Genomic DNA, 576,716 nt, shown 5'->3' on the forward strand with positions numbered 1-576,716 from the left:
AAAAAAAAAAAGACGTGCAAAGAAAGTGAGACCTCAGGATCCCAAAGCAAGAAAATGCAGAAGTGAGGACTCAGGAGTAGGGACATCTGTAGGCAGAAAGAAGAGCCACTGCGTTGAGGACAGAAAATGAGAGAGTGCTTCCCCAACTCTGTCACAAAATGAACAGTTTCCTTTTGAAGTTACTTCAGAAAAAAGATGAGGCAATTTTGTCAGTGGATCAATTCCAAGAAAAAAATCATAGGGCATCAAGAAAGTCCTCAGCAGGGCGCCTGGGTGGCTCAGTGGGTTGGGGACTCTGCCTTTGGCTCAGGTCACGATCCCAGGGTCCTGGGATCAGGTCCCGCATTGGGCTCTCTGCTCAGCAGGGAGCCTGCTTCCTCCTCTCTCTCTCTGCCTGCCTCTCTGCCTACTTGTGATTTCTGTCTGTCAAATGAATAAAATCTTAAAAAAAAAAAAAAAGAAAGTCCCTAGCAAAAAGCCAAGTTCATGTCCACCTTAGCACAGCACCAAGACCCAGTTGAAAATGTGGCTACTTTTGGGAGTGATCAGCTTCCTGAAGCTCACAAGCTCACTTGGGAAGGTCCTAGAAGAGAAGCTGGCACATATGTATGGATGTGAGGCCTCAGAGTTAAGCCAGCAGCAGGAGGATGTACAGGCCCAAATAAGGCCTGACAAGTTACATCCCTCCACTTATCAGACTCTCTCTGACCCACAGCAAGAGAAACAGGCAAGTATCAAGTCCTTCAGCCAAGAAGCTCTCTGTGCTGACCAGAACCATCTTACAAGTGTCAGACAGAACAGAGACAAGGTCAGACATCCCCAGAAAGCTGAGGCCTTCAAAGATCAGCTGTTATGCCAGAGTCAACCCCCTTCTTCTCTGGCCTCTGGGGAGTCTGTGCCTCATCCAAGCCCCACCTGTGTGCATCAAGTATGCCAGGTCCTTTGGGCCACCAGGGGTGACCCTAACAAAAGTACTGTGTTTAGCAATTTCACTCTTCTACTCAAGCAGAAAATGCTTCTCCAGCACTTCCAGGGAGAAAAATTTCCCTAAAGAAATAATTCAGTCCTTGTTGAGAAAGCCTCACAGTTTTCATGACAATATATCCTCTGATGAGAACAACCTTCAGTACAAGCAAGAATATTAATCCTCCTCAATAAACGTTTCTTCTAATAGAGAGTGGTGTTCTCTGTGTGTTGCACAGAGACTGGGGCTGGGGCTTGCACTCAGGGAAAGGAAGCAGTGCATTCAACTCCTAATGATTAACTCTTTTGGCTTCTACAAGTGCACCAGTCCCTTGTAAGAAGCCAGACAGTAGCCTTCTCAGTTTCATCCTGGGGTTATTTGATCCTGCTCTGATGTCCTATATTTAAAACATTTACTTTTTTAAAAAATTTGTTTGCTTTGTTTTGTTTTGTTTTGTTTTTTCATAAAAAGTACAAAGAGCTTACTCTGAAAACCTTCAGGCCTTTACAAATAGTGAGAAAAACCTTTACAGTGTAGAACGTGACTCAAACTCTTTTCATCAGCTCCCAAATTACCTGTCGAGTGGGATGAGTTACTGTCATCTAGGCCTCACCTCCTGGAGGATACTCAGGCTTATTACAGCCCAATGATACCATTTCAACATATGAGCATATGGTATAGTCTTTGAGCATGAAGAGAGTACGTACAGGGATGTTGCCAGGGACACTGTCATCCTGTATGGTGCCTGCCTTCCCAGACATGCAACATTTTATACCAAGGTTACAGTATTTGAGGGGTGCATTAATTATCTATAGCTGTGTAATGGATATTCCAAAATTTAGTGGTAAAAAATACATACTTATTATGTCATGGCTTTTGTGGGTCTGAAATTCAGGCAAGGCCTACCTGGATTCTCTGTTTCAAGGCTGCAATTAAGATGTCAGCTACATTCTCATCTGGAGGCTTGACTGGGGAAGGACCAACTCCTGTACTCATTCACACAGTTGCTGGAAGGATGCAGTTCCTCAAAGTCTGCTGGAATGTGATCATCAGTACCTTGCTGGCTCTTGGCTGGAGCTCGATGGTTCCTTGTCATGTGGGCTTCTCCAGCATGGCAGTTTACTTCATCAAAGCAAGGAGAGAGTCTGCAAACAAGACAGAAGTTATGATCTTTTGTAAACTAATGGAAATGACATCCCATTACCTTTCCTTTTTTCTATTAGTCAGAGGCAAATCACTAAGTCCAGCTTATGCTCAAGGGGAGGGGTAATTACATAAGAGTGTGAACATCAGGAAGTGGGGATGATTGGAATCTTCTTAGAAGTCTTCCTAATGCAAGGGTTTCTTCTTGGGCACCCTATTCAGTTTGCTGAAGCAAAAGTGGCCAAAGGTGCCATGTGGATTTTTGTCCTCATTCATATCCAAGTCATCAAGGTCAAATCTGTTTCATGGCTAAATGGAGTGGCAGCTGGCAAGTAAACAACAAAGTGACTGGAGCATCCAAAGAAGGAAGAAAAGGTGGTACAGAGAGGTAAAGTTAGTATGGGTTCATCCTGAATGGTAAAATAAAATAAGCCCTCAGAACCATCTGACTTACCAGTATTCAGACTTAGAGGGGAGGAAAAACTAGGTGTAATATGGTTCATCCTGGCTCTATCACAGTCTCTTCACTTTGCCCTAGGTCCCAGACCATAAGTCTACATAAGTAACCTTCAGCTTCTGTAGACCTGGCCACACTTATAGAGGAAGGAAACCCTACAGTTTGCAAGGTTTAAGTTCTGTTCTTATTAATATATTTAATACAGTACATCCATCATTTCAAATTAAATTCTTATAGCTTGAACATCAGAGAGAATGGGTCACCCAATTGATGGAAAAGCGAGTACTAGGGATCTCAGAGTATGTAACTCCGGTTTTGAGATATTTTCCTTGTTTTTATGGCTTGAAGACTTCTAACCAAGGGAGATGTGAAGGCTCAAATGGGCTGAGTTAATGGCCTTGGGTCACATAACAAGTCATATCTAATGTCTATTGTTTCCATTCAGAGAAACACTGGATGATGTAATGAGACAGACTTTGCACACTCAGAACATATAGGAAGTCATCTGTACAAATTACATGATGATACCATCCACGAGTGATCTCATACATTTGTTCTGCTTCTAGGATTGTTTTCCTTTCTTCCAGATTCCTGCTCCAATGGGAAAGCATCATGATCAAAAAAGTAAGAATTATATTAGCTGAAAAATGATTGGAGAGATGAGGATTAATTTCTCTAGAAAAAGATGTGCTTTGTGCCCACACTCAGGATCACAGTGTTATGAAATTTCAGGAGAGTGTCATTTACACATTAGTGATATAGTCTGGTGCCCAAAGAATTGTCCCTGACATATAATGCAATGGGAATGGGTTACCCGAATTTTTCAACCTCAAGCTTAAACTCTAAACCGAATGTCAGGGTGGACAAAAATGCATGGATTGGTACCTTGATGTTGACTGGGCATGGGGACCCCAGATCCCAGCTTCAAGCATTGTGAATTTCTCTGGTGCCAGGTGGTGTCTAAGGCAATCAGGTTCCTTGAGGCAGCCATCAGAAGGATTAACACAGATTTGTGCCCCAATTGGCAGTTGCAGTGAAGGAGCCCAGGCTATCTGAAGGGGCGCTTCTCTTGAGGCTTTTCGCCTAGAGCTTCCACTGGCCCTGGATCAGAGCCTAAACTAGGCTATTTTACTGGGGTCACAAGGCCACATTTGTTTTTTTATTAGGAAGGCCAAGTGGCAGGTTCAGAGACTTGTAGAGGCTGCCTCCTTATTTCTTCCAGGAGACTCAAGGTCTGTTCTTTCCTTCATTGGTGGGGGAGGGGAAGCAGGGAAATAACTGATTCTTTTTTTTTTTTTTTTAAGATTTATTTGACATAGAGAGATAGAGAAAGCACACACAAGCAGGGAAGCAGCAGAGGGAGGAGGACAAGCAGACCCTCTGAGCAGGGAGCCCAACGCGGGGTTCAATCCAGGACCTTGGGATCATGACCTGAGCTCAAGGCAGATGCCTAACCGACTGAGCTACCCAGGCACCCCAGAACTGATTCTTATATAAGTGTAGGAGTGCTTCCTTGTGGAGAGGAGGTTGGGCAGGCAATGATAAGAGTGGGTAATTTTCCTCTGTAGGGATTCTTTCCCACCTTTAAGCAGCCTTCATTTGAGGTAGGATAATTTACTAAGCTATTGATAGCTGCTTCTATTCCCTGCCAGAGGGGACTCCAGAAGGAATAAAAGTTAACTTTCCCTTTTGTCTTAGAGGAAGTTCGGAGCTTCTGGTCTTATGGGTTATTAATGGTTTTCATATTTCCTGACCCCAAAGACAAGTTGTGAGACTCCTGTTGTATAGTCCTGTCCAGACTCTTACATGAGAGGAAAATTTTTACCAGGTGTTCCCAGGAGAGAGGAGACAGGGGTTGACATAGGTACTGGGTTGAAAGGAGAGTTACCTAAAGGTACCAGGGGCTCTAGTGACTTGATACTAATGGTGTAAAGATGAGTTCCTAAGTGTGTTCTGTGTGGAAGTCTCTAGGAGATAGCACAATTTTTCTTTTCTCTTTCTTTCTTTTTTCTGTGTGTGAGTTTTTTCTAAATTTTTATTGTGTTATGTTCGTGACTATACATCATTAGTTTTTGATGTTGTGTTCCAAGATTCATTGTTTACATATAACACTCCTGTTATATGTAACATTGTTGCTCTGCTGCTCCATGCAATGCATGCCCTCCTTAATACCCACCATGAAGCTCACCCATTCCTCCACCTCCCTCCCCACTAAAAACCTCAGTTTGTTTCTCAGAGTCCCTAGTCTCTCATGGTTCGCCTTCCCCTCCAATCCCCCCCTTCACTTTTCCTTTCCTTCTCCTAATGTCCTCCATGTTATTCCTTATGTTCCAAAAGTAAGTGAAACCATACGATAACTGACTTTCTCTGTTTGACTTATTTCACTCAGCATAATCTTCTCCAGTCCCATCCATGTTGATGCAAAAGTTGGGTATTCATCTTTTCTGATGGCTGAGTGATATTCCATTGTATATATGGACCACATCTTCTTTATCCATTTGTCTGTTGAAGGGCATCTCGGCTCTTTCCACAGTTTGGCTCTTGTGGACATTGCTGCTATGAACATTGGGGTGCATATGGCCCTTCTTTTCACTACATCTATATCTTTAGGGTAAATACTCAGTAATAGCACAATTTTTCTAAGGGATGAAATGATGTTTGCTGAGATGAATGATCATCATGCTGCATTACCTTGGGAGCTGCAGCAAAATATTGCATTGCCCACAGTTGGCATAGAGGTTATACAACCACTGGCCTTTCAATGGGCCAAAGGAGCTTGCACAATCAAAATCCCAGTGGCAACCACAACGGACTCAAGGGCAGAGTCTCTTTCTTACATATTTGCCTGATTGTGAATATTTGCCTGATAGCAAAAGCCTCTCCCCCATCCCCATTGCCAGTAATGACTAATATTGTATACCTTCCTTTAACATGGGGTCTGTGAGCCAGATTTATTTTAATTTAGAAAAATTAGGTACTGATTGCTGTACTTCAATTTTGCAAGACATGCTTTTATGTATATAATCCTATTTAATATTTACAATCCTTCAAAGTAGATTACTTTTCAATTTTTTTTTACTTAAATTCAAATAATTAACATATAATGTATTATTGGTTTCAGATGTAGAGTTCGGTGATTCATCAGTCTTATGTAATACCCAGTGCTCATTACATCCACGCCCTCCTTAATGTCCCTCATGTAGTTACCCCATCCTCTCACCTCCCTCTCCCCTCCAGCCACTGTCAGTTTGTTTCCTGTGATTAAGAGTCTCTTATGGTTTGTCTACCTCTCAGATTTCATTGTTTTATTTTTTCCTCTCTTCCCCTATGATCTTCTGTTTTGATTTTTAAATTCCATATATGAGTGATATCATATGATAATTGTCTTTATATGATTGACTTATTTCACTTAGCGTAATACCCTCTCGTTCCATCCATGTCATTACAAATTGCAAGATTTAATTTTTTTGATGGCTGAGTAGTATTCCTGTGTGTGTGTGTGTGTGTGTGTGCGCATGCACGCATGGGCGCACGTGTGTGTGTCTGTACCACATCTTCTTTATACATTCACCTGTCAATGGACATCTGGGCTCCTTACATAGTTTGGCTATTGGGGACACTGCTGCTATAAACACTGGGATGCAGGTGTCCCTTCGGATCACTACATTCACATGTTTGGGGTAAATACCCAGTATTTGTTAAGTCAAAGGGCCTATTTTTAAATTTTTGAGGAAGCTCCATATTGTTTTCCAGAGTGGCTGCACCAGCTTGAATTCCCACCTACAGTGTATGAGATTCCCCTTTTCCTGCATCCTCACCAACATCTGTCACTTCCTGATTTGTTAATTTTAGCCATTCTGACTGGTGTGCGATGGTACTTCATTGAGGTTTTGATTTGTATTTCCCTGATGACAAGTGATATGGAGCATTTTTTTCATGTGTCTTTTGGCCATTTGTATGTCTTCTTTGGAGAAATGTCTGTTCATGTCTTCTGCCTTTCTTGATTGGATTATTTGTTTTTTGGGTGATGAGTTTGATAACTTCTTTATAGATTTTAGATACTAGTCCTTTATCTGATATGTCATTTGCAAATATCTTTTCCCAATCTATCAGTTGTCTTTTGGTTTTGTTAACTGTTTCCTTTGCTTTGCAAAAGCTTTTTATCTTGAGGCAGTCCAAACAGTTCATTTTTGCCTTTGGAGATGTGTCTAGCCACGTCGAATTGTGTCAAGAAGTTGCTGTGGCTGAGGTCCCCAGAGGTTGCTGCCTGGTTCTCCTGTAGATTTTGATGGATCCCTCTCACATTTAGGTCTTTTATCCACTTTGAGTCTATCTTGTGTGTGATGTAAGGAAATGGCCCAGTTTCATTCTTCTGCATGTGGCTGTCCAATTTTCCCAACACCATTTGTTGAAGAGACTGTCTTTTTTCTCTTGGATAGTCTTTCCTGCTTCATCAAAGATTAGTTGACCTTAGAGTTGAAGGTCTATTTCTGGGTTCTCTATTCTGTTCCACTGATCTATGTGTCTGTTTTTGTGCCAGTACCATACTTTCCTGATGATGACAGCTTTGTAATAGAGCTTGAAGTCCAGAATTGTGATGTCACAAGTTTTGGTTTTCTTTTTCAACATTCTGTTGGCTATTCAGGGTCTTTTTTGGTTCCATACAAACTTTAGGATTATTTGCTCCTCCTCTGTGAAAAAAAAATTGATGGTGTTTTGATAGGGATTGCATTGAATGTATAGATTGCTCTAAGTAGCAAGGACATTTTAACAGTAATTGTTCTTCCAAACCATGAGCATGTTTTTTTTTTTTTCCATTTCCTTGTGTCTTCCTCAATTTTTTTCATGAGTGTTCTATAGTTTTCAGAGTAGAGATCCTTTGTCTCTTTGGCTAGGTTTATTCCTAGGTATCTTATGGTTTTTGGTGCAATTATAAATGGGATCAACTCCTTAAATTCTTTTTCTTCTGTCTTATTGGTAGTGTATAGAAATGCAACTGATTTCTGGGCAATGATTTTCTATCCTGCCACTTTGCTGAATTCATGTACAAGGCCTAGCAATTCTGGGATGGAGTCTTTTGGGTTTTCCATGTAGAATATCATGTAATCTGCAAAGAGTGGGTGCTTGCCTTCTTTGCAGAATCAGATGTCTTTTATATCTTTTTGTTGTCTGATTGCTGAGGCTAGGACTTCTAGCACTATGTTGAACAGCAGTGTGATAGTGGCCATCCCTGCTGTGTTCCTGATCTTAGGGGCAAAGCTCTCAATTTTTCCCCATTGAGAATTATATTCACTATGGGCTTTTTGTATATGGCTTTTATGATATCGAGGTATGTTCCCTCTATCCCTATAATGTGAAGACTTCTAATCAAGAAAGGATGCTGTACTTTTGTCAAATGCTTTTTCTGCATCTATTGAGAGGATTATATGGTTCTCATCTTTTCTTTTATTTATGTAGGCATCAAATTGATTGATTTGTGGATATTGAACCAACCTTACAGCCCAGGAATAAATCCAGCTTGGTCATGGTGAATAACCCTTTTAATGTACTGTTGGATCCTGTTGGCTAGTATTTTGATGAGAATTTTGGCGTACGTGTTCTGGTCCATAATTCTCCTTTTTGGTGGGGTTTTGTCTGGTTTGGGTATCAAAGTAATTCTGGCCTCATAGATACAGTTTGGAAGTTTTCCTTCTTTTTCTATTTTTTAAAACAGCTTCCAAAGAATAGGTATTAATTCTTTTTTAAATGTCTGGTAGAATTTCCCTGAGAAGCCATCCAGCCTGAGTTCTTGTTTTTTGGGAAATTTCTGATTATTGCTTCAGTTTCCTTGCTGGTCATGGGTCTGTTCCGGTTTTCTAGTTCTTCCTGTTTCAGTTTGGTAGTTTATATGTCTCTAGGAATGCATCCATTTCTTCCAGATTCCCTAATTTTTTGGCATATATTTGCTCATAATATGTTCTTAAAATTGCTTGCATTTCTTTGGTTGTGATCTCTCCTCTTCCATTCATGATTTTATTTATTTGGGTCCTTTCTCTTTCCTTTTTGGTAAGTCTGGCCAGGAGTTTATCAATCTTATTAATTCTCTCAAAGAACCAGCTCCTAGTTTTGCTGATCTGTTCTACTGTTCTTTTGGTTTCTATTTCATTGATTTCTGTTGGGTTAAGCACCCAACTCTTAGTTTCAGGTCAGGTCATGTTCTCAGAGGCTGTGGGATGGAACCCTGCATTGGGCTCCACCCTCAAGTGGGGAGTCTGATTGAAGATTCTCTTCCTCTGTCCCCCTCAACTCATGCACATGTGTGCTATCTCTCAAATAAATATTTTTAAGGGATGCCTGGGTGGCTCAGTCAGTTAGGCCACTGCCTTCAGCTCAGGTCATGATCCCAGGGTTCTGGGATTAAGACCCAAATCAGGCTCCTTGGTTGGCAGGGAGCCTGCTTCTGTCTCTGCCTCTGCCTGCCACTCTGCCTGCTTGTGCACTCTCTCTCTCTGACAAATAAATAAATAAAATCTTTAAAATAAATAAATAAATAAATATTTAAAAAAAACAAATAAAATATGAAGTTATAGTTCAATGATATCTTATAAATTTAAGAGATAAATTTATATTTATCCTACACCATATATACATACTCTGGTTTTAAGAATATTGAATGTCTGATTTTTTGGTGCATTTCCTATAGAGTAGAGATGAAAGTATCAATGAATATGCATACTGCATATGCATATGTATAAATATGTACACAGTATACATAATTCAGTTAAAATAAATTCACATGGCTACTTAGACACTGTGAGATCTTATTACCCTCCCCTTGAATTTGGGCTAGGCTGTGACTATTAACTGATAAAGAACATATAGTAACCCTATGCCAATTTTGGCTTCTGTCTTACTCTTTGAGATTCCTGAGCTGCAATGTGAAAGGACACTGTAGACCAGACCAGCTGCCTGCTGAATATTTCCTAGAGAACCAATCAATGCCACCAGGAGCAGAAGAATTGCCTGGCTGGGCCCTGCTCAAATTCTTAATTCACAAAATCATAAGATCCAGTAAAAGTATTATTTGTTTTAAGCCACTACATTTTGGGGTAATTTGAGTAGTATAATCAGAACAGAATAATATATGCACATTTATACACACACAGGCACACACATAGATAGCTAAATACATGAATGTACCCAAACACACACAGTCATATATGCCCAGGATTTTTTCCTAAAAAGATTAATAAGGAACTATTAATAGTGACTTCTTGGGTGCCTGAGTGGCTCAGCAACTGCCTTTGGCTCAGGTCATGATCCTGGGATCAAGTCCCGCATTGGGCTCCTGGCTCCACGGGGAGTCTGTTTCTCCCTCTGACCTGCTCTCTCATGCTCTCTCTCACTGTCTCTCTCTCAAATAAATAAAAAAAAAATCTTTAAAATAAATAGTGGATTCTTTAAGGGACAGAAACTTAAAAGAAAGGAAAGCTTTTCCTTTTCACAATATGGCTATCTTTACTCTTCAAATATTTTTGAACTTTACTTTTTGTAATTGCACTTTTATATATTTTTCTTTTTTCTTTTTCTTTTCTTGCTGGAAGGTCTATCTGTGTGGTGAAATGAAAAGCTGTCTCTTCCTTACATGTTTTCTGTGTTTAAAAAACTAACACATTTTAGGGGCTCCTGGGTGGCTCAGTGGGTTAAAGCCTCTGCCTTCGGCTTGGGTCATGGTCTCAGGGTCCTGGGATCAAGGACCCTGATCAAGGATCAAGGATCAAGCCCCAAGTTGGGAATCTCTGCTCAGCGGGGAGCCTGCTTCCCCTCCTCTCTCTCTGCCTGCCTCTCTGCCTACTTGTGATCTCTGTCAAACAAATAAATCTTTAAAAAAAAATAACACATTTTATGAAAACTAAAATTAATCTGTGCGACTGAAAGAAAAAAAAGAGAATACACACTTTCTAACCAAACTTTCTTACAACAATCTTTTTCCTTATTTTGTACAATGAGTTCTTTCTCTTCTGTCCCATTTACCTGATTTTAGCACATTTTACAGCACTGGCGATGATCTAGCCTGGTTCTAATTCAACTGTTTTCCTATGCTTCATTTCCTCTACTATATTTTGAAATCATCACCCTTCGCTGTTCAGTTCTTAGTCACAATACCATATTCTTAAAGTTAAATCCAACACACAGCAAACAAAACATCGAATCTACCAACAGAGACACCTTTCTCTCTTCTCAAAAGGAAGAACTGAATGCTGACATGCTTACTTTGTATGGGCATTGTTATTGGTGATATCAAGTTGATATATTCAAGCATTGCAGCACAGAGTAGAAAAGCTTTTTTTTTTTATTCCTATTGAAGTCATCCAAGGAAAGAGCCCCCAAATGCCCTACCTAAATCGGAAAATATCTGCCATTTTTCAAACACATTGCACTGTATTAGAAGTCTGAAGGAGTTACTTTTGAAAGAGACTCTAACTTTGTAATAGACAGTTTGTTTCCCTTGAATGGAACATGAAAAGAAAATAACTCTGGAAACACATCTGTCACAGGTTAGGTCCTCTGGAAACAGAGAATGAAATGGAAAATGGTATATTGATTAGGTATGATTAGGGATCCATACCACGGAAGGAAGGAGAAGGGAGGAGAACTGATCAAAGTGGGAGGTCAAACTATGTTGTAGGCCCACAAACCCTTGTTCAATCCCATGGGAGTGTACATTCATGAAAAGTATCCTGCAGTGGGCTACATGGGCTTTATATCTCTGATGTGGTCAGTCATTGCATTTGGACTGCTCCAGAAAGGTCCTTCTCTTGGGTGATGCAGCTTTCTGCAGCTGAGGCAATTGTGAACAGGATGAGAGCTGGAGGTTGACTGTCTACAGCATTCCCAGGAGCTGGGCAACAAATCGTTCTTTAAATGGGAATCTGGAGAAGGGAGTTGAGGGAAATTGGAAGGGGAGGTGAACCATGAGAGACTATGGACTCTGAAAAACAACCTGAGGGTTTTGAAGGGGCGGGGTGGGAGGGTGGGGGAACCAGGTGGTGGGTATTAGGGAGGGCACAGATTGCATGGAGCACTGGGTGTGGTGAAAAAACAATGAATACTGTTACGCTGAAAATAAATAAAAAATTAAAAAAAAAAAACTAAAAAAAAAAAATAAATGGGAATCTGGGCCATGATTCTCCACGTCTGTCACACATCCTATACAAAACCCTTCAAGTCTTCATGCACCAGATTTACAAGGGTTTACTGATGTATGAAGTCAGCCCAGATTTTGAGACAGAGATTTTCAGTTTTCATTTTTCTCTAATCCTTTAGTGGCCCACAGAGGCAAAATTGTCATGTGTGTGCTTGAGATAAACAGGCAAATTATAATGACAGGCATTTGTATAACACATTACTATTTATAAAATGTTATTCACATATATCAGCCCTTTGATTCTAACGACAAACTTAACTTCTTTTTATAATCCATTGTTAGAAATGGTAAACTTAAGTTCGAAAGGACAAGTGATTTGCTGAGTGTTCATAGATAATTAGAGGCAGAGCTGTGATCTTCTGACTCCAAGCCCCACCATTACAAATGCAATCTATCATGGCAGAGATACCATGTGATTTGTGATTTGGACTCAGTCAACCCTGGTTATACCCCAGGATTTCCATTTATTAGCTGTATAAGCTTGGGCAACTTTGTCTAAACACTGTAAGGCTTAATTCTTCACACATAAAGTGTAACAACAACAACACACTTCTTACAGTCCTTATATGTGTTAATTTAAGTGAAGTGTGTAAAGAATCAAGTATAATGCATGACATACAATAGGCATTTAATCAATTGAAGTTCTTTTTTTATATTTGTCGAAGTCACATTTCATTTGTGTTTGTGAACTGACTGAACATTAATCACCAGCATCACCACCAGGAATGGTCTGCTCTCAAAGTTTTAAATTCAAGTCATCCACAGATGGGTGGTAAAAACATAAAATTGTTTTTGAATTTTTAAAAATTAGATTTTTAAAGTCATACAATCTTGAAGAAGTTAAATATTCTCTCTTGGTCTCAGTGTCCTTCCAAAAAATACATGTTTAGTAATGTGGGTTAAAATTTCTATGATTATATCCAGATCCAAAATTCTAAGTGGCTACAAATTCACTGAACAATGTGCTCACAGTGCTCTTAGATGAGTGGAGTGAGAAAGGAAATAATATGGGGTAACCACCGACTACTGAAACCCGGTAACACATGCGTTCTTCTGAAAAAACAAAAACAAAAACAACAACAAAAAAACCAACCCTGGTATAAAAGACTTCACTATTTGTGGTTATTTTGGCATGGTCACTAAATGATTGTGCCTGAAACCAACCTTGGATTGGCCCAAAAGTACTTCCCATCAAGCTCTGTCAACATCTGAATGAGTAAGAGTACTGAACCAGGAACACCTGTTCTGGAACAGATCAAGTTTCTAGACTAACTGGCAAGTTATGAGACAGACCAAGGAGAATAAATGACATCAGGGGATTCATTCAGTAAAACTCAGGTAATGAGAAACTGAAAAATTCTGTGCAAGAAAAGGAAGACAGAAAGAGGGAGATGAAAATATGAGGAAGGGGAGGCTTTAAGATAAAAAGTATTTAAGAGGCATAGTAGCCAATCATAATTGGAAAATTGTTTTAATCCTTATATGAGCCAGTAAACATAAAAAAATTGACATTTATGAGATAATCATGGAAACTAGGATAGTGACTGGATGTTTAATGACATTTAGAAAGTATTGATAATTTTTAAGTTGGTTTCTAAAAAGAATCCTTATCTTTAGAGATATATGCTGAAATATTTATGTATTAAATGATATGATATCAGAGATTTGCTCCAAATGGGGTGGTGAAGAATGGGATAAAAGTATACATGACACATAATTGGACATCAATGGATAATTACTCAAACTGAATGATATTATACTTTCTGCTTTTTAAAAAAAGATTTCATGTATTTATTTGAGAGAAAGATTGAGAGAGAGTGAGAGCACATGAGAGGGGAGGTCAGAGGGAGAGGCAGACTTCCCATGGAGCTGGGAGCCTGATGTGGGACTCGATTCCAGGACTCTGGGATCACGAGCTGAGCCGAAGGCAGGGGCTTAACCCACTGAGCCACCCAGGTGCCCCATACTTTCTGCTTTTATGTTTGCAACTTTCCATCATAAAAGTTAAAACATATATACACATATACACAAATACACTAAGATTCAGCTCAAGGAGAGAGCTGAGTCCTACTAATAATACAAGTGGAGCCTGCATCCAGAATGTTCTTCCTCGGAAATCTTTTGTTGACACTATGACTAAATATGGATAATACCCATTAACCACAAAGTTCCCATGAAATGGGACAGAGATGATTTCAGGACCTTTTATGGAAAACCCCTAGGGAGCGTTACTTGAAATCCATGGCATTAAAACAAAAGTTTGACTTCATTCCAGCAAGAGTTTCTGCAAAAATGTCTCTGCCTCATCAAATTTTGTTATGGAGAAATCTGTGTGAATTTTCCTTTTGGTGTGTTGGTCCTGGGTATTTGGATAGGGTAGGGAAATTCCAACCCCTCTGCAGCATTTGTATGTAGCAAGGGACATTTATATAGTTTAAAAGTTAGGGGGACGTAATTTTTAAAAATGCTTCTGTTCTGATGAAGAAGTCTATTTCACAGATGAAGCAAGTCACTGTCTCTGCAGAGATAGTAATTCCTGTAAAATAAGCAGGGGAAGGTAGAAATTATAGCCACAATGAAATTGTTTGTTTGTTTTTTAAATTCATGTCTACCTTTATACAAGGTCCTCAAATTGTCCCATCAATAGCAGTAATCAAAAATAGAGAATGATAATATGCCATTCTGACATACATGTGTACACACCACACATACACACATGCACACACACACGCACAACACAACAGTGATAGCTGATGGACTGTGATGGTTCTTTCCAGCCCCAATTATGATTGATAGCATTCCATTACCTTTATGCTTATTTTAAAATTCCCTTGACACAGATTGATTAAAGGCACGGACCTCTATGAACCTACGAAAAATTTATGGATTTTGAAAGAGCTTTAACATGTACCATTTGAGCACAAATCATTTCCTAGCTGTCACTGTTTTTCCCACAATCTCTCTTATGTTGGCAATATATGTTTAATAATCAAAAACTGATGCTAGGGATTAAAGCATCAAGATGTTACAGAATAAAGCAACAACAAAAAAAGAAATTAGATTTGTATGATTTTAACTATTCTTTAATCTGCTTCTGGGCAACAAAAGTGATTTGTGTCAGCCGTTATTGCATCAAACTTTAATTTTCTTCCACTGCTACAGGATTATATAAAGGAGTATTGGATTGCACTCAGCATGGATTAGCCGAGCACTGTCTCTGCTGCCAAGGAGCAAATGGATTTCCTTCTTTCTTTGATTTATATTTTTATTGCTGTTTCCCCCCTCCTTCTAATTCCCATTACCCTTCTGTTTGCCAGCACTGAGGTACCCTGTAGGAGCAGCAGAAAGGCAGGCAGAATTATTGGCTTATTGCATATATTTATGTTCCAAGGCTTCTCAGTCATCTATGTCAGAGGAATAAAGTAGACTCCAGCCATGGAGACTGCATGCCAGTTTTAAACTATTAAATTAAAACTTTTTTTAAGGTAAAAAGTCACCTCTTACCTGCTTAAAATTGGCAAAACTAGCTGGATTTTGCCTCTCTTCTGATATCTTGGGGGTATCTATAGTGGGTGGAGAAAACTGCTATTGAGACAGAAAAAGATAAAGATCTCAGGACTTCCTTTTGCATGCAGGTGGGTATATGCAGCAGAGCCACTGAGATTCAGAAGGCAGAAGAGGCTCTCTTTGGCCCTCACCTTAGGGTCTTTGAGATACAAATGTGTTTCTGGAAACAAGAATAAATGATCTCCCTCCCTTCAGAGGAATAGAGAGACAGCTGACTGCCTGCCCCCTGCATAGAACTTAGAGGGGCTGCTAGAAACAAGACTCTCTAAGATTATAGCAGAGAAAGCCAACCAAATCCGATTGTGTCAAGGAAAGAAGAAGCATGTATTAGATTTGGTCTGCAGAAATTTCTAGATTTCTAAAGAAGAAAATAAACCTGATTTCAATTTTGGTTTTGGTTCTCACAGACATCTTGAGAATAATGAATTTCTAGATCTCAGAAGAGTAGCTATTGGGTAGGATGTCCATAGCAGATGCCACTTAGCAGTACTTCTCAGGAAGGATCCAGGTGTCCAAATTGGGGCCTGACTCTTCTATGAATGAGTAGCCCCTGCATTGGGGACTGGAATTTATTCTCCAAAGGGGCCCAAAAGGGTTGACCCAAGGCAAAGACATTTATATGAGATTAAAAGAACCATTTCAAAGAGCAGAATAAAGACTAAGAAAACCACTGGCAGGCCATTAAAACAAAAGACTAAGACCTAATTAGTGGAGCAAAGAAGTTTCCACAGAATTTGAAGAATAAAAAAATTAGTCATGAATTCATCCTTAAGTATCTTTTGGATACACAATACACTCAAAATTTGAACTATGGAAGTATGGTTAGATGTGAATCATCTTCATTCAGACCTCTTAGTACATCTAACTCAGGTACTAAATAGATAGGATTTGTTTCCAAAACCAAGAGGCACTTGTTACTTGCCACTAATCTCTATATTTCAGTGTATTTTCATATCGGATACAATGTTATATCATAAAGAATAAATGAATTATTCAGAAACTTCATTCCAAAGACATATAATATCTGGCCCAGACAGTCAACAAATGTATGTTACATTCTTCTCCTTCAGCCCCATAATGCTATTAGGATGTATTATAATCATTTGGTAGAAAACACTTTTTTCAAAGGCCATTTTGGTTTTTATTAATTATAATGTGTCAAATAGAGTCCATGGACAACCAAATTTATAGCAAATTCCATTCTATATTGAACAAACTGTTATCTTGAAGTTCCTGGATAGACTAGATTTGACTCCATCATTCCTGTTTTTTACAATGGATTTCGGAAATTGTATGGAATTTTCAGTTTCTGCTGAGAATATTGACCTTAAAGGAGCTTCCTTTGTGTCGATAATCTAGAACCCCTTACCATAGAGATAAAAATGGTCATGCCACAGAAAAGTATACCTGAGATTGAATATTCATAGCCCAAAATCACTTGCACTTAGAATCTTCTCCAGGTAGGCCAGCCATCTACTATATCTTGTTTTAGACACTAGCAGTACCTATAAAAATGCCCCTAAGATTCAATGAAAACTTACAATATTTTAGGAAAAATGAGGAGGAAAATAATTTAAAAAACATAAAATGTAAAGAAAGCAAGAGGGATTCTCTACTAAACATAGCAGAGTTCCGTATAAAACACCCATTTAACAAACTTCTTCTGGTTTCATATCTAGTGCCCTCACGTCCCTTTGTTCTTGCTAAAAAACAAAAGCCTTTAAAAAGACTCTTGTAAGTTTACTCATTCTAAAACCTAAATAACAAAATACTTTTAACTATTATTTCATTATCCCTACACAACACTTACATCACTAAATCTTGGTTGTATTAATAAAATAAAACTTCAGAGCTCCTGAAATTTGGAGTCTTGTTTTGTTTTTTGGGTTTTTTGTGACTAAGCAGCCAGCTAACTTTACATAAATCTATGTTCATTGAGGTCACATTAAAAACACTGGAAATCTATGCCTAAATTTATGATCAGCTAGCCAAATGCTTTATTTCAATATGTAGCTTTTTTAAAAAATTCGGTATGGAAGATACTTTTATATTTGTTAGGTTTACGTTGCAGTAGTAACATGTAACAAACATTCCGAAAATTCAGTGTGTGTACTCTTTCTACTATCACCAACTACATGCTGTTTCTCCACATCAATTTCTAATACCAACTGGAGGTCTAGCAATTCAATTCACTTTAGACACTAACTTCTGGAGGTAGCACAGACTTCACAGGTCAAGGACTGCAAAACTGCCCTCACTTCAGCTGTCAGCCACAAGTGGGGTGCCCAAGCTACCCCAACTTTTGATCAGAAGACTACAAATTCAGTGGTTCTTACAACTCCCCTCCTTAGGTTTGGTAATTTGTTACAGTGGCTCACAGAAATTAGGAAAGTGCTTTATTCATGATTTCCAGTTTACTACAAAGGATATATAATTCAGGAAGAGCCAAGTGGAAGAAATGCACAGGGCAAGATATGGGGGAAGGGAGGGAGAAAATCTTCCATGCCCCTTTGGGTGTTCTGCCCGCCTGGCATACCAATGTGTTCACCAACCTGGAAACTCTCAAAATCTCATTGTTCAAGAGTTTCTAGAGAGGTTTCACCACGTAGGCATGATTTACTAAATCACTGGCCATTGGTGACTGAATTCAATTTCCAGCCTCTCTCCCCTCCCTGGAGGTTGATTTAATTTCAGGATTGTTTTTTCTGTTGATCAGTCCCCATTCTAAAGTTATCTAGCCCCTACCACCACGGATCATATTAACATGTAAAAGACAGCAAATTCCAACCTTTTTGAGAGCTCTGTGCCAGGAACTGGGAACAAAGATCAAATGTTTATTTTTATTATACCACATAGTAGTTTACAAAAACAAACATTGTCTCTCATGGAGATTTCTATAGGTAGGTTGGGTCTCTGCTAAGCTTACCTGGGATCATTTCAGCTTGGTCTAGGTTGTGGTTTGGTTTGAGATATACTCCATGTATTTTCTTATTTTGGGCCCAGCATTTACCCAGTGTATGTTTTGTCTTGGTGGATGGTCAAAACATAAGAGGTGTGAACAGAAATGGGCAATGTCTCTTAATACTTCATCCTAGAACTGGTACATGCCTTTGCCACCCCCTGCCCCCACCACCACATTTAGTTGACTAAAGCAAGATACATGGTCAAATCCAAAGTCAATGAGACAGGAAGTAAATCTGCTTATATGACATTAATTGCAGGGAAGGAGTAGTACAGGAGAAATTTTGACAAATAACACAATATACTAGGGATCTTCAAATGTTTTCTCAAAGGGGCCAATAATAAAAAGCATCACAAAATGCTTGCCTATGTTCTAGCTAGCATTTGCTGACTCCTGCAATAAAACACAGTCTTTCCTATTATCACAATTTTCCCTTCCAAATGCATATTATGAATACCCCAAGAGTCATATTCAATCAGAGTCAACACCCAGGATCTCAAGACAATATCTGTATCAGGCCAAAATGTGGCAACTCATGATCCAGAGACTTAAGAATTAAAATGTCAAACCATCCGCTCTCTCTCTATATATACACACACATACACAGTGATGAAAAGAGGCAGGATAACTACAGTTAACATCCCCATTTGGAAAAGAAAAGAATTGGAGGCACATAGGAGTAACCAAAATCCTACAGAAGGTGGTAAATATGTCATAATTAGGCCCCAGATGATTTTCCCAGTAACAACTCCTTAGTCCACTGTTCTCCATGGTTCTTGAATCTACCCACTGTGATATGTTTTCTTTTGTTAGCCTTGGCCACATTTGAAAAGACCATCAGATCGCTTCTCGGCCTTTTGGCTAAGATCAAGTATAAAAAGACTATCAGAGAACATTCCTTTCTTTCTTAGCTTGTTTCTTACCTGTTTAAAGTTGAAATCCCTGTGTTCTTCCATTGTTCATTTTTAAATTGAGGGTGATGTACTTTTGTCAATAACAGCTCTCTGAACCCCTTCTCCCTCCCCTCTTTTTTTAATCTCTCAATTTGATCAGTCCTCTATGCCAAAAGTCAGACCCATAGTTTTGGCGGGGGAAATGTCTCTTTCTCTTTCTTGACTTAATTTCATCTCCTTTGACCATATCTTCCTTCACTGAAATTATACTCTTAGTCTCCTTTATAGATGCCATCTTGCCCAACTGTAATGATCTACTGACCCCTTAACTTAAGTTGTGGAGAGTTCTTAACCAAAGGTTTTCATAGCCACATCCATATTTTGTCTTTGCTCTGAGGCTGTGTCTTTAAAACCAAAGTTCCGGTTGGGTTTTTCCCATGAGTCTGAGTCTTAGAAGGCCTTTTATTTTTTATTTTATTTTTTTAAAGATTTTATTCATTCATTTGAGAGAGAGAGAGAGCACATGCAGGAGGAGTGGCAGAGGGAGAGGGAAAAGCAGCCTCCCTACTGAGCAGGGAGCCCCAAACAGGGCTTAGAAGGCCTTTTAAACTCAAAATATTTTTTTAAAAGACTTTATTTATTATTTGACAGAGAGACACAGCGAGAGAGGAAACACAAGCAACTTATGGACGGGAGGCAGGCTTTCCGTCTAGTGGGGAGTCCGACATGGGGCTCGATCCCAGGACCCTGGGATCATGACCTGAGCCGAAGGCAGACGCTTAACAACTGAGCCACCCAGGCACCCTCAAAATATTTTTTAATCTTATCTTCAACTGGTGGAGACTTGAAAGAGTTTCATTTCTCAACCTGAAAAATTCTAGATTTTCTGAGCATTCTATATTCTTTTTCAATTGTTTTTTCCTGAGATCCTCTTTTTCTTTTGGCACCATATATCAAATAAAACTAGTAACAATCAACTCATCCTATCAACAACCTGCCTCAAAACTTCCATGCCTAATGTCTCAAGTTAATTCGAAGGAACATTTACTAAATGTTTTACCCCAAGTAACCTGGGTTGCCATTCCCAGGCCACTTTAAACAGTTCCCTCATTCCAAAGCCAGTGCTTCGTATTTTAGGTTGATGTCATGGCTGTATTTCATTCTTACTCCCAATTTTTGCATAATGTGTTTTGGTTGTTTTTTTTTTTAGTACAGTTGACATACAATATTACATTAGTTTCAGGTGTACAACTTAGTGATTTGACAAGTTCATACCTTATGCTATGTTCACCATAAGCGTAGATACCACCTGTCCTATTACATGACTGTATCCTTTATGCTGTGTCTTTTATTCCCCTGACTTATTCATTCCATAACTGGAAGCCTGTCACGTCCTGTCTCCTTCACCCATTTTTCCCAGACCCCTACCCATTGAGACCACTTTATTCATTTGTTGTTTTTATAGATTCCATCTATGATGAAATCATACAGTATTTGTCTTCTGTGTATGACTTATTTCACTTAGCATAATACGCTGTAGGACCATCCATGTTGTCTCAAATGGCACAATCTCACCCTAGTTTTACAGCTGTGTAGTATTCCCCATCGTGTGTGTGTGTGTGTGTGTGTGTGTGTACACACCACATCTTCCCTATCCATTCATCTATTGATGGACCCTTAGATTGCTTCCACCTCTTTAAAAATATTTCTGAAACTTAGTGCTTTGCAATAATAAACATTTGTTTCTTGCTGAATATATGAAACTAAGGGAGTTTGTTCCTAGCTACCTGTCCTACAAGAAATGCTAATGGGGGTCTTCAATTTGATATATAAGAATATTAAATAATAACTTGAAGCTATATGAAGAAATAAGGAGCTCTGGTAAAGGTAAGTTCATAGGTAAACATAAAAGCTAGTAATATTTTTGTTTTAGAATTCTTTTTGTTTCCTATACAATTTAAAAGACAAATGCATAAAACAGTAATTATAAGTCAATGTTAATGGGCACACAGGTACAAAGATGCAATCTGTGACAATAACAATACAAAGGGTGGGGAAATGGAGGTGCAAAGAAGCAGTTTTTATATGCTATTGAAGAAAAGTTGTTATCAATTCAAAACTAGATTATTTAAATTTAGGATATTAATTTAAATTCTCATAGTAACCACTTAAAAAATAACTAACAAATACACATAGAAGGAAATAAGAAGGGAATCAAAATGACAGACTAGAAAAAATTAACCAAACACAAAAAAAGATAGTATTGAAGGAAATGAAGAAAAAAAAAGATATCACATATAAAAACGAAGAGTAAGATGGTGAAAGAAAACCTTTTTTTTTTTTTTAAGATTTTTTATTTATTTTAGAGAGACAGAGAAAGAGAGAGCAAGCACAAGAGCGGGGTGAGGGGCAGAGGGAGAAGCCCTAATTCAGGGCTCAGTCCCTGGACTCCAGGATCATGACCTGAGCAGAAGGCAGATGCTTAATTGATTGAGTCACCCAGGTGCCCGAAAGAAAGACTTCTTAACAGTAATCTCCTTAAATGTAAATGCATTAAATTCACCAACTAAAAAATAGAGGCTGGTAGAATGGATACAAAAACATGATCCACCCACATACAGTCTATAAGAAACTCAATTTAGGCCCAAAACCAAAACATAGGTTGAATGTGAAAGAATGGAAAAGACATTCTATAGCAGTAACCAAAAGAAAGCTGGAGTGTCTACATTATTACCAGACAAAACCAACTTCAAGTCAAAATTGTTACAGGATATTCAGAAAGTCATATATTGATAAAAGGGTAAAACTATAAAGAAGATATAAAAATTATGATCATGTACACCAAACAATAGAAAATACATGAAGGAAATATTGAAAGAATGCAAATCAAAACCACAATGAGACACTACTTCACACCTACTAGAAAGGTAAAAATTAAAAAAAAAAGAAAGAAAACAACAATGCCAATAAGAATATGGAGAAATTGAAACCCTCTTACATTGTTTATGGGAACATAAAGTTGGAATATAAAGTACATAAAAATTTGGTGGTTCTTAAAAACGTTAAACAGAATTGCTGTATGACTTAGCATTTCTACGTTTAGGTATATAACCAAAGAAACTGAAGATAGGTACTCAAACAAATACTTGTGCATGAACATTAATACAGTAAAATTCACAGTATCCTCAAAGTGGAATTAACCCAAATGTCCATCAACAGATAAATGGATAAACATATAATGGAATATTATTCAACCATAGAAAGGAGTAAAAGACTGATACATCTGTAACAGAGATGATTCTCAAAATCATGTTGAGAAAAGCCAGACACAAAAGGTCATATATTTTAATGATTCCATTTATATGAAATAGCCAGATTAGGTTAAGTCCATAGAGATAGAAAGCAGGTAGGAGGCTGCTAGTGGTTGCTGAGTTCATGGGAAGTGACTCATGAATAATATGGAGTGATGAAAATATTTTGGAACTGGCTGGAGCTGGTGGTTGCATAGTATTGTAAATATACTAAATGCTTCTGACTCGCTTACTTGAAAATGGTTAATTTTGTGTTATGTGAATTTCACTTCATTTTTTTTCACATTCTCCTACAATTAAATTTTTTTATTTTTTCATTATTCTCATAACAATTTTATTATTTTTTAAAATTATTTTTATTAACATATAATGTATGATTTGCCCCAGGGGTACAGGTCTGTGAATCATCAGGCTTATGCATTTCACAGCACTCACCATAGCACATTTGAAAAATCCTTAAGATCAAAAAGAAAATTAATTCAACCCAGCAAGTCCACTCTTAACGTACTTACTCAAGGGAACTGGGGGAAAAAAGAAAAAACATGTTTCTCCATCTATCATCACAAATACTTGTACATGAATGTTCCTAGCAGCTTTATTCATTATAGATCCACACTGGACAAAACCCAAGTACCCATCAACTGCTGAATATATAAACAAGCCGCTGTATATCTATACAATGGAAAAGTACCCAGCAATAAAAGAAGACAAACAACAACATGGATGGATCTCAAAAACATTTTGTTTTGTGAAAGATGCCAGATTCAAAAGACTGCATATGGTATGGTATCTATTTACATAAAATTCTAGAAAAGACAAAACCATAATGACGGAAAACACTTCACAGGTTGACAGGGGCTAAAGTAACGAGAAGGAATTGGCTGGAAAGGGGAATAAGAGAATTTGGGATAATAGAACTATTTCATATTTTGATTTTAGTGGTGGTTATATGACTACTCACTTGTCAAAATTCATTGGAATTGAAATATCTAAAATTAGTGAATTTTATTATATGTAAAGTATAAATCAGTAAGTTGATTTTTAAAAGAAGGGAAAAAAGCCTTTATACTAGACTTTCTTTGTGGTTGGTTTTTTAAAATGCCCAACTCTAATCTATTTTTTGGATGTGAAATAGTAAAGTTCTTTCAATGATGACCATAGAAATTTCCTAGAATCGATGGAAATCTTTTACCTTCTTTACCCAGGTGCTAAAGGGGAATATTAAGATGGATATGCCTTCTGTGCCAATGGAAGACTGAACCAAACAATATATTCAACCATATGTTCTCATCTCAGCCTGACCATCTGCTGGCTGTGCACTTAAGTATATCATCTAGTTCACTGATTCCCATTTGAAGGAAAACTATGGGGTAAAAAAAAAAAACAAACGATATATCCAATAAAATAATTAGCTAATAGCTATGTTATAGAAACCTAAGCACACTGTTTTCTAAGAATAAACTGCTCTCTAGGGTAAATAAATTCATTCACAGTATCAAGGTAAGTAGTTTGGAGGGGGCAAAAATGCCTTAAATCTATAAAAAGAAATGGAACCAGAGCGGTGTCTCAAAGTGTTGACCTAAGACACAAGGTTGCAAATCTACTCATTTGCTATCTCTAGACTGCCCTTAAAAAGATATTAGATACAAATTAGAGTTATAGCTATCATTCCGTTGCAACTCTGATGTCTATATTTCTGTCCTGAAAATTTTTGTGGTTGAAGTAAGTAGTCTGTGTATATGTGTTTCTGACAACTGTGGAAAATTCCATTCCTACATTTTCTTGGTATGAGCTATGATATTCCCTGAGCATTTGGAGAAGAATCTTGATTCTTATCTTCTTATTTCTCCACAGACAGAATTCAATAGTTAACACACACACACACACACACACACACACACACACATCATGCGGTAAATAATTGCTTTTATTGTTTGTCAACCTACTAAAGGCATATTAGCTCCCATTGTTAAATCTCCTGTTTATATCCGTGAGAGTGTTAGTCTTTAACTAAACTACATCTACAAAGAGATGCATTATAATCAGTCTCTCCATTTATTCCAAAAACATTACCATCAAAGTAAAGGTTCTGACATTGGCAAAGTTAAATACAAGACTGCTTTTTGAGAGTTTTTTTTTCAAATTAACCTCTTGCATATTTCATCTCAGGAGCTCCCCGGACCCCTTTCTTTCCCCGCAATTGGCAATTGGTGCCCTTCAGCCGTTATCCTTTTCCCAATCCAGCACTTAGTACATTGCAGCCACTGTCAGAAAAGCAGCCTATCAAAGACTAAATGAGAAAGGATGGACCCTGCTGTTTCCTTCACATCAGAGAGAGAATCCCCTGGGGTGACTTTAAGACACAGTGTTCTCCTGTTATTTCTAGCTCTTCGGCAGAATCCACTTGGAGTGCTTTTCACATTGTCAGGTAGTCATATTTCTTTCCTTGTGTCTTTTATTTATGAAAAAAGAAACACCCCACAGAAGGCCAAACCAGGACTCTTTTTAAAAGAAAATTCAGTGAGGTACAGATAGTAAATGCATAATCTACTTGCCCTGTACTGCTTTCAAGCAGGCTTAAAACAAAGTATTTTATACTGGCCAAACTGGAATTGCTGTACAAGAGACTCAAAAACGCTCTTCAGGCTCAGTGGTCAAAGGGGCTGCGAGTTGAGCTAGCTTAAGGTACTTAAAATAAAAGGACTTTCCAGCGCCTCCTCCTTCCACATCCTCTGACTACCTATTAGGTTCTTGGGCTTATTATCATCCAGGGAATCTCAGATCTGAGACTGATTGCTAGAAACAAGGTTTGAGGAGTGTACATCTTAGCGTGAGAGGGAAGATTTAAATTATTTTCCAGAAGTGTACTCAAATCTGCCTACTGCAACTGAACATAATTCTTTAAGCTCATGATTGCCTAACCTGCTGAGTGCCCACTCTAGCCCTCAGAGTTCCTTCCAAATGAACTAAGTGCTTTCTGCATGCAAATTTCATACTTGGAGATGGGCATTTAATGGAACAATTCTGTAGTTCTATGGCACATAAAGACATTGGAGAAGAGGGGACTACCTTCTGATAATTGGGACTGTTGAAAGGTCCCCAACCTCTTTAGTAGGAAAAAGATTGATAGGGTGTATCTCCAAAATGCCAAGGGGGTCAGACCTACTAGTGGTCACCTAGTGGACCAAACACTCCCTTTCTGCTCCAAAGCTTCCCTGCCAGGCCAGGCCCTGCTAGAGGCTCAGAAGTTATTCATCTTATAAATGAAATTTAGCACTCTTTCACTTACATCTCCCTATTTCCCTGACCCCCAGCCCCCGGCAACCATCTTACTATTCTGTTTCTGTGAGTTTGCCTTTCTCTCTCTCTCTCTCTCTCTCTCTCTTTTTAAAGATTCCACATGTAAGTGATACTGTATAGTATTTGTCTCTCCTTCGATTTAGGGCTCCTAATTAGCCATACTGCTTTTTGGGGGCTCCCATTCCAACCACTCTGTATGCCACTGCAAGATAGAACTTTATAAACCACCACTTTTCATGATGTTCTCAAAACTTCATGCTTTCACGACGATGCTCTCATATCATATCTAGCCCTGCTTCTTTATTTTTCTTTCATTTATTCACTTAAGAAATATTTACTGAGTGCCTACAATGTGCTAGGCACTGCTGCCATAGAAGTTACATTTTAGGGAGAGAAGACAGACAATGAAAAGAAAAACTAGGGAAAAACATAAAACATGGCAAAAGAACAGGGTGATCAGCAGAAGCTATTTCAGATAGGGTGGTCAGAGAAGGACTCTCTAATAAGGGGTGCTTGAGCAATACTGAATGACATAAAGCTGTAAGCCATGCCAATAACAAAGAACAGCATTCTAGGCAAAGGGTTAAGAATTCCATTTTTTAAAAATTTTTAAAGATTTTATTTATTTATTTGAGAGAGAGAGAGAGAAAACGAGCAGGGGGGCGCAGAGGCAGAGGGAGAGGGAGAAGAAGACGCCCCACTAAGCAGGAAGTCCGATCACATTGGGACTCAATCTCAAGACCCTGAGATCATGACCTGACCCAAAGGCAGCTGTTTAACTGACTGAGAGACCCAGGAGCCCCAGAATTAAGAATTCTAAAAGTCCCAGGTAGGGAGGTTGCCTAGTGAGTTCTAGAGACATCTGGAAGGCGACTGTGTTGGGAATGGAGAGAGTACTATGTAGAATGGCAGGTAGTGACTTTAGAGAAGGAGGCTATATTGCTATCATATATTCATCCTTACAGTCAATATTATAGACCTTCTGTTTTATTCTGTCCAAATGAGAAATTATGGTAAGCTTTGAATTCATGAAGTTTAATCTCTAAATTTTTATCTCATTATAAGTCCTTTAGTTTTGACTTCCCATGCATCATTACTCAATCTTCTTTTCATCTAATCATAAAGTATATTGACTACCAACCTTATGCTGGGTACCAAGGCAGGTACTGGGCACACAAAGGTGAAGAACTTAAGACAACGAAGAGAATATGGTACGTAAATGTTATCATAGAAGCATTTACAGAAAGTTCTGGAAATCTCATCCAACTTCCCCAGGAATCTCATCCAACTTGGAAGCAAGGTACTTGGAATGGGAGGAGGTCAGAGAAGTCTTTGCAGGAGTTAGTGAGCAATACTATTCCTTTGGCAGGCATTTCTATGCTGTTTCTCACCTTGACAAGCTTTTTTATCTCCTACCTGCTTATTTGAATCCTGCCTATACATCAATACTCTACTTAGATGTCATGCGACTTCCCCTGAAGTATCCAATCTCACTGATTGTACTTTGACTTCTATTCCAGTGTCTGCCAGGGCCCTGTTTCTCAGTACTTTCGTTCAGATTTACTGAGGAGTAACTGACAAATAAAATTGGTATGTATATAAAGTGTACATTATGAAATGATGACCACATTCAAGTTAGTTCATATATCCTTCACACCTTACATAGTTATTTTTTCTCTCCTTTTTTGGTTGTGAGAACACTTAGGATCTACTCTCAGCAAATGTTTAGTTTTCCCAACACCACTTATTAAAGAGACTCTCCTCTCCCTATTCTATGGTCTTGACACTCTTGTCAATGATTAGTTGACCATGCGTGCACAGGTTTACATCTGGGCTCTCATTTTGGTTCCACTGATGTATGTGCCTGTTTTTATGCTACCACCATATACCGTTTTAATTGCTATAGCTTTGTAATATAGTTGAAATTGTGAGGTATGATGCCTCCGGCTTTGTTTTCATTGCTTCATCACGTAAGGTTTGCTTTTCTGACACATTTTAAATATCCTGAATGCTGACAAGGTCACAGTTTAGACTATTTCCTCAGACCCTTCAAATTATCCAGCACAATGTTTACATAAACGAAAAGAAATGATCATGGGATATATGAAGATTAAAGGCCTAAAAGAAACAGGAAGCCCCAGGATGAGGCCTTTTGTTTCAACCTTAGAGGCCAAAGGAGGTATCTGAATAGTAAAAGAAAAAGTGAATCACCTACTAAGAAACATTCATTCATTCACTCATTCACTAATGACCTAACAAGCATGTGTAACAGCCCAGAGTCTGTCAATACCACACACACACACACACACACACACACACACACACACACAAACTGATTTTATTCCCACAGCAGCAAAAATACAAGGCATGTGAAGGTATTCATAAGCCACTTTTCCTTTGCTCTATTTTATATGGATTCTCAGGAATAAAACTAGTGACTCCAGCAGAAATGCAGTACAAATGAGGCAGAAAGTTCTTTGCTCTAAGCAGTTGCTGTCAGAGGGAGTAAGCACCTTAGGAACTTTACCAATGGCACTGTGCAACATTGTCTAGAGGGTGATGCAGAAGCAGGTAAGGTGGTCAAACGCAGAGCCATGAAGAGCTGGGGTGTTTCAAGAGGTGGGTTCAGACCACGCTGGGATGGGCCCCAGGACCACACATTCTCTTATCACCCTGGCTTCATTAGTCTTCTCTGACTCCCTCACATGGGGGATGCATAATTAACATGAACCTCATTGCATGTAATTGGAATTGATGGCTAATATTTACATCTAAGTTTCCTGTTAGTAAAGGGTATGTAGGTCACTCATAAGGAGGGCTTAATTCTCCATGTGGCCTTTTGCTGCTCTCCTAAATTTCCAAATTTAAAAGATACATATCTCATTAAAATAGAACACCAGCCTTGTGTGGACACACCGGTATTTCAGTAACTGCTTTGATGCCCTGATTGCTACAAGGTATATAGGATTTAAAACATTAGAATGGAGATCTGTTTTGAGCTACTACATACTCACCCATTCTCAGACACTATGAATACTCAATACATCATTAGTTGATTAGAATATCAAGTCTGTCGCTTGATTGAATCAACAAGTTATTGAACTGAAATTTCAATTATGTACTCCAGGTAAACAGAGCTTCGGGTAGGATTCAGAAACTCCTACATTGGAGGAGGGAACAGCTTGAAGCTAACTTCCCAGCAAGCTTAATATTTTCTGCTATTTACCCTGGAGTCCAGTCAAACACATCCACTGTCCCTGTGCAGAAGGCATTGTGATCACCGATGTGATTAATACGCTGCTTTTGCTGTGGGAAAAGCTGCCTAAAGCCAGTTTTCAATGAGCTCTGTAAATGTCTTTTTTATGCGCTCCACTGAGCATATGCCTACGAAGTTTAGGTCAACAATGGGTATTTGAAGGTGCACATTGTATTGGCAAATACATTCCTCCCACTTCTGAACGAGTCTCCCTATGACAAGGCAAAATCGCAATCCTGCCTGACTGTTCACTGCCAGGCTCTTTGAGATCATGACTCCCTTACACAAGCAGTGACTAGGTAACACATTTACTTCACTTTAGCACTGAAACAATGACAGCAAACCAACCAGAGGAATTTTTGCTAGACACACACACACACAAACTCTTCCTTGCCATCAACTGTGAGACGAAAAGGCAGAGAATGCCTCAGAATTTGCCATCCATATGCACATGCAGGAGACACACACAATTTCTCAAAGCGGACAACAGTTTCTCAAAGTGGACAACCAGGGCCCCAGTTTATGGGTGGCTCTCCCTCTCCAAACTGGGCACGTGGGTGCAGGATATTATACATGGGCTCTCTTTTGGTTCACTCCTTCAAAGGAGAAAAAAGAAAAAAAGCTAACCTGTAGCAAATCGTCCTTGGAAATCAATGCTTGGACGAGCCCTTGGGAAGTGTGAAACAAGATAAGAAGCAAGATGAGCATTCAGTCTAGTCAACAACATTGCAGTCCACTCCACAGATTTTAAGATAAACTGCCAGAGTTTGTTGGGTTACAAAGCCATTTTACCAGAGTAACAAAGTCCAGGCACAACACACATGAAAAGCCAGTTATTGTTCTGACCTCTTGAATGCCCTCTGGGGACTCCAGCATAGACTCCTTTTCTATTTTGGAAGCTCACAGCCCTAGACCAGCTTCATGTGGGGTTTAAAAAAGGAAAGCCAGTCTCACTTGTAATGTTTTTTCTGCCCACTGATTTATTGCTTAAATTTAATTTTTTTCTTATAGAAATACTAAGGATGGCCTCATCTTATAGTAAAAGAAGCCATTTATTCACATCTTGTTCCTAGAGTCTCACACACACTGAGTATTTATGTGTGTCTGTATGTATATTCACACATGTGTATACTTATGTGTATATACATGCATGCAGGTTTACACAAACATTTCCAAATATAAATTCTTCACACAGAATGATTCACAGCTACTTAAAGCTAATTTCCTTATGACCTGGCTCTTTGTGAAAAATCACAAACCTGGCATATGACGATGTCTCATTTTCACTTGTGATGAGACTAATGTATTTATGCTATAATGTAGCCACTTTTATTTTTTAAAACCAAATAAACTAAAATGAGTGATCTTGTTCTCTGAACGAGAATATTGGCTGCATAAACCAAAAATAGAGAAAGATACAGATAAAAATACAGATGCAATATTCTCAAAATATAAAAAGTGACAAGTTACTTAAATAATTGTCTCATATATTCAAAGGGTATGGGAACTTTGTTCTGTTTACGGAATACTGAATCATATGCTTTTTCCATGTTAAAAAAAAAAATGGATTGATTCCTTGCCACCAAGTCCCTGATCCATTTTAGTAGATTCTCCTTCTGCAAAATGGCCCCTCAGTGACTCTGAGGATGAAAACTAATAGAGAGATGAGAGATTGAAAATTTACCATATGTTAGAACATGTGTACAGCGGAAGTTGCCTTGGATTGAATGCTGTCAACATGGGGACTCTTCAGCTTAACTGTGTCATTTCATCCACACCTAAAGCCCTCAGCAATGCTTTCTGTCCTTTGTTTTCTTTCTATGAGAGGAGCCCTTCAAATACAGATGTTTGCAAAAGCACAGTGCCTCATACCAAGATCCAAATAATTCACCACTATTCAGGTTTGGTGCATTTTCATGATTCTCTAAAGCCATTTGCCAGACTTCTAATTTAATTTGTATTTTTAGCAAAGTTGTATATGTGCATGATTTACATAAATAAGACTGCAAAACAGCGGTCACTATACCTACCCACCCTTGATTCTTGTTTTCTAGAAGCAACCACTTTCAGTATTTGCTCCTGAAATCTACCTGCATATTGCTACATAGTATCCTTACTGGGTTTTTGGTTTTTGTTTTTCTTTTGTTTATTTGTTTGTTTGTTTGTTTTTGCTGCTTTCGGTATTATTCAACCTCCTACTGTGGGACATAAGGACTTCAGTGTCTTCAGTGTCCTTACATATCCACCCCCAAGACACGTCTATACCTCTTTTACTACCTCACTACCGCCTCTTGATACCATCTTTTCATGACAAATATGCCACAATTTTCAATAACACCCAAAGCTAGTAACTTTCTTAACATTTTATTTTCTGGTGTTAATAATTGTCCTGGGTTTTGTTCGGTTTGGGTTTTGTTTTTTCAAATATCTAGCATTAGTACATCCCAAGAGTGTGAATCGTCTTTCAAAAATCTAATACAAGGCTGGAGAATATTTTTTTCTGTAAAAGGCCAGAGAGTAAACAGTTTTGACTTTGTGGACTATATGGTCCATATTGGAACTACTTGACTCTGACATTGCAGCAATATAAACGAGTGAGCTTGAGTATGGGAAAGGACCTTTATTTACAAAAACAAGCAGGGGGCAGGATTTAGCTCTAGCCATAGTTTGCTAACCTTGCTCTTACATCAGGTGATCTATGAGTTCCTTTCGTTTTCCCAAAGATATTCTTTCTAGATGTTTTGGCCGTCTTGCTTCAACCTGGACTCGATTCTTTCCACACCTATTGGAGAGCCATTGTCCTGACATTTCCCCATCCCTCTCTCTTAGGCTGAAGTCTTCCTTTCCTGAATCCTCTTTTCTTTCTTTATCATCCTTTCCATAGCTTGCCTAGAAAAAGGGCATGGCAGGTAAATTTTCCGATTGCACTGGTTCCTCAAATGGCTTTATTATACCCACACACATCTTTGCTATCTTTACTGGGTTTAGAATTCTATATTAGAAATAATTTTCCTCTCAGCACTTTTAACCCTATCGTTGTCTTGAAATTTCCAATTATCATTGAGAGATGCAACTTTATTTTGATTCCTGGTCTTATTGGTGTAACTTATTTCATTCTTGCTGGCAAACTTAGAATTTTTCTCTTTTTCTTCAATATTCAGAAATTACATGGTAAAACATTTTGTTGTTGTTGTTTTCATCAATTTATTAGAGACTCAATGGATCCTTTCAACATAGAAATGTGTATCATTTATGGGAATATATTTGGAATAATTTTAATTGTCCAAAATTATTCTCCTGTCCAAAATTCCTTCCAGTCAGGACCTCCATAATTCATTTTATCTTTTCTCTTCCTCTTTCCCAGCTGAGCATCTTGCTTCTATTTTTTTATTTCAATATTTATCTTTTATGAAACGAAGTTTTATAATAAAATTGATAGTAACAAAACAAATAAAACAAGCCCCAAACATTTTCAAGGGTGTCTCTCCAGAACAGAGATAGGGATTTTGCTTCTCCTTTTCCCTACCACCTGGCTCAATGCCTGGCACATAGTGAATGTTCAGCATATGCCTTGGTTCTATTTTTGAAGACAGTTTTAGGACTTTATCTTTCAACCAGCATGGAAGTTACAACAGGTGATGAAGTAATGGATGCAAATATACAAAGAAATACTCTTAGAGGATGTAAAGTTCTTTGATCTGGGAGCTTACGGAGCCGATTTGCACAAAGCAGGCAGTAACACTATATGGTTCTGAATGGAAGTATGCTTCCTGGATGCTTCCTAGGACCTCCCTAGAGGAGTGTAGCCTTGGATAACACCGATCGTACAAACAAGGATTCCAATGAAAAACACCCCTGATGTTTACAGATGACATATCATATTAGACATTTTTAATCAAAATTGTTTTTCTTTGCCTGTGTTTCTTCTTAGTTCCTTTGTTCTATTTATTTGTTTTGGTCTCTTTTGTTTCAGACAGTTTCCTTAAGTGTTTGATGCTCCTTAGTTGTTTATATTTATGAATGATATACTACAAAACTGATTAAAATGAGAGAGCCATTGGTTTGACATTTTTTAAAAAATACAATTCATTTACCAGCTATGAGAGCCTAGACAAAAATGTAAACTTCAGTGAGCTATACTTTTCTCATGTATAACTGGGGATATCGAGTCTCTTTCTTGTACGGCAGTTTTTAATACTTAATGCGGTCACATGTGCTAAATGCCTATCAAAAGCCAGACTCTTAAAATTTGTAATGGGCTTTTCAAATTAGCAGCCCCTTCTCTGCTAATTAGCATCTGAAAGGATGGTTATAGTATTAATTATCAGTACAATGTACCAGGCAGACATTAGGCCTAAGAATCAGATAAACCGGAAGATGTTTCCCAAGCAACTTTATTATTTCATTTATTTATAAATTAAAAAATATTTGTTGAACATCATCTCTGCCTTTTACTAGCTGAGTGATCTTAGGTAAATTACTAAATGTCCCTCATTATCTCTCAGTCTATTCACCTATAAAATCAAAATAAGAATATCTATATAGCAAGGTGGTTGAGAAATGGAAGGAAACACAAAACTTGTAGTAGATTGTCACTGAGAAATATATAATGTTAAATGATTAAAGAAATGAATTATTAAGTGGTCACATAGCATTTTCTTTTAACTTGGTTTTCTTGGAGTCTGAACTAGAATAATATTAACATATCTATAAATATATTTTCCTCTAAATGTACTTGTATGGAAGACAAAATATGGTAACTGTTCAATGTATTTGCTTAACATTATGCCGGCTCTGTGGGCCCTTCAAATTTACATCTTCTATGATTCTGGGAGATATAAATTTATCAATCCTTAGGTCATACCCACTGAAGTAAGAAGCTATAGGAAAGGTATTTATGAAAGCAGTATGTCAAGAAAGAGAAGTCTTTGAAGTACCTTGAATTTTGCTTATGAAAGCTGGCTTATTTAGCAAGAGTATTTCCCACTTGCAGCTTTTTCCTTGTGATGTGATTTATCATTGAAAAAAAAAAAATGACTCCTGAGGTCTCTGACCTATTTTAAGACTGTCTTATCTCAGGAGGCATTTCTTTAGTGACTCTCAGAATAAAGCTGAAAGATGGACATTGAAGGTATGCCATACAGTACAACATATGTACAGTTGATATACATGCCTTGAATGGGTAGCAACATAAAGACACTTTATATACTGTGTATCATCACACATAAACCTTTCAAAAGAAGTCCAGAATATGTGTGTGCATGCATATAATTATAGGAATACTTATGCATAAATGTACATATATATGCATATGTACACTCTCAGATATGTCAGTGTACAACAAAGAATTTTTTTCATGGGGTGTTTAAAATATTGGGACATGCCCGCCTTAACAATTTTACAAGCTTAATTTTAAACTGATTCATTTATTTGTTCAAAAATACTTATTGAAAATCCTATTATGTGCCAATATTGAACATACTATTGAATGGCATCATTGGCATTGCAAAGAAAATGATATTTTGTAACAAAGAGAATTTGTCACCTTCTGCAGAAGATTTTTAGGAAGAAATGGCTAGCTGAACATTTTCCACATTCTCAGTAAATCTTCCTTGGCAAGGTGTTAGTCCTATGGCTAAGGATTTTTAACCAGGGAAAAATGTATTTATTTTGTTTATGAATTTTTATGTAAATGTAAAAAGATGAAAAAACTCCTACTAATTCAGTTTTTACTTTGAGCCATAACTTTCCAACTACTTGCTAACACAAAGGTACCCAATTAAACTTTAAAAAATTAAACAATTACACACACACACACCCCACAATAACTAAGAGATGATAAAATTAAAGAGGGAACACTGCTCTTAGAAGAACTGAAAGGATCTGTGGAGTATCCTCAACACCTTCAGAACTCACCTGGTCCATTTTGGAGATAACAGGACTTACACCCAGGCACCTAGCTCGGTTTTCCCTCCTACTTATGTTTCCCTTTTCATCTACATAGCACTTCCTTCTCCCAACCCTTCCCCATTTCTTTTCTTCAGGTCTTTTCCTTGCTTGTTCACTCCTCTATTTTCTCTTACTAAATATCCATTTTCTGTGAAGTACCTAAAAAACTATCACTATAAAGGCAGTCTATAATACAACCAATAAATGCATGAAATCTTGGAGAATGGTGGCAGAAGGAAGACATCAATATGAAGGCAACAAACGCAGAGTTTGAAAAAGAGCCAGAGAATCCAAACATGTTTAGAAGTCCACATGTCACCCTAATCATTATATCTGTTGAAAATATTTCCACTACTCACAGGTCAATGTGATGGGGCACCTATAAAACTCTCAAGGGTGGGTCTAGTAGTTTCCTTTGGCAAGATGTACTCTTCCTCTTAAAGACATGAAAACATATGTATGTGTGATAGAATAACAAATGAGAAGATATTTTTCTCGAAAAATAAAAGTAGTCAACCAGAAAGACAAAAAAGCAGCATATATTACATATTCCAAATAACAAATAATTTTAATATAGCAATATATTTTAACACAGCAACATTTTTACACCGAAGAAAAACTTTGGAGTCCATTAGATTTTCAAAAAGTAAAGTCAAGTCCAATTACTTTTTAAGTAATTTTAAGTGCTGTCTTTGCCTCTCATTGACCATAACAAGATATGTATGATTAATTTTTTATTCCTTTGTATTCATCATGCAAATAATGCAGCCGGGTGCTTTGTTTCTCCCAATGTTTATATAGAGTAGGTACTCAACACATTCATTTGTCATGATGTCACCCATCATTAGGTCATGCGAACAGAGTCTCAAGTCTCTTCAACAACTCTGGTCTTCATTTCTTCAGTTAGAGTTGTCATTGCCAAGAGTTATACTTGCAGCCATAGACACAACACTAAAGATCACTTTCTTGTAGTTCCTCCAGTCTAAGAACAGGGTAGAACTTTCATGTAGCCCAAGTTATCTGCCAAAATGCTTCCCAAATCACTGAATCTGGGTGGCTTCCACTTTTGGGGACATTAATGTTGGTCAAATAACAACATCAGCAGTGGCAGAAAAAGAGCTACTTCTATATAGCAAAACTATGTACTTGGCAATGTTTTCTATAGACATGATCTGATTCTATTTTCATGGTGATCTGTGAGGGAAATGTATTATTATTATTTTACTAATGTGAAAATACCCCAGAGAACTAAGAAAACATGTGCAAAGCATACAAGTAAGTGGAAAAGTGAGGATTTAAACCCAGATTTTTATGATTCCAATTTTATGTTATAAAACAGAAGGATATATTGCTTTTTCCTGCCAGATAGTTCTTGCTGATTGCTTTACTTCTGTGAAGCTCCTAAACATGTTCCCCACCCCCCCCCAAAAAAAACAGTTTGAAGTTTTGAATTCTCTTTTTATTCTTTTCTTCTTCCTCACCAGAGGCAATTCATTGGCAATTTTTTCCTGATTCTACCTCTAAATATTTGGTTCAGCCTTCTCCCTTTTTCTATTTTTACTGCCACTAGCTTGTTGAGATCCTTCTTCCTCTCAGCTGGACCCTTTCAATAGTGCATTAACTCTTGTTTCCCCTTTAAGCCATCAACTTCCCTTTTATTCCATTTTACATTTCCTCAACCTCAGCACCACTGACATATGGGGACAGATAATTCTTTGTTGTAGGAGGCTTTTTTTGTTGTAGCAGCATCATGAATTCTATCCACTAGATTCTTCTCCCTTTTCTAATGTGGTTGTGACAACCAATAGTGTATCCAGATGTTGAGCAATGTCCCTGGGGGGCAAAATCACCTTCAGTTGAGAACCACCATACATCTTAATCACCAATAGTTAAGCTTCCATGTCTTGATAGTGTTACTCTCTGACTCAGTATGTTTCAAGACAAACGTTCCCAACGTATCCTTCTTACTCCATTTCTTCTCTTTGCATCCTCTGTTTCCAGCAAATTTATCCCAATTGTTGTAAACTAAATATATCCTGTCTTCATGCTCTTGCCTATCCTGGTGCCTACATGTTCCACCTGGATACACATTATTATCAGTTTTTCCTCCTGAAATTCCATCTATCCCCCAAGGTCTATCTCAAAATAGGTGTCCCCAAGAGCTTTCTGTGATACCCCAGCCAGAAGTCATGGCTCCCTTTTCTATGCTGTCTCCATTAAAGCTTTGTCTCTAACGGTTGACCTGATAGAAATCTTCTTTGAGTTATAACCACCTGTATCCATCTTCCCTAACATACTGTTGGCTCCTCAGGAATAGTTTATAATTATAACAGTGCTGGTACCTATCAAGAATACTATAAATGTTTTGTAATTGAGTGCTACTAAAAAACAAAACAACAACAACAACAAAACCCTCCCCAGGCCTACACAGAAAACATACATTTAATGTCAGGAAAATTCCTTAGTTCCACCCAAATAGCAGAGAGAAATGTAGTACTAACCTGTCAGTGTAGACAGTATCCAGTTACTGGAGTTCTTAGACTCCAAGTAAACGAGAACATGTGCCCCTAAATGTGTCCCTTATAAGCTGTGTAAGAAACAAGAACACTCAGCATGTCGGGGCTGAAGGTTAGATAGTGGCTGAGTTGTGCTGGTGGTGTTGGCAGGATGCATGGCAGAAAGCAAGTGGGAGTCGTGAGCAAGGGAGTTCCAGAGAGCTACCTATGATGTGAGGAGGTGAGGCATAGCCTTTGTTTGTGGAGGTTGGTTGTTGGCCAAAATATTCCTTCTGTACCGGCCCTGCTGTGTTTCACCAAGCCAAGGGGTGGGCTGATGAAAATTTCTCTGATATGACATGAATCTCAACTGCTAAAGTCTCATAAAAATCCACATCCCCAAAAGGATGGGACACATGAGTGGTCATTCCTTACATCTTCCAGGCCTATGGTGTAAATGCTGTGAATGGAGAGAGGGTAGGGAGAGGAGGGACTTTAAAAATGTCTTTAAGATCCTAAACACTTGGGCGGGTACCATTTTAAGGACTGTTATATATAGCCAGCACACAGGTATACGCTATGAATCAGATGGGCTTGCGCTGTAGAATAGAGTGAAAAATGACAACTGGTCAACATGCGAAACCAATGCCCTTTCAGAGTTTAAATAGAAAAGTGACATTTCACAATGTGCTGCACGAGTCCACCAGATTGGCTTTAAATCAACCCAAAACACATCCGCTACGTCCTCCCAGAAGGTCTTCATGAGTGGTAACACACATTTCCTATACTTCCCACCAAATGTCTACCCTGAATGTGATTGTTGGCACAACATGCGCTGTACCAGCCTGACAGGGAACTGCAAGGTTTCACGGTCTCCAGCCTCCTCTCAGGAGTGCGTATGGCAGCTGTCCTCATCACCTTTCACACTGCTTATAGGTTTTAGTTGATATAAGACTGAAATCTGCCTCATTGTTGGCAGGATAGAAGGAAGATCTAATTCAGGATTCTTGCATTTTAGATTATATTTTGGATGATGTAATACACACCAATAATTGCAGAATATTGTTTCCCTGAGCCAAGCCTGTAAGAGACTTACTTATCTTCATTCTTGTCATACATGTCTCCTCCCTTGGCCCCCCTTCTTTTCCACCCACCACATTCGCTTGTGACAGTTGCATTTCCTTTAAAGCACATTTTCTTATCCATATTGTATGTTACTTGAGCTCTTTTATTTGGGGCTTTTCACATACCCTTCACATCTTCTTTGCAGCTCCAGTCAATACGCACTAAGACCTAAATACGCCTTTGCATTTCATGGCTATGCCCTTTTATCACATGCATTTTCTGTTGCCTCAAGGAAGACCTGTACAATTTTTGTTATTGGAATCTGAATTTTTTCCCTCCCAAGCAGATGGAGGATGTGTAAATGTGTCTAAAGACTCAGAATAGGATTAAGTCTGGTTTTTTTCCCCCTTTCTACAAAGCCCTGGGAGGCAGAGGATTTCTCAGGCGCTCATTAAAAACAAGAGGGGAGAAAAAACGGCAACAATTCTACAACCCAGAGAAAATTGCAATAGCATGTTACCAAGCCTCCTCTACATATGGACTTTTTTTTTTTTTTTTTTTTTTTTGGACTGAGGAATCAATCTCCCCATCTTTGGCAAGACAGTATGATTCCCAAATCATCCATGGATAGATTACATTATTTCATCATATATTGGTTAAAAGATGTGGAATTTTTTTTTAAAGATTTTATTTATTTATTTGACAGACAGAGATTACAAGTAGGCAGAGGCAGGGAGAGAGGGAGGAAGGGAAGCAGGCTCCCTGCCGAGCAGAGAGCCCGATGCGGGCCTCGATCCCAGGACCCTGGGATCATGACCTGAGCCGAAGGCAGAGGCTTTAACCCACTGAGCCACCCAGGCGCCCAAGATGTGGAATTTTTACATTGTTATTTGTCAGGGCCCCTTGCCAGACAATGTATGGGAAATAATGCGGCACAGGGAACCTCAATTTACCCACCTGCTACACTGACAATCTCTTACATAGATTGACTCGGTGTATATTAAGATGCATTTCACAGCAAATAAATCATTTTGGTGGTTAGATTTCTGTGGCAGAACATGAAGGCTCAATTAACCCTTAATAATGATACTCCTCCACTTTTATTTTATACTCCTAATTCTCCGAGCCACTCTTTGTTCACCTGATATACCTGCACACATACAATTCAGACCCAACTCTTGTTATTTTATCCTTTGAAGGCTACAGTCATCCTATTCTCATTGAAGCAGACATCTTTCTTTTCCTTTGTGAAAGTAACTCTGAGACATTTGTGATTGAGCTTAGGCATCGTCTCTTAGAGAAAGCTTTCTCTGATTCCTTCCTAGCCTATCCACCACCCAGTAGAGTTACATGGCTTCTCTGGTTTCCCATCATAACCCAGGCAGATGCAGTGCCAGTGCCACACTACAGTGCTTACAACAGTAGATTAAGATGCTATTATTAGCCTTCTCTTTGATTTACTAGATTTAAATTCTTGGTTATCATTGTGCCCAAGAAGTGGTAGTTTCTTTATATATTTTTTTAAATGGCAACTCAATTGGCAGTCACACAAGTACGGCCTCCAGGAGTCCACCTCTAGCACACTCTCTGCCTCTCTTCCTGCCAAACACAGTGAGGCTCTCTGAGAGTCTCAAATTCACTTCTGGAAGAATCTGAGTCATTATCAGCAAAGAAATCCTTACACTGTCTAGGAGGCTTGGGGAAATCCAGTAACATGTGAGATGGGATGGAGAGGGGGTTATATGGGAAATCTAGAAGCAACAGAAGTACATGCTCTGCAGGAAGAGTGCTGATGTTAGATATCTTAAAGTGGACACAGAGGTCTCTGCAGAGATGACTCAGGGGACACCAGGTATCACATACATATAACCCCCATAGGTAAGTCAGGTTCTGTCTATATGGAATGGCAAAAATTCCACAGACTTTGCTTTAACATAGGATGATTTGTCAACACTTATTCACCAATTTAATGATTTTCTAATCTGACAGATGAAATAAAGATTTCATCTGTCTACTAGCTACTCTATGAAGCTTTCTTTCATCATAGCAATCTCTTCTTCTGCAGAAATCTCATAGTTCTCAGTGGTCCTCGTGCCAGTTTATAAATATCCCCTCCAGGTTTCCATGGCACTGTAGCTGCCACTCCCTGTAGCATTTAATTGCTACTGCCTTACAGCCCTCAAAGAGAGCACAGAACCTTGACATTGGACAGAATTTCTGAACACATCTAGTTTATCCTTCTCATTACACACCTAAGGAAACTGACATCCAAAAAGTAAGATGTCTTGCTCAAGTGTTCACAAATAATTAGAAGTGCAAGGGTGACAATCTATATAACCTAATTTCAAGTTTATTGTTCTTGCGGTTATATTAACAATCTCTACCTTGTCATACTTAACAAACTCTACCTTGTCATATTTATGTTGAAATATGGCTTATCTTTTCCTTGAAGGCCAGATATCTGGCTGATTTGCCTTTGTATGAGCTCAGGTCCAGAAAGGAAAGACAGAACATTAAAATTGGTCATTTATATTTAATTTAAGGGACTATTCACAAAGTTTTGGGCAGGGTTTATGTTCTCCTTAACAGAAGATAGTGTAGTACACTAGGACTGGAAACACCGGGGAGCCATTACTACCTTAAAGGGTCAGGGTATGGGCCATTTACTAGAACATAAAGAGGGTAGCTTCATGAGTAAAGCAGCCCAAGTAGGATGACCCAGCAAGAAGGGAGCCAGGAGAATACCTACTGCACCTTTTTTCTTTTCCCATCCTGATCTCATGCCAGTGTTGCCCATTGGCTCAATCTAACAGGAAGCCAGAAGGAAAGAAACTTGCATGGATATAATCTGTGTGCATCCAGAAGCAGCAGAGAAATATGGGAGGTAACAAAAAGAAATGCCTGCCTTGTACAGAGTAAAAGCTCAGGAAATATTTTTAAATTAATCAGTGTACTTAATCACAAAAATATTGATATCATTACTTTATATTTCAGGTGTGAGGTCTTCACTTTCTCACTTAATTATAAATCTATTGAGAGTTTCCTCACACTGCACAGAGAAACACTGTGCCCAGAGTCAGCATTAAATAAGTAGTGGGGAAAGAAAGATTAACTAGCCTAGATAAACAAAAAAGTTAAATCATTTTTTTTTTCTGGGCAGTAATGAGGCAGCCTCCTTAGAAACATGCCTGAAAGTCAGACCCAGTTGGTAGAAAAGATTTAACATTCCAGACACTATCAAAGATAAGACTCTCTTGTTACTTAACAGGCTTCATGGATTTTCCTGCAAGTCATTTCCCCCAACTGTGGTTTCTATGTTCTCTTCATTTACATTAGAAGTTTGAGGAACAGGAGAGACATAAAGCTACATGCTCTTTACAACATTTATTGCCTGTTTAGACTGAGACTCTTTTAAATCACAATACTGTTTACTTCTACAGCTAGATCCATTGTTCTTCAATTCCCCCAGGTTCTAAACTCAACTAAGGCATTTAAAATGGCTACCATATGTACACATACTGGAGTTATTTCTTGGGTATCAGATTCCTTAGAAACTCCATATCTATAGCTAACGACAACAATAATACTACTGAAAAGGCTATAAAACCTGATAAAAATTGAGGAACGGTTAGAGAAATGTTATTTTTCTCTGGAAGAGTAAATATTTAAAAAGACTAACTCTATACTTCAAAGGATTTTTAAATTTTTATAAAATATTGTCCACTTAATTCTACTCCTCCTCTCATTCAGTATACTGCCAAAAGTTGTCCAAATGAAAGATGACTCATGCAATTCACGGCCACAGAGTTTTCTAGTGGTTTGTGAAGGACAGAGGAGTCAAGGTCAAGGCTCAGCTGTGTGGCAGTGCACATGTGCACATGGAATGCAAAGACCTCTTTTTTGACATCATAGCATCTTTTCTTATTAGCCAACTACTAAAAAGGGAGGCGACTTTAGAAGGTGAAAGGTGAAAGAAGGTGTAGTCATCTCCTGAGTGACTATTAGAGGTAAAAGTGAGGGGCTTTGCAAGCCCGTCCCATTAGGAGACTTCCTGAAAGACCTCATATTGAGATATCAGGCTTCCTAAGACCTTCTATCCTGCTCCCTTGCCCTGTTCTGACTAAAATCAGTAGGGTTCATCCAAGCCCTCTGAGGATAGAATCCAACCTCTATGTTCTAAAAATGAGAAAAACTACACAGGACCAAATTTTATCTTTCTATTCTTAAGAGTATTTCCTCCCCACCAATCGTGCACCCATTTCCTTACCTTTTTCTCTCCTCCCTACGGATATTTGCTCTCAGGAAGGCTAAACTGAGCTGAGCCATTTTCGAATGAACAAGATTTATTATGTGTGACTACCTAGGGCAAGAAAATGACTGATATACATATAAGACAGGCAAAATGCTCTATTCAATATAAGGGAAGGGTTCTGAGAACAGAGCAGGTCGACAGGTTTGTATCTTTTGTTCCTTGCCTGGTGCTTGGCTATTTCTCTCAGAATTTTTCAGGAAAATAGAAAACACTGTAGGCATTCTGAGCAGCAATGAATTTAATACAGGGAATTAGAAGGTTGCCCAATGAGTAGGATGGCTGGTGTGTTAAGGTCAGAGAGATCTCTGCTGGCTTTGAGGAAGTCTAGAAGTACCAGAAATGCAGGTAAGCTGCCACCAAAGATCTCAGCTGCTTGTGACACAAAAATGGATGATCATCAGGAGAATGTTGGTGAAACCCAGAGTCCCTGTGCCATCTGCTAGAGCCTACTTTCCCAGTGCTACTGCCATAGTGATGCCTTCTCTTTCTCTCCTGCCTTCTAAATCTCACAGAAATGCTCTCGGTAGGAAAACTTAAACAGAATAAATCAGCTGGGTTTGTTACTCAGAGATAAGAGACAGTGTTTGTCATACAGGGAGAGTTAGAGGGACTGAAAACATATTTGATAAATTAATAAATGAATAATTGAAGAGAGGAATGGAGGGAGGGAGGAAGGGAGTGATGCAGGGATATTTTCTCACAGAATAGGCTGCTACTCTCCAGAGATTGATATAACAGAGCCCAATGTCAGGCAAAGACTGGAAAAGCCCTTTTGCACCCTCCGCTTTGTGGGTCTCAAGCTTGAATTGATTACACTTTACCAGGCCAGAGCTCTCTTTTCTTTAGTTCAGGGAATTGAATTTCTAATTTTAGGATATTAAACATTTTCTAACATGTGGTGAAAAGTTTGAGAAGGCAATATGGAGTCCTTCCAGAATCCCTAAACTTTCCATGAGGCCTATCACCTAATTCCACCTACTAATAAAGAATGCTCATGTAACAAAGCAGGGCACAAATCTGTGTGAGTACACACACACATACATACATACTCCTCTCCGTTTATACTGTGTTCAGAGATTAGTCCTAATTTAGAAAGCTTTACAAGAAATGGTCATCTCACATTAGACACAATTTTACCTTTGTTAGGCATAATTATCCACCATGGCTAATAAACATCTATGGATATGTAATAATGGGAAGAATAGGTCCTCAGGGCTAGATACACATTTTTCAAATACCAATTATTACAACGGTTTCGTGAGTGACAATATATGTCTTTCCACCTCTTAGACTCTCAGTTTCTTAATTTGAAAATTGAGGGGTTTGAAATGTATAATCTCTGAACGGCTTCAAGGTCTCAAGAGCTATGGTATTATAATTTGTCACCTGTATGAAAAACGTGACTTAGTCATTATTGACACTGCGACCTCACCTGAATGCTGTTTGCATGACCTCCTAATTCTTTCTTGACCATTCATTCTACCATGTTGGGATTTGTGATTGGATTATAACCCAAGGTTGCTAAAGCTGCTTCAGTTCCTAGACAATATTCGTGGCCTCTAAAGTGTCCTAGAAAGAAAAAAAAAATATATTGCTTTGTCACTAAAGAAACCTTATTGGAAGATCACAAATTTCTATCTTCACCCATCTTATCACTGGGCTTGAGGTGACATTAGCTAATACCAGAATGACCTTAATTTGATGTTTGGCCAGAGATCAACAGTATAAATATACTGCCTTGGCTCAGGGCTTTGTCCTGTCAACAAGTACCCTAAGGAAAATAGATATACAAAGAAAGCTAAAGCAAAGCAACAATTCATTATTTGGGGAATCTGACCCCAAACACCATTAAGTTGGACCATGTGGAAGCCTCCTTTTACTTAAGGCTTCTTTTAATTAAATAGGCCCAAGTACTCTTGAAACAAAGCACTCCTAGAGAACTGCTACATTATTTCACTTCTAAGGCATAAACCCTAGTCTCACATCATACCACTACACCAAAAGGCTGATCCAAAGTTCACCTGCCAGATCCTGAGAAACTAGAACTAGAGAGAGAAAAAAGAGGAAGAGAAAGTTTGCTCCCAAAGCCTTGAATCAAGTTGTCCCTAGGCTGTAACGGGGCAGTAGTTCTAAGGTTGGGAGCCACATGGGAGGGGGAAGAAGAGCAGAAAATGGCTAAGACTGTTTCCCCTGGGCCTCTGGGAAGGAAAGGAGAGACACCCTGCCCAAATGTGCTCAATTTCTAATCATTTTGAATTCCAGCCATAGAGAACTGTGGCTCAAGACTGGCTACATATTTTATACGGCCCCGTGCAAAAGGAAAATGGAGGGCCCCAGCCAGAGGTAGAAAAGTCAGTATCTACCTCCCACAGGCCCACTGCCCCAACCCATGGCAGATGGGCAACCCCCAAGGGCCTGCCATCTCCAAACAGGACAAGAGGAATACCTGACTCCCTAGGTGGAGAGCACTATGGAGAAGGGAGGCTGGGCAAGGCCTGGGCAGTCTGAGTGCAGGGAGCAGGCAGCAGACAACCCACTGTAGGGAGGCACGAGGAAGCTTGAGGAGACACTGGATTTTTGCCAAGGCTCCAAGCCCTGAGCACATGCTCCGCTGTCCCACTAGACTTCACTTACACCACACAAATTCAAAGATAAAATTGATGGCAGAGCATTAAACCCCAGGTGCAGGGCTCTTATGGGCAAGGGGCACTGTGTGGCTGCAATGATTGCCTATCCGTGAAGCTGACCTTGCTCCAGCCCATCAAACTTCCCTGGCTAGGTTAATGCTTCTTCTCTCCCAGGAGCTGTAATGTCTGGCAGGACAGGGAGGAATGGATGTTCGTGGAAAGTATAATGCTCTCTGTAGGCTATGAATAGGATAGGCTGCAGAGCTTGGAACAGGAAAATTCTACCAGCCAGCATTCTTACCTGTTCTCCCATTGTAAGGTTCTGAGCAACTAATGACTCCTGCAAAGCCCTGCCTTGATTCTGGTTGGCAAAACCCACCTATCCAGGGAGGTTCTGCAGTGCAAAAAAGAAGCATGGACTTTGGAGCCAGGGAGACCTGGATTCAAATTTGAATCTGGTTCACCTGGGCATAGACCATTTGACCTCTTGGAGACTTAGCTTCCTCAAATGTTAAATGCAGATGCTAATACCTCCCTTAGAGCTTATATAATAAAGTGCTTGGCACAGTGTCCTGCAGTGTGTTATCTGTTTTGGGTTGTAGCAACCTCTATCAGCAGGGATTTTGCATAAGCGCTTTCTGCATCATTTCCCACAGCTGATGCCTCCTGTCAAGAATCTAATCTCATCCCAAAATGGCTCTCTGGGGCTTTTAGCAGCTACATCATCAGCCAGACCCAGCCATACCCAGCACCCCTCTTGCCTGGGACTTCTGGAGTGCCCTGGTGCTTTCTGCTTTCCTGAAGAGCTCTAGACAGATGGAAAACTCAAGGTTTTGTTGTTGTTGTTGTTATTGTTGCTTATTTTGTTTTGTTTTGGTATCAGCCCTCTGGTTCTTGCTGAGCCCTGGAAGAACAGTGGATGTTGAGAAGGTCTCAGAGTGGCATTAAGAGAGAAGAAGTGTCTGTCTCATGATGATGCCACACATCTGTTTTTGTAGTCAGGGTTGGTCTTTTAAATCTCCTGACCCCTGAGTTTCATAGCTGAGATGAACTTCTGATCTCCATCTGGCTCTTCTCCTAGAGTATGGATGCCAATTGTGCCCTTCTGACAGTGTCTGAACTCTGTATTTTAAGAGATTGGGGATTGGCAAAAGTCCCAAATCTCTCTCTTTGCAGAAAGCTCTAAAGAACTCAGGAATGCCTATGCAAGTAGGACTTCCAGAACAATGTCTGTATTCTGTTCTTTCCCAAAATAGATTTGCAAACTCAGTTTTAATAATGCCCCTGGATTATATTCCTGTGTGCCTATATACATATTTTTTTTTCTCTGCCTAGCTCATCTTCACAGCCAGATTTCAAACCCCTAGAGGACTTTTTCGGATACTCAGCCTTCAATGGATGCCCTTGCCTTGATAGGAGCTCAGTGAGTCCTTGCTGATCCAGTTTACACCGGTCAAGGCTCTGAAGTGCTCCTAATCTAAGAGGCAGGTTGTCATCTTACAGTCACATTCTTTGTGTTTTAAACAGGACCTGCCATTATGGATTCACTATTGGGCATTTTGGACCTGGGCCTTTTATATCAGAGCATAACCACCGTTAAAGTGCATAGAAATCATCTGAGGATCCTATTAAAATGTAGATTCTGACCCAGTAATTCTAGGGTGGGGCCTGGGATTCTGCTTTTTTAATGGGCTTCCTGGGTGATACCCATACTGTTAGTCTGAGGACTACAAGAACTTTGACAATGCTCATTTTCCAGAAGGAAAAATAGAAGCACTAAGAAGTGCGGAACACTAGAGAGAGGCCTTACTTGGAATTCTTAGGCTCTCATTGTACTGGCTGAGCTGCAGGGTCCTTTAGATGAGGTTTCTGGCCACTTTCTCTCTTCACTTATTAACTCAGACTCTAACTGTTTTCTTTGGCTCTCCAGACCCTACTTGGAGATTCAAGGCCAAAAAAGTCTACATTTTCATGACAGTCCCACTGGAGCCCCACCAGAGTTCAGAGTGAGGTTAAATTTGCTCTGGCTGGGTTGCTGACAATCACTTTGGGTGCCCAAACTCCCAGACTTAAAGATGGAAATATAATATTTCCCCAAGGAAGCACTTTTATTGAGCCCATGAATAAGAGAGCATGCAGTTTGTTGCGTCTAATTTCAACTCTACTCTCTCCATGTGGCATGCCTGGAAGGCAGCGGTGCTCATGGCTGGGTGATATCAGAAACGTGGCAGGAGTTAGAAAAAAATTGGAACCTGTGTTAAAGCAGAGAGCTATTTATAGCAGCATAAATGGTAAATGGCTACACTGAACCTGTGCTTCTTTTGCTATTATCTAGGATTTTTAAATTATGAGGTGATTTGTTTAAGAAGGAAACATAGTCAAGAGTCTCTCTCTCTCTCAACTCCTTCAGCACCCCCACTAAAAAAAAAAAAAAAATACACTTATTTACAAAATGATAGTTGGCACAGGAAGATCAGGAAAGGACACATCTGCCTGGTTTTAAAGTTTCATTCTAATGTCCACTACAGAGAAACAATATAGATAGTAATAATGCAGGTGATGTTACCTAACAAGGCCACAGGATTGAAGATATTTCCCTAGGATTGTTTTAATAAAAGTATGGAACACTATTATTTTAGTTGCTGGAGGAAATTTTCTCCCCTATCAGGAGCAACAATTATTGGCCCAGTATGTTTAATAGAATCTGTAGAGATTTTACCTCCAGGGAGCCCCAGGGAAGAGCACCTTTAAAAAAAAGTGCGGCTGAAACAGTTTGCAAAGATGCAATGATGTAATACTAAGTTTAAAAAAGAGTTACTCTGAATATTATATGTATATAAACTCAGATATAAGAAATGCTAATGCTTAATTATTCTACCATTTAATTTATGGCTTTTAATCCCAATCCATAATATAGTCCAAATGGAATAAGGAGGATATAGCACAGGGATAGTGGGAAGTTGTATTTATTCACTAATATTTAAAAATGTATTTTCTTTTTCCTTACCCCACATAAAATGTAATGTCTGATACTTATATTCCCAAACAATCAAAATTATCAGGCTTCTCTCTCTTCTTAGTTCATCTGCCAGCTGCATTTTACCAATATAACCACAGGAAATAGGTTTCGTTTCTGCATGGAACAAATCTTTAAAAAAAATAAATAAAGGGAGGACATACATTTTCACAGCACCATAACAGGTGCTTGGGGGTTCATAAATCTTGCCTAATTCAGACCCTCTGTTTGAGTGGTGGTCTTTTTTCAACAATAATTTCTAATCAATGTATACTTTACTGGAACAGAAAAAAAAATTACATTGACTGGACAACCACAAAAAGAATTATATAGTGTTTTGCTACCTGTGAGTAAATAAGTATGTTTTGGCATTCCTGGATATCTGATCCATTAAGTGAACCAAAACAACCATTTGTCCTGCCTTTTTTATGGTTTAAATAAATTCTAGAAACCTATTACAGCACTCAAGGGCGAGTACTTCTGTGGTTTAAGCTGCAGGAAATATTATTGTGTAGCATAAAGTATGGCAAATGAGATGTCAGGAGATGGGAGTTCCTCCCCTGATCTACCACCTACAAGTGGTGTGACCCTAGGCAAGTCACTTTGCTTTTCTCAACTGCAGTTTTCTTATCAGCAAAGAAAGAAATTTCATTCACTTATTCAACAAATACATACAGTTAACCTTTGAACAACACTGGTTTGAACTGTGCAGGTCCACTTACACACAGATTTTTCATAGGAAAGTATTGTGAATGTATTTTCCTTATGATTTTCTTAATAAAATTTTCTCAAGCTCACTTTATTGTATGAATATATAATACACATAACATACAAAATATGTTAATCAACTATTTTTTATATTGGTAAGTCTTCCAGTCAACAGTAGGGTATCAGTAATCATGTTTTGGGGAGTCAAAAGTTATGTGTATGTTGGGGTCCCAACCCCCACAATGTTCAAGGATCAACTATATTGAGCTCCTCCTGCACCAAGTACATTCATGTTTTAGGAACACTTTAGTGAACAGAAAAAGCATGGACCCTGAACCATATTGGTCTAAATTTCAGACTCTAGAACATAGATAATCCATAATTTTTTCCCCAGAACTGAGACTTAGCACTTCATTTATTTCCAGAGCTGTTAGAAGGTGAGAACTTGAAGTGACAACAATTAAGGTAGGAGAGTTTGGGGATTTTTAGTTAATTTTACTTTTTTGTAGCTTTTCTCTTGCTTTTACAATCGACAGTATGGGACTGTCTGTACACAGGAAAACCAAAAAGCAGTGGAAGTTTTTTTCTTTTTTGTATCTCTGATGACTCATTTCTACCCAATTCTTTTCTACATCCTAAGCCTTCAATGCAGATCTCATGAGACCTTTGAGACATTGCTATTCTTAAGCCTCACCTCTTTGGAATAGGACAGCAAATAAGGATTGCTATTTTCCACTTGTAAATGAGGGGATAACTACTTCAAGGTGAGACAAAGGAGACTGAGGAAAAAGTTTCCAACATCACTAGAAGGCTTCTTTCATTAAGACTCCCTTATCTGTTCACTATACCACTCGGCATAAGAAAATAAACTTGGTTTTGTATTCTTAAAAAACTAAATAGTAAATGGAAATAATTCTGGTACCAACAAGCTCTGGGAAGTAAGAGATCCCATTTGGTTCAATCCAAATAGTTTTTCTTGCCATATTTATTTGTATGCCAGGCACTCTGCTCAGATGCAAAAAAGAAATTGACCAAAGTCCCTCCCCTGATAAATTTTCTGACTGGTGGTGGAAAGATGTGGAGGAAGGCAGAATATAATCTGACATTTGAAAGTGGGAAAATGTGAAGGGTGCCATGCTAAAGGGAAAGTCAAAGCAATTCGTCCTCAGAGAGTCAGGGAATGTTTGACAGTTAAATTTATTTTTGAACTGGGTGTCTGTGTCATGTTCCCAATGTCTAATGGGATAAGTTACACTTCATGGAACATCGGTCCAGGCCCTGGACTTGGCTGGTCACCCTGAGGCAAAATCCCAGTGAGAAGCAGAGATCAGCATGAGTCCAAAGGTTCTTTGCCCATTACCACCACCTCACAAAAAAAAAAAAACAAAACAAAAAAAAAACAAAAACAAAAAAAAAACCCTTTGAACTCTATACCCAGACACCATCTCAGGAGGTCCAGGAAGGGAAGCAGAAAACTGAAAAGGCCAAATTTACCCCAAAGAGACTGAGGTAAATAAAAGATACCATTAAAACCAGATGAGAGCTGAAAGATATTAATTGTCAAGTTAAAGTACTCCAGCACCTCTGCTACCAGGGGAGGGGAGTTTATGAGGAAGAAAGAAAGAATCAGTTATAGAAAATAAAGAAGCCAAATGTTCTCTATACATCTGAAGTGCATTTGTTACATTTTAAAACCTGTCATGTCTCCTGCTATATATTAAGAGCACCTAAAATTGCATAGGCCCAAAAGAGAAATCATGGCGATTTCTCATCCACAAACTACTATTATGTTATTTTCTATAGCAGGGGCATCCCCCCCATCCATTCAGATTTAAAATCCTAAAACCTATGACTCACTTTGCCTTTCATAGGAAACCCACCCCCTAATGACACTGAGTTTATTTACTAAATATATCCTGAATTTTTCCGTTTTATCTCTCTCTAGAATCACTATATCCTCTTTGGTATTTATTTCTCTCTCTTTTCCATATTCCAGCCAGAGATAACACTAAAAATGCAAATGCTACGATCACCAACCACCACCATGTATCCCCTTCCTATCTGTCTTAGAATAAAGATTAAATCCATAATGCCTCCCTTTCCACTGCTGCTTCCTACTAGCCCCCCCTGCTCTGTGCACTCACATTTCCCTGTCTGTCTTCTGGGGTCGGCATCCCTCACACTACATTGTGTGTCTCACACAACGTGTCACACAATGGAACCCCTTCCCACACTACACTATCCCTGGTCCCGCAGTTAATTGCTATCCTTCTCTGAGAGCCCAGCTCCCTCAGAGAAGCCTCTGGATCCGCAGCGGTGAGATCTTCTGCTATATGCACTCATACGAAGAGTACTGTGAACCCTCCTTTCACACATCTCTGGAATAGGTAAAGTGACATCTAACTTTGCCTCTCAGACCCAAGGCTGACATTCAAGAAATAGAGAATTAATGAATGAATCTATTCTCTTTTTAACGGATGGACTTTTCCTGAGGTTGTCTCTTTCACTTTTCTAGTATAAAACTGATTTTGGAAAATGTTAGCCAACTTCTTTTTTTTCCCCTCTCCAAACTACTGCTTAAGGTAAATAGGGACCACAGTAGGAAACAGGAAAAGAATAAATATAATATTGTCTATTTCCATAAATTCTAGAGGATGGCTTTTAAAAATGTGTTTTTCTGGGGTGCCTGGGTAACTCAGTGGGTTAAAGCCTCTGCCTTCAGCTCAGGTCATGGTCCCAGGGTCCTGGGATCAAGCCCCACATCAGCCTCTCTGCTCTGCAGGGAGCCTGCTACCTCCTCTCTCTCTCTGCCTGCCTGTCTGCCTACTTGTGATCTCTGTCTGTCAAATAAATAAATAAAATCTTTAAAAAAAATTTAAAAAGTGTGTTTTTCCCTCTATTAATAACTAGACAATAAAAGATACAAGTTTGAAAGGAATTTGTGTCTGTCTACAAAATTGTCAAGAAGGCTGACTGAGGCTGAAATGACAGCACAAGAATTTCAAATATAACTCCCTCTCACTAAGGGAACTTTCCCTCCTCCTTGCAACCCTATAAAATAGGGTTTCAGTAATTTTCTCTTGCATTATCTAGCTCTTGCACTAAATGCTGAAATGAGTACAATACTTACTCTAACCTTGGTAAGTAATATTCAGGCAATGGTTTCCAGTTCTAAATATTAAGTTTTAGTTTGGCACAGAACTGCATGGTTCGGCAATTCCAGTACTGCCAATAATGAGAGTTAGCTGGGAACTTACATTCATGTTTTGACCAGATCCTGATTTATATTTGTATAAGTGAGTTATACCAACAATTTTTTATTTTAAGTTGATATAGTCTTGCAGTCACTCTGAAGGCTTGAGTCCAGTCTCATCCACAAAGGACCTGATTTCAAGCGAAGACAAGCAATAACTGCATCATTCCGACCACACATACCTCATTTCTTGTATTTCTATATGAAAATGTGTTCTATGCTCTAGCAATGGATGGATACCAAGATGGGAGAGTCTGGTGTTTCTCATCGAGGTTAGCTGTTTTGGCCATAAGAGTGACAGGAGATAAGCAAGGAAACTATTCCTGGCTTTAGTCTTTGCAGCTACTTTAAATTTTTGCAACTCTCCACCTCCAATGAGCGGCTGTCACTATAGAGAACACTCTCTGAGTGCTCAGGGTTAAGACCATGTAGACAGAAGCAGAGGCAGAAGTCCCAGGACAAACTTGCCCCAAACTTGCTCCAAGGTTCCTGATTGAATGTTTACATGTAGGAATGTCTATGTCCTGAATTCAGAGACAGTCAAGCCCATGTACTAGCCACAGGTTTCTCTCAAAAGGGGGACTCCCTTAAAATTAATTCCATCACTCCCAGTGCCAAGCAATGTGGGATATTCAGAGAACACTAGTGGTAGCAGCTTGTAATGGCCGTTGACATTCATTCCCTCATAAATGAGCTCATCTTCCTTCAGTTGCTTCTGACAGTAAAGTAGAAATATCAAAGTTTCTTGCTATACCCACCAAAAGTTTTGTAATTATGATGAAGCTTAAGTCAGCTTGCTTTAACAAAGTCATGGCTGAAAGATGACATGCAAAGACTGAGAATCACTTACTTGGGCAGCTTCATAGAAGGAAGACTTCAAAGTTATGCTAATTAGAGGTATTATAACCTCAAGATAAAAGCCTTCTAATGAGCTAATTTTATAGACATAGAGCACTTCAATGTTGAATCAGTCCACACTCAGGCTGCATACTTGGGGCTGTGTGTATTTGTCTCTACATCACTACCTCTTTTACCCCTCTTTTATACTAAAGAATTTGTCCTGACTACCAATCAAGATACTTTACCAGGAAAAAGTACATAATGAAAAAAAAAAAAAAGCAAGAGAAAGGACTTATGAATCTTGACATGGTATTCCCTTTTAGGAAACAGGAAAAGTTAGAGGAAAATAGCCCAGAGAAAGAAACCCAAAATTGGTAAAAAGTCATTCACTCTTTCCCTCATTTAAGGATTTATTGATACACAATTATGTAAAAGTTATCATAGTTAGCTGTGTGAGCGCTTGCCCCCAAGAAGCATGAAAGATTCAACTTATCAAGGCGAAAGTTGATATAGTGACAGGACATACCGCAAAAGAACCTGTGGGAGGTAGGTGGTGGGAGCTGGAAGGGGTCAGGGCTGAGTAGGGAGATTGCTAAGGAGATGAAATCCACCTTCTCATCTAGCCCCACCTCAGGAACCTGAGGAAGAGCTCATCAAACAAAGGTGTGCAATGAAAAAAATGTCTCTGCAACCACAACCAAGAAATATTGGAAGACAGCTAGACGGGAAGCAAGGACTAGAGAAAAGTGGGGATAGACTGACACTGTTAAAGGAGACCTGTTTCCAGATGGTATCAAGAGAATTTTAAATAGCATAAGAAAAAAAAACAAAAAACCTGCTCTCCAATATGCATCTCAGACCACATGTTGAATAGGATGAAAATAGAAACTTATATCCTTTTGAACAGTGATTCTTTTAGGCTTGATCCAGGTCTATGGCACAGAATTAGGTGTGGGAGGATCCAGGGACCCTAGAGTAGAATTTGGACAAAAGGTAATTCCTCTGAAATGTAGTTTTAAGATCATTCTGGGTTTAATTTTCAACTCTTTAACTTGTTGAGGTATTCTGATACTATAAATTTCTAAGGATGAAAAAATAGCCCTGTTGAAAAGTAGCATATGGGGAAAGAATTTTGATTATGCTTTCTTCAAATATGAAAGTGGTTCTTCAGCTGCAACATTCTGGACTCTCGAAAATGTAGTTGATTCTTATAATGTCATGAAAAAGGAAACTGTAACAGATTGAAGCGAGACAAGTTTTAGCATTATTTGAGGACTTAACAGATCAAGTATTTTAAAAAGGAGTTTGGACCAGTGCCAAAAATTAAAGAGAAAGGGAAACAAGGAGAAAAATTATTTTAAAATGTATTTAGGATCCACATGTCTATAAGCATGCTCTCACCAGCATTTTTTGGTTGTTTAGGGAGTTTATGAAGTCTTAGCTGGTTCTAATTGTTGCTCTGAGGTTGTAAAATCACTTTCAATTGTCCTCACCCTGGTGAGGAGTTGGCACGAATAGGGAGGGATAGAGACTAGGAGCATAATCAAAAGTGTTGGTAACCTGCTTTGGGTTCAATCTATGTCTCAAGTTAATGCCCCCCTCAAAGAGAAAAGACTTAAAAAGACAAAAAACCTTTTGCTTAAGGAAAAGTGCACATGAGATTCATTTGTTACTTAAAATCTCCCACCCCTGAGTCCATAAATAGAGTAAAGCATTTTGTGAGTTGAATGCAATAATTTGTTCTCCCATATCATATCTGCTCTTAAGGAAGATTGAATTTTGGTATGCAGACAGCCAGGGAAGAGACAAATCCAATACAGGATGATGGATGATGATGATGATGATGATGGTGATGATGATGGTGGTGGTGATAAGGGTAGTGCTGTATACTAGGTACCTTGGAACATAGGACAGAAATCCTCTACATCACCTGGAAAAGGCAAGGAAACTGAATAAAGCAGGTATCATTTGAGATGCACTTAGAAAGAAGAGTAAGTATTTCTCAGTTGATCAAGATGAAGAGAGGGTCATTGCAGCCAGAAGGCACACTACAAGAACATATAGAGAAGCCTATGTAGTTTAGGGTATTCAGAGAATTAGAAATGGTGAGATAGAGGAGGTTGGGGAAAGGCGATGACAGGAGATGTAGGTTAACAGGTGGGATGGCTAGAGCTCAGATTATTAAAATGATGTTATGGAGTTTAGGTTTTACCCTATAGATGATATAAAGATACAGAAAGTTCTTAAGAGGAAAATGACACGCCCACATTTTCACCTTTGGAATACATTTTAGCAATGAGTCTGTCAGAGCCAGTAGTTCTCCCATCATATTGATTGATCAGGATAAGATTTCTCAGTAGCCTTTGAGCTTACCTTCAATATGTCAAATGTTCAGGCTTTCCTCAGAAGTTTCTGAATCAAACTATATGACTTGCCCCTAGAAAATTTCTAGCCTTGATCTCCTTAGGTAAGTAAATGTAAGTAGACACTGATCTCCAGAGGAACAAAAAATTAACTATTGGGAAAAACATATTTATTTTTATATTCTTACCTACTGGTAATTAGGGACCATTCATAGGATCATTCATTTTTTCTTCATTATTAGGAGTACTCTGGGTATCAAATCTAGGTCTAGTTTAATTTAACCAACTGCAATAATTATCAAGAACAACACATTTTTATAAAAATCATCTTATTTGCCAAGTCCTTAGAATTTATTGCTGCATCAGGCTGCCATAACTAAGCAAGAAGAAGGAGGTTAAATTAAGATTGTCAGCTCAGACTGTCAGGTTAATGACATCCCCAGACCCAAGGATAGTATTCATGAGACTACGGGAAGTACCATATCGCCGCCCGGGGTTCTCAACCTTAAGTTATGTCATGGGGCTATAACTGCCCTGCTCATGACTTCTAAGAGTGGGAAGCAAAGTGATTTGAGGATTACAAAAGAAAAGCCTCTCTACTCATGAGAGAAGGATATCAAGTGTGACAGTTAGATATAAGTATTCTTAGGAACAGGCTCACATGATTTGTGTAGAAGTTATGAAGAGCTGTTAGTAAAGTCTAGTGTTTTTCAATCTCTCTGGGTGAAGTGTAAAATCTTCCTTACCTCTAGGATGAGTGGAAGTCTTCCTACATATATCTGAGTTAATTTGGGAATTGTGTGTCTTCTTGCAGAGAGATACAAGATTGCCTTTCTCTTTACAGTTTCAATGGTTCTTGAGCTTTGGAGTTGGATCTGAAAGTGGAAAAGTGAAAAAATCATCAGTCTAGGGATCAGAAAGCCAATTTCCGTCCTGGTTATGCCATGTACAAGTGGTCTTGTGGGGCCATTGGATCTCAATTGGGGATTCTGATTTTTAAAACTGGGACATTACTCACCATTCCTGTTAGATTCCTTCTACTAGAGGATGCTATGTGGGTCTAGAGACAATGTACAAGCATCAACCTAATATTTTAATAGAGCTACATAAATATAAGCATCAGTATGAGTAATGGCTCATTACTCACAGCATCTGGCTGTGCTTCTCAACAGAGCATCAGCATATCTCTTGTCATCTGCAGTTTCACCAGAACAATATGATGTTATCATTAATACTTTGTGCATATTAATACTTCAGCACCATACTTTGTGCTAAATTTGCAATAAATGTATTTTCACTTTCAATGTCCAAAAACCCTTAAAATTGGGCATGACTATACTCATTTTACAGATGACAAAATAGAGGCTGAGAAGCAGTAATTAGCTTACAAAGGTCCAGGTCCTGGCAGGCCGATTGTGCACCACATTGTCCTGCTTCCACAGCATCCCCCAGCCCAGGAATCTTGCAGGCTTCATCTTGTACTTTCGCTATAAACCACTGTTGATAAGGAGAGGTTGCAGCCCATGGAAGCTAGTTTTAGAAGTATGCAAACAATATACTGACTGGGCTTGAAATGGTTACAACACTGAATCCCAAATGGGTACCTTGAATTGTTAGGATTCAAAAGCTAACAATACCTGTGCAGAGGGGGGCCTCCTAGCTGAACCTAAACAGGAAGTTCTATTCTTTCCAAGCGAATCCTGGGAGATTTTATAGCCCTCCTACCACCTTATGGTAAGAGAGTGAGAGAGCAAGGCCAGAGCAAGAGAAGGCAAAGAGATGTGGTGGGGCATGCATGTCAGGGTACCTAGGAACCATAACCTATTTTGCAGCCTTTCCATTAGAAAATGGCAAACCTCTACATTTCCAGCTTTGCCCAAAGCTGTGCAATAAGACAGAGGAACAAGGATAGCAAAATCTATAGATTCAAAAGTACTGATAGTATAGATTCAAAAGTATAGACGAAAAGTAATTAGAAACATACCAAAGTCTCAGCAGTATGGATTTACTATTTAAAACGGTTACATAGTCATACAAATCATAATGTAACCACCACCAGTAATATTATTAAGGGACAGTTTTGAAATGGGGAAATTCTAAGTAAAAGAAAGCAAGCTACAAAATGGTATGATTTCAACTTTTAATCCACACACACAAATACCTGCACATACACAGAATGTGTATGAAAGTATATACAGCAATGTGTTAAAAGAACTTTTCCCAGGGCAGGAAGATTATGGGTTTTTTGTTTGATCATCTGGCTCTTCTTTGTTTTCTAGTGTTTCAACTGAACATTTAATTTTTTTAAATTACTAAATAAAATACACACCTAAAGCATAGGTAGATTATAATAATCAGTGCTTTATATCTAAATTTTTATAATTATAAACAAATGCAGGATGTAGACCAATACAGGGCGCAAACCAAAAATAACAAATAATATTGGGAAAAGATAAAGAAAAAAAATCTAAACGGATCAAATAGAGGTATTTCTCTTAATGTAATCTAGTTTTTCCTGAAGAGTAGGTATTAATTAAATAATCAAGCTACTTTGGGGCGCCTAGGTGGCTCAGTGGGTTAAAGCCTCTGCCTTTGGCTCAGGTCATGATCTCAGGGTCCTGGGATCAAGCCCCACATCAGGCTCTCTGCTTAGCGGGGAGCCTGCTTCCCTTCCTCTCTCTCTGCCGCCTCTCTGCCTACTTGTGATCTCTGTCAAATAAATAAAATCTTAAAAAAAAATAATCAAGCCACTTTGTATATTATTTGTAGCTTCTTATGCAGTACATATTTGATAAAATCAAGTATTTCATAAACTATATATATAATTCACTCCTGTGTATGTTCACTCGTTCTCAACTGTGAGAATGACCATAATATCCCAAGTGAAAGAGCCCTTATGGTATTGTTAACTTGATCAGATGAAGCAAAGGGCAACTGTCATCAAGAGTCTAGCATTGCCAGTGGACACACCTGTTAAACAGGAACCCTCATAAAAGGATGGGGCCTGAGTAATACCTGCTTTTCTACAGTAAGTTAAACTGTACTACACAGTTATACCCAAACAGCTGAGACTTAAACAAACCACTGTTATTTATTTCTTAGCATGTGATGGGTACTGTGTTAGGCGCTAATGAGGGTACTGTAAGACTGCCTAAGGCTGTTACAAGGACTTTTTTGATATACATACAAGATACACCTTAAAATTGTGTGCGGTGGGGGGGGGCGGTGCTTGTAATGCATTAAATGATATGTCCACTTTGATCTCTGCTCTGGATTACTGCAACCTTGTAAGCATTTGTAATACTTAATTTCAACTCTTCAGTCTCTCCCTAGTTAGCAATAACAAAATGTCCAAGGTTGCAATAGCTCCAGTCCTTGCCAGCCTTCACCTGCTGCCTAAAGTTCAGTCAATAGCTGACTTCACCACTCCTCCCCACTTGGTGTCATTGGAGAAGTTGCCTCATGGACCCAGACTGAGTCACAAATAAATGGTCGGGGACCATTCTGAGCAGAAAACTTTATGTTCAGCAGATATTATAAAACTAAAACAAAAGTGGTGGGGTCACCTAGGTGAGGGACTATAAGACCTGCCGGTTCCCTCTCCAGGAGAGCGTCTAGGTCTGCTTTCCTTTTGTTGGCACCTGTCTTTATGCTATTGCTACGTTCCTTTCAAGTCTAGGAAGCAGCTTGTTTCTTTATGTTCTGTGTATCATTCTGTCTGAACAGTAGTATTAGGCCATCACGCTCCTTAACCTAGGTTATTATAATCTTTTAATGAATAGTGTTTAAGAATGACTATTCCTGCCCCCATTGAAAATCATCTGATTTTTTCACCAAAAACTGTGACGAAGAGGAGGAGGAGAATGTGTGCTGGGGGCAAAAGGGTTTAAGAGGGCTAAATACTCCCCTTCATAATAGAAACTCAATTTATACTTTCTAAAACTAAAGAACCAGGAACTAAAATTATAATTGTGTTACTTGGAAATATGGTGGCAATACCAAGAGAAATGTCTAAAAGAACGGAAAGTAGTTGCCCTTGGAAGCAGGACTTAAAGTGAAGAATAAGAGGTCAAGGCAAAGGTCTGTTATTTTTCATTATAAGTCTTACAAGATTATTAAGCTTCATAAACACACTAAATGCATGGCTTACTGTCATAAAAATTCATTTAAAAATTACTAGCTCATTTACCTATTCAAAGTCTAAATAGTCACAGTCACTTTCACCTTGACTAAAATACTTTTATTAAATAAAATCTTACTGGGGCGCCTGGGTGGCTCAGTGGGTTAAAGCCTCTGCCTTCGGCTCAGGTCATGATCCCAGGGTCCTGGGATCGACCCCCGCATCGGGCTCTCTGCTCAGCAGGGAGCCTGCTTCCTCCCCTCTCTCTCTCTGCCTGCCTCTCTGCCTACTTGTGATCTATGTCTGTCAAATAAAGAAATAAAATCTTTAAAATAAATAAATAAATAAATAAATAAATAAATAAATAAATAAAATCTTACTATAAATACAACTATCTGGTTTCATCTTGTGCTAAAACTAGTTCTGTCTCACAGTACGAAATCTTGAAACTGTCATGCATACTCTAATATTATCCTTGGTTAACCATGAATGTAATGCCAGTTGCACACCCAATCAAACATCTAAAGTTACCAACTGGCTCCAGAGTTGGTGCCCTGGTTACAAAACACTGTTCACCTGCAGGAAATATAGAGGGAAAAAAAAAGTTATGCTTTGGCTACTTAGTACAATCCATGCTCAGTGTTAACGATACTATGTCAGTCCATAAATTATAATGGCTAACACTAGAACATTAACACCACCCAAAAACACACTCGTAAGCAAGCCAGCATGGCAAAATGAGGTCATGGAGAAGCTTAAAGCTATTTTAGGATATATCTTGAACACCAGTATAGCTCCTTTGACACCACCTGCTCTCTTTTGGAGGACTGTATATTTAAGTCTCCCAACAGCAACTGGACTCAAACCCAGTGCTGACTCTACAGTCCAGTTCAGGATAAATGCTGTCCTGTTGTTAGGTGTTGACCTTTCGATGAGACATTTAAATCCCCCTGCCAACATTCCACACCTTCTGCTTAACTGGCACAGTATAAAAGATGTGGCTGGAAGAGCATTCAACAGTGGTCATAGTTGCCTGCATATTATCATAGTAATAGAAGCATGTGATTTATTCCTTTGAAAAAAAAAGAGTTGGATGATATAATCCAACATAATAAATCATTCTTGCTATGAGGATCATGATGGCATCAAGAAAGCGACTTGCACTCACATTAGGAATTTATTTTTTCTTTCCACAGAACTATTCTTGCCTCATAATGAAATAAAGAACACTTATCTTAGTGTCTGGGATGAATATCTGCCTTCATATATGACATTTGCCAGTGAACTCCAAAAAAGAGTAATTTATGTCCAAATTCTTTCAAAGCCACAATTCCCAAGTGTGTCAAGGTTGGTAAAACTTTGTTTTCAAAGTCATCAAAACAGACCTTAAAAATTGACTCAAAAGTCATTTTGAGTAATATGTAATCCAAAATATAAATTACTGATATTATCTTTTGGAGTAGAGAGGAATTGTTTCGCAAAAATCAGAAATTAAAGGCTTTTAACACAATGAGTTCAATCACTTCTTTTCTGCCGTATTTCTTGAACACTTCTGCACTCCAGAAAACAAATGTGTTGTTTTGTTGAGTTGTAGTTATAATGTGTTTATCATGTGCTCAAAACTAAACCACTGACTTCAAATCTATTTTATCCCAGCACCTAATACTTTTTCCTTCTCCCCTATAGTTCACAGTAAGCAATGACTACATGAAATTGTGTACACAGAGAATAAACATGTGAATATGAATCTATATTCCTCCTTACCACTGATGACACGGACAGTCTCTATGGTTATTGAGAAACAGTAGTTCTTTAAATTAAACCAATATTAATTATGTACTTTGATTTTTCCAGGCAATACTCTAAGGGACAGACGTAGATAGTAGGGCATAGAAGATGTGGTCCCTAACCCAAGGATTTTACTCTCTATCATCACAACTCTCTTTGTTTCTAAAACTATTATTTACAGCAATATAAGCTTAATAACATATTTAAATTGCAGTTCTACTTTTTGCAGCCTGAAACAGGTTGGCTGGTGATCAACGTATAACAAGCATGAAATTAATAGCTTAAAGGTTACAGCCAAATTTTTGTGAGGTTTGGGGACATTTAACTATGTTCTTTATTATTGACAACACAGGGCAAAAATGAAAAAAAAAATACACATCAAGACTTCCAAAATACGAGACAGTATCATTTACATACCAACTGAACATTAATTTTTTTAAGTTAGATATAATGTCTCCAAAAAAAGATACAATAGTTTCAGAAATTTATGTAACCATAGATATCATCCTCCCAAACACCTCTGAACTGAATCCCTTCTATATAACTAATAGTTCAGCTAGTGAATTCAAGTTTGAACATTGGTGGGGAGAAGAAATTGCCTTCATGCATGGTCTAGTCCTCTTACTGGTATCATTTAAAGACATATTTCTAAAGATAGCCCTCTCTACCATCCACCACTGCAATCAAAACAATCCCTAACTCCTTCACCATTCATCAATAGTATCAATTAATCATGAATCCACATCTATCTAGATATACCAGTTTACTACTCCTCGTCTTAAAAGATAGAACACAGAAATGGGCCCAAGACTCTAGGGGTACCTGTACAAAGAGTTTGACTAGGACGATCACCTCCCTTACTTGAGACATTATAATATTACAGATTCTCTATAGTTATACAATGGAATACCACATAGCAATGAAAATGAACTAGTGCCAATATCACCATCTCAATAGTGAGAATGGAATCTCACTATTCTGTCAACTTGCACAGCATTAGTTATGTGATTCCAAATCACAAATGCTATGGGATTGTTAGAAGAAAAGAACCATTGTAGAATATGTGTACTATGAAATACATGGAGGCTCAACAATATTAGTAATAATGTATTTCTTAGGCTGGGTGCTAAATATACCTGTGTAGGTTATTAATCTTTTTTGTATCATACTTTTTTTATGAAATACAAAGGATTTTAGTTAAATAATCTGTTGACTAATTGCTGAATTCAAAAATTAAGCTGAAATTTTTGTTAGGAATTTGACTAGTCTAGGGGACAGAGTGGCTCAGTTAGTTAAGCATCCTACTTTTGATTTCGGCTCAGGTTGTAATCTCAGGGTTGTGGGATGAAGCCCCACATTGGGCCCTGTACTCAGTGCAGAGTCGGTTTGAGATTCTCTCTCTCCCTCGGCCCCCACCCCCTCAAACTCTCTAAAAAAATAAATAAATAAAATCTTTTTAAAAATGTAGCTAGTCTAAAAAACTATAGATTTCCCTCGGTCATCTAATTAGAGCTACTGAATGATAACTTTGAAAGCCAGAGTAAAAGATCAATGATAAAGATGTGCGTTGTTCATCATCCCTATTATCAGTTTTCATCTCTCATAGTGACTGGTGGGGGAAGGAGGAATACTTTAAGAAACATATGCTAAGCTTATTTACTTGGGGATACTGGGGATGGGGGTGGCTGTTTGAAAGATCAAGAGGATGCTTGAAAGACGACACTGCTTAATCTGGATGTAAGTGTTTACATTACAAAGTTATTTATATTTCCTATAACTCATGAAAACAGAACTTGGGAATATTTCCTACCTCCAATAGTTCATTTCTCTTCTTCACCATTTTGTTTCCTCTTCACAACATGGAAGAATTTTCATTTAATGCTACTGGTCGCACATTTGTATCATGTTTGTAAGTACAGCTAAGTTATCAATGAAAACAACTAATAATCTTTGCTAAGGCTAGTCACCCACCTGAACAAATGAGTTACAGGATTATTCACATCTAAATAGAGATCAGCATAAAGGCAAATGTTTTCCTAACTCATTCAGTGAGTAAATGTCATTTACAGGTATTACTATGATCTAAGATATATATGGTAAAGTCACTTAAAAAAAAGGCAACTGACAATACCTAAAGTGTTTACTGATGATTTGATTTCTTTGTTGCTGTTGTTTCAATAATAACATAGGAGGAGGAAAAATTACCTGAAAACCTTTAAAGTTACCTTTAAAGTTACCTTTTTGGTAACTTAAAAAAAAAAAAAAGAACAAAATTACAACCAAAAAAACAATTACGTGAGTACCAGGAACACTGGTGAGTAAGATTTTAAATTTATCAAATATTTGCAATGGAAAATCACATTTCCCATTCCCCATCAATGCGTATTATATGTTTTAAATCTTTGCCAGTTTCACAGATGAAAAATGGAATCTCACTAGTCTTTTAACTTGCACTCAAAAGGTTTGAATGCCTTGTGTGTATTTATTAGCCATTTCAAATATCTCTTTTGTGAATTGTCTTCATGTCCTCTGCAGCCCAGAGTCAGGCAATATGGAATATGCCAAGCTTTATCAGCAGTCAAATCTAATCAGAATAGCTCTTTGGCCCAAGAGGTCAGGGAAGGCGGAACCTGACATTTGGCTGCCAAGCCTCCTAGAACTTGGTAATACAGAGCTACGCAGGCTTGGACAGCTACATTTTCCTCCAACTTTCCCACCAGCTACTTTATACCTGGCAAGAATTGGGAGTAGGGTAATGGGCACTGCTACCACCCACTCAACTTAGGGCTTCTACAGCAATGCAGCTGTAGAAAGGAGATCTGCTGAGGTCTACCAGCTGCCAAGTCCACTGGGAATAGTTCTCCCACTCAAGAAAGCTGGGAGAGCGAAGACCTGCCACTCCACCGCTGAGGCTGCTGGAACAGCTTTTCTGGAACACAAGGCTAGGAGGCAATAGGTGCAGTCCCTAGCACAAATGCCATGCCCTCATGCAAGATTCTATAGCCTCTGTTGAATAAATGTGCCTCAATGTGTCATAAGCCCTTTGACTCATCTCCAGGGATTTTACATAATTATCTTCGCTCATTTTGACCAGCTTAATATCTCTCAGGGGATGAGGTTTTCTTCAGCTCCTCTCTGAACACCCTGTTTATAGTAAGTTTTGACAAAGAAAACTTCAAAAACAGGTATAGAATCTAAACCACCAGTCTTTTTCTTTCATGGTTTTAAAAAGACTTGTTTTAAGTTTTGAAAAGATTTCCACATCCTTGATTCAGACAAATACTAATTTATAACCTAACTTGTACTTAAATATATAAACCATGTAAAATCTAATCTTATTTCATTTTATAAGGCATGATTTTTTCGTTTCCATTACTAATTAGCCAAAATTTCCAGCACCATTTTTCATGTAATCTCTTCTTACTATATTGTTCTTAACATACGCTTAAGTCTAATTTTGTTTTTATTTTGTTCCATAGATTAATTTTGACACATTGTAGCTTTATTGATCATTTTAATATTTAGTTGTACAAATATTAAGCAAATTATTCTTTCTAGATTAATGTTTCTTTCTTTGTTATAGCTGGTTGTATTCCATAATTTCAAAATCATTTCATCAGATACAGCCAAAAATGCACAGCACTATTTGTATTACATAATTTATGGTAAAGTTGGGTAACTCTGACATCTTTAAAATCTTGATTCTTCCTATGTGAGAATAAGATAGGTCTTTTCAAGTGTCTCAAGATAGGTCTTCTTAAGTGTCCCATTCAATGTTTTGTGAATTATTTTTTATCAAGACCTTCCAGATTTTGTTTTAAGCTAAAATTTATGTTGTTATTCTGAATGGCATTTTCCCCTTTATATTTTCTAAATGTTTTTTCTGATCTACAAGAACTATGTAGATTTATGTATATGCATTTAAAGAGAAGTCCCTTTATTGAACTCTGTTTCTATTACTAGTTCTCGGGGCTTTACAGTCAATTCTTTTAGATTTTTCTAGTTAACTAATCCTGCCATTTAAAAATAATTATTATTTCCATTACTTTTATAGTTCCTTTTCTTGTATTATTTCCCTGGATGGACATTACAAGACAAAATTAAATAGTAATAGTGAACATTCTTACTTGTATTATTAACAGGCACATAATATTTGTCACAAGGATGTCAACTCTCCATCATCCCAGCCCAAAATGCCCTCAGCTAGACTTGAAACTAAAAATCTTAGAATGGAAACTATATCTTGCTAGGTATCCGGAGATTCTCTTGGGGTTCATCAGTATCCCGGGATGTATCACAAAAACATATTCCCTAGAGAAGTGAATCAACTGGAGTATGATATCTTAAAGCATCAAAATAGCACAAAATTACCCAATCCATAACTGAATGACATTCAGGCTATATAGCTCAAGGTTCCAGATGAGGTCTCACGGCACATGCCAGGTATAATGGGGCCAGGTAAACCAGCGAGATTCAATTCCTTGGATTGTCTCCAAGTAACCTTCAGGATAATTTTTTCTTCTAGTATACTGGCAACAACTTTTCTAAGGCCACGGATTCACTATGAGGCCATTCAGTGGTGAGGTTTGGAAATGTGGATCTCTAGCTCCAAGGCCACTCCTTAGTAGCTTTGCTCTCAGAGCTATCATAATGAAAAATCTAGTATCATTCTCTTCCTTGGGCTGTTCTACTGTACTCCTTTCCTTGTAAGTTGCTTTAATCTTCTATATTTTCATCATTTAAAATGAAGCTACCCTTAATATTTTAATGATGAAGAGGAAACAGACACAAATTTAATTTCCATTAGGATACTCTAGGTAGTGTGTAAAGCTATTTACAAATATCATATGATATAATAATGATAGTAACCCCATAAATAAATTCCATTATTTATCTCCATTTTACAGATGTGGAATTTTTTTTTTTAGATTTTATTTATTTATTTGACAGACAGAGATCACAAGTAGGCAGAGAGGCAGGCAGAGAGAGAGGGAGAAGCAGGCTCCCTGCTGAGCAGAGAGCCCGATGTGGGGCTCGACCGAGGACCCTGGGATCATGACCTGAGCCAAAGGCAGAGGCTTTAACCCACTGAGCCACCCAGGTGCCCCACAGATGTGGAAATTTGCCGATGTAAAATGTGCTCTCAAATGTATACTATACTCCCCTTAATTTTTGACATTTAGTTCAAATATGTGCTTCAGGTTTAGAATAGTTTTTATCATGCTAAATATATATCCTTCTATTCCTACTCTGTAAAGGTGTTCTTGACATGTTGAAGTTGAATTTATCAAATGCCTTTTTAGCATCGTTTGAGGTGATCACATAATTTTTTCACTTTCTCTGATCTCTTGATATGATGAATTGTTTTAATAAATTTTCTGCTTTTAAAACTTCTTTGCATGTCTCTGATAAAGCCAACATATTCATAGTGTAGTAGTAGTTTAATAGAATGCAGTATTTGAGTTGCTATTATTTACTTAGAGTTTCTGAATCTTTATTCTTAAGTGAGTTGCCTATTTTTACAATTCATAAAATGAACTGGGGACCAATCCATCTTTTTCTAAACTTAATAAAATGTTCATAGCATATTATTATTTTAATACAGTCTATATTTGAGTTGCCATTAATTATTTAGAGGTTTTGAATCTTTATTCTTACATGAACTAGCTATATTTTGTAATTCGCAAAATGAACTGGGAATCAATTCATCTTTTTTGAAGTTCAATAACATTTTAATCATATAGAAATTATATTTTTATCTTGAAGGATTAGGGAAAAACACCCTCAAACTATTAGCCTGGTATCCTCTTCAGAGTTAGTTCTTTAACAATCTTCTCTATGTCATGAATATTCAGATTTTCTATTGCCTTTTGAATTACTTTCAGAAATTCATATTTTCTTTATCAATTGTCTTTTTTTTAAAGTTTGTCAAATTAACAAGAATAAAAATTGTTCATGACAGTCACTCCGTATCTGATCTTAGATCCATCTCTCCATCAATTGTCTCCTTGTCTGACACTGCTCAGAGCACTGGGTAATTACTGATGAACAAAACATATGTGGTTTCAGGCCCTGTAGGATCTCTTAGTCTAGTGGGGAAGAACAACAGTAAACATGTAAGCACTCAAGTAATCACAAATTGTTACAAGTTCTATGAAGGTAACAACATACATTTAAAGAAAATAATTGGGGTAGGATTACAGGGCTAAGAGAAGTTCGAAGTTAGACGGCAAAGTATGGGAAGACCTCTGTGGAGTGATATTTAAATCCAGTACTAGAAGATTAGGAAGAATCAGTTCTGTGAAGAAAGAAAGAAATTCCAAAAATATTCCAAGGCAGGACAGCCCCTCCTGTATTTGAAGTACTGAAAGAAGTACCAGGTGCCTAAAACACAGAGAGTGATGTGGAGAGGGCCCTGAGAGAATGCTGGAGAGCCAGGAAGGTTATGAAGCATTCAAGTCCTTTCAGTGGCTACTGGAGAATTCCTATAAGGGAGATTAGGTACTGGCAATCCATTCAAAAGGAAAAATTATAACTGATTGTGCACACATCTTTATGTAAAATGCAGAATAATTCAGCCATTCATACCTAGGGAAGATATTATTTATAATAAGTGTTTTGTAAATCACAGTAAAGAGTTTAGATAATTTTTTAATTGCTTAGACTTCGCATTTTAGCAGGTTTTGGTTGACACAAAGTTTGAATGGAAGATAACCTCTTTCCCTCCCATTCTCATTCATTCCCCCAATCCTCACACCATTCATTCCCCCAAACCTCACACCAGCCCCCACCTGGCTTTCCCTATTATAACATCTTTCATTAATGTGGTATATTTGTTGCAAATGATGAAAGTTTGAGCAATTATGAATAAATTATAATACATTGTTACTGATATCCACAATTTACATTAGGGTTCACTCTTGGTGGTGTACTTTCCATAGCTTTTGACAAATGTCTAATATCATGTATCCATCATTACAGCTTCATACAGGATAATTTCACCAACCCGAAAAATTGCATGTGCTCCGCCTAGTCATTCATCCTTTACTCCCTCCAAGCAAGCCCTTGGCAACCACTGATCTTTCTACTGTCTCCACAGCTTTGCCTTTTCCAGATGTCATATAGCTGGAATCATTCAATATGTAGCCTCTTCAGACTAGATACTTGGATTTAGCAATACGCATTTATGGTTTCCTCATGTATTTCTATGGTTTGATAGCCTATTTCTTTTTATCACTGAAGTAAATTCCATTGTCTGAAGGTATGAAGGTTTGTTTATCCATTCACCTCTTGAAGGACATCCTGGTTGCTTCTAAGTTTTGGCAATGATGAATAAAGCTGCTACAAATATTTTTCTGCAGATTTTTTAATGGATTAGTTATTATTTTACCAGCACCAGCAATCCATCAAAGAATTTTGAATATGTGTTTATTAAAAAGACAACTGTCACTGCTGTGCAGAGGGTAGTGTAGAGAAGGTTTGTGTGAACATGAATCTAGTAAGGGGACTGCTGTAATAATCCAGGCAAGAGGGGCTCACAGCTTAGACCAGGAAGGCGCTGAGGAGATGAGAGAAGAGAATGCATTGGGTTATGTAATATGGAAGGGGAAGCAATCAGACTTGCTTAAAAAAGGAACACACACAAAACAGACAATCATATTAAAAAATGGGCAGAAGATATGAAAAGACACTTCTCCAATGAAGACATACAAATGGCTACCAGACACATGAAAAAATGTTCATCATCACTAGCCATCAGGGAGATTCAAATCAAAACCACATTGAGATACCACCTTACACCAGTTAGAATGGCCAAAATTAGCAAGACAGGAAACAACGTGTGTTGGAGAGGATGTGGAGAAAGGGGAACCCTCTTACACTGTTGGTGGGAATGCAAACTGGTGCAGCCACTTTGGAGAACAGTGTGGAGATTCCTCAGGAAATTAAAAATAGAGCTTCCCTATGACCCTGCAATTGCACTACTGGGTATTTACCCCAAAGATACAGATGTAGTGAAAAGAAGGGCCATCTGTACCCCAATGTTTATAGCAGCAAGGGCCACGGTCGCCAAACTGTGGAAAGAACCAAGATGCCCTTCAACGGATGAATGGATAAGGAAGATGTGGTCCATATACACTATGGAGTATGATGCCTCCATCAGAAAGGACGAATACCCAACTTTTGTAGCAACATGGACGGGACTGGAAGAGATGATGCTGAGTGAAATAAGTCAAGCAGAGAGTCAAGTATCATATGGTTTCACTTATTTGTGGAGCATAACCAATAACATGGAGGACATGGGGAGATGGAGAGGAGAAGGGAGTTGAGGGAAATTGGAAGGGGAGGTGAACCATGAGAGACTACGGACTCTGAAAAACAACCTGAGGGTTTTGAAGGGGCGGGGGATGGGAGGTTGGGGGAACCAGGTGGTGGGTATTAGGGAGGGCACAGATTGCATGGAGCACTGGGTGTGGTGAAAAAACAATGAATACTGTTACACTGAAAATAAATAAAAAATTTAATTAAAAAATCAAAAAAATAAAAAAAGGAAAAGGTAAAACAATAGAGACTGAGATTTCTGACCTGTGAAACTAAGATATAGCCTTGTCATTTATTGAGATAGGGAAGAAGAATTGAGGAACATGCTTGAGGGAAAAGGAGCAACAAGAGTTCAATCTCACATATATTAAAGGTAGAATACCTGTTATACCTCCAAAAACAAACAAACAAACAAGCAAAGAGGTGGATATACAAACGTCAAGGGACAGACCTAGAGTTGGAATGGAAGGCTGGCAATCATAGGTGAGTGAGTGCTATTCACATCCAATGGAGAAGAGGGCAAAGGACCAGCAGTGAGGAGCTCCAATATTTGGAGGTCACAGAAGAAGAGCAGCTTTCAAAGGAAACAAGTCCAGGGAACTATAAGGAAACCCAGGGTAGTCGAGCATCATAAAAGCCAAACGAAGAATGTTGTGAAGGTGGAAAATGCAGTCATCAATTGCAAACTGTGCCTTTGGAGTGTTTTCCCTTCATTTATATTTTTCATGCTAGTTAGAAGTTATCAATATTTTTCCTTAAAGAATCAGTTCTTCGGCTCATTTTCACTGCTTTTTCATTTATAATCATTAATTCTTAAATGTATTCTGCAGTAATTCCATCTGCTACTGTTTTGTTTTATCTACTCCATGCATTGAATTTTTTAATTTATGGACTTAATTTGCTTAATAACGAAATGGTTTAAACAAATAATTCACTTTTAGATTATAATAGTATCATTTACCAGAAAACACTGTGTGAACTACACTGTGCGAACTGCACTATGTGAACTACGTTTACTATCATTACTTTCTAATTGGTGTGTAACTTCATGTTTTACTTCCTGACAATTACATATGAAGAGAGTGTCTTATCTAAATTTCCTTCTTTTTAGTTTATATTCTCTATTATTGATATTGCTAAGATTTTTATTGCAGTTTGGCCAGGTAGTATAATATTACAAGATTTATGATCTGGGGCATTATTGAGACCCTGTTGTATAACACACGATCAATTTTATAAAAAACATTTAGGCCAGTCCGAAAGAAAATATATTTTATTTATTTAAGTTGTTAAGTTAGATAGGTTTCTATTAAATAGATATTATTGCTCTATTATTCATCCTCTATTTTCATGGTTTATTTTTCCTATGTCCTTTTTCAAAAACTAAAAAAATTATGGTAACATACTGTCATCATATTATATCAATATTTCTGTATTTCTAATAGATTTTGCTTATATTTTAAGCTACATTTTTATTCACCAAGTAAAGTTTATGACATCCATACTTCATTGCAGATTATAACATTTTTCCAAAGTAAAGTAATAAGGCTTAATGGTTATTTGCCTTGCATTTATACTCATGTAATCAAATAATACCTTGAAATCTACACTAATACTAATTTATTAGCAATTATTTTATTCTTTTGCTTTTGTCTATTAACTTCACACTGCCATTACTCTTTAATTATTCTCTGTAATTTTATTTTAGGTAAAGTTTTTATACAAAGCATAGAGCCTTGGGGTGCCTGGGTGGCTCAGTTGGTTAAGCATCTGCTTTTGGCTCAGGTCATGATCCGAAGGTCCTGGGGTCTAGTCCTGCATCAGGCTCCTTGCTCAGTGGGGAGCCTGTTTCTCCCTCTCCCTCTGCCTGCTGTTCCCCCTGCTTACGTTCTTTCCCTCTTTCTCTGTCAAATAAATAAATAAAATCTTAAAAAAAAAAAAGCATAGAACCTTAAAAAAAAAAACCCAGTTATTTTTTGGTAGAAATACTTTATCTGATTTTATCTATTTCCTTAGATAAAATGATTTAATTATTTTACACTTTTGGTTCTTTGTATTTTTGACATTCAGATTTTGAGAAATCGGAAAACTTTTTTCTTAATAACTCAGGTTAACTATCTTTTTTCAAGTAAAAGATTTTTCTAAGCATGTTGAATACTCTCTAATTATCAATATCTGCTGACTCCCTTATGTGAAATAAGTAAATTAATCCTTTTTAACTTGTTTCCAACTATTTGGTTTTAATATATATAATTTACTCTCTAGACCAAATTTATTTTGCATATCTTACATCTTCTTTTCAATAATTATTTATGATATTCATATTCTCATTTACAATCTACAAATAATAATTTTATTTAGTGGTAAATTTACTTAGTTTTATTTTTATTTTTTTAAAGATTTTATTTATTTCTTGACAGAGAGAGACACAGCGAGAGAGTGACCACAAGCAGGGAGAGTGGGAAAGGGAGAAGCAGGCTTCCCGCTGAGCAGGGAGCCCGAAGAGGGGCCCAATCACAGGACCCTGGGATCATGGCCTGAGCGAAAGGCAGACACTTAATGACTAAACCACCCACCGCCCCCAATTTACCTAGTTTTAAATTTACTGCTGCTTTTCCTCAAAGCTGTTTATTTTCAATTCATCTTTCAGCTTTTGTTTCAGGAGGGGCTTCCACTGGTCAGAATCATTTTCATCTTTCCAGATATTATCTGTTACTCTGATCTCCCTATCTGTCATCTCTATAGATATTTTTGCTTTTTAAACCTGTCCTTCTGTATTCTAGTTGAGTTTACCAAGTTTGTTTTCCAAGCTGCTCATTTGATTTTCTGAAAACATTAATTCCAGTATGATACTTTATTTTCTCATCTTTCTAAAACTAATCTTACAAGCTCCTACTTAATTCTCCCTATCTCTTCTTCCCAATTCTTCATGCTAGTATGTCATCTCTCTTTTTAAACTTTATTGCAAGTGCAAAGCAAGTGCCCACAATTACATCTGCAGGCAATATTTTTAAGGTGTACTCTCTCCCTTTTCATTCAGGATGTCATGTTTTACTGCTCCTAAGCTGAAGAAAACTCTTTCCATAAACACTTATCCCTAGTTTCTAGGTGCATTTTATTTTTCTCTGGTCAATTTCATTTGGGAGTTTAGGTAAGAGAAAAAGATAGAAGAAATATCTTACTGAAAATTTTAAAACAAAAAAAAACAAAAATAATCACATCTATAAAAAGTATATAAATTCTATGCTAAATTAGGTTGTACTCTTATATTTTCACTGAGTGAACTGATACAGAACTGGTTTTCAATGAGAAGCTTAGAATATATTACATACAATCAGTAAAAATTTGTTAAATTTAATAGACTTTGCCTTTCTGAAATTTGGGGATACTGACATTGTCTTACATGTAAAACCAACATGTTAAGTTCACAACATCATTAGGACATGGAGGGATAGCTCCATTCAAACTACAGATGGATAAAGCGAGGCTCAACTGACCAGTTGCTCAAGACATCATAAGTCAATAGAAAAGCCGGGTTCAAAATCACAAAGTCTACCAATTCATGCAGGTAAAAAACAAAAGTCAATGAAGAAATTTAGTGATTTGAAAATTCGAACACCATGGTGCTATTTTTAAGAGCTGAAAGCAAAATATTGATTCAAGGATTTCCCTTTCTTTTGTACTCCTGTCCAACTGTTCCTTGTCCTAGTAACAACACATTCAGAAATGGAAAATGCTGAACTGCACCAGTCAAGAAAACCCAACTGAAAAGCACATGTTAATTTTGTGAATTTGTTCGAAATAATAATGATTTTGAGCATCACACATCATGTAAAATCAGACTTGTCTCTAAAGTCTGACATGTGCAAGAAGTCCCCTCAGAGTTCACTAATGAACAAAGCACCATGTAGTAACAGTAATTCTAGCGATAAATGGAGTAATTAGAATGTGCTTGGTAATAGCTGACACATAGTTATGGCAATCATATCAAAACTGAATGAAAATAAGGGGAAAGAGAGTAGAGGTCTGATCTTCACATTAAAAAGAAATAAAATAATAAGTTAAATCTCATGCAGGCAGAAACTCTCCTCGTTCCAAATGCATATAGGCAGGCAGCTCAGACCAGCCCACTCACAGCTGTTTGTGGCTGGTTAACCCCTTGACTGTCCTGGATAGAAAACCTTTTGCTTCCCAGCTCTGGGGAGATACAAGTCTTGGGGGACAAGGTTGGCTGTTTGGCTTCCTGCTTATTAACAGAATTTTCCTTCTCTGAGGCACATGGTCTGTCCAGGCTAATTTGGGATAAATTACTTCCACAGGTGATCAGCTGTTCTTCATCTCCTCTGAGACCAGAGAAAGAAAAAAGAGCTTAGCCATGAACATGTGGAATCTAAAGGGACTAAGAATCACTCTGCCAGGGAGCTGTCTGATCATTGGAATGGGTTGCTAAATTACATTGTGACACTAGAGAAATACTAAATGAACTGAACTGAACTTTATGAGGGTAGGTGTATATTCAGAAATTATCTTAATGTAAAACCGTTCACCTAAAGAAAGTGGTTTTAATAATATACTGCTTAAAGGAGGTAGATGTTCTATAGCTGGGCACTACATATAGAAGTAATGACACTGGGTGAGAGAAAAAAAAGACTCGGAGCTTTAAAATTTTCAATGGTGAGAATGATCCTTGTATTTTAACATCTTGCTACTCAGAGTAGCAAGGTCTCCAAACTGACAGGATCAGGGTTCACTGGGAATTTGTCAAAAATACAGCATCTCAGGCCCACCCACACTTGTTGAATCCAAATCTGCATTTTAACAAGATCCCCAAGAGATCTGACATTAAGGTTCGAGATGCATCGATTTAACAGATTCACAGGCCACCAGAGAGAAGAGATCTTGGAAAAGGTCTAATCTCATTTTTCAAATTCAAAAACTCACTGGAATTGCATGGCTAAGAGGCAATAAATGTCAGAGGACCAATTAATGTTAGAGATAAAATCCAGATCCTAGACCAGTGCTCTTTCCATGATCTACGCTATCAACCAAGAATTTCCCAATACCCAATGAAGTGAAAAAAAATAAAAGCCCTGTTCAATTACTGTTTCCTAATTCCTCCCTCATTGAGCTTTATATTAGTATTCGAGTACTGGACTTGATATTAAAACAAACAAACAACTTTTTCATAAATGAATGCCCTGCCAAAGAATAAACCCATTAACAGGACAGACTTACTGAACATCAAGGTTATGTATTTAAAAGATCTTCTCCCTTCCAGTCATTACTGACACAATCAAAGGTACTATGAGAGATTGCTGGAAATGATAAAATGTGTCTTATTTGAGATTGATAACTCTGGTCAAAAGGGGGAGGGGATACTGGAGAAGGATGAAGGCAGGGAAAGCAGGGAAGGTGGGAGGAGAAAGCAGGAGTCGAGTGGTGGCACTGCTGTGGCATGCCTATCTGCCATCACTGGCTTAACATTTGTATTTCAGTCCATCGCCTGACTAATAACACCATGTAGTGAAATAGAGCTCCCATTCTGGAGGTAATTGTTATGTGGTGGAGTATAAGCAAGCCCCATTCTGCAGTATATTTACCACAGTGCATATTTACGAGTTGGGTTTAATTAAAAGTCAGGAACACTAGAACTATTTTTTAACTAGATGCCTATTATCTAGTGTCAAATGCTTGGTTTTAATCATGCATTTTATATCATCATGACCTAGAGCACTGCCTGTGACATATGAGACAGTGTGTTGTCTTTCCTGAGATGATGTAGCAGGGCCTGATGGATGTTTTCTCATTCCTAATCTCATTACTACCAGCTTCCCATCCATCTAATAAAATGCTATGATAGAGAGTGGGAAGGTGCTATAAATCATAATATTCCAGCCGCTTCCAGCAGATTCATTAGAAATGCTGACTATATATCTCACAAACAGAAAGTCAACACACAAAGTAGGTTGCTGCTTCTCCCTAGGATCAAGACACCCTGTTCCTTGCCTCTCCCTCTCCCAGTGGAACAGAGGTTCCTTTTAAATGGGAAAAACTGCCATTTAGTGAAAGACTACATAGCCCTCTGTCCTAATGTGCTTTACCCAATACAGAGTTGATAGCCACAGTTTCAGTCTTGTTATACACAATCTGATCATTATCCACCTGACTGGAAGGGCTGTCGACTTTTAAGTGTCAAGTGGATGGATTCAGTTAAGAGATTAAGTCTTAGAGTTTCCATCCTTATTGTTTTTGTCCTGACAAAGACAAGGCCCCCTGTGTCCCCTTACAATCAAGGAGGAAGCTGTTGAGGAGGTAAGTGAAAGCTCTGACATCACCTTCATATAATCAAGCACGAAACCTTCGTGATATCCTTGGCCTTTCCCCCTTTTTCAATCACTCATTTTGTTCATTTATTCAGCAACCATGTCATGAGGACCTACTGTGGTAGGCACAATATCAGATGCTGGGTTTTATTCAGACATGGCCTTCCCTCAAGGATCTTACACATTAAACTCAAAAAACAGAATACAGTGAAAACATACAAAAGGAAGTCTGAATCCAACAGGCAGTCTGGTGGTGGTCAAGGAAGGCTTCCTGGAGAACATGAAACCTAAGCTCACCAGACAAGAAGGAAAGGAAACTGTTCTAGAGAGAACAGAGCATGTGCAAAGATTCAGAGCTATAAAGAAGCTATGATCCAAGTTTAGTATACCCGAGACCAAGAGGTGCAGGGAGCAGTGAGAGAGAAGGAGTTGAGAAGCAAAACAGGCCAGACTACGAAAGACCTTACATGCTTTATAAATAAATTTTAGCTATCTTGAGAGCAATAGCTAACCATTAAACACTTTCTAGCAGAACAATGACATGGGGAGTATTGCATTTGAGAAAAAAACACTCTCACAAGGTAGAGAATGGAGAACAGATGGATGGGTAGAAGATAAGGAGTAAGGCAGCAAAACTAGCAAGAAGGCCGTGGCAGTAACAACATGAGATGTGAGAATTGAGAAAGGTGGAAATAGTTGAGAACTATTTGTGAGGTAGAGACAATAGGCCTAGTGATTGATTGGATGGGTCTAACCTAGCTGGTCACCGAGTCTATTGGTTCTTCTTTCAAATTAAGCCTTATTCAGCTGTTCCCTTTTGTACAGCCACTACAGGCTCTTTCCAAGATGATAAGCCCTGTGCGATACCGTAACTGACATCCAAATCTAGGCTAATCCCTCTGGTCTCTAATTCATGTTCTACAACTTAATAAATCCTCATAGTCCTCTTCTCTGTTCTGAACTCTCTGGTGTCTGTCATGTACCTGATTCCCAGAGTCCACAGCAATAGTCTTCAGACTTCAGTTACTATCTGAATCACTAGGATTTTGGAGTGGGGGCTTCTGGGGGTGGGGGGGATGCTAAAGCCCAACTCCTATCAAGATAAAACTTTCTGATTTAGATAGGGCATGGTATCTAGAGATACGTCTTTTAAACATTTAAGATACTAAGATAGGAAATATACTTTGAGATCAGAGATATAGCCTGGAATTCATGGATTGCATAATTTCTGCACCCTACACTGTCTTGATGTCCACTGTAACTTACCTCTCTCTCCAAATCGTTTCCTATCGTCCTCTGGCTTGATTTCTTACTATGAAAATGACTATGCTATGATCATTCTCACATCTGTGCCTCCAATCATGTTGTTATGCTTCTACTCTCTGCTTGTCTGAATTCAGTCCATGTACGAGGGCTGTAAAGGGTGTGGGAGATTCTAAGTTACATCAGAACCTTACTATTCTATGACTCATTTGAAATCCCACCTCTTCATGAGCTCATCTCTGACCATTCCAGCCTTCATTGACTCCTCTTTCTGAACTTGATCAGGTCCTCTTCTTCTTTTTTTCACATTTTATTCTATGAACTATTTTATACCTTACTGAAAGCACTATAGAATTGAGACTAAGGTATGGAAACAAGTCAAATACACCTGGATATGGTCCTGACTTGAATATTCACTAGCCGTATGATATTGGGCAAGTTTCTAACCTTATCTTCCTTACCTATAAATTGGAAATAATAAAAGTTTCTGTCTGTAGAACTGTTGCAAAGATTAAAAGAGATAATCTACTAATAAGAATCAGTATAGTGCTTATAATTCATTAAGGTATTTTATAAAAGTTAATAAAAATGAGTATGATAGGGATGCCTGGGTGGCTCAGTGGGTTTAGTCTCTACCTTCGGCTAGGGTCATGATCTCAGGGTCCTGGGATCAAGCCCCACATCGGGCTCTCTGCTCAGTGGGGAGCCTGCTCCCCCTTATCTCTCTCTGCCTGATTCTCTGCCTACTTGTGATCTCTCTCTCTCTCTGTCAAATAAATAAATTTTAAAAAATGAGTATAATAGCTTTTGCCTCTGGCTACTTGAAAACAGAGCTGGAAACTTCTTTTACATCATTAACCACTTCCCCCACTCTAGAACCCCACACAGAATAGCATCACCGAGGGAATGTCTGTGGACTGATGCTCATGGTACACTAAAAGAAAAATAACTGAGCATAGCAGAAATGAATCTGAATATACAAATTATATATATTATATATATATTATATGCATATATAATATATAATTATATATAATATATATAATTTGTATATTCAGATTCATTTCTGCATTCATTTCTGCTATGCTCATTTTTCTTTTATATATATTATATATAATATATATAAATATATATGTTATATTATATTTCTCTTATAACATATATATGTTATATATAACATATATTACAACATATATTATATTATATTATATTACATATTATATCATATGTATATGATATATATCATATATATGATATATAATATATATCATATATTATAACATATATAATATGTTATATGTTATGTTATATGTTATATATTTTATAAATATATATATTTAAATATTATATATAATATATTATATATATAGTATATAAATATACAAAGTATTCCAGAATTATCGCATGCCCACACTTTCTTTAAATCATTTTAAATCTAACTTCAGCTCCATCCTACTATAGTGAAGGAAATTCAGTGCTAGTCATGATTATCTGACCTAGGATGGAATACCAGGGCCTTGCTTAGCATTAGAACATCAGGAAATTCTCACACTGTTCTACACATTGTTCTACACTGATCACTACTAAGATAGATGCCCAGTGATCCAGCCTGTATGGCTCCTGTAGGTCAAAGCAAGCTTAACTGCTTCCCTGGCTTGCATGGGATATAGGCAACTAGACTAGGTTTGGAGCTCATGAATTCAAGGCTCAGTTTCCAGTGCTTTACTTGGCCATGATTTCTGAGATTTTGTCATCTCCCTATGACTTTGCTTGGAGAAAGTATGAGCCCAGGAGGACTAAATCATTCTCTTTCCTCACCTTAGTGAAAGGAATAACCTCCCTGAGCACCCTGCCTTAGAAGCTATTTCCCTCTCTTACTCTCTAGGGGACTTACAAATGAGCTTAATGGAGTACCTACATAACAGCTTTAATATGTTAGGGCTCTGCTCTTAGTCCTACCAAAACAAAAATTATCTGAAGCAGGAAATTTTTAAGGGTCTGAATCCTGTGTGAAATAAAGAAAGAAAAATAAATGAAAGTATAGCAAGAACAAATTAATATTTTAATAAACAATCCTTCCAAACAAGAGGAATCGATTTGCCCAAACACGGAAGGATCAAAGTACAGAAGAAAGGGATGCTGGAATGTTGACAGCATATTACCTTCTTGAGTCAGACCAGACTTTTTCCCATGATTTTGGCACTGGGAAAAAGAATGGGCCCTTGGTCAAGGTTAGGATTCACTCTGTCTCATATCCAAATTTTAGGAAACTTCTGGATTGTTACAGCGAGAGTGCCATCTATGGAGGCAAAGTACATCTTGCCTCTTGAAAGAACAAAGGCACAGAGAAGCTGTAAAAATTGCTCATAAGTCTTCTTAGACATCAAAGGACTCTTAGCAACAACAAGCAGATGACTTAGTGAAAGTAAATCGGGAACATATGGATTAGGATTCTCTTAAAATATACATGGGTTTAGAAACAAGGTAAGGAGGGAACTGCTTAGGGCCAAATACATTTTGGATTTTCTAAACACATGTGTGTGGCTATCACCACCAACACCCTGCTTCCCCACCCACACATACACACATACAAACAGTCTTTCACTGAATGACCTAAAGACCTAGAGATGGTAAGTAAGAGTCCTAGAGACCACACACCATGGGAGAGTCAGAGCTATTTACCTAAGGTTAGATTAATTCAACAGATGATGTTTCTAATGTTTTCAGAGAAGGGGGGAAAAGGAAGGAAAAGTCAACTGATGATTCCAGATAAAACTAACAGACTTTTGATTTTGATTTCTGATTGTAAGAATAAACACATGTCTATTTTGTTGGCATCAGTTTTCTCTTCTATTAAATGTAGGAAATGGACTGACTGATCTCAGAAATGCTCAAAAATGGCTTTACCCTTGGACCAGTTTTTTTCATCTGCGACTCCCCCTTGTCCTTTCTTTTCTAATTTGGAAATATGCAAATTTTTCCAACAATAATAAAATAAGATCTAAAAGCTGAGCTTAATCCCGACCCAGGCCTGAGCCCAGGAAAAACTCAAAGCAAATGAAAATGAGTCTCAAGCATCCATCAATTCACTTTTTCTGCCCCTCTTCTCTCCCTGGAACACCACCACAAAGCACCTCTGTCCTGATCCTCATCCCAATAGCCTAAAGCAGCCCATCAGAGAACTCATACTCAGGGCTGACCTAAAGGATATGAGGAATTTTTTTTTGTAACTAGAAATTAGTCTGGGCCTTAAGAAAAAACTGATAAATGACAATCCGAAAGCTACAAGAGTTAAGTCTAAAATTATAAAACTAGAAATTGAAAGGAATGAGGTAAGACATTTTATTACAAATTTAAATCCTCATTAATAAAGTGAGAGAAATAGTTACTATCAGTATCATCAGCACTAGGCAGATTAAATGTCTACTAAAGACTTCTTTCTATATTAGTTTCCTCATTCATAATATTCCTGCTATCCTGAACTTAAAGCAACTCATTCTAGGAAAACCTATTTGTTTTCTGGTAGAAGAAGTGAAGATATTTATGCCCTAAAACTTTTATTCAGCAGCTCTCTATCTCTATGGTGACTGCTGTCGTATGGTCACAGTTAAGTTCATAATCACTCATTCCAAATTGTATGCAAAGTAGATAATGATTGATATTTGCATTTTTAAGAGAGGTCTTAAGTCCTCTCCCAAGAGCCACCAATATCATCAGTCCTTAAGGTAGAACTCGGTTTTGAGTTAATGACATAAGTGAACCCAGACACAGTACTGACATCAAAACCCTTGACTCTACCAAGATGCATAATTCTTTTCCTTACAGCCGAGAAAACCGTTTCCAACATGGATGAAATATCAGGATATAATTATTCTAATCTGCTTGAAATAATCTCCCCTGTCACCTTGACCAGCCAGACCATGTTAGTTTCTCCCATTATATGTTCCCATAGTACTTTATACTTCCTTATAATATATAGGATTGTGAGATTTGAGAGGGGAGGAATTGTGACTATCTTCTTGTCTTCAGAGCCTAAATAGTACATGGCATAAATAATAAGTATTTGCTGAATACACACATAAATAAATGAATTTTATTCCAAAGCTCTATTTACGTAAGTTGATACTGAGCAATTTTTTCTGATTCTCCAAACAATCTAGCCATCTCTGTCTTCCTAGATTAGAACATCAAAGTTGGTCTTTTTGAGTCTTCAAGAAACAATTTAAGGCATTTATGGGCTACTCTCCCTATCTGATTTGAGAACACGATTAATTCCATTTCATGGGTGACAAGGCTAAGGCAAAACCTTCTATATCTGGCCCTAAAAAATAAATGTAGTGCCTGATTAAGAGTGAAGGTGAACACTCAGAAAATCCTGATTTCAACTCCAGTTGTAATTCCTGAAAAGGAAGAGATCTTGAAATGTTCCTATAGAAATAAGGACTTTATAGGTGTGCTCTGTAGATGTGCTTTCATAGACACATGAGCAAAATTAAAATCTGACAATAAAAATGTACTTAAGGAATCATTCAAAGTAAGAAATCATGCTGCGCCTGAAGAAACTTATACTGAAGTGACCCAGGTGGAGTTTATTAAAGCCTGTTCTGTTGGCACTCCAATGCATGTTATGCTGAGGGCACAGAGCTGAATAATAAAATTAGCATCCTTATGTTAAAAATCCTATCCAGATAAAAATTCAAAATGTACATGAAGAATTAATTTGAAGTCCCCATTACTGTATCTGTTTACAAATCAATTGGCCAAGGACAGAGATATTGCAGAGCTCTTCTTGCTCATTTTTTAATAAGGTCAGAGAAGACAACATAGCAAAGATTTGTTATTTTGTAAAAATGCTGCACAAAAACACAATAGGAAAAGAATATTTTAAGCATTTAGACCCATTTTTGGCATAGCATGAATCTGAAAAATGATGTGACACCCGTACTGAGGGTGCAAAAGGAATGGCACGGACAAAACACACAGGAGCTCGGGCTCCTACTAAAAAGGTTGCTAACTTATGTTCAAAATATGTATTGGATCGATGAGCCCTGAGACTGAAACAATGCCCGGGCATTTCAAAACAAGAGTTGGACAAGCCACACAAACTTCAATGGCTATTCTGAACCAGAATAATATTAATTGTGTGAATTTTTTTTAAAGATTTTATTTATTTATTGGACAGAGAGAAAGAGATCACAAGCAAACAGAGAGGCAGGTAGAGAGAGAGGGGGAAGCAGGCTCCCTGCTGAGCAGAGAGCCCGATGCAGGCCTCGATCCCAGGACCCCGAGATCATGACCTGAGCTGAAGGTACAGGCTTATCCTACTGCGCCACCCAAGTGCCCCAGCTGTGTGAATATTTCCAATGAAAATGCATATGTCTGTTTGCTTGTTTGCTTGGTTTATATGATAAACATCATTAACTAAATATGTTTCAAAAATAGTGTGATTTTACTACCTGATAGCTTTAATAAGTGGAACAAGTTCAGTTTGGTATGCTAGGGTTCTAGTGTCAGTGCATTCACAGCTATAGATAGACTATCAGTAGGGAAACAAACTAAATCTTTAAATTTAATATGCTAAGCAGAATAAACTTACAAATTTCATTTGTTGAAAATTTATGAATTTCTGACAACGGCAGGCACCAAAGTATCTAAAAGGTATTAAATTAAAATTTAAACATCTTTTGATGCTATATAGAGTATTAGAAAATGAATATTTAGGAACATGAGTAAGAACTTCCTCCTTTTTTTTTTTGGTTTTCAATTTCATTTTATTTTTTCGGGGTTCCAAGATTCATTGTTTATGCACCACACCCAGTGCTCCATGCAACACATGTCCTCCTTAATACCCACCACCAGGCTCACCCATTCCCACTTCCTCTTACTCAAATGCTTACCCATGATGATACATGAGCAGTTTTTATACATTGTCATTGATTTAACTTTGGTGCTAAAAGTTTCTACCACAACTTCTTTCAAAGTTCTGGTTCAGTTCAAGTGAAAATATTGCTGAAATTGCAAATCAAACCATTTAAACACTGTTACTACTTTTAAGTATTTAATTGTATGACTCCATTGCTGTGGAACCAAACAAAATACAGAAATAAATTGGATGGATGATGAGGCTGATAAAAGACTCTGATTGCCATTCAAACCCTCAATTTTCAAATGTAGATGCTAGTCGAAATAACCAAGATGTTCTCACTGATTTCTTTTTAACAAATCAGTGTTATAAATTGTAAGCATAAGCTAATGTTATACATGTAAGAAAAGACTTTTAATATTTTTTGGTAATCTGCAATTCTATATAAGGATTCAGCCTTTAAAGAGTTTATACTGCTAACGATGATTGAAGACCAAGGACCTGATCCAAACTCCTCCCTTGACAAATGGCTTTAAGAAGGCTGGGAAGATTATGATGCTGACAAAGACTGGTCAGCCTTTCTGGGGTTCTCAGAGTCTTTAATATGCAAGAGTAATTGTGAGTTTCCACAAAGGAAGCTATTCTGTGGTCTTAGTTTGGGATTCCCCCAGAAGAGACCCCAGAAGAGGACTCGAATGCTAGTTGCATTTTGAGGAGGTGCAGAAAACATGGGTAGGGAATAAAAAAGTGAAAAAAGGAAGAAAAGTCAGCTAACCAAGACAGCTATACTGAAGGCAAAGGGAACATAATTCCACAGTAGAACCTATGCTGTAGAGGTTGTACCTTAGAGGAAGGAAAGCTGCTGTCAGTTACTGGAAGAGGTTTACTCCAGAAGGTGTGAATTCTGGCATTTCTAATGCAGGGAAGTCAGGCCCATCATAGAAGTGGAAAGGCCTGGGAATATGTGCAGAGCCCAAGTAGTTGCTATAAGTATATAGTGTTTACCAAACTAATTTGATCACAGAACTCCTTTTCTATGGAGCACTAAACAATCCCCATTAGAACTTCATTGTTTTGGAAACACTAAAATCATGAATACCATACGATAAACAATGCTTTTGCATACACTACCTAATTTGAGTCTCAAAACCCTTTTATTGTCATCTCCACTGTACCAGTGAGAAAAACTAAGATCTAGACAGGTTAATGGTTACTGGTAGACCCAGAAAGTAAATCAGGTTTCTGGTCCTAAGTACCTCAAAGTTCATATTCTTAAGTACCTCAAACTGCCTCTTTCAGAAAATGCATTTTCAACTAATACATAAAAGTTTAATATCAGAGTCATTTTTGCCTTTTTAATCCATGAAAACCCTTATAAAGACCTTTTATTCTATTAAAATGTCCCACCACATCACATATACAGTTCTAAAAACTAGTAGATTTGACATTTTTTAAGATAACTTTAAATTCCATGGTTACTATAGAGATAGTGAAACTTGCTGTCACTTTAAGGTACTGCTCTGTCTGTAGCATTACTGATAGGTACCTGAGATAGCCTTATAAATTTTAAGCTTTTATGTGCCTTCTTTATTTCACAGTATAGGATCACAATTTATAATGATATGATGTACTGTTATAGAAATTGTCAGCCAGCAAAGTCTAAATATATTTTAAAAGATTTGCAGTTACTAACTGTTTTGCAGGAAAAAACAAAAAGTCTTCAAAAGTATATATACCTATGATTTGGGTGTGTGGGTTTTTTTTTTTTTTGAGCTAATATTTATTGTTTATTTACTATGTGCCTAGCACTGTAATTTAGCAAAGTAATTTATAGATATTAATTCACAAGTCTTTGGAACAGCCCTCTGTGGTAAAGTAATCTTATTACCCACCTTATTCGGTAAATGAGGAAACTGAGGCACAAAGAAGTTATATAACTTGCCCAATTTATACAGCTTATAAATGGTAATGCCGAGATTTAAACCCATGAAATCTGGTTTCATAGGCTACACTCATAGACATTTTGCCACTCATAGACACTATGCCATACTAGACTTACCACAAAATGGCAAGTGCTATGTATTGGTCCGTTAGGAATTACTGAGGTTTGGGGACACCTGGATGGCTAAGCTGGTTGAGCATCTGACTTGATTTTGGCTCAGATCATGATCTCAGGGTCATGAAATAGAGCCCTGGATTGGGTTCCACACTGGGTGTGGAGCCTGCTTGAGATTCTCTCTCTCCCTCTTTCTCTGCCCTTCTCCCTGCCTCTGCTCACAGGCACACATGCACACTTTCTCTCTATTAAAAAAATTAAAAATAAAAAGGATTATTGAGGGTTTAATTCTTATTTAATCAGAGTAAAGAAAAGTACTTTCAAAACTTCTAAACAATAATTGTCAGATAAAAGATCATTTAAACTGTGCCTACATTTTGTATAGTTACTTCCAACAGACCTGGCCCAAACTATCTTAGGTAGAATTTAAATTCCTGAGTTGTCCCTGATATTTTGTCCTCAGGGCTTTTTAAAATTTTCATTTACTAAAATAAATAATACATAATTAGAGGTTGCAAATGGGGGAAATGAGGGAGACAAAGGGAAAGAGGATATAAATTCCTAGACTGAACCAGAAAACGTTAGTAAGTTAGAAAGTTACTTTCTTGCTATACTAAAGCAATGGATATTACTCTGAATAGAGGCATATCTTGATTTGTTAAACAGATGTTCTCCTGAAAGAGTCATATGTCCATTCAAAATATGTGAAACCACATATTAACTGACATCACTTTTATGTTGTTTGTTTTCCCATTGGCCCAATCTTCCAAGGTTCTTTACCTCCTTTCTGAGTGATTGTGCAAGTAGCCAATAAATCTTAAATCTGGAAGTGCAGTAGTAAACCTTCTTTGTAAACAAAGCATTCTTATAGAATAACGATAACATCTTTAGTAGCGCAAAGCAGGGGATAAGCAAAAAACTTTTTTTCTTGGTAAAAATCTACAACTTTATAATGCTGCATATGAGGGAAAAAAAGCAGCTAATAGAGATGTTTGGGGAAAATGAAGGCTTTTAAAAATATGGAAGGAAACACTGAATGAGAGACTCCAGATACCAGTGCATGAAAAGTCCATGACTCTAAAGCTTCTCCATTAAAATTACATTAATATCAAGGTAGAGCTGCACAACTGTAATAGAAAAGTCAATCTTAAGAGGATAAATGTTAATGCCAAGGTGGAGATATCAGCACCTATGCAGTGAAAGCATGCCAATAAGTAACTTCAAGATTAGAATAATGATCACAGTGGCATCCTACCTACCAGCTACATCCCATCATACAATAGCCCATAGACCCACCAGATTACTCACCACACTCATCAAAAGCCCGTGAGAGACAGCTTGGGATATTATCTACTTCTGACAAGCAGGGATGAAAGAAGTACTTCACTACTTACTTATTTGGTTGAAACTCACTCTGCATCTCTTTAATTAAAAAAAAACAAACAAACAAACACTCAAGTTATCAACAGTCATCTAAATACATAGATAATATAAATTGATTACAAATATGAACAAACAATTGTGTATATGTTTACGTGGCTTGATGTGAGATTTCAAGTTTATAAAGTACTCTGTATATGTGCATTTAAATACTTGTTGGTATTTTGTTTTTGTCTTCTCTTTCTGGAGGGCCAATGTAAAAATTTCTTTATTTTCTCTTATTCCTGAATGGTGCTTTTATCATATATATCCTAAACTATGGATATTTCTAGTTTCCAGCTTGGCATTTAAAAAGCTATAACTCGTCACTCCCATCTACATAACCAAAAACAAAGCTGAAATAAAGAAAACCAACAAGTCTTCCTAAACCGGTAAGATAACAAGGTCACAGGGGAAAACACTGCCCCCAAAATTTAAGAGACAAATATTTAAGTGCAGAGAATCACAACTTACCAGTCAGAAACCTCTGCAGGAACTAGTACCAGGATAGCAAAACCTAAACAGTAATTAATGAATTGCTGGAGGCTCCAGGTGGACAAATTTTAAGAGTTAAAAATTCAGGGAGGCCAGTCTTAGAGGGGGCCTCCACACTTCCATGAATTTATCTCCATATTCGGTACCAGGTTTCTCTCACAATGAAGAAAAATCCCATTGTATTTCCAGTAGGAGAAGAAAATCTCCAGGAGGAGAAAAATAGTCATTTTGAAATCTGCCCAGAGCATTCTTTTCTTCTTAGTAAAACCTGCCCTCAAGAGAAACTTTTTGACCAGAATCTAATCAAATGGGGTTTTGCCACAGACTAACCAACCTTGAGGGTTAGAAATCTCTAACTCCAACCCTTCAAACCTTCCTATCCCACCTACAGAGGGAAAAAAACAAAAACAAAACAAAAAAAGGCAAAAGCCAAAAAGCACTTGGGAAGGTCACAGCCCTGAAACAGATTCACTAACAGACTGAAATCAAATAGGACTATCGAATGCTTCCCTGTCCCCTATACCTTATTACCCTATCAGTAGGGTTCCTGTAATGATAACAAGAGAATACAAGTGAAAGAAGCATGCATTAAATCATCCCAGGCATTATTTAAGAAGAAGTCCCTAGGGAAATCCTAAGACAACAAGTGAGACAAAAATAAGGGCATCAGGAAATTTGAGCTTCTGACACCTGCAGCTGCAGTGAACATAGCCTAACCCCTAGCCACGTAAACATAAAACGTCCCAAAAGACCTAATTACCTCAATTGCTTTTACCCACTATGCATGCCCTGTTTACAACAAAAAAATTACAAGGCATATTAAAAGATAAAAACACAATTTGAAAAGACATCAGAACTTGGGACTCCTGGTTGGCTCAGATGGTAGAGCATGTGACTCTTGACCTCAGGGTCTTGAGTTCTAGTCCTATGTTGGGTGTAGAGATTACTTTAAAAAAAAAAATTAGACTCAGAGACTTTGGAATTATCAGACCAAGAATTTAAAACTACTCTAAAGTGCCATTTGAATACGTTATTTCTTCGTTTTTGTACTTCATTGTGGTGGTTGTATATCCTTTCATTCTAAATATTATTTCTTTTGTATGTAATCTGTTTTTCTCTATAGTAGCTATTAAAATTATTTCTTCAGTTTCGATGTGCTGCAGTTTTTCCACGATATTGCCAAGTATGGGTTTATTTACATTGCTAGAATTTATGTTTCTTGAAATGATGTTATCTTTCCTCGGTTCTGGGAAATCCTAACCCAATACTCTTTGAATATTAGAATCTCAGATTACAAAACTATTTACATGTTCTTATTCTATCCATAATTCTTGTAAATCTCTTTCATATTTTCCAACTTTCTCATCTGAAATGCAATTCATTTATTCTTCAAGTTGATCTTCCAGTCCATTTTCCCTTTAGTTATGACTAAACTTCTGTTTGATCTGTCCATTTAGTTTTAATTTCTTCTTTTTTTTTTTTTTTTTTCTTTTCAGTAAGCTCCACACCTAGCATGGAGCCCAAGACAGGGCTTGAACTCACAATCCCGAGATCAAGACCTGGGCTTAGATCAAAAGTCAGATGCTAAGTCAACTGGCCACTCAGGCACTGCTTAATTTATTTCAATTTCAATGATTATATTTCATATTCTTAAAAGTTATATTTTTGATCTTTTGCAAATATACTACTTTTATATAATATCTTATTGTTTTTTTTTAAAGATTTATTTATTTGACAGACAGAGATCACAAGCAGGCAGAGAGGCAGGCAGAGAAAGAGGAAGAGAAGCAGGCTCCCTGCTGAGCAGAGAGCCCGATGCGGGGCTCGATCTCAGGACCCTGGGATCATGACCTGAGCTGAAGGCAGAGGCTTTAACCCACTGAGCCACCCAGGCGCCCCTATAATATCTTATTGTTAATAATTCAAAGATCCTAGACAAAGGCAAGCTTCTTTATTGTTTCTCTGTGTTATTGAGTAGAATCTTAAAACTTCAGTAGTTAGCTATTACTAAGTACAATATATCTTTCTCTCTTCTTTCTCTAGGCCAAGACTGTGTGGCATTGCTTTATAGACTTACTACTTTTTTTCTGGCACCTGATTACTTTCCTTTCTTGCTTACTAGTTACACCATGAATTTTTAAATAAATTATTATATTTTTCTTATTGTTTATGGTAGCAGTGTTGTTATATTGGATTAGATCACATCTTTCCAAGACTGAAGTCCTTAAGTATTTTTTAATTCAAATCTCCAAACAGACTTTAATTTTCTACCATGTGCAAAGGAGAATAAACTTCAGAAAATATAGGGAAGATAGCTCTATGGCTATTTTTTCCATCTCTTCATATAATACAGATACAGAAACAGGAGGCATACATACTCCCCACCTCCTCTCCCTCATAGAATGTATCTGAATTGAGGGTGGCAGTGAGGGCAGAACAGGATTATTCAGAACTGTCAACTAAAAAGGGAAAATGTTTTATTCTATACTGACAATCCAAAGCCCAAAGATGGAGACCAAACCTATTTAGTCATTTATTCATTTATAAGCAGGTTGATAGATGGATCAAGGGGTCTGGCACTAGACAAACTGCCAAAACTGGGGATGGGTTCCCTGGGCTAGAGGCTTGCACAGAGGCAGGGGCTGGCATGGGTAGGCAGTTACTATAAAAGTACATTGTTACTGGTGGTGACAGGAGTAAACCAAATGAGAATCCATTAGAAACAAAGAAGTCCCAAATATCAGGATCCCAAATATTAATATATCTCCTAATCTCTAAAATGGAAATAATAGTCACACCTGCCTTCTTAAAGCTGTGGTCAGTGATGATATGAAAAATATTAGTAACCAGTAGAGCATAGCAAAGACAAAAAAATCAGTCCAGCCACACCACCACCTGCAGGTGACCATCCCGGTTGTAGTATGTATAAGCAAAGCATTGCACATTGTGCCAGATACAGATAGAGTACTCAAAAACTATAAATTGTTATGATTAGCCAATTTTGAAAACAGAGATTAAATTTGGAGTCACATCTTTATGTGCAGTTAGATGAGATCAAATAAAAGCAAACTAGAAATGGGGAAGAATGAGGTTCTACATGAGGTTTTTCACACACATGACTAATGTTCTCAGCTAACTTCTATTAACCGGTAGGTACAAGTAAGAAAGGGGTTATACTGGGCAAGAGAACTAAAATCAGGTCAACAATGCCCAGAAAATATACCTGACTTGCCCTATGTCACATAGTAATTCTGAGACACAGCCAGAAACATTTGGGTTTCCTAATTCTTGTTCTACCATGTCAGAACACCTCCAAAACATGATAATTTATATTTATATGGATTTTTATTTGAGAGTTTCCAAAACATTTTGACATGTATTATCTCATTTTCAGTGATAATCATTGAATAAACAAATAGATGCATTAGCCTTCAGTTAAAAAAAAAAAAAAAGAGAAATACAATTGGATTTCAAATCCACTTTAGGATAATCTAAATTTAAAGAATGTGTTGTTCTAATGCCAAAGTTCAAGAACTGGGCAAGTTCAATATATAACAATGCAAATATGTTAGATGCAGTGGAGATAGTTGCCATGGGAATCTCCATATGATGGATGGATGGATAGATTAAATTTTTGTTTTGAGCTTCTGAAACAAAAATACAACACAAAGCAAAAATTGCTTGAAATCATATCTCACTAAAAATCTTTCCCTAGTAATACCCAAGATACAACAAAAAGAAACTTATATAATTATGGATTTGTCCATTAAAACTCTAACTTTGCTTTCTCCTTCTAGGAAATGGAAAAATTAGAAAATATGGTAGTTAAAAGCCTAGACTCTGGAACCTAGAATCCTGGCTCTATCCCCTTCTAACTGTGAGTCGTCAAGAAAGTTGCTTGACCTCACTATGCATCTGTTCCATTTATAAAGTGGATATACAACAGAACCTATTTCATAAAGTTGTTGTGAAATTGAATGAGTTGTTACATGTAAGTTCCTACAAAGGTGCTTACCTCAGAGTATATTCTCAATAAGTGCTGGGTTTATTATTGTACTCCTCACTGTCACTTCTCTAAATGACTTTTTTTTAAAGATTTATTTATTTATTTTAGAGGTGGAGAGGGACAGAGGGAGAGTCCTCAAGGAGACTCCCCACTGAGCATGGAACCAGAGGCAGGGCTTGATCTCATGATCCATGAGATCATGACCAAAGCCAAAAGCAAGAGTCAGATGCTTAACTGACTGAGTCACCCAGGCACCCCTCCACATGACTTTTAAAAGGATTTTTAAAAGTTTTTGTTTTGTTTTAAATGTTGGGGCTGTAACAAGGGCTTTTTAGATTGGGTGCTATAGTTAAGGTATATACTCATCAGCAGGTAACAAAAGAAAACATGACCAGTGTTGACCTGAAAAAAAAAATAGAGGGTTCTTTTTATCAAATAAGAAGAAACACAAAGGTAGGTGACTGCTGGCACTGATTCATTGGTTCACTGACGTCAGGGTTTATATCTGTCCATGTCTTGATCTCTACGTGGAGCTACTTCAGCTCCAGACATTCAAGGTAGGGAGAAGGTAGAAAGTAGGAGAGTGACACCAGCGACATCTTCCCCCATTATTATGAAAACAGAAACATTCATAGAAGTGCCCAACAGTCCTCCTTTCATGTCTCATTGGCCAGAACTCTGCCACTTCCCCCATCCTGGCCAGACCCTCACCACCAGCCACCCCCTACCCCCACCGAGCTACAAGAAAGGCTAAAGAAGCTATTATTTAACCAGGCATTCTGCCATCCTATTCAAAATTGATAATCTGTTGGCAAGAAAGAGGAGGAATGGATAGTGTTTGCCACAGGTGCATGGGGGATCTTGTTGCATCTGATAAAAAGAATTCATTAGGTAATGCTCTCTGAACACTTTGGGAATAAAATGAACTGTGTAATATCTAGGTAGTTTTAGCTGCCAGTTATAGCACATATTTTGCCTTATTTTCCTTTCTGAATTTATTCACTCTGTTGGGACTCTCAGGAATTACTGTATGTGGGTTAATTTCCATTGCCATGGAAAGCAATCACCTCTAGGTTGTTGTGGTACCTCTGCAGGTGTATGTAAAGGTATCAGGAACAAAAATCTAAAATACTCACAGACTCCCATTGCTTTGCTCCAGAATCCACACCTACTCTGTCTCTGCAATGTACATCATCAAAAGAGTGCAGGTGCTCAGCCTGATTGAAATGAGCCCTCTTCCCTCCAGACTACCACAATTCTCATTCAGGGGAGTTATACAGCGGATGTGATGAAAGAGACCTCTCCCTAATTATGGAGATTTGTCGTTGGTATTGGAGGTTATTTTTTGTATTATTTACACTATTCTGTCTGGCGGTAATATTTCTGTCTGCCGGTGACAATTACATTGCTCCTGACTGGCGCAGATCAGCAGTTTGTGATAGCTCTGAAAGGCTAGCATACAGCACATGTCACTGGCAGACATATTAATGTTGGTGATGAAGAGTGCATGTGATGTAACACGATTAGATGGTGCTAAGATAAAGGACCATCCTGAAGTCCATGAATAACCAAGAAGCAGTGAGGTGACAACCATCAATTATTTATTGCCCTTGTCCAGTATATTATTAACAGCTCCAGGAAAGCACACAGTCTTCCTTTCCTGCTTTCTCCCTCATGTTAATGCTTGGCTCCTCAGCTTATGGGAAGTTACATCCTAAGGGAGACATTTTGCTCTCAGCTACCATTAGACAATCCAGAGGAAAAAAAGTGAAATTACCTCAAGGCATACTACATTCCACTTCTCTTGGTTACCAGAAAAGATGCATTGCTCTCCCTTCTCCACTAGTGATTCTTCTTATCACCTTCACATGCAGAGCCTCCTCTTTACTTTTCTTCCCTCAAGTCCAGGGGACTGCTGATTTCACAACAGTTCACACTTTGATGAGAGATAGTGATGTTCTATGATTAAATCTCATGCATATACCTGCAAGTTCAGCCCTTGTTTCCTAGGGATATGGTTATAGGCTTTTATACTCATTCACTGCTGAGTCAGGAAAAGACTATTTTATAGCTTAGTTTACATGAAGCATAGAAAAGTTATAAATAGGTACTCCTTAGGTTCCTTTCAGTTGTAAGTAAAAACCAATCTGTCTCAAAGTGATTTTAAACAGTAAGAAAATTATTCGGGTGCGCCTGGGTGGCTCAGTGGGTTAAGCCTCTGCCTTTGGCTCAGGTCATGATCCCAGGCTCCTGGGATCCAGCCTTGCATTGGGCTCTCTGCTCAGCAGGGAGTCTGCTTCCCTTCCTCTCTCTCTGCCTGCCTCTCTGCCTACCTGTGATTTCTGTCAAGTAAATAAATAAAATATTAAAAAAAGAAAGAAAATTATTTCGCCTATGCAGATACACGCTAATGTCAAACATACAGTCTTGTCACTTGCCTGTACCACTAGCTGTGGCATTGGATCCCCTGTCAGTTACATAGTGTTCCAAAATCAAACAAGGCTCTGTTCTTTCTCATTTCTATCCAGTAAGCAAGAAAGAGAGAACCTCTCCTCAACAAGCAGAAAAAGGACTTGCCTCCAGGCTGACTGAGGTCACTGGGGTCTTGTGCTCATCACAAATAGTCGCCAGGGAAATATCATAAACTAATGGGTTAAGCTTGGTTTCCAGGGCCAATCCATAGCAAAGAGTATAGGGAATATATTGACTGGTTTAAACTCATCTAGAGCTGGAGATGACATGAGTGACCCCTGAATGACAGGAGCTATTAGGGGGTGAACACTTTAACAAAATCTGAGTTATGTGAAAGAGGAAGGAACTAATCAACCAACAGCACACAGTAGGGGAGATAAATGTTTATGAAGCACTTCAGAGTTCTTCGCAATTGAGTGGACATATAAAAAGATAATTTTATTAACATAAAACATATTGCTAATTCTAAGAAGTTATTCATTGAAGAGTCTTTATTAAAGACAAAGTTACTATCTATAACCATATAATTATTGCATATACTTATTATTTGTCTTATGTTTAATGATAAAGCTGCTATTATACTGGTACTATGTGGATCTTTTATATAAAAACAGAGTTGTGAAAACCTTGTCAAAAGTCATTTGAATTCTGTCCTCAGGTAAAACGTCCTCTTCACTCTTCCTTGGGTATTTATTCATACATTTACTCATTGGCTCACTGACCAAATTTGTAAGATGACTAGAACATAGATAACACTGTACTAAGGTCCATTTTTTTAATAGAATTCAATTAAGAGCTATTTATTCTTTGTTAATCAGCACCGATTAAGTGCTAGCTACTAAGGACACCATTGTAGCCTTCCAGGAGCTTACAGTCCTGGGAAGAAGACCCACAAAAAAGAGAATGGAGCTCTAGAAAAACCAAAGATTTACACCAGTCCAGTGGCAGGAAAGATATGTTCAGAATCTTCCTGGGTGACATGATTCAACTGAGACTCAAAGAACTAACCAGGTATAAAAGCAGGAAGAATGGAGCATGGAAAGCAGAAATTACCAACACGTCATGTTATTAAAATGAGACAGAGAGGCAGAAATTGTATCCACACTGGAAGAGACGATCTGAAGCCTCTAATGGTGTGCTAAGGAGCTTTGACTCTCTCATCCAATGGCAGGAAGCCACTGAAGTATAGAGAAGCAGCCCAGCCTGTTGGCACTTCTGGTAGCCTACTCTGAAAGTTGTGTGGATGATGGAGTATAAGGGAGAATTGTGTGCAGAATTTTAAAGGATACTCACTGTGAGGAAAACAGAATGTAATATTCATTGAATAGCCACAAGACTTGAGATGCTATCCTACTCCCACATAATAATCTTTTAACCCTTCTAATAATTCTGAGATAGTTTTTAATAGGTTTCTAACAGAAGGAAACTGAGGTTTTTAAGGAGAAAACAGAAGAATGAGCACAGCTTTCTCAGGATTGCAGATCTGGTAAATGTGGTCACTAAATTGAGTATTCAGTGGCAGTTATGAAAGCTGGATCCAATTCAGAAGCACAAAAGTGAAATCAGGATTTGAAATATGGTGTCTGGGATTCTCAGTTCTTTTTTTTTTTTAATTTTTTATTTCTTTTCAGCGTAACAGTATTCATTGTTTTTTCACCACACCCAGTGCTCCATGCAATCCGTGCCCTCCCTAATACCCACCACCTGGTTCCCCCAACCTCCCACCCCTAGCCCCTTCAAAACCCTCAGGTTGTTTTTCAGAGTCCATAGTCTCTCATGGTTAACATTCTTCAATATAAAATGTACTTAAACATAATAATATTAATAATCATTATGACACATAGGGGTCACAAAGTATTTTCACATTTGCATCTTCATTATAACTAACTTAACTCATTAATACTCTAGCCTACTTTATTTATAGAAAGAATAATATAATAATAATAACAACAACAACAGCACATGCCATGATCCAGCATGTATGCTAAGATCCTTATATGCATTTATCTCCTGTTGATACCTACATCAACCATATCAGATAGATATTATTCGTATCCCTCTGTTTATAGATAGATATACTCAAGTGAGAGAGGTTCAGTAACTAGTTTGCCAAAGATCATTCCAGACATACACTGTTTAGGTGAAATAAAAACCTTATCAATATGACTTCAAAACTCAGACCCTTAACAATTTCACTTTGCAGCTTCCTGATTCCAGGCATTTTTTTTTTTTTTTTGAGAATCTACTGTGGTTCAACCCCCAGTTGCTTGTAGTTATAAAGGATGTATAATGTCTAACTGCTCTTGCCTGCAAGATATGAGTACCATGTGGAAATAATTTTTAAAATGGCACTAAACAGAGTATAATACAGTAAAGAACAATGTAGTGCAGATTACATAGCTTTAGGAGTTCAAAGATGAGATCAAAATGGTCTGAAGTAGTCAGGGCAAATTTTAGGGATGCAAGTCTTGAACTCACTCTTTGAAGAATGGTTAGGATTTCTTTAGATAAGTAAAGAAAAGGGTAGGGGGAAGCATTACATGATGAAAGGAAAGCATTAAGGGACACAAAGTTTTGTACTGTGAGGATAATTTCCCTAAAAAACTGGTAGAAAACTTTCATGAAAAAACACAGAAATAAATCTAGGAGATCAGTTTGGCAATGTCATTTCTGATACAACATCAAAATCATGCTCTTAAAAAAAAATCACAGTAAGTTGGGCTTCTAAAATTAAAAACTCTTGCTCTGTGAAAGAAACTGTTAACAGAGTGAAAGACAATCCACAGACTGGAAGAAAATATCTGCAAAACACATAATCTGATAAAGGACTTGTCCAAAATATACAAAGAACACTTAAAATTCAACAGTAGGAAAACAACAACACAATTAAAAAACCGGAAAAAGATCTGAACAGACACCTGACCAAGAAGATCTACAGATGGCAAACAAGCACATAGAAGGAAGCTCAACACCCTATTCATTTGTGAATTGCAAATTAAATCCATTAGAAAGGCTAAAATCCAAAACACTGACAACACCAAACACTGGTGAGGATATCAAACAACAGGGACTCTCATTCACTGAGTGAGAATGCGAAATAGTCTAGCTGCCTTAGAAGACAGTTTGGCAGTTTCCTACAAAGCTAAACACAGGCTTACCACAAGTTCCAGAAATCATACTGCTAGGTGTTTACCCACATGAATCGAAAACTTATTTCCACACAATAACCTGCACCTAATGTTTATAGCAGCTTCATTCGTAATTGCCAAATCTTTCAAACAACCAGATGTCCTTTAATAGGTGAAGAGATAAACAAACTATGGTATATCCATACAATGGAATAATATTCAGTGCTGAAATCAAATGAACTATCAAGCTATTGTGGCGAGGGGCTGGGGGGAGGAGGAAACTTAAATGCATATTACTAAGTAAAAGAAGCCAGTCTGAAAAGGCTATATATTGAATGATTTCAACTATATGACATTCCAGAAAAGACAAAACTATGGAGAGAGTAAAATGATCAGTACTTGCCAAGGGGTTCAGAGGGAAGGGGAGGAATGAATTAATGGAATACAGAGCATTTTTAGGACAGAGAAACTATTCAGTATAATACTGTAATGGTGGATATATGACATTATACATGTGCCAAAACCTTAAAACGTACAAAGCCAAGAGTGCACTCTAATGTAAATTAGAGGCTTCAGTTAATAATAATATATCAATATTGGTTGTTCAATTATAAATAAAGCATCACCCTAATGCAACATGTTAATAATAGTAGGAACTGTGGGGATGGGAAGAAGTAGGAAGGGGTATATGGCAACCCTCTATGAGCAATTTTTCTGTAAGCCTAAAACTGCTCCAAAAAATGAAATCTTCTTTAAACACAGATGGAAAAACTCTATGCTCAACTTTACCAAACTTGTTTTTAAGCCACCATGTCCATTCTCAGGGAGCACCCACAATATGGGATGAATTGGGAGATCTACATATATTCAACATTTACAACATTAGTTCTTGCATATGTTCCATCCTGCTTATACTTCCCCCAGATGCCAACCATACTGTTTCTCCCTTTTTTTACCTCATTTTGTCTTTTTTAACTTAACTTTTAGGCTTACTTCTCTTTTTTATAGTTCTATAGGGTTGGGTATGCCTTTTTTTTTTTTTTTTTTGAGACCAAAGGCAGAACCATTTTATTAAGTACATAATGTATTATGTAAAAACAATTTTATAGCAGGATATTCCAACTTTAAATGGAAAATAATCGATTTCCTTCTTTAAAAAAGTAAAAACAAACAAACAAACAAAAAAAAACCCATACGAGTATGGCTCCATAACCTTGTTCTAGAGAATCGCTCCCTGTTGTCATACTTGTCTTTTTATAGAGCTCCTCATGTTAGTTGTATTAATTGATTTTGTGTATCAATTTCCAAAATAAATCTGGTTTTATTTTTTCTAAATAAAAAACAATTTTTATAATTGTAAAATACATGTAGTTATGACAAGTTTTTGTATGGTTATTCTTTTATAAAAGAAAAATGTATACATAAGACAATACAATATATTAATTATTCTATTGCTCAATGATAAATATTGTTAACATTGTGTGTATGGATACATTTTGATATAATTCTTCCCTGTTCTCTCTCATCCTATGTGTGTCTTTACTCTATTTTGTGAACTACTTTCTGTTTTCCACTTAGTGCATCATGGTATCTTATCATATAAATGAATTAGAGCTACATCATCATTTTTAATGACTATATGATATTCCATTACCTGAACTCTAATATATTTAAGCAGCTTACTCTTGATGAATATTAATATACTCAAGTATTTTTGCTTTTACAAACCATGTTGTGATGCATGCCTCTCACATTATTAATGTAGTAGCCCTGTTCTGCCTTGGCATTTCTCTTGTTGATCCATTTACATTTCACTCTTGTTCTTCTAATTAATGGTATTCTGTGCTAACCCAGTTGTCAATAATAGTAATAGTAATAAGAAAAAGAATTTCACTATTGAGAATTTACTGTATGTCATTCACTATACTGTTTTTTTTTTTTTTACATTTTCTTTTTTTTTTTCTCCAATTTTTTATTTATTTTCAGCGTAACAGTATTCATTGTTTTTTCACCACACCCAGTGCTCCATGCAATCTGTGCCCTCCCTAATACCCACCACCTGGTTCCCCCACCCTCCCACCCCCGCCCCTTCAAAACCCTCAGGTTGTTTTTCAGAGTCCATAGTCTCTCATGGTTCACCTCCCCTTCCAATTTCCCTCAACTCCCTTCTCCTCTCCATCTACCCTTGTCCTCTATATTATTTGTTATGCTCCACCAATAAGTGAAACCATATGATACTTGACTTTCTCTGTTTGACTTATTTCACTCAGCATAATCTCTTCCAGTGCTGTCCATGTTGCTACAAAGTTGGGTATTCGTCCTTTCTGATGGAGGCATCATACTCCATAGTTTATATGGACCACATCTTCCTTATCCATTCATCCATTGAAGGGCATCTTGGTTCTTTCCACAGTTTGGCGACCGTGGCCATTGCTGCTATAAACATTGGGGTACAGATGGCCCTTCTTTTCACTACATCTGTATCTTTGGGGTAAATACCCAGCAGTGCAATTGCAGGGTCATAGGGAAGCTCTATTTTTAATTTCCTGAGGAATCTCCACACTGTTCTCCAAAGTGGCTGCACCAGTTTGCATTCCCACCAACAGTGTAAGAGGGTTCCCCTTTCTCCACATCCTCTGCAACACACGTTGTTTCCTGTCTTGCTAATTTTGGCCATTCTAACTGGTGTAAGGTGGTATCTCAATGTGGTTTTGATTTGAATCTCCCTGATGGCTAGTGATGATGAACATTTTTTCATGTGTCTGGTAGCCATTTGTATGTCTTCATTGGAGAAGTGTCTGTTCATATCTTTTGCCCATATCTGTTTTGTGTGTGTTGAGTTTGAGGAGTTCTTTATAGATCCTGGATATCAACCTTTTGTCTGTACTGTCATTTGCAAATATCTTCTCCCATTATTTAGTCAATTTTTAAGGTTCTTTTCCATCTATAAATCTATGAATCTGAAAGGATATCACAGGTATTCATCATAACCCTCTGGTTTATATAAATACATGTGAAAAATATAAACATACCCATTATTGTGATTCCAACATGTGTCAACTGCTCTTTAAGATTTTAGCAATTATTAATTGCACAGAAACTTGCAAGCCACTTTTGGGGTTGATGAGGTCCAGTGAACACATTCTCACAGAACTCATATGTATTTATTGAGTATTTTATAGGCCTTCTTCTCCCCAACCCCTCCCCACAGTTGCTCTGCCAGTTAATTAATTCACTATGGGAAAGGAAGATTAAATGTTATCAGTCTCTTGCCCATTTCAGCTGGGGGCAATTGAGCTGAGCACTTGCCCCAGGTTTCTGAAGGAGGTAATGTCAGAGCCAGGTTTAGCACACAGGGGTGCCCCTGTCCCCAAGCCTGTACTCACCCCACACCTCTCAGCCAAAGCCGGGATTGTTCCTGGTGCCAGATTATGCTCAGCAGTGCTTTCATTTTTTATTATTTAAAGATTACAGGGATGGGAGGAATGATTAAATATGAGTTCTAAGAGATATAAAAGGATATAGAAAAGACTCAGGGGACTTCAGCGAAAAATACATGCTGCCATTATTTAAGTTTCTATTCTTATCATAGAGAAACATGCATAGCTAAATTTAGGAGTGATAGTACTGCAGAACTGATGTACTACTATTAAATAACAAAAGAAGTATATCAACTGGGGACCATTGCTACAGGATGACATGTATTTCCCACTACTTGTGAATACACATGCCCTCATGATGGGACAATTCACTTACCAGTTATTGAGCCTAGGATTTAATGCTTATGGGCTTTCCTAATTGCTTCATGGATTTCAGATTGTGTAAAAATAACCAGTTAGCATCTGTTAGGTAGGGGATTGATTTGGGCCAATCTCACATCCATTTGTAGTCACATTTATAGACTAGAGACTTCCCCCAAGGTCTGTGCTCACACAGAAGAACAGAGAGCCTGAGGTACTGGAGATTCAGAAAATGTAAATCCTTCCCAGAAAGTCCTGTGGGTTTTTTGTTTTGTTTTGTTTTTTTTTCATCATTTTTTTTTCTTTTTACTTTGGTCTTTGGAAGTTACTCATTCTAGAAATGTTAGCCTACCTACTAAGTCTTGAAGGAATTGGTTTGATCCTGAAGTTTGTGAAAGTAAGACACTGTAGCCAAAGTCAGGTTTCAGATTTTCTGGAAAATTTTCTAAGCAATGGCAACTTGAGAAGTTAAACCAAATGCTTTAAGCTTTGCCATTCAAAGTGTGACCCAAGAACTGGTAGCATCAATATTAACTGGCATCTTTCAAAAAAATAGAAGTTTCATACCCCACCAAGAACATGCTGAATCAGCACCTACATTTGAACAAGAACCCTACGAATTTGTATGCTTGTTGAAGATTGAGAACTGCTGCCTTAAAGAATTTCTGGGTCAAGACTATGCTGTCTTTCGGAAGGATACATCTCAAACACATTTGGGTAGGGGAGAGAAGTAGGTATATGAGAGAATAACACATCACAGTCCTGGAAGGGAATAGATTTTGCTTTATTAAGAGCAATAATAACTCAACCATAAAATAAACTTAAGTTTTAGGATCCTGAGTCTCACATGCAGCATCCAAAGGGGCTTTTGGAAATAGCTATTGTTTTTCTCTTTCAAGTATTCCTTTCCCTTATAACCTTCTTTTGATAACAGCACTCCTCTTTCTTCTTTTCTTTCACTTATTTCATGTGGTATAAAAGGAAGTGCCCTCATCCCAAAATAAAGAGAGATCACAGTGACAACACTGTATCAGCTCCCAAATCCCAACATATCTGAAGACTGCTCTGTGTTTTATTTCTGGGTATGGCAAGAGAGTTCCCTTTTTTCTTAAGCTAGCTTAAATTGAGTTTCTGTAAATGACAAATGTCAATTTTGACAAATGAAAAAGTATAGTAGCCTGTCAGTTTTATTTTCTGATGCCTCTTATTCACTGATACCTATGAGTCACCCGGCAACTGAGAAAAAGCTCCAACACAAATGTAAGATTAAAAAAAGAAAGAAAAGAGAGAGAGAGAGAGAGACACTTCTAAAATTTTTCAAATATTCAAAGTAATAAATGGAAATGTTATGTCTATAAAACAATAACCACCACATGCTATGTAAAACAGAAAAGCAGAAACATTTAAAGAACAAGAAAGAATAAGTAAAATATGCTAAAAAAAAAGAAACAGGTTAACTTTATAAATGTTGGAAAAGAAAGTTGAGAAAAATCTCTCACTAAAATAAAATGATAAAACAATACATCAGAAAAAATTGAGAAAAATAACAGAAATTGGAGAATTAATTCAGGAGTTTTACCTTCTCATTGAGAAGAGTTCCAAGAAGAGAGAAAAAGCAAAAGAAAGGGCTGGTATCTATCAAATAATGTAAAAAAATTTCCAAGAACTGAAGGATATGCATTTCAAATCATACAGGTCCACTGAAAGCCAAGAACTATGAATGAAAAGTATCAGTACATCATCATGAAAGGATCTATTATAGAATATGGGAAGATTATCTACATGAAATCCAGGAAATAAGGATTCCAACACAGGAAGGGTTAAAAAAAAAAAAGTGCCATAATGACCTCTCTCCTTCTGACAGAAGGAGAAAGTGAAAGACTAGAGTAAATCAGAGACATGTCGAAGGAGGGTATTGTGGAGGAAGAGTTTACTCTACCTTTCATGGTCTTTCTAGCTGGGCTAAGAGTCAAATTGACAAGAGACAATTAACAGGAGAAAATCAAATTTAATAGCCTACTTATGGGGAATCCACACAGACATGGAAATTCCAAAGACAGTGAGGCAACATGAAACTTATATGATCTAAGGAGAAAGAAAGTGGTATGAGGATACAAGAGGAGAAAGACCATTAGTAGGAAGGTGAAAGGATGCTTGGAAAACAAAGTTTGCCTTTTTACTTAAGTAAGTTTCTTAGGTAAAGAGGAATCTCTATTAATAGGTCTTTTCCTGGTAGAATCAGGCATTTGGGAGGGGGGAAGATTTTTCTGAAACTGCAGGGTTTGGATTGCTTTTAACTCAAAATAATATTGATGCCAAAGTGGCCCATCTTGGGGCTGACTGCCTTTGGTCCCTACAAGGGTTACTGAGGAAAAAAAAATAAAACAATATATCAATTGGTGTTTTTGTATATAGAGATATTTTAATTGGATTATTTTGGGGGAAAAAAAAGCCATAGCTTCATAGAGAGCTAAACAAATATTAGAGGAAATGTTTAACTACAGAAAAAAATACCCCAAAATAAAAGAAGTCACAGTATGTTACTTGAGTCTGCAATGCACAATATTTTCAAGGTAATAATATCATAAACACTAACAGCTGATTTAACCAAAAATTGTGGTAGAAGACTATATAAGGATAATGAGGACAGAAATTAGAAGAATAATGAAAAGAAATAAATGTTATTATGTAAAAAAATTAACATGCAATACCCAATGTTCATAATTCAGGAAATAGCAGTATGTATCTATTATTTAGAAATATCAAAAAAGAAGAAACAGTTATTGAGGGGGTAGAAAGGGATGAAAGAAAGAACTGCTTGTTTCTCTTTATAAGTCTTTTAAAAATATTTGCTTTAAAAAGCTTGTGCTTATTACCCTGGTTAAAAAATAAATAAATAAATATATTTAAAAGCTAGGTAGCCTGGGTGGCTCAGTTGGTTAAACATCTGCCTTCGGCTCAGGTTATGATCCCAGAGTCCCAAGATGGAGTCCCATGTTGGGCTCCCTCCTCAGTGGGAAGTCTGCTTCTCCCCAACCACCAATGATCATGCTCTTTAGCTCTCACTCATTCTGTCTCAAATAAATAAATTAATTTAATTTAAAAAAAAATGCTAGGTAGCCTGGAAGGAGAAAAGAGAGAGACTCCTTCTTAAAGCAGCAAGGCAGGAGAAGTATTATCTGAGATGAGGAATGCAGAGTGACCTGTTTTAAGAATTGTGGCCTCTCCGGACAGGCCCACAGCAGAATCCTAAAAGGTGCATCCTTTCCACAAGGGAAGCCATCTACATGTTATACCAGGAATAGAAGCTAACCTGATGGTATGAAAGCAGAAAGTCACCAGATATTGAGGAAACTCAGAAGATGACCAATGAGGATTTCAGAAAGGATGAAAACAGAAAGCAGGAATGCAACCAAACTCAAACTCTGAGGCTGAGTTAGCTAAAATTCTGTACAGAAATTACGGAAGCCAGGGGCACCTGGGTGGCTCAGTGGTTTAAAGCCTCTGCCTTTAGCTCAGATCATGATCTCAGAGTCCTGGGATCCAGCCCCTCATCAGGCTCTCTGCTCAGCAGGGAGCCTGCTTCCTCCTCTCTCTCTGCCTACCTCTCTGCCTACTCTCTCTGTGTCAAATAAATAAAATATTAAAAAAAAAGAAATTATGGAAGCCAAACTGCCAGCGCAGAGTATAAGCAATAAAAGAAAGAATCTGTTTAATGAGAGAAACAGAAGCAATAAATAAAAAAAATGAACAAGCGTAAAAGTTGAGAGTTCAAAGAAATTGGAAAAGAAAGAAAGAGAAAAAATAACACAGGAACCAAAAGATAATATTGCTGCTTAAAAACTACAAAGATCTACACTACATGTAACATTTCAGATAAGTCAGTATCATGTCTGAAGAATTAAATCCCTAAGATAATATTTACTGTGTGGCCCTGAGCAACACAATTAACCATTTAGGTCTCAGTTTCTAATCTGTAAAATGAAAATGACATCTATTTCACAGTGTTGATGAGAACACAACATTGAGATGATTTTAATAGATAACAACACTGAGGAAATGGTAAATCTCTATGGCAGAAATTCCAGTGTGAAAGAAAAAGGCCCCCCCAAAAATACAAAAAAAGGAAGAAAGTTAGTGAGGTGAGAATGGAGGGATAAGAAATAAACTCCAGGTTTTGCTATCTGTCTTCTTGGGGAAGAATACGCCAAGGCTATCACTTGTTTGAACATCCCAAGTTTGATCCATTCTGATTTGATCCTGACATTTGTACTGGTAAGAACAATACCATTATCTAGAAGTTAAAGAAAATTTCTCCTCAAGATTAACAAATATTCAGGGCACTTGGGTGGCTCAGTCCATTAAGTGTCTGACTCTTAATTTTGGCTCAGGTCATGATCTCAGGGTCATGAGATCAAGTTCTGTGTTGGCTCTGCACTGGGCCTGGAGCCTGCTTAAGTCTTTCTTCCTCCCTGTCCCTCTGAGACCTTCCCTCCCTCTGCTCATGCTCTCTCTTAAAAAAAACAAAACAAAACAAAACAAATTAAATGTTTCCAATAGCACAGTAATTTAAGCAAAGGTGAGTATTTACATGATGGGAAAACCTAGAAACAAAATAACAGAAACAGAATTTCAGAGGGGAGGTGCAAGATGGTGGAGAAGTAGGAGACCCTGTTTCAACTGGTCCCCTGAATTGAGCTAAATATCTACCAGAACACTCTGAACACCCATGAAATCAGCCTGAGATGTAACATTATACACTTCTGGATCTCTACAGGGGCAGAAGATCATCAGTGGAGAGGGGCACCTTGATTGGATCGTAGTTGATATATATACATCCTCACAACCACCTCTCACCAAAATGACTAGGAGGATGAACACCCAACAGAGGAAAAATTCAGAGACTGCAACCTCTGCCACAGAACTATTTGATATGGATATAAACAATATGTTGGAAATGGAATTCAGGGTAAAAATTGTGCAGGCAATGGCTAGGTTGGAGAAGACCATTCGTGGCAATAAAGAATCTCTAAGGGTGGAAGGGAGAGCTGATCTGGAAGAAGTTAAAAATACTACCAAGGAGATCCAATCTAATCTAAATATTCTAACAGCTAGGGTAACTGAGGCAAAGGATCGAATTAGTGATCTAGAAGAAAAACTGATAGAAAAGCAGGATCAGGAGGAAGCCTGGAACAAACAACTTAGAAGCCATGAAAACAGAATTAGGGAAATAAATGATGCGATGAAATGTTCCAGTGTCAGAATTATTGGGATCCCTGAGAGGGTGGAGAAAGAGAGAAGACTAGAAGATACAATTGAATAAATACTGGGGGAAATTTCCCTCACCTGGGGAATGGAACAAGTGTTCGTGTCATAGAGGCAGAGATCAATAAGTCTAGAAAGACCCAAGATCAATGAGTCTAGAAAGACCTCCAGACACCTAATTGTGAGGTTTACGAATCAGAGATTCAGACAGAAGGTCTTAAGGGCAGCTGGGGGAAGAGATTTCTTATGTACAGAGGAAGGAAGATTAAAATAAAATTAGAACTGTCCACAGAAAACTGGCAGCCAGAAAAGGCTGGCAAGACATATTCAGGGCACTAAATGAGAAGAACATGCACCCAAGAATACTTTATCCAGCAAGGCTGACATTCAGAATGGATGGAGAGATAAAGAGCTTCCAAGACCCACAAGGTCTAAAAGATTATGTGACCATCAAGCCAGAACTACGAGAAATATTAAAGGGATTCTATAAAAGAAGAAAGAAGCCAAGAGTGACATAGAACAGAAAGTTACAGAGATAATGTATGGAAACAAGGACTTCACAGGCAACAGGTTGTCAATAAAAACTTACCTTTCAATAACCACTCTCAATGTGAATGGCTTAAATGCTCCCATAAAAAGGCACAAGGTTGCAGATGGGATAAAAAGACAGGACCTGCCCATGTCCTGTCTACAAAGAGACACGTTTTGAACCTAAAGATGCATCCAGATTCAAAGTGAAGGGATGGAGGGGCGCCTGTGTGGCTCAGTGGGTTAAGCCTCTGCCTTCGGCTCAGGTCATGATCTCAGCATCCTGAGATTGAGCCCCGCATAGGGCTCTCTGCTCAGCGGGGAACCTGCATCCCCCCTCTCTCTCTGCCTGCCTCTCTGCATACTTGTGATCTCTCTCTCTGTCAAATAAATAAATAAAATTTAAAAAAAAAGAAAAGAAAAGAGAGTGAAGGGATGGAGAACCATCTTTCATGCCAATGGGCCTCAAAAGAAAGCTGGGGTAGCGATTCTCATATCAGATAAATTAGATTTTAAGCTAAAGACTGTAGTCAGAGATACAGAAGGACACCATATCATTCTTAAGGGTCTCTCCACCAAGTCGATCTAACAATTATAAATATTTACGCCCCTAACACGGGAGCAGCCAACTACATAAGCCAACTGTTAAACAAAATTAAGAGTCATATTGATATGAATACATTAATTGTAGGGGATCTTTTTTTTTTTTAATTGTAGGGGATCTTAACACACCACTCTCACCAAGAGACAGATCATCTAAGCAAAAAATCAACAAAGAAACAAAACCTTTGAATGGCACATTGGACCAGAGGACCTCATAGATATATACAGAACATTCTACCCTAAAACAAGGGAATACTCATTCTTCTTGAGCACACGTGGAACTTTCTCCAGGATAGACTACATACTGGGTCACAAATCAGGGCTCAACCGATACCAAAAGATTGAGATAATTCCCTGCATTTTCTTAGATCACAATGTTTTGAAACTGGAACTCATCCACAAGAAAAAGTTTGGAAGGAATTCAAATACTTGGACTCTAAAGACCACTCTGCTCACGAACGTCTGGATCAACCAGGAAATCAAAGAAGAACTTAAACAACTCATGGAAACCAATGAGAACAAAGAAAGAAAGAGGTCCAAAACCTATGGGATATGGCAAAGGCAGTCCTAAGAGGGAAATACATAGCCATCCAAGCCTCATTAAAAAAAATGGAAAAATCTCGAACACACCAACTCTCTTTATACCTTAAAGAACTGGAAAATCAACAAATTAAGCCAATCCCATGCACAAGAAGGGAAATAATTAAGATTAGAGCATAGATCAATGAGTTAGAAACTAGAGAGACAGTAGAACACATCAACGAAACTAGAAGCTGTTCCTTTGAAAGAAATTAATAAGATCGATAAATCAATGGCCAAACTAATCCAAACAAAAAGAGAGAGGACCCAAATTAATAAAATTATGAATGAAAGGGGAGAAAACATGACTAACACCAAGGAAACAGAAACAATCATCAGAAATTACCAACATTTATATGCCAGTAAATTAAGCAACCTAGAAGAAATGGATTCAACCTAGAAACCTACAAACTTCCAAAACTGAAACAGGAATAAATTGACAACCTGAATAGACCAATATCTAGTAATGAGATTGAAGCAGTGATCAAAAACCTCTCAAAAAACAAGAGTCCTCAACCTGACAGATTCCCTGGGGAATTCTATCAAACATTCAAAGAAGAAATAATACCTATACTCCTGAAGCTGTTTAAAAAAAATAGAAACAGAGGGAAAACTTCCAGATTCTTTCTATGAAGCCAGCTTTACCTTGATCCCCAAACCAGGCAAAGACCCCATGAAAAAGGAGAATTTCAGACCGATATCCCTGATGAATATGGATGCCAAGATTCTCAACAAGATCCTAGCTAACAGGATCCAACAATACAATAAAAAGATTATCCACCATGGCCAGGTGGGATTTATCCCTGGGATGCAAAGGTCATTCAACATTTGCAAATCAATCAATGTCATAGAACAAATACAATAAGAGAAAAGAAAAGAACCACATGGTCCTCTCAATTGATGCAGAAAAAGCATTTGACAAAATACAGCATCCGTTCCTGATTAAAACTCTTCAAAGTACAGGGATAGAGGGAGCATTTCTCAACTTCATAAAATCTATCTATGAAAAACCCACAGTGAATATCATTCTCAATGGGGAAAAGCAGACAGCTTTTCCCCTGGAAAGGGAGAAAACTACAATGACCCCTGTGGTGTTAGATTATAACTAGAAGTATTGGCGTGAACTCACAACTTTCAATGCATTAGAGATGAGAAAAAAATTAATATTTAATGTGTGAATGTGTGTCTGCATACATATACATATTCCTTAACTCTATTTATTGAGACAGCCAACAAGCAGCAACATCCTAATAATAATGAACACATCTAGCAAACTGATGTTGGCTTCCAAATACTATTTTCCATTAAAGAAATCAAGAACTGAAGGATTATGCAGGGAAAAGTATACTATCAGCTTGAAACATCTTTTGTGTCAGAAAGTAAAAAAATGACTAAGATAAATCAAAAGAACACAGCAGTCAGACTGAGGTAACCAGCTAAAAATGACAATTTGGGCACCAAAATAAATAGACAGTAGCAGACTTAACTGAATCAACTAGGAAACCAAGAGTCTATATTGATATAAGTAGCAAAGAAATTAATTAATTGATTGATGTGGAATGAGACACTTTGTTTTGGAATGGGGTATTTAACTTTAATGAGAGTGTTTTAATTTTAACTCAGGAGAATGTGAACAAATATTACTAATATAATTAAAATTAATTACCAAAATGTAGCTCATGACTGAAGGATCTTATAATCTATTTGGGGAATGCACTACACTGTGAGAGTTCTAGGATTTCTCTGCACGGCATATTTTTCCAGCTTCTCCACGAAGTAGCTGCTAGCTACAATAAAGAGGGAAGAATGTAAAGTGGCTCTTGTGTTTCTTGCTTGGATTTTCAGGTGCTACTGAAACTGGGACTGTTTGGGGGAAGGGAAGGTTAGAGATAAAGGAAGACAACAGGTTCAGTCTGTAAGACCTTATATTGAGGATGTTTAGCAAGCATTTGGTTTCACTGGCTTGATACTCAGAGGACAGTCTACTGCTGAATCAGCTAACCACATGAGCACACAACTCATGTAAGGAATCAGGAGAAAGAAAAAAGCATTTGGCCTAGGGCAGAATCTGGGGTTAGTCAGACCTAGGAAAAGCTTGATGCTGTTTGGAACAGAAGGGTTTATAAATAAGTACAATTATGACCAAACATGGCAAGCAAAAACAGTAAAATTTCAAAAGTTAGAAACTAACCAAATGTCAACAAAAAGCAGTTGAATATTCCACCACTTAAAAGAATGTTATCGGGGCGCCTGGGTGGCTCAGTGGGTTAAGCCCCTGCCTTCTGCTCAGGTCATGATCCCAGAGTCTTGGGATCAGGCCCCGAATCTGGCTCTCTGCTCAGCAGGGAGCCTGCTTCCTCCACCCCCTTCTGCCTGCCTCTCTGCCTACTTGTGATTTCTGTCAAATAAATAAATAAAATCTTAAAAAAAAAAGAATGTTATCATAAAAACATTATGAAAGTTTATAATAACTTAAAAATGTTTATGATAGTGTTTTCAGTTAAAATATATATTATTTAAGCAGTATTAAAAGTAGACATAGTGGGGCACCCCGGTGGCTCAGTGGGTTAAAGCTTCTGCCTTTGGCTCAGGTCATGATCCCAGGGTCCTGGGATGGAGCCCCACATCCGGCTCTCTGCTTGACAGAGAGCCTGCTTCCCTTCCTCTCTCTCTGCCTGCTCTCTGCCTGCTTGTGATCTCTGTCAAATAAATTAATTAATTTTTTAAAAAAGTAGACATAGTAAAATCTCTAAGAAGAGGCACCAGAAAGTTAACAGTAATTGTTTTGAAGGTGGGAATCTACGAGGTTTATTTTAGCTTAACATATCTTTCAAATTCACATTTAATACTTTCTAATAGTGGAAACAGTCACAAATGGGATTCTCTTCCACCTCTTACTATGATAAACATGGTGACACTTCCTAACACAGAACCAGGACACACAGTAGGCATGAATCTATCAATGCCCGCAATTTAAGGCAATTACCTGAGTGTGTCTGCCTAATCAAAGACACGTAGTCCTGCCTGCTAGAGAAATGCGGGTCCTGCTATCCTGGTTCATGCAAGGGGTGACAAATGGCTCTGCCTCTAGCCTGTCCATAATGCCTTGATTGACCTATACCTGAGGCTCCCACGAACAATTCCTACTGAACTCACCGCTAGGTCCCAGCGGTTGAAGCTCTTGTTGGCTTGTTTGAAAACTGGCAAACTGTCACCATCCTTCCAGTTTCGGGTTCTGCAGTGAATCAGAAATGATGACTGTTAATTTAGTGTATGAATTCACATCTTGACGTCTCACTGTCCCGACCAGCGCAAGCACTTGCAAGGCACTAGGCTCTCTGGGGGCCGGAAGTCCCACGAGGTCACCACAGGCGCCCCAAACCCTTCAATAACATCAACCCTTAACACTACTCTAAATTTTTCACTTCATTCCAAGTCTCAGGGCCACCCCTGTCAGATATTATTATCTCTGCAAATAATAGATGAGATCTGAGACAGGCTGCTTGTACAAGGGCAGGCAGCTGGTACAACAAGGTGAAGTCTTAACAGTGGTCCATAGTGCCGCTATACTTATTACTAGGATCACCTCAGCAAGTTCCATCCAGTGACCTCCGCAAAGGGGGCTCCCGTGACCCAGGCGCGGCCCCACCCCCAAGCCTCAGCACGTTCTCTGAGGCCGTTAGGCGTTGAGAGGCCTCCAGAGCCAGCAGCCAGGATGGAAAAGGCCGACTGTGGGAAGGGTCCTTCTGGGCAGAAGGGAAGGTCGTTCCGATATCCGGAAGTTCTCCGTCAAAATCTGACTTTGAGGCAAATCAAAACTCGACTTTCAGAAGTGATGGACACAGGATCCAGAAGACTGAGGTGAAATGCTTAACAGTCAGACGGTACAGCACCGCCGCCATGAAGAAGCAAACACCACAGCCTCCTCAGCCCCGCACCTAGATCGGGCTCACTCTGGACGCGATCCGCCCCCGACTACGCGTTGTCCTGAACGTTGTCCCGCTCTTGACACGGTTTGCCCCGGACACAGTCTCCACCCCAGGTGTGGTTCGACCTCCACGTGGCCCCGTCCAGAGGGCGCCTACCTGGACCTGGCCCGCCCCTGAGTGTGGCACACCCTGGGGTAATACCGCCCCTGGGTGTGGCTTTCCCGAGTTGAAGCCCGCCCCTGGATGCAGTCCCCTCCTGGACGTGACCCTCCGCAGGGTGTGGCTTCCCCTGTACGTAGCCACACCCCCAGGTGCAACTTGCCCTGTGCGTGGCTCCGCCCCCAGAGCAGGCTGGTCGGAACCTCCCCTTTCGAAATCCCTTCCCATACTGGCTCTTCTGTCTAGAAGTTTTTGAAGTCTGCTGGCGTGCCGGACTGTATTGAGGTAAATATGTTCTCAGTTTTCGAGAAAAGTAGATGATTAAGCCAAATATTCAAACAGTGAAAAAAAGGGTTGTAAGTTGGGAAGCACGGACAGATCCCCGAGGAAAACCTTCCAGTATATTAGGAAGGAAAGAAAAAAGAAGAGATAGGTGTTCACGTGTTGATTTTGTTACTCTTTTGAAGTTTTTTAATGATGAAAAGTTCTGGTGACTTTTTATTCCCCTGCCGTGGTCCAGCACATACGCTCAACTAGTGAGGAGACTGGAGAAATTGTAGAAAAATGAAGTCGTTTTGAGCACTTACATAAGAGAATTGACTAAAGAACAATCCTATGAGGTCAGCCAAGACAGGGAGCTTTGTTTCCTTCACTGGTGTGTCCCTAATGCTTTGAAGAATGCCTAGTGCACACTAAACACTGAAGGAACTAATGCATTGTTTTCAGGGATTGTTGAAGCTGACTAATACTATAGAACATTCATGGTGGCATCGACATAATTACTTGTGTTGATTTTATCCTAGATGAATCACCCCTTTATTAGAATACAGGTCTATAAAAGACACAACTGCCTTTTGCCCGACATTACAGATGAAAGGCGAATGAAAAGCTGTCAAAAGTAGAGCTCTTAGATGGAGAGGAGCAGGGAGCTGGGGGAAATTGGAGGGGGAGACAAACCATGAGACACTGGACTCTGAGGAACTAACTGAGGGTTTTGGAGGGGAAGGAGGAGGGAGGTTGGGTGAGGCTGGTGGTGGGTATTGTGGAGGGCACGTATTGCAAGGAGCACTGGGTGTGGTGCATAAACACAGAATTTTGTAACACTGAAAAGAAATTGTAAAAATAAATAAAAATTAAACAAAAAAAAAAAGTTGAGCTCTTTAGGTTTGGAATTAAGTGATGAACCATGAAGTTTTCCTTGGAGAGGGAGGAAATGAGACAAACCATTCTTAGATGGACAGGGAGATGCATAAAGTGTCTTGTAGTTCCTGACTAAGTTGAAGAATTGGCATACTGAGGGCATAAGCTGAAAGGATGAACTCGGGTGGAATGTCAGACTGTCTGTTCAGATGGCAGAAGTGTTCCCGGTGATAAGTTCTAGGATATGGCCATAACTAAACTAGAATGGAAGTAAAGGGCTCACGGATGAGAAGGGGTGAACAGTGAGAGACCAGATTATTGGATGGTCTATCCACATGGATGCTGGGGACTCTTCTTATCCCTAAGTCTCCTCAGAATCAGTGTTTCCTGCAACCCCAAGCTTTAGTCATGGCATAACTCTGGACAAGAAAGCAGAAATGGGGCAGAGAGAAAGAGGTCTGGAGTAGACATCTGTTTTATTGTTGATACCTAGCATTCATTCACCTTCTGGAAACAGTCCCTTTATTGATCTCTAGGGAACTAACCTCGTTCTCAGTCTCAGTCTATGGGCAGGTGGAGTTGCCTTTCCCTAACAGTCCTATTTTAAGAATGCATCTATAACTCTGGCTTGGCCAAAAGATGATTTTATGCTTTTGACAACAGTGACTGGTCAGGGATGGGCAAAATGGAGCCAAAAGTGGAGCCAATAAGGCACAGCGGGATCTTCTGCAGGGACTACTGAGACTCAACCGTTTTTAGCTACACTTAAAACATGGAAGATACACTTAAAGCTACAAAATTGTCTGACAGAAAGTCCATCCAGAATGCCAAGAAATGATTAGAAAGTGAATCTTGAAGGCATCATTTGAGCTGCAGCATGAACGCTTTTACCTTAAGCCAGCCTTATTCCAAGACTTTTTCAGGTACCTAAGTCAACAGATTCTCCTTTTTAAGTCAGTGAAGTTGTATTTCCCATCTTTTATATCCAAATACTTCCTCACAGTATAAGGGGCCTCTCCATCCCTGGCTCCCTCTTTCATGCTAGCCCACTAAATATATATTACCTTCTCTGCCCTTCAGGTTGCCCATCTACGAGAGGGGATTAAGAAATCTGCATTGAGATTGCAGCCCAAGATGGCAGAGGAGTAAGAGACCTTACTTTTGTCTGGTTGCAGGAATTCAGTTAGATAGCTATCAAATCATTCTGAACACCTGCGAAATCAAGGGGAGATCGAAGAAAAGAATACCTGCAACTCTACAAACAGAAAAGTGACCATGTTCTGCCAGGGAGGAGGTGGAAAAGAGGGAATCTGAGGTGATATATGGGAAGATAATCCATGGGGCGTAAGGAGCCTCCGTCAGCTGGCAACAGGCAAGTGATAGAGTAGCAGAGCACAAAATCAGAACTTTCAGAAGTCAGCTCCAGTGAGGGACGGCCCTGCCTGAAAGACTCCTGGGCGCCTAAACAGGCAGAATCCTAAGAGGGGCAGTGTGGACTCAGGATTCCCGGGATCATGGAAAGAAGGGGGGTGCCTGAGTGTGACAGAGTTCCCAGGCATCAGAGCCTTCAAGACATAGGTACATGGAAAATATCCCAAAATGGGAGTATGTGCTCTGAGATCCCTAGTACTGCCTTTTCCAATAGTTGAGTGAATCATTCTCTCTGATGTTCAAGCTATGAGAATTAAATTTGAAATGATGGACGTGCTATATTAAATATATTAACAAGAACAGAAATTAAACTTTGCAACCTGTAGGGTTCCCTTCCTCTATAACGTTGGCTAGGTCTACAGAAGCTGAAGGTTACTTCTACACACCTATGGTCTGGGAGCTAAGGCAAAAGAGAGAGACTGTGGTAGAGCCGGATGAGCCATATTACACCAGCTTCCCTCCCTGCCCCCCAGTTTGAATACTGGTAAGTCAGGTGGTTCTCAGGGTGTATTTTACTTAACCATTCAGGATAAACCCAAACTACTTTACCTCCCTATATCACCTTTCCTTCCTTCTTTGGATGCTCCAGTCCCTTTGATGGTTACTTACCAGGTGCCACTTCATTTAGCCATTAAACAGTTTTGACCTTAATGACTTGGATATGAATGAGGACAAAAATCCACATGGCACCTTTGGCCGCTTTTGCTTCAGCAAACTGAATAGGGTGTCCAAGAAGAAACCCTTGCATTAGGAAGACTTCTGAGAAGATTGCAATCATCCCCACTTCTGGTGTTCACACTGTTGTATAATTACACCTCCCCTTAAGCAGAGGCTGGACTTAGTGATTTGCCTCTGAGTGATAGAATAAAGGAAAGGTTATAGGATGTCATTTCCACTACAAGTTTCCAAAATATTGTAACTTCTATCTTGTTTGCAAACCCTCTCCTTGCTTTGATGAAGTAAGCTGCCATGCTGGAGAAGCCCACTTGATAAGGAACCAGAAAGCTCCAGCCAAGAGCCAGAAATGTACTGAGGATCTCATTCTAACAGACTTTGAGGAACTGCATCCTGCCTGCAACTATGTGAATGAGTATGGGAGTTGGTCCTTCCCCAGTCAAGCCTACAGATGAGAATGTAGCCTCAGCTGACATCTTAAATGCAACCTTGAAGCAGAGAATCCAGGTAGGCCTCTCCCAAATTTCTGACCTACAAAAGCTATGAGATAATAAGTATATATTTTTTAACCCAGTAAATTTTGGAATATCCATTACACAGCAATAGATAATGCACCCCTCAATTACTATAACCTTGGGCTAAAATGTTGCATGTCTGGGAAAGCAGGCACCATATAGGAGGACAACGTCCCTGGCAACATCACTGGAGGTACTGTCTTCATGCTCAAAGACTATCCCGTATATTCACATGTTGAAAAGGTATCGTTGGGCCTGAGTAGCCTCCAGGAGGTGAGGCCTAGCTGACACAGTATCCTACCTGACAAATAGTTTGGGAGCAGATGAAACACAGTTTTAATCAAGTTCTAGACTTTAAGGGTTTTTCTCACTATTTGTATAGGCCTGGAGGTTTTCAGAGTAAGCACATTATACTTTTCATGAAAAAAGTGTAGATGTTTTAAATACAGGATATCGGAACAGGATCAAATAAAGGAGCCCAGGATAAAACTGAGAAGGCCACTGTCCGGCTTTGTACAAGGGACTGATGTACTTGTAGAAGCCAAAACCGTTAACTACTAAGAGTTAAACGCACTGCTTCCTTTCCCTAAGCACAAGCCCCAGCCCCAGTCCCAGTGCAGCACACAGAGAACACCACTCTCTATTAGAAGAAATGTTTATTGTGGAGGATTAATATTCTTGGTTGTGCTGAAGGTTGTTCTCATCAGAGGATATATTGTCATGAAAATTGTGAAGCTTTCTCAACAAGGACTGAATGATTTCTTTAGAGAAATTTTTCTCCCTGGAAGTGCTGGAGAAGCATTTTCTGCTTGAGTAGAAGAGTCAAATCGCTAAACACAGTACTTTCATCAGGGTCACCCCTGGTGGCCCAAAGGGCCTGGCATACTTGATGCACACAGGTGGGACTTGGATGAGCCACAGACTCCCCAGAGGCCAGAGAAGAAGGGGGTTGACTCTGGCATAACAGCTGATCCTTGAAGGCCTCCGCTTTCTGGGGATGTCTGACCTTGTCTCTGTTCTGTCTGACACTTATAGGACAGTTCTGGTCAGCACAGACAGCTTCTTGGCTGCAGGACTTGATACTTGCCCGTTTTTCTTGTTGTGGGTCAGAGAGAGCCCAATATTTGGAGGGAGGTCTCTTGTCAGGCCCTACATGGGCTTGTAGTTCCTCCTGCTGCTGGCTTAACTCTGAGGCCTCAGATCCATACATATATTCCAGCTTCTCTTCTAGGACCTTCCCAATGGTAGTGAGCTTGTGAGCTTCAGGAGGCTGATCACTCCCAAAAGTAGCCACACTTTCAACTGGGTCTTGGTGCTGCGCTACGGTGGACATGAACTTGGCTTTTTGCTGGGGACTTTCTTGATGCCCTGTGATTTTTTTATTGGAATTGATCCACTGAGAAAATTGCCTCATCTTTTTTCTAAAGTAACTTTCAAGAGGTAACAGTTCATTCTGTGACAGAATTGAGGAAGCACTCTCTAATTTTCTGTCCTCAGCACGGAGGCTCTCCTCTCTGCCTACAGATGTCCCTACTCCTGAGTCCTCACTTCTGCATTTTCTTGCTTTGGGATCCTGAGGTCTCACTTTCTTTGCACTTCTTCTTTGTGAGAAACTCATAGGCTGGCCCTTACAGAAGGCCAGTTTTGAGTCCCAGGATTCCTGGTGCTCCTCCGTGCTAATTCTGCTGTCCTTCAGTTGGACGTGCAGCACCTGGGATGCTTCCATGTCCCCGCTGCACACACTCTGGGACTGAGTCAGTGAAGCCTTGGAAGTCAAGCTATCTGAAGGAAGGGGAATGTCAGTGGGACATCCTTGAGACTGGTCATGCTCCTCACTCTCTAGTTTAAACTTTAACTCACTCAGGATCTGTCTTTTCAGGTCTGATAGTTTAGAATCTTGGGGAACCAGTATTTTTGGAGAGGGGTGTTCGGTGGTGAGGGCAGTTTCTACTTTACTCATGTTGACATTTATCATTTTGGAGCTTCCCAACTCACTGCTTGTCAAGGTGTCCCAAGATTGGGATTGAAGGGTACACAGCTCCTTGGTGTTGAATATATCCCTGGACAGGTTGGACATAGCAAAATGTTGTAAGTTCTTCTCCACCATCACTTTGCCCTGTTCCATTTCTACTCTGTTACTGGAACTCACATTCTCATGTGTTAGCTCATGCCCAGCCCCAGCTTGCCTTGTGGGCACCTCTGGGCCACATGTGTTGTCTTGTCCAGTCTCACTGGTTCTCACTTGAGCTCTGATGCTGTGTGTAAAGGGCTGAAAAGTCTGGCTTCCCCACTCAGCTATCTGGATACCCTCTGCAGTCTTATGGTCAGTGTCAGAGTGTGATGCCTTCAGGCCCCCATGTCCTTCACTGCCCACAGATGACATAGCAGGGAGAGGATGATCCACAGTGGGGACTGACTTTGTTGTTCTCACCCTGTTTCCCAAAAAAGGTTTAGAGCTTCCCTCAAGGGGTTTAAAAAACTCAGCTTTGGAATCCACCCCAGAAATAAGCATGGCTGAGGAGGGAAAGTCAAATGGGGGAAGAGGGCATGTTATGGCTTCTCTCAACATATAGAATTTTATGGATTCAAGAACCCTGAGGGGTAAACCCCACCTCTCACTCATGCGAAATCTAATAATATGGGCCTCTAGCACCTGTTGTATACTGGGATCAAGAAAAGAATGCTCTAGAGTGGTGCTCTGGCAGGAAACCCTACCCACCATTGTCTTTTTAGAATCTGTGTTTTCCGGAGTAGTCTGGGAACTCCCAGAGAAAGGCACTGTATTGTCATCAGTGAGCCATGAATAACATACACCTATAGGAATCCTACCCGCAGTGATCTGCCAAAACTTCTTGCTCATATGTAAACTAAGAATACTTTTCATTTGATTCTGGTCTGTGTCCTTCCTTGAGGCATTTAATAAATCATTCTCCGAGTCATTCCTTGAATGACACACACAGTTCCTTGTTGTCTCCAAGGCAGCCCTCAGACCCTTCACTAGGTGGCATTCTGAGATCCTCTGTGGGCTGTCTTCTGGACTCTTCTCTAGGATATACCCAAGATTCCTTCTCATATCTTTTCTTAGCTGGAACTTTGTTTGGACCCTCTCATGGAAACTTCCGGGGAGACTCAATTCAGTCTTTGCTAGATCCCTGTTACTATGGCCCTGGAACTCAGAGAATTGTAAGTGAACATGTCTGCCTTTTTGCTGAGAGAGTTCTGATAACATATGCTGAGGCTCCATCACTGCTAGGGAGTCTAGATTTCTACAGTCTTGGAGGCACCAGCATGGGATTACCTTCCTTGGGCTATGTAACTCCAGTGTCTCCTGGGGTTCACAGATGATATGAAAATGGCCAGGAAGGATGGAGACTGGTACATAGGCATGGGATGGCCAGCAAACCAATGGAAGGTTGGGAGCTTGAGGACAAATGGTTTCTTTAGGTTTCTGGAACACGGGGACTAAAGCCCACAAACGTTCCTGTTGCTTCTGCAACACGTGCCTTCCCAGGTGTTGATTTTCAGTCAAGATAGGAGAATCTGATTCATTCTTGGATCTACAGAAAGACACTCCACGGTCCCTAATCAGGGATGAAGAAGGTGGTATGATCGGGAGGCAGGATTGAAAACGGGCGTGGGTGTTCACCTTAGTGAAAGGTAGGGGCTGGGATGAGGACACGGTTTGAGGCAAGGATTGGGGGTGTACAATGGGGAGAGGAAATGGTTGGGAATGAGGAAGTGGTGGAGGTGCTTGCATTTTGGTGGCACAAGTATTATGAATTCCATTGAATAAGACAAAGTGAGACTCTAGTGGGGAAGTACTACTAGAAATCAGGAGAGCGGCTACTAAGGACTCACTGTGCAAAGAAGGAAGGCCCCAGAAGAGCTGGCTATATTTCTGATGCAAGTTTTCTGCCAAAGCCTTGACATAGAGGAGCTGTTGATAAATAGAGAGCTGCTCTGGTTTGCATTCAATATTCAAGCCAATTTTGGAGGCTGTGGTGACCTGTACATCAAGCAGATGCAACAAATTCCCTAAAGATGTCCATTGGTATTCTGACCACATTTGATTGGAAAATGGCCCCTCCTCTTTTATTTTCTTCTCTAAAATCTGGAAAGTCATTCTCTTCTCCATTTGTCTCTCCAAAGGGGCCTGGATGTTAAGGGCAGGGAAAGAAATTCCACTGGCCTCCTTGTGCTTAGTATCAGAGTCTCCCCAGAGACAGTTTTCTGGTTGATGGAGGTAGACTTGCTCTTGCTGAAAATCAGAGTGTGATAATGTGGGGAGGAACACGTTCTTGGCAAGGGCCTGCCAAGAGGAGAATTCTGAACTCGATGGGTTTGAACAGTCACTACCTCTGATTGTTGGGACATAAGTAGACAACCCACCAGGGCTATCTGGAGATGACTTCTCAGGAACAGGTTTCAATGTGATGGAAATTGATTTAGATTGAGTCACTGTTAAAGGGCAGTCTGGCAGTGGTGAAACAGACAGAGTTGGTGGTGCATGATGACAAGCAAAGGAATCAGTGGGATTCCTTGTCTGAGACAGATGTGGTAAGTGCTTGTTATCTTGTGAAATGGTGGGTTCAAGAACAGAGATGGTATTCAGAGGTAAAGTGGCCTCTGGTTGTCTGAGCATCATATGGTAGGAAAGGAGGAAAGGCACGGGGTAGAGGTATGGAATGGTTCTCTGGGAATTAAGAATCCCAGGTTTTTGGCTCTAGTGGTGAGGGTAAGGAAAAGTCAGCTAAAGGGGTCATTGGAATAGGTGAGAAGATGGAGGGGATTGGGGGGAAGGCTCAGGCAAAGAGCCTGGTATTAGGTCTCCTGGAGCAACTGCAGAGAAGTCAGGAGATGAATGATGAGTCAGTCACTGAAGCTGTAGAAACCAAAGGGATCACAGAGGCAGTAGCATCTTCCAGGGCCTCTGGAACAGCAGCCAATTCACCTCAGCAGTTGTGTTGTTACACACCCCACAGAAGGGGTCTGGACATAATAGTTGATGAAAGTGGATGATATCATGACACCGGCCTAGGGGGCTGTGGGAGACAGGAGGTACAAAGCTGCAGCCAGGACCAGAGGAAACATATGTGACCCTGGCAGGTCTGGTAAAGGTAGCCCCCACTCACCAATATCCCCAAGACTTTCAAATTCTAACTCTGAGAATTTTCCATCCCATGTCAATTCCAGGCTTCCCTGAGGCCCTAGACAAACATAGACTCTGCTTAAAAGAGGGGTACAGGAAAGAAGGTAATGTTTACTCACCTTTACACAAGAGAAAGCACCTTTCTTGCCTCCTCTACTTCTCCCTGGCAAGTTCTCCACCCTGGAAAACCAGGAGAATGATGAAGATAGAAGCGAGAGATCCTATAAGAGACTGAATAGAGTGTCCTTTAAAGAAATCCTTGGCAGATTGGACTTGGAGAACTCGAAGAATTAGGATACAAGGTCACATGATCAATGATAAAAATAAGGCTTGGATTATTTGATCATTCACAATGGGCTTTTGTATGTATTATCTATCCCATGTGTTACTGAAAAACACCCTATGTGAAACAGGTCAAGGGTTACCTCAAAGAGGATGTTGAGTATGCATGATGTCACAGGTCTTTCACAAAGTCTCAGAACTTCAGAAGTTCTGACTCTTAACTTCTCACATGGCCACATATTGGAGAGCACCCATTGCCCAGATCCATCACTGCTTCATGCTCAGTCATGGTCAGAGCAGGGAATCTGAGAAGGGTTTTGCCCTCTGACAGCATTTTCATGAGCCTCTCCTCTGAGGCCTCTGTTTTCTGAGAGGGAATGTGTCTAGCAGCTGGCATCCTCAGAGATCATGGACTGGGCCATCATGGAAAGGGCAGGAAGGGCCAGCCTTGGAGAGCTCAGGTGGAATAGGCAGAAACTTACCTTCCAGAGTCCCACCTTTCCTCCTCCTCTTGGCTCTGCCCTGACACTAGAACAAAAAGAAAAGAATGAGGGGTGGGGACTCATCTCTCACTCTTCTCTCAGAAATGGAGACATTCTTTATCCAAGAACATCAGGACTTTATTTTAATTTATAGAACTTTGTGTTACTTGCTTTTCTCAATTTTTAAGGTGATAAAATATTGTCCATATTTACTTTGAAAAACAAAGGAGGATTTTATTTGGGAGGTCCACACTTGATTTTCTCAGTCAGAATTTCTTTGTTCAATGTGGACATAGAAACTGAAGCCTGAGAGTCACATCTGTGCTCCCTTAGGTAGACCCTGTATCCTAGGATATAGCTGAGACCCCAGTCTCTTCTCAGAGGCTCAGCACTGTTCTCCTGATCAGCCCAATGTGAAGGCAAGCTTGATTGAGTGATGCTTGACATAGGAATGTGACTCATGATTAAGACCAAGGAAAATTTGTTTTCTTACTCAAACCTCATACTCTCCATATAACCCAATCTAGAACTGCAGAATCATTATGTTTGGGCTTTTACCCAAGACCCACCACCATACCCAAATAGACTATGAGTTTCAAGTAGAAACCTTAGTGCTTCCTTAATCCTTCGCCCTGTCAGATCTCTTTTCCTAGAAGAGTTAATGCCTATTCTTTCCTTAGACTTCCCATTTTAGGTGTTCTCCTGACCCTACCATACTCATTTAGAAATGTGGGAAGAGGGACAGGAAAATAGTCATTCTCTGAAGGGCAACTTCTGGATCCAGATCTAACATTAAAAAAGCCTGGGAGTCATCACTTCAGTCTGTGACAGAAGCAAAATGCTGAACAGACTAAAAATCAATGACATTTCTTGGAACCATAGTGGCAAACCACTACCTCAAATCTTCTGAGAGTGTCAGTGCAGAAAATCACACCTAAGATTCGCTTACCTGAAACAGAAGGCACTGGAGGCTCAACACTTCTCTCTTGGTAGAAACACTTAAACAGACACTTGGACAAATTGCTGGAGGATGCATATGGGCTAGTATGAGAGTGAGAAACTCCTGGGGTCACAATCTAATGGGGGGCCCCCATTTATTTATGGGTTATATTACTAGGAACCCAAACTAGTTCTCACAGTAGAGCTACAAAAAAAAATGCTCAAGTTTCTGGCAGGGGAATGTAGTGTTGGAGAGAAAAGAGAAAGGTAACCCATTTTGAAAACATTGTGAAATATTCCCAGTGTTTTCCATAACACAAACCTACTCAATGGGAAAAGCCTACCAGAGCGTTATGCCCCATGTGAGAAGGTAAATTACCCAACTACAGCAGCCCCCTTTAGCCTTCCTTTCTCATCGATAGAGTGGAACAAAACAAAACAAAAACCTTTAAACACTAGTGAACATCATAATCCAGGGACATAAGCCCATTAAAGGATGAATGATTAATCATATCCCCTCCCCTGACACCTTGCTACAGTATTGGTGGCTCTGGTGTAGGAACAGGATCATAGCTAAACAGGGCTGCAAGGTATAGTTTCTATTTAGGGAAATTTAGGGAAACTTAAAGTCACTAGGAGAGACACAAACAAGGACACTAAAGGAAACTGCAGCCTCCAATATGCATAGCTACCATAAATATTGAACACACCCCAACACCTGACCAGATTAACGTAAGATTTCACATTAAAGATCTGTTTATTTCAGTTCCAATTACCTAATACATCATGTTTGGCTTTCAAAGAAACCTTACAAGGCATGCTAAAGGCAAGAAAAAGCGAGCTGGTAAGACAAACCAAGCATCAGGTGCATATTTGAGATATGACAAATTTTGGAATTCTCATATGTGGAATCTAAAATAACCACAACTATTATGTTAAGGGCTCTAATGGAAAAGGTAGACAATATACAAAAACAGAAAAGGTAGACAACATACAAAAACAACCAAGAGAGTGAAATTCCCCGAAAGAATCAAAAGGAAACATTAGAAAACAAAAGCAGTATGACAAATGAACAATGCCTTTGATTGACTTATCTGTAGGTTCCATACAGTAAGGAAAGAATATATGAGTTTGCATATATGACAGTAGAAACTTTCCAAACTGAAATACAAAGAGAAAAAGAATTTTGTTAATGCTAATCTAGAATATCCAATCTCTATAAATCTAGAATATCCAAGAACTGTGTTTCAAACTGTATAATAGATATGTAATTGGAATACCAGAAGAAGACAGAACAGAAAAAATGTTTGAAGTAATAAATGGCCAAGGATTTCCCAAGATTAATAACAAGTTAGTGATGCATTGTGGAACTTCAGAATACACCAAGCAGAGAAATACTAAAAAAGTCTATACCTGGACAAATCATATTCAAACTGTAGGAAAACGAAAGATAAAATTTTGAAGGAATCCAGGGGGAAAGAAAAGCCCTACCTCTAGGGGAAAAAAACATACAAATTATGACATATTATCATAAACCATGAAACAAAGATTGGAGTGAAATGTTTAGTGTTGAAAAAAACAACCATCAATCCAAAATTTTATATTTAGTGATATTATCCTGCAAAAGTAAAAAAGAAATAAAAACGTAGACAAATAAGAATAGGGAATTCATCAGCAACAGACCTGCCCTGCATAATTTTTAAAAGAAGTTCTTTGAGGAGAAGGAAAATAACTCAGATCTACATAAAGTAACTGAAGAGAAGGAATAAATGATGATCAAATAAAACTTTCATTTATCTTATTCTCAATTGACCTAGTAATAATAATAATGTGTTGGGTGATTTTAGTATATGGATAAGTAAAATGAATGGCATCAATGCTACAAGGGACAGGAGGAATTGGACACTCCTGCACTATGAAGTGGTATAACATTATATGTAAGTGGACTTAGAGTAGATGTAAATATATATTACAAACACTAGGACAACCACTAAAAGATTTTTAAACAGAATAATTGAAAGACTAACAAAAGTGAGAAAATACACTTATATATAATACTTGTTTAAAACCAGAAAAAGCAGGAAAAGAGGGGGAAGGATAGGTATAATGAATAGCAAACAGTACAGACAAGATAGAGATATTAATCCTACTATACGTAAAAAACACTTGGGACACCTGGGTCGCTCAGTAGGTTAAGTGGCTGCTTTTGGCTCAGGTCATGATCCCAGGGTCCTAGGACTGAGCCCCGCATGGGACTCCCTGGTCAGCGGAGAGCTTGCTTTTCCCTCTCCATCTATCTGCAGCTCTGCCTACTTGTGCTCGCTCTTGCTCTCTCTCTCTCTCTCTCTCTCTGTCAAATAAATAAATAAAATCTTAAAAAAAAATCACTAAATGGAAGTGGTCTAAATTCACCAATTAAAAGAGGAGACTGTCAGAGCACATTAAAAAAAAGACCTAATTATATGTTGTCTATAAAATATTCACTTTAAATATAAAGATACAGATAGATTAAAAACAAAGAAACAGAAAAAAATGTACCATGCTAACACTAATGAGAAGAAAATAAGAATAACTCTATCATTTTGGACAAAGCAAACTTCACAACAGGAAAATTATCAGGGGTAAAGAAAAGCATTACATAACAACAAAGAGGTCAATTATCCAAGAAGACAGAACACCCTTAACAGGTACACATATAACAACATAGTGTCAAAATATGTGAGGCAAAAACTAGTATAATTGCAAGAAAAAATAGATGAATCCACTGTTATTGTTGGAGATCTCAGCAGCACTCTCTCAGAAATGGGCAGATAACCTGCAAAAATATAGTTGACCCAAACAACATCATCAATCAACTTGCTGTAATTGACGTTTATAGAATACCTCACCCCACCACAGAATACACACACTTCTCAAGCTCATATGGAACGTTCACTAAGATGGACCATATTTAGGACCACAAAACACACCTTAACAAATATAAAATAGAAATCACACACATGGCAATTCACAGACCTGTACCTCTGGAGCTAATAATACATTATAGGTTAATATAAAAATTTTTTTAAAAAATTTAAACACACACACACACACACACACACACACACACACACACAGTATGTTTTCAGACCATAGTAGACTTAAACTAGAAATCAACTACAGAAAGATAGCTGGAAATCCCAACATGTTTAGATTAGATTAAATGAGGGAACCTGGGTGGCTCAGTGGGTTAAAGCCTCTGCTTTCAGCTCAGGTCATGATCCCAGGGTTCTGGGATCGAGTCCTGCATCGGGCTCTCTGCTCAACAGGGAGCCTGCTTCCTCCTCTCTCTCTGCCTGCCTCTCTGCCTACTTGTGATCTCTGTCTGTCAAATAAATAAATAAAATCTTAAAAAAAAAAAGATTAGATTAAATGACACACTACTACAGGCCAAGAAAGGAGACTCAAAAGAAAAAAAAATATTTTAAACCAAATGAAAATTAAAATACAACTGAAGGGGCACTTAAGTGGCTCAATGGATTAAGCATCTGGCTCTTGGTCTCAGCTGAGGTCTTGATCTCAGGGTCATGAGTTCAAGCCCTGTCTTGGGCTCTACACTGAGCATAGAAACTCATAAAATAAAATAAAATAGAATAAAAAAATAAACTACATAAATTTGTAAGATTCAGCAAAAGCATCATTTGCAAGTTGTTTTGAATTCATCTATTTGAAAAGAAAGATTTAGTATCTCTGAGGGACTTTGCTTACTTGATTGACATCTCTGTTTCCAAAGAACTGGCAAACATGGTTTCCTCTTTTGGTAGGACAGCAGCAGAAGAAGGAGCAACCCCCCCGCCCCCGCCCCCGCCCCCACCCCAGGAAGGCAAGGATGGGAAGACTGAGCAAGTATAACTGGAGTTCAACCATGGTGCAGTAAGGCTTCTCAGACAAAGATGATTCACATCATTGCAAATGCACTGCTGCCTCAAGCAGCTGGGCATGGAGAATCCATGTGCTAGACTAGAGTTCCAGGCCCACATCACAGGGCTTTAGTACAGACACCAAAGTTTCCTCAGTGCTGGGGAGGGGACAGCACAGGATAGAGAAACTCAATGCAATCCTTGCCCCACTATCCAGCCCAGCAGATATGTCTATCCTTCCTGGCCTGTTAGATCCCTCCATCCTACCTTCCTGCTCCACCCAGTCACATATCATATATTTACCTTAGTGAAATGTTCTCAGTCCCGTTACCCTGATATTACCTGAGACCCTTCTCTCTACTTGGCGATCTCACTTTGGACCTCAATTCGTCTCTGAAGGTTTGCTGTACCCCGGGATTTACACCCTCAAGATGTACTCTGCCTTCAGCTGCAGCTCTCCCTCATGCATTTTTCCCTGTATGAAGCCAGAAATAGACTCAGCAGCAGCCCCACCCCCATAGCTCCTCAAAAGTATCCAAAACTACTGAATACCAAAAAGTATTCAAAAGTTCACTAAAAAGCATGAGAAAGCAGAATAGCCTGTACCAAGGAACAGAAAGCATAACAAAGAGGGAGAAAAGGGCACAACACACGCATGGAACTGAGGCAAACAACTTAAAAACTTTTAATAATTCTTTCATTTCCCCAAATCCCTCTTAGGCTATTCACGCCCTACAGGTTCTCTTCCACATGCATAGTGTTTCTCCCTGCTGCTCCTTCTTCCCTCTCTGTCAAGTCCCCCTTCTCCCCCCCAACATTTTTAAAGATTCCTTTATTTTACAGAGCAAGTGTGCTGCATCACAGCAGACCAAACTCTCTTGATTTAGGAAGTGGGCTCCTCTAGCATAATGTCTAATGAGCACAACTGGAACTATACCTAGCAATACCTTTTGGTTTTTTGAATGACACCTATGTTTATTTCTTCCATGAAAACTGTTTTTCCCACATAGCTTCTACCTTTTCACCAAAATACCTTATTGTCATCTCTACCAATGTTAAATAACAATGTCATTTTTGTTGATGGTTGTATGTATTTATTTCTTCTCCCCATGCTACCTAGTCATATAATAATTGGAACCCTTACGGCTTCATTATTTAGATTATAAACTGTTGAAATTAAGCCCTGTATCTTTTCCTTACTTGGCTTGCCTACATTCCCTTGCTGATTAATCAGTCTTGGCCCCAGACACCCAATCCTTTCCCTCCCATATGAGGAGGGTTTGCCAGTAATGACAGCCTTCTTTTCCTCTCTTAACCTGTGTCCACAGCTTCACCATTGTCTCTCCCAAAGGAAAGTACACTTCTAGCCCACCCCACTTCACATACCCTCCCTTGACTGCAGGACATATGTCCTTTAAGAAAAATCCCTCCACATATCTTTGAATTTCTGGAATTGTTTTTAAATAGAAAGTGTGGTCTTAAGTGTCCCTAAGGCCCCTAGGTCTCACAACTACAAAAACATACTTTAAAATCTGAGCAGGATAAGCTCCACCCAAAAAAATTTCCAGGTGAGAAGGGGTTATAAATATGGCACATCGAATTGATTTTTGAAACCTGGCCTTGTTCTAAAAGAGGCTGAGAAACTGATCCTGATTAAAGGAAACTAAAGATACACAGCAACTGGAAGTAGTATGTCATCCTAGACTAACTCCCGTAAGGAGGTTTACACACACACAGATACACACACGCACAGGACATTACTTGATAAGTTGATAAAAATGGAATTTGAGTGGGAGATTAGTTAAAAGTTTAAGATCAATGTGAAATTTACGGGAGGAGATAACTGTGCTGTCAGAGAATATTCTTTTTAATAAGAAATACACTAGGAAATATTCAGGGAGAAAGTATGTGATGCATGAAATGTATTCTAAAATATTCAAGAATGTATGTATAATTTTCATATGCATATATGTGTTTTCCTATATGTAGAGAAGGGGAAGGAGAAAAGGAGAGAGAGATTGTAAACAGGTCAAAATCTTAGTAGGTACATCTGGGTAAAGGGTATATGGCTTTACCATCTATGGCTTTACCATCTATGCAACTTGTCCACAGCTTTATTTTTAAATACATTTTAAAAATGAATTTAACCCAACCTTTGAGATTTCTGGTTTTGATTTCAGAAGCTACTGCCTCCAACATAGCCCAACCCCAGATGTGTGCAATGCTAACTTTAAAACAGTTGTCTCAGGTTCTGTCCAATGCAAGAAACCTGGGATCCTCTTTGCACATTTGAAACATGCTAACATTTCAACAGGGTTTTACAAAACTGGCAAAGACCACCCCACTCGGAAAAAAAAAAAAAAGATTTTAGAAGTTACACGCAATATAAAACAAACAACAAAGAACAATAGTTCAACATGGTTACTAACATGGAACCCCTAATTTCTTTTTTCTCTAGTGCCACCAGGTTGCTTCTCTCCTGGGGTTTGCAGTGTGAATTGATTTACCCGCACTTTGTTTGCTCTGCATCAGTTACCAGTCCTCCATTGGATTTCCATCTTCCAAAAATGTGTTGACAACCTTTGGCCTTTATGCTCCCCTTCTTGTCATCTTTAAGCATTTATTTTTAAATCCTTTGTTTTAACAGCTTTACTGAAATACAGCTCACATACCATAAAATTCACCCATTTAACATGTGTAATTCCTTGATTTTCAGCATATGCTTCACCACAGTCAATTTTAAAACGTTGTCATGACTTAAGGGAAACAAATCTGCAACCTTTTGCTATCATTCTCCTCTCTCTCCTCCCTTGAGCTCTAAGATGAGTCTATTTTCTGTTTTGAAGATTTCACTATTCTGGACACATGTGAATGGAGTCATATGTGACCATTAGTGACTGGCTTCTTTCATTTAACATGTTTTCAAGGTTCATCCCAGTTTTGACATGAATTGGTCTTTTTTATTCCAAAAAATATTATATCATAGGGATATGTTATATTTTATTTACCCATTTCTCAGTTGACAGATGTTTGAATTGTTTCCATCTTTTGACTTTTGACCTTTTAATAAGATAGCTGTGAACGTTTGTTTACAAGGTTTTGTGTAGGCCTATGTTTTCATTTCTGGGGAGTATATACCAAGAAGTGGAACTGCTGGGTCCTATCTTAACCCTATGTCTAACATTTTGAGCAACTGCCATACTGTTTTCCAATATAGCTGTACCACCTTTCATTCTCACCAACATTGTGTAGGGGTTCTAATTTCTCCACATTCCCACGAAAATTTGTATTCTTTTTGATTTTAGCCATCCTTGTGGGTGTGAAATTTTGGCAAATATTGATTTCGATTTGCATTTTTCTGATGGTTAATGATATTGAGCAGTTTTCATCTAATCTTTTACTTTTAAAGCCATTTTGGAAAGAGGGGAGTGCTTGATCTTCTCCATTATAGGTGAAATACAGTAGTTTATTTGAAAAGTAACAGGACAATTTTTTTCTTCTAAATATTTGAAAACACATAGTGTCAAGTCTTTAACAACATATACAGTGTTCTTCTATACTATTTGCATATTACAGTTACTCAGTGATTAAGGGACAGTGAAATTCTGCCCTGAATTTGCTCCGTAGGATTCCTACTTGTGAGGGGTTGAGGAATTCACTCAAATGGCTCCTCAGGGTTGACTATAAGGCAGAGCAGAACTGATTGGTAAAGCGTCTAAAGCCCACTGCCTTTTGTCACCAATGCTGTGTACACCTGTTGTGAATAAATGTGTTCCACAGTTGATAAACATCAAAGAAATGTGAAAGCTTTGACGTGGACACATGGCATATGTCTCAGGTGGATGGCAAGATGTTTAAATGGGCTTTTGCACTTTAATCACAGTGTATCACACCCGCCCAATGATAATAGTACAAGTTGAGTGGCAGATATGTGGAAAGTTATATTATTCTGTGTGCCCTTGGACAAGCTTAAACACTTCTGTAGTAAAAACCATTAAAAATAAGATTTTGGGTGCCTCATAAGGACAGGGAGGAGGGGTCAGAAGGAGACCTGGCAAGGGTAGATCAGTCCATCAAGACTAGAAGTTAGGTCTCTCTCAGTGAAGGCATTCAGAAAGTATATTTCCTTTGAGATTGGGAAAAAACCTCTTTCCATATAACAAGAAGGAAGAGGAAAATGAAGAATGTGGAGATTTCTTTGGAAGGGTTTTGTTTTGTTTTGTGAGAATCTCCATCACTGCTTTCTTGCTCCTCTGTGAGCTGTGGTCCAGCATATCTGCTGGGCAAGCGAAGATGGCCTAAGTTTGAGGAAAGTAAAGAAAATTTGAAAACGATCTGAGGGCCACCTGGGTGTCTCAGTTAAGAATCTGCCTTTGGTTCAGGTGATGAGGCTGGTGTCCTGGGATTGAGTCCTACTCCTTGCTTGGCAGAAAGCCTGCTTCTCCCTCTACCTCTGCCAGGCCTCCCTGATTGTGCTCCTGCTCCCTCTCAAATGAAATTAAAAATAAAATAAAATAAATTAGATTTGAGAACACTGAGGAGAGAATGTACTATGGAAATAGTGCTCTAACCCCATTTATTTTGTTCCACTTACTAAGTCTTAGTAAGTAAAGCATTCCATGGACTTCCATGGTAGACCCCCAAACATCTGTATGCCGGTACACAGTCTAGAACTCACCTCTGGTTCATAAGTTGCACGTCTTCTGGGGAAGAGCTACCTTGGTTCCACTAAGGCCATGAATACTGAAGGTGACATACCACCATCCGGGCCAAATTAAAGGCAGTATCTTATATATTGTTATCGAGTGTGGATGGAAGGCAGGCACCAAGATCAACTTCCCACAAAGGGGATGCCATGCCTGACAGCCTGCAGGTATTGCTTGCATACTCAAGGAACAGAACCATGCCTTTTTGGTATCATTCATTGGTAGGTTGTGCCAGGTTCCAGTCTGCCTCAAAGTGGTGGTGCCTGGATCAAAATGAGGAAGGAGGGGATAGGGATAGGGTCCTGAGAAGAGGATGATTAGACATAAACTTTTGTTCAACCAGCAAGGTCTCTCTTCTCCTTTTCATTTCTTCAAAGGTGTCTTATCCTGGAAGGTGGTATCTGCCTTGACAACATTCCTACCACTAACAGCTAAGTGATGCTTCTGTTCTGCAAAAAACATCCTGAGTCCAGCAGCCTAAAGAAACACCCAGGGAAGGGAAGCACTTCCAGTGGAAACCTCAGTGTCAACTTTAACGTGAATCACAGGACAGATTCTTCAGCATCATCTAGGGTATTCTTCGACGCTACCCCAACCAGCCCAAGGTCAACCCGAACAACACCACGCCCCCCGAAAACACTCCCATTCAGAGTTCATCCACCTGTGGGATCCATTGATCACTGACTTCTAAGTAATGATTAAGCTACTGTAACACAATAACAGTGAAGTAACAACAGTGGCTTAATCATTATTTTCTGAAAAATGTACCTGTCTTTGGTCGTCCTCAGATCTAGAAGCCTTGCTGTAAGCATGTAAATCTTGCAATGAGGGGAGAGTTGTGAGCTACTATACATCTTCAGTAAGGCTAAGCCATGGGAGAGGAGAGAGAGCCCATCTCCTAAAACTTCAACAGAGAGGGAATGGACTTTGGGGGCTTTTGTGGGCACATGATATATACTTCCCAAGAGGTCCAGGAGATTAGTCACATTTTAGAATTGACAGAAGCAACCAGTAACAACTGAAATGAGTACCCAAAATCCATGTCCAACACAGTACACAGAACAGACAACCCGTTATTAGAGAAATACTTATTCCTCATAAGGGAATTATTTTGGTGAAGGAAATGCCCCCCAAAACCTTCTCACTGGAATTTCAGGAGAAGTATTCTGTCTAAATAGTACGAAACACATTTCTGCACACTGTGCCTTCAGCAGTCGTGAGAGTGGCTGGAAGCCACTGGGCAACCTGATGCCCCCAGGTGGCATTTGGGTGGGACGCGGGCTCCCCGTGGGGCATGGAGAGGGGATGCTTCTGATGCGGTAGCTGGTCCTTAAGTGCCCCAACTTTCTGGGGCTGTCTGTCCTTGTTTCTGAGCTGTCTGTTACTTCCAGGAAGGCCTTGGCCGGCAAAGACAGCTTCTTGCTGGCAGGACCTGGTATTTGACTCCTTAAGGGAAGGAACCCTGTATTTGAAAGGATACCCCGGGACAGGCTGTGCCTGGGCCTGCACTTGTGCTTTCTGCTGAGTTTTCCCAAACTTGGTTGGGGAGGGAATGGGCTGCTGAGGGCAGGTGCTGGCTAATTGCACGCAGACTCCCCGTTCTCTCCTCTTGGAACTTCCCAACAGCTGTCGTTATTTTCTGAGCTTTGGGCATCCCAGTTAATGCAGCTCTACCTTTAAGCAGGCCTTTGCTTTCCACAGAGGATAGGGGACTGCGCTTCTCCTGGGAGTTTTCGTGCATTTTGCCTTTTATTGCAAGAGTAAGCAAGCCATTGCAAAACAAACAAACAAACAAACAAACCAAAGAAACCAAACCCTCTTTTTTTTTTTTTTTTTTTAGCTGAAAAGGCTTTCTTTCCGAAGGAGGCTGACCCTTCTTGAGAAAGGCTTTCAGGAGGCAGCTGACCCTTCCGTGACAGGGTCTGGGAAGGCTCTCTTCCCAGGTTTACCTTCAGTGCCGTGTCCTGGGTAGGGAACCTCTTCTTCACTGCCACATGTTCCGTAGGGAAACTGTCTGTTCTCGGGTGGGATGTTCCCAGTCCTGCATCCCCTCCACGATGCTCTTGTGCCTTGGAACCCGGAGGCCTCATGGTCTTTGCAGCCAGTGGGGGATTCTTATTCTGGCACTTCCTTAAGACATGCTTGGGGACCCAGGGCTCTGCTGTTGTTCCATAGTAATTCCTGTGTCCTCTGGATGGACACGTAGCACCTGGGAAGCTCTCGTGTCCCCACTGGAGACACCCTGGGCACGAGTCCGTGAGGCCTTATAAGTCTCCCATCCAAGTACTAACCAGGCCCGACCCTGCTTAGCTTCCGAGATCAGACGAGATCGGGCGCGTTCAGGGTGGTATGACCGTAGACGTGGCCTTATAAGTCAAACAATCTGTGGCAGGGGGCAGGCCAATGCATTGGGCTTGGGCCTGGCTACACTCCCTGTCCTGTCCCGTTAAAGCTTAAGCATGAACTCAAGAAAGAGTGGTTCTGTAAGATTCCATGTGTTAGGAACTTGCGGAATTGGTATGCTTGGTGGGATGGTGGTTTTGACTTGAAGCTTATTCCCCTTTATAATTTGGGAGCTAACTGGCTTGTGGGTTGTCAAGATGCTAGGTTGTGATTGATGTGTATGGAATTCCTTGGTCCTGAAGGTCTTGGTCCAGGATCCTTCATCTTTATGCGTGGTTGCCCTCCTCTTCTAGCTCCGGAATTTTCACTCTTACCCTTTGGCTCACGTCTGGACGAACCTCGCCTTGTAGGCTACCTTGGGAACCATCTGTTTCCTACCGTGTCATGACTGACAGCTGTCAGAGTACGGCTGCCTTCCTTAGTTTTCAGAACAACTGATGGTTGATATTAGAGGGTGATTGCCTCAGAATTCTCTGTTCTTCCTTGCCCAAAATTAAGGTGGCAGGGAGAGGACGAACGGGGTTGGGGGGTGAACTTGCTGTTCCTGCTTTGTCTCCAAGGAGAGATTTCAAGCTTGCCAGGTTTACCGTTTGAAGCCTCCAGGTTTCCAATTTGCCCCAGAACTCACGTTGGTTGAGGAGGAAAGGCTAGAATGGAATGTGGACTCTTCAATTAAAAGACCTCTATGATTTCATGGACCCTAGGGGGAAGGCCCCAAGTCCCCCTCCCCTCTTACGAAATCTTTAAACATGGTCTTCCAGCTTCTGTGCTGCACTAGGTTCAACAAAGGGAAGCTCCTGGAAGGTACTCAGGGAGTAGTCCTCAACCTCTGATGCTGGCCAACTTCTCTGGTTTATTTCAGTCTGGGGTTTCTCAGAAAGTAGTGATGTCTGCCTCATAGTGTACCACGAATTCTGCACAGTCCCAGGCAACTGACCCTCATTGATTTCCCCGGACTCTCTGCTTAAATGTATATTCAGGGCATTTTCAAGTTGTCTCTGACTGTAGTCTCCCCGGACACCATGGCGGTTCACACTGATGGGCTCCTATTTTTTTTTTTTTTTCTCAGACACATACCCCATTTCATTATCTGAAGAGTTAACTGGGTCACTCAACAGATAATCTTTTGGGCCATTCTCTGGAATATGTCCCTGATCCTTCTTCAGGTCCTCCTTTTCCTTCTCCAGATTTTCGTCCTTCTCCAAATCATTGTTATCCTTCTCCAGGTCATCTTTGTACTTTGCCAGGCCACTGCACTCTAGCTGAAGCATTTCTGGGTCCCCCACATAGCCACTTTTAGAGACACTCAATTTGACCTCCCTCTTTTTAGAGTTCCCTGAGCGTCCACGATAGCCCCGAGACTCAGGTAGCTGTGGGAGAGTCCCGGGACCGCTCATCATTGCGAGAGACTCCTAGGTCCTGGGGCCAGGCCCCACCGGTGTTGGATGATCCTCTTTCCAAGGGGACTCTCTAGTTTTTTTCCTGAATCTCCTCACTGAGAGGAAACTGTGCATGAGGGATAGAGATAGCAGCATGGGCCTGGGAGGGGCCGAGATGACAACTTGGGCCTTGGCGGCACAGGGTTTGGGAGAATGGTTAGGAGCTGAAGGACAATCATCCTAGTGGGATCTCAGGACTACAGTGGGCAAACCCCACACACGTTCCTGCACCTTGTGCAACAGGTCCCATTCCAGATGGTGCCTTTCAGTTGACGTGAGTCTCTGGGATTCATTCTGACGTCTGTGAAAACACACTCGACCGATCTTAATGTCGGGTAGAGGACCAGATGGCAGGATTGGGAGTGGGGATTGAAGGAGGGCCTGGGGCTGGACACATGGGTTGGGTTGGGGCTGGGTTTGAGGCAGGAGTTGAGGCGGGTTCTCAGACAAGGATGGAGGAAGTGGATGGGGAACTACTGGGGATTCCTGCTCTGGGAGGCATTCGAGATGTTATGTGAGGCATCGGCAGCAGGGAAGAAGGACTCACTAGGAGGAGTTTGGAGACCCCGGAAGAGCTGGATGGGGGTGTGCTGTCAATGGCCCTCCTCCAAGGTTGTAGGATATGGGCGCTGCTGATGCATAGGCAGCTCCTTTGACTGGTCTTTGCTGCTCCAGAAAGGAAGGGAGGATGCCCAATCACGCTTATCGGCAATTGTTTGCCTTGGAAAAGAACCCTTTGTTTCCTTCCACCTGAGGAAGCCACACCTCTTTTGGACTTGCTTCTCTAGAAGCGCCAGCGCATCAGGCCTGAGAAGTGAGAGGTTACCAGGCTCTACAAGGTTGGCTGCAGGGTCTCCCCTGGAAGATGCCTCTGAAGAATGCAGGGCTTGATGGGAATCACATGGAGCCAGGGTTGAAGGGAAGAAGTCTTTGGCATGAGTTTGCCACTGAGGGAGATCTAAAATTGACAAGCTGGAGGGGCCAATGCCTGTGATTGATGGGACATAAGTAGACAACCCACCAGGGCTCTCTGGGCGTGAGCTCTCTGGAACAGGCTTCCTGGAGATGGAAATCGGTTTAGATTGAGTCACAGACAAATTGCAGTCCGGTGGCGGTGAAGCTGAGCGGCTTGGTGGTGTGTGATGATGAGCAAAGGTCTCAGTGGGATGCACCGTCTGGGACGACTCCGTTAAGGGGCTGACCTCTTGGGAAAGGGTAGGGTCCAGAGAGACGATGGTATTTAGAGACACTCTCTGTCTGGACAGACAGCTGAACGGAGTTACCCCAAACCCATGCTCCCAAGACAGTACACAGAACAGACAACCCGTTATTAGAGAAATATTTATTCCTCACAAGGGGATTATTTCGGGGTAGGAAATGCCCCCCAAAACCCTCTCACGGGAATTTCCGGAGAAGTTTTCTGTCTAATTAGTACGAAACACATTTCTGCACACTGTGCCTTCAGCAGTCGTGAGAGTGGCTGGAAGCCACTGGGCAGCCTGATGCCCGCAGGTGGCCTTCGGGTGGGACGCGGGCTCCCCGTGGGGCATGGAGAGGGGATGCCTCTGATGCGGTAGCTGGTCCTTAAGTGCCCCAACTTTCTGGGGCTGTCTGTCCTTGTTTCTGAGCTGTCTGTTACTTCCAGGAAGGCCTTGGCCAGCAAAGACAGCTTCTTGCTGGCAGGACCTGGTATTTGACTCCTTGAGGGCGGGAACCCTGTAGTTGAAAGGATACCCCAGGACAGGCTGTGCCTGGGCCTGCACTTGTGCTTTCTGCTGAGTTTTCCCAAACTTGGTTGGGGAGGGAATGGGCTGCTGAGGGCAGGTGCTGCCTAATTGCACGCAGACTCCCCGTTCTCTCCTCCTGGAACTTCCCAACAGCTGTCGTTATTTTCTGAGCTTCGGGCACCCCAGTAAACGCAGCTCTACCTTTAAGCAGGCCCTTGCTTTCCACAGAGAATAGGGAACTGCGCTTCTCCTGGGAGTTTTCGTACATTTTGCCTTTTATTCCAAGAGTAAGCAAGCCATTGCAAAACAAACAAACAAACAAACAAACAAACAGACAAACAAAACCAAACCCTCTTTTTTTCTTTTTTTTTTCTTTTTTTTTTTTTTTTTAACTGAAAAGGCTTTCTTTCGAAGGAGGCTGACCCTTCTGAGAAAGGCTTTCAGGAGGCAGCTGACCCTTCCGTGATAGGGTCTGGGAAGGCTCTGTTCCCAGGTTTACCTTCAGTACTGCATCCTGGGTAGGGAACCTCTTCTTCAATGCCACATGTTCCGTAGGGAAGCTGTCTGTTCTCGGGTGGGATGTTCCTAGTCCTGCATCCCCTCCACGATGCTCTTGTGCCTTGGAACCCGGAGGCCTCATGGTCTTTGCAGCCGGTGGGGGATTCTTATTCTGGCACTTCCTTAAGACATGCTTAGGGACCCAGGGCTCTGCTGTTGTTCCATAGTAATTCCTGTGTCCTCTGGATGGACACGTAGCACCTGGGAAGCTCTCGTGTCCCCACTGGAGACACCCTGGGCACGAGTCCGTGAGGCCTTGTAAGTCAAACAATCTGTGGCAGGGGGCAGGCCAATGCATTGGGCTTGGGCCTGGCTACGCTCCCTGTCCTGTCCCGTTAAAGCTTAAGCAAGAACTCAAGCAAGAGTGGTTCTGTAAGATTCCATGTGTTAGGATCTTGCGGAATTGGTATGCTTGGTGGGATGGTGGTTTTGACTTGAAGCTTATTCCCCTTTATAATTGGGGAGCTAACTGGCTTGTGGGTTGTCAAGATGCTAGGTTGTGATTGATGTGTATGGATTTCCTTGGCCCTGAATGTCTTGGTCCAGGATTCTTCATCTTTATGCCTTGTTCTTTATGCCTTCTAGCTCCGGAATTTTCACTCTTACCCTTTGGCTCACGTCTGAATGCACCTCGACTTGTAGGCTTCCTTGGGGGCCGTCTGTTTCCTACCGTGTCATGTCTGACAGGTGTCAGAGTACGGCTGCCGTCCTTAGTTTTCGGAACATCCTCTGCCAACTGATGGTTGATATTAGAGGGTGATTGCCTCAGAATTCTCTGTTCTTCCTTGCCCAAAATTAAGGTGGCAGGGAGAGGACGAACGGGGTTGGGGGGTGAACTTGCTGTTCCTGCTTTGTCTCCAAGGAGAGATTTCAAGCTTGCCAGGTTTACCGTTTGAAGCCTCCAGGTTTCCAGGTTGCCCCAGAACTCACGCTGGTTGAGGCGGAAAGGCTAGAATGGAATGTGGACTCTTCAATTAAAAGACCTCTATGATTTCCTGGACCCTAGGGGGAAGGCCCCAAGTCCCCCTCTTACAAAATCTTTAAACATGGTCTTCCAGCTTCTGTGCTGCACTAGGTTCAACAAAGGGAAGCTCCTGCAAGGTACTCAGGGAGTAGTCCTCAACCTCTGATGCTGGCCAACTTCTCTGGTTTATTTCAGTCTGGGGTTTCTCAGAAAGTAGTGATGTCTGCCCCATAGTATCCCACGAATTCTGCACAGTCCCAGGCAACTGACCCTCATTGTTTTCCCCAGACTCTCTGCTTAAATGTATATTCAGGGCATTTTCAAGTTGTCTCTGACCGTAGTCTCCACAGCCACCATGGCGGTTTTCACTGATGGGCTCCTAAGTTCTTTCTCAGACACATACCCCATTTCATTATCTGAAGAGTTAACTGGGTCACTCAACAGATAATCTTTTGGGCCATTCTCTGGAATATGTCCCTGATCCTTCTTCAGGCCTTCCTTTTCCTTCTCTAGATTTTCGTCCTTCCCCAAATCATTGCTATCCTTCTCCAGGTCATCTTTGTACTTTGCCAGGCCACTGCACTCTAGCTGAAGCATTTCTGGGTCCCCCACATAGCCACTTTTAGAGACACTCAATTTGACCTCCCTCTTTTTAGAGTTCCCTGAGCGTCCACGATAGCCCCGAGACTCAGGTAGCTGTGGAAGAGTCCCGGGACCGCTCATCATTGCGAGAGACTCCTAGGTCCTGGGGGCCAGGCCCCACCGGTGTTGGATGATCCTCTTTCCAAGGGGACTCTCTAGTTTTTTTCCTGAATCTCCTCACTGAGAGGAAACTGTGCATGAGGGATAGAGATAGCAGCATGGGCCTGGGAGGGGCCGAGATGACAACTTGGGCCTTGGCGGCACAGGGTTTGGGAGAATGGTTAGGAGCTGAAGGACAATCATCCTAGTGGGATCTCTGGACTACAGTGGGCAAACCCCACACACGTTCCTGCACCTTGTGCAACAGGTCCCATTCCAGATGGTGCCTTTCAGTTGACGTGAGTCTCTGGGATTCATTCTGACGTCTGTGAAAACACACTCGACCGATCTTAATGTCGGGTAGAGGACCAGATGGCAGGATTGGGAGTGGGGATTGAAGGAGGGCCTGGGGCTGGACACATGGGTTGGGTTGGGGCTGGGTTTGAGGCAGGAGTTGAGGCGGGTTCTCAGACAAGGATGGAGGAAGTGGATGGGGAACTACTGGGGATTCCTGCTCTGGGAGGCATTCGAGATGTTATGTGAGGCATCGGCAGCAGGGAAGAAGGACTCACTAGGAGGAGTTTGGAGACCCCGGAAGAGCTGGATGGGGGTGTGCTGTCAATGGCCCTCCTCCAAGGTTGTAGGATATGGGCGCTGCTGATGCTTAGGCAGCTCCTTTGACTGGTCTTTGCTGCTCCAGAAAGGAAGGGAGGATGCCCAATCACGCTTATCGGCAATTGTTTGCCTTGGAAAAGAACCCTTTGTTTCCTTCCACCTGAGGAAGCCACACCTCTTTTGGACTTGCTTCTCTAGAAGCGCCAGCGCATCAGGCCTGAGAAGTGAGAGGTTACCAGGCTCTACAAGGTTGGCTGCAGGGTCTCCCCTGGAAGACGCCTCTGAAGAATGCAGGGCTTGATGGGAATCACATGGAGCCAGGGTTGAAGGGAAGAAGTCTTTGGCATGAGTTTGCCACTGAGGGAGATCTAAAATTGACAAGCTGGAGGGGCCAATGCCTGTGATTGATGGGACATAAGTAGACAACCCACCAGGGCTCTCTGGGCGTGAGCTCTCTGGAACAGGCTTCCTGGAGATGGAAATCGGTTTAGATTGAGTCACAGACAAATTGCAGTCCGGTGGCGGTGAAGCTGAGCGGCTTGGTGGTGTGTGATGATGAGCAAAGGTCTCAGTGGGATGCACCGTCTGGGACGACTCCGTTAAGGGGCTGACCTCTTGGGAAAGGGTAGGGTCCAGAGAGACGATGGTATTTAGAGACACTCTCTGTCTGGACAGACAGCTGAACGGAGTTACCCCAAACCCATGCTCCCAAGACAGTACACAGAACAGACAACCCGTTATTAGAGAAATATTTATTCCTCACAAGGGGATTATTTCGGGGTAGGAAATGCCCCCCAAAACCCTCTCACGGGAATTTCCGGAGAAGTTTTCTGTCTAATTAGTACGAAACACATTTCTGCACACTGTGCCTTCAGCAGTCGTGAGAGTGGCTGGAAGCCACTGGGCAGCCTGATGCCCGCAGGTGGCCTTCGGGTGGGACGCGGGCTCCCCGTGGGGCATGGAGAGGGGATGCCTCTGATGCGGTAGCTGGTCCTTAAGTGCCCCAACTTTCTGGGGCTGTCTGTCCTTGTTTCTGAGCTGTCTGTTACTTCCAGGAAGGCCTTGGCCGGCAAAGACAGCTTCTTGCTGGCAGGACCTGGTATTTGACTCCTTGAGGGCGGGAACCCTGTAGTTGAAAGGATACCCCAGGACAGGCTGTGCCTGGGCCTGCACTTGTGCTTTCTGCTGAGTTTTCCCAAACTTGGTTGGGGAGGGAATGGGCTGCTGAGGGCAGGTGCTGCCTAATTGCACGCAGACTCCCCGTTCTCTCCTCCTGGAACTTCCCAACAGCTGTCGTTATTTTCTGAGCTTCGGGCACCCCAGTAAACGCAGCTCTACCTTTAAGCAGGCCCTTGCTTTCCACAGAGAATAGGGAACTGCGCTTCTCCTGGGAGTTTTCGTACATTTTGCCTTTTATTCCAAGAGTAAGCAAGCCATTGCAAAACAAACAAACAAACAAACAAACAAACAGACAAACAAAACCAAACCCTCTTTTTTTCTTTTTTTTTTCTTTTTTTTTTTTTTTTTTAACTGAAAAGGCTTTCTTTCGAAGGAGGCTGACCCTTCTGAGAAAGGCTTTCAGGAGGCAGCTGACCCTTCCGTGATAGGGTCTGGGAAGGCTCTGTTCCCAGGTTTACCTTCAGTACTGCATCCTGGGTAGGGAACCTCTTCTTCAATGCCACATGTTCCGTAGGGAAGCTGTCTGTTCTCGGGTGGGATGTTCCTAGTCCTGCATCCCCTCCACGATGCTCTTGTGCCTTGGAACCCGGAGGCCTCATGGTCTTTGCAGCCGGTGGGGGATTCTTATTCTGGCACTTCCTTAAGACATGCTTAGGGACCCAGGGCTCTGCTGTTGTTCCATAGTAATTCCTGTGTCCTCTGGATGGACACGTAGCACCTGGGAAGCTCTCGTGTCCCCACTGGAGACACCCTGGGCACGAGTCCGTGAGGCCTTGTAAGTCAAACAATCTGTGGCAGGGGGCAGGCCAATGCATTGGGCTTGGGCCTGGCTACGCTCCCTGTCCTGTCCCGTTAAAGCTTAAGCAAGAACTCAAGCAAGAGTGGTTCTGTAAGATTCCATGTGTTAGGATCTTGCGGAATTGGTATGCTTGGTGGGATGGTAGTTTTGACTTGAAGCTTATTCCCCTTTATAATTGGGGAGCTAACTGGCTTGTGGGTTGTCAAGATGCTAGGTTGTGATTGATGTGTATGGATTTCCTTGGCCCTGAATGTCTTGGTCCAGGATTCTTCATCTTTATGCCTTGTTCTTTATGCCTTCTAGCTCCGGAATTTTCACTCTTACCCTTTGGCTCACGTCTGAATGCACCTCGACTTGTAGGCTTCCTTGGGGGCCGTCTGTTTCCTACCGTGTCATGTCTGACAGGTGTCAGAGTACGGCTGCCGTCCTTAGTTTTCGGAACATCCTCTGCCAACTGATGGTTGATATTAGAGGGTGATTGCCTCAGAATTCTCTGTTCTTCCTTGCCCAAAATTAAGGTGGCAGGGAGAGGACGAACGGGGTTGGGGGGTGAACTTGCTGTTCCTGCTTTGTCTCCAAGGAGAGATTTCAAGCTTGCCAGGTTTACCGTTTGAAGCCTCCAGGTTTCCAGGTTGCCCCAGAACTCACGCTGGTTGAGGCGGAAAGGCTAGAATGGAATGTGGACTCTTCAATTAAAAGACCTCTATGATTTCCTGGACCCTAGGGGGAAGGCCCCAAGTCCCCCTCTTACAAAATCTTTAAACATGGTCTTCCAGCTTCTGTGCTGCACTAGGTTCAACAAAGGAAAGCTCCTGCAAGGTACTCAGGGAGTAGTCCTCAACCTCTGATGCTGGCCAACTTCTCTGGTTTATTTCAGTCTGGGGTTTCTCAGAAAGTAGTGATGTCTGCCCCATAGTATCCCACGAATTCTGCACAGTCCCAGGCAACTGACCCTCATTGTTTTCCCCAGACTCTCTGCTTAAATGTATATTCAGGGCATTTTCAAGTTGTCTCTGACCGTAGTCTCCACAGCCACCATGGCGGTTTTCACTGATGGGCTCCTAAGTTCTTTCTCAGACACATACCCCATTTCATTATCTGAAGAGTTAACTGGGTCACTCAACAGATAATCTTTTGGGCCATTCTCTGGAATATGTCCCTGATCCTTCTTCAGGCCTTCCTTTTCCTTCTCTAGATTTTCGTCCTTCCCCAAATCATTGCTATCCTTCTCCAGGTCATCTTTGTACTTTGCCAGGCCACTGCACTCTAGCTGAAGCATTTCTGGGTCCCCCACATAGCCACTTTTAGAGACACTCAATTTGACCTCCCTCTTTTTAGAGTTCCCTGAGCGTCCACGATAGCCCCGAGACTCAGGTAGCTGTGGAAGAGTCCCGGGACCGCTCATCATTGCGAGAGACTCCTAGGTCCTGGGGGCCAGGCCCCACCGGTGTTGGATGATCCTCTTTCCAAGGGGACTCTCTAGTTTTTTTCCTGAATCTCCTCACTGAGAGGAAACTGTGCATGAGGGATAGAGATAGCAGCATGGGCCTGGGAGGGGCCGAGATGACAACTTGGGCCTTGGCGGCACAGGGTTTGGGAGAATGGTTAGGAGCTGAAGGACAATCATCCTAGTGGGATCTCTGGACTACAGTGGGCAAACCCCACACACGTTCCTGCACCTTGTGCAACAGGTCCCATTCCAGATGGTGCCTTTCAGTTGACGTGAGTCTCTGGGATTCATTCTGACGTCTGTGAAAACACACTCGACCGATCTTAATGTCGGGTAGAGGACCAGATGGCAGGATTGGGAGTGGGGATTGAAGGAGGGCCTGGGGCTGGACACATGGGTTGGGTTGGGGCTGGGTTTGAGGCAGGAGTTGAGGCGGGTTCTCAGACAAGGATGGAGGAAGTGGATGGGGAACTACTGGGGATTCCTGCTCTGGGAGGCATTCGAGATGTTATGTGAGGCATCGGCAGCAGGGAAGAAGGACTCACTAGGAGGAGTTTGGAGACCCCGGAAGAGCTGGATGGGGGTGTGCTGTCAATGGCCCTCCTCCAAGGTTGTAGGATATGGGCGCTGCTGATGCTTAGGCAGCTCCTTTGACTGGTCTTTGCTGCTCCAGAAAGGAAGGGAGGATGCCCAATCACGCTTATCGGCAATTGTTTGCCTTGGAAAAGAACCCTTTGTTTCCTTCCACCTGAGGAAGCCACACCTCTTTTGGACTTGCTTCTCTAGAAGCGCCAGCGCATCAGGCCTGAGAAGTGAGAGGTTACCAGGCTCTACAAGGTTGGCTGCAGGGTCTCCCCTGGAAGACGCCTCTGAAGAATGCAGGGCTTGATGGGAATCACATGGAGCCAGGGTTGAAGGGAAGAAGTCTTTGGCATGAGTTTGCCACTGAGGGAGATCTAAAATTGACAAGCTGGAGGGGCCAATGCCTGTGATTGATGGGACATAAGTAGACAACCCACCAGGGCTCTCTGGGCGTGAGCTCTCTGGAACAGGCTTCCTGGAGATGGAAATCGGTTTAGATTGAGTCACAGACAAATTGCAGTCCGGTGGCGGTGAAGCTGAGCGGCTTGGTGGTGTGTGATGATGAGCAAAGGTCTCAGTGGGATGCACCGTCTGGGACGACTCCGTTAAGGGGCTGACCTCTTGGGAAAGGGTAGGGTCCAGAGAGACGATGGTATTTAGAGACACTCTCTGTCTGGACAGACAGCTGAACGGAGTTACCCCAAACCCATGCTCCCAAGACAGTACACAGAACAGACAACCCGTTATTAGAGAAATATTTATTCCTCACAAGGGGATTATTTCGGGGTAGGAAATGCCCCCCAAAACCCTCTCACGGGAATTTCCGGAGAAGTTTTCTGTCTAATTAGTACGAAACACATTTCTGCACACTGTGCCTTCAGCAGTCGTGAGAGTGGCTGGAAGCCACTGGGCAGCCTGATGCCCGCAGGTGGCCTTCGGGTGGGACGCGGGCTCCCCGTGGGGCATGGAGAGGGGATGCCTCTGATGCGGTAGCTGGTCCTTAAGTGCCCCAACTTTCTGGGGCTGTCTGTCCTTGTTTCTGAGCTGTCTGTTACTTCCAGGAAGGCCTTGGCCAGCAAAGACAGCTTCTTGCTGGCAGGACCTGGTATTTGACTCCTTGAGGGCGGGAACCCTGTAGTTGAAAGGATACCCCAGGACAGGCTGTGCCTGGGCCTGCACTTGTGCTTTCTGCTGAGTTTTCCCAAACTTGGTTGGGGAGGGAATGGGCTGCTGAGGGCAGGTGCTGCCTAATTGCACGCAGACTCCCCGTTCTCTCCTCCTGGAACTTCCCAACAGCTGTCGTTATTTTCTGAGCTTCGGGCACCCCAGTAAACGCAGCTCTACCTTTAAGCAGGCCCTTGCTTTCCACAGAGAATAGGGAACTGCGCTTCTCCTGGGAGTTTTCGTACATTTTGCCTTTTATTCCAAGAGTAAGCAAGCCATTGCAAAACAAACAAACAAACAAACAAACAAACAGACAAACAAAACCAAACCCTCTTTTTTTCTTTTTTTTTTCTTTTTTTTTTTTTTTTAACTGAAAAGGCTTTCTTTCGAAGGAGGCTGACCCTTCTGAGAAAGGCTTTCAGGAGGCAGCTGACCCTTCCGTGATAGGGTCTGGGAAGGCTCTGTTCCCAGGTTTACCTTCAGTACTGCATCCTGGGTAGGGAACCTCTTCTTCAATGCCACATGTTCCGTAGGGAAGCTGTCTGTTCTCGGGTGGGATGTTCCTAGTCCTGCATCCCCTCCACGATGCTCTTGTGCCTTGGAACCCGGAGGCCTCATGGTCTTTGCAGCCGGTGGGGGATTCTTATTCTGGCACTTCCTTAAGACATGCTTAGGGACCCAGGGCTCTGCTGTTGTTCCATAGTAATTCCTGTGTCCTCTGGATGGACACGTAGCACCTGGGAAGCTCTCGTGTCCCCACTGGAGACACCCTGGGCACGAGTCCGTGAGGCCTTGTAAGTCAAACAATCTGTGGCAGGGGGCAGGCCAATGCATTGGGCTTGGGCCTGGCTACGCTCCCTGTCCTGTCCCGTTAAAGCTTAAGCAAGAACTCAAGCAAGAGTGGTTCTGTAAGATTCCATGTGTTAGGATCTTGCGGAATTGGTATGCTTGGTGGGATGGTGGTTTTGACTTGAAGCTTATTCCCCTTTATAATTGGGGAGCTAACTGGCTTGTGGGTTGTCAAGATGCTAGGTTGTGATTGATGTGTATGGATTTCCTTGGCCCTGAATGTCTTGGTCCAGGATTCTTCATCTTTATGCCTTGTTCTTTATGCCTTCTAGCTCCGGAATTTTCACTCTTACCCTTTGGCTCACGTCTGAATGCACCTCGACTTGTAGGCTTCCTTGGGGGCCGTCTGTTTCCTACCGTGTCATGTCTGACAGGTGTCAGAGTACGGCTGCCGTCCTTAGTTTTCGGAACATCCTCTGCCAACTGATGGTTGATATTAGAGGGTGATTGCCTCAGAATTCTCTGTTCTTCCTTGCCCAAAATTAAGGTGGCAGGGAGAGGACGAACGGGGTTGGGGGGTGAACTTGCTGTTCCTGCTTTGTCTCCAAGGAGAGATTTCAAGCTTGCCAGGTTTACCGTTTGAAGCCTCCAGGTTTCCAGGTTGCCCCAGAACTCACGCTGGTTGAGGCGGAAAGGCTAGAATGGAATGTGGACTCTTCAATTAAAAGACCTCTATGATTTCCTGGACCCTAGGGGGAAGGCCCCAAGTCCCCCTCTTACAAAATCTTTAAACATGGTCTTCCAGCTTCTGTGCTGCACTAGGTTCAACAAAGGGAAGCTCCTGCAAGGTACTCAGGGAGTAGTCCTCAACCTCTGATGCTGGCCAACTTCTCTGGTTTATTTCAGTCTGGGGTTTCTCAGAAAGTAGTGATGTCTGCCCCATAGTATCCCACGAATTCTGCACAGTCCCAGGCAACTGACCCTCATTGTTTTCCCCAGACTCTCTGCTTAAATGTATATTCAGGGCATTTTCAAGTTGTCTCTGACCGTAGTCTCCACAGCCACCATGGCGGTTTTCACTGATGGGCTCCTAAGTTCTTTCTCAGACACATACCCCATTTCATTATCTGAAGAGTTAACTGGGTCACTCAACAGATAATCTTTTGGGCCATTCTCTGGAATATGTCCCTGATCCTTCTTCAGGCCTTCCTTTTCCTTCTCTAGATTTTCGTCCTTCCCCAAATCATTGCTATCCTTCTCCAGGTCATCTTTGTACTTTGCCAGGCCACTGCACTCTAGCTGAAGCATTTCTGGGTCCCCCACATAGCCACTTTTAGAGACACTCAATTTGACCTCCCTCTTTTTAGAGTTCCCTGAGCGTCCACGATAGCCCCGAGACTGAGGTAGCTGTGGAAGAGTCCCGGGACCGCTCATCATTGCGAGAGACTCCTAGGTCCTGGGGGCCAGGCCCCACCGGTGTTGGATGATCCTCTTTCCAAGGGGACTCTCTAGTTTTTTTCCTGAATCTCCTCACTGAGAGGAAACTGTGCATGAGGGATAGAGATAGCAGCATGGGCCTGGGAGGGGCCGAGATGACAACTTGGGCCTTGGCGGCACAGGGTTTGGGAGAATGGTTAGGAGCTGAAGGACAATCATCCTAGTGGGATCTCTGGACTACAGTGGGCAAACCCCACACACGTTCCTGCACCTTGTGCAACAGGTCCCATTCCAGATGGTGCCTTTCAGTTGACGTGAGTCTCTGGGATTCATTCTGACGTCTGTGAAAACACACTCGACCGATCTTAATGTCGGGTAGAGGACCAGATGGCAGGATTGGGAGTGGGGATTGAAGGAGGGCCTGGGGCTGGACACATGGGTTGGGTTGGGGCTGGGTTTGAGGCAGGAGTTGAGGCGGGTTCTCAGACAAGGATGGAGGAAGTGGATGGGGAACTACTGGGGATTCCTGCTCTGGGAGGCATTCGAGATGTTATGTGAGGCATCGGCAGCAGGGAAGAAGGACTCACTAGGAGGAGTTTGGAGACCCCGGAAGAGCTGGATGGGGGTGTGCTGTCAATGGCCCTCCTCCAAGGTTGTAGGATATGGGCGCTGCTGATGCTTAGGCAGCTCCTTTGACTGGTCTTTGCTGCTCCAGAAAGGAAGGGAGGATGCCCAATCACGCTTATCGGCAATTGTTTGCCTTGGAAAAGAACCCTTTGTTTCCTTCCACCTGAGGAAGCCACACCTCTTTTGGACTTGCTTCTCTAGAAGCGCCAGCGCATCAGGCCTGAGAAGTGAGAGGTTACCAGGCTCTACAAGGTTGGCTGCAGGGTCTCCCCTGGAAGACGCCTCTGAAGAATGCAGGGCTTGATGGGAATCACATGGAGCCAGGGTTGAAGGGAAGAAGTCTTTGGCATGAGTTTGCCACTGAGGGAGATCTAAAATTGACAAGCTGGAGGGGCCAATGCCTGTGATTGATGGGACATAAGTAGACAACCCACCAGGGCTCTCTGGGCGTGAGCTCTCTGGAACAGGCTTCCTGGAGATGGAAATCGGTTTAGATTGAGTCACAGACAAATTGCAGTCCAGTGGCGGTGAAGCTGAGCGGCTTGGTGGTGTGTGATGATGAGCAAAGGTCTCAGTGGGATGCACCGTCTGGGACGACTCCGTTAAGGGGCTGACCTCTTGGGAAAGGGTAGGGTCCAGAGAGACGATGGTATTTAGAGACACTCTCTGTCTGGACAGACAGCTGAACGGAGTTACCCCAAACCCATGCTCCCAAGACAGTACACAGAACAGACAACCCGTTATTAGAGAAATATTTATTCCTCACAAGGGGATTATTTCGGGGTAGGAAATGCCCCCCAAAACCCTCTCACGGGAATTTCTGGAGAAGTTTTCTGTCTAATTAGTACGAAACACATTTCTGCACACTGTGCCTTCAGCAGTCGTGAGAGTGGCTGGAAGCCACTGGGCAGCCTGATGCCCGCAGGTGGCCTTCGGGTGGGACGCGGGCTCCCCGTGGGGCATGGAGAGGGGATGCCTCTGATGCGGTAGCTGGTCCTTAAGTGCCCCAACTTTCTGGGGCTGTCTGTCCTTGTTTCTGAGCTGTCTGTTACTTCCAGGAAGGCCTTGGCCAGCAAAGACAGCTTCTTGCTGGCAGGACCTGGTATTTGACTCCTTGAGGGCGGGAACCCTGTAGTTGAAAGGATACCCCAGGACAGGCTGTGCCTGGGCCTGCACTTGTGCTTTCTGCTGAGTTTTCCCAAACTTGGTTGGGGAGGGAATGGGCTGCTGAGGGCAGGTGCTGCCTAATTGCACGCAGACTCCCCGTTCTCTCCTCCTGGAACTTCCCAACAGCTGTCGTTATTTTCTGAGCTTCGGGCACCCCAGTAAACGCAGCTCTACCTTTAAGCAGGCCCTTGCTTTCCACAGAGAATAGGGAACTGCGCTTCTCCTGGGAGTTTTCGTACATTTTGCCTTTTATTCCAAGAGTAAGCAAGCCATTGCAAAACAAACAAACAAACAAACAAACAAACAGACAAACAAAACCAAACCCTCTTTTTTTCTTTTTTTTTTCTTTTTTTTTTTTTTTTAACTGAAAAGGCTTTCTTTCGAAGGAGGCTGACCCTTCTGAGAAAGGCTTTCAGGAGGCAGCTGACCCTTCCGTGATAGGGTCTGGGAAGGCTCTGTTCCCAGGTTTACCTTCAGTACTGCATCCTGGGTAGGGAACCTCTTCTTCAATGCCACATGTTCCGTAGGGAAGCTGTCTGTTCTCGGGTGGGATGTTCCTAGTCCTGCATCCCCTCCACGATGCTCTTGTGCCTTGGAACCCGGAGGCCTCATGGTCTTTGCAGCCGGTGGGGGATTCTTATTCTGGCACTTCCTTAAGACATGCTTAGGGACCCAGGGCTCTGCTGTTGTTCCATAGTAATTCCTGTGTCCTCTGGATGGACACGTAGCACCTGGGAAGCTCTCGTGTCCCCACTGGAGACACCCTGGGCACGAGTCCGTGAGGCCTTGTAAGTCAAACAATCTGTGGCAGGGGGCAGGCCAATGCATTGGGCTTGGGCCTGGCTACGCTCCCTGTCCTGTCCCGTTAAAGCTTAAGCAAGAACTCAAGCAAGAGTGGTTCTGTAAGATTCCATGTGTTAGGATCTTGCGGAATTGGTATGCTTGGTGGGATGGTGGTTTTGACTTGAAGCTTATTCCCCTTTATAATTGGGGAGCTAACTGGCTTGTGGGTTGTCAAGATGCTAGGTTGTGATTGATGTGTATGGATTTCCTTGGCCCTGAATGTCTTGGTCCAGGATTCTTCATCTTTATGCCTTGTTCTTTATGCCTTCTAGCTCCGGAATTTTCACTCTTACCCTTTGGCTCACGTCTGAATGCACCTCGACTTGTAGGCTTCCTTGGGGGCCGTCTGTTTCCTACCGTGTCATGTCTGACAGGTGTCAGAGTACGGCTGCCGTCCTTAGTTTTCGGAACATCCTCTGCCAACTGATGGTTGATATTAGAGGGTGATTGCCTCAGAATTCTCTGTTCTTCCTTGCCCAAAATTAAGGTGGCAGGGAGAGGACGAACGGGGTTGGGGGGTGAACTTGCTGTTCCTGCTTTGTCTCCAAGGAGAGATTTCAAGCTTGCCAGGTTTACCGTTTGAAGCCTCCAGGTTTCCAGGTTGCCCCAGAACTCACGCTGGTTGAGGCGGAAAGGCTAGAATGGAATGTGGACTCTTCAATTAAAAGACCTCTATGATTTCCTGGACCCTAGGGGGAAGGCCCCAAGTCCCCCTCTTACAAAATCTTTAAACATGGTCTTCCAGCTTCTGTGCTGCACTAGGTTCAACAAAGGGAAGCTCCTGCAAGGTACTCAGGGAGTAGTCCTCAACCTCTGATGCTGGCCAACTTCTCTGGTTTATTTCAGTCTGGGGTTTCTCAGAAAGTAGTGATGTCTGCCCCATAGTATCCCACGAATTCTGCACAGTCCCAGGCAACTGACCCTCATTGTTTTCCCCAGACTCTCTGCTTAAATGTATATTCAGGGCATTTTCAAGTTGTCTCTGACCGTAGTCTCCACAGCCACCATGGCGGTTTTCACTGATGGGCTCCTAAGTTCTTTCTCAGACACATACCCCATTTCATTATCTGAAGAGTTAACTGGGTCACTCAACAGATAATCTTTTGGGCCATTCTCTGGAATATGTCCCTGATCCTTCTTCAGGCCTTCCTTTTCCTTCTCTAGATTTTCGTCCTTCCCCAAATCATTGCTATCCTTCTCCAGGTCATCTTTGTACTTTGCCAGGCCACTGCACTCTAGCTGAAGCATTTCTGGGTCCCCCACATAGCCACTTTTAGAGACACTCAATTTGACCTCCCTCTTTTTAGAGTTCCCTGAGCGTCCACGATAGCCCCGAGACTCAGGTAGCTGTGGAAGAGTCCCGGGACCGCTCATCATTGCGAGAGACTCCTAGGTCCTGGGGGCCAGGCCCCACCGGTGTTGGATGATCCTCTTTCCAAGGGGACTCTCTAGTTTTTTTCCTGAATCTCCTCACTGAGAGGAAACTGTGCATGAGGGATAGAGATAGCAGCATGGGCCTGGGAGGGGCCGAGATGACAACTTGGGCCTTGGCGGCACAGGGTTTGGGAGAATGGTTAGGAGCTGAAGGACAATCATCCTAGTGGGATCTCTGGACTACAGTGGGCAAACCCCACACACGTTCCTGCACCTTGTGCAACAGGTCCCATTCCAGATGGTGCCTTTCAGTTGACGTGAGTCTCTGGGATTCATTCTGACGTCTGTGAAAACACACTCGACCGATCTTAATGTCGGGTAGAGGACCAGATGGCAGGATTGGGAGTGGGGATTGAAGGAGGGCCTGGGGCTGGACACATGGGTTGGGTTGGGGCTGGGTTTGAGGCAGGAGTTGAGGCGGGTTCTCAGACAAGGATGGAGGAAGTGGATGGGGAACTACTGGGGATTCCTGCTCTGGGAGGCATTCGAGATGTTATGTGAGGCATCGGCAGCAGGGAAGAAGGACTCACTAGGAGGAGTTTGGAGACCCCGGAAGAGCTGGATGGGGGTGTGCTGTCAATGGCCCTCCTCCAAGGTTGTAGGATATGGGCGCTGCTGATGCTTAGGCAGCTCCTTTGACTGGTCTTTGCTGCTCCAGAAAGGAAGGGAGGATGCCCAATCACGCTTATCGGCAATTGTTTGCCTTGGAAAAGAACCCTTTGTTTCCTTCCACCTGAGGAAGCCACACCTCTTTTGGACTTGCTTCTCTAGAAGCGCCAGCGCATCAGGCCTGAGAAGTGAGAGGTTACCAGGCTCTACAAGGTTGGCTGCAGGGTCTCCCCTGGAAGACGCCTCTGAAGAATGCAGGGCTTGATGGGAATCACATGGAGCCAGGGTTGAAGGGAAGAAGTCTTTGGCATGAGTTTGCCACTGAGGGAGATCTAAAATTGACAAGCTGGAGGGGCCAATGCCTGTGATTGATGGGACATAAGTAGACAACCCACCAGGGCTCTCTGGGCGTGAGCTCTCTGGAACAGGCTTCCTGGAGATGGAAATCGGTTTAGATTGAGTCACAGACAAATTGCAGTCCAGTGGCGGTGAAGCTGAGCGGCTTGGTGGTGTGTGATGATGAGCAAAGGTCTCAGTGGGATGCACCGTCTGGGACGACTCCGTTAAGGGGCTGACCTCTTGGGAAAGGGTAGGGTCCAGAGAGACGATGGTATTTAGAGACACTCTCTGTCTGGACAGACAGCTGAACGGAGTTACCCCAAACCCATGCTCCCAAGACAGTACACAGAACAGACAACCCGTTATTAGAGAAATATTTATTCCTCACAAGGGGATTATTTCGGGGTAGGAAATGCCCCCCAAAACCCTCTCACGGGAATTTCCGGAGAAGTTTTCTGTCTAATTAGTACGAAACACATTTCTGCACACTGTGCCTTCAGCAGTCGTGAGAGTGGCTGGAAGCCACTGGGCAGCCTGATGCCCGCAGGTGGCCTTCGGGTGGGACGCGGGCTCCCCGTGGGGCATGGAGAGGGGATGCCTCTGATGCGGTAGCTGGTCCTTAAGTGCCCCAACTTTCTGGGGCTGTCTGTCCTTGTTTCTGAGCTGTCTGTTACTTCCAGGAAGGCCTTGGCCAGCAAAGACAGCTTCTTGCTGGCAGGACCTGGTATTTGACTCCTTGAGGGCGGGAACCCTGTAGTTGAAAGGATACCCCAGGACAGGCTGTGCCTGGGCCTGCACTTGTGCTTTCTGCTGAGTTTTCCCAAACTTGGTTGGGGAGGGAATGGGCTGCTGAGGGCAGGTGCTGCCTAATTGCACGCAGACTCCCCGTTCTCTCCTCCTGGAACTTCCCAACAGCTGTCGTTATTTTCTGAGCTTCGGGCACCCCAGTAAACGCAGCTCTACCTTTAAGCAGGCCCTTGCTTTCCACAGAGAATAGGGAACTGCGCTTCTCCTGGGAGTTTTCGTACATTTTGCCTTTTATTCCAAGAGTAAGCAAGCCATTGCAAAACAAACAAACAAACAAACAAACAAACAGACAAACAAAACCAAACCCTCTTTTTTTCTTTTTTTTTTCTTTTTTTTTTTTTTTTTTAACTGAAAAGGCTTTCTTTCGAAGGAGGCTGACCCTTCTGAGAAAGGCTTTCAGGAGGCAGCTGACCCTTCCGTGATAGGGTCTGGGAAGGCTCTGTTCCCAGGTTTACCTTCAGTACTGCATCCTGGGTAGGGAACCTCTTCTTCAATGCCACATGTTCCGTAGGGAAGCTGTCTGTTCTCGGGTGGGATGTTCCTAGTCCTGCATCCCCTCCACGATGCTCTTGTGCCTTGGAACCCGGAGGCCTCATGGTCTTTGCAGCCGGTGGGGGATTCTTATTCTGGCACTTCCTTAAGACATGCTTAGGGACCCAGGGCTCTGCTGTTGTTCCATAGTAATTCCTGTGTCCTCTGGATGGACACGTAGCACCTGGGAAGCTCTCGTGTCCCCACTGGAGACACCCTGGGCACGAGTCCGTGAGGCCTTGTAAGTCAAACAATCTGTGGCAGGGGGCAGGCCAATGCATTGGGCTTGGGCCTGGCTACGCTCCCTGTCCTGTCCCGTTAAAGCTTAAGCAAGAACTCAAGCAAGAGTGGTTCTGTAAGATTCCATGTGTTAGGATCTTGCGGAATTGGTATGCTTGGTGGGATGGTAGTTTTGACTTGAAGCTTATTCCCCTTTATAATTGGGGAGCTAACTGGCTTGTGGGTTGTCAAGATGCTAGGTTGTGATTGATGTGTATGGATTTCCTTGGCCCTGAATGTCTTGGTCCAGGATTCTTCATCTTTATGCCTTGTTCTTTATGCCTTCTAGCTCCGGAATTTTCACTCTTACCCTTTGGCTCACGTCTGAATGCACCTCGACTTGTAGGCTTCCTTGGGGGCCGTCTGTTTCCTACCGTGTCATGTCTGACAGGTGTCAGAGTACGGCTGCCGTCCTTAGTTTTCGGAACATCCTCTGCCAACTGATGGTTGATATTAGAGGGTGATTGCCTCAGAATTCTCTGTTCTTCCTTGCCCAAAATTAAGGTGGCAGGGAGAGGACGAACGGGGTTGGGGGGTGAACTTGCTGTTCCTGCTTTGTCTCCAAGGAGAGATTTCAAGCTTGCCAGGTTTACCGTTTGAAGCCTCCAGGTTTCCAGGTTGCCCCAGAACTCACGCTGGTTGAGGCGGAAAGGCTAGAATGGAATGTGGACTCTTCAATTAAAAGACCTCTATGATTTCCTGGACCCTAGGGGGAAGGCCCCAAGTCCCCCTCTTACAAAATCTTTAAACATGGTCTTCCAGCTTCTGTGCTGCACTAGGTTCAACAAAGGAAAGCTCCTGCAAGGTACTCAGGGAGTAGTCCTCAACCTCTGATGCTGGCCAACTTCTCTGGTTTATTTCAGTCTGGGGTTTCTCAGAAAGTAGTGATGTCTGCCCCATAGTATCCCACGAATTCTGCACAGTCCCAGGCAACTGACCCTCATTGTTTTCCCCAGACTCTCTGCTTAAATGTATATTCAGGGCATTTTCAAGTTGTCTCTGACCGTAGTCTCCACAGCCACCATGGCGGTTTTCACTGATGGGCTCCTAAGTTCTTTCTCAGACACATACCCCATTTCATTATCTGAAGAGTTAACTGGGTCACTCAACAGATAATCTTTTGGGCCATTCTCTGGAATATGTCCCTGATCCTTCTTCAGGCCTTCCTTTTCCTTCTCTAGATTTTCGTCCTTCCCCAAATCATTGCTATCCTTCTCCAGGTCATCTTTGTACTTTGCCAGGCCACTGCACTCTAGCTGAAGCATTTCTGGGTCCCCCACATAGCCACTTTTAGAGACACTCAATTTGACCTCCCTCTTTTTAGAGTTCCCTGAGCGTCCACGATAGCCCCGAGACTGAGGTAGCTGTGGAAGAGTCCCGGGACCGCTCATCATTGCGAGAGACTCCTAGGTCCTGGGGGCCAGGCCCCACCGGTGTTGGATGATCCTCTTTCCAAGGGGACTCTCTAGTTTTTTTCCTGAATCTCCTCACTGAGAGGAAACTGTGCATGAGGGATAGAGATAGCAGCATGGGCCTGGGAGGGGCCGAGATGACAACTTGGGCCTTGGCGGCACAGGGTTTGGGAGAATGGTTAGGAGCTGAAGGACAATCATCCTAGTGGGATCTCTGGACTACAGTGGGCAAACCCCACACACGTTCCTGCACCTTGTGCAACAGGTCCCATTCCAGATGGTGCCTTTCAGTTGACGTGAGTCTCTGGGATTCATTCTGACGTCTGTGAAAACACACTCGACCGATCTTAATGTCGGGTAGAGGACCAGATGGCAGGATTGGGAGTGGGGATTGAAGGAGGGCCTGGGGCTGGACACATGGGTTGGGTTGGGGCTGGGTTTGAGGCAGGAGTTGAGGCGGGTTCTCAGACAAGGATGGAGGAAGTGGATGGGGAACTACTGGGGATTCCTGCTCTGGGAGGCATTCGAGATGTTATGTGAGGCATCGGCAGCAGGGAAGAAGGACTCACTAGGAGGAGTTTGGAGACCCCGGAAGAGCTGGATGGGGGTGTGCTGTCAATGGCCCTCCTCCAAGGTTGTAGGATATGGGCGCTGCTGATGCTTAGGCAGCTCCTTTGACTGGTCTTTGCTGCTCCAGAAAGGAAGGGAGGATGCCCAATCACGCTTATCGGCAATTGTTTGCCTTGGAAAAGAACCCTTTGTTTCCTTCCACCTGAGGAAGCCACACCTCTTTTGGACTTGCTTCTCTAGAAGCGCCAGCGCATCAGGCCTGAGAAGTGAGAGGTTACCAGGCTCTACAAGGTTGGCTGCAGGGTCTCCCCTGGAAGACGCCTCTGAAGAATGCAGGGCTTGATGGGAATCACATGGAGCCAGGGTTGAAGGGAAGAAGTCTTTGGCATGAGTTTGCCACTGAGGGAGATCTAAAATTGACAAGCTGGAGGGGCCAATGCCTGTGATTGATGGGACATAAGTAGACAACCCACCAGGGCTCTCTGGGCGTGAGCTCTATGGAACAGGCTTCCTGGAGATGGAAATCGGTTTAGATTGAGTCACAGACAAATTGCAGTCCAGTGGCGGTGAAGCTGAGCGGCTTGGTGGTGTGTGATGATGAGCAAAGGTCTCAGTGGGATGCACCGTCTGGGACGACTCCGTTAAGGGGCTGACCTCTTGGGAAAGGGTAGGGTCCAGAGAGACGATGGTATTTAGAGACACTCTCTGTCTGGACAGACAGCTGAACGGAGTTACCCCAAACCCATGCTCCCAAGACAGTACACAGAACAGACAACCCGTTATTAGAGAAATATTTATTCCTCACAAGGGGATTATTTCGGGGTAGGAAATGCCCCCCAAAACCCTCTCACGGGAATTTCCGGAGAAGTTTTCTGTCTAATTAGTACGAAACACATTTCTGCACACTGTGCCTTCAGCAGTCGTGAGAGTGGCTGGAAGCCACTGGGCAGCCTGATGCCCGCAGGTGGCCTTCGGGTGGGACGCGGGCTCCCCGTGGGGCATGGAGAGGGGATGCCTCTGATGCGGTAGCTGGTCCTTAAGTGCCCCAACTTTCTGGGGCTGTCTGTCCTTGTTTCTGAGCTGTCTGTTACTTCCAGGAAGGCCTTGGCCAGCAAAGACAGCTTCTTGCTGGCAGGACCTGGTATTTGACTCCTTGAGGGCGGGAACCCTGTAGTTGAAAGGATACCCCAGGACAGGCTGTGCCTGGGCCTGCACTTGTGCTTTCTGCTGAGTTTTCCCAAACTTGGTTGGGGAGGGAATGGGCTGCTGAGGGCAGGTGCTGCCTAATTGCACGCAGACTCCCCGTTCTCTCCTCCTGGAACTTCCCAACAGCTGTCGTTATTTTCTGAGCTTCGGGCACCCCAGTAAACGCAGCTCTACCTTTAAGCAGGCCCTTGCTTTCCACAGAGAATAGGGAACTGCGCTTCTCCTGGGAGTTTTCGTACATTTTGCCTTTTATTCCAAGAGTAAGCAAGCCATTGCAAAACAAACAAACAAACAAACAAACAAACAGACAAACAAAACCAAACCCTCTTTTTTTCTTTTTTTTTTCTTTTTTTTTTTTTTTTAACTGAAAAGGCTTTCTTTCGAAGGAGGCTGACCCTTCTGAGAAAGGCTTTCAGGAGGCAGCTGACCCTTCCGTGATAGGGTCTGGGAAGGCTCTGTTCCCAGGTTTACCTTCAGTACTGCATCCTGGGTAGGGAACCTCTTCTTCAATGCCACATGTTCCGTAGGGAAGCTGTCTGTTCTCGGGTGGGATGTTCCTAGTCCTGCATCCCCTCCACGATGCTCTTGTGCCTTGGAACCCGGAGGCCTCATGGTCTTTGCAGCCGGTGGGGGATTCTTATTCTGGCACTTCCTTAAGACATGCTTAGGGACCCAGGGCTCTGCTGTTGTTCCATAGTAATTCCTGTGTCCTCTGGATGGACACGTAGCACCTGGGAAGCTCTCGTGTCCCCACTGGAGACACCCTGGGCACGAGTCCGTGAGGCCTTGTAAGTCAAACAATCTGTGGCAGGGGGCAGGCCAATGCATTGGGCTTGGGCCTGGCTACGCTCCCTGTCCTGTCCCGTTAAAGCTTAAGCAAGAACTCAAGCAAGAGTGGTTCTGTAAGATTCCATGTGTTAGGATCTTGCGGAATTGGTATGCTTGGTGGGATGGTGGTTTTGACTTGAAGCTTATTCCCCTTTATAATTGGGGAGCTAACTGGCTTGTGGGTTGTCAAGATGCTAGGTTGTGATTGATGTGTATGGATTTCCTTGGCCCTGAATGTCTTGGTCCAGGATTCTTCATCTTTATGCCTTGTTCTTTATGCCTTCTAGCTCCGGAATTTTCACTCTTACCCTTTGGCTCACGTCTGAATGCACCTCGACTTGTAGGCTTCCTTGGGGGCCGTCTGTTTCCTACCGTGTCATGTCTGACAGGTGTCAGAGTACGGCTGCCGTCCTTAGTTTTCGGAACATCCTCTGCCAACTGATGGTTGATATTAGAGGGTGATTGCCTCAGAATTCTCTGTTCTTCCTTGCCCAAAATTAAGGTGGCAGGGAGAGGACGAACGGGGTTGGGGGGTGAACTTGCTGTTCCTGCTTTGTCTCCAAGGAGAGATTTCAAGCTTGCCAGGTTTACCGTTTGAAGCCTCCAGGTTTCCAGGTTGCCCCAGAACTCACGCTGGTTGAGGCGGAAAGGCTAGAATGGAATGTGGACTCTTCAATTAAAAGACCTCTATGATTTCCTGGACCCTAGGGGGAAGGCCCCAAGTCCCCCTCTTACAAAATCTTTAAACATGGTCTTCCAGCTTCTGTGCTGCACTAGGTTCAACAAAGGGAAGCTCCTGCAAGGTACTCAGGGAGTAGTCCTCAACCTCTGATGCTGGCCAACTTCTCTGGTTTATTTCAGTCTGGGGTTTCTCAGAAAGTAGTGATGTCTGCCCCATAGTATCCCACGAATTCTGCACAGTCCCAGGCAACTGACCCTCATTGTTTTCCCCAGACTCTCTGCTTAAATGTATATTCAGGGCATTTTCAAGTTGTCTCTGACCGTAGTCTCCACAGCCACCATGGCGGTTTTCACTGATGGGCTCCTAAGTTCTTTCTCAGACACATACCCCATTTCATTATCTGAAGAGTTAACTGGGTCACTCAACAGATAATCTTTTGGGCCATTCTCTGGAATATGTCCCTGATCCTTCTTCAGGCCTTCCTTTTCCTTCTCTAGATTTTCGTCCTTCCCCAAATCATTGCTATCCTTCTCCAGGTCATCTTTGTACTTTGCCAGGCCACTGCACTCTAGCTGAAGCATTTCTGGGTCCCCCACATAGCCACTTTTAGAGACACTCAATTTGACCTCCCTCTTTTTAGAGTTCCCTGAGCGTCCACGATAGCCCCGAGACTGAGGTAGCTGTGGAAGAGTCCCGGGACCGCTCATCATTGCGAGAGACTCCTAGGTCCTGGGGGCCAGGCCCCACCGGTGTTGGATGATCCTCTTTCCAAGGGGACTCTCTAGTTTTTTTCCTGAATCTCCTCACTGAGAGGAAACTGTGCATGAGGGATAGAGATAGCAGCATGGGCCTGGGAGGGGCCGAGATGACAACTTGGGCCTTGGCGGCACAGGGTTTGGGAGAATGGTTAGGAGCTGAAGGACAATCATCCTAGTGGGATCTCTGGACTACAGTGGGCAAACCCCACACACGTTCCTGCACCTTGTGCAACAGGTCCCATTCCAGATGGTGCCTTTCAGTTGACGTGAGTCTCTGGGATTCATTCTGACGTCTGTGAAAACACACTCGACCGATCTTAATGTCGGGTAGAGGACCAGATGGCAGGATTGGGAGTGGGGATTGAAGGAGGGCCTGGGGCTGGACACATGGGTTGGGTTGGGGCTGGGTTTGAGGCAGGAGTTGAGGCGGGTTCTCAGACAAGGATGGAGGAAGTGGATGGGGAACTACTGGGGATTCCTGCTCTGGGAGGCATTCGAGATGTTATGTGAGGCATCGGCAGCAGGGAAGAAGGACTCACTAGGAGGAGTTTGGAGACCCCGGAAGAGCTGGATGGGGGTGTGCTGTCAATGGCCCTCCTCCAAGGTTGTAGGATATGGGCGCTGCTGATGCTTAGGCAGCTCCTTTGACTGGTCTTTGCTGCTCCAGAAAGGAAGGGAGGATGCCCAATCACGCTTATCGGCAATTGTTTGCCTTGGAAAAGAACCCTTTGTTTCCTTCCACCTGAGGAAGCCACACCTCTTTTGGACTTGCTTCTCTAGAAGCGCCAGCGCATCAGGCCTGAGAAGTGAGAGGTTACCAGGCTCTACAAGGTTGGCTGCAGGGTCTCCCCTGGAAGACGCCTCTGAAGAATGCAGGGCTTGATGGGAATCACATGGAGCCAGGGTTGAAGGGAAGAAGTCTTTGGCATGAGTTTGCCACTGAGGGAGATCTAAAATTGACAAGCTGGAGGGGCCAATGCCTGTGATTGATGGGACATAAGTAGACAACCCACCAGGGCTCTCTGGGCGTGAGCTCTCTGGAACAGGCTTCCTGGAGATGGAAATCGGTTTAGATTGAGTCACAGACAAATTGCAGTCCAGTGGCGGTGAAGCTGAGCGGCTTGGTGGTGTGTGATGATGAGCAAAGGTCTCAGTGGGATGCACCGTCTGGGACGACTCCGTTAAGGGGCTGACCTCTTGGGAAAGGGTAGGGTCCAGAGAGACGATGGTATTTAGAGACACTCTCTGTCTGGACAGACAGCTGAACGGAGTTACCCCAAACCCATGCTCCCAAGACAGTACACAGAACAGACAACCCGTTATTAGAGAAATATTTATTCCTCACAAGGGGATTATTTCGGGGTAGGAAATGCCCCCCAAAACCCTCTCACGGGAATTTCCGGAGAAGTTTTCTGTCTAATTAGTACGAAACACATTTCTGCACACTGTGCCTTCAGCAGTCGTGAGAGTGGCTGGAAGCCACTGGGCAGCCTGATGCCCGCAGGTGGCCTTCGGGTGGGACGCGGGCTCCCCGTGGGGCATGGAGAGGGGATGCCTCTGATGCGGTAGCTGGTCCTTAAGTGCCCCAACTTTCTGGGGCTGTCTGTCCTTGTTTCTGAGCTGTCTGTTACTTCCAGGAAGGCCTTGGCCAGCAAAGACAGCTTCTTGCTGGCAGGACCTGGTATTTGACTCCTTGAGGGCGGGAACCCTGTAGTTGAAAGGATACCCCAGGACAGGCTGTGCCTGGGCCTGCACTTGTGCTTTCTGCTGAGTTTTCCCAAACTTGGTTGGGGAGGGAATGGGCTGCTGAGGGCAGGTGCTGCCTAATTGCACGCAGACTCCCCGTTCTCTCCTCCTGGAACTTCCCAACAGCTGTCGTTATTTTCTGAGCTTCGGGCACCCCAGTAAACGCAGCTCTACCTTTAAGCAGGCCCTTGCTTTCCACAGAGAATAGGGAACTGCGCTTCTCCTGGGAGTTTTCGTACATTTTGCCTTTTATTCCAAGAGTAAGCAAGCCATTGCAAAACAAACAAACAAACAAACAAACAAACAGACAAACAAAACCAAACCCTCTTTTTTTCTTTTTTTTTTCTTTTTTTTTTTTTTTTTAACTGAAAAGGCTTTCTTTCGAAGGAGGCTGACCCTTCTGAGAAAGGCTTTCAGGAGGCAGCTGACCCTTCCGTGATAGGGTCTGGGAAGGCTCTGTTCCCAGGTTTACCTTCAGTACTGCATCCTGGGTAGGGAACCTCTTCTTCAATGCCACATGTTCCGTAGGGAAGCTGTCTGTTCTCGGGTGGGATGTTCCTAGTCCTGCATCCCCTCCACGATGCTCTTGTGCCTTGGAACCCGGAGGCCTCATGGTCTTTGCAGCCGGTGGGGGATTCTTATTCTGGCACTTCCTTAAGACATGCTTAGGGACCCAGGGCTCTGCTGTTGTTCCATAGTAATTCCTGTGTCCTCTGGATGGACACGTAGCACCTGGGAAGCTCTCGTGTCCCCACTGGAGACACCCTGGGCACGAGTCCGTGAGGCCTTGTAAGTCAAACAATCTGTGGCAGGGGGCAGGCCAATGCATTGGGCTTGGGCCTGGCTACGCTCCCTGTCCTGTCCCGTTAAAGCTTAAGCAAGAACTCAAGCAAGAGTGGTTCTGTAAGATTCCATGTGTTAGGATCTTGCGGAATTGGTATGCTTGGTGGGATGGTGGTTTTGACTTGAAGCTTATTCCCCTTTATAATTGGGGAGCTAACTGGCTTGTGGGTTGTCAAGATGCTAGGTTGTGATTGATGTGTATGGATTTCCTTGGCCCTGAATGTCTTGGTCCAGGATTCTTCATCTTTATGCCTTGTTCTTTATGCCTTCTAGCTCCGGAATTTTCACTCTTACCCTTTGGCTCACGTCTGAATGCACCTCGACTTGTAGGCTTCCTTGGGGGCCGTCTGTTTCCTACCGTGTCATGTCTGACAGGTGTCAGAGTACGGCTGCCGTCCTTAGTTTTCGGAACATCCTCTGCCAACTGATGGTTGATATTAGAGGGTGATTGCCTCAGAATTCTCTGTTCTTCCTTGCCCAAAATTAAGGTGGCAGGGAGAGGACGAACGGGGTTGGGGGGTGAACTTGCTGTTCCTGCTTTGTCTCCAAGGAGAGATTTCAAGCTTGCCAGGTTTACCGTTTGAAGCCTCCAGGTTTCCAGGTTGCCCCAGAACTCACGCTGGTTGAGGCGGAAAGGCTAGAATGGAATGTGGACTCTTCAATTAAAAGACCTCTATGATTTCCTGGACCCTAGGGGGAAGGCCCCAAGTCCCCCTCTTACAAAATCTTTAAACATGGTCTTCCAGCTTCTGTGCTGCACTAGGTTCAACAAAGGGAAGCTCCTGCAAGGTACTCAGGGAGTAGTCCTCAACCTCTGATGCTGGCCAACTTCTCTGGTTTATTTCAGTCTGGGGTTTCTCAGAAAGTAGTGATGTCTGCCCCATAGTATCCCACGAATTCTGCACAGTCCCAGGCAACTGACCCTCATTGTTTTCCCCAGACTCTCTGCTTAAATGTATATTCAGGGCATTTTCAAGTTGTCTCTGACCGTAGTCTCCACAGCCACCATGGCGGTTTTCACTGATGGGCTCCTAAGTTCTTTCTCAGACACATACCCCATTTCATTATCTGAAGAGTTAACTGGGTCACTCAACAGATAATCTTTTGGGCCATTCTCTGGAATATGTCCCTGATCCTTCTTCAGGCCTTCCTTTTCCTTCTCTAGATTTTCGTCCTTCCCCAAATCATTGCTATCCTTCTCCAGGTCATCTTTGTACTTTGCCAGGCCACTGCACTCTAGCTGAAGCATTTCTGGGTCCCCCACATAGCCACTTTTAGAGACACTCAATTTGACCTCCCTCTTTTTAGAGTTCCCTGAGCGTCCACGATAGCCCCGAGACTGAGGTAGCTGTGGAAGAGTCCCGGGACCGCTCATCATTGCGAGAGACTCCTAGGTCCTGGGGGCCAGGCCCCACCGGTGTTGGATGATCCTCTTTCCAAGGGGACTCTCTAGTTTTTTTCCTGAATCTCCTCACTGAGAGGAAACTGTGCATGAGGGATAGAGATAGCAGCATGGGCCTGGGAGGGGCCGAGATGACAACTTGGGCCTTGGCGGCACAGGGTTTGGGAGAATGGTTAGGAGCTGAAGGACAATCATCCTAGTGGGATCTCTGGACTACAGTGGGCAAACCCCACACACGTTCCTGCACCTTGTGCAACAGGTCCCATTCCAGATGGTGCCTTTCAGTTGACGTGAGTCTCTGGGATTCATTCTGACGTCTGTGAAAACACACTCGACCGATCTTAATGTCGGGTAGAGGACCAGATGGCAGGATTGGGAGTGGGGATTGAAGGAGGGCCTGGGGCTGGACACATGGGTTGGGTTGGGGCTGGGTTTGAGGCAGGAGTTGAGGCGGGTTCTCAGACAAGGATGGAGGAAGTGGATGGGGAACTACTGGGGATTCCTGCTCTGGGAGGCATTCGAGATGTTATGTGAGGCATCGGCAGCAGGGAAGAAGGACTCACTAGGAGGAGTTTGGAGACCCCGGAAGAGCTGGATGGGGGTGTGCTGTCAATGGCCCTCCTCCAAGGTTGTAGGATATGGGCGCTGCTGATGCTTAGGCAGCTCCTTTGACTGGTCTTTGCTGCTCCAGAAAGGAAGGGAGGATGCCCAATCACGCTTATCGGCAATTGTTTGCCTTGGAAAAGAACCCTTTGTTTCCTTCCACCTGAGGAAGCCACACCTCTTTTGGACTTGCTTCTCTAGAAGCGCCAGCGCATCAGGCCTGAGAAGTGAGAGGTTACCAGGCTCTACAAGGTTGGCTGCAGGGTCTCCCCTGGAAGACGCCTCTGAAGAATGCAGGGCTTGATGGGAATCACATGGAGCCAGGGTTGAAGGGAAGAAGTCTTTGGCATGAGTTTGCCACTGAGGGAGATCTAAAATTGACAAGCTGGAGGGGCCAATGCCTGTGATTGATGGGACATAAGTAGACAACCCACCAGGGCTCTCTGGGCGTGAGCTCTCTGGAACAGGCTTCCTGGAGATGGAAATCGGTTTAGATTGAGTCACAGACAAATTGCAGTCCAGTGGCGGTGAAGCTGAGCGGCTTGGTGGTGTGTGATGATGAGCAAAGGTCTCAGTGGGATGCACCGTCTGGGACGACTCCGTTAAGGGGCTGACCTCTTGGGAAAGGGTAGGGTCCAGAGAGACGATGGTATTTAGAGACACTCTCTGTCTGGACAGACAGCTGAACGGAGTTACCCCAAACCCATGCTCCCAAGACAGTACACAGAACAGACAACCCGTTATTAGAGAAATATTTATTCCTCACAAGGGGATTATTTCGGGGTAGGAAATGCCCCCCAAAACCCTCTCACGGGAATTTCCGGAGAAGTTTTCTGTCTAATTAGTACGAAACACATTTCTGCACACTGTGCCTTCAGCAGTCGTGAGAGTGGCTGGAAGCCACTGGGCAGCCTGATGCCCGCAGGTGGCCTTCGGGTGGGACGCGGGCTCCCCGTGGGGCATGGAGAGGGGATGCCTCTGATGCGGTAGCTGGTCCTTAAGTGCCCCAACTTTCTGGGGCTGTCTGTCCTTGTTTCTGAGCTGTCTGTTACTTCCAGGAAGGCCTTGGCCAGCAAAGACAGCTTCTTGCTGGCAGGACCTGGTATTTGACTCCTTGAGGGCGGGAACCCTGTAGTTGAAAGGATACCCCAGGACAGGCTGTGCCTGGGCCTGCACTTGTGCTTTCTGCTGAGTTTTCCCAAACTTGGTTGGGGAGGGAATGGGCTGCTGAGGGCAGGTGCTGCCTAATTGCACGCAGACTCCCCGTTCTCTCCTCCTGGAACTTCCCAACAGCTGTCGTTATTTTCTGAGCTTCGGGCACCCCAGTAAACGCAGCTCTACCTTTAAGCAGGCCCTTGCTTTCCACAGAGAATAGGGAACTGCGCTTCTCCTGGGAGTTTTCGTACATTTTGCCTTTTATTCCAAGAGTAAGCAAGCCATTGCAAAACAAACAAACAAACAAACAAACAGACAAACAAAACCAAACCCTCTTTTTTTCTTTTTTTTTTCTTTTTTTTTTTTTTTTTAACTGAAAAGGCTTTCTTTCGAAGGAGGCTGACCCTTCTGAGAAAGGCTTTCAGGAGGCAGCTGACCCTTCCGTGATAGGGTCTGGGAAGGCTCTGTTCCCAGGTTTACCTTCAGTACTGCATCCTGGGTAGGGAACCTCTTCTTCAATGCCACATGTTCCGTAGGGAAGCTGTCTGTTCTCGGGTGGGATGTTCCTAGTCCTGCATCCCCTCCACGATGCTCTTGTGCCTTGGAACCCGGAGGCCTCATGGTCTTTGCAGCCGGTGGGGGATTCTTATTCTGGCACTTCCTTAAGACATGCTTAGGGACCCAGGGCTCTGCTGTTGTTCCATAGTAATTCCTGTGTCCTCTGGATGGACACGTAGCACCTGGGAAGCTCTCGTGTCCCCACTGGAGACACCCTGGGCACGAGTCCGTGAGGCCTTGTAAGTCAAACAATCTGTGGCAGGGGGCAGGCCAATGCATTGGGCTTGGGCCTGGCTACGCTCCCTGTCCTGTCCCGTTAAAGCTTAAGCAAGAACTCAAGCAAGAGTGGTTCTGTAAGATTCCATGTGTTAGGATCTTGCGGAATTGGTATGCTTGGTGGGATGGTGGTTTTGACTTGAAGCTTATTCCCCTTTATAATTGGGGAGCTAACTGGCTTGTGGGTTGTCAAGATGCTAGGTTGTGATTGATGTGTATGGATTTCCTTGGCCCTGAATGTCTTGGTCCAGGATTCTTCATCTTTATGCCTTGTTCTTTATGCCTTCTAGCTCCGGAATTTTCACTCTTACCCTTTGGCTCACGTCTGAATGCACCTCGACTTGTAGGCTTCCTTGGGGGCCGTCTGTTTCCTACCGTGTCATGTCTGACAGGTGTCAGAGTACGGCTGCCGTCCTTAGTTTTCGGAACATCCTCTGCCAACTGATGGTTGATATTAGAGGGTGATTGCCTCAGAATTCTCTGTTCTTCCTTGCCCAAAATTAAGGTGGCAGGGAGAGGACGAACGGGGTTGGGGGGTGAACTTGCTGTTCCTGCTTTGTCTCCAAGGAGAGATTTCAAGCTTGCCAGGTTTACCGTTTGAAACCTCCAGGTTTCCAGGTTGCCCCAGAACTCACGCTGGTTGAGGCGGAAAGGCTAGAATGGAATGTGGACTCTTCAATTAAAAGACCTCTATGATTTCCTGGACCCTAGGGGGAAGGCCCCAAGTCCCCCTCTTACAAAATCTTTAAACATGGTCTTCCAGCTTCTGTGCTGCACTAGGTTCAACAAAGGGAAGCTCCTGCAAGGTACTCAGGGAGTAGTCCTCAACCTCTGATGCTGGCCAACTTCTCTGGTTTATTTCAGTCTGGGGTTTCTCAGAAAGTACTGATGTCTGCCCCATAGTATCCCACGAATTCTGCACAGTCCCAGGCAACTGACCCTCATTGTTTTCCCCAGACTCTCTGCTTAAATGTATATTCAGGGCATTTTCAAGTTGTCTCTGACCGTAGTCTCCACAGCCACCATGGCGGTTTTCACTGATGGGCTCCTAAGTTCTTTCTCAGACACATACCCCATTTCATTATCTGAAGAGTTAACTGGGTCACTCAACAGATAATCTTTTGGGCCATTCTCTGGAATATGTCCCTGATCCTTCTTCAGGCCTTCCTTTTCCTTCTCTAGATTTTCGTCCTTCCCCAAATCATTGCTATCCTTCTCCAGGTCATCTTTGTACTTTGCCAGGCCACTGCACTCTAGCTGAAGCATTTCTGGGTCCCCCACATAGCCACTTTTAGAGACACTCAATTTGACCTCCCTCTTTTTAGAGTTCCCTGAGCGTCCACGATAGCCCCGAGACTGAGGTAGCTGTGGAAGAGTCCCGGGACCGCTCATCATTGCGAGAGACTCCTAGGTCCTGGGGGCCAGGCCCCACCGGTGTTGGATGATCCTCTTTCCAAGGGGACTCTCTAGTTTTTTTCCTGAATCTCCTCACTGAGAGGAAACTGTGCATGAGGGATAGAGATAGCAGCATGGGCCTGGGAGGGGCCGAGATGACAACTTGGGCCTTGGCGGCACAGGGTTTGGGAGAATGGTTAGGAGCTGAAGGACAATCATCCTAGTGGGATCTCTGGACTACAGTGGGCAAACCCCACACACGTTCCTGCACCTTGTGCAACAGGTCCCATTCCAGATGGTGCCTTTCAGTTGACGTGAGTCTCTGGGATTCATTCTGACGCCTGTGAAAACACACTCGACCGATCTTAATGTCGGGTAGAGGACCAGATGGCAGGATTGGGAGTGGGGATTGAAGGAGGGCCTGGGGCTGGACACATGGGTTGGGTTGGGGCTGGGTTTGAGGCAGGAGTTGAGGCGGGTTCTCAGACAAGGATGGAGGAAGTGGATGGGGAACTACTGGGGATTCCTGCTCTGGGAGGCATTCGAGATGTTATGTGAGGCATCGGCAGCAGGGAAGAAGGACTCACTAGGAGGAGTTTGGAGACCCCGGAAGAGCTGGATGGGGGTGTGCTGTCAATGGCCCTCCTCCAAGGTTGTAGGATATGGGCGCTGCTGATGCATAGGCAGCTCCTTTGACTGGTCTTTGCTGCTCCAGAAAGGAAGGGAGGATGCCCAATCACGCTTATCGGCAATTGTTTGCCTTGGAAAAGAACCCTTTGTTTCCTTCCACCTGAGGAAGCCACACCTCTTTTGGACTTGCTTCTCTAGAAGCGCCAGCGCATCAGGCCTGAGAAGTGAGAGGTTACCAGGCTCTACAAGGTTGGCTGCAGGGTCTCCCCTGGAAGACGCCTCTGAAGAATGCAGGGCTTGATGGGAATCACATGGAGCCAGGGTTGAAGGGAAGAAGTCTTTGGCATGAGTTTGCCACTGAGGGAGATCTAAAATTGACAAGCTGGAGGGGCCAATGCCTGTGATTGATGGGACATAAGTAGACAACCCACCAGGGCTCTCTGGGCGTGAGCTCTCTGGAACAGGCTTCCTGGAGATGGAAATCGGTTTAGATTGAGTCACAGACAAATTGCAGTCCGGTGGCGGTGAAGCTGAGCGGCTTGGTGGTGTGTGATGATGAGCAAAGGTCTCAGTGGGATGCACCGTCTGGGACGACTCCGTTAAGGGGCTGACCTCTTGGGAAAGGGTAGGGTCCAGAGAGACGATGGTATTTAGAGACACTCTCTGTCTGGACAGACAGCTGAACGGAGTTACCCCAAACCCATGCTCCCAAGACAGTACACAGAACAGACAACCCGTTATTAGAGAAATATTTATTCCTCACAAGGGGATTATTTCGGGGTAGGAAATGCCCCCCAAAACCCTCTCACGGGAATTTCCGGAGAAGTTTTCTGTCTAATTAGTACGAAACACATTTCTGCACACTGTGCCTTCAGCAGTCGTGAGAGTGGCTGGAAGCCACTGGGCAGCCTGATGCCCGCAGGTGGCCTTCGGGTGGGACGCGGGCTCCCCGTGGGGCATGGAGAGGGGATGCCTCTGATGCGGTAGCTGGTCCTTAAGTGCCCCAACTTTCTGGGGCTGTCTGTCCTTGTTTCTGAGCTGTCTGTTACTTCCAGGAAGGCCTTGGCCGGCAAAGACAGCTTCTTGCTGGCAGGACCTGGTATTTGACTCCTTGAGGGCGGGAACCCTGTAGTTGAAAGGATACCCCAGGACAGGCTGTGCCTGGGCCTGCACTTGTGCTTTCTGCTGAGTTTTCCCAAACTTGGTTGGGGAGGGAATGGGCTGCTGAGGGCAGGTGCTGCCTAATTGCACGCAGACTCCCCGTTCTCTCCTCCTGGAACTTCCCAACAGCTGTCGTTATTTTCTGAGCTTCGGGCACCCCAGTAAACGCAGCTCTACCTTTAAGCAGGCCCTTGCTTTCCACAGAGAATAGGGAACTGCGCTTCTCCTGGGAGTTTTCGTACATTTTGCCTTTTATTGCAAGAGTAAGCAAGCCATTGCAAAACAAACAAACAAACAAACAAACAGACAAACAAAACCAAACCCTCTTTTTTTCTTTTTTTTTTTCTTTTTTTTTTTTTTTTAACTGAAAAGGCTTTCTTTCGAAGGAGGCTGACCCTTCTGAGAAAGGCTTTCAGGAGGCAGCTGACCCTTCCGTGATAGGGTCTGGGAAGGCTCTGTTCCCAGGTTTACCTTCAGTACCGCATCCTGGGTAGGGAACCTCTTCTTCAATGCCACATGTTCCGTAGGGAAGCTGTCTGTTCTCGGGTGGGATGTTCCTAGTCCTGCATCCCCTCCACGATGCTCTTGTGCCTTGGAACCCGGAGGCCTCATGGTCTTTGCAGCCGGTGGGGGATTCTTATTCTGGCACTTCCTTAAGACATGCTTAGGGACCCAGGGCTCTGCTGTTGTTCCATAGTAATTCCTGTGTCCTCTGGATGGACACGTAGCACCTGGGAAGCTCTCGTGTCCCCACTGGAGACACCCTGGGCACGAGTCCGTGAGGCCTTGTAAGTCAAACAATCTGTGGCAGGGGGCAGGCCAATGCATTGGGCTTGGGCCTGGCTACGCTCCCTGTCCTGTCCCGTTAAAGCTTAAGCATGAACTCAAGCAAGAGTGGTTCTGTAAGATTCCATGTGTTAGGATCTTGCGGAATTGGTATGCTTGGTGGGATGGTGGTTTTGACTTGAAGCTTATTCCCCTTTATAATTGGGGAGCTAACTGGCTTGTGGGTTGTCAAGATGCTAGGTTGTGATTGATGTGTATGGATTTCCTTGGCCCTGAATGTCTTGGTCCAGGATTCTTCATCTATATGCCTTGTTCTTTATGCCTTCTAGCTCCGGAATTTTCACTCTTACCCTTTGGCTCACGTCTGAATGCACCTCGACTTGTAGGCTTCCTTGGGGGCCGTCTGTTTCCTACCGTGTCATGTCTGACAGGTGTCAGAGTACGGCTGCCGTCCTTAGTTTTCGGAACATCCTCTGCCAACTGATGGTTGATATTAGAGGGTGATTGCCTCAGAATTCTCTGTTCTTCCTTGCCCAAAATTAAGGTGGCAGGGAGAGGACGAACGGGGTTGGGGGGTGAACTTGCTGTTCCTGCTTTGTCTCCAAGGAGAGATTTCAAGCTTGCCAGGTTTACCGTTTGAAGCCTCCAGGTTTCCAGGTTGCCCCAGAACTCACGCTGGTTGAGGCGGAAAGGCTAGAATGGAATGTGGACTCTTCAATTAAAAGACCTCTATGATTTCCTGGACCCTAGGGGGAAGGCCCCAAGTCCCCCTCTTACAAAATCTTTAAACATGGTCTTCCAGCTTCTGTGCTGCACTAGGTTCAACAAAGGGAAGCTCCTGCAAGGTACTCAGGGAGTAGTCCTCAACCTCTGATGCTGGCCAACTTCTCTGGTTTATTTCAGTCTGGGGTTTCTCAGAAAGTAGTGATGTCTGCCCCATAGTATCCCACGAATTCTGCACAGTCCCAGGCAACTGACCCTCATTGTTTTCCCCAGACTCTCTGCTTAAATGTATATTCAGGGCATTTTCAAGTTGTCTCTGACCGTAGTCTCCACAGCCACCATGGCGGTTTTCACTGATGGGCTCCTAAGTTCTTTCTCAGACACATACCCCATTTCATTATCTGAAGAGTTAACTGGGTCACTCAACAGATAATCTTTTGGGCCATTCTCTGGAATATGTCCCTGATCCTTCTTCAGGCCTTCCTTTTCCTTCTCTAGATTTTCGTCCTTCCCCAAATCATTGCTATCCTTCTCCAGGTCATCTTTGTACTTTGCCAGGCCACTGCACTCTAGCTGAAGCATTTCTGGGTCCCCCACATAGCCACTTTTAGAGACACTCAATTTGACCTCCCTCTTTTTAGAGTTCCCTGAGCGTCCACAATAGCCCCGAGACTCAGGTAGCTGTGGAAGAGTCCCGGGACCGCTCATCATTGCGAGAGACTCCTAGGTCCTGGGGGCCAGGCCCCACCGGTGTTGGATGATCCTCTTTCCAAGGGGACTCTCTAGTTTTTTTCCTGAATCTCCTCACTGAGAGGAAACTGTGCATGAGGGATAGAGATAGCAGCATGGGCCTGGGAGGGGCCGAGATGACAACTTGGGCCTTGGCGGCACAGGGTTTGGGAGAATGGTTAGGAGCTGAAGGACAATCATCCTAGTGGGATCTCTGGACTACAGTGGGCAAACCCCACACACGTTCCTGCACCTTGTGCAACAGGTCCCATTCCAGATGGTGCCTTTCAGTTGACGTGAGTCTCTGGGATTCATTCTGACGTCTGTGAAAACACACTCGACCGATCTTAATGTCGGGTAGAGGACCAGATGGCAGGATTGGGAGTGGGGATTGAAGGAGGGCCTGGGGCTGGACACATGGGTTGGGTTGGGGCTGGGTTTGAGGCAGGAGTTGAGGCGGGTTCTCAGACAAGGATGGAGGAAGTGGATGGGGAACTACTGGGGATTCCTGCTCTGGGAGGCATTCGAGATGTTATGTGAGGCATCGGCAGCAGGGAAGAAGGACTCACTAGGAGGAGTTTGGAGACCCCGGAAGAGCTGGATGGGGGTGTGCTGTCAATGGCCCTCCTCCAAGGTTGTAGGATATGGGCGCTGCTGATGCATAGGCAGCTCCTTTGACTGGTCTTTGCTGCTCCAGAAAGGAAGGGAGGATGCCCAATCACGCTTATCGGCAATTGTTTGCCTTGGAAAAGAACCCTTTGTTTCCTTCCACCTGAGGAAGCCACACCTCTTTTGGACTTGCTTCTCTAGAAGCGCCAGCGCATCAGGCCTGAGAAGTGAGAGGTTACCAGGCTCTACAAGGTTGGCTGCAGGGTCTCCCCTGGAAGACGCCTCTGAAGAATGCAGGGCTTGATGGGAATCACATGGAGCCAGGGTTGAAGGGAAGAAGTCTTTGGCATGAGTTTGCCACTGAGGGAGATCTAAAATTGACAAGCTGGAGGGGCCAATGCCTGTGATTGATGGGACATAAGTAGACAACCCACCAGGGCTCTCTGGGCGTGAGCTCTCTGGAACAGGCTTCCTGGAGATGGAAATCGGTTTAGATTGAGTCACAGACAAATTGCAGTCCGGTGGCGGTGAAGCTGAGCGGCTTGGTGGTGTGTGATGATGAGCAAAGGTCTCAGTGGGATGCACCGTCTGGGACGACTCCGTTAAGGGGCTGACCTCTTGGGAAAGGGTAGGGTCCAGAGAGACGATGGTATTTAGAGACACTCTCTGTCTGGACAGACAGCTGAACGGAGTTACCCCAAACCCATGCTCCCAAGACAGTACACAGAACAGACAACCCGTTATTAGAGAAATATTTATTCCTCACAAGGGGATTATTTCGGGGTAGGAAATGCCCCCCAAAACCCTCTCACGGGAATTTCCGGAGAAGTTTTCTGTCTAATTAGTACGAAACACATTTCTGCACACTGTGCCTTCAGCAGTCGTGAGAGTGGCTGGAAGCCACTGGGCAGCCTGATGCCCGCAGGTGGCCTTCGGGTGGGACGCGGGCTCCCCGTGGGGCATGGAGAGGGGATGCCTCTGATGCGGTAGCTGGTCCTTAAGTGCCCCAACTTTCTGGGGCTGTCTGTCCTTGTTTCTGAGCTGTCTGTTACTTCCAGGAAGGCCTTGGCCGGCAAAGACAGCTTCTTGCTGGCAGGACCTGGTATTTGACTCCTTGAGGGCGGGAACCCTGTAGTTGAAAGGATACCCCAGGACAGGCTGTGCCTGGGCCTGCACTTGTGCTTTCTGCTGAGTTTTCCCAAACTTGGTTGGGGAGGGAATGGGCTGCTGAGGGCAGGTGCTGCCTAATTGCACGCAGACTCCCCGTTCTCTCCTCCTGGAACTTCCCAACAGCTGTCGTTATTTTCTGAGCTTCGGGCACCCCAGTAAACGCAGCTCTACCTTTAAGCAGGCCCTTGCTTTCCACAGAGAATAGGGAACTGCGCTTCTCCTGGGAGTTTTCGTACATTTTGCCTTTTATTGCAAGAGTAAGCAAGCCATTGCAAAACAAACAAACAAACAAACAAACAGACAAACAAAACCAAACCCTCTTTTTTTCTTTTTTTTTTCTTTTTTTTTTTTTTTAACTGAAAAGGCTTTCTTTCGAAGGAGGCTGACCCTTCTGAGAAAGGCTTTCAGGAGGCAGCTGACCCTTCCGTGATAGGGTCTGGGAAGGCTCTGTTCCCAGGTTTACCTTCAGTACCGCATCCTGGGTAGGGAACCTCTTCTTCAATGCCACATGTTCCGTAGGGAAGCTGTCTGTTCTCGGGTGGGATGTTCCTAGTCCTGCATCCCCTCCACGATGCTCTTGTGCCTTGGAACCCGGAGGCCTCATGGTCTTTGCAGCCGGTGGGGGATTCTTATTCTGGCACTTCCTTAAGACATGCTTAGGGACCCAGGGCTCTGCTGTTGTTCCATAGTAATTCCTGTGTCCTCTGGATGGACACGTAGCACCTGGGAAGCTCTCGTGTCCCCACTGGAGACACCCTGGGCACGAGTCCGTGAGGCCTTGTAAGTCAAACAATCTGTGGCAGGGGGCAGGCCAATGCATTGGGCTTGGGCCTGGCTATGCTCCCTGTCCTGTCCCGTTAAAGCTTAAGCATGAACTCAAGCAAGAGTGGTTCTGTAAGATTCCATGTGTTAGGATCTTGCGGAATTGGTATGCTTGGTGGGATGGTGGTTTTGACTTGAAGCTTATTCCCCTTTATAATTGGGGAGCTAACTGGCTTGTGGGTTGTCAAGATGCTAGGTTGTGATTGATGTGTATGGATTTCCTTGGCCCTGAATGTCTTGGTCCAGGATTCTTCATCTATATGCCTTGTTCTTTATGCCTTCTAGCTCCGGAATTTTCACTCTTACCCTTTGGCTCACGTCTGAATGCACCTCGACTTGTAGGCTTCCTTGGGGGCCGTCTGTTTCCTACCGTGTCATGTCTGACAGGTGTCAGAGTACGGCTGCCGTCCTTAGTTTTCGGAACATCCTCTGCCAACTGATGGTTGATATTAGAGGGTGATTGCCTCAGAATTCTCTGTTCTTCCTTGCCCAAAATTAAGGTGGCAGGGAGAGGACGAACGGGGTTGGGGGGTGAACTTGCTGTTCCTGCTTTGTCTCCAAGGAGAGATTTCAAGCTTGCCAGGTTTACCGTTTGAAGCCTCCAGGTTTCCAGGTTGCCCCAGAACTCACGCTGGTTGAGGCGGAAAGGCTAGAATGGAATGTGGACTCTTCAATTAAAAGACCTCTATGATTTCCTGGACCCTAGGGGGAAGGCCCCAAGTCCCCCTCTTACAAAATCTTTAAACATGGTCTTCCAGCTTCTGTGCTGCACTAGGTTCAACAAAGGGAAGCTCCTGCAAGGTACTCAGGGAGTAGTCCTCAACCTCTGATGCTGGCCAACTTCTCTGGTTTATTTCAGTCTGGGGTTTCTCAGAAAGTACTGATGTCTGCCCCATAGTATCCCACGAATTCTGCACAGTCCCAGGCAACTGACCCTCATTGTTTTCCCCAGACTCTCTGCTTAAATGTATATTCAGGGCATTTTCAAGTTGTCTCTGACCGTAGTCTCCACAGCCACCATGGCGGTTTTCACTGATGGGCTCCTAAGTTCTTTCTCAGACACATACCCCATTTCATTATCTGAAGAGTTAACTGGGTCACTCAACAGATAATCTTTTGGGCCATTCTCTGGAATATGTCCCTGATCCTTCTTCAGGCCTTCCTTTTCCTTCTCTAGATTTTCGTCCTTCCCCAAATCATTGCTATCCTTCTCCAGGTCATCTTTGTACTTTGCCAGGCCACTGCACTCTAGCTGAAGCATTTCTGGGTCCCCCACATAGCCACTTTTAGAGACACTCAATTTGACCTCCCTCTTTTTAGAGTTCCCTGAGCGTCCACGATAGCCCCGAGACTGAGGTAGCTGTGGAAGAGTCCCGGGACCGCTCATCATTGCGAGAGACTCCTAGGTCCTGGGGGCCAGGCCCCACCGGTGTTGGATGATCCTCTTTCCAAGGGGACTCTCTAGTTTTTTTCCTGAATCTCCTCACTGAGAGGAAACTGTGCATGAGGGATAGAGATAGCAGCATGGGCCTGGGAGGGGCCGAGATGACAACTTGGGCCTTGGCGGCACAGGGTTTGGGAGAATGGTTAGGAGCTGAAGGACAATCATCCTAGTGGGATCTCTGGACTACAGTGGGCAAACCCCACACACGTTCCTGCACCTTGTGCAACAGGTCCCATTCCAGATGGTGCCTTTCAGTTGACGTGAGTCTCTGGGATTCATTCTGACGTCTGTGAAAACACACTCGACCGATCTTAATGTCGGGTAGAGGACCAGATGGCAGGATTGGGAGTGGGGATTGAAGGAGGGCCTGGGGCTGGACACATGGGTTGGGTTGGGGCTGGGTTTGAGGCAGGAGTTGAGGCGGGTTCTCAGACAAGGATGGAGGAAGTGGATGGGGAACTACTGGGGATTCCTGCTCTGGGAGGCATTCGAGATGTTATGTGAGGCATCGGCAGCAGGGAAGAAGGACTCACTAGGAGGAGTTTGGAGACCCCGGAAGAGCTGGATGGGGGTGTGCTGTCAATGGCCCTCCTCCAAGGTTGTAGGATATGGGCGCTGCTGATGCATAGGCAGCTCCTTTGACTGGTCTTTGCTGCTCCAGAAAGGAAGGGAGGATGCCCAATCACGCTTATCGGCAATTGTTTGCCTTGGAAAAGAACCCTTTGTTTCCTTCCACCTGAGGAAGCCACACCTCTTTTGGACTTGCTTCTCTAGAAGCGCCAGCGCATCAGGCCTGAGAAGTGAGAGGTTACCAGGCTCTACAAGGTTGGCTGCAGGGTCTCCCCTGGAAGACGCCTCTGAAGAATGCAGGGCTTGATGGGAATCACATGGAGCCAGGGTTGAAGGGAAGAAGTCTTTGGCATGAGTTTGCCACTGAGGGAGATCTAAAATTGACAAGCTGGAGGGGCCAATGCCTGTGATTGATGGGACATAAGTAGACAACCCACCAGGGCTCTCTGGGCGTGAGCTCTCTGGAACAGGCTTCCTGGAGATGGAAATCGGTTTAGATTGAGTCACAGACAAATTGCAGTCCGGTGGCGGTGAAGCTGAGCGGCTTGGTGGTGTGTGATGATGAGCAAAGGTCTCAGTGGGATGCACCGTCTGGGACGACTCCGTTAAGGGGCTGACCTCTTGGGAAAGGGTAGGGTCCAGAGAGACGATGGTATTTAGAGACACTCTCTGTCTGGACAGACAGCTGAACGGAGTTACCCCAAACCCATGCTCCCAAGACAGTACACAGAACAGACAACCCGTTATTAGAGAAATATTTATTCCTCACAAGGGGATTATTTCGGGGTAGGAAATGCCCCCCAAAACCCTCTCACGGGAATTTCCGGAGAAGTTTTCTGTCTAATTAGTACGAAACACATTTCTGCACACTGTGCCTTCAGCAGTCGTGAGAGTGGCTGGAAGCCACTGGGCAGCCTGATGCCCGCAGGTGGCCTTCGGGTGGGACGCGGGCTCCCCGTGGGGCATGGAGAGGGGATGCCTCTGATGCGGTAGCTGGTCCTTAAGTGCCCCAACTTTCTGGGGCTGTCTGTCCTTGTTTCTGAGCTGTCTGTTACTTCCAGGAAGGCCTTGGCCGGCAAAGACAGCTTCTTGCTGGCAGGACCTGGTATTTGACTCCTTGAGGGCGGGAACCCTGTAGTTGAAAGGATACCCCAGGACAGGCTGTGCCTGGGCCTGCACTTGTGCTTTCTGCTGAGTTTTCCCAAACTTGGTTGGGGAGGGAATGGGCTGCTGAGGGCAGGTGCTGCCTAATTGCACGCAGACTCCCCGTTCTCTCCTCCTGGAACTTCCCAACAGCTGTCGTTATTTTCTGAGCTTCGGGCACCCCAGTAAACGCAGCTCTACCTTTAAGCAGGCCCTTGCTTTCCACAGAGAATAGGGAACTGCGCTTCTCCTGGGAGTTTTCGTACATTTTGCCTTTTATTGCAAGAGTAAGCAAGCCATTGCAAAACAAACAAACAAACAAACAAACAGACAAACAAAACCAAACCCTCTTTTTTTCTTTTTTTTTTCTTTTTTTTTTTTTTTAACTGAAAAGGCTTTCTTTCGAAGGAGGCTGACCCTTCTGAGAAAGGCTTTCAGGAGGCAGCTGACCCTTCCGTGATAGGGTCTGGGAAGGCTCTGTTCCCAGGTTTACCTTCAGTACCGCATCCTGGGTAGGGAACCTCTTCTTCAATGCCACATGTTCCGTAGGGAAGCTGTCTGTTCTCGGGTGGGATGTTCCTAGTCCTGCATCCCCTCCACGATGCTCTTGTGCCTTGGAACCCGGAGGCCTCATGGTCTTTGCAGCCGGTGGGGGATTCTTATTCTGGCACTTCCTTAAGACATGCTTAGGGACCCAGGGCTCTGCTGTTGTTCCATAGTAATTCCTGTGTCCTCTGGATGGACACGTAGCACCTGGGAAGCTCTCGTGTCCCCACTGGAGACACCCTGGGCACGAGTCCGTGAGGCCTTGTAAGTCAAACAATCTGTGGCAGGGGGCAGGCCAATGCATTGGGCTTGGGCCTGGCTATGCTCCCTGTCCTGTCCCGTTAAAGCTTAAGCATGAACTCAAGCAAGAGTGGTTCTGTAAGATTCCATGTGTTAGGATCTTGCGGAATTGGTATGCTTGGTGGGATGGTGGTTTTGACTTGAAGCTTATTCCCCTTTATAATTGGGGAGCTAACTGGCTTGTGGGTTGTCAAGATGCTAGGTTGTGATTGATGTGTATGGATTTCCTTGGCCCTGAATGTCTTGGTCCAGGATTCTTCATCTATATGCCTTGTTCTTTATGCCTTCTAGCTCCGGAATTTTCACTCTTACCCTTTGGCTCACGTCTGAATGCACCTCGACTTGTAGGCTTCCTTGGGGGCCGTCTGTTTCCTACCGTGTCATGTCTGACAGGTGTCAGAGTACGGCTGCCGTCCTTAGTTTTCGGAACATCCTCTGCCAACTGATGGTTGATATTAGAGGGTGATTGCCTCAGAATTCTCTGTTCTTCCTTGCCCAAAATTAAGGTGGCAGGGAGAGGACGAACGGGGTTGGGGGGTGAACTTGCTGTTCCTGCTTTGTCTCCAAGGAGAGATTTCAAGCTTGCCAGGTTTACCGTTTGAAGCCTCCAGGTTTCCAGGTTGCCCCAGAACTCACGCTGGTTGAGGCGGAAAGGCTAGAATGGAATGTGGACTCTTCAATTAAAAGACCTCTATGATTTCCTGGACCCTAGGGGGAAGGCCCCAAGTCCCCCTCTTACAAAATCTTTAAACATGGTCTTCCAGCTTCTGTGCTGCACTAGGTTCAACAAAGGGAAGCTCCTGCAAGGTACTCAGGGAGTAGTCCTCAACCTCTGATGCTGGCCAACTTCTCTGGTTTATTTCAGTCTGGGGTTTCTCAGAAAGTAGTGATGTCTGCCCCATAGTATCCCACGAATTCTGCACAGTCCCAGGCAACTGACCCTCATTGTTTTCCCCAGACTCTCTGCTTAAATGTATATTCAGGGCATTTTCAAGTTGTCTCTGACCGTAGTCTCCACAGCCACCATGGCGGTTTTCACTGATGGGCTCCTAAGTTCTTTCTCAGACACATACCCCATTTCATTATCTGAAGAGTTAACTGGGTCACTCAACAGATAATCTTTTGGGCCATTCTCTGGAATATGTCCCTGATCCTTCTTCAGGCCTTCCTTTTCCTTCTCTAGATTTTCGTCCTTCCCCAAATCATTGCTATCCTTCTCCAGGTCATCTTTGTACTTTGCCAGGCCACTGCACTCTAGCTGAAGCATTTCTGGGTCCCCCACATAGCCACTTTTAGAGACACTCAATTTGACCTCCCTCTTTTTAGAGTTCCCTGAGCGTCCACGATAGCCCCGAGACTCAGGTAGCTGTGGAAGAGTCCCGGGACCGCTCATCATTGCGAGAGACTCCTAGGTCCTGGGGGCCAGGCCCCACCGGTGTTGGATGATCCTCTTTCCAAGGGGACTCTCTAGTTTTTTTCCTGAATCTCCTCACTGAGAGGAAACTGTGCATGAGGGATAGAGATAGCAGCATGGGCCTGGGAGGGGCCGAGATGACAACTTGGGCCTTGGCGGCACAGGGTTTGGGAGAATGGTTAGGAGCTGAAGGACAATCATCCTAGTGGGATCTCTGGACTACAGTGGGCAAACCCCACACACGTTCCTGCACCTTGTGCAACAGGTCCCATTCCAGATGGTGCCTTTCAGTTGACGTGAGTCTCTGGGATTCATTCTGACGTCTGTGAAAACACACTCGACCGATCTTAATGTCGGGTAGAGGACCAGATGGCAGGATTGGGAGTGGGGATTGAAGGAGGGCCTGGGGCTGGACACATGGGTTGGGTTGGGGCTGGGTTTGAGGCAGGAGTTGAGGCGGGTTCTCAGACAAGGATGGAGGAAGTGGATGGGGAACTACTGGGGATTCCTGCTCTGGGAGGCATTCGAGATGTTATGTGAGGCATCGGCAGCAGGGAAGAAGGACTCACTAGGAGGAGTTTGGAGACCCCGGAAGAGCTGGATGGGGGTGTGCTGTCAATGGCCCTCCTCCAAGGTTGTAGGATATGGGCACTGCTGATGCATAGGCAGCTCCTTTGACTGGTCTTTGCTGCTCCAGAAAGGAAGGGAGGATGCCCAATCACGCTTATCGGCAATTGTTTGCCTTGGAAAAGAACCCTTTGTTTCCTTCCACCTGAGGAAGCCACACCTCTTTTGGACTTGCTTCTCTAGAAGCGCCAGCGCATCAGGCCTGAGAAGTGAGAGGTTACCAGGCTCTACAAGGTTGGCTGCAGGGTCTCCCCTGGAAGACGCCTCTGAAGAATGCAGGGCTTGATGGGAATCACATGGAGCCAGGGTTGAAGGGAAGAAGTCTTTGGCATGAGTTTGCCACTGAGGGAGATCTAAAATTGACAAGCTGGAGGGGCCAATGCCTGTGATTGATGGGACATAAGTAGACAACCCACCAGGGCTCTCTGGGCGTGAGCTCTCTGGAACAGGCTTCCTGGAGATGGAAATCGGTTTAGATTGAGTCACAGACAAATTGCAGTCCGGTGGCGGTGAAGCTGAGCGGCTTGGTGGTGTGTGATGATGAGCAAAGGTCTCAGTGGGATGCACCGTCTGGGACGACTCCGTTAAGGGGCTGACCTCTTGGGAAAGGGTAGGGTCCAGAGAGACGATGGTATTTAGAGACACTCTCTGTCTGGACAGACAGCTGAACGGAGTTACCCCAAACCCATGCTCCCAAGACAGTACACAGAACAGACAACCCGTTATTAGAGAAATATTTATTCCTCACAAGGGGATTATTTCGGGGTAGGAAATGCCCCCCAAAACCCTCTCACGGGAATTTCCGGAGAAGTTTTCTGTCTAATTAGTACGAAACACATTTCTGCACACTGTGCCTTCAGCAGTCGTGAGAGTGGCTGGAAGCCACTGGGCAGCCTGATGCCCGCAGGTGGCCTTCGGGTGGGACGCGGGCTCCCCGTGGGGCATGGAGAGGGGATGCCTCTGATGCGGTAGCTGGTCCTTAAGTGCCCCAACTTTCTGGGGCTGTCTGTCCTTGTTTCTGAGCTGTCTGTTACTTCCAGGAAGGCCTTGGCCGGCAAAGACAGCTTCTTGCTGGCAGGACCTGGTATTTGACTCCTTGAGGGCGGGAACCCTGTAGTTGAAAGGATACCCCAGGACAGGCTGTGCCTGGGCCTGCACTTGTGCTTTCTGCTGAGTTTTCCCAAACTTGGTTGGGGAGGGAATGGGCTGCTGAGGGCAGGTGCTGCCTAATTGCACGCAGACTCCCCGTTCTCTCCTCCTGGAACTTCCCAACAGCTGTCGTTATTTTCTGAGCTTCGGGCACCCCAGTAAACGCAGCTCTACCTTTAAGCAGGCCCTTGCTTTCCACAGAGAATAGGGAACTGCGCTTCTCCTGGGAGTTTTCGTACATTTTGCCTTTTATTGCAAGAGTAAGCAAGCCATTGCAAAACAAACAAACAAACAAACAGACAAACAAAACCAAACCCTCTTTTTTTCTTTTTTTTCTTTTTTTTTTTTTTTTTTTTAACTGAAAAGGCTTTCTTTCGAAGGAGGCTGACCCTTCTGAGAAAGGCTTTCAGGAGGCAGCTGACCCTTCCGTGATAGGGTCTGGGAAGGCTCTGTTCCCAGGTTTACCTTCAGTACCGCATCCTGGGTAGGGAACCTCTTCTTCAATGCCACATGTTCCGTAGGGAAGCTGTCTGTTCTCGGGTGGGATGTTCCTAGTCCTGCATCCCCTCCACGATGCTCTTGTGCCTTGGAACCCGGAGGCCTCATGGTCTTTGCAGCCGGTGGGGGATTCTTATTCTGGCACTTCCTTAAGACATGCTTAGGGACCCAGGGCTCTGCTGTTGTTCCATAGTAATTCCTGTGTCCTCTGGATGGACACGTAGCACCTGGGAAGCTCTCGTGTCCCCACTGGAGACACCCTGGGCACGAGTCCGTGAGGCCTTGTAAGTCAAACAATCTGTGGCAGGGGGCAGGCCAATGCATTGGGCTTGGGCCTGGCTACGCTCCCTGTCCTGTCCCGTTAAAGCTTAAGCATGAACTCAAGCAAGAGTGGTTCTGTAAGATTCCATGTGTTAGGATCTTGCGGAATTGGTATGCTTGGTGGGATGGTGGTTTTGACTTGAAGCTTATTCCCCTTTATAATTGGGGAGCTAACTGGCTTGTGGGTTGTCAAGATGCTAGGTTGTGATTGATGTGTATGGATTTCCTTGGCCCTGAATGTCTTGGTCCAGGATTCTTCATCTTTATGCCTTGTTCTTTATGCCTTCTAGCTCCGGAATTTTCACTCTTACCCTTTGGCTCACGTCTGAATGCACCTCGACTTGTAGGCTTCCTTGGGGGCCGTCTGTTTCCTACCGTGTCATGTCTGACAGGTGTCAGAGTACGGCTGCCGTCCTTAGTTTTCGGAACATCCTCTGCCAACTGATGGTTGATATTAGAGGGTGATTGCCTCAGAATTCTCTGTTCTTCCTTGCCCAAAATTAAGGTGGCAGGGAGAGGACGAACGGGGTTGGGGGGTGAACTTGCTGTTCCTGCTTTGTCTCCAAGGAGAGATTTCAAGCTTGCCAGGTTTACCGTTTGAAGCCTCCAGGTTTCCAGGTTGCCCCAGAACTCACGCTGGTTGAGGCGGAAAGGCTAGAATGGAATGTGGACTCTTCAATTAAAAGACCTCTATGATTTCCTGGACCCTAGGGGGAAGGCCCCAAGTCCCCCTCTTACAAAATCTTTAAACATGGTCTTCCAGCTTCTGTGCTGCACTAGGTTCAACAAAGGGAAGCTCCTGCAAGGTACTCAGGGAGTAGTCCTCAACCTCTGATGCTGGCCAACTTCTCTGGTTTATTTCAGTCTGGGGTTTCTCAGAAAGTAGTGATGTCTGCCCCATAGTATCCCACGAATTCTGCACAGTCCCAGGCAACTGACCCTCATTGTTTTCCCCAGACTCTCTGCTTAAATGTATATTCAGGGCATTTTCAAGTTGTCTCTGACCGTAGTCTCCACAGCCACCATGGCGGTTTTCACTGATGGGCTCCTAAGTTCTTTCTCAGACACATACCCCATTTCATTATCTGAAGAGTTAACTGGGTCACTCAACAGATAATCTTTTGGGCCATTCTCTGGAATATGTCCCTGATCCTTCTTCAGGCCTTCCTTTTCCTTCTCTAGATTTTCGTCCTTCCCCAAATCATTGCTATCCTTCTCCAGGTCATCTTTGTACTTTGCCAGGCCACTGCACTCTAGCTGAAGCATTTCTGGGTCCCCCACATAGCCACTTTTAGAGACACTCAATTTGACCTCCCTCTTTTTAGAGTTCCCTGAGCGTCCACGATAGCCCCGAGACTCAGGTAGCTGTGGAAGAGTCCCGGGACCGCTCATCATTGCGAGAGACTCCTAGGTCCTGGGGGCCAGGCCCCACCGGTGTTGGATGATCCTCTTTCCAAGGGGACTCTCTAGTTTTTTTCCTGAATCTCCTCACTGAGAGGAAACTGTGCATGAGGGATAGAGATAGCAGCATGGGCCTGGGAGGGGCCGAGATGACAACTTGGGCCTTGGCGGCACAGGGTTTGGGAGAATGGTTAGGAGCTGAAGGACAATCATCCTAGTGGGATCTCTGGACTACAGTGGGCAAACCCCACACACGTTCCTGCACCTTGTGCAACAGGTCCCATTCCAGATGGTGCCTTTCAGTTGACGTGAGTCTCTGGGATTCATTCTGACGTCTGTGAAAACACACTCGACCGATCTTAATGTCGGGTAGAGGACCAGATGGCAGGATTGGGAGTGGGGATTGAAGGAGGGCCTGGGGCTGGACACATGGGTTGGGTTGGGGCTGGGTTTGAGGCAGGAGTTGAGGCGGGTTCTCAGACAAGGATGGAGGAAGTGGATGGGGAACTACTGGGGATTCCTGCTCTGGGAGGCATTCGAGATGTTATGTGAGGCATCGGCAGCAGGGAAGAAGGACTCACTAGGAGGAGTTTGGAGACCCCGGAAGAGCTGGATGGGGGTGTGCTGTCAATGGCCCTCCTCCAAGGTTGTAGGATATGGGCGCTGCTGATGCTTAGGCAGCTCCTTTGACTGGTCTTTGCTGCTCCAGAAAGGAAGGGAGGATGCCCAATCACGCTTATCGGCAATTGTTTGCCTTGGAAAAGAACCCTTTGTTTCCTTCCACCTGAGGAAGCCACACCTCTTTTGGACTTGCTTCTCTAGAAGCGCCAGCGCATCAGGCCTGAGAAGTGAGAGGTTACCAGGCTCTACAAGGTTGGCTGCAGGGTCTCCCCTGGAAGACGCCTCTGAAGAATGCAGGGCTTGATGGGAATCACATGGAGCCAGGGTTGAAGGGAAGAAGTCTTTGGCATGAGTTTGCCACTGAGGGAGATCTAAAATTGACAAGCTGGAGGGGCCAATGCCTGTGATTGATGGGACATAAGTAGACAACCCACCAGGGCTCTCTGGGCGTGAGCTCTCTGGAACAGGCTTCCTGGAGATGGAAATCGGTTTAGATTGAGTCACAGACAAATTGCAGTCCGGTGGCGGTGAAGCTGAGCGGCTTGGTGGTGTGTGATGATGAGCAAAGGTCTCAGTGGGATGCACCGTCTGGGACGACTCCGTTAAGGGGCTGACCTCTTGGGAAAGGGTAGGGTCCAGAGAGACGATGGTATTTAGAGACACTCTCTGTCTGGACAGACAGCTGAACGGAGTTACCCCAAACCCATGCTCCCAAGACAGTACACAGAACAGACAACCCGTTATTAGAGAAATATTTATTCCTCACAAGGGGATTATTTCGGGGTAGGAAATGCCCCCCAAAACCCTCTCACGGGAATTTCCGGAGAAGTTTTCTGTCTAATTAGTACGAAACACATTTCTGCACACTGTGCCTTCAGCAGTCGTGAGAGTGGCTGGAAGCCACTGGGCAGCCTGATGCCCGCAGGTGGCCTTCGGGTGGGACGCGGGCTCCCCGTGGGGCATGGAGAGGGGATGCCTCTGATGCGGTAGCTGGTCCTTAAGTGCCCCAACTTTCTGGGGCTGTCTGTCCTTGTTTCTGAGCTGTCTGTTACTTCCAGGAAGGCCTTGGCCAGCAAAGACAGCTTCTTGCTGGCAGGACCTGGTATTTGACTCCTTGAGGGCGGGAACCCTGTAGTTGAAAGGATACCCCAGGACAGGCTGTGCCTGGGCCTGCACTTGTGCTTTCTGCTGAGTTTTCCCAAACTTGGTTGGGGAGGGAATGGGCTGCTGAGGGCAGGTGCTGCCTAATTGCACGCAGACTCCCCGTTCTCTCCTCCTGGAACTTCCCAACAGCTGTCGTTATTTTCTGAGCTTCGGGCACCCCAGTAAACGCAGCTCTACCTTTAAGCAGGCCCTTGCTTTCCACAGAGAATAGGGAACTGCGCTTCTCCTGGGAGTTTTCGTACATTTTGCCTTTTATTCCAAGAGTAAGCAAGCCATTGCAAAACAAACAAACAAACAAACAAACAAACAGACAAACAAAACCAAACCCTCTTTTTTTCTTTTTTTTTTCTTTTTTTTTTTTTTTTAACTGAAAAGGCTTTCTTTCGAAGGAGGCTGACCCTTCTGAGAAAGGCTTTCAGGAGGCAGCTGACCCTTCCGTGATAGGGTCTGGGAAGGCTCTGTTCCCAGGTTTACCTTCAGTACTGCATCCTGGGTAGGGAACCTCTTCTTCAATGCCACATGTTCCGTAGGGAAGCTGTCTGTTCTCGGGTGGGATGTTCCTAGTCCTGCATCCCCTCCACGATGCTCTTGTGCCTTGGAACCCGGAGGCCTCATGGTCTTTGCAGCCGGTGGGGGATTCTTATTCTGGCACTTCCTTAAGACATGCTTAGGGACCCAGGGCTCTGCTGTTGTTCCATAGTAATTCCTGTGTCCTCTGGATGGACACGTAGCACCTGGGAAGCTCTCGTGTCCCCACTGGAGACACCCTGGGCACGAGTCCGTGAGGCCTTGTAAGTCAAACAATCTGTGGCAGGGGGCAGGCCAATGCATTGGGCTTGGGCCTGGCTACGCTCCCTGTCCTGTCCCGTTAAAGCTTAAGCAAGAACTCAAGCAAGAGTGGTTCTGTAAGATTCCATGTGTTAGGATCTTGCGGAATTGGTATGCTTGGTGGGATGGTGGTTTTGACTTGAAGCTTATTCCCCTTTATAATTGGGGAGCTAACTGGCTTGTGGGTTGTCAAGATGCTAGGTTGTGATTGATGTGTATGGATTTCCTTGGCCCTGAATGTCTTGGTCCAGGATTCTTCATCTTTATGCCTTGTTCTTTATGCCTTCTAGCTCCGGAATTTTCACTCTTACCCTTTGGCTCACGTCTGAATGCACCTCGACTTGTAGGCTTCCTTGGGGGCCGTCTGTTTCCTACCGTGTCATGTCTGACAGGTGTCAGAGTACGGCTGCCGTCCTTAGTTTTCGGAACATCCTCTGCCAACTGATGGTTGATATTAGAGGGTGATTGCCTCAGAATTCTCTGTTCTTCCTTGCCCAAAATTAAGGTGGCAGGGAGAGGACGAACGGGGTTGGGGGGTGAACTTGCTGTTCCTGCTTTGTCTCCAAGGAGAGATTTCAAGCTTGCCAGGTTTACCGTTTGAAGCCTCCAGGTTTCCAGGTTGCCCCAGAACTCACGCTGGTTGAGGCGGAAAGGCTAGAATGGAATGTGGACTCTTCAATTAAAAGACCTCTATGATTTCCTGGACCCTAGGGGGAAGGCCCCAAGTCCCCCTCTTACAAAATCTTTAAACATGGTCTTCCAGCTTCTGTGCTGCACTAGGTTCAACAAAGGGAAGCTCCTGCAAGGTACTCAGGGAGTAGTCCTCAACCTCTGATGCTGGCCAACTTCTCTGGTTTATTTCAGTCTGGGGTTTCTCAGAAAGTAGTGATGTCTGCCCCATAGTATCCCACGAATTCTGCACAGTCCCAGGCAACTGACCCTCATTGTTTTCCCCAGACTCTCTGCTTAAATGTATATTCAGGGCATTTTCAAGTTGTCTCTGACCGTAGTCTCCACAGCCACCATGGCGGTTTTCACTGATGGGCTCCTAAGTTCTTTCTCAGACACATACCCCATTTCATTATCTGAAGAGTTAACTGGGTCACTCAACAGATAATCTTTTGGGCCATTCTCTGGAATATGTCCCTGATCCTTCTTCAGGCCTTCCTTTTCCTTCTCTAGATTTTCGTCCTTCCCCAAATCATTGCTATCCTTCTCCAGGTCATCTTTGTACTTTGCCAGGCCACTGCACTCTAGCTGAAGCATTTCTGGGTCCCCCACATAGCCACTTTTAGAGACACTCAATTTGACCTCCCTCTTTTTAGAGTTCCCTGAGCGTCCACGATAGCCCCGAGACTGAGGTAGCTGTGGAAGAGTCCCGGGACCGCTCATCATTGCGAGAGACTCCTAGGTCCTGGGGGCCAGGCCCCACCGGTGTTGGATGATCCTCTTTCCAAGGGGACTCTCTAGTTTTTTTCCTGAATCTCCTCACTGAGAGGAAACTGTGCATGAGGGATAGAGATAGCAGCATGGGCCTGGGAGGGGCCGAGATGACAACTTGGGCCTTGGCGGCACAGGGTTTGGGAGAATGGTTAGGAGCTGAAGGACAATCATCCTAGTGGGATCTCTGGACTACAGTGGGCAAACCCCACACACGTTCCTGCACCTTGTGCAACAGGTCCCATTCCAGATGGTGCCTTTCAGTTGACGTGAGTCTCTGGGATTCATTCTGACGTCTGTGAAAACACACTCGACCGATCTTAATGTCGGGTAGAGGACCAGATGGCAGGATTGGGAGTGGGGATTGAAGGAGGGCCTGGGGCTGGACACATGGGTTGGGTTGGGGCTGGGTTTGAGGCAGGAGTTGAGGCGGGTTCTCAGACAAGGATGGAGGAAGTGGATGGGGAACTACTGGGGATTCCTGCTCTGGGAGGCATTCGAGATGTTATGTGAGGCATCGGCAGCAGGGAAGAAGGACTCACTAGGAGGAGTTTGGAGACCCCGGAAGAGCTGGATGGGGGTGTGCTGTCAATGGCCCTCCTCCAAGGTTGTAGGATATGGGCGCTGCTGATGCTTAGGCAGCTCCTTTGACTGGTCTTTGCTGCTCCAGAAAGGAAGGGAGGATGCCCAATCACGCTTATCGGCAATTGTTTGCCTTGGAAAAGAACCCTTTGTTTCCTTCCACCTGAGGAAGCCACACCTCTTTTGGACTTGCTTCTCTAGAAGCGCCAGCGCATCAGGCCTGAGAAGTGAGAGGTTACCAGGCTCTACAAGGTTGGCTGCAGGGTCTCCCCTGGAAGACGCCTCTGAAGAATGCAGGGCTTGATGGGAATCACATGGAGCCAGGGTTGAAGGGAAGAAGTCTTTGGCATGAGTTTGCCACTGAGGGAGATCTAAAATTGACAAGCTGGAGGGGCCAATGCCTGTGATTGATGGGACATAAGTAGACAACCCACCAGGGCTCTCTGGGCGTGAGCTCTCTGGAACAGGCTTCCTGGAGATGGAAATCGGTTTAGATTGAGTCACAGACAAATTGCAGTCCAGTGGCGGTGAAGCTGAGCGGCTTGGTGGTGTGTGATGATGAGCAAAGGTCTCAGTGGGATGCACCGTCTGGGACGACTCCGTTAAGGGGCTGACCTCTTGGGAAAGGGTAGGGTCCAGAGAGACGATGGTATTTAGAGACACTCTCTGTCTGGACAGACAGCTGAACGGAGTTACCCCAAACCCATGCTCCCAAGACAGTACACAGAACAGACAACCCGTTATTAGAGAAATATTTATTCCTCACAAGGGGATTATTTCGGGGTAGGAAATGCCCCCCAAAACCCTCTCACGGGAATTTCCGGAGAAGTTTTCTGTCTAATTAGTACGAAACACATTTCTGCACACTGTGCCTTCAGCAGTCGTGAGAGTGGCTGGAAGCCACTGGGCAGCCTGATGCCCGCAGGTGGCCTTCGGGTGGGACGCGGGCTCCCCGTGGGGCATGGAGAGGGGATGCCTCTGATGCGGTAGCTGGTCCTTAAGTGCCCCAACTTTCTGGGGCTGTCTGTCCTTGTTTCTGAGCTGTCTGTTACTTCCAGGAAGGCCTTGGCCAGCAAAGACAGCTTCTTGCTGGCAGGACCTGGTATTTGACTCCTTGAGGGCGGGAACCCTGTAGTTGAAAGGATACCCCAGGACAGGCTGTGCCTGGGCCTGCACTTGTGCTTTCTGCTGAGTTTTCCCAAACTTGGTTGGGGAGGGAATGGGCTGCTGAGGGCAGGTGCTGCCTAATTGCACGCAGACTCCCCGTTCTCTCCTCCTGGAACTTCCCAACAGCTGTCGTTATTTTCTGAGCTTCGGGCACCCCAGTAAACGCAGCTCTACCTTTAAGCAGGCCCTTGCTTTCCACAGAGAATAGGGAACTGCGCTTCTCCTGGGAGTTTTCGTACATTTTGCCTTTTATTCCAAGAGTAAGCAAGCCATTGCAAAACAAACAAACAAACAAACAAACAAACAGACAAACAAAACCAAACCCTCTTTTTTTCTTTTTTTTTTCTTTTTTTTTTTTTTTTAACTGAAAAGGCTTTCTTTCGAAGGAGGCTGACCCTTCTGAGAAAGGCTTTCAGGAGGCAGCTGACCCTTCCGTGATAGGGTCTGGGAAGGCTCTGTTCCCAGGTTTACCTTCAGTACTGCATCCTGGGTAGGGAACCTCTTCTTCAATGCCACATGTTCCGTAGGGAAGCTGTCTGTTCTCGGGTGGGATGTTCCTAGTCCTGCATCCCCTCCACGATGCTCTTGTGCCTTGGAACCCGGAGGCCTCATGGTCTTTGCAGCCGGTGGGGGATTCTTATTCTGGCACTTCCTTAAGACATGCTTAGGGACCCAGGGCTCTGCTGTTGTTCCATAGTAATTCCTGTGTCCTCTGGATGGACACGTAGCACCTGGGAAGCTCTCGTGTCCCCACTGGAGACACCCTGGGCACGAGTCCGTGAGGCCTTGTAAGTCAAACAATCTGTGGCAGGGGGCAGGCCAATGCATTGGGCTTGGGCCTGGCTACGCTCCCTGTCCTGTCCCGTTAAAGCTTAAGCAAGAACTCAAGCAAGAGTGGTTCTGTAAGATTCCATGTGTTAGGATCTTGCGGAATTGGTATGCTTGGTGGGATGGTGGTTTTGACTTGAAGCTTATTCCCCTTTATAATTGGGGAGCTAACTGGCTTGTGGGTTGTCAAGATGCTAGGTTGTGATTGATGTGTATGGATTTCCTTGGCCCTGAATGTCTTGGTCCAGGATTCTTCATCTTTATGCCTTGTTCTTTATGCCTTCTAGCTCCGGAATTTTCACTCTTACCCTTTGGCTCACGTCTGAATGCACCTCGACTTGTAGGCTTCCTTGGGGGCCGTCTGTTTCCTACCGTGTCATGTCTGACAGGTGTCAGAGTACGGCTGCCGTCCTTAGTTTTCGGAACATCCTCTGCCAACTGATGGTTGATATTAGAGGGTGATTGCCTCAGAATTCTCTGTTCTTCCTTGCCCAAAATTAAGGTGGCAGGGAGAGGACGAACGGGGTTGGGGGGTGAACTTGCTGTTCCTGCTTTGTCTCCAAGGAGAGATTTCAAGCTTGCCAGGTTTACCGTTTGAAGCCTCCAGGTTTCCAGGTTGCCCCAGAACTCACGCTGGTTGAGGCGGAAAGGCTAGAATGGAATGTGGACTCTTCAATTAAAAGACCTCTATGATTTCCTGGACCCTAGGGGGAAGGCCCCAAGTCCCCCTCTTACAAAATCTTTAAACATGGTCTTCCAGCTTCTGTGCTGCACTAGGTTCAACAAAGGGAAGCTCCTGCAAGGTACTCAGGGAGTAGTCCTCAACCTCTGATGCTGGCCAACTTCTCTGGTTTATTTCAGTCTGGGGTTTCTCAGAAAGTAGTGATGTCTGCCCCATAGTATCCCACGAATTCTGCACAGTCCCAGGCAACTGACCCTCATTGTTTTCCCCAGACTCTCTGCTTAAATGTATATTCAGGGCATTTTCAAGTTGTCTCTGACCGTAGTCTCCACAGCCACCATGGCGGTTTTCACTGATGGGCTCCTAAGTTCTTTCTCAGACACATACCCCATTTCATTATCTGAAGAGTTAACTGGGTCACTCAACAGATAATCTTTTGGGCCATTCTCTGGAATATGTCCCTGATCCTTCTTCAGGCCTTCCTTTTCCTTCTCTAGATTTTCGTCCTTCCCCAAATCATTGCTATCCTTCTCCAGGTCATCTTTGTACTTTGCCAGGCCACTGCACTCTAGCTGAAGCATTTCTGGGTCCCCCACATAGCCACTTTTAGAGACACTCAATTTGACCTCCCTCTTTTTAGAGTTCCCTGAGCGTCCACGATAGCCCCGAGACTGAGGTAGCTGTGGAAGAGTCCCGGGACCGCTCATCATTGCGAGAGACTCCTAGGTCCTGGGGGCCAGGCCCCACCGGTGTTGGATGATCCTCTTTCCAAGGGGACTCTCTAGTTTTTTTCCTGAATCTCCTCACTGAGAGGAAACTGTGCATGAGGGATAGAGATAGCAGCATGGGCCTGGGAGGGGCCGAGATGACAACTTGGGCCTTGGCGGCACAGGGTTTGGGAGAATGGTTAGGAGCTGAAGGACAATCATCCTAGTGGGATCTCTGGACTACAGTGGGCAAACCCCACACACGTTCCTGCACCTTGTGCAACAGGTCCCATTCCAGATGGTGCCTTTCAGTTGACGTGAGTCTCTGGGATTCATTCTGACGTCTGTGAAAACACACTCGACCGATCTTAATGTCGGGTAGAGGACCAGATGGCAGGATTGGGAGTGGGGATTGAAGGAGGGCCTGGGGCTGGACACATGGGTTGGGTTGGGGCTGGGTTTGAGGCAGGAGTTGAGGCGGGTTCTCAGACAAGGATGGAGGAAGTGGATGGGGAACTACTGGGGATTCCTGCTCTGGGAGGCATTCGAGATGTTATGTGAGGCATCGGCAGCAGGGAAGAAGGACTCACTAGGAGGAGTTTGGAGACCCCGGAAGAGCTGGATGGGGGTGTGCTGTCAATGGCCCTCCTCCAAGGTTGTAGGATATGGGCACTGCTGATGCATAGGCAGCTCCTTTGACTGGTCTTTGCTGCTCCAGAAAGGAAGGGAGGATGCCCAATCACGCTTATCGGCAATTGTTTGCCTTGGAAAAGAACCCTTTGTTTCCTTCCACCTGAGGAAGCCACACCTCTTTTGGACTTGCTTCTCTAGAAGCGCCAGCGCATCAGGCCTGAGAAGTGAGAGGTTACCAGGCTCTACAAGGTTGGCTGCAGGGTCTCCCCTGGAAGACGCCTCTGAAGAATGCAGGGCTTGATGGGAATCACATGGAGCCAGGGTTGAAGGGAAGAAGTCTTTGGCATGAGTTTGCCACTGAGGGAGATCTAAAATTGACAAGCTGGAGGGGCCAATGCCTGTGATTGATGGGACATAAGTAGACAACCCACCAGGGCTCTCTGGGCGTGAGCTCTCTGGAACAGGCTTCCTGGAGATGGAAATCGGTTTAGATTGAGTCACAGACAAATTGCAGTCCGGTGGCGGTGAAGCTGAGCGGCTTGGTGGTGTGTGATGATGAGCAAAGGTCTCAGTGGGATGCACCGTCTGGGACGACTCCGTTAAGGGGCTGACCTCTTGGGAAAGGGTAGGGTCCAGAGAGACGATGGTATTTAGAGACACTCTCTGTCTGGACAGACAGCTGAACGGAGTTACCCCAAACCCATGCTCCCAAGACAGTACACAGAACAGACAACCCGTTATTAGAGAAATATTTATTCCTCACAAGGGGATTATTTCGGGGTAGGAAATGCCCCCCAAAACCCTCTCACGGGAATTTCTGGAGAAGTTTTCTGTCTAATTAGTACGAAACACATTTCTGCACACTGTGCCTTCAGCAGTCGTGAGAGTGGCTGGAAGCCACTGGGCAGCCTGATGCCCGCAGGTGGCCTTCGGGTGGGACGCGGGCTCCCCGTGGGGCATGGAGAGGGGATGCCTCTGATGCGGTAGCTGGTCCTTAAGTGCCCCAACTTTCTGGGGCTGTCTGTCCTTGTTTCTGAGCTGTCTGTTACTTCCAGGAAGGCCTTGGCCAGCAAAGACAGCTTCTTGCTGGCAGGACCTGGTATTTGACTCCTTGAGGGCGGGAACCCTGTAGTTGAAAGGATACCCCAGGACAGGCTGTGCCTGGGCCTGCACTTGTGCTTTCTGCTGAGTTTTCCCAAACTTGGTTGGGGAGGGAATGGGCTGCTGAGGGCAGGTGCTGCCTAATTGCACGCAGACTCCCCGTTCTCTCCTCCTGGAACTTCCCAACAGCTGTCGTTATTTTCTGAGCTTCGGGCACCCCAGTAAACGCAGCTCTACCTTTAAGCAGGCCCTTGCTTTCCACAGAGAATAGGGAACTGCGCTTCTCCTGGGAGTTTTCGTACATTTTGCCTTTTATTCCAAGAGTAAGCAAGCCATTGCAAAACAAACAAACAAACAAACAAACAAACAGACAAACAAAACCAAACCCTCTTTTTTTCTTTTTTTTTTCTTTTTTTTTTTTTTTTAACTGAAAAGGCTTTCTTTCGAAGGAGGCTGACCCTTCTGAGAAAGGCTTTCAGGAGGCAGCTGACCCTTCCGTGATAGGGTCTGGGAAGGCTCTGTTCCCAGGTTTACCTTCAGTACTGCATCCTGGGTAGGGAACCTCTTCTTCAATGCCACATGTTCCGTAGGGAAGCTGTCTGTTCTCGGGTGGGATGTTCCTAGTCCTGCATCCCCTCCACGATGCTCTTGTGCCTTGGAACCCGGAGGCCTCATGGTCTTTGCAGCCGGTGGGGGATTCTTATTCTGGCACTTCCTTAAGACATGCTTAGGGACCCAGGGCTCTGCTGTTGTTCCATAGTAATTCCTGTGTCCTCTGGATGGACACGTAGCACCTGGGAAGCTCTCGTGTCCCCACTGGAGACACCCTGGGCACGAGTCCGTGAGGCCTTGTAAGTCAAACAATCTGTGGCAGGGGGCAGGCCAATGCATTGGGCTTGGGCCTGGCTACGCTCCCTGTCCTGTCCCGTTAAAGCTTAAGCAAGAACTCAAGCAAGAGTGGTTCTGTAAGATTCCATGTGTTAGGATCTTGCGGAATTGGTATGCTTGGTGGGATGGTGGTTTTGACTTGAAGCTTATTCCCCTTTATAATTGGGGAGCTAACTGGCTTGTGGGTTGTCAAGATGCTAGGTTGTGATTGATGTGTATGGATTTCCTTGGCCCTGAATGTCTTGGTCCAGGATTCTTCATCTTTATGCCTTGTTCTTTATGCCTTCTAGCTCCGGAATTTTCACTCTTACCCTTTGGCTCACGTCTGAATGCACCTCGACTTGTAGGCTTCCTTGGGGGCCGTCTGTTTCCTACCGTGTCATGTCTGACAGGTGTCAGAGTACGGCTGCCGTCCTTAGTTTTCGGAACATCCTCTGCCAACTGATGGTTGATATTAGAGGGTGATTGCCTCAGAATTCTCTGTTCTTCCTTGCCCAAAATTAAGGTGGCAGGGAGAGGACGAACGGGGTTGGGGGGTGAACTTGCTGTTCCTGCTTTGTCTCCAAGGAGAGATTTCAAGCTTGCCAGGTTTACCGTTTGAAGCCTCCAGGTTTCCAGGTTGCCCCAGAACTCACGCTGGTTGAGGCGGAAAGGCTAGAATGGAATGTGGACTCTTCAATTAAAAGACCTCTATGATTTCCTGGACCCTAGGGGGAAGGCCCCAAGTCCCCCTCTTACAAAATCTTTAAACATGGTCTTCCAGCTTCTGTGCTGCACTAGGTTCAACAAAGGGAAGCTCCTGCAAGGTACTCAGGGAGTAGTCCTCAACCTCTGATGCTGGCCAACTTCTCTGGTTTATTTCAGTCTGGGGTTTCTCAGAAAGTAGTGATGTCTGCCCCATAGTATCCCACGAATTCTGCACAGTCCCAGGCAACTGACCCTCATTGTTTTCCCCAGACTCTCTGCTTAAATGTATATTCAGGGCATTTTCAAGTTGTCTCTGACCGTAGTCTCCACAGCCACCATGGCGGTTTTCACTGATGGGCTCCTAAGTTCTTTCTCAGACACATACCCCATTTCATTATCTGAAGAGTTAACTGGGTCACTCAACAGATAATCTTTTGGGCCATTCTCTGGAATATGTCCCTGATCCTTCTTCAGGCCTTCCTTTTCCTTCTCTAGATTTTCGTCCTTCCCCAAATCATTGCTATCCTTCTCCAGGTCATCTTTGTACTTTGCCAGGCCACTGCACTCTAGCTGAAGCATTTCTGGGTCCCCCACATAGCCACTTTTAGAGACACTCAATTTGACCTCCCTCTTTTTAGAGTTCCCTGAGCGTCCACGATAGCCCCGAGACTCAGGTAGCTGTGGAAGAGTCCCGGGACCGCTCATCATTGCGAGAGACTCCTAGGTCCTGGGGGCCAGGCCCCACCGGTGTTGGATGATCCTCTTTCCAAGGGGACTCTCTAGTTTTTTTCCTGAATCTCCTCACTGAGAGGAAACTGTGCATGAGGGATAGAGATAGCAGCATGGGCCTGGGAGGGGCCGAGATGACAACTTGGGCCTTGGCGGCACAGGGTTTGGGAGAATGGTTAGGAGCTGAAGGACAATCATCCTAGTGGGATCTCTGGACTACAGTGGGCAAACCCCACACACGTTCCTGCACCTTGTGCAACAGGTCCCATTCCAGATGGTGCCTTTCAGTTGACGTGAGTCTCTGGGATTCATTCTGACGTCTGTGAAAACACACTCGACCGATCTTAATGTCGGGTAGAGGACCAGATGGCAGGATTGGGAGTGGGGATTGAAGGAGGGCCTGGGGCTGGACACATGGGTTGGGTTGGGGCTGGGTTTGAGGCAGGAGTTGAGGCGGGTTCTCAGACAAGGATGGAGGAAGTGGATGGGGAACTACTGGGGATTCCTGCTCTGGGAGGCATTCGAGATGTTATGTGAGGCATCGGCAGCAGGGAAGAAGGACTCACTAGGAGGAGTTTGGAGACCCCGGAAGAGCTGGATGGGGGTGTGCTGTCAATGGCCCTCCTCCAAGGTTGTAGGATATGGGCGCTGCTGATGCTTAGGCAGCTCCTTTGACTGGTCTTTGCTGCTCCAGAAAGGAAGGGAGGATGCCCAATCACGCTTATCGGCAATTGTTTGCCTTGGAAAAGAACCCTTTGTTTCCTTCCACCTGAGGAAGCCACACCTCTTTTGGACTTGCTTCTCTAGAAGCGCCAGCGCATCAGGCCTGAGAAGTGAGAGGTTACCAGGCTCTACAAGGTTGGCTGCAGGGTCTCCCCTGGAAGACGCCTCTGAAGAATGCAGGGCTTGATGGGAATCACATGGAGCCAGGGTTGAAGGGAAGAAGTCTTTGGCATGAGTTTGCCACTGAGGGAGATCTAAAATTGACAAGCTGGAGGGGCCAATGCCTGTGATTGATGGGACATAAGTAGACAACCCACCAGGGCTCTCTGGGCGTGAGCTCTCTGGAACAGGCTTCCTGGAGATGGAAATCGGTTTAGATTGAGTCACAGACAAATTGCAGTCCAGTGGCGGTGAAGCTGAGCGGCTTGGTGGTGTGTGATGATGAGCAAAGGTCTCAGTGGGATGCACCGTCTGGGACGACTCCGTTAAGGGGCTGACCTCTTGGGAAAGGGTAGGGTCCAGAGAGACGATGGTATTTAGAGACACTCTCTGTCTGGACAGACAGCTGAACGGAGTTACCCCAAACCCATGCTCCCAAGACAGTACACAGAACAGACAACCCGTTATTAGAGAAATATTTATTCCTCACAAGGGGATTATTTCGGGGTAGGAAATGCCCCCCAAAACCCTCTCACGGGAATTTCCGGAGAAGTTTTCTGTCTAATTAGTACGAAACACATTTCTGCACACTGTGCCTTCAGCAGTCGTGAGAGTGGCTGGAAGCCACTGGGCAGCCTGATGCCCGCAGGTGGCCTTCGGGTGGGACGCGGGCTCCCCGTGGGGCATGGAGAGGGGATGCCTCTGATGCGGTAGCTGGTCCTTAAGTGCCCCAACTTTCTGGGGCTGTCTGTCCTTGTTTCTGAGCTGTCTGTTACTTCCAGGAAGGCCTTGGCCAGCAAAGACAGCTTCTTGCTGGCAGGACCTGGTATTTGACTCCTTGAGGGCGGGAACCCTGTAGTTGAAAGGATACCCCAGGACAGGCTGTGCCTGGGCCTGCACTTGTGCTTTCTGCTGAGTTTTCCCAAACTTGGTTGGGGAGGGAATGGGCTGCTGAGGGCAGGTGCTGCCTAATTGCACGCAGACTCCCCGTTCTCTCCTCCTGGAACTTCCCAACAGCTGTCGTTATTTTCTGAGCTTCGGGCACCCCAGTAAACGCAGCTCTACCTTTAAGCAGGCCCTTGCTTTCCACAGAGAATAGGGAACTGCGCTTCTCCTGGGAGTTTTCGTACATTTTGCCTTTTATTCCAAGAGTAAGCAAGCCATTGCAAAACAAACAAACAAACAAACAAACAAACAGACAAACAAAACCAAACCCTCTTTTTTTCTTTTTTTTTTCTTTTTTTTTTTTTTTTTAACTGAAAAGGCTTTCTTTCGAAGGAGGCTGACCCTTCTGAGAAAGGCTTTCAGGAGGCAGCTGACCCTTCCGTGATAGGGTCTGGGAAGGCTCTGTTCCCAGGTTTACCTTCAGTACTGCATCCTGGGTAGGGAACCTCTTCTTCAATGCCACATGTTCCGTAGGGAAGCTGTCTGTTCTCGGGTGGGATGTTCCTAGTCCTGCATCCCCTCCACGATGCTCTTGTGCCTTGGAACCCGGAGGCCTCATGGTCTTTGCAGCCGGTGGGGGATTCTTATTCTGGCACTTCCTTAAGACATGCTTAGGGACCCAGGGCTCTGCTGTTGTTCCATAGTAATTCCTGTGTCCTCTGGATGGACACGTAGCACCTGGGAAGCTCTCGTGTCCCCACTGGAGACACCCTGGGCACGAGTCCGTGAGGCCTTGTAAGTCAAACAATCTGTGGCAGGGGGCAGGCCAATGCATTGGGCTTGGGCCTGGCTACGCTCCCTGTCCTGTCCCGTTAAAGCTTAAGCAAGAACTCAAGCAAGAGTGGTTCTGTAAGATTCCATGTGTTAGGATCTTGCGGAATTGGTATGCTTGGTGGGATGGTGGTTTTGACTTGAAGCTTATTCCCCTTTATAATTGGGGAGCTAACTGGCTTGTGGGTTGTCAAGATGCTAGGTTGTGATTGATGTGTATGGATTTCCTTGGCCCTGAATGTCTTGGTCCAGGATTCTTCATCTTTATGCCTTGTTCTTTATGCCTTCTAGCTCCGGAATTTTCACTCTTACCCTTTGGCTCACGTCTGAATGCACCTCGACTTGTAGGCTTCCTTGGGGGCCGTCTGTTTCCTACCGTGTCATGTCTGACAGGTGTCAGAGTACGGCTGCCGTCCTTAGTTTTCGGAACATCCTCTGCCAACTGATGGTTGATATTAGAGGGTGATTGCCTCAGAATTCTCTGTTCTTCCTTGCCCAAAATTAAGGTGGCAGGGAGAGGACGAACGGGGTTGGGGGGTGAACTTGCTGTTCCTGCTTTGTCTCCAAGGAGAGATTTCAAGCTTGCCAGGTTTACCGTTTGAAGCCTCCAGGTTTCCAGGTTGCCCCAGAACTCACGCTGGTTGAGGCGGAAAGGCTAGAATGGAATGTGGACTCTTCAATTAAAAGACCTCTATGATTTCCTGGACCCTAGGGGGAAGGCCCCAAGTCCCCCTCTTACAAAATCTTTAAACATGGTCTTCCAGCTTCTGTGCTGCACTAGGTTCAACAAAGGGAAGCTCCTGCAAGGTACTCAGGGAGTAGTCCTCAACCTCTGATGCTGGCCAACTTCTCTGGTTTATTTCAGTCTGGGGTTTCTCAGAAAGTAGTGATGTCTGCCCCATAGTATCCCACGAATTCTGCACAGTCCCAGGCAACTGACCCTCATTGTTTTCCCCAGACTCTCTGCTTAAATGTATATTCAGGGCATTTTCAAGTTGTCTCTGACCGTAGTCTCCACAGCCACCATGGCGGTTTTCACTGATGGGCTCCTAAGTTCTTTCTCAGACACATACCCCATTTCATTATCTGAAGAGTTAACTGGGTCACTCAACAGATAATCTTTTGGGCCATTCTCTGGAATATGTCCCTGATCCTTCTTCAGGCCTTCCTTTTCCTTCTCTAGATTTTCGTCCTTCCCCAAATCATTGCTATCCTTCTCCAGGTCATCTTTGTACTTTGCCAGGCCACTGCACTCTAGCTGAAGCATTTCTGGGTCCCCCACATAGCCACTTTTAGAGACACTCAATTTGACCTCCCTCTTTTTAGAGTTCCCTGAGCGTCCACGATAGCCCCGAGACTGAGGTAGCTGTGGAAGAGTCCCGGGACCGCTCATCATTGCGAGAGACTCCTAGGTCCTGGGGGCCAGGCCCCACCGGTGTTGGATGATCCTCTTTCCAAGGGGACTCTCTAGTTTTTTTCCTGAATCTCCTCACTGAGAGGAAACTGTGCATGAGGGATAGAGATAGCAGCATGGGCCTGGGAGGGGCCGAGATGACAACTTGGGCCTTGGCGGCACAGGGTTTGGGAGAATGGTTAGGAGCTGAAGGACAATCATCCTAGTGGGATCTCTGGACTACAGTGGGCAAACCCCACACACGTTCCTGCACCTTGTGCAACAGGTCCCATTCCAGATGGTGCCTTTCAGTTGACGTGAGTCTCTGGGATTCATTCTGACGTCTGTGAAAACACACTCGACCGATCTTAATGTCGGGTAGAGGACCAGATGGCAGGATTGGGAGTGGGGATTGAAGGAGGGCCTGGGGCTGGACACATGGGTTGGGTTGGGGCTGGGTTTGAGGCAGGAGTTGAGGCGGGTTCTCAGACAAGGATGGAGGAAGTGGATGGGGAACTACTGGGGATTCCTGCTCTGGGAGGCATTCGAGATGTTATGTGAGGCATCGGCAGCAGGGAAGAAGGACTCACTAGGAGGAGTTTGGAGACCCCGGAAGAGCTGGATGGGGGTGTGCTGTCAATGGCCCTCCTCCAAGGTTGTAGGATATGGGCGCTGCTGATGCTTAGGCAGCTCCTTTGACTGGTCTTTGCTGCTCCAGAAAGGAAGGGAGGATGCCCAATCACGCTTATCGGCAATTGTTTGCCTTGGAAAAGAACCCTTTGTTTCCTTCCACCTGAGGAAGCCACACCTCTTTTGGACTTGCTTCTCTAGAAGCGCCAGCGCATCAGGCCTGAGAAGTGAGAGGTTACCAGGCTCTACAAGGTTGGCTGCAGGGTCTCCCCTGGAAGACGCCTCTGAAGAATGCAGGGCTTGATGGGAATCACATGGAGCCAGGGTTGAAGGGAAGAAGTCTTTGGCATGAGTTTGCCACTGAGGGAGATCTAAAATTGACAAGCTGGAGGGGCCAATGCCTGTGATTGATGGGACATAAGTAGACAACCCACCAGGGCTCTCTGGGCGTGAGCTCTCTGGAACAGGCTTCCTGGAGATGGAAATCGGTTTAGATTGAGTCACAGACAAATTGCAGTCCGGTGGCGGTGAAGCTGAGCGGCTTGGTGGTGTGTGATGATGAGCAAAGGTCTCAGTGGGATGCACCGTCTGGGACGACTCCGTTAAGGGGCTGACCTCTTGGGAAAGGGTAGGGTCCAGAGAGACGATGGTATTTAGAGACACTCTCTGTCTGGACAGACAGCTGAACGGAGTTACCCCAAACCCATGCTCCCAAGACAGTACACAGAACAGACAACCCGTTATTAGAGAAATATTTATTCCTCACAAGGGGATTATTTCGGGGTAGGAAATGCCCCCCAAAACCCTCTCACGGGAATTTCCGGAGAAGTTTTCTGTCTAATTAGTACGAAACACATTTCTGCACACTGTGCCTTCAGCAGTCGTGAGAGTGGCTGGAAGCCACTGGGCAGCCTGATGCCCGCAGGTGGCCTTCGGGTGGGACGCGGGCTCCCCGTGGGGCATGGAGAGGGGATGCCTCTGATGCGGTAGCTGGTCCTTAAGTGCCCCAACTTTCTGGGGCTGTCTGTCCTTGTTTCTGAGCTGTCTGTTACTTCCAGGAAGGCCTTGGCCAGCAAAGACAGCTTCTTGCTGGCAGGACCTGGTATTTGACTCCTTGAGGGCGGGAACCCTGTAGTTGAAAGGATACCCCAGGACAGGCTGTGCCTGGGCCTGCACTTGTGCTTTCTGCTGAGTTTTCCCAAACTTGGTTGGGGAGGGAATGGGCTGCTGAGGGCAGGTGCTGCCTAATTGCACGCAGACTCCCCGTTCTCTCCTCCTGGAACTTCCCAACAGCTGTCGTTATTTTCTGAGCTTCGGGCACCCCAGTAAACGCAGCTCTACCTTTAAGCAGGCCCTTGCTTTCCACAGAGAATAGGGAACTGCGCTTCTCCTGGGAGTTTTCGTACATTTTGCCTTTTATTCCAAGAGTAAGCAAGCCATTGCAAAACAAACAAACAAACAAACAAACAAACAGACAAACAAAACCAAACCCTCTTTTTTTCTTTTTTTTTTCTTTTTTTTTTTTTTTTAACTGAAAAGGCTTTCTTTCGAAGGAGGCTGACCCTTCTGAGAAAGGCTTTCAGGAGGCAGCTGACCCTTCCGTGATAGGGTCTGGGAAGGCTCTGTTCCCAGGTTTACCTTCAGTACTGCATCCTGGGTAGGGAACCTCTTCTTCAATGCCACATGTTCCGTAGGGAAGCTGTCTGTTCTCGGGTGGGATGTTCCTAGTCCTGCATCCCCTCCACGATGCTCTTGTGCCTTGGAACCCGGAGGCCTCATGGTCTTTGCAGCCGGTGGGGGATTCTTATTCTGGCACTTCCTTAAGACATGCTTAGGGACCCAGGGCTCTGCTGTTGTTCCATAGTAATTCCTGTGTCCTCTGGATGGACACGTAGCACCTGGGAAGCTCTCGTGTCCCCACTGGAGACACCCTGGGCACGAGTCCGTGAGGCCTTGTAAGTCAAACAATCTGTGGCAGGGGGCAGGCCAATGCATTGGGCTTGGGCCTGGCTACGCTCCCTGTCCTGTCCCGTTAAAGCTTAAGCAAGAACTCAAGCAAGAGTGGTTCTGTAAGATTCCATGTGTTAGGATCTTGCGGAATTGGTATGCTTGGTGGGATGGTGGTTTTGACTTGAAGCTTATTCCCCTTTATAATTGGGGAGCTAACTGGCTTGTGGGTTGTCAAGATGCTAGGTTGTGATTGATGTGTATGGATTTCCTTGGCCCTGAATGTCTTGGTCCAGGATTCTTCATCTTTATGCCTTGTTCTTTATGCCTTCTAGCTCCGGAATTTTCACTCTTACCCTTTGGCTCACGTCTGAATGCACCTCGACTTGTAGGCTTCCTTGGGGGCCGTCTGTTTCCTACCGTGTCATGTCTGACAGGTGTCAGAGTACGGCTGCCGTCCTTAGTTTTCGGAACATCCTCTGCCAACTGATGGTTGATATTAGAGGGTGATTGCCTCAGAATTCTCTGTTCTTCCTTGCCCAAAATTAAGGTGGCAGGGAGAGGACGAACGGGGTTGGGGGGTGAACTTGCTGTTCCTGCTTTGTCTCCAAGGAGAGATTTCAAGCTTGCCAGGTTTACCGTTTGAAGCCTCCAGGTTTCCAGGTTGCCCCAGAACTCACGCTGGTTGAGGCGGAAAGGCTAGAATGGAATGTGGACTCTTCAATTAAAAGACCTCTATGATTTCCTGGACCCTAGGGGGAAGGCCCCAAGTCCCCCTCTTACAAAATCTTTAAACATGGTCTTCCAGCTTCTGTGCTGCACTAGGTTCAACAAAGGGAAGCTCCTGCAAGGTACTCAGGGAGTAGTCCTCAACCTCTGATGCTGGCCAACTTCTCTGGTTTATTTCAGTCTGGGGTTTCTCAGAAAGTAGTGATGTCTGCCCCATAGTATCCCACGAATTCTGCACAGTCCCAGGCAACTGACCCTCATTGTTTTCCCCAGACTCTCTGCTTAAATGTATATTCAGGGCATTTTCAAGTTGTCTCTGACCGTAGTCTCCACAGCCACCATGGCGGTTTTCACTGATGGGCTCCTAAGTTCTTTCTCAGACACATACCCCATTTCATTATCTGAAGAGTTAACTGGGTCACTCAACAGATAATCTTTTGGGCCATTCTCTGGAATATGTCCCTGATCCTTCTTCAGGCCTTCCTTTTCCTTCTCTAGATTTTCGTCCTTCCCCAAATCATTGCTATCCTTCTCCAGGTCATCTTTGTACTTTGCCAGGCCACTGCACTCTAGCTGAAGCATTTCTGGGTCCCCCACATAGCCACTTTTAGAGACACTCAATTTGACCTCCCTCTTTTTAGAGTTCCCTGAGCGTCCACGATAGCCCCGAGACTGAGGTAGCTGTGGAAGAGTCCCGGGACCGCTCATCATTGCGAGAGACTCCTAGGTCCTGGGGGCCAGGCCCCACCGGTGTTGGATGATCCTCTTTCCAAGGGGACTCTCTAGTTTTTTTCCTGAATCTCCTCACTGAGAGGAAACTGTGCATGAGGGATAGAGATAGCAGCATGGGCCTGGGAGGGGCCGAGATGACAACTTGGGCCTTGGCGGCACAGGGTTTGGGAGAATGGTTAGGAGCTGAAGGACAATCATCCTAGTGGGATCTCTGGACTACAGTGGGCAAACCCCACACACGTTCCTGCACCTTGTGCAACAGGTCCCATTCCAGATGGTGCCTTTCAGTTGACGTGAGTCTCTGGGATTCATTCTGACGTCTGTGAAAACACACTCGACCGATCTTAATGTCGGGTAGAGGACCAGATGGCAGGATTGGGAGTGGGGATTGAAGGAGGGCCTGGGGCTGGACACATGGGTTGGGTTGGGGCTGGGTTTGAGGCAGGAGTTGAGGCGGGTTCTCAGACAAGGATGGAGGAAGTGGATGGGGAACTACTGGGGATTCCTGCTCTGGGAGGCATTCGAGATGTTATGTGAGGCATCGGCAGCAGGGAAGAAGGACTCACTAGGAGGAGTTTGGAGACCCCGGAAGAGCTGGATGGGGGTGTGCTGTCAATGGCCCTCCTCCAAGGTTGTAGGATATGGGCGCTGCTGATGCTTAGGCAGCTCCTTTGACTGGTCTTTGCTGCTCCAGAAAGGAAGGGAGGATGCCCAATCACGCTTATCGGCAATTGTTTGCCTTGGAAAAGAACCCTTTGTTTCCTTCCACCTGAGGAAGCCACACCTCTTTTGGACTTGCTTCTCTAGAAGCGCCAGCGCATCAGGCCTGAGAAGTGAGAGGTTACCAGGCTCTACAAGGTTGGCTGCAGGGTCTCCCCTGGAAGACGCCTCTGAAGAATGCAGGGCTTGATGGGAATCACATGGAGCCAGGGTTGAAGGGAAGAAGTCTTTGGCATGAGTTTGCCACTGAGGGAGATCTAAAATTGACAAGCTGGAGGGGCCAATGCCTGTGATTGATGGGACATAAGTAGACAACCCACCAGGGCTCTCTGGGCGTGAGCTCTCTGGAACAGGCTTCCTGGAGATGGAAATCGGTTTAGATTGAGTCACAGACAAATTGCAGTCCAGTGGCGGTGAAGCTGAGCGGCTTGGTGGTGTGTGATGATGAGCAAAGGTCTCAGTGGGATGCACCGTCTGGGACGACTCCGTTAAGGGGCTGACCTCTTGGGAAAGGGTAGGGTCCAGAGAGACGATGGTATTTAGAGACACTCTCTGTCTGGACAGACAGCTGAACGGAGTTACCCCAAACCCATGCTCCCAAGACAGTACACAGAACAGACAACCCGTTATTAGAGAAATATTTATTCCTCACAAGGGGATTATTTCGGGGTAGGAAATGCCCCCCAAAACCCTCTCACGGGAATTTCCGGAGAAGTTTTCTGTCTAATTAGTACGAAACACATTTCTGCACACTGTGCCTTCAGCAGTCGTGAGAGTGGCTGGAAGCCACTGGGCAGCCTGATGCCCGCAGGTGGCCTTCGGGTGGGACGCGGGCTCCCCGTGGGGCATGGAGAGGGGATGCCTCTGATGCGGTAGCTGGTCCTTAAGTGCCCCAACTTTCTGGGGCTGTCTGTCCTTGTTTCTGAGCTGTCTGTTACTTCCAGGAAGGCCTTGGCCAGCAAAGACAGCTTCTTGCTGGCAGGACCTGGTATTTGACTCCTTGAGGGCGGGAACCCTGTAGTTGAAAGGATACCCCAGGACAGGCTGTGCCTGGGCCTGCACTTGTGCTTTCTGCTGAGTTTTCCCAAACTTGGTTGGGGAGGGAATGGGCTGCTGAGGGCAGGTGCTGCCTAATTGCACGCAGACTCCCCGTTCTCTCCTCCTGGAACTTCCCAACAGCTGTCGTTATTTTCTGAGCTTCGGGCACCCCAGTAAACGCAGCTCTACCTTTAAGCAGGCCCTTGCTTTCCACAGAGAATAGGGAACTGCGCTTCTCCTGGGAGTTTTCGTACATTTTGCCTTTTATTCCAAGAGTAAGCAAGCCATTGCAAAACAAACAAACAAACAAACAAACAAACAGACAAACAAAACCAAACCCTCTTTTTTTCTTTTTTTTTTCTTTTTTTTTTTTTTTTTAACTGAAAAGGCTTTCTTTCGAAGGAGGCTGACCCTTCTGAGAAAGGCTTTCAGGAGGCAGCTGACCCTTCCGTGATAGGGTCTGGGAAGGCTCTGTTCCCAGGTTTACCTTCAGTACTGCATCCTGGGTAGGGAACCTCTTCTTCAATGCCACATGTTCCGTAGGGAAGCTGTCTGTTCTCGGGTGGGATGTTCCTAGTCCTGCATCCCCTCCACGATGCTCTTGTGCCTTGGAACCCGGAGGCCTCATGGTCTTTGCAGCCGGTGGGGGATTCTTATTCTGGCACTTCCTTAAGACATGCTTAGGGACCCAGGGCTCTGCTGTTGTTCCATAGTAATTCCTGTGTCCTCTGGATGGACACGTAGCACCTGGGAAGCTCTCGTGTCCCCACTGGAGACACCCTGGGCACGAGTCCGTGAGGCCTTGTAAGTCAAACAATCTGTGGCAGGGGGCAGGCCAATGCATTGGGCTTGGGCCTGGCTACGCTCCCTGTCCTGTCCCGTTAAAGCTTAAGCAAGAACTCAAGCAAGAGTGGTTCTGTAAGATTCCATGTGTTAGGATCTTGCGGAATTGGTATGCTTGGTGGGATGGTGGTTTTGACTTGAAGCTTATTCCCCTTTATAATTGGGGAGCTAACTGGCTTGTGGGTTGTCAAGATGCTAGGTTGTGATTGATGTGTATGGATTTCCTTGGCCCTGAATGTCTTGGTCCAGGATTCTTCATCTTTATGCCTTGTTCTTTATGCCTTCTAGCTCCGGAATTTTCACTCTTACCCTTTGGCTCACGTCTGAATGCACCTCGACTTGTAGGCTTCCTTGGGGGCCGTCTGTTTCCTACCGTGTCATGTCTGACAGGTGTCAGAGTACGGCTGCCGTCCTTAGTTTTCGGAACATCCTCTGCCAACTGATGGTTGATATTAGAGGGTGATTGCCTCAGAATTCTCTGTTCTTCCTTGCCCAAAATTAAGGTGGCAGGGAGAGGACGAACGGGGTTGGGGGGTGAACTTGCTGTTCCTGCTTTGTCTCCAAGGAGAGATTTCAAGCTTGCCAGGTTTACCGTTTGAAGCCTCCAGGTTTCCAGGTTGCCCCAGAACTCACGCTGGTTGAGGCGGAAAGGCTAGAATGGAATGTGGACTCTTCAATTAAAAGACCTCTATGATTTCCTGGACCCTAGGGGGAAGGCCCCAAGTCCCCCTCTTACAAAATCTTTAAACATGGTCTTCCAGCTTCTGTGCTGCACTAGGTTCAACAAAGGGAAGCTCCTGCAAGGTACTCAGGGAGTAGTCCTCAACCTCTGATGCTGGCCAACTTCTCTGGTTTATTTCAGTCTGGGGTTTCTCAGAAAGTAGTGATGTCTGCCCCATAGTATCCCACGAATTCTGCACAGTCCCAGGCAACTGACCCTCATTGTTTTCCCCAGACTCTCTGCTTAAATGTATATTCAGGGCATTTTCAAGTTGTCTCTGACCGTAGTCTCCACAGCCACCATGGCGGTTTTCACTGATGGGCTCCTAAGTTCTTTCTCAGACACATACCCCATTTCATTATCTGAAGAGTTAACTGGGTCACTCAACAGATAATCTTTTGGGCCATTCTCTGGAATATGTCCCTGATCCTTCTTCAGGCCTTCCTTTTCCTTCTCTAGATTTTCGTCCTTCCCCAAATCATTGCTATCCTTCTCCAGGTCATCTTTGTACTTTGCCAGGCCACTGCACTCTAGCTGAAGCATTTCTGGGTCCCCCACATAGCCACTTTTAGAGACACTCAATTTGACCTCCCTCTTTTTAGAGTTCCCTGAGCGTCCACGATAGCCCCGAGACTGAGGTAGCTGTGGAAGAGTCCCGGGACCGCTCATCATTGCGAGAGACTCCTAGGTCCTGGGGGCCAGGCCCCACCGGTGTTGGATGATCCTCTTTCCAAGGGGACTCTCTAGTTTTTTTCCTGAATCTCCTCACTGAGAGGAAACTGTGCATGAGGGATAGAGATAGCAGCATGGGCCTGGGAGGGGCCGAGATGACAACTTGGGCCTTGGCGGCACAGGGTTTGGGAGAATGGTTAGGAGCTGAAGGACAATCATCCTAGTGGGATCTCTGGACTACAGTGGGCAAACCCCACACACGTTCCTGCACCTTGTGCAACAGGTCCCATTCCAGATGGTGCCTTTCAGTTGACGTGAGTCTCTGGGATTCATTCTGACGTCTGTGAAAACACACTCGACCGATCTTAATGTCGGGTAGAGGACCAGATGGCAGGATTGGGAGTGGGGATTGAAGGAGGGCCTGGGGCTGGACACATGGGTTGGGTTGGGGCTGGGTTTGAGGCAGGAGTTGAGGCGGGTTCTCAGACAAGGATGGAGGAAGTGGATGGGGAACTACTGGGGATTCCTGCTCTGGGAGGCATTCGAGATGTTATGTGAGGCATCGGCAGCAGGGAAGAAGGACTCACTAGGAGGAGTTTGGAGACCCCGGAAGAGCTGGATGGGGGTGTGCTGTCAATGGCCCTCCTCCAAGGTTGTAGGATATGGGCGCTGCTGATGCTTAGGCAGCTCCTTTGACTGGTCTTTGCTGCTCCAGAAAGGAAGGGAGGATGCCCAATCACGCTTATCGGCAATTGTTTGCCTTGGAAAAGAACCCTTTGTTTCCTTCCACCTGAGGAAGCCACACCTCTTTTGGACTTGCTTCTCTAGAAGCGCCAGCGCATCAGGCCTGAGAAGTGAGAGGTTACCAGGCTCTACAAGGTTGGCTGCAGGGTCTCCCCTGGAAGACGCCTCTGAAGAATGCAGGGCTTGATGGGAATCACATGGAGCCAGGGTTGAAGGGAAGAAGTCTTTGGCATGAGTTTGCCACTGAGGGAGATCTAAAATTGACAAGCTGGAGGGGCCAATGCCTGTGATTGATGGGACATAAGTAGACAACCCACCAGGGCTCTCTGGGCGTGAGCTCTCTGGAACAGGCTTCCTGGAGATGGAAATCGGTTTAGATTGAGTCACAGACAAATTGCAGTCCGGTGGCGGTGAAGCTGAGCGGCTTGGTGGTGTGTGATGATGAGCAAAGGTCTCAGTGGGATGCACCGTCTGGGACGACTCCGTTAAGGGGCTGACCTCTTGGGAAAGGGTAGGGTCCAGAGAGACGATGGTATTTAGAGACACTCTCTGTCTGGACAGACAGCTGAACGGAGTTACCCCAAACCCATGCTCCCAAGACAGTACACAGAACAGACAACCCGTTATTAGAGAAATATTTATTCCTCACAAGGGGATTATTTCGGGGTAGGAAATGCCCCCCAAAACCCTCTCACGGGAATTTCCGGAGAAGTTTTCTGTCTAATTAGTACGAAACACATTTCTGCACACTGTGCCTTCAGCAGTCGTGAGAGTGGCTGGAAGCCACTGGGCAGCCTGATGCCCGCAGGTGGCCTTCGGGTGGGACGCGGGCTCCCCGTGGGGCATGGAGAGGGGATGCCTCTGATGCGGTAGCTGGTCCTTAAGTGCCCCAACTTTCTGGGGCTGTCTGTCCTTGTTTCTGAGCTGTCTGTTACTTCCAGGAAGGCCTTGGCCAGCAAAGACAGCTTCTTGCTGGCAGGACCTGGTATTTGACTCCTTGAGGGCGGGAACCCTGTAGTTGAAAGGATACCCCAGGACAGGCTGTGCCTGGGCCTGCACTTGTGCTTTCTGCTGAGTTTTCCCAAACTTGGTTGGGGAGGGAATGGGCTGCTGAGGGCAGGTGCTGCCTAATTGCACGCAGACTCCCCGTTCTCTCCTCCTGGAACTTCCCAACAGCTGTCGTTATTTTCTGAGCTTCGGGCACCCCAGTAAACGCAGCTCTACCTTTAAGCAGGCCCTTGCTTTCCACAGAGAATAGGGAACTGCGCTTCTCCTGGGAGTTTTCGTACATTTTGCCTTTTATTCCAAGAGTAAGCAAGCCATTGCAAAACAAACAAACAAACAAACAAACAGACAAACAAAACCAAACCCTCTTTTTTTCTTTTTTTTTTCTTTTTTTTTTTTTTTTTTAACTGAAAAGGCTTTCTTTCGAAGGAGGCTGACCCTTCTGAGAAAGGCTTTCAGGAGGCAGCTGACCCTTCCGTGATAGGGTCTGGGAAGGCTCTGTTCCCAGGTTTACCTTCAGTACTGCATCCTGGGTAGGGAACCTCTTCTTCAATGCCACATGTTCCGTAGGGAAGCTGTCTGTTCTCGGGTGGGATGTTCCTAGTCCTGCATCCCCTCCACGATGCTCTTGTGCCTTGGAACCCGGAGGCCTCATGGTCTTTGCAGCCGGTGGGGGATTCTTATTCTGGCACTTCCTTAAGACATGCTTAGGGACCCAGGGCTCTGCTGTTGTTCCATAGTAATTCCTGTGTCCTCTGGATGGACACGTAGCACCTGGGAAGCTCTCGTGTCCCCACTGGAGACACCCTGGGCACGAGTCCGTGAGGCCTTGTAAGTCAAACAATCTGTGGCAGGGGGCAGGCCAATGCATTGGGCTTGGGCCTGGCTACGCTCCCTGTCCTGTCCCGTTAAAGCTTAAGCAAGAACTCAAGCAAGAGTGGTTCTGTAAGATTCCATGTGTTAGGATCTTGCGGAATTGGTATGCTTGGTGGGATGGTGGTTTTGACTTGAAGCTTATTCCCCTTTATAATTGGGGAGCTAACTGGCTTGTGGGTTGTCAAGATGCTAGGTTGTGATTGATGTGTATGGATTTCCTTGGCCCTGAATGTCTTGGTCCAGGATTCTTCATCTTTATGCCTTGTTCTTTATGCCTTCTAGCTCCGGAATTTTCACTCTTACCCTTTGGCTCACGTCTGAATGCACCTCGACTTGTAGGCTTCCTTGGGGGCCGTCTGTTTCCTACCGTGTCATGTCTGACAGGTGTCAGAGTACGGCTGCCGTCCTTAGTTTTCGGAACATCCTCTGCCAACTGATGGTTGATATTAGAGGGTGATTGCCTCAGAATTCTCTGTTCTTCCTTGCCCAAAATTAAGGTGGCAGGGAGAGGACGAACGGGGTTGGGGGGTGAACTTGCTGTTCCTGCTTTGTCTCCAAGGAGAGATTTCAAGCTTGCCAGGTTTACCGTTTGAAACCTCCAGGTTTCCAGGTTGCCCCAGAACTCACGCTGGTTGAGGCGGAAAGGCTAGAATGGAATGTGGACTCTTCAATTAAAAGACCTCTATGATTTCCTGGACCCTAGGGGGAAGGCCCCAAGTCCCCCTCTTACAAAATCTTTAAACATGGTCTTCCAGCTTCTGTGCTGCACTAGGTTCAACAAAGGGAAGCTCCTGCAAGGTACTCAGGGAGTAGTCCTCAACCTCTGATGCTGGCCAACTTCTCTGGTTTATTTCAGTCTGGGGTTTCTCAGAAAGTACTGATGTCTGCCCCATAGTATCCCACGAATTCTGCACAGTCCCAGGCAACTGACCCTCATTGTTTTCCCCAGACTCTCTGCTTAAATGTATATTCAGGGCATTTTCAAGTTGTCTCTGACCGTAGTCTCCACAGCCACCATGGCGGTTTTCACTGATGGGCTCCTAAGTTCTTTCTCAGACACATACCCCATTTCATTATCTGAAGAGTTAACTGGGTCACTCAACAGATAATCTTTTGGGCCATTCTCTGGAATATGTCCCTGATCCTTCTTCAGGCCTTCCTTTTCCTTCTCTAGATTTTCGTCCTTCCCCAAATCATTGCTATCCTTCTCCAGGTCATCTTTGTACTTTGCCAGGCCACTGCACTCTAGCTGAAGCATTTCTGGGTCCCCCACATAGCCACTTTTAGAGACACTCAATTTGACCTCCCTCTTTTTAGAGTTCCCTGAGCGTCCACGATAGCCCCGAGACTGAGGTAGCTGTGGAAGAGTCCCGGGACCGCTCATCATTGCGAGAGACTCCTAGGTCCTGGGGGCCAGGCCCCACCGGTGTTGGATGATCCTCTTTCCAAGGGGACTCTCTAGTTTTTTTCCTGAATCTCCTCACTGAGAGGAAACTGTGCATGAGGGATAGAGATAGCAGCATGGGCCTGGGAGGGGCCGAGATGACAACTTGGGCCTTGGCGGCACAGGGTTTGGGAGAATGGTTAGGAGCTGAAGGACAATCATCCTAGTGGGATCTCTGGACTACAGTGGGCAAACCCCACACACGTTCCTGCACCTTGTGCAACAGGTCCCATTCCAGATGGTGCCTTTCAGTTGACGTGAGTCTCTGGGATTCATTCTGACGCCTGTGAAAACACACTCGACCGATCTTAATGTCGGGTAGAGGACCAGATGGCAGGATTGGGAGTGGGGATTGAAGGAGGGCCTGGGGCTGGACACATGGGTTGGGTTGGGGCTGGGTTTGAGGCAGGAGTTGAGGCGGGTTCTCAGACAAGGATGGAGGAAGTGGATGGGGAACTACTGGGGATTCCTGCTCTGGGAGGCATTCGAGATGTTATGTGAGGCATCGGCAGCAGGGAAGAAGGACTCACTAGGAGGAGTTTGGAGACCCCGGAAGAGCTGGATGGGGGTGTGCTGTCAATGGCCCTCCTCCAAGGTTGTAGGATATGGGCGCTGCTGATGCATAGGCAGCTCCTTTGACTGGTCTTTGCTGCTCCAGAAAGGAAGGGAGGATGCCCAATCACGCTTATCGGCAATTGTTTGCCTTGGAAAAGAACCCTTTGTTTCCTTCCACCTGAGGAAGCCACACCTCTTTTGGACTTGCTTCTCTAGAAGCGCCAGCGCATCAGGCCTGAGAAGTGAGAGGTTACCAGGCTCTACAAGGTTGGCTGCAGGGTCTCCCCTGGAAGACGCCTCTGAAGAATGCAGGGCTTGATGGGAATCACATGGAGCCAGGGTTGAAGGGAAGAAGTCTTTGGCATGAGTTTGCCACTGAGGGAGATCTAAAATTGACAAGCTGGAGGGGCCAATGCCTGTGATTGATGGGACATAAGTAGACAACCCACCAGGGCTCTCTGGGCGTGAGCTCTCTGGAACAGGCTTCCTGGAGATGGAAATCGGTTTAGATTGAGTCACAGACAAATTGCAGTCCGGTGGCGGTGAAGCTGAGCGGCTTGGTGGTGTGTGATGATGAGCAAAGGTCTCAGTGGGATGCACCGTCTGGGACGACTCCGTTAAGGGGCTGACCTCTTGGGAAAGGGTAGGGTCCAGAGAGACGATGGTATTTAGAGACACTCTCTGTCTGGACAGACAGCTGAACGGAGTTACCCCAAACCCATGCTCCCAAGACAGTACACAGAACAGACAACCCGTTATTAGAGAAATATTTATTCCTCACAAGGGGATTATTTCGGGGTAGGAAATGCCCCCCAAAACCCTCTCACGGGAATTTCCGGAGAAGTTTTCTGTCTAATTAGTACGAAACACATTTCTGCACACTGTGCCTTCAGCAGTCGTGAGAGTGGCTGGAAGCCACTGGGCAGCCTGATGCCCGCAGGTGGCCTTCGGGTGGGACGCGGGCTCCCCGTGGGGCATGGAGAGGGGATGCCTCTGATGCGGTAGCTGGTCCTTAAGTGCCCCAACTTTCTGGGGCTGTCTGTCCTTGTTTCTGAGCTGTCTGTTACTTCCAGGAAGGCCTTGGCCGGCAAAGACAGCTTCTTGCTGGCAGGACCTGGTATTTGACTCCTTGAGGGCGGGAACCCTGTAGTTGAAAGGATACCCCAGGACAGGCTGTGCCTGGGCCTGCACTTGTGCTTTCTGCTGAGTTTTCCCAAACTTGGTTGGGGAGGGAATGGGCTGCTGAGGGCAGGTGCTGCCTAATTGCACGCAGACTCCCCGTTCTCTCCTCCTGGAACTTCCCAACAGCTGTCGTTATTTTCTGAGCTTCGGGCACCCCAGTAAACGCAGCTCTACCTTTAAGCAGGCCCTTGCTTTCCACAGAGAATAGGGAACTGCGCTTCTCCTGGGAGTTTTCGTACATTTTGCCTTTTATTCCAAGAGTAAGCAAGCCATTGCAAAACAAACAAACAAACAAACAGACAAACAAAACCAAACCCTCTTTTTTTCTTTTTTTTTTTCTTTTTTTTTTTTTTTTAACTGAAAAGGCTTTCTTTCGAAGGAGGCTGACCCTTCTGAGAAAGGCTTTCAGGAGGCAGCTGACCCTTCCGTGATAGGGTCTGGGAAGGCTCTGTTCCCAGGTTTACCTTCAGTACCGCATCCTGGGTAGGGAACCTCTTCTTCAATGCCACATGTTCCGTAGGGAAGCTGTCTGTTCTCGGGTGGGATGTTCCTAGTCCTGCATCCCCTCCACGATGCTCTTGTGCCTTGGAACCCGGAGGCCTCATGGTCTTTGCAGCCGGTGGGGGATTCTTATTCTGGCACTTCCTTAAGACATGCTTAGGGACCCAGGGCTCTGCTGTTGTTCCATAGTAATTCCTGTGTCCTCTGGATGGACACGTAGCACCTGGGAAGCTCTCGTGTCCCCACTGGAGACACCCTGGGCACGAGTCCGTGAGGCCTTGTAAGTCAAACAATCTGTGGCAGGGGGCAGGCCAATGCATTGGGCTTGGGCCTGGCTACGCTCCCTGTCCTGTCCCGTTAAAGCTTAAGCATGAACTCAAGCAAGAGTGGTTCTGTAAGATTCCATGTGTTAGGATCTTGCGGAATTGGTATGCTTGGTGGGATGGTGGTTTTGACTTGAAGCTTATTCCCCTTTATAATTGGGGAGCTAACTGGCTTGTGGGTTGTCAAGATGCTAGGTTGTGATTGATGTGTATGGATTTCCTTGGCCCTGAATGTCTTGGTCCAGGATTCTTCATCTATATGCCTTGTTCTTTATGCCTTCTAGCTCCGGAATTTTCACTCTTACCCTTTGGCTCACGTCTGAATGCACCTCGACTTGTAGGCTTCCTTGGGGGCCGTCTGTTTCCTACCGTGTCATGTCTGACAGGTGTCAGAGTACGGCTGCCGTCCTTAGTTTTCGGAACATCCTCTGCCAACTGATGGTTGATATTAGAGGGTGATTGCCTCAGAATTCTCTGTTCTTCCTTGCCCAAAATTAAGGTGGCAGGGAGAGGACGAACGGGGTTGGGGGGTGAACTTGCTGTTCCTGCTTTGTCTCCAAGGAGAGATTTCAAGCTTGCCAGGTTTACCGTTTGAAGCCTCCAGGTTTCCAGGTTGCCCCAGAACTCACGCTGGTTGAGGCGGAAAGGCTAGAATGGAATGTGGACTCTTCAATTAAAAGACCTCTATGATTTCCTGGACCCTAGGGGGAAGGCCCCAAGTCCCCCTCTTACAAAATCTTTAAACATGGTCTTCCAGCTTCTGTGCTGCACTAGGTTCAACAAAGGGAAGCTCCTGCAAGGTACTCAGGGAGTAGTCCTCAACCTCTGATGCTGGCCAACTTCTCTGGTTTATTTCAGTCTGGGGTTTCTCAGAAAGTAGTGATGTCTGCCCCATAGTATCCCACGAATTCTGCACAGTCCCAGGCAACTGACCCTCATTGTTTTCCCCAGACTCTCTGCTTAAATGTATATTCAGGGCATTTTCAAGTTGTCTCTGACCGTAGTCTCCACAGCCACCATGGCGGTTTTCACTGATGGGCTCCTAAGTTCTTTCTCAGACACATACCCCATTTCATTATCTGAAGAGTTAACTGGGTCACTCAACAGATAATCTTTTGGGCCATTCTCTGGAATATGTCCCTGATCCTTCTTCAGGCCTTCCTTTTCCTTCTCTAGATTTTCGTCCTTCCCCAAATCATTGCTATCCTTCTCCAGGTCATCTTTGTACTTTGCCAGGCCACTGCACTCTAGCTGAAGCATTTCTGGGTCCCCCACATAGCCACTTTTAGAGACACTCAATTTGACCTCCCTCTTTTTAGAGTTCCCTGAGCGTCCACAATAGCCCCGAGACTCAGGTAGCTGTGGAAGAGTCCCGGGACCGCTCATCATTGCGAGAGACTCCTAGGTCCTGGGGGCCAGGCCCCACCGGTGTTGGATGATCCTCTTTCCAAGGGGACTCTCTAGTTTTTTTCCTGAATCTCCTCACTGAGAGGAAACTGTGCATGAGGGATAGAGATAGCAGCATGGGCCTGGGAGGGGCCGAGATGACAACTTGGGCCTTGGCGGCACAGGGTTTGGGAGAATGGTTAGGAGCTGAAGGACAATCATCCTAGTGGGATCTCTGGACTACAGTGGGCAAACCCCACACACGTTCCTGCACCTTGTGCAACAGGTCCCATTCCAGATGGTGCCTTTCAGTTGACGTGAGTCTCTGGGATTCATTCTGACGTCTGTGAAAACACACTCGACCGATCTTAATGTCGGGTAGAGGACCAGATGGCAGGATTGGGAGTGGGGATTGAAGGAGGGCCTGGGGCTGGACACATGGGTTGGGTTGGGGCTGGGTTTGAGGCAGGAGTTGAGGCGGGTTCTCAGACAAGGATGGAGGAAGTGGATGGGGAACTACTGGGGATTCCTGCTCTGGGAGGCATTCGAGATGTTATGTGAGGCATCGGCAGCAGGGAAGAAGGACTCACTAGGAGGAGTTTGGAGACCCCGGAAGAGCTGGATGGGGGTGTGCTGTCAATGGCCCTCCTCCAAGGTTGTAGGATATGGGCGCTGCTGATGCTTAGGCAGCTCCTTTGACTGGTCTTTGCTGCTCCAGAAAGGAAGGGAGGATGCCCAATCACGCTTATCGGCAATTGTTTGCCTTGGAAAAGAACCCTTTGTTTCCTTCCACCTGAGGAAGCCACACCTCTTTTGGACTTGCTTCTCTAGAAGCGCCAGCGCATCAGGCCTGAGAAGTGAGAGGTTACCAGGCTCTACAAGGTTGGCTGCAGGGTCTCCCCTGGAAGACGCCTCTGAAGAATGCAGGGCTTGATGGGAATCACATGGAGCCAGGGTTGAAGGGAAGAAGTCTTTGGCATGAGTTTGCCACTGAGGGAGATCTAAAATTGACAAGCTGGAGGGGCCAATGCCTGTGATTGATGGGACATAAGTAGACAACCCACCAGGGCTCTCTGGGCGTGAGCTCTCTGGAACAGGCTTCCTGGAGATGGAAATCGGTTTAGATTGAGTCACAGACAAATTGCAGTCCGGTGGCGGTGAAGCTGAGCGGCTTGGTGGTGTGTGATGATGAGCAAAGGTCTCAGTGGGATGCACCGTCTGGGACGACTCCGTTAAGGGGCTGACCTCTTGGGAAAGGGTAGGGTCCAGAGAGACGATGGTATTTAGAGACACTCTCTGTCTGGACAGACAGCTGAACGGAGTTACCCCAAACCCATGCTCCCAAGACAGTACACAGAACAGACAACCCGTTATTAGAGAAATATTTATTCCTCACAAGGGGATTATTTCGGGGTAGGAAATGCCCCCCAAAACCCTCTCACGGGAATTTCCGGAGAAGTTTTCTGTCTAATTAGTACGAAACACATTTCTGCACACTGTGCCTTCAGCAGTCGTGAGAGTGGCTGGAAGCCACTGGGCAGCCTGATGCCCGCAGGTGGCCTTCGGGTGGGACGCGGGCTCCCCGTGGGGCATGGAGAGGGGATGCCTCTGATGCGGTAGCTGGTCCTTAAGTGCCCCAACTTTCTGGGGCTGTCTGTCCTTGTTTCTGAGCTGTCTGTTACTTCCAGGAAGGCCTTGGCCGGCAAAGACAGCTTCTTGCTGGCAGGACCTGGTATTTGACTCCTTGAGGGCGGGAACCCTGTAGTTGAAAGGATACCCCAGGACAGGCTGTGCCTGGGCCTGCACTTGTGCTTTCTGCTGAGTTTTCCCAAACTTGGTTGGGGAGGGAATGGGCTGCTGAGGGCAGGTGCTGCCTAATTGCACGCAGACTCCCCGTTCTCTCCTCCTGGAACTTCCCAACAGCTGTCGTTATTTTCTGAGCTTCGGGCACCCCAGTAAACGCAGCTCTACCTTTAAGCAGGCCCTTGCTTTCCACAGAGAATAGGGAACTGCGCTTCTCCTGGGAGTTTTCGTACATTTTGCCTTTTATTGCAAGAGTAAGCAAGCCATTGCAAAACAAACAAACAAACAAACAAACAGACAAACAAAACCAAACCCTCTTTTTTTCTTTTTTTTTTCTTTTTTTTTTTTTTTAACTGAAAAGGCTTTCTTTCGAAGGAGGCTGACCCTTCTGAGAAAGGCTTTCAGGAGGCAGCTGACCCTTCCGTGATAGGGTCTGGGAAGGCTCTGTTCCCAGGTTTACCTTCAGTACCGCATCCTGGGTAGGGAACCTCTTCTTCAATGCCACATGTTCCGTAGGGAAGCTGTCTGTTCTCGGGTGGGATGTTCCTAGTCCTGCATCCCCTCCACGATGCTCTTGTGCCTTGGAACCCGGAGGCCTCATGGTCTTTGCAGCCGGTGGGGGATTCTTATTCTGGCACTTCCTTAAGACATGCTTAGGGACCCAGGGCTCTGCTGTTGTTCCATAGTAATTCCTGTGTCCTCTGGATGGACACGTAGCACCTGGGAAGCTCTCGTGTCCCCACTGGAGACACCCTGGGCACGAGTCCGTGAGGCCTTGTAAGTCAAACAATCTGTGGCAGGGGGCAGGCCAATGCATTGGGCTTGGGCCTGGCTATGCTCCCTGTCCTGTCCCGTTAAAGCTTAAGCATGAACTCAAGCAAGAGTGGTTCTGTAAGATTCCATGTGTTAGGATCTTGCGGAATTGGTATGCTTGGTGGGATGGTGGTTTTGACTTGAAGCTTATTCCCCTTTATAATTGGGGAGCTAACTGGCTTGTGGGTTGTCAAGATGCTAGGTTGTGATTGATGTGTATGGATTTCCTTGGCCCTGAATGTCTTGGTCCAGGATTCTTCATCTATATGCCTTGTTCTTTATGCCTTCTAGCTCCGGAATTTTCACTCTTACCCTTTGGCTCACGTCTGAATGCACCTCGACTTGTAGGCTTCCTTGGGGGCCGTCTGTTTCCTACCGTGTCATGTCTGACAGGTGTCAGAGTACGGCTGCCGTCCTTAGTTTTCGGAACATCCTCTGCCAACTGATGGTTGATATTAGAGGGTGATTGCCTCAGAATTCTCTGTTCTTCCTTGCCCAAAATTAAGGTGGCAGGGAGAGGACGAACGGGGTTGGGGGGTGAACTTGCTGTTCCTGCTTTGTCTCCAAGGAGAGATTTCAAGCTTGCCAGGTTTACCGTTTGAAGCCTCCAGGTTTCCAGGTTGCCCCAGAACTCACGCTGGTTGAGGCGGAAAGGCTAGAATGGAATGTGGACTCTTCAATTAAAAGACCTCTATGATTTCCTGGACCCTAGGGGGAAGGCCCCAAGTCCCCCTCTTACAAAATCTTTAAACATGGTCTTCCAGCTTCTGTGCTGCACTAGGTTCAACAAAGGGAAGCTCCTGCAAGGTACTCAGGGAGTAGTCCTCAACCTCTGATGCTGGCCAACTTCTCTGGTTTATTTCAGTCTGGGGTTTCTCAGAAAGTACTGATGTCTGCCCCATAGTATCCCACGAATTCTGCACAGTCCCAGGCAACTGACCCTCATTGTTTTCCCCAGACTCTCTGCTTAAATGTATATTCAGGGCATTTTCAAGTTGTCTCTGACCGTAGTCTCCACAGCCACCATGGCGGTTTTCACTGATGGGCTCCTAAGTTCTTTCTCAGACACATACCCCATTTCATTATCTGAAGAGTTAACTGGGTCACTCAACAGATAATCTTTTGGGCCATTCTCTGGAATATGTCCCTGATCCTTCTTCAGGCCTTCCTTTTCCTTCTCTAGATTTTCGTCCTTCCCCAAATCATTGCTATCCTTCTCCAGGTCATCTTTGTACTTTGCCAGGCCACTGCACTCTAGCTGAAGCATTTCTGGGTCCCCCACATAGCCACTTTTAGAGACACTCAATTTGACCTCCCTCTTTTTAGAGTTCCCTGAGCGTCCACGATAGCCCCGAGACTCAGGTAGCTGTGGAAGAGTCCCGGGACCGCTCATCATTGCGAGAGACTCCTAGGTCCTGGGGGCCAGGCCCCACCGGTGTTGGATGATCCTCTTTCCAAGGGGACTCTCTAGTTTTTTTCCTGAATCTCCTCACTGAGAGGAAACTGTGCATGAGGGATAGAGATAGCAGCATGGGCCTGGGAGGGGCCGAGATGACAACTTGGGCCTTGGCGGCACAGGGTTTGGGAGAATGGTTAGGAGCTGAAGGACAATCATCCTAGTGGGATCTCTGGACTACAGTGGGCAAACCCCACACACGTTCCTGCACCTTGTGCAACAGGTCCCATTCCAGATGGTGCCTTTCAGTTGACGTGAGTCTCTGGGATTCATTCTGACGTCTGTGAAAACACACTCGACCGATCTTAATGTCGGGTAGAGGACCAGATGGCAGGATTGGGAGTGGGGATTGAAGGAGGGCCTGGGGCTGGACACATGGGTTGGGTTGGGGCTGGGTTTGAGGCAGGAGTTGAGGCGGGTTCTCAGACAAGGATGGAGGAAGTGGATGGGGAACTACTGGGGATTCCTGCTCTGGGAGGCATTCGAGATGTTATGTGAGGCATCGGCAGCAGGGAAGAAGGACTCACTAGGAGGAGTTTGGAGACCCCGGAAGAGCTGGATGGGGGTGTGCTGTCAATGGCCCTCCTCCAAGGTTGTAGGATATGGGCGCTGCTGATGCATAGGCAGCTCCTTTGACTGGTCTTTGCTGCTCCAGAAAGGAAGGGAGGATGCCCAATCACGCTTATCGGCAATTGTTTGCCTTGGAAAAGAACCCTTTGTTTCCTTCCACCTGAGGAAGCCACACCTCTTTTGGACTTGCTTCTCTAGAAGCGCCAGCGCATCAGGCCTGAGAAGTGAGAGGTTACCAGGCTCTACAAGGTTGGCTGCAGGGTCTCCCCTGGAAGACGCCTCTGAAGAATGCAGGGCTTGATGGGAATCACATGGAGCCAGGGTTGAAGGGAAGAAGTCTTTGGCATGAGTTTGCCACTGAGGGAGATCTAAAATTGACAAGCTGGAGGGGCCAATGCCTGTGATTGATGGGACATAAGTAGACAACCCACCAGGGCTCTCTGGGCGTGAGCTCTCTGGAACAGGCTTCCTGGAGATGGAAATCGGTTTAGATTGAGTCACAGACAAATTGCAGTCCGGTGGCGGTGAAGCTGAGCGGCTTGGTGGTGTGTGATGATGAGCAAAGGTCTCAGTGGGATGCACCGTCTGGGACGACTCCGTTAAGGGGCTGACCTCTTGGGAAAGGGTAGGGTCCAGAGAGACGATGGTATTTAGAGACACTCTCTGTCTGGACAGACAGCTGAACGGAGTTACCCCAAACCCATGCTCCCAAGACAGTACACAGAACAGACAACCCGTTATTAGAGAAATATTTATTCCTCACAAGGGGATTATTTCGGGGTAGGAAATGCCCCCCAAAACCCTCTCACGGGAATTTCCGGAGAAGTTTTCTGTCTAATTAGTACGAAACACATTTCTGCACACTGTGCCTTCAGCAGTCGTGAGAGTGGCTGGAAGCCACTGGGCAGCCTGATGCCCGCAGGTGGCCTTCGGGTGGGACGCGGGCTCCCCGTGGGGCATGGAGAGGGGATGCCTCTGATGCGGTAGCTGGTCCTTAAGTGCCCCAACTTTCTGGGGCTGTCTGTCCTTGTTTCTGAGCTGTCTGTTACTTCCAGGAAGGCCTTGGCCGGCAAAGACAGCTTCTTGCTGGCAGGACCTGGTATTTGACTCCTTGAGGGCGGGAACCCTGTAGTTGAAAGGATACCCCAGGACAGGCTGTGCCTGGGCCTGCACTTGTGCTTTCTGCTGAGTTTTCCCAAACTTGGTTGGGGAGGGAATGGGCTGCTGAGGGCAGGTGCTGCCTAATTGCACGCAGACTCCCCGTTCTCTCCTCCTGGAACTTCCCAACAGCTGTCGTTATTTTCTGAGCTTCGGGCACCCCAGTAAACGCAGCTCTACCTTTAAGCAGGCCCTTGCTTTCCACAGAGAATAGGGAACTGCGCTTCTCCTGGGAGTTTTCGTACATTTTGCCTTTTATTGCAAGAGTAAGCAAGCCATTGCAAAACAAACAAACAAACAAACAAACAGACAAACAAAACCAAACCCTCTTTTTTTCTTTTTTTTTTCTTTTTTTTTTTTTTTTAACTGAAAAGGCTTTCTTTCGAAGGAGGCTGACCCTTCTGAGAAAGGCTTTCAGGAGGCAGCTGACCCTTCCGTGATAGGGTCTGGGAAGGCTCTGTTCCCAGGTTTACCTTCAGTACCGCATCCTGGGTAGGGAACCTCTTCTTCAATGCCACATGTTCCGTAGGGAAGCTGTCTGTTCTCGGGTGGGATGTTCCTAGTCCTGCATCCCCTCCACGATGCTCTTGTGCCTTGGAACCCGGAGGCCTCATGGTCTTTGCAGCCGGTGGGGGATTCTTATTCTGGCACTTCCTTAAGACATGCTTAGGGACCCAGGGCTCTGCTGTTGTTCCATAGTAATTCCTGTGTCCTCTGGATGGACACGTAGCACCTGGGAAGCTCTCGTGTCCCCACTGGAGACACCCTGGGCACGAGTCCGTGAGGCCTTGTAAGTCAAACAATCTGTGGCAGGGGGCAGGCCAATGCATTGGGCTTGGGCCTGGCTATGCTCCCTGTCCTGTCCCGTTAAAGCTTAAGCATGAACTCAAGCAAGAGTGGTTCTGTAAGATTCCATGTGTTAGGATCTTGCGGAATTGGTATGCTTGGTGGGATGGTGGTTTTGACTTGAAGCTTATTCCCCTTTATAATTGGGGAGCTAACTGGCTTGTGGGTTGTCAAGATGCTAGGTTGTGATTGATGTGTATGGATTTCCTTGGCCCTGAATGTCTTGGTCCAGGATTCTTCATCTATATGCCTTGTTCTTTATGCCTTCTAGCTCCGGAATTTTCACTCTTACCCTTTGGCTCACGTCTGAATGCACCTCGACTTGTAGGCTTCCTTGGGGGCCGTCTGTTTCCTACCGTGTCATGTCTGACAGGTGTCAGAGTACGGCTGCCGTCCTTAGTTTTCGGAACATCCTCTGCCAACTGATGGTTGATATTAGAGGGTGATTGCCTCAGAATTCTCTGTTCTTCCTTGCCCAAAATTAAGGTGGCAGGGAGAGGACGAACGGGGTTGGGGGGTGAACTTGCTGTTCCTGCTTTGTCTCCAAGGAGAGATTTCAAGCTTGCCAGGTTTACCGTTTGAAGCCTCCAGGTTTCCAGGTTGCCCCAGAACTCACGCTGGTTGAGGCGGAAAGGCTAGAATGGAATGTGGACTCTTCAATTAAAAGACCTCTATGATTTCCTGGACCCTAGGGGGAAGGCCCCAAGTCCCCCTCTTACAAAATCTTTAAACATGGTCTTCCAGCTTCTGTGCTGCACTAGGTTCAACAAAGGGAAGCTCCTGCAAGGTACTCAGGGAGTAGTCCTCAACCTCTGATGCTGGCCAACTTCTCTGGTTTATTTCAGTCTGGGGTTTCTCAGAAAGTAGTGATGTCTGCCCCATAGTATCCCACGAATTCTGCACAGTCCCAGGCAACTGACCCTCATTGTTTTCCCCAGACTCTCTGCTTAAATGTATATTCAGGGCATTTTCAAGTTGTCTCTGACCGTAGTCTCCACAGCCACCATGGCGGTTTTCACTGATGGGCTCCTAAGTTCTTTCTCAGACACATACCCCATTTCATTATCTGAAGAGTTAACTGGGTCACTCAACAGATAATCTTTTGGGCCATTCTCTGGAATATGTCCCTGATCCTTCTTCAGGCCTTCCTTTTCCTTCTCTAGATTTTCGTCCTTCCCCAAATCATTGCTATCCTTCTCCAGGTCATCTTTGTACTTTGCCAGGCCACTGCACTCTAGCTGAAGCATTTCTGGGTCCCCCACATAGCCACTTTTAGAGACACTCAATTTGACCTCCCTCTTTTTAGAGTTCCCTGAGCGTCCACGATAGCCCCGAGACTCAGGTAGCTGTGGAAGAGTCCCGGGACCGCTCATCATTGCGAGAGACTCCTAGGTCCTGGGGGCCAGGCCCCACCGGTGTTGGATGATCCTCTTTCCAAGGGGACTCTCTAGTTTTTTTCCTGAATCTCCTCACTGAGAGGAAACTGTGCATGAGGGATAGAGATAGCAGCATGGGCCTGGGAGGGGCCGAGATGACAACTTGGGCCTTGGCGGCACAGGGTTTGGGAGAATGGTTAGGAGCTGAAGGACAATCATCCTAGTGGGATCTCTGGACTACAGTGGGCAAACCCCACACACGTTCCTGCACCTTGTGCAACAGGTCCCATTCCAGATGGTGCCTTTCAGTTGACGTGAGTCTCTGGGATTCATTCTGACGTCTGTGAAAACACACTCGACCGATCTTAATGTCGGGTAGAGGACCAGATGGCAGGATTGGGAGTGGGGATTGAAGGAGGGCCTGGGGCTGGACACATGGGTTGGGTTGGGGCTGGGTTTGAGGCAGGAGTTGAGGCGGGTTCTCAGACAAGGATGGAGGAAGTGGATGGGGAACTACTGGGGATTCCTGCTCTGGGAGGCATTCGAGATGTTATGTGAGGCATCGGCAGCAGGGAAGAAGGACTCACTAGGAGGAGTTTGGAGACCCCGGAAGAGCTGGATGGGGGTGTGCTGTCAATGGCCCTCCTCCAAGGTTGTAGGATATGGGCGCTGCTGATGCATAGGCAGCTCCTTTGACTGGTCTTTGCTGCTCCAGAAAGGAAGGGAGGATGCCCAATCACGCTTATCGGCAATTGTTTGCCTTGGAAAAGAACCCTTTGTTTCCTTCCACCTGAGGAAGCCACACCTCTTTTGGACTTGCTTCTCTAGAAGCGCCAGCGCATCAGGCCTGAGAAGTGAGAGGTTACCAGGCTCTACAAGGTTGGCTGCAGGGTCTCCCCTGGAAGACGCCTCTGAAGAATGCAGGGCTTGATGGGAATCACATGGAGCCAGGGTTGAAGGGAAGAAGTCTTTGGCATGAGTTTGCCACTGAGGGAGATCTAAAATTGACAAGCTGGAGGGGCCAATGCCTGTGATTGATGGGACATAAGTAGACAACCCACCAGGGCTCTCTGGGCGTGAGCTCTCTGGAACAGGCTTCCTGGAGATGGAAATCGGTTTAGATTGAGTCACAGACAAATTGCAGTCCGGTGGCGGTGAAGCTGAGCGGCTTGGTGGTGTGTGATGATGAGCAAAGGTCTCAGTGGGATGCACCGTCTGGGACGACTCCGTTAAGGGGCTGACCTCTTGGGAAAGGGTAGGGTCCAGAGAGACGATGGTATTTAGAGACACTCTCTGTCTGGACAGACAGCTGAACGGAGTTACCCCAAACCCATGCTCCCAAGACAGTACACAGAACAGACAACCCGTTATTAGAGAAATATTTATTCCTCACAAGGGGATTATTTCGGGGTAGGAAATGCCCCCCAAAACCCTCTCACGGGAATTTCCGGAGAAGTTTTCTGTCTAATTAGTACGAAACACATTTCTGCACACTGTGCCTTCAGCAGTCGTGAGAGTGGCTGGAAGCCACTGGGCAGCCTGATGCCCGCAGGTGGCCTTCGGGTGGGACGCGGGCTCCCCGTGGGGCATGGAGAGGGGATGCCTCTGATGCGGTAGCTGGTCCTTAAGTGCCCCAACTTTCTGGGGCTGTCTGTCCTTGTTTCTGAGCTGTCTGTTACTTCCAGGAAGGCCTTGGCCGGCAAAGACAGCTTCTTGCTGGCAGGACCTGGTATTTGACTCCTTGAGGGCGGGAACCCTGTAGTTGAAAGGATACCCCAGGACAGGCTGTGCCTGGGCCTGCACTTGTGCTTTCTGCTGAGTTTTCCCAAACTTGGTTGGGGAGGGAATGGGCTGCTGAGGGCAGGTGCTGCCTAATTGCACGCAGACTCCCCGTTCTCTCCTCCTGGAACTTCCCAACAGCTGTCGTTATTTTCTGAGCTTCGGGCACCCCAGTAAACGCAGCTCTACCTTTAAGCAGGCCCTTGCTTTCCACAGAGAATAGGGAACTGCGCTTCTCCTGGGAGTTTTCGTACATTTTGCCTTTTATTGCAAGAGTAAGCAAGCCATTGCAAAACAAACAAACAAACAAACAGACAAACAAAACCAAACCCTCTTTTTTTCTTTTTTTTCTTTTTTTTTTTTTTTTTTTTAACTGAAAAGGCTTTCTTTCGAAGGAGGCTGACCCTTCTGAGAAAGGCTTTCAGGAGGCAGCTGACCCTTCCGTGATAGGGTCTGGGAAGGCTCTGTTCCCAGGTTTACCTTCAGTACCGCATCCTGGGTAGGGAACCTCTTCTTCAATGCCACATGTTCCGTAGGGAAGCTGTCTGTTCTCGGGTGGGATGTTCCTAGTCCTGCATCCCCTCCACGATGCTCTTGTGCCTTGGAACCCGGAGGCCTCATGGTCTTTGCAGCCGGTGGGGGATTCTTATTCTGGCACTTCCTTAAGACATGCTTAGGGACCCAGGGCTCTGCTGTTGTTCCATAGTAATTCCTGTGTCCTCTGGATGGACACGTAGCACCTGGGAAGCTCTCGTGTCCCCACTGGAGACACCCTGGGCACGAGTCCGTGAGGCCTTGTAAGTCAAACAATCTGTGGCAGGGGGCAGGCCAATGCATTGGGCTTGGGCCTGGCTACGCTCCCTGTCCTGTCCCGTTAAAGCTTAAGCATGAACTCAAGCAAGAGTGGTTCTGTAAGATTCCATGTGTTAGGATCTTGCGGAATTGGTATGCTTGGTGGGATGGTGGTTTTGACTTGAAGCTTATTCCCCTTTATAATTGGGGAGCTAACTGGCTTGTGGGTTGTCAAGATGCTAGGTTGTGATTGATGTGTATGGATTTCCTTGGCCCTGAATGTCTTGGTCCAGGATTCTTCATCTTTATGCCTTGTTCTTTATGCCTTCTAGCTCCGGAATTTTCACTCTTACCCTTTGGCTCACGTCTGAATGCACCTCGACTTGTAGGCTTCCTTGGGGGCCGTCTGTTTCCTACCGTGTCATGTCTGACAGGTGTCAGAGTACGGCTGCCGTCCTTAGTTTTCGGAACATCCTCTGCCAACTGATGGTTGATATTAGAGGGTGATTGCCTCAGAATTCTCTGTTCTTCCTTGCCCAAAATTAAGGTGGCAGGGAGAGGACGAACGGGGTTGGGGGGTGAACTTGCTGTTCCTGCTTTGTCTCCAAGGAGAGATTTCAAGCTTGCCAGGTTTACCGTTTGAAGCCTCCAGGTTTCCAGGTTGCCCCAGAACTCACGCTGGTTGAGGCGGAAAGGCTAGAATGGAATGTGGACTCTTCAATTAAAAGACCTCTATGATTTCCTGGACCCTAGGGGGAAGGCCCCAAGTCCCCCTCTTACAAAATCTTTAAACATGGTCTTCCAGCTTCTGTGCTGCACTAGGTTCAACAAAGGGAAGCTCCTGCAAGGTACTCAGGGAGTAGTCCTCAACCTCTGATGCTGGCCAACTTCTCTGGTTTATTTCAGTCTGGGGTTTCTCAGAAAGTAGTGATGTCTGCCCCATAGTATCCCACGAATTCTGCACAGTCCCAGGCAACTGACCCTCATTGTTTTCCCCAGACTCTCTGCTTAAATGTATATTCAGGGCATTTTCAAGTTGTCTCTGACCGTAGTCTCCACAGCCACCATGGCGGTTTTCACTGATGGGCTCCTAAGTTCTTTCTCAGACACATACCCCATTTCATTATCTGAAGAGTTAACTGGGTCACTCAACAGATAATCTTTTGGGCCATTCTCTGGAATATGTCCCTGATCCTTCTTCAGGCCTTCCTTTTCCTTCTCTAGATTTTCGTCCTTCCCCAAATCATTGCTATCCTTCTCCAGGTCATCTTTGTACTTTGCCAGGCCACTGCACTCTAGCTGAAGCATTTCTGGGTCCCCCACATAGCCACTTTTAGAGACACTCAATTTGACCTCCCTCTTTTTAGAGTTCCCTGAGCGTCCACGATAGCCCCGAGACTCAGGTAGCTGTGGAAGAGTCCCGGGACCGCTCATCATTGCGAGAGACTCCTAGGTCCTGGGGGCCAGGCCCCACCGGTGTTGGATGATCCTCTTTCCAAGGGGACTCTCTAGTTTTTTTCCTGAATCTCCTCACTGAGAGGAAACTGTGCATGAGGGATAGAGATAGCAGCATGGGCCTGGGAGGGGCCGAGATGACAACTTGGGCCTTGGCGGCACAGGGTTTGGGAGAATGGTTAGGAGCTGAAGGACAATCATCCTAGTGGGATCTCTGGACTACAGTGGGCAAACCCCACACACGTTCCTGCACCTTGTGCAACAGGTCCCATTCCAGATGGTGCCTTTCAGTTGACGTGAGTCTCTGGGATTCATTCTGACGTCTGTGAAAACACACTCGACCGATCTTAATGTCGGGTAGAGGACCAGATGGCAGGATTGGGAGTGGGGATTGAAGGAGGGCCTGGGGCTGGACACATGGGTTGGGTTGGGGCTGGGTTTGAGGCAGGAGTTGAGGCGGGTTCTCAGACAAGGATGGAGGAAGTGGATGGGGAACTACTGGGGATTCCTGCTCTGGGAGGCATTCGAGATGTTATGTGAGGCATCGGCAGCAGGGAAGAAGGACTCACTAGGAGGAGTTTGGAGACCCCGGAAGAGCTGGATGGGGGTGTGCTGTCAATGGCCCTCCTCCAAGGTTGTAGGATATGGGCGCTGCTGATGCATAGGCAGCTCCTTTGACTGGTCTTTGCTGCTCCAGAAAGGAAGGGAGGATGCCCAATCACGCTTATCGGCAATTGTTTGCCTTGGAAAAGAACCCTTTGTTTCCTTCCACCTGAGGAAGCCACACCTCTTTTGGACTTGCTTCTCTAGAAGCGCCAGCGCATCAGGCCTGAGAAGTGAGAGGTTACCAGGCTCTACAAGGTTGGCTGCAGGGTCTCCCCTGGAAGACGCCTCTGAAGAATGCAGGGCTTGATGGGAATCACATGGAGCCAGGGTTGAAGGGAAGAAGTCTTTGGCATGAGTTTGCCACTGAGGGAGATCTAAAATTGACAAGCTGGAGGGGCCAATGCCTGTGATTGATGGGACATAAGTAGACAACCCACCAGGGCTCTCTGGGCGTGAGCTCTCTGGAACAGGCTTCCTGGAGATGGAAATCGGTTTAGATTGAGTCACAGACAAATTGCAGTCCGGTGGCGGTGAAGCTGAGCGGCTTGGTGGTGTGTGATGATGAGCAAAGGTCTCAGTGGGATGCACCGTCTGGGACGACTCCGTTAAGGGGCTGACCTCTTGGGAAAGGGTAGGGTCCAGAGAGACGATGGTATTTAGAGACACTCTCTGTCTGGACAGACAGCTGAACGGAGTTACCCCAAACCCATGCTCCCAAGACAGTACACAGAACAGACAACCCGTTATTAGAGAAATATTTATTCCTCACAAGGGGATTATTTCGGGGTAGGAAATGCCCCCCAAAACCCTCTCACGGGAATTTCCGGAGAAGTTTTCTGTCTAATTAGTACGAAACACATTTCTGCACACTGTGCCTTCAGCAGTCGTGAGAGTGGCTGGAAGCCACTGGGCAGCCTGATGCCCGCAGGTGGCCTTCGGGTGGGACGCGGGCTCCCCGTGGGGCATGGAGAGGGGATGCCTCTGATGCGGTAGCTGGTCCTTAAGTGCCCCAACTTTCTGGGGCTGTCTGTCCTTGTTTCTGAGCTGTCTGTTACTTCCAGGAAGGCCTTGGCCGGCAAAGACAGCTTCTTGCTGGCAGGACCTGGTATTTGACTCCTTGAGGGCGGGAACCCTGTAGTTGAAAGGATACCCCAGGACAGGCTGTGCCTGGGCCTGCACTTGTGCTTTCTGCTGAGTTTTCCCAAACTTGGTTGGGGAGGGAATGGGCTGCTGAGGGCAGGTGCTGCCTAATTGCACGCAGACTCCCCGTTCTCTCCTCCTGGAACTTCCCAACAGCTGTCGTTATTTTCTGAGCTTCGGGCACCCCAGTAAACGCAGCTCTACCTTTAAGCAGGCCCTTGCTTTCCACAGAGAATAGGGAACTGCGCTTCTCCTGGGAGTTTTCGTACATTTTGCCTTTTATTGCAAGAGTAAGCAAGCCATTGCAAAACAAACAAACAAACAAACAGACAAACAAAACCAAACCCTCTTTTTTTCTTTTTTTTCTTTTTTTTTTTTTTTTTTTAACTGAAAAGGCTTTCTTTCGAAGGAGGCTGACCCTTCTGAGAAAGGCTTTCAGGAGGCAGCTGACCCTTCCGTGATAGGGTCTGGGAAGGCTCTGTTCCCAGGTTTACCTTCAGTACCGCATCCTGGGTAGGGAACCTCTTCTTCAATGCCACATGTTCCGTAGGGAAGCTGTCTGTTCTCGGGTGGGATGTTCCTAGTCCTGCATCCCCTCCACGATGCTCTTGTGCCTTGGAACCCGGAGGCCTCATGGTCTTTGCAGCCGGTGGGGGATTCTTATTCTGGCACTTCCTTAAGACATGCTTAGGGACCCAGGGCTCTGCTGTTGTTCCATAGTAATTCCTGTGTCCTCTGGATGGACACGTAGCACCTGGGAAGCTCTCGTGTCCCCACTGGAGACACCCTGGGCACGAGTCCGTGAGGCCTTGTAAGTCAAACAATCTGTGGCAGGGGGCAGGCCAATGCATTGGGCTTGGGCCTGGCTACGCTCCCTGTCCTGTCCCGTTAAAGCTTAAGCAAGAACTCAAGCAAGAGTGGTTCTGTAAGATTCCATGTGTTAGGATCTTGCGGAATTGGTATGCTTGGTGGGATGGTGGTTTTGACTTGAAGCTTATTCCCCTTTATAATTGGGGAGCTAACTGGCTTGTGGGTTGTCAAGATGCTAGGTTGTGATTGATGTGTATGCATTTCCTTGGCCCTGAATGTCTTGGTCCAGGATTCTTCATCTTTATGCCTTGTTCTTTATGCCTTCTAGCTCCGGAATTTTCACTCTTACCCTTTGGCTCACGTCTGAATGCACCTCGACTTGTAGGCTTCCTTGGGGGCCGTCTGTTTCCTACCGTGTCATGTCTGACAGGTGTCAGAGTACGGCTGCCGTCCTTAGTTTTCGGAACATCCTCTGCCAACTGATGGTTGATATTAGAGGGTGATTGCCTCAGAATTCTCTGTTCTTCCTTGCCCAAAATTAAGGTGGCAGGGAGAGGACGAACGGGGTTGGGGGGTGAACTTGCTGTTCCTGCTTTGTCTCCAAGGAGAGATTTCAAGCTTGCCAGGTTTACCGTTTGAAGCCTCCAGGTTTCCAGGTTGCCCCAGAACTCACGCTGGTTGAGGCGGAAAGGCTAGAATGGAATGTGGACTCTTCAATTAAAAGACCTCTATGATTTCCTGGACCCTAGGGGGAAGGCCCCAAGTCCCCCTCTTACAAAATCTTTAAACATGGTCTTCCAGCTTCTGTGCTGCACTAGGTTCAACAAAGGGAAGCTCCTGCAAGGTACTCAGGGAGTAGTCCTCAACCTCTGATGCTGGCCAACTTCTCTGGTTTATTTCAGTCTGGGGTTTCTCAGAAAGTAGTGATGTCTGCCCCATAGTATCCCACGAATTCTGCACAGTCCCAGGCAACTGACCCTCATTGTTTTCCCCAGACTCTCTGCTTAAATGTATATTCAGGGCATTTTCAAGTTGTCTCTGACCGTAGTCTCCACAGCCACCATGGCGGTTTTCACTGATGGGCTCCTAAGTTCTTTCTCAGACACATACCCCATTTCATTATCTGAAGAGTTAACTGGGTCACTCAACAGATAATCTTTTGGGCCATTCTCTGGAATATGTCCCTGATCCTTCTTCAGGCCTTCCTTTTCCTTCTCTAGATTTTCGTCCTTCTCCAAATCATTGTTATCCTTCTCCAGGTCATCTTTGTACTTTGCCAGGCCACTGCACTCTAGCTGAAGCATTTCTGGGTCCCCCACATAGCCACTTTTAGAGACACTCAATTTGACCTCCCTCTTTTTAGAGTTCCCTGAGCGTCCACGATAGCCCCGAGACTCAGGTAGCTGTGGAAGAGTCCCGGGACCGCTCATCATTGCGAGAGACTCCTAGGTCCTGGGGGCCAGGCCCCACCGGTGTTGGATGATCCTCTTTCCAAGGGGACTCTCTAGTTTTTTTCCTGAATCTCCTCACTGAGAGGAAACTGTGCATGAGGGATAGAGATAGCAGCATGGGCCTGGGAGGGGCCGAGATGACAACTTGGGCCTTGGCGGCACAGGGTTTGGGAGAATGGTTAGGAGCTGAAGGACAATCATCCTAGTGGGATCTCTGGACTACAGTGGGCAAACCCCACACATGTTCCTGCACCTTGTGCAACAGGTCCCATTCCAGATGGTGCCTTTCAGTTGACGTGAGTCTCTGGGATTCATTCTGACGTCTGTGAAAACACACTCGACCGATCTTAATGTCGGGTAGAGGACCAGATGGCAGGATTGGGAGTGGGGATTGAAGGAGGGCCTGGGGCTGGACACATGGGTTGGGTTGGGGCTGGGTTTGAGGCAGGAGTTGAGGCGGGTTCTCAGACAAGGATGGAGGAAGTGGATGGGGAACTACTGGGGATTCCTGCTCTGGGAGGCATTCGAGATGTTATGTGAGGCATCGGCAGCAGGGAAGAAGGACTCACTAGGAGGAGTTTGGAGACCCCGGAAGAGCTGGATGGGGGTGTGCTGTCAATGGCCCTCCTCCAAGGTTGTAGGATATGGGCGCTGCTGATGCATAGGCAGCTCCTTTGACTGGTCTTTGCTGCTCCAGAAAGGAAGGGAGGATGCCCAATCACGCTTATCGGCAATTGTTTGCCTTGGAAAAGAACCCTTTGTTTCCTTCCACCTGAGGAAGCCACACCTCTTTTGGACTTGCTTCTCTAGAAGCGCCAGCGCATCAGGCCTGAGAAGTGAGAGGTTACCAGGCTCTACAAGGTTGGCTGCAGGGTCTCCCCTGGAAGACGCCTCTGAAGAATGCAGGGCTTGATGGGAATCACATGGAGCCAGGGTTGAAGGGAAGAAGTCTTTGGCATGAGTTTGCCACTGAGGGAGATCTAAAATTGACAAGCTGGAGGGGCCAATGCCTGTGATTGATGGGACATAAGTAGACAACCCACCAGGGCTCTCTGGGCGTGAGCTCTCTGGAACAGGCTTCCTGGAGATGGAAATCGGTTTAGATTGAGTCACAGACAAATTGCAGTCCGGTGGCGGTGAAGCTGAGCGGCTTGGTGGTGTGTGATGATGAGCAAAGGTCTCAGTGGGATGCACCGTCTGGGACGACTCCGTTAAGGGGCTGACCTCTTGGGAAAGGGTAGGGTCCAGAGAGACGATGGTATTTAGAGACACTCTCTGTCTGGACAGACAGCTGAACGGAGTTACCCCAAACCCATGCTCCCAAGACAGTACACAGAACAGACAACCCGTTATTAGAGAAATATTTATTCCTCACAAGGGGATTATTTCGGGGTAGGAAATGCCCCCCAAAACCCTCTCACGGGAATTTCCGGAGAAGTTTTCTGTCTAATTAGTACGAAACACATTTCTGCACACTGTGCCTTCAGCAGTCGTGAGAGTGGCTGGAAGCCACTGGGCAGCCTGATGCCCGCAGGTGGCCTTCGGGTGGGACGCGGGCTCCCCGTGGGGCATGGAGAGGGGATGCCTCTGATGCGGTAGCTGGTCCTTAAGTGCCCCAACTTTCTGGGGCTGTCTGTCCTTGTTTCTGAGCTGTCTGTTACTTCCAGGAAGGCCTTGGCCGGCAAAGACAGCTTCTTGCTGGCAGGACCTGGTATTTGACTCCTTGAGGGCGGGAACCCTGTAGTTGAAAGGATACCCCAGGACAGGCTGTGCCTGGGCCTGCACTTGTGCTTTCTGCTGAGTTTTCCCAAACTTGGTTGGGGAGGGAATGGGCTGCTGAGGGCAGGTGCTGCCTAATTGCACGCAGACTCCCCGTTCTCTCCTCCTGGAACTTCCCAACAGCTGTCGTTATTTTCTGAGCTTCGGGCACCCCAGTAAACGCAGCTCTACCTTTAAGCAGGCCCTTGCTTTCCACAGAGAATAGGGAACTGCGCTTCTCCTGGGAGTTTTCGTACATTTTGCCTTTTATTGCAAGAGTAAGCAAGCCATTGCAAAACAAACAAACAAACAAACAAACAGACAAACAAAACCAAACCCTCTTTTTTTCTTTTTTTTTTCTTTTTTTTTTTTTTTTTTAACTGAAAAGGCTTTCTTTCGAAGGAGGCTGACCCTTCTGAGAAAGGCTTTCAGGAGGCAGCTGACCCTTCCGTGATAGGGTCTGGGAAGGCTCTGTTCCCAGGTTTACCTTCAGTACCGCATCCTGGGTAGGGAACCTCTTCTTCAATGCCACATGTTCCGTAGGGAAGCTGTCTGTTCTCGGGTGGGATGTTCCTAGTCCTGCATCCCCTCCACGATGCTCTTGTGCCTTGGAACCCGGAGGCCTCATGGTCTTTGCAGCCGGTGGGGGATTCTTATTCTGGCACTTCCTTAAGACATGCTTAGGGACCCAGGGCTCTGCTGTTGTTCCATAGTAATTCCTGTGTCCTCTGGATGGACACGTAGCACCTGGGAAGCTCTCGTGTCCCCACTGGAGACACCCTGGGCACGAGTCCGTGAGGCCTTGTAAGTCAAACAATCTGTGGCAGGGGGCAGGCCAATGCATTGGGCTTGGGCCTGGCTACGCTCCCTGTCCTGTCCCGTTAAAGCTTAAGCATGAACTCAAGCAAGAGTGGTTCTGTAAGATTCCATGTGTTAGGATCTTGCGGAATTGGTATGCTTGGTGGGATGGTGGTTTTGACTTGAAGCTTATTCCCCTTTATAATTGGGGAGCTAACTGGCTTGTGGGTTGTCAAGATGCTAGGTTGTGATTGATGTGTATGCATTTCCTTGGCCCTGAATGTCTTGGTCCAGGATTCTTCATCTTTATGCCTTGTTCTTTATGCCTTCTAGCTCCGGAATTTTCACTCTTACCCTTTGGCTCACGTCTGAATGCACCTCGACTTGTAGGCTTCCTTGGGGGCCGTCTGTTTCCTACCGTGTCATGTCTGACAGGTGTCAGAGTACGGCTGCCGTCCTTAGTTTTCGGAACATCCTCTGCCAACTGATGGTTGATATTAGAGGGTGATTGCCTCAGAATTCTCTGTTCTTCCTTGCCCAAAATTAAGGTGGCAGGGAGAGGACGAACGGGGTTGGGGGGTGAACTTGCTGTTCCTGCTTTGTCTCCAAGGAGAGATTTCAAGCTTGCCAGGTTTACCGTTTGAAGCCTCCAGGTTTCCAGGTTGCCCCAGAACTCACGCTGGTTGAGGCGGAAAGGCTAGAATGGAATGTGGACTCTTCAATTAAAAGACCTCTATGATTTCCTGGACCCTAGGGGGAAGGCCCCAAGTCCCCCTCTTACAAAATCTTTAAACATGGTCTTCCAGCTTCTGTGCTGCACTAGGTTCAACAAAGGGAAGCTCCTGCAAGGTACTCAGGGAGTAGTCCTCAACCTCTGATGCTGGCCAACTTCTCTGGTTTATTTCAGTCTGGGGTTTCTCAGAAAGTACTGATGTCTGCCCCATAGTATCCCACGAATTCTGCACAGTCCCAGGCAACTGACCCTCATTGTTTTCCCCAGACTCTCTGCTTAAATGTATATTCAGGGCATTTTCAAGTTGTCTCTGACCGTAGTCTCCACAGCCACCATGGCGGTTTTCACTGATGGGCTCCTAAGTTCTTTCTCAGACACATACCCCATTTCATTATCTGAAGAGTTAACTGGGTCACTCAACAGATAATCTTTTGGGCCATTCTCTGGAATATGTCCCTGATCCTTCTTCAGGCCTTCCTTTTCCTTCTCTAGATTTTCGTCCTTCCCCAAATCATTGCTATCCTTCTCCAGGTCATCTTTGTACTTTGCCAGGCCACTGCACTCTAGCTGAAGCATTTCTGGGTCCCCCACATAGCCACTTTTAGAGACACTCAATTTGACCTCCCTCTTTTTAGAGTTCCCTGAGCGTCCACGATAGCCCCGAGACTGAGGTAGCTGTGGAAGAGTCCCGGGACCGCTCATCATTGCGAGAGACTCCTAGGTCCTGGGGGCCAGGCCCCACCGGTGTTGGATGATCCTCTTTCCAAGGGGACTCTCTAGTTTTTTTCCTGAATCTCCTCACTGAGAGGAAACTGTGCATGAGGGATAGAGATAGCAGCATGGGCCTGGGAGGGGCCGAGATGACAACTTGGGCCTTGGCGGCACAGGGTTTGGGAGAATGGTTAGGAGCTGAAGGACAATCATCCTAGTGGGATCTCAGGACTACAGTGGGCAAACCCCACACACGTTCCTGCACCTTGTGCAACAGGTCCCATTCCAGATGGTGCCTTTCAGTTGACGTGAGTCTCTGGGATTCATTCTGACGTCTGTGAAAACACACTCGACCGATCTTAATGTCGGGTAGAGGACCAGATGGCAGGATTGGGAGTGGGGATTGAAGGAGGGCCTGGGGCTGGACACATGGGTTGGGTTGGGGCTGGGTTTGAGGCAGGAGTTGAGGCGGGTTCTCAGACAAGGATGGAGGAAGTGGATGGGGAACTACTGGGGATTCCTGCTCTGGGAGGCATTCGAGATGTTATGTGAGGCATCGGCAGCAGGGAAGAAGGACTCACTAGGAGGAGTTTGGAGACCCCGGAAGAGCTGGATGGGGGTGTGCTGTCAATGGCCCTCCTCCAAGGTTGTAGGATATGGGCGCTGCTGATGCATAGGCAGCTCCTTTGACTGGTCTTTGCTGCTCCAGAAAGGAAGGGAGGATGCCCAATCACGCTTATCGGCAATTGTTTGCCTTGGAAAAGAACCCTTTGTTTCCTTCCACCTGAGGAAGCCACACCTCTTTTGGACTTGCTTCTCTAGAAGCGCCAGCGCATCAGGCCTGAGAAGTGAGAGGTTACCAGGCTCTACAAGGTTGGCTGCAGGGTCTCCCCTGGAAGACGCCTCTGAAGAATGCAGGGCTTGATGGGAATCACATGGAGCCAGGGTTGAAGGGAAGAAGTCTTTGGCATGAGTTTGCCACTGAGGGAGATCTAAAATTGACAAGCTGGAGGGGCCAATGCCTGTGATTGATGGGACATAAGTAGACAACCCACCAGGGCTCTCTGGGCGTGAGCTCTCTGGAACAGGCTTCCTGGAGATGGAAATCGGTTTAGATTGAGTCACAGACAAATTGCAGTCCGGTGGCGGTGAAGCTGAGCGGCTTGGTGGTGTGTGATGATGAGCAAAGGTCTCAGTGGGATGCACCGTCTGGGACGACTCCGTTAAGGGGCTGACCTCTTGGGAAAGGGTAGGGTCCAGAGAGACGATGGTATTTAGAGACACTCTCTGTCTGGACAGACAGCTGAACGGAGTTACCCCAAACCCATGCTCCCAAGACAGTACACAGAACAGACAACCCGTTATTAGAGAAATATTTATTCCTCACAAGGGGATTATTTCGGGGTAGGAAATGCCCCCCAAAACCCTCTCACGGGAATTTCCGGAGAAGTTTTCTGTCTAATTAGTACGAAACACATTTCTGCACACTGTGCCTTCAGCAGTCGTGAGAGTGGCTGGAAGCCACTGGGCAGCCTGATGCCCGCAGGTGGCCTTCGGGTGGGACGCGGGCTCCCCGTGGGGCATGGAGAGGGGATGCCTCTGATGCGGTAGCTGGTCCTTAAGTGCCCCAACTTTCTGGGGCTGTCTGTCCTTGTTTCTGAGCTGTCTGTTACTTCCAGGAAGGCCTTGGCCGGCAAAGACAGCTTCTTGCTGGCAGGACCTGGTATTTGACTCCTTGAGGGCGGGAACCCTGTAGTTGAAAGGATACCCCAGGACAGGCTGTGCCTGGGCCTGCACTTGTGCTTTCTGCTGAGTTTTCCCAAACTTGGTTGGGGAGGGAATGGGCTGCTGAGGGCAGGTGCTGCCTAATTGCACGCAGACTCCCCGTTCTCTCCTCCTGGAACTTCCCAACAGCTGTCGTTATTTTCTGAGCTTCGGGCACCCCAGTAAACGCAGCTCTACCTTTAAGCAGGCCCTTGCTTTCCACAGAGAATAGGGAACTGCGCTTCTCCTGGGAGTTTTCGTACATTTTGCCTTTTATTGCAAGAGTAAGCAAGCCATTGCAAAACAAACAAACAAACAAACAAACAGACAAACAAAACCAAACCCTCTTTTTTTCTTTTTTTTTTCTTTTTTTTTTTTTTTTTAACTGAAAAGGCTTTCTTTCGAAGGAGGCTGACCCTTCTGAGAAAGGCTTTCAGGAGGCAGCTGACCCTTCCGTGATAGGGTCTGGGAAGGCTCTGTTCCCAGGTTTACCTTCAGTACCGCATCCTGGGTAGGGAACCTCTTCTTCAATGCCACATGTTCCGTAGGGAAGCTGTCTGTTCTCGGGTGGGATGTTCCTAGTCCTGCATCCCCTCCACGATGCTCTTGTGCCTTGGAACCCGGAGGCCTCATGGTCTTTGCAGCCGGTGGGGGATTCTTATTCTGGCACTTCCTTAAGACATGCTTAGGGACCCAGGGCTCTGCTGTTGTTCCATAGTAATTCCTGTGTCCTCTGGATGGACACGTAGCACCTGGGAAGCTCTCGTGTCCCCACTGGAGACACCCTGGGCACGAGTCCGTGAGGCCTTGTAAGTCAAACAATCTGTGGCAGGGGGCAGGCCAATGCATTGGGCTTGGGCCTGGCTACGCTCCCTGTCCTGTCCCGTTAAAGCTTAAGCATGAACTCAAGCAAGAGTGGTTCTGTAAGATTCCATGTGTTAGGATCTTGCGGAATTGGTATGCTTGGTGGGATGGTGGTTTTGACTTGAAGCTTATTCCCCTTTATAATTGGGGAGCTAACTGGCTTGTGGGTTGTCAAGATGCTAGGTTGTGATTGATGTGTATGCATTTCCTTGGCCCTGAATGTCTTGGTCCAGGATTCTTCATCTTTATGCCTTGTTCTTTATGCCTTCTAGCTCCGGAATTTTCACTCTTACCCTTTGGCTCACGTCTGAATGCACCTCGACTTGTAGGCTTCCTTGGGGGCCGTCTGTTTCCTACCGTGTCATGTCTGACAGGTGTCAGAGTACGGCTGCCGTCCTTAGTTTTCGGAACATCCTCTGCCAACTGATGGTTGATATTAGAGGGTGATTGCCTCAGAATTCTCTGTTCTTCCTTGCCCAAAATTAAGGTGGCAGGGAGAGGACGAACGGGGTTGGGGGGTGAACTTGCTGTTCCTGCTTTGTCTCCAAGGAGAGATTTCAAGCTTGCCAGGTTTACCGTTTGAAGCCTCCAGGTTTCCAGGTTGCCCCAGAACTCACGCTGGTTGAGGCGGAAAGGCTAGAATGGAATGTGGACTCTTCAATTAAAAGACCTCTATGATTTCCTGGACCCTAGGGGGAAGGCCCCAAGTCCCCCTCTTACAAAATCTTTAAACATGGTCTTCCAGCTTCTGTGCTGCACTAGGTTCAACAAAGGGAAGCTCCTGCAAGGTACTCAGGGAGTAGTCCTCAACCTCTGATGCTGGCCAACTTCTCTGGTTTATTTCAGTCTGGGGTTTCTCAGAAAGTAGTGATGTCTGCCCCATAGTATCCCACGAATTCTGCACAGTCCCAGGCAACTGACCCTCATTGTTTTCCCCAGACTCTCTGCTTAAATGTATATTCAGGGCATTTTCAAGTTGTCTCTGACCGTAGTCTCCACAGCCACCATGGCGGTTTTCACTGATGGGCTCCTAAGTTCTTTCTCAGACACATACCCCATTTCATTATCTGAAGAGTTAACTGGGTCACTCAACAGATAATCTTTTGGGCCATTCTCTGGAATATGTCCCTGATCCTTCTTCAGGCCTTCCTTTTCCTTCTCTAGATTTTCGTCCTTCCCCAAATCATTGCTATCCTTCTCCAGGTCATCTTTGTACTTTGCCAGGCCACTGCACTCTAGCTGAAGCATTTCTGGGTCCCCCACATAGCCACTTTTAGAGACACTCAATTTGACCTCCCTCTTTTTAGAGTTCCCTGAGCGTCCACGATAGCCCCGAGACTGAGGTAGCTGTGGAAGAGTCCCGGGACCGCTCATCATTGCGAGAGACTCCTAGGTCCTGGGGGCCAGGCCCCACCGGTGTTGGATGATCCTCTTTCCAAGGGGACTCTCTAGTTTTTTTCCTGAATCTCCTCACTGAGAGGAAACTGTGCATGAGGGATAGAGATAGCAGCATGGGCCTGGGAGGGGCCGAGATGACAACTTGGGCCTTGGCGGCACAGGGTTTGGGAGAATGGTTAGGAGCTGAAGGACAATCATCCTAGTGGGATCTCTGGACTACAGTGGGCAAACCCCACACACGTTCCTGCACCTTGTGCAACAGGTCCCATTCCAGATGGTGCCTTTCAGTTGACGTGAGTCTCTGGGATTCATTCTGACGTCTGTGAAAACACACTCGACCGATCTTAATGTCGGGTAGAGGACCAGATGGCAGGATTGGGAGTGGGGATTGAAGGAGGGCCTGGGGCTGGACACATGGGTTGGGTTGGGGCTGGGTTTGAGGCAGGAGTTGAGGCGGGTTCTCAGACAAGGATGGAGGAAGTGGATGGGGAACTACTGGGGATTCCTGCTCTGGGAGGCATTCGAGATGTTATGTGAGGCATCGGCAGCAGGGAAGAAGGACTCACTAGGAGGAGTTTGGAGACCCCGGAAGAGCTGGATGGGGGTGTGCTGTCAATGGCCCTCCTCCAAGGTTGTAGGATATGGGCACTGCTGATGCATAGGCAGCTCCTTTGACTGGTCTTTGCTGCTCCAGAAAGGAAGGGAGGATGCCCAATCACGCTTATCGGCAATTGTTTGCCTTGGAAAAGAACCCTTTGTTTCCTTCCACCTGAGGAAGCCACACCTCTTTTGGACTTGCTTCTCTAGAAGCGCCAGCGCATCAGGCCTGAGAAGTGAGAGGTTACCAGGCTCTACAAGGTTGGCTGCAGGGTCTCCCCTGGAAGACGCCTCTGAAGAATGCAGGGCTTGATGGGAATCACATGGAGCCAGGGTTGAAGGGAAGAAGTCTTTGGCATGAGTTTGCCACTGAGGGAGATCTAAAATTGACAAGCTGGAGGGGCCAATGCCTGTGATTGATGGGACATAAGTAGACAACCCACCAGGGCTCTCTGGGCGTGAGCTCTCTGGAACAGGCTTCCTGGAGATGGAAATCGGTTTAGATTGAGTCACAGACAAATTGCAGTCCGGTGGCGGTGAAGCTGAGCGGCTTGGTGGTGTGTGATGATGAGCAAAGGTCTCAGTGGGATGCACCGTCTGGGACGACTCCGTTAAGGGGCTGACCTCTTGGGAAAGGGTAGGGTCCAGAGAGACGATGGTATTTAGAGACACTCTCTGTCTGGACAGACAGCTGAACGGAGTTACCCCAAACCCATGCTCCCAAGACAGTACACAGAACAGACAACCCGTTATTAGAGAAATATTTATTCCTCACAAGGGGATTATTTCGGGGTAGGAAATGCCCCCCAAAACCCTCTCACGGGAATTTCCGGAGAAGTTTTCTGTCTAATTAGTACGAAACACATTTCTGCACACTGTGCCTTCAGCAGTCGTGAGAGTGGCTGGAAGCCACTGGGCAGCCTGATGCCCGCAGGTGGCCTTCGGGTGGGACGCGGGCTCCCCGTGGGGCATGGAGAGGGGATGCCTCTGATGCGGTAGCTGGTCCTTAAGTGCCCCAACTTTCTGGGGCTGTCTGTCCTTGTTTCTGAGCTGTCTGTTACTTCCAGGAAGGCCTTGGCCGGCAAAGACAGCTTCTTGCTGGCAGGACCTGGTATTTGACTCCTTGAGGGCGGGAACCCTGTAGTTGAAAGGATACCCCAGGACAGGCTGTGCCTGGGCCTGCACTTGTGCTTTCTGCTGAGTTTTCCCAAACTTGGTTGGGGAGGGAATGGGCTGCTGAGGGCAGGTGCTGCCTAATTGCACGCAGACTCCCCGTTCTCTCCTCCTGGAACTTCCCAACAGCTGTCGTTATTTTCTGAGCTTCGGGCACCCCAGTAAACGCAGCTCTACCTTTAAGCAGGCCCTTGCTTTCCACAGAGAATAGGGAACTGCGCTTCTCCTGGGAGTTTTCGTACATTTTGCCTTTTATTGCAAGAGTAAGCAAGCCATTGCAAAACAAACAAACAAACAAACAAACAGACAAACAAAACCAAACCCTCTTTTTTTCTTTTTTTTTTCTTTTTTTTTTTTTTTTTTTAACTGAAAAGGCTTTCTTTCGAAGGAGGCTGACCCTTCTGAGAAAGGCTTTCAGGAGGCAGCTGACCCTTCCGTGATAGGGTCTGGGAAGGCTCTGTTCCCAGGTTTACCTTCAGTACCGCATCCTGGGTAGGGAACCTCTTCTTCAATGCCACATGTTCCGTAGGGAAGCTGTCTGTTCTCGGGTGGGATGTTCCTAGTCCTGCATCCCCTCCACGATGCTCTTGTGCCTTGGAACCCGGAGGCCTCATGGTCTTTGCAGCCGGTGGGGGATTCTTATTCTGGCACTTCCTTAAGACATGCTTAGGGACCCAGGGCTCTGCTGTTGTTCCATAGTAATTCCTGTGTCCTCTGGATGGACACGTAGCACCTGGGAAGCTCTCGTGTCCCCACTGGAGACACCCTGGGCACGAGTCCGTGAGGCCTTGTAAGTCAAACAATCTGTGGCAGGGGGCAGGCCAATGCATTGGGCTTGGGCCTGGCTACGCTCCCTGTCCTGTCCCGTTAAAGCTTAAGCAAGAACTCAAGCAAGAGTGGTTCTGTAAGATTCCATGTGTTAGGATCTTGCGGAATTGGTATGCTTGGTGGGATGGTGGTTTTGACTTGAAGCTTATTCCCCTTTATAATTGGGGAGCTAACTGGCTTGTGGGTTGTCAAGATGCTAGGTTGTGATTGATGTGTATGCATTTCCTTGGCCCTGAATGTCTTGGTCCAGGATTCTTCATCTTTATGCCTTGTTCTTTATGCCTTCTAGCTCCGGAATTTTCACTCTTACCCTTTGGCTCACGTCTGAATGCACCTCGACTTGTAGGCTTCCTTGGGGGCCGTCTGTTTCCTACCGTGTCATGTCTGACAGGTGTCAGAGTACGGCTGCCGTCCTTAGTTTTCGGAACATCCTCTGCCAACTGATGGTTGATATTAGAGGGTGATTGCCTCAGAATTCTCTGTTCTTCCTTGCCCAAAATTAAGGTGGCAGGGAGAGGACGAACGGGGTTGGGGGGTGAACTTGCTGTTCCTGCTTTGTCTCCAAGGAGAGATTTCAAGCTTGCCAGGTTTACCGTTTGAAGCCTCCAGGTTTCCAGGTTGCCCCAGAACTCACGCTGGTTGAGGCGGAAAGGCTAGAATGGAATGTGGACTCTTCAATTAAAAGACCTCTATGATTTCCTGGACCCTAGGGGGAAGGCCCCAAGTCCCCCTCTTACAAAATCTTTAAACATGGTCTTCCAGCTTCTGTGCTGCACTAGGTTCAACAAAGGGAAGCTCCTGCAAGGTACTCAGGGAGTAGTCCTCAACCTCTGATGCTGGCCAACTTCTCTGGTTTATTTCAGTCTGGGGTTTCTCAGAAAGTAGTGATGTCTGCCCCATAGTATCCCACGAATTCTGCACAGTCCCAGGCAACTGACCCTCATTGTTTTCCCCAGACTCTCTGCTTAAATGTATATTCAGGGCATTTTCAAGTTGTCTCTGACCGTAGTCTCCACAGCCACCATGGCGGTTTTCACTGATGGGCTCCTAAGTTCTTTCTCAGACACATACCCCATTTCATTATCTGAAGAGTTAACTGGGTCACTCAACAGATAATCTTTTGGGCCATTCTCTGGAATATGTCCCTGATCCTTCTTCAGGCCTTCCTTTTCCTTCTCTAGATTTTCGTCCTTCTCCAAATCATTGTTATCCTTCTCCAGGTCATCTTTGTACTTTGCCAGGCCACTGCACTCTAGCTGAAGCATTTCTGGGTCCCCCACATAGCCACTTTTAGAGACACTCAATTTGACCTCCCTCTTTTTAGAGTTCCCTGAGCGTCCACGATAGCCCCGAGACTCAGGTAGCTGTGGAAGAGTCCCGGGACCGCTCATCATTGCGAGAGACTCCTAGGTCCTGGGGGCCAGGCCCCACCGGTGTTGGATGATCCTCTTTCCAAGGGGACTCTCTAGTTTTTTTCCTGAATCTCCTCACTGAGAGGAAACTGTGCATGAGGGATAGAGATAGCAGCATGGGCCTGGGAGGGGCCGAGATGACAACTTGGGCCTTGGCGGCACAGGGTTTGGGAGAATGGTTAGGAGCTGAAGGACAATCATCCTAGTGGGATCTCTGGACTACAGTGGGCAAACCCCACACACGTTCCTGCACCTTGTGCAACAGGTCCCATTCCAGATGGTGCCTTTCAGTTGACGTGAGTCTCTGGGATTCATTCTGACGTCTGTGAAAACACACTCGACCGATCTTAATGTCGGGTAGAGGACCAGATGGCAGGATTGGGAGTGGGGATTGAAGGAGGGCCTGGGGCTGGACACATGGGTTGGGTTGGGGCTGGGTTTGAGGCAGGAGTTGAGGCGGGTTCTCAGACAAGGATGGAGGAAGTGGATGGGGAACTACTGGGGATTCCTGCTCTGGGAGGCATTCGAGATGTTATGTGAGGCATCGGCAGCAGGGAAGAAGGACTCACTAGGAGGAGTTTGGAGACCCCGGAAGAGCTGGATGGGGGTGTGCTGTCAATGGCCCTCCTCCAAGGTTGTAGGATATGGGCGCTGCTGATGCATAGGCAGCTCCTTTGACTGGTCTTTGCTGCTCCAGAAAGGAAGGGAGGATGCCCAATCACGCTTATCGGCAATTGTTTGCCTTGGAAAAGAACCCTTTGTTTCCTTCCACCTGAGGAAGCCACACCTCTTTTGGACTTGCTTCTCTAGAAGCGCCAGCGCATCAGGCCTGAGAAGTGAGAGGTTACCAGGCTCTACAAGGTTGGCTGCAGGGTCTCCCCTGGAAGACGCCTCTGAAGAATGCAGGGCTTGATGGGAATCACATGGAGCCAGGGTTGAAGGGAAGAAGTCTTTGGCATGAGTTTGCCACTGAGGGAGATCTAAAATTGACAAGCTGGAGGGGCCAATGCCTGTGATTGATGGGACATAAGTAGACAACCCACCAGGGCTCTCTGGGCGTGAGCTCTCTGGAACAGGCTTCCTGGAGATGGAAATCGGTTTAGATTGAGTCACAGACAAATTGCAGTCCGGTGGCGGTGAAGCTGAGCGGCTTGGTGGTGTGTGATGATGAGCAAAGGTCTCAGTGGGATGCACCGTCTGGGACGACTCCGTTAAGGGGCTGACCTCTTGGGAAAGGGTAGGGTCCAGAGAGACGATGGTATTTAGAGACACTCTCTGTCTGGACAGACAGCTGAACGGAGTTACCCCAAACCCATGCTCCCAAGACAGTACACAGAACAGACAACCCGTTATTAGAGAAATATTTATTCCTCACAAGGGGATTATTTCGGGGTAGGAAATGCCCCCCAAAACCCTCTCACGGGAATTTCCGGAGAAGTTTTCTGTCTAATTAGTACGAAACACATTTCTGCACACTGTGCCTTCAGCAGTCGTGAGAGTGGCTGGAAGCCACTGGGCAGCCTGATGCCCGCAGGTGGCCTTCGGGTGGGACGCGGGCTCCCCGTGGGGCATGGAGAGGGGATGCCTCTGATGCGGTAGCTGGTCCTTAAGTGCCCCAACTTTCTGGGGCTGTCTGTCCTTGTTTCTGAGCTGTCTGTTACTTCCAGGAAGGCCTTGGCCGGCAAAGACAGCTTCTTGCTGGCAGGACCTGGTATTTGACTCCTTGAGGGCGGGAACCCTGTAGTTGAAAGGATACCCCAGGACAGGCTGTGCCTGGGCCTGCACTTGTGCTTTCTGCTGAGTTTTCCCAAACTTGGTTGGGGAGGGAATGGGCTGCTGAGGGCAGGTGCTGCCTAATTGCACGCAGACTCCCCGTTCTCTCCTCCTGGAACTTCCCAACAGCTGTCGTTATTTTCTGAGCTTCGGGCACCCCAGTAAACGCAGCTCTACCTTTAAGCAGGCCCTTGCTTTCCACAGAGAATAGGGAACTGCGCTTCTCCTGGGAGTTTTCGTACATTTTGCCTTTTATTGCAAGAGTAAGCAAGCCATTGCAAAACAAACAAACAAACAAACAAACAGACAAACAAAACCAAACCCTCTTTTTTTCTTTTTTTTTTCTTTTTTTTTTTTTTTTTTAACTGAAAAGGCTTTCTTTCGAAGGAGGCTGACCCTTCTGAGAAAGGCTTTCAGGAGGCAGCTGACCCTTCCGTGATAGGGTCTGGGAAGGCTCTGTTCCCAGGTTTACCTTCAGTACCGCATCCTGGGTAGGGAACCTCTTCTTCAATGCCACATGTTCCGTAGGGAAGCTGTCTGTTCTCGGGTGGGATGTTCCTAGTCCTGCATCCCCTCCACGATGCTCTTGTGCCTTGGAACCCGGAGGCCTCATGGTCTTTGCAGCCGGTGGGGGATTCTTATTCTGGCACTTCCTTAAGACATGCTTAGGGACCCAGGGCTCTGCTGTTGTTCCATAGTAATTCCTGTGTCCTCTGGATGGACACGTAGCACCTGGGAAGCTCTCGTGTCCCCACTGGAGACACCCTGGGCACGAGTCCGTGAGGCCTTGTAAGTCAAACAATCTGTGGCAGGGGGCAGGCCAATGCATTGGGCTTGGGCCTGGCTACGCTCCCTGTCCTGTCCCGTTAAAGCTTAAGCATGAACTCAAGCAAGAGTGGTTCTGTAAGATTCCATGTGTTAGGATCTTGCGGAATTGGTATGCTTGGTGGGATGGTGGTTTTGACTTGAAGCTTATTCCCCTTTATAATTGGGGAGCTAACTGGCTTGTGGGTTGTCAAGATGCTAGGTTGTGATTGATGTGTATGCATTTCCTTGGCCCTGAATGTCTTGGTCCAGGATTCTTCATCTTTATGCCTTGTTCTTTATGCCTTCTAGCTCCGGAATTTTCACTCTTACCCTTTGGCTCACGTCTGAATGCACCTCGACTTGTAGGCTTCCTTGGGGGCCGTCTGTTTCCTACCGTGTCATGTCTGACAGGTGTCAGAGTACGGCTGCCGTCCTTAGTTTTCGGAACATCCTCTGCCAACTGATGGTTGATATTAGAGGGTGATTGCCTCAGAATTCTCTGTTCTTCCTTGCCCAAAATTAAGGTGGCAGGGAGAGGACGAACGGGGTTGGGGGGTGAACTTGCTGTTCCTGCTTTGTCTCCAAGGAGAGATTTCAAGCTTGCCAGGTTTACCGTTTGAAGCCTCCAGGTTTCCAGGTTGCCCCAGAACTCACGCTGGTTGAGGCGGAAAGGCTAGAATGGAATGTGGACTCTTCAATTAAAAGACCTCTATGATTTCCTGGACCCTAGGGGGAAGGCCCCAAGTCCCCCTCTTACAAAATCTTTAAACATGGTCTTCCAGCTTCTGTGCTGCACTAGGTTCAACAAAGGGAAGCTCCTGCAAGGTACTCAGGGAGTAGTCCTCAACCTCTGATGCTGGCCAACTTCTCTGGTTTATTTCAGTCTGGGGTTTCTCAGAAAGTACTGATGTCTGCCCCATAGTATCCCACGAATTCTGCACAGTCCCAGGCAACTGACCCTCATTGTTTTCCCCAGACTCTCTGCTTAAATGTATATTCAGGGCATTTTCAAGTTGTCTCTGACCGTAGTCTCCACAGCCACCATGGCGGTTTTCACTGATGGGCTCCTAAGTTCTTTCTCAGACACATACCCCATTTCATTATCTGAAGAGTTAACTGGGTCACTCAACAGATAATCTTTTGGGCCATTCTCTGGAATATGTCCCTGATCCTTCTTCAGGCCTTCCTTTTCCTTCTCTAGATTTTCGTCCTTCCCCAAATCATTGCTATCCTTCTCCAGGTCATCTTTGTACTTTGCCAGGCCACTGCACTCTAGCTGAAGCATTTCTGGGTCCCCCACATAGCCACTTTTAGAGACACTCAATTTGACCTCCCTCTTTTTAGAGTTCCCTGAGCGTCCACGATAGCCCCGAGACTGAGGTAGCTGTGGAAGAGTCCCGGGACCGCTCATCATTGCGAGAGACTCCTAGGTCCTGGGGGCCAGGCCCCACCGGTGTTGGATGATCCTCTTTCCAAGGGGACTCTCTAGTTTTTTTCCTGAATCTCCTCACTGAGAGGAAACTGTGCATGAGGGATAGAGATAGCAGCATGGGCCTGGGAGGGGCCGAGATGACAACTTGGGCCTTGGCGGCACAGGGTTTGGGAGAATGGTTAGGAGCTGAAGGACAATCATCCTAGTGGGATCTCAGGACTACAGTGGGCAAACCCCACACACGTTCCTGCACCTTGTGCAACAGGTCCCATTCCAGATGGTGCCTTTCAGTTGACGTGAGTCTCTGGGATTCATTCTGACGTCTGTGAAAACACACTCGACCGATCTTAATGTCGGGTAGAGGACCAGATGGCAGGATTGGGAGTGGGGATTGAAGGAGGGCCTGGGGCTGGACACATGGGTTGGGTTGGGGCTGGGTTTGAGGCAGGAGTTGAGGCGGGTTCTCAGACAAGGATGGAGGAAGTGGATGGGGAACTACTGGGGATTCCTGCTCTGGGAGGCATTCGAGATGTTATGTGAGGCATCGGCAGCAGGGAAGAAGGACTCACTAGGAGGAGTTTGGAGACCCCGGAAGAGCTGGATGGGGGTGTGCTGTCAATGGCCCTCCTCCAAGGTTGTAGGATATGGGCGCTGCTGATGCATAGGCAGCTCCTTTGACTGGTCTTTGCTGCTCCAGAAAGGAAGGGAGGATGCCCAATCACGCTTATCGGCAATTGTTTGCCTTGGAAAAGAACCCTTTGTTTCCTTCCACCTGAGGAAGCCACACCTCTTTTGGACTTGCTTCTCTAGAAGCGCCAGCGCATCAGGCCTGAGAAGTGAGAGGTTACCAGGCTCTACAAGGTTGGCTGCAGGGTCTCCCCTGGAAGACGCCTCTGAAGAATGCAGGGCTTGATGGGAATCACATGGAGCCAGGGTTGAAGGGAAGAAGTCTTTGGCATGAGTTTGCCACTGAGGGAGATCTAAAATTGACAAGCTGGAGGGGCCAATGCCTGTGATTGATGGGACATAAGTAGACAACCCACCAGGGCTCTCTGGGCGTGAGCTCTCTGGAACAGGCTTCCTGGAGATGGAAATCGGTTTAGATTGAGTCACAGACAAATTGCAGTCCGGTGGCGGTGAAGCTGAGCGGCTTGGTGGTGTGTGATGATGAGCAAAGGTCTCAGTGGGATGCACCGTCTGGGACGACTCCGTTAAGGGGCTGACCTCTTGGGAAAGGGTAGGGTCCAGAGAGACGATGGTATTTAGAGACACTCTCTGTCTGGACAGACAGCTGAACGGAGTTACCCCAAACCCATGCTCCCAAGACAGTACACAGAACAGACAACCCGTTATTAGAGAAATATTTATTCCTCACAAGGGGATTATTTCGGGGTAGGAAATGCCCCCCAAAACCCTCTCACGGGAATTTCCGGAGAAGTTTTCTGTCTAATTAGTACGAAACACATTTCTGCACACTGTGCCTTCAGCAGTCGTGAGAGTGGCTGGAAGCCACTGGGCAGCCTGATGCCCGCAGGTGGCCTTCGGGTGGGACGCGGGCTCCCCGTGGGGCATGGAGAGGGGATGCCTCTGATGCGGTAGCTGGTCCTTAAGTGCCCCAACTTTCTGGGGCTGTCTGTCCTTGTTTCTGAGCTGTCTGTTACTTCCAGGAAGGCCTTGGCCGGCAAAGACAGCTTCTTGCTGGCAGGACCTGGTATTTGACTCCTTGAGGGCGGGAACCCTGTAGTTGAAAGGATACCCCAGGACAGGCTGTGCCTGGGCCTGCACTTGTGCTTTCTGCTGAGTTTTCCCAAACTTGGTTGGGGAGGGAATGGGCTGCTGAGGGCAGGTGCTGCCTAATTGCACGCAGACTCCCCGTTCTCTCCTCCTGGAACTTCCCAACAGCTGTCGTTATTTTCTGAGCTTCGGGCACCCCAGTAAACGCAGCTCTACCTTTAAGCAGGCCCTTGCTTTCCACAGAGAATAGGGAACTGCGCTTCTCCTGGGAGTTTTCGTACATTTTGCCTTTTATTGCAAGAGTAAGCAAGCCATTGCAAAACAAACAAACAAACAAACAAACAGACAAACAAAACCAAACCCTCTTTTTTTCTTTTTTTTTTCTTTTTTTTTTTTTTTTTAACTGAAAAGGCTTTCTTTCGAAGGAGGCTGACCCTTCTGAGAAAGGCTTTCAGGAGGCAGCTGACCCTTCCGTGATAGGGTCTGGGAAGGCTCTGTTCCCAGGTTTACCTTCAGTACCGCATCCTGGGTAGGGAACCTCTTCTTCAATGCCACATGTTCCGTAGGGAAGCTGTCTGTTCTCGGGTGGGATGTTCCTAGTCCTGCATCCCCTCCACGATGCTCTTGTGCCTTGGAACCCGGAGGCCTCATGGTCTTTGCAGCCGGTGGGGGATTCTTATTCTGGCACTTCCTTAAGACATGCTTAGGGACCCAGGGCTCTGCTGTTGTTCCATAGTAATTCCTGTGTCCTCTGGATGGACACGTAGCACCTGGGAAGCTCTCGTGTCCCCACTGGAGACACCCTGGGCACGAGTCCGTGAGGCCTTGTAAGTCAAACAATCTGTGGCAGGGGGCAGGCCAATGCATTGGGCTTGGGCCTGGCTACGCTCCCTGTCCTGTCCCGTTAAAGCTTAAGCATGAACTCAAGCAAGAGTGGTTCTGTAAGATTCCATGTGTTAGGATCTTGCGGAATTGGTATGCTTGGTGGGATGGTGGTTTTGACTTGAAGCTTATTCCCCTTTATAATTGGGGAGCTAACTGGCTTGTGGGTTGTCAAGATGCTAGGTTGTGATTGATGTGTATGCATTTCCTTGGCCCTGAATGTCTTGGTCCAGGATTCTTCATCTTTATGCCTTGTTCTTTATGCCTTCTAGCTCCGGAATTTTCACTCTTACCCTTTGGCTCACGTCTGAATGCACCTCGACTTGTAGGCTTCCTTGGGGGCCGTCTGTTTCCTACCGTGTCATGTCTGACAGGTGTCAGAGTACGGCTGCCGTCCTTAGTTTTCGGAACATCCTCTGCCAACTGATGGTTGATATTAGAGGGTGATTGCCTCAGAATTCTCTGTTCTTCCTTGCCCAAAATTAAGGTGGCAGGGAGAGGACGAACGGGGTTGGGGGGTGAACTTGCTGTTCCTGCTTTGTCTCCAAGGAGAGATTTCAAGCTTGCCAGGTTTACCGTTTGAAGCCTCCAGGTTTCCAGGTTGCCCCAGAACTCACGCTGGTTGAGGCGGAAAGGCTAGAATGGAATGTGGACTCTTCAATTAAAAGACCTCTATGATTTCCTGGACCCTAGGGGGAAGGCCCCAAGTCCCCCTCTTACAAAATCTTTAAACATGGTCTTCCAGCTTCTGTGCTGCACTAGGTTCAACAAAGGGAAGCTCCTGCAAGGTACTCAGGGAGTAGTCCTCAACCTCTGATGCTGGCCAACTTCTCTGGTTTATTTCAGTCTGGGGTTTCTCAGAAAGTAGTGATGTCTGCCCCATAGTATCCCACGAATTCTGCACAGTCCCAGGCAACTGACCCTCATTGTTTTCCCCAGACTCTCTGCTTAAATGTATATTCAGGGCATTTTCAAGTTGTCTCTGACCGTAGTCTCCACAGCCACCATGGCGGTTTTCACTGATGGGCTCCTAAGTTCTTTCTCAGACACATACCCCATTTCATTATCTGAAGAGTTAACTGGGTCACTCAACAGATAATCTTTTGGGCCATTCTCTGGAATATGTCCCTGATCCTTCTTCAGGCCTTCCTTTTCCTTCTCTAGATTTTCGTCCTTCCCCAAATCATTGCTATCCTTCTCCAGGTCATCTTTGTACTTTGCCAGGCCACTGCACTCTAGCTGAAGCATTTCTGGGTCCCCCACATAGCCACTTTTAGAGACACTCAATTTGACCTCCCTCTTTTTAGAGTTCCCTGAGCGTCCACGATAGCCCCGAGACTGAGGTAGCTGTGGAAGAGTCCCGGGACCGCTCATCATTGCGAGAGACTCCTAGGTCCTGGGGGCCAGGCCCCACCGGTGTTGGATGATCCTCTTTCCAAGGGGACTCTCTAGTTTTTTTCCTGAATCTCCTCACTGAGAGGAAACTGTGCATGAGGGATAGAGATAGCAGCATGGGCCTGGGAGGGGCCGAGATGACAACTTGGGCCTTGGCGGCACAGGGTTTGGGAGAATGGTTAGGAGCTGAAGGACAATCATCCTAGTGGGATCTCTGGACTACAGTGGGCAAACCCCACACACGTTCCTGCACCTTGTGCAACAGGTCCCATTCCAGATGGTGCCTTTCAGTTGACGTGAGTCTCTGGGATTCATTCTGACGTCTGTGAAAACACACTCGACCGATCTTAATGTCGGGTAGAGGACCAGATGGCAGGATTGGGAGTGGGGATTGAAGGAGGGCCTGGGGCTGGACACATGGGTTGGGTTGGGGCTGGGTTTGAGGCAGGAGTTGAGGCGGGTTCTCAGACAAGGATGGAGGAAGTGGATGGGGAACTACTGGGGATTCCTGCTCTGGGAGGCATTCGAGATGTTATGTGAGGCATCGGCAGCAGGGAAGAAGGACTCACTAGGAGGAGTTTGGAGACCCCGGAAGAGCTGGATGGGGGTGTGCTGTCAATGGCCCTCCTCCAAGGTTGTAGGATATGGGCACTGCTGATGCATAGGCAGCTCCTTTGACTGGTCTTTGCTGCTCCAGAAAGGAAGGGAGGATGCCCAATCACGCTTATCGGCAATTGTTTGCCTTGGAAAAGAACCCTTTGTTTCCTTCCACCTGAGGAAGCCACACCTCTTTTGGACTTGCTTCTCTAGAAGCGCCAGCGCATCAGGCCTGAGAAGTGAGAGGTTACCAGGCTCTACAAGGTTGGCTGCAGGGTCTCCCCTGGAAGACGCCTCTGAAGAATGCAGGGCTTGATGGGAATCACATGGAGCCAGGGTTGAAGGGAAGAAGTCTTTGGCATGAGTTTGCCACTGAGGGAGATCTAAAATTGACAAGCTGGAGGGGCCAATGCCTGTGATTGATGGGACATAAGTAGACAACCCACCAGGGCTCTCTGGGCGTGAGCTCTCTGGAACAGGCTTCCTGGAGATGGAAATCGGTTTAGATTGAGTCACAGACAAATTGCAGTCCGGTGGCGGTGAAGCTGAGCGGCTTGGTGGTGTGTGATGATGAGCAAAGGTCTCAGTGGGATGCACCGTCTGGGACGACTCCGTTAAGGGGCTGACCTCTTGGGAAAGGGTAGGGTCCAGAGAGACGATGGTATTTAGAGACACTCTCTGTCTGGACAGACAGCTGAACGGAGTTACCCCAAACCCATGCTCCCAAGACAGTACACAGAACAGACAACCCGTTATTAGAGAAATATTTATTCCTCACAAGGGGATTATTTCGGGGTAGGAAATGCCCCCCAAAACCCTCTCACGGGAATTTCCGGAGAAGTTTTCTGTCTAATTAGTACGAAACACATTTCTGCACACTGTGCCTTCAGCAGTCGTGAGAGTGGCTGGAAGCCACTGGGCAGCCTGATGCCCGCAGGTGGCCTTCGGGTGGGACGCGGGCTCCCCGTGGGGCATGGAGAGGGGATGCCTCTGATGCGGTAGCTGGTCCTTAAGTGCCCCAACTTTCTGGGGCTGTCTGTCCTTGTTTCTGAGCTGTCTGTTACTTCCAGGAAGGCCTTGGCCGGCAAAGACAGCTTCTTGCTGGCAGGACCTGGTATTTGACTCCTTGAGGGCGGGAACCCTGTAGTTGAAAGGATACCCCAGGACAGGCTGTGCCTGGGCCTGCACTTGTGCTTTCTGCTGAGTTTTCCCAAACTTGGTTGGGGAGGGAATGGGCTGCTGAGGGCAGGTGCTGCCTAATTGCACGCAGACTCCCCGTTCTCTCCTCCTGGAACTTCCCAACAGCTGTCGTTATTTTCTGAGCTTCGGGCACCCCAGTAAACGCAGCTCTACCTTTAAGCAGGCCCTTGCTTTCCACAGAGAATAGGGAACTGCGCTTCTCCTGGGAGTTTTCGTACATTTTGCCTTTTATTGCAAGAGTAAGCAAGCCATTGCAAAACAAACAAACAAACAAACAAACAGACAAACAAAACCAAACCCTCTTTTTTTCTTTTTTTTTTCTTTTTTTTTTTTTTTTTTTAACTGAAAAGGCTTTCTTTCGAAGGAGGCTGACCCTTCTGAGAAAGGCTTTCAGGAGGCAGCTGACCCTTCCGTGATAGGGTCTGGGAAGGCTCTGTTCCCAGGTTTACCTTCAGTACCGCATCCTGGGTAGGGAACCTCTTCTTCAATGCCACATGTTCCGTAGGGAAGCTGTCTGTTCTCGGGTGGGATGTTCCTAGTCCTGCATCCCCTCCACGATGCTCTTGTGCCTTGGAACCCGGAGGCCTCATGGTCTTTGCAGCCGGTGGGGGATTCTTATTCTGGCACTTCCTTAAGACATGCTTAGGGACCCAGGGCTCTGCTGTTGTTCCATAGTAATTCCTGTGTCCTCTGGATGGACACGTAGCACCTGGGAAGCTCTCGTGTCCCCACTGGAGACACCCTGGGCACGAGTCCGTGAGGCCTTGTAAGTCAAACAATCTGTGGCAGGGGGCAGGCCAATGCATTGGGCTTGGGCCTGGCTACGCTCCCTGTCCTGTCCCGTTAAAGCTTAAGCATGAACTCAAGCAAGAGTGGTTCTGTAAGATTCCATGTGTTAGGATCTTGCGGAATTGGTATGCTTGGTGGGATGGTGGTTTTGACTTGAAGCTTATTCCCCTTTATAATTGGGGAGCTAACTGGCTTGTGGGTTGTCAAGATGCTAGGTTGTGATTGATGTGTATGCATTTCCTTGGCCCTGAATGTCTTGGTCCAGGATTCTTCATCTTTATGCCTTGTTCTTTATGCCTTCTAGCTCCGGAATTTTCACTCTTACCCTTTGGCTCACGTCTGAATGCACCTCGACTTGTAGGCTTCCTTGGGGGCCGTCTGTTTCCTACCGTGTCATGTCTGACAGGTGTCAGAGTACGGCTGCCGTCCTTAGTTTTCGGAACATCCTCTGCCAACTGATGGTTGATATTAGAGGGTGATTGCCTCAGAATTCTCTGTTCTTCCTTGCCCAAAATTAAGGTGGCAGGGAGAGGACGAACGGGGTTGGGGGGTGAACTTGCTGTTCCTGCTTTGTCTCCAAGGAGAGATTTCAAGCTTGCCAGGTTTACCGTTTGAAGCCTCCAGGTTTCCAGGTTGCCCCAGAACTCACGCTGGTTGAGGCGGAAAGGCTAGAATGGAATGTGGACTCTTCAATTAAAAGACCTCTATGATTTCCTGGACCCTAGGGGGAAGGCCCCAAGTCCCCCTCTTACAAAATCTTTAAACATGGTCTTCCAGCTTCTGTGCTGCACTAGGTTCAACAAAGGGAAGCTCCTGCAAGGTACTCAGGGAGTAGTCCTCAACCTCTGATGCTGGCCAACTTCTCTGGTTTATTTCAGTCTGGGGTTTCTCAGAAAGTAGTGATGTCTGCCCCATAGTATCCCACGAATTCTGCACAGTCCCAGGCAACTGACCCTCATTGTTTTCCCCAGACTCTCTGCTTAAATGTATATTCAGGGCATTTTCAAGTTGTCTCTGACCGTAGTCTCCACAGCCACCATGGCGGTTTTCACTGATGGGCTCCTAAGTTCTTTCTCAGACACATACCCCATTTCATTATCTGAAGAGTTAACTGGGTCACTCAACAGATAATCTTTTGGGCCATTCTCTGGAATATGTCCCTGATCCTTCTTCAGGCCTTCCTTTTCCTTCTCTAGATTTTCGTCCTTCCCCAAATCATTGCTATCCTTCTCCAGGTCATCTTTGTACTTTGCCAGGCCACTGCACTCTAGCTGAAGCATTTCTGGGTCCCCCACATAGCCACTTTTAGAGACACTCAATTTGACCTCCCTCTTTTTAGAGTTCCCTGAGCGTCCACGATAGCCCCGAGACTCAGGTAGCTGTGGAAGAGTCCCGGGACCGCTCATCATTGCGAGAGACTCCTAGGTCCTGGGGGCCAGGCCCCACCGGTGTTGGATGATCCTCTTTCCAAGGGGACTCTCTAGTTTTTTTCCTGAATCTCCTCACTGAGAGGAAACTGTGCATGAGGGATAGAGATAGCAGCATGGGCCTGGGAGGGGCCGAGATGACAACTTGGGCCTTGGCGGCACAGGGTTTGGGAGAATGGTTAGGAGCTGAAGGACAATCATCCTAGTGGGATCTCTGGACTACAGTGGGCAAACCCCACACACGTTCCTGCACCTTGTGCAACAGGTCCCATTCCAGATGGTGCCTTTCAGTTGACGTGAGTCTCTGGGATTCATTCTGACGTCTGTGAAAACACACTCGACCGATCTTAATGTCGGGTAGAGGACCAGATGGCAGGATTGGGAGTGGGGATTGAAGGAGGGCCTGGGGCTGGACACATGGGTTGGGTTGGGGCTGGGTTTGAGGCAGGAGTTGAGGCGGGTTCTCAGACAAGGATGGAGGAAGTGGATGGGGAACTACTGGGGATTCCTGCTCTGGGAGGCATTCGAGATGTTATGTGAGGCATCGGCAGCAGGGAAGAAGGACTCACTAGGAGGAGTTTGGAGACCCCGGAAGAGCTGGATGGGGGTGTGCTGTCAATGGCCCTCCTCCAAGGTTGTAGGATATGGGCGCTGCTGATGCATAGGCAGCTCCTTTGACTGGTCTTTGCTGCTCCAGAAAGGAAGGGAGGATGCCCAATCACGCTTATCGGCAATTGTTTGCCTTGGAAAAGAACCCTTTGTTTCCTTCCACCTGAGGAAGCCACACCTCTTTTGGACTTGCTTCTCTAGAAGCGCCAGCGCATCAGGCCTGAGAAGTGAGAGGTTACCAGGCTCTACAAGGTTGGCTGCAGGGTCTCCCCTGGAAGACGCCTCTGAAGAATGCAGGGCTTGATGGGAATCACATGGAGCCAGGGTTGAAGGGAAGAAGTCTTTGGCATGAGTTTGCCACTGAGGGAGATCTAAAATTGACAAGCTGGAGGGGCCAATGCCTGTGATTGATGGGACATAAGTAGACAACCCACCAGGGCTCTCTGGGCGTGAGCTCTCTGGAACAGGCTTCCTGGAGATGGAAATCGGTTTAGATTGAGTCACAGACAAATTGCAGTCCGGTGGCGGTGAAGCTGAGCGGCTTGGTGGTGTGTGATGATGAGCAAAGGTCTCAGTGGGATGCACCGTCTGGGACGACTCCGTTAAGGGGCTGACCTCTTGGGAAAGGGTAGGGTCCAGAGAGACGATGGTATTTAGAGACACTCTCTGTCTGGACAGACAGCTGAACGGAGTTACCCCAAACCCATGCTCCCAAGACAGTACACAGAACAGACAACCCGTTATTAGAGAAATATTTATTCCTCACAAGGGGATTATTTCGGGGTAGGAAATGCCCCCCAAAACCCTCTCACGGGAATTTCCGGAGAAGTTTTCTGTCTAATTAGTACGAAACACATTTCTGCACACTGTGCCTTCAGCAGTCGTGAGAGTGGCTGGAAGCCACTGGGCAGCCTGATGCCCGCAGGTGGCCTTCGGGTGGGACGCGGGCTCCCCGTGGGGCATGGAGAGGGGATGCCTCTGATGCGGTAGCTGGTCCTTAAGTGCCCCAACTTTCTGGGGCTGTCTGTCCTTGTTTCTGAGCTGTCTGTTACTTCCAGGAAGGCCTTGGCCGGCAAAGACAGCTTCTTGCTGGCAGGACCTGGTATTTGACTCCTTGAGGGCGGGAACCCTGTAGTTGAAAGGATACCCCAGGACAGGCTGTGCCTGGGCCTGCACTTGTGCTTTCTGCTGAGTTTTCCCAAACTTGGTTGGGGAGGGAATGGGCTGCTGAGGGCAGGTGCTGCCTAATTGCACGCAGACTCCCCGTTCTCTCCTCCTGGAACTTCCCAACAGCTGTCGTTATTTTCTGAGCTTCGGGCACCCCAGTAAACGCAGCTCTACCTTTAAGCAGGCCCTTGCTTTCCACAGAGAATAGGGAACTGCGCTTCTCCTGGGAGTTTTCGTACATTTTGCCTTTTATTGCAAGAGTAAGCAAGCCATTGCAAAACAAACAAACAAACAAACAAACAGACAAACAAAACCAAACCCTCTTTTTTTCTTTTTTTTTTCTTTTTTTTTTTTTTTTTTTAACTGAAAAGGCTTTCTTTCGAAGGAGGCTGACCCTTCTGAGAAAGGCTTTCAGGAGGCAGCTGACCCTTCCGTGATAGGGTCTGGGAAGGCTCTGTTCCCAGGTTTACCTTCAGTACCGCATCCTGGGTAGGGAACCTCTTCTTCAATGCCACATGTTCCGTAGGGAAGCTGTCTGTTCTCGGGTGGGATGTTCCTAGTCCTGCATCCCCTCCACGATGCTCTTGTGCCTTGGAACCCGGAGGCCTCATGGTCTTTGCAGCCGGTGGGGGATTCTTATTCTGGCACTTCCTTAAGACATGCTTAGGGACCCAGGGCTCTGCTGTTGTTCCATAGTAATTCCTGTGTCCTCTGGATGGACACGTAGCACCTGGGAAGCTCTCGTGTCCCCACTGGAGACACCCTGGGCACGAGTCCGTGAGGCCTTGTAAGTCAAACAATCTGTGGCAGGGGGCAGGCCAATGCATTGGGCTTGGGCCTGGCTACGCTCCCTGTCCTGTCCCGTTAAAGCTTAAGCATGAACTCAAGCAAGAGTGGTTCTGTAAGATTCCATGTGTTAGGATCTTGCGGAATTGGTATGCTTGGTGGGATGGTGGTTTTGACTTGAAGCTTATTCCCCTTTATAATTGGGGAGCTAACTGGCTTGTGGGTTGTCAAGATGCTAGGTTGTGATTGATGTGTATGCATTTCCTTGGCCCTGAATGTCTTGGTCCAGGATTCTTCATCTTTATGCCTTGTTCTTTATGCCTTCTAGCTCCGGAATTTTCACTCTTACCCTTTGGCTCACGTCTGAATGCACCTCGACTTGTAGGCTTCCTTGGGGGCCGTCTGTTTCCTACCGTGTCATGTCTGACAGGTGTCAGAGTACGGCTGCCGTCCTTAGTTTTCGGAACATCCTCTGCCAACTGATGGTTGATATTAGAGGGTGATTGCCTCAGAATTCTCTGTTCTTCCTTGCCCAAAATTAAGGTGGCAGGGAGAGGACGAACGGGGTTGGGGGGTGAACTTGCTGTTCCTGCTTTGTCTCCAAGGAGAGATTTCAAGCTTGCCAGGTTTACCGTTTGAAGCCTCCAGGTTTCCAGGTTGCCCCAGAACTCACGCTGGTTGAGGCGGAAAGGCTAGAATGGAATGTGGACTCTTCAATTAAAAGACCTCTATGATTTCCTGGACCCTAGGGGGAAGGCCCCAAGTCCCCCTCTTACAAAATCTTTAAACATGGTCTTCCAGCTTCTGTGCTGCACTAGGTTCAACAAAGGGAAGCTCCTGCAAGGTACTCAGGGAGTAGTCCTCAACCTCTGATGCTGGCCAACTTCTCTGGTTTATTTCAGTCTGGGGTTTCTCAGAAAGTAGTGATGTCTGCCCCATAGTATCCCACGAATTCTGCACAGTCCCAGGCAACTGACCCTCATTGTTTTCCCCAGACTCTCTGCTTAAATGTATATTCAGGGCATTTTCAAGTTGTCTCTGACCGTAGTCTCCACAGCCACCATGGCGGTTTTCACTGATGGGCTCCTAAGTTCTTTCTCAGACACATACCCCATTTCATTATCTGAAGAGTTAACTGGGTCACTCAACAGATAATCTTTTGGGCCATTCTCTGGAATATGTCCCTGATCCTTCTTCAGGCCTTCCTTTTCCTTCTCTAGATTTTCGTCCTTCCCCAAATCATTGCTATCCTTCTCCAGGTCATCTTTGTACTTTGCCAGGCCACTGCACTCTAGCTGAAGCATTTCTGGGTCCCCCACATAGCCACTTTTAGAGACACTCAATTTGACCTCCCTCTTTTTAGAGTTCCCTGAGCGTCCACGATAGCCCCGAGACTGAGGTAGCTGTGGAAGAGTCCCGGGACCGCTCATCATTGCGAGAGACTCCTAGGTCCTGGGGGCCAGGCCCCACCGGTGTTGGATGATCCTCTTTCCAAGGGGACTCTCTAGTTTTTTTCCTGAATCTCCTCACTGAGAGGAAACTGTGCATGAGGGATAGAGATAGCAGCATGGGCCTGGGAGGGGCCGAGATGACAACTTGGGCCTTGGCGGCACAGGGTTTGGGAGAATGGTTAGGAGCTGAAGGACAATCATCCTAGTGGGATCTCTGGACTACAGTGGGCAAACCCCACACACGTTCCTGCACCTTGTGCAACAGGTCCCATTCCAGATGGTGCCTTTCAGTTGACGTGAGTCTCTGGGATTCATTCTGACGTCTGTGAAAACACACTCGACCGATCTTAATGTCGGGTAGAGGACCAGATGGCAGGATTGGGAGTGGGGATTGAAGGAGGGCCTGGGGCTGGACACATGGGTTGGGTTGGGGCTGGGTTTGAGGCAGGAGTTGAGGCGGGTTCTCAGACAAGGATGGAGGAAGTGGATGGGGAACTACTGGGGATTCCTGCTCTGGGAGGCATTCGAGATGTTATGTGAGGCATCGGCAGCAGGGAAGAAGGACTCACTAGGAGGAGTTTGGAGACCCCGGAAGAGCTGGATGGGGGTGTGCTGTCAATGGCCCTCCTCCAAGGTTGTAGGATATGGGCACTGCTGATGCATAGGCAGCTCCTTTGACTGGTCTTTGCTGCTCCAGAAAGGAAGGGAGGATGCCCAATCACGCTTATCGGCAATTGTTTGCCTTGGAAAAGAACCCTTTGTTTCCTTCCACCTGAGGAAGCCACACCTCTTTTGGACTTGCTTCTCTAGAAGCGCCAGCGCATCAGGCCTGAGAAGTGAGAGGTTACCAGGCTCTACAAGGTTGGCTGCAGGGTCTCCCCTGGAAGACGCCTCTGAAGAATGCAGGGCTTGATGGGAATCACATGGAGCCAGGGTTGAAGGGAAGAAGTCTTTGGCATGAGTTTGCCACTGAGGGAGATCTAAAATTGACAAGCTGGAGGGGCCAATGCCTGTGATTGATGGGACATAAGTAGACAACCCACCAGGGCTCTCTGGGCGTGAGCTCTCTGGAACAGGCTTCCTGGAGATGGAAATCGGTTTAGATTGAGTCACAGACAAATTGCAGTCCGGTGGCGGTGAAGCTGAGCGGCTTGGTGGTGTGTGATGATGAGCAAAGGTCTCAGTGGGATGCACCGTCTGGGACGACTCCGTTAAGGGGCTGACCTCTTGGGAAAGGGTAGGGTCCAGAGAGACGATGGTATTTAGAGACACTCTCTGTCTGGACAGACAGCTGAACGGAGTTACCCCAAACCCATGCTCCCAAGACAGTACACAGAACAGACAACCCGTTATTAGAGAAATATTTATTCCTCACAAGGGGATTATTTCGGGGTAGGAAATGCCCCCCAAAACCCTCTCACGGGAATTTCCGGAGAAGTTTTCTGTCTAATTAGTACGAAACACATTTCTGCACACTGTGCCTTCAGCAGTCGTGAGAGTGGCTGGAAGCCACTGGGCAGCCTGATGCCCGCAGGTGGCCTTCGGGTGGGACGCGGGCTCCCCGTGGGGCATGGAGAGGGGATGCCTCTGATGCGGTAGCTGGTCCTTAAGTGCCCCAACTTTCTGGGGCTGTCTGTCCTTGTTTCTGAGCTGTCTGTTACTTCCAGGAAGGCCTTGGCCGGCAAAGACAGCTTCTTGCTGGCAGGACCTGGTATTTGACTCCTTGAGGGCGGGAACCCTGTAGTTGAAAGGATACCCCAGGACAGGCTGTGCCTGGGCCTGCACTTGTGCTTTCTGCTGAGTTTTCCCAAACTTGGTTGGGGAGGGAATGGGCTGCTGAGGGCAGGTGCTGCCTAATTGCACGCAGACTCCCCGTTCTCTCCTCCTGGAACTTCCCAACAGCTGTCGTTATTTTCTGAGCTTCGGGCACCCCAGTAAACGCAGCTCTACCTTTAAGCAGGCCCTTGCTTTCCACAGAGAATAGGGAACTGCGCTTCTCCTGGGAGTTTTCGTACATTTTGCCTTTTATTGCAAGAGTAAGCAAGCCATTGCAAAACAAACAAACAAACAAACAAACAGACAAACAAAACCAAACCCTCTTTTTTTCTTTTTTTTTTCTTTTTTTTTTTTTTTTTTAACTGAAAAGGCTTTCTTTCGAAGGAGGCTGACCCTTCTGAGAAAGGCTTTCAGGAGGCAGCTGACCCTTCCGTGATAGGGTCTGGGAAGGCTCTGTTCCCAGGTTTACCTTCAGTACCGCATCCTGGGTAGGGAACCTCTTCTTCAATGCCACATGTTCCGTAGGGAAGCTGTCTGTTCTCGGGTGGGATGTTCCTAGTCCTGCATCCCCTCCACGATGCTCTTGTGCCTTGGAACCCGGAGGCCTCATGGTCTTTGCAGCCGGTGGGGGATTCTTATTCTGGCACTTCCTTAAGACATGCTTAGGGACCCAGGGCTCTGCTGTTGTTCCATAGTAATTCCTGTGTCCTCTGGATGGACACGTAGCACCTGGGAAGCTCTCGTGTCCCCACTGGAGACACCCTGGGCACGAGTCCGTGAGGCCTTGTAAGTCAAACAATCTGTGGCAGGGGGCAGGCCAATGCATTGGGCTTGGGCCTGGCTACGCTCCCTGTCCTGTCCCGTTAAAGCTTAAGCATGAACTCAAGCAAGAGTGGTTCTGTAAGATTCCATGTGTTAGGATCTTGCGGAATTGGTATGCTTGGTGGGATGGTGGTTTTGACTTGAAGCTTATTCCCCTTTATAATTGGGGAGCTAACTGGCTTGTGGGTTGTCAAGATGCTAGGTTGTGATTGATGTGTATGCATTTCCTTGGCCCTGAATGTCTTGGTCCAGGATTCTTCATCTTTATGCCTTGTTCTTTATGCCTTCTAGCTCCGGAATTTTCACTCTTACCCTTTGGCTCACGTCTGAATGCACCTCGACTTGTAGGCTTCCTTGGGGGCCGTCTGTTTCCTACCGTGTCATGTCTGACAGGTGTCAGAGTACGGCTGCCGTCCTTAGTTTTCGGAACATCCTCTGCCAACTGATGGTTGATATTAGAGGGTGATTGCCTCAGAATTCTCTGTTCTTCCTTGCCCAAAATTAAGGTGGCAGGGAGAGGACGAACGGGGTTGGGGGGTGAACTTGCTGTTCCTGCTTTGTCTCCAAGGAGAGATTTCAAGCTTGCCAGGTTTACCGTTTGAAGCCTCCAGGTTTCCAGGTTGCCCCAGAACTCACGCTGGTTGAGGCGGAAAGGCTAGAATGGAATGTGGACTCTTCAATTAAAAGACCTCTATGATTTCCTGGACCCTAGGGGGAAGGCCCCAAGTCCCCCTCTTACAAAATCTTTAAACATGGTCTTCCAGCTTCTGTGCTGCACTAGGTTCAACAAAGGGAAGCTCCTGCAAGGTACTCAGGGAGTAGTCCTCAACCTCTGATGCTGGCCAACTTCTCTGGTTTATTTCAGTCTGGGGTTTCTCAGAAAGTACTGATGTCTGCCCCATAGTATCCCACGAATTCTGCACAGTCCCAGGCAACTGACCCTCATTGTTTTCCCCAGACTCTCTGCTTAAATGTATATTCAGGGCATTTTCAAGTTGTCTCTGACCGTAGTCTCCACAGCCACCATGGCGGTTTTCACTGATGGGCTCCTAAGTTCTTTCTCAGACACATACCCCATTTCATTATCTGAAGAGTTAACTGGGTCACTCAACAGATAATCTTTTGGGCCATTCTCTGGAATATGTCCCTGATCCTTCTTCAGGCCTTCCTTTTCCTTCTCTAGATTTTCGTCCTTCCCCAAATCATTGCTATCCTTCTCCAGGTCATCTTTGTACTTTGCCAGGCCACTGCACTCTAGCTGAAGCATTTCTGGGTCCCCCACATAGCCACTTTTAGAGACACTCAATTTGACCTCCCTCTTTTTAGAGTTCCCTGAGCGTCCACGATAGCCCCGAGACTCAGGTAGCTGTGGAAGAGTCCCGGGACCGCTCATCATTGCGAGAGACTCCTAGGTCCTGGGGGCCAGGCCCCACCGGTGTTGGATGATCCTCTTTCCAAGGGGACTCTCTAGTTTTTTTCCTGAATCTCCTCACTGAGAGGAAACTGTGCATGAGGGATAGAGATAGCAGCATGGGCCTGGGAGGGGCCGAGATGACAACTTGGGCCTTGGCGGCACAGGGTTTGGGAGAATGGTTAGGAGCTGAAGGACAATCATCCTAGTGGGATCTCTGGACTACAGTGGGCAAACCCCACACACGTTCCTGCACCTTGTGCAACAGGTCCCATTCCAGATGGTGCCTTTCAGTTGACGTGAGTCTCTGGGATTCATTCTGACGTCTGTGAAAACACACTCGACCGATCTTAATGTCGGGTAGAGGACCAGATGGCAGGATTGGGAGTGGGGATTGAAGGAGGGCCTGGGGCTGGACACATGGGTTGGGTTGGGGCTGGGTTTGAGGCAGGAGTTGAGGCGGGTTCTCAGACAAGGATGGAGGAAGTGGATGGGGAACTACTGGGGATTCCTGCTCTGGGAGGCATTCGAGATGTTATGTGAGGCATCGGCAGCAGGGAAGAAGGACTCACTAGGAGGAGTTTGGAGACCCCGGAAGAGCTGGATGGGGGTGTGCTGTCAATGGCCCTCCTCCAAGGTTGTAGGATATGGGCGCTGCTGATGCATAGGCAGCTCCTTTGACTGGTCTTTGCTGCTCCAGAAAGGAAGGGAGGATGCCCAATCACGCTTATCGGCAATTGTTTGCCTTGGAAAAGAACCCTTTGTTTCCTTCCACCTGAGGAAGCCACACCTCTTTTGGACTTGCTTCTCTAGAAGCGCCAGCGCATCAGGCCTGAGAAGTGAGAGGTTACCAGGCTCTACAAGGTTGGCTGCAGGGTCTCCCCTGGAAGACGCCTCTGAAGAATGCAGGGCTTGATGGGAATCACATGGAGCCAGGGTTGAAGGGAAGAAGTCTTTGGCATGAGTTTGCCACTGAGGGAGATCTAAAATTGACAAGCTGGAGGGGCCAATGCCTGTGATTGATGGGACATAAGTAGACAACCCACCAGGGCTCTCTGGGCGTGAGCTCTCTGGAACAGGCTTCCTGGAGATGGAAATCGGTTTAGATTGAGTCACAGACAAATTGCAGTCCGGTGGCGGTGAAGCTGAGCGGCTTGGTGGTGTGTGATGATGAGCAAAGGTCTCAGTGGGATGCACCGTCTGGGACGACTCCGTTAAGGGGCTGACCTCTTGGGAAAGGGTAGGGTCCAGAGAGACGATGGTATTTAGAGACACTCTCTGTCTGGACAGACAGCTGAACGGAGTTACCCCAAACCCATGCTCCCAAGACAGTACACAGAACAGACAACCCGTTATTAGAGAAATATTTATTCCTCACAAGGGGATTATTTCGGGGTAGGAAATGCCCCCCAAAACCCTCTCACGGGAATTTCCGGAGAAGTTTTCTGTCTAATTAGTACGAAACACATTTCTGCACACTGTGCCTTCAGCAGTCGTGAGAGTGGCTGGAAGCCACTGGGCAGCCTGATGCCCGCAGGTGGCCTTCGGGTGGGACGCGGGCTCCCCGTGGGGCATGGAGAGGGGATGCCTCTGATGCGGTAGCTGGTCCTTAAGTGCCCCAACTTTCTGGGGCTGTCTGTCCTTGTTTCTGAGCTGTCTGTTACTTCCAGGAAGGCCTTGGCCGGCAAAGACAGCTTCTTGCTGGCAGGACCTGGTATTTGACTCCTTGAGGGCGGGAACCCTGTAGTTGAAAGGATACCCCAGGACAGGCTGTGCCTGGGCCTGCACTTGTGCTTTCTGCTGAGTTTTCCCAAACTTGGTTGGGGAGGGAATGGGCTGCTGAGGGCAGGTGCTGCCTAATTGCACGCAGACTCCCCGTTCTCTCCTCCTGGAACTTCCCAACAGCTGTCGTTATTTTCTGAGCTTCGGGCACCCCAGTAAACGCAGCTCTACCTTTAAGCAGGCCCTTGCTTTCCACAGAGAATAGGGAACTGCGCTTCTCCTGGGAGTTTTCGTACATTTTGCCTTTTATTCCAAGAGTAAGCAAGCCATTGCAAAACAAACAAACAAACAAACAAACAGACAAACAAAACCAAACCCTCTTTTTTTCTTTTTTTTTTCTTTTTTTTTTTTTTTTTTAACTGAAAAGGCTTTCTTTCGAAGGAGGCTGACCCTTCTGAGAAAGGCTTTCAGGAGGCAGCTGACCCTTCCGTGATAGGGTCTGGGAAGGCTCTGTTCCCAGGTTTACCTTCAGTACCGCATCCTGGGTAGGGAACCTCTTCTTCAATGCCACATGTTCCGTAGGGAAGCTGTCTGTTCTCGGGTGGGATGTTCCTAGTCCTGCATCCCCTCCACGATGCTCTTGTGCCTTGGAACCCGGAGGCCTCATGGTCTTTGCAGCCGGTGGGGGATTCTTATTCTGGCACTTCCTTAAGACATGCTTAGGGACCCAGGGCTCTGCTGTTGTTCCATAGTAATTCCTGTGTCCTCTGGATGGACACGTAGCACCTGGGAAGCTCTCGTGTCCCCACTGGAGACACCCTGGGCACGAGTCCGTGAGGCCTTGTAAGTCAAACAATCTGTGGCAGGGGGCAGGCCAATGCATTGGGCTTGGGCCTGGCTACGCTCCCTGTCCTGTCCCGTTAAAGCTTAAGCATGAACTCAAGCAAGAGTGGTTCTGTAAGATTCCATGTGTTAGGATCTTGCGGAATTGGTATGCTTGGTGGGATGGTGGTTTTGACTTGAAGCTTATTCCCCTTTATAATTGGGGAGCTAACTGGCTTGTGGGTTGTCAAGATGCTAGGTTGTGATTGATGTGTATGCATTTCCTTGGCCCTGAATGTCTTGGTCCAGGATTCTTCATCTTTATGCCTTGTTCTTTATGCCTTCTAGCTCCGGAATTTTCACTCTTACCCTTTGGCTCACGTCTGAATGCACCTCGACTTGTAGGCTTCCTTGGGGGCCGTCTGTTTCCTACCGTGTCATGTCTGACAGGTGTCAGAGTACGGCTGCCGTCCTTAGTTTTCGGAACATCCTCTGCCAACTGATGGTTGATATTAGAGGGTGATTGCCTCAGAATTCTCTGTTCTTCCTTGCCCAAAATTAAGGTGGCAGGGAGAGGACGAACGGGGTTGGGGGGTGAACTTGCTGTTCCTGCTTTGTCTCCAAGGAGAGATTTCAAGCTTGCCAGGTTTACCGTTTGAAGCCTCCAGGTTTCCAGGTTGCCCCAGAACTCACGCTGGTTGAGGCGGAAAGGCTAGAATGGAATGTGGACTCTTCAATTAAAAGACCTCTATGATTTCCTGGACCCTAGGGGGAAGGCCCCAAGTCCCCCTCTTACAAAATCTTTAAACATGGTCTTCCAGCTTCTGTGCTGCACTAGGTTCAACAAAGGGAAGCTCCTGCAAGGTACTCAGGGAGTAGTCCTCAACCTCTGATGCTGGCCAACTTCTCTGGTTTATTTCAGTCTGGGGTTTCTCAGAAAGTACTGATGTCTGCCCCATAGTATCCCACGAATTCTGCACAGTCCCAGGCAACTGACCCTCATTGTTTTCCCCAGACTCTCTGCTTAAATGTATATTCAGGGCATTTTCAAGTTGTCTCTGACCGTAGTCTCCACAGCCACCATGGCGGTTTTCACTGATGGGCTCCTAAGTTCTTTCTCAGACACATACCCCATTTCATTATCTGAAGAGTTAACTGGGTCACTCAACAGATAATCTTTTGGGCCATTCTCTGGAATATGTCCCTGATCCTTCTTCAGGCCTTCCTTTTCCTTCTCTAGATTTTCGTCCTTCCCCAAATCATTGCTATCCTTCTCCAGGTCATCTTTGTACTTTGCCAGGCCACTGCACTCTAGCTGAAGCATTTCTGGGTCCCCCACATAGCCACTTTTAGAGACACTCAATTTGACCTCCCTCTTTTTAGAGTTCCCTGAGCGTCCACGATAGCCCCGAGACTGAGGTAGCTGTGGAAGAGTCCCGGGACCGCTCATCATTGCGAGAGACTCCTAGGTCCTGGGGGCCAGGCCCCACCGGTGTTGGATGATCCTCTTTCCAAGGGGACTCTCTAGTTTTTTTCCTGAATCTCCTCACTGAGAGGAAACTGTGCATGGGGGATAGAGATAGCAGCATGGGCCTGGGAGGGGCCGAGATGACAACTTGGGCCTTGGCGGCACAGGGTTTGGGAGAATGGTTAGGAGCTGAAGGACAATCATCCTAGTGGGATCTCTGGACTACAGTGGGCAAACCCCACACACGTTCCTGCACCTTGTGCAACAGGTCCCATTCCAGATGGTGCCTTTCAGTTGACGTGAGTCTCTGGGATTCATTCTGACGTCTGTGAAAACACACTCGACCGATCTTAATGTCGGGTAGAGGACCAGATGGCAGGATTGGGAGTGGGGATTGAAGGAGGGCCTGGGGCTGGACACATGGGTTGGGTTGGGGCTGGGTTTGAGGCAGGAGTTGAGGCGGGTTCTCAGACAAGGATGGAGGAAGTGGATGGGGAACTACTGGGGATTCCTGCTCTGGGAGGCATTCGAGATGTTATGTGAGGCATCGGCAGCAGGGAAGAAGGACTCACTAGGAGGAGTTTGGAGACCCCGGAAGAGCTGGATGGGGGTGTGCTGTCAATGGCCCTCCTCCAAGGTTGTAGGATATGGGCGCTGCTGATGCATAGGCAGCTCCTTTGACTGGTCTTTGCTGCTCCAGAAAGGAAGGGAGGATGCCCAATCACGCTTATCGGCAATTGTTTGCCTTGGAAAAGAACCCTTTGTTTCCTTCCACCTGAGGAAGCCACACCTCTTTTGGACTTGCTTCTCTAGAAGCGCCAGCGCATCAGGCCTGAGAAGTGAGAGGTTACCAGGCTCTACAAGGTTGGCTGCAGGGTCTCCCCTGGAAGACGCCTCTGAAGAATGCAGGGCTTGATGGGAATCACATGGAGCCAGGGTTGAAGGGAAGAAGTCTTTGGCATGAGTTTGCCACTGAGGGAGATCTAAAATTGACAAGCTGGAGGGGCCAATGCCTGTGATTGATGGGACATAAGTAGACAACCCACCAGGGCTCTCTGGGCGTGAGCTCTCTGGAACAGGCTTCCTGGAGATGGAAATCGGTTTAGATTGAGTCACAGACAAATTGCAGTCCGGTGGCGGTGAAGCTGAGCGGCTTGGTGGTGTGTGATGATGAGCAAAGGTCTCAGTGGGATGCACCGTCTGGGACGACTCCGTTAAGGGGCTGACCTCTTGGGAAAGGGTAGGGTCCAGAGAGACGATGGTATTTAGAGACACTCTCTGTCTGGACAGACAGCTGAACGGAGTTACCCCAAACCCATGCTCCCAAGACAGTACACAGAACAGACAACCCGTTATTAGAGAAATATTTATTCCTCACAAGGGGATTATTTCGGGGTAGGAAATGCCCCCCAAAACCCTCTCACGGGAATTTCCGGAGAAGTTTTCTGTCTAATTAGTACGAAACACATTTCTGCACACTGTGCCTTCAGCAGTCGTGAGAGTGGCTGGAAGCCACTGGGCAGCCTGATGCCCGCAGGTGGCCTTCGGGTGGGACGCGGGCTCCCCGTGGGGCATGGAGAGGGGATGCCTCTGATGCGGTAGCTGGTCCTTAAGTGCCCCAACTTTCTGGGGCTGTCTGTCCTTGTTTCTGAGCTGTCTGTTACTTCCAGGAAGGCCTTGGCCGGCAAAGACAGCTTCTTGCTGGCAGGACCTGGTATTTGACTCCTTGAGGGCGGGAACCCTGTAGTTGAAAGGATACCCCAGGACAGGCTGTGCCTGGGCCTGCACTTGTGCTTTCTGCTGAGTTTTCCCAAACTTGGTTGGGGAGGGAATGGGCTGCTGAGGGCAGGTGCTGCCTAATTGCACGCAGACTCCCCGTTCTCTCCTCCTGGAACTTCCCAACAGCTGTCGTTATTTTCTGAGCTTCGGGCACCCCAGTAAACGCAGCTCTACCTTTAAGCAGGCCCTTGCTTTCCACAGAGAATAGGGAACTGCGCTTCTCCTGGGAGTTTTCGTACATTTTGCCTTTTATTGCAAGAGTAAGCAAGCCATTGCAAAACAAACAAACAAACAAACAAACAGACAAACAAAACCAAACCCTCTTTTTTTCTTTTTTTTTTCTTTTTTTTTTTTTTTTTTAACTGAAAAGGCTTTCTTTCGAAGGAGGCTGACCCTTCTGAGAAAGGCTTTCAGGAGGCAGCTGACCCTTCCGTGATAGGGTCTGGGAAGGCTCTGTTCCCAGGTTTACCTTCAGTACCGCATCCTGGGTAGGGAACCTCTTCTTCAATGCCACATGTTCCGTAGGGAAGCTGTCTGTTCTCGGGTGGGATGTTCCTAGTCCTGCATCCCCTCCACGATGCTCTTGTGCCTTGGAACCCGGAGGCCTCATGGTCTTTGCAGCCGGTGGGGGATTCTTATTCTGGCACTTCCTTAAGACATGCTTAGGGACCCAGGGCTCTGCTGTTGTTCCATAGTAATTCCTGTGTCCTCTGGATGGACACGTAGCACCTGGGAAGCTCTCGTGTCCCCACTGGAGACACCCTGGGCACGAGTCCGTGAGGCCTTGTAAGTCAAACAATCTGTGGCAGGGGGCAGGCCAATGCATTGGGCTTGGGCCTGGCTACGCTCCCTGTCCTGTCCCGTTAAAGCTTAAGCATGAACTCAAGCAAGAGTGGTTCTGTAAGATTCCATGTGTTAGGATCTTGCGGAATTGGTATGCTTGGTGGGATGGTGGTTTTGACTTGAAGCTTATTCCCCTTTATAATTGGGGAGCTAACTGGCTTGTGGGTTGTCAAGATGCTAGGTTGTGATTGATGTGTATGCATTTCCTTGGCCCTGAATGTCTTGGTCCAGGATTCTTCATCTTTATGCCTTGTTCTTTATGCCTTCTAGCTCCGGAATTTTCACTCTTACCCTTTGGCTCACGTCTGAATGCACCTCGACTTGTAGGCTTCCTTGGGGGCCGTCTGTTTCCTACCGTGTCATGTCTGACAGGTGTCAGAGTACGGCTGCCGTCCTTAGTTTTCGGAACATCCTCTGCCAACTGATGGTTGATATTAGAGGGTGATTGCCTCAGAATTCTCTGTTCTTCCTTGCCCAAAATTAAGGTGGCAGGGAGAGGACGAACGGGGTTGGGGGGTGAACTTGCTGTTCCTGCTTTGTCTCCAAGGAGAGATTTCAAGCTTGCCAGGTTTACCGTTTGAAGCCTCCAGGTTTCCAGGTTGCCCCAGAACTCACGCTGGTTGAGGCGGAAAGGCTAGAATGGAATGTGGACTCTTCAATTAAAAGACCTCTATGATTTCCTGGACCCTAGGGGGAAGGCCCCAAGTCCCCCTCTTACAAAATCTTTAAACATGGTCTTCCAGCTTCTGTGCTGCACTAGGTTCAACAAAGGGAAGCTCCTGCAAGGTACTCAGGGAGTAGTCCTCAACCTCTGATGCTGGCCAACTTCTCTGGTTTATTTCAGTCTGGGGTTTCTCAGAAAGTAGTGATGTCTGCCCCATAGTATCCCACGAATTCTGCACAGTCCCAGGCAACTGACCCTCATTGTTTTCCCCAGACTCTCTGCTTAAATGTATATTCAGGGCATTTTCAAGTTGTCTCTGACCGTAGTCTCCACAGCCACCATGGCGGTTTTCACTGATGGGCTCCTAAGTTCTTTCTCAGACACATACCCCATTTCATTATCTGAAGAGTTAACTGGGTCACTCAACAGATAATCTTTTGGGCCATTCTCTGGAATATGTCCCTGATCCTTCTTCAGGCCTTCCTTTTCCTTCTCTAGATTTTCGTCCTTCCCCAAATCATTGCTATCCTTCTCCAGGTCATCTTTGTACTTTGCCAGGCCACTGCACTCTAGCTGAAGCATTTCTGGGTCCCCCACATAGCCACTTTTAGAGACACTCAATTTGACCTCCCTCTTTTTAGAGTTCCCTGAGCGTCCACGATAGCCCCGAGACTGAGGTAGCTGTGGAAGAGTCCCGGGACCGCTCATCATTGCGAGAGACTCCTAGGTCCTGGGGGCCAGGCCCCACCGGTGTTGGATGATCCTCTTTCCAAGGGGACTCTCTAGTTTTTTTCCTGAATCTCCTCACTGAGAGGAAACTGTGCATGGGGGATAGAGATAGCAGCATGGGCCTGGGAGGGGCCGAGATGACAACTTGGGCCTTGGCGGCACAGGGTTTGGGAGAATGGTTAGGAGCTGAAGGACAATCATCCTAGTGGGATCTCTGGACTACAGTGGGCAAACCCCACACACGTTCCTGCACCTTGTGCAACAGGTCCCATTCCAGATGGTGCCTTTCAGTTGACGTGAGTCTCTGGGATTCATTCTGACGTCTGTGAAAACACACTCGACCGATCTTAATGTCGGGTAGAGGACCAGATGGCAGGATTGGGAGTGGGGATTGAAGGAGGGCCTGGGGCTGGACACATGGGTTGGGTTGGGGCTGGGTTTGAGGCAGGAGTTGAGGCGGGTTCTCAGACAAGGATGGAGGAAGTGGATGGGGAACTACTGGGGATTCCTGCTCTGGGAGGCATTCGAGATGTTATGTGAGGCATCGGCAGCAGGGAAGAAGGACTCACTAGGAGGAGTTTGGAGACCCCGGAAGAGCTGGATGGGGGTGTGCTGTCAATGGCCCTCCTCCAAGGTTGTAGGATATGGGCGCTGCTGATGCATAGGCAGCTCCTTTGACTGGTCTTTGCTGCTCCAGAAAGGAAGGGAGGATGCCCAATCACGCTTATCGGCAATTGTTTGCCTTGGAAAAGAACCCTTTGTTTCCTTCCACCTGAGGAAGCCACACCTCTTTTGGACTTGCTTCTCTAGAAGCGCCAGCGCATCAGGCCTGAGAAGTGAGAGGTTACCAGGCTCTACAAGGTTGGCTGCAGGGTCTCCCCTGGAAGACGCCTCTGAAGAATGCAGGGCTTGATGGGAATCACATGGAGCCAGGGTTGAAGGGAAGAAGTCTTTGGCATGAGTTTGCCACTGAGGGAGATCTAAAATTGACAAGCTGGAGGGGCCAATGCCTGTGATTGATGGGACATAAGTAGACAACCCACCAGGGCTCTCTGGGCGTGAGCTCTCTGGAACAGGCTTCCTGGAGATGGAAATCGGTTTAGATTGAGTCACAGACAAATTGCAGTCCGGTGGCGGTGAAGCTGAGCGGCTTGGTGGTGTGTGATGATGAGCAAAGGTCTCAGTGGGATGCACCGTCTGGGACGACTCCGTTAAGGGGCTGACCTCTTGGGAAAGGGTAGGGTCCAGAGAGACGATGGTATTTAGAGACACTCTCTGTCTGGACAGACAGCTGAACGGAGTTACCCCAAACCCATGCTCCCAAGACAGTACACAGAACAGACAACCCGTTATTAGAGAAATATTTATTCCTCACAAGGGGATTATTTCGGGGTAGGAAATGCCCCCCAAAACCCTCTCACGGGAATTTCCGGAGAAGTTTTCTGTCTAATTAGTACGAAACACATTTCTGCACACTGTGCCTTCAGCAGTCGTGAGAGTGGCTGGAAGCCACTGGGCAGCCTGATGCCCGCAGGTGGCCTTCGGGTGGGACGCGGGCTCCCCGTGGGGCATGGAGAGGGGATGCCTCTGATGCGGTAGCTGGTCCTTAAGTGCCCCAACTTTCTGGGGCTGTCTGTCCTTGTTTCTGAGCTGTCTGTTACTTCCAGGAAGGCCTTGGCCGGCAAAGACAGCTTCTTGCTGGCAGGACCTGGTATTTGACTCCTTGAGGGCGGGAACCCTGTAGTTGAAAGGATACCCCAGGACAGGCTGTGCCTGGGCCTGCACTTGTGCTTTCTGCTGAGTTTTCCCAAACTTGGTTGGGGAGGGAATGGGCTGCTGAGGGCAGGTGCTGCCTAATTGCACGCAGACTCCCCGTTCTCTCCTCCTGGAACTTCCCAACAGCTGTCGTTATTTTCTGAGCTTCGGGCACCCCAGTAAACGCAGCTCTACCTTTAAGCAGGCCCTTGCTTTCCACAGAGAATAGGGAACTGCGCTTCTCCTGGGAGTTTTCGTACATTTTGCCTTTTATTCCAAGAGTAAGCAAGCCATTGCAAAACAAACAAACAAACAAACAAACAGACAAACAAAACCAAACCCTCTTTTTTTCTTTTTTTTTTTCTTTTTTTTTTTTTTTTAACTGAAAAGGCTTTCTTTCGAAGGAGGCTGACCCTTCTGAGAAAGGCTTTCAGGAGGCAGCTGACCCTTCCGTGATAGGGTCTGGGAAGGCTCTGTTCCCAGGTTTACCTTCAGTACCGCATCCTGGGTAGGGAACCTCTTCTTCAATGCCACATGTTCCGTAGGGAAGCTGTCTGTTCTCGGGTGGGATGTTCCTAGTCCTGCATCCCCTCCACGATGCTCTTGTGCCTTGGAACCCGGAGGCCTCATGGTCTTTGCAGCCGGTGGGGGATTCTTATTCTGGCACTTCCTTAAGACATGCTTAGGGACCCAGGGCTCTGCTGTTGTTCCATAGTAATTCCTGTGTCCTCTGGATGGACACGTAGCACCTGGGAAGCTCTCGTGTCCCCACTGGAGACACCCTGGGCACGAGTCCGTGAGGCCTTGTAAGTCAAACAATCTGTGGCAGGGGGCAGGCCAATGCATTGGGCTTGGGCCTGGCTACGCTCCCTGTCCTGTCCCGTTAAAGCTTAAGCATGAACTCAAGCAAGAGTGGTTCTGTAAGATTCCATGTGTTAGGATCTTGCGGAATTGGTATGCTTGGTGGGATGGTGGTTTTGACTTGAAGCTTATTCCCCTTTATAATTGGGGAGCTAACTGGCTTGTGGGTTGTCAAGATGCTAGGTTGTGATTGATGTGTATGGATTTCCTTGGCCCTGAATGTCTTGGTCCAGGATTCTTCATCTATATGCCTTGTTCTTTATGCCTTCTAGCTCCGGAATTTTCACTCTTACCCTTTGGCTCACGTCTGAATGCACCTCGACTTGTAGGCTTCCTTGGGGGCCGTCTGTTTCCTACCGTGTCATGTCTGACAGGTGTCAGAGTACGGCTGCCGTCCTTAGTTTTCGGAACATCCTCTGCCAACTGATGGTTGATATTAGAGGGTGATTGCCTCAGAATTCTCTGTTCTTCCTTGCCCAAAATTAAGGTGGCAGGGAGAGGACGAACGGGGTTGGGGGGTGAACTTGCTGTTCCTGCTTTGTCTCCAAGGAGAGATTTCAAGCTTGCCAGGTTTACCGTTTGAAGCCTCCAGGTTTCCAGGTTGCCCCAGAACTCACGCTGGTTGAGGCGGAAAGGCTAGAATGGAATGTGGACTCTTCAATTAAAAGACCTCTATGATTTCCTGGACCCTAGGGGGAAGGCCCCAAGTCCCCCTCTTACAAAATCTTTAAACATGGTCTTCCAGCTTCTGTGCTGCACTAGGTTCAACAAAGGGAAGCTCCTGCAAGGTACTCAGGGAGTAGTCCTCAACCTCTGATGCTGGCCAACTTCTCTGGTTTATTTCAGTCTGGGGTTTCTCAGAAAGTAGTGATGTCTGCCCCATAGTATCCCACGAATTCTGCACAGTCCCAGGCAACTGACCCTCATTGTTTTCCCCAGACTCTCTGCTTAAATGTATATTCAGGGCATTTTCAAGTTGTCTCTGACCGTAGTCTCCACAGCCACCATGGCGGTTTTCACTGATGGGCTCCTAAGTTCTTTCTCAGACACATACCCCATTTCATTATCTGAAGAGTTAACTGGGTCACTCAACAGATAATCTTTTGGGCCATTCTCTGGAATATGTCCCTGATCCTTCTTCAGGCCTTCCTTTTCCTTCTCTAGATTTTCGTCCTTCCCCAAATCATTGCTATCCTTCTCCAGGTCATCTTTGTACTTTGCCAGGCCACTGCACTCTAGCTGAAGCATTTCTGGGTCCCCCACATAGCCACTTTTAGAGACACTCAATTTGACCTCCCTCTTTTTAGAGTTCCCTGAGCGTCCACGATAGCCCCGAGACTGAGGTAGCTGTGGAAGAGTCCCGGGACCGCTCATCATTGCGAGAGACTCCTAGGTCCTGGGGGCCAGGCCCCACCGGTGTTGGATGATCCTCTTTCCAAGGGGACTCTCTAGTTTTTTTCCTGAATCTCCTCACTGAGAGGAAACTGTGCATGGGGGATAGAGATAGCAGCATGGGCCTGGGAGGGGCCGAGATGACAACTTGGGCCTTGGCGGCACAGGGTTTGGGAGAATGGTTAGGAGCTGAAGGACAATCATCCTAGTGGGATCTCTGGACTACAGTGGGCAAACCCCACACACGTTCCTGCACCTTGTGCAACAGGTCCCATTCCAGATGGTGCCTTTCAGTTGACGTGAGTCTCTGGGATTCATTCTGACGTCTGTGAAAACACACTCGACCGATCTTAATGTCGGGTAGAGGACCAGATGGCAGGATTGGGAGTGGGGATTGAAGGAGGGCCTGGGGCTGGACACATGGGTTGGGTTGGGGCTGGGTTTGAGGCAGGAGTTGAGGCGGGTTCTCAGACAAGGATGGAGGAAGTGGATGGGGAACTACTGGGGATTCCTGCTCTGGGAGGCATTCGAGATGTTATGTGAGGCATCGGCAGCAGGGAAGAAGGACTCACTAGGAGGAGTTTGGAGACCCCGGAAGAGCTGGATGGGGGTGTGCTGTCAATGGCCCTCCTCCAAGGTTGTAGGATATGGGCGCTGCTGATGCATAGGCAGCTCCTTTGACTGGTCTTTGCTGCTCCAGAAAGGAAGGGAGGATGCCCAATCACGCTTATCGGCAATTGTTTGCCTTGGAAAAGAACCCTTTGTTTCCTTCCACCTGAGGAAGCCACACCTCTTTTGGACTTGCTTCTCTAGAAGCGCCAGCGCATCAGGCCTGAGAAGTGAGAGGTTACCAGGCTCTACAAGGTTGGCTGCAGGGTCTCCCCTGGAAGACGCCTCTGAAGAATGCAGGGCTTGATGGGAATCACATGGAGCCAGGGTTGAAGGGAAGAAGTCTTTGGCATGAGTTTGCCACTGAGGGAGATCTAAAATTGACAAGCTGGAGGGGCCAATGCCTGTGATTGATGGGACATAAGTAGACAACCCACCAGGGCTCTCTGGGCGTGAGCTCTCTGGAACAGGCTTCCTGGAGATGGAAATCGGTTTAGATTGAGTCACAGACAAATTGCAGTCCGGTGGCGGTGAAGCTGAGCGGCTTGGTGGTGTGTGATGATGAGCAAAGGTCTCAGTGGGATGCACCGTCTGGGACGACTCCGTTAAGGGGCTGACCTCTTGGGAAAGGGTAGGGTCCAGAGAGACGATGGTATTTAGAGACACTCTCTGTCTGGACAGACAGCTGAACGGAGTTACCCCAAACCCATGCTCCCAAGACAGTACACAGAACAGACAACCCGTTATTAGAGAAATATTTATTCCTCACAAGGGGATTATTTCGGGGTAGGAAATGCCCCCCAAAACCCTCTCACGGGAATTTCCGGAGAAGTTTTCTGTCTAATTAGTACGAAACACATTTCTGCACACTGTGCCTTCAGCAGTCGTGAGAGTGGCTGGAAGCCACTGGGCAGCCTGATGCCCGCAGGTGGCCTTCGGGTGGGACGCGGGCTCCCCGTGGGGCATGGAGAGGGGATGCCTCTGATGCGGTAGCTGGTCCTTAAGTGCCCCAACTTTCTGGGGCTGTCTGTCCTTGTTTCTGAGCTGTCTGTTACTTCCAGGAAGGCCTTGGCCGGCAAAGACAGCTTCTTGCTGGCAGGACCTGGTATTTGACTCCTTGAGGGCGGGAACCCTGTAGTTGAAAGGATACCCCAGGACAGGCTGTGCCTGGGCCTGCACTTGTGCTTTCTGCTGAGTTTTCCCAAACTTGGTTGGGGAGGGAATGGGCTGCTGAGGGCAGGTGCTGCCTAATTGCACGCAGACTCCCCGTTCTCTCCTCCTGGAACTTCCCAACAGCTGTCGTTATTTTCTGAGCTTCGGGCACCCCAGTAAACGCAGCTCTACCTTTAAGCAGGCCCTTGCTTTCCACAGAGAATAGGGAACTGCGCTTCTCCTGGGAGTTTTCGTACATTTTGCCTTTTATTGCAAGAGTAAGCAAGCCATTGCAAAACAAACAAACAAACAAACAAACAGACAAACAAAACCAAACCCTCTTTTTTTCTTTTTTTTTTTCTTTTTTTTTTTTTTTTTTAACTGAAAAGGCTTTCTTTCGAAGGAGGCTGACCCTTCTGAGAAAGGCTTTCAGGAGGCAGCTGACCCTTCCGTGATAGGGTCTGGGAAGGCTCTGTTCCCAGGTTTACCTTCAGTACCGCATCCTGGGTAGGGAACCTCTTCTTCAATGCCACATGTTCCGTAGGGAAGCTGTCTGTTCTCGGGTGGGATGTTCCTAGTCCTGCATCCCCTCCACGATGCTCTTGTGCCTTGGAACCCGGAGGCCTCATGGTCTTTGCAGCCGGTGGGGGATTCTTATTCTGGCACTTCCTTAAGACATGCTTAGGGACCCAGGGCTCTGCTGTTGTTCCATAGTAATTCCTGTGTCCTCTGGATGGACACGTAGCACCTGGGAAGCTCTCGTGTCCCCACTGGAGACACCCTGGGCACGAGTCCGTGAGGCCTTGTAAGTCAAACAATCTGTGGCAGGGGGCAGGCCAATGCATTGGGCTTGGGCCTGGCTACGCTCCCTGTCCTGTCCCGTTAAAGCTTAAGCATGAACTCAAGCAAGAGTGGTTCTGTAAGATTCCATGTGTTAGGATCTTGCGGAATTGGTATGCTTGGTGGGATGGTGGTTTTGACTTGAAGCTTATTCCCCTTTATAATTGGGGAGCTAACTGGCTTGTGGGTTGTCAAGATGCTAGGTTGTGATTGATGTGTATGGATTTCCTTGGCCCTGAATGTCTTGGTCCAGGATTCTTCATCTTTATGCCTTGTTCTTTATGCCTTCTAGCTCCGGAATTTTCACTCTTACCCTTTGGCTCACGTCTGAATGCACCTCGACTTGTAGGCTTCCTTGGGGGCCGTCTGTTTCCTACCGTGTCATGTCTGACAGGTGTCAGAGTACGGCTGCCGTCCTTAGTTTTCGGAACATCCTCTGCCAACTGATGGTTGATATTAGAGGGTGATTGCCTCAGAATTCTCTGTTCTTCCTTGCCCAAAATTAAGGTGGCAGGGAGAGGACGAACGGGGTTGGGGGGTGAACTTGCTGTTCCTGCTTTGTCTCCAAGGAGAGATTTCAAGCTTGCCAGGTTTACCGTTTGAAGCCTCCAGGTTTCCAGGTTGCCCCAGAACTCACGCTGGTTGAGGCGGAAAGGCTAGAATGGAATGTGGACTCTTCAATTAAAAGACCTCTATGATTTCCTGGACCCTAGGGGGAAGGCCCCAAGTCCCCCTCTTACAAAATCTTTAAACATGGTCTTCCAGCTTCTGTGCTGCACTAGGTTCAACAAAGGGAAGCTCCTGCAAGGTACTCAGGGAGTAGTCCTCAACCTCTGATGCTGGCCAACTTCTCTGGTTTATTTCAGTCTGGGGTTTCTCAGAAAGTACTGATGTCTGCCCCATAGTATCCCACGAATTCTGCACAGTCCCAGGCAACTGACCCTCATTGTTTTCCCCAGACTCTCTGCTTAAATGTATATTCAGGGCATTTTCAAGTTGTCTCTGACCGTAGTCTCCACAGCCACCATGGCGGTTTTCACTGATGGGCTCCTAAGTTCTTTCTCAGACACATACCCCATTTCATTATCTGAAGAGTTAACTGGGTCACTCAACAGATAATCTTTTGGGCCATTCTCTGGAATATGTCCCTGATCCTTCTTCAGGCCTTCCTTTTCCTTCTCTAGATTTTCGTCCTTCCCCAAATCATTGCTATCCTTCTCCAGGTCATCTTTGTACTTTGCCAGGCCACTGCACTCTAGCTGAAGCATTTCTGGGTCCCCCACATAGCCACTTTTAGAGACACTCAATTTGACCTCCCTCTTTTTAGAGTTCCCTGAGCGTCCACGATAGCCCCGAGACTCAGGTAGCTGTGGAAGAGTCCCGGGACCGCTCATCATTGCGAGAGACTCCTAGGTCCTGGGGGCCAGGCCCCACCGGTGTTGGATGATCCTCTTTCCAAGGGGACTCTCTAGTTTTTTTCCTGAATCTCCTCACTGAGAGGAAACTGTGCATGGGGGATAGAGATAGCAGCATGGGCCTGGGAGGGGCCGAGATGACAACTTGGGCCTTGGCGGCACAGGGTTTGGGAGAATGGTTAGGAGCTGAAGGACAATCATCCTAGTGGGATCTCTGGACTACAGTGGGCAAACCCCACACACGTTCCTGCACCTTGTGCAACAGGTCCCATTCCAGATGGTGCCTTTCAGTTGACGTGAGTCTCTGGGATTCATTCTGACGTCTGTGAAAACACACTCGACCGATCTTAATGTCGGGTAGAGGACCAGATGGCAGGATTGGGAGTGGGGATTGAAGGAGGGCCTGGGGCTGGGCACATGGGTTGGGTTGGGGCTGGGTTTGAGGCAGGAGTTGAGGCGGGTTCTCAGACAAGGATGGAGGAAGTGGATGGGGAACTACTGGGGATTCCTGCTCTGGGAGGCATTCGAGATGTTATGTGAGGCATCGGCAGCAGGGAAGAAGGACTCACTAGGAGGAGTTTGGAGACCCCGGAAGAGCTGGATGGGGGTGTGCTGTCAATGGCCCTCCTCCAAGGTTGTAGGATATGGGCGCTGCTGATGCATAGGCAGCTCCTTTGACTGGTCTTTGCTGCTCCAGAAAGGAAGGGAGGATGCCCAATCACGCTTATCGGCAATTGTTTGCCTTGGAAAAGAACCCTTTGTTTCCTTCCACCTGAGGAAGCCACACCTCTTTTGGACTTGCTTCTCTAGAAGCGCCAGCGCATCAGGCCTGAGAAGTGAGAGGTTACCAGGCTCTACAAGGTTGGCTGCAGGGTCTCCCCTGGAAGACGCCTCTGAAGAATGCAGGGCTTGATGGGAATCACATGGAGCCAGGGTTGAAGGGAAGAAGTCTTTGGCATGAGTTTGCCACTGAGGGAGATCTAAAATTGACAAGCTGGAGGGGCCAATGCCTGTGATTGATGGGACATAAGTAGACAACCCACCAGGGCTCTCTGGGCGTGAGCTCTCTGGAACAGGCTTCCTGGAGATGGAAATCGGTTTAGATTGAGTCACAGACAAATTGCAGTCCGGTGGCGGTGAAGCTGAGCGGCTTGGTGGTGTGTGATGATGAGCAAAGGTCTCAGTGGGATGCACCGTCTGGGACGACTCCGTTAAGGGGCTGACCTCTTGGGAAAGGGTAGGGTCCAGAGAGACGATGGTATTTAGAGACACTCTCTGTCTGGACAGACAGCTGAACGGAGTTACCCCAAACCCATGCTCCCAAGACAGTACACAGAACAGACAACCCGTTATTAGAGAAATATTTATTCCTCACAAGGGGATTATTTCGGGGTAGGAAATGCCCCCCAAAACCCTCTCACGGGAATTTCCGGAGAAGTTTTCTGTCTAATTAGTACGAAACACATTTCTGCACACTGTGCCTTCAGCAGTCGTGAGAGTGGCTGGAAGCCACTGGGCAGCCTGATGCCCGCAGGTGGCCTTCGGGTGGGACGCGGGCTCCCCGTGGGGCATGGAGAGGGGATGCCTCTGATGCGGTAGCTGGTCCTTAAGTGCCCCAACTTTCTGGGGCTGTCTGTCCTTGTTTCTGAGCTGTCTGTTACTTCCAGGAAGGCCTTGGCCGGCAAAGACAGCTTCTTGCTGGCAGGACCTGGTATTTGACTCCTTGAGGGCGGGAACCCTGTAGTTGAAAGGATACCCCAGGACAGGCTGTGCCTGGGCCTGCACTTGTGCTTTCTGCTGAGTTTTCCCAAACTTGGTTGGGGAGGGAATGGGCTGCTGAGGGCAGGTGCTGCCTAATTGCACGCAGACTCCCCGTTCTCTCCTCCTGGAACTTCCCAACAGCTGTCGTTATTTTCTGAGCTTCGGGCACCCCAGTAAACGCAGCTCTACCTTTAAGCAGGCCCTTGCTTTCCACAGAGAATAGGGAACTGCGCTTCTCCTGGGAGTTTTCGTACATTTTGCCTTTTATTCCAAGAGTAAGCAAGCCATTGCAAAACAAACAAACAAACAAACAAACAGACAAACAAAACCAAACCCTCTTTTTTTCTTTTTTTTTTTCTTTTTTTTTTTTTTTTAACTGAAAAGGCTTTCTTTCGAAGGAGGCTGACCCTTCTGAGAAAGGCTTTCAGGAGGCAGCTGACCCTTCCGTGATAGGGTCTGGGAAGGCTCTGTTCCCAGGTTTACCTTCAGTACCGCATCCTGGGTAGGGAACCTCTTCTTCAATGCCACATGTTCCGTAGGGAAGCTGTCTGTTCTCGGGTGGGATGTTCCTAGTCCTGCATCCCCTCCACGATGCTCTTGTGCCTTGGAACCCGGAGGCCTCATGGTCTTTGCAGCCGGTGGGGGATTCTTATTCTGGCACTTCCTTAAGACATGCTTAGGGACCCAGGGCTCTGCTGTTGTTCCATAGTAATTCCTGTGTCCTCTGGATGGACACGTAGCACCTGGGAAGCTCTCGTGTCCCCACTGGAGACACCCTGGGCACGAGTCCGTGAGGCCTTGTAAGTCAAACAATCTGTGGCAGGGGGCAGGCCAATGCATTGGGCTTGGGCCTGGCTACGCTCCCTGTCCTGTCCCGTTAAAGCTTAAGCAAGAACTCAAGCAAGAGTGGTTCTGTAAGATTCCATGTGTTAGGATCTTGCGGAATTGGTATGCTTGGTGGGATGGTGGTTTTGACTTGAAGCTTATTCCCCTTTATAATTGGGGAGCTAACTGGCTTGTGGGTTGTCAAGATGCTAGGTTGTGATTGATGTGTATGGATTTCCTTGGCCCTGAATGTCTTGGTCCAGGATTCTTCATCTTTATGCCTTGTTCTTTATGCCTTCTAGCTCCGGAATTTTCACTCTTACCCTTTGGCTCACGTCTGAATGCACCTCGACTTGTAGGCTTCCTTGGGGGCCGTCTGTTTCCTACCGTGTCATGTCTGACAGGTGTCAGAGTACGGCTGCCGTCCTTAGTTTTCGGAACATCCTCTGCCAACTGATGGTTGATATTAGAGGGTGATTGCCTCAGAATTCTCTGTTCTTCCTTGCCCAAAATTAAGGTGGCAGGGAGAGGACGAACGGGGTTGGGGGGTGAACTTGCTGTTCCTGCTTTGTCTCCAAGGAGAGATTTCAAGCTTGCCAGGTTTACCGTTTGAAGCCTCCAGGTTTCCAGGTTGCCCCAGAACTCACGCTGGTTGAGGCGGAAAGGCTAGAATGGAATGTGGACTCTTCAATTAAAAGACCTCTATGATTTCCTGGACCCTAGGGGGAAGGCCCCAAGTCCCCCTCTTACAAAATCTTTAAACATGGTCTTCCAGCTTCTGTGCTGCACTAGGTTCAACAAAGGGAAGCTCCTGCAAGGTACTCAGGGAGTAGTCCTCAACCTCTGATGCTGGCCAACTTCTCTGGTTTATTTCAGTCTGGGGTTTCTCAGAAAGTAGTGATGTCTGCCCCATAGTATCCCACGAATTCTGCACAGTCCCAGGCAACTGACCCTCATTGTTTTCCCCAGACTCTCTGCTTAAATGTATATTCAGGGCATTTTCAAGTTGTCTCTGACCGTAGTCTCCACAGCCACCATGGCGGTTTTCACTGATGGGCTCCTAAGTTCTTTCTCAGACACATACCCCATTTCATTATCTGAAGAGTTAACTGGGTCACTCAACAGATAATCTTTTGGGCCATTCTCTGGAATATGTCCCTGATCCTTCTTCAGGCCTTCCTTTTCCTTCTCTAGATTTTCGTCCTTCCCCAAATCATTGCTATCCTTCTCCAGGTCATCTTTGTACTTTGCCAGGCCACTGCACTCTAGCTGAAGCATTTCTGGGTCCCCCACATAGCCACTTTTAGAGACACTCAATTTGACCTCCCTCTTTTTAGAGTTCCCTGAGCGTCCACGATAGCCCCGAGACTCAGGTAGCTGTGGAAGAGTCCCGGGACCGCTCATCATTGCGAGAGACTCCTAGGTCCTGGGGGCCAGGCCCCACCGGTGTTGGATGATCCTCTTTCCAAGGGGACTCTCTAGTTTTTTTCCTGAATCTCCTCACTGAGAGGAAACTGTGCATGAGGGATAGAGATAGCAGCATGGGCCTGGGAGGGGCCGAGATGACAACTTGGGCCTTGGCGGCACAGGGTTTGGGAGAATGGTTAGGAGCTGAAGGACAATCATCCTAGTGGGATCTCTGGACTACAGTGGGCAAACCCCACACACGTTCCTGCACCTTGTGCAACAGGTCCCATTCCAGATGGTGCCTTTCAGTTGACGTGAGTCTCTGGGATTCATTCTGACGTCTGTGAAAACACACTCGACCGATCTTAATGTCGGGTAGAGGACCAGATGGCAGGATTGGGAGTGGGGATTGAAGGAGGGCCTGGGGCTGGACACATGGGTTGGGTTGGGGCTGGGTTTGAGGCAGGAGTTGAGGCGGGTTCTCAGACAAGGATGGAGGAAGTGGATGGGGAAGTACTGGGGATTCCTGCTCTGGGAGGCATTCGAGATGTTATGTGAGGCATCGGCAGCAGGGAAGAAGGACTCACTAGGAGGAGTTTGGAGACCCCGGAAGAGCTGGATGGGGGTGTGCTGTCAATGGCCCTCCTCCAAGGTTGTAGGATATGGGCGCTGCTGATGCATAGGCAGCTCCTTTGACTGGTCTTTGCTGCTCCAGAAAGGAAGGGAGGATGCCCAATCACGCTTATCGGCAATTGTTTGCCTTGGAAAAGAACCCTTTGTTTCCTTCCACCTGAGGAAGCCACACCTCTTTTGGACTTGCTTCTCTAGAAGCGCCAGCGCATCAGGCCTGAGAAGTGAGAGGTTACCAGGCTCTACAAGGTTGGCTGCAGGGTCTCCCCTGGAAGACGCCTCTGAAGAATGCAGGGCTTGATGGGAATCACATGGAGCCAGGGTTGAAGGGAAGAAGTCTTTGGCATGAGTTTGCCACTGAGGGAGATCTAAAATTGACAAGCTGGAGGGGCCAATGCCTGTGATTGATGGGACATAAGTAGACAACCCACCAGGGCTCTCTGGGCGTGAGCTCTCTGGAACAGGCTTCCTGGAGATGGAAATCGGTTTAGATTGAGTCACAGACAAATTGCAGTCCGGTGGCGGTGAAGCTGAGCGGCTTGGTGGTGTGTGATGATGAGCAAAGGTCTCAGTGGGATGCACCGTCTGGGACGACTCCGTTAAGGGGCTGACCTCTTGGGAAAGGGTAGGGTCCAGAGAGACGATGGTATTTAGAGACACTCTCTGTCTGGACAGACAGCTGAACGGAGTTACCCCAAACCCATGCTCCCAAGACAGTACACAGAACAGACAACCCGTTATTAGAGAAATATTTATTCCTCACAAGGGGATTATTTCGGGGTAGGAAATGCCCCCCAAAACCCTCTCACGGGAATTTCCGGAGAAGTTTTCTGTCTAATTAGTACGAAACACATTTCTGCACACTGTGCCTTCAGCAGTCGTGAGAGTGGCTGGAAGCCACTGGGCAGCCTGATGCCCGCAGGTGGCCTTCGGGTGGGACGCGGGCTCCCCGTGGGGCATGGAGAGGGGATGCCTCTGATGCGGTAGCTGGTCCTTAAGTGCCCCAACTTTCTGGGGCTGTCTGTCCTTGTTTCTGAGCTGTCTGTTACTTCCAGGAAGGCCTTGGCCGGCAAAGACAGCTTCTTGCTGGCAGGACCTGGTATTTGACTCCTTGAGGGCGGGAACCCTGTAGTTGAAAGGATACCCCAGGACAGGCTGTGCCTGGGCCTGCACTTGTGCTTTCTGCTGAGTTTTCCCAAACTTGGTTGGGGAGGGAATGGGCTGCTGAGGGCAGGTGCTGCCTAATTGCACGCAGACTCCCCGTTCTCTCCTCCTGGAACTTCCCAACAGCTGTCGTTATTTTCTGAGCTTCGGGCACCCCAGTAAACGCAGCTCTACCTTTAAGCAGGCCCTTGCTTTCCACAGAGAATAGGGAACTGCGCTTCTCCTGGGAGTTTTCGTACATTTTGCCTTTTATTGCAAGAGTAAGCAAGCCATTGCAAAACAAACAAACAAACAAACAAACAGACAAACAAAACCAAACCCTCTTTTTTTCTTTTTTTTTTTCTTTTTTTTTTTTTTTTAACTGAAAAGGCTTTCTTTCGAAGGAGGCTGACCCTTCTGAGAAAGGCTTTCAGGAGGCAGCTGACCCTTCCGTGATAGGGTCTGGGAAGGCTCTGTTCCCAGGTTTACCTTCAGTACCGCATCCTGGGTAGGGAACCTCTTCTTCAATGCCACATGTTCCGTAGGGAAGCTGTCTGTTCTCGGGTGGGATGTTCCTAGTCCTGCATCCCCTCCACGATGCTCTTGTGCCTTGGAACCCGGAGGCCTCATGGTCTTTGCAGCCGGTGGGGGATTCTTATTCTGGCACTTCCTTAAGACATGCTTAGGGACCCAGGGCTCTGCTGTTGTTCCATAGTAATTCCTGTGTCCTCTGGATGGACACGTAGCACCTGGGAAGCTCTCGTGTCCCCACTGGAGACACCCTGGGCACGAGTCCGTGAGGCCTTGTAAGTCAAACAATCTGTGGCAGGGGGCAGGCCAATGCATTGGGCTTGGGCCTGGCTACGCTCCCTGTCCTGTCCCGTTAAAGCTTAAGCAAGAACTCAAGCAAGAGTGGTTCTGTAAGATTCCATGTGTTAGGATCTTGCGGAATTGGTATGCTTGGTGGGATGGTGGTTTTGACTTGAAGCTTATTCCCCTTTATAATTGGGGAGCTAACTGGCTTGTGGGTTGTCAAGATGCTAGGTTGTGATTGATGTGTATGGATTTCCTTGGCCCTGAATGTCTTGGTCCAGGATTCTTCATCTTTATGCCTTGTTCTTTATGCCTTCTAGCTCCGGAATTTTCACTCTTACCCTTTGGCTCACGTCTGAATGCACCTCGACTTGTAGGCTTCCTTGGGGGCCGTCTGTTTCCTACCGTGTCATGTCTGACAGGTGTCAGAGTACGGCTGCCGTCCTTAGTTTTCGGAACATCCTCTGCCAACTGATGGTTGATATTAGAGGGTGATTGCCTCAGAATTCTCTGTTCTTCCTTGCCCAAAATTAAGGTGGCAGGGAGAGGACGAACGGGGTTGGGGGGTGAACTTGCTGTTCCTGCTTTGTCTCCAAGGAGAGATTTCAAGCTTGCCAGGTTTACCGTTTGAAGCCTCCAGGTTTCCAGGTTGCCCCAGAACTCACGCTGGTTGAGGCGGAAAGGCTAGAATGGAATGTGGACTCTTCAATTAAAAGACCTCTATGATTTCCTGGACCCTAGGGGGAAGGCCCCAAGTCCCCCTCTTACAAAATCTTTAAACATGGTCTTCCACCTTCTGTGCTGCACTAGGTTCAACAAAGGGAAGCTCCTGCAAGGTACTCAGGGAGTAGTCCTCAACCTCTGATGCTGGCCAACTTCTCTGGTTTATTTCAGTCTGGGGTTTCTCAGAAAGTAGTGATGTCTGCCCCATAGTATCCCACGAATTCTGCACAGTCCCAGGCAACTGACCCTCATTGTTTTCCCCAGACTCTCTGCTTAAATGTATATTCAGGGCATTTTCAAGTTGTCTCTGACCGTAGTCTCCACAGCCACCATGGCGGTTTTCACTGATGGGCTCCTAAGTTCTTTCTCAGACACATACCCCATTTCATTATCTGAAGAGTTAACTGGGTCACTCAACAGATAATCTTTTGGGCCATTCTCTGGAATATGTCCCTGATCCTTCTTCAGGCCTTCCTTTTCCTTCTCTAGATTTTCGTCCTTCTCCAAATCATTGTTATCCTTCTCCAGGTCATCTTTGTACTTTGCCAGGCCACTGCACTCTAGCTGAAGCATTTCTGGGTCCCCCACATAGCCACTTTTAGAGACACTCAATTTGACCTCCCTCTTTTTAGAGTTCCCTGAGCGTCCACGATAGCCCCGAGACTCAGGTAGCTGTGGAAGAGTCCCGGGACCGCTCATCATTGCGAGAGACTCCTAGGTCCTGGGGGCCAGGCCCCACCGGTGTTGGATGATCCTCTTTCCAAGGGGACTCTCTAGTTTTTTTCCTGAATCTCCTCACTGAGAGGAAACTGTGCATGGGGGATAGAGATAGCAGCATGGGCCTGGGAGGGGCCGAGATGACAACTTGGGCCTTGGCGGCACAGGGTTTGGGAGAATGGTTAGGAGCTGAAGGACAATCATCCTAGTGGGATCTCTGGACTACAGTGGGCAAACCCCACACACGTTCCTGCACCTTGTGCAACAGGTCCCATTCCAGATGGTGCCTTTCAGTTGACGTGAGTCTCTGGGATTCATTCTGACGTCTGTGAAAACACACTCGACCGATCTTAATGTCGGGTAGAGGACCAGATGGCAGGATTGGGAGTGGGGATTGAAGGAGGGCCTGGGGCTGGGCACATGGGTTGGGTTGGGGCTGGGTTTGAGGCAGGAGTTGAGGCGGGTTCTCAGACAAGGATGGAGGAAGTGGATGGGGAACTACTGGGGATTCCTGCTCTGGGAGGCATTCGAGATGTTATGTGAGGCATCGGCAGCAGGGAAGAAGGACTCACTAGGAGGAGTTTGGAGACCCCGGAAGAGCTGGATGGGGGTGTGCTGTCAATGGCCCTCCTCCAAGGTTGTAGGATATGGGCGCTGCTGATGCATAGGCAGCTCCTTTGACTGGTCTTTGCTGCTCCAGAAAGGAAGGGAGGATGCCCAATCACGCTTATCGGCAATTGTTTGCCTTGGAAAAGAACCCTTTGTTTCCTTCCACCTGAGGAAGCCACACCTCTTTTGGACTTGCTTCTCTAGAAGCGCCAGCGCATCAGGCCTGAGAAGTGAGAGGTTACCAGGCTCTACAAGGTTGGCTGCAGGGTCTCCCCTGGAAGACGCCTCTGAAGAATGCAGGGCTTGATGGGAATCACATGGAGCCAGGGTTGAAGGGAAGAAGTCTTTGGCATGAGTTTGCCACTGAGGGAGATCTAAAATTGACAAGCTGGAGGGGCCAATGCCTGTGATTGATGGGACATAAGTAGACAACCCACCAGGGCTCTCTGGGCGTGAGCTCTCTGGAACAGGCTTCCTGGAGATGGAAATCGGTTTAGATTGAGTCACAGACAAATTGCAGTCCGGTGGCGGTGAAGCTGAGCGGCTTGGTGGTGTGTGATGATGAGCAAAGGTCTCAGTGGGATGCACCGTCTGGGACGACTCCGTTAAGGGGCTGACCTCTTGGGAAAGGGTAGGGTCCAGAGAGACGATGGTATTTAGAGACACTCTCTGTCTGGACAGACCGCTGAACGGAGTTACCCCAAACCCATGCTCCCAAGACAGTACACAGAACAGACAACCCGTTATTAGAGAAATATTTATTCCTCACAAGGGGATTATTTCGGGGTAGGAAATGCCCCCCAAAACCCTCTCACGGGAATTTCTGGAGAAGTTTTCTGTCTAATTAGTACGAAACACATTTCTGCACACTGTGCCTTCAGCAGTCGTGAGAGTGGCTGGAAGCCACTGGGCAGCCTGATGCCCGCAGGTGGCCTTCGGGTGGGACGCGGGCTCCCCGTGGGGCATGGAGAGGGGATGCCTCTGATGCGGTAGCTGGTCCTTAAGTGCCCCAACTTTCTGGGGCTGTCTGTCCTTGTTTCTGAGCTGTCTGTTACTTCCAGGAAGGCCTTGGCCGGCAAAGACAGCTTCTTGCTGGCAGGACCTGGTATTTGACTCCTTGAGGGCGGGAACCCTGTAGTTGAAAGGATACCCCAGGACAGGCTGTGCCTGGGCCTGCACTTGTGCTTTCTGCTGAGTTTTCCCAAACTTGGTTGGGGAGGGAATGGGCTGCTGAGGGCAGGTGCTGCCTAATTGCACGCAGACTCCCCGTTCTCTCCTCCTGGAACTTCCCAACAGCTGTCGTTATTTTCTGAGCTTCGGGCACCTCAGTAAACGCAGCTCTACCTTTAAGCAGGCCCTTGCTTTCCACAGAGAATAGGGAACTGCGCTTCTCCTGGGAGTTTTCGTACATTTTGCCTTTTATTGCAAGAGTAAGCAAGCCATTGCAAAACAAACAAACAAACAAACAAACAGACAAACAAAACCAAACCCTCTTTTTTTCTTTTTTTTTTCTTTTTTTTTTTTTTTTAACTGAAAAGGCTTTCTTTCGAAGGAGGCTGACCCTTCTGAGAAAGGCTTTCAGGAGGCAGCTGACCCTTCCGTGATAGGGTCTGGGAAGGCTCTGTTCCCAGGTTTACCTTCAGTACCGCATCCTGGGTAGGGAACCTCTTCTTCAATGCCACATGTTCCGTAGGGAAGCTGTCTGTTCTCGGGTGGGATGTTCCTAGTCCTGCATCCCCTCCACGATGCTCTTGTGCCTTGGAACCCGGAGGCCTCATGGTCTTTGCAGCCGGTGGGGGATTCTTATTCTGGCACTTCCTTAAGACATGCTTAGGGACCCAGGGCTCTGCTGTTGTTCCATAGTAATTCCTGTGTCCTCTGGATGGACACGTAGCACCTGGGAAGCTCTCGTGTCCCCACTGGAGACACCCTGGGCACGAGTCCGTGAGGCCTTGTAAGTCAAACAATCTGTGGCAGGGGGCAGGCCAATGCATTGGGCTTGGGCCTGGCTACGCTCCCTGTCCTGTCCCGTTAAAGCTTAAGCAAGAACTCAAGCAAGAGTGGTTCTGTAAGATTCCATGTGTTAGGATCTTGCGGAATTGGTATGCTTGGTGGGATGGTGGTTTTGACTTGAAGCTTATTCCCCTTTATAATTGGGGAGCTAACTGGCTTGTGGGTTGTCAAGATGCTAGGTTGTGATTGATGTGTATGGATTTCCTTGGCCCTGAATGTCTTGGTCCAGGATTCTTCATCTATATGCCTTGTTCTTTATGCCTTCTAGCTCCGGAATTTTCACTCTTACCCTTTGGCTCACGTCTGAATGCACCTCGACTTGTAGGCTTCCTTGGGGGCCGTCTGTTTCCTACCGTGTCATGTCTGACAGGTGTCAGAGTACGGCTGCCGTCCTTAGTTTTCGGAACATCCTCTGCCAACTGATGGTTGATATTAGAGGGTGATTGCCTCAGAATTCTCTGTTCTTCCTTGCCCAAAATTAAGGTGGCAGGGAGAGGACGAACGGGGTTGGGGGGTGAACTTGCTGTTCCTGCTTTGTCTCCAAGGAGAGATTTCAAGCTTGCCAGGTTTACCGTTTGAAGCCTCCAGGTTTCCAGGTTGCCCCAGAACTCACGCTGGTTGAGGCGGAAAGGCTAGAATGGAATGTGGACTCTTCAATTAAAAGACCTCTATGATTTCCTGGACCCTAGGGGGAAGGCCCCAAGTCCCCCTCTTACAAAATCTTTAAACATGGTCTTCCAGCTTCTGTGCTGCACTAGGTTCAACAAAGGGAAGCTCCTGCAAGGTACTCAGGGAGTAGTCCTCAACCTCTGATGCTGGCCAACTTCTCTGGTTTATTTCAGTCTGGGGTTTCTCAGAAAGTAGTGATGTCTGCCCCATAGTATCCCACGAATTCTGCACAGTCCCAGGCAACTGACCCTCATTGTTTTCCCCAGACTCTCTGCTTAAATGTATATTCAGGGCATTTTCAAGTTGTCTCTGACCGTAGTCTCCACAGCCACCATGGCGGTTTTCACTGATGGGCTCCTAAGTTCTTTCTCAGACACATACCCCATTTCATTATCTGAAGAGTTAACTGGGTCACTCAACAGATAATCTTTTGGGCCATTCTCTGGAATATGTCCCTGATCCTTCTTCAGGCCTTCCTTTTCCTTCTCTAGATTTTCGTCCTTCCCCAAATCATTGCTATCCTTCTCCAGGTCATCTTTGTACTTTGCCAGGCCACTGCACTCTAGCTGAAGCATTTCTGGGTCCCCCACATAGCCACTTTTAGAGACACTCAATTTGACCTCCCTCTTTTTAGAGTTCCCTGAGCGTCCACGATAGCCCCGAGACTGAGGTAGCTGTGGAAGAGTCCCGGGACCGCTCATCATTGCGAGAGACTCCTAGGTCCTGGGGGCCAGGCCCCACCGGTGTTGGATGATCCTCTTTCCAAGGGGACTCTCTAGTTTTTTTCCTGAATCTCCTCACTGAGAGGAAACTGTGCATGAGGGATAGAGATAGCAGCATGGGCCTGGGAGGGGCCGAGATGACAACTTGGGCCTTGGCGGCACAGGGTTTGGGAGAATGGTTAGGAGCTGAAGGACAATCATCCTAGTGGGATCTCTGGACTACAGTGGGCAAACCCCACACACGTTCCTGCACCTTGTGCAACAGGTCCCATTCCAGATGGTGCCTTTCAGTTGACGTGAGTCTCTGGGATTCATTCTGACGTCTGTGAAAACACACTCGACCGATCTTAATGTCGGGTAGAGGACCAGATGGCAGGATTGGGAGTGGGGATTGAAGGAGGGCCTGGGGCTGGACACATGGGTTGGGTTGGGGCTGGGTTTGAGGCAGGAGTTGAGGCGGGTTCTCAGACAAGGATGGAGGAAGTGGATGGGGAACTACTGGGGATTCCTGCTCTGGGAGGCATTCGAGATGTTATGTGAGGCATCGGCAGCAGGGAAGAAGGACTCACTAGGAGGAGTTTGGAGACCCCGGAAGAGCTGGATGGGGGTGTGCTGTCAATGGCCCTCCTCCAAGGTTGTAGGATATGGGCGCTGCTGATGCATAGGCAGCTCCTTTGACTGGTCTTTGCTGCTCCAGAAAGGAAGGGAGGATGCCCAATCACGCTTATCGGCAATTGTTTGCCTTGGAAAAGAACCCTTTGTTTCCTTCCACCTGAGGAAGCCACACCTCTTTTGGACTTGCTTCTCTAGAAGCGCCAGCGCATCAGGCCTGAGAAGTGAGAGGTTACCAGGCTCTACAAGGTTGGCTGCAGGGTCTCCCCTGGAAGATGCCTCTGAAGAATGCAGGGCTTGATGGGAATCACATGGAGCCAGGGTTGAAGGGAAGAAGTCTTTGGCATGAGTTTGCCACTGAGGGAGATCTAAAATTGACAAGCTGGAGGGGCCAATGCCTGTGATTGATGGGACATAAGTAGACAACCCACCAGGGCTCTCTGGGCGTGAGCTCTCTGGAACAGGCTTCCTGGAGATGGAAATCGGTTTAGATTGAGTCACAGACAAATTGCAGTCCGGTGGCGGTGAAGCTGAGCGGCTTGGTGGTGTGTGATGATGAGCAAAGGTCTCAGTGGGATGCACCGTCTGGGACGACTCCGTTAAGGGGCTGACCTCTTGGGAAAGGGTAGGGTCCAGAGAGACGATGGTATTTAGAGACACTCTCTGTCTGGACAGACAGCTGAACGGAGTTACCCCAAACCCATGCTCCCAAGACAGTACACAGAACAGACAACCCGTTATTAGAGAAATATTTATTCCTCACAAGGGGATTATTTCGGGGTAGGAAATGCCCCCCAAAACCCTCTCACGGGAATTTCCGGAGAAGTTTTCTGTCTAATTAGTACGAAACACATTTCTGCACACTGTGCCTTCAGCAGTCGTGAGAGTGGCTGGAAGCCACTGGGCAGCCTGATGCCCGCAGGTGGCCTTCGGGTGGGACGCGGGCTCCCCGTGGGGCATGGAGAGGGGATGCCTCTGATGCGGTAGCTGGTCCTTAAGTGCCCCAACTTTCTGGGGCTGTCTGTCCTTGTTTCTGAGCTGTCTGTTACTTCCAGGAAGGCCTTGGCCGGCAAAGACAGCTTCTTGCTGGCAGGACCTGGTATTTGACTCCTTGAGGGCGGGAACCCTGTAGTTGAAAGGATACCCCAGGACAGGCTGTGCCTGGGCCTGCACTTGTGCTTTCTGCTGAGTTTTCCCAAACTTGGTTGGGGAGGGAATGGGCTGCTGAGGGCAGGTGCTGCCTAATTGCACGCAGACTCCCCGTTCTCTCCTCCTGGAACTTCCCAACAGCTGTCATTATTTTCTGAGCTTCGGGCACCCCAGTAAACGCAGCTCTACCTTTAAGCAGGCCCTTGCTTTCCACAGAGAATAGGGAACTGCGCTTCTCCTGGGAGTTTTCGTACATTTTGCCTTTTATTGCAAGAGTAAGCAAGCCATTGCAAAACAAACAAACAAACAAACAAACAGACAAACAAAACCAAACCCTCTTTTTTTCTTTTTTTTTTTATTTTTTTTTTTTTTAACTGAAAAGGCTTTCTTTCGAAGGAGGCTGACCCTTCTGAGAAAGGCTTTCAGGAGGCAGCTGACCCTTCCGTGATAGGGTCTGGGAAGGCTCTGTTCCCAGGTTTACCTTCAGTACCGCATCCTGGGTAGGGAACCTCTTCTTCAATGCCACATGTTCCGTAGGGAAGCTGTCTGTTCTCGGGTGGGATGTTCCTAGTCCTGCATCCCCTCCACGATGCTCTTGTGCCTTGGAACCCGGAGGCCTCATGGTCTTTGCAGCCGGTGGGGGATTCTTATTCTGGCACTTCCTTAAGACATGCTTAGGGACCCAGGGCTCTGCTGTTGTTCCATAGTAATTCCTGTGTCCTCTGGATGGACACGTAGCACCTGGGAAGCTCTCGTGTCCCCACTGGAGACACCCTGGGCACGAGTCCGTGAGGCCTTGTAAGTCAAACAATCTGTGGCAGGGGGCAGGCCAATGCATTGGGCTTGGGCCTGGCTACGCTCCCTGTCCTGTCCCGTTAAAGCTTAAGCAAGAACTCAAGCAAGAGTGGTTCTGTAAGATTCCATGTGTTAGGATCTTGCGGAATTGGTATGCTTGGTGGGATGGTGGTTTTGACTTGAAGCTTATTCCCCTTTATAATTGGGGAGCTAACTGGCTTGTGGGTTGTCAAGATGCTAGGTTGTGATTGATGTGTATGGATTTCCTTGGCCCTGAATGTCTTGGTCCAGGATTCTTCATCTTTATGCCTTGTTCTTTATGCCTTCTAGCTCCGGAATTTTCACTCTTACCCTTTGGCTCACGTCTGAATGCACCTCGACTTGTAGGCTTCCTTGGGGGCCGTCTGTTTCCTACCGTGTCATGTCTGACAGGTGTCAGAGTACGGCTGCCGTCCTTAGTTTTCGGAACATCCTCTGCCAACTGATGGTTGATATTAGAGGGTGATTGCCTCAGAATTCTCTGTTCTTCCTTGCCCAAAATTAAGGTGGCAGGGAGAGGACGAACGGGGTTGGGGGGTGAACTTGCTGTTCCTGCTTTGTCTCCAAGGAGAGATTTCAAGCTTGCCAGGTTTACCGTTTGAAGCCTCCAGGTTTCCAGGTTGCCCCAGAACTCACGCTGGTTGAGGCGGAAAGGCTAGAATGGAATGTGGACTCTTCAATTAAAAGACCTCTATGATTTCCTGGACCCTAGGGGGAAGGCCCCAAGTCCCCCTCTTACAAAATCTTTAAACATGGTCTTCCAGCTTCTGTGCTGCACTAGGTTCAACAAAGGGAAGCTCCTGCAAGGTACTCAGGGAGTAGTCCTCAACCTCTGATGCTGGCCAACTTCTCTGGTTTATTTCAGTCTGGGGTTTCTCAGAAAGTAGTGATGTCTGCCCCATAGTATCCCACGAATTCTGCACAGTCCCAGGCAACTGACCCTCATTGTTTTCCCCAGACTCTCTGCTTAAATGTATATTCAGGGCATTTTCAAGTTGTCTCTGACCGTAGTCTCCACAGCCACCATGGCGGTTTTCACTGATGGGCTCCTAAGTTCTTTCTCAGACACATACCCCATTTCATTATCTGAAGAGTTAACTGGGTCACTCAACAGATAATCTTTTGGGCCATTCTCTGGAATATGTCCCTGATCCTTCTTCAGGCCTTCCTTTTCCTTCTCTAGATTTTCGTCCTTCCCCAAATCATTGCTATCCTTCTCCAGGTCATCTTTGTACTTTGCCAGGCCACTGCACTCTAGCTGAAGCATTTCTGGGTCCCCCACATAGCCACTTTTAGAGACACTCAATTTGACCTCCCTCTTTTTAGAGTTCCCTGAGCGTCCACGATAGCCCCGAGACTGAGGTAGCTGTGGAAGAGTCCCGGGACCGCTCATCATTGCGAGAGACTCCTAGGTCCTGGGGGCCAGGCCCCACCGGTGTTGGATGATCCTCTTTCCAAGGGGACTCTCTAGTTTTTTTCCTGAATCTCCTCACTGAGAGGAAACTGTGCATGAGGGATAGAGATAGCAGCATGGGCCTGGGAGGGGCCGAGATGACAACTTGGGCCTTGGCGGCACAGGGTTTGGGAGAATGGTTAGGAGCTGAAGGACAATCATCCTAGTGGGATCTCTGGACTACAGTGGGCAAACCCCACACACGTTCCTGCACCTTGTGCAACAGGTCCCATTCCAGATGGTGCCTTTCAGTTGACGTGAGTCTCTGGGATTCATTCTGACGTCTGTGAAAACACACTCGACCGATCTTAATGTCGGGTAGAGGACCAGATGGCAGGATTGGGAGTGGGGATTGAAGGAGGGCCTGGGGCTGGACACATGGGTTGGGTTGGGGCTGGGTTTGAGGCAGGAGTTGAGGCGGGTTCTCAGACAAGGATGGAGGAAGTGGATGGGGAACTACTGGGGATTCCTGCTCTGGGAGGCATTCGAGATGTTATGTGAGGCATCGGCAGCAGGGAAGAAGGACTCACTAGGAGGAGTTTGGAGACCCCGGAAGAGCTGGATGGGGGTGTGCTGTCAATGGCCCTCCTCCAAGGTTGTAGGATATGGGCGCTGCTGATGCATAGGCAGCTCCTTTGACTGGTCTTTGCTGCTCCAGAAAGGAAGGGAGGATGCCCAATCACGCTTATCGGCAATTGTTTGCCTTGGAAAAGAACCCTTTGTTTCCTTCCACCTGAGGAAGCCACACCTCTTTTGGACTTGCTTCTCTAGAAGCGCCAGCGCATCAGGCCTGAGAAGTGAGAGGTTACCAGGCTCTACAAGGTTGGCTGCAGGGTCTCCCCTGGAAGACGCCTCTGAAGAATGCAGGGCTTGATGGGAATCACATGGAGCCAGGGTTGAAGGGAAGAAGTCTTTGGCATGAGTTTGCCACTGAGGGAGATCTAAAATTGACAAGCTGGAGGGGCCAATGCCTGTGATTGATGGGACATAAGTAGACAACCCACCAGGGCTCTCTGGGCGTGAGCTCTCTGGAACAGGCTTCCTGGAGATGGAAATCGGTTTAGATTGAGTCACAGACAAATTGCAGTCCGGTGGCGGTGAAGCTGAGCGGCTTGGTGGTGTGTGATGATGAGCAAAGGTCTCAGTGGGATGCACCGTCTGGGACGACTCCGTTAAGGGGCTGACCTCTTGGGAAAGGGTAGGGTCCAGAGAGACGATGGTATTTAGAGACACTCTCTGTCTGGACAGACCGCTGAACGGAGTTACCCCAAACCCATGCTCCCAAGACAGTACACAGAACAGACAACCCGTTATTAGAGAAATATTTATTCCTCACAAGGGGATTATTTCGGGGTAGGAAATGCCCCCCAAAACCCTCTCACGGGAATTTCCGGAGAAGTTTTCTGTCTAATTAGTACGAAACACATTTCTGCACACTGTGCCTTCAGCAGTCGTGAGAGTGGCTGGAAGCCACTGGGCAGCCTGATGCCCGCAGGTGGCCTTCGGGTGGGACGCGGGCTCCCCGTGGGGCATGGAGAGGGGATGCCTCTGATGCGGTAGCTGGTCCTTAAGTGCCCCAACTTTCTGGGGCTGTCTGTCCTTGTTTCTGAGCTGTCTGTTACTTCCAGGAAGGCCTTGGCCGGCAAAGACAGCTTCTTGCTGGCAGGACCTGGTATTTGACTCCTTGAGGGCGGGAACCCTGTAGTTGAAAGGATACCCCAGGACAGGCTGTGCCTGGGCCTGCACTTGTGCTTTCTGCTGAGTTTTCCCAAACTTGGTTGGGGAGGGAATGGGCTGCTGAGGGCAGGTGCTGCCTAATTGCACGCAGACTCCCCGTTCTCTCCTCCTGGAACTTCCCAACAGCTGTCGTTATTTTCTGAGCTTCGGGCACCCCAGTAAACGCAGCTCTACCTTTAAGCAGGCCCTTGCTTTCCACAGAGAATAGGGAACTGCGCTTCTCCTGGGAGTTTTCGTACATTTTGCCTTTTATTCCAAGAGTAAGCAAGCCATTGCAAAACAAACAAACAAACAAACAAACAGACAAACAAAACCAAACCCTCTTTTTTTCTTTTTTTTTTTCTTTTTTTTTTTTTTTTTAACTGAAAAGGCTTTCTTTCGAAGGAGGCTGACCCTTCTGAGAAAGGCTTTCAGGAGGCAGCTGACCCTTCCGTGATAGGGTCTGGGAAGGCTCTGTTCCCAGGTTTACCTTCAGTACCGCATCCTGGGTAGGGAACCTCTTCTTCAATGCCACATGTTCCGTAGGGAAGCTGTCTGTTCTCGGGTGGGATGTTCCTAGTCCTGCATCCCCTCCACGATGCTCTTGTGCCTTGGAACCCGGAGGCCTCATGGTCTTTGCAGCCGGTGGGGGATTCTTATTCTGGCACTTCCTTAAGACATGCTTAGGGACCCAGGGCTCTGCTGTTGTTCCATAGTAATTCCTGTGTCCTCTGGATGGACACGTAGCACCTGGGAAGCTCTCGTGTCCCCACTGGAGACACCCTGGGCACGAGTCCGTGAGGCCTTGTAAGTCAAACAATCTGTGGCAGGGGGCAGGCCAATGCATTGGGCTTGGGCCTGGCTACGCTCCCTGTCCTGTCCCGTTAAAGCTTAAGCATGAACTCAAGCAAGAGTGGTTCTGTAAGATTCCATGTGTTAGGATCTTGCGGAATTGGTATGCTTGGTGGGATGGTGGTTTTGACTTGAAGCTTATTCCCCTTTATAATTGGGGAGCTAACTGGCTTGTGGGTTGTCAAGATGCTAGGTTGTGATTGATGTGTATGCATTTCCTTGGCCCTGAATGTCTTGGTCCAGGATTCTTCATCTTTATGCCTTGTTCTTTATGCCTTCTAGCTCCGGAATTTTCACTCTTACCCTTTGGCTCACGTCTGAATGCACCTCGACTTGTAGGCTTCCTTGGGGGCCGTCTGTTTCCTACCGTGTCATGTCTGACAGGTGTCAGAGTACGGCTGCCGTCCTTAGTTTTCGGAACATCCTCTGCCAACTGATGGTTGATATTAGAGGGTGATTGCCTCAGAATTCTCTGTTCTTCCTTGCCCAAAATTAAGGTGGCAGGGAGAGGACGAACGGGGTTGGGGGGTGAACTTGCTGTTCCTGCTTTGTCTCCAAGGAGAGATTTCAAGCTTGCCAGGTTTACCGTTTGAAGCCTCCAGGTTTCCAGGTTGCCCCAGAACTCACGCTGGTTGAGGCGGAAAGGCTAGAATGGAATGTGGACTCTTCAATTAAAAGACCTCTATGATTTCCTGGACCCTAGGGGGAAGGCCCCAAGTCCCCCTCTTACAAAATCTTTAAACATGGTCTTCCAGCTTCTGTGCTGCACTAGGTTCAACAAAGGGAAGCTCCTGCAAGGTACTCAGGGAGTAGTCCTCAACCTCTGATGCTGGCCAACTTCTCTGGTTTATTTCAGTCTGGGGTTTCTCAGAAAGTACTGATGTCTGCCCCATAGTATCCCACGAATTCTGCACAGTCCCAGGCAACTGACCCTCATTGTTTTCCCCAGACTCTCTGCTTAAATGTATATTCAGGGCATTTTCAAGTTGTCTCTGACCGTAGTCTCCACAGCCACCATGGCGGTTTTCACTGATGGGCTCCTAAGTTCTTTCTCAGACACATACCCCATTTCATTATCTGAAGAGTTAACTGGGTCACTCAACAGATAATCTTTTGGGCCATTCTCTGGAATATGTCCCTGATCCTTCTTCAGGCCTTCCTTTTCCTTCTCTAGATTTTCGTCCTTCCCCAAATCATTGCTATCCTTCTCCAGGTCATCTTTGTACTTTGCCAGGCCACTGCACTCTAGCTGAAGCATTTCTGGGTCCCCCACATAGCCACTTTTAGAGACACTCAATTTGACCTCCCTCTTTTTAGAGTTCCCTGAGCGTCCACGATAGCCCCGAGACTGAGGTAGCTGTGGAAGAGTCCCGGGACCGCTCATCATTGCGAGAGACTCCTAGGTCCTGGGGGCCAGGCCCCACCGGTGTTGGATGATCCTCTTTCCAAGGGGACTCTCTAGTTTTTTTCCTGAATCTCCTCACTGAGAGGAAACTGTGCATGAGGGATAGAGATAGCAGCATGGGCCTGGGAGGGGCCGAGATGACAACTTGGGCCTTGGCGGCACAGGGTTTGGGAGAATGGTTAGGAGCTGAAGGACAATCATCCTAGTGGGATCTCTGGACTACAGTGGGCAAACCCCACACACGTTCCTGCACCTTGTGCAACAGGTCCCATTCCAGATGGTGCCTTTCAGTTGACGTGAGTCTCTGGGATTCATTCTGACGTCTGTGAAAACACACTCGACCGATCTTAATGTCGGGTAGAGGACCAGATGGCAGGATTGGGAGTGGGGATTGAAGGAGGGCCTGGGGCTGGACACATGGGTTGGGTTGGGGCTGGGTTTGAGGCAGGAGTTGAGGCGGGTTCTCAGACAAGGATGGAGGAAGTGGATGGGGAACTACTGGGGATTCCTGCTCTGGGAGGCATTCGAGATGTTATGTGAGGCATCGGCAGCAGGGAAGAAGGACTCACTAGGAGGAGTTTGGAGACCCCGGAAGAGCTGGATGGGGGTGTGCTGTCAATGGCCCTCCTCCAAGGTTGTAGGATATGGGCGCTGCTGATGCATAGGCAGCTCCTTTGACTGGTCTTTGCTGCTCCAGAAAGGAAGGGAGGATGCCCAATCACGCTTATCGGCAATTGTTTGCCTTGGAAAAGAACCCTTTGTTTCCTTCCACCTGAGGAAGCCACACCTCTTTTGGACTTGCTTCTCTAGAAGCGCCAGCGCATCAGGCCTGAGAAGTGAGAGGTTACCAGGCTCTACAAGGTTGGCTGCAGGGTCTCCCCTGGAAGACGCCTCTGAAGAATGCAGGGCTTGATGGGAATCACATGGAGCCAGGGTTGAAGGGAAGAAGTCTTTGGCATGAGTTTGCCACTGAGGGAGATCTAAAATTGACAAGCTGGAGGGGCCAATGCCTGTGATTGATGGGACATAAGTAGACAACCCACCAGGGCTCTCTGGGCGTGAGCTCTCTGGAACAGGCTTCCTGGAGATGGAAATCGGTTTAGATTGAGTCACAGACAAATTGCAGTCCGGTGGCGGTGAAGCTGAGCGGCTTGGTGGTGTGTGATGATGAGCAAAGGTCTCAGTGGGATGCACCGTCTGGGACGACTCCGTTAAGGGGCTGACCTCTTGGGAAAGGGTAGGGTCCAGAGAGACGATGGTATTTAGAGACACTCTCTGTCTGGACAGACAGCTGAACGGAGTTACCCCAAACCCATGCTCCCAAGACAGTACACAGAACAGACAACCCGTTATTAGAGAAATATTTATTCCTCACAAGGGGATTATTTCGGGGTAGGAAATGCCCCCCAAAACCCTCTCACGGGAATTTCCGGAGAAGTTTTCTGTCTAATTAGTACGAAACACATTTCTGCACACTGTGCCTTCAGCAGTCGTGAGAGTGGCTGGAAGCCACTGGGCAGCCTGATGCCCGCAGGTGGCCTTCGGGTGGGACGCGGGCTCCCCGTGGGGCATGGAGAGGGGATGCCTCTGATGCGGTAGCTGGTCCTTAAGTGCCCCAACTTTCTGGGGCTGTCTGTCCTTGTTTCTGAGCTGTCTGTTACTTCCAGGAAGGCCTTGGCCGGCAAAGACAGCTTCTTGCTGGCAGGACCTGGTATTTGACTCCTTGAGGGCGGGAACCCTGTAGTTGAAAGGATACCCCAGGACAGGCTGTGCCTGGGCCTGCACTTGTGCTTTCTGCTGAGTTTTCCCAAACTTGGTTGGGGAGGGAATGGGCTGCTGAGGGCAGGTGCTGCCTAATTGCACGCAGACTCCCCGTTCTCTCCTCCTGGAACTTCCCAACAGCTGTCGTTATTTTCTGAGCTTCGGGCACCCCAGTAAACGCAGCTCTACCTTTAAGCAGGCCCTTGCTTTCCACAGAGAATAGGGAACTGCGCTTCTCCTGGGAGTTTTCGTACATTTTGCCTTTTATTGCAAGAGTAAGCAAGCCATTGCAAAACAAACAAACAAACAAACAAACAGACAAACAAAACCAAACCCTCTTTTTTTCTTTTTTTTTTTCTTTTTTTTTTTTTTTTAACTGAAAAGGCTTTCTTTCGAAGGAGGCTGACCCTTCTGAGAAAGGCTTTCAGGAGGCAGCTGACCCTTCCGTGATAGGGTCTGGGAAGGCTCTGTTCCCAGGTTTACCTTCAGTACCGCATCCTGGGTAGGGAACCTCTTCTTCAATGCCACATGTTCCGTAGGGAAGCTGTCTGTTCTCGGGTGGGATGTTCCTAGTCCTGCATCCCCTCCACGATGCTCTTGTGCCTTGGAACCCGGAGGCCTCATGGTCTTTGCAGCCGGTGGGGGATTCTTATTCTGGCACTTCCTTAAGACATGCTTAGGGACCCAGGGCTCTGCTGTTGTTCCATAGTAATTCCTGTGTCCTCTGGATGGACACGTAGCACCTGGGAAGCTCTCGTGTCCCCACTGGAGACACCCTGGGCACGAGTCCGTGAGGCCTTGTAAGTCAAACAATCTGTGGCAGGGGGCAGGCCAATGCATTGGGCTTGGGCCTGGCTACGCTCCCTGTCCTGTCCCGTTAAAGCTTAAGCATGAACTCAAGCAAGAGTGGTTCTGTAAGATTCCATGTGTTAGGATCTTGCGGAATTGGTATGCTTGGTGGGATGGTGGTTTTGACTTGAAGCTTATTCCCCTTTATAATTGGGGAGCTAACTGGCTTGTGGGTTGTCAAGATGCTAGGTTGTGATTGATGTGTATGGATTTCCTTGGCCCTGAATGTCTTGGTCCAGGATTCTTCATCTATATGCCTTGTTCTTTATGCCTTCTAGCTCCGGAATTTTCACTCTTACCCTTTGGCTCACGTCTGAATGCACCTCGACTTGTAGGCTTCCTTGGGGGCCGTCTGTTTCCTACCGTGTCATGTCTGACAGGTGTCAGAGTACGGCTGCCGTCCTTAGTTTTCGGAACATCCTCTGCCAACTGATGGTTGATATTAGAGGGTGATTGCCTCAGAATTCTCTGTTCTTCCTTGCCCAAAATTAAGGTGGCAGGGAGAGGACGAACGGGGTTGGGGGGTGAACTTGCTGTTCCTGCTTTGTCTCCAAGGAGAGATTTCAAGCTTGCCAGGTTTACCGTTTGAAGCCTCCAGGTTTCCAGGTTGCCCCAGAACTCACGCTGGTTGAGGCGGAAAGGCTAGAATGGAATGTGGACTCTTCAATTAAAAGACCTCTATGATTTCCTGGACCCTAGGGGGAAGGCCCCAAGTCCCCCTCTTACAAAATCTTTAAACATGGTCTTCCAGCTTCTGTGCTGCACTAGGTTCAACAAAGGGAAGCTCCTGCAAGGTACTAGGGAGTAGTCCTCAACCTCTGATGCTGGCCAACTTCTCTGGTTTATTTCAGTCTGGGGTTTCTCAGAAAGTAGTGATGTCTGCCCCATAGTATCCCACGAATTCTGCACAGTCCCAGGCAACTGACCCTCATTGTTTTCCCCAGACTCTCTGCTTAAATGTATATTCAGGGCATTTTCAAGTTGTCTCTGACTGTAGTCTCCACAGCCACCATGGCGGTTTTCACTGATGGGCTCCTAAGTTCTTTCTCAGACACATACCCCACTTCATTATCTGAAGAGTTAACTGGGTCACTCAACAGATAATCTTTTGGGCCATTCTCTGGAATATGTCCCTGATCCTTCTTCAGGCCTTCCTTTTCCTTCTCTAGATTTTCGTCCTTCCCCAAATCATTGCTATCCTTCTCCAGGTCATCTTTGTACTTTGCCAGGCCACTGCACTCTAGCTGAAGCATTTCTGGGTCCCCCACATAGCCACTTTTAGAGACACTCAATTTGACCTCCCTCTTTTTAGAGTTCCCTGAGCGTCCACGATAGCCCCGAGACTGAGGTAGCTGTGGAAGAGTCCCGGGACCGCTCATCATTGCGAGAGACTCCTAGGTCCTGGGGGCCAGGCCCCACCGGTGTTGGATGATCCTCTTTCCAAGGGGACTCTCTAGTTTTTTTCCTGAATCTCCTCACTGAGAGGAAACTGTGCATGAGGGATAGAGATAGCAGCATGGGCCTGGGAGGGGCCGAGATGACAACTTGGGCCTTGGCGGCACAGGGTTTGGGAGAATGGTTAGGAGCTGAAGGACAATCATCCTAGTGGGATCTCTGGACTACAGTGGGCAAACCCCACACACGTTCCTGCACCTTGTGCAACAGGTCCCATTCCAGATGGTGCCTTTCAGTTGACGTGAGTCTCTGGGATTCATTCTGACGTCTGTGAAAACACACTCGACCGATCTTAATGTCGGGTAGAGGACCAGATGGCAGGATTGGGAGTGGGGATTGAAGGAGGGCCTGGGGCTGGACACATGGGTTGGGTTGGGGCTGGGTTTGAGGCAGGAGTTGAGGCGGGTTCTCAGACAAGGATGGAGGAAGTGGATGGGGAACTACTGGGGATTCCTGCTCTGGGAGGCATTCGAGATGTTATGTGAGGCATCGGCAGCAGGGAAGAAGGACTCACTAGGAGGAGTTTGGAGACCCCGGAAGAGCTGGATGGGGGTGTGCTGTCAATGGCCCTCCTCCAAGGTTGTAGGATATGGGCGCTGCTGATGCATAGGCAGCTCCTTTGACTGGTCTTTGCTGCTCCAGAAAGGAAGGGAGGATGCCCAATCACGCTTATCGGCAATTGTTTGCCTTGGAAAAGAACCCTTTGTTTCCTTCCACCTGAGGAAGCCACACCTCTTTTGGACTTGCTTCTCTAGAAGCGCCAGCGCATCAGGCCTGAGAAGTGAGAGGTTACCAGGCTCTACAAGGTTGGCTGCAGGGTCTCCCCTGGAAGACGCCTCTGAAGAATGCAGGGCTTGATGGGAATCACATGGAGCCAGGGTTGAAGGGAAGAAGTCTTTGGCATGAGTTTGCCACTGAGGGAGATCTAAAATTGACAAGCTGGAGGGGCCAATGCCTGTGATTGATGGGACATAAGTAGACAACCCACCAGGGCTCTCTGGGCGTGAGCTCTCTGGAACAGGCTTCCTGGAGATGGAAATCGGTTTAGATTGAGTCACAGACAAATTGCAGTCCGGTGGCGGTGAAGCTGAGCGGCTTGGTGGTGTGTGATGATGAGCAAAGGTCTCAGTGGGATGCACCGTCTGGGACGACTCCGTTAAGGGGCTGACCTCTTGGGAAAGGGTAGGGTCCAGAGAGACGATGGTATTTAGAGACACTCTCTGTCTGGACAGACAGCTGAACGGAGTTACCCCAAACCCATGCTCCCAAGACAGTACACAGAACAGACAACCCGTTATTAGAGAAATATTTATTCCTCACAAGGGGATTATTTCGGGGTAGGAAATGCCCCCCAAAACCCTCTCACGGGAATTTCCGGAGAAGTTTTCTGTCTAATTAGTACGAAACACATTTCTGCACACTGTGCCTTCAGCAGTCGTGAGAGTGGCTGGAAGCCACTGGGCAGCCTGATGCCCGCAGGTGGCCTTCGGGTGGGACGCGGGCTCCCCGTGGGGCATGGAGAGGGGATGCCTCTGATGTGGTAGCTGGTCCTTAAGTGCCCCAACTTTCTGGGGCTGTCTGTCCTTGTTTCTGAGCTGTCTGTTACTTCCAGGAAGGCCTTGGCCGGCAAAGACAGCTTCTTGCTGGCAGGACCTGGTATTTGACTCCTTGAGGGCGGGAACCCTGTAGTTGAAAGGATACCCCAGGACAGGCTGTGCCTGGGCCTGCACTTGTGCTTTCTGCTGAGTTTTCCCAAACTTGGTTGGGGAGGGAATGGGCTGCTGAGGGCAGGTGCTGCCTAATTGCACGCAGACTCCCCGTTCTCTCCTCCTGGAACTTCCCAACAGCTGTCGTTATTTTCTGAGCTTCGGGCACCTCAGTAAACGCAGCTCTACCTTTAAGCAGGCCCTTGCTTTCCACAGAGAATAGGGAACTGCGCTTCTCCTGGGAGTTTTCGTACATTTTGCCTTTTATTCCAAGAGTAAGCAAGCCATTGCAAAACAAACAAACAAACAAACAAACAGACAAACAAAACCAAACCCTCTTTTTTTCTTTTTTTTTTTCTTTTTTTTTTTTTTTTAACTGAAAAGGCTTTCTTTCGAAGGAGGCTGACCCTTCTGAGAAAGGCTTTCAGGAGGCAGCTGACCCTTCCGTGATAGGGTCTGGGAAGGCTCTGTTCCCAGGTTTACCTTCAGTACCGCATCCTGGGTAGGGAACCTCTTCCTCAATGCCACATGTTCCGTAGGGAAGCTGTCTGTTCTCGGGTGGGATGTTCCTAGTCCTGCATCCCCTCCACGATGCTCTTGTGCCTTGGAACCCGGAGGCCTCATGGTCTTTGCAGCCGGTGGGGGATTCTTATTCTGGCACTTCCTTAAGACATGCTTAGGGACCCAGGGCTCTGCTGTTGTTCCATAGTAATTCCTGTGTCCTCTGGATGGACACGTAGCACCTGGGAAGCTCTCGTGTCCCCACTGGAGACACCCTGGGCACGAGTCCGTGAGGCCTTGTAAGTCAAACAATCTGTGGCAGGGGGCAGGCCAATGCATTGGGCTTGGGCCTGGCTACGCTCCCTGTCCTGTCCCGTTAAAGCTTAAGCAAGAACTCAAGCAAGAGTGGTTCTGTAAGATTCCATGTGTTAGGATCTTGCGGAATTGGTATGCTTGGTGGGATGGTGGTTTTGACTTGAAGCTTATTCCCCTTTATAATTGGGGAGCTAACTGGCTTGTGGGTTGTCAAGATGCTAGGTTGTGATTGATGTGTATGGATTTCCTTGGCCCTGAATGTCTTGGTCCAGGATTCTTCATCTTTATGCCTTGTTCTTTATGCCTTCTAGCTCCGGAATTTTCACTCTTACCCTTTGGCTCACGTCTGAATGCACCTCGACTTGTAGGCTTCCTTGGGGGCCGTCTGTTTCCTACCGTGTCATGTCTGACAGGTGTCAGAGTACGGCTGCCGTCCTTAGTTTTCGGAACATCCTCTGCCAACCGATGGTTGATATTAGAGGGTGATTGCCTCAGAATTCTCTGTTCTTCCTTGCCCAAAATTAAGGTGGCAGGGAGAGGACGAACGGGGTTGGGGGGTGAACTTGCTGTTCCTGCTTTGTCTCCAAGGAGAGATTTCAAGCTTGCCAGGTTTACCGTTTGAAGCCTCCAGGTTTCCAGGTTGCCCCAGAACTCACGCTGGTTGAGGCGGAAAGGCTAGAATGGAATGTGGACTCTTCAATTAAAAGACCTCTATGATTTCCTGGACCCTAGGGGGAAGGCCCCAAGTCCCCCTCTTACAAAATCTTTAAACATGGTCTTCCAGCTTCTGTGCTGCACTAGGTTCAACAAAGGGAAGCTCCTGCAAGGTACTCAGGGAGTAGTCCTCAACCTCTGATGCTGGCCAACTTCTCTGGTTTATTTCAGTCTGGGGTTTCTCAGAAAGTAGTGATGTCTGCCCCATAGTATCCCACGAATTCTGCACAGTCCCAGGCAACTGACCCTCATTGTTTTCCCCAGACTCTCTGCTTAAATGTATATTCAGGGCATTTTCAAGTTGTCTCTGACCGTAGTCTCCACAGCCACCATGGCGGTTTTCACTGATGGGCTCCTAAGTTCTTTCTCAGACACATACCCCATTTCATTATCTGAAGAGTTAACTGGGTCACTCAACAGATAATCTTTTGGGCCATTCTCTGGAATATGTCCCTGATCCTTCTTCAGGCCTTCCTTTTCCTTCTCTAGATTTTCGTCCTTCTCCAAATCATTGTTATCCTTCTCCAGGTCATCTTTGTACTTTGCCAGGCCACTGCACTCTAGCTGAAGCATTTCTGGGTCCCCCACATAGCCACTTTTAGAGACACTCAATTTGACCTCCCTCTTTTTAGAGTTCCCTGAGCGTCCACGATAGCCCCGAGACTGAGGTAGCTGTGGAAGAGTCCCGGGACCGCTCATCATTGCGAGAGACTCCTAGGTCCTGGGGGCCAGGCCCCACCGGTGTTGGATGATCCTCTTTCCAAGGGGACTCTCTAGTTTTTTTCCTGAATCTCCTCACTGAGAGGAAACTGTGCATGGGGGATAGAGATAGCAGCATGGGCCTGGGAGGGGCCGAGATGACAACTTGGGCCTTGGCGGCACAGGGTTTGGGAGAATGGTTAGGAGCTGAAGGACAATCATCCTAGTGGGATCTCTGGACTACAGTGGGCAAACCCCACACACGTTCCTGCACCTTGTGCAACAGGTCCCATTCCAGATGGTGCCTTTCAGTTGACGTGAGTCTCTGGGATTCATTCTGACGTCTGTGAAAACACACTCGACCGATCTTAATGTCGGGTAGAGGACCAGATGGCAGGATTGGGAGTGGGGATTGAAGGAGGGCCTGGGGCTGGACACATGGGTTGGGTTGGGGCTGGGTTTGAGGCAGGAGTTGAGGCGGGTTCTCAGACAAGGATGGAGGAAGTGGATGGGGAACTACTGGGGATTCCTGCTCTGGGAGGCATTCGAGATGTTATGTGAGGCATCGGCAGCAGGGAAGAAGGACTCACTAGGAGGAGTTTGGAGACCCCGGAAGAGCTGGATGGGGGTGTGCTGTCAATGGCCCTCCTCCAAGGTTGTAGGATATGGGCGCTGCTGATGCATAGGCAGCTCCTTTGACTGGTCTTTGCTGCTCCAGAAAGGAAGGGAGGATGCCCAATCACGCTTATCGGCAATTGTTTGCCTTGGAAAAGAACCCTTTGTTTCCTTCCACCTGAGGAAGCCACACCTCTTTTGGACTTGCTTCTCTAGAAGCGCCAGCGCATCAGGCCTGAGAAGTGAGAGGTTACCAGGCTCTACAAGGTTGGCTGCAGGGTCTCCCCTGGAAGACGCCTCTGAAGAATGCAGGGCTTGATGGGAATCACATGGAGCCAGGGTTGAAGGGAAGAAGTCTTTGGCATGAGTTTGCCACTGAGGGAGATCTAAAATTGACAAGCTGGAGGGGCCAATGCCTGTGATTGATGGGACATAAGTAGACAACCCACCAGGGCTCTCTGGGCGTGAGCTCTCTGGAACAGGCTTCCTGGAGATGGAAATCGGTTTAGATTGAGTCACAGACAAATTGCAGTCCGGTGGCGGTGAAGCTGAGCGGCTTGGTGGTGTGTGATGATGAGCAAAGGTCTCAGTGGGATGCACCGTCTGGGACGACTCCGTTAAGGGGCTGACCTCTTGGGAAAGGGTAGGGTCCAGAGAGACGATGGTATTTAGAGACACTCTCTGTCTGGACAGACAGCTGAACGGAGTTACCCCAAACCCATGCTCCCAAGACAGTACACAGAACAGACAACCCGTTATTAGAGAAATATTTATTCCTCACAAGGGGATTATTTCGGGGTAGGAAATGCCCCCCAAAACCCTCTCACGGGAATTTCCGGAGAAGTTTTCTGTCTAATTAGTACGAAACACATTTCTGCACACTGTGCCTTCAGCAGTCGTGAGAGTGGCTGGAAGCCACTGGGCAGCCTGATGCCCGCAGGTGGCCTTCGGGTGGGACGCGGGCTCCCCGTGGGGCATGGAGAGGGGATGCCTCTGATGCGGTAGCTGGTCCTTAAGTGCCCCAACTTTCTGGGGCTGTCTGTCCTTGTTTCTGAGCTGTCTGTTACTTCCAGGAAGGCCTTGGCCGGCAAAGACAGCTTCTTGCTGGCAGGACCTGGTATTTGACTCCTTGAGGGCGGGAACCCTGTAGTTGAAAGGATACCCCAGGACAGGCTGTGCCTGGGCCTGCACTTGTGCTTTCTGCTGAGTTTTCCCAAACTTGGTTGGGGAGGGAATGGGCTGCTGAGGGCAGGTGCTGCCTAATTGCACGCAGACTCCCCGTTCTCTCCTCCTGGAACTTCCCAACAGCTGTCGTTATTTTCTGAGCTTCGGGCACCCCAGTAAACGCAGCTCTACCTTTAAGCAGGCCCTTGCTTTCCACAGAGAATAGGGAACTGCGCTTCTCCTGGGAGTTTTCGTACATTTTGCCTTTTATTCCAAGAGTAAGCAAGCCATTGCAAAACAAACAAACAAACAGACAAACAAAACCAAACCCTCTTTTTTTCTTTTTTTTTCTTTTTTTTTTTTTTTTTTTTAACTGAAAAGGCTTTCTTTCGAAGGAGGCTGACCCTTCTGAGAAAGGCTTTCAGGAGGCAGCTGACCCTTCCGTGATAGGGTCTGGGAAGGCTCTGTTCCCAGGTTTACCTTCAGTACCGCATCCTGGGTAGGGAACCTCTTCTTCAATGCCACATGTTCCGTAGGGAAGCTGTCTGTTCTCGGGTGGGATGTTCCTAGTCCTGCATCCCCTCCACGATGCTCTTGTGCCTTGGAACCCGGAGGCCTCATGGTCTTTGCAGCCGGTGGGGGATTCTTATTCTGGCACTTCCTTAAGACATGCTTAGGGACCCAGGGCTCTGCTGTTGTTCCATAGTAATTCCTGTGTCCTCTGGATGGACACGAAGCACCTGGGAAGCTCTCGTGTCCCCACTGGAGACACCCTGGGCACGAGTCCGTGAGGCCTTGTAAGTCAAACAATCTGTGGCAGGGGGCAGGCCAATGCATTGGGCTTGGGCCTGGCTACGCTCCCTGTCCTGTCCCGTTAAAGCTTAAGCAAGAACTCAAGCAAGAGTGGTTCTGTAAGATTCCATGTGTTAGGATCTTGCGGAATTGGTATGCTTGGTGGGATGGTGGTTTTGACTTGAAGCTTATTCCCCTTTATAATTGGGGAGCTAACTGGCTTGTGGGTTGTCAAGATGCTAGGTTGTGATTGATGTGTATGGATTTCCTTGGCCCTGAATGTCTTGGTCCAGGATTCTTCATCTTTATGCCTTGTTCTTTATGCCTTCTAGCTCCGGAATTTTCACTCTTACCCTTTGGCTCACGTCTGAATGCACCTCGACTTGTAGGCTTCCTTGGGGGCCGTCTGTTTCCTACCGTGTCATGTCTGACAGGTGTCAGAGTACGGCTGCCGTCCTTAGTTTTCGGAACATCCTCTGCCAACTGATGGTTGATATTAGAGGGTGATTGCCTCAGAATTCTCTGTTCTTCCTTGCCCAAAATTAAGGTGGCAGGGAGAGGACGAACGGGGTTGGGGGGTGAACTTGCTGTTCCTGCTTTGTCTCCAAGGAGAGATTTCAAGCTTGCCAGGTTTACCGTTTGAAGCCTCCAGGTTTCCAGGTTGCCCCAGAACTCACGCTGGTTGAGGCGGAAAGGCTAGAATGGAATGTGGACTCTTCAATTAAAAGACCTCTATGATTTCCTGGACCCTAGGGGGAAGGCCCCAAGTCCCCCTCTTACAAAATCTTTAAACATGGTCTTCCAGCTTCTGTGCTGCACTAGGTTCAACAAAGGGAAGCTCCTGCAAGGTACTCAGGGAGTAGTCCTCAACCTCTGATGCTGGCCAACTTCTCTGGTTTATTTCAGTCTGGGGTTTCTCAGAAAGTAGTGATGTCTGCCCCATAGTATCCCACGAATTCTGCACAGTCCCAGGCAACTGACCCTCATTGTTTTCCCCAGACTCTCTGCTTAAATGTATATTCAGGGCATTTTCAAGTTGTCTCTGACCGTAGTCTCCACAGCCACCATGGCGGTTTTCACTGATGGGCTCCTAAGTTCTTTCTCAGACACATACCCCATTTCATTATCTGAAGAGTTAACTGGGTCACTCAACAGATAATCTTTTGGGCCATTCTCTGGAATATGTCCCTGATCCTTCTTCAGGCCTTCCTTTTCCTTCTCTAGATTTTCGTCCTTCCCCAAATCATTGCTATCCTTCTCCAGGTCATCTTTGTACTTTGCCAGGCCACTGCACTCTAGCTGAAGCATTTCTGGGTCCCCCACATAGCCACTTTTAGAGACACTCAATTTGACCTCCCTCTTTTTAGAGTTCCCTGAGCGTCCACGATAGCCCCGAGACTGAGGTAGCTGTGGAAGAGTCCCGGGACCGCTCATCATTGCGAGAGACTCCTAGGTCCTGGGGGCCAGGCCCCACCGGTGTTGGATGATCCTCTTTCCAAGGGGACTCTCTAGTTTTTTTCCTGAATCTCCTCACTGAGAGGAAACTGTGCATGAGGGATAGAGATAGCAGCATGGGCCTGGGAGGGGCCGAGATGACAACTTGGGCCTTGGCGGCACAGGGTTTGGGAGAATGGTTAGGAGCTGAAGGACAATCATCCTAGTGGGATCTCTGGACTACAGTGGGCAAACCCCACACACGTTCCTGCACCTTGTGCAACAGGTCCCATTCCAGATGGTGCCTTTCAGTTGACGTGAGTCTCTGGGATTCATTCTGACGTCTGTGAAAACACACTCGACCGATCTTAATGTCGGGTAGAGGACCAGATGGCAGGATTGGGAGTGGGGATTGAAGGAGGGCCTGGGGCTGGACACATGGGTTGGGTTGGGGCTGGGTTTGAGGCAGGAGTTGAGGCGGGTTCTCAGACAAGGATGGAGGAAGTGGATGGGGAACTACTGGGGATTCCTGCTCTGGGAGGCATTCGAGATGTTATGTGAGGCATCGGCAGCAGGGAAGAAGGACTCACTAGGAGGAGTTTGGAGACCCCGGAAGAGCTGGATGGGGGTGTGCTGTCAATGGCCCTCCTCCAAGGTTGTAGGATATGGGCGCTGCTGATGCATAGGCAGCTCCTTTGACTGGTCTTTGCTGCTCCAGAAAGGAAGGGAGGATGCCCAATCACGCTTATCGGCAATTGTTTGCCTTGGAAAAGAACCCTTTGTTTCCTTCCACCTGAGGAAGCCACACCTCTTTTGGACTTGCTTCTCTAGAAGCGCCAGCGCATCAGGCCTGAGAAGTGAGAGGTTACCAGGCTCTACAAGGTTGGCTGCAGGGTCTCCCCTGGAAGACGCCTCTGAAGAATGCAGGGCTTGATGGGAATCACATGGAGCCAGGGTTGAAGGGAAGAAGTCTTTGGCATGAGTTTGCCACTGAGGGAGATCTAAAATTGACAAGCTGGAGGGGCCAATGCCTGTGATTGATGGGACATAAGTAGACAACCCACCAGGGCTCTCTGGGCGTGAGCTCTCTGGAACAGGCTTCCTGGAGATGGAAATCGGTTTAGATTGAGTCACAGACAAATTGCAGTCCGGTGGCGGTGAAGCTGAGCGGCTTGGTGGTGTGTGATGATGAGCAAAGGTCTCAGTGGGATGCACCGTCTGGGACGACTCCGTTAAGGGGCTGACCTCTTGGGAAAGGGTAGGGTCCAGAGAGACGATGGTATTTAGAGACACTCTCTGTCTGGACAGACAGCTGAACGGAGTTACCCCAAACCCATGCTCCCAAGACAGTACACAGAACAGACAACCCGTTATTAGAGAAATATTTATTCCTCACAAGGGGATTATTTCGGGGTAGGAAATGCCCCCCAAAACCCTCTCACGGGAATTTCCGGAGAAGTTTTCTGTCTAATTAGTACGAAACACATTTCTGCACACTGTGCCTTCAGCAGTCGTGAGAGTGGCTGGAAGCCACTGGGCAGCCTGATGCCCGCAGGTGGCCTTCGGGTGGGACGCGGGCTCCCCGTGGGGCATGGAGAGGGGATGCCTCTGATGCGGTAGCTGGTCCTTAAGTGCCCCAACTTTCTGGGGCTGTCTGTCCTTGTTTCTGAGCTGTCTGTTACTTCCAGGAAGGCCTTGGCCGGCAAAGACAGCTTCTTGCTGGCAGGACCTGGTATTTGACTCCTTGAGGGCGGGAACCCTGTAGTTGAAAGGATACCCCAGGACAGGCTGTGCCTGGGCCTGCACTTGTGCTTTCTGCTGAGTTTTCCCAAACTTGGTTGGGGAGGGAATGGGCTGCTGAGGGCAGGTGCTGCCTAATTGCACGCAGACTCCCCGTTCTCTCCTCCTGGAACTTCCCAACAGCTGTCGTTATTTTCTGAGCTTCGGGCACCCCAGTAAACGCAGCTCTACCTTTAAGCAGGCCCTTGCTTTCCACAGAGAATAGGGAACTGCGCTTCTCCTGGGAGTTTTCGTACATTTTGCCTTTTATTCCAAGAGTAAGCAAGCCATTGCAAAACAAACAAACAAACAGACAAACAAAACCAAACCCTCTTTTTTTCTTTTTTTTTCTTTTTTTTTTTTTTTTTTTAACTGAAAAGGCTTTCTTTCGAAGGAGGCTGACCCTTCTGAGAAAGGCTTTCAGGAGGCAGCTGACCCTTCCGTGATAGGGTCTGGGAAGGCTCTGTTCCCAGGTTTACCTTCAGTACCGCATCCTGGGTAGGGAACCTCTTCTTCAATGCCACATGTTCCGTAGGGAAGCTGTCTGTTCTCGGGTGGGATGTTCCTAGTCCTGCATCCCCTCCACGATGCTCTTGTGCCTTGGAACCCGGAGGCCTCATGGTCTTTGCAGCCGGTGGGGGATTCTTATTCTGGCACTTCCTTAAGACATGCTTAGGGACCCAGGGCTCTGCTGTTGTTCCATAGTAATTCCTGTGTCCTCTGGATGGACACGAAGCACCTGGGAAGCTCTCGTGTCCCCACTGGAGACACCCTGGGCACGAGTCCGTGAGGCCTTGTAAGTCAAACAATCTGTGGCAGGGGGCAGGCCAATGCATTGGGCTTGGGCCTGGCTACGCTCCCTGTCCTGTCCCGTTAAAGCTTAAGCAAGAACTCAAGCAAGAGTGGTTCTGTAAGATTCCATGTGTTAGGATCTTGCGGAATTGGTATGCTTGGTGGGATGGTGGTTTTGACTTGAAGCTTATTCCCCTTTATAATTGGGGAGCTAACTGGCTTGTGGGTTGTCAAGATGCTAGGTTGTGATTGATGTGTATGGATTTCCTTGGCCCTGAATGTCTTGGTCCAGGATTCTTCATCTTTATGCCTTGTTCTTTATGCCTTCTAGCTCCGGAATTTTCACTCTTACCCTTTGGCTCACGTCTGAATGCACCTCGACTTGTAGGCTTCCTTGGGGGCCGTCTGTTTCCTACCGTGTCATGTCTGACAGGTGTCAGAGTACGGCTGCCGTCCTTAGTTTTCGGAACATCCTCTGCCAACTGATGGTTGATATTAGAGGGTGATTGCCTCAGAATTCTCTGTTCTTCCTTGCCCAAAATTAAGGTGGCAGGGAGAGGACGAACGGGGTTGGGGGGTGAACTTGCTGTTCCTGCTTTGTCTCCAAGGAGAGATTTCAAGCTTGCCAGGTTTACCGTTTGAAGCCTCCAGGTTTCCAGGTTGCCCCAGAACTCACGCTGGTTGAGGCGGAAAGGCTAGAATGGAATGTGGACTCTTCAATTAAAAGACCTCTATGATTTCCTGGACCCTAGGGGGAAGGCCCCAAGTCCCCCTCTTACAAAATCTTTAAACATGGTCTTCCAGCTTCTGTGCTGCACTAGGTTCAACAAAGGGAAGCTCCTGCAAGGTACTCAGGGAGTAGTCCTCAACCTCTGATGCTGGCCAACTTCTCTGGTTTATTTCAGTCTGGGGTTTCTCAGAAAGTAGTGATGTCTGCCCCATAGTATCCCACGAATTCTGCACAGTCCCAGGCAACTGACCCTCATTGTTTTCCCCAGACTCTCTGCTTAAATGTATATTCAGGGCATTTTCAAGTTGTCTCTGACCGTAGTCTCCACAGCCACCATGGCGGTTTTCACTGATGGGCTCCTAAGTTCTTTCTCAGACACATACCCCATTTCATTATCTGAAGAGTTAACTGGGTCACTCAACAGATAATCTTTTGGGCCATTCTCTGGAATATGTCCCTGATCCTTCTTCAGGCCTTCCTTTTCCTTCTCTAGATTTTCGTCCTTCTCCAAATCATTGTTATCCTTCTCCAGGTCATCTTTGTACTTTGCCAGGCCACTGCACTCTAGCTGAAGCATTTCTGGGTCCCCCACATAGCCACTTTTAGAGACACTCAATTTGACCTCCCTCTTTTTAGAGTTCCCTGAGCGTCCACGATAGCCCCGAGACTGAGGTAGCTGTGGAAGAGTCCCGGGACCGCTCATCATTGCGAGAGACTCCTAGGTCCTGGGGGCCAGGCCCCACCGGTGTTGGATGATCCTCTTTCCAAGGGGACTCTCTAGTTTTTTTCCTGAATCTCCTCACTGAGAGGAAACTGTGCATGAGGGATAGAGATAGCAGCATGGGCCTGGGAGGGGCCGAGATGACAACTTGGGCCTTGGCGGCACAGGGTTTGGGAGAATGGTTAGGAGCTGAAGGACAATCATCCTAGTGGGATCTCTGGACTACAGTGGGCAAACCCCACACACGTTCCTGCACCTTGTGCAACAGGTCCCATTCCAGATGGTGCCTTTCAGTTGACGTGAGTCTCTGGGATTCATTCTGACATCTGTGAAAACACACTCGACCGATCTTAATGTCGGGTAGAGGACCAGATGGCAGGATTGGGAGTGGGGATTGAAGGAGGGCCTGGGGCTGGACACATGGGTTGGGTTGGGGCTGGGTTTGAGGCAGGAGTTGAGGCGGGTTCTCAGACAAGGATGGAGGAAGTGGATGGGGAACTACTGGGGATTCCTGCTCTGGGAGGCATTCGAGATGTTATGTGAGGCATCGGCAGCAGGGAAGAAGGACTCACTAGGAGGAGTTTGGAGACCCCGGAAGAGCTGGATGGGGGTGTGCTGTCAATGGCCCTCCTCCAAGGTTGTAGGATATGGGCGCTGCTGATGCTTAGGCAGCTCCTTTGACTGGTCTTTGCTGCTCCAGAAAGGAAGGGAGGATGCCCAATCACGCTTATCGGCAATTGTTTGCCTTGGAAAAGAACCCTTTGTTTCCTTCCACCTGAGGAAGCCACACCTCTTTTGGACTTGCTTCTCTAGAAGCGCCAGCGCATCAGGCCTGAGAAGTGAGAGGTTACCAGGCTCTACAAGGTTGGCTGCAGGGTCTCCCCTGGAAGACGCCTCTGAAGAATGCAGGGCTTGATGGGAATCACATGGAGCCAGGGTTGAAGGGAAGAAGTCTTTGGCATGAGTTTGCCACTGAGGGAGATCTAAAATTGACAAGCTGGAGGGGCCAATGCCTGTGATTGATGGGACATAAGTAGACAACCCACCAGGGCTCTCTGGGCGTGAGCTCTCTGGAACAGGCTTCCTGGAGATGGAAATCGGTTTAGATTGAGTCACAGACAAATTGCAGTCCGGTGGCGGTGAAGCTGAGCGGCTTGGTGGTGTGTGATGATGAGCAAAGGTCTCAGTGGGATGCACCGTCTGGGACGACTCCGTTAAGGGGCTGACCTCTTGGGAAAGGGTAGGGTCCAGAGAGACGATGGTATTTAGAGACACTCTCTGTCTGGACAGACAGCTGAACGGAGTTACCCCAAACCCATGCTCCCAAGACAGTACACAGAACAGACAACCCGTTATTAGAGAAATATTTATTCCTCACAAGGGGATTATTTCGGGGTAGGAAATGCCCCCCAAAACCCTCTCACGGGAATTTCCGGAGAAGTTTTCTGTCTAATTAGTACGAAACACATTTCTGCACACTGTGCCTTCAGCAGTCGTGAGAGTGGCTGGAAGCCACTGGGCAGCCTGATGCCCGCAGGTGGCCTTCGGGTGGGACGCGGGCTCCCCGTGGGGCATGGAGAGGGGATGCCTCTGATGCGGTAGCTGGTCCTTAAGTGCCCCAACTTTCTGGGGCTGTCTGTCCTTGTTTCTGAGCTGTCTGTTACTTCCAGGAAGGCCTTGGCCAGCAAAGACAGCTTCTTGCTGGCAGGACCTGGTATTTGACTCCTTGAGGGCGGGAACCCTGTAGTTGAAAGGATACCCCAGGACAGGCTGTGCCTGGGCCTGCACTTGTGCTTTCTGCTGAGTTTTCCCAAACTTGGTTGGGGAGGGAATGGGCTGCTGAGGGCAGGTGCTGCCTAATTGCACGCAGACTCCCCGTTCTCTCCTCCTGGAACTTCCCAACAGCTGTCGTTATTTTCTGAGCTTCGGGCACCCCAGTAAACGCAGCTCTACCTTTAAGCAGGCCCTTGCTTTCCACAGAGAATAGGGAACTGCGCTTCTCCTGGGAGTTTTCGTACATTTTGCCTTTTATTCCAAGAGTAAGCAAGCCATTGCAAAACAAACAAACAAACAGACAAACAAAACCAAACCCTCTTTTTTTCTTTTTTTTTTCTTTTTTCTTTTTTTTTTTTTTAACTGAAAAGGCTTTCTTTCGAAGGAGGCTGACCCTTCTGAGAAAGGCTTTCAGGAGGCAGCTGACCCTTCCGTGATAGGGTCTGGGAAGGCTCTGTTCCCAGGTTTACCTTCAGTACCGCATCCTGGGTAGGGAACCTCTTCTTCAATGCCACATGTTCCGTAGGGAAGCTGTCTGTTCTCGGGTGGGATGTTCCTAGTCCTGCATCCCCTCCACGATGCTCTTGTGCCTTGGAACCCGGAGGCCTCATGGTCTTTGCAGCCGGTGGGGGATTCTTATTCTGGCACTTCCTTAAGACATGCTTAGGGACCCAGGGCTCTGCTGTTGTTCCATAGTAATTCCTGTGTCCTCTGGATGGACACGTAGCACCTGGGAAGCTCTCGTGTCCCCCTGGAGACACCCTGGGCACGAGTCCGTGAGGCCTTGTAAGTCAAACAATCTGTGGCAGGGGGCAGGCCAATGCATTGGGCTTGGGCCTGGCTACGCTCCCTGTCCTGTCCCGTTAAAGCTTAAGCATGAACTCAAGCAAGAGTGGTTCTGTAAGATTCCATGTGTTAGGATCTTGCGGAATTGGTATGCTTGGTGGGATGGTGGTTTTGACTTGAAGCTTATTCCCCTTTATAATTGGGGAGCTAACTGGCTTGTGGGTTGTCAAGATGCTAGGTTGTGATTGATGTGTATGGATTTCCTTGGCCCTGAATGTATTGGTCCAGGATTCTTCATCTATATGCCTTGTTCTTTATGCCTTCTAGCTCCGGAATTTTCACTCTTACCCTTTGGCTCACGTCTGAATGCACCTCGACTTGTAGGCTTCCTTGGGGGCCGTCTGTTTCCTACCGTGTCATGTCTGACAGGTGTCAGAGTACGGCTGCCGTCCTTAGTTTTCGGAACATCCTCTGCCAACTGATGGTTGATATTAGAGGGTGATTGCCTCAGAATTCTCTGTTCTTCCTTGCCCAAAATTAAGGTGGCAGGGAGAGGACGAACGGGGTTGGGGGGTGAACTTGCTGTTCCTGCTTTGTCTCCAAGGAGAGATTTCAAGCTTGCCAGGTTTACCGTTTGAAGCCTCCAGGTTTCCAGGTTGCCCCAGAACTCACGCTGGTTGAGGCGGAAAGGCTAGAATGGAATGTGGACTCTTCAATTAAAAGACCTCTATGATTTCCTGGACCCTAGGGGGAAGGCCCCAAGTCCCCCTCTTACAAAATCTTTAAACATGGTCTTCCAGCTTCTGTGCTGCACTAGGTTCAACAAAGGGAAGCTCCTGCAAGGTACTCAGGGAGTAGTCCTCAACCTCTGATGCTGGCCAACTTCTCTGGTTTATTTCAGTCTGGGGTTTCTCAGAAAGTAGTGATGTCTGCCCCATAGTATCCCACGAATTCTGCACAGTCCCAGGCAACTGACCCTCATTGTTTTCCCCAGACTCTCTGCTTAAATGTATATTCAGGGCATTTTCAAGTTGTCTCTGACCGTAGTCTCCACAGCCACCATGGCGGTTTTCACTGATGGGCTCCTAAGTTCTTTCTCAGACACATACCCCATTTCATTATCTGAAGAGTTAACTGGGTCACTCAACAGATAATCCTTTGGGCCATTCTCTGGAATATGTCCCTGATCCTTCTTCAGGCCTTCCTTTTCCTTCTCTAGATTTTCGTCCTTCCCCAAATCATTGCTATCCTTCTCCAGGTCATCTTTGTACTTTGCCAGGCCACTGCACTCTAGCTGAAGCATTTCTGGGTCCCCCACATAGCCACTTTTAGAGACACTCAATTTGACCTCCCTCTTTTTAGAGTTCCCTGAGCGTCCACGATAGCCCCGAGACTGAGGTAGCTGTGGAAGAGTCCCGGGACCGCTCATCATTGCGAGAGACTCCTAGGTCCTGGGGGCCAGGCCCCACCGGTGTTGGATGATCCTCTTTCCAAGGGGACTCTCTAGTTTTTTTCCTGAATCTCCTCACTGAGAGGAAACTGTGCATGAGGGATAGAGATAGCAGCATGGGCCTGGGAGGGGCCGAGATGACAACTTGGGCCTTGGCGGCACAGGGTTTGGGAGAATGGTTAGGAGCTGAAGGACAATCATCCTAGTGGGATCTCTGGACTACAGTGGGCAAACCCCACACACGTTCCTGCACCTTGTGCAACAGGTCCCATTCCAGATGGTGCCTTTCAGTTGACGTGAGTCTCTGGGATTCATTCTGACGTCTGTGAAAACACACTCGACCGATCTTAATGTCGGGTAGAGGACCAGATGGCAGGATTGGGAGTGGGGATTGAAGGAGGGCCTGGGGCTGGACACATGGGTTGGGTTGGGGCTGGGTTTGAGGCAGGAGTTGAGGCGGGTTCTCAGACAAGGATGGAGGAAGTGGATGGGGAACTACTGGGGATTCCTGCTCTGGGAGGCATTCGAGATGTTATGTGAGGCATCGGCAGCAGGGAAGAAGGACTCACTAGGAGGAGTTTGGAGACCCCGGAAGAGCTGGATGGGGGTGTGCTGTCAATGGCCCTCCTCCAAGGTTGTAGGATATGGGCGCTGCTGATGCATAGGCAGCTCCTTTGACTGGTCTTTGCTGCTCCAGAAAGGAAGGGAGGATGCCCAATCACGCTTATCGGCAATTGTTTGCCTTGGAAAAGAACCCTTTGTTTCCTTCCACCTGAGGAAGCCACACCTCTTTTGGACTTGCTTCTCTAGAAGCGCCAGCGCATCAGGCCTGAGAAGTGAGAGGTTACCAGGCTCTACAAGGTTGGCTGCAGGGTCTCCCCTGGAAGACGCCTCTGAAGAATGCAGGGCTTGATGGGAATCACATGGAGCCAGGGTTGAAGGGAAGAAGTCTTTGGCATGAGTTTGCCACTGAGGGAGATCTAAAATTGACAAGCTGGAGGGGCCAATGCCTGTGATTGATGGGACATAAGTAGACAACCCACCAGGGCTCTCTGGGCGTGAGCTCTCTGGAACAGGCTTCCTGGAGATGGAAATCGGTTTAGATTGAGTCACAGACAAATTGCAGTCCGGTGGCGGTGAAGCTGAGCGGCTTGGTGGTGTGTGATGATGAGCAAAGGTCTCAGTGGGATGCACCGTCTGGGACGACTCCGTTAAGGGGCTGACCTCTTGGGAAAGGGTAGGGTCCAGAGAGACGATGGTATTTAGAGACACTCTCTGTCTGGACAGACAGCTGAACGGAGTTACCCCAAACCCATGCTCCCAAGACAGTACACAGAACAGACAACCCGTTATTAGAGAAATATTTATTCCTCACAAGGGGATTATTTCGGGGTAGGAAATGCCCCCCAAAACCCTCTCACGGGAATTTCCGGAGAAGTTTTCTGTCTAATTAGTACGAAACACATTTCTGCACACTGTGCCTTCAGCAGTCGTGAGAGTGGCTGGAAGCCACTGGGCAGCCTGATGCCCGCAGGTGGCCTTCGGGTGGGACGCGGGCTCCCCGTGGGGCATGGAGAGGGGATGCCTCTGATGCGGTAGCTGGTCCTTAAGTGCCCCAACTTTCTGGGGCTGTCTGTCCTTGTTTCTGAGCTGTCTGTTACTTCCAGGAAGGCCTTGGCCAGCAAAGACCGCTTCTTGCTGGCAGGACCTGGTATTTGACTCCTTGAGGGCGGGAACCCTGTAGTTGAAAGGATACCCCAGGACAGGCTGTGCCTGGGCCTGCACTTGTGCTTTCTGCTGAGTTTTCCCAAACTTGGTTGGGGAGGGAATGGGCTGCTGAGGGCAGGTGCTGCCTAATTGCACGCAGACTCCCCGTTCTCTCCTCCTGGAACTTCCCAACAGCTGTCGTTATTTTCTGAGCTTCGGGCACCCCAGTAAACGCAGCTCTACCTTTAAGCAGGCCCTTGCTTTCCACAGAGAATAGGGAACTGCGCTTCTCCTGGGAGTTTTCGTACATTTTGCCTTTTATTCCAAGAGTAAGCAAGCCATTGCAAAACAAACAAACAAACAGACAAACAAAACCAAACCCTCTTTTTTTCTTTTTTTTTTCTTTTTTTTTTTTTTTTTTTAACTGAAAAGGCTTTCTTTCGAAGGAGGCTGACCCTTCTGAGAAAGGCTTTCAGGAGGCAGCTGACCCTTCCGTGATAGGGTCTGGGAAGGCTCTGTTCCCAGGTTTACCTTCAGTACCGCATCCTGGGTAGGGAACCTCTTCTTCAATGCCACATGTTCCGTAGGGAAGCTGTCTGTTCTCGGGTGGGATGTTCCTAGTCCTGCATCCCCTCCACGATGCTCTTGTGCCTTGGAACCCGGAGGCCTCATGGTCTTTGCAGCCGGTGGGGGATTCTTATTCTGGCACTTCCTTAAGACATGCTTAGGGACCCAGGGCTCTGCTGTTGTTCCATAGTAATTCCTGTGTCCTCTGGATGGACACGAAGCACCTGGGAAGCTCTCGTGTCCCCACTGGAGACACCCTGGGCACGAGTCCGTGAGGCCTTGTAAGTCAAACAATCTGTGGCAGGGGGCAGGCCAATGCATTGGGCTTGGGCCTGGCTACGCTCCCTGTCCTGTCCCGTTAAAGCTTAAGCAAGAACTCAAGCAAGAGTGGTTCTGTAAGATTCCATGTGTTAGGATCTTGCGGAATTGGTATGCTTGGTGGGATGGTGGTTTTGACTTGAAGCTTATTCCCCTTTATAATTGGGGAGCTAACTGGCTTGTGGGTTGTCAAGATGCTAGGTTGTGATTGATGTGTATGGATTTCCTTGGCCCTGAATGTCTTGGTCCAGGATTCTTCATCTTTATGCCTTGTTCTTTATGCCTTCTAGCTCCGGAATTTTCACTCTTACCCTTTGGCTCACGTCTGAATGCACCTCGACTTGTAGGCTTCCTTGGGGGCCGTCTGTTTCCTACCGTGTCATGTCTGACAGGTGTCAGAGTACGGCTGCCGTCCTTAGTTTTCGGAACATCCTCTGCCAACTGATGGTTGATATTAGAGGGTGATTGCCTCAGAATTCTCTGTTCTTCCTTGCCCAAAATTAAGGTGGCAGGGAGAGGACGAACGGGGTTGGGGGGTGAACTTGCTGTTCCTGCTTTGTCTCCAAGGAGAGATTTCAAGCTTGCCAGGTTTACCGTTTGAAGCCTCCAGGTTTCCAGGTTGCCCCAGAACTCACGCTGGTTGAGGCGGAAAGGCTAGAATGGAATGTGGACTCTTCAATTAAAAGACCTCTATGATTTCCTGGACCCTAGGGGGATGGCCCCAAGTCCCCCTCTTACAAAATCTTTAAACATGGTCTTCCAGCTTCTGTGCTGCACTAGGTTCAACAAAGGGAAGCTCCTGCAAGGTACTCAGGGAGTAGTCCTCAACCTCTGATGCTGGCCAACTTCTCTGGTTTATTTCAGTCTGGGGTTTCTCAGAAAGTAGTGATGTCTGCCCCATAGTATCCCACGAATTCTGCACAGTCCCAGGCAACTGACCCTCATTGTTTTCCCCAGACTCTCTGCTTAAATGTATATTCAGGGCATTTTCAAGTTGTCTCTGACCGTAGTCTCCACAGCCACCATGGCGGTTTTCACTGATGGGCTCCTAAGTTCTTTCTCAGACACATACCCCATTTCATTATCTGAAGAGTTAACTGGGTCACTCAACAGATAATCTTTTGGGCCATTCTCTGGAATATGTCCCTGATCCTTCTTCAGGCCTTCCTTTTCCTTCTCTAGATTTTCGTCCTTCCCCAAATCATTGCTATCCTTCTCCAGGTCATCTTTGTACTTTGCCAGGCCACTGCACTCTAGCTGAAGCATTTCTGGGTCCCCCACATAGCCACTTTTAGAGACACTCAATTTGACCTCCCTCTTTTTAGAGTTCCCTGAGCGTCCACGATAGCCCCGAGACTGAGGTAGCTGTGGAAGAGTCCCGGGACCGCTCATCATTGCGAGAGACTCCTAGGTCCTGGGGGCCAGGCCCCACCGGTGTTGGATGATCCTCTTTCCAAGGGGACTCTCTAGTTTTTTTCCTGAATCTCCTCACTGAGAGGAAACTGTGCATGAGGGATAGAGATAGCAGCATGGGCCTGGGAGGGGCCGAGATGACAACTTGGGCCTTGGCGGCACAGGGTTTGGGAGAATGGTTAGGAGCTGAAGGACAATCATCCTAGTGGGATCTCTGGACTACAGTGGGCAAACCCCACACACGTTCCTGCACCTTGTGCAACAGGTCCCATTCCAGATGGTGCCTTTCAGTTGACGTGAGTCTCTGGGATTCATTCTGACGTCTGTGAAAACACACTCGACCGATCTTAATGTCGGGTAGAGGACCAGATGGCAGGATTGGGAGTGGGGATTGAAGGAGGGCCTGGGGCTGGACACATGGGTTGGGTTGGGGCTGGGTTTGAGGCAGGAGTTGAGGCGGGTTCTCAGACAAGGATGGAGGAAGTGGATGGGGAACTACTGGGGATTCCTGCTCTGGGAGGCATTCGAGATGTTATGTGAGGCATCGGCAGCAGGGAAGAAGGACTCACTAGGAGGAGTTTGGAGACCCCGGAAGAGCTGGATGGGGGTGTGCTGTCAATGGCCCTCCTCCAAGGTTGTAGGATATGGGCGCTGCTGATGCATAGGCAGCTCCTTTGACTGGTCTTTGCTGCTCCAGAAAGGAAGGGAGGATGCCCAATCACGCTTATCGGCAATTGTTTGCCTTGGAAAAGAACCCTTTGTTTCCTTCCACCTGAGGAAGCCACACCTCTTTTGGACTTGCTTCTCTAGAAGCGCCAGCGCATCAGGCCTGAGAAGTGAGAGGTTACCAGGCTCTACAAGGTTGGCTGCAGGGTCTCCCCTGGAAGACGCCTCTGAAGAATGCAGGGCTTGATGGGAATCACATGGAGCCAGGGTTGAAGGGAAGAAGTCTTTGGCATGAGTTTGCCACTGAGGGAGATCTAAAATTGACAAGCTGGAGGGGCCAATGCCTGTGATTGATGGGACATAAGTAGACAACCCACCAGGGCTCTCTGGGCGTGAGCTCTCTGGAACAGGCTTCCTGGAGATGGAAATCGGTTTAGATTGAGTCACAGACAAATTGCAGTCCGGTGGCGGTGAAGCTGAGCGGCTTGGTGGTGTGTGATGATGAGCAAAGGTCTCAGTGGGATGCACCGTCTGGGACGACTCCGTTAAGGGGCTGACCTCTTGGGAAAGGGTAGGGTCCAGAGAGACGATGGTATTTAGAGACACTCTCTGTCTGGACAGACAGCTGAACGGAGTTACCCCAAACCCATGCTCCCAAGACAGTACACAGAACAGACAACCCGTTATTAGAGAAATATTTATTCCTCACAAGGGGATTATTTCGGGGTAGGAAATGCCCCCCAAAACCCTCTCACGGGAATTTCCGGAGAAGTTTTCTGTCTAATTAGTACGAAACACATTTCTGCACACTGTGCCTTCAGCAGTCGTGAGAGTGGCTGGAAGCCACTGGGCAGCCTGATGCCCGCAGGTGGCCTTCGGGTGGGACGCGGGCTCCCCGTGGGGCATGGAGAGGGGATGCCTCTGATGCGGTAGCTGGTCCTTAAGTGCCCCAACTTTCTGGGGCTGTCTGTCCTTGTTTCTGAGCTGTCTGTTACTTCCAGGAAGGCCTTGGCCGGCAAAGACAGCTTCTTGCTGGCAGGACCTGGTATTTGACTCCTTGAGGGCGGGAACCCTGTAGTTGAAAGGATACCCCAGGACAGGCTGTGCCTGGGCCTGCACTTGTGCTTTCTGCTGAGTTTTCCCAAACTTGGTTGGGGAGGGAATGGGCTGCTGAGGGCAGGTGCTGCCTAATTGCACGCAGACTCCCCGTTCTCTCCTCCTGGAACTTCCCAACAGCTGTCGTTATTTTCTGAGCTTCGGGCACCCCAGTAAACGCAGCTCTACCTTTAAGCAGGCCCTTGCTTTCCACAGAGAATAGGGAACTGCGCTTCTCCTGGGAGTTTTCGTACATTTTGCCTTTTATTCCAAGAGTAAGCAAGCCATTGCAAAACAAACAAACAAACAAACAAACAGACAAACAAAACCAAACCCTCTTTTTTTCTTTTTTTTTTTTCTTTTTTTTTTTTTTTTAACTGAAAAGGCTTTCTTTCGAAGGAGGCTGACCCTTCTGAGAAAGGCTTTCAGGAGGCAGCTGACCCTTCCGTGATAGGGTCTGGGAAGGCTCTGTTCCCAGGTTTACCTTCAGTACCGCATCCTGGGTAGGGAACCTCTTCTTCAATGCCACATGTTCCGTAGGGAAGCTGTCTGTTCTCGGGTGGGATGTTCCTAGTCCTGCATCCCCTCCACGATGCTCTTGTGCCTTGGAACCCGGAGGCCTCATGGTCTTTGCAGCCGGTGGGGGATTCTTATTCTGGCACTTCCTTAAGACATGCTTAGGGACCCAGGGCTCTGCTGTTGTTCCATAGTAATTCCTGTGTCCTCTGGATGGACACGTAGCACCTGGGAAGCTCTCGTGTCCCCACTGGAGACACCCTGCGCACGAGTCCGTGAGGCCTTGTAAGTCAAACAATCTGTGGCAGGGGGCAGGCCAATGCATTGGGCTTGGGCCTGGCTACGCTCCCTGTCCTGTCCCGTTAAAGCTTAAGCAAGAACTCAAGCAAGAGTGGTTCTGTAAGATTCCATGTGTTAGGATCTTGCGGAATTGGTATGCTTGGTGGGATGGTGGTTTTGACTTGAAGCTTATTCCCCTTTATAATTGGGGAGCTAACTGGCTTGTGGGTTGTCAAGATGCTAGGTTGTGATTGATGTGTATGGAATTCCTTGGCCCTGAATGTCTTGGTCCAGGATTCTTCATCTTTATGCCTTGTTCTTTATGCCTTCTAGCTCCGGAATTTTCACTCTTACCCTTTGGCTCACGTCTGAATGCACCTCGACTTGTAGGCTTCCTTGGGGGCCGTCTGTTTCCTACCGTGTCATGTCTGACAGGTGTCAGAGTACGGCTGCCGTCCTTAGTTTTCGGAACATCCTCTGCCAACTGATGGTTGATATTAGAGGGTGATTGCCTCAGAATTCTCTGTTCTTCCTTGCCCAAAATTAAGGTGGCAGGGAGAGGACGAACGGGGTTGGGGGGTGAACTTGCTGTTCCTGCTTTGTCTCCAAGGAGAGATTTCAAGCTTGCCAGGTTTACCGTTTGAAGCCTCCAGGTTTCCAGGTTGCCCCAGAACTCACGCTGGTTGAGGCGGAAAGGCTAGAATGGAATGTGGACTCTTCAATTAAAAGACCTCTATGATTTCCTGGACCCTAGGGGGAAGGCCCCAAGTCCCCCTCTTACAAAATCTTTAAACATGGTCTTCCAGCTTCTGTGCTGCACTAGGTTCAACAAAGGGAAGCTCCTGCAAGGTACTCAGGGAGTAGTCCTCAACCTCTGATGCTGGCCAACTTCTCTGGTTTATTTCAGTCTGGGGTTTCTCAGAAAGTAGTGATGTCTGCCCCATAGTATCCCACGAATTCTGCACAGTCCCAGGCAACTGACCCTCATTGTTTTCCCCAGACTCTCTGCTTAAATGTATATTCAGGGCATTTTCAAGTTGTCTCTGACCGTAGTCTCCACAGCCACCATGGCGGTTTTCACTGATGGGCTCCTAAGTTCTTTCTCAGACACATACCCCATTTCATTATCTGAAGAGTTAACTGGGTCACTCAACAGATAATCTTTTGGGCCATTCTCTGGAATATGTCCCTGATCCTTCTTCAGGCCTTCCTTTTCCTTCTCTAGATTTTCGTCCTTCCCCAAATCATTGCTATCCTTCTCCAGGTCATCTTTGTACTTTGCCAGGCCACTGCACTCTAGCTGAAGCATTTCTGGGTCCCCCACATAGCCACTTTTAGAGACACTCAATTTGACCTCCCTCTTTTTAGAGTTCCCTGAGCGTCCACGATAGCCCCGAGACTGAGGTAGCTGTGGAAGAGTCCCGGGACCGCTCATCATTGCGAGAGACTCCTAGGTCCTGGGGGCCAGGCCCCACCGGTGTTGGATGATCCTCTTTCCAAGGGGACTCTCTAGTTTTTTTCCTGAATCTCCTCACTGAGAGGAAACTGTGCATGAGGGATAGAGATAGCAGCATGGGCCTGGGAGGGGCCGAGATGACAACTTGGGCCTTGGCGGCACAGGGTTTGGGAGAATGGTTAGGAGCTGAAGGACAATCATCCTAGTGGGATCTCTGGACTACAGTGGGCAAACCCCACACACGTTCCTGCACCTTGTGCAACAGGTCCCATTCCAGATGGTGCCTTTCAGTTGACGTGAGTCTCTGGGATTCATTCTGACGTCTGTGAAAACACACTCGACCGATCTTAATGTCGGGTAGAGGACCAGATGGCAGGATTGGGAGTGGGGATTGAAGGAGGGCCTGGGGCTGGACACATGGGTTGGGTTGGGGCTGGGTTTGAGGCAGGAGTTGAGGCGGGTTCTCAGACAAGGATGGAGGAAGTGGATGGGGAACTACTGGGGATTCCTGCTCTGGGAGGCATTCGAGATGTTATGTGAGGCATCGGCAGCAGGGAAGAAGGACTCACTAGGAGGAGTTTGGAGACCCCGGAAGAGCTGGATGGGGGTGTGCTGTCAATGGCCCTCCTCCAAGGTTGTAGGATATGGGCGCTGCTGATGCATAGGCAGCTCCTTTGACTGGTCTTTGCTGCTCCAGAAAGGAAGGGAGGATGCCCAATCACGCTTATCGGCAATTGTTTGCCTTGGAAAAGAACCCTTTGTTTCCTTCCACCTGAGGAAGCCACACCTCTTTTGGACTTGCTTCTCTAGAAGCGCCAGCGCATCAGGCCTGAGAAGTGAGAGGTTACCAGGCTCTACAAGGTTGGCTGCAGGGTCTCCCCTGGAAGACGCCTCTGAAGAATGCAGGGCTTGATGGGAATCACATGGAGCCAGGGTTGAAGGGAAGAAGTCTTTGGCATGAGTTTGCCACTGAGGGAGATCTAAAATTGACAAGCTGGAGGGGCCAATGCCTGTGATTGATGGGACATAAGTAGACAACCCACCAGGGCTCTCTGGGCGTGAGCTCTCTGGAACAGGCTTCCTGGAGATGGAAATCGGTTTAGATTGAGTCACAGACAAATTGCAGTCCGGTGGCGGTGAAGCTGAGCGGCTTGGTGGTGTGTGATGATGAGCAAAGGTCTCAGTGGGATGCACCGTCTGGGACGACTCCGTTAAGGGGCTGACCTCTTGGGAAAGGGTAGGGTCCAGAGAGACGATGGTATTTAGAGACACTCTCTGTCTGGACAGACAGCTGAACGGAGTTACCCCAAACCCATGCTCCCAAGACAGTACACAGAACAGACAACCCGTTATTAGAGAAATATTTATTCCTCACAAGGGGATTATTTCGGGGTAGGAAATGCCCCCCAAAACCCTCTCACGGGAATTTCCGGAGAAGTTTTCTGTCTAATTAGTACGAAACACATTTCTGCACACTGTGCCTTCAGCAGTCGTGAGAGTGGCTGGAAGCCACTGGGCAGCCTGATGCCCGCAGGTGGCCTTCGGGTGGGACGCGGGCTCCCCGTGGGGCATGGAGAGGGGATGCCTCTGATGCGGTAGCTGGTCCTTAAGTGCCCCAACTTTCTGGGGCTGTCTGTCCTTGTTTCTGAGCTGTCTGTTACTTCCAGGAAGGCCTTGGCCGGCAAAGACAGCTTCTTGCTGGCAGGACCTGGTATTTGACTCCTTGAGGGCGGGAACCCTGTAGTTGAAAGGATACCCCAGGACAGGCTGTGCCTGGGCCTGCACTTGTGCTTTCTGCTGAGTTTTCCCAAACTTGGTTGGGGAGGGAATGGGCTGCTGAGGGCAGGTGCTGCCTAATTGCACGCAGACTCCCCGTTCTCTCCTCCTGGAACTTCCCAACAGCTGTCGTTATTTTCTGAGCTTCGGGCACCCCAGTAAACGCAGCTCTACCTTTAAGCAGGCCCTTGCTTTCCACAGAGAATAGGGAACTGCGCTTCTCCTGGGAGTTTTCGTACATTTTGCCTTTTATTCCAAGAGTAAGCAAGCCATTGCAAAACAAACAAACAGACAAACAGACAAACAAAACCAAACCCTCTTTTTTTCTTTTTTTTTTCTTTTTTTTTTTTTTTTTTTTAACTGAAAAGGCTTTCTTTCGAAGGAGGCTGACCCTTCTGAGAAAGGCTTTCAGGAGGCAGCTGACCCTTCCGTGATAGGGTCTGGGAAGGCTCTGTTCCCAGGTTTACCTTCAGTACCGCATCCTGGGTAGGGAACCTCTTCTTCAATGCCACATGTTCCGTAGGGAAGCTGTCTGTTCTCGGGTGGGATGTTCCTAGTCCTGCATCCCCTCCACGATGCTCTTGTGCCTTGGAACCCGGAGGCCTCATGGTCTTTGCAGCCGGTGGGGGATTCTTATTCTGGCACTTCCTTAAGACATGCTTAGGGACCCAGGGCTCTGCTGTTGTTCCATAGTAATTCCTGTGTCCTCTGGATGGACACGTAGCACCTGGGAAGCTCTCGTGTCCCCACTGGAGACACCCTGCGCACGAGTCCGTGAGGCCTTGTAAGTCAAACAATCTGTGGCAGGGGGCAGGCCAATGCATTGGGCTTGGGCCTGGCTACGCTCCCTGTCCTGTCCCGTTAAAGCTTAAGCAAGAACTCAAGCAAGAGTGGTTCTGTAAGATTCCATGTGTTAGGATCTTGCGGAATTGGTATGCTTGGTGGGATGGTGGTTTTGACTTGAAGCTTATTCCCCTTTATAATTGGGGAGCTAACTGGCTTGTGGGTTGTCAAGATGCTAGGTTGTGATTGATGTGTATGGAATTCCTTGGCCCTGAATGTCTTGGTCCAGGATTCTTCATCTTTATGCCTTGTTCTTTATGCCTTCTAGCTCCGGAATTTTCACTCTTACCCTTTGGCTCACGTCTGAATGCACCTCGACTTGTAGGCTTCCTTGGGGGCCGTCTGTTTCCTACCGTGTCATGTCTGACAGGTGTCAGAGTACGGCTGCCGTCCTTAGTTTTCGGAACATCCTCTGCCAACTGATGGTTGATATTAGAGGGTGATTGCCTCAGAATTCTCTGTTCTTCCTTGCCCAAAATTAAGGTGGCAGGGAGAGGACGAACGGGGTTGGGGGGTGAACTTGCTGTTCCTGCTTTGTCTCCAAGGAGAGATTTCAAGCTTGCCAGGTTTACCGTTTGAAGCCTCCAGGTTTCCAGGTTGCCCCAGAACTCACGCTGGTTGAGGCGGAAAGGCTAGAATGGAATGTGGACTCTTCAATTAAAAGACCTCTATGATTTCCTGGACCCTAGGGGGAAGGCCCCAAGTCCCCCTCTTACAAAATCTTTAAACATGGTCTTCCAGCTTCTGTGCTGCACTAGGTTCAACAAAGGGAAGCTCCTGCAAGGTACTCAGGGAGTAGTCCTCAACCTCTGATGCTGGCCAACTTCTCTGGTTTATTTCAGTCTGGGGTTTCTCAAAAAGTAGTGATGTCTGCCCCATAGTATCCCACGAATTCTGCACAGTCCCAGGCAACTGACCCTCATTGTTTTCCCCAGACTCTCTGCTTAAATGTATATTCAGGGCATTTTCAAGTTGTCTCTGACCGTAGTCTCCACAGCCACCATGGCGGTTTTCACTGATGGGCTCCTAAGTTCTTTCTCAGACACATACCCCATTTCATTATCTGAAGAGTTAACTGGGTCACTCAACAGATAATCTTTTGGGCCATTCTCTGGAATATGTCCCTGATCCTTCTTCAGGCCTTCCTTTTCCTTCTCTAGATTTTTGTCCTTCCCCAAATCATTGCTATCCTTCTCCAGGTCATCTTTGTACTTTGCCAGGCCACTGCACTCTAGCTGAAGCATTTCTGGGTCCCCCACATAGCCACTTTTAGAGACACTCAATTTGACCTCCCTCTTTTTAGAGTTCCCTGAGCGTCCACGATAGCCCCGAGACTGAGGTAGCTGTGGAAGAGTCCCGGGACCGCTCATCATTGCGAGAGACTCCTAGGTCCTGGGGGCCAGGCCCCACCGGTGTTGGATGATCCTCTTTCCAAGGGGACTCTCTAGTTTTTTTCCTGAATCTCCTCACTGAGAGGAAACTGTGCATGAGGGATAGAGATAGCAGCATGGGCCTGGGAGGGGCCGAGATGACAACTTGGGCCTTGGCGGCACAGGGTTTGGGAGAATGGTTAGGAGCTGAAGGACAATCATCCTAGTGGGATCTCTGGACTACAGTGGGCAAACCCCACACACGTTCCTGCACCTTGTGCAACAGGTCCCATTCCAGATGGTGCCTTTCAGTTGACGTGAGTCTCTGGGATTCATTCTGACGTCTGTGAAAACACACTCGACCGATCTTAATGTCGGGTAGAGGACCAGATGGCAGGATTGGGAGTGGGGATTGAAGGAGGGCCTGGGGCTGGACACATGGGTTGGGTTGGGGCTGGGTTTGAGGCAGGAGTTGAGGCGGGTTCTCAGACAAGGATGGAGGAAGTGGATGGGGAACTACTGGGGATTCCTGCTCTGGGAGGCATTCGAGATGTTATGTGAGGCATCGGCAGCAGGGAAGAAGGACTCACTAGGAGGAGTTTGGAGACCCCGGAAGAGCTGGATGGGGGTGTGCTGTCAATGGCCCTCCTCCAAGGTTGTAGGATATGGGCGCTGCTGATGCATAGGCAGCTCCTTTGACTGGTCTTTGCTGCTCCAGAAAGGAAGGGAGGATGCCCAATCACGCTTATCGGCAATTGTTTGCCTTGGAAAAGAACCCTTTGTTTCCTTCCACCTGAGGAAGCCACACCTCTTTTGGACTTGCTTCTCTAGAAGCGCCAGCGCATCAGGCCTGAGAAGTGAGAGGTTACCAGGCTCTACAAGGTTGGCTGCAGGGTCTCCCCTGGAAGACGCCTCTGAAGAATGCAGGGCTTGATGGGAATCACATGGAGCCAGGGTTGAAGGGAAGAAGTCTTTGGCATGAGTTTGCCACTGAGGGAGATCTAAAATTGACAAGCTGGAGGGGCCAATGCCTGTGATTGATGGGACATAAGTAGACAACCCACCAGGGCTCTCTGGGCGTGAGCTCTCTGGAACAGGCTTCCTGGAGATGGAAATCGGTTTAGATTGAGTCACAGACAAATTGCAGTCCGGTGGCGGTGAAGCTGAGCGGCTTGGTGGTGTGTGATGATGAGCAAAGGTCTCAGTGGGATGCACCGTCTGGGACGACTCCGTTAAGGGGCTGACCTCTTGGGAAAGGGTAGGGTCCAGAGAGACGATGGTATTTAGAGACACTCTCTGTCTGGACAGACAGCTGAACGGAGTTACCCCAAACCCATGCTCCCAAGACAGTACACAGAACAGACAACCCGTTATTAGAGAAATATTTATTCCTCACAAGGGGATTATTTCGGGGTAGGAAATGCCCCCCAAAACCCTCTCACGGGAATTTCCGGAGAAGTTTTCTGTCTAATTAGTACGAAACACATTTCTGCACACTGTGCCTTCAGCAGTCGTGAGAGTGGCTGGAAGCCACTGGGCAGCCTGATGCCCGCAGGTGGCCTTCGGGTGGGACGCGGGCTCCCCGTGGGGCATGGAGAGGGGATGCCTCTGATGCGGTAGCTGGTCCTTAAGTGCCCCAACTTTCTGGGGCTGTCTGTCCTTGTTTCTGAGCTGTCTGTTACTTCCAGGAAGGCCTTGGCCGGCAAAGACAGCTTCTTGCTGGCAGGACCTGGTATTTGACTCCTTGAGGGCGGGAACCCTGTAGTTGAAAGGATACCCCAGGACAGGCTGTGCCTGGGCCTGCACTTGTGCTTTCTGCTGAGTTTTCCCAAACTTGGTTGGGGAGGGAATGGGCTGCTGAGGGCAGGTGCTGCCTAATTGCACGCAGACTCCCCGTTCTCTCCTCCTGGAACTTCCCAACAGCTGTCGTTATTTTCTGAGCTTCGGGCACCCCAGTAAACGCAGCTCTACCTTTAAGCAGGCCCTTGCTTTCCACAGAGAATAGGGAACTGCGCTTCTCCTGGGAGTTTTCGTACATTTTGCCTTTTATTCCAAGAGTAAGCAAGCCATTGCAAAACAAACAAACAAACAAACAAACAGACAAACAAAACCAAACCCTCTTTTTTTCTTTTTTTTTTTCTTTTTTTTTTTTTTTTAACTGAAAAGGCTTTCTTTCGAAGGAGGCTGACCCTTCTGAGAAAGGCTTTCAGGAGGCAGCTGACCCTTCCGTGATAGGGTCTGGGAAGGCTCTGTTCCCAGGTTTACCTTCAGTACCGCATCCTGGGTAGGGAACCTCTTCTTCAATGCCACATGTTCCGTAGGGAAGCTGTCTGTTCTCGGGTGGGATGTTCCTAGTCCTGCATCCCCTCCACGATGCTCTTGTGCCTTGGAACCCGGAGGCCTCATGGTCTTTGCAGCCGGTGGGGGATTCTTATTCTGGCACTTCCTTAAGACATGCTTAGGGACCCAGGGCTCTGCTGTTGTTCCATAGTAATTCCTGTGTCCTCTGGATGGACACGTAGCACCTGGGAAGCTCTCGTGTCCCCACTGGAGACACCCTGCGCACGAGTCCGTGAGGCCTTGTAAGTCAAACAATCTGTGGCAGGGGGCAGGCCAATGCATTGGGCTTGGGCCTGGCTACGCTCCCTGTCCTGTCCCGTTAAAGCTTAAGCAAGAACTCAAGCAAGAGTGGTTCTGTAAGATTCCATGTGTTAGGATCTTGCGGAATTGGTATGCTTGGTGGGATGGTGGTTTTGACTTGAAGCTTATTCCCCTTTATAATTGGGGAGCTAACTGGCTTGTGGGTTGTCAAGATGCTAGGTTGTGATTGATGTGTATGGAATTCCTTGGCCCTGAATGTCTTGGTCCAGGATTCTTCATCTTTATGCCTTGTTCTTTATGCCTTCTAGCTCCGGAATTTTCACTCTTACCCTTTGGCTCACGTCTGAATGCACCTCGACTTGTAGGCTTCCTTGGGGGCCGTCTGTTTCCTACCGTGTCATGTCTGACAGGTGTCAGAGTACGGCTGCCGTCCTTAGTTTTCGGAACATCCTCTGCCAACTGATGGTTGATATTAGAGGGTGATTGCCTCAGAATTCTCTGTTCTTCCTTGCCCAAAATTAAGGTGGCAGGGAGAGGACGAACGGGGTTGGGGGGTGAACTTGCTGTTCCTGCTTTGTCTCCAAGGAGAGATTTCAAGCTTGCCAGGTTTACCGTTTGAAGCCTCCAGGTTTCCAGGTTGCCCCAGAACTCACGCTGGTTGAGGCGGAAAGGCTAGAATGGAATGTGGACTCTTCAATTAAAAGACCTCTATGATTTCCTGGACCCTAGGGGGAAGGCCCCAAGTCCCCCTCTTACAAAATCTTTAAACATGGTCTTCCAGCTTCTGTGCTGCACTAGGTTCAACAAAGGGAAGCTCCTGCAAGGTACTCAGGGAGTAGTCCTCAACCTCTGATGCTGGCCAACTTCTCTGGTTTATTTCAGTCTGGGGTTTCTCAGAAAGTAGTGATGTCTGCCCCATAGTATCCCACGAATTCTGCACAGTCCCAGGCAACTGACCCTCATTGTTTTCCCCAGACTCTCTGCTTAAATGTATATTCAGGGCATTTTCAAGTTGTCTCTGACCGTAGTCTCCACAGCCACCATGGCGGTTTTCACTGATGGGCTCCTAAGTTCTTTCTCAGACACATACCCCATTTCATTATCTGAAGAGTTAACTGGGTCACTCAACAGATAATCTTTTGGGCCATTCTCTGGAATATGTCCCTGATCCTTCTTCAGGCCTTCCTTTTCCTTCTCTAGATTTTCGTCCTTCCCCAAATCATTGCTATCCTTCTCCAGGTCATCTTTGTACTTTGCCAGGCCACTGCACTCTAGCTGAAGCATTTCTGGGTCCCCCACATAGCCACTTTTAGAGACACTCAATTTGACCTCCCTCTTTTTAGAGTTCCCTGAGCGTCCACGATAGCCCCGAGACTGAGGTAGCTGTGGAAGAGTCCCGGGACCGCTCATCATTGCGAGAGACTCCTAGGTCCTGGGGGCCAGGCCCCACCGGTGTTGGATGATCCTCTTTCCAAGGGGACTCTCTAGTTTTTTTCCTGAATCTCCTCACTGAGAGGAAACTGTGCATGAGGGATAGAGATAGCAGCATGGGCCTGGGAGGGGCCGAGATGACAACTTGGGCCTTGGCGGCACAGGGTTTGGGAGAATGGTTAGGAGCTGAAGGACAATCATCCTAGTGGGATCTCTGGACTACAGTGGGCAAACCCCACACACGTTCCTGCACCTTGTGCAACAGGTCCCATTCCAGATGGTGCCTTTCAGTTGACGTGAGTCTCTGGGATTCATTCTGACGTCTGTGAAAACACACTCGACCGATCTTAATGTCGGGTAGAGGACCAGATGGCAGGATTGGGAGTGGGGATTGAAGGAGGGCCTGGGGCTGGACACATGGGTTGGGTTGGGGCTGGGTTTGAGGCAGGAGTTGAGGCGGGTTCTCAGACAAGGATGGAGGAAGTGGATGGGGAACTACTGGGGATTCCTGCTCTGGGAGGCATTCGAGATGTTATGTGAGGCATCGGCAGCAGGGAAGAAGGACTCACTAGGAGGAGTTTGGAGACCCCGGAAGAGCTGGATGGGGGTGTGCTGTCAATGGCCCTCCTCCAAGGTTGTAGGATATGGGCGCTGCTGATGCATAGGCAGCTCCTTTGACTGGTCTTTGCTGCTCCAGAAAGGAAGGGAGGATGCCCAATCACGCTTATCGGCAATTGTTTGCCTTGGAAAAGAACCCTTTGTTTCCTTCCACCTGAGGAAGCCACACCTCTTTTGGACTTGCTTCTCTAGAAGCGCCAGCGCATCAGGCCTGAGAAGTGAGAGGTTACCAGGCTCTACAAGGTTGGCTGCAGGGTCTCCCCTGGAAGACGCCTCTGAAGAATGCAGGGCTTGATGGGAATCACATGGAGCCAGGGTTGAAGGGAAGAAGTCTTTGGCATGAGTTTGCCACTGAGGGAGATCTAAAATTGACAAGCTGGAGGGGCCAATGCCTGTGATTGATGGGACATAAGTAGACAACCCACCAGGGCTCTCTGGGCGTGAGCTCTCTGGAACAGGCTTCCTGGAGATGGAAATCGGTTTAGATTGAGTCACAGACAAATTGCAGTCCGGTGGCGGTGAAGCTGAGCGGCTTGGTGGTGTGTGATGATGAGCAAAGGTCTCAGTGGGATGCACCGTCTGGGACGACTCCGTTAAGGGGCTGACCTCTTGGGAAAGGGTAGGGTCCAGAGAGACGATGGTATTTAGAGACACTCTCTGTCTGGACAGACAGCTGAACGGAGTTACCCCAAACCCATGCTCCCAAGACAGTACACAGAACAGACAACCCGTTATTAGAGAAATATTTATTCCTCACAAGGGGATTATTTCGGGGTAGGAAATGCCCCCCAAAACCCTCTCACGGGAATTTCCGGAGAAGTTTTCTGTCTAATTAGTACGAAACACATTTCTGCACACTGTGCCTTCAGCAGTCGTGAGAGTGGCTGGAAGCCACTGGGCAGCCTGATGCCCGCAGGTGGCCTTCGGGTGGGACGCGGGCTCCCCGTGGGGCATGGAGAGGGGATGCCTCTGATGCGGTAGCTGGTCCTTAAGTGCCCCAACTTTCTGGGGCTGTCTGTCCTTGTTTCTGAGCTGTCTGTTACTTCCAGGAAGGCCTTGGCCGGCAAAGACAGCTTCTTGCTGGCAGGACCTGGTATTTGACTCCTTGAGGGCGGGAACCCTGTAGTTGAAAGGATACCCCAGGACAGGCTGTGCCTGGGCCTGCACTTGTGCTTTCTGCTGAGTTTTCCCAAACTTGGTTGGGGAGGGAATGGGCTGCTGAGGGCAGGTGCTGCCTAATTGCACGCAGACTCCCCGTTCTCTCCTCCTGGAACTTCCCAACAGCTGTCGTTATTTTCTGAGCTTCGGGCACCCCAGTAAACGCAGCTCTACCTTTAAGCAGGCCCTTGCTTTCCACAGAGAATAGGGAACTGCGCTTCTCCTGGGAGTTTTCGTACATTTTGCCTTTTATTCCAAGAGTAAGCAAGCCATTGCAAAACAAACAAACAAACAAACAGACAAACAAAACCAAACCCTCTTTTTTTCTTTTTTTTTTTCTTTTTTTTTTTTTTTAACTGAAAAGGCTTTCTTTCGAAGGAGGCTGACCCTTCTGAGAAAGGCTTTCAGGAGGCAGCTGACCCTTCCGTGATAGGGTCTGGGAAGGCTCTGTTCCCAGGTTTACCTTCAGTACCGCATCCTGGGTAGGGAACCTCTTCTTCAATGCCACATGTTCCGTAGGGAAGCTGTCTGTTCTCGGGTGGGATGTTCCTAGTCCTGCATCCCCTCCACGATGCTCTTGTGCCTTGGAACCCGGAGGCCTCATGGTCTTTGCAGCCGGTGGGGGATTCTTATTCTGGCACTTCCTTAAGACATGCTTAGGGACCCAGGGCTCTGCTGTTGTTCCATAGTAATTCCTGTGTCCTCTGGATGGACACGTAGCACCTGGGAAGCTCTCGTGTCCCCACTGGAGACACCCTGCGCACGAGTCCGTGAGGCCTTGTAAGTCAAACAATCTGTGGCAGGGGGCAGGCCAATGCATTGGGCTTGGGCCTGGCTACGCTCCCTGTCCTGTCCCGTTAAAGCTTAAGCAAGAACTCAAGCAAGAGTGGTTCTGTAAGATTCCATGTGTTAGGATCTTGCGGAATTGGTATGCTTGGTGGGATGGTGGTTTTGACTTGAAGCTTATTCCCCTTTATAATTGGGGAGCTAACTGGCTTGTGGGTTGTCAAGATGCTAGGTTGTGATTGATGTGTATGGAATTCCTTGGCCCTGAATGTCTTGGTCCAGGATTCTTCATCTTTATGCCTTGTTCTTTATGCCTTCTAGCTCCGGAATTTTCACTCTTACCCTTTGGCTCACGTCTGAATGCACCTCGACTTGTAGGCTTCCTTGGGGGCCGTCTGTTTCCTACCGTGTCATGTCTGACAGGTGTCAGAGTACGGCTGCCGTCCTTAGTTTTCGGAACATCCTCTGCCAACTGATGGTTGATATTAGAGGGTGATTGCCTCAGAATTCTCTGTTCTTCCTTGCCCAAAATTAAGGTGGCAGGGAGAGGACGAACGGGGTTGGGGGGTGAACTTGCTGTTCCTGCTTTGTCTCCAAGGAGAGATTTCAAGCTTGCCAGGTTTACCGTTTGAAGCCTCCAGGTTTCCAGGTTGCCCCAGAACTCACGCTGGTTGAGGCGGAAAGGCTAGAATGGAATGTGGACTCTTCAATTAAAAGACCTCTATGATTTCCTGGACCCTAGGGGGAAGGCCCCAAGTCCCCCTCTTACAAAATCTTTAAACATGGTCTTCCAGCTTCTGTGCTGCACTAGGTTCAACAAAGGGAAGCTCCTGCAAGGTACTCAGGGAGTAGTCCTCAACCTCTGATGCTGGCCAACTTCTCTGGTTTATTTCAGTCTGGGGTTTCTCAGAAAGTAGTGATGTCTGCCCCATAGTATCCCACGAATTCTGCACAGTCCCAGGCAACTGACCCTCATTGTTTTCCCCAGACTCTCTGCTTAAATGTATATTCAGGGCATTTTCAAGTTGTCTCTGACCGTAGTCTCCACAGCCACCATGGCGGTTTTCACTGATGGGCTCCTAAGTTCTTTCTCAGACACATACCCCATTTCATTATCTGAAGAGTTAACTGGGTCACTCAACAGATAATCTTTTGGGCCATTCTCTGGAATATGTCCCTGATCCTTCTTCAGGCCTTCCTTTTCCTTCTCTAGATTTTCGTCCTTCCCCAAATCATTGCTATCCTTCTCCAGGTCATCTTTGTACTTTGCCAGGCCACTGCACTCTAGCTGAAGCATTTCTGGGTCCCCCACATAGCCACTTTTAGAGACACTCAATTTGACCTCCCTCTTTTTAGAGTTCCCTGAGCGTCCACGATAGCCCCGAGACTGAGGTAGCTGTGGAAGAGTCCCGGGACCGCTCATCATTGCGAGAGACTCCTAGGTCCTGGGGGCCAGGCCCCACCGGTGTTGGATGATCCTCTTTCCAAGGGGACTCTCTAGTTTTTTTCCTGAATCTCCTCACTGAGAGGAAACTGTGCATGAGGGATAGAGATAGCAGCATGGGCCTGGGAGGGGCCGAGATGACAACTTGGGCCTTGGCGGCACAGGGTTTGGGAGAATGGTTAGGAGCTGAAGGACAATCATCCTAGTGGGATCTCTGGACTACAGTGGGCAAACCCCACACACGTTCCTGCACCTTGTGCAACAGGTCCCATTCCAGATGGTGCCTTTCAGTTGACGTGAGTCTCTGGGATTCATTCTGACGTCTGTGAAAACACACTCGACCGATCTTAATGTCGGGTAGAGGACCAGATGGCAGGATTGGGAGTGGGGATTGAAGGAGGGCCTGGGGCTGGACACATGGGTTGGGTTGGGGCTGGGTTTGAGGCAGGAGTTGAGGCGGGTTCTCAGACAAGGATGGAGGAAGTGGATGGGGAACTACTGGGGATTCCTGCTCTGGGAGGCATTCGAGATGTTATGTGAGGCATCGGCAGCAGGGAAGAAGGACTCACTAGGAGGAGTTTGGAGACCCCGGAAGAGCTGGATGGGGGTGTGCTGTCAATGGCCCTCCTCCAAGGTTGTAGGATATGGGCGCTGCTGATGCATAGGCAGCTCCTTTGACTGGTCTTTGCTGCTCCAGAAAGGAAGGGAGGATGCCCAATCACGCTTATCGGCAATTGTTTGCCTTGGAAAAGAACCCTTTGTTTCCTTCCACCTGAGGAAGCCACACCTCTTTTGGACTTGCTTCTCTAGAAGCACCAGCGCATCAGGCCTGAGAAGTGAGAGGTTACCAGGCTCTACAAGGTTGGCTGCAGGGTCTCCCCTGGAAGACGCCTCTGAAGAATGCAGGGCTTGATGGGAATCACATGGAGCCAGGGTTGAAGGGAAGAAGTCTTTGGCATGAGTTTGCCACTGAGGGAGATCTAAAATTGACAAGCTGGAGGGGCCAATGCCTGTGATTGATGGGACATAAGTAGACAACCCACCAGGGCTCTCTGGGCGTGAGCTCTCTGGAACAGGCTTCCTGGAGATGGAAATCGGTTTAGATTGAGTCACAGACAAATTGCAGTCCGGTGGCGGTGAAGCTGAGCGGCTTGGTGGTGTGTGATGATGAGCAAAGGTCTCAGTGGGATGCACCGTCTGGGACGACTCCGTTAAGGGGCTGACCTCTTGGGAAAGGGTAGGGTCCAGAGAGACGATGGTATTTAGAGACACTCTCTGTCTGGACAGACAGCTGAACGGAGTTACCCCAAACCCATGCTCCCAAGACAGTACACAGAACAGACAACCCGTTATTAGAGAAATATTTATTCCTCACAAGGGGATTATTTCGGGGTAGGAAATGCCCCCCAAAACCCTCTCACGGGAATTTCCGGAGAAGTTTTCTGTCTAATTAGTACGAAACACATTTCTGCACACTGTGCCTTCAGCAGTCGTGAGAGTGGCTGGAAGCCACTGGGCAGCCTGATGCCCGCAGGTGGCCTTCGGGTGGGACGCGGGCTCCCCGTGGGGCATGGAGAGGGGATGCCTCTGATGCGGTAGCTGGTCCTTAAGTGCCCCAACTTTCTGGGGCTGTCTGTCCTTGTTTCTGAGCTGTCTGTTACTTCCAGGAAGGCCTTGGCCAGCAAAGACCGCTTCTTGCTGGCAGGACCTGGTATTTGACTCCTTGAGGGCGGGAACCCTGTAGTTGAAAGGATACCCCAGGACAGGCTGTGCCTGGGCCTGCACTTGTGCTTTCTGCTGAGTTTTCCCAAACTTGGTTGGGGAGGGAATGGGCTGCTGAGGGCAGGTGCTGCCTAATTGCACGCAGACTCCCCGTTCTCTCCTCCTGGAACTTCCCAACAGCTGTCGTTATTTTCTGAGCTTCGGGCACCCCAGTAAACGCAGCTCTACCTTTAAGCAGGCCCTTGCTTTCCACAGAGAATAGGGAACTGCGCTTCTCCTGGGAGTTTTCGTACATTTTGCCTTTTATTGCAAGAGTAAGCAAGCCATTGCAAAACAAACAAACAAACAAACAGACAAACAAAACCAAACCCTCTTTTTTTTTTTTTTTTTTTCTTTTCTTTTTTTTTTTTTAACTGAAAAGGCTTTCTTTCGAAGGAGGCTGACCCTTCTGAGAAAGGCTTTCAGGAGGCAGCTGACCCTTCCGTGATAGGGTCTGGGAAGGCTCTGTTCCCAGGTTTACCTTCAGTACCGCATCCTGGGTAGGGAACCTCTTCTTCAATGCCACATGTTCCGTAGGGAAGCTGTCTGTTCTCGGGTGGGATGTTCCTAGTCCTGCATCCCCTCCACGATGCTCTTGTGCCTTGGAACCCGGAGGCCTCATGGTCTTTGCAGCCGGTGGGGGATTCTTATTCTGGCACTTCCTTAAGACATGCTTAGGGACCCAGGGCTCTGCTGTTGTTCCATAGTAATTCCTGTGTCCTCTGGATGGACACGTAGCACCTGGGAAGCTCTCGTGTCCCCACTGGAGACACCCTGGGCACGAGTCCGTGAGGCCTTGTAAGTCAAACAATCTGTGGCAGGGGGCAGGCCAATGCATTGGGCTTGGGCCTGGCTACGCTCCCTGTCCTGTCCCGTTAAAGCTTAAGCAAGAACTCAAGCAAGAGTGGTTCTGTAAGATTCCATGTGTTAGGATCTTGCGGAATTGGTATGCTTGGTGGGATGGTGGTTTTGACTTGAAGCTTATTCCCCTTTATAATTGGGGAGCTAACTGGCTTGTGGGTTGTCAAGATGCTAGGTTGTGATTGATGTGTATGGAATTCCTTGGTCCTGAATGTCTTGGTCCAGGATTCTTCATCTTTATGCCTTGTTGCCCTCCTCTTCTAGCTCTGGAATTTTCACTCTTACCTTTTGGCTCACATCTGAACGAATCTCGCCTTGTAGGCTATCTTGGGGGCCGTCTGTTTCCTACCGTGTCATGACTGACAGCTGTCAGAGTACGGCTGCATTCCTTAGTTTTCAGAACAACTGATGGTTGATATTAGAGGGTGATTGCCTCAGAATTCTCTGTTCTTCCTTGCCCAAAATTAAGGTGGCAGGGAGAGGACGAACGGGGTTGGGGGGTGAACTTGCTGTTCCTGCTTTGTCTCCAAGGAGAGATTTCAAGCTTGCCAGGTTTACTGTTTGAAGCCTCCAGGTTTCCCGGTTGCCCCAGAACTCACGTTGGTTGAGGAGGAAAGGCTAGAATGGAATGTGGACTCTTCAATTAAAAGACCTCTATGATTTCCTGGACCCTAGGGGGAAGGCCCCAAGTCCCCCTCTTACGAAATCTTTAAACATGGTCTTCCACCTTCTGTGCTGCACTAGGTTCAACAAAGGGAAGCTCCTGCAAGGTACTCAGGGAGTAGTCCTCAACCTCTGATGGTGGCCAACTTCTCTGGTTTATTTCAGTCTGGGGTTTCTCAGAAAGTAGTGATGTCTGCCTCATAGTATCCCACGAATTCTGCACAGTCCCAGGCAACTGACCCTCATTGATTTCCCCAGACTCTCTGCTTAAATGTATATTCAGGGCATTTTTAAGTTGTGTCTGACCATAGTCTCCACAGCCACCATGGCGGTTTTCACTGATGGGCTCCTAAGTTCTTTCTCAGACACATACCCCATTTCATTATCTGAAGAGTTAACTGGGTCACTCAACAGATAATCTTTTGGGCCATTCTCTGGAATATGTCCCTGATCCTTCTTCAGGCCCTCCTTTCCTTCTACAGATTTTCGTCCTTCTCCAAATCATTGTTATCCTTCTCCAGGTCATCTTTGTACTTTGCCAGGCCACTGCACTCTAGCTGAAGCATTTCTGGGTCCCCCACATACCCACTTTTAGAGACACTCAATTTGACCTCACTCTTTTTAGAGTTCCCTGAGCGTCCACGATAGCCCCGAGACCCAGGTAGCTGTGGAAGAGTCCCGGGACCGCTCATCATTGCGAGAGACTCCTAGGTCCTGGGGGATAGGCCCCACCGGTGTTCGATGATCCTCTTTCCAAGGGAACTCTCTAGTTTTTTTTCCTGAATCTCCTCACTGAGAGGAAACTGTGCATGAGGGATAGAGATAGCAGCATGGGCCTGGGAGGGACCGAGATGACAACTTGGGCCTTGGCGGCACAGGGTTTGGGAGAATGGTTAGGAACTGGACAATCATTCTTGTGGGATCTCTGGACTACAGTGGGCAAACCCCACACACGTTCCTGCACCTTGTGCAACAGGTCCCATTCCAGATGGTGCCTTTCAGTTGACGTGAGTCTCTCAGATACATTCTGATGTCTGTGAAAACACACTCGACCGATCATAATGTTGGGTAGAGGACCAGATGGCAGGATTTGGAGTGGGGATTGAAGGAGGGCCTGGGGCTGGACATATGGGTTGGGTTGGGGCTGGGTTTGAGGCAGTAGTTGAGGCGGGTCCTCAGACAAGGATGGAGGATGTGGATGGGGAACTACTGGGGATTCCTGCTCTGGGAGGCATTCGAGATATTATGTGAGGCATCAGCAGCAGGGATGAAGGACTCATTAAGAGGAGTTTGGAGACCCCGGAACGCTGGATGGGGGTGTGCTGTCAATGGCCCTCCTCCAAGTTTGTAGGATATGGGCGCTGTTGATGCATTGGCAGCTCCTTTGACTGGTCTTTGCTGCTCCAGAAAGGAAGGGAGGATGCCCAATCATGCTTATCAGCAATTGTTTGTCTTAGAAAAGAACCATTTGTTTCCTTCCACCTGAGGAAGCCACACCTCTTTTGGACTTGCTTCTCTAGAAGCGCCAGCGCATCCGGCCTGAGAGGTGAGAGGTTACCAGGCTCTATAAGGTTGGCTGCAGGGTCTCCCCTGGAATACGCCTCTGAAGAATGCACGGCTTGATGGGAATCACATGGAGCCAGGGTTGAAGGGAAGAAGTCTTTGGCATGAGTTTGCCACTGAAGGAGATCTAAAATTGACAAGCTGGAGGTGTCAATGCCTGTGATTGATGGGACGTAATTAGAGAACCCACCAGGGCTCTCTGGGCGTGAGCTCTCTGGAACAGGCTTCCTGGAGATGGAAATCGGTTTAGATTGAGTCACAGACAAATTGCAGTCCGGTAGCAGTGAAGCTGAGCAGTTTGGTGCTGTGTGATGATGAGCAAAGGTCTCAGTGGGATTCACCATCTGGGACAACTCCATTAAGGGGCTGACCTCTTGGGAAATGGTAGGGTATATAGAGAAGATGGAATTTAGAGACAGTGTCTCTGTCTGGACACGAGAGTCCCCTGAATGGGCATGATGTGGTGGGCAAGGTGGTGGAATTGCAGGGGGTTGGCCTGGGAAATGGTCCATTGGGAATTTGCATATCAAGGGAGGAAAGTGCTCTGGTGGGAATGAATCACCCAGTGGTTAGGGTGGAATAAAATCTGCCACAAGGATCACTGGGTTAGGTGAGTGATGGAACCAGGTGGTGGGGAAGGCTCAGCAGCGAAGCTTGTTTTAACTCTCCTGGAGGGACTGGTGAGAAGTCAGGGGAGAGAGTGAACGATGAAGAAGTCACAGGAGCTGTGGAAGCCAAGGGAGTAGACTCTTCCAGGGCCTCCAGGAACAGCAGCCGGTTGATCTCAGCAGTTGTGCTATTACGTACCTCACAGGAAGGATGTGTACATAACAGTTGATGAAATTGCGTGGTATCATGATGCCAGCCAAGGGGGCTTCAGAGGACAGAGGGTACAAAACTGCAGTCAGGACCAGAACAAGTGGAGGAGGCCATGCAGGCCTGACAAGGGTGGGGCCACCTGAAGACTGCTGTCCCTTCACATTGCCCTTCATTTATGACTTGACAGTGTATTCAGCAGCCTTCACCCCAACATCTGTTCGTATGGTAACCCCCTCCCATGGGTATGACAGACTGCAGTAAATCCAGCAATTGCATAAAACGTGCTCTAAGAGGCAACAGGATAGAGGGGAAAATCTGGTCACTTTCTTAAAACAGAGATCAGCTTCCTGGTCTCCTCCACTTCTCTTTGGTACCATCTGTTGTCTGAGGAAACAGGAGGATGAGTGCTGTAGTGAGAATAGAGACATAGGTATTAATACAGGAGTCCCCTTATGGGACAGCCTTGGGATGTTGGGAGTCTGAAAGCCCCAATAATCAATAGATGAGGGCAAATGGCCAATGATGTGAAGCTGGTTAGCAATCTTGCTTCCTGTATAAAGTACTTTCATGTAAATTATCCATGTGATGATCAGTCCACCTCTGTGAAGCAGAGAGGTCAGGGAAGACTCCTGAGTATCCATGATGTCACAGAGCTTTCACAAAGTCAGGAGACAGAAGTTCTGACTCTTTGACATCTCACACAGCTACCTATTGGGCAGCACTCATTGTCCAGATCCATCACTGCTTCATACTCAGTAGTGGTCAGAGCAGGGAATCTGAGAAGGGTTTTGTACTCTGGCTGCATTTTCATGAGCCTCTCCTCTGAGGGAATGTATCTAGCAGCTCGCACCCTCAGAGATCCTGGACTGGGCCCTCATGAAGAGGACAGCAAGGATCAGCCTTGGAGAGCTCAGGTGGAATAGGCAGAACCTTACCTTCCAGAATCCCACCTTACCTCCTCCTCTTGGCTCTGCCCTGACGCTAGAAGAAAAATGAAAAGAATGGGGGGGGGGGGTTGGGACCCATGTCTTGCTCTTCTCTTGAGAATGGAAACATTTTTTATCCAAGAATTCTACGGTTTTAATAGAACTTTGTGTTCCTTGTTGGTTGTTTTTTTGTTGTTGTTGTTGTGGGTTTTTTTTTTTTTTAAGGTGATAAAATGTTGTCAATATTTACTTCTTTGAAAACCTCAGGGGACGACTTTCTCTGGGAGGCCCACCCTTGGTATTGCCAGTCAGAAGTCCTTTGTTCAATGAGGACATGGAAAAGGAAGCCCAACAGTCACATCTGTGCTGCCTCGGGTAGGACCCTGTATCCTAGGTCATAGCTCAGACCCCACTGTCTTCTCAGAGGCTTAGCAGTGTTCTCCTGATCAGCCCAGCATGAAGGAAGGCTTGATCGAATGATGCTGGACATGGGAATGTGACTCGATATGATTGAGTGCTGGGAAACTTTGTTCTCTTACACAGACCTCATCCTCTCAAAATAACCCAATCCAGGTCTACAGATTCCCTGTGTTTGGGATTTTATCCAAGAACCACCACCATCCCCAGATAGACTGTACTTTTAAGTAGAAATCTTAGTCCTTTCTAAACCCTTACCCCTGCCAGGCCTTTTTCCCTAGAGGAGTGAATGTCTATTCTCTTAAGAAGTCCATTTTAGGTGTTTCTCCAAGTCTACCAAACTCCTTTTAAAACCGGGATTATGGTGCCTGGATGGCTCAGTTGGTTGTCTGCCCTGGGCTCAGGTCAGGATTCCAGGGTCTTGGAATCGAGCCCCACATTGCACTCCCTGCTTATCTCTCCTTGTGCCCCACCCCCACCTGTGCTCACTTGCTTTCTCTTAAATAAAATCTTAAAAATAGATTAATTTGGAATTATAAATGGAAACTTTAATCATCTATGTTGAGCATCCCCCCCAAGGATTTCTTACCTTTTGGGTGGTTTTGGTTTTCCAAATTGGAAATGGAATCCCCAGCAGGTAGCACAGGAAAAGAAGGAGCAATCCCAACCCACGCAGGAAGGTGAAGTTGGTATTGGTCTCCAAGCCTGTTGAGCCAAAGCTCACACATGGTTTAGTATCGCTATTCAGAAATGAGAGCACATTCCAGTGTTTGAACTCCATTGTCTGAATCACAAGATAGCCTATACTGTACACACGCTGAATATCCTCCCCAGGCTTACATCACAGAGCACTGTCAGAAAGAGTTTCTGAGGGTGAGGGAGGGAACAATTGATCAAGGTATGTCCACAGCCCCTCCCCCACCCACTAGCTCAGAACACCCCTCCACCCCTCCTAGGTCCTTCATGTCTGCCATCCTATTTTCCTACTCCTTTTCATCATTCATGAAACTTATGAAATTTTCTGTTGTTCCATGTATAATTCATATATTACCTGGGTCCCCCTTTAATGTTTGAGACCTTGACTTGGGTCTTACCAGGTCTGTGCCTTGGAAGTCTGCAAGACTACCTGGAATTTTTGCTTGTACCCTGACATTACACTGAGGATCACATAGGTCCTCAGATCCATCTTTCCTATAGAATGTGTTTGCCTGGGACACCTGAGTGGCTCAGTCAGTTATGTAACCACCCTCAGATCAGTTTATGATCTCAGGTTTCTGGGATCAAGCTCCACATCTGGCTCTTTGCTCAACAGGGAGCCTGTGTACCCCACTCCCTCTGCCTACAGCTCCCCTGATTGTGTGCTCTCTGTCAAATAAATAAAACCTTTAAAAGAAAATGTGTTTGCCTTACATGAACCCATATAGAGATCTTAAAGTTCTTTCACACTTAGTTTTGTACATGTTGCACAGCTCATTTCAGTTTTTGTTTTATTCGGCCCTTAGTATCTTCTGTCAGAGAGGCTGACTCAATTAAAATCAATCATGCACTATTCAACAATCCCAAAACTAAAATCAATATAAAATAAATAATTAAACCTTCACACGGTCTTGGGGGTAACTCTGTAGCACCCGTATCCCTAAACTTAGTGAAGTTAAACTGCATAAAAGTTTTGGAGACAAGCTCACACACACACACACACACCCACCCTTTGGCAAAACAATCCAGTGTATTTCATATTGAAGAATAAAATGTTTTCTCTTTTTATTTCAGTCTCTCATATAATTTTGACCACAGTTGTTTTTACTCTACCTAAAATACTGTGTTCTATACATCAATACCCTAATAGGTGTACAAATCCCTTCTCAGTGAGCTGCAGCCCTGTAACAAATGCCATAGACTGGGTGGTTTAAATGACACACGTGTATTTTTCATAGTTCTGGAGGATGGGAATTCCAAGATCAAGGCACAGCAGACTCAGTGTCTGGTTGAGACCTTCCTCCTGGTTCACAAGCAGGTGCATCTTCTCCCTGCAACCTGACGTGGCAGAAAAAGTGATGAGAGGTTTCTGGGGTCTCTTTTCTATGGATACTAAACTCATTCATGAGGGCCCCACCCTCATGACCTATCACCTCCCAAAGTCCCCATCTCCTAATACATTAGGATTAGGGTTTCATCATATGCATTTGGGGAGGAGCACAAACATACAGTTAATAAACTCCCCAAAGGCCAGGAGAGGTTACAGGCTGCTAAGTAAGTTATTGATCCCCTCCTCTGGTGGCAGGGTGGGACCGGGGAGTGTCACAGCCTTCCTGGAGAATGTAGTCTTCAAGATCCTTGCCTGATTGCCCTTGTGGGCCTTGTATATCCTTTCCTAGGAGTGCCTTGCCATGAAAAGGGGTTGAGAAGCTCCACCCTATATTATCATCCCCACGTTGTTTGAAAATCAACTACTTGTGACAGTTTTTCCAGGTTCCTTTTTGTCGGGTTAAAATAATCCCAGTATTTCCCTCCACTCTTCCTCTATCTTTTCTAAACTCTTTTATCTTCATGACAGCTGTCCTCTGAACTGCCTCCTAACTTCTCATTGTAAGGGCCTGGTTAGCTAGAGGAACATAGTTGCAAACCCCGGATATAGGGGCGGGTCAGGCCGGATGGAGACATCCAATCAGTGGAGCACGCATATATTTACTGTGGTGAGTTGAAATCCCATTGGCCACCTGTGCGTGGGCCAGGCTCAACCACCTCTATAAAGTTTAGTCTGTGAGGCTAGGCAGGGGGATTAGGGGGAGTAGTAGGAGGAGTTAGAATAGCCTAGGGAGAGCCCTTAGGATATCCATCATAGGCTAGTTGTTGGGAACAGCGTTGCCACCACCGAGCCACGGCCCTTCCGCCAGCGGTCTCGCCACCCCGAGCCATGGTACCACTGCGAGCGGCCTCGATGCTCAGAGCCACAGCCCCACTGCCAGTGGCCTTGCCGCCCCAAGCCACAGCCCTGCCGCCAGCGGTGTCACCACCACTGAGCAGTGGCCCCGCCACCAGCGGCCTCGCTGGAGTGGCCTCGCCGGAGCGGCCTCGCCGGAGCAGAGTGGTTCGGGGGAGCGGCCTCGTCGGCATGCGGCCTCCTCATCTGGAGCGGCCTCATCCGGAGCACGGCCTCATCCGGAGCAGCCTCGTCTGGAGTGGTCTTGGCGGGGTTGTCATCGTCGTTGCCTCTTGTTCCTTTGATCACGGACCTTAACAGCCTCTTCATAAGAGAGAGCCCACCGGTCGGTTTGGTTTCTGATGCCTGGCACGAGATAAAACTTTGCTTGACTTTCACTTTGCATCAGTCTTGTTCCTTTGATCACAGACCCTAACACTCATGTCTTTCTTAAACTGGGATACCCTTTATTTGACACACCTGGCCTGGCATTATTAGCTTGGTCATCTGTGAAAGGGTAGGACAGCCTTCACCCTGGCCCAGCAGAGTCTCCTTTCAGTTCTGCAGGAACAGGTCACCTGCCTGGAAGATCAGACCTGCCAAAAGGCACCGCTTCTTCCTCATCCTGACATGCAGTCTCAGCCACATTTTCATTTAATCTATAGTTACTTTTGGAAACCAAGAGACACAAACACCTGTTAAGTCCTGGTCTCTGTCCTTAAGGACCTCATGGTGCTGTTCTAGGGGAAAGCCCTGTGCAGGCTGAGAGTTACACAGGACACAGGACAGGTATCCTGCCGCATTTGTGAACAGAGGAACAAAGTGACAGGTACTGTGGGTCACAAAAGCTCACACACACCATGCTCCTTAGAAAGGCAACTCTGCATGTCTAATCTCTGTGATTATCTGTTACAAATGAATGGCTCTTTGAGAGGATAGTCGAAGACTGGCTTTTCTCTTTTAAAAGGGCATATGTTGGCTAGATATCCTTATGTATGTTTATGTGCCTTGAGTTAAAACTTTTCTCAGAACCTGGTAAAAGTTCCTTCAAAGTTTAAGGGAACAAGACCTGAAAGGTATATGTAGAATGTCACCAAAAATAACCTCCACTGAGGTTCGGTAGGGGAGGTTCACAGCACTTCTCCTCCTACACTAACAGCAAGTGTAAATGATTTGCTACTTTTTCAAGAAGTTTACTGGGAGCAACCTCACAATCACCCCATGATGTAAGCAGCTCAGTATTAGTGTGTCTCTATTATGAAAGAACAAAACTGAAGCTCAGAGAGGGTAAGTGACTTCCCTAGATCACTCAGCTGTAACTCGTAGAGCACTGACGATGAAATCCCCAATGGTCTCAACACCTCTATTTTAAATAATAAGTGATATCCTAAAAAGCCATCTTAGTCCTAAAATTAAAGCAACCATGTGGCTGAGAGTATCCACTTTGTCTATTCAATGCTGGCAAATTTGTGATAAAAGAAACATTCTTTTTATTGTTCTATCACCCCATTAGGTACATTTTCCTTTCCATTCTTGGCACCAATGTCTTGATAGGTTTTCTCCGCTGCCCTCTGAAAACGTGCTTTCAAGAACCATATTACATATGACTCTCAGTAAGGTGTAAGTGAGTAAAAGCTTAAAATGTCATCCTTCGCAGGAATACATCTCACACCGTTTACAGACATCTAACCCTTAAGCCTTATACTAAAGCCTTCACACGAACATCTCAGGCAGCCATCCGGAGGTGGCAGAGATGGCTTTTGGTAGAGCGAGATGTTCTCACAACCCCAGGATGTCTTCCCATCTGAACTGTGTCACCACGTAAGTCTGGTCCTGGATTTTATACTACAGTTGGTTGTATCGTCTCCAAGGAAGAGTATTTTCCAAAACTCTAGTAAGATAATAGGCTTCTATTTGAAGAAGCTCCATAGAGATAAGTGTAGATTCTCATATGTCCTCCATTTTCTAAGGACAGTCCTCCATGCTCTCTCATTCCCATCCTCCTCACTGTCCCTGGGATAAGCTACATGGGGACAGCTCTTTCTTTCAGGATAAAAAAAGGCCTGAAGAACAGATTCTGGTGCAAAATCCTTTTAAACTGTATTGAAAAGAGTAGCTAGCTGTAAGATGTTTCTCATTCATTCACACGCCAAACTCACTGAACTCTACTATGTAGTATTTCTAGTAGAAATAACAAGGTATTGCCTCAGCCCCAGAGCAGGTCATAGCTTGGGGAGACCTGCAAACAACTATAATGAAGTGAAGTGATGTGAACTATAAAGGAAGTAGGAATAAGAACACAATGAAAACACAGATAAAGGAGTCTTCTGCCAGGAAGGAGAAGAGAAAAGGTTTAGGGAAAATTTTATAGTTCATGCCAACTGAGATGAGTCTTGTGAGGTAGTCAGGACTTCCTCCTCCTCCTCTTCTTTGTGTAGACTTTATGTTTTAGAGCAGTTTAGGTTCACAGCAAAACTGGGCATAAAGTACAGAGTTCCCATGTGTCCCTCTGCCTCCCTACCGTACACACAACCTCCCCCACTCTCAATATCCAGAACCAGCAGGGGGCATTTACGACAACCAATGGACAATGATACAGCATTCTCACTCAAAGTCATAGTTTACATTAGATTTCACTCTTGGCATTGTACCTTCTATGGGTTTGAACAAATGTATAATGACGTGTATCCACCATTGTAGTATCACACAGAGTAGTTTCACTACCCTAAAAATCCTCTATGCTCTGCCTGTTTATCCCATCTTGCCCCCAATCCCTGGCAATCACGGATCTTTTTACTGTCTTCAGAGTTTTTTCCAGAATGTCATCTTGTTGGAATCCTACAGTGTGTAGCCTTTTCAGATTTGCTTCTTTCACTTCACGATATGCACTTAAGGCTCCTCTGTGTCTTTTCTTTTTTTTTTTTTTTTAATTAAATTTTTTATTTATTTTCAGCGTAACAGTATTCATTGTTTTTTCACCACACCCAGTGCTCCATGCAATCTGTGCCCTCCCCAATACCCACCACCTGGTTCCCACACCCTCCCACCCCCTGCCCCTTCAAAACCCTCAGGTTGTTTTTCAGAGTCCATAGTCCCTCATGGTTCACCTCCCCTTCCAATGTCCCTCAACTCCCTTCTCCTCTGTGTCTTTTCATAACTTAATGGCTCATTCCTTTTTGGCGCTGGATAATATCCATTGTCTGGATGTATCACAGTTGATTTATCCATTCACTTATTAAAGGACATCTTGGCTGCTCCCCAGTTTTGACAACTATGAATAACCCTCCTACACATTTTTTAGACCACATTATTGAGACTTAATTCACATACCATATAATTTACCCATTAAAAGTGTGCAATTCAGTGGCTTTTATTGAGTTCACAATGTTGGGCATTCATTACCACAATCAACTTTAGAACATTTTCATTTTTTTTTTTTGACAGAGAGAGTGAGAGAGCATAAGCAGGGGGAACAGTGGGGAGAGAAAGGGAGAAGCAGACTCCCTGCCAAACAGAGAACCCAATGTGGGCCTCGATCCCAGGACCCCAAGGTCATGGCCTGAGCCAAAGGCAGACGCCTAACCATCTGAGCACCCAGGCATTCCCATTTTTATTATTCTAAAAAGAAACTCCTCACAAGCTTCATTCACCCTTCAGTCTACTCATTCCTCCTGCCCCCACCCTAGGTTACCACTAATCTACTTTATCTACTGACTTTTCAATTCTGGACATTTCATATGAATGGAATCATATGGCCTTTTGTATCTGACTTCTTTCACTTCTTTCACTTATCATACCGTTTCAACATACAACCTCCATGTTGTACCATGTATCAATACTTCTTTCTTTTTATGGCAAATCATATTCCCTTATATAGATATGCCATGTTGTATTTATACATTGATCAGTTGAATATTTGGGTTCTTTCTAATTTTTGTCTCTTATGAATAAATCTGTATTTCTGTATGTGATTTGGTGTAGATGTATATTTTCATTTCTTGCTTATTCATTTTTTTAGTAACTTAAAGTCATACTTTGTCTAAGCATGTTGCTTTCTGAGTTTTGTTTAGTAAAACCATATGAAATTCCCTATGAAATGAGGTCTCTGGGGTCTAATTGCAACTTTTATCAAATGTCTGGGTGCATCAAGTTTCCCTCCTGCCAACACTTGAAAAATTATCCCTTGAATCAGCAGGAATGATGGAGATACCTAATGTTTCAGAGTAATGAACACCTTATGTTCTCAAGGCTCTATTCCTAGAAAGTCAGAAAAGGGTGTGGGAATCCAGCCAGAAGGAACCTGAGGAAACTAGAACATATATAAACATATATAAAAATACATCTCTGCTCATGCTAAAGCATGGTATGTGCCTGAGGATGAGAGCAGCAAAAAATTGTAGAAGGGGACTCAATGGTGAATGCCTTTGAATGGCAGTTTCAGAAACTTGAACTTCGTGACACTGAGGGCAGCTTCATAACCAGAAGAATGGCATACTCTGTTTTGGAAAGATGACTGGCAAAAGAAAAGCTGGTCAAGAGTTCATGGAGAAATATACAAGTTAATCAATGTATCACATAAGACTCCCTTGTGAAAAAAAAAAAAAAAGAAAAAAAAGACTCCAAGACTCCCTTGTGGATGACAGAAAGCCAGATGAATTCTGGCTTGCTTAATTTTAATTTATTGGCTTATATTTCTCTGCAATATAGGAGTAGATCTGGGTTCTGACTCACTATCCCTAGGTTCTGCTTTCTCAGTGTTGACTCATTCCCAAACCACTTCTCTTCCCATTAAGAGAAAAACATGTCCCAAGATGGATCTGGCCAGGAAAAAACAGAGAACTGTTGTCCCGGTGTTCTCAACTAAAGTCCCAACATTCAGGTGAATGACACCAGCTCAAGTCATAAGAATGCTCCCGAAATAATTACTGGGTTACCATCCACAACAAGTATAGAAATTGAGGATGGTCAGAAACTTCCATTACAATCTGACAGAGTAACTGCATCTAGTAATTAAAACTGAGGCTTATATTTTGTCTTTGTTTTTTTTTTTAATTTTTTTTAATTTTTTTAAGATTTTATTTATTTATTTGACAGACAGAGATCACAAGTAGGCAGAAAGGCAGGCAGAGAGAGAGAGGAGGAAGCAGGCTCCCCGAGGACCAGGGAACCCGATGCGGGGCTCGATGCGGGGCTCTATCCCAGGATGCCAGGACCATGACCTGAGCCGAAGGCAGAGGCCTTAACACACTGAACCACCCAGGTGCCCCTGTTTGTCTTTGTTTTGTGTGTTGTTTGTTTTCAGTGATTGATTTGCACTATATTTTATGCAAGTATAAGCCCATGGTGGGTGGGGGAGTATGAGAGGAAGCAAACTGGCCCTTCACCACAGAAAGCCTGAGAAACTGTGGGCTAAGGTACCTGCTCCACGGCGGAGTCTGGGAGTGAGTCAGCACTCTGGAAGCACACAGGGAGGCTTTGGGAAGATCCTTCCCTCATGCCATGATGGGGGCAAAAATAAACATCCACTAAAATCATGAGACCTAATTTAGAGAGGGAAGGATACTCCCAGACTTTCCTCAACTCATCCATTATCTTGTGCTTTCTTCCACATTGTCCTGCCCCTACTCAGAGTCCCTGGTAAGAATTTACTCCGCATAAGCTCTGGGTATGGCCATTTTTATAGGCTTAACATTACATACACATTCACCTATCCTCCCCACTGGAATTTTGATGACTAGAGTCAACGCATTTAAATGGCTCTCCTAACCCATTAAGAGAAAAACAACTTTGAGTAAGACTAACACAAGGTAATTACTAACTGAGCCGGATTCCTTTGCCATGCTCTTGGCACTGAGCTATGGAAACTTCAGAGTCCTATAAGAGGTCTAAAGGAAAAAAAAAAAAATATACAAGACAGATTTCAGGGATCTCAGTTTCTCATTAAAAATACATTTTAGAAAATTCTTTTAGGTTAATGTGCTAGGGCAGTTGTATGGCAAGGAAAAGCATGCAGCAATTTGGCAAACTGCAGGTTTCATTCTTTTAAAATAAAATGGAAACAGTAAAAGCACAAATTAAAAGTAAAATTAAAAAAAAACAATCTGAAAGAGAATTCTGATTCTTTTTCTAATTAAAGCTCTAAATTTAAGTGTTGCTGGAGAGCAACCTGTGTTCTTCCTCTCTCAGTCCACAAAGGGCTAATACAGGTCAAGGATTTGAGATGTGTGCTACACTCAGAGCTGGAAATGACTTTGGAGAACCTTCTAGCCTGACTTTCTCATTTCACGAATCGGAAACTGAGGCAATGGCAGGTTTACTTTTTTTCTCCTTAGTCTTCTCTTTCATGCATGTGTGTACATGAAGGTGTGGATGTACTTGTGTATTTTCTCTCAGAAGGCTTGGAAACTTGGAATCTACACAGTTTTAACATAATTCAGACACTCAGTATGGGACTTCTTTCTTCCCAGGGTCCTAACTCACCTTCTAGTATGAAGGCAGGGGTTCAATAAGCACAAAATTTTACCCAGTGCTGCCTCAAAATGTGCAATTTTTGCATAAGTGAACTCTACAAACAATAGAGATAGTAATTTTTTTGTGAAACTCTAACAGAAATCTAGTACATATCTTCATACCTTCTGCAGTAAAATAAACTGAATGTAATGTTCCTTCATGACCCCAGCTTAGTCTAATAAACAGCTGTTGTGCTCCAGAGGAGCAGGTGTGTAAGTTCCAGGATATAGACACAAATGTACGTTGGCCCCAAAATCATTTTTTTTAAAAAATCTATCATTTAGAATTTAACATATTACTTCTTTTTCAGATACGCATAGTGATTGTTTATCAAATACATACAGAGTGCAAACTGACCTATGACAGAATGTCCTTTAGCCGGGCGAAGGACTACCCTTAAGAGTTAACGTACCACCCTTGCATCCTCATGCAAGGATAGTTCAGCTTTCACAAATCAATCAGTGTGATGGAACAAATCAATAAGAGAAGAGAGAGCAATCACATGGTCCTCTCAATTGATGCAGAAAAAGCGTTTGACAAAAGACAGCATCCTTTCCTGATTAAAACTCTTCAAAATATGCAACTTCATAAAATCCATCTATGAGAAACCCACAGCAAATATCATTCTCAATGGGGAAAAGCTGAGACCAAGAATATGACAAGGATGCCCACTCTCACCACCATTGTTCAACATAGAACTAGAAGTCCTAGCAACAGCAATCAGACAACAAAAAGAAATAAAAAGTATTGAAATTGGCAAAGAAGTCAAACTCTCTCGTCTTTGCAGATGACATGATACTTTATGTGGAAAACCCAAAAGACTCCACCCCCAAATTATTAGAACTCATACAGCAATTCAGTAATGTGGCAGGATACAAAATCAATGCACAGAAATCAGCTGCTTTCTTATTACAGTAACAATGAAAATGTAGAAAGGGCAATTAGAGAATCGATTCCATTTACAATGGCACCAAAAACCATAAGATACCTTGGAATAAGCCTAATCGAAGAGGTAAAGGATCTATACTCGAGGAACTGCAAAACACTCATGAAAGGAACTGAAGAAGACACAAAAGATGGAAAAGCTTTCCATGCTTATGGATCAGAAGAATAAACATTGTTAAAATGTCTATGCTGCCCAGAGCAATCTATACTTTCAATGCCATCCTGATCAAAATTCCACCAGAATTTTTCAAAGTCCTGGAAAAAACAATCCTAAAATTTGTATGGAACCAGAAAAGACCCCGAATCACTAAGGAAATGTCAAAAAAGAAAAACAAAGATAGGGGCGTCACGTTGCCTGATTTCAAGCTTTACAACAAAACTGTGGTCATGAAGACAGCATTGTACTGGCAGAAAAACAGACACATAGACCAATGAAAGAGAGTAGAGAGTCCAGATATGGACCCTCAACTCTATGGTCAAATAATCTTCTACAAAGTAGGAAAAAATATCCTGTGGAAAAAAGACAGTCTCTTTAATAAGTCGTGCTGGGAAAATTGGACAGCTATGTATAGAAAAATGAAACTTGATGATTCTCTCATACCATACACAAAGATAAACTGAAAATGGATGAAAGACCTCAAAATAAGGCAGAGATCTATCAAAATCGTAGAGGAGAACATAGGCAGTAACCTCTTCGACATAGGCCACAGCAACTTCTTTCAAGACAGGTCTCCAAAGGCAAAGGAAACAAAAGTGAAATGAACTTTTGGGACTTCATCAAGACCAAAAGTTTCTGCACAGCAAAGGAAACAGTCAGCAAAACAAAGAGGCAATCCACGGAATGGGAAAAGATATTTGCACATGACACTAGAAAGGGCTGATATGCAAGCTCTATAAAGAACAACACAGACTCAACTCCCAAAAAACAGATAATCATGTCTAAAAATGGGCAGAAGACATGAACAGACACTTCTCCAATGAATACATACAAATGGCTAACAGACACGTGAAAAAATGTTCATCATCATTAGCCATCAGGGAGATTCAAATCAAAACTACATTGAGATACCACCTCACACTGGTTAGAATGGCCAAAATCAATAGGACAGGAAACAACAAGTGTTGGAGAGGATGTAGAGAAAGGGGAACCCTCTTACACTGTTGGTGGGAATGCAAGTTGGTGTAGCCACTTTGGAAAACAGTGTGGGGATGCCTCAAAAAATTAAAAGTAGAGCTACCCCCATGACCCTGCAATTGCACTACTGGGTATTTACCCCAAAGATACAGATATAGTGAAAAGAAGGGCCATATGTACCCCAATGTTCATAGCAGCAAGGTCCACAATCACCAAACTGTGGAAAGAGCTGAGATGACCTTCAACAGACGAATGGATAATGAAGATGTGGGCCATATATACAATGGAATATTACTCAGCCATCAGCAAGGATGAATACCCAACTTTTGCATCAACGAGGACAGGACTGGAGGAGATTATGCTGAGTGAAATAAGTCAAGCAGAGAAAGTCAATTATCGTATTGTTTCACTTACTTGTGGAACATAAGGAATAAAATGGATGACATTAGGAGAACGAAAGAGAAAATGGATTGGGGTAAACCAGAGGGGGAGATGAAAGATGAAAGACTGGATTCTGAGAAACAAACTGAGGGTTATGGAGGGGAGGGAGGTGGGGGGATGGGTGAGCCTGGTTGTGGGTATTAAGGAGGGCATGTATTGCATAGAGCACTGGGTGTGGTGCATAAACAATGAATCCTGGAACACTGAAAAAAATAAAATCAAGATGTTAAAAAAAGGGAAACACAATTTTAGAGAAAATAGCAAATATATGTCAGAAAGGCCTTTAAGTGACTCATGGCCAAAGCCTTTTTTTTCCCATTTATGAATTTTATTTTATTTTATTTTTGTGACAACTTGGTTTGCCTCATTCTGACTTTCCTTGCTTTGGCCATTCTAATTTCCTATTTTATTAGTTCCTCACTGCAGTGTACTAAAGTCTTTTAGAATGTGACAATAAGGGGCGCCTGGGTGACTCAGTGGGTTCAGGCCTCTGCCTTCGGCTTGGGTCATGATCCCAGGGTCCTGGGACCAAGTCCCACTTCGGGCTTTCTGCTCTGCGAGGGGCCTGCTTCCTCCTTTCTCTCTCTCTGCCTCTCCACCTACTTGTGATATCTCTCTCTGTCAAATAAATAAATAAAATCTTAAAAAAAGAATGTGACAATAATAAAAAATATTTAATATGATAATGCAACTAACTACTGACATTTGATTTCTCATAGCATAGAGAGAGTCAGGAACAGTAATTTCTCTGCATTTTGAGGGCTATTTCCACCTCATCTGAAAGATAATGGTATCAAAATTTGTTTTAGGCTTTCAGACAGTTTTCAAAAAAAATTCAAAGGATCATAAATTGAATTTATTTAAGGTAATTCTTCAAAGAGAAAACCCAAAATATTCCCATTTTTTGGTCAACCCTTAAGTCATCATTGGAATGTGACTTGATTTCCTCAAATCCTTGCATTCTTAGATTTGTTTTCTGATTCTACAGCTTCACACAGAACTAATAAAATCAGGTGAGTTGAATCTAAGTTATTACCTAAAACTATCATTTGGTGAAAAAAATGCAGTAAAATGATAAGCTGAAAGACACTACATGCAACAGTTTGAATTGATATTTAAAATGCTTTTATAGCCATATTTTTTTTTCTTTCCTTTGGTAAAATATATATATATATATTTTTAATTTTAAGGATAAAAAGCCTGACTTTATCCCAGGGGCTTTTTGCAGGCCAAAATGAATGAGCTCTGTTTAGAGAAACTGGTTTTTGTTGTTTTGAATTTCTCAAGAAATGATAGAGATTCCTGGCCAGAAACCATGCATTAATGCATGATAATGGAGGCCTTTCGAGGCCAGCTGGAGGATACGGCGGCCCTGGATGCCATGTGGCTAGAGCTGCAGGATACCCAGGAACACGACGCCCATGGCCGGTCCATTGCCATCGCCCGCTGCTACTCCCTGAAGAACCAGCACCAGGGTGTCATGCCCTATGACAGTAACCGCGTGGTGCTGCGCTCGGGTAAGGACGACTACATCAACGCAGCCGCTTGGAGGGGCTGTCACCCTACTGCCCGCCTTTGGTGATCACCCAGGCACCGCTGCCCGGAACGGCTGCAGACTTCTAGCTCCTGGTGCATGAGCAGAAGGTGTTGGTCATTGTCATGCTGGTGTCTGAGGCCCAGATGGAGAAGCAAAAGGTGGCGCGCTACTTCCCCACCGAGAGGGGCCAGCCCATGGTGCATGGCGCCCTGAGCCTGGCCCTGAGCAGCGTTCGGCCAACGAGAACCACGTGGAGTGCATGCTGAGCCTGCAGTTCCGGGACCAGAGCCTCAAGCTCTCGCTCGTGCACCTCCACTTCCCTACTTGGCCCGAGCTGGGCCTGCCGGACACCCCAGGCAACCTACTGCACTTCATCCAGGAGGTGCACGGGCGCTGCCTGCACCAGCGGCCCCTGCACATGCCCGCCATCGTGCACTGCAGCTCGGGGGTGGGCCGCACGGGCGCTTTCGCGCTGCTCTACGCCGCCGTGCAGGAGGTGGAGGCTGGGAACGGGATCCCCGAGCTGCCTCGGCTGGTGCGGCGCATGCGGCAGCAGAGGAAGCATATGTGCAGCCTAGTGTTTCAAGATCATTTTCAATCTGAAATCCTAGACTAGTGTTTTCCTTAGTTTTGCATTTACAAATGAAATTCAACTAAGATAGGGTTTGAGTTTTTTGTTTTTGTTTTTGTTTTTTTTAAGTAACTGAAACAACTAGCAATAAGTAGATCCTGCACTACTTCTCAAATTGCATAAAATCCAGGATTTGGAAACATCAAAAAATGCAATGCAGACAAACACCTAAGGATGTCCTATATATCAAATTTACCATTAAGACCATCCATCTTGTAACTGCTAGGTAGTATGTGATTTATGTAACATTTAATAAAAGTGATATTTCTAGTGCATATTTTTCCTTTTAGAGTGGCCCCTGCAATGCGTGAAAAAATAATTACCCATTATAATATAATTGCTTTTTGGTAGAGGGCTTAATAGATATTATTTTAAAATAGGTAACTGGGGGTGCCTGGGTGGCTTAATGGGTTAAGCCTCTGACTTCGGCTCAGGTCATGATCTCAGGGTCCTAGGATGGAGCCCTGCATTGGGCTCTCTGCTCAGCAGGGAGCCTGCTTCTCCCTCTCTCTTTGCCTGCCTCTCTGCCTACTTGGGATCTTTCTGTCAAATAAATAAATAAAATCTTAATAAAATAAAATAAAATAAGTAACTGAGTTGGCAGACCCAGACTCTGAGTTCCATTTTAGATGTTACATGTGCTCCCTCCAGAATCTCATTTATTAGGTACATGGTGGTTCTGTTGATTAGCTCTTTAGAAAAACTCTTAATTCTCTAGATAAAGCTAGATGCAAATATGTTTCAACATTTCATAACGTGGCAAACTGTCAAAAAGAAAACCACAGGCCCAAAATGTAGGCACTTAGGCAATGTCACTGAACTGAGGCTTAACACTTAACATAATTGCAGTTTCAACACCACCCCCTCCAAAGCGCAGGAAATTTCTGGTCAGCACCAGTGAGGTACCTGTGGGCCCTCTCAATCTCCCAAAGGAAGGTGAGGTGATCTACGTGATAAGACTCTCTGCTCTTCCTCCTATGGGAAAGATGACATTGCCTGAAACAACTTTTTCTTTTATTTTGGTAATAACTTCTCACCTCACCCTCCCTATTATAAAAACCTTCCATATTGTGCAATTCCTCTGAGCATCACTGTACTTGATAGATGGGATGCTACCCAATTCATAAATCAGTTAATAAAGCCCATCAGATCTTCAAATTTACCAGTTGAATTTTAACAAAAACCTTTACAAAATGCTTATCAAAATTTAAGCTCCTCAAGTTCTGTGTGATTTCCCACCTGCCTTGCTGTACTTTCCAAAGAAAATTCTACAACTGTTAGAGACAGCAATTACTTAGAAAGACATTTACTGGGCAAACTCAATCATTTTTTATGCCCATACCTTTGAACAAGAGATTTCAGAAATGCCATGACTGTCATTCAACGGTTTCAATCCCCTCAAAAAAACAAAAAGAAAAACATAAAATCCTTAACCATAATATGCAGTGCTCCGTACTCTCTTCTGACAACCTACTGAAAGAATAAACCTCAACTGTGCTGGACACTTAGGGCACACGGCCATCCAGAAGAATATTATTAGTGCACTATTTCACTGCCCTCAGTCAGACTGAGAACTTCACGCACACACTGGAATCCAGATTTTTACTTAGATGGATATAACCTGATGACTTCAAACTATGCCAGCAGAAGTTTGTGTCTTTAAAGTGATTTTGTCTTGGCTGTTGTTATTGTTGAAATATAATTCATATACCAAAAAATCCACCCTGTTAAGGTCTACAGTTCAGTGGGTTTTAGTATATTTATAAAGTTGTGCAGTTATCACAAGATTTCAGAGCATTTTCATTACTCCAGAAAATACTTCTGTAAGCACTAGCAGTCTTTACTCATTCCCTACTCCCAGCTCTGAAAACTGTAAATTTACTTACTGTTTCTCTGTGTGAATGTGGATTCTTGGACATTTAATGTAAAAGGAATCATATATGTGGACTTTGTGCCTGGATTTTTTCACTTAGCATAATATTTTCAAGATTCATCCAGTTGTAGCAAGGATCAGCACTTCATTTCTTTTCATGACTGAATAATACTTCGGTGTATGAATAAACCACATTTACTTTTCTATTCTTCAGTTATTGGACAACTGGGGATTCTTTGCACTTATTAACTATTATAACAAAGTTGCCATAAACATTCAGGTACAAGATTTTGCATACACATAGGTTTTCTATCAACTTCGGTATATACCTATGTGTGGAATTACTGAATCATATGGTAACTCTTAAGTTCAACATGCTAAGAAATTTAAGAATTTTCCAAAGTGGCTACATCATTTTACATCGCCACAAGCAAAACAGGAGGGCTCCATATCTAAAGTGGAATTACTGGGTCATATAGTATCTTTAAGTTTCACATTTTCATTAATTACCAGACTGTTTTCCAAAGCAGGTGTACCATTTTACACTCCTACTAACAATATTATAAGGGCTTCAATTTCTCCATATCTTTGTCAACACTTGTTATTATCTTTCTTATTATAACCATCCCAGCGACTGTGAAATGATATCACACTATGGTTTTGATTTGCATTTCCCATAAGACTAACAATGCTGAGTATCTTTCTATGTGACTATTGGTCATTTGTAGATGTTCATCAAAATTATGTCTACTCGGTTACTTTGACCATTTTTTAATTGGGATATTTATCTTTTTACTGTTGAATTGTAAGTGGTCTTCATATATTCTGGATACAAGTCCCTTATCTGATACATGATTTGAAAATATTTTCTCCCATTCTGTGGCTATCTTTTTACCTTCTTGATAATGTCCACTGAAGCCTGAAACTCCCAATTTTGATGAAGTCTAATTGATCATTTTTTCTTTTGTTGCTTGCATATTTGCTGGCATATCTAAGAAACCATTATCTAATCCAAATTGAGAAGTATTTATGTATGTTTGTGTTTTACTCTAACGTCATATAATTTTAGCTCTTATACCTAAGTCTTTGATGTATTTTAGAATTATTTCTTATATGATATAAGACGGATCCAACTTCATATTTTTCTGCAGTGAAGTCATCTGAACCAGGGCTTTCCTTTGTGGGAAGGTTTTGTTTTGTTTTGTTTTAATTACCAATTAAATCTCTTCACTTGTTATAAGTCTGTTCATTGTTTCTATTTCTCCTTGAGTCAATTTTGGTAGTGTATGTCTTTCTAAAAATCTGCGCAGGCAGACAATTTACTACTTTACAATGCCAGAAATGGTATTACAGGGTACCCATTTAGGAGATGATGATGGTCCAATGGAGACATATCTCAAGGGGAACCCTCATTCAACTCAGTCATGGTTAATTATGGTAGAACTATCCTAGCTCTGCAGAGGACTCCAGTTGATTAGAATTCTGCAAAGTTAGAGGATGAAGAAGGCAAGTTGATGCACTTTAAAAAAGAAAAGGAACAATCTTTTCACACTAGGATTTTGGTAATTATATGTATTACCATTATTGTGATTGCTAATATTATTAATAATGTTATTATTGCAGTAGTGACCATTATGGTGTGTTTGCCATGTACTAGGCTATACGTGAAGCACTCTACATACAGCCATATGAAGTGGCTACTGTTTTTATCCCCATTTCACAGATGTAACTGAAACCATAAAGAACCTGTTCAATGTCACACACTTAGAAAGATGGAATTTAAATGCAGGTCCATATTTTCATTTTAAAGTCTTTTGAATTACAACTAGATGACCTTTAGAGGGGAAAAAAACAAAAAAACAAAAAACCAATTTTCTCATTTCAACCCTCTGACCCCCAGAGCAAGAGAGCTATTTATATGTTTGTGGCAGAAACTTTGCATTTCTAGCCAGATTGTTTACTGCATATATTTCACACTCTCATTCTGATCCTAGGATATAATACTACCTTACAAATTCCACCCGAAGGATCTCTCTATCTGGTCTAATCTAAATTTCTTCTTCTACCTCTTATTGGTTTTAGTTGATATATGTATTACATTCTTCAAATATGCTCTTAGGCCCACTGCTATATTAATAAGGACAAAATAAGTAATAAATAATAAATAATATAAATAATTTGATCTCCTGTTTTGGTAGTTTATATCTCTTCTGATATTTTCATAGCCTAGACAAATCATAAAGGAAATATTTGGCATATGTATATATTTACATACATATACATATATATTTACATATGCCAAATATTTCCTTTATGATTTGTCTAGAATAAATTTGTCTAGAATAAATTATATTTTCAGAATAAAATATAAGCAAGTAGATTAATAGGATATTACAGTTCTTAGCTCCATGTCTTACCTCCTCTCAGCCTAAAGTGATAAGAAGACAAGAGAAGAGAAACTAGTTTCTCAGCTGTATTTAGATAAATAAGAATATGTATATGTCAAGATGCCTCTCTGTACAATTAGTCAAATTTCCCAATAGACTGTTATTTTAGCATCTATTAGGAAGAGAAGGAGAGACACTGAGTTTAGATGAGTTCAACTATTATAAGATAAAAAATTATCATCAGGAATTTAGGAAAAGTTCAACTTACACTGACGCCTTAAAATAAGAATAAGAATGTTCAGGGGACCTGTGAGGCCTTTAAATGAATTTTAATTTAATCTCTTTAGATGTTAATGGCTTTTGTGGGCAACAGTGTTTTCTAAATGTCAGGGGATATGGGTTTCTGTAAGCACTAGTCCTAGGGGGGGAAACATATTAAATTTGGCTCTTAGGTGAGCTTAGAAGAGAACAAATAGGAAATTTAAGGTCACAAATAGTGTTTAGATAAACGACACAGCACAGTGACTTATCTAGCCTTAATATGTATTAGAAGGGAATGTCACCAAGTGTACATACTCAGTACATATAAACTGAGCATGCTTAGTACCTCAATTCTCTTAACATTTATACATTTTAAAAGCAATATATGAATACAGCTTACATGTGCTATTTTTCTTCATCAGGACACTTTATTATTATATATTATATTAACATGGTAAATATTGCACTTAAACATGTTCATTAAAAATAATCTCTAAAGGCTGATACAACCCCAGTGTGTGATATAGAAAAACTGGAAATGTTGGGAGAGACAGATAATGGCAAGTAGAAAAAAAGAATTAAATAATGGGTCTCAAAACAGAAAACTGAATGAATGGCACAGTTTAATAATTTTCCTTCAATCATGGCATTCATGTTTTCTAGCAAAGATATAAAAACTAATATGACTTTAATTACATGGTTACATATTTACCTTTTAATTTATATGAAAAAATAATACTTACCCTATTTTGAAAAACCCTAGCTTGAGGATTTAAGGTGTTAAGAAAAAAAGCTTGTGTTGGAGGTAGCAGGAATTGATTTCTTTAAACAAACAACAAAAGGAAAACCCAGTAACACACATCTGGGTCAGAGCAGTCAGAAAGGAGAGTCAGAGGGTGAACTTAGGGAATGGATTATCTAGGCAATATGTGAAAACTAACTGGTCAGAGCAAAATTGTTAATTGATTAACAAGCTTGTTAATCAATCTATTTTCCTAGATTGGAAAATACGACCAGTACTTTTCTCTAGTAGGGAAGATATTCAGAGAATTTTGAAGAAAAATAGGGAAATGTTAAGTAGGTAATTAGTCACTTTAGATAATTAACATTCAGGTTAAACGCCTGGCCTCTGAAACCAGACATTTTCATTCAAATCCCTGTTCTACTATATTAGCAGTGAGGTCTTAACCTCTCTGTGCATCAGTTTCTCTAATTATGAACCGCAGTAGTATTAATTGTACCTCTTTTATTGGATAGCAGTGAAGAATAAATGGGTATGTGCCTAGTGTATGCTGAATGCCATCCACATATTTGCTATTATTATCATTATTATTATTATTATTATTTTCCCTTCCAAATACGGAGGCTTTGTGAAAAAGAAAAATGCTTAAAGTAGATGAGTACAAAATGAAAGAAAACTAAACACAAGTTTTTAGATCAGTTGAAATTATTAACAAATGGGTAGTGATAAAAGTATTTGATGGATGTTGTATATTTGGTGTTGCATTCTAAATTTCAGAGGTGAAATTAGAGGTACATATGTTTTAATATCCCCAAACAAAATCTTAGCCAAGAAAGCATGAGTGAACAAACACAATTTCTGACAGTATCTAATGATAGACAGCACTAGTTCTGGTACTTGGGTGGGGTTATGTGGCAGACCTTCATGTTCTGTCTGGGTCCACAGATTTGCATGTGAGCTAAGAAGGCTGTTGGGAAATTACTTGAGTTCAGAGCACAGTTGCAATACAGACCAAGAAAGATGTGTTTCATGTGCATGTATGAAAAACAGACATGTATATCCATGTGTCTGACTGACCACAGGAAACCTGAAGAAAGCCAAATTTCAGTCAAGTATAGTGTCCTGAGAGAGAAATCATTTTGAGGGCAGAAAAGTCACAGTGTGCCCAAGTGGCCTGATCTTATAAGGGGTGAGTAGATTTAAGAGCAAAGATTCTGTTACACATTTGGGCGCAAGTATGACACTGCTCAGAAGTAGGGAAACTGGGTTTTTCCTCTCATGTTAGGGGACTGTCATGTTGTCAGAATCTACAGCCGAGCTGAGAACTTTCTGCAATGATGAAAATGTTCTGTCCAAGAGGGCTGCCACTAGAACATGTGGCTAATTAGCATCTGAAATAGGGCTAGTGTGACAGAGGAAATGAATTTTTAATTTTATTTCCTTTTAATTAACTTAACTGTAAATTTAAATAGTCATGTGTACCTAGTGTCTACTGTACTAGACAGTATAGACTAAAAGCATCACTGGTCAGCAACAAAGAGCCCATGAAGCTTCATTGTTACTAAGATAAAGCAACTCAGTTGCTCTGTGGTCAAGAAAATGAAGCCTGGAACCAACTGTCTGACTCCTATCCTGGTTCTACCTCTTATTAACAAGGTAAAAAGTTAACCTGGGTGACATATGGGACTTCCAGCTTCTGTCTGGGATGTAGGAAGCTGAGAAAAACATGTTCCTGCCCTTACAAAACCAAAACAAAAAATACCAGACAATCTGAAAATACCTAATCTTTCTTGAACTCATCAGAGAGCTGAGAATTCTGGGCAATAAACTAACTGGAAATGTAAGGAAAGACAGGTACTTTCAAGAAGAGCAAGGGGACTAACACGTCATACCTAAAGCAGATGCGGCCAGACACTGAGAAGAATTCAACAAAAACTCTCAACAAGTTGGTAAAGGCCAAGTATAGGAAAGGCCAAGTATGGGCTCAGGAGCGAATATAGACCCCTAGAAACTCCAGACATAGGGAATTTTATACCCACTTATACATTCTTTGCCACTAACTAACTAAAAGATTAGAGAGAGGCTGAAGAAAGAATTCTTCATGATGCAGAAGCATCAGGGGGGAAGCAACAGCAGTCACCCAGATTATTTTCCCCTCTCCCAGTCTACCCTACAGAACCAAAACCTTAGGTTGCTATGGGAAGCAAAATAAACACTGTTAACCTTAGGACCCTGATGAAAACCCATTTCATCTAGGTTAAGGGACAGGAATATATGCTGTGCCCACACCTCTGGCTGGGGCTGGGGTACAAATCCTAAGAGAGACATACCTCTGAGACTCAGAGACCCAGTACCTGCCCACCACTGAGGCTTAATCACAAACACAGATAATGACCCTCTTCTACCCTCCCCCTGGACCAGGCTAATAGGTGTTAAATAACAAGTAACCCTGGTGCAAGAACATGGAAGAGGGGCAAGAACATGAAGAGAGGACTTCCCTGAGACATAGCACAAAAGGGCACACCTGAAACTAAGAATGGAACAAATACTGAGAAAAGCTTCTGGCAAGCTAGTCCCTACTGTAAACACAAGGTAATGCCATAGAAATGTGTAGCCTGTGGTACACCAAAAGTAATCATAGCAACAACAAATCCCAAACCTGACTTGAGTAACTCACATCCCCACACTAAAGGGGGATAAAAGATATTCCCATTTATAAGCATAAAAACTACCTGTTTCTACTGTGTTACATACGACTTTTGGCTTTCAACAACAACAAAAGTTATAAGGCATACAAAAAAGCACAAATAAAAACAACACACTCTCAAAAGACAAAGCAATTAACAGAATCAGATATAGATATAAAGAGATATTAGAATTCTTAGACAAGAAATTTAAAATAAGTGTAATTAATTTGTAAAGGGGTCTAACAGAAAAGGTAAACAAAATGCAAGATCAGATAAGTAATTTTAACAGAGAAATAGAAACTATCAGAAAAAAAATCCAGTAAAAATGCTAGAAATGGGAATGTTGAATAAGAAAACTAAAACTGGGGGCATCACAATTCCTGACTTCAAGCTATATCACAAAGCTGTGATCATCAAGACAGCATAGTCCTGGCACGAGATGAATGGAATAGAAGAGAGAGCCCAGCAATGGATGTTCAACTCTGTGGTCAACCAATCTTCAACAAAGCAGGAAAGAATATCCAAAGGAAAAAAAGATAGTCTTTTCAATAAATTATCTTGGTAAAACTGGACACCCACATGGGAAGAATGATACTGGACCAATCTCTTACACCATACACAAAGATAAACTCAAAGACCTAAATGTGAGATGAAAGACCTAAATGTGAGACAGGAATCCATCAAAATCCTAGGGGAGACCACAAGTAGTAACCCTTTGACCTCAGCTGTAGCAACTTCTGGCAAGACACATCTCTAAAGGCAAGGGAAGCAAAAATAAAAATGAACTATTGGGACTTCATCAAGATAAAAAAACTTCCACATGGCAAAGGATACAGTCAACAAAACTAAAAAGCAACCTACAGAATGGGAGAAAATATCTGCAAATGATATTACAGATAAAGGGCTGGTATCCAAGATCTATAAAGAACTTATCAAACTCAACAACCAAAAAACAAATAATCAGTTGAGAAATGGGCAGAAGACATAAACAGACATTTCTCCAAAGAAGACATACAAATGGCCAAGAGACCCATGTAAAAATGCCCCACATCCCTTGCCATCAGGGAGCTACAAATCAAAATCACAATGAGATACCACCTTAACACCAGTTAGAATGGCTAAAATCAACAAGACAGAGAACAACAAATGTTGGTGATGATGTGGAGAAAGGGGAACCCTCTTACACTGTTGGTGGGAAAGCAAGCTAGTACAGCGACTCTGGAAAACAGTATGGACATTCTTCAAGAAGTTAAAAATAGAGCTACCTTACAACCCAGCAATTGCACTACTAGTATTTATCCCAAAGATATAGATGTAATGAAAAGAAGCAGCACATGCACCCCAATGTTCATAGCAGCAATGTCCACAAAAGCCAAACCATGGAAGGAGCCAAGATGTCCTTCAACAGATGAATAAAGAAGATGTGGTTCATATATACAAGGGAATATTACTCAGCCCTCAGAAAAGATGAATACGTACAACTTACATTGACCTGGATGGAACTGGAGGGTGTTATGCTAAGTGAAATAAGTCAATCAGAGAAAGACAATTATCATATGGTTTCACTCATATGTGGAATATAAGGAATAGTGCAGAGGATCATAGGGAAAGGGAAGGAAAACTGACGGGAAGAAATCAGAGAGGGAGACAAACAATAAGAGACTCTTGCCTTTGGGAAACAAACGGCAGGTTTTGGAAAGGGAGGTGGGCAGGGGGATGACGTAACTGGGTGATGGGCATTAAAGGAGGACACATGACTTGATGAATACTGGCTATTGTACGCAGCTAACAGACCACTGAACATTACATCAAAATCTAATGGTGTATTGTATGTTGTCTAATTGAATTTAAATTAAAAAAAATGCTAGAAATGAAAAACACAAAGATGAAGAATGCATTTCATCAGTACATCTGAAGGAGCCATGTGGGGAAAGAATCAATTTATTGGAAGATAAGTCAATAGAAACTACCTAAACTTAAATACACAGAGAAAAAAGTAGGAAAAAAAATTCAGAGGATCCAAGAGCTGCAGGACTATATCAAAGCATTTAATATAAACATAATTAAAATCTCAAAAAGAAAAGAGAGAATAAGGCAGAAAAAAATATTTGAAGAAATAATAGTCAAGAGTTTTCCCCAAAATAATGACAGATACTAAATCATAGATCCAATCTCAGAAAACAGGAAATAGGAGGGAAAGGGAAGAGAGGGGAGGGAGACCAACAAACAATAAAGTTGTTTCAACTCTATGTGATTTAACATTCTTATCTGTAAATTGGATATAGTAACATTGTTTCTTCTGATGATTAGATGAAATTTAGTGAAACACTTAGAAGAGTGATGAAAACACAGTAAGTACTCGATAAATGTTATTATGCAATGCCACAGTTCCACCATCACCAAGGAGTGACAGCGGAATTTAATTCTAGTGACTTGACACAGCAACATGATTTTACTGGTAAGTCAGTGTCAGTGTCTGGGAGTCCCTGGTTACCTGGCCATAATAGAAATGAGACTACTAATGAGCACATATAAGTTGCTATTCTGAGAATTCCTAGAAATGCTTTGCTAATAGAACTCTGCAACTTGCTGCATTTTCTACAAGAATGAGAACTTAGAGTTAGCAAGAAAGTGGTATTGATGTTAATAAGACTCCAAGCACAGGATGGGGAGCTCTGGGACACTAAATATTAATAATATACCAAGCACTGTGCTATACCCTTTACAGATTTTATTTCATATCTTTCTAATAGCAATTCTCTAGGGTAGCTATTAGTATTATTCCCACTTTACGAATGAGGCTCAGAAAGATTAAGTGACTTCCCAGGTCCAAATTGCTAAAAAGCAGTAGTGTCAGGTTTTGAACCCAGACCTGCCTATATCTAAAGCCAAAATTCTGTTCCAAACATAACTCTATATTCTTGTTATTTGGCATTTACGAGTGCTCAAATTCACTTAATTCCTGATCTACCTTAAGCTATACAAGATCAGCACTTCACTTAACTGCCCTAATTCATCTTTATGTGTGTGTGCTCCTGAAACTTCTAAGCAGCACACAAAGTCTTATTCACTACTCCAACACTGGAGTCTTATGCCGTCCTAGCCACTGTGCTAAGTACTTCATACAGGTTAATTTCCTCATTACCTCACAAAGGAGGTATCAGTAAACATAGTCTACAGATTTAAAAATTGACACACATGGCAGATACTCTTTGTGCCTTTATGCCTGTGGTGTAGGAAAGGTGGGCTAGATGCTTAAGAGTGATCTATACTGGGGCGCCTGGGTGGCTCAGTGAGTTAAGCGTCTGCCTTCAGCTCAGGTCATGATCCCAGAGTCCCGGGATTGGGCCCCACATCTGGCTCTCTGCTCAGCGGGAAGCCTGCATCCTCCTCTCTCTCTGCCTGCCTCTCTGCCTACTTGTAATCTCCATCAAATAAATAAATAAAATCATAAAAAAAAGAGTGATGTATACTCTCTCCAGAGTTTCCTATGATAGTCGTAACCTGTTTGCTAATGCACCTGTATTGGCTTCCTTGCCTAGCCCATCTCACTTCCCCGATCCTTTGGCGAGGCTTTCTAGAATCACTTCCCAATAAATTACCTATATTAAAATCCTTATTATAAGCTCAGTTTTTGGAAGAACTGAAACTAAGTCAGATTGTAATTAGTGTCTGGTGAATTTTAAACTTAAATTTTAAACAGAATTTTCAGACTGGTTCCATACTATAATTACCCAGAATTTTTTTTTTTTTGTCTTGTTCTCTTTTAAAGTTACCATTTTTTTTCTTTTTTTTTAAATTTATTTTCAGCATAACAGTATTCATTGTTTTTTCACCTCACCCAGTGCTCCATGCAATCCGTGCCCTCCCTAATACCCACCACCTGGTTCCCCCAACCTCCCACCCCCCGCCCCTTCAAAACCCTCAGGTTGTTTTTCAGAGTCTGTAGTCTCTCATGGTTCACCTCCCCTTCCAATTTCCCTCAACTCCCTTCTCCTCTCCATCTCCCCTTGTCCTCTATATTATTTGTTATGCTCCACAAATAAGTGAAACCATATGATACTTGACTCTCTCTGCTTGACTTATTTCACTCAGCATCATCTCTTCCAGTCCTGTCCATGTTGCTACAAAAGTTGGGTATTTGTCCTTTCTGATGGAGGCATACTACTCCATAGTGTATATGGACCACATCTTCCTTATCCATTAATATTGATGTTTGGGCCTCACTCACAAAGATTTTGATTCAGTGATCTGGGTGAAGCCAAATATCAGAATATTTAGAATACTCTTGACAAGATTCTATAGCAGGGTAGAGAACCTCTTCTCTAAAGTGTGTTTCCACTGCAGTAATATGATGATACATGACTCACTCTTCCCGTGGACCATGAATATATTAAGAGGTTTTGTCTTATTCATCTTTTCATTTCAGTTTCTTAGACTAGTATATAATATGTGTATTCATGTATTGAATGAAAAGAATCCATTCAAGTAATATTACTGTGGGGCACAGCTGGTGGTGGTTTTAAATATGTATGCTTGCATTCTTTGATGCCCAGCCCTCCAAAAAGTAAAACCTAATTCTCCTCCCCTTGAGTATGATCTGAATTTAGTGATTCATTTCTAATGAATAGAATGTGGTAGAAATAACGGTATGTCACTTTACAGACTAGGTTATGAAAGATGCAGCTTCCATTTTGGATGTCAGTGTGCTCTCTTGCTCTCTCTCACTTTTTCTCTCAGATCATTCACTTTGGGGGAAGTCATATGGTGGGCAGCCTTATGAGAGGCTCCCATAATAAGGAACTGAAGCCTCCTGCCAAGAGCCATTCCTGCTTAGAAATGGATCCTTCAGGCCTGGCATAGTCTTCAGAGACTACAGGCCTGGCTGACAACTTAACTGCAACCTCACAAAAGACCCTGAGCCAGAACCACCCTGCTAAACAACTCTTAGATTCCTGACTATGAGAAAATATGTGAGATAATAAATGTTTGTTGTTTTAAGCTGCTAAATTTTACAATAATTTGCATGTAAAAATAGATAATGAATACAGTTCATCACCAGGGTGTACCAAGTCAAAATTCTCTGAGCTATATGAATTAGACAGCAACCCAGGTTTAATCTGGGAACAAAATGACACAACCATAATCCATAAATCTTTCAAAAAAACATAAGACTAAAGTGAATGTTTGTAAAAAAAAATCATAACAGAGAAAGGTTTCTGTAAATGAACTCACCTAGTGCATTGCAGTTCTTGTCTTCATTGGAAAATCCATACAACAGCCCTGTTAAGTTAGCCCAATTCCATTTTTGCTATAATTCTGAGTCTGTCATGACAAAGAGAGTTTTTGTAGGCCATTGTGTCCTAACCACAGTTAGGGAAGTTCTGCTACTATTCTTTAGGACCACTTGCTGTAAATAGAGTACTTACTTATTATTTAAAGCTTAGTGAAAGTGAAAGATTTCTTTCTAATAGGAAAAATTTTCAAGACCTAAACTCCCCGGTTTGGGTAGCAGACCTTCTTTCTATAAAGAGGTAAACTATCTAAGATCGGGACTCTTAAAAGCAGATCCAAACCTGTCTAACTTCAAGAAGAAAGAGAATTCACCCTTCTACTATTTCTGTTGTATTTGGACCCTCAACAGATTAGACAGTGCCCACATGCATTGGTCAGGGTCATCTTATTTACTCAGTCTACTGATTCTACTAATTCTTCTGGAAACAACACTCACAGACACACCATCAGCGGCTTCCTCAAGGCAGAAGCTCCCAGGAGAAGGCGGTAAGGGAGTGGGAGAAATAGTGGGACAAAAAGGGGAAGAAGACAATCGAGGCTGGGATTTCCTTTCTGATCAACCCTGACACTTGCCCTGATCCAGGAGGGAGAGTTCATTCTAAGAGCCAGGAGGCTCCAGTGCCCAATGGCAAACCTCTTGACTAAGTTGAGGTGTTAGCTGTTACTAGCAAAACCTCAAAAAGCTGGGAGATGGGTACACAGAGTGATTCAAGGGGATCTGAATGGGACCCCAGCAGAGATTTCTACAGAAACCAACTGTGGACACTATCAACATTATTCCTTCCATGCATAATTGCTATAATTAGCAAATAAAAACGAGGATGCCTAGTTAAACTTGAATCTTAGATCAGCAATGAATGTTTGAGTATAAGAAACTCCTGTATTTTAGTTGGAATCCTATCTTTTAGTTTCCAGTGTGGATTTTTTTTTTTTTTTTTGGTGGGTTGTTTTGTTGTTGTTTTGCAGGGTTTTTTGCAAATGGAAAAGGCTTCATTAGACAGCAGGCTTGTGTCTTAGGTCAGCGGGTACCTCATACTATGAACCAATCAGTTTGAAAGCTTACTCTTATTGTTTATGCAATGTGAAATATCACGATAAAAAATCAAAGGTATTTAAATATGTCACTCATTTACTCATTGCCCTATTCATCTTGTAAACACTTACTAATTAAGTGCTAACTACCAGGCAATGCTGGGAATAAAATAGTGAGCAAAACAGGACTTTACATCTGTTCTAACAGGACTAATGATTTCAAATATCTAGATACATAACCACATTTAAATTTTCATAGATTCCTGGCATTCTATAAACATATTCTGGATCTAAAGGAAACACTGCTTATGTGATCAACATTATTTTTCTTGAAATGCTTTATCCATTCATTTAGAAGTGATGGGTAGGGGAGGATACCACTGTTTAAATATTCAGTTCATTAGATTCTGTGTCATTTAACCTACATGACTTAATCTAATTTTACCAGTTAAAGAAGTATAGAAGTTAACTCTCAGGCATGTGCTAGAAAAAAAAAAAAACAAAACTATATATAATTAGGTTTTTTGGAATAGGCTCCTCAAGAGCATGCCACAAAGTGTATTATACTTTAATAGTACAATAAATAATTTGTTCGGAGAACAACAGTCTTGTCAAAGACGGTTTTCAACCAAAATATTTAAGAAGAGATCACAAGTGTTTCCAAAGTATTACACTCTAGGGGCGCCTCCGTGGCTCAGTCAGTTAAGCATCTGGTTCTGGGATCTAACCCTGCAAAGAGCCAGTGGTGGGCTCTGTACTCAGCTGGGAGTCCTCTTCTTTTCCCTCTGCCCCTACCTCTGCTCATGCATGCTCACTCTCTCTCAAATAAATAAATAAAATCTTTTTTTTTTTAAAGGAAAGGAATTCATTTAAAAAAACTAAAGTATTATACTATACTATTTTATACAAAGTATTATACTATACTATTTTATATCATGAGTAAATCTATATCACTATCACCACCATCCTAATGGTTTTTTAAACTGTTCCTCTAGTATATCAGAGCGTACTATTTTTACTTTTAGTTACAATCAATAGCACCCATTTCCTCAGAGATAACAGACTTTTGTTATGTTGCCAATTCAAGTCTTCAATTTCCTAATTTCATTCAGAAGTGCAATATTGTTTAATCTGTTGTAGAAGAACTCTGCATCCACTAAAGACCTATTTTAGCAACAGCTGGGAAAAGAAGGTATTATTTTTAGAAGTATCTTGGTAAATAAAATACAAAATATAGATGAACTTCACAAGGTCCCTTTTATTTCAACCTGAAAATTGCTTCAGTGTTACTTAGCCTCTTTTCCATTGTTTAAAAGGAAAAAAAAAATTAAAACAGAAAAATAAACAGCTGAATCAACTTCAATAGAAGAACAATCACAAATATATACATAAGAAAACCCAAGAGAGATTTTTAAAATCTAGTCCTTCTGCTTTTGCGTGCTATTTTGAAACCTTACTCCATCCCTCAGAATATTGAAGGAGACAAAGTTTGGTAAAGAACAATGTCACCCCAAAGAACTGGCAGCGCTCCAATGGAATATAGATTCTGATAAAAGCTTAGCAAAGGTTTTTCTATATGCCATTTGTCAAAGTTTAAGCAAAGCTAAAACTGTCACTCGGCCAGCTTCCTGATTACTGCCCCTAAGACTCTTCAAGAAACAAACCAGTGGCTTCACATTCCATCTATTTGCTACCTTGTAGTGAGACAGAGAACTCTATGGTCTCTGGCTGGCCATAGTCTCATGGGAACTAGGAATATGAAGCATCCCAAGGAAATTGCATTCTTGTAAAATTGAAATGAATATTCTTCAGTGATCCATAAACAATTCCAAGATAATATCCAGGAAATTACATAATACCCCAAAATGTATTCCAGGAGATACTAGTTCCATGGACTCTAATAGATATTGGCGGGTGTAAAGGTGGGGAGGGATACCAAAGTCAAAAATTAGAAACACCTGAAAAAAAAAAATTGAAAGGATTTTCTCCCACCAAGTAAGGGTCTTTAAAAATGTTCATGTATACTGTGACCCTCCAAAGGTGTGGGCTTTGCAGTTGCCTAATCTTTTTTTAAGCCCAGAGCCTTTTTCCCAACTGAGGAAATCACTGTTGTTCAGAAAGCACTCATCTCTGTGCTCCCTCCATTCACCTACCAAGAAAATTTGAATTTTAAAGAAAGGGTCCAAACCTGAACCAAAGGAGTAAAATGCTGAAGGCTGCATTTCTCTAGGCAGACTAACAATAGATGTAGAAGATTTTGATGAGGTATTTCAACTTCACAGGGCTTCTGGTGACACATCTGCCACCAAGAATCAGGGACAGCTCTGCTAGCACACAGAGAGAAAAACAGTATTTCTTAGACTGAGCTTTTGGAAATAAAAGCGGCTTTTCAGAGTTTGCTCTTATCTTCAAATTTTACTTTTTTCTCAAATTGTAAGGAACCACCTTTAATTTATTTTCTCCTAGGACTGAGACTCAATCTTCTAGGAACAAAAGGAAAAGCTGTTAAACTATCATATGCAAATATACTCTTTAGAAAAGAGACTAGCTATTCTGCTACAACAGCCACATGGTAAAATTCAAAACTTCCAAAGTGTTCATTGCATCCAAAGCATATGCAAATGAATATTCCCCTCAGGTCAAGCCAATCCATTTTCTTTTTCCAAAAGTGTCCTCTGCAATAGGTCACTTAATTTTCAATGCTCAGTGTAATGTCTTGTTACTCACACACTATGTTGGACAAATTTACTACATGGAATATTCATTTCCAAGGAGCAAGTTGTTTTTTATACAGTCAACAAAACAGCATTTGTGAACTCTGTTGAGACAAAAAAAAAAAAAAGAAGAATTATATTTAAATCAAATATATTCAGTAAAATTTGCTGATTTTTGGCGGGGGCATATCCTCCTGGCCAATAGGTTTACTCTTTCCTTTTTCCTTCTTAAAAGTTTATTATTTATCTGTAGGTCTCTGTTTTTTTCTTATTAAAGAGGAGAGGAAAGAGTGCTGTCAATTTCAAAACGGTCTGCTACTGACACATTAGAAGAGGATTTAATTATCTTGGCATAAAAAGCTAGGAAAGCAAAATAAATACATTTAACAGAGAGACACTTAGCAAGTACTTTAATTGCTTATGTGCTGTAAAGGCTTTCAAATAATAAGCCCTTAAATAATAAATTAATATGGGAAAGAATAATGATACCCAGGTGCAAAACCTTAATCTAAAAGCTAGGCCCACATGCTCAACGTCATAATTGCCTCCATTACCACATTCTGGCCTAACCTGAGGGTTTTAGCCATGGAAACTGGATGGAAATGAAAGACAAACTATGCTCAAATCAGAGGATCACACAATAGAGACCACGTATCTAAACAACTACTTGAAATGTAAAAGCAAGCTACAGTTTTATAGGAGACATTTCATTTAAACAGGTGCCACCCCTGATGTAAGCCATAAAAGCATGAATTAAGAAAATTCTCTATTAAGAACTTCAGTGTTCTTAGTCAAAATCCTCATAGAAGGAACTTCTTTAATTTCCAAATACTACCTCAAGCTACTCCATCAGAACTAGATTTTGTTGTTTAAAAAAGGCTCTGTGCTTCTCTGAAGTCCTAACTAGGACAGTTACTCACTACAAGCTTGTGAATGAACCCATTTGTTTTTATCTTTTATTTTGTATACTCATACAGTAATTTACCTGATTGACTAATATACTCTCGATAATGATATTTCTGGAGTTCATATTTCTTAACTCCATAAGAGAACAGTGTCTGAAAAAATAATTCAATCTAATGCTAATATCTTCTGGATGTGTTCTCTTGACTTTTCTTTTCATTATCAAGATTAAAGAAGAGGGTTATCCCACCAGTTCACAATTCTGAAATCTGAAAGGTTCTGAAACTTGAAGTTCTTCATAATTTATTTGACAGCAGAATCTGACTATTCCTACATTAATGTATTTGATTATATGACACTGCCTAGCCCCTCTGTGGATGTTACAAAATATACAATGTTGATGTATATACTGTATTACTTTTTTAAAAAATCTGAAAAATTCCTTAACTACAGTATAAAACTGACCTCAGACTCTGAGGAGACTGCAACCCTGTTTATATGTATTGAAGGAACTGCAGTTTGACTTACCTACCAACATACCTAAATGACTGAAAAGTGGGACAACTCATGCAATAAGCAAGATTGCTAGAATTGCTATAAACTCCTCTCCTGTGATGCATTCCATGTGACCTGCATTTCATAGCTTGGGGTCTCTGGTATTACTGATAGATTATCTAGATCCAGTATACCACTACATTATAAGATAATATTAGCAAAAAAGAGGTTAACATTCTTTCATTACCAAATGGGTAAATATTATTTTAATTTAAGACCTTTTTCAATTTCATTGTTAATACTTCTGGCAGACTCCCAAATAAATGAATATAGGTATATTTGCATTGAACATAACTAAACACAAGAAATTATAGCCTGTTACTTAGAATATGAACCTAGAGTCAGAATTTTTTATTTTTACCATAAACTCATCTAACAGTTGGATTTTTTTTTACCTTGAGCATGTATAATGTTTATAATTAAAAAATAATTACCTCTTTTTTTAAGATTTAAATTTAAAAATGTTAATGCTACTGTATTATTTTAACTTCTTTTATTATGCAGACACAGATATCATGCTCAGCCAACTAGTAGGGGACCTTTCCAGATATGCCTCATTATTAATACCAACTCTTTCTTTTCCATTTCTCTTATTCTCACTGCATTTGAAGTTCCTCTTGTTTAAAACCTCTATGATTTCCTTTGCAGTCCCTGCAGAGTGTGTAACAGACTACTCTACAACCAAAAACAGAAGAAAAGTGTCCTTTCACATTTCTTGAGTTCTAAGTATAAACAACACCAAAATGGAATGAACAAAATTTGCTCAGAAAGAGTCAGAGACCTCTATCATTGATGGCCAAAATAAAGTCACAGCACATTTTCACAGCCAGTTCAAAATAAGATGAATTTCAACAACTCAGGTATCCTTCTCTATCCCTCCTTAGCATTCCAGAGTGTAACTTTGGCTGAGAATTATCTACAGAAGGCATGCCACGGTCTAATACAGTGTCATATGAGCAAATGAGAAAAGTTCTCCTTCCCAGCTTCAGGTCTAAAAGTAAAATCACAAAGTTTCCCTCTCTACGTGGATTTATGTCAGTCTGGACATAAATATAGGAGAATATAGGCTCATGTTCCACAGAAACCAGAGCAATTTTATATTAGTGTTTTTCACAAAAATGTAGTGCAAACATAATAAAACTTTGGTACACTTTTCTAACTCTTTATGTGTTAAAATGCAGTATTTAAAGTGGTAGGTGTTGAACCCATATTCTTTGAGTGAAATTCCACCTGAATTATAGACACTTCCTAACTTAAATAGGTATCAGAATTGAGGTCCTTTTTAGACCATGACTCTGTAAAGAACCAACCTGAAACCCCCCTAAAAGTTCATAAGGAACCCCATCTCTTTCTCAATATTATCTCACATGATATAATTCCTTGATGTTGGAAAGAACTTAGAGTTCAAAGTTGATGGCCAAGAAAGAATTCTTGAGATGTCTTTGGTGCAAAAAGGTGATCTCATTAAAGCACAGGGAAGGACCCATGGGCAGAAAGAGCTGCAGTGGGGTCATGAGAAGTAAGTGGCTCATTATATACTTTCAACTTGGGAGTGGGTTAAGGATAACATAAATCTCTAAGGAATTTTGGAGACAAGGTTTCCAGGACCTTGAGGGGGCTACTTATTATTGAGAAATGATCATTTATTACCCTCTAATAATGCCTTCCTTAGTCATGAGACCCTTTGGATGTACGTCCGTGGGACAATGCTTGGGGGATGACTACCAACACATATCTTGGTGGGGGAGGATGTTTAGAGATAAAGGAAATTTCTAAGTGAATTTTTAAATGTTAAAGTAGACTTACAGAATCCTGGTGGTGGGGTCAGTCTAGGAATGTCTTTTGCTCTTAAGAAAGTATTAACATCGACACAGTTCAGTCCCTAGAGGAATGTCACTCTGCCTGTTTCAAGGACTTCTCAAGTGGCTGTAGTTAGTGTAAGGGAATTTAATAATTCTTCTTCTGCCTTTTTTTCCCACATCATTCTTCAGAGATTTTTTTCATTTGTTCAATCTAATTTTTAAGTGAGTTTTTTTTTTTAGAATGACTAGTACTTTCTTTGGGACAAGACACCACTATATATGGATGACAAAAATAAGATTCTTGTCAAGGAGATTAAAATTTAGTTAAAGTTATGTTATAAATCCCCCAATGTAGCTATAGCTATGTACATAAGCAATCAAACTTGGAAGAAAATATGTATGTCTGCATCGAAATATCCACTTTAAAAATGCCAACACCATGACACAATGTTCCTACTTGAAAGTTTCAGGCTGGCTGTTTTAGTATTTTACATTAGCTCCTCACCCCTCATTTATTCCTGGGTTCATTTAATTTACCTGTCATGCTCCCTTAAACAATGAAAGCTACTTGGAAGATAAGGGATGACAGGTTACGAGAATCCTATCCATCTCATGACCAAGAACAGAAATGTCAATAACAGAGGAGCTGAACTCAACTGTCTCTGCCCTCTCTACCCTATCCAGTCTTCTCCATTTCTGTGATGGATACCACCATTTATCCAACTGTGCATGCCAGGAACATACCACTTAATCTCTGGTATATTTCTCCCGCTGCCACTCCCACCAGCCCTTCATGCATTTTCTTCCTAAACATTCCTCAACAATACCATTCATTGTTCTCTTTCTCTACTTCTCAGTTTAAGCTATGAATCTTGGAATAAAAGTCTCCCAAGAAAATTCCCCAAGTTCATTTTCCAACCCTTTCTCATCAATGCAGATAGTCTTTATAAATAATTATAAAAGTAATACACGGTCAAGAGAAGCACTTCAAAATTCCAAACGTGCAGAGATCCCAAATCTCAGCCCCAAATCAGAAATAACCAAACAGAAATAACCACTGTTTGTCATTTCTCATAGACCATTCTAGAAAACCTCGGTGTGAATACAAGCATTTTTAATGTTGGCTAAGGACTCAGGTATCCTAAAAAAGGAAGGGATTCACATCCAAGGAAGCAACAAGCAATGAAAAAGTAATTCTAATCATTTTTTAATCTTTAGATGAATATGGAAGACTATCAAATCTCAGACAACCATACGGTGCCGTTTAAAATACCCCTGCCTCTCCAATGTCATTGTCTTACATCCCCACAGGTGCCAGAGCCTCACCCTCTTAAGACTTTCAACTCTGAATTTTCTTGCCCCATTCATTCCTTAAATTTCTGTTACAACATCCTAGGATGGCAACTCTGAGATCCCAGAGCAGGTAAGTTTCACTGCTATGCATTCTGAGCACCTATGCATTCATTCACAGCATTCTGAGCTCCTCTTTCATGGTACAGTGTTGTCAGGTAACTAATTCTGAAATCAGTTAGCTGGTTGGTGTCTGCTGCTCTTGAGATTGCACAAGGGCAGGGGCCATATCTCTCTTACTCAGCTCTGCTTCACCAGTACTTAGCACAGCACCAAGAAAGTAGGACATTTCAAAATGTGTTAGATGAATAAATGAATGAATGGTCAAGATAAGCACTGACCAATGCTAAATAAATTTTATCCAGTACACAACAAAATTTTAACATTGTTTCTATAAGAAAGGTAAAGTCTAGGTTTTCAAAAATTGATTTACATGTTCACTTTTAAAAAGTAAGTTATTTGCAAGCTCCCCTATTTCATTTTAATGTCAAAAAATAGATGTCAGGTAAGTGAAACAGGTTTTCTTTTTTTAATTCTTGTTCTTTGTACAATGGAATCAAAACCAGGATGCAATGACCTCTAAGATGACAGAGTTCTTTGGTAAGAGGGCCAGGATTAGAAGGTATGGCTTTAGTGGTGGATGGATTAGGAGAATGGAATCAGTGAGGGGTGGGGGAGAGGAAATCCTATTATTTAAGCAGAAAACATCCAACCAACACCCAATTTCTTTCTAGAGCCAATCACACCAAATCTTATATCTTAATGCATATTTATATAGATGACACAAGGGTAGACGATAAATAAGGCAGTTAAACATATATGGTCCAACTTCTCTGGACATAATGCTTTAGGAATATAAGATTAGGAACATATACAATCATGTTCAGATAGATCAAGAGTGTCTTCTTGATATATATTTTTAATGAAAATAATAATGAAAGCACAATTAAGATATTTCTTTATACATTGTTGAAAAATATAGAATCCCAAGAAAATCAAAGGAGTAGACTTGTCCTAACACTCAACCTAAGTTAAAGCAAAGAATACATTATATTACTTGGGTAATTTGGGCAAAGGATGCTTTAATTTACTAGGAATTTAAGAAATACAAAAAAACAATATAAGGCAGAGAAAGAAAATTGGACTGAAATTTAGGAAACAGGTGAACATCTTGACTGGGATCTAAACATGTTTTTTATGTCCATGATATAAATATGGAGGCCCTCAGGAAAATCTCCTTTTATATAAAAGCCCAATATGTCCGCATAATGATTTTCCTTAAGAAAAACACACCGAATTAATAGGTAATGACTATTGTTCTTAACCAAAATATGCCAAGATCTCTGCATCCCTTCCAAGAAAAAGGGATGTAATGCCTGCAAATCCCCCATCAAATAGCACTTTGTTCCCTTAAAAATCTTACTTGATTGCTTTATAAGTTTCTATGAAAGACTGTGAAGACATTTTTTCCATTGGTTTCCATGTAAAGAAGGAGGAGAAAGAAAGGAGTATTCAAAGGGAGAGGAAGGTAGGTGGGGAAGAAAGGGGGAGAGAAGGAAGAGGAGGAGAAGAAATGGAGGAGGAAGATAGAGAGGGGAAGAAGAAGAGGAAGAAGATGAGGCAACTGATGATAGATAGAAATATTCTTCTCTGAAACCACCCTAAACAGTTATCTGATGGCCCTGCAGAGGCTAGGAGGAAAGCCATGAATAGGACCTCTTGCTACCTGCCCCATTGCCAACTAAGCTCACTCTAAACCAGCACAAGGGCTCTGAGATAGTTTGAGTGAAGGATTCCAAATCAGGTAGAGAGAGTGACTATACCTAACATAGCAAAGCATGGGTATTAACTGGCTCTATCTCATGCTATGTTATAGCTTGTGAATCACTGCTATCAAATAATCAAAGCATGGTCTTGTTCAGAGAGGAGAGAGACTCGTATGTGATAGAAAAAAGTAAGTCATTACATTAGGCAAGTAGCAATACTTCATAAATGCAGTTTTCTCATTTGTTAAAAGAATGGTGGATGTTCTCTATATAACACCTCCCCATAGGGTGTTCTCTGTTACCATCCTTCTAGCTCTAAAATTATTTTTTTGTAATTACTTAAATTATATGTTTCTTATTGCTAATCTCTTTAGTTAGCTAGAATATTATTTCTTGAATTGTAATTTGTGGAAAGTTGTGTTCAGCAAGGTTTTAATAGGTTTTTGTTTTGTTTTGTTTTGGTTTTGGTTTTGGTTTGTTTTTTTTTTTTTTTTTTTCCCCCACAAAAAGCATTCCATGGTAATAATAAGTTTGGGAAACACTGGGGTAGTCATGGCTATCCGTGTTTATTTCTGGCAGGATTTCTCCTCCCTACTGATATGCTAATGTACCTTGTAAATATCCCAACAAAGAACAGTCCACAGCACATAGCACTTCCAAATTTTATCAAGCATATTTATCTAGAAACTTTGTCATTCTAGTTAAGGATGATGGGTATACAACAAATGTTTATATCCTCTCCATTCTGAAAGTTCATGTAAATTATTATAAAAGAAAGAGAAGGTTAAACTCTCAATTGTGAAGAAAATAGAAAAGTCAATAATTATGAGTTCAAAACAAATTTGTAGAAAATAATCAAAGTAGCTTCAGGAATAAAGGACGGGGATAGGAGAAGCCACAAGCTGAACAATGTATGGAAAACAATCCAGTGAATTCTGTCCATGATCTAAGAGAACCACAAAGAGGCTCTGCTCTCAGAAATACAAATACTATGTTGTGGGAGAAAAATGAGCAAGCTTAGAAGTGAAATATAGAGATGAGAACAGAAGATTAATTGGAAGTTTCTATATGAGGGGCACTTGGATGCTTTAGTCACTTAAGGGTCCAACTCTTGATTTCGGTTCAGGTCCTGATCTCAGGGTCATGAGATCAAGCCCCACATCAGACTCTATGCTGAGCATGGAGCCTGCTTAAGATTCTCTTTCTTCCTCTCCTTCTGTACTTCCCAACCTGCTGTTTTTCTTTTTCTTTCCAAAAGAAAAGAAAAGGAAAGAAAGTTGCTGTATGAAATAATCAACAACCCCATCTCTCCCATTCCCACATACAACACAGACTGGAGTTCATGATATTGTGATTTATAGTGAGAAATACATATTTGATCTTCATGTCTGTTTTAGGCACTCTTAGAATTTCCTAGGGGACTAGAGCAGCCTTAGGCTATTTATAGCAAGCCCTTTCAGCCATACCTAAGTATATGCTAATAAGGTAACTTTTGGAAAGCCCCTGGGTAACCTAAGAATGGAAGCTGGTTGCTAGAGGAACTGGCCATAATCAGAGTTGAAACATCCCTAAATCTCTTGCACCCCTCCTTCCCCAACCTCCAGGGAGAGGAGGAGACTAGAGTTCAAATCATAATAAAGTCTCCATAAAAATCTTTAAACTATAGGGTTTGGAGAACTTCCAAGTTGATGAACAAGGACTAATCCATGTGCTGGGAGAGTAATAAACCTTAAGCTCCACTGGGACAGAAAGATGAGTCTGTGGTTTGGGACTCTTTTAGACCCCATCCCAGGTAACTCTTTGTCTAGCTATTCATTTGGATCCTTCACAATCTTTTATAATAACTCAGTAAGCTAGTATGTAAACTGGTTTCCTGAGTTCTGTGAGCTGCTCTAGCAAGTTAATTGAACCTGAAGAAGGGGTCATAGGAAGCTCTGATTTATGGTTAGTATAGCTGGTGGATCAGACACACAGGTAACAACTGGACTTGTGATTTTCATCTGAAGTGGGTTGGAGGGGAGTCTTGTGGGACTGAACACTTAATCTGTGGGATCTGATACTATCTCCAAGTAGACAGTGTCAAAACTGAGTTGGATTATAGAACACCTAGCTGAAGTGGCAGAATTACTTGGTGTGTGGAAAACCCAAACATCTGATGTCAGAAACAAAGTAGCACTGTAGTAGGGTACTGAGAGTAGAGGAGATACACAGGAGGGTGTTTTTTCCTGAATAGTGTTCACCATGAAAAGTTGCTCCTTCCTGAGCAGGGAGCTCCTTGTAGGGCTCAATCTCAACACCCTGGGATCATGACCTGAGCTAAAGGTAGATGCTTAACCAACTGAGCCACCCAGGCACACCAAAGAACAAACTTTTAAAAATAAAGAATATGATTGGCAAAAATATTAATAGAGTAGAAAAATCACTCAGAATGTAGATCCCCAAAAATGAAAATCTAGAGTTGATATTCTAAGCATCTAAAGTTCAAATGGTAGGAGTCACAGAATGAGAGTATAGAGAAAATAAAGTGGGAAAATCAAGGAAGAACTCAATTGAGATGTTTTTCTAGAACTCAAGGACTCAAGGCCTCATGACAGTGGCCAGCACAACCAAAGATGTCCACCGGGACATGTCACTATGACATGTGCAAACTTAAGAATAAGGAGAAGAAATTTAAGGTTTCCAAAGAGAAAATGTAACTTACAGAGGAATGAGAATCAGATTGGAATTGGAACAAAACATCCCAAACAGCACATGGTATAATAACATATTTCTGTGGAAAAATTATTTTCAGATTAAAATCTACCAGCAGACAAATTATCATGCAATAATATAAAAGAAAAGTAATCATATCAAATTAAAAAAAGTCTTTCTCATATAAAACTTTGCTTTTCCTAAAAATTTTAGAATCTTTACATACTCAGCTTCTAAAATATAGGATTTTGAGAATTCTTTATTTCTTTTGATTTTGAGAAAGTTCTTATTGTCAACCTATTCTTTTTCTCTTCATACCTTAATCCCTAAACTTATTTTATATTCACTTTTCATTGTGTCCATAGATGTATTTATCTATCAGTAAAGAATTACTGACTGTCTACTATATGCTATACATTGCAGTAGTTGCTAAGAGGTCCAGATGAATAAGCCATGATGCCTACCCTCAGGGAACTTGCTGTAAAAAAATAATTATAATCTTCTTGAGATAAGTGCTATGGGGGATAAGATAGAGTAGCGCACAGTACAATCAAGTATTACCATTTCCGTTGCCTAAAAACCATCTAATAGCATCTTTAATTTGCCTTACTGAATTAATTTACACACATTTACTCATTTTTAGTTGTTGTATCCCAATTTCTTATAGCATCCTTTCTTATTTTATTTCCAGGATCAATTCTAAAACAATGCTGTCCCAAATGACGTTTGGGGCGCATGAGTACACTGCCAATATTTTACTGTCTAATAGGTTGATCATGTTCATTCAATAAATACTGAGTTCAATACCTTTTAAATTCAAGAGTCTATTGGTATCCTCATCATAATTGTTCCTAGGGGACTTACAAGAAATGTAGCTCCTAAGTTTTTGACTTTATGTTATGCTGCCCTTTAAATAGTCAAAATTCATCTTTTTAACACATAGTTTTAAAAATAGTTTTAAACTAAAATGTAGCTTTAAAAGACAATTGCAGAAATAGTTTCAAAACTGGCAAGCATGGTTGATAATTTATTTTCTAATAAAACTAATGATGACTATTTTTACTGCTGTCATTATTATTATCTTTCATATCTTTCCTTAAATATCAAATTCCTAGAGAGCCATATCACTTCCCAGAGTTATTCTTTGCTCTGTTTGTGAAATAGAAGGAGAAACAGAGAACATTAAATTTTTTCAAAAGACGAATCCAAATGGCAGGGAAAAGCTAAGTTTTGATTATTGACTTAGAATTCTGTCCCTTAGATTCTTCCCTAATGACCTACTTTTCTTCACTTTACCTGTCTAGCATGCTGAGAGAACATAGTAGCAGGGGAACTTACTTCAGATACTCTTTACACATCTGCAGTTCTTGCCAGACCCACCACTGCCCTGCTTTCTGAATTAAACCTTTCCCACCTTTAGGACTTTTATAAGGGTAACAAACATTTTGAGAGGACAAAGAGGACAGTTTTTGGAAAAACATTCTCTTTTTTCATATTGTTATTTACTAACACTGAAATGTGTTAGAAGCAGTGTTTTTGAAATCAGATCTCAAAGCACTATTTCACAGAGCAAGAAAGCAATTTTAAGAAAAACTGCAGAGCTGAAATTGGCTTAACCATTCACAGTGATGAAATAGGGTCATAAGACCAGCTGCATAATGCTAGCTGAGATAGAAGAAGGCATTGATATTTAGGGTTCTACAGACAGTAGGCTACATTGGGATAGCAGAGCTGGAATGCAGTCAAAGTTTTGTACTTCGAGTTTTTACACTGAACTAAGGTGGTTTAATGGTTTTATTTGGGCTAAACAAACAAATAAAAAAGGGTAAAATATAATTATTCCAAAATTATTTATACATTGAAGAACAGTATTTCTCAGACTCTAATGGTGGAGTTCTAGTCTACTTGCATCAGAATTACTTGTGTAATCTGCTAAGAGTAGAGACTCCTGAGCTCTCCATCAGACCTAGGACATTAGAAACTCTGAAAGAAAATGTCTGGAAACCTCTATTTTAATAAGCATCTCTGGTGAATTTTTCTGTACACTGAAGGTTAAGAATTATGGCAATAAAGGAATCAATTTAGGGAAGGAAAATGACAAGCCAGGTTAGGATAGGCAACTGGATAAACATTACAAAAAACTATCCAGTCAGGTCAAGTGGTCATATGCAATTATTAGACTATAAATATCTATGAGGGGAAATTTAATGCCCAAAGAAAAATAAGCAAATTGACCACTAGGAACGATGAGGCAAATGAAAGATCAAATGGTTGAAACCGGCAGTGGCAAATGGGCAGAATTAAAAAAAAAAAAAATGACGGCAGAATCTCAGAGAAAAAGACAGATTGAGATGTCTGGTAGAATTGTTATAAGGCACTGTACAGCTGGCTCTAATGACAGCAAAAAATATTGTTGAGATACCAACATCATTTTCTCAAAACCTCAAGTTGTCCCTAACCACTGCACATTACTCAGGGAAGTGGCCCAACTGATTAAAACAATAATCTCTGTCTTAACTTCAAAACAACAGGTGTGGCCCTGGCTCTATTTTTTGGCTTCATGGACATCGTAGGCCATCGGGTAAATAACCTATTTCACTGCTATTTTGTGCTGAGGCTAGTTATAACCTTTTTTCTCTGGGAATGCAGAGTTTTAAATTACCCAGGTGAATGAGGAGCCACAGTCAAATTAGTAGAGCAGCTAAAAAAGCAAGAGAAGGCTGTGTCAAGTGAGTATTTTATAAAGCTGTCTACGTTCAAGTCTATAGAAGTCTAAGAAGGGAAAGTACATTTTAAAATTGTGTGGTGGTGGGAACAGTACTTATTTTAAAATCTATCAAACAGCAGGGAGGTAAAATAAACTTGAGCACTGAAAAATTCAAGGGTAGAGGTGAAATCAGATCTCTAAGATTTCTTAAAACAGATTTTTCATCCTTACCTGGTTTATAACCAATTTTTAAAAAATACACCACTGTTGGAGATAATCAGTGGCCTAAGAATCAAAGCCTCTGTCCTAGGCTCATGGCAGGCATTAATAATTGATCATAACATCTTCATATTAAGCCCAAAGAGAGCCTCCCAAACCTATTCAACATGGACCTTCTAGCAGCCCTAACCCCAAAAAGGCACATGAAACATACATTTGCAAGTCTGACTAGAATGTTGCCACTTATGTTTTCTTTCAAGGGAGCCTATATTTCTATACAGATTGAGCAAAAGCTTTGAAACTTGTACACTGGTTCCATGAATCAGTTTTCCCTTTGCCTCCTAACAGGATGCTATTTTCCTGCTCCCCTTTACGTGCTCCTAATTCCATTGTATCTACAGAAAAACTGACTCCACTTTCTCCAAAGACATACCTGCTCCTTTTATCTCTTCCTGTATGGAGCACTAAACTTTTTCTCAAGTTTAGCATGCACCTATTTAATTTGTATAGCATCTATTAGTTTCTTTTGGGTCCACAAATAATATGATCCAGTCCTGTGTTTCTATAATTAAGATTAAGCTCTTTTGTTTCAGAACTTGGAAAGAGATTGGATTTTCTTTTGAAAGTGCTTAATTAGGAGGAGAGAGGCAAGATGCCAGAGGAGTAGCAGACGGAAATGACATCAGATCTCAGGAGTTCAGCTAGATAGGTATCAAACCATTCTGAACAACTACAAACTCAACAGGAGATGGAAGAGAAGAGCAGCAATTCTAGGAACAGAAAAGTGATCACTTTCTGAAAGGTAGGACCTGCAGAGAAGGGAATCTGAAGCAACAGGAAGATAGACTGTGGGGGTGGGGGGGCAGCTCCCAGCAAGAGGGAGAGCAGCAGAACACAATATCAGAACTTTTAGATGTCTGCTCCACTGAGGGACATGGCTCTAGAAGCTAAGCGAGGGTGGAGTCCTTGTGGGGACAGAGTGGTCTCAGGTCCCACAGGGTCACAGAAAGATCGGGGGTGTCTGAGTGTGGCAGAGCTGCCAGGAATTGGAGCAGGGAAGTGGACTACAGAGACAGAGTCGAAGAGTGACCTTTCAGTGCAGGGTTACCTTAAACCATGATCCAAGGCAGAGTCGGATCACTGCTCTTCAAGCAGGGACCCCACAAGTGGCAGATCTGGGGAGGCTTACCTTCCTGCTCTGGGAGGAGCAGCACAGCATGAATCTGCTGGCTCTGGAGACTCCAAATGGGGCCATGTGCCAGAGACAGAAATGCTCAGTCACAAGTCAGGTGAGCTCAGAGTGCCATTTTCATTCCCATCCTCCAAAGCTCTACAGAAAGCATTCAGGGAACAAAAGCACAGAGAGCAAACCAGATCAGATTACTTAGCCTGGTTCCTGGCAAGGGCAGTGCAATTCTGCTTTGGACAAAGACAATTGAGATTCACTGCAATAGGCCCCTCCCCCAGAAGATCAGCAAGAACAACCAGCCAAGACCAAGCTCACCGATCAAGGAGAACAGCAGAACTCTAGAGCTAGGGGAAAGCATGCAGAGAATTCATGGCTTTTCCACCATGATTCCTTAGTGCTGCAAGGTTAACTTTTTTTAATTTTATTTTTTTCTTATCCTATTTTTTTTTAACTTTTCCACTTTCCCAATTTGGCATTTTATAAATAGTTTATAGTAACAATAACTTTCTTTAAAAAATCTTTTTAAACCTTCATTGTTATAGTCATATTTTATCCCTTCATTTTATTTAAACTTATTTTTTGTATACATATAGGTTTTTTTCTTTTTTCTAAAAAAATTAGTGATACAATTTCTTCCAATAGATCAAAATATACAATCTATCACATGGCTTTGTTCTAGTTTCCAGGCTGAGCACATTCCCTTTTTTTTTTTTTTTTTATCCAACCGACCTATCTTATCAATTCCTTTTTTAGAATATTTTGTTTTCACCTTTACAGTCATATTCCATTACTTCATCGTGTTTACCCTTATTTTTGTTTATACATAAGTTTTTCTTTCTTTAAAATTTTGGGAGATAATTTCTTCTAAGAGACCAAAATACACCCAATATCAAGTGGTTGGCTGTGTTCTATTCACCAAATATATATATATATATATATATATATATATATACACACACACACACACATACACATATATACACATATTTTTTTTAATTTATTTTTTCCCCTTTTTTTCTCCCTCCAGTTTTGGATGTCTTCTGATTTGGTTAGCATACTTTTTTATGGAGTATTTGCCACCCTTTAGTATTTTATTCTCTTGTTCATATATTCTTATCTGGATAAAATGACAAGTCGGAAAAACTCACCCCCCAAAAAAAGAAGAGTCAGTACCAATGGCTAGGGACCTAATCAATACAGACATTGGTAATATGTCAGAACTAGAGTTCAGAACAACAATTCTCAAGGTGATAGCCAGGCTCAAAAAAGGCATGGAAGATATTAGAGAACCTTTCTGGAGAAATAAAATCCCTTTCTGGAGAAATAAAAGAACTAAAATCTAACCAAGTTGAAATTTTAAAAAAGCTATTAATGAGTTGCAATCAAAAATGGAAGTTCTCAGTGCTAGGATAAATGAGGCAGAAGAGAGAATTAGTGATATAGCAGGCCAAATGATGGAGAATAAAGAAGCTGAGCAAAAGAGAGACAAACAACTACTGGACCACGAGGGGAGAATTTGAGAGAGAAGTGACACCATAAGATGAAACAATATTAGAATAATTGGGATTCCAGAAGAAGAAGAAAGAGAGAGGGGGCAGAAGGTATATTGGAGTGAATTATTGTAGAGAATTTCCCTAATATGGCAAAGGGAACAAGCATCGAAATTCAGGAGGCTCAGAGAACCCCCTCTCAAAATCAATAAAAATAGGTCCACACCCCATCATCCACTAGTAAAACTTACTAGTCTTAGTGACAAAGAGAAAATCCTGAAAGCAGCCGGGACAAGAAGTCTGTAACATACAATGGTAAAAATATTAGATTAGCAGCAGACTTATCCACAGAGACCTAGCAGGCCAGAAAGAATGGGCATGATATAATCAGAGCACTAAATGAAAAAAACATGCAGCCAAGAGTACTATATCCAGCTAGGCTATCACTGAAAATAGAAGGAGAGATAAAAAGCATCCAGGACAAACAAAACCTAAAAGAATTCGTAAACACCAAACAATCCCTACAGGAAATATTGAAAGGGGTCCTCTAAGAGAAATAAGAACTGAAAAGTAGTAGACCAGAAAGGAATAAAGACAATATATAGTAACAGTCACCTTACAGCCAATACATTCATGCAGCACTAAATTCATGTCTTTCAGTAGAAACCCTGAATGTAAATGGGCTAAATGCCCCAATAAAAAGACACAGGGTATCAGAATGGATAAAAAACCAAAACCCATCAATATGTTGTCCACAAGAAACTCATTTTAGATCCAAAGACACCTCCAGATTTAAAGTGAGGGGGTGGAAAACAATTTACCGTGCTAATGGACATCAAAAGAAAGCTGGGGTGGCAATCCATACATCAGAAAATTAGATTTCAGACAAAGACTATAATAAGAGAAGAGGAAGGACACTATAACATACTTAAAAGGGTCTGTCCAACAAGCAGATCTAAGAATAATAAATATCTATGACCCTAACATGGGAGCAGCCTCAAAGAAACACATCGACAATAATACAATAATAGTAGGGGACTTTAACACCCCCCTCATTGAAATGGACAGATCATCCAAGCAAAAGATCAACAAGGAAATAAAGGCCTTAATGGGGCGCCTGGATGGCTCAGTGCATTAAGCCTCTGCCTTCAGCTCAGGTCATGGTCTCAGGGTCCTGGGATGGAGCCCCACATCAGGCTCTCTGCTCAGCAGGGAGCCTGCTTCCCCCTCCACTTCTGCCTGTCTTTCTGCCTACTTGTGATCTCTCTCCCTCTGTCAAAAAAGTAAAAAAAAAAAATCTTAAAAAAATAAAAAGGAAATAAAGGCCTTATATGACACACTGGACCAGATGGAAATCACAGAGATATGCAGAACATTCCATCTGAAAGCAACAGAATACACATACTTCCCTAGTGCACATGGAACATTTTCCTGAATAGATCACATCCTGGGTCACAAATCAGGTCTCAAATGGTACAAAAAGATTGGAATCATTCCCTGCATAATTTCAGACCACAATGCTCTAAAGTTAGCGGAAGGTTGGAAAGAACTCAAATACATGGATGCTAAAGAGCATCCTACTAAAGAATGAATGGGTCAACCAGGAAATTAAAGAAGAATTGAAAAAATTCATGGAAACAAATGAAAATGAAAGCACAACTGTTCAAAATATGTGGGACACAGCAAAGCAGTCCTGAAAGGAAAGTATATACTGACACAAGCCTTTCTTAAGAGACAAGAAAGGTCTTAAGTACACAATCTAACCCTACACTGAAAGGAGCTGAAGAAAGACCAGGAAAGAAAGCCTAAACCCAGCAGGAGAAGAGAAATAATAAAGATCAGAGCAGAAATCAATGAACTAGAAGCCAAAAGAACAATAGAACAGATCAACGAAACTAGGAGCTGGTTCTTTGAAAGAATTAATAAGATTGATAAACCCCTGGCCAGAGTTATCAAAAAGAAAAGAGAAAGGACCCAAATTTATAAAATCATGAATGAAAGGGAGAGATCACGACCAACACCAAGAAATACAAACTATTATAAGAACATATGATGGAGCAACTATACGCCAGTAAATTTGACAATCTGGAAGAAATGGATACATTCCTAGAGACATATAAACTACCGAAACTGAACCAGGAAGAAATAGAAAACCTGAACAGACCCATAACCAGTAAGGAGATTGAAGCAGTCATGAAAAATCTTCCAACAAACAAGAGCCCGGGGCCAGACGGCTTTCTAGGGGAATTCTATCAAACACTTAAAGAAGATTTAACACCTATTCTCCTGAAACTGTTCCAAAAAATAGAAATGGAAGGAAAACTTCCAAACTCATTTTACAAGGCTGGCATTACCTTGATACCAAAACCAGACAAAGACCCCATCAAAAGGAGAATTACAGACCAATATCCTTGGTGAATACAGATGTGAAAATTCTCACCAAAATACTAGCCAAGAGTATCCAACAGTACATTAAAAGGATTACTCACCACGACCAAGTGGGATTTATTCCTGGGCTGCAAGGTTGGTTCAGCATCTACAAATCAAACACTGTGATACAGTATATTAATAAAAGAAAGAACAAGAACCATAGGATACTCTCAATTGATGCTGAAAAAGCATTTGACAAAGTACAACACCCTTTCTTGATCAAAATTCTTCAAAGTGTAGGGACAGGGGGTACATACCTCAATATCATAAAAGCCATCTATCAAAAACCCACAGTGAATATCATTCTGAATGGGGAAAACTGAGAGCTATTCCACTAAGGTCAGGAACATGACAGGGATGTCCATTATCACCACTGCTATTCAACATAGTACTAGAAGTCCTAGCCTCAGCAATCAGACAACAAAAAGAAATAAAAGGCATCAGAATTGGCAAAGAAGAAGTCCAACTCTCACTCTTTGCAGATTATATGATACTTTATGTGGAAAACCCAAAAGACTCCACTCCAAAACTGTTGGAAATCATACAGGAATTCAGTAAAGTGTCAGGATATAAAATCAATGCACAGAAATCAGTTGCATTTCTATACACCAGCAGCAAGACAGAAGAAAGAGAAATTAAGGAGTAGATCCCACTTACAATTGCACCCAAAACCCATAAGATGCCTAGGAATAAACCTAACCAAAGAAGCAAAGAATCTGTACTCAGAAAAGTATCATGTACTCATGAAAGAAATTGAGAAAGACACAATAAAATGGGAAAACATTCCATGCTTATGGATTGGGAGAAGAAATATTGTGAAAATGTCGATGCTACCTAAAGCAATCTACACATTTAATGCAAACCTTATCAAAATGCAATCAATTTTTTTTCAAAGCAATGGAACAAATAATCCCCACATTTATATGGAAAAGACCCCGGAGAGCCAGAGGAATGTTGAAAAGAAAGCCAAAGTTGGTGGCATCACAATTCCAGACTTCAAGCTCTATTACAAAGCTGTAATCATCAAGACAGTATGGTACTGGCACAAAAACAGATACATAGATCAATAGACTAGAAGTAGAGAGCCCAGAAATAAACACCCTCAACTGTACGGTCAACTAATCTTCCACAATGCAGGAAAGAATGTCCAATGGAAAGAAGACAGTCTCTTCAACAAATGGTACTGGGAAAATTGAACAGCCACATGCAGAAGAATGAAACTGGACCATTTCCTTACACCACACATAAAAATAGACTCAAAATGGATGAAAGACCTCAATGTGAGACAGGAATCCATCAAAATCCTTGAGGAGAACACAATTAGCAATCCCTTTGACCTCAGCCACAAGAACTTTCTTGTAGAAATATCACCAAAGGCAAGGGAACCAAGGGCAAAAATGAACTATTGGGACTTCATCAAGATCAAAAGCTTTTGCACAGCAAAGGAAACAGTCAAGAAAACCAAAAGACAACTGACAGAATGGGAGAAGATATTTGCAAATGACATATCAGATAAAGGGCTAGTATCCAAAATCTATAAAGAACTTATCCAACTCAACAGCCAAAGAACAAATAATCCAATCAAGAAACGGGCAGAGGACATGAACAGACATTTCTGCAAAGAAGACATCCAGGTGGCCAACAGACACATGAAAAAGTGCTCCACATCACTCAGTATCAGGGAAATACAAATCAAAACCACAATGAGATACCACCACCTCACACCAGTCAGAATGGCTAAAATTAACAAGTCAGGAAATGACAGATGTTGGCGAGGATGCAGACAAAGGGAACCCTCCTATGATGTTGGTGGGAATGCAAGCTGGTGCAGCCACTCTGGAAAACAGCATGGAGGTTCCTCAAAAAGTTGAAAATAGAGCTATCCTACGACCCAGCAATCGCATTACTGGTTATTTACCCTAAAAATACAAATGTAGTGATCTGAAGGGGCAAGTGCACCCAAATGTTTATAGCAGCAGTGTCCACAATGGCCAAACTATGGAAAGAACCTAGATGTCCGTCAACAGATGAATAAAGATGTGGTACATATACACAATGGAATACTATGCAGCTATCAAAAGAAATATAATCTTGCCATTTGCAATGACACAGATGGAAGTAGAGGGTATTATGCTGAGCGAAATAAGTCAATCAGAGAAAGACAATTATCATATGATCTCCCTGATATGAGGAATTTGAGAGGCAGAGTGGGGGAGTTGGGGGCATAGGGAAGGAAAAAAATGAAACAAGATGGGATCAGGAGGGAGACAAACTATAAGAGACCCCTAATCTTACAAAACAGACTGAGGGTTGCTGGCGGGGGCTGGTTGTGGAGAGAGTGTTTGGGTTATGTACATTGGAAAGGGTATGTGATATGGTGAGTGCTGTGAAGTGTGTAAGCCTGACGATTCACAGACCTGTACCCCTGGGGCAAATAATACATTATATGTTAATAAGAACAATTAAAAAAAAAGAAAGTCCTTAATTAAGTTTTCTTTGTAAAATTCTACATGATTGATTTGGGTGCCTAGAAACTCTCATGTCATGTGAGCATGTGCACTCCACAGTCTACTAAGTCCTAAAGACTTAGTAGAAAAGTAATTCCATTGCATTTCTATTCCCATTAGAAGAAGGCTCTCCAAATTATAAAGAATTCAGGTAAGTTAAGAGGTAGAAGCCACCTATGTGGGTGAGCCCAGGGTCTGGCAGAGTTCCTGGAGCCATAGGATGAATTGTAGATAATGACCCATAATGGGTATCCAGGCATGCTTTGGAAAGATATCAGAAAACAGAATCTATACTCCAACAATCATTAGCGTAGGAGGAATGTTAAAGACCTCTTAAACCAACGCACCTCACCTCTTCTTTGGTATTTGGGATAACTGAAATCTAGAAATAATAACTAACTTGACTTAGAGTTATACAGAGAAGAAAACTCTAGTTCCCTTGGTCTAGGCCAGTCCTTTCTCCACTAGCCACTAATCCACCAGTTTATTAGTTATGAATAGTTCATACGTGCTCAGTGCTTGAAAAGTATTCTTTGTGTTTTAAAAAATATGTATTTCTGAATGAATCTTCTTTCCCTCTTCCTACCGCTTCTGTGTCCTGGGCTCTTTCTCTCTTCATTAACATTAAGCTTTATTACGACTAACATTTTGTTAGAGGGTCAATGTAAGATTTTAAAACACAAATTATTTCATGAACAAAGGTAAATAGAAGCTATTATTTAGAGTTTAATGATAATTTAGAGATCAAAAAATAAAGCAGGAAAGCACTGAATCATAACTGATATAGAATGGGAAGCCTGTGATGAAATCTTGCTTCCTTTCTGACATCTGTGTACATAGTTGTAAAACACTAATTTCCAAGAAGTTTTACAAATAGCTCTCAAAGAAAGAAGTAGTCCTGCAATTATATTTTTTCTTGATACTTTAGAACACACTACCCAACCTTTGTAATCCTACATGAATGGGACTATATTCACTATCTGCTTCCCTCATTCTCTACGTCAGCTCTTACTGAGAGTGAAATATGCAGTTTGTCCTTTTTTGCTTCTTTGTAAAAATGCATAACCATTATTATAATTTTTAAACAATAGAAGACATCCAATCTCTGTTTGGAGATATGGAAAGCTGGAAAGAGCATCATCATTCCCAATATTTTTGTGGAAAAAAAAAAGCTGGACAAACATCATGACTTTCCTTGAACCTAGAACTGTACTAATATCATAGCAGCAGAATCTAGGGGAGAATAGGCACCTACAGAGAAAGACATGGTATAAGCAGTAACTTACTTAGGTCAAATGCCAGTAGGAAATTAATATAATTTTAACAAAAGTAGAACTCTAAAAAGCAAACACCAGTAAGAAAAGTTCAGCTAGGAAGATAGACACATTTCTGGAGGCCAACAGTACACTGGTAAGAGGGTGAAGTCTTAACTGGCAGTAAGTATTTTCTTCTTCTTTCACAAACCCCATGGGACAGTCACAGAAACAACTGGGAGAATTCTGAAAAGTCTCCCTTCTGGTGCAGAACTAGAAATGGAAACAGCAGTCACTGAAAGAAGGGTAAGAAATTTGCCCAGACCATTCTCTCTCCTCTTATCTACAAAAACAGAAATAAAAACCCTTTCAAAACAAAACAAAACAAAAAACCCAACCAAAGCAAACAAACAAACAAATAACCAAAACAAACAAATAAAAAACAAAAAACCACACAAAAAAAACACACAAAAAATCAACAAAAACAAAAATTTGAATCTGTGGAAAAGGGAGAAAACACTATCACACTCAGGACATTAGTAAAATCCTATTCCATCCCAGGAAAAAGAAGAAAAAATAAACCTGGACCCCAGAGGGAAGATCAGGGATATGTGCAAAATTCAGAATATCATGGGGGGGGGAGGGGCAGGATATCTGGGATCCCAGTGACTGTCCAGCACTGATGCTTAAATAAAACAAGGGAGAATACCTGACTCACCCCTCATCCCCATGGTCAGGCTAATAACCACTGAGTAATAAGTAACGCAAGAGATAAACCTCTCTGAGGCAAAACACAAAGCAAAGACTTAAATCTGAGGATAGAGCAATCACTGAAAAATAATTCATCTCTCAAATGAATTCCTACCCTAAATAAAAAATAGCCCTACGGGAGTTTAAAGTCCATAATGCACTCAGGATAATCATAACAATGATAAGCCTAAAACCTAGTTTAACTCTTAAATGGATTAACATAAATCCTGGTACTAAGGCTTGGTTGAAGGAAATGTATGCCCATTTTGCAAGACAAAAATCATTTGCCTCAGATCTCTAACGTCCTACACAAGATGTTCAGCTTTCAACAAAAAAGGAGAGGGCATATAAAAAGCCATGAAAAAACACACTTGCAAAGGACAAAGTGATAATAACCCCAGTCAGATATGACAAAGATGTTAAATGTCAGACATAAAATTTAAAATAACTATGATTAATATGTTAAAGGATCTTATGGAATAATCACACAACACCTAAGATCAGACAGGATGATTCTAGCACATAGACAGAAAGTGTAAGAAAGAATGAAACGGAAATGCTAGAAATCAAAACCATAATAACAGAGAAGAAAAATGCCTTTAATGAGGTTATAAGTAGAGTCAACACAGGTGACTAATGGTGGACTATAAAATATGTCAAAAAAATTATTAAAGCTGAAATCTAGAGACAAAAAGAGAGCAAAAAAACACAGAACATACAAGAACTATGGCCCAATATCAAACAGTATAACCACATGTAGTTGGGAGTCTCAAAAGGAAAAGAGATATAGAATAGGACAGAGGAACTATATGAAAAATAATGACTAAGAATTTTTCAAAATTAATATGATAGACACCAAACCACAGAGCCAAGAAACACAGGGGAAGAAAACAAAGACACATAAGCAAATCTTATTTAAATCACTAAAACAAAATAAAAAGAGTAAACTTTAAAGGCAACATGAAGAAAAACATATATTACATGCAAAGAAAACAGGATTTAAATAATGGATGTCTCATCAGAAACTATACAAGCAAAAGGTAATGGAGTATTATCTTTAAAATACTGAAAGATGAAGTTGTCAACCAAAAATTCAATCCTCAGCAAAAATTACTTTCAAAAATAAAGGATAAATTTAAAAAAAAATAATAAAGTACATACAAATTGATGTAATTTATTGCCAATCTACTTGTTATACAAGAAATACTGGGAGTGACATCAGAAAAACAGCCAAATAAGACGTCCTCTCTCATATCGCCTCTGAACAATTTGGCATCCATTCACTGATAAAAGGGCCTTTGTGGAAGAGGCGGGATCCCAGTAGGCATCTGTGAAACCTCAGTTCATTCTAAGACTGAGGAAAGCCATTTTGAGAAGGCAGACTCACACCCAGACAGCTAACTAGCTAACCATGGACTCAGTCACAGACCTGGAAAAAAAATCTCTGTACCCCTGAGGACTCAGCTGCAGCCCCATTTGGTCTGGTCCTATCCCAAGCGTCATACACCAAGGTACTCAGAGGAGTCACACCCACCTGTGCATTGAGTAATAGGCATACAAAATTTGATCCTGGCAGTAGATGTGGAAGTAGCTTGTGAACTGTTCCAGCCCTTCTGAGGTTGAGTACAGGAGCCTTAGAAGAAAGTCCACCAGAGCTGGTCAATCTGTAGATTCTGAAAGGGCTCTGTAATTGGGCTCCAGCTTATCCCAGTCACAATCTACAAAGAGTAATACTGAAACTGACCTGTTAGGAAACAGTCCCATCTGTATCCCCAGAAATTCTTAAAAGGCCTTTGTTTCCAGCCTTCTCTCAGCCACAGTCTTCTAGCAGTCCTGAGGTCCCAGGATATCAACAAGAGACTATCTGTGTCCTAGAGATCTGAAAAGGGCCCTACATTCAGTTCCAGGCCCTCTCAGTCACTGTCTATAAGCAATCTTGCCATCACAGGAACCCGGTGGGAGGCTCTCAAGACCATACCTCAGGAGACCCAGAAACGTGCCTATTTTGGGATCCAGCCCCTTTAGCCATGCTCAGGAAGCAGTAAGGCCCACTCAAGAACCTGTTGGGGAGACACTAATTCATATCTCCAGAGCCAGGTCTAACGACCTCAATCTTGTTTATAGAACCTGAAACAGCCCTGGGGCTCAATTCCAATGCCTTTCAGCCATAGGTCAGGCCCAGTCCTGTGCACTCAGGTGTCCATCCAATGATAAGGCAGTAACCTGGCCAGGTCTCTAGCAGAATCCATACCTGTCCATGCACCTGCTAATAGGTGCACTGACTTATACCGCAACTATGGACCCTAAAGCAGACCAGTGTGACAGCACTACCCCACTGAACAAGGTAATGAAGCCAGCCTAATCCGTCCAAAAAACAGGATCCACATCCACTTAGGCCCCTGGTAACAAGCCCACCAACTACAGGGCCAAATGAAAACCCAATGAAAGCCTCACTACCTGCTCCAGCCCAGCACAGTTGTGATTCTGGAGATAATACCATCAGCTCCAGGAACAACAGGTGGCTAAAAGATGTAAAGACTGGAAGAAGTGTTGGTTCATTCAAATACACAGACACCAATGCAAGGTCATATAGATACTTAAGAATCAGTTAAATATGACACCAAAGGTAATTAATAAAGATCTATTAACTGACTCCAAAGAAATGAAGATTTGTGATTTGCCTAACAAAGAATTCAAAATAATATTCTTAAAGAATCTCAATGAAATGCAAAAGAACACAAATAGACAAAATTAGGAAAAGAATACCTAAACAACTGTGAAGTTTAATAAAATACAGAAGCCAAAAGAAACAAGCAGAAGTCCTGAAGCTGAAGAAAACAGTAAGAGAACTGAACAATTCAATATAGTTTCAAAAACAGAATCAATCATGCAGAAAAAAGAATCAGCAATGTAAACACAGATTGCTTGAAATTAGTCAAACAGTTGAACAAAAAGAAAAAAAAAGAATGAAAAAGAATGAAGAAAGGCTATGTGAAATATGGAACACAATCAAGAGACCAACCATTCCCACCATGAGAGTACCAGAAGAAAAGAAAAAGTAAAGGGCAGACAGCTTATTTAAATAGATAATAGCTGAAAACATTCTAAATCTTGGGAGAGATGTGAACAACCAAGTATAGGAACATGAAAGGATTTCAAGCAACATCAACCTAAAGAATGTTACTCCAAATACCTTATAATCAAAATGTTAAAGGTCAAAATAAATAGAAAATTTTGAAAGTAGCAAGAGAAAAATGAAAATAATCTATCACATACAAGGAACCCCGCCCTCTAATAAAGCTATGAGCATATTTCTGTGCAGAAGCCTTATAAGCCAGAAGCAAGTGGGATAACATGTTCAAAATACTCAAAAGGAAAAAACAAAAACAAAAACTAAAACCTGCCAACAAAGAAGATTATACCTGGCAAAACTGTCCTTTGAAAATGAAGTAAAGAGAAAGACATCCCCAGGTAAACAAAACCTAAGGGAGTTCGTCACCAGGAGACCTACCTGTAAAAAAAGATGTTAAAGAAAGTCATTTAAGCTGAAATGAAGAACACTAAGTAACAACATAAAAATATAAAAAAAGTATAAAAATCATTAGTTAAAATAATTACAAATGGTGATGTGTAAAGTGTTTTTGTTTTGTTTTGTTTTCAAAGATTTTGTTTGTTTATTTGACAGACAAAGATCACAAGTAGGCAGAGAGGCAGGCAGGGAGAGAGGAGGGAACAGGCTCCTTGCCAAGCAGAGAGCCCGATGCAGGGCTTGATCCCAGGACCCTGGGACTATGACCTGAGCCAAAGGCAGAGGCTTTAACCCACTGAGCCACCCAGGCACCCCTGTAAAGTGTTTTTATCTCTAGTATAAAAGTTAAAAAACAGTAACACTAAAAATAACTACAACTGCAATAATGTATTAATGGCTGCACAATATAAAAAGATAAAGTGTGATATCAATAGCATAAAACATGAGGGAGGAAAAATAAAAGGGTAGAACTTTTGTAGGAGTTTGAAAGTAAATTGTTATCAGTTTTAAATATACTGTTTTATCTACAAGATATCTTATTTAAGTCTCATGATAACTACAAAGGAAACACCTACAGTGGATGCACAAAAATTTTTAAAAGAAAGGAATTAAAGCAACTATTACAAAAAATAAGTGCATAAATAAGTAATCAAAGACAGAACAAGAAGAAGAAAGGAACAAAAGAATTCAAAAAACAGAAATCGGTTAACAAAATGGCAACAGTAAGTCCCTACCTACGAATAATTCCTTTCAACAATTACTGAACAAATTCTCCAACTAAAACACACAGGGGTGGGTGCTTGGGTGGCTCAGTTGTTTAAGTGTCTGCCTTCTGTTCAGGTCATGATCCTAGGCTCCTGGGATCAAGTCCCACATTGGGCTCTCTGCTCAGCAGGAAACCTGCTTCTCTCTCTGCCTGCAGCTCCCCCTAATTATACTCTCTCTCTCACTCTCTCTTTCTCTCTCTCTCTCTCTCTCTCTGCCAAGTAATACATAAAATCTTGAAGGAAAAAACAACACAAAACAGTGGCTGAATGGATGGGAAAAAAACAAGATCCAAAAATACGCTGCCTCCAACAGACAAACTTTAGCTTAAGGACATACATTGGCTGAAAATGAAGGGTTGGAAAAAGATATTTTGTACAAATGGTAACAACAACAACAAAACCCCCAGGATTATCTATACTTATATCAAATAGATTTTCAGTCAGAATGGGTCACAACAGACAAAGAAGGTCACTATATACTGATAAAAGAGTCTATTCAACAAGAGGATATCAGGTTTATAAATACATACGCATTCAACATTGGAGCACCTCAATATTTAAAGAAAATATCCACAGAATTGAAGGGAGACATAGACAATAATAAAGTAACAGCAGGGTATTTCACTTCACAATTTTGACATTGGGTAAATCTCCAAATATAAAACTAATAAGGAAACAGTGGACCTAATAACACTATAGACCAAAGTGACCCAACAGACATATAAAACATTCCATTCTACAGTTCCAAAATACACATCTTCTGAAGCATACATGGAGCATTCTCCAGGACAGAACATATGCTAAAGCATGAAGCAAGACTTAACAAATTTAAGAAGATTGTAAACATATCAAATATCTTTCGTGAACACAGTGGTATAAAACTAGAAATCAATAATAATAGGAAAATGGAAAATTTCACAAGTATGTTTAAATTAAAAAATGTACTCCTCAATAATCACTTGCTCAAAGAAGAAATCTAAAAGGAAATTATAAAGAATCTTGAAACAAATGAAAACAAAAATAAAATATACCAAAAATTATAAGATGCAGCAAAAGCAGTTCTAAGAGGGAAATTTATAGTAATAAATTCTTACATTAAGAGAAAAGAAAGATCTCAGATTAACAATCTAATTTGAGACTTAAAGGAATTTTAGAAAGGGAGAAAAATGTAATGTCAAAGTTAGCAGAAGAAAGAAAATACTAAAGATTCAAGCAGAAATAAAGACAACAGAAAAAAAACCAACAACAGTGAAACAAAGAATTTGTTTCTGAAAAGATATGACAACTGACAAACCATTAGCTGGACTTACCAAGAAAAAAAGAGAGAAGAGTCAAATGAACAAAATTATAAATAAAAGAGGAAATATTATAACTGATAACCTTAGAAATACAAAGAACACAAGAGGCTACCATGAACACTATACATCAACAGATTGGATTACTTAGAGAAAATGGATAAATTCCTCAAAACACACACCTTTCCAAGAGTGAATTATGAAGAAATAGAAAATTAAAACAGATGAGTAACAACTAAGGAGATTAAATCAGTAATCTTGAACCCCTCAACAAAAAGCCCAGGACCAGATGGTTTCTTCAATGAGTTCTACCAAACATCTAAAGAATAAATACCAATTATTCTCAAGCTCTTCCAAAAAGTGGAAGAGTAGGAAACACTCCAAAATTCATTTCACAAGGCCAACATTATCCTAACACTGAAGCCAGATAAGGACGTTACAAGAAAACAAAAACAAAAACAAAAACAAGCAAACAAACAAAAAACCACAGACCAGTATCTTTAATGAATATAAACGCAAAAATTCTCAACAAATTATGAGCAAATCAAATTCAACAGTACATTAAAACCAACCACATTACCTCTGGGATGAAAGGATGGTTTAGAATATACAAATCAATCAATGTGATATGCCACATTCATAGAATGAAGAATAAAAGGCCCTGCAAAGGATAAGAAGGAAGAACTGTTGAAGGTTTTTACACAACATATGAAATACTTTAAAAACACATTAAAAATAGATTCTGATTAACCATAGGTATATACTGTTAAGTTTAGTGTAATTGTTAGAAGTTGTGTAGGAGGTACAAATAATATTTCAATAGGGGAGGTAAAATGGAATAATAAAAAAATGTTTGACCAACCTAAGAGAAGAGGGACAAAGAAAAAAAAGAAACAAATAAGAGATGAAACAAATAGAGGACCGCTCTCAAGCTGGCAGATTTTAGTCGAATCATATTAATAATCATATTACATGTAAATGGTCAAAACATACCAATTAAAAGAGATTGTCAGATTGTATAAAAAAGCAATACCCATATGTATGCTATCTGTAAGATATCCATTTTACACAAAAAGTTATAGGTAAAATAAAAAGAACAGCAAAAAATACATGATATAAACACTAACCAAAAGAAAACCGGAATAGTAATATCAGACAAAGCAGACTTCAGAACAGGGAATATAATCAAGGAAAAAGAGAGACATCACGTAAGAATAAAGGAGTCAATTCTCCAAGAAGATATGACAATTCTCAGTTATACACAAAATAATAAAAGCCTCAAAATACATAAAGCAAAAGACAACAGAATTGAAGGTGAAATAGACAAACCCAAAATTATAATTGGAGACTTCAACATTCCTCTTCGTAACTGATAGAAAAAGAGGGTAGAAAATCAGTAAGGATCTAGATGATCTGAACAATGTTATCACCAACTTAATCTAATTGATATTTAGAATATACTACCAAACAACAGCACACTATACATTCTCTTCAAGTACACAAAGAACACTGACAAATATAAATCATATTCTGAGCCATAAAAATAAAACATATCCCACTGAAGCAGTATCAACCATAGAAAACATGTTCTCTGACCATAAATGAATTAAATTAGAAATACATAAGAGAAAGTTATCTGGGAAAGTCCAAATTATTTGAAAATTAAGCAGCACATTTATAAATAACTCTTGGATCAAAAAAAGCTATCAAAGAAAATTGAAAGAACATATTCAACTGTATGAAATTAAAATTTAATGTCAAAATGTATAGGATGTAGCTAACAAAATAGTTAGAGGAAATGTTATAGCATTAAGTTTTTACATTATAAAAGGTTCTCAGAGGTGTCTGTGTGGATCAGTCAGTTAAGTGTGCAACTCTTGGTTTCTGCTCAGGTCATGATCTCAGGGTTGTGAGACTGAGCCCTATATAAGACTCCTTGTGGGGATGGAACATGCTTAGGATTCACTGTCTCCCTCTAAACCTACACCTCCCCCTCCTTCTTTGTCTCTAAAAAAGTAGTGGGGGCACTGGGTGGCTCAGTCAGTTAAATGGTAGACTCTTGGTTTCAGCTCAGGTCATGATCTCAGGGTGCTGGGATGGAGCCTGACAGGCTCCACTCTCAGTGAGGAGTCTGCCTAAGGATCCACACTCTCTTGGTGTGCCTAGGTGGGTCAGTCATTAAGGGTCTGCCTTCAGCTTAGGTCATGATCCCAGAGTCTTGGGATCCAGCCCTGCACTGGACTCCCTACCCAGCAGAAGGCCTGCTTCTCCCTCTCCCGTTTCCCCTGCTTGTGTTCCCTTCTCAGTGTGTCTCTCTGTCAAATAAATAAAATCTTAAAAAAAAAAAAAAGGATTCACACTTTCTGCCCCTCCCCCCACTCACATGCACATGCGCTTTTGTGTTCTCTCAAATAAAGAAATCTTTAAAAAAATAAAGTTCTCTCGGGGCACCTGGGTGGCTCAGTGGGTTAAAGCCTCTGCCTTCGGCTCAGGTCATGGTCCCAGGGTCCTGGGATCCAGCCCGCATCGGGCTCTCTGCTCAGCAGGGAGCCTGCTTCCCCCTCTCTCTCTCTACCTGCCCCTCTGCCTACTTGTGATCTCTGTCAAATAAATAAATAAAAAATCTTTAAAAATGTTTAAAAAAATACAGTTCTCAAATCAATAATCTAAAATTCCACCTTAAGAACTAGAAGAAGAACAAAGTGAACTCAAAACATGCTGAAAGGAGAAAATTATAGGAATAAGAGCAGAAATCAACAAATTTTTTTAAAAAATAATAAAGCATTAATCAGACACACCAAAAAATTCACTCAGAGTTATACACATAATTGAATAGTTCTATAGCTATTAAATAAATTATATTAATCATTTTAATCTTCCAAAAAAGAAAACTCCAGGCCCAAATGGTTTCACTGGTGAATTTTAGCAAACATTTAATAAATAAATGATACTAATTCAACGTAATTTCTTCCAAAAAAAAAAATAGAAAAGGACGGAATACTTCCCAGCTCATTTATGAGGCAAGCATCACACTAGTAACAAAACAAAAACATCAAAAGAAAACCCCACATCAATATCTTTAATAAACATAGATGCAAAAACCCTAAAAAAAGTTACCAAATCAAACCCAGCAATAAATACATAATGTCCTCATGAATTTGCCTCATACTCTAAGGCCAAAGAGGACCAGAAGTCAGGGCCTTAGCCAGGAGCTGGTGCAGGTAAACTCATACGAAAGATTATTTGAGGCAAGAATGGCCAACAAATCTTCTAACCTTAGAGGGAAATTTTGATGAACAACAGGCTTGCATGATCTTAAATATCTCCTCACAAATTGCTTATTAATTGCAAAAGAAGAAACAGTAACTACACTGTAGAGAAATTAGATAAGCCCTTTATCAAACACTGTGTGTTTGCAGATGCAATATCCTGAAAAGGACACAGCATCACCTATATAGTACAAATGCCAGGAGGACACAGCCTAAATCGAATCCAGAGGAAAGAGCAGACAAATTCATAAAAAGGACTTTTCTATTTTCTTTTTAGAAGTTGGAGAATGGGGGAAGCAGTGGCTGTATTATCCAAAATGCCAATGCGAAGAAGACAAAGGAATGCTGTGGCAATATTTCAAAGGAAACTAAAAAGACATGAAAATCAAATGTAATACCTGATCCTATACTTGATCCCATATTGGAAGAAAACAAAGGCTGAAAAAAAAACATTATTGGATCAACTGATAAACTGAAAAACATGGGATATTAGATTAAAATATACCATTGTTAAATTCACAAAAATTGATAATAATATGGTAATTATGTAAGAGAATGCCCCATTATTGGGGTGTCTGGCTGGCTTAGTCAGTAGAGGATGCAACCCTCGATCCTGGGGTTATAAATTCAAGCCCCACTTTGGGTGTAGAGATTACTTTAGAAAAAAGAAGAGAGAGAAAGAATTTCCTAATATTAGGTAATACGCATTAAAATATTTGGGGATAAAGAGTCATGATATAGGCAACTCACTTTCAAATGGTTTGGAAAATGCATACACACACACACACAAAGAGGCAGAGAGAAGACAACTCAGCTTATGGCGAGTGAGGCAGAATGTTAACAAATAAGTGAATCAAGGTGAAAGTTATAATGTGCTATTCTTATTCTTGCAACTTCTAGGTGAATCTGAAATTATTTCCAAATAAAGGATTTTTAAAATGAGCTATATATGCAGGTGATGCCTCAAAAAGTGTAAAACAAATTACATGGAAAAAGCAAACTACTATAAAATCTACTAAGATATAATTCTATTGTATAAACTTAAAAATCCTTAAAATCACAGCAAGAGAAGAGAGGAGGAAGGAAAGAAGTAAATGAAAAAATAATTTCTCTTGAAAGCATACTGAAAACAGTTAACCATACTTATTTGTTCACTATTACAAGAGGAGCCTAAAGAGGCAGGGAAAAATGTTCCTGTTTTGTTTTCATTTTTTTCACTTTTTACCTCCATAGTTTGATTTCTGTTTTGCCCTTTATGTTTATTTTTAATAAATGATGAGCACTGGGTGTTGCATGCAACTAATGAATCATTGAACACTACATCAAAAACTAATGATGTACTACAATATGCTGGCTAACTGAACATCATAAAAAACATGTTGGAGTAGGACAAACCAGTCTTGCCCAGAAATTCCAAGATCTTAAAAAAAGAAAGAAAGAAAAGAAAAGCATCTGATGAGAATATATTCCCTTTTTTATGCAAAACAAATGTCAAAATTGATATAAATGATAGTATTTTTAGAATGTGGATTGAATACTAAATTTCATCAATACATAGAATGTGTGTGTGTGTGTGTGTGTGTGTGTGTGTGTGTGTGTGTGTGTGTATTTTTTTTTTTTAACATACTAGGAACCAAGGTATTTATTTTTAAGGTGTTAAAAGCCTGGCATCAAGAAAAAGGTCCACTCCTATCTATCTCCTTTTAGAGGAAAAAAACCTTGAAATTCTGAAGACCATTTTGGTCCACAGTATTTGAAGGTTCAAACTCAAAGTTGAAGATCAGAGTTCAACTTTAAAATTGTTATAAAACCAAGAAAAGAATGTCCCCGGCCTATTTCCTTTCTTACTCTACTTGGCCTCAGGTTTTTACACAGGGATGAATAAATGGCTCTTCTTATTTACGTTTGGTAACTGACACCATCCTACACTACTTAGAAATATGTTCTATATATATACACACACACACACACACACACACACACGCACACACACACACACACACATACACACACAAATCTGGGAACTAATTCATTGGTTTGGATATTTCAAGGCTACATTCAGCAAATGAAATTTTCCTTCCATGGGGTACTTTTTAAAGGATTAGCTCAGCTAGTAGAGGCCTCCTATAGCCTTGCCCAAAGCTCTCTAAGGCAGTGCTTCTCAAATCTAAATGTGCCTCTGAATCACCTAGGTTTCCTGTTAAAATATATATTCTGACTCAGTAGGTCTGGGGAAGGGCCCTTGAGTCTGTCTGCATTTATAACAAAACCTCAGGTGGTGCTGATGCCGTGTTCTATGGACCATCATGTTGAATAAGGAAGCTATAAGGAATTAAGCATAAGTAAGGATGGGGAAAAGGTCTGAGTTCTTCCTTGCTTACCTTTTTAAAAAAATCTGGTTACATTAACCCTGCTCTTATCAACCTAGCAGTCTTCAGGGCTGCTTGAGAGTAGACACTATACTATTTTAAAGAATTCCAGTCCAGACTGAGACTATCCCCTCAGAAATTTTAGTCACACTGAACCTTTAAATGGACACACATGTAAAATGCACCCATCTGGTATTTTCAATCAATGGTCACAATATTAAAAAAAAAAAAAAAATCATGGGGTAGGGGCTGGGGGAGGTTAACTAGTTTTCCTTCTGGTAGAAAAAAAAAAAAACACAAACAATTTGTAATCCTGCTGATATAATCTCACCCCAGTGAAAAAACAAGTTGTGGACCTAATCTATGGGGAAGCTTCAGCCCCCAAATATCGTCCCAAACTTCTTTAAGAAGAGTGGCCTAGGAGGCACTTTTCTATAATATGTGAACACTTGTCATATTAAGCTTACAAGCAGACTCTTATGAATCAAGTATCATTATATGACTTATGATAGCAACTACTGTTTTCATTCTGTCTCTTACAAGCCCCTCGGGTAGAGAGAAGCACTGTCTGCCTCAGGATCTACTTCCACATCCATTACACCTGTGGGAGACTAATGTTTTAAGACTTATGGTTAATTGTCCCTTGCAAAAAGGATATGCACAAAAAGGTACAGGAAAACCCACAGAATCCATGGAATATCAATCATAATGTAAAAATAATTAATCCCTCAAGATGACTGACTTAGCAGGAAACAGCCCATATTTTATTAAAGTCCAAAAGACCCTGTTGCATTCCCTCAACTGTTTAAAAAGAAAAGTCTGTTGACATCAAACACGTAGCCCACATGGATTAAATTAGGTCACTCTTCGTGTTACAGTTTAAGATTTCATAAAGTACAGCTTGTGGTTAAATCATGTGCTCCAGTTCTGAAGGGCTGGTTGATGACTTCCCAATCTTTTCAATATTGCACCGCGAGTGATATTTACCCAAGCACTACCACAGCACTCTCCAATCTGTGGGTTTTTTTTTTTTTTAGATTTTATTTATTTATTTGACACAGAGAGAGAGAGAGAGAGAGAGAGAGAGAGAGAGATCATAAGTAGGCAGAGCGGCAGGCAGAGAGAGAGGAGGAAACAGTCTCCCCGCTGAGCAGAGAGCCTGATGTGGGGCTCGATCCCAGGACACTGAGACCATGACCCGAGCTGAAGGCAGAGGTTTAACCCACTGAGCCACCCAGGCGCCCCTTCAATCTGTTCTTAATAATCCAGCCCCCAGTTTTGTAGCCCACTCCACATTTTGATTCCCAATAAACAAATATTTGTGGTGTGTTCGTGGGCTGTTTAACTGCTAGCATATTTGGTTCAGGACAGCATTCCATGAAGAAAGGGGGCACATCTGTGGCCCCTGGGTTAAATGTTGGGGGGAAATGTGGTTTCACTGAAAGCATTAGGTCTTTCTTGGGAAAGTTTAGTGACAACCAATGGAGACAAAACTGGGACAGCCATTGAAGGGGACAATTCTTCAAAACTGTCAAATGAGGAATTCATCTTTTCTATGCCTACCATCCTCACTCTATTTGAAGGCCTCAAATGCTTAAGCATTAATGGATTTTCAGATAAGCAGGAAACTGAGAAGACAATGGAAAGGGGAGATTTCCTTTATGCATATGCAAGGTCTCCAGATTGCTTCAGTTTCTGAACTTCTTAGCACGAATCTGGGCATTAGACTGAACCACTTGGGAGCTCACATAGGCAAGGAATGTTTATTCATCTCAATATCTTCCTGTTTCTAGGATTAGAGGCTGTCAAAAACAAAGATATCAGCAAGTCCATGCTGTCTGTCTTGTTTCACTTAATTCATTTTGTTTGCAGTCATAACAAGCATGTTATTTATTTAGTTGTAAGTACATACCAAAGTAAGGATGAATTCACTTTAATCCTTTAATTTAACAAGATCACATACTTTAGGAAGCCAAAGGCTTTACAGCAAGATTAGAATAAAGAGTTCTGTTTCCTTGTAGATTAAAATATATATCCTGAGTATTTGATTTGTGGCATAGCATTATGTTTGATATTTAGGTGCTCTCTTGCTGAGGTCTAAATTAGTATGTTTATTAAATTCCCTCTAAGTGGCATTTTACCCACTGTGTTTACATTTAGAATCATCTTTCATGATAAAGTCTGTCATGAAATGGGAAAACTGATTTACTGCCTACATTTCTTCCAAGTTTGGTAGCTAAGACCCATCTGTCAACAGAGATAAAGCGCACATGCACGCACGTGCGCACACACACACGCACACACATATGCACACGCTTTGTTTCCTTTAAAGATCTGCAGCCCTTTAGTTCACTCTCCTTTTTAGTTCAGTTTGTAGCAGCAGCAGATGTCACTAAGTCAGTTTGTTTCTTTTCTGATTCCTGCCAATTTTTTTTTTTTTTTTTTTGTCTTTCTAGCACACTCTCTTCGCACCTTTAGGAGGGAGGCCAGGCTGTGTGTACATTCAAAACCTCCTCTCACTTGGTAAGTTTTAGGCAAGAAACAACCTTTTGAACAAGGAACTGTTTACTTGGCTGTTGCAATTCAAGCATCTACTCTTGAGAAATAGATTAAGATAAATTTTAAAAAGTAATCCATTTGGCTTGAGTTAAAACCACCTCCAAAAATGTTATTCTATGAATGGAAGGAAACCTTAAATGTTTAAAATAACAAAAGACTATGGAAAGAGCAATTCAGTTTCTACAAAGATTCTGAATTGACTAGCTTTTATTCAGGTGATTTGCTGGCCTGGGTGCAAGTGCAAAAGATCTCTAACAAATGGTGAGATCTGCGAGGTAGGCAAAGGCCTGATTGCACAAAATTCTGTTTTCCAGAGTCCAAAGTAATGACTGCAGTTCTCACATTTGTCTTCCCTTTGCATAGAAAACTGGAGCCAACCTTTCCCCAGCTCATGTTCCTTTACCAGTGACTGTCCAACCTTTACTTTTTTTTTTTTTTTTAGATTTTATTTATTTATTTGACAGAGAGAGATCACAGGTAGGCGGAGAGGCAGGCAGAGAGAGAGGAAGGGAAGCAGGCTCCCTGCTGAGCAGAGAGCCCGATGCGGGGCTCGATCCCAGGACCCTGGGATCATGACCTGAGCCGAAGGCAGAGGCTCTAACCCACCGAGCCACACAGGCGCCCCGAACCTTTACTTTTGAAGACAGGCCATTTTGAGTCTGGAACTTTCAAACTGCCACCACAGGAAAAAGCATTCCATCAAGCCAGCCATACTCATTAATACCTGAGCCTACAGAGATTTGCCAGGTTCATCCAAATACCTGACAGTTCCTAAGATCTAGAGCTCACAGGAGGTAAGTTGTAGTGAGACAAAAAGGACGGAAAGGTCTCAAGAATGGTCAAGTGTCATGAGGGCAGCTGGGCAGTGACAAACAGTAGTTTGTTCGCACTGCAAAGACCACTGGTCTTGCCGTCAGACAGAGCTGGGTTCATTCTCCTCCTACCTCATCCTCATGTTGGGTAATGTTCCAAATACTAGACATAGTGACCCAATTTAATCTTCTCAACAACTCTAGGAGATAAAGAGTATTACCTCCACTTTAAAATGGGAAAATGGAGGTAACAGAAAAGTTTAAGCAATTGCCCAAGGTCCTACAATTTCTAAGGTGTTAAGGTGGAATTTGAACCTGGACAGACAGGCTCAAATAATCCACATCCTCAACAAACTGTGTTTACTTATGATGTCCCATAAAATAAATGACTTAACCTCTGAGCTCCAAGGGCTGATTTAGAAAAGTAGAGAGAAAAATACTGAGTTCGGGTTGTGTTGCAGACATTCAATGTGAATATACAAGGAAATAATTAAAAACAAATTCCCTCCTTAAAAGAGTGAGGTATTTGCAGAAAAGGGAACAAAGAGGGCATGGAAAGGGAACTTTGCCTGCCTCACACTTTTCCTGGCATGTTCCTGGGCTTCCCACCAATGCCCCACGTGAGACTGTGTTTTTAGCTTCAATGACTAAAATATTACCTGAGAGTAACAAGAAAGGTCATAGGACTGCCAAAGTGTTCATGAAAAAGTATAGTCAGAAAAAGAATGACTTCACTAAGTAGATTTAAAGAGACAGCAGGAGACAAAAATGAAGATGATTTTTAGAATACACTCTATGAGTTCTACAAGTTCATTGTGCTGACAACAACTCTCTTTCCCTGGCATAAGGTAAGCCCCAGAGAGCAGAATCCTTGACTATCATTCACTGCTGTTTCCATGACTGCTGTATTTGCATGTGCAAATAAGGCACTGCACAATGGCACTGCGTTGGAGAGGATGTGATTCAATTTGTAGACATAGATTTGCAGGCTTACTACCAAACTTACCCAGCACAGGCAGTGTAACACCTTTTCTCAATAAAATCTGAATATTATGGGGGTGCCTGGGTGGCTCAGTCAGTTAAGCATCTGACTCTTGGTTTTGGCCATAATCTCAGAGTATCAGATTAGGTCCACCTTGGGATCCACACTCAGCAAGGGAGTCTGCTAGGGAATCTCTCCCTCTCTGCCTCTGCTTCTCCCCCTGTTATTCTCTGTCTCTGTCTCTCTCTCCCTCAAATAAATAAATAAATGAATCTTTTTTAAAAATCAGGATATTATGACAATTTCCCAATAGATGTAAATAAAATCTCAAAAGGAAGCTAATTCTTCTTCTTTTTTTTAAAGATTTTATTTTATTCTTTATTTGACAGACAGAGATCACAAGTAGGCAGAGAGGCAGGCAGAGAGAGAGAGGGGGAAGCGGGCTCCCTGCTGAGCAGAGAGCCTGATGTGGGGCTCGATCCCAGGGATTCCCTGACATACAGTGAACATTCATGAATATTTGTGGATGAATAAATCAGAATTCCCTATTAACCCTTCTATGAATCTAGATACGATGTAGATCATGATCTCAAGGTCGTGAGATCAAGCCCTGTGTCACACTCAAGCTCAGCACAGAGTCTCTTTGACATTCTGTCTCTCCTCTCCCTCTGCCCCACTCCCAACACATGCACACCCTCTCTCTCTCTCTCAAATAAACATTTTTTTTTTTTTAAAAATAGGTAAAGTGAAATGTTTTATTTCTGTCAGTGTGCCCCCCCCATTTTAAATTATATGCTGGACTTATTTGGGGAATTATCAATGATACTAATCTTTTTCCTCCCTGCAGTTGGGTATTTGTCTACGTCCACTGAAGAGTTATACACATAATGGTTCCCCAACAGAGTCTTCAGTAAATCCCAAGAAGACATAATCAAAGACAACTCACAAACCTGAAAAGGTACAGCCACTATTCCCACAATAACAGGACAAAGTCCCTGGAATCCCCACTCCCCCTACCCTCCTCCCTAGCATATTCACCAATGGGCAAGGGTCACTTATGGCAAGAAAATACTGCCCTAGGACAGCACCACAGGGGAACTCTGGGCCCTTTGGCTTGTTCTTTTTAATACGGAGAATTCCTATCCCCTAATTGGTCACTTGGCTGGAACTTTATCATTCAGGTCTCAGCTCAACTATCATCCCCTCAGAGAAGGAGTCCCTAACTGCCCCACACTCCACTCCTATCACTTGATATTGCTTTGCATTTTTTAAGATTTTCTTCATAGGGCTTATCCCTTACCGCATTTGTTTACTTGTTTATTGTCTGTGTTTTTCCAAGAGAATGAGAACAGGACATTGTATTCCCCCCAACTAGAATTTGCATTTCTCACCCTTTTGAGAGGTATCATAACTGTTACTTCCTCCGGTTCCTTCGTTGGTATTACCCTCAGCTTATTCAACATTTATTGAGAACCTAGTATGCATCTGGCAACTGTTCTAGGTCCTTGGGTTATAGCAAAGGAAAAAGAATCTCTGCCCTTATGGAATTTCCTTTTGTGGAAAGGGGTAGATGATTAACAAACAAATAAATATATACCATATAGGACAAATAAGTGCTACAGGAAGAAAATAAAGTAGGTAAGGGGACAGAAAGTGATGGGCTGGTGAACATGATTGTTTGGTGGGAGATCAACAATCATCTTTCTGGGGAGGTAACCTGAAGGTGTGAGGAAGGGAGCCACATAGTTACGGGAAGAGCACGCCAGGCAGAGAGCTGTCACATGCCAAGACTGTAAGGAGGAACAGAATTTGTGTGTTCAAGAAACAAGGAAGTGAGTACAGTAGGCAGAGGGTGAATGAGGAAATGAAGTAAGAAAGTAGTGGGGGACCGGATCAGGTGGTGCTCTGTAGCATGGTAAAAACTTAGGCTCTTATTCTTAGTGAAATGCTGAACCACCTGGAGGGTTCTGGAGTAAAATGATCAGACTAACTTTTTGAAAGGAAACTGAGTTTATTGTGTAATTAACATACTATGGCTTGATGGGAATGGGGGGGATATAAGAATAGGAGAGGACAGATGGGGTCTATCAAAACAGCCTGTGTGAGAAAGGATGTTGGCCTGGACCAGATGGTAAGAAAGAAAGTGTTTGGGACATATTTTGAAGAAAAAGCTGATAAGATTTGGTGAAGGACTCATCGTGGAATGCAAAAACAAATGTCAAGGCCCTAATTTCAGTTCCCTCTCTAACCTGTTTGCTTTAGAGCTTCCCCAGTGAGCCTCTAATTATATCTCCTTAGCAAATCACTTCCAGGAGCCCACTTGGGTCCTCCTCTATAGGGCAGGTCCTGGTCCCCACCTGTTATGCCCCTCCATGACCATGTAACCATGTTATTCTAAGAATCCCTACCTTCCTCTCCTTCTTTATTTTACCAATCCCTTACTCTCATCCTCCACTCAAATCAAAAATACACTGCTTCTGAAACATTCAAATCCCATCTGTTCCATAAAGCTCATTCAGTTTAAACTGATCTCTATGTCTTTTAAAATTTACAGAAATTGTAAAGTTCATCACACAAGCAATTATTTTGCATTGTGATGCCTCTTCTTATTGTCAATATAAGTATTTTATTATTATTTAACATTCCATGTGATTTTACAGATTAAAATATAAATTCTTCATGCATACAGAATCTATCTTATATCTTTATATTCTCTTATAACATTGTAACTTCTAGCACATCGTGCCTTATACTTAGTAGATGGTAAATAAAAATGTGCACATCTGATATATATATATATATACATATATATACACACATACACACACACACACACATATATACACACACACACACACACACACACACACACACACACACATATATACACATATGTATATGATTTTGATTATATCTTACTGGTAGCCACGGCCTCCATTTCCTCATCAGCCATCTCCTTCCTGCTCCCATATGATTAACCTCCTAACCACTCCCAAGGGCTGTTTTAGACCTGAAATACAGGACTGATACAGGGAATAAAGTTAAGATAAAACTAAATTGTTAAGTTGTAGTATTACTTTGGAGATTTAAAATGCCAGACTGGAGAACTAATACTCAATTTGTTAGGCAATTGTGAGTCATTAAATGTTTCTGAACAAGGAAGTGATAACACAATAGCCATGATTTAGTAAAGAAAATTAATTTGCCTATTTGTATGTTACAAATTGGAAGAGAAACAGGCAAGTGAGGGCTGATATTCCTCAGTTAACTATTGAAAGGATCTATGTGAAAAGTATTAAGAGCTTGAAATAAAGGGCTGGCAGATGAAATGTGAAGTATGCAATGTAAGGAATGTTCTAAGTGTAGGAATTTCAATACATTGGAAAGGTTGATTGAAAAAAAAAGAGGAGTTACATGTGACAAGTTATAATTCTCAATGTGTGGAAAAGATTATTATATTATTTATAGAAACAAAGTTGACTGGGGGAAGAACACAGTGAGTTATTTTCAATATGTTTAATTTGAGATGGCATTTATCTATGCAGAGGTACCCAGGAAGCAGCTGGAGATAGAGGATTAAGAAGGAAGTGTCAGTACTAGATAGAGAGGTTTGTGAGAGACAACGGTTTGCAAAAGCACAACCTTCAACTTCCCTAAATTAGCCTGTTGCCTCCACTTAGACTAGTACAACTGCCACAGCCCTAACTATCCCCAACAACAGTTCGCACCCAACAGGAACATTCAAAAGAGAGAAGAAAGAATTAGAAAGTATTGGTGTGACTGGAGCTAGAATGGCAAGCCACACCTCTGCTCAAATATGATTTTCCTCCCTTACCTTAAACTCAAATTCTTCCCTTATTATATCATGGGAACATATATTACAGGCCTGTGAACATCTCTCAAATATATCCTATACCAGTAAATTTCACAGTAATGATATAGTCACTATGATAGCTGACCTGGATTGCAGTAATAATGTCTTCTCAGATCTCATGCTACACTTTATGTCTTAGTTGTGATATTACTTATTTGCCTCAGTGAACCACACACCCACACACAATTTCTAAAAACTGCATTCTCTAGAAGCTTGGTGCAATTCCATACAGATCAAGCACTACATCCACGATTGACTTGCTCAGCTTCTCTCCCAGTTGATAAAAGCATAAATCCAAAGATGCAGCAAAGCTGAGAGAATGGTTTTGCTGAATTGGATTAATATCAATTGGAAGCAATGGTGAATGACTCATAAAACACCAGAGCAGTGTGAATGTATTTAAAGAAGATTGAAAAAGAACACAAATGTGATTTCTCCTAAGTCTCAACAGGTAAATATGTAACTTACTGCCAAGAAAACCTAGAAGCAAAGTACTACCTACAACCCTAGACAAATGGGAAAAAGGAATAACTGAAATTACAGTATATAAAACTAAACCAATCATTATGAGAACAACAAAAGTTACAGTTTAAGGGAGGAAGCTATACAGAAAATTGGCACTGGGAAAGTGCAAAAAGATAGATACTCTGAGTGGTTTCAAGTGCTGAGAACTGACCAAGATTGACAACAAAGGATCCCATATGCTTTCTTACAGGTCTGTATCTCTTATAACTGTGCATATAACAAATACCACTATGAACACAAGCTATTCCTGACTTGGAAGCAAACAAATTGTATACTTATACAGATATTTTAATATGGGAGAATATTTAGAAATCATCAGTCTTAGGAGAAACTCCAGATGAAAGGTCATATGCTAATTTGGGGAGCTGTGACTTTAAGCATTAGGAATGCAAGCACCTTGGGGGAAAAAAGGGTTAGGTGTAGGTTAACATTTCTTAAATTGTGTTTCCTATGATTTTATTTGTAAAATATAACACAGTGATTTCAAATCAACATTTAACTATTTAGTTGCCATAATCTTCTAAGACACTAGAAGAGAGAAGAAGAATATAGTAGAAAGAAAACAAAACAATTCCAGGGAAATGAAGCACTGCTGTAAATGTTAACATTTGTCCCCTGCACTAACACTGGTTTTCTTACACCTGCATGTGAGCATTTGTGTGTGTGTGTGTGTGCATGCGAGCCCATGTTGAAAGGCAAAGGGTATTTTCATTACCCATGGCATTATGTAAATAACGGAAATCAGATCCTTCATATCTCATGAAGCAGTGGGGATACAAATCACTAGCTAATACGTAATAATACTAAATAACAGGATTGTGAATCTCTGAATAAATTAGGGCATAAAAATCTAAAGAGATAGAAATGAAATAACATGTAAGATGAAAACCTTGTTGAAGCCACTGGACAGACTTTGTAGAGGCTGAACACCGGATAGCAGTGAACAATTCTGAGGAGTGCCATTCCCAGTCTGTGTGAATAGCTCATCTGAAGTTTCTCAATGAGCAACCTATGGAGCAAGAAGAGGCTACCCTGCTTAGGATAGAGAGGCAAACACTTTTTTTCCCTGTCAATAAAGAGTCATGTTCCAAACTACACAGGTGCCAATTCTGGTTTAAATAATGGTTAATACTTTAAAAGGCCAAGCACCGGGTTTCCAGGCCATACTCATGCACTCCTACACCTTTAAATTGCAATGAGACTAAGATAAAATTATAACACTTTCTGAGTAATTCTGGTGTATTTCTCCTTCTAAAATAGATTTTATTGGCATAATTCCCTCTCACTAAAAGATAAGAAAATAAAGCCCACAAACTTTAAAAGTTGGGCCTCAATGATTATAGTACTTAAAATTCTTTCTCAAATGAGAACAAATAAACAATTCTTATTTATTCCATCTTTCTCCATGTTATAGCTGTGATCTTTAAACTATGAAAAAAACTAAGTCACTCTGTAACTTTTTCAGACAGAATATTGTGTTTTACTAAAAACACGGTAAGAAATAGAATAGTTGCTTCAGAACCTTACCATCATTTCAAGCACCAAGTAGCTCTCTGATGGTAATAAACATTGGTTATTATGAAGTTGACCTTGGCCTGAACTTGTGACCTAAACCTCAAAGCTTATACTAAACTAACTTTCAGTTATAGCTCTATGAGACCCTCTCACTGCTGCCAAAAGTCACCAGGGTCTTGAAATATTCAAAATCTGTCACAAAATCTCATTTATTTAAATGCCTTTAAATTCAGGATAGCTATAAAGAGCACTGATAAATTCAAAGGCTAATACATTGTTTTCAACATTCAGTGTGGGTTGACTGATTTTTGGTAATCATACACCATTCTCAAAAGCAACCAATATGTGTTTGAAATAATTAGCTAGCACTTACTAAATAAACAAAACCTACTTTATCTAATATAAATGTTAGACAAAACCTATGTAAAGCAATTTAATAGTTTACTCTTCAAATTACTGAGTCAAAAGTGTGCAAAAGTAATGCTGTCATAATTGCCCCAGTGCTATTAAATCCAAGGCAGCGATGAGTGTTACATTATTTAAAATAATGACACTACCTTTCTTTCCTCAAAATAAGGAGCATGGGTGAATGTTTAATAAATGAAATTCAAGAAGGTCACAGGAAAAAGCCATAATTTTAGAACTGAGTATCTCACAAATTCAAATTGTTTTTTTAGCACAAGTCTAACACTGATGCCATTCATATCAAACATAACAAGTCAGTAACGTGGAGAGATTATCTTATTGCAGAGAACTAGAGAGCACCACATTCTTTCTGCTTTTCGAAGAACTGTCACTGTAATTGCTGTAACTATACCCTGGTTTTGTGGTAGCACTTTTGCCATACTTTCATTCTAAAGAAAAGGTTCAACATACCCAGAATTCCCACATACTCTCCCCTGCCTTCTGCAATTGGGAAATTCTAGACATTTTCCTGAGTTTAACAAAGCAAAGCCTGAGGCTGAGTGAAGCAATATCAGCACTGTCATATGCTCCAGTGAGTTAGATCCTTGACCACATGAAGTATGTCAATTCTAAATTCCTGGATCTGGTGCCCAAACCACTTGTCTCCATCCCCAATAGTGATTGTAAAAAGAAGGGCTGAAATGTTCCACTTGACTTTCAGGATAATCCCTCTACAATTTCCAGGTCCCCAGGAAAAAGGCTCATGAAGGCAAAAACATTATCTATCTTGCTCATTTTTCTGAACCTGGCACTATTTGTGGCATAGAGAAGGTCTCAATAAATATCTGTTGACTGATTAATTACTAAAGCCCCCAGAAAGTTCATCCCAGAGTTCAACCTCCATTATTGCTATAGAAGACCACCATTTTCAGGATCTGGCAGAATGCTCCTTTACACATGAAGTCTTTCTTAAATGAATGAACATCTTCAGGGGAAATATCTGAGAAACTGGTGCCTATATATTTTTCAAACATTAATGCAAACGAATCCCTATGTTATGCGTAAGACCAAAATCATTATCTCTTTCCTCCCTCAAAGCTCCTGCTACTCTGATAATTCTCTCTCACCTCTGGACCACACACCCACCCAGTCATCTAAGATAGAGACCTCAGAAACCTTTTGCCTCCTTTTCCTTAACCTTCAGAACTATTAGTTCGTTACCATGCCATGAAATTCTTTTTCTTCAAATCCTTCTTTAATCTCTTCCCTGACCTCAATCACTACAACCCGTACCGGCTCTTACCTGGAATATATTGCAATAGGCCAGTCCTTCCCTCTTCTTCCACATATTATTCTGTTGTAAAGGAGATTTAAAAGTTAAATATATCTTGGCATAAATAGCATCTACTTTTCTGCATCTTTCAAATTACCACTGCCCAAATACTTTCAAAATTATGTCCAAATTATGGAAACATGATCCATAAGGAAAACTCTAAGTTAACATGAGTTACTTCTATAACCTCTCCCAAAAAAGGTCTATGTGTGCATTGTGCATGTTTGTATATATATGTTTTAAGTTTATGGATTCATGACATGCAAAAATGCTTTTAATGGTTTTATTTATTTTTGACAAATACTAAATATATTTAAAGTGTACAGTTTGATAAGATTTAGAATATGTACACACAAGTGAAACCATTACCACAATCAGGATAAAAAACATATCCATTACCCTCAAAAGTTTCCTCTCACTCCTTTGTAATTCCTCCTTCCTGATGTTCAGTGTCTTCAAAACCACTGTTTCATAATTTCTACTGGGTGGGATTTTTTCTTGGTTACTTCAGGTAGCAGAGTAAATCTGGTTTGTTTCTCCATTATCTTTTGCAGAAGCAGAAATCTCCCAGTTGATTTTTTTACTATACATTTTTAGTTCTTTTCTTAATGATCTAGGGATTGCAAAATGCATCTTAACTCATCAGAACCTACTTTAAACCAACTTAATTCTGGTATAACACAGAAACTTTGCTGAATCCTCCATTTGTTCTACTATTATTTTATATTCATCTATGTATATTACAAACCCAACAATAGAGTTATAACATTTGTTTCATAACTCAGTCTTTTAAAAAAAAATTAAAAGATTTTATTTATTTATTTGAGAGAGAGAGAAAGAGTACAAGCAGGGAGGAGGGGCAGAGGGAGAGGAAGAAGCAGGCTCCCAGCTAGGTAGGAAGCCCCATGTGGGGCTTGGTCCCAGGACCTGGGATCATGATCTGAGCTGAAGGCAGACACTTAACCAAATGAGCCACCTAGGCACCTCTCTTTTTTAAAAATTTAAAAGAAGAAAAAATGTGTGCAGTGTTTTATATTTACCCACATATTTAACCACTTTCAATGCTCTTCATTCTAGTGGATTTCAGTTATCTAAAATCTAATGCCATTCCTTCATTCTAACAGCCTTCCTTTAGTCTGTAAGGTACATTCTCTCAGCCTTTGTTTATGTGAGACTGTCTTTTTTTGTTTCTCTTCCATTTCTGAAAAAGCTTCATAGAGAATTCTTGCAGAGTTTTCATAAATAAATAAAATTTTTGACTGGCAAAATTTTTTTCTTTCAGCACTTTAAATATATCACTTCACTGACTTCTGGCCTTTATTCTGATGAGAAGTCAGTTGTTAATCTTACTGGGGTTCCCTTGTACTTTTACATTTTGTTCTTGTTGATATCAAGAGTTCCTCTGTCTTTGTCTTTCCCCAGCTTGACAATGACATGACTAGGTATTAATTAGTTTCCTTGTGTTTATACTATTTGGGATTTGTGGTTCTTCCTGAATCTCTAAACTCATGTTTTTTACCAACTTTTGAAGTTTTCTTCCATTATTTATAAAAATATTCTTTCTATCCCTTTCTCTCTTTCCTCTCCTTCTAGAAGTCATATTATATTAATGTTGGTAAACTTACTGTTGGCCCATATGTCTCTGAAGCTCTGTTCATTTTTTTTTTCCATCTTTGTTCTCTTGGTTCTTCGGATCAAATAATTTCTGCTGATCTACTTGACGCCTGCTGATTCTTCTCAAAATGCTGAGCTGGTCTAGTGAACTTTTCTTCAGTTATAATTTTCTATTCCAAAATTCCCATGTCATCCTTTCTTATACTCTGTATCTTTTTACTGATATTCTCTAATTATAAAATCATTGTCACCATACTTTCCTTTAATTTTTTAAGCACGACTTCCTCTAATTATTTGAACATATTTATAATAGCTGCTTGGAAAACCTTTCTCTTCTAAATAGAACATCTAGACCCACTCTGGTCCTGTTGACTGCTTTATTCCCAAGCATGAATCACCCTTTCCTATTTCTTTGAATGCTTCATTCTTTTTGTTGAAAACTGGACATTTGAGATAACATATTACAGTAACTCCAGATGTTGATATTTTCCTTGAGAGTTGTTGTTGCTAGTTTTGTGTGTGTGCTCGTTTGTTTTACAAACTTACCTACTGTAAATCTGTAGATCCGGTTTCCCTGCCACGAGTAACCTTGATTTCTCTTCTCAGTAATTTTTAAAATTGTTTTATTTTTAAGTTTGGCTTTCTTAATATCATCCCTGTGCCTGGATAGTTCAACAGTCAGCCAGTGATTCATCAGAGGTTTTACCAAATACTTTAAGTCAATAAGCCGCCTATTATTTATTGTTGGATCTGTGTGGGGGTTCATTCAAAGTTCAAGGACTTTCTGTTCTACCCCAGCATTTATTATCTGATAGCTTCTCTTGCATCTACTTTGGATATTTGGATAGAGTGGACTCACTTCAGTGAGTACCTCTTTCAGAGGTACCATGTGCATGCTGCCAAGAGGTATAGTGATATTATGAATTCCCTCTACGCCTGTCTCACATCTAGGATCCCTCTGTTTGATTTCTGGATGGTCTGTTGTCTACTGCCTTTCCCAGGTAGGGCTACACTTCAAATGAGCAGTGTCTGGCCTTCCTCATTTTCTTGCTTCCAAGATCATTACTTCCACTCAAAACATTGTTGGGAGTGGGTTTTTTACCTTTCATATAGAATTAGGTGAGTCCCTTCTGGCAGGAAAGCTGCTGGCTTCATGGCCTGCTCCACACAGCAAAACTACCATACCAATCAGTTGGAAAATGTGGGAGCAGCTCTAGGCAAGAACTCAATTGGTTCCCAATGCTTTTATCCAAAGTTCAGGAGTTTTGCATTAATAAATGCTTCCCAATTTGTTTTTTGCCTTCAGCCGACTTCAAGAACCATGGAATGTTTGTTTCTGACAATATTGTCCAGTTTTATAATTGTTTTTAGGGAGAGGGCCTGCCTCCCTCCTCACTCTGGAATAAAGGAAGCTGGGCTTCTCAACTGATTTTTCTGTGTATTATGGGTCATACTTTCCAGCTTCTTCACAAAATTACAAATGTAATTTTTCATTGGATGCCATACATCGTGAATTTCACATATGATTGAGCTTCATTAGGACACAGTTAAGTTCACCAAAACAATTTGTTGGTATGGACTGAATGTTTGTGTTCCTCAAAATTCATATTTTGAAATCCTAATGCCCAAAGTGATGGTATTAGGAGGTAAAGCCTTTGGGAAGTGATCAGGTCATGAGGCTGGAGCCCTATGAATGGGATTTGTGCCCTTACAAAAGAGACCCCAGAAAGGCCTCTCAGCTGGAGACACAGAGAAAAGACAGCCACTACAAACCAGAGAGACAGCTCTCACCAGACACCAAATCTTCCAGAACCTTGATCTTAAACTTCCCAGTCTCCAGAACTGTGAAATAAACTTTTGCTGTTTAAGCACCCAGTCTATTGATATCTTGTTAGAGCACCTTGGATTGAGACATGATCATCTTGGGTCTTTCTTTTAAGCTTTATTGCGTAGGAACAGAGCAGTGTTGCGTCTACAGACAATATTGCCATATGACTGAGTTAAAACTCCTCTGAATACTTTACCTGATGATCTTATAGTCTTATCTTTTCTGGAGTGAGTAATCATGAACCATTCTAGGTGATAAGAACTTCAACTATTCCCCATCCTATGTGTGTCTGGATGATTATTCCTTCTAATTTCTTCAGATGGTGCTTTCCATGGCCTTAGGAAGTTTCCTTAACAACATGTGCTCATAAAATTATTCAGCTGAAGCGTCACGGGAGACTTGCAGATCTCTTAAGTTCTTATACAGATCTCCCTTCTTTGGTTCCCTGCCCTGAAATCTCTAGCTGTTGTGGTCTTCCCAGATTCCCAGCTCTGTTTTCTTAACTCAGGGAGACTACCCAGATTCATCTGAGTTTTCCTTCATGCACCATAACCTGGAATCTCTTTCCAGGCAGTAAACTGGGACAATCATATTGCCCTCCTCATCTGCTTCCCATCTCTCAGGAAATTGTCCTTTATTGTTTGACATTCAGTGTCTTGAAACCATTGTTCCATATTTTGTCTGGTAATTTTTTTCAAGTTAATTCAGGTAGGAGAGTAAATCTAATACCTCTTGGCCAACCTTTCCCCGAGGCAGAAGTTAGGAAGGCTTATTTTCATCTCAGGAACACATTTAATTGAAGTCTATTGATTTTTCCACCTGAATTTGTTTCTCCACCACCCTCCTGTAAACCATGCATGTTCATTGTTACTCAAGACAAACTTGACCCAGTCTTAATCATACAACATTGTATTTTTTTTTAAGTATTTACTAATGCCAGTCACTGCCCAGTGCTGAGGAAACAAAGACAAATTAAAACAGCAACTATATGGTAAGGGGGTCTGTAGCCTGGTTTCTCAGTGTCTAGTCTTTCAGAGCAGTAATCTCTCTGTACTTCCCTCATCCAGATCCATATAACTTTACTATTTACTATTAGTTCTATTACTTATCTCTCTACATTGAATATGCCTAATTTATTTAGGTAAAGTGGATATTTTAAAAGCCTCATACACATTTTCCTTCTGAAAGTAAATTTTTCTCTTCATGCCATCCTTCTGTAATAAAGGGAAAACATTTTCCTTTCTGTTATCGAAGTTTACATTTATCTGTTTTCCTCTCATTACATTAATTTTATTTGGGCAAAAGAATAACAATCACGTTTAAGCTTAGGATGGGAAACAACACAGCAGGGTTCCATAAATAGAGCTTAATTGCAGTAATTACTTACATTAACTATATATCAACTGATTATTTTTAAGACATATTTATTGAGCACCATCAGCTTTCAGAGGTACCCATCATTCTCCCACTATCTTTTTCAGATTCTATATGCATGCTCAGAATAATCAACTATCATTTGACACATGGTATAATAAGTACCTAATGAAATCCCAATTAAAATTGTATTTGAGATGCTTAATTTTAGAGATAAATTAGAAATAATTACATGATTCAAGAATCCACATCAGACAGGAGAGACACAACTATATCTTGACTAACTGGAAAGGACAAGCACAGATGAAGCCTTTTAATGTGCTTTCCAAAGCCTGTTACAAAACATTATTGTACCTTAGCAGATGGCACCAAGACATGTCTTTTTATTTTTTTTTAATAGACAGTTCCTTTTCATATGCTGCCTTGAGTGATTTTAGTTCTCATTATTACTGTCATCTGTTAGAGAGAGGAAAAAAGGGGGGCGAGGGTGAAAGCACGTTATTTTCCATAAGGCAAGAACATCAGTATGGAGCCAGACTTTGAGCATACTAAGTTTAATTTACTGAGTTGCAATAAACAGGAGAATGTACCGACTGTCTCTTAGCTGTTCATTTCAAACAACTTATCTTCATTTGGAGCTGAGACACTTGGTGCTTGCTGGATACAGTGCTTCCTCTCTCTCCTCCCCCTACCCTACAACCCCCAGCTAATTTTTCCCCCTTAAGGTTTAATGAATCCTGGAACCAATCAAATGCTAGGAGACACTAGCCAGATAAGAGCTTTAATATCATCTCTTTCAGAGTTCAAAAGGCCACTTCTCTACACCAGGATCACAAAAATATATTTATTCCCTTCTAAAAGAGCTATTTAGTCTTCAATGGGGAGCAGAAAACTGCCCCATTAAGTCCACCAAGACTTTACTCAGAGCTTCCTCTCCTTCCGTCTTATCTTTGTTCAGAGGACAACAGGCTCATTTACAACCCCACTTGGGGAAACTGTTAACAGTACATTTCTGATCTATGTAATTTGCTGCTAAAGAACCAATAGCATCTAATAGAAAACAGCTGTTACAAAATCCACTCTTTCTGGCAGGAGCAGTTCCTAATGTAGGATTTTAATTTTATCTCCTGATTGATAAGATCGCATTAGCCATATCCAGATTCCTAACTGCAAAATGACACATGGGCACTATTTTAAGCTCCCTCCCAGATTGATATCATTAGGCTTGAGTGTCCCTCTGAGCAGAAAGTCCACATTTTGGGTGGAGGCAGTCACTCACTACCGCCCTGACACATGAAAAGGGAAATACTGGTCACGGCTGATCTAGAGTGTTCAAAATGGTTAGATAAGGCAAGGAAAGAAATTTGAACAGAAGAGAAAAGATCATGGGTGTTCAGTATTATGAAAATCCAAGGACACAAAACCACAAGGAGTCAGCATTTCCTGGAAACATGAAATATTTTACTTTGATACTTTGGAATTTATTTTTGTAGGAGACACAGGGAGTATCTTCTTTCATTTGTCATGCAGGGTTTTGTTCAGGAATAGCTAAATTCATAGGGACGATGTCAACTTGGGAGACAAGGATTAATAATTATTGAATCTTCTGTCCCAAGCCATTGGCAAAAGCTAAAGGATAACTACTCTAAAGAAAGGGATGGGCATTTTGCCAGGGCAACCTTACTATAATAGTACCTCAAATGAAGAACATGTAGAATCTTCAACAAGTTTCAACAGTAAAATATTCAAGAAAAAATAAATTTCACTGGAGTGGCAGCAGGAAGAAGGCAAAGAATGATCTATGCCCAAGTTGAAATTCTAATAAAATTGGTGATTGATTCATCATGCTTTCTGGAATAACTTTAATTATACATCTAAAACCATCCTTCACTACCACAGGCATGATAGGAAGGCACAGAGCTATTTACCAGCTTTAATGATGTCTATTTAAAGCATCTCAACAATTATTTTGTAATGACTTCAAAGTCCAAATGAAGGTACATTTCTACATGAAGTTCTAGGAGCACCTCAGGGTTGAAGTGCTGTATTCATATATAGGGACTGTGGTTCATTAAAGGAGGCAGGCACTGGAGAATATTACCAGGTCACCTGAGATATCCAAGTTCCTGCACGGGTTTGTGCAACATTGTTCACCAGCAACAAACCTCTTTGAACAATGTTGCTTCCACAGAATTAGAAGGATATTTATAGAGCAATATCCATTCTCTGTATTTGTTGATCTTTGTCATTCTCCACCAATGAATTTTTCCTAAACATAACTGGGCATGCTCAGTTTTGGTTTTTACCTTTCATTTGAGTATCACTTCCTCCAGGAGACCTCCCAAACCCCTGAAATAGGTTGAATCTTCCATAGTGTGCTTACACGGCACTCTGTACTTCCATGTTACCATTCCTCATCGGACTGAAATTTAATGTTTGCCTATAGGAATTAATCTTTTAGTTAACCTCTGAGTCCATATCATGGATAATGATAATTTATCTGCCTAAATACCCCACCACCACGACCACCAATTCTTCTTTGAGGGTGTCTTGGAAATTGGAGACCCTGATTTGGAGAATCCATGTTAGGATTCTTTGATCTGATCTAAACTCCCTAGTTTATGAATTAAGAGAGAAGCATTATCTATGGTAATGTATCCAATATGAGACAGGCTTAGACCAGGACTCAGATTTCATTATTCAACACAACACAAGGGATTTCTACTCAGTGTTGAGATCATTTTTTAACACATTAAAAGTATTTGACCCATGTTTGTTTGTTCCTTTGTTTCTTTCTTTCTTTTAGCTCCAGCCAATCCTCCCACTTTTCCCTGAGCCTGGCTCAGAGAAGCATTTATCAAACTGAAGGAGAGGTGTACCCCGATTCTGTGCTATATCACCTAAAATCTATGGCATCCTCTAAATACTCAAATTGACACCCTTTAGAATACTCCCTGCCTGTTTCCCCAACCTACCTAGTATTCCCTCCTCCCCCACTTTATCATACTTCTCACCCTTGTTGTCCTTGTTGTTTCCTCCCTCTGCTCAAGCATTTTGTCTTGGTTTATGGCAGGACAGTAGCCCCAGATCTCAGCTAATAATTTTGTAGCCTACAAATTCCCTAGATAATGAATTTAAAAGCTAAAGCAGCTACTCTCCCACCCCATCTTATCAATGCCTTTATTTTTTCAACTTTCAATAAAGTATTATTAGGTGAAAGGGCATGATAAATATTTGTTCTCTTTCCTACCTGGGCATCAACCACACCATGTGGGTCGTAAGGAAAGCAATACCTTGCCTCCCACAATTGGAGAGAAAGATAGGCAGATATTCCCCTCTCTGTGGCATCTGGAGCATTTGCTCATTGTGTAGGCTCCACCAATTATCTTTACTTTTTTCACTCTGAAGTAGGAGCTCCCCAACATTTCAAACATGACAGCTCCATTTTTATTTAAAAAAATTACATGTCTGGGGCGCCTGGGTGGCTCAGTGGGTTAAAGCCTCTGCCTTCAGCTCAGGTCATGATCTCAGAGTCCTGGGATCGAGCCCCGCATCCGGCTCTCTGCTCAGCGGAAAGCCTGCTTCCCCCTCTCTCTCTGCCTCTCTCTCTCTGCCTGCTTATGATCTCTCTCTGTCAAATAAATAAATAGAATCTTTTAAAAAAATTACATGTCATAGGTATACTTTAGCAACCACTGCGAAATCATAAACTGATAAAAAGCATCATCACTAGCCATTCGGGAGATTCAAATTAAAACCACATTGAGATACCACCTTACACCAGTTAGAATGGCCAAAATTAGCAAGACAGGAAACAACGTGTGTTGGAGAGGATGTGGAGAAAGGGGAACCTTCTTACACTGTTAGTGGGAATGCAAGTTGGTGCAGCCACTTTGGAGAACAGTGTGGAGATTCCTCAAGAAATTCAAAATAGAGCTTCCCTAATGACCCTGCAATTGCACTGCTGGGTATTTACCCCAAAGATACAGATGTAGTGAAAAGAAGGGCCATCTGTACCCCAATGTTTATAGCAGCAATGGCCACGGTCGCCAAACTGTGTAAAGAACCGAGATGCCCTTCAACGGATGAATGGATAAGGAAGATGTGGTCCATATACACTATGGAGTATGATGCCTCCATCAGAAAGGATGAATACCCAACTTTTGTAGCAACATGGACGGGACTGGGAGAGATTATGTTGAGTAAAATAAGTCAAGCAGAGAGAGTCAAGTATCATATGATTTCACTTATTTGTGGAGCATAACCAATAACATGGAGGACAAGGGTAGATGGAGAGGAGAAGGGATTTGAGGGAAATTGGAAGGGGAGGTGAACCATGAGGGACTATGGACTCTGAAAAACAACCTGAGGGTTTTGAAGGGGCAGGGGGTGGGAGGTTGGGGGAACCAGGTGGTGGGTATTAAGGAGGGCATGTATTGCATGGAGCATTGGGTGTGGTACAAAAACAATGAATAGTGTTACACTGAACAGGAATTTTAAAAAAATCAAAAAAAGCAATTAAGAATTCAGCAAAAGTCTTAAGCAAATTTGTATATTCTTCAGAATAACCACATACATACATTCAAAAACAAAGAATGAAACATCCCTGTAGAAGCATATTACTCATTCAGTACTTAGGAAGCTTACAAACTTTTGGATTTTATCTACTGCTCCTCACCCTCAAAATCCATATCCCACAGAGTGGGAGCCACTAAGGTGACACACGTTTCTCCTTTGATACTCCTTTGAGATGAACTGGTTCCCAAAACACACTACTTCTTGGGAAAGGAAAACAATCTGGAAAACAGTGCATCTCTGGACAGATCATATCACTGGGAGCAGACAGAATGAATACACAAATTCTTAAAAAAATTCCAAGAAACCAACTATCTTCAGAGGATTGGTATAGAGTGGAGGGAGAGGGAAGGGTGAATCAACATTTTGGAGAGGAATGGTTCAAACGTATAAAAGTTTTGCTAACAGGGCACCTGGACTGTCAGGGTAGAGCTATTCCTGAATGCTATTAATGGTTTACCATATAAACCCCTCTATCTAGGCACCTCCCTTTCCCACTACTTTCCTATAAGTAGGAAAGCATCTATAGACAGACTTTTTCCTATGTGGTCAAATAGCCCACCAATGGAAAAACCATCAGTTCTTTCTGCTTTAAGAATACGCCAAACATTATTGTTTTTTTTTTTTTTAGGATTTTATTTATTTATTTGACAGACAGAGATCACAATTAGGCAGAGAGGCAGGCAGAGAGAGAGGAAGGGAAGCAGGCTCCCTGCTGAGCAGAGAGCCCAACTTGGGGCTCGATTCCAGGACCCTGGGATCATGACCTGAGCCAAAAGCAGAGGCTTTAACACACTGAGCCACCCAGGCACCCCACACCAAAAGTTTATAAAAGGGGTCTTGTTTTGTTTTTTTTTAATTTTGGGATTTGTTTGGCATCCCACAAGCATTTCTGACAGGGAGAAAAAAATAATTAGGGTAGAGAAGCGAACAGCTTCCTTCTTGATAGCATCCAATTCACTATTCCTTCTTATTAAAATAGAAAAATGTTACTCATACAAAGTTAGGAACAATTTCTCTTCACTGTATTTTTAATGTGGATCCAGCAGTTCCTTCAAACAGGCTGGGTTTTCAGTTGCACAGGTGTCTCTGGAGATAACCGCAGGAATATCTTCTACATATTTGTATTTTATTTTATTATTTTGTTTTTTAAAAAGATTTATTTATTTATTTATTTGACAGACAGAGACTACAAGTAGGCAGAGAAGCAGGCAGAGAGAGGAGAAAGCAGGCTCCCTGCCGAGCAGAGAGCCCGATGCGGGGCTTGATCCCAGGACCCTGGAATCATGACCTGAGCCGAAGGCAGAGGCTTAACCCACTGAGCCACCCAAGGCGCCCCCATATTTGTATTTTAAAACAGGCACATAACACTTTAGAGGAATCTAAGGAGTGCCTCTTGGTAACAGATGGATAGTCCAGAGCTGGACACAAGGATGAGAGCTTATAACAGAAACAACCTAAATTGATACATCTTTATCGATGGCATTTTTAACCTTAATGGTAACATAAAGTAATGACATTAGTGAGAGGTTAGACAAGTAGGAAAGGTGCAGACTTTGCTTTCTACCTTAAAAATGACCACCATAACTCTTCTCTGAAGACTATAATGTTCAGGTATTGCACTTCCACCACTTTTGTGATCATCAGCTCCTTTAATTCCTGCAAAAATAAATCAATAAAGCAACTTCTCTCCCAGACTGTCTATCTAGATTCACTGTAAAAAAAAAAAAAATACTCCTCTTTGCAATAGCACTGTTTTTCTCTCTCAATTGAGGTCCCAGGCCTGGCTAGGAATCATTAGCCACAGAATAGATATAAGAAATTCAAACATCAGAACCGAGATGCATGCTCTTTGGCCCTACATGAGACCTCGAGGAGTGCCAAGAATCCTGCGGAACATAGTGTTCTGTAGGGAGGAGGAGTCAAGATGGCGGAGAAGTAGCAGGCTGAGACGACATCAGGTAGCAGGAGATCAGCTAGATAGCTTATCTAACCATTGTGAACACCTACAAATCCAACAGGAAATCGAAGAGAAGAAGAGCAACAACTCTAGAAACAGAAAACCGATCACTTTCTGAAAGGTAGGACCTGCGGAGAAGTGAATCCAAAGCAATGGGAAGACAGACCACGGGGGGAGGGGCCGGATCCCAGCAAGCGGCAGAGCAATGGAGCACAAAATCGGGACTTTTAAAAGTCTGCTCCACAGAGGGACATCGCTCCAGAGGCTAAACCGGGGGGAAGCCCAGGCGGGGAAAGCATAACCCCAGGTCTCGCGGGGTCACAGAAGGACTGGGGGTGTCTGAGTGCCACAGAGCTCGCAGGTATTAGAGCGGGGAAGCCGGCTACAGCGACAAAGCCAAGGAGTGAGCTCTCAGCCCGGGGTTAACTTGTGCCGGTGGCAGGTCGGGGGGGTCTCGGAGCGCGGCCAGAGGCCACGGAGATGGAAGCGACCGGGCGCTTTTCTCCAAGTGCCAGCAATTGACTGCTTTCCTCCAGGTGCAACCGCAGGCCAAGGAGGTGGTGCGGTTGGGTGCTTTTCTCTGAGGGTGCACTGAGGAGTGGGGCCCTGAGCTCTCGGCTCCTCCAGGCCAGAGATTGGGAGGCAGCCATCTTCATTCCCATCCTCCGGACTATACAGAACACGCTCAGAGAAGAAAAGCTCCCAAAAGCAAAGCCCAGCAGACTACTTAGCCCAGCCCCTGGCAAGGGCCGTGCAATTCCGCCTGCGGCAAAGACACTTGAGAATCAATACAACAGGCCCCTCCCCCAGAGATCAACAAGAAACCCAGCCAAGACCAACTTCACTCACCAAGAACAGCGGAATTCTAGAGGAGGAGAAAGCAAATCTTATCTGGACAAAATGAAAAGGCAGAAAAACTCACCTCAAAAAAAAAGAACAAGAGGCAATACCGATGCCTGGGGACCTAATCAATACGGACATTGGTAATATGACAGATCTAGAGTTCAGAATGACGATTCTCAAGGTTCTGGCCGGGCTCGAAAAAGGCATAGAAAATATTAGAGAAACCCTCTCCGGAGAGATAAAAGCCCTTTCTGGAGAAATGAAAGAACTGAAATCTAACCAAGTTGAAATAAAAAAAGCTATTAAGGAGGTGCAATCAAAAATGGAAGCTCTTACTGCTAGGATAAATGAGGCAGAAGAAAGAATTAGTGACATAGAAGACCAAGTGACAGAATAAAGCAGCTGAGCAAAAGAGAGACAAACAAATACTGGACCACGAGGAGAGAATTCGAGAGATAAGCGACACCATAAGACGACACAACATTAGAATAACTGGGAATCCAGAAGAAGAAGGAGAGAGGGGAGCAGAAGGTATATTGGAGACAATTATTGGAGAGAATTTCGTAATATGGCAAAGGGAACAAACATCAAAATCCAGGAGATGCTAAGAATGCCCCTCAAAATCAATAAAAATAGGTCCACACCTCATCACATGATAGTAAAATTTACAAGTCTTAGCAACAAAGAGAAAATCCTGAGAGCAGCCCGGGAAAAGAAGTCTGTAACATACAAGGGTAAAAACATTAGATTGGCAGCGGACCTATCCACAGAGACCTGGCAGGCCAGAAATAACTGGCATGATATATTCAGAGCACTAAATAAGAAAAACATGCAGCCAAGAATACTATATCCAGCTAGGCTATCATTGAAAATAGAAGGAGAGATAAAGAGCTTCCAGGACAAACAAAAGCTGAAAGAATTTGCAAACACCAAACCAGCTCTACAGGAAATATTGAAAGGGGTCCTCTAAGCAACGAGAGACCCTAAAAGGAGTAGATCAGAAAGAAACAGAGACAATATACAGTAACAGTCACCTTACAGGCAATACAATGGCACTAAATTCATATCTCTCCATAGTTACCCTGAATGGTAATGGGCTAAATGCCCCAATCAAAAGACACAGGGTATCATAATGGATAAAAAAACAAAACCCATCCATATGCTGCCTACAAGAAACTCATTTTAGACACGAAGACACCTCCAGATTTAAGGTGAGGGGGTGGAAAACAATGTACCATGCTAATGGACATCAGAAGAAAGCTGGGGTGGCAATCCTTATATCAGATCAATTAGATTTTAAGCCAAAGACTATAATAAGAGATGAGGAAGGACACTATATCATACTCAAAGGGTCTGTCCAACAAGAAGACCTAACAATCTTAAATATCTATGCCCCTAACATGGGAGCAGCCAACTATATAAACCAATTAATAACAAAATCAAAGAAATACATCGACAGTAATACAAGCAGGGGACTTTAACACTCCCCTCACTGAAATGGACAGATCATCTAAGCAAAAGATCAACAAGGAAATAAAGGCCTTAAATGACACACTGGACCAGATGGACATCACAGATATATTCAGAACATTCCATCCCAAAGCAACAGAATATACATTCTTCTCTAGTGCACATGGAACATTCTCCAGAATAGACCACATCCTCAGTCATAAATCAGGTCTCAACCGGTATCAAAAGATTGGGATCATTCCCTGAATATTTTCAGACCACAATGCTCTGAAGCTAGAACTCACTCACAAGAGGAAATTTGGAAAGAATGCAAATACATGGAGACTAAACAGCATCCTTCTAAAAAATGAGTGGGTCAACCAGGAAATTAAAGAAGAATTGAAAAAATTCATGGAAACAAATGATAATGAAAACACAATGGTTGTGGGACACAACAAAGGCAGTCCTGAGAGGAAAATATATAGCAGTACAAGCATTTCTCAAGAAACAAGAAAGTTCTCAAATACACAACCTAACCCTACACCTAAAGGAGCTGGAAAAAAAACAACAAAGAAAGCCTAAACCCAGCAGGAGAAGAGAAATCGTAAAGATCAGAGCAGAAATCAATGAAATAGAAACTAAAAAACAATAGAACAAATCAACGAAACTAGGAGCTGGTTCTTTGAAAGAATTAATAAGATTGACAAAGCCCTGGCCAGACTTATCAAAAAGAAAAGAGAAAGGACGCAAATAAATAAAATCATGAATGAAAGAGGAGAGATCACAACCAACACCAAAGAAATACAAACAATTATAAGAACATACTACGAGCAACTCTACGCCAACAAATCTGACAACCTGGAAGAAATGGATACGTTTCTAGAGACATATAAACTACCACAAGTGAACCAGGAAGAAATAGATAACCTGAACAGACCCATAACCAGTAAGGAGATTGAAACAGTCATCAAAAATCTCCAAACAAACAAAAGTCCAGGACCAGACGGCTTCCCAGGGGAATTCTACCAAACATTTAAAGAAGAATTAATTCCTATTCTCCTGAAACTGTTCCAAAAAATAGAATGGAAGGAAAACTTCCAAACTCATTTTATGAGGCCAGCATCATCTTGATCCCAAAACCAGACAAGGATCCCATCAAAAAAAGAGAATTACAGACCAATATCCTTGATGAACACAGATGCGAAAATTCTCACCAAAATACTGGCCAACAGGATCCAACAGTACATTAAAAGGATTATTCACCACGACCAAGTGGGATTTATTCCAGGGCTGCAAGTTTGGTTCAACATCCGCAAATCCATCAGTGTGATACAATACATTAATAAAAGAAAGAATAAGAACCATATGATACTCTCAATAGATGCTGAAAAAGCATTTGACAAAGTGCAGCATCCCTTCCTGATTAAAACTCTTCAAAGTGTAGGGATAGAGGGCACATACCTTAATATTACCAAAGCCATCTATGAAAAACCCACTGCAAATATCATTCTCAATGGAGAAAAACTGAAAGCTTTTCCACTAAGGTCAGGAACACGGCAGGGATGTCCTTTATCACCACTGCTGTTCAACATAGTACTAGAAGTCCTAGCCTCAGGAATCAGACAACAAAAAGAAATTAAAGGCATCCAAATTGGCAAAGAAGAAGTCAAACTCTCACTCTTTGCAGATGATATGATACTGTATGTGGAAAACCCAAAAGGCTTCACTCCAAAACTGCTGGAACTTGTACAGGAATTCAGTAAGGTGTCAGGATATAAAGTCAATGCACAAAAATCAGTTGCATTTCTTTACACTAACAACAAGACAGAAGAAAAAGAAATTGAGGAGTCAGTCCCATTTACAGTCGCACCCAAAACCATAAGATACCTAGCAATAAATCTAACCAAAGAGGCAAAGAATCTATACTCAGAAAACTATAATGTACTCATGAAAGAAATTAAGGAAGACACCAAGAAATGGAAAAATATTCCATGCTCATGGATTGGAAGAATAAATATTGTGAAAATGTCTATTCTACCTAAAGCAATCTACACATTTAATGCAATCCCTATCAAAATCCCATCCAATTTTTTTAAAGAAATAGAACAAATAATCCTAAAATTTATATGGAACCAGAAAAGACCTCGAATAGTGAAAGGAATATTGAAAAAGAAAGCATCACAATTCCAGACTTCAAGCTCTATTACAAAGCTGTCATCATCAAGACAGTATGATACTGGCACAAAAACAGACAGATAGATCAATGGAACAGAATAGAGAGCCCAGAAATAGACCCTCAACTCTATGGTCAATGAATCTTCAACAAAGCAGGAAGGAATGTCCAATGGAAAAAAGACAGCCTCTTCAACAAATGGTGCTGGGAAAATTGGACAGCCACATGCAGAAAAATGAAATTGGACTATTTCCTTACACCACACACGAAAATAGACTCAAAATGGATGAAGGACCTCAATGTGAGAAAGGAATCCATCAAAATCCTTGAGGAGAATGCAGGCAGCAACCTCTTTGACCTCAACCACAGCAACTTCTTCCTAGGAACATCGCCAAAGGTAACAGAAGCAAGGGCAAAAATGAACTATTGGGATTTCGTCAAGATCAAAAGCTTTTGCACAGCAAAGGAAACAGTTAACAAAACCAAAAGGCAACTGACAGAATGGTAGAAGATATTTGCAAACGACATATCAGATAAAGGGCTAGTATCCAAAATCTATAAAGAGCTTATGAAACTCAATACCCAAAGAACAAATAATCCAGTCAAGAAATGGGCAGAGGACATGAACAGACATTTCTGCAAAGAAGACATCCAGATGGCCAACAGACACATGAAAAAAATGCTCCACATCACTCGGCATCAGGGAAATACAAATCAAAACCACAATGAGATACCACCTCACACCAATCAGAATGGCTAAAATTAACAAGTCAGGAAATGACAGATGCTGGCGAGGATGCGGAGAGAGGGGAACCCTCCTACACTGTTGGTGGGAATGCAAGCTGGTGCAACCACTCTAGAAAACAGTGTGGAGGTTCCTCAAAAAACTGAAAATAGAGCTACCCTATGACCCAGCAATTGCACTACTGGGTATATATCCTAAAGATACAAACGTGGTGCTCCGAAGGGGCACGTGCACCCGAATGTTTATAGCAGCAATGTCCACAATAGCCAAACTATGGAAAGAACCTAGATGCCCATCAACGGATGAATGGATAAAGAAGATGTGGTATATATACACAATGGAATACTATGCAGCCATCAAAAGAAATGAAATCTTGCCATTTGCAATGACGTGGATTGAACTAGAGGGTATTATGCTTAGTGAGATAAGTCAATCTGAGAAAGACAGCTATCATATGATCTCTTTGATATGAGGAAGTGGAGATGCAATGTGGGGGGGTTGGGGCGAGGTAGGAAAAGAAAAAAAATGAAAAGATGGGATTGGGAGGGAGACAAACCAAAAAAGACTCAATCTCAAAAAAAACAGACTGAGGGTTGTTGGGGGGAGGGGGGACGGTAGAGGGTGATGGGGATTATGGACATTGGGGAGGGTATGTGCTATGATGAGTGCTGTGAAATGTGTAAACCTGGCGATTCACAGACCTGTACCCCTGGGGATAAAAATACATTGTATGTTTATTAAAATACATAAATTAATTAAAGAAAAAAAAAAGAAATTCAAACATATTATGAAAATCTTTGAATAATTCAGTTACCAAGTCAGTCAGCCATAAGAGGCAAATGCCCAAGAAAACAGGCTTCATTAGCCATCCACTGGGTTCATACAGAGCTGCCCTAAGGATTCCAAGTACTAAAAAATATCCCACATCCCAGTCTTCTCTGTCATTGTATACTATGAACTTCTTTAACTATCAGAGCATAGGGGAAAGCAGGGGCAAGAGGGGACTTAAATATTTTATCAAGTGCCTACACTGTTCCAGATTCCACCCAGACACACATACGTTATTTTGTTTAATACTTGTAACAAGCCATAATAACTACTATCTTCCCATTTTACCATTTTACAAATGAGAGTCTTGAAACTCAGGACTATCTGAGGCCAGGCAGTTAATGAATGGTGAATAGTCAATTTGATCCCAGGTCTGTCTAACTCTATGCCCCAACTATCATTTCTGTATGGGCACAACCCCCTAGGTCTCTCTTCCCAGCCCATGCTACCTAACAATCAGATGAAAGGCTAAAAGAGATGCACAACAAATCAGTATGAAGTATTACTATCAAGTAACAACTTTATAGTAAGAAAATACATATAAAGTTCAATCAGACAACACAAGATTCCTATATTTTGTAGAAATGTGCTTCAAAACAAGTCTGCGGGCCATTCTTTCCTCCTTGGCCTAGGCATGACTGACATTTAGCAAACTCTCACTAGCCAAAGGCCCAAGCACTTCTCACACTCATCTTCTGGAGTACTTTTACTGTTTTATTAAAAATGCTACACTTCTAGTATTTGTAATCAGCTGTCTAATAAAAGAATAGATGCCTTCCATCTAAATAGACTCATTCACAATAGATTTCCAATTGCAAAGTGTATACTACTGCCTATTAAAGATGATGTTTAGTTTTGTCTAGGTTGGGGTTTTCCCTCTGACTCAGATAACATACACAATAATTTAGTCTGGGACAATGAATCCAGTATACTTGATCAGACATTCTCAATTTACATTTTAATCAACGTTGGTCATTGTAATGGAGCTTATTCTCTCATTATCATCTTTAACACCCCATACAATGGTCCTTAACTTCAGCTATTAATTAGCGAATGTAACTATATGGGAACAGATTCAGGAACAGATTGTGAGGCATATAATAAAATCATTAAAACCCTCTGTAATCAGATGGATTTTTTGGTGTATAAATCGAGTGCTTTGGGACCTCTAAATAAGGCTAAGAAGAGACAATTTGTCCTCATTCTGAAGAGATAGGGCACTCCTTGGCAGTAATTGGGGGTTGTTGATGAAGGCTTTTGAGATCCGCTTAAGTGGAAGGCTGCTTTCTTCCCTATTGGTGTGTGTCAGCAGGAAATCTATTGCCTTTAACCCATGTTTAGCTGGGAACTGAAAACTTCATTCTGAGATCATTTAAGACTCACAGAACTCCTGCTTCCCCTCGCTCAAGTCAAGTCTCAAATGGGAAAGAGGAAGGGAAGAGAAGTTGGGGGCTGGAGGAGCAGGTTGTGGGAGTTAGCTCCCACCAAGTTTTTGAATTGTAATCTCTCCACAAAATATCTTATGGGTGATACAACATACGACCAGGGGCTATGAAACAGTAAGCCATTAATGACAGAAGTTTTGATTGCACCACATGAGAGTTATAACCTCAAAGAAACTACTTTACAGAAGTGAGTGAGGTATAACACGCAACTCATTCTCCAATGTTAGAAAGTTTATTGTTATCTATTGCCGCAATAATGTTGTGCTCCAAACATGCCAAAGCTAGTTGGCTTGAAATGATATTACCTTATTATTTGTTTTGAGTCTACAGGATGACTGGATGGTTCTGCTGACCTGGCCAGGTTTGGGTAATCTCAGCCAGGCTCAGGTATGTGTGTACACTTGTGCACACCATCAGCCAGTGTGTAGGTTGGGGACTGGTTCATCTATGTAGGCCCTAGTTGGGATGATTAGGTCTTTTGTAAATCCAGAAGGCTAACCCAGCCATGTTCTCAAGAGAAAGGTGAAAATCTCAAGTGCTTACCAATCCTCTGCTTGCATCCCATTTGCTAAAGCAAATCACTGACCAAAGTCAGTCAGATGATCAAGTGCACTGTCAGAGGGAGAAGGAGCTACAAAGCCACAGGACAAAGAGTAGGGACACACTGATTGGGGTTCTTAGTGTATTCAATTGACTCAATTGACTAAATTTTAGGGACTTATTCTAAACAAAATCTTTTAGCACTGGAGAATTCAAGGCTCTCTATCTCTATCCTTTAGGTAAAAATATATCTTCATTAGAGCACCTGGTGTCTACCTTTGGCTCAGGTTATGATTTCAGGGATCCCCACTCAGTGGGGAGTCTGCTTCTCTGCCCTTCCTCTGGCTCATGTGCTTACTATCTCACTCACACTGTCTCTCACTATCTCTCTCTCAAATAAACAAAATCTTAAAAATATGTGTGTGTGTGTGTGTGTGTGTGTGTGTGTACACACACACACACACACACACACACATACATATACACACACCTTCATCAGACCATACAAAGCAGTTAAACAAATGAGAACAGCACAGTTTGCATTATTTAATCTTATCTTTATAGATGTGCCTTCATTAGATTTTGGCAAGTTTATCATATATCGGGAAGGGTATAGAGCTGAGAAGAATGTGGATAATAAGCAATTTAATCTGCCAGTGATGTGGACTGCTGAACGCTAAAAATATGTATTTCTGAAAGTTACAACATTCAAAAATCACCAATGAAGTCAGGAAAACTGAAACCAGAGGTTGGCATAGCAAAATTTCCCATGGTATTTGTGATTACAAATTAGGCTATTAAGTGTATAGCTTACTATAATGATATAAAAGTGGTAAAGTCAACATCCCCCTAAGGAATTTGAGTTCTACAGTTCCTGACTCTTGTGGGTTTAAATGTATAACCTGTCATTGCACTCAAGTAGCTTTTGTATTTAATTATTTTGGTGGAGAAAGTAAGAGGGAGGGACAGCAGGAGGAAGTAAGAGAAAGGGAGGGAAAACTAAATAACTGAACATACCACTTCTCAAAACTCACCTTTTTACAGTTAATGTTTCCTGCTTCATCCCCTATTCACAATGGGGAGCAAGTGGGATCAGCCTCCTTTCTCCTTCTCTAGCTTTCCAACTGAAAGGACGGGGAAAATGTTGTCATTATTCCAATGCTGGATTGATCTATCAAGAGGACTTTTCACCTCCTAAAACAGTTACCATATCTTGCTGTCATTCAAGTCTCCAGCTGTGGACTATTTTACATCATACATCTGGGGCTCAAGTGGTGGTTGCATAGCAATTCTAAAATACAGTATGGTCTCAAACAGTAGCTTCCTAAGTTATGTTCTTGATTTTCCCTCCCCATTCACCTCTCCTCCCCAGTCAAAGGACCAAGGCCAAAGCCTGGAAAACACCTGTTTGAGAGCTTCTCCTACTCCCGGAATTGTTAACCATTTTATATGAGCAGTAGAATCTCACAGTGAAAAATGTGAATGACATTGTTTCCTGACAGATGATTTCTTTCTGGTATCCCAACTTCCCTCAATTTCTTGTAATGCCAAGAACTGGAGAGATGTAGAGTAATTTTTTAGAACATAGAAGGAAATAAATATGGAAACTGATTTTAACTTAAAGTTTCATCACACTCAGAACATTTGGCATTAACTGGATGATTTTCTAGCCATGAGGTTAGAGAAATGACTAAACACAGACCCTGCCTTGAGTAACTCACTGTCAAATGACAATTCTGAGTTTGTAAAGGGCAACCAGAACATCACTGTAGATGTTGTTCTCTATGAGCTTAGCAGAGGCCCAGGTGGAAAGATAACAGCCAGTCCTGAGGCAGAGAAAAGATCAAGGAGGGCCTACCATCCCTGTTGAACTCTGGCTGAAGCCAGGGAATGTTGGAAAAAGCACTTCCCACATGTGATGTCTGGCCAGGTGCATAACCTTGGTGAACAAAGGTATGCAACCTGGGGCAAGTTAGTTCACCTCTCTCATCTTAGTTTCCTAACAAGTAACATGAGAATAATGGGAGATACAACCTAGTAAGGCTTTTGTGGGGACTAAATGAGTTGATCTATATAAAGTGTCTGGCACAGCTCCTGCGTAATGATCATTTAATAACCATTAGGTATTACTATTGATTGTTGTTGCTAAACTGTGTTAGTTTTTGGTGCTGCTAAGTATTACCCTAACATGTTGCAAGTAGTATCTCATAACCCTTGATATGCATACTATTATTACCCCCATTGAGCAGAAGAGAATACTGAATGATGCAGGAGTTAATTAGGTTTGAACCTCAGTCTTACTTCAACTCCTGAGCCCTGCACTGTAGTATAGTGATTACATCATTCTGTAATTGCTATCACTTTAGACATAGATCTCTCATCCCAGCCCATGCCACCATACAGTCAGCAAGATGAAAGCTGAAACACTGGGCGGGTAGGGCATGCACAATGAAGCAGCATGAAGTACTTATTAATAACTTGGTAGCAAGAAAAAAATAAAGTCATGCATGAGAATTGGAAATTATAGCAATCTGTAACTATTTAGTATTGGGGCAAATAAACGGCATGATGAATGGCATTGAAAGTTAATACCATGTAAGAAGTGCAATAGGGAATTATATATTAATAATCCTAAGACATCAAGAGAAAGTCAAATAATGTTCAGCTTTATTTTTAAGAAATGAGGGGTGTGTGATATATTTTAAAGAACTATTCCTACCCCCAATACAGATATTTCTAATATTTATGGTAATTAAAGGAATAAAGTCCACTTACACACAAAAAGTCTTATTCTTAGATAGTGATACATAGAGTAATAATCAAATTGTAGGGTTGGCAATGTCTTTAAAAATCCTCTAGTCCTACTCCAATATTGTGAGGGTACGGAACAGAGACTCAGAAAGGTTAAGTGACATGTCCAAAGTCACACAGTTAATTAGTGCAGAGCTAGGATATCAGCTTTGAATTGTTACTGAAAATTCTGATTGTTTGATTGACTGGTTAAGATCAATAGTGACAGAGTTCAGTTTGGATCTCAACTTTGAAAGCATGGCAAGCTTTTAAAAAATCCTAATCCTTAAGCCACACCAGATTTTTTTTTTCCAGCGGACCAGTACTCATTGTTTTTGCACCACACCCAGTGCTCCATGCAATACGTGCCCTCCCTAATACCCACCACCTGGTTCCCCCAACCTCCCACCCCCCACCCCTGCAAAACCCTCAGGTTGTTTTTCAGAGTCTGTAGTCCCTCATGGTTCACCTCCCCTTCCAATTTCCCTCAAATCCCTTCTCCTCTCCATCTCCCAATGTCCTCCATGTTATTGGTTATGCTCCACAAATAAGTGAAACCATATGATACTTGACTCTCTCTGCTTGACTTATTACACTCAGCATCATCTCTTCCAGTCCCGTCCATGTTGCTACAAAAGTTGGGTATTCGTCCTTTCTGATGGAGGCATCATACTCCATAGTGTATATGGACCACATCTTCCTTATCCATTCATCCATTGAAGGGCATCTTGCTTCTTTCCACAGTTTGGCGACTGTGGCCATTGCTGCTATAAACATTGGGGTACAGATGGCCCTTCTTTTCACTACATCTGTATCTTTGGGGTAAATACCCAGCAATGCAATTGCAGGGTCATTAGGGAAGCTCTATTTTGAATTTCTTGAGGGATCTCCACACTGTTCTCCAAAGTGGCTGCACCAACTTGCATTCCCACCAACAGTGTAAGAAGGTTCCCCTTTATCCGCATCCTCTCCAACACACGTTGTTTCCTGTCTTGCTAATTTTGGCCATTCTAACTGGTGTAAGGTGGTATCTCAATGTGGTTTTAATTTGAATCTCCCTAATGGCTAGTGATGATGCTTTTTATCAGTTTATGTTTTCCCAGTGGTTGCTAAAGTATACCTATGACATGTAATTTTTTTAAAAGATTTTATTTATTTATTTGACAGAGAGAGATCATAAGCAGGCAGAGAGAGACAGAGAGAGAGGGGGAAGCAGGCTTTCTGCTGAGCAGAGAGCCGGATGCGGGGCTCGATCCCAGGACTCTGAGATCATGACCTGAGCTGAAGGCAGAGGCTTTAACCCACTGAGCCACCCAGGCGCCCCAGACATGTAATTTTTTTAAATAAAAATGGAGCTGTCATGTTTGAAATGTTGGGGAGCTCCTACTTCAGAGTGAAAAAAGTAAAGATAATTGGTGGAGCCTACACAATGAGCAAATGCTCCAGATGCCACAGAGAGGGGAATATCTGCCTATCTTTCTCTCCAATTGTGGGAGGCAAGGTATTGCTTTCCTTACGACCCACATGGTGTGGTTGATGCCCAGGTAGGAAAGAGAACAAATATTTATCATGCCCTTTCACCTAATAATACTTTATTGAAAGTTGAAAAAATAAAGGCATTGATAAGATGGGGTGGGAGAGTAGCTGCTTTAGCTTTTAAATTCATTATCTAGGGAATTTGTAGGCTACAAAATTATTAGCTGAGATCTGGGGCTACTGTCCTGCCATAAACCAAGACAAAATGCTTGAGCAGAGGGAGGAAACAACAAGGACAACAAGGGTGAGAAGTATGATAAAGTGGGGGAGGAGGGAATACTAGGTAGGTTGGGGAAACAGGCAGGGAGTATTCTAAAGGGTGTCAATTTGAGTATTTAGAGGATGCCATAGATTTTAGGTGATATAGCACAGAATCGGGGTACACCTCTCCTTCAGTTTGATAAATGCTTCTCTGAGCCAGGCTCAGGGAAAAGTGGGAGGATTGGCTGGAGCTAAAAGAAAGAAAGAAACAAAGGAACAAACAAACATGGGTCAAATACTTTTAATGTGTTAAAAAATGATCTCAACACTGAGTAGAAATCCCTTGTGTTGTGTTGAATAATGAAATCTGAGTCCTGGTCTAAGCCTGTCTCATATTGGATACATTACCATAGATAATGCTTCTCTCTTAATTCATAAACTAGGGAGTTTAGATCAGATCAAAGAATCCTAACATGGATTCTCCAAATCAGGGTCTCCAATTTCCAAGACACCCTCAAAGAAGAATTGGTGGTCGTGGTGGTGGGGTATTTAGGCAGATAAATTATCATTATCCATGATATGGACTCAGAGGTTAACTAAAAGATTAATTCCTATAGGCAAACATTAAATTTCAGTCCGATGAGGAATGGTAACATGGAAGTACAGAGTGCCGTGTAAGCACACTATGGAAGATTCAACCTATTTCAGGGGTTTGGGAGGTCTCCTGGAGGAAGTGATACTCAAATGAAAGGTAAAAACCAAAACTGAGCATGCCCAGTTATGTTTAGGAAAAATTCATTGGTGGAGAATGACAAAGATCAACAAATACAGAGAATGGATATTGCTCTATAAATATCCTTCTAATTCTGTGGAAGCAACATTGTTCAAAGAGGTTTGTTGCTGGTGAACAATGTTGCACAAACCCGTGCAGGAACTTGGATATCTCAGGTGACCTGGTAATATTCTCCAGTGCCTGCCTCCTTTAATGAACCACAGTCCCTATATATGAATACAGCACTTCAACCCTGAGGTGCTCCTAGAACTTCATGTAGAAATGTACCTTCATTTGGACTTTGAAGTCATTACAAAATAATTGTTGAGATGCTTTAAATAGACATCATTAAAGCTGGTAAATAGCTCTGTGCCTTCCTATCATGCCTGTGGTAGTGAAGGATGGTTTTAGATGTATAATTAAAGTTATTCCAGAAAGCATGATGAATCAATCACCAATTTTATTAGAATTTCAACTTGGGCATAGATCATTCTTTGCCTTCTTCCTGCTGCCACTCCAGTGAAATTTATTTTTTCTTGAATATTTTACTGTTGAAACTTGTTGAAGATTCTACATGTTCTTCATTTGAGGTACTATTATAGTAAGGTTGCCCTGGCAAAATGCCCATCCCTTTCTTTAGAGTAGTTATCCTTTAGCTTTTGCCAATGGCTTGGGACAGAAGATTCAATAATTATTAATCCTTGTCTCCCAAGTTGACATCGTCCCTATGAATTTAGCTATTCCTGAACAAAACCCTGCATGACAAATGAAAGAAGATACTCCCTGTGTCTCCTACAAAAATAAATTCCAAAGTATCAAAGTAAAATATTTCATGTTTCCAGGAAATGCTGACTCCTTGTGGTTTTGTGTCCTTGGATTTTCATAATACTGAACACCCATGATCTTTTCTCTTCTGTTCAAATTTCTTTCCTTGCCTTATCTAACCATTTTGAACACTCTAGATCAGCCGTGACCAGTATTTCCCTTTTCATGTGTCAGGGCGGTAGTGAGTGACTGCCTCCACCCAAAATGTGGACTTTCTGCTCAGAGGGACACTCAAGCCTAATGATATCAATCTGGGAGGGAGCTTAAAATAGTGCCCATGTGTCATTTTGCAGTTAGGAATCTGGATATGGCTAATGCGATCTTATCAATCAGGAGATAAAATTAAAATCCTACATTAGGAACTGCTCCTGCCAGAAAGAGTGGATTTTGTAACAGCTGTTTTCTATTAGATGCTATTGGTTCTTTAGCAGCAAATTACATAGATCAGAAATGTACTGTTAACAGTTTCCCCAAGTGGGGTTGTAAATGAGCCTGTTGTCCTCTGAACAAAGATAAGACGGAAGGAGAGGAAGCTCTGAGTAAAGTCTTGGTGGACTTAATGGGGCAGTTTTCTGCTCCCCATTGAAGACTAAATAGCTCTTTTAGAAGGGAATAAATATATTTTTGTGATCCTGGTGTAGAGAAGTGGCCTTTTGAACTCTGAAAGAGATGATATTAAAGCTCTTATCTGGCTAGTGTCTCCTAGCATTTGATTGGTTCCAGGATTCATTAAACCTTAAGGGGGAAAAATTAGCTGGGGGTTGTAGGGTAGGGGGAGGAGAGAGAGGAAGCACTGTATCCAGCAAGCACCAAGTGTCTCAGCTCCAAATGAAGATAAGTTGTTTGAAATGAACAGCTAAGAGACAGTCGGTACATTCTCCTGTTTATTGCAACTCAGTAAATTAAACTTAGTATGCTCAAAGTCTGGCTCCATACTGATGTTCTTGCCTTATGGAAAATAACGTGCTTTCACCCTCGCCCCCCTTTTTTCCTCTCTCTAACAGATGACAGTAATAATGAGAACTAAAATCACTCAAGGCAGCATATGAAAAGGAACTGTCTATTAAAAAAAAATAAAAAGACATGTCTTGGTGCCATCTGCTAAGGTACAATAATGTTTTGTAACAGGCTTTGGAAAGCACATTAAAAGGCTTCATCTGTGCTTGTCCTTTCCAGTTAGTCAAGATATAGTTGTGTCTCTCCTGTCTGATGTGGATTCTTGAATCATGTAATTATTTCTAATTTATCTCTAAAATTAAGCATCTCAAATACAATTTTAATTGGGATTTCATTAGGTACTTATTATACCATGTGTCAAATGATAGTTGATTATTCTGAGCATGCATATAGAATCTGAAAAAGATAGTGGGAGAATGATGGGTACCTCTGAAAGCTGATGGTGCTCAATAAATATGTCTTAAAAATAATCAGTTGATATATAGTTAATGTAAGTAATTACTGCAATTAAGCTCTATTTATGGAACCCTGCTGTGTTGTTTCCCATCCTAAGCTTAAACGTGATTGTTATTCTTTTGCCCAAATAAAATTAATGTAATGAGAGGAAAACAGATAAATGTAAACTTCGATAACAGAAAGGAAAATGTTTTCCCTTTATTACAGAAGGATGGCATGAAGAGAAAAATTTACTTTCAGAAGGAAAATGTGTATGAGGCTTTTAAAATATCCACTTTACCTAAATAAATTAGGCATATTCAATGTAGAGAGATAAGTAATAGAACTAATAGTAAATAGTAAAGTTATATGGATCTGGATGAGGGAAGTACAGAGAGATTACTGCTCTGAAAGACTAGACACTGAGAAACCAGGCTACAGACCCCCTTACCATATAGTTGCTGTTTTAATTTGTCTTTGTTTCCTCAGCACTGGGCAGTGACTGGCATTAGTAAATACTTAAAAAAAAATACAATGTTGTATGATTAAGACTGGGTCAAGTTTGTCTTGAGTAACAATGAACATGCATGGTTTACAGGAGGGTGGTGGAGAAACAAATTCAGGTGGAAAAATCAATAGACTTCAATTAAATGTGTTCCTGAGATGAAAATAAGCCTTCCTAACTTCTGCCTCGGGGAAAGGTTGGCCAAGAGGTATTAGATTTACTCTCCTACCTGAATTAACTTGAAAAAAATTACCAGACAAAATATGGAACAATGGTTTCAAGACACTGAATGTCAAACAATAAAGGACAATTTCCTGAGAGATGGGAAGCAGATGAGGAGGGCAATATGATTGTCCCAGTTTACTGCCTGGAAAGAGATTCCAGGTTATGGTGCATGAAGGAAAACTCAGATGAATCTGGGTAGTCTCCCTGAGTTAAGAAAACAGAGCTGGGAATCTGGGAAGACCACAACAGCTAGAGATTTCAGGGCAGGGAACCAAAGAAGGGAGATCTGTATAAGAACTTAAGAGATCTGCAAGTCTCCCGTGACGCTTCAGCTGAATAATTTTATGAGCACATGTTGTTAAGGAAACTTCCTAAGGCCATGGAAAGCACCATCTGAAGAAATTAGAAGGAATAATCATCCAGACACACATAGGATGGGGAATAGTTGAAGTTCTTATCACCTAGAATGGTTCATGATTACTCACTCCAGAAAAGATAAGACTATAAGATCATCAGGTAAAGTATTCAGAGGAGTTTTAACTCAGTCATATGGCAATATTGTCTGTAGACGCAACACTGCTCTGTTCCTACGCAATAAAGCTTAAAAGAAAGACCCAAGATGATCATGTCTCAATCCAAGGTGCTCTAACAAGATATCAATAGACTGGGTGCTTAAACAGCAAAAGTTTATTTCACAGTTCTGGAGACTGGGAAGTTTAAGATCAAGGTTCTGGAAGATTTGGTGTCTGGTGAGAGCTGTCTCTCTGGTTTGTAGTGGCTGTCTTTTCTCTGTGTCTCCAGCTGAGAGGCCTTTCTGGGGTCTCTTTTGTAAGGGCACAAATCCCATTCATAGGGCTCCAGCCTCATGACCTGATCACTTCCCAAAGGCTTTACCTCCTAATACCATCACTTTGGGCATTAGGATTTCAAAATATGAATTTTGAGGAACACAAACATTCAGTCCATACCAACAAATTGTTTTGGTGAACTTAACTGTGTCCTAATGAAGCTCAATCATATGTGAAATTCACGATGTATGGCATCCAATGAAAAATTACATTTGTAATTTTGTGAAGAAGCTGGAAAGTATGACCCATAATACACAGAAAAATCAGTTGAGAAGCCCAGCTTCCTTTATTCCAGAGTGAGGAGGGAGGCAGGCCCTCTCCCTAAAAACAATTATAAAACTGGACAATATTGTCAGAAACAAACATTCCATGGTTCTTGAAGTCGGCTGAAGGCAAAAAACAAATTGGGAAGCATTTATTAATGCAAAACTCCTGAACTTTGGATAAAAGCATTGGGAACCAATTGAGTTCTTGCCTAGAGCTGCTCCCACATTTTCCAACTGATTGGTATGGTAGTTTTGCTGTGTGGAGCAGGCCATGAAGCCAGCAGCTTTCCTGCCAGAAGGGACTCACCTAATTCTATATGAAAGGTAAAAAACCCACTCCCAACAATGTTTTGAGTGGAAGTAATGATCTTGGAAGCAAGAAAATGAGGAAGGCCAGACACTGCTCATTTGAAGTGTAGCCCTACCTGGGAAAGGCAGTAGACAACAGACCATCCAGAAATCAAACAGAGGGATCCTAGATGTGAGACAGGCGTAGAGGGAATTCATAATATCACTATACCTCTTGGCAGCATGCACATGGTACCTCTGAAAGAGGTACTCACTGAAGTGAGTCCACTCTATCCAAATATCCAAAGTAGATGCAAGAGAAGCTATCAGATAATAAATGCTGGGGTAGAACAGAAAGTCCTTGAACTTTGAATGAACCCCCACACAGATCCAACAATAAATAATAGGCGGCTTATTGACTTAAAGTATTTGGTAAAACCTCTGATGAATCACTGGCTGACTGTTGAACTATCCAGGCACAGGGATGATATTAAGAAAGCCAAACTTAAAAATAAAACAATTTTAAAAATTACTGAGAAGAGAAATCAAGGTTACTCGTGGCAGGGAAACCGGATCTACAGATTTACAGTAGGTAAGTTTGTAAAACAAACGAGCACACACACAAAACTAGCAACAACAACTCTCAAGGAAAATATCAACATCTGGAGTTACTGTAATATGTTATCTCAAATGTCCAGTTTTCAACAAAAAGAATGAAGCATTCAAAGAAATAGGAAAGGGTGATTCATGCTTGGGAATAAAGCAGTCAACAGGACCAGAGTGGGTCTAGATGTTCTATTTAGAAGAGAAAGGTTTTCCAAGCAGCTATTATAAATATGTTCAAATAATTAGAGGAAGTCGTGCTTAAAAAATTAAAGGAAAGTATGGTGACAATGATTTTATAATTAGAGAATATCAGTAAAAAGATACAGAGTATAAGAAAGGATGACATGGGAATTTTGGAATAGAAAATTATAACTGAAGAAAAGTTCACTAGACCAGCTCAGCATTTTGAGAAGAATCAGCAGGCGTCAAGTAGATCAGCAGAAATTATTTGATCCGAAGAACCAAGAGAACAAAGATGGAAAAAAAAAATGAACAGAGCTTCAGAGACATATGGGCCAACAGTAAGTTTACCAACATTAATATAATATGACTTCTAGAAGGAGAGGAAAGAGAGAAAGGGATAGAAAGAATATTTTTATAAATAATGGAAGAAAACTTCAAAAGTTGGTAAAAAACATGAGTTTAGAGATTCAGGAAGAACCACAAATCCCAAATAGTATAAACACAAGGAAACTAATTAATACCTAGTCATGTCATTGTCAAGCTGGGGAAAGACAAAGACAGAGGAACTCTTGATATCAACAAGAACAAAATGTAAAAGTACAAGGGAACCCCAGTAAGATTAACAACTGACTTCTCATCAGAATAAAGGCCAGAAGTCAGTGAAGTGATATATTTAAAGTGCTGAAAGAAAAAAATTTTGCCAGTCAAAAATTTTATTTATTTATGAAAACTCTGCAAGAATTCTCTATGAAGCTTTTTCAGAAATGGAAGAGAAACAAAAAAAGACAGTCTCACATAAACAAAGGCTGAGAGAATGTACCTTACAGACTAAAGGAAGGCTGTTAGAATGAAGGAATGGCATTAGATTTTAGATAACTGAAATCCACTAGAATGAAGAGCATTGAAAGTGGTTAAATATGTGGGTAAATATAAAACACTGCACACATTTTTTCTTCTTTTAAATTTTTAAAAAAGAGAGGTGCCTAGGTGGCTCATTTGGTTAAGTGTCTGCCTTCAGCTCAGATCATGATCCCAGGTCCTGGGACCAAGCCCCACATGGGGCTTCCTACCTAGCTGGGAGCCTGCTTCTTCCTCTCCCTCTGCCCCTCCTCCCTGCTTGTACTCTTTCTCTCTCTCTCAAATAAATAAATAAAATCTTTTAATTTTTTTTTAAAAGACTGAGTTATGAAACAAATGTTATAACTCTATTGTTGGGTTTGTAATATACATAGATGAATATAAAATAATAGTAGAACAAATGGAGGATTCAGCAAAGTTTCTGTGTTATACCAGAATTAAGTTGGTTTAAAGTAGGTTCTGATGAGTTAAGATGCATTTTGCAATCCCTAGATCATTAAGAAAAGAACTAAAAATGTATAGTAAAAAAATCAACTGGGAGATTTCTGCTTCTGCAAAAGATAATGGAGAAACAAACCAGATTTACTCTGCTACCTGAAGTAACCAAGAAAAAATCCCACCCAGTAGAAATTATGAAACAGTGGTTTTGAAGACACTGAACATCAGGAAGGAGGAATTACAAAGGAGTGAGAGGAAACTTTTGAGGGTAATGGATATGTTTTTTATCCTGATTGTGGTAATGGTTTCACTTGTGTGTACATATTCTAAATCTTATCAAACTGTACACTTTAAATATATTTAGTATTTGTCAAAAATAAATAAAACCATTAAAAGCATTTTTGCATGTCATGAATCCATAAACTTAAAACATATATATACAAACATGCACAATGCACACATAGACCTTTTTTGGGAGAGGTTATAGAAGTAACTCATGTTAACTTAGAGTTTTCCTTATGGATCATGTTTCCATAATTTGGACATAATTTTGAAAGTATTTGGGCAGTGGTAATTTGAAAGATGCAGAAAAGTAGATGCTATTTATGCCAAGATATATTTAACTTTTAAATCTCCTTTACAACAGAATAATATGTGGAAGAAGAGGGAAGGACTGGCCTATTGCAATATATTCCAGGTAAGAGCCGGTACGGGTTGTAGTGATTGAGGTCAGGGAAGAGATTAAAGAAGGATTTGAAGAAAAAGAATTTCATGGCATGGTAACGAACTAATAGTTCTGAAGGTTAAGGAAAAGGAGGCAAAAGGTTTCTGAGGTCTCTATCTTAGATGACTGGGTGGGTGTGTGGTCCAGAGGTGAGAGAGAATTATCAGAGTAGCAGGAGCTTTGAGGGAGGAAAGAGATAATGATTTTGGTCTTACGCATAACATAGGGATTCGTTTGCATTAATGTTTGAAAAATATATAGGCACCAGTTTCTCAGATATTTCCCCTGAAGATGTTCATTCATTTAAGAAAGACTTCATGTGTAAAGGAGCATTCTGCCAGATCCTGAAAATGGTGGTCTTCTATAGCAATAATGGAGGTTGAACTCTGGGATGAACTTTCTGGGGGCTTTAGTAATTAATCAGTCAACAGATATTTATTGAGACCTTCTCTATGCCACAAATAGTGCCAGGTTCAGAAAAATGAGCAAGATAGATAATGTTTTTGCCTTCATGAGCCTTTTTCCTGGGGACCTGGAAATTGTAGAGGGATTATCCTGAAAGTCAAGTGGAACATTTCAGCCCTTCTTTTTACAATCACTATTGGGGATGGAGACAAGTGGTTTGGGCACCAGATCCAGGAATTTAGAATTGACATACTTCATGTGGTCAAGGATCTAACTCACTGGAGCATATGACAGTGCTGATATTGCTTCACTCAGCCTCAGGCTTTGCTTTGTTAAACTCAGGAAAATGTCTAGAATTTCCCAATTGCAGAAGGCAGGGGAGAGTATGTGGGAATTCTGGGTATGTTGAACCTTTTCTTTAGAATGAAAGTATGGCAAAAGTGCTACCACAAAACCAGGGTATAGTTACAGCAATTACAGTGACAGTTCTTCGAAAAGCAGAAAGAATGTGGTGCTCTCTAGTTCTCTGCAATAAGATAATCTCTCCACGTTACTGACTTGTTATGTTTGATATGAATGGCATCAGTGTTAGACTTGTGCTAAAAAAACAATTTGAATTTGTGAGATACTCAGTTCTAAAATTATGGCTTTTTCCTGTGACCTTCTTGAATTTCATTTATTAAACATTCACCCATGCTCCTTATTTTGAGGAAAGAAAGGTAGTGTCATTATTTTAAATAATGTAACACTCATCGCTGCCTTGGATTTAATAGCACTGGGGCAATTATGACAGCATTACTTTTGCACACTTTTGACTCAGTAATTTGAAGAGTAAACTATTAAATTGCTTTACATAGGTTTTGTCTAACATTTATATTAGATAAAGTAGGTTTTGTTTATTTAGTAAGTGCTAGCTAATTATTTCAAACACATATTGGTTGCTTTTGAGAATGGTGTATGATTACCAAAAATCAGTCAACCCACACTGAATGTTGAAAACAATGTATTAGCCTTTGAATTTATCAGTGCTCTTTATAGCTATCCTGAATTTAAAGGCATTTAAATAAATGAGATTTTGTGACAGATTTTGAATATTTCAAGACCCTGGTGACTTTTGGCAGCAGTGAGAGGGTCTCATAGAGCTATAACTGAAAGTTAGTTTAGTATAAGCTTTGAGGTTTAGGTCACAAGTTCAGGCCAAGGTCAACTTCATAATAACCAATGTTTATTACCATCAGAGAGCTACTTGGTGCTTGAAATGATGGTAAGGTTCTGAAGCAACTATTCTATTTCTTACCGTGTTTTTAGTAAAACACAATATTCTGTCTGAAAAAGTTACAGAGTGACTTAGTTTTTTTCATAGTTTAAAGATCACAGCTATAACATGGAGAAAGATGGAATAAATAAGAATTGTTTATTTGTTCTCATTTGAGAAAGAATTTTAAGTACTATAATCATTGAGGCCCAACTTTTAAAGTTTGTGGGCTTTATTTTCTTATCTTTTAGTGAGAGGGAATTATGCCAATAAAATCTATTTTAGAAGGAGAAATACACCAGAATTACTCAGAAAGTGTTATAATTTTATCTTAGTCTCATTGCAATTTAAAGGTGTAGGAGTGCATGAGTATGGCCTGGAAACCCGGTGCTTGGCCTTTTAAAGTATTAACCATTATTTAAACCAGAATTGGCACCTGTGTAGTTTGGAACATGACTCTTTATTGACAGGGAAAAAAAGTGTTTGCCTCTCTATCCTAAGCAGGGTAGCCTCTTCTTGCTCCATAGGTTGCTCATTGAGAAACTTCAGATGAGCTATTCACACAGACTGGGAATGGCACTCCTCAGAATTGTTCACTGCTATCCGGTGTTCAGCCTCTACAAAGTCTGTCCAGTGGCTTCAACAAGGTTTTCATCTTACATGTTATTTCATTTCTATCTCTTTAGATTTTTATGCCCTAATTTATTCAGAGATTCACAATCCTGTTATTTAGTATTATTACGTATTAGCTAGTGATTTGTATCCCCACTGCTTCATGAGATATGAAGGATCTGATTTCCGTTATTTACATAATGCCATGGGTAATGAAAATACCCTTTGCCTTTCAACATGGGCTCGCATGCACACACACACACACACAAATGCTCACATGCAGGTGTAAGAAAACCAGTGTTAGTGCAGGGGACAAATGTTAACATTTACAGCAGTGCTTCATTTCCCTGGAATTGTTTTGTTTTCTTTCTACTATATTCTTCTTCTCTCTTCTAGTGTCTTAGAAGATTATGGCAACTAAATAGTTAAATGTTGATTTGAAATCACTGTGTTATATTTTACAAATAAAATCATAGGAAACACAATTTAAGAAATGTTAACCTACACCTAACCCTTTTTTCCCCCAAGGTGCTTGCATTCCTAATGCTTAAAGTCACAGCTCCCCAAATTAGCATATGACCTTTCATCTGGAGTTTCTCCTAAGACTGATGATTTCTAAATATTCTCCCATATTAAAATATCTGTATAAGTATACAATTTGTTTGCTTCCAAGTCAGGAATAGCTTGTGTTCATAGTGGTATTTGTTATATGCACAGTTATAAGAGATACAGACCTGTAAGAAAGCATATGGGATCCTTTGTTGTCAATCTTGGTCAGTTCTCAGCACTTGAAACCACTCAGAGTATCTATCTTTTTGCACTTTCCCAGTGCCAATTTTCTGTATAGCTTCCTCCCTTAAACTGTAACTTTTGTTGTTCTCATAATGATTGGTTTAGTTTTATATACTGTAATTTCAGTTATTCCTTTTTCCCATTTGTCTAGGGTTGTAGGTAGTACTTTGCTTCTAGGTTTTCTTGGCAGTAAGTTACATATTTACCTGTTGAGACTTAGGAGAAATCACATTTGTGTTCTTTTTCAATCTTCTTTAAATACATTCACACTGCTCTGGTGTTTTATGAGTCATTCACCATTGCTTCCAATTGATATTAATCCAATTCAGCAAAACCATTCTCTCAGCTTTGCTGCATCTTTGGATTTATGCTTTTATCAACTGGGAGAGAAGCTGAGCAAGTCAATCGTGGATGTAGTGCTTGATCTGTATGGAATTGCACCAAGCTTCTAGAGAATGCAGTTTTTAGAAATTGTGTGTGGGTGTGTGGTTCACTGAGGCAAATAAGTAATATCACAACTAAGACATAAAGTGTAGCATGAGATCTGAGAAGACATTATTACTGCAATCCAGGTCAGCTATCATAGTGACTATATCATTACTGTGAAATTTACTGGTATAGGATATATTTGAGAGATGTTCACAGGCCTGTAATATATGTTCCCATGATATAATAAGGGAAGAATTTGAGTTTAAGGTAAGGGAGGAAAATCATATTTGAGCAGAGGTGTGGCTTGCCATTCTAGCTCCAGTCACACCAATACTTTCTAATTCTTTCTTCTCTCTTTTGAATGTTCCTGTTGGGTGCGAACTGTTGTTGGGGATAGTTAGGGCTGTGGCAGTTGTACTAGTCTAAGTGGAGGCAACAGGCTAATTTAGGGAAGTTGAAGGTTGTGCTTTTGCAAACCGTTGTCTCTCACAAACCTCTCTATCTAGTACTGACACTTCCTTCTTAATCCTCTATCTCCAGCTGCTTCCTGGGTACCTCTGCATAGATAAATGCCATCTCAAATTAAACATATTGAAAATAACTCACTGTGTTCTTCCCCCAGTCAACTTTGTTTCTATAAATAATATAATAATCTTTTCCACACATTGAGAATTATAACTTGTCACATGTAACTCCTCTTTTTTTTTCAATCAACCTTTCCAATGTATTGAAATTCCTACACTTAGAACATTCCTTACATTGCATACTTCACATTTCATCTGCCAGCCCTTTATTTCAAGCTCTTAATACTTTTCACATAGATCCTTTCAATAGTTAACTGAGGAATATCAGCCCTCACTTGCCTGTTTCTCTTCCAATTTGTAACATACAAATAGGCAAATTAATTTTCTTTACTAAATCATGGCTATTGTGTTATCACTTCCTTGTTCAGAAACATTTAATGACTCACAATTGCCTAACAAATTGAGTATTAGTTCTCCAGTCTGGCATTTTAAATCTCCAAAGTAATACTACAACTTAACAATTTAGTTTTATCTTAACTTTCTTCCCTGTATCAGTCCTGTATTTCAGGTCTAAAACAGCCCTTGGGAGTGGTTAGGAGGTTAATCATATGGGAGCAGGAAGGAGATGGCTGATGAGGAAATGGAGGCCGTGGCTACCAGTAAGATATAATCAAAATCATATACATATGTGTATATATGTGTGTGTGTGTGTGTGTGTGTGTGTGTGTGTGTGTGTGTGTATATATGTGTGTGTGTGTGTGTATGTGTGTATATATATGTATATATATATATATATCAGATGTGCACATTTTTATTTACCATCTACTAAGTATAAGGCACGATGTGCTAGAAGTTACAATGTTATAAGAGAATATAAAGATATAAGATAGATTCTGTATGCATGAAGAATTTATATTTTAATCTGTAAAATCACATGGAATGTTAAATAATAATAAAATACTTATATTGACAATAAGAAGAGGCATCACAATGCAAAATAATTGCTTGTGTGATGAACTTTACAATTTCTGTAAATTTTAAAAGACATAGAGATCAGTTTAAACTGAATGAGCTTTATGGAACAGATGGGATTTGAATGTTTCAGAAGCAGTGTATTTTTGATTTGAGTGGAGGATGAGAGTAAGGGATTGGTAAAATAAAGAAGGAGAGGAAGGTAGGGATTCTTAGAATAACATGGTTACATGGTCATGGAGGGGCATAACAGGTGGGGACCAGGACCTGCCCTATAGAGGAGGACCCAAGTGGGCTCCTGGAAGTGATTTGCTAAGGAGATATAATTAGAGGCTCACTGGGGAAGCTCTAAAGCAAACAGGTTAGAGAGGGAACTGAAATTAGGGCCTTGACATTTGTTTTTGCATTCCACGATGAGTCCTTCACCAAATCTTATCAGCTTTTTCTTCAAAATATGTCCCAAACACTTTCTTTCTTACCATCTGGTCCAGGCCAACATCCTTTCTCACACAGGCTGTTTTGATAGACCCCATCTGTCCTCTCCTATTCTTATATCCCCCCCATTCCCATCAAGCCATAGTATGTTAATTACACAATAAACTCAGTTTCCTTTCAAAAAGTTAGTCTGATCATTTTACTCCAGAACCCTCCAGGTGGTTCAGCATTTCACTAAGAATAAGAGCCTAAGTTTTTACCATGCTACAGAGCACCACCTGATCCGGTCCCCCACTACTTTCTTACTTCATTTCCTCATTCACCCTCTGCCTACTGTACTCACTTCCTTGTTTCTTGAACACACAAATTCTGTTCCTCCTTACAGTCTTGGCATGTGACAGCTCTCTGCCTGGCGTGCTCTTCCCGTAACTATGTGGCTCCCTTCCTCACACCTTCAGGTTACCTCCCCAGAAAGATGATTGTTGATCTCCCACCAAACAATCATGTTCACCAGCCCATCACTTTCTGTCCCCTTACCTACTTTATTTTCTTCCTGTAGCACTTATTTGTCCTATATGGTATATATTTATTTGTTTGTTAATCATCTACCCCTTTCCACAAAAGGAAATTCCATAAGGGCAGAGATTCTTTTTCCTTTGCTATAACCCAAGGACCTAGAACAGTTGCCAGATGCATACTAGGTTCTCAATAAATGTTGAATAAGCTGAGGGTAATACCAACGAAGGAACCGGAGGAAGTAACAGTTATGATACCTCTCAAAAGGGTGAGAAATGCAAATTCTAGTTGGGGGGAATACAATGTCCTGTTCTCATTCTCTTGGAAAAACACAGACAATAAACAAGTAAACAAATGCGGTAAGGGATAAGCCCTATGAAGAAAATCTTAAAAAATGCAAAGCAATATCAAGTGATAGGAGTGGAGTGTGGGGCAGTTAGGGACTCCTTCTCTGAGGGGATGATAGTTGAGCTGAGACCTGAATGATAAAGTTCCAGCCAAGTGACCAATTAGGGGATAGGAATTCTCCGTATTAAAAAGAACAAGCCAAAGGGCCCAGAGTTCCCCTGTGGTGCTGTCCTAGGGCAGTATTTTCTTGCCATAAGTGACCCTTGCCCATTGGTGAATATGCTAGGGAGGAGGGTAGGGGGAGTGGGGATTCCAGGGACTTTGTCCTGTTATTGTGGGAATAGTGGCTGTACCTTTTCAGGTTTGTGAGTTGTCTTTGATTATGTCTTCTTGGGATTTACTGAAGACTCTGTTGGGGAACCATTATGTGTATAACTCTTCAGTGGACGTAGACAAATACCCAACTGCAGGGAGGAAAAAGATTAGTATCATTGATAATTCCCCAAATAAGTCCAGCATATAATTTAAAATGGGGGGGGCACACTGACAGAAATAAAACATTTCACTTTACCTATTTTTAAAAAAAAAAAAATGTTTATTTGAGAGAGAGAGAGAGGGTGTGCATGTGTTGGGAGTGGGGCAGAGGGAGAGGAGAGACAGAATGTCAAAGAGACTCTGTGCTGAGCTTGAGTGTGACACAGGGCTTGATCTCACGACCTTGAGATCATGATCTACATCGTATCTAGATTCATAGAAGGGTTAATAGGGAATTCTGATTTATTCATCCACAAATATTCATGAATGTTCACTGTATGTCAGGGAATCCCTGGGATCGAGCCCCACATCAGGCTCTCTGCTCAGCAGGGAGCCCGCTTCCCCCTCTCTCTCTCTGCCTGCCTCTCTGCCTACTTGTGATCTCTGTCTGTCAAATAAAGAATAAAATAAAATCTTTAAAAAAAAGAAGAAGAATTAGCTTCCTTTTGAGATTTTATTTACATCTATTGGGAAATTGTCATAATATCCTGATTTTTAAAAAAGATTCATTTATTTATTTATTTGAGGGAGAGAGAGACAGAGACAGAGAATAACAGGGGGAGAAGCAGAGGCAGAGAGGGAGAGATTCCCTAGCAGACTCCCTTGCTGAGTGTGGATCCCAAGGTGGACCTAATCTGATACTCTGAGATTATGGCCAAAACCAAGAGTCAGATGCTTAACTGACTGAGCCACCCAGGCACCCCCATAATATTCAGATTTTATTGAGAAAAGGTGTTACACTGCCTGTGCTGGGTAAGTTTGGTAGTAAGCCTGCAAATCTATGTCTACAAATTGAATCACATCCTCTCCAACGCAGTGCCATTGTGCAGTGCCTTATTTGCACATGCAAATACAGCAGTCATGGAAACAGCAGTGAATGATAGTCAAGGATTCTGCTCTCTGGGGCTTACCTTATGCCAGGGAAAGAGAGTTGTTGTCAGCACAATGAACTTGTAGAACTCATAGAGTGTATTCTAAAAATCATCTTCATTTTTGTCTCCTGCTGTCTCTTTAAATCTACTTAGTGAAGTCATTCTTTTTCTGACTATACTTTTTCATGAACACTTTGGCAGTCCTATGACCTTTCTTGTTACTCTCAGGTAATATTTTAGTCATTGAAGCTAAAAACACAGTCTCACGTGGGGCATTGGTGGGAAGCCCAGGAACATGCCAGGAAAAGTGTGAGGCAGGCAAAGTTCCCTTTCCATGCCCTCTTTGTTCCCTTTTCTGCAAATACCTCACTCTTTTAAGGAGGGAATTTGTTTTTAATTATTTCCTTGTATATTCACATTGAATGTCTGCAACACAACCCGAACTCAGTATTTTTCTCTCTACTTTTCTAAATCAGCCCTTGGAGCTCAGAGGTTAAGTCATTTATTTTATGGGACATCATAAGTAAACACAGTTTGTTGAGGATGTGGATTATTTGAGCCTGTCTGTCCAGGTTCAAATTCCACCTTAACACCTTAGAAATTGTAGGACCTTGGGCAATTGCTTAAACTTTTCTGTTACCTCCATTTTCCCATTTTAAAGTGGAGGTAATACTCTTTATCTCCTAGAGTTGTTGAGAAGATTAAATTGGGTCACTATGTCTAGTATTTGGAACATTACCCAACATGAGGATGAGGTAGGAGGAGAATGAACCCAGCTCTGTCTGACGGCAAGACCAGTGGTCTTTGCAGTGCGAACAAACTACTGTTTGTCACTGCCCAGCTGCCCTCATGACACTTGACCATTCTTGAGACCTTTCCGTCCTTTTTGTCTCACTACAACTTACCTCCTGTGAGCTCTAGATCTTAGGAACTGTCAGGTATTTGGATGAACCTGGCAAATCTCTGTAGGCTCAGGTATTAATGAGTATGGCTGGCTTGATGGAATGCTTTTTCCTGTGGTGGCAGTTTGAAAGTTCCAGACTCAAAATGGCCTGTCTTCAAAAGTAAAGGTTCGGGGCGCCTGTGTGGCTCGGTGGGTTAGAGCCTCTGCCTTCGGCTCAGGTCATGATCCCAGGGTCCTGGGATCGAGCCCCGCATCGGGCTCTCTGCTCAGCAGGGAGCCTGCTTCCCTTCCTCTCTCTCTGCCTGCCTCTCCGCCTACCTGTGATCTCTCTCTGTCAAATAAATAAATAAAATCTAAAAAAAAAAAAAAAAGTAAAGGTTGGACAGTCACTGGTAAAGGAACATGAGCTGGGGAAAGGTTGGCTCCAGTTTTCTATGCAAAGGGAAGACAAATGTGAGAACTGCAGTCATTACTTTGGACTCTGGAAAACAGAATTTTGTGCAATCAGGCCTTTGCCTACCTCGCAGATCTCACCATTTGTTAGAGATCTTTTGCACTTGCACCCAGGCCAGCAAATCACCTGAATAAAAGCTAGTCAATTCAGAATCTTTGTAGAAACTGAATTGCTCTTTCCATAGTCTTTTGTTATTTTAAACATTTAAGGTTTCCTTCCATTCATAGAATAACATTTTTGGAGGTGGTTTTAACTCAAGCCAAATGGATTACTTTTTAAAATTTATCTTAATCTATTTCTCAAGAGTAGATGCTTGAATTGCAACAGCCAAGTAAACAGTTCCTTGTTCAAAAGGTTGTTTCTTGCCTAAAACTTACCAAGTGAGAGGAGGTTTTGAATGTACACACAGCCTGGCCTCCCTCCTAAAGGTGCGAAGAGAGTGTGCTAGAAAGACAAAAAAAAAAAAAAAAAAATTGGCAGGAATCAGAAAAGAAACAAACTGACTTAGTGACATCTGCTGCTGCTACAAACTGAACTAAAAAGGAGAGTGAACTAAAGGGCTGCAGATCTTTAAAGGAAACAAAGCGTGTGCATATGTGTGTGCGTGTGTGTGTGCGCACGTGCGTGCATGTGCGCTTTATCTCTGTTGACAGATGGGTCTTAGCTACCAAACTTGGAAGAAATGTAGGCAGTAAATCAGTTTTCCCATTTCATGACAGACTTTATCATGAAAGATGATTCTAAATGTAAACACAGTGGGTAAAATGCCACTTAGAGGGAATTTAATAAACATACTAATTTAGACCTCAGCAAGAGAGCACCTAAATATCAAACATAATGCTATGCCACAAATCAAATACTCAGGATATATATTTTAATCTACAAGGAAACAGAACTCTTTATTCTAATCTTGCTGTAAAGCCTTTGGCTTCCTAAAGTATGTGATCTTGTTAAATTAAAGGATTAAAGTGAATTCATCCTTACTTTGGTATGTACTTACAACTAAATAAATAACATGCTTGTTATGACTGCAAACAAAATGAATTAAGTGAAACAAGACAGACAGCATGGACTTGCTGATATCTTTGTTTTTGACAGCCTCTAATCCTAGAAACAGGAAGATATTGAGATGAATAAACATTCCTTGCCTATGTGAGCTCCCAAGTGGTTCAGTCTAATGCCCAGATTCGTGCTAAGAAGTTCAGAAACTGAAGCAATCTGGAGACCTTGCATATGCATAAAGGAAATCTCCCCTTTCCATTGTCTTCTCAGTTTCCTGCTTATCTGAAAATCCATTAATGCTTAAGCATTTGAGGCCTTCAAATAGAGTGAGGATGGTAGGCATAGAAAAGATGAATTCCTCATTTGACAGTTTTGAAGAATTGTCCCCTTCAATGGCTGTCCCAGTTTTGTCTCCATTGGTTGTCACTAAACTTTCCCAAGAAAGACCTAATGCTTTCAGTGAAACCACATTTCCCCCCAACATTTAACCCAGGGGCCACAGATGTGCCCCCTTTCTTCATGGAATGCTGTCCTGAACCAAATATGCTAGCAGTTAAACAGCCCACGAACACACCACAAATATTTGTTTATTGGGAATCAAAATGTGGAGTGGGCTACAAAACTGGGGGCTGGATTATTAAGAACAGATTGAAGGGGCGCCTGGGTGGCTCAGTGGGTTAAACCTCTGCCTTCAGCTCGGGTCATGGTCTCAGTGTCCTGGGATCGAGCCCCACATCAGGCTCTCTGCTCAGCGGGGAGACTGTTTCCTCCTCTCTCTCTGCCTGCCGCTCTGCCTACTTATGATCTCTCTCTCTCTCTCTCTCTCTCTCTCTCTCTCTGTGTCAAATAAATAAATAAAATCTAAAAAAAAAAAAAACCCACAGATTGGAGAGTGCTGTGGTAGTGCTTGGGTAAATATCACTCGCGGTGCAATATTGAAAAGATTGGGAAGTCATCAACCAGCCCTTCAGAACTGGAGCACATGATTTAACCACAAGCTGTACTTTATGAAATCTTAAACTGTAACACGAAGAGTGACCTAATTTAATCCATGTGGGCTACGTGTTTGATGTCAACAGACTTTTCTTTTTAAACAGTTGAGGGAATGCAACAGGGTCTTTTGGACTTTAATAAAATATGGGCTGTTTCCTGCTAAGTCAGTCATCTTGAGGGATTAATTATTTTTACATTATGATTGATATTCCATGGATTCTGTGGGTTTTCCTGTACCTTTTTGTGCATATCCTTTTTGCAAGGGACAATTAACCATAAGTCTTAAAACATTAGTCTCCCACAGGTGTAATGGATGTGGAAGTAGATCCTGAGGCAGACAGTGCTTCTCTCTACCCGAGGGGCTTGTAAGAGACAGAATGAAAACAGTAGTTGCTATCATAAGTCATATAATGATACTTGATTCATAAGAGTCTGCTTGTAAGCTTAATATGACAAGTGTTCACATATTATAGAAAAGTGCCTCCTAGGCCACTCTTCTTAAAGAAGTTTGGGACGATATTTGGGGGCTGAAGCTTCCCCATAGATTAGGTCCACAACTTGTTTTTTCACTGGGGTGAGATTATATCAGCAGGATTACAAATTGTTTGTGTTTTTTTTTTTTTCTACCAGAAGGAAAACTAGTTAACCTCCCCCAGCCCCTACCCCATGATTTTTTTTTTTTTTTTAATATTGTGACCATTGATTGAAAATACCAGATGGGTGCATTTTACATGTGTGTCCATTTAAAGGTTCAGTGTGACTAAAATTTCTGAGGGGATAGTCTCAGTCTGGACTGGAATTCTTTAAAATAGTATAGTGTCTACTCTCAAGCAGCCCTGAAGACTGCTAGGTTGATAAGAGCAGGGTTAATGTAACCAGATTTTTTTAAAAAGGTAAGCAAGGAAGAACTCAGACCTTTTCCCCATCCTTACTTATGCTTAATTCCTTATAGCTTCCTTATTCAACATGATGGTCCATAGAACACGGCATCAGCACCACCTGAGGTTTTGTTATAAATGCAGACAGACTCAAGGGCCCTTCCCCAGACCTACTGAGTCAGAATATATATTTTAACAGGAAACCTAGGTGATTCAGAGGCACATTTAGATTTGAGAAGCACTGCCTTAGAGAGCTTTGGGCAAGGCTATAGGAGGCCTCTACTAGCTGAGCTAATCCTTTAAAAAGTACCCCATGGAAGGAAAATTTCATTTGCTGAATGTAGCCTTGAAATATCCAAACCAATGAATTAGTTCCCAGATTTGTGTGTGTATGTGTGTGTGTGTGTGTGTGCGTGTGTGTGTGTGTGTGTGTGTGTGTGTATATATATAGAACATATTTCTAAGTAGTGTAGGATGGTGTCAGTTACCAAACGTAAATAAGAAGAGCCATTTATTCATCCCTGTGTAAAAACCTGAGGCCAAGTAGAGTAAGAAAGGAAATAGGCCGGGGACATTCTTTTCTTGGTTTTATAACAATTTTAAAGTTGAACTCTGATCTTCAACTTTGAGTTTGAACCTTCAAATACTGTGGACCAAAATGGTCTTCAGAATTTCAAGGTTTTTTTCCTCTAAAAGGAGATAGATAGGAGTGGACCTTTTTCTTGATGCCAGGCTTTTAACACCTTAAAAATAAATACCTTGGTTCCTAGTATGTTAAAAAAAAAAAATACACACACACACACACACACACACACACACACACACACACACATTCTATGTATTGATGAAATTTAGTATTCAATCCACATTCTAAAAATACTATCATTTATATCAATTTTGACATTTGTTTTGCATAAAAAAGGGAATATATTCTCATCAGATGCTTTTCTTTTCTTTCTTTCTTTTTTTAAGATCTTGGAATTTCTGGGCAAGACTGGTTTGTCCTACTCCAACATGTTTTTTATGATGTTCAGTTAGCCAGCATATTGTAGTACATCATTAGTTTTTGATGTAGTGTTCAATGATTCATTAGTTGCATGCAACACCCAGTGCTCATCATTTATTAAAAATAAACATAAAGGGCAAAACAGAAATCAAACTATGGAGGTAAAAAGTGAAAAAAATGAAAACAAAACAGGAACATTTTTCCCTGCCTCTTTAGGCTCCTCTTGTAATAGTGAACAAATAAGTATGGTTAACTGTTTTCAGTATGCTTTCAAGAGAAATTATTTTTTCATTTACTTCTTTCCTTCCTCCTCTCTTCTCTTGCTGTGATTTTAAGGATTTTTAAGTTTATACAATAGAATTATATCTTAGTAGATTTTATAGTAGTTTGCTTTTTCCATGTAATTTGTTTTACACTTTTTGAGGCATCACCTGCATATATAGCTCATTTTAAAAATCCTTTATTTGGAAATAATTTCAGATTCACCTAGAAGTTGCAAGAATAAGAATAGCACATTATAACTTTCACCTTGATTCACTTATTTGTTAACATTCTGCCTCACTCGCCATAAGCTGAGTTGTCTTCTCTCTGCCTCTTTGTGTGTGTGTGTGTATGCATTTTCCAAACCATTTGAAAGTGAGTTGCCTATATCATGACTCTTTATCCCCAAATATTTTAATGCGTATTACCTAATATTAGGAAATTCTTTCTCTCTCTTCTTTTTTCTAAAGTAATCTCTACACCCAAAGTGGGGCTTGAATTTATAACCCCAGGATCGAGGGTTGCATCCTCTACTGACTAAGCCAGCCAGACACCCCAATAATGGGGCATTCTCTTACATAATTACCATATTATTATCAATTTTTGTGAATTTAACAATGGTATATTTTAATCTAATATCCCATGTTTTTCAGTTTATCAGTTGATCCAATAATGTTTTTTTTTCAGCCTTTGTTTTCTTCCAATATGGGATCAAGTATAGGATCAGGTATTACATTTGATTTTCATGTCTTTTTAGTTTCCTTTGAAATATTGCCACAGCATTCCTTTGTCTTCTTCGCATTGGCATTTTGGATAATACAGCCACTGCTTCCCCCATTCTCCAACTTCTAAAAAGAAAATAGAAAAGTCCTTTTTATGAATTTGTCTGCTCTTTCCTCTGGATTCGATTTAGGCTGTGTCCTCCTGGCATTTGTACTATATAGGTGATGCTGTGTCCTTTTCAGGATATTGCATCTGCAAACACACAGTGTTTGATAAAGGGCTTATCTAATTTCTCTACAGTGTAGTTACTGTTTCTTCTTTTGCAATTAATAAGCAATTTGTGAGGAGATATTTAAGATCATGCAAGCCTGTTGTTCATCAAAATTTCCCTCTAAGGTTAGAAGATTTGTTGGCCATTCTTGCCTCAAATAATCTTTCGTATGAGTTTACCTGCACCAGCTCCTGGCTAAGGCCCTGACTTCTGGTCCTCTTTGGCCTTAGAGTATGAGGCAAATTCATGAGGACATTATGTATTTATTGCTGGGTTTGATTTGGTAACTTTTTTTAGGGTTTTTGCATCTATGTTTATTAAAGATATTGATGTGGGGTTTTCTTTTGATGTTTTTGTTTTGTTACTAGTGTGATGCTTGCCTCATAAATGAGCTGGGAAGTATTCCGTCCTTTTCTATTTTTTTTTTTGGAAGAAATTACGTTGAATTAGTATCATTTATTTATTAAATGTTTGCTAAAATTCACCAGTGAAACCATTTGGGCCTGGAGTTTTCTTTTTTGGAAGATTAAAATGATTAATATAATTTATTTAATAGCTATAGAACTATTCAATTATGTGTATAACTCTGAGTGAATTTTTTGGTGTGTCTGATTAATGCTTTATTATTTTTTAAAAAAATTTGTTGATTTCTGCTCTTATTCCTATAATTTTCTCCTTTCAGCATGTTTTGAGTTCACTTTGTTCTTCTTCTAGTTCTTAAGGTGGAATTTTAGATTATTGATTTGAGAACTGTATTTTTTTAAACATTTTTAAAGATTTTTTATTTATTTATTTGACAGAGATCACAAGTAGGCAGAGGGGCAGGTAGAGAGAGAGAGGGGGAAGCAGGCTCCCTGCTGAGCAGAGAGCCCGATGCGGGCTGGATCCCAGGACCCTGGGACCATGACCTGAGCCGAAGGCAGAGGCTTTAACCCACTGAGCCACCCAGGTGCCCCGAGAGAACTTTATTTTTTTAAAGATTTCTTTATTTGAGAGAACACAAAAGCGCATGTGCATGTGAGTGGGGGGAGGGGCAGAAAGTGTGAATCCTTTTTTTTTTTTTTAAGATTTTATTTATTTGACAGAGAGACACACTGAGAAGGGAACACAAGCAGGGGAAACGGGAGAGGGAGAAGCAGGCCTTCTGCTGGGTAGGGAGTCCAGTGCAGGGCTGGATCCCAAGACTCTGGGATCATGACCTAAGCTGAAGGCAGACCCTTAATGACTGACCCACCTAGGCACACCAAGAGAGTGTGGATCCTTAGGCAGACTCCTCACTGAGAGTGGAGCCTGTCAGGCTCCATCCCAGCACCCTGAGATCATGACCTGAGCTGAAACCAAGAGTCTACCATTTAACTGACTGAGCCACCCAGTGCCCCCACTACTTTTTTAGAGACAAAGAAGGAGGGGGAGGTGTAGGTTTAGAGGGAGACAGTGAATCCTAAGCATGTTCCATCCCCACAAGGAGTCTTATATAGGGCTCAGTCTCACAACCCTGAGATCATGACCTGAGCAGAAACCAAGAGTTGCACACTTAACTGACTGATCCACACAGACACCTCTGAGAACCTTTTATAATGTAAAAACTTAATGCTATAACATTTCCTCTAACTATTTTGTTAGCTACATCCTATACATTTTGACATTAAATTTTAATTTCATACAGTTGAATATGTTCTTTCAATTTTCTTTGATAGCTTTTTTTGATCCAAGAGTTATTTATAAATGTGCTGCTTAATTTTCAAATAATTTGGACTTTCCCAGATAACTTTCTCTTATGTATTTCTAATTTAATTCATTTATGGTCAGAGAACATGTTTTCTATGGTTGATACTGCTTCAGTGGGATATGTTTTATTTTTATGGCTCAGAATATGATTTATATTTGTCAGTGTTCTTTGTGTACTTGAAGAGAATGTATAGTGTGCTGTTGTTTGGTAGTATATTCTAAATATCAATTAGATTAAGTTGGTGATAACATTGTTCAGATCATCTAGATCCTTACTGATTTTCTACCCTCTTTTTCTATCAGTTACGAAGAGGAATGTTGAAGTCTCCAATTATAATTTTGGGTTTGTCTATTTCACCTTCAATTCTGTTGTCTTTTGCTTTATGTATTTTGAGGCTTTTATTATTTTGTGTATAACTGAGAATTGTCATATCTTCTTGGAGAATTGACTCCTTTATTCTTACGTGATGTCTCTCTTTTTCCTTGATTATATTCCCTGTTCTGAAGTCTGCTTTGTCTGATATTACTATTCCGGTTTTCTTTTGGTTAGTGTTTATATCATGTATTTTTTGCTGTTCTTTTTATTTTACCTATAACTTTTTGTGTAAAATGGATATCTTACAGATAGCATACATATGGGTATTGCTTTTTTATACAATCTGACAATCTCTTTTAATTGGTATGTTTTGACCATTTACATGTAATATGATTATTAATATGATTCGACTAAAATCTGCCAGCTTGAGAGCGGTCCTCTATTTGTTTCATCTCTTATTTGTTTCTTTTTTTTCTTTGTCCCTCTTCTCTTAGGTTGGTCAAACATTTTTTTATTATTCCATTTTACCTCCCCTATTGAAATATTATTTGTACCTCCTACACAACTTCTAACAATTACACTAAACTTAACAGTATATACCTATGGTTAATCAGAATCTATTTTTAATGTGTTTTTAAAGTATTTCATATGTTGTGTAAAAACCTTCAACAGTTCTTCCTTCTTATCCTTTGCAGGGCCTTTTATTCTTCATTCTATGAATGTGGCATATCACATTGATTGATTTGTATATTCTAAACCATCCTTTCATCCCAGAGGTAATGTGGTTGGTTTTAATGTACTGTTGAATTTGATTTGCTCATAATTTGTTGAGAATTTTTGCGTTTATATTCATTAAAGATACTGGTCTGTGGTTTTTTGTTTGTTTGCTTGTTTTTGTTTTTGTTTTTGTTTTCTTGTAACGTCCTTATCTGGCTTCAGTGTTAGGATAATGTTGGCCTTGTGAAATGAATTTTGGAGTGTTTCCTACTCTTCCACTTTTTGGAAGAGCTTGAGAATAATTGGTATTTATTCTTTAGATGTTTGGTAGAACTCATTGAAGAAACCATCTGGTCCTGGGCTTTTTGTTGAGGGGTTCAAGATTACTGATTTAATCTCCTTAGTTGTTACTCATCTGTTTTAATTTTCTATTTCTTCATAATTCACTCTTGGAAAGGTGTGTGTTTTGAGGAATTTATCCATTTTCTCTAAGTAATCCAATCTGTTGATGTATAGTGTTCATGGTAGCCTCTTGTGTTCTTTGTATTTCTAAGGTTATCAGTTATAATATTTCCTCTTTTATTTATAATTTTGTTCATTTGACTCTTCTCTCTTTTTTTCTTGGTAAGTCCAGCTAATGGTTTGTCAGTTGTCATATCTTTTCAGAAACAAATTCTTTGTTTCACTGTTGTTGGTTTTTTTTCTGTTGTCTTTATTTCTGCTTGAATCTTTAGTATTTTCTTTCTTCTGCTAACTTTGACATTACATTTTTCTCCCTTTCTAAAATTCCTTTAAGTCTCAAATTAGATTGTTAATCTGAGATCTTTCTTTTCTCTTAATGTAAGAATTTATTACTATAAATTTCCCTCTTAGAACTGCTTTTGCTGCATCTTATAATTTTTGGTATATTTTATTTTTGTTTTCATTTGTTTCAAGATTCTTTATAATTTCCTTTTAGATTTCTTCTTTGAGCAAGTGATTATTGAGGAGTACATTTTTTAATTTAAACATACTTGTGAAATTTTCCATTTTCCTATTATTATTGATTTCTAGTTTTATACCACTGTGTTCACGAAAGATATTTGATATGTTTACAATCTTCTTAAATTTGTTAAGTCTTGCTTCATGCTTTAGCATATGTTCTGTCCTGGAGAATGCTCCATGTATGCTTCAGAAGATGTGTATTTTGGAACTGTAGAATGGAATGTTTTATATGTCTGTTGGGTCACTTTGGTCTATAGTGTTATTAGGTCCACTGTTTCCTTATTAGTTTTATATTTGGAGATTTACCCAATGTCAAAATTGTGAAGTGAAATACCCTGCTGTTACTTTATTATTGTCTATGTCTCCCTTCAATTCTGTGGATATTTTCTTTAAATATTGAGGTGCTCCAATGTTGAATGCGTATGTATTTATAAACCTGATATCCTCTTGTTGAATAGACTCTTTTATCAGTATATAGTGACCTTCTTTGTCTGTTGTGACCCATTCTGACTGAAAATCTATTTGATATAAGTATAGATAATCCTGGGGGTTTTGTTGTTGTTGTTACCATTTGTACAAAATATCTTTTTCCAACCCTTCATTTTCAGCCAATGTATGTCCTTAAGCTAAAGTTTGTCTGTTGGAGGCAGCGTATTTTTGGATCTTGTTTTTTTCCCATCCATTCAGCCACTGTTTTGTGTTGTTTTTTCCTTCAAGATTTTATGTATTACTTGGCAGAGAGAGAGAGAGAGAGAGAGAAAGAGAGAGTGAGAGAGAGAGTATAATTAGGGGGAGCTGCAGGCAGAGAGAGAAGCAGGTTTCCTGCTGAGCAGAGAGCCCAATGTGGGACTTGATCCCAGGAGCCTAGGATCATGACCTGAACAGAAGGCAGACACTTAAACAACTGAGCCACCCAAGCACCCACCCCTGTGTGTTTTAGTTGGAGAATTTGTTCAGTAATTGTTGAAAGGAATTATTCGTAGGTAGGGACTTACTGTTGCCATTTTGTTAACCGATTTCTGTTTTTTGAATTCTTTTGTTCCTTTCTTCTTCTTGTTCTGTCTTTGATTACTTATTTATGCACTTATTTTTTGTAATAGTTGCTTTAATTCCTTTCTTTTAAAAATTTTTGTGCATCCACTGTAGGTGTTTCCTTTGTAGTTATCATGAGACTTAAATAAGATATCTTGTAGATAAAACAGTATATTTAAAACTGATAACAATTTACTTTCAAACTCCTACAAAAGTTCTACCCTTTTATTTTTCCTCCCTCATGTTTTATGCTATTGATATCACACTTTATCTTTTTATATTGTGCAGCCATTAATACATTATTGCAGTTGTAGTTATTTTTAGTGTTACTGTTTTTTAACTTTTATACTAGAGATAAAAACACTTTACAGGGGTGCCTGGGTGGCTCAGTGGGTTAAAGCCTCTGCCTTTGGCTCAGGTCATAGTCCCAGGGTCCTGGGATCAAGCCCTGCATCGGGCTCTCTGCTTGGCAAGGAGCCTGTTCCCTCCTCTCTCCCTGCCTGCCTCTCTGCCTACTTGTGATCTTTGTCTGTCAAATAAACAAACAAAATCTTTGAAAACAAAACAAAACAAAAACACTTTACACATCACCATTTGTAATTATTTTAACTAATGATTTTTATACTTTTTTTATATTTTTATGTTGTTACTTAGTGTTCTTCATTTCAGCTTAAATGACTTTCTTTAACATCTTTTTTTACAGGTAGGTCTCCTGGTGACGAACTCCCTTAGGTTTTGTTTACCTGGGGATGTCTTTCTCTTTACTTCATTTTCAAAGGACAGTTTTGCCAGGTATAATCTTCTTTGTTGGCAGGTTTTAGTTTTTGTTTTTGTTTTTTCCTTTTGAGTATTTTGAACATGTTATCCCACTTGCTTCTGGCTTATAAGGCTTCTGCACAGAAATATGCTCATAGCTTTATTAGAGGGCGGGGTTCCTTGTATGTGATAGATTATTTTCATTTTTCTCTTGCTACTTTCAAAATTTTCTATTTATTTTGACCTTTAACATTTTGATTATAAGGTATTTGGAGTAACATTCTTTAGGTTGATGTTGCTTGAAATCCTTTCATGTTCCTATACTTGGTTGTTCACATCTCTCCCAAGATTTAGAATGTTTTCAGCTATTATCTATTTAAATAAGCTGTCTGCCCTTTACTTTTTCTTTTCTTCTGGTACTCTCATGGTGGGAATGGTTGGTCTCTTGATTGTGTTCCATATTTCACATAGCCTTTCTTCATTCTTTTTCATTCTTTTTTTTTCTTTTTGTTCAACTGTTTGACTAATTTCAAGCAATCTGTGTTTACATTGCTGATTCTTTTTTCTGCATGATTGATTCTGTTTTTGAAACTATATTGAATTGTTCAGTTCTCTTACTGTTTTCTTCAGCTTCAGGACTTCTGCTTGTTTCTTTTGGCTTCTGTATTTTATTAAACTTCACAGTTGTTTAGGTATTCTTTTCCTAATTTTGTCTATTTGTGTTCTTTTGCATTTCATTGAGATTCTTTAAGAATATTATTTTGAATTCTTTGTTAGGCAAATCACAAATCTTCATTTCTTTGGAGTCAGTTAATAGATCTTTATTAATTACCTTTGGTGTCATATTTAACTGATTCTTAAGTATCTATATGACCTTGCATTGGTGTCTGTGTATTTGAATGAACCAACACTTCTTCCAGTCTTTACATCTTTTAGCCACCTGTTGTTCCTGGAGCTGATGGTATTATCTCCAGAATCACAACTGTGCTGGGCTGGAGCAGGTAGTGAGGCTTTCATTGGGTTTTCATTTGGCCCTGTAGTTGGTGGGCTTGTTACCAGGGGCCTAAGTGGATGTGGATCCTGTTTTTTGGACGGATTAGGCTGGCTTCATTACCTTGTTCAGTGGGGTAGTGCTGTCACACTGGTCTGCTTTAGGGTCCATAGTTGCGGTATAAGTCAGTGCACCTATTAGCAGGTGCATGGACAGGTATGGATTCTGCTAGAGACCTGGCCAGGTTACTGCCTTATCATTGGATGGACACCTGAGTGCACAGGACTGGGCCTGACCTATGGCTGAAAGGCATTGGAATTGAGCCCCAGGGCTGTTTCAGGTTCTATAAACAAGATTGAGGTCGTTAGACCTGGCTCTGGAGATATGAATTAGTGTCTCCCCAACAGGTTCTTGAGTGGGCCTTACTGCTTCCTGAGCATGGCTAAAGGGGCTGGATCCCAAAATAGGCACGTTTCTGGGTCTCCTGAGGTATGGTCTTGAGAGCCTCCCACCGGGTTCCTGTGATGGCAAGATTGCTTATAGACAGTGACTGAGAGGGCCTGGAACTGAATGTAGGGCCCTTTTCAGATCTCTAGGACACAGATAGTCTCTTGTTGATATCCTGGGACCTCAGGACTGCTAGAAGACTGTGGCTGAGAGAAGGCTGGAAACAAAGGCCTTTTAAGAATTTCTGGGGATACAGATGGGACTGTTTCCTAACAGGTCAGTTTCAGTATTACTCTTTGTAGATTGTGACTGGGATAAGCTGGAGCCCAATTACAGAGCCCTTTCAGAATCTACAGATTGACCAGCTCTGGTGGACTTTCTTCTAAGGCTCCTGTACTCAACCTCAGAAGGGCTGGAACAGTTCACAAGCTACTTCCACATCTACTGCCAGGATCAAATTTTGTATGCCTATTACTCAATGCACAGGTGGGTGTGACTCCTCTGAGTACCTTGGTGTATGACGCTTGGGATAGGACCAGACCAAATGGGGCTGCAGCTGAGTCCTCAGGGGTACAGAGATTTTTTTTCCAGGTCTGTGACTGAGTCCATGGTTAGCTAGTTAGCTGTCTGGGTGTGAGTCTGCCTTCTCAAAATGGCTTTCCTCAGTCTTAGAATGAACTGAGGTTTCACAGATGCCTACTGGGATCCCGCCTCTTCCACAAAGGCCCTTTTATCAGTGAATGGATGCCAAATTGTTCAGAGGCGATATGAGAGAGGACGTCTTATTTGGCTGTTTTTCTGATGTCACTCCCAGTATTTCTTGTATAACAAGTAGATTGGCAATAAATTACATCAATTTGTATGTACTTTATTATTTTTTTTTAAATTTATCCTTTATTTTTGAAAGTAATTTTTGCTGAGGATTGAATTTTTGGTTGACAACTTCATCTTTCAGTATTTTAAAGATAATACTCCATTACCTTTTGCTTGTATAGTTTCTGATGAGACATCCATTATTTAAATCCTGTTTTCTTTGCATGTAATATATGTTTTTCTTCATGTTGCCTTTAAAGTTTACTCTTTTTATTTTGTTTTAGTGATTTAAATAAGATTTGCTTATGTGTCTTTGTTTTCTTCCCCTGTGTTTCTTGGCTCTGTGGTTTGGTGTCTATCATATTAATTTTGAAAAATTCTTAGTCATTATTTTTCATATAGTTCCTCTGTCCTATTCTATATCTCTTTTCCTTTTGAGACTCCCAACTACATGTGGTTATACTGTTTGATATTGGGCCATAGTTCTTGTATGTTCTGTGTTTTTTTGCTCTCTTTTTGTCTCTAGATTTCAGCTTTAATAATTTTTTTGACATATTTTATAGTCCACCATTAGTCACCTGTGTTGACTCTACTTATAACCTCATTAAAGGCATTTTTCTTCTCTGTTATTATGGTTTTGATTTCTAGCATTTCCGTTTCATTCTTTCTTACACTTTCTGTCTATGTGCTAGAATCATCCTGTCTGATCTTAGGTGTTGTGTGATTATTCCATAAGATCCTTTAACATATTAATCATAGTTATTTTAAATTTTATGTCTGACATTTAACATCTTTGTCATATCTGACTGGGGTTATTATCACTTTGTCCTTTGCAAGTGTGTTTTTTCATGGCTTTTTATATGCCCTCTCCTTTTTTGTTGAAAGCTGAACATCTTGTGTAGGACGTTAGAGATCTGAGGCAAATGATTTTTGTCTTGCAAAATGGGCATACATTTCCTTCAACCAAGCCTTAGTACCAGGATTTATGTTAATCCATTTAAGAGTTAAACTAGGTTTTAGGCTTATCATTGTTATGATTATCCTGAGTGCATTATGGACTTTAAACTCCCGTAGGGCTATTTTTTATTTAGGGTAGGAATTCATTTGAGAGATGAATTATTTTTCAGTGATTGCTCTATCCTCAGATTTAAGTCTTTGCTTTGTGTTTTGCCTCAGAGAGGTTTATCTCTTGCGTTACTTATTACTCAGTGGTTATTAGCCTGACCATGGGGATGAGGGGTGAGTCAGGTATTCTCCCTTGTTTTATTTAAGCATCAGTGCTGGACAGTCACTGGGATCCCAGATATCCTGCCCCTCCCCCCCCCATGATATTCTGAATTTTGCACATATCCCTGATCTTCCCTCTGGGGTCCAGGTTTATTTTTTCTTCTTTTTCCTGGGATGGAATAGGATTTTACTAATGTCCTGAGTGTGATAGTGTTTTCTCCCTTTTCCACAGATTCAAATTTTTGTTTTTGTTGATTTTTTGTGTGTTTTTTTTGTGTGGTTTTTTGTTTTTTATTTGTTTGTTTTGGTTATTTGTTTGTTTGTTTGCTTTGGTTGGGTTTTTTGTTTTGTTTTGTTTTGAAAGGGTTTTTATTTCTGTTTTTGTAGATAAGAGGAGAGAGAATGGTCTGGGCAAATTTCTTACCCTTCTTTCAGTGACTGCTGTTTCCATTTCTAGTTCTGCACCAGAAGGGAGACTTTTCAGAATTCTCCCAGTTGTTTCTGTGACTGTCCCATGGGGTTTGTGAAAGAAGAAGAAAATACTTACTGCCAGTTAAGACTTCACCCTCTTACCAGTGTACTGTTGGCCTCCAGAAATGTGTCTATCTTCCTAGCTGAACTTTTCTTACTGGTGTTTGCTTTTTAGAGTTCTACTTTTGTTAAAATTATATTAATTTCCTACTGGCATTTGACCTAAGTAAGTTACTGCTTATACCATGTCTTTCTCTGTAGGTGCCTATTCTCCCCTAGATTCTGCTGCTATGATATTAGTACAGTTCTAGGTTCAAGGAAAGTCATGATGTTTGTCCAGCTTTTTTTTTTCCACAAAAATATTGGGAATGATGATGCTCTTTCCAGCTTTCCATATCTCCAAACAGAGATTGGATGTCTTCTATTGTTTAAAAATTATAATAATGGTTATGCATTTTTACAAAGAAGCAAAAAAGGACAAACTGCATATTTCACTCTCAGTAAGAGCTGACGTAGAGAATGAGGGAAGCAGATAGTGAATATAGTCCCATTCATGTAGGATTACAAAGGTTGGGTAGTGTGTTCTAAAGTATCAAGAAAAAATATAATTGCAGGACTACTTCTTTCTTTGAGAGCTATTTGTAAAACTTCTTGGAAATTAGTGTTTTACAACTATGTACACAGATGTCAGAAAGGAAGCAAGATTTCATCACAGGCTTCCCATTCTATATCAGTTATGATTCAGTGCTTTCCTGCTTTATTTTTTGATCTCTAAATTATCATTAAACTCTAAATAATAGCTTCTATTTACCTTTGTTCATGAAATAATTTGTGTTTTAAAATCTTACATTGACCCTCTAACAAAATGTTAGTCGTAATAAAGCTTAATGTTAATGAAGAGAGAAAGAGCCCAGGACACAGAAGCGGTAGGAAGAGGGAAAGAAGATTCATTCAGAAATACATATTTTTTAAAACACAAAGAATACTTTTCAAGCACTGAGCACGTATGAACTATTCATAACTAATAAACTGGTGGATTAGTGGCTAGTGGAGAAAGGACTGGCCTAGACCAAGGGAACTAGAGTTTTCTTCTCTGTATAACTCTAAGTCAAGTTAGTTATTATTTCTAGATTTCAGTTATCCCAAATACCAAAGAAGAGGTGAGGTGCGTTGGTTTAAGAGGTCTTTAACATTCCTCCTACGCTAATGATTGTTGGAGTATAGATTCTGTTTTCTGATATCTTTCCAAAGCATGCCTGGATACCCATTATGGGTCATTATCTACAATTCATCCTATGGCTCCAGGAACTCTGCCAGACCCTGGGCTCACCCACATAGGTGGCTTCTACCTCTTAACTTACCTGAATTCTTTATAATTTGGAGAGCCTTCTTCTAATGGGAATAGAAATGCAATGGAATTACTTTTCTACTAAGTCTTTAGGACTTAGTAGACTGTGGAGTGCACATGCTCACATGACATGAGAGTTTCTAGGCACCCAAATCAATCATGTAGAATTTTACAAAGAAAACTTAATTAAGGACTTTCTTTTTTTTTAATTGTTCTTATTAACATATAATGTATTATTTGCCCCAGGGGTACAGGTCTGTGAATCGTCAGGCTTACACACTTCACAGCACTCACCATATCACATACCCTTTCCAATGTACATAACCCAAACACTCTCTCCACAACCAGCCCCCGCCAGCAACCCTCAGTCTGTTTTGTAAGATTAGGGGTCTCTTATAGTTTGTCTCCCTCCTGATCCCATCTTGTTTCATTTTTTTCCTTCCCTATGCCCCCAACTCCCCCACTCTGCCTCTCAAATTCCTCATATCAGGGAGATCATATGATAATTGTCTTTCTCTGATTGACTTATTTCGCTCAGCATAATACCCTCTACTTCCATCTGTGTCATTGCAAATGGCAAGATTATATTTCTTTTGATAGCTGCATAGTATTCCATTGTGTATATGTACCACATCTTTATTCATCTGTTGACGGACATCTAGGTTCTTTCCATAGTTTGGCCATTGTGGACACTGCTGCTATAAACATTTGGGTGCACTTGCCCCTTCAGATCACTACATTTGTATTTTTAGGGTAAATAACCAGTAATGCGATTGCTGGGTCGTAGGATAGCTCTATTTTCAACTTTTTGAGGAACCTCCATGCTGTTTTCCAGAGTGGCTGCACCAGCTTGCATTCCCACCAACATCATAGGAGGGTTCCCTTTGTCTGCATCCTCGCCAACATCTGTCATTTCCTGACTTGTTAATTTTAGCCATTCTGACTGGTGTGAGGTGGTGGTATCTCATTGTGGTTTTGATTTGTATTTCCCTGATACTGAGTGATGTGGAGCACTTTTTCATGTGTCTGTTGGCCACCTGGATGTCTTCTTTGCAGAAATGTCTGTTCATGTCCTCTGCCCGTTTCTTGATTGGATTATTTGTTCTTTGGCTGTTGAGTTGGATAAGTTCTTTATAGATTTTGGATACTAGCCCTTTATCTGATATGTCATTTGCAAATATCTTCTCCCATTCTGTCAGTTGTCTTTTGGTTTTCTTGACTGTTTCCTTTGCTGTGCAAAAGCTTTTGATCTTGATGAAGTCCCAATAGTTCATTTTTGCCCTTGGTTCCCTTGCCTTTGGTGATATTTCTACAAGAAAGTTCTTGTGGCTGAGGTCAAAGGGATTGCTAATTGTGTTCTCCTCAAGGATTTTGATGGATTCCTGTCTCACATTGAGGTCTTTCATCCATTTTGAGTCTATTTTTATGTGTGGTGTAAGGAAATGGTCCAGTTTCATTCTTCTGCATGTGGCTGTTCAATTTTCCCAGTACCATTTGTTGAAGAGACTGTCTTCTTTCCATTGGACATTCTTTCCTGCATTGTGGAAGATTAGTTGACCGTACAGTTGAGGGTGTTTATTTCTGGGCTCTCTACTTCTAGTCTATTGATCTATGTATCTGTTTTTGTGCCAGTACCATACTGTCTTGATGATTACAGCTTTGTAATAGAGCTTGAAGTCTGGAATTGTGATGCCACCAACTTTGGCTTTCTTTTCAACATTCCTCTGGCTCTCCGGGGTCTTTTCCATATAAATGTGGGGATTATTTGTTCCATTGCTTTGAAAAAAAATTGATTGCATTTTGATAAGGTTTGCATTAAATGTGTAGATTGCTTTAGGTAGCATCGACATTTTCACAATATTTCTTCTCCCAATCCATAAGCATGGAATGTTTTCCCATTTTATTGTGTCTTTCTCAATTTCTTTCATGAGTACATGATACTTTTCTGAGTACAGATTCTTTGCTTCTTTGGTTAGGTTTATTCCTAGGCATCTTATGGGTTTTGGGTGCAATTGTAAGTGGGATCTACTCCTTAATTTCTCTTTCTTCTGTCTTGCTGCTGGTGTATAGAAATGCAACTGATTTCTGTGCATTGATTTTATATCCTGACACTTTACTGAATTCCTGTATGATTTCCAACAGTTTTGGAGTGGAGTCTTTTGGGTTTTCCACATAAAGTATCATATAATCTGCAAAGAGTGAGAGTTGGACTTCTTCTTTGCCAATTCTGATGCCTTTTATTTCTTTTTGTTGTCTGATTGCTGAGGCTAGGACTTCTAGTACTATGTTGAATAGCAGTGGTGATAATGGACATCCCTGTCATGTTCCTGACCTTAGTGGAATAGCTCTCAGTTTTCCCCATTCAGAATGATATTCACTGTGGGTTTTTGATAGATGGCTTTTATGATATTGAGGTATGTACCCCCTGTCCCTACACTTTGAAGAATTTTGATCAAGAAAGGGTGTTGTACTTTGTCAAATGCTTTTTCAGCATCAATTGAGAGTATCCTATGGTTCTTGTTCTTTCTTTTATTAATATACTGTATCACAGTGTTTGATTTGTAGATGCTGAACCAACCTTGCAGCCCAGGAATAAATCCCACTTGGTCGTGGTGAGTAATCCTTTTAATGTACTGTTGGATACTCTTGGCTAGTATTTTGGTGAGAATTTTCACATCTGTATTCACCAAGGATATTGGTCTGTAATTCTCCTTTTGATGGGGTCTTTGTCTGGTTTTGGTATCAAGGTAATGCCAGCCTTGTAAAATGAGTTTGGAAGTTTTCCTTCCATTTCTATTTTTTGGAACAGTTTCAGGAGAATAGGTGTTAAATCTTCTTTAAGTGTTTGATAGAATTCCCCTAGAAAGCCGTCTGGCCCCGGGCTCTTGTTTGTTGGAAGATTTTTCATGACTGCTTCAATCTCCTTACTGGTTATGGGTCTGTTCAGGTTTTCTATTTCTTCCTGGTTCAGTTTCGGTAGTTTATATGTCTCTAGGAATGTATCCATTTCTTCCAGATTGTCAAATTTACTGGCGTATAGTTGCTCCATCATATGTTCTTATAATAGTTTGTATTTCTTGGTGTTGGTCGTGATCTCTCCCTTTCATTCATGATTTTATAAATTTGGGTCCTTTCTCTTTTCTTTTTGATAACTCTGGCCAGGGGTTTATCAATCTTATTAATTCTTTCAAAGAACCAGCTCCTAGTTTCGTTGATCTGTTCTATTGTTCTTTTGGCTTCTAGTTCATTGATTTCTGCTCTGATCTTTATTATTTCTCTTCTCCTGCTGGGTTTAGGCTTTCTTTCCTGGTCTTTCTTCAGCTCCTTTCAGTGTAGGGTTAGATTGTGTACTTAAGACCTTTCTTGTCTCTTAAGAAAGGCTTGTGTCAGTATATACTTTCCTTTCAGGACTGCTTTGCTGTGTCCCACATATTTTGAACAGTTGTGCTTTCATTTTCATTTGTTTCCATGAATTTTTTCAATTCTTCTTTAATTTCCTGGTTGACCCATTCATTCTTTAGTAGGATGCTCTTTAGCATCCATGTATTTGAGTTCTTTCCAACCTTCCGCTAACTTTAGAGCATTGTGGTCTGAAATTATGCAGGGAATGATTCCAATCTTTTTGTACCATTTGAGACCTGATTTGTGACCCAGGATGTGATCTATTCAGGAAAATGTTCCATGTGCACTAGGGAAGTATGTGTATTCTGTTGCTTTCAGATGGAATGTTCTGCATATCTCTGTGATTTCCATCTGGTCCAGTGTGTCATATAAGGCCTTTATTTCCTTTTTATTTTTTTAAGATTTTTTTTTTTTACTTTTTTGACAGAGGGAGAGAGATCACAAGTAGGCAGAAAGACAGGCAGAAGTGGAGGGGGAAGCAGGCTCCCTGCTGAGCAGAGAGCCTGATGTGGGGCTCCATCCCAGGACCCTGAGACCATGACCTGAGCTGAAGGCAGAGGCTTAATGCACTGAGCCATCCAGGCGCCCCATTAAGGCCTTTATTTCCTTGTTGATCTTTTGCTTGGATGATCTGTCCATTTCAATGAGGGGGGTGTTAAAGTCCCCTACTATTATTGTATTATTGTCGATGTGTTTCTTTGAGGCTGCTCCCATGTTAGGGTCATAGATATTTATTATTCTTAGATCTGCTTGTTGGACAGACCCTTTTAAGTATGTTATAGTGTCCTTCCTCTTCTCTTATTATAGTCTTTGTCTGAAATCTAATTTTCTGATGTATGGATTGCCACCCCAGCTTTCTTTTGATGTCCATTAGCACGGTAAATTGTTTTCCACCCCCTCACTTTAAATCTGGAGGTGTCTTTGGATCTAAAATGAGTTTCTTGTGGACAACATATTGATGGGTTTTGGTTTTTTATCCATTCTGATACCCTGTGTCTTTTTATTGGGGCATTTAGCCCATTTACATTCAGGGTTTCTACTGAAAGACATGAATTTAGTGCTGCATGAATGTATTGGCTGTAAGGTGACTGTTACTATATATTGTCTTTATTCCTTTCTGGTCTACTACTTTTCAGTTCTTATTTCTCTTAGAGGACCCCTTTCAATATTTCCTGTAGGGATTGTTTGGTGTTTACGAATTCTTTTAGGTTTTGTTTGTCCTGGATGCTTTTTATCTCTCCTTCTATTTTCAGTGATAGCCTAGCTGGATATAGTACTCTTGGCTGCATGTTTTTTTCATTTAGTGCTCTGATTATATCATGCCCATTCTTTCTGGCCTGCTAGGTCTCTGTGGATAAGTCTGCTGCTAATCTAATATTTTTACCATTGTATGTTACAGACTTCTTGTCCCGGCTGCTTTCAGGATTTTCTCTTTGTCACTAAGACTAGTAAGTTTTACTAGTGGATGATGGGGTGTGGACCTATTTTTATTGATTTTGAGAGGGGGTTCTCTGAGCCTCCTGAATTTCGATGCTTGTTCCCTTTGCCATATTAGGGAAATTCTCTACAATAATTCACTCCAATATACCTTCTGCCCCCTCTCTCTTTCTTCTTCTTCTGGAATCCCAATTATTCTAATATTGTTTCATCTTATGGTGTCACTTCTCTCTCAAATTCTCCCCTCGTGGTCCAGTAGTTGTTTGTCTCTCTTTTGCTCAGCTTCTTTATTCTCCATCATTTGGCCTGCTATATCACTAATTCTCTCTTCTGCCTCATTTATCCTAGCACTGAGAACTTCCATTTTTGATTGCAACTCATTAATAGCTTTTTTAAAATTTCAACTTGGTTAGATTTTAGTTCTTTTATTTCTCCAGAAAGGGATTTTATTTCTCCAGAAAGGTTCTCTAATATCTTCCATGCCTTTTTTGAGCCTGGCTATCACCTTGAGAATTGTTGTTCTGAACTCTAGTTCTGACATATTACCAATGTCTGTATTGATTAGGTCCCTAGCCATTGGTACTGACTCTTCTTTTTTTGGGGGGTGAGTTTTTCCGACTTGTCATTTTATCCAGATAAGAATATATGAACAAGAGAATAAAATACTAAAGGGTGGCAAATACTCCATAAAAAAGTATGCTAACCAAATCAGAAGACATCCAAAACTGGAGGGAGAAAAAAAGGGGAAAAAATAAATTAAAAAAAATATGTGTATATATGTGTATGTGTGTGTGTGTGTGTATATATATATATATATATATATATATATATATTTGGTGAATAGAACACAGCCAACCACTTGATATTGGGTGTATTTTGGTCTCTTAGAAGAAATTATCTCCCAAAATTTTAAAGAAAGAAAAACTTATGTATAAACAAAAATAAGGGTAAACACGATGAAGTAATGGAATATGACTGTAAAGGTGAAAACAAAATATTCTAAAAAAGGAATTGATAAGATAGGTCGGTTGGATAAAAAAAAAAAAAAAAGGGGAATGTGCTCAGCCTGGAAACTAGAACAAAGCCATGTGATAGATTGTATATTTTGATCTATTGGAAGAAATTGTATCACTAATTTTTTTAGAAAAAAGAAAAAAACCTATATGTATACAAAAAATAAGTTTAAATAAAATGAAGGGATAAAATATGACTATAACAATGAAGGTTTAAAAAGATTTTTTAAAGAAAGTTATTGTTACTATAAACTATTTATAAAATGCCAAATTGGGAAAGTGGAAAAGTTAAAAAAAAATAGGATAAGAAAAAAATAAAATTAAAAAAAGTTAACCTTGCAGCACTAAGGAATCATGGTGGAAAAGCCATGAATTCTCTGCATGCTTTCCCCTAGCTCTAGAGTTCTGCTGTTCTCCTTGATCGGTGAGCTTGGTCTTGGCTGGTTGTTCTTGCTGATCTTCTGGGGGAGGGGCCTATTGCAGTGAATCTCAATTGTCTTTGTCCAAAGCAGAATTGCACTGCCCTTGCCAGGAACCAGGCTAAGTAATCTGATCTGGTTTGCTCTCTGTGCTTTTGTTCCCTGAATGCTTTCTGTAGAGCTTTGGAGGATGGGAATGAAAATGGCACTCTGAGCTCACCTGACTTGTGACTGAGCATTTCTGTCTCTGGCACATGGCCCCATTTGGAGTCTCCAGAGCCAGCAGATTCATGCTGTGCTGCTCCTCCCAGAGCAGGAAGGTAAGCCTCCCCAGATCTGCCACTTGTGGGGTCCCTGCTTGAAGAGCAGTGATCCGACTCTGCCTTGGATCATGGTTTAAGGTAACCCTGCACTGAAAGGTCACTCTTCGACTCTGTCTCTGTAGTCCACTTCCCTGCTCCAATTCCTGGCAGCTCTGCCACACTCAGACACCCCCGATCTTTCTGTGACCCTGTGGGACCTGAGACCACTCTGTCCCCACAAGGACTCCACCCTCGCTTAGCTTCTAGAGCCATGTCCCTCAGTGGAGCAGACATCTAAAAGTTCTGATATTGTGTTCTGCTGCTCTCCCTCTTGCTGGGAGCTGCCCCCCCACCCCCACAGTCTATCTTCCTGTTGCTTCAGATTCCCTTCTCTGCAGGTCCTACCTTTCAGAAAGTGATCACTTTTCTGTTCCTAGAATTGCTGCTCTTCTCTTCCATCTCCTGTTGAGTTTGTAGTTGTTCAGAATGGTTTGATACCTATCTAGCTGAACTCCTGAGATCTGATGTCATTTCCGTCTGCTACTCCTCTGGCATCTTGCCTCTCTCCTCCTAATTAAGCACTTTCAAAAGAAAATCCAATCTCTTTCCAAGTTCTGAAACAAAAGAGCTTAATCTTAATTATAGAAACACAGGACTGGATCATATTATTTGTGGACCCAAAAGAAACTAATAGATGCTATACAAATTAAATAGGTGCATGCTAAACTTGAGAAAAAGTTTAGTGCTCCATACAGGAAGAGATAAAAGGAGCAGGTATGTCTTTGGAGAAAGTGGAGTCAGTTTTTCTGTAGATACAATGGAATTAGGAGCACGTAAAGGGGAGCAGGAAAATAGCATCCTGTTAGGAGGCAAAGGGAAAACTGATTCATGGAACCAGTGTACAAGTTTCAAAGCTTTTGCTCAATCTGTATAGAAATATAGGCTCCCTTGAAAGAAAACATAAGTGGCAACATTCTAGTCAGACTTGCAAATGTATGTTTCATGTGCCTTTTTGGGGTTAGGGCTGCTAGAAGGTCCATGTTGAATAGGTTTGGGAGGCTCTCTTTGGGCTTAATATGAAGATGTTATGATCAATTATTAATGCCTGCCATGAGCCTAGGACAGAGGCTTTGATTCTTAGGCCACTGATTATCTCCAACAGTGGTGTATTTTTTAAAAATTGGTTATAAACCAGGTAAGGATGAAAAATCTGTTTTAAGAAATCTTAGAGATCTGATTTCACCTCTACCCTTGAATTTTTCAGTGCTCAAGTTTATTTTACCTCCCTGCTGTTTGATAGATTTTAAAATAAGTACTGTTCCCACCACCACACAATTTTAAAATGTACTTTCCCTTCTTAGACTTCTATAGACTTGAACGTAGACAGCTTTATAAAATACTCACTTGACACAGCCTTCTCTTGCTTTTTTAGCTGCTCTACTAATTTGACTGTGGCTCCTCATTCACCTGGGTAATTTAAAACTCTGCATTCCCAGAGAAAAAAGGTTATAACTAGCCTCAGCACAAAATAGCAGTGAAATAGGTTATTTACCCGATGGCCTACGATGTCCATGAAGCCAAAAAATAGAGCCAGGGCCACACCTGTTGTTTTGAAGTTAAGACAGAGATTATTGTTTTAATCAGTTGGGCCACTTCCCTGAGTAATGTGCAGTGGTTAGGGACAACTTGAGGTTTTGAGAAAATGATGTTGGTATCTCAACAATATTTTTTGCTGTCATTAGAGCCAGCTGTACAGTGCCTTATAACAATTCTACCAGACATCTCAATCTGTCTTTTTCTCTGAGATTCTGCCGTCATTTTTTTTTTTTTTAATTCTGCCCATTTGCCACTGCCGGTTTCAACCATTTGATCTTTCATTTGCCTCATCGTTCCTAGTGGTCAATTTGCTTATTTTTCTTTGGGCATTAAATTTCCCCTCATAGATATTTATAGTCTAATAATTGCATATGACCACTTGACCTGACTGGATAGTTTTTTGTAATGTTTATCCAGTTGCCTATCCTAACCTGGCTTGTCATTTTCCTTCCCTAAATTGATTCCTTTATTGCCATAATTCTTAACCTTCAGTGTACAGAAAAATTCACCAGAGATGCTTATTAAAATAGAGGTTTCCAGACATTTTCTTTCAGAGTTTCTAATGTCCTAGGTCTGATGGAGAGCTCAGGAGTCTCTACTCTTAGCAGATTACACAAGTAATTCTGATGCAAGTAGACTAGAACTCCACCATTAGAGTCTGAGAAATACTGTTCTTCAATGTATAAATAATTTTGGAATAATTATATTTTACCCTTTTTTATTTGTTTGTTTAGCCCAAATAAAACCATTAAACCACCTTAGTTCAGTGTAAAAACTCGAAGTACAAAACTTTGACTGCATTCCAGCTCTGCTATCCCAATGTAGCCTACTGTCTGTAGAACCCTAAATATCAATGCCTTCTTCTATCTCAGCTAGCATTATGCAGCTGGTCTTATGACCCTATTTCATCACTGTGAATGGTTAAGCCAATTTCAGCTCTGCAGTTTTTCTTAAAATTGCTTTCTTGCTCTGTGAAATAGTGCTTTGAGATCTGATTTCAAAAACACTGCTTCTAACACATTTCAGTGTTAGTAAATAACAATATGAAAAAAGAGAATGTTTTTCCAAAAACTGTCCTCTTTGTCCTCTCAAAATGTTTGTTACCCTTATAAAAGTCCTAAAGGTGGGAAAGGTTTAATTCAGAAAGCAGGGCAGTGGTGGGTCTGGCAAGAACTGCAGATGTGTAAAGAGTATCTGAAGTAAGTTCCCCTGCTACTATGTTCTCTCAGCATGCTAGACAGGTAAAGTGAAGAAAAGTAGGTCATTAGGGAAGAATCTAAGGGACAGAATTCTAAGTCAATAATCAAAACTTAGCTTTTCCCTGCCATTTGGATTCGTCTTTTGAAAAAATTTAATGTTCTCTGTTTCTCCTTCTATTTCACAAACAGAGCAAAGAATAACTCTGGGAAGTGATATGGCTCTCTAGGAATTTGATATTTAAGGAAAGATATGAAAGATAATAATAATGACAGCAGTAAAAATAGTCATCATTAGTTTTATTAGAAAATAAATTATCAACCATGCTTGCCAGTTTTGAAACTATTTCTGCAATTGTCTTTTAAAGCTACATTTTAGTTTAAAACTATTTTTAAAACTATGTGTTAAAAAGATGAATTTTGACTATTTAAAGGGCAGCATAACATAAAGTCAAAAACTTAGGAGCTACATTTCTTGTAAGTCCCCTAGGAACAATTATGATGAGGATACCAATAGACTCTTGAATTTAAAAGGTATTGAACTCAGTATTTATTGAATGAACATGATCAACCTATTAGACAGTAAAATATTGGCAGTGTACTCATGCGCCCCAAACGTCATTTGGGACAGCATTGTTTTAGAATTGATCCTGGAAATAAAATAAGAAAGGATGCTATAAGAAATTGGGATACAACAACTAAAAATGAGTAAATGTGTGTAAATTAATTCAGTAAGGCAAATTAAAGATGCTATTAGATGGTTTTTAGGCAACGGAAATGGTAATACTTGATTGTACTGTGCGCTACTCTATCTTATCCCCCATAGCACTTATCTCAAGAAGATTATAATTATTTTTTTACAGCAAGTTCCCTGAGGGTAGGCATCATGGCTTATTCATCTGGACCTCTTAGCAACTACTGCAATGTATAGCATATAGTAGACAGTCAGTAATTCTTTACTGATAGATAAATACATCTATGGACACAATGAAAAGTGAATATAAAATAAGTTTAGGGATTAAGGTATGAAGAGAAAAAGAATAGGTTGACAATAAGAACTTTCTCAAAATCAAAAGAAATAAAGAATTCTCAAAATCCTATATTTTAGAAGCTGAGTATGTAAAGATTCTAAAATTTTTAGGAAAAGCAAAGTTTTATATGAGAAAGACTTTTTTTAATTTGATATGATTACTTTTCTTTTATATTATTGCATGATAATTTGTCTGCTGGTAGATTTTAATCTGAAAATAATTTTTCCACAGAAATATGTTATTATACCATGTGCTGTTTGGGATGTTTTGTTCCAATTCCAATCTGATTCTCATTCCTCTGTAAGTTACATTTTCTCTTTGGAAACCTTAAATTTCTTCTCCTTATTCTTAAGTTTGCACATGTCATAGTGACATGTCCCGGTGGACATCTTTGGTTGTGCTGGCCACTGTCATGAGGCCTTGAGTCCTTGAGTTCTAGAAAAACATCTCAATTGAGTTCTTCCTTGATTTTCCCACTTTATTTTCTCTATACTCTCATTCTGTGACTCCTACCATTTGAACTTTAGATGCTTAGAATATCAACTCTAGATTTTCATTTTTGGGGATCTACATTCTGAGTGATTTTTCTACTCTATTAATATTTTTGCCAATCATATTCTTTATTTTTAAAAGTTTGTTCTTTGGTGTGCCTGGGTGGCTCAGTTGGTTAAGCATCTACCTTTAGCTCAGGTCATGATCCCAGGGTGTTGAGATTGAGCCCTACAAGGAGCTCCCTGCTCAGGAAGGAGCAACTTTTCATGGTGAACACTATTCAGGAAAAAACACCCTCCTGTGTATCTCCTCTACTCTCAGTACCCTACTACAGTGCTACTTTGTTTCTGACATCAGATGTTTGGGTTTTCCACACACCAAGTAATTCTGCCACTTCAGCTAGGTGTTCTATAATCCAACTCAGTTTTGACACTGTCTACTTGGAGATAGTATCAGATCCCACAGATTAAGTGTTCAGTCCCACAAGACTCCCCTCCAACCCACTTCAGATGAAAATCACAAGTCCAGTTGTTACCTGTGTGTCTGATCCACCAGCTATACTAACCATAAATCAGAGCTTCCTATGACCCCTTCTTCAGGTTCAATTAACTTGCTAGAGCAGCTCACAGAACTCAGGAAACCAGTTTACATACTAGCTTACTGAGTTATTATAAAAGATTGTGAAGGATCCAAATGAATAGCTAGACAAAGAGTTACCTGGGATGGGGTCTAAAAGAGTCCCAAACCACAGACTCATCTTTCTGTCCCAGTGGAGCTTAAGGTTTATTACTCTCCCAGCACATGGATTAGTCCTTGTTCATCAACTTGGAAGTTCTCCAAACCCTATAGTTTAAAGATTTTTATGGAGACTTTATTATGATTTGAACTCTAGTCTCCTCCTCTCCCTGGAGGTTGGGGAAGGAGGGGTGCAAGAGATTTAGGGATGTTTCAACTCTGATTATGGCCAGTTCCTCTAGCAACCAGCTTCCATTCTTAGGTTACCCAGGGGCTTTCCAAAAGTTACCTTATTAGCATATACTTAGGTATGGCTGAAAGGGCTTGCTATAAATAGCCTAAGGCTGCTCTAGTCCCCTAGGAAATTCTAAGAGTGCCTAAAACAGACATGAAGATCAAATATGTATTTCTCACTATAAATCACAATATCATGAACTCCAGTCTGTGTTGTATGTGGGAATGGGAGAGATGGGGTTGTTGATTATTTCATACAGCAACTTTCTTTCCTTTTCTTTTCTTTTGGAAAGAAAAAGAAAAACAGCAGGTTGGGAAGTACAGAAGGAGAGGAAGAAAGAGAATCTTAAGCAGGCTCCATGCTCAGCATAGAGTCTGATGTGGGGCTTGATCTCATGACCCTGAGATCAGGACCTGAACCGAAATCAAGAGTTGGACCCTTAAGTGACTAAAGCATCCAAGTGCCCCTCATATAGAAACTTCCAATTAATCTTCTGTTCTCATCTCTATATTTCACTTCTAAGCTTGCTCATTTTTCTCCCACAACATAGTATTTGTATTTCTGAGAGCAGAGCCTCTTTGTGGTTCTCTTAGATCATGGACAGAATTCACTGGATTGTTTTCCATACATTGTTCAGCTTGTGGCTTCTCCTATCCCCGTCCTTTATTCCTGAAGCTACTTTGATTATTTTCTACAAATTTGTTTTGAACTCATAATTATTGACTTTTCTATTTTCTTCACAATTGAGAGTTTAACCTTCTCTTTCTTTTATAATAATTTACATGAACTTTCAGAATGGAGAGGATATAAACATTTGTTGTATACCCATCATCCTTAACTAGAATGACAAAGTTTCTAGATAAATATGCTTGATAAAATTTGGAAGTGCTATGTGCTGTGGACTGTTCTTTGTTGGGATATTTACAAGGTACATTAGCATATCAGTAGGGAGGAGAAATCCTGCCAGAAATAAACACGGATAGCCATGACTACCCCAGTGTTTCCCAAACTTATTATTACCATGGAATGCTTTTTGTGGGGGAAAAAAAAAAAAAAAAAAACAAACCAAAACCAAAACCAAAACAAAACAAAACAAAAACCTATTAAAACCTTGCTGAACACAACTTTCCACAAATTACAATTCAAGAAATAATATTCTAGCTAACTAAAGAGATTAGCAATAAGAAACATATAATTTAAGTAATTACAAAAAAATAATTTTAGAGCTAGAAGGATGGTAACAGAGAACACCCTATGGGGAGGTGTTATATAGAGAACATCCACCATTCTTTTAACAAATGAGAAAACTGCATTTATGAAGTATTGCTACTTGCCTAATGTAATGACTTACTTTTTTCTATCACATACGAGTCTCTCTCCTCTCTGAACAAGACCATGCTTTGATTATTTGATAGCAGTGATTCACAAGCTATAACATAGCATGAGATAGAGCCAGTTAATACCCATGCTTTGCTATGTTAGGTATAGTCACTCTCTCTACCTGATTTGGAATCCTTCACTCAAACTATCTCAGAGCCCTTGTGCTGGTTTAGAGTGAGCTTAGTTGGCAATGGGGCAGGTAGCAAGAGGTCCTATTCATGGCTTTCCTCCTAGCCTCTGCAGGGCCATCAGATAACTGTTTAGGGTGGTTTCAGAGAAGAATATTTCTATCTATCATCAGTTGCCTCATCTTCTTCCTCTTCTTCTTCCCCTCTCTATCTTCCTCCTCCATTTCTTCTCCTCCTCTTCCTTCTCTCCCCCTTTCTTCCCCACCTACCTTCCTCTCCCTTTGAATACTCCTTTCTTTCTCCTCCTTCTTTACATGGAAACCAATGGAAAAAATGTCTTCACAGTCTTTCATAGAAACTTATAAAGCAATCAAGTAAGATTTTTAAGGGAACAAAGTGCTATTTGATGGGGGATTTGCAGGCATTACATCCCTTTTTCTTGGAAGGGATGCAGAGATCTTGGCATATTTTGGTTAAGAACAATAGTCATTACCTATTAATTCGGTGTGTTTTTCTTAAGGAAAATCATTATGCGGACATATTGGGCTTTTATATAAAAGGAGATTTTCCTGAGGGCCTCCATATTTATATCATGGACATAAAAAACATGTTTAGATCCCAGTCAAGATGTTCACCTGTTTCCTAAATTTCAGTCCAATTTTCTTTCTCTGCCTTATATTGTTTTTTTGTATTTCTTAAATTCCTAGTAAATTAAAGCATCCTTTGCCCAAATTACCCAAGTAATATAATGTATTCTTTGCTTTAACTTAGGTTGAGTGTTAGGACAAGTCTACTCCTTTGATTTTCTTGGGATTCTATATTTTTCAACAATGTATAAAGAAATATCTTAATTGTGCTTTCATTATTATCTTCATTAAAAATATATATCAAGAAGACACTCTTGATCTATCTGAACATGATTGTATATGTTCCTAATCTTATATTCCTAAAGCATTATGTCCAGAGAAGTTGGACCATATATGTTTAACTGCCTTATTTATCGTCTACCCTTGTGTCATCTATATAAATATGCATTAAGATATAAGATTTGGTGTGATTGGCTCTAGAAAGAAATTGGGTGTTGGTTGGATGTTTTCTGCTTAAATAATAGGATTTCCTCTCCCCCACCCCTCACTGATTCCATTCTCCTAATCCATCCGCCACTAAAGCCATACCTTCTAATCCTGGCCCTCTTACCAAAGAACTCTGTCATCTTAGAGGTCATTGCATCCTGGTTTTGATTCCATTGTACAAAGAACAAGAATTAAAAAAAGAAAACCTGTTTCACTTACCTGACATCTATTTTTTGACATTAAAATGAAATAGGGGAGCTTGCAAATAACTTACTTTTTAAAAGTGAACATGTAAATCAATTTTTGAAAACCTAGACTTTACCTTTCTTATAGAAACAATGTTAAAATTTTGTTGTGTACTGGATAAAATTTATTTAGCATTGGTCAGTGCTTATCTTGACCATTCATTCATTTATTCATCTAACACATTTTGAAATGTCCTACTTTCTTGGTGCTGTGCTAAGTACTGGTGAAGCAGAGCTGAGTAAGAGAGATATGGCCCCTGCCCTTGTGCAATCTCAAGAGCAGCAGACACCAACCAGCTAACTGATTTCAGAATTAGTTACCTGACAACACTGTACCATGAAAGAGGAGCTCAGAATGCTGTGAATGAATGCATAGGTGCTCAGAATGCATAGCAGTGAAACTTACCTGCTCTGGGATCTCAGAGTTGCCATCCTAGGATGTTGTAACAGAAATTTAAGGAATGAATGGGGCAAGAAAATTCAGAGTTGAAAGTCTTAAGAGGGTGAGGCTCTGGCACCTGTGGGGATGTAAGACAATGACATTGGAGAGGCAGGGGTATTTTAAACGGCACCGTATGGTTGTCTGAGATTTGATAGTCTTCCATATTCATCTAAAGATTAAAAAATGATTAGAATTACTTTTTCATTGCTTGTTGCTTCCTTGGATGTGAATCCCTTCCTTTTTTAGGATACCTGAGTCCTTAGCCAACATTAAAAATGCTTGTATTCACACCGAGGTTTTCTAGAATGGTCTATGAGAAATGACAAACAGTGGTTATTTCTGTTTGGTTATTTCTGATTTGGGGCTGAGATTTGGGATCTCTGCACGTTTGGAATTTTGAAGTGCTTCTCTTGACCGTGTATTACTTTTATAATTATTTATAAAGACTATCTGCATTGATGAGAAAGGGTTGGAAAATGAACTTGGGGAATTTTCTTGGGAGACTTTTATTCCAAGATTCATAGCTTAAACTGAGAAGTAGAGAAAGAGAACAATGAATGGTATTGTTGAGGAATGTTTAGGAAGAAAATGCATGAAGGGCTGGTGGGAGTGGCAGCGGGAGAAATATACCAGAGATTAAGTGGTATGTTCCTGGCATGCACAGTTGGATAAATGGTGGTATCCATCACAGAAATGGAGAAGACTGGATAGGGTAGAGAGGGCAGAGACAGTTGAGTTCAGCTCCTCTGTTATTGACATTTCTGTTCTTGGTCATGAGATGGATAGGATTCTCGTAACCTGTCATCCCTTATCTTCCAAGTAGCTTTCATTGTTTAAGGGAGCATGACAGGTAAATTAAATGAACCCAGGAATAAATGAGGGGTGAGGAGCTAATGTAAAATACTAAAACAGCCAGCCTGAAACTTTCAAGTAGGAACATTGTGTCATGGTGTTGGCGTTTTTAAAGTGGATATTTCGATGCAGACATACATATTTTCTTCCAAGTTTGATTGCTTATGTACATAGCTATAGCTACATTGGGGGATTTATAACATAACTTTAACTAAATTTTAATCTCCTTGACAAGAATCTTATTTTTGTCATCCATATATAGTGGTGTCTTGTCCCAAAGAAAGTACTAGTCATTCTAAAAAAAAAAACTCACTTAAAAATTAGATTGAACAAATGAAAAAAATCTCTGAAGAATGATGTGGGAAAAAAAGGCAGAAGAAGAATTATTAAATTCCCTTACACTAACTACAGCCACTTGAGAAGTCCTTGAAACAGGCAGAGTGACATTCCTCTAGGGACTGAACTGTGTCGATGTTAATACTTTCTTAAGAGCAAAAGACATTCCTAGACTGACCCCACCACCAGGATTCTGTAAGTCTACTTTAACATTTAAAAATTCACTTAGAAATTTCCTTTATCTCTAAACATCCTCCCCCACCAAGATATGTGTTGGTAGTCATCCCCCAAGCATTGTCCCACGGACGTACATCCAAAGGGTCTCATGACTAAGGAAGGCATTATTAGAGGGTAATAAATGATCATTTCTCAATAATAAGTAGCCCCCTCAAGGTCCTGGAAACCTTGTCTCCAAAATTCCTTAGAGATTTATGTTATCCTTAACCCACTCCCAAGTTGAAAGTATATAATGAGCCACTTACTTCTCATGACCCCACTGCAGCTCTTTCTGCCCATGGGTCCTTCCCTGTGCTTTAATGAGATCACCTTTTTGCACCAAAGACATCTCAAGAATTCTTTCTTGGCCATCAACTTTGAACTCTAAGTTCTTTCCAACATCAAGGAATTATATCATGTGAGATAATATTGAGAAAGAGATGGGGTTCCTTATGAACTTTTAGGGGGGTTTCAGGTTGGTTCTTTACAGAGTCATGGTCTAAAAAGGACCTCAATTCTGATACCTATTTAAGTTAGGAAGTGTCTATAATTCAGGTGGAATTTCACTCAAAGAATATGGGTTCAACACCTACCACTTTAAATACTGCATTTTAACACATAAAGAGTTAGAAAAGTGTACCAAAGTTTTATTATGTTTGCACTACATTTTTGTGAAAAACACTAATATAAAATTGCTCTGGTTTCTGTGGAACATGAGCCTATATTCTCCTATATTTATGTCCAGACTGACATAAATCCACGTAGAGAGGGAAACTTTGTGATTTTACTTTTAGACCTGAAGCTGGGAAGGAGAACTTTTCTCATTTGCTCATATGACACTGTATTAGACCGTGGCATGCCTTCTGTAGATAATTCTCAGCCAAAGTTACACTCTGGAATGCTAAGGAGGGATAGAGAAGGATACCTGAGTTGTTGAAATTCATCTTATTTTGAACTGGCTGTGAAAATGTGCTGTGACTTTATTTTGGCCATCAATGATAGAGGTCTCTGACTCTTTCTGAGCAAATTTTGTTCATTCCATTTTGGTGTTGTTTATACTTAGAACTCAAGAAATGTGAAAGGACACTTTTCTTCTGTTTTTGGTTGTAGAGTAGTCTGTTACACACTCTGCAGGGACTGCAAAGGAAATCATAGAGGTTTTAAACAAGAGGAACTTCAAATGCAGTGAGAATAAGAGAAATGGAAAAGAAAGAGTTGGTATTAATAATGAGGCATATCTGGAAAGGTCCCCTACTAGTTGGCTGAGCATGATATCTGTGTCTGCATAATAAAAGAAGTTAAAATAATACAGTAGCATTAACATTTTTAAATTTAAATCTTAAAAAAAGAGGTAATTATTTTTTAATTATAAACATTATACATGCTCAAGGTAAAAAAAAATCCAACTGTTAGATGAGTTTATGGTAAAAATAAAAAATTCTGACTCTAGGTTCATATTCTAAGTAACAGGCTATAATTTCTTGTGTTTAGTTATGTTCAATGCAAATATACCTATATTCATTTATTTGGGAGTCTGCCAGAAGTATTAACAATGAAATTGAAAAAGGTCTTAAATTAAAATAATATTTACCCATTTGGTAATGAAAGAATGTTAACCTCTTTTTTGCTAATATTATCTTATAATGTAGTGGTATACTGGATCTAGATAATCTATCAGTAATACCAGAGACCCCAAGCTATGAAATGCAGGTCACATGGAATGCATCACAGGAGAGGAGTTTATAGCAATTCTAGCAATCTTGCTTATTGCATGAGTTGTCCCACTTTTCAGTCATTTAGGTATGTTGGTAGGTAAGTCAAACTGCAGTTCCTTCAATACATATAAACAGGGTTGCAGTCTCCTCAGAGTCTGAGGTCAGTTTTATACTGTAGTTAAGGAATTTTTCAGATTTTTTAAAAAAGTAATACAGTATATACATCAACATTGTATATTTTGTAACATCCACAGAGGGGCTAGGCAGTGTCATATAATCAAATACATTAATGTAGGAATAGTCAGATTCTGCTGTCAAATAAATTATGAAGAACTTCAAGTTTCAGAACCTTTCAGATTTCAGAATTGTGAACTGGTGGGATAACCCTCTTCTTTAATCTTGATAATGAAAAGAAAAGTCAAGAGAACACATCCAGAAGATATTAGCATTAGATTGAATTTTTTTTTCAGACACTGTTCTCTTATGGAGTTAAGAAATATGAACTCCAGAAATATCATTATCGAGAGTATATTAGTCAATCAGGTAAATTACTGTATGAGTATACAAAATAAAAGATAAAAATAAATGGGTTCATTCACAAGCTTGTAGTGAGTAACTGTCCTAGTTAGGACTTCAGAGAAGCACAGAGCCTTTTTTAAACAACAAAATCTAGTTCTGATGGAGTAGCTTGAGGTAGTATTTGGAAATTAAAGAAGTTCCTTCTATGAGGATTTTGACTAAGAACACTGAAGTTCTTAATAGAGAATTTTCTTAATTCATGCTTTTATGGCTTACATCAGGGGTGGCACCTGTTTAAATGAAATGTCTCCTATAAAACTGTAGCTTGCTTTTACATTTCAAGTAGTTGTTTAGATACGTGGTCTCTATTGTGTGATCCTCTGATTTGAGCATAGTTTGTCTTTCATTTCCATCCAGTTTCCATGGCTAAAACCCTCAGGTTAGGCCAGAATGTGGTAATGGAGGCAATTATGACGTTGAGCATGTGGGCCTAGCTTTTAGATTAAGGTTTTGCACCTGGGTATCATTATTCTTTCCCATATTAATTTATTATTTAAGGGCTTATTATTTGAAAGCCTTTACAGCACATAAGCAATTAAAGTACTTGCTAAGTGTCTCTCTGTTAAATGTATTTATTTTGCTTTCCTAGCTTTTTATGCCAAGATAATTAAATCCTCTTCTAATGTGTCAGTAGCAGACCGTTTTGAAATTGACAGCACTCTTTCCTCTCCTCTTTAATAAGAAAAAAACAGAGACCTACAGATAAATAATAAACTTTTAAGAAGGAAAAAGGAAAGAGTAAACCTATTGGCCAGGAGGATATGCCCCCGCCAAAAATCAGCAAATTTTACTGAATATATTTGATTTAAATATAATTCTTCTTTTTTTTTTTTTTGTCTCAACAGAGTTCACAAATGCTGTTTTGTTGACTGTATAAAAAACAACTTGCTCCTTGGAAATGAATATTCCATGTAGTAAATTTGTCCAACATAGTGTGTGAGTAACAAGACATTACACTGAGCATTGAAAATTAAGTGACCTATTGCAGAGGACACTTTTGGAAAAAGAAAATGGATTGGCTTGACCTGAGGGGAATATTCATTTGCATATGCTTTGGATGCAATGAACACTTTGGAAGTTTTGAATTTTACCATGTGGCTGTTGTAGCAGAATAGCTAGTCTCTTTTCTAAAGAGTATATTTGCATATGATAGTTTAACAGCTTTTCCTTTTGTTCCTAGAAGATTGAGTCTCAGTCCTAGGAGAAAATAAATTAAAGGTGGTTCCTTACAATTTGAGAAAAAAGTAAAATTTGAAGATAAGAGCAAACTCTGAAAAGCCGCTTTTATTTCCAAAAGCTCAGTCTAAGAAATACTGTTTTTCTCTCTGTGTGCTAGCAGAGCTGTCCCTGATTCTTGGTGGCAGATGTGTCACCAGAAGCCCTGTGAAGTTGAAATACCTCATCAAAATCTTCTACATCTATTGTTAGTCTGCCTAGAGAAATGCAGCCTTCAGCATTTTACTCCTTTGGTTCAGGTTTGGACCCTTTCTTTAAAATTCAAATTTTCTTGGTAGGTGAATGGAGGGAGCACAGAGATGAGTGCTTTCTGAACAACAGTGATTTCCTCAGTTGGGAAAAAGGCTCTGGGCTTAAAAAAAGATTAGGCAACTGCAAAGCCCACACCTTTGGAGGGTCACAGTATACATGAACATTTTTAAAGACCCTTACTTGGTGGGAGAAAATCCTTTCAATTTTTTTTTTCAGGTGTTTCTAATTTTTGACTTTGGTATCCCTCCCCACCTTTACACCCGCCAATATCTATTAGAGTCCATGGAACTAGTATCTCCTGGAATACATTTTGGGGTATTATGTAATTTCCTGGATATTATCTTGGAATTGTTTATGGATCACTGAAGAATATTCATTTCAATTTTACAAGAATGCAATTTCCTTGGGATGCTTCATATTCCTAGTTCCCATGAGACTATGGCCAGCCAGAGACCATAGAGTTCTCTGTCTCACTACAAGGTAGCAAATAGATGGAATGTGAAGCCACTGGTTTGTTTCTTGAAGAGTCTTAGGGGCAGTAATCAGGAAGCTGGCCGAGTGACAGTTTTAGCTTTGCTTAAACTTTGACAAATGGCATATAGAAAAACCTTTGCTAAGCTTTTATCAGAATCTATATTCCATTGGAGCGCTGCCAGTTCTTTGGGGTGACATTGTTCTTTACCAAACTTTGTCTCCTTCAATATTCTGAGGGATGGAGTAAGGTTTCAAAATAGCACGCAAAAGCAGAAGGACTAGATTTTAAAAATCTCTCTTGGGTTTTCTTATGTATATATTTGTGATTGTTCTTCTATTGAAGTTGATTCAGCTGTTTATTTTTCTGTTTTAATTTTTTTTTTCCTTTTAAACAATGGAAAAGAGGCTAAGTAACACTGAAGCAATTTTCAGGTTGAAATAAAAGGGACCTTGTGAAGTTCATCTATATTTTGTATTTTATTTACCAAGATACTTCTAAAAATAATACCTTCTTTTCCCAGCTGTTGCTAAAATAGGTCTTTAGTGGATGCAGAGTTCTTCTACAACAGATTAAACAATATTGCACTTCTGAATGAAATTAGGAAATTGAAGACTTGAATTGGCAACATAACAAAAGTCTGTTATCTCTGAGGAAATGGGTGCTATTGATTGTAACTAAAAGTAAAAATAGTACGCTCTGATATACTAGAGGAACAGTTTAAAAAACCATTAGGATGGTGGTGATAGTGATATAGATTTACTCATGATATAAAATAGTATAGTATAATACTTTGTATAAAATAGTATAGTATAATACTTTAGTTTTTTTAAATGAATTCCTTTCCTTTAAAAAAAAAAAGATTTTATTTATTTATTTGAGAGAGAGTGAGCATGCATGAGCAGAGGTAGGGGCAGAGGGAAAAGAAGAGGACTCCCAGCTGAGTACAGAGCCCACCACTGGCTCTTTGCAGGGTTAGATCCCAGAACCAGATGCTTAACTGACTGAGCCACGGAGGCGCCCCTAGAGTGTAATACTTTGGAAACACTTGTGATCTCTTCTTAAATATTTTGGTTGAAAACCGTCTTTGACAAGACTGTTGTTCTCCGAACAAATTATTTATTGTACTATTAAAGTATAATACACTTTGTGGCATGCTCTTGAGGAGCCTATTCCAAAAAACCTAATTATATATAGTTTTTTTTTTTTTTTTTTTCTAGCACATGCCTGAGAGTTAACTTCTATACTTCTTTAACTGGTAAAATTAGATTAAGTCATGTAGGTTAAATGACACAGAATCTAATGAACTGAATATTTAAACAGTGGTATCCTCCCCTACCCATCACTTCTAAATGAATGGATAAAGCATTTCAAGAAAAATAATGTTGATCACATAAGCAGTGTTTCCTTTAGATCCAGAATATGTTTATAGAATGCCAGGAATCTATGAAAATTTAAATGTGGTTATGTATCTAGATATTTGAAATCATTAGTCCTGTTAGAACAGATGTAAAGTCCTGTTTTGCTCACTATTTTATTCCCAGCATTGCCTGGTAGTTAGCACTTAATTAGTAAGTGTTTACAAGATGAATAGGGCAATGAGTAAATGAGTGACATATTTAAATACCTTTGATTTTTTATCGTGATATTTCACATTGCATAAACAATAAGAGTAAGCTTTCAAACTGATTGGTTCATAGTATGAGGTACCCGCTGACCTAAGACACAAGCCTGCTGTCTAATGAAGCCTTTTCCATTTGCAAAAAACCCTGCAAAACAACAACAAAACAACCCACCAAAAAAAAAAAAAAAATCCACACTGGAAACTAAAAGATAGGATTCCAACTAAAATACAGGAGTTTCTTATACTCAAACATTCATTGCTGATCTAAGATTCAAGTTTAACTAGGCATCCTCGTTTTTATTTGCTAATTATAGCAATTATGCATGGAAGGAATAATGTTGATAGTGTCCACAGTTGGTTTCTGTAGAAATCTCTGCTGGGGTCCCATTCAGATCCCCTTGAATCACTCTGTGTACCCATCTCCCAGCTTTTTGAGGTTTTGCTAGTAACAGCTAACACCTCAACTTAGTCAAGAGGTTTGCCATTGGGCACTGGAGCCTCCTGGCTCTTAGAATGAACTCTCCCTCCTGGATCAGGGCAAGTGTCAGGGTTGATCAGAAAGGAAATCCCAGCCTCGATTGTCTTCTTCCCCTTTTTGTCCCACTATTTCTCCCACTCCCTTACCGCCTTCTCCTGGGAGCTTCTGCCTTGAGGAAGCCGCTGATGGTGTGTCTGTGAGTGTTGTTTCCAGAAGAATTAGTAGAATCAGTAGACTGAGTAAATAAGATGACCCTGACCAATGCATGTGGGCACTGTCTAATCTGTTGAGGGTCCAAATACAACAGAAATAGTAGAAGGGTGAATTCTCTTTCTTCTTGAAGTTAGACAGGTTTGGATCTGCTTTTAAGAGTCCCGATCTTAGATAGTTTACCTCTTTATAGAAAGAAGGTCTGCTACCCAAACCGGGGAGTTTAGGTCTTGAAAATTTTTCCTATTAGAAAGAAATCTTTCACTTTCACTAAGCTTTAAATAATAAGTAAGTACTCTATTTACAGCAAGTGGTCCTAAAGAATAGTAGCAGAACTTCCCTAACTGTGGTTAGGACACAATGGCCTACAAAAACTCTCTTTGTCATGACAGACTCAGAATTATAGCAAAAATGGAATTGGGCTAACTTAACAGGGCTGTTGTATGGATTTTCCAATGAAGACAAGAACTGCAATGCACTAGGTGAGTTCATTTACAGAAACCTTTCTCTGTTATGATTTTTTTTTACAAACATTCACTTTAGTCTTATGTTTTTTTGAAAGATTTATGGATTATGGTTGTGTCATTTTGTTCCCAGATTAAACCTGGGTTGCTGTCTAATTCATATAGCTCAGAGAATTTTGACTTGGTACACCCTGGTGATGAACTGTATTCATTATCTATTTTTACATGCAAATTATTGTAAAATTTAGCAGCTTAAAACAACAAACATTTATTATCTCACATATTTTCTCATAGTCAGGAATCTAAGAGTTGTTTAGCAGGGTGGTTCTGGCTCAGGGTCTTTTGTGAGGTTGCAGTTAAGTTGTCAGCCAGGCCTGTAGTCTCTGAAGACTATGCCAGGCCTGAAGGATCCATTTCTAAGCAGGAATGGCTCTTGGCAGGAGGCTTCAGTTCCTTATTATGGGAGCCTCTCATAAGGCTGCCCACCATATGACTTCCCCCAAAGTGAATGATCTGAGAGAAAAAGTGAGAGAGAGCAAGAGAGCACACTGACATCCAAAATGGAAGCTGCATCTTTCATAACCTAGTCTGTAAAGTGACATACCGTTATTTCTACCACATTCTATTCATTAGAAATGAATCACTAAATTCAGATCATACTCAAGGGGAGGAGAATTAGGTTTTACTTTTTGGAGGGCTGGGCATCAAAGAATGCAAGCATACATATTTAAAACCACCACCAGCTGTGCCCCACAGTAATATTACTTGAATGGATTCTTTTCATTCAATACATGAATACACATATTATATACTAGTCTAAGAAACTGAAATGAAAAGATGAATAAGACAAAACCTCTTAATATATTCATGGTCCACGGGAAGAGTGAGTCATGTATCATCATATTACTGCAGTGGAAACACACTTTAGAGAAGAGGTTCTCTACCCTGCTATAGAATCTTGTCAAGAGTATTCTAAATATTCTGATATTTGGCTTCACCCAGATCACTGAATCAAAATCTTTGTGAGTGAGGCCCAAACATCAATATTAATGGATAAGGAAGATGTGGTCCATATACACTATGGAGTAGTATGCCTCCATCAGAAAGGACAAATACCCAACTTTTGTAGCAACATGGACAGGACTGGAAGAGATGATGCTGAGTGAAATAAGTCAAGCAGAGAGAGTCAAGTATCATATGGTTTCACTTATTTGTGGAGCATAACAAATAATATAGAGGACAAGGGGAGATGGAGAGGAGAAGGGAGTTGAGGGAAATTGGAAGGGGAGGTGAACCATGAGAGACTACAGACTCTGAAAAACAACCTGAGGGTTTTGAAGGGGCGGGGGGTGGGAGGTTGGGGGAACCAGGTGGTGGGTATTAGGGAGGGCACGGATTGCATGGAGCACTGGGTGAGGTGAAAAAACAATGAATACTGTTATGCTGAAAATAAATTTAAAAAAAAAGAAAAAAAATGGTAACTTTAAAAGAGAACAAGACAAAAAAAAAAAAATTCTGGGTAATTATAGTATGGAACCAGTCTGAAAATTCTGTTTAAAATTTAAGTTTAAAATTCACCAGACACTAATTACAATCTGACTTAGTTTCAGTTCTTCCAAAAACTGAGCTTATAATAAGGATTTTAATATAGGTAATTTATTGGGAAGTGATTCTAGAAAGCCTCGCCAAAGGATCGGGGAAGTGAGATGGGCTAGGCAAGGAAGCCAATACAGGTGCATTAGCAAACAGGTTACGACTATCATAGGAAACTCTGGAGAGAGTATACATCACTCTTTTTTTTATGATTTTATTTATTTATTTGATGGAGATTACAAGTAGGCAGAGAGGCAGGCAGAGAGAGAGGAGGATGCAGGCTTCCCGCTGAGCAGAGAGCCAGATGTGGGGCCCAATCCCGGGACTCTGGGATCATGACCTGAGCTGAAGGCAGACGCTTAACTCACTGAGCCACCCAGGCGCCCCAGTATAGATCACTCTTAAGCATCTAGCCCACCTTTCCTACACCACAGGCATAAAGGCACAAAGAGTATCTGCCATGTGTGTCAATTTTTAAATCTGTAGACTATGTTTACTGATACCTCCTTTGTGAGGTAATGAGGAAATTAACCTGTATGAAGTACTTAGCACAGTGGCTAGGACGGCATAAGACTCCAGTGTTGGAGTAGTGAATAAGACTTTGTGTGCTGCTTAGAAGTTTCAGGAGCACACACACATAAAGATGAATTAGGGCAGTTAAGTGAAGTGCTGATCTTGTATAGCTTAAGGTAGATCAGGAATTAAGTGAATTTGAGCACTCGTAAATGCCAAATAACAAGAATATAGAGTTATGTTTGGAACAGAATTTTGGCTTTAGATATAGGCAGGTCTGGGTTCAAAACCTGACACTACTGCTTTTTAGCAATTTGGACCTGGGAAGTCACTTAATCTTTCTGAGCCTCATTCGTAAAGTGGGAATAATACTAATAGCTACCCTAGAGAATTGCTATTAGAAAGATATGAAATAAAATCTGTAAAGGGTATAGCACAGTGCTTGGTATATTATTAATATTTAGTGTCCCAGAGCTCCCCATCCTGTGCTTGGAGTCTTATTAACATCAATACCACTTTCTTGCTAACTCTAAGTTCTCATTCTTGTAGAAAATGCAGCAAGTTGCAGAGTTCTATTAGCAAAGCATTTCTAGGAATTCTCAGAATAGCAACTTATATGTGCTCATTAGTAGTCTCATTTCTATTATGGCCAGGTAACCAGGGACTCCCAGACACTGACACTGACTTACCAGTAAAATCATGTTGCTGTGTCAAGTCACTAGAATTAAATTCCGCTGTCACTCCTTGGTGATGGTGGAACTGTGGCATTGCATAATAACATTTATCGAGTACTTACTGTGTTTTCATCACTCTTCTAAGTGTTTCACTAAATTTCATCTAATCATCAGAAGAAACAATGTTACTATATCCAATTTACAGATAAGAATGTTAAATCACATAGAGTTGAAACAACTTTATTGTTTGTTGGTCTCCCTCCCCTCTCTTCCCTTTCCCTCCTATTTCCTGTTTTCTGAGATTGGATCTATGATTTAGTATCTGTCATTATTTTGGGGAAAACTCTTGACTATTATTTCTTCAAATATTTTTTTCTGCCTTATTCTCTCTTTTCTTTTTGAGATTTTAATTATGTTTATATTAAATGCTTTGATATAGTCCTGCAGCTCTTGGATCCTCTGAATTTTTTTTCCTACTTTTTTCTCTGTGTATTTAAGTTTAGGTAGTTTCTATTGACTTATCTTCCAATAAATTGATTCTTTCCCCACATGGCTCCTTCAGATGTACTGATGAAATGCATTCTTCATCTTTGTGTTTTTCATTTCTAGCATTTTTTTTAATTTAAATTCAATTAGACAACATACAATACACCATTAGATTTTGATGTAATGTTCAGTGGTCTGTTAGCTGCGTACAATAGCCAGTATTCATCAAGTCATGTGTCCTCCTTTAATGCCCATCACCCAGTTACGTCATCCCCCTGCCCACCTCCCTTTCCAAAACCTGCCGTTTGTTTCCCAAAGGCAAGAGTCTCTTATTGTTTGTCTCCCTCTCTGATTTCTTCCCGTCAGTTTTCCTTCCCTTTCCCTATGATCCTCTGCACTATTCCTTATATTCCACATATGAGTGAAACCATATGATAATTGTCTTTCTCTGATTGACTTATTTCACTTAGCATAACACCCTCCAGTTCCATCCAGGTCAATGTAAGTTGTACGTATTCATCTTTTCTGAGGGCTGAGTAATATTCCCTTGTATATATGAACCACATCTTCTTTATTCATCTGTTGAAGGACATCTTGGCTCCTTCCATGGTTTGGCTTTTGTGGACATTGCTGCTATGAACATTGGGGTGCATGTGCTGCTTCTTTTCATTACATCTATATCTTTGGGATAAATACTAGTAGTGCAATTGCTGGGTTGTAAGGTAGCTCTATTTTTAACTTCTTGAAGAATGTCCATACTGTTTTCCAGAGTCGCTGTACTAGCTTGCTTTCCCACCAACAGTGTAAGAGGGTTCCCCTTTCTCCACATCATCACCAACATTTGTTGTTCTCTGTCTTGTTGATTTTAGCCATTCTAACTGGTGTTAAGGTGGTATCTCATTGTGATTTTGATTTGTAGCTCCCTGATGGCAAGGGATGTGGGGCATTTTTACATGGGTCTCTTGGCCATTTGTATGTCTTCTTTGGAGAAATGTCTGTTTATGTCTTCTGCCCATTTCTCAACTGATTATTTGTTTTTTGGTTGTTGAGTTTGATAAGTTCTTTATAGATCTTGGATACCAGCCCTTTATCTGTAATATCATTTGCAGATATTTTCTCCCATTCTGTAGGTTGCTTTTTAGTTTTGTTGACTGTATCCTTTGCCATGTGGAAGTTTTTTTATCTTGATGAAGTCCCAATAGTTCATTTTTATTTTTGCTTCCCTTGCCTTTAGAGATGTGTCTTGCCAGAAGTTGCTACAGCTGAGGTCAAAGGGTTACTACTTGTGGTCTCCCCTAGGATTTTGATGGATTCCTGTCTCACATTTAGGTCTTTCATCTCACATTTAGGTCTTTGAGTTTATCTTTGTGTATGGTGTAAGAGATTGGTCCAGTATCATTCTTCCCATGTGGGTGTCCAGTTTTACCAAGATAATTTATTGAAAAGACTATCTTTTTTTCCTTTGGATATTCTTTCCTGCTTTGTTGAAGATTGGTTGACCACAGAGTTGAACATCCATTGCTGGGCTCTCTCTTCTATTCCATTCATCTCGTGCCAGGACTATGCTGTCTTGATGATCACAGCTTTGTGATATAGCTTGAAGTCAGGAATTGTGATGCCCCCAGTTTTAGTTTTCTTATTCAACATTCCCATTTCTAGCATTTTTACTGGATTTTTTTTCTGATAGTTTCTATTTCTCTGTTAAAATTACTTATCTGATCTTGCATTTTGTTTACCTTTTCTGTTAGACCCCTTTACAAATTAATTACACTTATTTTAAATTTCTTGTCTAAGAATTCTAATATCTCTTTATATCTATATCTGATTCTGTTAATTGCTTTGTCTTTTGAGAGTGTGTTGTTTTTATTTGTGCTTTTTTGTATGCCTTATAACTTTTGTTGTTGTTGAAAGCCAAAAGTCGTATGTAACACAGTAGAAACAGGTAGTTTTTATGCTTATAAATGGGAATATCTTTTATCCCCCTTTAGTGTGGGGATGTGAGTTACTCAAGTCAGGTTTGGGATTTGTTGTTGCTATGATTACTTTTGGTGTACCACAGGCTACACATTTCTATGGCATTACCTTGTGTTTACAGTAGGGACTAGCTTGCCAGAAGCTTTTCTCAGTATTTGTTCCATTCTTAGTTTCAGGTGTGCCCTTTTGTGCTATGTCTCAGGGAAGTCCTCTCTTCATGTTCTTGCCCCTCTTCCATGTTCTTGCACCAGGGTTACTTGTTATTTAACACCTATTAGCCTGGTCCAGGGGGAGGGTAGAAGAGGGTCATTATCTGTGTTTGTGATTAAGCCTCAGTGGTGGGCAGGTACTGGGTCTCTGAGTCTCAGAGGTATGTCTCTCTTAGGATTTGTACCCCAGCCCCAGCCAGAGGTGTGGGCACAGCATATATTCCTGTCCCTTAACCTAGATGAAATGGGTTTTCATCAGGGTCCTAAGGTTAACAGTGTTTATTTTGCTTCCCATAGCAACCTAAGGTTTTGGTTCTGTAGGGTAGACTGGGAGAGGGGAAAATAATCTGGGTGACTGCTGTTGCTTCCCCCCTGATGCTTCTGCATCATGAAGAATTCTTTCTTCAGCCTCTCTCTAATCTTTTAGTTAGTTAGTGGCAAAGAATGTATAAGTGGGTATAAAATTCCCTATGTCTGGAGTTTCTAGGGGTCTATATTCGCTCCTGAGCCCATACTTGGCCTTTCCTATACTTGGCCTTTACCAACTTGTTGAGAGTTTTTGTTGAATTCTTCTCAGTGTCTGGCCGCATCTGCTTTAGGTATGACGTGTTAGTCCCCTTGCTCTTCTTGAAAGTACCTGTCTTTCCTTACATTTCCAGTTAGTTTATTGCCCAGAATTCTCAGCTCTCTGATGAGTTCAAGAAAGATTAGGTATTTTCAGATTGTCTGGTATTTTTTGTTTTGGTTTTGTAAGGGCAGGAACATGTTTTTCTCAGCTTCCTACATCCCAGACAGAAGCTGGAAGTCCCATATGTCACCCAGGTTAACTTTTTACCTTGTTAATAAGAGGTAGAACCAGGATAGGAGTCAGACAGTTGGTTCCAGGCTTCATTTTCTTGACCACAGAGCAACTGAGTTGCTTTATCTTAGTAACAATGAAGCTTCATGGGCTCTTTGTTGCTGACCAGTGATGCTTTTAGTCTATACTGTCTAGTACAGTAGACACTAGGTACACATGACTATTTAAATTTACAGTTAAGTTAATTAAAAGGAAATAAAATTAAAAATTCATTTCCTCTGTCACACTAGCCCTATTTCAGATGCTAATTAGCCACATGTTCTAGTGGCAGCCCTCTTGGACAGAACATTTTCATCATTGCAGAAAGTTCTCAGCTCGGCTGTAGATTCTGACAACATGACAGTCCCCTAACATGAGAGGAAAAACCCAGTTTCCCTACTTCTGAGCAGTGTCATACTTGCGCCCAAATGTGTAACAGAATCTTTGCTCTTAAATCTACTCACCCCTTATAAGATCAGGCCACTTGGGCACACTGTGACTTTTCTGCCCTCAAAATGATTTCTCTCTCAGGACACTATACTTGACTGAAATTTGGCTTTCTTCAGGTTTCCTGTGGTCAGTCAGACACATGGATATACATGTCTGTTTTTCATACATGCACATGAAACACATCTTTCTTGGTCTGTATTGCAACTGTGCTCTGAACTCAAGTAATTTCCCAACAGCCTTCTTAGCTCACATGCAAATCTGTGGACCCAGACAGAACATGAAGGTCTGCCACATAACCCCACCCAAGTACCAGAACTAGTGCTGTCTATCATTAGATACTGTCAGAAATTGTGTTTGTTCACTCATGCTTTCTTGGCTAAGATTTTGTTTGGGGATATTAAAACATATGTACCTCTAATTTCACCTCTGAAATTTAGAATGCAACACCAAATATACAACATCCATCAAATACTTTTATCACTACCCATTTGTTAATAATTTCAACTGATCTAAAAACTTGTGTTTAGTTTTCTTTCATTTTGTACTCATCTACTTTAAGCATTTTTCTTTTTCACAAAGCCTCCGTATTTGGAAGGGAAAATAATAATAATAATAATAATGATAATAATAGCAAATATGTGGATGGCATTCAGCATACACTAGGCACATACCCATTTATTCTTCACTGCTATCCAATAAAAGAGGTACAATTAATACTACTGCGGTTCATAATTAGAGAAACTGATGCACAGAGAGGTTAAGACCTCACTGCTAATATAGTAGAACAGGGATTTGAATGAAAATGTCTGGTTTCAGAGGCCAGGCGTTTAACCTGAATGTTAATTATCTAAAGTGACTAATTACCTACTTAACATTTCCCTATTTTTCTTCAAAATTCTCTGAATATCTTCCCTACTAGAGAAAAGTACTGGTCGTATTTTCCAATCTAGGAAAATAGATTGATTAACAAGCTTGTTAATCAATTAACAATTTTGCTCTGACCAGTTAGTTTTCACATATTGCCTAGATAATCCATTCCCTAAGTTCACCCTCTGACTCTCCTTTCTGACTGCTCTGACCCAGATGTGTGTTACTGGGTTTTCCTTTTGTTGTTTGTTTAAAGAAATCAATTCCTGCTACCTCCAACACAAGCTTTTTTTCTTAACACCTTAAATCCTCAAGCTAGGGTTTTTCAAAATAGGGTAAGTATTATTTTTTCATATAAATTAAAAGGTAAATATGTAACCATGTAATTAAAGTCATATTAGTTTTTATATCTTTGCTAGAAAACATGAATGCCATGATTGAAGGAAAATTATTAAACTGTGCCATTCATTCAGTTTTCTGTTTTGAGACCCATTATTTAATTCTTTTTTTCTACTTGCCATTATCTGTCTCTCCCAACATTTCCAGTTTTTCTATATCACACACTGGGGTTGTATCAGCCTTTAGAGATTATTTTTAATGAACATGTTTAAGTGCAATATTTACCATGTTAATATAATATATAATAATAAAGTGTCCTGATGAAGAAAAATAGCACATGTAAGCTGTATTCATATATTGCTTTTAAAATGTATAAATGTTAAGAGAATTGAGGTACTAAGCATGCTCAGTTTATATGTACTGAGTATGTACACTTGGTGACATTCCCTTCTAATACATATTAAGGCTAGATAAGTCACTGTGCTGTGTCGTTTATCTAAACACTATTTGTGACCTTAAATTTCCTATTTGTTCTCTTCTAAGCTCACCTAAGAGCCAAATTTAATATGTTTCCCCCCCTAGGACTAGTGCTTACAGAAACCCATATCCCCTGACATTTAGAAAACACTGTTGCCCACAAAAGCCATTAACATCTAAAGAGATTAAATTAAAATTCATTTAAAGGCCTCACAGGTCCCCTGAACATTCTTATTCTTATTTTAAGGCGTCAGTGTAAGTTGAACTTTTCCTAAATTCCTGATGATAATTTTTTATCTTATAATAGTTGAACTCATCTAAACTCAGTGTCTCTCCTTCTCTTCCTAATAGATGCTAAAATAACAGTCTATTGGGAAATTTGACTAATTGTACAGAGAGGCATCTTGACATATACATATTCTTATTTATCTAAATACAGCTGAGAAACTAGTTTCTCTTCTCTTGTCTTCTTATCACTTTAGGCTGAGAGGAGGTAAGACATGGAGCTAAGAACTGTAATATCCTATTAATCTACTTGCTTATATTTTATTCTGAAAATATAATTTATTCTAGACAAATTTATTCTAGACAAATCATAAAGGAAATATTTGGCATATGTAAATATATATGTATATGTATGTAAATATATACATATGCCAAATATTTCCTTTATGATTTGTCTAGGCTATGAAAATATCAGAAGAGATATAAACTACCAAAACAGGAGATCAAATTATTTATATTATTTATTATTTATTACTTATTTTGTCCTTATTAATATAGCAGTGGGCCTAAGAGCATATTTGAAGAATGTAATACATATATCAACTAAAACCAATAAGAGGTAGAAGAAGAAATTTAGATTAGACCAGATAGAGAGATCCTTCGGGTGGAATTTGTAAGGTAGTATTATATCCTAGGATCAGAATGAGAGTGTGAAATATATGCAGTAAACAATCTGGCTAGAAATGCAAAGTTTCTGCCACAAACATATAAATAGCTCTCTTGCTCTGGGGGTCAGAGGGTTGAAATGAGAAAATTGGTTTTTTGTTTTTTTGTTTTTTTCCCCTCTAAAGGTCATCTAGTTGTAATTCAAAAGACTTTAAAATGAAAATATGGACCTGCATTTAAATTCCATCTTTCTAAGTGTGTGACATTGAACAGGTTCTTTATGGTTTCAGTTACATCTGTGAAATGGGGATAAAAACAGTAGCCACTTCATATGGCTGTATGTAGAGTGCTTCACGTATAGCCTAGTACATGGCAAACACACCATAATGGTCACTACTGCAATAATAACATTATTAATAATATTAGCAATCACAATAATGGTAATACATATAATTACCAAAATCCTAGTGTGAAAAGATTGTTCCTTTTCTTTTTTAAAGTGCATCAACTTGCCTTCTTCATCCTCTAACTTTGCAGAATTCTAATCAACTGGAGTCCTCTGCAGAGCTAGGATAGTTCTACCATAATTAACCATGACTGAGTTGAATGAGGGTTCCCCTTGAGATATGTCTCCATTGGACCATCATCATCTCCTAAATGGGTACCCTGTAATACCATTTCTGGCATTGTAAAGTAGTAAATTGTCTGCCTGCGCAGATTTTTAGAAAGACATACACTACCAAAATTGACTCAAGGAGAAATAGAAACAATGAACAGACTTATAACAAGTGAAGAGATTTAATTGGTAATTAAAACAAAACAAAACAAAACCTTCCCACAAAGGAAAGCCCTGGTTCAGATGACTTCACTGCAGAAAAATATGAAGTTGGATCCGTCTTATATCATATAAGAAATAATTCTAAAATACATCAAAGACTTAGGTATAAGAGCTAAAATTATATGACGTTAGAGTAAAACACAAACATACATAAATACTTCTCAATTTGGATTAGATAATGGTTTCTTAGATATGCCAGCAAATATGCAAGCAACAAAAGAAAAAATGATCAATTAGACTTCATCAAAATTGGAAGTTTCAGGCTTCAGTGGACATTATCAAGAAGGTAAAAAGATAGCCACAGAATGGGAGAAAATATTTTCAAATCATGTATCAGATAAGGGACTTGTATCCAGAATATATGAAGACCACTTACAATTCAACAGTAAAAAGATAAATATCCCAATTAAAAAATGGTCAAAGTAACCGAGTAGACATAATTTTGATGAACATCTACAAATGACCAATAGTCACATAGAAAGATACTCAGCATTGTTAGTCTTATGGGAAATGCAAATCAAAACCATAGTGTGATATCATTTCACAGTCGCTGGGATGGTTATAATAAGAAAGATAATAACAAGTGTTGACAAAGATATGGAGAAATTGAAGCCCTTATAATATTGTTAGTAGGAGTGTAAAATGGTACACCTGCTTTGGAAAACAGTCTGGTAATTAATGAAAATGTGAAACTTAAAGATACTATATGACCCAGTAATTCCACTTTAGATATGGAGCCCTCCTGTTTTGCTTGTGGCGATGTAAAATGATGTAGCCACTTTGGAAAATTCTTAAATTTCTTAGCATGTTGAACTTAAGAGTTACCATATGATTCAGTAATTCCACACATAGGTATATACCGAAGTTGATAGAAAACCTATGTGTATGCAAAATCTTGTACCTGAATGTTTATGGCAACTTTGTTATAATAGTTAATAAGTGCAAAGAATCCCCAGTTGTCCAATAACTGAAGAATAGAAAAGTAAATGTGGTTTATTCATACACCGAAGTATTATTCAGTCATGAAAAGAAATGAAGTGCTGATCCTTGCTACAACTGGATGAATCTTGAAAATATTATGCTAAGTGAAAAAATCCAGGCACAAAGTCCACATATATGATTCCTTTTACATTAAATGTCCAAGAATCCACATTCACACAGAGAAACAGTAAGTAAATTTACAGTTTTCAGAGCTGGGAGTAGGGAATGAGTAAAGACTGCTAGTGCTTACAGAAGTATTTTCTGGAGTAATGAAAATGCTCTGAAATCTTGTGATAACTGCACAACTTTATAAATATACTAAAACCCACTGAACTGTAGACCTTAACAGGGTGGATTTTTTGGTATATGAATTATATTTCAACAATAACAACAGCCAAGACAAAATCACTTTAAAGACACAAACTTCTGCTGGCATAGTTTGAAGTCATCAGGTTATATCCATCTAAGTAAAAATCTGGATTCCAGTGTGTGCGTGAAGTTCTCAGTCTGACTGAGGGCAGTGAAATAGTGCACTAATAATATTCTTCTGGATGGCCGTGTGCCCTAAGTGTCCAGCACAGTTGAGGTTTATTCTTTCAGTAGGTTGTCAGAAGAGAGTACGGAGCACTGCATATTATGGTTAAGGATTTTATGTTTTTCTTTTTGTTTTTTTGAGGGGATTGAAACCGTTGAATGACAGTCATGGCATTTCTGAAATCTCTTGTTCAAAGGTATGGGCATAAAAAATGATTGAGTTTGCCCAGTAAATGTCTTTCTAAGTAATTGCTGTCTCTAACAGTTGTAGAATTTTCTTTGGAAAGTACAGCAAGGCAGGTGGGAAATCACACAGAACTTGAGGAGCTTAAATTTTGATAAGCATTTTGTAAAGGTTTTTGTTAAAATTCAACTGGTAAATTTGAAGATCTGATGGGCTTTATTAACTGATTTATGAATTGGGTAGCATCCCATCTATCAAGTACAGTGATGCTCAGAGGAATTGCACAATATGGAAGGTTTTTATAATAGGGAGGGTGAGGTGAGAAGTTATTACCAAAATAAAAGAAAAAGTTGTTTCAGGCAATGTCATCTTTCCCATAGGAGGAAGAGCAGAGAGTCTTATCACGTAGATCACCTCACCTTCCTTTGGGAGATTGAGAGGGCCCACAGGTACCTCACTGGTGCTGACCAGAAATTTCCTGCGCTTTGGAGGGGGTGGTGTTGAAACTGCAATTATGTTAAGTGTTAAGCCTCAGTTCAGTGACATTGCCTAAGTGCCTACATTTTGGGCCTGTGGTTTTCTTTTTGACAGTTTGCCACGTTATGAAATGTTGAAACATATTTGCATCTAGCTTTATCTAGAGAATTAAGAGTTTTTCTAAAGAGCTAATCAACAGAACCACCATGTACCTAATAAATGAGATTCTGGAGGGAGCACATGTAACATCTAAAATGGAACTCAGAGTCTGGGTCTGCCAACTCAGTTACTTATTTTATTTTATTTTATTAAGATTTTATTTATTTATTTGACAGAAAGATCCCAAGTAGGCAGAGAGGCAGGCAAAGAGAGAGGGAGAAGCAGGCTCCCTGCTGAGCAGAGAGCCCAATGCAGGGCTCCATCCTAGGACCCTGAGATCATGACCTGAGCCGAAGTCAGAGGCTTAACCCATTAAGCCACCCAGGCACCCCCAGTTACCTATTTTAAAATAATATCTATTAAGCCCTCTACCAAAAAGCAATTATATTATAATGGGTAATTATTTTTTCACGCATTGCAGGGGCCACTCTAAAAGGAAAAATATGCACTAGAAATATCACTTTTATTAAATGTTACATAAATCACATACTACCTAGCAGTTACAAGATGGATGGTCTTAATGGTAAATTTGATATATAGGACATCCTTAGGTGTTTGTCTGCATTGCATTTTTTGATGTTTCCAAATCCTGGATTTTATGCAATTTGAGAAGTAGTGCAGGATCTACTTATTGCTAGTTGTTTCAGTTACTTAAAAAAAACAAAAACAAAAACAAAAAACTCAAACCCTATCTTAGTTGAATTTCATTTGTAAATGCAAAACTAAGGAAAACACTAGTCTAGGATTTCAGATTGAAAATGATCTTGAAACACTAGGCTGCACATATGCTTCCTCTGCTGCCGCATGCACCGCACCAGCCGAGGCAGCTCGGGGATCCCGTTCCCAGCCTCCACCTCCTGCACGGCGGCGTAGAGCAGCGCGAAAGCGCCCGTGCGGCCCACCCCCGAGCTGCAGTGCACGATGGCGGGCATGTGCAGGGGCCGCTGGTGCAGGCAGCGCCCGTGCACCTCCTGGATGAAGTGCAGCAGGTTGCCTGGGGTGTCCGGCAGGCCCAGCTCGGGCCAAGTAGGGAAGTGGAGGTGCACGAGCGAGAGCTTGAGGCTCTGGTCCCGGAACTGCAGGCTCAGCATGCACTCCACGTGGTTCTCGTTGGCCGAACGCTGCTCAGGGCCAGGCTCATGCACCATGGGCTGGCCCCTCTCGGTGGGGAAGTAGCGCGCCACCTTTTGCTTCTCCATCTGGGCCTCAGACACCAGCATGACAATGACCAACACCTTCTGCTCATGCACCAGGAGCTAGAAGTCTGCAGCCGTACCGGGCAGCGGTGACTGGGTGATCACCAAAGGCGGGCAGTAGGGTGACAGCCCCTCCAAGCGGCTGCGTTGATGTAGTCGTCCTTACCCGAGCGCAGCACCACGCGGTTACTGTCATAGGGCATGACACCCTGGTGCTGGTTCTTCAGGGAGTAGCAGCGGGCGATGGCAATGGACCGGCCATGGGCGTCGTGTTCCTGGGTATCCTGCAGCTCTCGCCACATGGCATCCAGGGCCGCCGTATCCTCCAGCTGGCCTCGAAAGGCCTCCATTATCATGCATTAATGCATGATTTCTGGCCAGGAATCTCTATCATTTCTTGAGAAATTCAAAACAACAAAAACCAGTTTCTCTAAACAGAGCTCATTCATTTTGGCCTGCAAAAAGCCCCTGGGATAAAGTCAGGATTTTTATCCTTAAAATTAAAAAAAAAAAAATATATATATATATATATATATATATTTTACCAAAGGAAAGAAAAAAAAATATGGCTATAAAAGCATTTTAAATATCAATTCAAACTGTTGCATGTAGTGTCTTTCAGCTTATCATTTTACTGCATTTTTTTCACCAAATGATAGTTTTAGGTAATAACTTAGATTCAACTCACCTGATTTTATTAGTTCTGTGTGAAGCTGTAGAATCAGAAAACAAATCTAAGAATCCAAGGATTTGAGGAAATCAAGTCACATTCCAATGATGACTTAAGGGTTGACCAAAAAATGGGAATATTTTGGGTTTTCTCTTTGAAGAATTACCTTAAATAAATTCAATTTATGATCCTTTGAATTTTTTTTGAAAACTGTCTGAAAGCCTAAAACAAATTTTGATACCATTATCTTTCAGATGAGGTGGAAATAGCCCTCAAAATGCAGAGAAATTACTGTTCCTGACTCTCTCTATGCTATGAGAAATCAAATGTCAGTAGTTAGTTGCATTATCATATTAAATATTTTTTATTATTGTCACATTCTTTTTTTAAGATTTTATTTATTTATTTGACAGAGAGAGATATCACAAGTAGGTGGAGAGGCAGAGAGAGAGAAAGGAGGAAGCAGGCCCCTCGCAGAGCAGAAAGCCCGAAGTGGGACTTGGTCCCAGGACCCTGGGATCATGACCCAAGCCGAAGGCAGAGGCCTGAACCCACTGAGTCACCCAGGCGCCCCTTATTGTCACATTCTAAAAGACTTTAGTACACTGCAGTGAGGAACTAATAAAATAGGAAATTAGAATGGCCAAAGCAAGGAAAGTCAGAATGAGGCAAACCAAGTTGTCACAAAAATAAAATAAAATAAAATTCATAAATGGGAAAAAAAAGGCTTTGGCCATGAGTCACTTAAAGGCCTTTCTGACATATATTTGCTATTTTCTCTAAAATTGTGTTTCCCTTTTTTTAACATCTTGATTTTATTTTTTTCAGTGTTCCAGGATTCATTGTTTATGCACCACACCCAGTGCTCTATGCAATACATGCCCTCCTTAATACCCACAACCAGGCTCACCCATCCCCCCACCTCCCTCCCCTCCATAACCCTCAGTTTGTTTCTCAGAATCCAGTCTTTCATCTTTCATCTCCCCCTCTGGTTTACCCCAATCCATTTTCTCTTTCGTTCTCCTAATGTCATCCATTTTATTCCTTATGTTCCACAAGTAAGTGAAACAATACGATAATTGACTTTCTCTGCTTGACTTATTTCACTCAGCATAATCTCCTCCAGTCCTGTCCTCGTTGATGCAAAAGTTGGGTATTCATCCTTGCTGATGGCTGAGTAATATTCCATTGTATATATGGCCCACATCTTCATTATCCATTCGTCTGTTGAAGGTCATCTCAGCTCTTTCCACAGTTTGGTGATTGTGGACCTTGCTGCTATGAACATTGGGGTACATATGGCCCTTCTTTTCACTATATCTGTATCTTTGGGGTAAATACCCAGTAGTGCAATTGCAGGGTCATGGGGGTAGCTCTACTTTTAATTTTTTGAGGCATCCCCACACTGTTTTCCAAAGTGGCTACACCAACTTGCATTCCCACCAACAGTGTAAGAGGGTTCCCCTTTCTCTACATCCTCTCCAACACTTGTTGTTTCCTGTCCTATTGATTTTGGCCATTCTAACCAGTGTGAGGTGGTATCTCAATGTAGTTTTGATTTGAATCTCCCTGATGGCTAATGATGATGAACATTTTTTCACGTGTCTGTTAGCCATTTGTATGTATTCATTGGAGAAGTGTCTGTTCATGTCTTCTGCCCATTTTTAGACATGATTATCTGTTTTTTGGGAGTTGAGTCTGTGTTGTTCTTTATAGAGCTTGCATATCAGCCCTTTCTAGTGTCATGTGCAAATATCTTTTCCCATTCCGTGGATTGCCTCTTTGTTTTGCTGACTGTTTCCTTTGCTGTGCAGAAACTTTTGGTCTTGATGAAGTCCCAAAAGTTCATTTCACTTTTGTTTCCTTTGCCTTTGGAGACCTGTCTTGAAAGAAGTTGCTGTGGCCTATGTCGAAGAGGTTACTGCCTATGTTCTCCTCTACGATTTTGATAGATCTCTGCCTTATTTTGAGGTCTTTCATCCATTTTCAGTTTATCTTTGTGTATGGTATGAGAGAATCATCAAGTTTCATTTTTCTATACATAGCTGTCCAATTTTCCCAGCACGACTTATTAAAGAGACTGTCTTTTTTCCACAGGATATTTTTTCCTACTTTGTAGAAGATTATTTGACCATAGAGTTGAGGGTCCATATCTGGACTCTCTACTCTCTTTCATTGGTCTATGTGTCTGTTTTTCTGCCAGTACAATGCTGTCTTCATGACCACAGTTTTGTTGTAAAGCTTGAAATCAGGCAACGTGACGCCCCTATCTTTGTTTTTCTTTTTTGACATTTCCTTAGTGATTCGGGGTCTTTTCTGGTTCCATACAAATTTTAGGATTGTTTTTTCCAGGACTTTGAAAAATTCTGGTGGAATTTTGATCAGGATGGCATTGAAAGTATAGATTGCTCTGGGCAGCATAGACATTTTAACAATGTTTATTCTTCTGATCCATAAGCATGGAAAGCTTTTCCATCTTTTGTGTCTTCTTCAGTTCCTTTCATGAGTGTTTTGCAGTTCCTCTAGTATAGATCCTTTACCTCTTCGATTAGGCTTATTCCAAGGTATCTTATGGTTTTTGGTGCCATTGTAAATGGAATTGATTCTCTAATTGCCCTTTCTACATTTTCATTGTTACTGTAATAAGAAAGCAGCTGATTTCTGTGCATTGATTTTGTATCCTGCCACATTACTGAATTGCTGTATGAGTTCTAATAATTTGGGGGTGGAGTCTTTTGGGTTTTCCACATAAAGTATCATGTCATCTGCAAAGAGAGAGAGTTTGACTTCTTTGCCAATTTCAATACTTTTTATTTCTTTTTGTTGTCTGATTGCTGTTGCTAGGACTTCTAGTTCTATGTTGAACAATGGTGGTGAGAGTGGGCATCCTTGTCATATTCTTGGTCTCAGCTTTTCCCCATTGAGAATATTTGCTGTGGGTTTCTCATAGATGGATTTTATGAAGTTGCATATTTTGAAGAGTTTTAATCAGGAAAGGATGCTGTCTTTTGTCAAACGCTTTTTCTGCATCAATTGAGAGTACCATGTGATTGCTCTCTCTTCTCTTATTGGTTTGTTCCATCACACTGATTGATTTGTGAAAGCTGAACTATCCTTGCATGAGGATGCAAGGGTGGTACTTTAACTCTTAAGGGTAGTCCTTCGCCCGGCTAAAGGACATTCTGTCATAGGTCAGTTTGCACTCTGTATGCATTTGATAAACAATCACTATGCGTATCTGAAAAAGCGATAATATGCTAAATTCTAAATGATAGATTTTTTTTAAAAAAATGATTTTGGGGCCAACGTACATTTGTGTCTATATTCTGGAACTTACACAGCTGCTCCTCTGGAGCACAACAGCTGTTTATTAGACTAAGCTGGGGTCATGAAGGAACATTACATTCAGTTTATTTTACTGCAGAAGATATGAAGACATGTACTAGATTTCTGTTAGAGTTTCACACAAAAAATTACTATCTCTATTGTTTGTAGTGTTCACTTATGCAAAAATTGCACATTTTGAGGCAGCACTGGGTAAAATTTTGTGCTTATTGAACCCCTGCCTTCATACTAGAAGGTGAGTTAGGACCCTGGGAAGAAAGAAGTCACATACTGAATGTCTGAATTATGTTAAAACTGTGTAGATTCCAAGTTTCCAAGCCTTCTGAGAGAAAATACACAAGTACATCCACACCTTCATGTACACACATGCATGAAAGAGAAGACTACGGAGAAAAAAAGTAAACCTGCCATTGCCTCAGTTTCCGATTCGTGAAATGAGAAAGTCAGGCTAGAAGGTTCTCCAAAGTCATTTCCAGCTCTGAGTGTAGCACACATCTCAAATCCTTGACCTGTATTAGCCCTTTGTGGACTGAGAGAGGAAGAACACAGGTTGCTCTCCAGCAACACTTAAATTTAGAGCTTTAATTAGAAAAAGAATCAGAATTCTCTTTCAGATTGTTTTTTTTAATTTTACTTTTAATTTGTGCTTTTACTGTTTCCATTTTATTTTAAAAGAATGAAACCTGCAATTTGCCAAATTGCTGCATGCTTTTCCTTGCCATACAACTGCCCTAGCACGTTAACCTAAAACAATTTTCTAAGATGTATTTTTAATGAGAAACTGAGATCCCTGAAATCTGTCTTGTACACTTTTTTTTTTTTTTTTCCTTTAGACCTCTTATAGGACTCTGGAGTTTCCATAGCTCAGTGCCAAGAGCATGGCAAAGGAATCCGGCTCAGTTAGTAATTACCTTGTGTTAGTCTTACTCAAAGTTGTTTTTCTCTTAATGGGTTAGGAGAGCCATTTAAATGCTTTGACTCTAGTCATCAAAATTCCAGTGGGGAGGATAGGTGAATGTGTATGTAATGTTTAGCCTATAAAAATGGCCATACCCAGAGCTTATGCGGAGTAAATTCTTACCAGGGACTCTGAGTAGGGGCAGGACAATGTGGAAGAAAGCACGAGATAATGGATGAGTTGAGGAAAGTCTGGGAGTATCCTTCCCTCTCTAAATTAGGTTTCACGATTTTAGTGGATGTTTATTTTTGCCCCCATCATGGCATGAGGGAAGGATCTTCCCAAAGCCTCCCTGTGTGCTTCCAGAATGCTGACTCACTCCCAGACTCCGCCGTGGAGCAGGTACCTTAGCCCGCAGTTTCTCAGGCTTTCTGTGGTGAAGGGCCAGTTTGCTTCCTCTCATACTCCCCCACCCACCATGGGCTTATACTTGCATAAAATATAGTGCAAATCAATCACTGAAAACAAACAACACACAAAACAAAGTCAAACAGGGGACCTGGGTGGTTCAGTGGGTTAAGGCCTCTGCCTTCGGCTCAGGTCATGGTCCTGGCGTCCTGGGATAGAGCCCCGCATCGAGCCCCGCATCGGGCTCCCTGCTCCTCGGGGAGCCGGCTTCCTCCTCTCTCTCTCTGCCTGCCTTTCTGCCTACTTGTGATCTCTGTCTGTCAAATAAATAAATAAAATCTTAAAAAAATTAAAAAATTTAAAAAAACCAAAGACAAAATATAAGCCTCAGTTTTAATTATTAGATGCAGTTACTCTGTCAGATTGTAATGGAAGTTTCTGACCATCCTCAATTTCTATACTTGTTGTGGATGGTAACCCAGTAATTATTTCGGGAGCATTCTTATGACTTGAGCTGGTGTCATTCACCTGAATGTTGGGACTTTAGTTGAGAACACCGGGACAACAGTTCTCTGCTTTTCCTGGCCAGATCCATCTTGGGACATGTTTTTCTCTTAATGGGAAGAGAAGTGGTTTGGGAATGAGTCAACACTGAGAAAGCAGAACCTAGGGATAGTGAGTCAGAACCCAGATCTACTCCTATATTGCAGAGAAATATAAGCCAATAAATTAAAATTAAGCAAGCCAGAATTCATCTGGCTTTCTGTCATCCACAAGGGAGTCTTTTTTTTCTTTTTCTTTTTTTTTTCACAAGGGAGTCTTATGTGATACATTGATTAACTTGTATATTTCTCCATGAACTCTTGACCAGCTTTTCTTTTGCCAGTCATCTTTCCAAAACAGAGTATGCCATTCTTCTGGTTATGAAGCTGCCCTCAGTGTCACGAAGTTCAAGTTTCTGAAACTGCCATTCAAAGGCATTCACCATTGAGTCCCCTTCTACAATTTTTTGCTGCTCTCATCCTCAGGCACATACCATGCTTTAGCATGAGCAGAGATGTATTTTTATATATGTTTATATATGTTCTAGTTTCCTCAGGTTCCTTCTGGCTGGATTCCCACACCCTTTTCTGACTTTCTAGGAATAGAGCCTTGAGAACATAAGGTGTTCATTACTCTGAAACATTAGGTATCTCCATCATTCCTGCTGATTCAAGGGATAATTTTTCAAGTGTTGGCAGGAGGGAAACTTGATGCACCCAGACATTTGATAAAAGTTGCAATTAGACCCCAGAGATCTCATTTCATAGGGAATTTCATATGGTTTTACTAAACAAAACTCAGAAAGCAACATGCTTAGACAAAGTATGACTTTAAGTTAGTAAAAAAATGAATAAGCAAGAAATGAAAATGTACATCTACACCAAATCACATACAGAAATAGCAGATTTATTCATAAGAGCCAAAAATTAGAGAAAACCCAAATATTCAACTGATCAATGTATAAATACAACATGACATATCTATATAAGGGAATATGATTTGCCATAAAAAGAAAGAAGTATTGATACATGGTACAACATGGAGGTTGTATGTTGAAACGGTATGATAAGTGAAAGAAGTGAAAGAAGTGAGATACAAAAGGCCATATGATTCCATTCATATGAAATGTCCAGAATTGAAAAGTCAGTAGATAAAGTAGATTAGTGGTAACCTAGGGTGGGGGCAGGAGGAATGAGTAGACTGAAGGGTGAATGAAGCTTGTGAGGAGTTTCTTTTTAGAATAATAAAAATGGGAATGCCTGGGTGCTCAGATGGTTAGGCGTCTGCCTTTGGCTCAGGTCATGACCTTGGGGTCCTGGGATCGAGGCCCACATTGGGCTCTCTGTTTGGCAGGGAGTCTGCTTCTCCCTTTCTCTCCCCACTATTCCCCCTGCTTATGCTCTCTCACTCTCTCTGTCAAAAAAAAAATGAAAATGTTCTAAAGTTGATTGTGGTAATGAATGCACAACATTGTGAACTCAATAAAAGCCACTGAATTGTACACTTTTAATGGGTAAATTATATGGTATGTGAATTAAGTCTCAATAATGTGGTCTAAAAAATGTGTAGGAGGGTTATTCATAGTTGTCAAAACTGGGGAGCAGCCAAGATGTCCTTTAATAAGTGAATGGATAAATCAACTGTGATACATCCAGACAATGGATATTATCCAGCGCCAAAAAGGAATGAGCCATTAAGTTATGAAAAGACACAGAGGAGAAGGGAGTTGAGGGACATTGGAAGGGGAGGTGAACCATGAGAGACTATGGACTCTGAAAAACAACCTGAGGGTTTTGAAGGGGCGGGGGGTGGGAGGGTGTGGGAACCAGGTGGTGGGTATTGGGGAGGGCACAGATTGCATGGAGCACTGGGTGTGGTGAAAAAACAATGAATACTGTTACGCTGAAAATAAATAAAAAATTTAATTAAAAAAAAAAAGGGGGGGGAGGAGTCAAGATGGCGGAGAAGTAGCAGGCTGAGACGACATCGGGTAGCAGGAGATCAGCTAGATAGCTTATCTAACCATTGTGAACACCTATAAATCCAACGGGAAATCGAAGAGAAGAAGAGCAACAATCCCAGAAACAGAAAATCGATCACTTTCTGAAAGGTAGGACCTGCGGAGAAGTGAATCCAAAGCAACGGGAAGATAGACCCCGGGGGGAGGAGCCGGTACCCAGCAAGCGGCGGAGCGACGGAGCACAAAACCGGGACTTTTAAAAGTCGGCTCCACTGGGAGACATCGCTCCAGAGGCTAAACTGGGGGGAAACCCAGGCGGGGTCAGCATAACCCCAGGACCCGCGGGGTCACAGAAGGACTGGGGGTGTCTGAGTGCCGCAGAGCTCGCAGGTATTAGAGCGGGGAAGCCGGCTATAGCGACAAAGCCAAGGAGTGAGCTCTAAGCCCAGGGTTACCTTGTGCCGGTCGCAGGCTGGGTGGGCTCGGAGCGCGGCCGGAGGCCGCGGAGACAAAAGCGACCCGGCGCTTTTCTCCAGCTCCAACAATTGACTGCTTTCCTCGAGGCGCCACCGCAAGCCAGGGAGGCGGGGCTATTGGGCGCTTTGCTCTGAGAGCGCACTGAGGAGCGGAACCCCAAGCTCTCGGCTCCTCCGGGCCGAGAGATTGGGAGGCCGCCATCTTCATTCCCGTCCTCCGGAACTCTACGGAAAGCGCTCAGGGAACAAAAGCTCCCGAAAGCGAACCCGAGCGGATTACTTAGCCCGGCCCCTGGCAAGGGCGGTGCAATTCCGCCTGCGGCAAAGACACTTGAGAATCACTACAACAGGCCCCTCCCCCAGAAGATCAACAAGAAACCATCCAAAACCAACTTCAGTCACCAAGAACAGCGGAATTCCACAGCAGGAGAAAGCAAATCCTACCTGGACAAAATGACAAGGCGGAAAAACTCACCTCAAAAAAAAGAACAAGAGGCCGTACCGAAGGCTGGAGACCTAATCAATACAGACATAGGTAGCATGACAGATCTAGAGTTCAGAATGACAATTCTCAAGGTTCTAGCCGGGCTCGAAAAAGGCATAGAAGATATTAGAGAAACCCTCTCCGGAGAGATAAAAGCCCTTTCTGGAGAAATAAAAGAACTAAAATCTAACCAAGTTGAAATCAAAAAAGCTATTCATGAGGTGCAATCAAAAATGGAAGCTCTCACTGCCAGGATAAATGAGGCAGAAGAAAGAATTAGTGACATAGAAGACCAAATGACAGAGAATAAAGAAGCTGAGCAAAAGAGAGACAAACAACTACTGGAACACGAGGAGAGGATTCGAGAGATAAGTGACACCATAAGACGACACAACATTAGAATAATTGGGATTCCAGAAGAAGAAGAAAGAGAGAGGGGAACAGAAGGTATATTGGAGACAATTATTGGAGAGAATTTCCCTAATATGGCAAAGGGAACAAACATCAAAATCCAGGAGATGCTAAGAACGCCCCTCAAAATCAATAAAAATAGGTCCACACCTCGTCACCTGATAGTAAAATTTACAAGTCTTAGCGACAAAGAGAAAATCCTGAAAGCAGCCCGGGAAAAGAAGTCTGTAACATACAAGGGTAAAAACATTAGATTGGCAGCAGACCTATCCACAGAGACCTGGCAGGCCAGAAAGAACTGGCATGATATATTCAGAGCACTAAACGAGAAAAACATGCAGCCAAGAATACTATATCCGGCTAGGCTATCATTGAAAATAGAAGGAGAGATAAAGAGCTTCCAGGATAAACAAAAGCTGAAAGAATTTGCAAACACCAAACCAGCTCTACAGGAAATATTGAAAGGGGTCCTCTAAGCAAAGAGAGACCCTAAAAGTAGTAGATCAGAAAGAAACAGAAACAATATACAGTAACAATCATCTTACAGGCAATACAATGGCACTAAATTCATATCTCTCAATAGTTACCCTGAATGTTAATGGGCTAAATGCCCCAATCAAAAGACACAGGGTATCAGAATGGATAAAAAAACAAAACCCATCCATATGCTGCCTACAAGAAACTCATTTTAGACCCGAAGACACCTCCAGATTTAAAGTGAGGGGGTGGAAAACAATGTACCATGCTAATGGACATCAGAAGAAAGCTGGGGTGGCAATCCTTATATCAGATCAATTAGATTTTAAGCCAAAGACTATAATAAGAGATGAGGAAGGACACTATATCATACTCAAAGGGTCTGTCCAACAAGAAGATCTAACAATCTTAAATATCTATGCCCCTAACATGGGAGCAGCCAACTATATAAACCAATTAATAACAAAATCAAAGAAATACATCGACAGTAATACAATAATAGCAGGGGACTTTAACACTCCCCTCACTGAAATGGACAGATCATCTAAGCAAAAGATCAACAAGGAAATAAAGGCCTTAAATGACACACTGGACCAGATGGACATCACAGATATATTCAGAACATTCCATCCCAAAGCAACAGAATATACATTCTTCTCTAGTGCACATGGAACATTCTCCAGAATAGACCACATCCTGGGTCATAAATCAGGTCTCAATCAGTACCAAAAGATCGAGATCATTCCCTGCATATTTTCAGACCACAATGCTCTGAAGCTCGAACTCAATCACAAGAGGAAATTTGGAAAGAACGCAAATACATGGAGACTAAACAGCATCCTTCTAAAAAATGAATGGGTCAACCAGGAAATTAAAGAAGAATTGAAAAAATTCATGGAAACAAATGATAATGAAAACACAACAGTTCAAAATCTGTGGGACACAACAAAGGCAGTCCTGAGAGGAAAATATATAGCAGTGCAAGCCTTTCTCAAGAAACAAGAAAGGTCTCAAATACACAACCTAACCCTACACCTAAAGGAGCTGGAGAGAGAACAACAAAGAAAGCCTAAACCCAGCAGGAGAAGAGAAATCATAAAGACAAGAGCAGAAATCAATGAAATAGAAACTAAAAAAAACAATAGAACAAATCAACAAAACTAGGAGCTGGTTCTTTGAAAGAATTAATAAGATTGATAAGCCCCTGGCCAGACTTATCAAAAAGAAAAGAGAAAGGACGCAAATAAATAAAATCATGAATGAAAGAGGAGAGATCACAACCAACACCAAAGAAATACAAACAATTATAAGAACATACTACGAGCAACTCTATGGCAACAAATTTGACAATCTGGAAGAAATGGATACATTTCTAGAGATGTATAAACTACCACAACTGAACCAGGAAGAAATAGATAACCTGAACAGACCCATAACCAGTAAGGAGATTGAAACAGTCATCAAAAATCTCCAAACAAACAAAAGTCCAGGACCAGACGGCTTCCCAGGGGAATTCTACCAAACATTTAAAGAAGAATTAATTCCTATTCTCCTGAAACTGTTCCAAAAAATAGAAATGGAAGGAAAACTTCCAAACTCATTCTATGAGGCCAGCATCACCTTGATCCCAAAACCAGACAAGGATCCCACCAAAAAAGAGAATTACAGACCAATATCCTTGATGAACACAGATGCGAAAATTCTCACCAAAATACTGGCCAATAGGATCCAACAGTACATTAAAAGGATTATTCACCACGACCAAGTGGGATTTATTCCAGGGCTGCAAGGTTGGTTCAACATCCGCAAATCCATCAATGTGATACAATACATTAATAAAAGAAAGAGTAAGAACCATATGATACTCTCAATAGATGCTGAAAAAGCGTTTGACAAAGTGCAGCATCCCTTCCTGATTAAAACTCTTCAAAGTGTAGGGATAGAAGGCACATACCTCAACATTATCAAAGCCATCTATGAAAAACCCACTGCAAATATCATTCTCAATGGAGAAAAACTGAAAGCTTTTCCGCTAAGGTCAGGAACATGGCAGGGATGTCCGTTATCACCACTGCTGTTCAATATAGTACTAGAAGGCCTAGCCTCAGCAATCAGACAACAAAAAGAAATTAAAGGCATCCAAATCGGCAAAGAAGAAGTCAAACTATCACTCTTTGCAGATGATATGATACTATATGTGGAAAACCCAAAAGGCTCCACTCCAAAACTGCTAGAACTTATACAGGAATTCAGTAAAGTGTCAGGATATAAAGTCAATGCACAGAAATCAGTTGCATTTCTTTACACTAACAACAAGACAGAAGAAAGAGAAATTGAGGAGTCAGTCCCATTTACCATTGTACCCAAAACCATAAGATACCTAGGAATAAATCTAACCAAAGAGGCAAAGAATCTATACTCAGAAAACTATAAAGTACTCATGAAAGAAATTGAGGAAGACACAAAGAAATGGAAAAATATTCCATGCTCATGGATTGGAAGAACAAATATTGTGAAAATGTCTATTTTACCTAAAGCAATCTACACATTTAATGCAATCCCTATCAAAATCCCATCTATTTTTTTAAAGAAATAGAACAAATAATCCTAAAATTTATATGGAACCAGAGAAGACCTCGAATAGCCAAAGGAATATTGAAAAAGAAAGCCAAAGTCGGTGGTATTACAATTCCAGACTTCAAGCTCTATTACAAAGCTGTCATCATCAAGACAGTATGGTACTGGCACAAAAACAGACATATAGACCAATGGAACAGAATAGAGAGCCCAGAAATAGACCCTCAACTCTATGGTCAACTAATCTTCGACAAAGCAGGAAAGAATATCCAATGGAAAAAAGACAGCCTCTTCAACAAATGGTGCTGGGAAAATTGGACAGCCACATGCAGAAAAATGAAATTGGACTATTTCCTTACACCACACACGAAAATAGACTCAAAGTGGATGAAGGACCTCAATGTGCGAAAGGAATCTATCAAAATCCTTGAGGAGAATGCAGGCAGCAACCTCTTTGACCTCCACCGCAGCAACTTCTTCCTAGGAACATCGCCAAAGGCGACAGAAGCAAGGGCAAAAATGAACTATTGGGATTTCATCAAGATCAAAAGCTTTTGCACAGCAAAGGAAACAGTTAACAAAACCAAAAGACAACTGACAGAATGGGAGAAGATATTTGCAAATGACATATCAGATAAAGGGCTCGTATCCAAAATCTATAAAGAGCTTATCAAACTCAATACTCAAAGAACAAATAATCCAGTCAAGAAATGGGCAGAGGACATGAACAGACATTTCTGCAAGGAAGACATCCAGATGGCCAACAGACACATGAAAAAATGCTCCACATCACTCGGCATCAGGGAAATACAAATCAAAACCACAATGAGATACCACCTCACACCAGTCAGAATGGCTAAAATTAACAAGTCAAGAAATGACAGATGCTGGCGAGGATGCGGAGAGAGGGGAACCCTCCTACACTGTTGGTGGGAATGCAAGCTGGTGCAACCACTCTGGAAAACAGTGTGGAGGTTCCTCAAAAAACTGAAAATAGAGCTACCCTACGACCCAGCAATTGCACTCCTGGGTATATATCCTAAAGATACAAACGTGGTGCTCCGAAGGGGCACGTGCACCCGAATGTTTATAGCAGCAATGTCCACAATAGCCAAACTGTGGAAAGCGCCTAGTTGTCCATCAACAGATGAATGGATAAAGAAGATGTGGTATATATACACAATGGAATACTATGCAGCCATCAAAAGACATGAAATCTTGCCATTTGCGACGACGTGGATGGAACTAGAGGGTATCATGCTTAGCGAAATAAGTCAATCGGAGAAATATAACTATCATATGATCTCTTTGATATGAGGAAGTGGAGATGCAAGGTGGGGGGGTTTGGGGGGAGGTAGGAAAAGAAAAAAATGAAAAGATGGGATTGGGAGGGAGACAAACCATAAAAGACTCTATCTCAAGAAACAGACTGAGGGTTGCGGGGGGGAAGGGGGATGGGAGAGGGTGGTGGGGAAATGGACATTGGGGAGGGTATGTGCTATGATGAGTGCTGTGAAATGTGTAAACCAGACGATTCACAGACCTGTACCCCTGGGGATAAAAATACATTATATTTTTATTAAAATAAAAAAATTAAAAAAAAAAAAAAAAAGAAAAGACACAGAGGAGCCTTAAGTGCATATCGTGAAGTGAAAGAAGCAAATCTGAAAAGGCTACACACTGTAGGATTCCAACAAGATGACATTCTGGAAAAAACTCTGAAGACAGTAAAAAGATCCGTGATTGCCAGGGATTGGGGGCAAGATGGGATAAACAGGCAGAGCATAGAGGATTTTTAGGGTAGTGAAACTACTCTGTGTGATACTACAATGGTGGATACACGTCATTATACATTTGTTCAAACCCATAGAAGGTACAATGCCAAGAGTGAAATCTAATGTAAACTATGACTTTGAGTGAGAATGCTGTATCATTGTCCATTGGTTGTCGTAAATGCCCCCTGCTGGTTCTGGATATTGAGAGTGGGGGAGGTTGTGTGTACGGTAGGGAGGCAGAGGGACACATGGGAACTCTGTACTTTATGCCCAGTTTTGCTGTGAACCTAAACTGCTCTAAAACATAAAGTCTACACAAAGAAGAGGAGGAGGAGGAAGTCCTGACTACCTCACAAGACTCATCTCAGTTGGCATGAACTATAAAATTTTCCCTAACCCTTTTCTCTTCTCCTTCCTGGCAGAAGACTCCTTTATCTGTGTTTTCATTGTGTTCTTATTCCTACTTCCTTTATAGTTCACATCACTTCACTTCATTATAGTTGTTTGCAGGTCTCCCCAAGCTATGACCTGCTCTGGGGCTGAGGCAATACCTTGTTATTTCTACTAGAAATACTACATAGTAGAGTTCAGTGAGTTCGGCGTGTGAATGAATGAGAAACATCTTACAGCTAGCTACTCTTTTCAATACAGTTTAAAAGGATTTTGCACCAGAATCTGTTCTTCAGGCCTTTTTTTATCCTGAAAGAAAGAGCTGTCCCCATGTAGCTTATCCCAGGGACAGTGAGGAGGATGGGAATGAGAGAGCATGGAAGACTGTCCTTAGAAAATGGAGGACATATGAGAATCTACACTTATCTCTATGGAGCTTCTTCAAATAGAAGCCTATTATCTTACTAGAGTTTTGGAAAATACTCTTCCTTGGAGACGATACAACCAACTGTAGTATAAAATCCAGGACCAGACTTACGTGGTGACACAGTTCAGATGGGAAGATGTCCTGGGGTTGTGAGAACATCTCGCTCTACCAAAAGCCATCTCTGCCACCTCCGGATGGCTGCCTGAGATGTTCGTGTGAAGGCTTTAGTATAAGGCTTAAGGGTTAGATGTCTGTAAACGGTGTGAGATGTATTCCTGCGAAGGATGACATTTTAAGCTTTTACTCACTTACACCTTACTGAGAGTCATATGTAATACGGTTCTTGAAAGCACGTTTTCAGAGGGCAGCGGAGAAAACCTATCAAGACATTGGTGCCAAGAATGGAAAGGAAAATGTACCTAATGGGGTGATAGAACAATAAAAAGAATGTTTCTTTTATCACAAATTTGCCACCATTGAATAGACAAAGTGGATACTCTCAGCCACATGGTTGCTTTAATTTTAGGACTAAGATGGCTTTTTAGGATATCACTTATTATTTAAAATAGAGGTGTTGAGACCATTGGGGATTTCATCGTCAGTGCTCTACGAGTTACAGCTGAGTGATCTAGGGAAGTCACTTACCCTCTCTGAGCTTCAGTTTTGTTCTTTCATAATAGAGACACACTAATACTGAGCTGCTTACATCATGGGGTGATTGTGAGGTTGCTCCCAGTAAACTTCTTGAAAAAGCAGCAAATCATTTACACTTGCTGTTAGTGTAGGAGGAGCAGTGCTGTGAACCTCCCCTACTGAACCTCAGTGGAGGTTATTTTTGGTGACATTCTATATATACCTTTCAGGTCTTGTTCCCTTAAACTTTGAAGGAACTTCTACCAGGTTCTGAGAAAAGTTTTAACTCAAGGCACATAAACGTACATAAGGATATCTAGCCAACATATGCCCTTTTAAAAGAGAAAAGCCAGTCTTCGACTATCCTCTCAAAGAGCCATTCATTTGTATCAGATAATCACAGAGATTAGACACGCAGAGTTGCCTTTCTAAGGAGCATGGTGTGTGTGAGCATTTGTGACCCACAGTACCTGTCACTTTGTTCCTCTGTTCACAAATGCGGCAGGATACCTGTCCTGTGTCCTGTGTAACTCTCAGCCTGCACAGGGCTTTCCCCTAGAACAGCACCATGAGGTCCTTAAGGACAGAGACCAGGACTTAACAGGTGTTTGTGTCTCTTGGTTTCCAAAAGTAACTATAGATTAAATGAAAATGTGGCTGAGACTGCATGTCAGGATGAGGAAGAAGCGGTGCCTTTTGGCAGGTCTGATCTTCCAGGCAGGTGACCTGTTCCTGCAGAACTGAAAGGAGACTGCTGGGCCAGGGTGAAGGCTGTCCTACCCTTTCACAGATGACCAAGCTAATAATGCTAGGCCAGGTGTGTCAAATAAAGGGCATCCCAGTTTAAGAAAGACATGAGTGTTAGGGTCCATGATCAAAGGAACAAGACTGATGCAAAGTGAAAGTCAAGCAAAGTTTTATCTCGTGCCAGGCATCAGAAACCAAACCGACCGGTAGGGGCTCTCTCTTATGAAGAGGCTGTTAGGGTCCGTGATCAAAGGAACAAGAGGCAACGACGATGACAACCCCGACAAGACCACTCCAGACGAGGCTGCTCCGGATGAGGCCGTGCTCCAGATGAGGCTGCTCCAGATGAGGAGGCCGCACGCCGACGAGGCCGCTCCCCCGAACGACTCTGCACTGGCGAGGCCACTCCAGCGAGGCCGCTGGTGGCAGGGCCACTGCTCAGTGGTGGTGACACCGCTGGCGGCAGGGCCGTGGCTTGGGGTGGCAAGGCCACTGGCGGTGGGGCTGTGGCTCTGAGCAGCGAGGCCAGGCGCAGTGGTACCATGGCTCGGGGCGGCGAGACCGCTGGTGGAAGGGCCTTGGCTCGGTGGTGGCGACGCTGTTCCCAACAACTACCCTATGATGGCTATCCTAAGGGCTCTCCCTAGGCTATTCTAACTCCTCCTACTACTCCCCCTAATCCCCCCGCCCAGCCTCACAGACTACACTTTATAGAGGTGGTTGAGCCTGGCCCACGCACAGGTGGCCAATGGGATTTCAACTCACCACAGTAAATATATGCGTGCTCCACTGATTGGATGTCTCCATCCTGCCTGACCCGCCCCTATATCCGGGGTTTGCAACTATGTTCCTCTAGCTAACCAGGCCCTTACAATGAGAAGTTAGGAGGCAGTTCAGAGGACAGCTGTCGTGAAGATAAAAGAGTTTAGAAAAGATAGAGGAAGAGTGGAGGGAAATACTGGGATTATTTTAACCTGACAAAAAGGAACCTGGAAAAACTGTCACAAGTAGTTGATTTTCAAACAACGTGGGGATGATAATATAGGGTGGAGCTTCTCAACCCCTTTTCATGGCAAGGCACTCCTAGGAAAGGACATAAAAGGCCCACAAGGGCAATCAGGCAAGGATCTTGAAGACTACATTCTCCAGGAAGGCTGTGACACTCCCCGGTCCCAACCTGCCACCAGAGGAGGGGATCAATAACTTACTTAGCAGCCTGTAACCTCTCCTGGCCTTTGGGGAGTTTATGAACTGTATGTTTGTGCTCCTCCCCAAATGCATATGATGAAACCCTAATCCTAATGTGATGGTATTAGGAGATGGGGACTTTGGGAGGTGATAGGTCATGAGGGTGGGGCCCTCATGAATGAGTTTAGTCTCCTTAGAAAAGAGACCCCAGAAACCTCTCACCACTTTTTCTGCCACGTCAGGTTGCAGGGAGAAGATGCACCTGCTTGTGAACCAGGAGGAAGGTCTCAACCAGACATTGAGTCTGCTGTGCCTTGATCTTGGAATTCCCATCCTCCAGAACTATGAAAAATACATGTGTGTCATTTAAACCACCCAGTCTATGGCATTTGTTACAGGGCTGCAGCTCACTGAGAAGGGATTTGTACACCTATTAGGGTATTAATGTATAGAACACAGTATTTTAGGTAGAGTAAGAACAACTGTGGTCAAAATTATATGAGAGACTGAAATAAAAAGAGAAAACATCTTATTCTTCAATATGAAATACACTGGATTGTTTTGTCAAAGGGTGTGTGTGTGTGTGTGTGTGTGCTTGTCTCCAAAACTTTTATGCAGTTTAACTTCACTAAGTTTAGGGATACGAGTACTACAGAGTTACCCCCAAGACCGTGTGAAGGTTTAATTATTTACATTTATTTTATATTGATTTTAGTTTTGGGATTGTTGAATAGTGCATTATTGATTTTAATTGAGTCAGCCTCTCTGACAGAAGATACTAAAGGCCGAATAAAACAAAAACTGAAATGAGCTGTGCAACATGTACAAAACTAAGTGTGAAAGAACTTTAAGATCTCTATCTGGTTTCATGTAAGGCAAACACATTTTCTTTTAAAGGTTTTATTTATTTGACAGAGAGCACACAATCAGGGGAGCTGTAGGCAGAGGGAGTGGGGTACACAGGCTCCCTGTTGAGCAAAGAGCCAGATGTGGAGCTTGATCCCAGAAACCTGAGATCACAAACTGATCTGAGGGTGGTTACATAACTGACTGAGCCACTCAGGTGTCCCAGGCAAACACATTCTATATGAAAGATGGATCTGAGGACCTATGTGATCCTCAGTGTAATGTCAGGGTACAAGCAAAAATTCCAGGTAGTCTTGCAGACTTCCAAGGCACAGACCTGGTAAGACCCAAGTCAAGGTCTCAAACATTAAAGGGGGACCCAGGTAATATATGAATTATACATGGAACAACAGAAAATTTCATAAGTTTCATGAATGATGAAAAGGAGTAGGAAAATAGGATGGCAGACCTGAAGGACCTAGGAGGGGTGGAGGGGTGTTCTGAGCTAGTGGGTGGGGGAGGGGCTGTGGACATACCTTGATCAATTGTTCCCTCCCTCACCCTCAGAAACTCTTTCTGACAGTGCTCTGTGATGTAAGCCTGGGGAGGATATTCAGCGTGTGTACAGTATAGGCTATCTTGTGATTCAGACAGTGGAGTTCAAACACTGGAATGTGCTCTCATTTCTGAATAGCGATACTAAACCATGTGTGAGCTTTGGCTCAACAGGCTTGGAGACGAATACCAACTTCACCTTCCTGCGGGGGTTAGGGTTGCTCCTTCTGTTCCTGTGCTACCTGCTGGGGATTCCATTTCCAATTTGGAAAACCAAAACCACCCAAAAGGTAAGAAATCCTTGGGGGGGGGGTGCTCAACATAGATGATTAAGGTTTCCATTTATAATTCCAAATTAATCTATTTTTAAGATTTTATTTGAGAGAAAGCAAGTGAGCACAGGTGGGGGTGGGGCACAAGGAGAGATAAGCAGGGAGTGCAATGTGGGGCTCGATTCCAAGACCCTGGAATCCTGACCTGAGCCCAGGGCAGACAACCAACTGAGCCATCCAGGCACCATAATCCCGGTTTTAAAAGGAGTTTGGTAGACTTGGAGAAACACCTAAAACGGGACTTCTTAAGAGAATAGACATTCACTCCTCTAGGGAAAAAGGCCTGGCAGGGGTAAGGGTTTAGAAAGGACTAAGATTTCTACTTAAAAGTACAGTCTATCTGGGGATGGTGGTGGTTCTTGGATAAAATCCCAAACACAGAGAATCTGTAGACCTGGACTGGGTTATTTTGAGAGGATGAGGTCTGTGTAAGAGAACAAAGTTTCCCAGCACTCAATCATATCGAGTCACATTCCCATGTCCAGAATCATTCGATCAAGCCTGCCTTCATGCTGGGATGATCAGGAGAACACTGCTAAGCCTCTGAGAAGACAGTGGGGTCTGAGCTATGACCTAGGATACAGGGTCCTACATGAGGCAGCACAGATGTGACTGTTGGGCGTCCTTTTCCATGTCCTCATTGAACAAAGGACTTCTGACTGGCAATACCAAGGGTGGGCCTCCCAGAGAAAGTCGTCCCCTGAGGTTTTCAAAGAAGTAAATATTGACAACATTTTATCACCATAAAAACTAAAAAACAACAACAACTACAACAACAACAACAAAACAACAACCAACAAGGAACACAAAGTTCTATTAAAACCGTAGAATTCTTGGATAAAGAATGTTTCCATTTCTGAGAGAAGAGTAAGACATGCGTCCCAACCCCCCCGCCCTCATTCTTTTCATTTTTCTTCTAGCTTCAGGGCAGAGCCAAGAGGAGGAGGAAAGGTGGCACTCTGGAAGGTAAGGTTCTGCCTATTCCACATGAGCTCTCCAAGGCTGATCCTTGCTGTCCTCTCCATGAGGGCCCAGTCCAGGATCTCTGAGGGTGCGAGCTGCTAGATACATTCCCTCAGAGGAGAGGCTCATGGAAATGCAGCCAGAGTACAAAACCCTTCTCAGATTCCCTGCTCTGACCACTACTGAGTATGAAGCAGTGATGGATCTGGACAATGAGTGCTGCCCAATAGGTAGCTGTGTGAGATGTCAAAGAGTCAGAACTTCTGTCTCCTGACTTTGTGAAAGCTCTGTGACATCATGGATACTCAGGAGTCTTCCCTGACCTCTCTGCTTCACAGAGGTGGACTGATCATCACATGGATAATTTACATGAAAGTACTTTATACAGGAAGCAAGATTACTAACCAGCTTCACATCATTGGCCATTTGCCCTCATCTATTGATTATTGGGGCTTTCAGACTCCCAACATCCCAAGGCTGTCCCATAAGGGGACTCCTGTATTAATACCTATGTCTCTATTCTCACTACAGCACTCATCCTCCTGTTTCCTCAGACAACAGATGGTACCAAAGAGAAGTGGAGGAGACCAGGAAGCTGATCTCTGTTTTAAGAAAGTGACCAGATTTTCCCCTCTATCCTGTTGCCTCTTAGAGCACGTTTTATGCAATTGCTGGATTTACTGCAGTCTGTCATACCCATGGGAGGGGGTTACCATACGAACAGATGTTGGGGAGAAGGCTGCTGAATACATTGTCAAGTCATAAATGAGGGGCAATGTGAAGGGACAGCAGTCTTCAGGTGGCCCCACCCTTGTCAGGCCTGCATGGCCTCCTCCCCTTGTTCTGGTCCTGACTGCAGTTTTGTACCCTCTGTCCTCTGCAGCCCCCTTGGCTGCCATCATGATACCATGCAATTTCATTAACTGTTATGTACACATCCTTCCTGTGAGGTATGTAATAGCACAACTGCTGAGATCAACCGGCTGCTGTTCCTGCAGGCTCTGGAAGATTCTACTCCCTTGGCTTCCACAGCTCCTGTGACTTCTTCATCGTTCACTCTCTCCCCTGACTTCTCAGCAGTCCCTCAAGGAGAGTTAAAACCAGCTTCGCTGCTGAACCTTCCCCACCACCTGGTTCCATCACTCACCTAACCCAGTGATCCCTGTGGCAGATTTTATTCCACCCTAACCACTGGGTGATTCATTCCCACCAGAGCCCTTTACTCCCTTGATATGCAAATTGCCAATGGACCATTTCCCAGGCCAACCCCCTGCAATTCCAGCACCTTTCCCACCACATCATGCCCATTCATGGGACTGTCGTGTCCAGACAGAGACACTGTCTCTAAATTCCATCTTCTCTATATACCCTACCCTTTCCCAAGAGGTCAGCCACTTAACGGAGTCATCCCAGACGGTGAATCCCACTGAGACCTTTGCTCATCATTACACACCACCAAACCGATCAGCTTCACCGCCACCAGACTGCAATTTGTCTGTGACTCAATCTAAACCGATTTCCATCTTCAGGAAGCCTGTTCCAGAGAGCTCACGACCAGAGAGCCCTGGTGGGTTGTCTATTTATGTCCCATCAAGCACAAGCATTGGCCCCACCAGCTTGTGAATTTTAGATCGCCCTCGGTGGCAAACTCATGCCAAAGACTTCTTCCCTTCAACCCTGGCTCCATGTGATTCCCATCAAGCCCTGCATTCTTCAGAGGCGTCTTCCAGGGGGAGACCCTGCAGCCAACCTTGTAGAGCCTGGGAACCTCTCACTTCTCAGCCCTGATGCCCTGGCACTTCCAGAGAAGCGAGTCCAAAAGAGGTGTGGCTTCCTCAGGTGGAAGGAAACAAAGGGTTCTTTTGCCAGGCAAACAGTTGCTGATAAGCGTGATTGGGCATCCTCCCTTCCTTTCTGGAGCAGCAAAGACCAGTCAAAGGAGCTGCCTATGCATCAGCAGCGCCCATATCCTACAACCTTGGAGGAGGGCCATTGGCAGCACACCCCCATCCAGCTCTTCCGGGGTCTCCAAACTCCTCCTAGGGAGTCCTTCTTCCCTGCTGCCGATGCCTCACATAACATCTCGAATGCCTCCCAGAGCAGGGATCCCCAGTAGTGCCCCATCCACTTCCTCCATCCTTGTCTGAGAACCCACCTCAACTCCTGCCTCAAACCCAGCCCCAACCCAACCCATGTGTCCAGCCCCAGGCCCACCTTCAATCCCCACTCCCAATCCTGCCATCTGGTCCTCTACCCGACATTAAGATCGGTCGAGTGTGTTTTCACAGACCTCAGAATGAATCCGAGAGACTCACGTCAACTGAAAGGCACCATCTGGAATGGGACCTGTTGCACAAGGTGCAGGAACGTGTGTGGGGTTTGCCCACTGTAGTCCAGAGATCCCACAAGGATGATTGTCCTTCAGCTCCTAACCATTCTCCCAAACCCTGTGCCGCCAAGGCCCAAGTTGTCATCTCGGTCCCTCCCAGGCCCATGCTGCTATCTCTGTCCCTCATGCACAGTTTCCTCTCAGTGAGGAGATTCGGAAAAAAACCTGGAGAGTCCCCTTGGAAAGAGGATCATCCAACACCGGTGGGGCCTGGCCCCCAGGACCTAGGAGTCTCTCGCAATGATGAGCGGTCCCGGGACTCTTCCACAGCTACCTGAGTCTCGGGGCTATCGTGGACGCTCAGGGAACTCTAAAAAGAGTGAGGTCAAATTGAGTGTCTCTAAAAGTGGGTATGTGGGGGACCCAGAAATGCCTCAGCTAGAGTGCAGTGGCCTGGCAAAGTACAAAGATGACCTGGAGAAGGATAACAATGATTTGGAGAAGGACGAAAATCTGGAGAAGGAAAAGGAGGACCTGAAGAAGGATCAGGGACGTATCCCACAGAATGGCCCAAAAGATGTTCTGTTGAGTGACCCAGTTAACTCTTCAGATAATGAAATGGGGTATGTGTCTGAGAAAAAAAAAAAAAATAGGAGGCCGTCAGTGTGAACCGCCATGGTGTCCGGGGAGACTACGGTCAGAGACAACTTGAAAATGCCCTGAATATACACTGAAGCAGAGAGTCCGGGGAAATCAATGAGGGTCAGTTGCCTGGGACTGTGCAGAATTCGTGGTACACTATGAGGCAGACATCACTACTTTCTGAGAAACCCCAGACTGAAATAAACCTGAGAAGTTGGCCACCATCAGAGGTTGAGGACTACTCCCTGAGTCCCTTCCAGGAGCTTCCCTTTGTTGAACCTAGTGCAGCACAGAAGCTGGAAGACCATGTTTAAAGATTTCGTAAGAGGGGAGGGGGACTTGGGGCCTTCCCCCTAGGGTCCATGAAATCATAGAGGTCTTTTAATTGAAGAGTCCACATTCCATTCTAGCCTTTCCTCCTCAACCAACGTGAGTTCTGGGGCAAATTGGAAACCTGGAGGTTTCAAACGGCAAACCTGGCAAGCTTGAAATCTCTCCTTGGAGACAAAGCAGGAACAGCAAGTTCACCCCCTAACCCCGTTCGTCCTCTCCCTGCCACCTTAATTTTGGGCAAGGAAGAACAGAGAATTCTGAGGCAATCACCCTCTAATATCAACCATCAGTTGTTCTGAAAACTAAGGAAGGCAGCCGTACTCTGACAGCTGTCAGTCATGACATGGTAGGAAACAGATGGCCCCCAAGGTAGCCTACAAGGCGAGGTTCGTCCAGACGTGAGCCAAAGGGTAAGAGTGAAAATTCCGGAGCTAGAAGAGGAGGGCAACAAGGCATAAAGATGAAGGATCCTGGACCAAGACATTCAGGACCAAGGAATTCCATACACATCAATCACAACCTAGCATCTTGACAACCCACAAGCCAGTTAGCTCCCAAATTATAAAGGGGAATAAGCTTCAAGTCAAAACCACCATCCCACCAAGCATACCAATTCCGCAAGATCCTAACACATGGAATCTTACAGAACCACTCTTGCTTGAGTTCATGCTTAAGCTTTAACGGGACAGGACAGGGAGCGTAGCCAGGCCCAAGCCCAATGCATTGGCCTGTGGCCTGCCACAGATTGTTTGCCTTATAAGGCCTCGTCTACGGCCATACCACCCTGAACGCGCCCGATCTCGTCTGATCTCGGAAGCTAAGCAGGGTCGGGCCTGGTTAGTACTTGGATGGGAGACTTATAAGGCCTCACGGACTCGTGCCCAGGGTGTCTCCAGTGGGGACACGAGAGCTTCCCAGGTGCTACGTGTCCATCCAGAGGACACAGGAATTACTATGGAACAAGAGCAGAGCCCTGGGTCCCCAAGCATGTCTTAAGGAAGTGCCAGAATAAGAATCCCCCACTGGCTGCAAAGACCATGAGGCCTCCGGGTTCCAAGGCACAAGAGCATCGTGAAGGGGATGCAGGACTGGGAACGTCCCACCCGAGAACAGACAGTTTCCCTACGGAACATGTGGCATGGAAGAAGAGGTTCCCTACCCAGGACGCGGCACTGAAGGTAAACCTGGGAAGAGAGCCTTCCCAGACCCTGTCACGGAAGGGTCAGCTGCCTCCTGAAAGCCTTTCTCAAGAAGGGTCAGCCTCCTTCGGAAAGAAAGCCTTTTCAGTTAAAAAAAAAAAAAAAAGAGGGTTTGGTTTCTTTTTGTTTGTTTGTTTGTTTGTTTGTTTTGCAATGGCTTGCTTACTCTTGCAATAAAAGGCAAAATGCACGAAAACTCCCAGGAGAAGCGCAGTCCCCTATCCTCTGGGGAAAGCAAAGGCCTGCTTAAAGGTAGAGCTGCATTTACTGGGATGCCCAAAGCTCAGAAAATAACGACAGCTGTTGGGAAGTTCCAAGAGGAGAGAACGGGGAGTCTGCGTGCAATTAGCCAGCACCTGCCCTCAGCAGCCCATTCCCTCCCCAACCAAGTTTGGGAAAACTCAGCAGAAAGCACAAGTGCAGGCCCAGGCACAGCCTGTCCCGGGGTATCCTTTCAACTACAGGGTTCCCGCCCTTAAGGAGTCAAATACCAGGTCCTGCCAGCAAGAAGCGGTCTTTGCTGGCCAAGGCCTTCCTGGAAGTAACAGACAGCTCAGAAACAAGGACAGACAGCCCCAGAAAGTTGGGGCACTTAAGGACCAGCTACCGCATCAGAAGCATCCCCTCTCCATGCCCCACGGGGAGCCCGCGTCCCACCCAAAGGCCACCTGCGGGCATCAGGCTGCCCAGTGGCTTCCAGCCACTCTCACGACTGCTGAAGGCACAGTGTGCAGAAATGTGTTTCGTACTATTTAGACAGAAAACTTCTCCGGAAATTCCAGTGAGAGGGTTTTGGGGGGCATTTCCTACCCCGAAATAATCCCCTTGTGAGGAATAAATATTTCTCTAATAACGGGTTGTCTGTTCTGTGTACTGTCTTGGGAGCATGGGTTTGGGGTAACTCCGTTCAGCTGTCTGTCCAGACAGAGAGTGTCTCTAAATACCATCGTCTCTCTGGACCCTACCCTTTCCCAAGAGGCCAGCCCCTTAACGGAGTCGTCCCAGATGGTGCATCCCACTGAGACCTTTGCTCATCATCACACACCACCGAGCCGCTCAGCCTCACCGCCACCGGACTGCAATTTGTCTGTGACTCAATCTAAACCGATTTCCATCTCCAGGAAGCCTGTTCCAGAGAGCTCACGCCCAGAGAGCCCCGGTGGGTTGTCTACTTATGTCCCATCAATCACAGGCATTGGCCCCTCCAGCTTGTCAATTTTAGATCTCCCTCGGTGGCAAACTCATGCCAAAGACTTCTTCCCTTCAACCCTGGCTCCATGTGATTCCCATCAAGCCCTGCATTCTTCAGAGGCGTCTTCCAGGGGGAGACCCTGCAGCCAACCTTGTAGAGCCTGGGAACCTCTCACTTCTCAGCCCTGATGCCCTGGCACTTCCAGAGAAGCGAGTCCAAAAGAGGTGTGGCTTCCTCAGGTGGAAGGAAACAAAGGGTTCTTTTGCCAGGCAAACAGTTGCTGATAAGCGTGATTGGGCATCCTCCCTTCCTTTCTGGAGCAGCAAAGACCAGTCAAAGGAGCTGCCTATGCATCAGCAGCGCCCATATCCTACAACCTTGGAGGAGGGCCATTGGCAGCACACCCCCATCCAGCTCTTCCGGGGTCTCCAAACTCCTCCTAGGGAGTCCTTCTTCCCTGCTGCCGATGCCTCACATAACATCTCGAATGCCTCCCAGAGCAGGGATCCCCAGTAGTGCCCCATCCACTTCCTCCATCCTTGTCTGAGAACCCACCTCAACTCCTGCCTCAAACCCAGCCCCAACCCAACCCATGTGTCCAGCCCCAGGCCCACCTTCAATCCCCACTCCCAATCCTGCCATCTGGTCCTCTACCCGACATTAAGATCGGTCGAGTGTGTTTTCACAGACCTCAGAATGAATCCGAGAGACTCACGTCAACTGAAAGGCACCATCTGGAATGGGACCTGTTGCACAAGGTGCAGGAACGTGTGTGGGGTTTGCCCACTGTAGTCCAGAGATCCCACAAGGATGATTGTCCTTCAGCTCCTAACCATTCTCCCAAACCCTGTGCCGCCAAGGCCCAAGTTGTCATCTCGGTCCCTCCCAGGCCCATGCTGCTATCTCTATCCCTCATGCACAGTTTCCTCTCAGTGAGGAGATTCGGAAAAAAACCTGGAGAGTCCCCTTGGAAAGAGGATCATCCAACACCGGTGGGGCCTGGCCCCCAGGACCTAGGAGTCTCTCGCAATGATGAGCGGTCCCGGGACTCTTCCACAGCTACCTGAGTCTAGGGGCTATCGTGGACGCTCAGGGAACTCTAAAAAGAGTGAGGTCAAATTGAGTGTCTCTAAAAGTGGGTATGTGGGGGACCCAGAAATGCCTCAGCTAGAGTGCAGTGGCCTGGCAAAGTACAAAGATGACCTGGAGAAGGATAACAATGATTTGGAGAAGGACGAAAATCTGGAGAAGGAAAAGGAGGACCTGAAGAAGGATCAGGGACATATCCCAGAGAATGGCCCAAAGATGTTCTGTTGAGTGACCCAGTTAACTCTTCAGACAATGAAATGGGGTATGTGTCTGAGAAAAAAAAAAAAAAATAGGAGGCCGTCAGTGTGAACCGCCATGGTGTCCGGGGAGACTACGGTCAGAGACAACTTGAAAATGCCCTGAATATACACTGAAGCAGAGAGTCCGGGGAAATCAATGAGGGTCAGTTGCCTGGGACTGTGCAGAATTCGTGGTACACTATGAGGCAGACATCACTACTTTCTGAGAAACCCCAGACCGAAATAAACCAGAGAAGTTGGCCACCATCAGAGGTTGAGGACTACTCCCTGAGTCCCTTGCAGGAGCTTCCCTTTGTTGAACCTAGTGCAGCACAGAAGCTGGAAGACCATGTTTAAAGATTTCGTAAGAGGGGAGGGGGACTTGGGGCCTTCCCCCTAGGGTCCATGAAATCATAGAGGTCTTTTAATTGAAGAGTCCACATTCCATTCTAGCCTTTCCTCCTCAACCAACGTGAGTTCTGGGGCAAATTGGAAACCTGGAGGCTTCAAACGGCAAACCTGGCAAGCTTGAAATCTCTCCTTGGAGACAAAGCAGGAACAGCAAGTTCACCCCCCAACCCCGTTCGTCCTCTCCCTGCCACCTTAATTTTGGGCAAGGAAGAACAGAGAATTCTGAGGCAATCACCCTCTAATATCAACCATCAGTTGTTCTGAAAACTAAGGAAGGCAGCCGTACTCTGACAGCTGTCAGTCATGACACGGTAGGAAACAGATGGCCCCCAAGGTAGCCTACAAGGCGAGGTTCGTCCAGACGTGAGCCAAAGGGTAAGAGTGAAAATTCCGGAGCTAGAAGAGGAGGGCAACAAGGCATAAAGATGAAGGATCCTGGACCAAGACATTCAGGACCAAGGAATTCCATACGCATCAATCACAACCTAGCATCTTGACAACCCACAAGCCAGTTAGCTCCCAAATTATAAAGGGGAATAAGCTTCAAGTCAAAACCACCATCCCACCAAGCATACCAATTCCGCAAGATCCTAACACATGGAATCTTACAGAACCACTCTTGCTTGAGTTCATGCTTAAGCTTTAACGGGACAGGACAGGGAGCGTAGCCAGGCCCAAGCCCAATGCATTGGCCTGCGGCCTGCCACAGATTGTTTGCCTTATAAGGCCTCGTCTACGGCCATACCACCCTGAACGCGCCCGATCTCGTCTGATCTCGGAAGCTAAGCAGGGTCGGGCCTGGTTAGTACTTGGATGGGAGACTTATAAGGCCTCACGGACTCGTGCCCAGGGTGTCTCCAGTGGGGACACGAGAGCTTCCCAGGTGCTACGTGTCCATCCAGAGGACACAGGAATTACTATGGAACAAGAGCAGAGCCCTGGGTCCCCAAGCATGTCTTAAGGAAGTGCCAGAATAAGAATCCCCCACTGGCTGCAAAGACCATGAGGCCTCCGGGTTCCAAGGCACAAGAGCATCGTGGAGGGGATGCAGGACTGGGAACGTCCCACCCGAGAACAGACAGTTTCCCTTCGGAACATGTGGCATGGAAGAAGAGGTTCCCTACCCAGGACGTGGCACTGAAGGTAAACCTGGGAAGAGAGCCTTCCCAGACCCTGTCACGGAAGGGTCAGCTGCCTCCTGAAAGCCTTTCTCAAGAAGGGTCAGCCTCCTTCGGAAAGAAAGCCTTTTCAGTTAAAAAAAAAAAAAAAAAAAGAGGGTTTGGTTTCTTTTTGTTTGTTTGTTTGTTTGTTTGTTTTGCAATGGCTTGCTTACTCTTGCAATAAAAGGCAAAATGCACGAAAACTCCCAGGAGAAGCGCAGTCCCCTATCCTCTGTGGAAAGCAAAGGCCTGCTTAAAGGTAGAGCTGCATTTACTGGGATGCCCAAAGCTCAGAAAATAACGACAGCTGTTGGGAAGTTCCAAGAGGAGAGAACGGGGAGTCTGCGTGCAATTAGCCAGCACCTGCCCTCAGCAGCCCATTCCCTCCCCAACCAAGTTTGGGAAAACTCAGCAGAAAGCACAAGTGCAGGCCCAGGCACAGCCTGTCCCGGGGTATCCTTTCAACTACAGGGTTCCCGCCCTTAAGGAGTCAAATACCAGGTCCTGCCAGCAAGAAGCGGCCTTTGCCGGCCAAGGCCTTCCTGGAAGTAACAGACAGCTCAGAAACAAGGACAGACAGCCCCAGAAAGTTGGGGCACTTAAGGACCAGCTACCGCATCAGAAGCATCCCCTCTCCATGCCCCACGGGGAGCCCGCGTCCCACCCGAAGGCCACCTGCGGGCATCAGGCTGCCCAGTGGCTTCCAGCCACTCTCACGACTGCTGAAGGCACAGTGTGCAGAAATGTGTTTCGTACTATTTAGACAGAAAACTTCTCCGGAAATTCCAGTGAGAGGGTTTTGGGGGGCATTTCCTACCCCGAAATAATCCCCTTGTGAGGAATAAATATTTCTCTAATAACGGGTTGTCTGTTCTGTGTACTGTCTTGGGAGCATGGGTTTGGGGTAACTCCGTTCAGCTGTCTGTCCAGACAGAGAGTGTCTCTAAATACCATCGTCTCTCTGGACCCTACCCTTTCCCAAGAGGCCAGCCCCTTAACGGAGTCGTCCCAGACGGTGCATCCCACTGAGACCTTTGCTCATCATCACACACCACCGAGCCGCTCAGCTTCACCGCCACCGGACTGCAATTTGTCTGTGACTCAATCTAAACCGATTTCCATCTCCAGGAAGCCTGTTCCAGAGAGCTCACGCCCAGAGAGCCCTGGTGGGTTGTCTACTTATGTCCCATCAATCACAGGCATTGGCCCCTCCAGCTTGTCAATTTTAGATCTCCCTCGGTGGCAAACTCATGCCAAAGACTTCTTCCCTTCAACCCTGGCTCCATGTGATTCCCATCAAGCCCTGCATTCTTCAGAGGCGTCTTCCAGGGGGAGACCCTGCAGCCAACCTTGTAGAGCCTGGGAACCTCTCACTTCTCAGCCCTGATGCCCTGGCACTTCCAGAGAAGCGAGTCCAAAAGAGGTGTGGCTTCCTCAGGTGGAAGGAAACAAAGGGTTCTTTTGCCAGGCAAACAGTTGCTGATAAGCGTGATTGGGCATCCTCCCTTCCTTTCTGGAGCAGCAAAGACCAGTCAAAGGAGCTGCCTATGCATCAGCAGCGCCCATATCCTACAACCTTGGAGGAGGGCCATTGGCAGCACACCCCCATCCAGCTCTTCCGGGGTCTCCAAACTCCTCCTAGGGAGTCCTTCTTCCCTGCTGCCGATGCCTCACATAACATCTCGAATGCCTCCCAGAGCAGGGATCCCCAGTAGTGCCCCATCCACTTCCTCCATCCTTGTCTGAGAACCCACCTCAACTCCTGCCTCAAACCCAGCCCCAACCCAACCCATGTGTCCAGCCCCAGGCCCACCTCCAATCCCCACTCCCAATCCTGCCATCTGGTCCTCTACCCGACATTAAGATCGGTCGAGTGTGTTTTCACAGACCTCAGAATGAATCCGAGAGACTCACGTCAACTGAAAGGCACCATCTGGAATGGGACCTGTTGCACAAGGTGCAGGAACGTGTGTGGGGTTTGCCCACTGTAGTCCAGAGATCCCACAAGGATGATTGTCCTTCAGCTCCTAACCATTCTCCCAAACCCTGTGCCGCCAAGGCCCAAGTTGTCATCTCGGTCCCTCCCAGGCCCATGCTGCTATCTCTATCCCTCATGCACAGTTTCCTCTCAGTGAGGAGATTCGGAAAAAAACCTGGAGAGTCCCCTTGGAAAGAGGATCATCCAACATCGGTGGGGCCTGGCCCCCAGGACCTAGGAGTCTCTCGCAATGATGAGCGGTCCCGGGACTCTTCCACAGCTACCTGAGTCTCGGGGCTATCGTGGACGCTCAGGGAACTCTAAAAAGAGTGAGGTCAAATTGAGTGTCTCTAAAAGTGGGTATGTGGGGGACCCAGAAATGCCTCAGCTAGAGTGCAGTGGCCTGGCAAAGTACAAAGATGACCTGGAGAAGGATAACAATGATTTGGAGAAGGACGAAAATCTGGAGAAGGAAAAGGAGGACCTGAAGAAGGATCAGGGACATATCCCACAGAATGGCCCAAAAGATGTTCTGTTGAGTGACCCAGTTAACTCTTCAGATAATGAAATGGGGTATGTGTCTGAGGAAAAAAAAAAAAAATAGGAGCCCGTCAGTGTGAACCGCCATGGTGTCCGGGGAGACTACGGTCAGAGACAACTTGAAAATGCCCTGAATATACACTGAAGCAGAGAGTCCGGGGAAATCAATGAGGGTCAGTTGCCTGGGACTGTGCAGAATTCGTGGTACACTATGAGGCAGACATCACTACTTTCTGAGAAACCCCAGACTGAAATAAACCAGAGAAGTTGGCCACCATCAGAGGTTGAGGACTACTCCCTGAGTCCCTTGCAGGAGCTTCCCTTTGTTGAACCTAGTGCAGCACAGAAGCTGGAAGACCATGTTTAAAGATTTTGTAAGAGGGGAGGGGGACTTGGGGCCTTCCCCCTAGGGTCCATGAAATCATAGAGGTCTTTTAGTTGAAGAGTCCACATTCCATTCTAGCCTTTCCTCCTCAACCAACGTGAGTTCTGGGGCAAATTGGAAACCTGGAGGTTTCAAACGGCAAACCTGGCAAGCTTGAAATCTCTCCTTGGAGACAAAGCAGGAACAGCAAGTTCACCCCCCAACCCCGTTCGTCCTCTCCCTGCCACCTTAATTTTGGGCAAGGAAGAACAGAGAATTCTGAGGCAATCACCCTCTAATATCAACCATCAGTTGTTCTGAAAACTAAGGAAGGCAGCCATACTCTGACAGCTGTCAGTCATGACACGGTAGGAAACAGATGGCCCCCAAGGTAGCCTACAAGGCGAGGTTCGTCCAGACGTGAGCCAAAGGGTAAGAGTGAAAATTCCGGAGCTAGAAGAGGAGGGCAACAAGGCATAAAGATGAAGGATCCTGGACCAAGACATTCAGGACCAAGGAATTCCATACGCATCAATCACAACCTAGCATCTTGACAACCCACAAGCCAGTTAGCTCCCAAATTATAAAGGGGAATAAGCTTCAAGTCAAAACCACCATCCCACCAAGCATACCAATTCCGCAAGATCCTAACACATGGAATCTTACAGAACCACTCTTGCTTGAGTTCATGCTTAAGCTTTAACGGGACAGGACAGGGAGCGTAGCCAGGCCCAAGCCCAATGCATTGGCCTGCGGCCTGCCACAGATTGTTTGCCTTATAAGGCCTCGTCTACGGCCATACCACCCTGAACGCGCCCGATCTCGTCTGATCTCGGAAGCTAAGCAGGGTCGGGCCTGGTTAGTACTTGGATGGGAGACTTATAAGGCCTCACGGACTCGTGCCCAGGGTGTCTCCAGTGGGGACACGAGAGCTTCCCAGGTGCTACGTGTCCATCCAGAGGACACAGGAATTACTATGGAACAAGAGCAGAGCCCTGGGTCCCCAAGCATGTCTTAAGGAAGTGCCAGAATAAGAATCCCCCACTGGCTGCAAAGACCATGAGGCCTCCGGGTTCCAAGGCACAAGAGCATCGTGGAGGGGATGCAGGACTGGGAACGTCCCACCCGAGAACAGACAGTTTCCCTACGGAACATGTGGCATGGAAGAAGAGGTTCCCTACCCAGGACGCGGCACTGAAGGTAAACCTGGGAAGAGAGCCTTCCCAGACCCTGTCACGGAAGGGTCAGCTGCCTCCTGAAAGCCTTTCTCAAGAAGGGTCAGCCTCCTTCGGAAAGAAAGCCTTTTCAGTTAAAAAAAAAAAAAAAAAAAAAAGAGGGTTTGGTTTCTTTTTGTTTGTTTGTTTGTTTGTTTGTTTTGCAATGGCTTGCTTACTCTTGCAATAAAAGGCAAAATGCACGAAAACTCCCAGGAGAAGCGCAGTCCCCTATCCTCTGTGGAAAGCAAAGGCCTGCTTAAAGGTAGAGCTGCATTTACTGGGATGCCCAAAGCTCAGAAAATAACGACAGCTGTTGGGAAGTTCCAAGAGGAGAGAACGGGGAGTCTGCGTGCAATTAGCCAGCACCTGCCCTCAGCAGCCCATTCCCTCCCCAACCAAGTTTGGGAAAACTCAGCAGAAAGCACAAGGGCAGGCCCAGGCACAGCCTGTCCCGGGGTATCCTTTCAACTACAGGGTTCCCGCCCTTAAGGAGTCAAATACCAGGTCCTGCCAGCAAGAAGCGGCCTTTGCCGGCCAAGGCCTTCCTGGAAGTAACAGACAGCTCAGAAACAAGGACAGACAGCCCCAGAAAGTTGGGGCACTTAAGGACCAGCTACCGCATCAGAAGCATCCCCTCTCCATGCCCCACGGGGAGCCCGCGTCCCACCCAAAGGCCACCTGCGGGCATCAGGCTGCCCAGTGGCTTCCAGCCACTCTCACGACTGCTGAAGGCACAGTGTGCAGAAATGTGTTTCGTACTATTTAGACAGAAAACTTCTCCGGAAATTCCAGTGAGAGGGTTTTGGGGGGCATTTCCTACCCCGAAATAATCCCCTTGTGAGGAATAAATATTTCTCTAATAACGGGTTGTCTGTTCTGTGTACTGTCTTGGGAGCATGGGTTTGGGGTAACTCCGTTCAGCTGTCTGTCCAGACAGAGAGTGTCTCTAAATACCATCGTCTCTCTGGACCCTACCCTTTCCCAAGAGGCCAGCCCCTTAACGGAGTCGTCCCAGACGGTGCATCCCACTGAGACCTTTGCTCATCATCACACACCACCGAGCCGCTCAGCTTCACCGCCACCGGACTGCAATTTGTCTGTGACTCAATCTAAACCGATTTCCATCTCCAGGAAGCCTGTTCCAGAGAGCTCACGCCCAGAGAGCCCTGGTGGGTTGTCTACTTATGTCCCATCAATCACAGGCATTGGCCCCTCCAGCTTGTCAATTTTAGATCTCCCTCGGTGGCAAACTCATGCCAAAGACTTCTTCCCTTCAACCCTGGCTCCATGTGATTCCCATCAAGCCCTGCATTCTTCAGAGGCGTCTTCCAGGGGGAGACCCTGCAGCCAACCTTGTAGAGCCTGGGAACCTCTCACTTCTCAGCCCTGATGCCCTGGCACTTCCAGAGAAGCGAGTCCAAAAGAGGTGTGGCTTCCTCAGGTGGAAGGAAACAAAGGGTTCTTTTGCCAGGCAAACAGTTGCTGATAAGCGTGATTGGGCATCCTCCCTTCCTTTCTGGAGCAGCAAAGACCAGTCAAAGGAGCTGCCTATGCATCAGAAGCGCCCATATCCTACAACCTTGGAGGAGGGCCATTGGCAGCACACCCCCATCCAGCTCTTCCGGGGTCTCCAAACTCCTCCTAGGGAGTCCTTCTTCCCTGCTGCCGATGCCTCACATAACATCTCGAATGCCTCCCAGAGCAGGGATCCCCAGTAGTGCCCCATCCACTTCCTCCATCCTTGTCTGAGAACCCACCTCAACTCCTGCCTCAAACCCAGCCCCAACCCAACCCATGTGTCCAGCCCCAGGCCCACCTTCAATCCCCACTCCCAATCCTGCCATCTGGTCTTCTACCCGACATTAAGATCGGTCGAGTGTGTTTTCACAGACCTCAGAATGAATCCGAGAGACTCACGTCAACTGAAAGGCACCATCTGGAATGGGACCTGTTGCACAAGGTGCAGGAACGTGTGTGGGGTTTGCCCACTGTAGTCCAGAGATCCCACAAGGATGATTGTCCTTCAGCTCCTAACCATTCTCCCAAACCCTGTGCCGCCAAGGCCCAAGTTGTCATCTCGGTCCCTCCCAGGCCCATGCTGCTATCTCTGTCCCTCATGCACAGTTTCCTCTCAGTGAGGAGATTCGGAAAAAAACCTGGAGAGTCCCCTTGGAAAGAGGATCATCCAACACCGGTGGGGCCTGGCCCCCAGGACCTAGGAGTCTCTCGCAATGATGAGCGGTCCCGGGACTCTTCCACAGCTACCTGAGTCTCGGGGCTATCGTGGACGCTCAGGGAACTCTAAAAAGAGTGAGGTCAAATTGAGTGTCTCTAAAAGTGGGTATGTGGGGGACCCAGAAATGCCTCAGCTAGAGTGCAGTGGCCTGGCAAAGTACAAAGATGACCTGGAGAAGGATAACAATGATTTGGAGAAGGACGAAAATCTGGAGAAGGAAAAGGAGGACCTGAAGAAGGATCAGGGACATATCCCACAGAATGGCCCAAAAGATGTTCTGTTGAGTGACCCAGTTAACTCTTCAGATAATGAAATGGGGTATGTGTCTGAGAAAAAAAAAAAAAAATAGGAGGCCGTCAGTGTGAACCGCCATGGTGTCCGGGGAGACTACGGTCAGAGACAACTTGAAAATGCCCTGAATATACACTGAAGCAGAGAGTCCGGGGAAATCAATGAGGGTCAGTTGCCTGGGACTGTGCAGAATTCGTGGTACACTATGAGGCAGACATCACTACTTTCTGAGAAACCCCAGACTGAAATAAACCAGAGAAGTTGGCCACCATCAGAGGTTGAGGACTACTCCCTGAGTCCCTTGCAGGAGCTTCCCTTTGTTGAACCTAGTGCAGCACAGAAGCTGGAAGACCATGTTTAAAGATTTCGTAAGAGGGGAGGGGGACTTGGGGCCTTCCCCCTAGGGTCCATGAAATCATAGAGGTCTTTTAATTGAAGAGTCCACATTCCATTCTAGCCTTTCCTCCTCAACCAACGTGAGTTCTGGGGCAAATTGGAAACCTGGAGGCTTTAAACGGCAAACCTGGCAAGCTTGAAATCTCTCCTTGGAGACAAAGCAGGAACAGCAAGTTCACCCCCCAACCCCGTTCGTCCTCTCCCTGCCACCTTAATTTTGGGCAAGGAAGAACAGAGAATTCTGAGGCAATCACCCTCTAATATCAACCATCAGTTGTTCTGAAAACTAGGGAAGGCAGCCGTACTCTGACAGCTGTCAGTCATGACACGGTAGGAAACAGATGGCCCCCAAGGTAGCCTACAAGGCGAGGTTCGTCCAGACGTGAGCCAAAGGGTAAGAGTGAAAATTCCGGAGCTAGAAGAGGAGGGCAACAAGGCATAAAGATGAAGGATCCTGGACCAAGACATTCAGGACCAAGGAATTCCATACGCATCAATCACAACCTAGCATCTTGACAACCCACAAGCCAGTTAGCTCCCAAATTATAAAGGGGAATAAGCTTCAAGTCAAAACCACCATCCCACCAAGCATACCAATTCCGCAAGATCCTAACACATGGAATCTTACAGAACCACTCTTGCTTGAGTTCATGCTTAAGCTTTAACGGGACAGGACAGGGAGCGTAGCCAGGCCCAAGCCCAATGCATTGGCCTGCGGCCTGCCACAGATTGTTTGCCTTATAAGGCCTCGTCTACGGCCATACCACCCTGAACGCGCCCGATCTCGTCTGATCTCGGAAGCTAAGCAGGGTCGGGCCTGGTTAGTACTTGGATGGGAGACTTATAAGGCCTCACGGACTCGTGCCCAGGGTGTCTCCAGTGGGGACACGAGAGCTTCCCAGGTGCTACGTGTCCATCCAGAGGACACAGGAATTACTATGGAACAAGAGCAGAGCCCTGGGTCCCAAGCATGTCTTAAGGAAGTGGCAGAATAAGAATCCCCCACTGGCTGCAAAGACCATGAGGCCTCAGGGTTCCAAGGCACAAGAGCATCGTGGAGGGGATGCAGGACTGGGAACGTCCCACCCGAGAACAGACAGTTTCCCTACGGAACATGTGGCATGGAAGAAGAGGTTCCCTACCCAGGACGCGGCACTGAAGGTAAACCTGGGAAGAGAGCCTTCCCAGACCCTGTCACGGAAGGGTCAGCTGCCTCCTGAAAGCCTTTCTCAAGAAGGGTCAGCCTCCTTCGGAAAGAAAGCCTTTTCAGTTAAAAAAAAAAAAAAAAAAAAAGAGGGTTTGGTTTCTTTTTGTTTGTTTGTTTGTTTGTTTGTTTTGCAATGGCTTGCTTACTCTTGCAATAAAAGGCAAAATGCACGAAAACTCCCAGGAGAAGCGCAGTCCCCTATCCTCTGGGGAAAGCAAAGGCCTGCTTAAAGGTAGAGCTGCATTTACTGGGATGCCCAAAGCTCAGAAAATAACGACAGCTGTTGGGAAGTTCCAAGAGGAGAGAATGGGGAGTCTGCGTGCAATTAGCCAGCACCTGCCCTCAGCAGCCCATTCCCTCCCCAACCAAGTTTGGGAAAACTCAGCAGAAAGCACAAGTGCAGGCCCAGGCACAGCCTGTCCCGGGGTATCCTTTCAACTACAGGGTTCCCGCCCTTAAGGAGTCAAATACCAGGTCCTGCCAGCAAGAAGCGGCCTTTGCCGGCCAAGGCCTTCCTGGAAGTAACAGACAGCTCAGAAACAAGGACAGACAGCCCCAGAAAGTTGGGGCACTTAAGGACCAGCTACCGCATCAGAAGCATCCCCTCTCCATGCCCCACGGGGAGCCCGCGTCCCACCCAAAGGCCACCTGCGGGCATCAGGCTGCCCAGTGGCTTCCAGCCACTCTCACGACTGCTGAAGGCACAGTGTGCAGAAATGTGTTTCGTACTATTTAGACAGAAAACTTCTCCGGAAATTCCAGTGAGAGGGTTTTGGGGGGCATTTCCTACCCCGAAATAATCCCCTTGTGAGGAATAAATATTTCTCTAATAACGGGTTGTCTGTTCTGTGTACTGTCTTGGGAGCATGGGTTTGGGGTAACTCCGTTCAGCTGTCTGTCCAGACAGAGAGTGTCTCTAAATACCATCGTCTCTCTGGACCCTACCCTTTCCCAAGAGGCCAGCCCCTTAACGGAGTCGTCCCAGACGGTGCATCCCACTGAGACCTTTGCTCATCATCACACACCACCGAGCCGCTCAGCTTCACCGCCACCGGACTGCAATTTGTCTGTGACTCAATCTAAACCGATTTCCATCTCCAGGAAGCCTGTTCCAGAGAGCTCACGCCCAGAGAGCCCTGGTGGGTTGTCTACTTATGTCCCATCAATCACAGGCATTGGCCCCTCCAGCTTGTCAATTTTAGATCTCCCTCGGTGGCAAACTCATGCCAAAGACTTCTTCCCTTCAACCCTGGCTCCATGTGATTCCCATCAAGCCCTGCATTCTTCAGAGGCGTCTTCCAGGGGGAGACCCTGCAGCCAACCTTGTAGAGCCTGGGAACCTCTCACTTCTCAGCCCTGATGCCCTGGCACTTCCAGAGAAGCGAGTCCAAAAGAGGTGTGGCTTCCTCAGGTGGAAGGAAACAAAGGGTTCTTTTGCCAGGCAAACAGTTGCTGATAAGCGTGATTGGGCATCCTCCCTTCCTTTCTGGAGCAGCAAAGACCAGTCAAAGGAGCTGCCTATGCATCAGCAGCGCCCATATCCTACAACCTTGGAGGAGGGCCATTGGCAGCACACCCCCATCCAGCTCTTCCGGGGTCTCCAAACTCCTCCTAGGGAGTCCTTCTTCCCTGCTGCCGATGCCTCACATAACATCTCGAATGCCTCCCAGAGCAGGGATCCCCAGTAGTGCCCCATCCACTTCCTCCATCCTTGTCTGAGAACCCACCTCAACTCCTGCCTCAAACCCAGCCCCAACCCAACCCATGTGTCCAGCCCCAGGCCCACCTTCAATCCCCACTCCCAATCCTGCCATCTGGTCTTCTACCCGACATTAAGATCGGTCGAGTGTGTTTTCACAGACCTCAGAATGAATCCGAGAGACTCACGTCAACTGAAAGGCACCATCTGGAATGGGACCTGTTGCACAAGGTGCAGGAACGTGTGTGGGGTTTGCCCACTGTAGTCCAGAGATCCCACAAGGATGATTGTCCTTCAGCTCCTAACCATTCTCCCAAACCCTGTGCCGCCAAGGCCCAAGTTGTCATCTCGGTCCCTCCCAGGCCCATGCTGCTATCTCTGTCCCTCATGCACAGTTTCCTCTCAGTGAGGAGATTCGGAAAAAAACCTGGAGAGTCCCCTTGGAAAGAGGATCATCCAACACCGGTGGGGCCTGGCCCCCAGGACCTAGGAGTCTCTCGCAATGATGAGCGGTCCCGGGACTCTTCCACAGCTACCTGAGTCTCGGGGCTATCGTGGACGCTCAGGGAACTCTAAAAAGAGTGAGGTCAAATTGAGTGTCTCTAAAAGTGGGTATGTGGGGGACCCAGAAATGCCTCAGCTAGAGTGCAGTGGCCTGGCAAAGTACAAAGATGACCTGGAGAAGGATAACAATGATTTGGAGAAGGACGAAAATCTGGAGAAGGAAAAGGAGGACCTGAAGAAGGATCAGGGACATATCCCACAGAATGGCCCAAAAGATGTTCTGTTGAGTGACCCAGTTAACTCTTCAGATAATGAAATGGGGTATGTGTCTGAGAAAAAAAAAAAAAAATAGGAGGCCGTCAGTGTGAACCGCCATGGTGTCCGGGGAGACTACGGTCAGAGACAACTTGAAAATGCCCTGAATATACACTGAAGCAGAGAGTCCGGGGAAATCAATGAGGGTCAGTTGCCTGGGACTGTGCAGAATTCGTGGTACACTATGAGGCAGACATCACTACTTTCTGAGAAACCCCAGACTGAAATAAACCAGAGAAGTTGGCCACCATCAGAGGTTGAGGACTACTCCCTGAGTCCCTTGCAGGAGCTTCCCTTTGTTGAACCTAGTGCAGCACAGAAGCTGGAAGACCATGTTTAAAGATTTCGTAAGAGGGGAGGGGGACTTGGGGCCTTCCCCCTAGGGTCCATGAAATCATAGAGGTCTTTTAATTGAAGAGTCCACATTCCATTCTAGCCTTTCCTCCTCAACCAACGTGAGTTCTGGGGCAAATTGGAAACCTGGAGGCTTTAAACGGCAAACCTGGCAAGCTTGAAATCTCTCCTTGGAGACAAAGCAGGAACAGCAAGTTCACCCCCCAACCCCGTTCGTCCTCTCCCTGCCACCTTAATTTTGGGCAAGGAAGAACAGAGAATTCTGAGGCAATCACCCTCTAATATCAACCATCAGTTGTTCTGAAAACTAGGGAAGGCAGCCGTACTCTGACAGCTGTCAGTCATGACACGGTAGGAAACAGATGGCCCCCAAGGTAGCCTACAAGGCGAGGTTCGTCCAGACGTGAGCCAAAGGGTAAGAGTGAAAATTCCGGAGCTAGAAGAGGAGGGCAACAAGGCATAAAGATGAAGGATCCTGGACCAAGACATTCAGGACCAAGGAATTCCATACGCATCAATCACAACCTAGCATCTTGACAACCCACAAGCCAGTTAGCTCCCAAATTATAAAGGGGAATAAGCTTCAAGTCAAAACCACCATCCCACCAAGCATACCAATTCCGCAAGATCCTAACACATGGAATCTTACAGAACCACTCTTGCTTGAGTTCATGCTTAAGCTTTAACGGGACAGGACAGGGAGCGTAGCCAGGCCCAAGCCCAATGCATTGGCCTGCGGCCTGCCACAGATTGTTTGCCTTATAAGGCCTCGTCTACGGCCATACCACCCTGAACGCGCCCGATCTCGTCTGATCTCGGAAGCTAAGCAGGGTCGGGCCTGGTTAGTACTTGGATGGGAGACTTATAAGGCCTCACGGACTCGTGCCCAGGGTGTCTCCAGTGGGGACACGAGAGCTTCCCAGGTGCTACGTGTCCATCCAGAGGACACAGGAATTACTATGGAACAAGAGCAGAGCCCTGGGTCCCAAGCATGTCTTAAGGAAGTGGCAGAATAAGAATCCCCCACTGGCTGCAAAGACCATGAGGCCTCAGGGTTCCAAGGCACAAGAGCATCGTGGAGGGGATGCAGGACTGGGAACGTCCCACCCGAGAACAGACAGTTTCCCTACGGAACATGTGGCATGGAAGAAGAGGTTCCCTACCCAGGACGCGGCACTGAAGGTAAACCTGGGAAGAGAGCCTTCCCAGACCCTGTCACGGAAGGGTCAGCTGCCTCCTGAAAGCCTTTCTCAAGAAGGGTCAGCCTCCTTCGGAAAGAAAGCCTTTTCAGTTAAAAAAAAAAAAAAAAAAAAAGAGGGTTTGGTTTCTTTTTGTTTGTTTGTTTGTTTGTTTGTTTTGCAATGGCTTGCTTACTCTTGCAATAAAAGGCAAAATGCACGAAAACTCCCAGGAGAAGCGCAGTCCCCTATCCTCTGGGGAAAGCAAAGGCCTGCTTAAAGGTAGAGCTGCATTTACTGGGATGCCCAAAGCTCAGAAAATAACGACAGCTGTTGGGAAGTTCCAAGAGGAGAGAATGGGGAGTCTGCGTGCAATTAGCCAGCACCTGCCCTCAGCAGCCCATTCCCTCCCCAACCAAGTTTGGGAAAACTCAGCAGAAAGCACAAGTGCAGGCCCAGGCACAGCCTGTCCCGGGGTATCCTTTCAACTACAGGGTTCCCGCCCTTAAGGAGTCAAATACCAGGTCCTGCCAGCAAGAAGCGGCCTTTGCCGGCCAAGGCCTTCCTGGAAGTAACAGACAGCTCAGAAACAAGGACAGACAGCCCCAGAAAGTTGGGGCACTTAAGGACCAGCTACCGCATCAGAAGCATCCCCTCTCCATGCCCCACGGGGAGCCCGCGTCCCACCCAAAGGCCACCTGCGGGCATCAGGCTGCCCAGTGGCTTCCAGCCACTCTCACGACTGCTGAAGGCACAGTGTGCAGAAATGTGTTTCGTACTATTTAGACAGAAAACTTCTCCGGAAATTCCAGTGAGAGGGTTTTGGGGGGCATTTCCTACCCCGAAATAATCCCCTTGTGAGGAATAAATATTTCTCTAATAACGGGTTGTCTGTTCTGTGTACTGTCTTGGGAGCATGGGTTTGGGGTAACTCCGTTCAGCTGTCTGTCCAGACAGAGAGTGTCTCTAAATACCATCGTCTCTCTGGACCCTACCCTTTCCCAAGAGGCCAGCCCCTTAACGGAGTCGTCCCAGACGGTGCATCCCACTGAGACCTTTGCTCATCATCACACACCACCGAGCCGCTCAGCTTCACCGCCACCGGACTGCAATTTGTCTGTGACTCAATCTAAACCGATTTCCATCTCCAGGAAGCCTGTTCCAGAGAGCTCACGCCCAGAGAGCCCTGGTGGGTTGTCTACTTATGTCCCATCAATCACAGGCATTGGCCCCTCCAGCTTGTCAATTTTAGATCTCCCTCGGTGGCAAACTCATGCCAAAGACTTCTTCCCTTCAACCCTGGCTCCATGTGATTCCCATCAAGCCCTGCATTCTTCAGAGGCGTCTTCCAGGGGGAGACCCTGCAGCCAACCTTGTAGAGCCTGGGAACCTCTCACTTCTCAGCCCTGATGCCCTGGCACTTCCAGAGAAGCGAGTCCAAAAGAGGTGTGGCTTCCTCAGGTGGAAGGAAACAAAGGGTTCTTTTGCCAGGCAAACAGTTGCTGATAAGCGTGATTGGGCATCCTCCCTTCCTTTCTGGAGCAGCAAAGACCAGTCAAAGGAGCTGCCTATGCATCAGCAGCGCCCATATCCTACAACCTTGGAGGAGGGCCATTGGCAGCACACCCCCATCCAGCTCTTCCGGGGTCTCCAAACTCCTCCTAGGGAGTCCTTCTTCCCTGCTGCCGATGCCTCACATAACATCTCGAATGCCTCCCAGAGCAGGGATCCCCAGTAGTGCCCCATCCACTTCCTCCATCCTTGTCTGAGAACCCACCTCAACTCCTGCCTCAAACCCAGCCCCAACCCAACCCATGTGTCCAGCCCCAGGCCCACCTTCAATCCCCACTCCCAATCCTGCCATCTGGTCCTCTACCCGACATTAAGATCGGTCGAGTGTGTTTTCACAGACCTCAGAATGAATCCGAGAGACTCACGTCAACTGAAAGGCACCATCTGGAATGGGACCTGTTGCACAAGGTGCAGGAACGTGTGTGGGGTTTGCCCACTGTAGTCCAGAGATCCCACAAGGATGATTGTCCTTCAGCTCCTAACCATTCTCCCAAACCCTGTGCCGCCAAGGCCCAAGTTGTCATCTCGGTCCCTCCCAGGCCCATGCTGCTATCTCTGTCCCTCATGCACAGTTTCCTCTCAGTGAGGAGATTCGGAAAAAAACCTGGAGAGTCCCCTTGGAAAGAGGATCATCCAACACCGGTGGGGCCTGGCCCCCAGGACCTAGGAGTCTCTCGCAATGATGAGCGGTCCCGGGACTCTTCCACAGCTACCTGAGTCTCGGGGCTATCGTGGACGCTCAGGGAACTCTAAAAAGAGTGAGGTCAAATTGAGTGTCTCTAAAAGTGGGTATGTGGGGGACCCAGAAATGCCTCAGCTAGAGTGCAGTGGCCTGGCAAAGTACAAAGATGACCTGGAGAAGGATAACAATGATTTGGAGAAGGACGAAAATCTGGAGAAGGAAAAGGAGGACCTGAAGAAGGATCAGGGACATATCCCAGAGAATGGCCCAAAAGATGTTCTGTTGAGTGACCCAGTTAACTCTTCAGATAATGAAATGGGGTATGTGTCTGAGAAAAAAAAAAAAAAAATAGGAGGCCGTCAGTGTGAACCGCCATGGTGTCCGGGGAGACTACGGTCAGAGACAACTTGAAAATGCCCTGAATATACACTGAAGCAGAGAGTCCGGGGAAATCAATGAGGGTCAGTTGCCTGGGACTGTGCAGAATTCGTGGTACACTATGAGGCAGACATCACTACTTTCTGAGAAACCCCAGACTGAAATAAACCAGAGAAGTTGGCCACCATCAGAGGTTGAGGACTACTCCCTGAGTCCCTTGCAGGAGCTTCCCTTTGTTGAACCTAGTGCAGCACAGAAGCTGGAAGACCATGTTTAAAGATTTCGTAAGAGGGGAGGGGGACTTGGGGCCTTCCCCCTAGGGTCCATGAAATCATAGAGGTCTTTTAATTGAAGAGTCCACATTCCATTCTAGCCTTTCCTCCTCAACCAACGTGAGTTCTGGGGCAAATTGGAAACCTGGAGGCTTTAAACGGCAAACCTGGCAAGCTTGAAATCTCTCCTTGGAGACAAAGCAGGAACAGCAAGTTCACCCCCCAACCCCGTTCGTCCTCTCCCTGCCACCTTAATTTTGGGCAAGGAAGAACAGAGAATTCTGAGGCAATCACCCTCTAATATCAACCATCAGTTGTTCTGAAAACTAGGGAAGGCAGCCGTACTCTGACAGCTGTCAGTCATGACACGGTAGGAAACAGATGGCCCCCAAGGTAGCCTACAAGGCGAGGTTCGTCCAGACGTGAGCCAAAGGGTAAGAGTGAAAATTCCGGAGCTAGAAGAGGAGGGCAACAAGGCATAAAGATGAAGGATCCTGGACCAAGACATTCAGGACCAAGGAATTCCATACGCATCAATCACAACCTAGCATCTTGACAACCCACAAGCCAGTTAGCTCCCAAATTATAAAGGGGAATAAGCTTCAAGTCAAAACCACCATCCCACCAAGCATACCAATTCCGCAAGATCCTAACACATGGAATCTTACAGAACCACTCTTGCTTGAGTTCATGCTTAAGCTTTAACGGGACAGGACAGGGAGCGTAGCCAGGCCCAAGCCCAATGCATTGGCCTGCGGCCTGCCACAGATTGTTTGCCTTATAAGGCCTCGTCTACGGCCATACCACCCTGAACGCGCCCGATCTCGTCTGATCTCGGAAGCTAAGCAGGGTCGGGCCTGGTTAGTACTTGGATGGGAGACTTATAAGGCCTCACGGACTCGTGCCCAGGGTGTCTCCAGTGGGGACACGAGAGCTTCCCAGGTGCTACGTGTCCATCCAGAGGACACAGGAATTACTATGGAACAAGAGCAGAGCCCTGGGTCCCAAGCATGTCTTAAGGAAGTGGCAGAATAAGAATCCCCCACTGGCTGCAAAGACCATGAGGCCTCAGGGTTCCAAGGCACAAGAGCATCGTGGAGGGGATGCAGGACTGGGAACGTCCCACCCGAGAACAGACAGTTTCCCTACGGAACATGTGGCATGGAAGAAGAGGTTCCCTACCCAGGACGCGGCACTGAAGGTAAACCTGGGAAGAGAGCCTTCCCAGACCCTGTCACGGAAGGGTCAGCTGCCTCCTGAAAGCCTTTCTCAAGAAGGGTCAGCCTCCTTCGGAAAGAAAGCCTTTTCAGTTAAAAAAAAAAAAAAAAAAAAGAGGGTTTGGTTTCTTTTTGTTTGTTTGTTTGTTTGTTTTGCAATGGCTTGCTTACTCTTGCAATAAAAGGCAAAATGCACGAAAACTCCCAGGAGAAGCGCAGTCCCCTATCCTCTGGGGAAAGCAAAGGCCTGCTTAAAGGTAGAGCTGCATTTACTGGGATGCCCAAAGCTCAGAAAATAACGACAGCTGTTGGGAAGTTCCAAGAGGAGAGAACGGGGAGTCTGCGTGCAATTAGCCAGCACCTGTCCTCAGCAGCCCATTCCCTCCCCAACCAAGTTTGGGAAAACTCAGCAGAAAGCACAAGTGCAGGCCCAGGCACAGCCTGTCCGGGGTATCCTTTCAACTACAGGGTTCCCGCCCTTAAGGAGTCAAATACCAGGTCCTGCCAGCAAGAAGCGGTCTTTGCCGGCCAAGGCCTTCCTGGAAGTAACAGACAGCTCAGAAACAAGGACAGACAGCCCCAGAAAGTTGGGGCACTTAAGGACCAGCTACCGCATCAGAAGCATCCCCTCTCCATGCCCCACGGGGAGCCCGCGTCCCACCCAAAGGCCACCTGCGGGCATCAGGCTGCCCAGTGGCTTCCAGCCACTCTCACGACTGCTGAAGGCACAGTGTGCAGAAATGTGTTTCGTACTATTTAGACAGAAAACTTCTCCGGAAATTCCAGTGAGAGGGTTTTGGGGGGCATTTCCTACCCCGAAATAATCCCCTTGTGAGGAATAAATATTTCTCTAATAACGGGTTGTCTGTTCTGTGTACTGTCTTGGGAGCATGGGTTTGGGGTAACTCCGTTCAGCTGTCTGTCCAGACAGAGAGTGTCTCTAAATACCATCGTCTCTCTGGACCCTACCCTTTCCCAAGAGGCCAGCCCCTTAACGGAGTCGTCCCAGACGGTGCATCCCACTGAGACCTTTGCTCATCATCACACACCACCGAGCCGCTCAGCTTCACCGCCACCGGACTGCAATTTGTCTGTGACTCAATCTAAACCGATTTCCATCTCCAGGAAGCCTGTTCCAGAGAGCTCACGCCCAGAGAGCCCTGGTGGGTTGTCTACTTATGTCCCATCAATCACAGGCATTGGCCCCTCCAGCTTGTCAATTTTAGATCTCCCTCGGTGGCAAACTCATGCCAAAGACTTCTTCCCTTCAACCCTGGCTCCATGTGATTCCCATCAAGCCCTGCATTCTTCAGAGGCGTCTTCCAGGGGGAGACCCTGCAGCCAACCTTGTAGAGCCTGGGAACCTCTCACTTCTCAGCCCTGATGCCCTGGCACTTCCAGAGAAGCGAGTCCAAAAGAGGTGTGGCTTCCTCAGGTGGAAGGAAACAAAGGGTTCTTTTGCCAGGCAAACAGTTGCTGATAAGCGTGATTGGGCATCCTCCCTTCCTTTCTGGAGCAGCAAAGACCAGTCAAAGGAGCTGCCTATGCATCAGCAGCGCCCATATCCTACAACCTTGGAGGAGGGCCATTGGCAGCACACCCCCATCCAGCTCTTCCGGGGTCTCCAAACTCCTCCTAGGGAGTCCTTCTTCCCTGCTGCCGATGCCTCACATAACATCTCGAATGCCTCCCAGAGCAGGGATCCCCAGTAGTGCCCCATCCACTTCCTCCATCCTTGTCTGAGAACCCACCTCAACTCCTGCCTCAAACCCAGCCCCAACCCAACCCATGTGTCCAGCCCCAGGCCCACCTTCAATCCCCACTCCCAATCCTGCCATCTGGTCCTCTACCCGACATTAAGATCGGTCGAGTGTGTTTTCACAGACCTCAGAATGAATCCGAGAGACTCACGTCAACTGAAAGGCACCATCTGGAATGGGACCTGTTGCACAAGGTGCAGGAACGTGTGTGGGGTTTGCCCACTGTAGTCCAGAGATCCCACAAGGATGATTGTCCTTCAGCTCCTAACCATTCTCCCAAACCCTGTGCCGCCAAGGCCCAAGTTGTCATCTCGGTCCCTCCCAGGCCCATGCTGCTATCTCTGTCCCTCATGCACAGTTTCCTCTCAGTGAGGAGATTCGGAAAAAAACCTGGAGAGTCCCCTTGGAAAGAGGATCATCCAACACCGGTGGGGCCTGGCCCCCAGGACCTAGGAGTCTCTCGCAATGATGAGCGGTCCCGGGACTCTTCCACAGCTACCTGAGTCTCGGGGCTATCGTGGACGCTCAGGGAACTCTAAAAAGAGTGAGGTCAAATTGAGTGTCTCTAAAAGTGGGTATGTGGGGGACCCAGAAATGCCTCAGCTAGAGTGCAGTGGCCTGGCAAAGTACAAAGATGACCTGGAGAAGGATAACAATGATTTGGAGAAGGACGAAAATCTGGAGAAGGAAAAGGAGGACCTGAAGAAGGATCAGGGACATATCCCAGAGAATGGCCCAAAAGATGTTCTGTTGAGTGACCCAGTTAACTCTTCAGATAATGAAATGGGGTATGTGTCTGAGAAAAAAAAAAAAAAAATAGGAGGCCGTCAGTGTGAACCGCCATGGTGTCCGGGGAGACTACGGTCAGAGACAACTTGAAAATGCCCTGAATATACACTGAAGCAGAGAGTCCGGGGAAATCAATGAGGGTCAGTTGCCTGGGACTGTGCAGAATTCGTGGTACACTATGAGGCAGACATCACTACTTTCTGAGAAACCCCAGACTGAAATAAACCAGAGAAGTTGGCCACCATCAGAGGTTGAGGACTACTCCCTGAGTCCCTTGCAGGAGCTTCCCTTTGTTGAACCTAGTGCAGCACAGAAGCTGGAAGACCATGTTTAAAGATTTCGTAAGAGGGGAGGGGGACTTGGGGCCTTCCCCCTAGGGTCCATGAAATCATAGAGGTCTTTTAATTGAAGAGTCCACATTCCATTCTAGCCTTTCCTCCTCAACCAACGTGAGTTCTGGGGCAAATTGGAAACCTGGAGGCTTTAAACGGCAAACCTGGCAAGCTTGAAATCTCTCCTTGGAGACAAAGCAGGAACAGCAAGTTCACCCCCCAACCCCGTTCGTCCTCTCCCTGCCACCTTAATTTTGGGCAAGGAAGAACAGAGAATTCTGAGGCAATCACCCTCTAATATCAACCATCAGTTGTTCTGAAAACTAGGGAAGGCAGCCGTACTCTGACAGCTGTCAGTCATGACACGGTAGGAAACAGATGGCCCCCAAGGTAGCCTACAAGGCGAGGTTCGTCCAGACGTGAGCCAAAGGGTAAGAGTGAAAATTCCGGAGCTAGAAGAGGAGGGCAACAAGGCATAAAGATGAAGGATCCTGGACCAAGACATTCAGGACCAAGGAATTCCATACGCATCAATCACAACCTAGCATCTTGACAACCCACAAGCCAGTTAGCTCCCAAATTATAAAGGGGAATAAGCTTCAAGTCAAAACCACCATCCCACCAAGCATACCAATTCCGCAAGATCCTAACACATGGAATCTTACAGAACCACTCTTGCTTGAGTTCATGCTTAAGCTTTAACGGGACAGGACAGGGAGCGTAGCCAGGCCCAAGCCCAATGCATTGGCCTGCGGCCTGCCACAGATTGTTTGCCTTATAAGGCCTCGTCTACGGCCATACCACCCTGAACGCGCCCGATCTCGTCTGATCTCGGAAGCTAAGCAGGGTCGGGCCTGGTTAGTACTTGGATGGGAGACTTATAAGGCCTCACGGACTCGTGCCCAGGGTGTCTCCAGTGGGGACACGAGAGCTTCCCAGGTGCTACGTGTCCATCCAGAGGACACAGGAATTACTATGGAACAAGAGCAGAGCCCTGGGTCCCAAGCATGTCTTAAGGAAGTGGCAGAATAAGAATCCCCCACTGGCTGCAAAGACCATGAGGCCTCAGGGTTCCAAGGCACAAGAGCATCGTGGAGGGGATGCAGGACTGGGAACGTCCCACCCGAGAACAGACAGTTTCCCTACGGAACATGTGGCATGGAAGAAGAGGTTCCCTACCCAGGACGCGGCACTGAAGGTAAACCTGGGAAGAGAGCCTTCCCAGACCCTGTCACGGAAGGGTCAGCTGCCTCCTGAAAGCCTTTCTCAAGAAGGGTCAGCCTCCTTCGGAAAGAAAGCCTTTTCAGTTAAAAAAAAAAAAAAAAAAAAGAGGGTTTGGTTTCTTTTTGTTTGTTTGTTTGTTTGTTTTGCAATGGCTTGCTTACTCTTGCAATAAAAGGCAAAATGCACGAAAACTCCCAGGAGAAGCGCAGTCCCCTATCCTCTGGGGAAAGCAAAGGCCTGCTTAAAGGTAGAGCTGCATTTACTGGGATGCCCAAAGCTCAGAAAATAACGACAGCTGTTGGGAAGTTCCAAGAGGAGAGAACGGGGAGTCTGCGTGCAATTAGCCAGCACCTGTCCTCAGCAGCCCATTCCCTCCCCAACCAAGTTTGGGAAAACTCAGCAGAAAGCACAAGTGCAGGCCCAGGCACAGCCTGTCCGGGGTATCCTTTCAACTACAGGGTTCCCGCCCTTAAGGAGTCAAATACCAGGTCCTGCCAGCAAGAAGCGGTCTTTGCCGGCCAAGGCCTTCCTGGAAGTAACAGACAGCTCAGAAACAAGGACAGACAGCCCCAGAAAGTTGGGGCACTTAAGGACCAGCTACCGCATCAGAAGCATCCCCTCTCCATGCCCCACGGGGAGCCCGCGTCCCACCCAAAGGCCACCTGCGGGCATCAGGCTGCCCAGTGGCTTCCAGCCACTCTCACGACTGCTGAAGGCACAGTGTGCAGAAATGTGTTTCGTACTATTTAGACAGAAAACTTCTCCGGAAATTCCAGTGAGAGGGTTTTGGGGGGCATTTCCTACCCCGAAATAATCCCCTTGTGAGGAATAAATATTTCTCTAATAACGGGTTGTCTGTTCTGTGTACTGTCTTGGGAGCATGGGTTTGGGGTAACTCCGTTCAGCTGTCTGTCCAGACAGAGAGTGTCTCTAAATACCATCGTCTCTCTGGACCCTACCCTTTCCCAAGAGGCCAGCCCCTTAACGGAGTCGTCCCAGACGGTGCATCCCACTGAGACCTTTGCTCATCATCACACACCACCGAGCCGCTCAGCTTCACCGCCACCGGACTGCAATTTGTCTGTGACTCAATCTAAACCGATTTCCATCTCCAGGAAGCCTGTTCCAGAGAGCTCACGCCCAGAGAGCCCTGGTGGGTTGTCTACTTATGTCCCATCAATCACAGGCATTGGCCCCTCCAGCTTGTCAATTTTAGATCTCCCTCGGTGGCAAACTCATGCCAAAGACTTCTTCCCTTCAACCCTGGCTCCATGTGATTCCCATCAAGCCCTGCATTCTTCAGAGGCGTCTTCCAGGGGGAGACCCTGCAGCCAACCTTGTAGAGCCTGGGAACCTCTCACTTCTCAGCCCTGATGCCCTGGCACTTCCAGAGAAGCGAGTCCAAAAGAGGTGTGGCTTCCTCAGGTGGAAGGAAACAAAGGGTTCTTTTGCCAGGCAAACAGTTGCTGATAAGCGTGATTGGGCATCCTCCCTTCCTTTCTGGAGCAGCAAAGACCAGTCAAAGGAGCTGCCTATGCATCAGCAGCGCCCATATCCTACAACCTTGGAGGAGGGCCATTGGCAGCACACCCCCATCCAGCTCTTCCGGGGTCTCCAAACTCCTCCTAGGGAGTCCTTCTTCCCTGCTGCCGATGCCTCACATAACATCTCGAATGCCTCCCAGAGCAGGGATCCCCAGTAGTGCCCCATCCACTTCCTCCATCCTTGTCTGAGAACCCACCTCAACTCCTGCCTCAAACCCAGCCCCAACCCAACCCATGTGTCCAGCCCCAGGCCCACCTTCAATCCCCACTCCCAATCCTGCCATCTGGTCCTCTACCCGACATTAAGATCGGTCGAGTGTGTTTTCACAGACCTCAGAATGAATCCGAGAGACTCACGTCAACTGAAAGGCACCATCTGGAATGGGACCTGTTGCACAAGGTGCAGGAACGTGTGTGGGGTTTGCCCACTGTAGTCCAGAGATCCCACAAGGATGATTGTCCTTCAGCTCCTAACCATTCTCCCAAACCCTGTGCCGCCAAGGCCCAAGTTGTCATCTCGGTCCCTCCCAGGCCCATGCTGCTATCTCTGTCCCTCATGCACAGTTTCCTCTCAGTGAGGAGATTCGGAAAAAAACCTGGAGAGTCCCCTTGGAAAGAGGATCATCCAACACCGGTGGGGCCTGGCCCCCAGGACCTAGGAGTCTCTCGCAATGATGAGCGGTCCCGGGACTCTTCCACAGCTACCTGAGTCTCGGGGCTATCGTGGACGCTCAGGGAACTCTAAAAAGAGTGAGGTCAAATTGAGTGTCTCTAAAAGTGGGTATGTGGGGGACCCAGAAATGCCTCAGCTAGAGTGCAGTGGCCTGGCAAAGTACAAAGATGACCTGGAGAAGGATAACAATGATTTGGAGAAGGACGAAAATCTGGAGAAGGAAAAGGAGGACCTGAAGAAGGATCAGGGACATATCCCAGAGAATGGCCCAAAAGATGTTCTGTTGAGTGACCCAGTTAACTCTTCAGATAATGAAATGGGGTATGTGTCTGAGAAAAAAAAAAAAAAAATAGGAGGCCGTCAGTGTGAACCGCCATGGTGTCCGGGGAGACTACGGTCAGAGACAACTTGAAAATGCCCTGAATATACACTGAAGCAGAGAGTCCGGGGAAATCAATGAGGGTCAGTTGCCTGGGACTGTGCAGAATTCGTGGTACACTATGAGGCAGACATCACTACTTTCTGAGAAACCCCAGACTGAAATAAACCAGAGAAGTTGGCCACCATCAGAGGTTGAGGACTACTCCCTGAGTCCCTTGCAGGAGCTTCCCTTTGTTGAACCTAGTGCAGCACAGAAGCTGGAAGACCATGTTTAAAGATTTCGTAAGAGGGGAGGGGGACTTGGGGCCTTCCCCCTAGGGTCCATGAAATCATAGAGGTCTTTTAATTGAAGAGTCCACATTCCATTCTAGCCTTTCCTCCTCAACCAACGTGAGTTCTGGGGCAAATTGGAAACCTGGAGGCTTTAAACGGCAAACCTGGCAAGCTTGAAATCTCTCCTTGGAGACAAAGCAGGAACAGCAAGTTCACCCCCCAACCCCGTTCGTCCTCTCCCTGCCACCTTAATTTTGGGCAAGGAAGAACAGAGAATTCTGAGGCAATCACCCTCTAATATCAACCATCAGTTGTTCTGAAAACTAGGGAAGGCAGCCGTACTCTGACAGCTGTCAGTCATGACACGGTAGGAAACAGATGGCCCCCAAGGTAGCCTACAAGGCGAGGTTCGTCCAGACGTGAGCCAAAGGGTAAGAGTGAAAATTCCGGAGCTAGAAGAGGAGGGCAACAAGGCATAAAGATGAAGGATCCTGGACCAAGACATTCAGGACCAAGGAATTCCATACGCATCAATCACAACCTAGCATCTTGACAACCCACAAGCCAGTTAGCTCCCAAATTATAAAGGGGAATAAGCTTCAAGTCAAAACCACCATCCCACCAAGCATACCAATTCCGCAAGATCCTAACACATGGAATCTTACAGAACCACTCTTGCTTGAGTTCATGCTTAAGCTTTAACGGGACAGGACAGGGAGCGTAGCCAGGCCCAAGCCCAATGCATTGGCCTGCGGCCTGCCACAGATTGTTTGCCTTATAAGGCCTCGTCTACGGCCATACCACCCTGAACGCGCCCGATCTCGTCTGATCTCGGAAGCTAAGCAGGGTCGGGCCTGGTTAGTACTTGGATGGGAGACTTATAAGGCCTCACGGACTCGTGCCCAGGGTGTCTCCAGTGGGGACACGAGAGCTTCCCAGGTGCTACGTGTCCATCCAGAGGACACAGGAATTACTATGGAACAAGAGCAGAGCCCTGGGTCCCAAGCATGTCTTAAGGAAGTGGCAGAATAAGAATCCCCCACTGGCTGCAAAGACCATGAGGCCTCAGGGTTCCAAGGCACAAGAGCATCGTGGAGGGGATGCAGGACTGGGAACGTCCCACCCGAGAACAGACAGTTTCCCTACGGAACATGTGGCATGGAAGAAGAGGTTCCCTACCCAGGACGCGGCACTGAAGGTAAACCTGGGAAGAGAGCCTTCCCAGACCCTGTCACGGAAGGGTCAGCTGCCTCCTGAAAGCCTTTCTCAAGAAGGGTCAGCCTCCTTCGGAAAGAAAGCCTTTTCAGTTAAAAAAAAAAAAAAAAAAAAGAGGGTTTGGTTTCTTTTTGTTTGTTTGTTTGTTTGTTTTGCAATGGCTTGCTTACTCTTGCAATAAAAGGCAAAATGCACGAAAACTCCCAGGAGAAGCGCAGTCCCCTATCCTCTGGGGAAAGCAAAGGCCTGCTTAAAGGTAGAGCTGCATTTACTGGGATGCCCAAAGCTCAGAAAATAACGACAGCTGTTGGGAAGTTCCAAGAGGAGAGAACGGGGAGTCTGCGTGCAATTAGCCAGCACCTGTCCTCAGCAGCCCATTCCCTCCCCAACCAAGTTTGGGAAAACTCAGCAGAAAGCACAAGTGCAGGCCCAGGCACAGCCTGTCCGGGGTATCCTTTCAACTACAGGGTTCCCGCCCTTAAGGAGTCAAATACCAGGTCCTGCCAGCAAGAAGCGGTCTTTGCCGGCCAAGGCCTTCCTGGAAGTAACAGACAGCTCAGAAACAAGGACAGACAGCCCCAGAAAGTTGGGGCACTTAAGGACCAGCTACCGCATCAGAAGCATCCCCTCTCCATGCCCCACGGGGAGCCCGCGTCCCACCCAAAGGCCACCTGCGGGCATCAGGCTGCCCAGTGGCTTCCAGCCACTCTCACGACTGCTGAAGGCACAGTGTGCAGAAATGTGTTTCGTACTATTTAGACAGAAAACTTCTCCGGAAATTCCAGTGAGAGGGTTTTGGGGGGCATTTCCTACCCCGAAATAATCCCCTTGTGAGGAATAAATATTTCTCTAATAACGGGTTGTCTGTTCTGTGTACTGTCTTGGGAGCATGGGTTTGGGGTAACTCCGTTCAGCTGTCTGTCCAGACAGAGAGTGTCTCTAAATACCATCGTCTCTCTGGACCCTACCCTTTCCCAAGAGGCCAGCCCCTTAACGGAGTCGTCCCAGACGGTGCATCCCACTGAGACCTTTGCTCATCATCACACACCACCGAGCCGCTCAGCTTCACCGCCACCGGACTGCAATTTGTCTGTGACTCAATCTAAACCGATTTCCATCTCCAGGAAGCCTGTTCCAGAGAGCTCACGCCCAGAGAGCCCTGGTGGGTTGTCTACTTATGTCCCATCAATCACAGGCATTGGCCCCTCCAGCTTGTCAATTTTAGATCTCCCTCGGTGGCAAACTCATGCCAAAGACTTCTTCCCTTCAACCCTGGCTCCATGTGATTCCCATCAAGCCCTGCATTCTTCAGAGGCGTCTTCCAGGGGGAGACCCTGCAGCCAACCTTGTAGAGCCTGGGAACCTCTCACTTCTCAGCCCTGATGCCCTGGCACTTCCAGAGAAGCGAGTCCAAAAGAGGTGTGGCTTCCTCAGGTGGAAGGAAACAAAGGGTTCTTTTGCCAGGCAAACAGTTGCTGATAAGCGTGATTGGGCATCCTCCCTTCCTTTCTGGAGCAGCAAAGACCAGTCAAAGGAGCTGCCTATGCATCAGCAGCGCCCATATCCTACAACCTTGGAGGAGGGCCATTGGCAGCACACCCCCATCCAGCTCTTCCGGGGTCTCCAAACTCCTCCTAGGGAGTCCTTCTTCCCTGCTGCCGATGCCTCACATAACATCTCGAATGCCTCCCAGAGCAGGGATCCCCAGTAGTGCCCCATCCACTTCCTCCATCCTTGTCTGAGAACCCACCTCAACTCCTGCCTCAAACCCAGCCCCAACCCAACCCATGTGTCCAGCCCCAGGCCCACCTTCAATCCCCACTCCCAATCCTGCCATCTGGTCCTCTACCCGACATTAAGATCGGTCGAGTGTGTTTTCACAGACCTCAGAATGAATCCGAGAGACTCACGTCAACTGAAAGGCACCATCTGGAATGGGACCTGTTGCACAAGGTGCAGGAACGTGTGTGGGGTTTGCCCACTGTAGTCCAGAGATCCCACAAGGATGATTGTCCTTCAGCTCCTAACCATTCTCCCAAACCCTGTGCCGCCAAGGCCCAAGTTGTCATCTCGGTCCCTCCCAGGCCCATGCTGCTATCTCTGTCCCTCATGCACAGTTTCCTCTCAGTGAGGAGATTCGGAAAAAAACCTGGAGAGTCCCCTTGGAAAGAGGATCATCCAACACCGGTGGGGCCTGGCCCCCAGGACCTAGGAGTCTCTCGCAATGATGAGCGGTCCCGGGACTCTTCCACAGCTACCTGAGTCTCGGGGCTATCGTGGACGCTCAGGGAACTCTAAAAAGAGTGAGGTCAAATTGAGTGTCTCTAAAAGTGGGTATGTGGGGGACCCAGAAATGCCTCAGCTAGAGTGCAGTGGCCTGGCAAAGTACAAAGATGACCTGGAGAAGGATAACAATGATTTGGAGAAGGACGAAAATCTGGAGAAGGAAAAGGAGGACCTGAAGAAGGATCAGGGACATATCCCAGAGAATGGCCCAAAAGATGTTCTGTTGAGTGACCCAGTTAACTCTTCAGATAATGAAATGGGGTATGTGTCTGAGGAAAAAAAAAAAAAAAATAGGAGGCCGTCAGTGTGAACCGCCATGGTGTCCGGGGAGACTACGGTCAGAGACAACTTGAAAATGCCCTGAATATACACTGAAGCAGAGAGTCCGGGGAAATCAATGAGGGTCAGTTGCCTGGGACTGTGCAGAATTCGTGGTACACTATGAGGCAGACATCACTACTTTCTGAGAAACCCCAGACTGAAATAAACCAGAGAAGTTGGCCACCATCAGAGGTTGAGGACTACTCCCTGAGTCCCTTGCAGGAGCTTCCCTTTGTTGAACCTAGTGCAGCACAGAAGCTGGAAGACCATGTTTAAAGATTTCGTAAGAGGGGAGGGGGACTTGGGGCCTTCCCCCTAGGGTCCATGAAATCATAGAGGTCTTTTAATTGAAGAGTCCACATTCCATTCTAGCCTTTCCTCCTCAACCAACGTGAGTTCTGGGGCAAATTGGAAACCTGGAGGCTTCAAACGGCAAACCTGGCAAGCTTGAAATCTCTCCTTGGAGACAAAGCAGGAACAGCAAGTTCACCCCCCAACCCCGTTCGTCCTCTCCCTGCCACCTTAATTTTGGGCAAGGAAGAACAGAGAATTCTGAGGCAATCACCCTCTAATATCAACCATCAGTTGTTCTGAAAACTAAGGAAGGCAGCCGTACTCTGACAGCTGTCAGTCATGACACGGTAGGAAACAGATGGCCCCCAAGGTAGCCTACAAGGCGAGGTTCGTCCAGACGTGAGCCAAAGGGTAAGAGTGAAAATTCCGGAGCTAGAAGAGGAGGGCAACAAGGCATAAAGATGAAGGATCCTGGACCAAGACATTCAGGACCAAGGAATTCCATACGCATCAATCACAACCTAGCATCTTGACAACCCACAAGCCAGTTAGCTCCCAAATTATAAAGGGGAATAAGCTTCAAGTCAAAACCACCATCCCACCAAGCATACCAATTCCGCAAGATCCTAACACATGGAATCTTACAGAACCACTCTTGCTTGAGTTCATGCTTAAGCTTTAACGGGACAGGACAGGGAGCGTAGCCAGGCCCAAGCCCAATGCATTGGCCTGCGGCCTGCCACAGATTGTTTGCCTTATAAGGCCTCGTCTACGGCCATACCACCCTGAACGCGCCCGATCTCGTCTGATCTCGGAAGCTAAGCAGGGTCGGGCCTGGTTAGTACTTGGATGGGAGACTTATAAGGCCTCACGGACTCGTGCCCAGGGTGTCTCCAGTGGGGACACGAGAGCTTCCCAGGTGCTACGTGTCCATCCAGAGGACACAGGAATTACTATGGAACAAGAGCAGAGCCCTGGGTCCCAAGCATGTCTTAAGGAAGTGGCAGAATAAGAATCCCCCACTGGCTGCAAAGACCATGAGGCCTCAGGGTTCCAAGGCACAAGAGCATCGTGGAGGGGATGCAGGACTGGGAACGTCCCACCCGAGAACAGACAGTTTCCCTACGGAACATGTGGCATGGAAGAAGAGGTTCCCTACCCAGGACGCGGCACTGAAGGTAAACCTGGGAAGAGAGCCTTCCCAGACCCTGTCACGGAAGGGTCAGCTGCCTCCTGAAAGCCTTTCTCAAGAAGGGTCAGCCTCCTTCGGAAAGAAAGCCTTTTCAGTTAAAAAAAAAAAAAAAAAAAAAGAGGGTTTGGTTTCTTTTTGTTTGTTTGTTTGTTTGTTTTGCAATGGCTTGCTTACTCTTGCAATAAAAGGCAAAATGCACGAAAACTCCCAGGAGAAGCGCAGTCCCCTATCCTCTGGGGAAAGCAAAGGCCTGCTTAAAGGTAGAGCTGCATTTACTGGGATGCCCAAAGCTCAGAAAATAACGACAGCTGTTGGGAAGTTCCAAGAGGAGAGAACGGGGAGTCTGCGTGCAATTAGCCAGCACCTGTCCTCAGCAGCCCATTCCCTCCCCAACCAAGTTTGGGAAAACTCAGCAGAAAGCACAAGTGCAGGCCCAGGCACAGCCTGTCCGGGGTATCCTTTCAACTACAGGGTTCCCGCCCTTAAGGAGTCAAATACCAGGTCCTGCCAGCAAGAAGCGGTCTTTGCCGGCCAAGGCCTTCCTGGAAGTAACAGACAGCTCAGAAACAAGGACAGACAGCCCCAGAAAGTTGGGGCACTTAAGGACCAGCTACCGCATCAGAAGCATCCCCTCTCCATGCCCCACGGGGAGCCCGCGTCCCACCCAAAGGCCACCTGCGGGCATCAGGCTGCCCAGTGGCTTCCAGCCACTCTCACGACTGCTGAAGGCACAGTGTGCAGAAATGTGTTTCGTACTATTTAGACAGAAAACTTCTCCGGAAATTCCAGTGAGAGGGTTTTGGGGGGCATTTCCTACCCCGAAATAATCCCCTTGTGAGGAATAAATATTTCTCTAATAACGGGTTGTCTGTTCTGTGTACTGTCTTGGGAGCATGGGTTTGGGGTAACTCCGTTCAGCTGTCTGTCCAGACAGAGAGTGTCTCTAAATACCATCGTCTCTCTGGACCCTACCCTTTCCCAAGAGGCCAGCCCCTTAACGGAGTCGTCCCAGACGGTGCATCCCACTGAGACCTTTGCTCATCATCACACACCACCGAGCCGCTCAGCTTCACCGCCACCGGACTGCAATTTGTCTGTGACTCAATCTAAACCGATTTCCATCTCCAGGAAGCCTGTTCCAGAGAGCTCACGCCCAGAGAGCCCTGGTGGGTTGTCTACTTATGTCCCATCAATCACAGGCATTGGCCCCTCCAGCTTGTCAATTTTAGATCTCCCTCGGTGGCAAACTCATGCCAAAGACTTCTTCCCTTCAACCCTGGCTCCATGTGATTCCCATCAAGCCCTGCATTCTTCAGAGGCGTCTTCCAGGGGGAGACCCTGCAGCCAACCTTGTAGAGCCTGGGAACCTCTCACTTCTCAGCCCTGATGCCCTGGCACTTCCAGAGAAGCGAGTCCAAAAGAGGTGTGGCTTCCTCAGGTGGAAGGAAACAAAGGGTTCTTTTGCCAGGCAAACAGTTGCTGATAAGCGTGATTGGGCATCCTCCCTTCCTTTCTGGAGCAGCAAAGACCAGTCAAAGGAGCTGCCTATGCATCAGCAGCGCCCATATCCTACATCCTTGGAGGAGGGCCATTGGCAGCACACCCCCATCCAGCTCTTCCGGGGTCTCCAAACTCCTCCTAGGGAGTCCTTCTTCCCTGCTGCCGATGCCTCACATAACATCTCGAATGCCTCCCAGAGCAGGGATCCCCAGTAGTGCCCCATCCACTTCCTCCATCCTTGTCTGAGAACCCACCTCAACTCCTGCCTCAAACCCAGCCCCAACCCAACCCATGTGTCCAGCCCCAGGCCCTCCTTCAATCCCCACTCCCAATCCTGCCATCTGGTCCTCTACCCGACATTAAGATCGGTCGAGTGTGTTTTCACAGACCTCAGAATGAATCCGAGAGACTCACGTCAACTGAAAGGCACCATCTGGAATGGGACCTGTTGCACAAGGTGCAGGAACGTGTGTGGGGTTTGCCCACTGTAGTCCAGAGATCCCACAAGGATGATTGTCCTTCAGCTCCTAACCATTCTCCCAAACCCTGTGCCGCCAAGGCCCAAGTTGTCATCTCGGTGCCTCCCAGGCCCATGCTGCTATCTCTATCCCTCATGCACAGTTTCCTCTCAGTGAGGAGATTCGGAAAAAATCCTGGAGAGTCCCCTTGGAAAGAGGATCATCCAACACCGGTGGGGCCTGGCCCCCAGGACCTAGGAGTCTCTCGCAATGATGAGCGGTCCCGGGACTCTTCCACAGCTACCTGAGTCTCGGGGCTATCGTGGACGCTCAGGGAACTCTAAAAAGAGTGAGGTCAAATTGAGTGTCTCTAAAAGTGGGTATGTGGGGGACCCAGAAATGCCTCAGCTAGAGTGCAGTGGCCTGGCAAAGTACAAAGATGACCTGGAGAAGGATAACAATGATTTGGAGAAGGACGAAAATCTGGAGAAGGAAAAGGAGGACCTGAAGAAGGATCAGGGACATATCCCAGAGAATGGCCCAAAAGATGTTCTGTTGAGTGACCCAGTTAACTCTTCAGATAATGAAATGGGGTATGTGTCTGAGAAAAAAAAAAAAAAATAGGAGGCCGTCAGTGTGAACCGCCATGGTGTCCGGGGAGACTACGGTCAGAGACAACTTGAAAATGCCCTGAATATACACTGAAGCAGAGAGTCCGGGGAAATCAATGAGGGTCAGTTGCCTGGGACTGTGCAGAATTCGTGGTACACTATGAGGCAGACATCACTACTTTCTGAGAAACCCCAGACTGAAATAAACCAGAGAAGTTGGCCACCATCAGAGGTTGAGGACTACTCCCTGAGTCCCTTGCAGGAGCTTCCCTTTGTTGAACCTAGTGCAGCACAGAAGCTGGAAGACCATGTTTAAAGATTTCGTAAGAGGGGAGGGGGACTTGGGGCCTTCCCCCTAGGGTCCATGAAATCATAGAGGTC

The 576,716-nt window shown here is 44.2% G+C and overlaps 1 protein-coding gene and 21 pseudogenes across 22 annotated transcripts; all 22 read right to left on the minus strand.

The window, feature by feature from the left end:
* Nucleotides 1–116,247: 116,247 nt before the first annotated feature.
* Nucleotides 116,248–120,129, minus strand: LOC308353306 (spermatogenesis-associated protein 31D1-like; the record flags this gene model as incomplete). Its single annotated transcript, XM_080820179.1, has 1 exon — nucleotides 116,248–120,129. One exon carries the CDS (start codon nucleotides 120,127–120,129, stop codon nucleotides 116,248–116,250), a length of 3,882 nt encoding a protein of 1,293 aa, XP_080676305.1.
* A 176-nt stretch (nucleotides 120,130–120,305) lies between these two features.
* On the minus strand, nucleotides 120,306–142,771 carry LOC308353307 (annotated as a pseudogene). The gene is made up of 4 exons: nucleotides 142,765–142,771; nucleotides 134,777–134,912; nucleotides 133,011–133,150; nucleotides 120,306–120,323 (listed from the first exon to the last, which is right to left on the minus strand). The product of its transcript is annotated as an uncharacterized misc_RNA (transcript).
* A 15-nt stretch (nucleotides 142,772–142,786) lies between these two features.
* LOC308353308 (spermatogenesis-associated protein 31D3-like) lies at nucleotides 142,787–150,799 on the minus strand (annotated as a pseudogene). Its single transcript has 2 exons — nucleotides 150,793–150,799; nucleotides 142,787–143,934 (listed from the first exon to the last, which is right to left on the minus strand). The product of its transcript is annotated as a spermatogenesis-associated protein 31D3-like (transcript).
* A 15-nt stretch (nucleotides 150,800–150,814) lies between these two features.
* On the minus strand, nucleotides 150,815–154,815 carry LOC308353309 (spermatogenesis-associated protein 31D3-like; annotated as a pseudogene). Its single transcript has 2 exons — nucleotides 154,809–154,815; nucleotides 150,815–151,962 (listed from the first exon to the last, which is right to left on the minus strand). The product of its transcript is annotated as a spermatogenesis-associated protein 31D3-like (transcript).
* Nucleotides 154,816–154,830: 15 nt separating this feature from the next.
* On the minus strand, nucleotides 154,831–174,875 carry LOC308353310 (spermatogenesis-associated protein 31D3-like; annotated as a pseudogene). The gene is made up of 3 exons: nucleotides 174,869–174,875; nucleotides 159,774–159,992; nucleotides 154,831–155,786 (listed from the first exon to the last, which is right to left on the minus strand). The product of its transcript is annotated as a spermatogenesis-associated protein 31D3-like (transcript).
* Nucleotides 174,876–174,890: 15 nt separating this feature from the next.
* LOC308353311 (spermatogenesis-associated protein 31D3-like) lies at nucleotides 174,891–186,906 on the minus strand (annotated as a pseudogene). Its single transcript has 2 exons — nucleotides 186,900–186,906; nucleotides 174,891–176,038 (listed from the first exon to the last, which is right to left on the minus strand). The product of its transcript is annotated as a spermatogenesis-associated protein 31D3-like (transcript).
* Nucleotides 186,907–186,921: 15 nt separating this feature from the next.
* On the minus strand, nucleotides 186,922–202,963 carry LOC308353313 (spermatogenesis-associated protein 31D3-like; annotated as a pseudogene). Its single transcript has 2 exons — nucleotides 202,957–202,963; nucleotides 186,922–188,069 (listed from the first exon to the last, which is right to left on the minus strand). The product of its transcript is annotated as a spermatogenesis-associated protein 31D3-like (transcript).
* A 15-nt stretch (nucleotides 202,964–202,978) lies between these two features.
* Nucleotides 202,979–231,031, minus strand: LOC308353314 (spermatogenesis-associated protein 31D3-like; annotated as a pseudogene). The gene is made up of 2 exons: nucleotides 231,025–231,031; nucleotides 202,979–204,126 (listed from the first exon to the last, which is right to left on the minus strand). The product of its transcript is annotated as a spermatogenesis-associated protein 31D3-like (transcript).
* Nucleotides 231,032–231,046: 15 nt separating this feature from the next.
* Nucleotides 231,047–239,054, minus strand: LOC308353315 (spermatogenesis-associated protein 31D3-like; annotated as a pseudogene). The gene is made up of 2 exons: nucleotides 239,048–239,054; nucleotides 231,047–232,194 (listed from the first exon to the last, which is right to left on the minus strand). The product of its transcript is annotated as a spermatogenesis-associated protein 31D3-like (transcript).
* A 15-nt stretch (nucleotides 239,055–239,069) lies between these two features.
* LOC308353316 (spermatogenesis-associated protein 31D3-like) lies at nucleotides 239,070–243,067 on the minus strand (annotated as a pseudogene). The gene is made up of 2 exons: nucleotides 243,061–243,067; nucleotides 239,070–240,217 (listed from the first exon to the last, which is right to left on the minus strand). The product of its transcript is annotated as a spermatogenesis-associated protein 31D3-like (transcript).
* Nucleotides 243,068–243,082: 15 nt separating this feature from the next.
* Nucleotides 243,083–247,079, minus strand: LOC308353317 (spermatogenesis-associated protein 31D3-like; annotated as a pseudogene). The gene is made up of 2 exons: nucleotides 247,073–247,079; nucleotides 243,083–244,230 (listed from the first exon to the last, which is right to left on the minus strand). The product of its transcript is annotated as a spermatogenesis-associated protein 31D3-like (transcript).
* A 15-nt stretch (nucleotides 247,080–247,094) lies between these two features.
* On the minus strand, nucleotides 247,095–251,090 carry LOC308353318 (spermatogenesis-associated protein 31D3-like; annotated as a pseudogene). The gene is made up of 2 exons: nucleotides 251,084–251,090; nucleotides 247,095–248,242 (listed from the first exon to the last, which is right to left on the minus strand). The product of its transcript is annotated as a spermatogenesis-associated protein 31D3-like (transcript).
* A 15-nt stretch (nucleotides 251,091–251,105) lies between these two features.
* Nucleotides 251,106–255,103, minus strand: LOC308353319 (spermatogenesis-associated protein 31D3-like; annotated as a pseudogene). Its single transcript has 2 exons — nucleotides 255,097–255,103; nucleotides 251,106–252,253 (listed from the first exon to the last, which is right to left on the minus strand). The product of its transcript is annotated as a spermatogenesis-associated protein 31D3-like (transcript).
* A 15-nt stretch (nucleotides 255,104–255,118) lies between these two features.
* LOC308353320 (spermatogenesis-associated protein 31D3-like) lies at nucleotides 255,119–259,116 on the minus strand (annotated as a pseudogene). Its single transcript has 2 exons — nucleotides 259,110–259,116; nucleotides 255,119–256,266 (listed from the first exon to the last, which is right to left on the minus strand). The product of its transcript is annotated as a spermatogenesis-associated protein 31D3-like (transcript).
* A 15-nt stretch (nucleotides 259,117–259,131) lies between these two features.
* On the minus strand, nucleotides 259,132–263,128 carry LOC308353321 (spermatogenesis-associated protein 31D3-like; annotated as a pseudogene). The gene is made up of 2 exons: nucleotides 263,122–263,128; nucleotides 259,132–260,279 (listed from the first exon to the last, which is right to left on the minus strand). The product of its transcript is annotated as a spermatogenesis-associated protein 31D3-like (transcript).
* A 15-nt stretch (nucleotides 263,129–263,143) lies between these two features.
* Nucleotides 263,144–267,140, minus strand: LOC308353322 (spermatogenesis-associated protein 31D3-like; annotated as a pseudogene). Its single transcript has 2 exons — nucleotides 267,134–267,140; nucleotides 263,144–264,291 (listed from the first exon to the last, which is right to left on the minus strand). The product of its transcript is annotated as a spermatogenesis-associated protein 31D3-like (transcript).
* Nucleotides 267,141–267,155: 15 nt separating this feature from the next.
* On the minus strand, nucleotides 267,156–279,176 carry LOC308353324 (spermatogenesis-associated protein 31D3-like; annotated as a pseudogene). Its single transcript has 2 exons — nucleotides 279,170–279,176; nucleotides 267,156–268,303 (listed from the first exon to the last, which is right to left on the minus strand). The product of its transcript is annotated as a spermatogenesis-associated protein 31D3-like (transcript).
* Nucleotides 279,177–279,191: 15 nt separating this feature from the next.
* LOC308353325 (spermatogenesis-associated protein 31D3-like) lies at nucleotides 279,192–295,217 on the minus strand (annotated as a pseudogene). The gene is made up of 2 exons: nucleotides 295,211–295,217; nucleotides 279,192–280,339 (listed from the first exon to the last, which is right to left on the minus strand). The product of its transcript is annotated as a spermatogenesis-associated protein 31D3-like (transcript).
* Nucleotides 295,218–295,232: 15 nt separating this feature from the next.
* LOC308353326 (spermatogenesis-associated protein 31D3-like) lies at nucleotides 295,233–303,239 on the minus strand (annotated as a pseudogene). The gene is made up of 2 exons: nucleotides 303,233–303,239; nucleotides 295,233–296,380 (listed from the first exon to the last, which is right to left on the minus strand). The product of its transcript is annotated as a spermatogenesis-associated protein 31D3-like (transcript).
* Nucleotides 303,240–303,254: 15 nt separating this feature from the next.
* LOC308353327 (spermatogenesis-associated protein 31D3-like) lies at nucleotides 303,255–311,255 on the minus strand (annotated as a pseudogene). The gene is made up of 2 exons: nucleotides 311,221–311,255; nucleotides 303,255–303,828 (listed from the first exon to the last, which is right to left on the minus strand). The product of its transcript is annotated as a spermatogenesis-associated protein 31D3-like (transcript).
* Nucleotides 311,256–311,270: 15 nt separating this feature from the next.
* LOC308353328 (spermatogenesis-associated protein 31D3-like) lies at nucleotides 311,271–323,270 on the minus strand (annotated as a pseudogene). Its single transcript has 2 exons — nucleotides 323,264–323,270; nucleotides 311,271–312,418 (listed from the first exon to the last, which is right to left on the minus strand). The product of its transcript is annotated as a spermatogenesis-associated protein 31D3-like (transcript).
* Nucleotides 323,271–323,285: 15 nt separating this feature from the next.
* LOC308353329 (spermatogenesis-associated protein 31D3-like) lies at nucleotides 323,286–349,454 on the minus strand (annotated as a pseudogene). Its single transcript has 2 exons — nucleotides 349,262–349,454; nucleotides 323,286–324,433 (listed from the first exon to the last, which is right to left on the minus strand). The product of its transcript is annotated as a spermatogenesis-associated protein 31D3-like (transcript).
* Nucleotides 349,455–576,716: the final 227,262 nt, after the last annotated feature.

The sequence above is a fragment of the Martes martes genome, assembly GCF_963455335.1.
Source record: "Martes martes genome assembly, chromosome: 12".
Classification (NCBI taxonomy): domain Eukaryota; kingdom Metazoa; phylum Chordata; class Mammalia; order Carnivora; family Mustelidae; genus Martes; species Martes martes.